The sequence below is a fragment of the Colletotrichum jinshuiense genome, chromosome 4, assembly GCF_051148585.1.
Source record: "Colletotrichum jinshuiense chromosome 4, complete sequence".
NCBI classification, from domain to species: Eukaryota; Fungi; Ascomycota; class Sordariomycetes; order Glomerellales; family Glomerellaceae; genus Colletotrichum; species Colletotrichum jinshuiense.
In genome coordinates this window covers 4,617,263-5,096,650 of record NC_139311.1, presented here as the reverse complement: position 1 = coordinate 5,096,650, position 479,388 = coordinate 4,617,263, and the positions used below count along the sequence as shown (strand labels likewise).

Genomic DNA, 479,388 nt, shown 5'->3' with positions numbered 1-479,388 from the left:
TCATCGGGTCAGCCAAACCCAAACGATGCCATCACCGAACCCCGACGGCGTCTCCAAACAATGTCCGAGGCTGCCACAGGATCGAGATGTAACGGCACGAAATTACACACTGACACCGCACCGCCGACCGTTAGACACCGATCATCACCGCCGTATAATTACACCCAGACCCGACACCCACGACGACCCGACAACAACCCCGATCGCGTGGTGGGCAAGCGTCGAGGAGGCCCGATTTGGGTGGCCATGGGCACGCCCCGTCGCCCCCTATTGGCATCCCCATCCATCCCTCTCTCAATCGGCCCCGATATGTTTGCTGCCCGGCACTGGGCACTGGGCACTGGGCGCTGGGCCCCTTTCAGTTTCATCACTCATGCTCCACGGGAACCCAGCGCACCCCCCTCCAGCCCATGCCGCATTTCGCAGGCGGTCAGTCTGGCGGCGTCAGGGGTGCCAGCCTCAACAACCTAACCGTCGTCTCGCTTACGCACCTCTAAACCGCCTAGCCTCGCCGATTCTCCGTCCGGGGACGTCCATCAGCTTCCGCTAGTCCCCTCAGGCTTCAGGTCCCGTCAACGCCCGGCCGGGATGAGGAATGCTGAACGATGAGAGCCAATTCCCCTCCCAAACCTAGACCGGCACCCTTCGGACCTTGCGTCCACTGGCTTGGATTGGTACGAACGAGCTGACTGTCTCAGATAGGGAGAGAGCGCGAGAGAGAGGAGAGGAGACTTGGACGAGTGAACCACGCCAAAGGTCTCGTCCAGTCGTGAGCCATCCATGCATTCCCCAGCGTCCAATGTCTTGGGAATAGATTCCACCTCCCAGTCCAATAAGGGGGGCCAAGCGACATGGCACAACACACAACACTCGACACGACACGACACGACACGACACGGGGGGAGTAATTAGCGGCGTGTTTCTACCACGCTTCTCGCTGATGAGCCTTGAAGGTTCCACGTCGTCGGCGGCAATGTTTGTGTGCTCCCCCCCAACAATTGGGAATTTGGGACACGGCTTGGGGGTCCCCTTCGGCGGGCCCCTTCCAGAAATGTCAGGGGTGCCTCAAGCACCAATGGGCGGCAAGGAAAATAAACAGGACCCCACTCAAAGAAGAAAATGAGCACCGCAAAGAAAAAATCGCCAACCAGCGCCAGACCAAAAAAAAGAATCTCCACCCGCAGATCCCCAACATCTTGTCCGTCCATCAGCGGAGTCCGTGCCCATGCAGCCAACGCCGCGAAGCGGCAATGACAACAATAAACAGGCGAGCAGCGGAAGCAGCAGCAGCCTCACCAGCGACAGGGGTCCGGGGCAGAGAGGAGAGAGGAGGGGAGGGGACCAGCAATGCGACATTGTCAACATTGAGAGAGACACCCCGCCGACGGACGACGCAAACGACGCCTCGTTGTGCTTCCTCCCATTCCCCATTTTGCCTCTCGCCGCTGCTCAACTTTAGACCCTCAACCCTGCTCAACTGCTCTACTGTACTACCTCCACACGCGATTAAATTACAGTAGTGTGGCTGTTGTACACCGCGGATGTACACTCGGTACACCCAGCGCTGCACTAATACCTGCAACTCCAGTCTCCAGCGCGGGTTGTTTCTCTGCAGCATGGGCGCACCCGTGTCACTGCCGCGCTGCCTTGCCTTGCCTTGCCTCCACCGCCGCTCCGAACCCGAAACCTCCCTTCTCCCATGGATTCTTTTCTGCGCGCCGAGGTCCCAGCCCGTCCCCAGTCTCCCGGCCCATCAAATCCACGGCAATGCAACCATCACGAACTTGTTGGTCTGGCGCGGACTTCCGTTCGCCCATTATCCCACCATTCTTCACTCCCTTGTCCCCATCACACATCCATCCTCGCAGTCTTGCTTGCTTGTGTCCAACCAATACGCCCCAGACCGAGGAAATTGCCGGGCACTGGCCCCTCAGGTCGTCCCGTCCTCGGCGCCTTGTACGGATGGCGGATGCCACGCTAGCTCCCTACCAGATACACACTTGTACGCACTAAGGACGGGGCGAGCAGATCCGATCCTGTCAAAGCTGGAGATATGCTGCCCGTAATCTGACACGCCCACTTCACTTCATCATCCATCGTCCCGTTCGACGGACGACGGAAGGCATGTCTGATTCAGACCGTGTCCACTCCAAATCTGACTGGGACGGAGAACTAGCCATCAGCGCCTCTCCTCGCCGGAGCGGACGCTGCTCCCATGCTCCTAATAATAGCCAGATCCCCCACTTCAGCTCCGACCTGCAACGCCGATGGACTGGAGCCACCGCCCGTGAGGCGGTCTTATACCCAAGCCTGATCAAGCCACCCCGAACGGACGGAGCGCAGGTCTCGGTAAGCCGTTTCCCCCCTCCTGGGGGGTGGGTTGCTGGACACCATTCCTACCCGCTGCCTACAAATACGTCCTGGGCCGTCCCCAGACACGGAGCTTGATGACCAGAGCTTGACTCTTTTTCTCTCCACATTCATGCGAACGTGCCGCATGGGAATGTGTCTGCTGCAGCACGGCAACCGGCGGCTGCATCGTGTCTCGAGCGCGAGCGGCTCTGACCGCCGGTCTTAGTTTGCATCGAGCGCTCGTCCGAACTGATCTTGCAGGTGCGTCCGTGACTGTAGTCGGCCGTTGTTGTGAGACCGCAGCTGCACGCCAACATTGGCCAAACGGCCCCGGCTTTGTCTGTTGCCTTGTCGTCCCTGATTCGAGGATCAGGTCGTGATCTGGCCCGGTCAACACCGAGACTCGGACGAAGTCCCCTCTCTCCCGTGTTTTACTCCCCACTCGTGCACTGCACATCGGGAATCACTGAACGTGGAGGCGGAATGCGCATCAGACAGGCCGTTTGGCCCTAGGGAAGCATGAGTTCCTTTATGGAACGGCCGGCCCGCTTAACATGACTTACATTGGACGTTGAGATGTGTGCATGGCCGGCCCCATCCATCCAGAGCCGCAATGAAACAGACAGTCAGGACCGAGGACGTGGTCCTGGGTTCCTGCATCCTGCCAAGCACTTGCCCTCGCTGGTTCGACATCGACCTTGCGTGAGGGGGAAGAGATACGTATAGGCTGTCGGGCTGGACAGACCTATTCTTAGAGCACCCCGAACACCGTTGCCTAGAGATGGATTGTTAGTCACGGTGTATGTAGACTCACCTTGTGCTTGCTATGGATGAAGGGTGCATAAACCAAGATTGTGTGTTATTGTCGATGAAAATGAGCATTTCCAATAACCAGATTCGTGACCATCAAGACACGGCCAGTTCCATGTGTAAAATACTCTGATCCATCTTCAAGAGGTGAGCAAGAAAGACTCGGTGTTTCTAGAGAATGATGATTGGATGAGCAAGGAAACATGCAAGCTGGGAGCCGTTCGTGGGGGGGGGGGGGGGGGCATGGCTCCTCGAGACACCGAGTAACACCTAGACGAAACACGGCTCTTACTCCCCACGTAGACCCGGTGATCTAATACATCTTCCACATGTACGTTGAAGAAATCAATGTGGCTATCCAAGCAATAAAATAAGAGGAGAAGCGGTGTTGCATGCGTCTTGCCGGCGTTGGTGACGAGGCTGTCGGGCTAGGCGCGGCTTCTTCCGCAGGGCAGGGAAGTCAGTCAACCTCGCGGTAGCTGCTAGAGAGGCAAAGGCCCGCCATATGGACCAAGATTTGGGTGTTTGCGGGTTATTATAGTCATTCATCTGTAGATAATTTCCAAAATAGAAGGATTGATTCGTCCCTTCCATCCTGTGGGCGTGGTCGTGGTCGTGAGTCCTCTCCTGGACTGCTGGGCCAAGAAAAATGGCTGCGTGCGCGATGAGGCAACTCTCACATCACCAGGCGTCGAAGGCGCTGAGGACAGCGCCAACGGCCTTACGGCCCTGCAAATTGTGTGTTTTACATGATTTACACTGTTTGGTTTCATAATCCGTTGAAATTTGATATTAGTTGAGCTTCCCTTGACCGCTGCTGAATTATATGCTTATTTTAAGCATGTTTTATATTCGTGTGATGACAACTTATAAATACTCAGCTAAAATATTTATTCAACCACATTCGTGATCTCTTATTATAATGGTAAATAAAATTGTAAAATGTCATATTCACTCTCAACAGCTCTGCCACTTCTATAAAGGTTAAATGGAATACTAGAAGATACTTCCAAACTCCATGCGCCTCTCCCACCAGCATGTACAACTTGGAAGGGTGAAGTACACCAGCCGCCGACGCACCGCACCTCTAACAACACCCCCCCCCCCCACCACTTCTACAATGTGTTGTAGGTGTAAATAGTTGGGTTCGGGGCCACAGTCACACGGGAATACAGAAATCCTTCTCCCCCTCCCCCGGACAGGCAGACGATCGCCGGCCCGCTGGATGACGGTACCCCCGTAGCACACGACATAATTCCAACGTCTGTTCGTTCGGCATTCACGAACAACAATGAGCCACCAGCGCGCATGGAGGCAAGACCCCAGGAGGAGTTCATGTGTTCGCAACACCATCAGGTAGACGGACCGGCCATCCCCTACCAGCCTCTCCCGGCTCCGAAAACGCCGACCAACGCCGAATCGGCGTCAACGACGGGGTCACGCGGGACCCCTCACCCGACGGCTTCTCCGAACACACAACGACAACCATGCTAAAGACGAGGGCGGGGCGAAGGGGCGCTAGACAGGACGGCTTTATTATCGAATGACCGTATACTGGCCAGAATCGCCATCTTGACCAACCAGAACTAGGCGCAAACCCACACACTCAGACGGCTCGCAATTCGGCGGCACCGTCACAGTCGCAACGAGTATCACGGTTCGGGGAATTATAGAATTGTAGTATATTCAGACCAGGTGTGGGTTTAACGGAAATGGGAGTTGGGAATAAGTGTGTGTAAAGGCCCGCTAAGCGCAATGAACCCCGGCACCGCCATGCTCCCGTCCAAAACTCATAATCATACCAACGCCCTGATGCAGTTTCCACGCCCGCCCCCGTAATCATCATAAGCAATCGACAAAGGAAAATGGTACGAGACTATCTGTCTCAATGAGAGAATAATGTAAATGTGGCTCGCTGTGCTCGCAGCAACTGCCTCCCCCGCCCGCCGCACATTGCACTGGGTGGGGGTCTAGTAATCAAAATCAACAATTCGCCTCCAGTGGTATCAGTTTCTGCCTTCGCTTGGACAATCTCCTCAAGTCTGCTCAATACGTCTCCTCTTCGACCAGGTCCTGGGTACCCATGACTGAATTTCTCATGCCTAGGCCCATCGAGCTTCGTCTCCCTGACATGCTGCTTCCGCTCTGACGTCGTGAGCTCGGCATCGGGATGTTGCTGGCGGGCGTCGGAATGCCGCTGACGGCAGTTTCCGATTCCAGGCGAGAAAATGTTCCTCGCCTGCTCGGGGTTCTGAATTCGCCGTTCTCGTCGGTCTCGTCAAAATCGATCCGACTGCTGATGCTGATGGAGCGCGTGTGCCCATGTAGGTTACCACCTAATGAGCTGCGGGGACGGCCCATCGTACGGCTCATGGGACGGGGTGGTGCCATCTCTGTGCGACTGGCCGGGCGGGCGTAAGTCGAGATGCTAGCCCGGGAACTTGGCCGGGATATTGTCGTCTCAGAGTCAAGGCCGCCGCCGGGGTTCCGGTTCGGCAGCGGGCCGAATGATAGACGGCTGACGCCCGATGTGCTCAGGCGAGGTACATGCTTAGATCTTGTGCTTGCAGAAAAGCTGGAGTTGGACGGCGTAGAGTCGTCGCCTCGTACGGATGATGCGGTGGAGCCCGTCGGGCGCTTGCGAGAACGGATAGTAACCGTCGAGGGCACGCTGTGGACTCCCTGTACCGACGATCGGGGGGATGCTCGAGGTGGTGTTGTGACGGGGGCCGGAAGCTTTGATCGTGCGTTGTGGACACGAGCTTCCAAACGCTGCATCTGAGCGGTGAGGGATCGGATGTGGGTGAGTGAGTTGTTGGCGGGCATGCGGTGAGAAGTGGCGCGGGGTGCAGTACGAGGGGCAGGTGTGCGACTCGTGGTACTTGTGCTCGAGAGCCGACTTCCGGCTGGTCGGCTGTTGACGGATGCGGTAAATGAGCGAGGCTTTGGGGTAATGCTGTGTTCGGTCGACGGGAGACGCGACTTGCGCGCGGCTGATGCCGGTGTTCTGGCGATCGGTTTGGCGGGGGTTTTGGCGGGGGTTTTGGCAATGGGCCTCTTCGGTATAGAAGCGGAGACATCGGACATGGGCGGAGACGGAGGCTCGCTGATCTGGGATGGTTTGGCGGCGGGGAGAGCTTCGGAGTCGGGCGGGGTCGACACCATGGGCGAGCTTGCCGTCGAGCCAGGCGAGGCGGCCATGGTCTTGTCGAAGATGGGAGATGAGAGGACGGAGAGGTCGGTGGAGATGGCGGACAGGTGGCGGGCCTCCTGCTTCTTGATCTTGTCTTGGAGTAGCTCGGCTTCGATCTTGAGGTCGGCAAGCTCCTCCCTTAGACGTTGCGCCTCGATGCGCAAAGTCTCTCGTTCCTGTTCGCCCAGCTTGATTTCCTCCTCCATCATGACTGCACGCTCGATGGCAACGTTGTACTTGGACTCGAGATCCTCGAGGGACGAGCTTGTGTTTCTTGCCTGCCGCTCAAAATCATCGTTGGCGACCTCGATGTCACGCAGCTTCAGCTGCATACTCCTGTTGGCATCGCGCAGAGTGGTAATCTCCTTCTCGAGTATGTTTTGGGCCGAGTTCGCCTCCTTCTTGGCTTGGTTGCATTTTGACTGTAGGTCGGAGTGAGTCAGCGGCGGACGTTTGGCAATGCATGTGCATGTGCGCCCAGGGATGGGAAGGGGGGATGGGCTCTCACCTTCCATTCCTCGACCTCGAACTTGAGGCTCTCGGCCTTTTCCTGGAGTTTGCGCTCCCTCTTCTCAGCCTGTTCGATATCCTTCTCCAGTTCCTTCTCCAGTTCCTTGCTCGACTCGCGGAACTCGGCCAGTTCTTCCTCGAGCGACTCGTATTGGGACTTGTACCAGGCCAGGGCGTCTGCCGAGTTGGTGGCCGCGCTGGGCGGCGACGATGGTGGCTCCGACATGGCTGTTGTTATTGTGACGTCGTCGCGATATGGTTAGGTGGGTGGCATGTGAAACTCGGCGGTTGTGGTGTGGGGAGGAGAGGGCGAAGGCGTGGTTGTCGCAACGGGTGCGGTCGCAAATAGGTGTGGTTGAAGGGATGATACAAAGGAAACTTGTAATATTGGATGGCAGTGATCGTAAAAAGAGTCGTTAAAAGCGTGCTGTAGAGTTGTCGTCGTCGTCAGCTCCATGATGTCCCAAAACCCGACGCGATCAGGAGAAATAGGGCAGACGGCATCGATCCAAGGAGGGCCACGTACCGACTCGAAGGTCTGATTTGGGTTGGGGGGTTGGGTGTGTCGTAAATATGTAAAGCGGAATGGACTAGCCCAAATGCTGCAAAGGAGGAGCCGAATAGAAGGGAAGAGTCGGTCGTCGCGTGGGCTGCTTGTCGTCGAATGGCGAAGACTTACCTGGCTTACCGGGAGTGTTGCGGGTTGTCGTCGTTGTCGTCGTCGTGTGTCGTAGTCGTCGTCGTCGGTGTCGAGATGTCGGCGGGAAAGAACGCGCGATGTCGGGACACTTCAGGGACTGGACTGGACAGGACCGACTAAGGGACTGCTGGGCATGGCTGGGACAGGAAAGGGAAAGGCCGGTGCAATGTTGATGGTCGGTCAGGCGTGTGGTGGTGTTGCTGTTGCGGGTTGCCCCCTGTCGCCCCTTGTCGTGGCAGTGCGCCAGGCCTGATCGGGCGTAGGACGCTACCACGGGCAACCCAAGGTGAGTGGCTGCGATGATTATGTAACAGTGGAAAAAGGGTGGCTTGACCAGTCACGGGGCGGGAAGGGGCCGTCGCGGTGGAGAAGGAGCCTTTTTTTGGATCGGGTGTCGATGGGGAGGAGCATGAAGAAGCCGGTACGTACCCCCCGTTGTTTCTGCGCCCTCTCCCTCTGCTGCGGGTTGGTTTTGGTGCGTGCCCCTCCTTCGTCATTTCCAGCACACCCGAAAGAGCGCAGCTTCAACCACCTTAATTATTTCTTCGCCCACGACACGTCAACGGCGAAGCTGTCCGAATCTGGCTGTCCATCGTGGATCCCGGATCCCTAAGCGGTACTCGGCTGCCCTACGACCCAAACCGCAAGCGCTTATCCCATGCGAATATAGACATACATCATCGCCGCCATTACCATCATCGTCATCACTAGCGACTGGCTTCTCTGGGAGGAGTAGAGCAGCGGCAGTGTCCGTCTCGAACTCTGCAGCGGACAAAGCAGCAACAACAACAACAAACAATAACAAAAACAACGGCATCGCCCATCCCCGTGTCTTGTCTCAGCCTCTCCCGTCTTCGTCAAATCAGAGCCCCCTCGAGCTGAATGCACGTCTTTGTTTTCTTGCCTTCTTCTGCAGACATGCAGCGAACTATGACGACGGACGACTGAGCGCGGCTTGCAGAACTCAGCGCCCAGCGTGCATGGCCATGGCCGCCCCCCAATAGCCAAGTGACCCCAAACTCAACCCATCCCAGTCCCCAGCCTGGGACGAAGACGGCTGCGAGCAGGCCGCTCCCGGGCTAACTTGACCGCCTACTCCGGGCCATCCCAAGTTTCGGTTCATGCAATGCACTGATACATCTCGGTTCATACTCCACCACCCACCCCGGCGGTGCTCCAGCCCTTTTTTTGTTGTTGTCTACACGACATTGCTTCCCGTCGTGCTGGTGCGGGTGCTGGTGCTCTGCGCATGCGTCGATCGAAGCCCAAGACCTCTCAGAGAGAAAACCAACAGGGCGGGAGGGGGAAGAAGGAAAGAAAGGAAAAGGTTCAGATGCGCTGCCACTGATTCAGACGCCAAAGCGCCAAGAGCCAGAATCCCATCCGCATGACGCAGATTAGCCTCAGTGTCATGCTCGACAGTCCAGATGGCGGCTCATCCACGCTGTCACACATGCTCTCATGCTCTCATGCAGCTGACCCCCAAATTTGCCGGCTTGCCGGCAAACTGATTAAGTCGCGCGGGAGATCCTCCCCAACAAGCAGGGAGCTCCGTTCGGCTGCCCCGCGCATCTTCCGTTGCCAATCTCTGTCCAACCCGATGATCATCGCATCCGTCGCAGATACAACAAGTCTTCGCCTCCGTCCTCATGTCGCTTCCGATCACCGGCCAATCGACACCGACCAGACGGACGGTCCAACCTCTCGGCAGACCCCGATCCAGTCACCCGCATCACCCATCGATCAAGTCGCAACCACGGCCCCTTGGCCGAAAAAAGCTCACGCACCGCCCGATGTTTCACCCCAACCGCTCGGAAGCGGTGGTCATGGTGCACGCTCTCGGGCCAGTTGCGCTCTGCAGCCAACGCCCACTATTTATGGCACTGAAATTTCGGCTCCGTCACGAAATAACGTGGGAAATTAGGGGTCCATGTGCGTGCCTCCTCTGAACTTTAGAGCCTCGAGCTTGCAAATCTCTTCGGCGCGAGTGTCCTTGATCCTCAAACACAGAGCCTCATAACCCGCTGCTGGGATCATGCTTCTGGCCAAAATGACTGCTGGGCAACTCCCCGTCAGATCCATGCTTGACAACAACGTAAGATGATGTAAACAATACAGGTGTTCAAGAATTTTTTTCCTAGTGCAATCTCAGCATCGGAGAACCTGGCAGCCAGGAGATGAGCAAGACTGCAGGACTATTGACAGATCTAGCCTCCTTCTACTTGGGGCTGGATATGATGCTTGGACATTGGCGCGCCGCCACGCAGTATTTTCCGCTGTCCACCGGGAAAAACAATTTGAGCCTCAGCATCCTTAGCGTCCGGGCTTTCCACCAACACTGGCTCGCCGATGCCACCGTCCCGCCATTTCAATGACACGAGCCACCCGCCCTTGGTTCGGACGCGTGAGAGCTCACCCTGAGGCCAGCGCTTCGGGCATGACGGCAATAGTCGAATTTCGACCACGTTCGGCTTCAATACATCTCGTAGGACACTCGATTGGACCAGACACTCGAGGATGCCGGCACATCCACCAAAGTTGCCGTCAATCTGGAACGGCGGATGGTTGTCGAGCATATTTGCCAACGTCGAGCTCTTGAGTAACAGGTCCATGTGTTGGCCGCAGCCTTCGGCGTCCAACAGTCTAGCATGGAGGTTCAGTAGCCATGCCCTGCTCCATCCTGTATGTCCACCGCCATGTGCCGCCCTTCGTTCAAGAACCCTCTTGGCCGCGGCCGCTAACTCTGGTGACCTCGCTGGGCTGATACCCTCCCCTGGGTAAAGCCCGAAGAGATGAGACACATGTCGATGGCCCGGCTCTAGCTCTTTGTAGTCTTTCAACCCCCATTCTTGAATCAAGCCATCGGCGTTGGTCGACAGCTCGGGCAGCTTTGTCAGAGCCTCCTCCACCTTGGCCCGCAATGGGTCAGTTCTGTCAAGGATATCGGTGCTCCAGATGAACTTCTCAAATGCGATCCGAACAATGGTCATATCGATAGCGGAGCCCTCGCAGAGTATACCGGCGTCGCCCGATTCTGATATGAACGTATTCTCTGGGGACAGCGAAGGGTTCGTAACCAGGTATTTACCACAAGCAGAAGGGATTAAGAAATCAAGAAGAAATAAGATGCAGCCCTCCAAAACTGCCGCTGCTCGTCTGTGGAGGTCCTCATCGTAATGATACTGCAGCATCTCGAACACGTCGATACATACCCAAACTCCTCCGAGGGGCCAGATGGTGGAAGGCATCCATCGGTCTTGAGGGTCCGTGTCTGCCCAGATGTCGGTATTGTGGTGCGCGCACCAGCCTCTGCACCCGTACATGGCTTCTGCCGTCTTCTTTCCCCGGATAGCCATCCGTTCCAATAGATCGAGGACGGGAACGGCGCATTCGACGAGGTTGCAGGGCCCTGCTGGCCAGTAGTTCATCTGGAGGTTGATATTGATGGTATACTTGCATCCCCATGGTGGTGCGAAGGAAGGGTTCCATATGCCTTGCAGGGTCGCAGGCAGCGCCTTGTCGGAGTTTCGGCTCGACGATATGAGCAAATACCTACCATAATTGTGGTACAAAGCAATCAAGCCGGGATCTCGTCCATGTTTGATCCTCTCATCCGTCGGAACATGACTGGCATCTGGCCACATTCGGAGCCCAGCCCGCCCAAAGAGGTTCTGGTAGTCGGTTTGATGACGATCAACCAACACGTTAAACGGGTTCGTCAAAGCAGCGAGAACGTCATTGCTGGCCGCCATTTCAGGGTCTGTTGTTCGATACGTTGTTTGAGCACCAATGGCAATTGTACAGGCTGACGATTTCACCACCAGGCAATTGCCAATGGCTTCCACGGACCCTTCAGCATCGTCGCAAGAGACTTTCAAGGTGATGGATAACCGGTTGCTGTTTCGACCACCTGGAGTCGCGTTCAGTATGATTTGCTCGCCCTTTGCTTCGATGCTGTCGAGAAATTCATTTGTCTCCCACTCTACCTCGCTAACTCGGTTAAGTCGCACCACGAAGCGCGTGGGCCCGGAGGCGGAAACCCTCATTACTAAAACATTGTCCGGGAAGCTGGCGATGGCATCTCGCCGGTAAGAGATCCCCCGGCAACGGTATTCGACGGTCGTTTGCGCTGTGTCAAGGCACAAGTATCGGCGATAGTCCGTCACGTCTTCGGCAGCATGGCCGAACTCGATGGTGCAAGTGCCCAGCGGCTCATAGTGTCGCATGCTCGCCGGCGTTGCGAAAAACGCCTCTCGCACCAGAGACTCGGCCTCGGCGTGCTTTTCATCGCGGATGAGTTGTCGGAGTATCGGTAGGTGGCGGAGCGCATCTTTTGGTGTTCTGTCCTGCGGGCCGCCGTACCAGACCGAGTCCTCATTCAACTGGATGAGCTCGGTCAAAGTTCGCCCATAAATCATTGCGCCTAGCCGCCCATTGCCGATTGGCAGGGCCTCAGACCATTCGGAGGCGGGGGACTGATAGTGGAGACGTGAGGACTGATGGTCCTGGTCGGAGCCGAGCCTCCCTGTGCCATCCAGGCGGGACATTGTCTTGGAACGACGCGCCGGTATGCCGGTGTCCGGATATGTCCAGCTCGAGGACGGTCTGGTTCTGCCTGGACCCTTGGCTACTTGGGGAATGGCAATCCTTCGATTGGCCAACTGAATGCTGGAGGACAAACTCTGTCCAGCTGGTGATCTGTCTAGCCGTCTGATGGCCTCTTTCAAAGACCGATGAAAGGTGAGCGGCACTAGATGATTTTAACCCCAGACAACCCACGAACGACCGGGGTAGAGGCTCGGCGTCGTATCATTTGAGGAAAATTGGCTCGGGAGTGTGGGGTAGTCGGCCGGCCGTCGCCTGGAGCCAATCATCACGGGTCAAAGCAAGCCGAAAATCCTCATCCCGCGTGGTGTGTGGCTGGTCTGATCGAACTGCAGGTCTACAACCGCCGGGCCAATCATGGGCAACCAAAGCCGCTGCCGGCTGGGGTTCCGTGTGGATCTGGAGGCATGCTCTGGAGGCGGATGGACGAAGACTGCAGTGGAGTTGGCTGGCACGTCTGCAAGGAGCATCTCATGCGAATCACATGGCCAGTTGGAGAGTCTGGGGATCGCATCCCTCCTCAGGATTCGAGACCCAACTGTCGGAAGGCCTCTCCGTGAGCACCAAGAGGGTAGCAATGCAGGACGAAAGTGCCACCCTCTGGTCCCAGAGCTGAGGTCGAGAAAGCTGTATATATTTGCCGTAGCGCCACTGCAACCTGATCCCACGGGCCCAGAAACTCGGGCTTCCAGTTTACCAGCGTTTCCTCTCGTTCCCTGACCGAGAGCCTACAACCCCCTCTTCTGCGCCCAGGCTACCATTGACTCCCGCCACCATGGCGCCGCGAGAAGAGGTCGACCACACCGTCATCTACCATGACGATGTGGCCGAGGCGAACAAGATCGGCGTTGCCGTCGATGAGGTTGCGGCGACCCGTATCTCAGAGACTGACTTGATGCGCAAGTCGGCCGCAGCCCTAACGATGCGATCCAAGACGGGCCTGTACATCATTGGCTACATGTTCGTCATGGGCTGCAACCAGGCAGGGTAAGCATTTAGTCTTCTTCCCCAGATGATACCGTCCATGATCTGAGGATGTAGCTAATGGGAATAATTGCAGTTACGGTGTCGACTGGGGTGTTATTAGCAGTATCAACTCGAACGACCGCTGGCACGAATATTATGGATTCGGTGATTCCGGCGTCATCATCTCCACGATCAACGCCCTGATGCAAATTGGCGGCTTCCTGGGCGCTCCGTTCCTCAGCTGCGCCGATGTCCTCGGCCGTCGCGGAATCAATTTCCTCGGAAACTTTCTTGTCGTCGTCGCTGCCATTATGCAGGCCATGGCCCCGAACCTGGCCTGTCTCATGGTCGGCCGTCTCGTCCTCGGCTTCGGCACGGCTCTCTGCACCGCACCCCAATACGTCGCCGAGGTCGCCCCCATCCACCTGCGTGGCCGCATCGTCGGTATCTTTGGCGCCTTCTTCCAGGTCGGTTCCATGATGATGATTGGCATCATGATGGGCTTGACCAAGTACGACAGCGACTGGCAGTGGCGCATTGCCTTCTTCATCCAGGGCGTCTTCCCCCTCATCGTCTGCCTCACAATCTACTTCCTCTGCCCGGAGTCTCCCCGTTTCCTCTACATGCGAGGCAAGAAGGACGAGGCCCGCCGCGTCATCGCGAGATACATGACGACGGACAACGACATCAACCACGAGATCGTTGACCTCATGATCCTCCAGATCGAGGAGTCCATCGAGACCACAAAGGCCGGCTTCCGCGCCACCTGGGACTTCCGCGTCTTCTTCACGCGCTCCGTCTGGTTCCGCACCCTTGTGCTCGCCGTCTACTCCATCTTCCAGCAGTGGAACGGCGGTGGAATCATTGGCTACTACCTCGCGCCCGCCCTGAAGACCATCGGCATCACGAAGCAGCTCGACCAGCTCGGCATCAACCTCGGCTCGACGTCAATCTACTTCGTCTTCACGCTGTTCGGCGCCTACATCATCGACTACTTCCGACGACGCACCCTCATCTTCGCCGGCCTGATCAGCATCATCGTCATGCAGATCGCCGTCACCATCACGAGCTGGCAGTACGACCTGGAGCCGAAGAAGACGACGGCCATTCTCACCGTGGTCTGGATCTACCTGTTCCAGGTCTGCAGCGCCAGCTTCATCGCCACGATGCATAACCTGTACCCCGTAGAGTTGTTGTCCCTGCCCCTCCGTGCCAAGGGCATGGGCCTGTTCGCCATGTTCCAGGCCATTGCCGCCGTCATCCACAACTACGGCATCGGCATCGGCGTCGGCAAGGTCGGCTACAAGATCTGGGCCGTGTACATTGTATACAACTTCATCCAGGTCTTCCTCAGCTACTTCATCTTCCCCGAGACGAGCAAGCTGAACCTTGAGGAGATCGACACCATCTTCGAGACGTCGGGCACCAAGCCCGTGAAGCTGAGCATCAAGATTGCCGATGCCAAGAGGGCCAAGGAGAAGCTCGACCGCCAGAATGGGGTGGAGCATCACTAGCAGAGCAGAACGCTTTTCTTTTTGCTGCGCGCCATCCTTGTGGCCTGCCGGGGTTCTGGCCGAAGCGTTTTGAGAGTTTGGCAGCGTGCGATTTTGTAGTTTTCATCAGGGCCTTGATATCCAAATATGATACGTCTTATGACTTTCCCTTTTATAAAAATAGGTTTTCACTGGATGTTGAAACCCTTGCTGAAACTTGCTTGTTCAATGTGACCGGACTTAGTACCGAGAAGACCTCAGCTAGTTGACAACCTTGTTGAGGGAAGGAAAAAAGGTCTTGCCTTCATAACGGTATTGTTCTGCACTGATGTATGGCATGGAATATCCAGGATGACTGGCTATGATCTCCAGCTCTAACAGCTGGGCCGGTCACTGCAGTACCGGTAACTGTTTCTAGCAATGGTTTTTAGATGAAGCAAGTCAAACGCGAGGTTGTTGATTGTCCACGGATGGGGAATGGTAGTGCTCCCTATTGTGGTTGACCGTTGTTGGCTGCACCAATGATCACTTGCATCCACGGTCATCATATCGACTGAAGAATAAGTTAAGGACAGAATCTTGACATCAATGTGCCTGGGCGACTCCAGAGACTTCGTGGCGCGACCCAGATCACCACATGAAGCAAACTGAAGAGAAAAAAGAAAACCCAAAAGATGGAGCCCGTAATGGACTCTTTCGAATGTGACAAGAGTGGGATTCGAACCCACGCCTATTACTAGACTAGCACCTGAAGCTAGCGCCTTAGACCGCTCGGCCATCTTGCCTTCGTTGTTGATGATTTCGATATCGTGAGAGGCTCAAGACATGTTGGCGTGGGGGGGTGGGCAGGCGGGCGGTGCCCTAGGTGGGGAATCCTGCAACTCGGATCCCGTGGATTGGTTGAGTCGGGTCCATTCGGGTTGTGGAACTCCATCGACTCAACGCATACTATGGTAGAGTTTATTCCTCGAGTCGGGGTACATAGAAGATAATTTCGCCTTGTTGGGGAAATTAGCGGGAGGCTCGAGTCAGTCAAGGTGGTATACTTTAGATGAGTAAGTTGCTAGTAGGGAACAACCCCTAACCCCTATTTCTTGCCCTTCTTTGAAGGAGGATATCGTCTGTTCGGAAACGATCGTTAACTCGCGAGGAGGGAGATTTGGAGGGCTGCCATTAGAATACCCTTGCAAAAAGTCACTATTTGCGGGAGCCCTTTATTGGACGGCGAAAGCTGTGTTGGTTGGGGTTGCCGCCACATCCCCGTCCACATGCCGCTTGGCATGCAACGCTTCTCACCAACACTTTTTAGGCCTAGCATCGCCAACTTGATAACGAGCTGACCAATCTGATAAGTCGAAGCTCACTAAAGATCCCATTACTGGAGGTTGCCGCGCCTGATGGGCATGGCAGAGCCACGCTGGTGTAACGGGACATTCGAGATAGCCCGTTAAAACATGCGGGTTCTATACTCAAATCGAATTGCATGAGTCCAGCACTGACGGCGATGAACCATATCGTTCAGGGTCTTGAGAGTTAACTAACCAGAGACTTCATGTGCGTTTCAATCCAAGGCACTCCTGCTGAGTTGACTTGTTAGCTTCTTAGATGAATCGTTGTCAGGTCCATCAAAGGGCATACGGTTCCTCATTCTGCAACTCTGCGCGTGCAATTGGCATGGTACACAGGAAATAAATAGCGTTTGGCAGGGCACGGCGAGGTTAAAAAGTAATCATGGAGCAAGGCATCCAAATTCTGCAGTCTCAAGATTTCTTTGAATAATAAAACAGCTTGATCCATCTATTCTAAGCCCGGAGGGTTTTGTCAAAACAAACGCGGTTCAAATACTGAACCCCCAAGTCAAATAACTCAACCTTGACCACGGTACATGATGCGTCCAAAAAAGACTCAACATTGCAAAAAAGCCGCCTGCTCATAGCTGCATGCTTAAAACACGCCGGGAATAAACCTTGCCGTTGAAGCATGCCACCGCTCCCACTTCTCACCAAACTCCGCCCGCAGCATGTGCTCTTCTTCACGAACCCTCGTCCACACCCCCGACAGGAACACGGAGCATGCGGCGGGGGCCAGGAGCCACTCAAGAGCCCGCAGAGAGCGGTAATATTCGGGCGATATCCAGCAGCCCAGTACCCCGTCGAGCCTAGCCAGCAGCGCCACGTTGGACAATACCACGATCACCACCCCGGTGTAACTTGGGTGCTGCACGTGGCCGTAGATGCCAGTGGTCTTGAGCTGGTCCGGCTTCGTGAGCTGAAACGTGAAGTTCTTGCCGAGCGAGCGGTACGGGCCGAGACGGAGGGGTATACCGGCGAGGAAGAGGAAGCCCAGGGGGACGAGCGTTGAAAACGACCAGGTTACAAGGGAGGCGCTCAGCTCGTTCTCGGCGCCGTGGCGGAGGATCGATGGCGGGATGTCCGGGTAGCAGAACGCGAGGGCAGCAAGGTGCAGAGACAGTAGTGCCACGGGCACCAGTACAAACTTTGGCGTGTGCTTGTGAGTGAGATTCAGCCAGCGGATGGAGTCTGCGTGCTGGGCTTGTGGATGTTGCACAGAGTCGCCGGGCTGTTTGGGGGGTTCGGGGTTGGGATTCTTAAGCGCAAGGTAGGTCCCGACGGTGGAAGCCAAAATCGCGACCGAAAGGCATGCCTGAGACGAGAACATTGTGGAGAAATGCGCGCGTCTCTGCTGGCTGAAGATGAGATGGAGTTGGCTGGTGCAAGTGAGTGGGTTGGAATATGCGACGGGAGGTATCGCGACTGGATGCGGCGTGACCTGTATTGGTGGCAAAAGCACGGTCCACTTATACCAGCGGGTACTTGCGGCGGCGCAGGATCAACGCAAACCGCAAGGTATCTCTGGTATGCTGGGCGCTTTTTGTACTACTTCATGTGCTGTATCTTGGGATATTGCCATGATGTGATCTAAGTTTAAGAAATCAAAAGTGAGCGTTTCATCAGCTTAATAACATTCTGATAGAGATACCCAAATATTTTCCAAGTTCTTCGAATTTGGTCGATGTCCCGCCGACTAGGTAGGCATGGGGCAAGAGAGCAAGTTAGTGCCGGGATGAACTCATTCAAAAATCAAGGTATCTCATATCCAACTGTGATTTTGAACTATGTACAGGGAAATGGAATTGATCTGGACCTCGTGCACAGCACTCATTGTAAGTTGGTGTGGTAGCACATGATATTTGAGACTCATTCAATTACAGTATGGCTCCAGCACTAGTCCAGCTGTTACGGGAGTTCATACAGTCAGAAGGGGTTTGAAGCTATTGGTAGGCAGTATTAATAGCGCATGATCGACTTCGGTCAGATGTATACTCGTCTGATTGGTACCAGGCACAGACTTTTGCACTTGCTGGACTAGAACAAGCCGTACGACTAGCTACTGGAAATGCCGTTCAATTGATGAACCCCTTTTGTCAATAGGCTTTTATTCTGCAGTCTGAAAACTGCGTCTTTATTCGAATTTGTTGTACTCCAAAAGGACTGGGATTTATGTGCTGCGCAATTCCTTCGATATCTTGCAAGGACTTTTCGTGTGGCGAAGGCGATAGCCAGCTCCGGCGGCAATTTTGCACCGCCAAGGCAGAGCGCTGCAAACCACCGTCATCTTCTTGGCACCGGAACTTAGAGTGGCTTCTCTTTGACGCCCCGTGGGATGCAAATATGGAGATCTAGCGCGACCAAGATTCTTGGCATCTCAAGTGGCTAGCGATCCGCGCACAATGCTTCTTGGTAAGACTGAGAAAGGGTCATGGTCTGCTCAAGTGTAAGCTGAGGCGCAATATGGTTTGTGACATTCCTCAGATTTAAACTTATTTCAAAGGGGTTCTTGATTGATTGATGGCTACGCGCTTATTCTGCTGACATGGTCGGCTTCATTCTGTGTCGTCACTGGCATGTTGCTTAACCTACCACACATTACCACCACATGTAAGGTTGTTGATGTTGGGGATTCATGCGTAACTGAGTCGTTGGATGGCCGATCGTTCTTTGCTGACTGTATTGAATATTCGATAACTTCACCAAGGCTTTGTTAAGCTCTGCAGGTGAAGTCGAGAGTGCGAATGGAATACAAAGGCTCAGTAGGTTGGCTGCGAGCATAGTACTCGACACTTGTAACCACGCCTGTATGTGCATAGGTTGCATGGTCTCTTGATCATGTTCCATCAACAGGATTATATAGAACAGGAGCTAATATAAACGTCACTCAGGCTGATACGTCAATCAAGAAGGCCGGGGGAACAGGACTGTGTATCTCAGCCCACTAAGAACTGGCTAAGACTCGCGGCAAGGGAGACGCGTAGGTGAAATGTCGCGCCATGCTGCGATGACTTAGAAGCCTAGCTTCAACTCCCGGCTCCAGCTTGGGGTCAAACAAGGTTAGCCACCATGATGTCATTTTCTTGTCTCACCATTCTTGTTTCCTTCTTCTTTGGGAAATAACATGTACTCGAAATAATCGCAATTGAGACGATCTTGAACTTAATACTTACTGTGGTGTCAATCGATCCTCCAGTGTCCAGTTCTCACGTTTAGCAATGATGTGACTTGACAACCCCGTTAGAATCTACGAACGCCACTACGTGCTTCAGGTGCGGCCGGATCACCCGCCGCCCTAAGGTCGCGCAATCCGGGGTAAGCAGGGTGAGCAGGGTGAGCAGGGTGAATCGGGCATCTTTGCATAGCCCCTAGGGCGCGCTCGGGATTATGGTTCCGCCCTTTCCACACGCTGCTTTAGGACCGTCAATCTGACAGTTGGCTCCATGGTTCTCTGCTAACACGTTCGACAAGACCCGCAAAGCTTGTTAGTCCCGTAATCATAAGGTAAATCCCATCAGAGCCTCGAGAAGGCTTGTCCCGTAATGGCTATGTGACGCGGCTCTAGCACCAAAAAGGCAGGCGAGATACGGTAATGTGTACATAAACTGGTATTTATACTAAGACTTGAAGACACAATATCAGAGACGCTAAGACACCTAGGCCACTACCAAAAACAGTCTGGTTCCTCAAATCCCGTCGAGACCAAGCCCTTCGCCCTCAACGACTACAGAAGTCTGTATTCCAGCAACCTTAGCCAGTATCAACATCACGGACCGAAGGTTGCGCAGTGCTGCTCTTGGGTGGTCTCGCATGAGGTTGTCGCAGTAGCTTTGAAGTAGTTCAATGCACTCTCGTAAGTGAGCTTCAATCGTCAGTTCGGATGCGAAAACGTATTTTCCGTAGTCGACGCGGACGCTATGCAGTCTCTCCGTGATATGAACTGGGAAATCGGTGCTCGATTCGCTTAGTTGGTGGTCCTGGCCGGGGTATGAGATCTGAATGGCAGTCTCGTCGATCGGCGAGGCAGCTTTCGCGACTTTTTTGAGCATCGCTTCAAGTCGGGAGATGGCAGAGACGTAGTTCTCCTTGGAAATGTCTTCAAAGACACCGGCCATTTGCCTCGAAAGGCCATTCACAGTGTCTTTCGTTAACCAGAGACAATGGCGTGGCTCAGTGACCACATCCATCCCGATTCCTTCTGCGATAACCTGGGAATGCTGCAAGTAGATACGTGGGGCGAATCGTGGGAGGCTGAAATTGAGATGTTCCGGGAGCTGAGACATGCTGCGGATGACTGGCACAGCTGTCCCAAATAATTCGCGCTTAGAGTCTGTGGCAATGGGCGAATATAAGATGGCGTTGAGTCCACTTTCAAGGCCGCCCTTGATGTCGGAGTCCACAGAATCACCTATCATGTAGCTTTTCTGAGGCGACGCCCCCAAGCTCTCAATTGCCAGACGGAATAGTTTGGTGTTGGGCTTGCAACAACCTGCTTCTTCTGAGGTGATGATCTTATCGACAAGGTGATGCACTCCGATGGCTTCCGCCTTCTCCAACTGATCCTTGAGTTGACCATTGGTAACAATCGCAAGTTGGAAGCCATTCTCGCGTAGGCGTATCAGCATCTCAACACTATCCGGCGTCGCCCTTCGATGATTCCGGTATGCTGGTTTGTAGATATTCCGGAACTCAATGATCTGCTTGTGATCTGGCTCTGGGAGCCCAATCTCACCGAAAAACAAGCGAACCTTCTTGAAGTCTGCCTCTTTGTAAGTGATTTCGTTCCGGAGATACTCGTCGTAGGCCTTCTGAAGTGACTTGTTGTACTTGGAAATAAGGTCTTGGGGATTATGCGTTTCGAGACTGTCGTAGCTTGCCTGGATGGACGCGATAGCGGATCTCAGGGAATGGTAGTGATCAAAAAGTGTGTTATCCAAGTCGAACAACACTGCGCCACTTTTGTGTTGGATTGACTCCATGATCCAAAGCCCACACACCAGTGCTGTGTTGTGCTGTGTGTGTGTGTATGTGTGTGTGGGTGTATGTAACGAGAGGTTGCAGTCACGAGAATAGGGAAGAGTGAATAAGAGAGGGGAGACAAAACAGGAAAAGAGGCAGTCACAAGGAAGGAGAGAGGGAAAGGGCGGAAGAAGGAGAAAAATGTGAGTCAAGGAGAAAGCTTGCTAACCAGCAAGGTATACACAAAGTATCAGTATCTAACCGTATTCTTTTACTGCGTCAAGAAAGGTTGCAACGGCTGCGACTGTCCGGCTAGTTAAATCTCAGCCATGTGCTGGATTTATGCTGAGCTGCAGATTGAGGCCACTTGGACGTCCTGTTATCAGGATGGATCTGAAAGCTTCAATCTGGGATTCACAACATGAACATGAAAGGGTGTGATTGCTTTATAAATTCAATGATACTGCATACCTTTTCTGTTTAGTTTAATAAACTTAAGGAGACATTTCCTGGTATCTAGAATACATGATCAATAATGCTTTACACGTACTAAATGATTGCAAGTAAATCGGCACCCCGTCTCCTTCATATCACATTGAACTGACTTCATAAATTCTGAGTTGGAAGTATTTCATGATGTGACATACGGTTTATCCGTAGCCGGAGCTGGAGCCCCATCCAACTCTATTATTCTATCGTTGACAGTGATGACAGAGCGTAAGGAGCTCTGCGACCACTTGTTGAACGCCTATCTATAAATCATAAAAGCAAAATATCTCCCCCACTTGAAGCAAGGCTTCCAGGCTCAGCTACGCGCGGTGATTATACCTCCTGCACAACTGTCACTGCTGGACCCTCAATCTTCTTGACTTTTCGACCCTCCCACCATGACAAAATGCCGGCGAACATGGCGACGCCGCAGCCTAGGGCAATAAAGGTACCAGTAGCCCATGACTAAGCTCGGATGTTAGCTTGGTTGCATCTTGACTTTGAAGAAGAGGGGAGATCTAGCATGAACAGTGTTGGGCCACTTACAGGTCGGTCAAGTCGGTTATAACCCCACATGAAGTAACACAAGACAGCTTGCAAGAACGTGTTAAGGACCATCATCCAGATGGTGAACCCAAGCTTCCAAAGCGCCGTGGGCGGCGCCACCTGGCCTGTAAACGTTTCGAGCTCCTTCTCGTTCTCGACAGCCCACGCAGGCGGCCGGAACCAACCCTTGTTCTGCTCGGCGAGCTTACGCATGGCAGCCTGGTTTTTGAAGTTGACGGCCCGCACATAGTAATAAAGGTCGCGGAACCGCCAGGGTGCTAGGCCGAAGCCTGTCACGCAGAAGAGGGCGTTGAGGATCTGGCTGGAGATCTCGAGCCACTTTTTCCGGGGGGAGTTGTCATCATCAGCGGTGGGGTAGTTCATTGCTGGGGCGGCTTTCAGAAGCAGGAAGAAGAGCATGGCCTGTTGTAGTGAGTCAGCGTCTTGAGGTCAGCAAGCATTTTTTCATGTTGAACTTACTCCCCAAGCCTAGATTGTTTGTGTCGTCAGTAAATTATCGTCTTTCAACGTTTGCAACAGAAGAGCATTGGAAAAAACTCACAACAATATTCAAACAGTAGATGGTAATGAGGAATCCGGACGGCGTGAGGAAGAATTTCCAAAATGCTTTCAACCCATTTGCAATCGTGGTTTTCCATGGCGCCTTTTCTTTTGCCATGTGCTTCTCGTACAAACTCTGTCTTCGCCGGAATTGCTGTCCTTCGCTTGGGAGAAGACTTTCACGCGTGCCCAATGGGATTTCTTCCGTGGTACCGGCCAATACACGAGACTCGTCAGTCTCATGAATGTTCTCGGCCTTGTCGTTGAAGACATTGCGAAACGCTGGCTGTCCGTCATTGCCGAAAGTCGATGCTCTTCTCCCGGTGTTGGACCTGATGAGCGCTAGGTCACCGTCGGGCTCCTGAACAGCGAAGCGCGCGGAGTGGCCCTGCGCCGTGAATGCAATGTTGTCGCCGCCAGACTCGGGATCGCGAAGTTCAGTGAGATTGGGCGCCTGAGCGATTGCTGTGCCGGCGGCCTGCCACACGCCCAATTGAGGGTTCGCGTTGATGATCGAGAGCGATGCGCCCCTGACGCGACCGACGATGCCGGCATTATCGGCGGATGGCTCGGCCATGGCTGAGGAGGGCTTCCTGGCTCTTTTGACTTTTTTGGAGAGTCGGGTGCGGCGGAAAGCTCATTAGATGCGAATGGGCGCGCAGGATGTTGTGCGACAGACTGTCGGCGACTAGTTCGCGCCGGTGAAGGGAACTTTGGTTAATGCGAGACAGGTCGCAGGTCGAAAGCGGTCAGGTTGATGTATGGTCAAGCATAGCCACTGGCCTTCTCCGGAATGTCCATCACGAGAGGTCAGCAGAAAACAACAATCACGTGGGGGGTGCTATCCGCGTATTAAGTACGATATCCGCGAATAGCTTGTCAACAGAAAAGTTTAATTGCTGCCTATCCTGGCAGTGCTAATCCTAGATTACTGAGCCCCAGGGGATGCCGTGATTAGTTAGTTCACTCGCTCCGCACTCCCAGTACGTCCCCGCTGTTTCTTTTCCCTAAACCGGCTTGGCGAGACTTTCTCATCTTAAACTACTTAGTCAGACACTACCGCGCCTCTAGGGGCCCTGAGTCACGGGCTTTCATGTTCTCTTATTTGGAAACATTTTCAGTGCCTTTTTTCGTTGCGTTCTGAATGTATGGACAGTAACGCAGGCAACAAGAGAGGCTGGCACTATCAACACGGGAACAGCGGAAGCAGCTGCAGACAGCCCAATCTTGGGTCATGAAGGTACAGAAGTCGACGTACCTACCTATCTGTAAGAATGCACCGGCAGTGCCCAACGGAATTTCACATAACAGGCCTCATTTATTTACACGTAGCAAATAAAAGGTTGACTAGGAAGTCAAGGTTATCATCATAGCATACCTCGCGGGGTCTTGTGAGATGAAAAACCAGAAAAGCTTTCGAGGCTGGAATTCGGCACCTGTCTTTGCGGTGGTTCAGTATTCATTAAAACGCGAATTGATACAACATGAAACAACCGGTTTATTAGCAACAGTATTCAGGAGTAGGGGTTGTGAACGAACAGGTGGATGCCTGCGAAGGCGCTGGTAAACAACGGTGTCAACACACAAGACACGCGGCAGTACCAGACTGCTTATAGGTTCTTACTCATTGGTGCAAAGGTTGCGTCAGCATACTATGGGGCGTCTCATGCTATAAACAGACAGACAAACCAGCTGGGAAATAGGCTTCATTTCCATCCTCTTTCAATGGTTGTTATTGCTCACAGTGTCTCATGGGCTGGCCCCGCTTGAGATCTACTTGGGCCAAGGCCGTAAAGCCGGATCCATGGTATACGAAACAGGAGATGCCAAGAGAGTGGGCCATTGCTCTCCTTTGCCAACCCTCCCCGGCAGTAGCTACCCTTCAACCCGACAAGAGCAAGCCAAAGAACATTCAATACAAAGGACCGAGTGCCAAATAGACAAGACCGCAAAAATACCAGACTGACACTACTAAAATCCCCCACTACAAAAACCCACTGCGAGCTTCATATTCTTTGACCGCTGGCAAATGTCATTAGACATGTTCTCAGAATGTATAACCACTCTCACGGCAACCTTCACCAAGGTGAAAGTCAACCATACTCACACCCAATCAAGACTTATATATAGGATAATGTCACCATAGGTTCATTCTATACGAAGCCTATAGAATACTATTGGATAGTATTACATTGGCGCCCTGTCAGTAAAAATCCCACCGTTAGATAAGTGACCAACAAGAATCGGAGTGCATCAAGGAACACTAAGAATGGGAAGTACCGTTTTTGTACCTATCTAATAACGTGTGCTTTTGTTATGATAGTCTAGCTCGTGACTTTTGATGATTACAATTTTCTAAATAAACTTTTCTTACCGATTAAGAGGCGTGGTTTAAAAAAAAGTACAACACTTCCAAATAACCTTCCCCTCGTGTCAATGCCCCAAAATTTGCTCCTATCTCGCTGTCTTTGCATCGCTCGCAAAACTTGAGGTCCTTCGATCAGAATTAAATGCAGTAGTAGATGTGTAACTGTTCTTATCTGTTGGTGCTGATATGGCGTCCCGAGAGTTGACAGCCACGCGCATGTTGATTGAGTGATCTTGCAAGATGTGCTGAGAACCCGAGTTCGTGCTGTGTGTCCTGTTGTTTGTGAAGCTGGTCGAAGCATCCTTGAGTTGTCGCCCAGCCTCCCACACCAGCTGTCGCGCGTTGGGCATGCACGCTACAACTATGCCGGTGCAGATTTCAATCGCGGACCAGATGATTGTTCCCCTTGCGTCGGCTGTCGCATTTGAAGATGTCGCAAAGGTCGTCAAGCTGTGAAGGCGGACGATACTGACAATGGTGAGGCTGGTTCCCCATCAGCTTTTTTCTCCTCAGAACATCTCCGCCCGTTGGATTACTCACAAGATACCAACGCTGAACATGGCAATGATCCCAAGCTTCTTCTTCATTCCGAGATTCAGCTTGTAAAGCTGAGTCACAGGGAGGATGAGCATCCAGACATCAAGCACAATATTCATGCCGCCGTGTGACAAGCCCAACTTATTGAGGTCGAGGATGACCCCACGAGGCTCCTTTTCGCGCCAGCCTTCCCAGATGAGCCATATTGGCTGTCTTTGGACGAAACTAAAGACAATGAAGATGAAGCCTACGAAGAGATTATAGGCCAGCGTCAACCAAACAGTAATCCTAAATTTCTTTTCCGGAAAGATGCGAAGAAAGAAGAGAAGAATGGAGGCTTTCACGACAGCAAGGACGAATATGTAAAGAGTTTGTACAGCCAAGAGGTACTTTACATTGTTAGTATGAGAATCCGAGCGACAGAGTATCTAGGAGGAGTTTGGGAGTGCTAACCCTAAGGAAGTTGGTAATCTGGTAGTCATGGAGCACCCATATATCGAGGCCCAGGCCTTGGGGAATCACTGGAAGGTGATGTTAGTCGAACAATCGACTCATTGAATTTTCCGTTGACATTGCCTACTGTATTGAACAAGCACCACGTAGGGTATCAAGCCGGCCTAATAAAAGTCAGTTAATTGTTAGTGAAAGGGATATGGGAGTCGCGGACTTACAAACGCGAGTATTATCAGACTGTCATCTCCCCCCCATGAAGAGTATCTCATGGATTTTACAACAACTCGACATAAGAAGAAAATGGCCGCAAGAACAAACATGGCAATAACGGTCATCCTTGATTCATTGCTGTGGTCTGACTGAGGAAACCCACATGCCGTGCTCGTCGTGTTGACAAAGGCTACACAAGCCAAACATGGTTAAATGTTGTGCCTTGAAAGTATGAGAAGCAGTGATTATAATGATAGCTCACTTACTCAGAGACTCGATAACACTACATGCTTTTCTCACACAACCTACTACAAGGCTATTGAAGTCTTCGTTGACGCATAGTTGTGCCTGAGACTGGTTGGAAAATGCAGGCTGGCTCAATGCCTGGACAAGGCACGTCGTCTAGATCTACCATTAGCATTTTCAACGGCGGAAAGGGAAAGCTTGTTCCCTAGAAGAGCGGATTTGTATACTAACAGAGCACTCTGAAGACATTGCAGGACTTCTCTGACAGCGAACAACCCTACGTTCACAAAATGGACATAAACATCAAGGAATGACCGAAAGAGGACGAAGGAAGGAGGCGAGCTAGTCGGAGGGAAAGATTGGTTACTAAGTTAAGTGGTTGCTTCTTGTAATATATGACGGAATTGGGATTTAGAGCTAGCCAAGCGCCATTTCAACTCCGATTTAGAGGGCCATAGACGGAAACCTTAGACAGTAATGGTGCACTCCCTTGAACTATCAATCCAGCCAGCTGAGCTGCCCTTGCCTTATGGTACGCTAGCGGCGCGGAGCTTATCGTCATCGTCACAATCTTTTTTGACATTTTCAGCATGGGAAAGACGATTCTGTAGGGGGGTCTTAACGAAGTGGGGTTTCGGGAGAATCAGAATGCCCAAGTGTGATTTTTCGAAGAAAGATTGGACTTCTCGCCACGTCTTGGAATGCCCCACGAAATTGTGCCGCGCCCGCAAACAGTTAGGATCCCGCTAAAGACCGTGGAAGCAAATCAGAGCGTCCGAACCTACAATCGCGGCCCCTCTTCGGGCCGCTGGTCAAAAGCCAAGAATGCCGCGAGCAGCCAACCTCCCTGAACTCTAACCCTCTCCAGTGGTTCTCGCCTAGTTAACCGCTTAAAAAGAGCGAATGCTCGGAAATCAAATCAGCCGATGGACGAGAGCTACTGTAGAGAGCTGTATCCACACCCTAAAGCCTGCTACCTGTGGCGAATTCAGGTGTGGGTTTCTTTGTTCAGGACATTGATGGCACGGTCGTTCCGGAGCCTTGAAAGAATGTCGAACAAGATGAATCAATCGGATCACGAAAAGTTAGGGATTTCAAAAGGAAGGGAAAAAGAATTGAGGGGTACTCAAGGGATAAAACGATGGCCGGCTGCACTTTCAGCTCAACGTGTACCTATGCAAAGCATCGGCAGCACTGAATGACGGATAAAAAGGCTCAAGAAATTCGAAGAACGATCTTGACGTCTAATTCGCAGAATCCTGGTGTTGTTTCAAGGTGAAAGAAAGAAAAAAAGTTTGGCGGCTGGTTGAACTATCGAAAAAGTCGATGACCGGCAGTAAAGTGGCCATCTTTTTGTCCCCCGAGCGAGGGGGTAGGTGTAGATGATTTGTTTAGAGTTTGGGTTAGGAACTATGCCCGACTGACAATCGATATGGGTGCCGAATGTACGTACCCTAGTGTCTTTGGAGAGGGAAAAAACATTTCTAACTCTCGAATTCAAGCCAAGGTCGCCCCTCGCCATCCTTTGCATTTCGCGACCGAGTCTTCTCGACCTCATTCAAATTTGGGCTCGGTAGCAGTAGCCGCTTGGCGTATGGGCTTATGAGTATCTGCTCCTTTTTTTCAACGGCTTGAGGCTTGGGTGTGTAGTCAAAAACTTGTAGTTGCTGCAACAACTGACGATCTAAGGCATAGAACGAACACGCAAATCGACCAGCGAGACCCGGCTCTAAGTTATTGTAGATATTTAACATGTGTTTTTGCGTGTTAGGCTGAACGTCGTGCGACAGAATTATGCCAGCAAGGTTACCTATACCTGCGTCTTGCGTACCCGACATGGTTATGTTGTCCAGCTTGATGTGCTTAATCTCTTTGATGTAGCTTATTCGGTTTTCTGGACTACGAGATAGCGAGGTGACGAATACGAATGAGTTTCTGTCCGTGATGATGGTGATATTGTCTGCCTATGGTTTTCACGTATTTCAGCTCTATTAATCACCAACGGATATACTCGTCAAGGCGGCTAGGAGGATTGATACTGTGAGTTATATCGACATCCCTTGCAAAAGTCGTTAGGGTTAGTCAACCGCGATGTCGTCATCATCATTGCCATCAACAGTGTTAGAGAGGCACCAGCCGTAAGAGCAAGAAAACTTATACAATTTCTTGTTGTTGAAGCCTCAACGTATTCTACCAGTGGGGGCAGGCTTTCATGCTGGCAGTTGTATCAGGCCACCCTCTACAGCGCATCGACAAACGTAGAGGGGGCACAAGCCAAAGTAGCATGCGCAAGAACGAAGGCCGTCACGACTTTCTCATCCTGCGCGAGGTACGTCTTCTCTGCATGGCAGTGTAGTAACATAAAAGGCGTTGGGCACGATAGTCAGATGCTAGATATTTGAACAGAATTCGGACGAGCAATATCCCAAGTTGCGGGCTTAGGAACAAAGACCTGAGGGGATCTCGCTCATCTCTTTAGCCGAGAAACATTCTATCTGAGGTTCTTTTGGAGATGTGATAGGGGATCCGGTGATAAAGTTCTTGGATCTGGTTCCAGTAATATATTTCTGGTCTTGACGAGTGAGGTCGGGCGTGGCCGTGATGGATCCGGACGCGTAGGCGCTGCTGAATTACGTGTTCCAGTTGGTGCGGCCTATGTCGCAGTTGGCTGCATTGAAGGAGGGAACTCCTGTAACATGCAACTGGATTGGACTAAGCAAGGTTTGCGCGGAAAGCGTGGAAAGCGCGGACATATCGGTGTGGCGGTCTGACTGGAGAGATTGGTTGCAAAGTAGAAATATGACATGGATTGGCTGGCTGACTTCCGTTATGTACCACTGGTGAGTGGTTACGGCCGTGCTTCGTCCTACCGTCCACTCTCATCCAAATCGACCAGAAACCGTCGAATTCAGATGACGCAAGCTTCTCCTCAATGCGACGATTTTCTCAGGGATGTTAGAGTATCCTCGGTAGTGCCGCGACTCAAGCTTAAAAAGTAGCCACCCAGATTCTTTGTCTACGTGGGCGCCAGCCTTCGAGAACGCTCATAAATCCAAATACATGCTTTACCAACATCATTTCATGCTAAAGACCAAATTTCGCCTTTCTAAGATACCCTTGGTATCCTCATTTGTCGAAAACATTCTGCAAAGATGTTATAGGTGAAGAAAGACGTCTTGATTGAGTCGACGGGCTGGCGGTGTGTGGGCAAGGAAAGTGCCCAGAAAGAAATCAAGTTTTCCAAGACTACACAATGTCTTCCGCGCTTCGGCAGGCAAGCAATTATTTCCCTGATTCCACCGGTTAATCTACAAGTTAAGGTTTATGTACAAAGTCCGCTGACATTCTACTCCTAATATTCACGGACCAGAGCAAGTTTTTGTTACTTGGGCAGTTGGGTCCCAAAGGGTAAGATGAGAACATGGGGTCGTGATTAAGGTCTTGAAACCGATTGCAACTTAACCTTTCACTAGGTCGGTACTGAATCATGAAGCGTCGTATGGATCCGGATTGTGAGGCGGAGTACTGACCATGCTCATGCCCGTGTTCGGTTGTTTTGACCCTGTTTCAATTCTAAACAGACAGGAAATTCTAAGGAGTGTTGAACCGCCTTAACTCCCAAGCAGTAAATCTACTATATTGTAAATAGATCCATGGTAAAGCATTGTGGCTGCGTTGACTACTTCATTATCACCTTGTCCGCACCGCTCCAGACTCATTGCAAACCAACACACAACACGTCGCCTGTCTCTCTTCTTGCTGTTTATTGACGTTCTTTATCCGTTAATTAGTCTGTGCCTGGGGCACGACTTCATTTTATTTAAAATGGCAGCTTCATTTGTTTTCGTCTTCCTTTGCTTCACAAGATCTCTTGTCTATGCATTGCGACCTGACTTGATACGCGTGGAGGATCTCCAAACCCCACCCATGCAATGGGTGCTTTCTGCGCCTGCCGATCCGGCTTACCGGTTCAGACTGTCAATCGCAGTGGATAAAAGTCAACATATCGAGCGTGCGCTTTACGGCGTATCGACACCAGGCCATGAGTTATATGGTAAACATCTGTCGAGAGAAGAGGCACAAGCACTTCTCAATCCCGATGATGGAGTGCGTGAAGCAATAGTGAACTGGCTTGTCAACCAAGGAATTGTCGAATCAACGGAAATCAGCTTTGACAAGCACTGGATCCAGGTCAATACGACAGTGAAAAATGCCAATAGCATCCTTGATGCAGACTTTTCATGGTTTCGCAACGTGGACAGCGGCAAAGAGGTCTTGAGGACATTGAGTTACTCACTGCCGTTGGAGCTCAAGGACAAGATCTCGCTGGTTACACCAACGACAAGGTTTTGTTCACATGCGATGATGCACCAAAACCCGACGGCTTCGTCTTCCAACGATGGAGAATCTGCCATCGACGAGCTTCGAAAACATAAGAGAGCTTTTACGGGACCCACGCCCAAACTTCTTTTCGCATCAGACATGGAACTCTTGCCTCCACCACCGGTATCCCGCGCTCAAGTCGACCCGTCATGCAACAGGACCGTCACACCCAATTGTGTCAGGGCCATCTACAATGTTCCCTCGAATTTGTCCGTCAGTCAGGCACGCGGAGTCGGCGTGTACTCTTCGCAAAACCAGGTGGCCAAGTTCGCAGACTTTGCACTCTTTGCCAAAAATATCGATCCGACGTCCACGGGCGTGAACTTTTCTTTCATCAGCATAAATGGGGGTACTACCGACCAGAACCAAAATATGTTCTCCAATGAGGAGTTGAACTTTGATGTTCAGTACGCTGCTTCGTTATCCAATCCAGTGCCCAATATTGTCACTGCTGTCGCAGGGGATGGGCCTATCAAACTTGAACTGGGAGGCCGGCCAGGAGATACCACCGAACCCTGGCTAATCTGGCTGGACGCTATGATCGCTCTACCAGACGACAAGCTCCCACACACCATAACAACTAGTTTTGGCGAGAACGAACAGTCTCTTCCAGACGGCTACATTCAGCAAGTGTGCAACCAATTTGGCGCCCTTGGGGCGAGGGGCGTCACCATGTTCGCTGCATCAGGCGACTCCGGGCCGGGAAACACCTGCGTCACCAACGACGGTACAAACAGCACAAGATTCACCCCCGTGTTCCCGGCGTCCTGCCCCTTCGTCACGGGCGTAGGAGGCGTCAGAGGCGTGGCCCCGGAGCGCGCAAACCCGTTTTCCAGCGGCGGATTTTCGGACAAGTTTGCGAGACCAGCATACCAAGAACAAGCGGTGCCGGCGTACATCAAAAACACAATCGGAAACCAGTTCAACGGCCTTTTTAACGCCTCGGGCAGGGGAATGCCAGACGTCAGTGCCCAGAGCTTCAATCTTACGTTCGTTACCGGAGGCAAGCTGTCCGGATTCCAAGGTACAAGTGCTGCGGCGCCCATATGGGCGGGCATGGTCGGAATGGTTAATGCGGCCCTGATTCAAGCAGGAAAGCCTCCGATGGGGTTCCTCAATCCGTGGCTTTACGGCCCTGGTCTTCAAGCTATGAATGATGTTTCAACTGGTCAATCTATAGGCTGTACGGGAACGACTGGCTTCGGAACTCAGCAGTTTCCGCCCGAGTTTGGGGCTAAGCTTGTGCCGAATGCAAGCTGGCCTGCTGTTCCAGGCTGGGATGCTGTCACGGGACTAGGCACTCCGGACATCGGCAAGATGTTGGCGTTGAGGATGGCGATGTAATCATTACAACATATTTAGAGCAGCGTGTATTCAAGTCGTAACGTGCTTATGGACACAAATTATTTCAAACAAAGCACCTGACAAATAATATAGCTAAAGAAATGACTGTTGAGGCTTCCGTGCAGTGCCGGCCGCCGTGACAGCAAATGGATTCGCCGAAAATGTGCCATTGGGGTCAGCCTTGGCTCTTGCCTTGCCAAGTCTCTGGTACTTGGCCTCATCCTCGTAGTAACACTTCCACACCTTTTCATCGCCCAGGTTCCAATCTCCATAAGAGCCCCAAAGCAGACGCCTGTCCTGTTTGCTGAAGGGACTGTCGGGCCCGTTCATGATCAAGTCATTTTTGGCCTGCCACGCATCGGCATACTTTTTGGACTCCTCGTCGGCTTCGTGGAAGCAGTCGAGTGTTTGGACAACCGAGGTATCTCTCCAACTGTAAGAGGTGCCGTTGTCCTTGTTGACATAGAAGCGCGAGGTTTTGCCCCCGAAGCACTGGATCTGTACCGAGAGCTTGCACCTAAGGTAGCGCTCGAAGTTCTTTTCGCCCGGGTGGCCGTCTAGGTATTGCTTTGGGTTATAGATAAGATCGATGCGGTCGGCGACGGCGTCTACCCACCTGTCCTTCACCAGAGTTGTAGACTTAGTTGAGTAGGTGCGCTTGACGTAAGGGAGGTCAAACTCGCGCGCCTTTGGGAAGATCCATTGGCCTGTCATGTCTGACATTTCCATGTCGAACTCATTGAATTGAAGCGTCTCATTCTCTAAGATGTTTTTGAGTTGTCGAAAGGTGCTGAACCAGGCGTCGACACTGGCGTTGTACTTGTCGTCCTTGCTGGTCGGGCACCACTGTGCATAGAGTATAATGGACGCAGGAAATTTGCCGTTGAGGAAAGTCAAGAATTTGTCCTCGAGAACCTTCTTGATCTGGTCTTGGATTCGTTCCCACACGCTGGCGTTGTTAAGCTCCTGGAACAAGACCGTGATGGGAAACTCCGTACTGAGAACGCTGACGCAGAGGTCAAAGTTGCGCGGGAAGCTAGGGTCGTCGGCCATCTTGGCAACGGTAGTGAGGAGTTTCGTGAGCACTTCCCTGGAGTAGATCCAGAGCGCCTTGATACCATGTGGCCCCTTGAAATTGTTAGGGCCAACAACGGAACCGACGTAGCTTTTAGATCTGTAAACTTCGACAATATAGTGGGTAATGATGCCAAAGTTGCCCGGGCTGCCGCCGAGGATAGCGTAGAAGAGTTCTGGATCGCTTGCCCGGGTGACGTCCCGAATAATGCCGTCTTGGCAGACCAGACGAATGGTTTTGATGTGATCGCCAAAGAGACCGAAGCTTCGGCCAAGCTGTCCGTAGCCACCGGTCTGGCCATGACCGCCCACGCTTACATAGGCACATTGTCCGGTGGGAACAAAGAGCTTGTTGTGCTTGAGATAGGCGTTGAAGTCCATAATGTGGTTGCTAACACCGACGTAGACAAGCGCTCGATCCCCAGCAATGGGGTCCTTGGGCCGCAAGACCATAAGGTCTTTGTAAGTGTTGGTCAAGTCGATCTGAATATTTTTGCCGCCCGTGGATGATGCGCCACTGTACTGATGACCCCCGCTCTTGACAGCAACGGCGACATTGTTATTTCGGGCCCAGTTAACTGCCTTGACGACATCTTCGTCATGCTTGGGCCTGACAATGAGATCTGGATTCATGTCATGGTCCTTCTGATAAGTCGAGGTAGCATACTGCTGGTTGAAGAAGGCGTAGTCTTGTTCCTCGAACTCATCACCAACACGGGAGTATTGCATGCCTTCAAATCCCTGGATGCGAACCATAATTGCGAGATTTCTCGAATATTGGTAAAATTATCAACGAAACGTTTGAGCTCTAGGGAGGAGGAGAATAAGAACAAGAAGCGCCAACACCATCGTATAAATAACTCTCGATCACATGTTCCATAAGAGAGACCAGACACAAAAACGTTTAGCCACATTGTTGCCTACTGATCACACAGTTCTGTGTGACGATCGGCTCTAGGTGTTTTATAGGGAAGCGCAATTCATTGGCCAAGTCAGAAACATAAGACACCCAAATCTGACGCCGAGCTGAGGATTTCGTGACACACAGACTTGTCAGCCAGCCCCAATTCCAACTATGAGAGAAACAATACGGATTAATTGCATTAGACTACCTATTCCCCTCACTTCGATCACATGTTCTCAGAACCACCAGGCTGAAAGTAGTTATGCCACACGCGCCTACCCAACAATGGCTGAAGCTGGTATGAGACACAGACTAACCGTATCTGACTATATCTGACTATATCTGATCCCAGGTCGCAGCTTAACAGTTTGAGGCTAGACATCGTACTATGAGTCATCGGATACTTTCTAGACCAAGGCGTATTAATGAATCGAAATGTGATGCCGGCAGTGGCGGCTAACAAGAATGAATGTCCATGTAAAACATGTGGAAATTTATTGCAGCGAAGGAAAAGAAATTACTGACGTCTGAAGATAGAAATTCTGATAAACAAATCCTTGAACCCACAGTAGTTGCCACTGACAGCTTACGACTCTTTGGCCCATTGATTTCCGCTCCACAGTTTCCCAGTTGTCCATAACCAATAGTCCCGGCCCTTGATCAGCCAAACCAAGAGGCTAGGTAATTGATAGCCCATCGCCGCGCCGACCCCTTTGCTCTTGCCAACAGGAACCATCTGGGTCTCGCGGACGTCTTCTTTAAAAAGCCGATCTGCCGCACCCGCAGCATCCGCATCACCCGAGTCCAGGAGCAGGTCGCGCTTGATGTTGGCACACAGAACGGGGACAGCGCCCAGGATGTTGTGGACGGCTGGGCGGGCGAATGACGATACGTCGCCGACGGCATAGACGCGTGGTCCAGCTTTGTCGACGCGTAGGGTCGAAGGATTGGTGTCGACTCGACCGTCCGCCACCAGCAGTGTGTTGCTGATGAAGTTTGTATTAGGCCTCGTGCCGGTTGCTGGTATGTAGAGATCGGCATCCAGCGTCTTTCCGTTCTGTAAAGTAATCGCTGCGCCGGCCGTGACATTGTCGACTCCCGCACCAGGTGGGGTCACCGTCTCGACGCGAGCTTCTTTGAGAACAGTTACTCCAACTTGAGAGAGGTAGCGCTCTGCTTTCTCGGCGATGGCCGGGCGAAGCGCGGGAAGGATTTTAGAACCGGCGGTAAGAAGTGTGATGGCGACTCTGGGGTTCTCTAGTTCGTGATGGAACCATCCCGCTCGGCCGTTGAGGTATTCGCCCAGCTCGCCAGCCGTCTCAACTCCTGCAGGTCCACCGCCGGCGATGATGATGCTCTTTGCCTTGGGCAGAGCCTTGCGAAACTCGGCCCAGCTCTGTCTCAGACTAGCCGAGTCATCATTCAGACCAAAGAGAGGTGACGGCGTGGACGCGCCAGTCGCGATTACCAGAGAATGGTAGCCGAGTGTTTCGATGTCCTTGCTGCTTGCTGACTTGACGGAAATAATACGATTAATGTGGTCAAGTGCTGTTGCCGTTCCATGAACAAGGCGAAAAGTGTTCTTCCCATAGTGCTCAAATGCTGAGGAGATATCGACAAATAGCTTGTCCTGGGGGAACATGTCGTCTGATATCAAGGCTCTAGGACAAGCAGGTCGGCACATCACCTGTGCCGAGGAGCTGATGAGAACCAACTGGAAACCACCTTCGTCGGGTAATTTTGGTAAGACATGTCTGAGAAGATAGTGGGCTGTAGAAACGCCACCATAAGAGCCTCCTATTATGACAATGGTCCTCTTAGGTGATGTGCTAGTAGGTTGAGCCATGACCTCGTTACACTGCAAACACAGGGTATTGATGAGCAATTATGGACAATTATGGGTAGAAACTGATAGATTGAATGAGACTTTGAAGAAAAGGAAAGAGCGATGGATTTCGACAAAACACTCTCATTTTATATATTTTGAATTGCCATTACGGCCCATCGCGGGCGGATGAACAACTCCAATACTGTCTTACAACGATGGTGGCTTGCGTCAAAATATTCCTAAATAAGAACAGTTCGGCTGATTCGGCCGAACAGCGGACGAGTAAGCTGCATAGCAATTGCGCACAGCTGACTGAGGCAACTGCTTTCTGCTCGTGTCGTCAGAGTCATTGGCATCTAAAGCCATTTGAGGATGAGAGAAAAGGTTGGGAAACAGTTGCATCTATTGCAACAGCACAGAGGCAGCCAACATCGATCAAACAAGAGACGGTGGTATTATTGGGATGCTGTCTGGATTCAATTGCAGCCAAGTTGGCCGGGCACCATTTAGCGTTAAGGAGCTACAGGGGGTTGCAAATGCTGCGAATTGCCAGTCGATATACTCGCATCTGGCTCGGTGCCTACATACCTAGGCAATTGCACTATCCAGGTGACATGTCGGCTGAGTTTGGACAACGACTTGGAGTCGCCGGCTAGACTCTATATATGGTCGAAGAGAGCACTCGCAACATCAGGCTGTCACGTGGCTGTAACAGAACTAGCTCTCTATTGCTCGTCCTCTTCTTCTAGCCGTTGCTCTGAGTTGTGACTTGTAGTCTTGAGTTGCAGAGACTTGTCAGGACACTTGTCAGCCGGGAAACTTAAGGAAACCCACGTGCTCGGTTCAAGAGAGCATGAGTCGGGGATCGCCGAGCAGGTTGTTCGGGATGACATAATAGGAACCTCAAAGTGGCCGGATTGGAGGGGCAGAAGCGCAGAGAAAAATTAAACGGAAAAAAACCAGGGAAAAATACAGCGAGACGCACGCCAGGAGGTGGCGTCGGGTGTGGGGGGTTTACCGCTACGAGGCCAAGCCCGGACCCTGTCTCGCCTACCGCGCTGTCACTGCGGGCAAAGCACCTGTACGGCTCGGTACGGCGACGTGCGCTAGGTGGGCGGATATCTTCGGCGTTGGCGGGGTCGTTTTCCATTTCTCACACCATCCCACCAAGTGGATTGCGTTTCTCTTTTCTACCCGTCTACCGCCTGCATAACTACGTCTCTGGCCTTGAAAAAAAAGCAGCCACCGACCGAACTGTCTTTTCTCTCCTACACAATCTTTCACTCTCTCCAAACCCTTCTGACCGTCACCCATAACTCTATAATATCCGCAACCATGGGCGACATCAAGTCCATCAACGCCACCAGGGTGGCCGTCACTGCACAATCGGCCACCGAGCTCATTGGCAACACCCCGCTGGTGCGCCTGAACAAGATCCCGCAGAGCTTGGGCATTGAGGCCGAGGTCTACGCCAAGGTCGAGCTTTTCAACGCCGGCGGTAGTGTCAAGGATAGAATTGCCCTGCGCATGATCGAGGAGGCCGAGAAGAGCGGCCGCATCAAGCCCGGCGACACCCTGATCGAGCCCACCAGTGGAAACACGTACGTTGCTTTATTTGCCGGTAGCACTCCCGGATTTTGCTGACACAAAGCTACAGTGGTATCGGCCTGGCCCTCGTCGGCGCCATCAAGGGCTACAAGACCATCATTACCCTCCCCGAGAAGATGTCGGCAGAGAAGGTCTCCGTCCTCCGCGCCCTTGGTGCCACCATCATCCGCACACCCACCCAGGCCGCCTGGGACAGCCCCGAGTCGCACATCGGTGTTGCCCGTCGCCTCGAGAAGGAGATCCCCAACGCCCACATCCTCGACCAGTACTGCAACCAGGACAACCCGCTTGCCCACGAGTTCGGCACCGCCGAGGAGATCTGGACACAGACTGGCGGCAAGATCACCGCCATCGTTGCTGGCGCAGGCACCGGAGGTACCATCACGGGTATTGCCAAGGGCCTGAGAAAGCACAACAAGGACATCAAGGTCATTGCCGCCGACCCCCACGGCAGTATCCTTGCCCTCCCCGAGAGCTTGAACAAGGAGCACGAGAACGAGTCCTACAAGGTTGAGGGTATTGGCTACGACTTCATCCCCGACGTTCTCGAGCGGGACATTGTGGACAAGTGGTACAAGACGGAGGACAGGGAGTCCTTCCAGCTGGCCAGAAGACTGATCGCCGAGGAGGGCCTGCTCGTCGGAGGCAGCTCCGGCTCCGCCATGGCCGCCATGGTTCGCGCCGTCAAGGAGCTCGGCCTCGGCAAGGGCGACACTATCGTCGTTGTCCTCCCCGACAGCATCCGCAGCTACCTCTCCAAGTTTGCCGACGACGACTGGCTCGCCGCCAACGACCTCCTCCCCGAGGTCAACGGCCTCGAGACCCTCGCCACCGAGAAGCCCCAGTCCAACGACCCCTACGAGGGCGCCACCATCAGCGCTCTCCGCCTGAAGCCCGTCATGTCCGTCGCCGCGACGAGCCCGTGCTCCGAGGCATCTGAGATCATGCGCGACAAGGGCTTCGACCAGCTCCCCGTCCTGTCGGCCAGCGGCAACAAGCTCGTTGGTCTCGTTACCCTCGGTAACTTGCTCAGCTACATTTCTTCCGGCCGCGCCACCGGTAGCAGCCCCGTCAGCGATGTCATGTTTGACTTCGGCCGCCTGGATGAGGTTGTCACCGATCCTAGACAGGCCGGCGAGACCGGAGAGAAGAGCAAGAAGAAGAGGCAGTTTGTTGAGATCACCCTCAACACGCCGCTCTCGGTCCTCAGCAAGTTCCTTGAGTGGAACAGCGCTGCCGTTGTTACGGAGAAGTCTGAGGGCCCCAAGGGCCTTTCCAAGCCTGTGGCGATTGTCACCAAGGTCGATCTGCTCACCTGGGTTGTGAACAAGAAGGCCTAAACGTTTTCTTTTCTTTTTTTTTTACGCGGACAAAAAAAATAATCAGTTGGTTTATAAAATACAGGAGAAGAGAAGCGCATATGAAGCAGAGGTTTGGCTGGGTAACGGCGTTTGGAAGCGGGCATATAGCAAGGCGGCAGGAGCGAATCTTGGGTCGCATCAACTGACCCCGGCTGGCAATATTTGCTTGGAATCTGGGAAGGGGTAGACTCAACATCTACATGGAGGGCAGGGCAGCCTGTTCGAAGTGGATAGAATCACAAAATACAGTTTGCGCATTTGACGAGAAATGTCTTCATCGACCGAACCAATTAATGTGCTTTTATTATTTACGCGCGCTCTGCCGCAACGCTTATATCCGCTGGGCAATCCAAGACCACCACTTGTCGGGGCCTGGGCCACTTCCGGTAACATTACCGGCCACGACGTCCACTTCGACATCAAACTCGCGCAGCTGGTCAAAGGTGAACTTCTCCGTGCCGTATGCGCCCAGCCAGTCGTCGTGTTCCTCCGAGCCAACCTCGTCGATGCCAACACCGGAATCCAACAGGCCCTTGCTGCGCGACGAGCGTATCCGAGTGATCTCGGCCTCGAGGTTCGACTTGACCAACGCGCCGGGTAGCGCTGTGAACAGGTCCGCCTTGTTGGCGGCGACAAGAACGGGGATGGGCGCAGGGGGCTTGGACGACTTGCTCGAGGAGGCGCGCTTCTGGAGACCCAGCAGAACCTCGTAGAGATAGCTGGCGGTGGGGGCAAGAGCCTCGTTCTCGCCGATCGCGGCGGCGTCGACCAGGAAGACGATGGCCTTGAGCTTTGACTTGTCGGAGGTGCTGCTGGCGAGCTTGCCGAGGGCGTAGTTGCGCAGCTTGCCGTGACCGGGGGTGTCGACGAGGAGGAACTTTGTGTGGGTGCCGCTTGTGTCTTCGTGGTTGCGGAAGCTCTGCGCCGTCTTGCTGTCGCGCGAGGCCGTGAGCTCGACGGTCTGGGGGCGCTGGCTGGTGTGCGTCGATGCGGGGGCGTCACCACGTTCGAAGAGGGTGAGGAGGGCGGTCTTGCCGGCGCCGGCGGGGCCGAGCAGCAGAACCGAGGGGAGAGTCGTGTAGGGCGTCGACTTGATCAGGATGTAGTGCAGGAGTATGGGGAAGAGGAGGACGATAGCGGCGCCGATGAGGATTACGGGCGTCGAGGGCGTCATAATGAGCTCGAAGAACTCGGTAAAGGAACCCATTTTGCTGGCCATGATGGATATCTCTGCAGTCGCGAGTTTGAGGTGTCCGGGTTGGGAAGGTCGAAGTAGAGGGTTGCTCCCCGGTTGTGGGATACCCTGCGCGAACGGCCGACTGGGGTCTGGCGATGGTTGAGTCGTGGTCGTTGACAGATTTCCAAAAGAAATCGCCCACGCCGTCAGTGGGGATAACGCGACTTGGAAGTGGAGGTTTCCAATGCGAGGTGTTCAGCCACAGTATCCACTCTTTTCGACGAGGCTGTGGTGACCGAGTACTCCGGCAGAACAGGGTCCTGGTGCCAAGCTTTGGGGCGCGAGTAACCATCCAGCCAATCACGGATAAGACGGCAGCTGCTAGCAGGCCTCCTTTGTCAGCTCAGCCTCGCTAGTCCGATTTAGGGGGAGGGTCCCCGGCGATCCCATTCTCACCTCGAATTCCCCTAGTGTTCAACGTTGCCGAGCGTTGGAGCTGACGACACGCAATTTCGTCCGCTTGGCTTCGGTGCCTTTTCCGTCTTCAACTGTGGCTCAATTTTTTTCCTCTCTTCTACCCTCCCCTGCTCTGCCCGTTGGGTTTTTCGTTTGACCAACCCTTAATCAATGCGACGCTAGGTGCGAGCCGAAGTTTAAACCTCCGAGAATCCCTTCTGCCGTCGCAGCCCCCATCGATACATCCTCTCTCGAACCCGAGACATTCGCAAAGCTTGGCCCTCAACCGCCAACATCGATGGACAAACCTACCACACAGGGCAGCGCTGCTGCTGCCTCCGTGGCTCCCAACCAGCCGGCAAACAAGACGAGCGCTGCTGCTCCCTCGTTGAACAATGAGGTCGAGATGGGAAACATCGGGGGCGACGCGCCCGGCGCCGAAAACGACATCATGCAGATCGCTAGAGTGGGAGACGTGCCCGCCATGGAGAAGCTCTTCGAGTCGGGAGAACACGATGCGACTTACACTGATGATGAGGGAATCACACCCTTGCACGTACGTCGCATGCCCTCTGCCATCTTCCCAGCCTTTCTCTTTATCATACAAGCCTTGATGCACATGGCGCTAACAGCTTCTAGTGGGCAGCGATCAATAACCAATACGGGATGTGCAAGTTCCTTATCGACAACGGCGCCGAGATCAACAAAAAGGGAGGAGAGTCTGTAGCTACACCACTCCAATGGGCTGCGCAACGATGTCACTACTACACTGTCAACCTCCTGCTCCAACACGGAGCCGACCCCCTCATCACCGATGCGCAAGGCTACAACACCCTCCACATCTCGACCTTCAACGGCAACACCCTCTTGCTTGTCCTCCTCCTACACCAAGGCATCCCCGTAGACGTGCTCGATAGCTACGGACACACGGCGCTCATGTGGTCGGCCTACAAGGGGTTCCCTCAATGCGTCGATCTCTTCCTTCGCTGGGGCGCCAGCGTCCACGCCACCGACGAGCAAGGATTTACGGCACTGCACTGGGCGCTAGTCAAGGGCTCGCCGGCGTGCATCCAGAAACTGATCGAGTATGGAGCAGACCGATTCGCGAAGACGCAAACTGGCAAGACCCCAGCTGGAACGGCTAAGGAGCTGAACACAACGGGCGCGTGGCATCGGGCTCTGAAAGAGTGCGGGTACGACGAGGATGCACAGCCGATTGAGCCTCAGTTCCCGGGTGCGCGCCTCCTCCGCCAGGATAAGAGGGGGTTCGTCACCAAGTTCTTGTTCCTTTGGCCCTTCCTCCTGGTTTGGTCCATGGTCACGATATTGGGGACCATGCCTGTCTATGCCGGTGTCTTCTTTGCTCTGATTGTTGGCTATGGCCTCCAATGGTGCGCCCAGCAGGTCATTGAGTTTGCGCCGCCCGACATGAGACACTTTCACAGAACTGTATGTTTTCCAAAGTGTGGCTCTGGAATCTCTGCTAACAAGCGTAGCCCTGGTTGGCTGGCATCTTCTCTGGCTCGCTTTTCCTGGTCAGTCTGAGGTGGTTGACTACCATCTTGCCTGCGACCACGAGCTCTTCGGGTAAGCTGCGATAACGTTTGACGTGGGATGAATGTTGCTGACACGCTGTAGCTGGCACCCAGCCTCACTGGTGGTTGAACTTGGTTTTTGCCGTGGTCATCGGTCTATGCGCCTACTTCTACAGCGCCGCCATGCGATACGATCCCGGATTCGTTCCCAAGATGAACGGCATTGCTGAGCAGAAGGCTGTCATTGATGACTTGTTGAAGGAGTGGAAGTTTGACGAGACCAACTTCTGTGTTACGTGCATGATCCGGACTCCCCTCCGCAGCAAGCACTGCAAGCGATGCCAGAAATGTGTTGCGAAGCATGACCAGTAAGCCGAGGAAGAATCTCTGTTTGGGAATCTCGCTGACCAAGCTAGCCATTGCCCCTGGGTCTACAACTGCGTTGGCATCAACAACCACCGCCACTTCTTCTTGTATCTTATCAGCTTGACACTGGGCATCATCTCGTATGACTTTCTTGTCTACTACTGTAAGTGCTGTTTGCTCGTTTTTACAGTTCTTGCGCTTACATACTGCTCAGACTATCTGGCCGTCTCGGAAAAGGCGTCAGAGACCTGCAACTTCCTCAGCCCTGGTCTTTGCAAAGTGGTGAACGCCGATGGCTACACGGCAATCTTGACCGTTTGGACGTCTCTGCAGCTTACCTGGGTTGGCATGCTTCTATTTGTGCAGTTCGTGCAGGTCTCTCGAGCGATGACGACCTACGAGAACATGTTCGGAGTCCAGGATGGCTCTGTCACTTCAGCCTTCACGTCAACCGGTACCCCCCTCGACCCGAACCATCCTTCCCTGGCCCCTCAAGAGACACATGGTCATGGTCACGCTCACGGCCACAAGCACAAGGGTGGTCGTCTCCAACAATGGGCCCGTCTCTTGGGCGTGGACCCCTTCATCGAGACCATTCGCGGCCGCGGCGCCGCAACCCAGAACAAGCGGAGAAAGAAGAACCCTTACTCGAACGGCTGCATAGCCAACTGTCGAGACTTCTGGTGCGACCCCGCTCCCATGTTTGGCCAGCGTGAGAACGGCTCGGCCATACTGGGCGGTGAACCTGTCAGCTACACGGCAATGTACGAGAGCCCGACTCTGATGAACAGTAGCAGAGGGCGGAGGAGAGCGGGTGGTTACGAGTCCGTTGCTGCTGAGGAGGTGTAATACTTTTTTTGATGATGGGGCGCGAGTTTGATGTCCTGTCACTTTCACGGCCGGCGGGAAAAATGTTTGTCTTTGAGCGACGACTTCTGTTGAAGAGAGATTACGACGAGGCGAAACGATGTCACCCCACGAAAGAGCGGCGTAACACGCAGCTGCATGGCTCACGATGTATTAATTTGGGTACATGTAGAAGTATGACTTTATAGGTGTTGAGGAATAGGAGCTTTTCTTCGTGTGTCGAATATTAACTTGGGGCCGAAATAATATCACGTCTTGTTGTATATCGTAGAGCGTCAGAAGAATCGTGATTTTAGCTTGATTTCGTGGATATTTGTTCTTGAAACATCCCACGCCTCGAGAATGGATATGAAGTACGAGAAAACTCAATCACGACAAATCCTAGAAGTACCTAACGTTTTTCTCAACGACTGCAACTACGAGGGAGAGAGGCAATATACCATAATACCAAATCATTGGTATAGTTAATAAATAGATCCGAACAATGTATAGTGATGTTGCTTGAAAAACAAGGGTATAGAAATATTAACTAATAGGGAGAACAGTCATTTTCGTTCATAGTTTGCTTATGTGTGTATTATATATATTCCTTTCCTTCATAACGCATACGAGTTTGTTTTTCGTGCATGGGATTGAATGCTTCTACGACTCTGCAGTGATTGCCAGGGGCTGAGTGACTGATTGATATAGACAGTATGGTCAATCAAACAAGAATCCAGACTAGCACAGGCCGCAGAGGGGTGACGTCTCTCTCCTTATTTCTCATCCTTCTCAATAATCTTGTTCTCGCTCGAGTTAACACTCTGGAAATCCTCCTTGTAGGTCATGAAAACGTCATCGTTGAGATGACGATGTCTGTACCAAAAGACGATTGTCTGGACGAAAAGAGCGATACCGGGAGCAGCCCAAGCCCAAATGAGAGTGGGGTCGCCGATGGATGGGAGCAAGATCTGACCCAAAGCACTGCTCAAAGCCGTCATGAACAGGAAAAGCGCTACAACAGTCGACCTCATGTGTTCGGGAGCGCGGGCATACGCCAGCTCATATGCTGTCACGTTAATGAAGATTTCGGACATGGCACCGAGCGCGACGTTGGGGATCTGCCACCAGATGGAAAGGGGCGAGACGTCATCACAGTCACTTGCGTTATATCCACTATTAAGGCGACTAAGTTAGCGATGGAACTTCAAAGGTAATCGCGCAAATGCCCAACACTTACCAAGGGCTAGTCTCGTACACACGCCATTGAACCAAGGCGCCAATGACGGACGAAATAATGGCAAGGACGAATCCCAACGTCATTCGGCTGATACGTCCGAACTTGATATTCCTGCGCTCAAGGAAGGGGTACACGACCTGAGCCATGAACGGAGAGAATATGATAATGACCAAGGGGTTGAAGTGGCTGAGAAGATCGTTTGGCGCACCGTCGGAAGTCATCGCGGCTCCTTGGTTGCTCTGCACATTGCCAACACCACCATCGTTCAAGTACCAAATGGGAATGTACAGGAAAATCTGGACGGCTTGCCATGTTCGTCGCGCATCATCGACGTCTTTCTCTGAGTAGCCGACCTCAACACCTCGCTCGGACAGAGCACCGGGTCTGATGTTTTGCCAGATGTTCTTCGAGAAGATATTTCCCTTGCTGGATTTCAGCGCCGAGACAGTGATTTTGACGAAGCGGTTCAGGTCGGAGCCTTGGGGCGGAATCCTAACGGTGCGCTTGTAGGTGACGGCAAGCAAGATAGGCAACAGGAAGTAAACAATTCCAGGCACAAGGTAGGCGAGCCAGAAGCTGTGGTACTTCTCGATGTAAACAACGGCAATGGAGAAGAAGGCGCCGACGTTGATGAAGGCATAGAAGATCAGCATGATGTGGTTGATAGTCGTCTCGGGGTCAACGATGACCTTCTCTCCCGACTTAAGCACCTTGGTGTATTCGCGCTGGTGCTTGTACTGGTCGATAACCGTCGGCGCGACGTTGGGCTTGAAGATACCGGCTCCGATCGCCAAGAGGAAGTAGCTGATGAGAAACGGGGCAACGCCCTTGCCGGCCTGCAAGAGCGATGGCGCAGCACCTCCAACCATGATGACATGCGAGACACCTCCGATGAACACGCCCAACGCAATGGCTTTGTACCGACCGATCTTGACGTCTGCAATCCAAGCACCAAAGATGGGAATAACGTAGGCCAAGAAGGTGAACAAGAGACCCAACGCCGATGCTGTCCGAAGGCCAAGACCAAGTGCGCCGGCATGGGAATTGGGCTTTGACGGATCGATGGCACCGGTACCAGGACCTCCTTCGGGCAAAGGAAACTGGAGGTAGTTGTTGAAAGCGGCTTTGACGCCGTAGTACGACGCTCTTTCGGCCATCTCCACAACGCAGAGCGACCAAGATGTCAACGGTATCGAATCGGCGACTTTGCGCAGTGTGGAGCGCTCCTCCGCGGTCGGGGGAGGGTAGGCTTCATCGTCGACAACTGGGCCTGGCTCATCGAGCGAGTTGCCCTGAGACTCTACATCGAGGGTGCTGGCATGCTGAGTCTTCTCAGGATGTACACCCTGATCGCTATCTGGCTCTACGACCTTGTGTACGTTGAGGCCAACGACGTTCTCAGCTGTGAAGCACGTCAGTAAAGGGTTGAATGCTCCAGTTCAACTTCAAAACGACTCACCCATGGTGGTCAGCTTCAGTCTTCTTGGGCTTGACTGCGTAGGTTAGGCAACTGGCTGAGCGAGCTTGGAACCCCAGGAAACCAGCTCCTTCGACCTTCTTCCCCTCTCTTATTATGTTATCTACTAGACCTCGGCACGTTACATTTCGATAATGAGACCCATATGGTTCAAGCCGAATTCGCCATACAAGTTATCCGCGTTGGGAATAGTACCCCTGCCCAGACGGCCAAGGCGGGGCCAAGGTTGATCGCGAGCTTGTGGAAGCTTGTTGCGACATGCCATTGAACCCCATCCATATCCTTGTTGCGGCAAGTGGGTGGCCCGCGGAGGTTTGCGATGACCTCTTATCTACAAGCGCTTTATAGTATCTGATCAGTCCGACCGAACGGTCCCCGACGGACTCAAAATATTATTTAGAACCTAATGTGACTCCATACATGTAATTTTCGTTTTCTTGGAGAGACAATTGAGAGGCTGGCATTTGAACTTTCCTGAGTTCTATAAACTGTTACAGACAAAGAGCGGTGCAATTTATTGACACCCACTTCCCCGGCCAGTGGGACCAAAGCAGATATGGAGGCGGGCCGATATCACCATGCTTATCGGTCCTTATCCGACACCTTCCATGACACGACGCTGATTGCGTGATTGTGAGGGTGGAGAGGATATCGCGCACCAGCGAACAAGAGTAGAGACATCCCCGAACGATGAAATTTGGTGTGCCTGTCTTTACCATTATCAGCCGTCAAACGGGGCCGCCGAAAGTTTATTGTCAGCTTTGGATGTGGTTTAGTGTCCAACGTCGATCGGTCGAGGCGTTGAGGGAGAGAAAATTTGGAAATGTCGCCATCGTCCACCCACTACAATCCCAGCTTTGGTTGCGTAACAGATATAGGAATAAGGCCATGTAGGGCGTATTGTGATCGTTGCGCCGAGGTTTGAAGCAGTGCTTGGCTTTTTCGGCCATCCTTTTCTGCCTACGTTTGACCTCTCTCGGCGACCAGGTTGCACCAAATCGAGTCATTCAAGCCAAGCGGCAAGAGAACCAACGCAAGTCTTCATGATCTGCTCTTTCATTCCTACAACTGCACAAAATAGACAGAGCTGGTGGGTTTTGAAAGATCGTCACCTTTTGAAATTTTACAAACATTTACTGTCGCTGTGGTTTTATTTGCATTGGCCAGCTAGCTCGGTCAACATGCGGAAGCGTAGTTAAAGTTCAAAGGATCATGCATAGCCTTCCCTGGCATCGGGGTTGAAGAAGAGGCCAAACCCCCACACCTCGCAGGAACTTTGAACCGAAGTGGACATGGTTGGTTTAAGCGTATACTTCTGATGTGGTAATTGTGCACGTGTACGTCTTGCCACGTCCTTGTTTGTGTTTATGCCAGGGAAGCGAGACAAATCCATGCAATTTCCTTCCCTGTTTCGATCAACGGCTTGTCAGCAAATCTTTTTCTAAATACGATAGCCTGCCACAAGCTCTGCAGCGGTTGGGAGGCTCAGTTAGGCCGCGCAAGGACGTTGCGTTGTTTTCTAGCTCTGTCACCTTACAGCCATCAAGCATATCCCTTCGACTACGAGTGAGCATCGATGCGATTAGCAAGAAAACAAATTCGGGGAGTGTTGAGTGGTATACGCCGATGCTTGTACACCTTTTTATATTCGTCACACGCAACCTGGGCTGACAATGCACTCTGATGTTCGTACATACATAGTATATACAGTGCTTCGTCGTGAATAGTTACGTCAAAGATTGCATGATTATTTCAAGTCATTTAACTGTACTATCGGGTCTGCTGCGTCAAACTAAGTTCCAGATTTCTAGGCGATATTGCCAGCAGTGTAAATAAATGTGCAAGGCATATCGTTGCTCTGTTTTCTAGTGATCGTATGACATTTCATTCTGTTTTCAGATGGTGACGTATATCTCATTCCCATAATTATGATGGTTCACTTGATTTATCACATGAGTTACATTGGCTAAATTACGAGGCAAAGCAGAAGAGTATGGGTGATGTATATGGTCAAAGGTTCTAAATACCACAATAAGTCAGACCATCTTTTTGTTACAGACTAAGGTAAAACAATGAAAAAAGAGGGTGGCAGGTCACCGACTTTAAGGTATAAGCCGCTTCCAAGGTATAGCCATCAGGAAATACCACAGCCGAGATTCTCTAGTCAGTTAAGCCCTCTGCTACATCACGTAGCGGTGCCCAGATCTTCAGGATGTCTCAAGAAGCACACGCAAGCCATGAGGGGCCTTAAATTGTGCCGCTATAAGATGTGAATGTTGTCGTATAAAATCAAATCGGTTTTCAGGAAGCATCATCATGAGATGAGTCAGGGGTAGTTAGCATCGGCGTGTTTCGAAAGGTAATGTCCAAGAGCCTTCTACAAACAGGACGTTGTCGCCAGTCAATAAATAGATAACATCAATCGAAAGGCATAAAAAGGGCTCTCAGAGAAGTTTAGACCTTAAAAATTGTCGGTGTACATCAATTCCTACTAACACAGCGCTTGAGTCGGCCGGGAGACACCGAAGTTACACATTCTGATCTGCGCACTTTGCCTCAACAGTTGAGACTGAAAGAGGCGGTGAAGATAACGATCAATCTAAGGGTATTTAATATCTTCAAACCAATAAGTTATGCAGAGCAGTATAGACTAGGGCCAAGCCACAGTTGATATATCAACGAAAGATGTAGACCTTGAAGACAGCCAAACGATCGCTAATGGACCTATCTTGCCCAGATTGCAGTAAGATAGGCAAAAAACTTCAGTCAATTAACCAGTCAGATCAAGGACATATATCTCGTATATAGGTGGCATGTCTCTCAAGAGCATATGACCAAGGCATTGAACATTGCCTTCCCCGATCAGTTTCTTCACATGAATTGATGAACATTCAAGACATCGAGCGGTCTATTCTTAATGGTTGCCTTGTTAATTTGACTATTTTCCAGATAAGCTCATGAGACAATTTCGCTGGTGGAGCAAAAGAACACCTGTGTCATCTCTGACCCACACATTGAAGGGACTCAAAAACTGTGGCACTTAGCAACGGCTGGCACGAGTAGAGGTTAATTGTATGAAAAGGAATGATCGGTCTTTGAGCTGATGGTCTGCGCAGGTGTCTAATATACTAAAAGGCCACAGTGCTAGCCAATTACGCAGTATAATCAACTGGTTCTGGAGACCCAGGGACTGGGTTCTTCAAAGGCTCAACTCGAGCGTCACGTGGTCATCTTCCCCCTTGATTATATAGCACACTTAAGCATAATATTAACAGATGCTTATATTCACTTAGTAACTTTCCCATTCACACGCAGACAAGTCACAATTCCTAGAGCAAGCCCATACCCCTTACAGTTTGCATGACCCCGGTAGACGCAACGATACCAGGCAACAAAACAAACCAAACTGGCTTCACCATTTGCTCTGTACATCTAATTGTGGTTTGAATGTAAAATCTATAAGAGAGGCCTGTAGTATGGTTGGTTTGAGAAGTATCTCATGGATTGAGATTCATTTCAAGGCCAGACCTACGAGTTCGAATAGGCAACTGCAAAACACTGGCAGCAACTAATATCAACATTGTTGAAAGACTGAGGACATCTGAATGATCCAACTAATCTCCGCTTCACAAAAGCTGAGCAAAAGGGTATTTACAAGAAGGGGGTTTCAGGTAAAAAATGGCAAGTTGTGCCGATAAACACCAACAATGCGGAAAATGAACCCCCTTGCGATGCCAGACTCGGCGAGTTTACTGACAGATTCGCATGATTCGACTAACACCATGATTAAGTGTCAATGTATCCTACTCTATCCCTGATTGTAGTGTAGTATTGCTACAAACGAACTCGGGCTTCTTTTAGCAAATTCTTAAGCCATAAGACCATACATGATATGAGGGCTTTTCACAGATTCAACAAAGACTCAATATAGATCTTTCTAGGTATCAAACAATTTACACTCTTCATATAGATGTTTCAAACTTCAAAATGAATTACAAAAGGTTATCATATTGTGGTTATTCTCACTTCAACATAAATACGTTGCCAAGTTTGCAAAGGTTTCCATTTATTCGAAGACCACAAAAAGCCTGCTCCTTCATGTAAACCGAGCACGACTGGGCCGAAAAGGGGACATCGCGAAGACAACCAGAAAGTCTGTTAAGGTAAACGATACCCGCGCTGTATTCGAATGAGGCGCAGTTCTATATACTGACGCGGAAGATATAAGCGGTTCAAGGCATTTGTAACCCAGGACTCTATTATATTGGATTTACGTCAGTCATGCTGAAACACAACCGCCGCACTTCAGTATGCCGTCTTGAAGGCCAGTTCATTTATCTGATACTCCGTGTCATTTATGATTCGAGGAACTCAAGACATAGTTGCCATTCACCTTGCTGCTGTTGAGTGGGTTCAATTATACGTAACTAAACCAGTGTCCCCAAACTATGTAGATAGCGAGGCTTCAACTTCGCTTGAAAGGAACCGAGTTATATTTTGATCGATTCAACAACTTGATACAAGAGAAAATGGCCTCTCAGCAAGTATCAGCAGAGAGGTTCGCCTTGTCTACATCTTCCTCTGTGAAGTTCAACGCAAAAGATGAAAGCTGTGCTCAACTCCCCGTGAACTTTCCTCCAGAGACAAACCCGAAGGAACGACACGGCTCACATGCGAATTGGAACGGAATCCCTCGGTCGAGCTTGTCGCGAAGTTGAATAGCAGGTGGCAATCGGCGATCTCAGGCAAGCTCAGTGCCCTCTCTTGACACTACAAGGCCAGAATGAAGGCACTAGGCCACGAATTCAACAGCATTGAACTCTCCATCTCGATCTGGCCATCAATTTGCCGCAATATTTTGACGTCAGTGGTCTCACGACTCCTCACCCAGCATCCCACAAACATCACCAAAGCATGTGAGAAACCGCTCGTCCTCGAAGCCTTGACATCACAGTACTCCAGATCACCTCACAGAATCTGGACGCTTTCCCCCGGCTAACCCACACTGCATTGATTACCCTCACCTCACCTCACCTCACCCATCAAACCCCGGCCAAGCCACCCTGTTCCACAAAAGCGCACATCACTAAGGGACTATCATCGGCGGTTTTGCCCTCTCATTAAGTCAACACCGCCCAAGCAAGCCAGAAGAAGCCTGACCGACCAGGAGAAAGGGGGGGTAAGGGCCTAGAGCTACGGGACGATCACTGGCGTCATCCAGACCCTCCGCTTCATCAATTCAGGGTCCTTTTGGTGGATGGGCAACGAAGCTGGTTCGAGCAGAGCAGGGAGCAGCATCATCCCACACCCATTCATGGTGCCCGAATACTACGGCCTGCATTGAATTAGCAATGCAGAAGCGCCTCGTCGAGTCCCCAAACGGCCTCCTGCAGCGCTCCTGTCACCGGTCTGCACCGAACGTGAGAGGTCAATCCCTCGGGTGTCAACCTCACACCCACACGAACGGTGTGCAGCACATCGGCGCGTTTCTGCAGCAGGCGATTTGAGGTCCAGACAAGAAAGGGCGCCAGTGAAACAGTGGTTGCGCGCCGCTAGAGAGGAACGCCGCCAGACAGGATGATATTTCCCGACCCTCCATCTCATGCTGAATATCGTCCGAGGATATTTTTTGTTGGGGCGTGGCGGTACAAGGGGGGACACAGAAACGACGCGCTCCGGGTCCAATGCGGTACGGATCAGTCACCTCGGGGGGGGGGGGGTTCATAATCTGCAATGTGATTGATGGTGGGTGTGGAACAAATCTTTGCGCGATATTTGACAATGCAATTAGCAAAAAAACTAAACAACAGGCCAAAACAAATCAACAAAGCATTGTCCGCCGATAACGCAAAGACTGTCCAGGTCGGAGGAAAAACGCACAGCCTCGCGCCAACCTAATCGTATCACATAGGAAAAGGGAGGGGAGGGGGAGGGCGTGAAGGTGGTCGGGGAATTTAACACGCACGGCGAAGAAAACCATACACCCCCGGCCCAACCCAACCAACCCCTAACAGCATGTAGGGACCCTGCCAACGGCGCAGAACAGGGCCTTTTGCCATATGCTGCGCGACGCACTGAAGTCTGAAGCTTTCTAGACTGTGCCGCTCCTTAATTCCACCAGCGTTGGCAGCAGCGCCTCCCAACAACGCACGCACGCACGTCAACGCAAAACACACGGAGCCCACTCGGGCGAGGTTGGCACCGGGCCTAGGGTGCTAGGCGTGGTTCATGTTTGCCGCCCGCGCCCAAAAGTTCGCCTCCACATCGGTCTGATATAATGATTACCACGTACTGATATGGCGGTCGTTCCGTCCTTTAGCCTCAACGTGAGAAGGGCGGAGTGGAAACCAGGACAAAACTGGGTCTCGCGGGGTCTGTTTCGGGGCTGGGAAATAACAGGCCATCACCAGAGCTCCACGACTGACTGCGTGGTTGCGGAGGCGGAGATGGTCCCAGAAGCCTAATCTCTGCGGGGAACAAAACGGCGGCTGGGCCTGGGTTCGTCAGAGTCTGAAAGACTTCCGGAGATAAGACAGCGCAAGACAAACTGTAGATGGCGAGGCTTTCGTCTCAGTCCAGAACCCTGAAGCAGGCGAGCAGCAAATGCAGCAGCCAGCAGCCAGCAGCCAGCAGCCAGCAAGCAGCTCGTCCACTGTTCTCAGCATTGCCAGGGGGGGAAGGGGGTGGAGAAACATGGGAGGCGAGGATCGACATGTCTGTTCTCCTTTCCGCAGGCCGCAAACCCAGCACCAGTCCACATTGCATCTCCCCTGCAGCGGCGTATCAGGAGCAGCGAAGGACAGAGCGAAAGCGCCTCTGTTCTCCTCCGCGCTTATGGCCATGCCGATTGACCCGTCCGCTGGGCCTGCTCAACCCTGCCGACAGCTGCAACTGAGCCTCTGAGGGAGCTTCCTCGCATGTTGACACTTATCGAACGACGACGGTCTAGAGCGTGGTCCATCGAAACCTTCCCCTCCTCTCTGCCTCTCGGAACAGCCTCTCGCCTGCTTGGCTGCTTGGCCGTCCCCCGTCCGACCCACAGGCGCTCATGCGCACTGTTCAGCGATCAACAGGTTCGACTCTCGTTGTCGGATTAGGGCACCTCCAAGCTTACGAATGAGGCGGGCCTTTTGGTGTTGGTAACGTCCAACTTGGCTCGAGCAGGTAGGTAGGTCTCCCCGTTTGTCGGTGTCGTCGGGGAGTGGAGAACCTGACCATCCCGGGCTTGCCATCGAGCGTCCCATTCGCATATGCCAAAGACGGCCAAGTGGTGAAATGCAACGTCCGCCTTCTCCAAGCTCTCTCTTGACGACACAACCCCCTCCTCGCTTGACGGGCCCCCCGTCGTCTCTCGCCTCCTATCTCGTGCGTGCAGGAATCTCTTCCTCGACTGCAACTTTGATGACCAACTTCTGAACCACCCTCGCACCCGCATCCGTATCAGTCATAGAATAGATCCCGGGGCGCTATTCACGTCAAGGCGTGCAGTGATATCCACACACAGGCGGCGAAAATTCTGCAAGTAATCCCAGGGTTCGCCAGGCCTGCAGGCCAACAATATTGGCTCATCGCGTATGGGCATCTTCCCATCTGTGCCTCGCTGAATTTTTCTCTCTTAATGTCTGGCGCCATGGCCTCCCCCCCTGGGCGTCGGCTTTCGAAAAGGGCCTTGCGCATCGCACATTGGCCAATTAACCACTCACTCATCTTAATAGAGCTCCCCGCCGCCGCCGCCCTATTCCCCACCGCCGCCGTCGTCGTCGTTCGTCGTTCGTCGTCGCCGTCGGCGTCGCAGTCATAGGTGCCTCATCCGCTGCCGCCCGCCACTGGATCCCCGGCGGGAACCCTGGTCTATGTGCCTCGGAGGATTTTGCGCGTCGCTCATCTCATGCTGATGTCCTGCGAACTGCTCGTCCCCATCGTGAACATCGGCCCCCTTGCCACGCCCATGCCCTCCCTACGTACCCTACCACCCCATGCCCTATTACACGCCCCCCGGCCCTGCGACCAGCACGCGGAGCCAACGAGGGGGGCATCGTGAAGCCGGATTGCAAGGCGCGGATCGCGGACAGCGGACAACAACGGGCCCTGCCCTGCCCCCGTCTCAGACGTGAGGCTCTCCACAGCGACGACGACATCTCAAGCTCACCTCAAAGCTAGCCACGTTCGTCGCGCCCCGACACACGATATCGGCGCCATCAGCACGTAACAAAAGACAAGCAAGATCGCTCCACGCCACCCCCTCTCTCTAATCCCGGCTACTGAACTGGGCTTGCCAGCCTGCCAACCACGCGTCCCCGCCGGGCCAGCCATTTCAGACACTAACAGAGTAGCAAACCCCGCGGACTGTCCGCCAAAAAGCCTCAATATTGACGAAAGCATCCAGCGGCAGCAGCACCACCACCACCACCATGGCAGCCACTACCGCCGTCGCGGCCGCCGTCGGCGGCACAAGAGTTTACGGCAACGAAACATGCCGTTGGAAACACCGATCAAGCCGTGCCAGCCGTGCCAGCGTCCGGAGCCGGCGCCAGGGCCCGACTGGCATAGCCAAAGCATAAAAACAAACATGCCGATATAATACCGGTATTGCATCTAAAGCAGTGTATAACTACCTACATAACAAACTCTTTTTTTGTTTTTGTTTTAGCCCTCCCGTCACTAAAGCCACCCGGGTCAGCACCGGTATTTGCTCAGAAACTCCCGTAGGACAACCAATCTTGGCACCTCGCTAGCATGGAAAGCCCATCCAGAGCACTATTCTGTAAGCATCTTAGGTTCCCCAACAAGAATAAAGTTCATCGATGCACTGCACCATCGACCGCGGCGCCGACCAAGCTGCCGCCGTAAGCCATCCGCACAGACTCGCGCAGAATGCGGACAACAAACGAAAGGGAATAAGCCCCCCCTCTTCCCTCCTGGAGAGAGAGAGGCGGGGGCAAGAACAAGAGCTGTGCATGACTATCCGTGCCGTAGCGCACCTTTGCATCTCCTAACCCTCGTCCATCTCCGGGGTTGCGCGCGTTTGGCAGTGAGGGGGGAAAATCGCGACTCTTGGTGCACATCACCGGCTGGGTGTTGTCCAGCGCCAGGCATATCTCATCTAGATGTACCCCTGCCCGCATCCCATCCTACGCAGCGAGTAGTCCGTCCCGGGGCCTGGCAGGCATTTGCGGCAGCTGCATGAGATGTAGCATCGTGGCAGCGGCGTACAGTAGTCCAGGCTCAGGTTCCCTGATAACAGCGTCTCATCATCGGAACCCGGTCGTATACCATAACGACCGTAGCCATGAGTCTACCACATCACCACCACACCACCATCACACACACACACACACATGCAGGCATTCTCACATATTCGCATACACACCCAGACCGCATTCCGCATACTGCATATCCTCCAACACCAACGCAGGCAGCACGCCCTGCCCAATACTCTTTGCGGTGCATACGAGATGAAAATCCTGCCCCATGTCCAGCCAAGGACGAGACCGGTTGAACCAACAGCCTTTGGGATCCAGACACACCACCCACCACCACCACCACCACCACCACCACCACACCCATTGGCAACCACAACCACAACCTCCTCTCTCTATCACCACCACCCATCGCCATCAAGAACCCTCCCGCATCCATCTCACCACACTCTGGCAAAACCCACCACACCTCCCCCCCCCTCCCCGATTCCCCGTCTCCACCACCCCTACAGAACCATGGCCACACCTCCCCGCGTCTCACCCGTTTCGTCCGCCGTCGCCATCCAACCCAAAGCCCCAATCTTCAATGATCTTCGGACCCTGAAAAATCCCCAAAAAATGATGTTCAAAGGGTATTGCCTGGCGCAGCAGCTTAGGGAAATAATTGCCATACTGGACGCCTCTGCCCCAAGAAGTGATTTGCTCCCTCGTATACTCGCATGTCACCCCCGGCCTAGGTAGCTGTCACGTATCCCACAAAAACACGCCGTCAATGACGAACTCACCCCTCTCTCCCTCCCCCGGGACCACTACGACCTCGTACAAGACCTCTCTCCCTCTCCGCCCCCCGTCAGAACCAGTGGTCAGCCACAGCCAGTAATTCGGAGCCGGAGTTGGAAACGACGTGATGTGACCCGACCCGTCCGTCGCCCGAAAAGAAAACCCTCGCTGAATTAGCCAGGGAGGTTGTTGCAATCGCCCTCACATATCACAAACCCAACGAATCGAGTGGCCTCACTATTACGAAACCCGCTGGCGGTTTCCCTCCGCCATCCTTCGTCCACCCCATGCCGGGTAGTATATCCATAGAAAATAGAAACGGACGGTCTAGACTGCTGCTGCAGGATGACAAGGCCCCGCCCAGACTCCTCCGCGAGGCAGCAGGGCAAGGGATTAGAAAACAGACTGGACGCAAGAGAGGGCGAGGAGCCGCTCCACCTGTCCGTGGCGAAGGGTAAGAAAAAAAAACAGGTAAGCCGTGGCGTCTCGGCGTCCGCCCAACCCACACCAAAACCCACCTCCATCTACATCCCACCTCAAACGCCCTTCCTCCTCCTGGCCCGCCTCCCCTCTCTCTGCCTGGCAGGTTTGCACGATTTGGTGAGATGACAAAGTATCCAGACCGGGCCTGGTCCACCCCCCGCCGCCCTTCCCCGTTCGCCTGTGCCTCGTCTGTATACCGTGCCGCGCGCGCTCCCACCCCCGGAACCCGCTCTACGCCCTTTTCCAAAATAACACCCTCGCTTGGCTTCGCCAGTCCGCGATATTAACAGGTGAAAAGCGCCGGCCATGCCCCCCCCCCTCAATGGCCGCCTGTCCGCCGCTCAAAGCACCCTCCCCCCTTCTTCCATCGCATTTGCTCTGGCTTTGCTCTCCTTCTCCACCAGGCAAGCATCCCATCGCCGCAGCGCCGGCTTCGACAGACGATCGGACGAGAGTAGAATTCCCCGGCCATACCCCCCTCCCCCTTGGAGCCGCCCAACCAAACAGGAGGCCAAGGTTGCCCCAACAGTAACGAAGAAGAAAAGGGGTTTCCCGAACATGGCATGTCGCCGCTTCCAGGTGAGCCGTGGTAGGTCCCGTGTCATCCCCCGGGCCGTGAACGGGCTTTGCTTGCAAGACATTTCAAACATACATTTCCCTCCCCGCAAAAATAGGTATCATCCCGTGTCACCTCGAAAAGTCAAAAGCCGCCAGGCGGAAACTCCTCCACCACCACCACCACCACCACCATTATCACCACCCACCAGCAAGTAGAGACTAAAACGTGAGAGGGAAGTAAGGGGGAGGCGGGCGGCGGGCGGCGGCGGCCGTCTGAAAGGAAACCATAAATAAATGACGGGACAAAAATAAAAAAAACCAAAGTGAATGCAACAGGTCAGCCTCTCGGCCCGGCCAGAAGAAGCGTGGGCATATTCCGGCCCTTTTGCCGTTTCCCCAGGAAATTCCATCCTCATGACGGGGGCCGAGCCAACGACCGTGCGATGAGTCTCAAGTCCGAGCACATGGACACAAACGCTCACTCCCCAGATAATACGGTACAGTACAGGAAACATGGGGAAGCTGAGCGCGGAAAGGAAAAAAAAAAGAAGAAGAGGTTTTTCTTGAGAGAAACCTTTCCAGGGTTCAAGGGTTCTCGCTCAACCCGTGTACTCGTACTCAAATTCACGTTCACGGTTCCCCCCTTCCCACCCCCCGCCCGGGGAAGATCCGGGGTAGTCGTGAGCATTTGGCTTTTCTTCTTTCTTTCTTATTCTTCTCTTTCCTGCTTCTCATATTCCCCATCCGTGCCCGCCGTGTCACGGAAAACTCTCATATCTCTCGTCTCGCCATGGGCCCCCTCTCCCACAGGAACAAGAAGAAAAAAACCACACACACGCCCCCCCCCGCCAAAGTAAAATTAATAAAATAAAACCAGCTGCGGGTTGTAGTCGTCGTCCCCCCGGCCGGTTACACATGTTGATGTGATACGTCCTGTCCGGTAAGCCACCTACCGGTGGTCATCCTATACGAACGAAGGAAGAGGGGAGGGAGGGCGCGATTGGGTTCGGCCCGGCTGCATTTGCAACATGTTGTTTAAAATTAAAAAAAATTATGGGTGTCCGAATTGTGGACTGACGGAGTACAAAAACCGGCACGATGTTTCCTTGACCTCGACTCCGGGGGACCCTGCCGGCTCGGACGAGGGAGGGGGGGCGCGGGGGGGCTCCATTTCTCCCGGCCGAAAAGTCCACACGCCCCCCGGGGAGGGGGAGGAGGGTTTTCCCACGATGCGTCTTGGCCCGCGCCAAAAGTGGCACTCCGCCCACCCGTCGCTCCAGCGAGCGAGACCGGCACGATTTTGATAACTGACGTCTTCTTTGTCCCCCGACCCTCCCCCCCCGGCAGGCTTCATTGGGGTGGACTTCGCAAACATGACGTTATGCAATTTTTCATTTCACTTTTCATGAGGGCAATCAATCTCTCGTAGTTGCTTCTCCCCGTGCCAATGGCTCTACACCTATAAACTCGCCGTTGGCTCGTTGGCTGTGGCATGACGTCTCGTCTTGTTGCGCTTGATGGCTTTCTCGCCAGACGTGTTCCACTCTCCTCACCCCGATGCCACAGGGTGCTGAAGATCCTGCACATCTCACGCATCCATGTCTCGCCTCGTTCAAGTCCAGTCTGTCTCTCGCGTGTAAACTGACAACCACTATCCTACCCACTACTACCCTCGAACCATTATCCTCCCTCCGCATGCAGATAGCTCCCCACCACAACCCCCTCGTTGTTACCGCTGCTGACATGCTTCAACGCCAATCCGATTCACATGCCAGACGCACCCCCAAAAAGCAACCCTCTGCTGGCTGTTGATTTCCTCTTTATTTTTCCACACCTGCTTTGTCATCGCAGATACGGCCGAGGGGGCTACAGCGTAGCGACAGGGTGATGGGATAGGAGCTCCCCCCTCCCCCCGCCGCATGCAACCCGGACGAAAGCTGCAGAAGTCGCCGCGTTCAGACGCTATTGATGCGGGAGAACAGGATTGGCAGCCTTTCGCACGCCTCGAAGCAAACAGCCCCCCTCCTCAACGTTCTTGTCTTCTCCTCTGCCATGCACACCCTTACCGGAGAGAGGGGTATCGGCCAATCAGACCTCAGCGACCCGGCCCGCAAAGAAGAGCCGCTGGGTTCGAATGCACACACTTCAGAGGGCCGAGTTGGTGTGCTGACCCGGCGGCGGCGCAGGCAGGCAGGCAAGCGGGCAGGCGGGCGGGCACACACGTCCAGCAACCTGGAGCTCAGAGCTGGCAAGCTTTTGGTGAGCTCCCGCATCGCGACAAAGGCGGGGTTGGCCAATGCTGTCTGCACCGAATTGCTCGTCCGCCTTATCGTGAGGCTCTCTGCATTGGTGCCTCGATGAAGAGGGGGGCGGGGGCAAGACTCCACATCTGGCTGCATGGCAGTTTGTAAACGGCCCCTCAGCCTAGGCCAGGCATCTGCCCGTCTTATCAAGTACCCGTTATCGTCGTTGATAATCTCCGGGCAGGGCAGAAGAGGGCATCGCGACTCCCCGCCATGCCCTTGCGTGCGCGTCCATCGCTGACCGAGGTGGGTATCAGGTGTGGGTATCTGGTGTGGATGCATGGGGGAAGAGAAGCCATCCGCGTTGCCGTCCCTTCCACTCCACTGCAACATGACAGACTTGTCGTCAGTTTCCCGGCCGTGTTGCCAAGCATCATCTCTGCCCGCCATTGCCTCTCGGCGGCCGCAATGGCCAAACTAGCCCCCATCCAGGGCTCATCTGCTCCCCCCTTCCATTGCTAGCGGTCTCGATATGGCCGGCAACATCATCTGCGTTCGCCATATCTCATGCAAGCAAAAATAAAAAAAGCGTAGGACGCATGGCGGGGAAGATGCCTAGACGCGCAGCCGCACCGGCTGGCACGCCATTCTGCCGTTCATCCTCTCTCGTACACGGCATGTAGCTGAGTATGTAGCTGAGGTTCCAGTCTCCAGTTATCCCCGGGTTCCCCAGCCCCGGGGAAGGCCAGTGTCGGGCAAGGAGACGACCCTGAAAAATAATGGGCGCCAGGACTCGAGCTTGCAGATCCATATTTGGAGTTCGCGTTTAATCCGCCCACCCAACGCCGTGCGCCGTGGAGAGTTCGACGAAACACACACGCCTCCCCCTAAAACGGGTATAAGGCAAATCGCCCATGTTGGCTCCCGCGGGCGGGTCCCAGCAGAGAATGGCAAACCATCGCATTCTGGATCCGGCGCCGCCCCGGGGGTCAAACCCAAACGGCCATGCCAACATTGGTGAACCCGGCCAGGACACGTTCGCCACCACGTCGTGCGGCAGCTTGACGACGTCTGCGTGCGGCAGTTGATGCCCAAAAGTCGTGGGGATCACCCCCGCTACAACCTCCATGGCAAAGGTTGAAAGCGCTCGTGAGACCGATGTTGTGCTAGCGCCTGGACGGCTCCCCGCTTTCCCCAAGCTAGACCTGGGGTTTATGGACGATGCTGAAACGGTCTGTCGTTTGCTCTGTGCCACGGGGTGCCGCAGACATGCAAGGTCGACATGGCATGGCGCCGGAGCTTTCATGTCGTCGTCGTCGTCGTCGTCGTCGCAGCAGCAATCTGTGGGGTAGTGGTGCGAGGCGCTGGTTGGCTGGGCGAGTAAGCTGCTGCCGCATGTCGTCTCATCAACTGTCATGGCATTACCTGGGGAAGCCGCCCAGCCAGGTCTGGCTAGGGTCGCCACGCTGATGCGGTCGAGGTCAGCATGTCGAGATACCCTACGTCGTTGAGCGGCCGCCATGACTAGCGAATGCATCACGATGGTGCCACAGTCCCCAAATGCCCTGCACAGCAATTAGCACCCTCGCAACACTATTGAGGTGACCATGGCTAGGCATACCTCCGTCACACCTCTTCTCCCCATGGCAAGGTTGAGTCTGACATCAAGCCACAAAGGCAAGCCTATAGGACAGAGGGCCGTGATGATATCCCTCAGAGTTCCAGAGTCTGACTGCATTGCATGTTGTGTGTGTGTGTGTGTGTGTGTGCATCAAAGCCTAGTCGCATACAGAACATCTAAAATGCGGGGTTGGCTGGCTCTCTCGCAATTGGTATGATTTCCAGCGAGTCGCAGCCTCAATAAGCGTGACCATCAAGCCACCCAGTCTGCTTTCTCACCGAGGTGTTCGCTTCCACACCTGCCGCACCACCAGTCTGGTCAACGTATGGCTGGAGCTGGAGCATTTTGTGTTGGCTGATGCTGTGCGACTCTTCGGGTGAGCAATGGAATATGACGCTCCGAGTCCCAAGTCGAGAACATTTGATGTATGCTGTGTAAGGAGGGAAGATGGCTCCGCCACCAAATTGGAGGAGTATGCGGTAGCAAAAGAGTACGACGAGCAATTGTCTACGAGTCGAGAAGGGCCTAGATGGAACGTGGCTCGTTATCACATCGTCGGGAGAAGAGACATGCTGCATGTCGACGCAGCCCTTAGTAAAAGGCGTCCGGTCATCGGCGTTCCCGTCGGCTACAGCGACTCGCAAAACTTGACTGCGAGCTCCGTGTATCAGAGTCACAAGGTCTCCGGCAGAACTTTCAGGCGGTCGACGTCTTCCAGGCATATCGCCCAGGTAATTGTGTTCAGTTTGAGGCGCCAGACCTCGAAGATCACTGGATCATTCGAATCTTACGGGCTGCCATTTCCCGTCCGATAATCAGCAGCCCTCATGCGCGCAGCCGACCGCTTAACCCGGAAGACCGCGTTGAGCCCGTCAGAGGATGTTAACCAGCCGGCCGCCTGCGTATCCCTGATCGACATGGTAAAGTGAAATCCCATCTTCGGGCCGTTGAAAGGAATAAACTTTGAAGTGATCTCCGTGGAGCCAAGGTTTTCGTCGCAACAAAAGACTTTCCCTGTGGCATACGCCTTCGCATTGTGTTACGCCACTGAGAAGGATGCTTGTGGCTAGACAGGCCGGAGTTGACGAAGAGCCTCAGAGTGGATCGATACGTCGACGTCCGCGCCGTGCAGAGTGGGCCGTGGTTCCAAGCTGGCACCGACATACAAGCCAAACTCTATCTTGTAGATCAAGAGACCAAGGCCGCTGGTGGACGGGAGCGATTGGCCAGTGAGGAAGTTCTATATAGATTGGTATATTCAAATAGCAACATATGAATCTCACCGCCATTTTGTCCCCGTGCGTATTTGCGATCAGCGTCGAAGTGCTCTGCCCCAACTCTAGTGGCTTGCGCAAGCAAGACATCGAGGGCGTTCCATTGGACAACGAGACTTCGCCATGGTGCTGAGGGATATAAGTGCCCCGAAGAAAAATAAAACGAGGACTCATTTGTCAATGGGGTCGGCCAAAGCAGCTTTCAATGGCAAGTCTCTTAGGCCCAGGGTGGCGGTGGACAAATCGTGGGATGGCTGCCCTAACCCCAAAGAAATCACCTGCGTGAAGCTCAAAGCGGGTTGCATCTGTCATGCGCGGCGAGTTTCGGCGAGTGGCGTAACGACTTGTTCAGCCACACACAAGATCTTCTCGAGACTTCGAAAACGAAAAGCGCCGAGTTACACATACACTCACTGGCCAGAAAATGGGATTATGATCACTTCGCCAGGGTCGCCAACAGAGCAGTGACGCTGAGATCGAGCAGTCACAGAGAGCCTCCCTGTCGAGGCAATATTGTCACTCCTGTTCCTACCAAAAGTGCCATGGGAGAGACCTCAATTTCCCATTTACTGCAATGTCTTTTCCCAATCAAGTGCTTTCCTGGTGACCCGCCATGATGCCATCACAGCATGTGGTTTGTGTATTTTGAGGTTCCAGACCACGATAGAAGAGCAAGGCTAGTTGTGATGGCATGCATTGACGAAGCGCGGGACCCTGCCCGTTTGATGCTAGTGAGATGGGACGGCCTGAATCAAGGCAGAGCCGCTGTGTAGAACCACAAGCGAGATGATTTAGACCTGGATTGCTGGGGGCTGTGGCTGGGCGGGGTGCGCGGCTCGGCCAGGCAGGAGGATCTGTGAGGATTGGCCATTTTGAAATCTCCTGCGATCCTGGCTGCAAGGGATTGAGCAAGAACAAGAAAGCAATAATTTTCCTGTTGCCGTGAGCCGTTTTGCTAGACTGGGGAGGCATGGGTGTTAGTTTGTTTGTCTTGCTGGATTGCGCAAGGCGTTATGCGCGGTGTATACGCGGTGTGTAACTTTGCAATCTCACACAGGTCTCGGTGAAGCAGCGGTCAGGAGGTCCGGGTCTGGATATGGAGACTGATATCTCGATAGATTGCCAAGCGTAAAAGCAAAGAGCTTGCACTGAGTACCTTGTGGACTGAGCTACAAAGCAAGGAGTTGATCTCAACAACTGCATATTCAAAACCTCAGGGGAAGGGGGGGGGGGGGGTGGTTGACCAGGGTGCGGCCGCGCACAACTTGGCTCATTGCCTCTCGTGTTCGTTCGATAATTATGGCCATGCCATTTTCAGATGCAATTTCCAACGCCCAGACGGGAAGAGGCTCGAGAGAAACGTCTTGATCGGCTCGATTGGTGGTCTAGATTCGTTGCTGAGGGGCCGTTGTGCGAGGGACCCATGAGAGGACCCATGCTGGCTCTCTGCTCAGTCCAACTCAAGTGGACACCGCAGTTGGTCTTTGTTTGAAAAGGTTCCGTTTGGGCATGGTAGTGGTCTTCTCTCCCTCCTTCTTGGTTGCCAATGGGCAATACGGACACAGTGAGGCCACGGTCTCCAGAGAGACCATATCCCCCCTAGAGGCTAGGACTCCCAGGGCCCCTGGGAGGGAGAAAGGAAAATATAGAGCCCATTGCCTGCCGTTCGTTGCCCGTGTGGTTTGCCGCCCTTGTCTAGTGTAGCGCAACTTGTATGGCGGACAGTGCCGTTGCTGCGTACACATGCATGCAGTCAGTGTAGGAGCAATTTGCAATTCATGGCCCCCGGTGGCATGGGCTGTCTGTCTCCTTGGAAGTGGATGCTGTTGCTGAAACTGCTGGCTCTTGTGGACGCTCTTAGCGCACGGAACGGTGGTTTGTTGCCCCCTGTAGTCTCCTTGGCCTCCCCTGTCGCGCCGGCGCCAGTACGCCTGAAGCAGCGCGGAAAGGGCAGCGAAGCTAGGCCAGTGTCGCCGGTGCAGTGGGGGTTGGGTAGAGGGGGCTAGTTACTGCTGGGCACTTTAAGCCCTGCGCACCGCTAGAGGCATAGGCGCCCGGGCTCAGCAAAGAAAAGCTCGATCATCCACATTAATTCCCGATGACAACGGATGGCCGTGAAACGGGCCACTACGTCATTGAGCCTCTGCAGGATGCGGCGACAAGCGCAACCCCATGCACCGCAGTGAAGAGATTTCGTGCGTAGAATGCTGTCCTGCCACTTTTGCCCATGTTTGCTGCCCCTGGTCGTATTGTGCCTTGCTGCGGGGACGCGGGAGCAGGAGGAGAAGGAGGAAGCAAATGGAGACTGGAGACAACCTCCGGAAATGGTCGACTGGCAGGCGGACATGAAAGGAAGAACAACCAACCGAGCCTTTTCAGTGGATAAGCTCCATCCCATGTCCACCGCCCGCTGCCTTCAATGGTTTGAAGCAAGGTTGCTGGCCCCACGAACGGTTACGTCTGGAGTATGTATGTATGTACGAGATGAGCCCAGTCGCCCCGTGTATGATGGTGTATTGACATGGCGGCGATAACGTGCAACGGTACATCGAGATAGAGCCAGCCATGGGCCCCATCTTTGACTTTGCCTGTTTTGCTCATGCTGTGCTTTTGCTTTTCCGGGCTTGCAGCTGGCTGTTCCCGGAGCAAATCCTCCTCCCCGAGAGACGAATGACAACATGGATTGCCTTCTCCGCACTCTGTTGACTCTCCGTATACCGAGCTTGCGGGGGAACTGGTCTCGGTTACTGCTTGTCTTGTCTTGTCTCGTCTGACCAAACCATGGAACATGGCCTCTCGAGTGAGACGGAATGGTTCTCCTTGGCTCCAACGCCTCACGGCGTGAACAGCCCATTGTCTGTCGACAAACCGGAAAGCTGGGCTGCCCAGATTCCAACCAAGGCAGCTTCGGGTCAGATGATGACCTGTCGACGCATTCGGGGGGAAGCCAGCGTGTTCGCACCGTCGCAGGCCTACTTTATTGACGCGAGAACGCGTACACCATCTACGCATCGCCTCACCGGCACCGATGGAATGTGGCCTTGCTGCCACCGGTAACTCCCAAACCGGATGTGGTCCAAGTTTTCCATCCTAGTTTCTCGCTGATGTTGTGTTCCGAAAAAGAGAATGCCCTCCAATCTTGTCGGATTCCTGCCTTTATCCTTCATCGGTCGCCCTTTCTGGCCTTGGCCGCGGAAGCGAAGGCCACCGGGAGGCCTTATCAGAGCAATGCCATGCCTGCAATACCACATCCATGGGCCTTTTTTCTATCTGATGGGTGCCACACTCCTGCAGCCTTCGCGTGTAAAACTTGGCAGCACCCTGGCCCATTCAGGCAAACCCCGTGCAGATCGGTGGAGCTCGCCATCGGCCGATAAACGCCGCTGAGGACCCCCTGGTCATAGGCGAATGGTCGCAACGGATTTCGTCTTCGAAGGCGAGGTACATACAGGCAGTGTAGGTACCATACTCTCTCGCGTTGTTCGGGCTGACGAGCTGGCGACAGGCTGGCAGCAAAGGCAGAAACAACTATCCCCAAGATACTATACACCGTACCACAAGGGACTTCAGGGTTTACCCGTCTCACCTTGGTCCTCGGGGTGGCATTTCGAGCTCGATTGTCGTAGCTACTGAGCCAAAGTACTGGATTTCCCTTCCAAAATAGCATACTTTGTGCCAACCTCTTGTGTGTCGATCCGGGCCCAGACACCTGGCATCGCCCGGAGCCTCGTGGGGCAGCACTTTCTCACGACCCACGCGGGCTGGTGGTCCCAAGTGACCGAAATGGACAAGCCTGGCTTTTGTGCCTGTCGATGAGAGAACGGACAGCGATGAGCCTCCGAGAAAGAAGGACGCCGAAACGTACCGGCACGTCTGGTCACGATCTCCCCACGCGCGGATGGCACCGCATCTCGCAGGTGAGTTTCATTAGCGGGAAATTGACGACCGCTGTGCTGCTGACCTTAACTTCGTTGCGTCATTGCTCGCTCAGGCTTTGCTCATCGGATGCCTGGACATGGCACGGAGACCGCGCAGCCGAGTATTAATCCGGTGGGCCTTTGGTGCAGGACTGCTTGCATCCCTTCCACGAGCAACCCGTACCATCCGGAGCAGAACGTGACATTCCCGTAAGCCCCAGAGTCGCGTGGGCTTGGGGGTCTGAGCATTCCACCTCTGACTTGGAACTTGCGGGGTGAATATCATAGGCAGCTGGGAGGGGTAAGGAATCTAGCGCGAGGTGCACCCAAATAGAAGAACACGCATGGCGTTCCGGTGATGCGCTGAGTTAGGCGAAATGATCCCGGCGAAACACACCGCTCTGGCATGAATTTCTCTTCCCCGGAATCTCCAAGACAGTCAAGAAAACTTTCAGTCGCATGCGACACTTCTATCTGTGACACTTTAAAGATGGTAGCTGTGCCAGAGGTACAATGGTTGGCGGCCTGATTGGCCAATGGAGGACAGAAGGGTGCAGGCCGTAAAGAGTCCAGATATAGAAGCGGGCGACGTGTATCAAGGCCTAAGGCAATTCTGTAACCCGTGGTCGCTGTCTCATTGCTCCTACAGTTAGAAAGCACCGAGTCTTTGATGCTGCCATCCTCATGGTTCCATCAACCACACATAGTCGATATTGAGCGGCAGAGCGGCAGAGGTGGTCTGGAAGCCAAAGCCAAGACTCTATCTTTGCCCAAATAGGCACAGACGCCATACAGGCCTGGAATTGTCCAATCAATTGCTCCCGCTGGACCAAGATACATCGCACTGCAGCCATGATTGGCTGTGATGGAAGGATCTTTCTAGACTCTTGGGGGCTGCAAGGACAAGCCTTGCCCTGGACCATCCACCTTGTCCCCTTGAACGTTGCCTGGCACGGATGACCCGGAAGCTGACGTGCCCCGGGAGTGACTCGGCAGCCGAACCATGTCATGGTCTTGTACTTGACTCCTATCTGTCTCGCCTTCCGCCGTCCGCCTCCACCACGGAGCTGAGTGGAGATGAAGAGTCAAACTTTAATTGAGGCTCAGTCTGATGTCGACTCGGCCGCGACGCGAGATGCTTGGTTCAAGGTGGCTGATGGAGTGTCTTTTTTTTTAATCGCTTCGATTTTCGGTTTTCCCCCCTCCCCGTGTCACCGCTTCTTGCTAAACTTTCCCATCGATTCACTTCTCCTCCTTCAATGCCACACTGGGCTGACTCGACTTGTGGTGATGGCTTCGACTCGGCGCCTGGCTAGGCTATGGGGGGTACGGATTGGTGTGGTGGGCGTCGCCCGTAAAGAGTGAGTGAAACACTTCTTCTGAGCCAGACAGACCTGCAGAAAACACATGCACATCCTACCCTGCACGCGAATGTCGTGCGACTCCAGCATGCTGATAGGGACACGGCAAACCCATACAGTGTTGTCGACCGGAAAAAGGCACGGCCGCAGTTGTCTCGCGCCCGCACTGTGTTTGCCTTTGTCCTGGGCCCATCCCATCCCTTCACCTCATCCCACTTTCGGCTCACCGACCCGGGAGCAACGCGGTCGGTGAGTGGTTCGTGTTGGGCTTGTCACTGCTGCCGGAAACCGTCATCCAGCACGACATGATCTCCCATCTCCAGATTCCGGCGTCGATCGTGGAGAAATGACATGTTCCCAGGACCCGGCTTCGGTTCTTCATGTACCCAGAGTTTTCAACCGTCACTGATGCATCAGTCCAACCTCAGATTGATGGCCTGTCAAGCGCCGATGCAGCAGGTTTGGCTCTGGCTTGAAAGCGGGAAGTGGTTGTAAGAGTCAGGTTGGCGACACGGGGGCGTTTGAAGTCGGCCTCACCCTCCCTCCCTCCATCCCTCCCTTCCATAGAACCTTGTCCGCAACGGTATTTGGAGATCGCTCAGGAGTCACAGCTGTTGTCTGGGGAAGGGAACGCCACCGTAGGCGCCGCCGCGTGGAAACAAAGAGGTGCCAGTACGCCGCACAAGCCAACCTTCATTCCTTCAGTGACTTATTCCGCTTGTGAGTTGATGCTTGGCTTGGGTTCATTCCATTTGGGGCCATTGAGCCGTCCCCAACGAATTTGACCGACGAATCAGAAACAAGTATGCGACCGTGGCATGAAAGCTGAGAGAGATGGGGACCCACCTAGGTGTCAGGCAATGAATCCCCGATGCTCCAAAGCTGTAAGAAATCAACATTGAATGATATGATAATGCTGGTTTGAACCATCAGGCCACCGTCCGCAGGCCAGCAAATCCCGGGAACGTGCTCCAAGCATGTGCGAAGCAGGAATTAGGGCAAGATTGCGTTTCCTTGATGCAGTCGGACAACTTGCCATGCCGGCACGAACGATGAGCTATCCTCTGTTATCACCCGCTAATCCGCTCATAATGTCGATCGCATTGGCACGCATTTATGGTACTAGCAGACATCGAGATGGCTTTGCCATGGTCGCCAGCAAGCCTCCACACAAAGGACTGGGAAGCTTCGTATCCAAAGCCGTTGGCTCCAGTTTCCACGTCGATCATGACCGGAAGGGAAAAAGTTGGACTCTGCAGGGGCTTCAGGGTCCTCTGGATGTGATGGACGATGGGTTACCTGTGCCTGGTTTAGGGGACTTGCATAGTTGACAGTCGGGCTGCGTGCAGTGGCGGTGCGGCAGCCACCATCTCAAATGCGACAGATGCGCATTTGTGACATGGAATTCAAATCTCAGTCCACGGTCGGACACCTCGGGGTTTGTTTCGGCTCCGCTCTCGAAAACCATGTCAAGTGCCTACTCGCCCAGTACGGATCAGTTGATGAGGCAGGCGCGTAAACCAACGTCTGGTATTCAACATCTGCATCATGTTTGACGCAATCATTCCCGTCAACCTGCAGGAGAAAGTGGCTCCCGGGGCAAGAAGCATGCACTGCATCGAGCCATTCTCATGCGAAGTACTGGGAGCTATGCCGAGCATGATAAATCTCGGAGAAACATGAATGTGGTCGACGGCTTCACCCGTGAAGTCGTCCGGACCTTCCAAAGTCGCCGGTGAGTTCATGTACGCCGAACCGCTTCATCTCCGTCCTCTGCGATTCGGATTAGCTTGGGAACTTGCCCCGCCGTCTCGGTATGTAGCATGTGTGGCTTGCACCATGGCTTGCACCATGGCTTGCGTGCTTTGTCTGCGAATGGCTTCAGTGGAGGCCTGAAGGCCATGATCCTTGTTGAGGCGCCAGGAGCAAGGGCAAGTTTGGCAGCATGGGTGAGACTGGCCCATGGGTGGCAAGGGCCACCTTGGGCGTGCAGCGAATCAGGGGCGATCGATGTGCGTTTTGGGCATGTCAAATTGCGACTCAAAAGATAACGAGACGCGGTGAGACGTGATTGCGGGAGGTGCTTCTGGCCAACAACGGGCTCTCGATCAAGGGGCCCGAGATATTGTGTGGTTGGTTGGTTTGGTGGTGGGTGGTGCACAGGCAGCAGGCAAGCAGCCGCAGAAAAAATGAAAGGAAAAAAAATCACCACGGTGTAGGGACGCTAAGGCGGCGCTTGTTTGTGAGATGCGGTTTCTCGAATCGCCGGACCTAACCTCATGGGGTTGTTGTTGGGTGAGATCGCCCCAGTCCCCTGTTTCCGTGGCTCCCATGCCAAGGCGAAGTCGGCAACCATTCACCGCAAGGCCAAGGTGAGAGACGGGAGCAGAGTGGCAGAGCCAAAAATGCGCCGTAGATGAGCGAGCATGATGGCGGATGCATCATGTCATTCTGTGGACTCTCGCTCAAAGCGATAAGACAAGGGGCAAATGACCCTCGCCTATGTTCCCCGGATTGCAGGCTGTGAGTAATAGTTTGCCAGATGTTCTGATAGGAGGCGAACATTAGGTGGATTGACATGTGTTAGTGCGACGCAGAGGGCATTATGGAGCGATTCCCCACCGGGCTGCTGTGATGGTGCTTTCGAATGTCGATGGGCTTTCAGCTCGAATTTTCGTCAGGGGCCAGTGAGGGTAGGCATCGTATGATACCCATGCTGTGCTCCCTGAGGTTAGGCGAACAAGTCCCCGAAGACGACGGCCGACGGCCGGATGATGGCAGCAGTGGTGACAGTGATGAAAAGAAGGGGAGAGGGGCTGAATGGTGGCGTGCGTGTGCTCGGAGGCATCAAGCGACGCCATGCGGTTCAATGACTGGCCGTCAGCCCCCTGCGAATCCAGCCTGCTATAGGCCGGCCGGCCATGCTTTGCATACGCCATGTGCATGCTGTGAGTGCTGGGTGCCGGACGTGGGCGTAGAAGTGGATGTTAGGTATGTGAGTGGGAACGGGGTGGAGTTCCGTTCTGCTTCATGATCTGAGAGAGGGCTACATTGCGTTGCGTGCAAGCCAGAGGAGACATGGGCGGCGGGCAAGCGAGCGGTGACTGCATGTAGCCCGGTGCAGGAGCTGTGGGCTGCTTCGAGGGGAAGAAAGGCAGCAATCAAGGCCCGCCTGGAGAAACGCGGTCAACGCGGGGAAAAGAGATATACCCTGCGAATAATGTAGGGAGCTCGAGTGCAGCTTAGGTTTTGGCAGCTGCAAGTGAGACGACATGGCGAAGGGGGGTACGGGCTTGCAGACCGGACGGAAGCATAGTGATTCCCAGACGCCGATCCGGCGAGCACGGGGTGGTGGTGAGGCAGAACGGCCGTCAAGGTGGTCCGGCGCCGGCGCTCGGAAAATGGGTGGTGACACATGAAGCAGATAAGCAGTCCTGGGGTGTCCTTGCCCGGTGGCATAGTGTAGGCCGTAGGACACCGCGGTATCCGTGGAAAGCCGCCGCAGAAGGTCAAATGGCACTCTGATGGCGGCCGTGATATATTAAAGTGCGGCGCAACAGCAATGCAATGATACACTGGAATCCGCCAGTTGCCCGGTATGGAAGGCTCGAAGCCCCGGCAAGAGTAGATCACACGCAACCGACGACGACTGGCGTGGAGGAGACGTGGGAAGCTGTTGCAGTCGTATGCCGGAGCCGAGCCTATGCGTGAAAACGCTGCATGGGCGTTTTGGCTGGTTGGGTTGGGCGGCGCTGAAGGCATTCTCTGTCCGGAACAAGCCCCTGAGTTCGTGCACAATGGATACAGCGGCCTGCATTACCGCATAGAACGTGTAAGTGACACAGGACCCGTGCTATGGGACTAGAGGAGATAGATGGATAAGGAAAGGAGGACCTGAACGGCATCTCCGCGCGCAAGAGAGTCCGTGCCCGTAGTGGGCGGTTGGACATGGGCTGGTCGGGGCGGGCGATATGATGTTGCAGCGAGAATTGACTTTTTTTTGCTCGAATTTTTGGGTGGTGGGGTTGAGATTTTCGGGTTTTGCCTTTTTCGTCCTTTTTTTTTTTTGTCGTCGAAGTGTTTGGCGAGCTTCTTTTTTTGGTGGGGGAAGGAAGAGACGAGACGTGGACCAGACCAGGCCTATCAGGCGGAGCTCCTGCTGCCCCTGTGCTTGCCCCGCCCTCCCTCCTTCTCGATGATGGCCTTCCTTACCCTCACCCGCTGCCTCTTTCCGGTTGGCTCGAGATGGTTCCTTCCCTCCATTGAGCAAACTATCTGCCCCACCTTTGGTCGCTGCTCAGTCATCCGCGATCCAGCGCCCCCCTTCCACCTGCCCATGTTGCTCATCCACATCCCCCGGTCTCCTTCTTTCCTTCCCAAAACACGGGTGCGGTGGGTACGGTGCGGTGCTGTGGCGAGGTTGTGCGGTGCAAGCTGAGGAATCCACTTCGTCCCATCCCAACGGCCTGCCCCGGTCCCCAGTCTCCACAACGATTTAAAAAAAAAACAATCCCAGAAGAAAATAAGAAAATCTAAATCGCCGCGGACATACAGAATCATCAAGCAATGGTGTGCGCTGTTTGTGTTGGAGCAGCCACAGAACTGTCAAGTGTTTTCGTGTCCAGTGAGGACGCTCGCCCTGCTAGAGTAAACTTGGCCGGCTCCGAGAAGGCCGTCATCGAGTCCCGGACACGGTGGTTCTTGTTCTTCCACCATCTCGTTTTCGCTCCTGGCCTTGTATGTCCTGAGTCTGGGGTTTGGGGGGCCTGAAGTCTGCTTGAGCCGCTCAACGCCCAAAGCGGCCGACCTCTTACCCCAATCGAAACACCTGCCATGCCCTCTCTGCATTGGGTGTTCGTCGCCATTTACGAGATACGAGGCATTTGTTTTGTAGAGGAATTCCCACCAAAAAAAACTCGCCCCCGAAAAAAAAGGGTACCCTTCCCCCCTTCCTTTCCATCGCCGATGTAGGCAAAGCAGCAGGGTGAGGAGACAAGAGCGGTGTCACCCATCCCTGAATCGGTTGACTCAACTCGAAGAAAAAAAAAAAAAAAAAGCACAAACCGCCATCGCCAATGCAACCATTGGGGGCCGTGGAAGGGAAAACAGAGTGCGACAATGCGTGTTGCGCCATTTTCCGTGACGACTCACCCTTTTGGCCTCTAGGCCCGTTACCGTTTTCTTGGTTGGCATGAGACATTTTGACGAAAAAAATTCTTCACGCCGCTACCGCCGCCAATGATAGCGGTAGTCCTCGTTCTTGCTGTCGGTGCCTTCCGTCACCGCAGCCGGAGTGAGGAGGGTTAGAAATCCTCGACGCATTCTGCTGATGTGGACGGCATCAGTGCCATCCATGTCTTTTTGCCAATGTCAATGCCAATGCATTGGTAGTGCTAACGCTGACGCTGATGCGAATGCTGATGCTGCTGCTGCTGCTGCTGCTTATGCTGATGCCGGCATCGGTCGTCCCCTCTCGTTATCGCCAGTAACTGGCCCTGGCCCGCCTGTGGCGCTGACTGAACCTCATCAGTCATCAGTCATCAATCAGTGACACGGCGGTTGGCGTCGTCCTAGCCGCCTAGCACCAGTAACACACAGCGCCAGCACCACCGCAATTCAAGGACGCAAAAAAAGTGTTTTTGTTGTCCTGCTCCGACCCTCGCTCCATGTCCCTTTTCTCCTCGCGATGTCTTACATTCCAGCCTGTCGGCAGCCGCAGCCGGGCGATTGATTTATCCTGGGGAATCGAAGCCTCGCCCGGGGAATGCTTGATGTTTGGTTTTGGGTTCGGCGTGTTGAGGAGGGTTCCAGAGCAAAAACCGGGGAGTCTGGAGGCATGTGTGGAATGTGGGAAAGGCGGAATGTGGACCAAAACCTGTCTTTCCACGTCCCCAAGCTCCCCCCCCCCCCCAAAGCTCCCATCTCGTGTGCTGTCTCAGCTCCGCTCCGCTTCTCTTCGCCATCGCTTCCAGCCCTGGGTCTGGGATCTTTGTCATAGTTTGCTCCGTCTTTGCCTCAGGACGGGGCGCCGGCCGATTAGATCACCAAAAACGGGGCCCGGGACATTTGACGATGCATGTCAACGGCATGCCAGATGGGTTGCCCCCCGAGACTAAGGGGTCCGGGAGGAGTAGGCCTACACTACGTAGACATGATGTCGAATGGGGACCCGAGGCCCGCCATGGAAGCGTAACGTCAATCAAGCACACGGCGGCAGCGGTTGCGACTACTTTCCATATGTGAGAATGTATACGAATCTACGGAAGACATAAATCACAGGCCAAAAAGGAAAGAAGAAGAAGAAAAAAGAAAGCATGCTGACGGACAGACGCGAGCGAGACGCGCCTCGCCAGGCCAGAGAGAGAGAGAGAGAGAGAGAGCGTGCATCATGACTATGGTATCCGGACCTTCCTCTTCCCTTACGGATAGCTCACCGGGGGTGATAAGGTAACGTGGTCGAGATAAGGTAACGTGGGAGGTGATGTAAGCGGTTCGTGCTGCGACAGAGACAACGGCAAGACAGAGGGGTGTGCGTGGTGGTGGTGTGGCTTGAGTTGCTGAGCTCCTTCCTTCCTCTCCCCCCACCCTCGACCTCCACCTCGACCTAGACCGAACTCACGATGATTGCTTGAGGAAGGCACGTACCAAACAGAGTGCGCCGCGCGCCTCAGGGTCAAGCGAGAGCAGGCAGGCGGACGGAACTGGTAGGTGCACTTGGCATGATCTGGACCAACAATGACATCATGCAGCGCCCACGCGCCCACTCTCCGACCTCAGCAAATTCCCCTTCAGCGCGTCACCGATGCGGCTTTCCCCATCCGTGTGTTGAATTTTAACCTCGAGCAGCCAGAAAAAGACAGACCATGGGATTGCGAGATGTTTCGTCTATTACAGGACTCTGCCCTGTTGAGAGGCAAGTCGGACGGTGCGACCAGGACTCGACTCAGCAGCTCAACTCGGGACATGGCACGCAAGCCGGGGCCAGGGCCAGGGCCGGGTAGGGCAGGGCCGCTGCTCAAACGCAAACCCATGCCGTGCCTTGTCTGTGTGTGCCTGCGTCTGCGTCTCTCTGCCCGCGGTGCCTTTGCCTGGGGCTGGGCGGCGCTGGGCCAGGGGGGGAGGGTGGAAGGGGGGTGGTGGTGCTGTTGGGGAAAAAAAAAGAAAAGAAAAGAAAATAGATAGCGAAGTGGGACCGTGTCAAACCCGCAGTGCACGGTGCATGGCGGCCGGAGAGAAGGACTGGGAGAAACAAGAAGGCGCCACAATCTCCGTCCCCAGCACGATGACGATGGAAGCAGCAAAACACGGCCAACTTCATATCGGCCGCCCTTGCTTACCGCCCCCGGTGCGGATGGACGAGACTCGATATTGCAGCCAAAGGTTGGCTCTCCCCTCCAAGCACACCGAAGCAAAGCACAGCAAAGCAAATCAAATCCCACGGTGAGACAAGGGCTCGCAGAAAGCTACATGAGAAAGGGACCAAGAGGTCAAATGGTTGGCTGCTGGCTACTGGTCGTGGCCGGGGTAAGGAGGCGAAGACACGCGTAGCAGGACTGTTGAGAAAAGGCTAAGAGAAGAGATGGAGGAGGAGAGAGTCTCGGCTCAACCGCAAGAGGCAAATGCCCGGCTGGAGGCGCAACACGTCGCTCTGAGCTTACGACTTGACTGCCAGCGACGGGCGTCGTACGGCATTGCAGAGCATACCGTCGGCTTACTAGTGGCTGGTCACAACTGGCGGCCATGCTATGCTCTCCGCACTCGATCCCCCCCAATGCTCGCTCGATATCGCAAGAGGACGAAGACGAGACGAGACGAGATGCGACGGGGGGTGCTGCTTCGCTCCCGTACGTGGGACGAGAGTAGCCAGGAAGACGTGCAACTGATGTGACCGATGGAGCCGGCAGGGCAAAGGTCTATATTCCGGCCATTGTCCATGCGTACGGCGTGATCGACCGCCAGTTCGTCAACTCTCAACGTCGCATTGCTCCGCCAGCTCTCCAGACACGGTGCCACTCCACTCCCGTTCGAGCAGGTGTAGTGTAGTGTAGGTGGTGTAGCTGTGTAACGGCAAGGTGGTTTGTTTGGATATACTATGTACGGACAGGACGGTGCCCGTAGCGTACCGTGGGCCATGGTAGGCGGACACCATTTGCCGTTGCTTGCTTAGTTGCGCTGCCCGGGCGGAGAGGATGGGAACTCTTGGTGGTGTTATACCACCATGTATGCAGTAGACTGAGTGTGCGTGGCTGCAGTGTTGTACAGACTCTCTCTGTCTCTCTCTGTCTCTGTCTTTCTCTAGCTGTCTATCTCTCTCACTCACTCGCTCTGCCGCCGCCGTGGCTGTCGGTCGACACTAGCATCACAGTTGTCATGCTCTTTGATGAGAGAATGATGGGACCATGTATTTTAATCAGCACCAACGCTAAACCGGCTCAGATCCCTGTCCCTGCTCCTGCCCTTTTCCCTCGCCTTCGCCTTCGTCTTCGAGCCGGTCGGTACGTATCACTTGGTTCGTGTTAGCGCCTCTTAGCCGCCCCACCACCTTTCGTGAGAGCCCCACCCGTACCGTCCCATCAAAGATCTTTTCACTGTCCGTCGAGGCCCCCAGCCGTCTGTTTCCTGTACTGTGTGTGTGTGTGCGTGTGTGTGTGCGTGTCGCCGCCGCCGCCGGTCAGTGTTTGGTTTTGACTCTGCCTCTTGTTTTTATTTTATTTTATTTTCTTCTATTCCATGGTTTTTCTGCCGCATGCTTTGCGGCACCGTCAGTCTCTGGGCCATACAGTCCAAAGCTGACCGACAAGAGAACCCAATTCAAGGCAGCGTGCTCGGAGAACTGCACCACCACCACCACCACTACACATACCCACACCCCGGACCTCGCTGCTTACTTTGCAGTCAGTCCTCATCCGTCCCGTCCGGTTCTTAGTGTTTCCTTGTCCACATCTCACCTTGCCTTACCTTGCCTTGCCTTGCTTTGCCTCTCCAACGCCCTGACCTGACTTACTCTGGGCACCTCATGTTTCAATTGCCCGCTGTTCTCGGCGCTGCGGTGGCATGAGGAGGTGGACAGTGAGGAGGGAGGTAGGTAGGTAGGTAGGTAGGGGGGTGTTTACGGATGGCCGGTGTGCCCGTCATCGCTGATGGTGGGAATTTTGACTCTGCCGAAAAACCTCAACGTCGTCGTCCCGCACCCGGAATCTCGATGGCAGCGGACAAGACACAACGGTGTCGGTGATAGCAGTAGCAGTAGCAAACAGCCTGCCACCGGTGGAGAAGGGGCCTTGACCGACGACATTTTGTCTCCAACCTCACCCATTGGCATTTCCCGCCTCGCTGGCGGCCGTGCCCATCTTCTATGCATCCCACCTCTGCTCCATCCGTTCAAAGCAAACGAGAGAACATTGACCAAACCAGCCAACCCAACCCAACCCTTTTTCCTTGCCGCGCCGCCTCCAATGGGAAAGGAGGGTGTGACTGCATCCAGCCACTGCTCGCCTCTGCTCGCTCTCACTTTCTCTCGCCCTTTTCTTTGTGGGAGGGGAGGAGGGGGAGGGGGAGAGGGGAGTTTGCCTCCTTTTGCACCACCACCACCACCATATCACGCCAACGTTCATCGACAGTTCTCCGCCTGCTGGCGACACATCCATTCATCTAGATGTCTTGTTAGCTACGGCGTATGCTACAGTTGTCGTGTCCTCGTCCTGCATGTCGTGACCCTCCCCCCCCAAGACAGCATCCGCAATAAGCAGCGGTGATGGTGTAGCTACCTGCAAAACTAGTAATGCTCGTCGACTGGACCGTCCACTCATCCATCAGTAGCTGCGGTGTTGGTCAAGCACAAGTCAGTTTCTCAACGCAACCAGCGCCGACCAGCCCGTCCGGCTTGCCGTCTCCGTGCCACTATCCCACTATCCCACGCAGCGTCGCCTCGTCTTTGCGCCACCCCTCCCCCCCCCCCTTCGTTAGCTCGGATTCTGCTCTGGCCACACCGGGTAACCCGCACGCCCCTTTCCTTTGCTCTCCACCACGCCCCCCCCTCCCCCCCTGCCATCCTCGTCCTTGCATCTCGCACATCTTCTTCCACTGCTCCTCTCCACATACGCCCCTTCGAGACCGCCCACCCATTTCTTACACCCTGGTCTTTCGCCGTCCTCTGCACTTGCAGGGGTGCTCCTGACCATCAGGTACGTGCTACTGCGACTCCCGCCGCTTGGGAACAGGACAGGACTGGGGGTGGGGTGCTGCTGCCACTGTTGCTCCCACTGCTGCTGCTGTGCTTGCTGGTCTGGTCCCGATCCTGATCCTGGTCTTGCTTGGGTGTGCTGGGACCAGAACAGAACTGCCTGGTAGCGTAGCTTGCCCACCCCCTGCTGGGTGCGGTGCTTGCGGGTGTGCTGGTGCTGCGGCGCTCGGAACTGCCTTCATTCAAAACCACTCCGTTCCCTCCGGAGCCGCCCACCAGTTTGTTCTCTCTCAACCTTTGTGTGCTCCAAACACCAAAGTACTTACTCCGTCGTCCAGATATATCCACCTTGTCTCCCGACGACTCGACCAAGAGCAGGAACAAGAAAACCATCATCAAAAAGAGCGTCCACGGCACCTCATCCCCCACGGAAGGATTGACCCATAACCCCCCCAGCGCTGGTCTCCTCTTGTCTCTCGACCCACGATCCCACGAACGTCGCAAGCCACCTTGCACGTCTTCGCATCGCCGCGCCTCGACCCCCCATCGGCCCCTTCTTCGAGACATTTCACCCCCCGTCCCGCCAGCTCGTCATTGCATTCCACCTGCTTTCGACGACAGACTCACGGGACCCTCCTCCCCGGCTACGACATTCCTCGTCTGCCGACCAGAGTATTTTGCCCTGTTGCTGGAATATTGCCAGTGCAAAAACTCGACGTCGCCCGCGTCCTTTCCTCGACTTCCTCTTCATCCATGTAAGTGGTCCCCCAAAACCACGACTCAAAATATCCCCGGCGAGAAAAAGAAGGAGAAAAAAAAAGGAAGGAAAGGAGGAAATCCGAATCCACCACCTTCGTCATCACCATTTTTATTATTATTTTGTCCATCATTCAACATCATTCTTTCCTTCGCCTGTCTGTCCTTGATTTTGTCGTGGATTTCGCATCCACGCAGCTACTACTATTACTACTACTACTTGCACCTCTTTTTTTTCTTTCTTTTACTCTCCTTGTTATCCACAGCCTTTTTTTTCCCTCTCCTTATTAGTTCGATTGGCCCGATCCAATGCATCGCTACCGATTTTCTTGCCCGATACAATAATCCAACCCTCCATGACCGCGACCGGGCTGACGAGAACCTTCCAAAGTTACAGAACCTAATCCTATCAGCGCGCCCCTCGTCCGCCACCCCTCGGTCGCCCCGTCCTCTATCTACCCGACTTCCTCGACTGAATTGATACCAATTTGCATTTCTTTCACACTCCCCGGGCCGCTTCTTACAGCCTTTACGTGCCGGGTGCACGACCTGGACCTCCTAACACACCCTCTTTCCCACAATACTACTATTCTCGATAGCGGGAATGCCTTACACACCCCCCTCCCACAACCGATCGCCTGCCAGCTCAGCCGCGTCCTCGCCCGACGTGAGCCGACGCTCGTCATTCCAGTCCAGCCCGAGACCGTCACTACCAAGGTCGGCCTCATACCTGACAAAACAGAGACGTACGCCTGCCGCGGCGCCGGTGACGACAACGAGTGCTGCGACAAATGGCTCCTCGGACCAGCCTACGCCTCCAGGGACCTCGGACGATTTGAAGGGAATGGCCACAAGCAGTAGCGTAAGGCAATCACCGCCCCCATTGACGGACGAGCGAGGTATGCCTAAGGGCGCCATCATCTCACCGCCGGATTCGGGCAGCGAAGAGGAGGACGTCGCAGAGCGTGGGAGGCAGATTGAGAACCTGAAGGAGCTTCAGGATGCCATAAGTCAGATCCCCGTTCATAGGGAAGCGTCGCCCAGCCGAAAGCCCGAACAAGCAGCGCTGGCTCTCATCACCAGCGAAGACATCCCCAAGGATGTCATGACCCACAGCTTCAGCACCGGCTCCCTGGACGCCCTCGCAAAGTCCGTCGCTCGCCGCGTCAACCATGCCAGGTCTAACACGGAACCGAAGATAGTACTGTCCAAGTCCGCCGAGACGTCCTTGACTGGCTCGGAGGAGGAATCAGACGAGGACTCTCCGCGCAAGCCTCAGATGGTGCGGAAGAAGTCTGGCGAGCTTGTGCGGCCCGCCCTGAGGCCTCCGTCCCGCCGCAGGCCCTCCAGCATGCCCGGCACACCAACCTTCTCCAAGGCGGTCCACTTCGACTCCCACCTCGAGCACGTCCGGCATTTCCTCCAGGTTGATCGGCCACTCGCTGTCAGTGCCGGGTCCTCGCCGGTCGATGCCTACGACAGTGATACCGAGTACCCCTTCCCTGGAGACGAACGCCGCGGCGCCCGCACCCCGCCTTACGAGTGGGAGATTGTCGCGCCAAACCAGCCCGTCGACACCCCTATCCGGAAGTCCCTTCCTATTCGCCTGGAGAGGGTTTGGCTGTCCCCCGACCAGAAGAACCTGCTGGGCTCTGTCTCAGTCGCCAACCTGGCTTTCCAGAAATCGGTCACTTGCCGTTTCACTCTTGACTACTGGAAGACCACATCAGAGGTCGGCGCCGAATATTCGCATGAGATCCGCCCCCAGGACGGTCCCGTCTCCCACGACCGGTTCACGTTTACCATTAAGCTGTCCGACCTGGCTAACCTCGAGACGAAGACGCTTTACTTCTGCATCAGGTACAACGTAAATGGTCAGGAGTTCTGGGACAACAACGAAGGCACCAACTTCCAGGTCGACTTCCGCAAGAAGTATCTCCCTCAAAATGGCAAGCGAGGACTCCAGGGCGCCGCCGGCCGTCCCGCGCTGCCTCGCAGCAACCGCCGCACCACCCCCTCTTCTGCGCCCCGTCCCAAGTCCATGTCGGTTGGCTTTGATGACTTTGGCAACCAATCCAAGCTCAACTTTGACCAACCCATCCACGAATACTTGGGCGAATCGGGCCCGACTGCCGGCCTCCGCCTCAAGACCAACAAGTCCACCGGCAACCTGGCTAGCGATAACCTCTCGAGCCGCCTGTCCGCCCCCAGCGGACAGGCATTCGCCAACCGCTACGACTTCGGCGCCTCTCTTACTGCCGCTGTGCAAGCCGCAAAGGATACCACTGGCAAGGAGAGCAAGTCCGATGGTCTCTATATGAAGAGCCACCGGAAGATCCAGGTTGCTCCTACCCAGCAACCGCAGCGGTCGAGACCCGTATCGACGACGGTCACGAGCAGCGCCCCCGCCGTCTCGAAGCCTGTCGTTCCATCCAGGGTCTCCGGCTCTGACTCTCCCAACACCTTGCTCGCCTCGTCATCCTACGAGGAGTTGGTCAACAAATACTGCTTTGTACGTACTTCTGGTCAACAGCCACCTATATCCGACTCTTTCATCAACTCTTTTCAACGATCGCCCGATCTCAGCCCAAAAAGCTTGTACTGACCTTGGCTTCTTCAACAGTTCGGCTCCAAGCAGTCCAGTCCCCAGATCAAAGACGGCACCCTGAGAAGTGGCAAGTTCGACGGAGCTGACGACGGCTTCGCTACCCGAGGTAGCAACAGCACGAGCTCAAGCTCCAACGGCAGCCCGAGCATGGCCCACCACGCGCAACACGCCGGCCCCGCCCAGCACCACTCGCTCCATCTACGGGACTCTGCCAACCCGTACTTCCAGCACCTGGGATCCAATGGTGCATCACCAGCCTCATCTCCACTCAATCAACCCTCGCAAACCGAGCGACCTGCAAACCAACGACCGAGCCAGGCTTCCACGCCGGCGGCCATGAGGTCTGCCTCCCCCGCGACTCTGGCGGGCGGCTTTCCTTTCGCCGGTACGTCGCCGAATGAATTTCCCTACGCCACCCAGCAGCTCCAGGAGCGATTTCCATTCATCGGCGAGGCTCACGCCGCCACAGCAATTAGGGGTTAATGGCGCTGTCGCTCGGTTCGCCACAAGGCCGTAGTACCGCTGCGGTCTCGTCATTTGACGATTCTCGAATGTTTTTTCGACCATGTTTTTTTTTCCAGCTCTCATCTTTCGGACACTGGCGTTCAAGGGCATTTCGACACCAAAGGCCAAGGATGGCCTTGGCATCGCGGGGCGTTTAAAGAGTTATCGCACAGTCTACGGCCCAACAACCGACTTGACGACAACCCAAACACACGAAGGGCATACTGGAGTCAACGGAAACAGCCTTGATTTTTGAATCTTTTCGTCTTTCGTTGCCCATACTTGATGAGCTCAACGCAGCGTCGAGGGAACGATTTCCTTCAAATGGTACATAGGAACGGAAGGCATACGGGGAGTTCCTTTAATGCATAATTTGCTCTCGCGTCTTCGCTCTTGTCCTTCAGCAGCGGCTGTTATTCGCTTCGACATTGAATTATCTTGTTTTTCTCGCCGAGTTTGTTATTCGTGTTTGCGGTTAGGGATTCGGAACCTCCAGCAAATGAGAGGGGTTTCAGAGGGAATGGGACATTGGTTTATGGAATGGAATTGGGTCCGGAATGGGACAAAGGAATACGCCCCCCGTTCGCCACATGCCGAGAACAACCCGCTAATGGCGTGGCTCCGAATCGTCCAACCCCGAACTTGATCGTCGGGCTTGCTCATTTGCGCTGGTTTTCACCGTGCTGCATTGACAGCCTTGTCGAACGAGTTCCGGAAGACGTCGGTCTTGGGATGGGATAAAAAAAAGTTGGGGGAACTGAGTCTTGAGATTGAAGCATTGACTCGTTCGTGTGACACATTGGGCATTGTTTCCTGCACCGGGCGTTGGGGGGATTGACGCGGTTGTTTAGCAGAGCGTCTGGCCTGATTTGGCTTGATTAGTTAGGGTAGCATGGGAAGACAAAATACCTGCCATCATTGCTCACACATTTACTCTACTTTGCTCCACCGGGACCACTTGTGACTTGATTATGGTGAGATTTCTGCAATTGCAATTGTGAGCTGGCTTCCACCTGCATCAATGCCGGAGGCGGCCTCAAGGTTGGCGCCTACCCGTACATCTGACTGAACGAGGGAGTTTGGCGGGGGCTTGTAAGCTAGGACCGCCGAGGCCACGGGAGGGGGTGGGTGCGAAAGGACTCGGGTCGTTGACGGGGTCCAGGGGACGGCATCCCGGCTCCCGGCACCCGGCCGCCTTCCCCTGGCCCTTGCGGTGGACAGCCGGGGTTCGGTTGCGCCCCGAGATGATGGGTTTTGCGGGCTGCTGCGGGGGGCCGATTATGCGGAGCAGGGCTCATGGGCGCTGCCGAGTGGCGCGGCTCGGTTGGCGAACGCGAACGCGAGCATTCGCGAGGAAACCGAGGCCGGGGATCATACGACCATACATGGGATGGGGGCCAGGGGGGAGGGGGGTTGATGGGAATGAGAGAGAGAGAAGTGGAGATGGGTTCGCGCGTCGCTGATAACCGGGATAGCGCTTCATATTGGGGCGTGTATCACCATCTGGGGCGTTGACCGCAAGCCGCCGGGGAGGGGGTAGGAGAAGTTTGAGGCCGTGTAAGTCGACGTCGAAGCATCCCGGGGCTGTTCTTGGCTAATCTCGTGGCTTTTTACTATAGGACATAGGACGACCGTTACATGTCCATGTGTAAGGTAGTTGCAACAGCTGGCACAACTTTTTGCGAATGAATTCACAGGGCCAACTTGGCTTGAGCCGAGCGTCTTGGTGGTCTCTTTAGAGAAGTGGCATGGCTGAACAAACTATATCTGCATCCCTCCGCAATACTGGACGAGATGAGAGAGAGAGACGGGACGGCGCGCCGACTTACTAGAGAGAGGGTTTATATGCTCTCCAAGTAAAGAGGCCAGTCATGATACCAACGTCTGATATTAGGCCACCCGCCAAATCTCATACTAGACACAGCTGTAATGCTCTAGTGAAAAGGGGAGAATGGGGTTGTTGAAACATGTTTGGACGTTGAGAATCTCGCGGTTGCCCGCGGCTTTCGGAGCCAGGGTCTAACAAACCCATCACAGGAGGAGCCAGCAAACCCCGACCTCCTGGCATCGATAGAAAATTGGCCCAAGCTTCTTTATCCTTCAGACAAAGATTCAGTTTGGAGCTGAGACAGTATGATGTTGGCACTGGATACAGATCGTCAACTCCATCTCCCGCAGCGCGAAACCTTCTTGTTCGCATTTTCTGTTTGTATTGCACACGGAAGGTAAATTTTAGAAATTAATATATTTGAAAGCGCTGATGTAAGAGCAAAGTCGTTGAAGAAGAGTTTTGAGAGTTTTGCAGCTTTCCGCGCCGTCTCAAACCTGAGCACGGTGCATGCAAAAACCGCAACCACGCCGTGTCTAGCTAGTCATGTATTCGCGCGCACGCACTACGACTATCTCCACAACCAACTACAACTCCGTTGCGGTCCAACATTTCGACTGATATTCTCACCACGCATATCCTCTCGCATCTCACATTTCCTCCTCTCGTACTTTGCTATTTCGATTATGATTGCGACTTTTGGGAAACAAACGGGGGATTTTTTTTGCCATTGGTTTTGTCCCGTCCGGGGTACCCCGACCTACGTCTGCGTGAGATTCGTCGGATGATGGGCCAGGATCAGGCGTACACGCCTTTCGCATAATCGACGGCCTCGCAACTCGTTTTGTAGATCGGAAGACCCGCAAAACCGCCATCATCTCACGGCACGGCCTCCGACATAAAACAAGCATGAATGAGTATCGAGGAAACTTCAATCGTACACATCACCCGGATTGTTGCTCAACGTGTTCGTGAAAAGGTCCCGCGGCAGATTTACGAAGACCACGATATCTCATACATTTCTGACGGCACATAATACCCCGGTTACTTGACGAAAGCTGCGACAAGAAGACCGCGTGCCAACTCACTTGAGCCATCTCATCTCATCCGGGAGGCGCGGTAAACCCGACTCTCCGATCCTCTCCAGAACATCCACAATATGCGGTTCCACGAGTGTGCCCTCGCTCTGTTGGTGGTGGCGGAAGGCGTCCTTGCAGGTAAGCGACCAGACGACACTCTCCCGCCGTCCCGCCGCGTACTGCGGGCTAATCAACGAAAACCTACAGTGCCGAGGCCCAAGGCGGAGGCGCTCCCCCTCACCCTGATCCCGCGAGAGTCCAAAGGCTTTGCGAAGCGCAACAAGCCATCCGCGCGGCAGATGGCCGCCAACGGCCGGTCCTGCGGGAACATAACCAAGCAGGGCGTGTGCGACAACGGGAGGTGCGGAGTCTTTGTCGCGCCCACCGGCTTCGACGTGATACCGGGCGCCGAGTCGCAGTGCGTGGGGGCGGATCTGCCGTGACGAACGCCCGGCAACGTAATACTTGTTTTCTGTCACTCTCCCGTTCACCGTTTGGAAGTTCACCTGTATCTAGTTGCCAGACGAACATAGCAGATTGTAGGACATTCGAGATAATATTTTGGGCAAATAATTGAGCTTGGGCGGACCCGCCATTGTTGGCGCTCCTTTTTCTTCGTTTTCTTCTTCTTCAATAATGATTCTCTATAGTCATGGTGACGGTCTTGGAGACCAGGTACTCCTCGACCGCCACGTCCTTGCCCGACTCCTTGCCGTACCCGGACAGCTTCATGCCGCCAAACGGCGACTCGGCCGCCGACGAGTTGCCCGTGTTCATGCCAATCATGCCGGCCTCGAGGTTCTCGAGCAGACGCCAGGTGCGGTCCACGTCCTTGGTGAAGAAGTAGCTCGCGAGGCCCATGCTCGTGTCGTTGGCCCAGCTGACGGCCTCGGCCTCGGTGGAGAAGCGGTAGACCCCGAGGACCGGCGCGAACGTCTCCTCGCGGCTCATGAGCATGGACTGCGTCATGTCGCGCAGGATGGTCGGCTCGTGGAAGTAGCCCTTCTCCAGCCCGACCTCGGCCCCGGCCCGGCCGCCGTACACCACCTCGGCGCCCGCGGCGACGGCGTCCCGGACGTGGGCCCGGGCCTTGGGGATGGCGCGCGGCGTCGTCAGGGGCCCCATGGTGGCGTCCGGGTCCGTCCCGTGGCCCAGCTTGATGGCCCTGGTGCGCTCGACCAGCTTCGCGAGGAAGGCCTCGTAGATGCCGTCCTGCACGTACACGCGGTTCGCCGTGATGCAGGCCTGGCCCGCGTGCCGCCACTTGAGCGCCACCAGCGCCTCGAGCGCCTGGTCCTGGTTGCAGTCGTCGAAGACGACGAACGGGCAGTTGCCCCCGAGCTCCAGCGTGACCTTCTTGAGCCCCTCGGCGCAGTGCTTGGCGATGAGGCTGCCGATGGCCGTGGAGCCGGTGAAGGACACCTTTTTCGTCAGCGGGTGCTTGCAGAGCGCCTCGGCCACCTCCGGGGTGTTGTCCAGCGACGTCGTGATGACGTTGAAGACGCCCGGCCCGAAGCCCGCCTGCGTCGCGAGGTGCGCGAGGGCGAGGCAGGTGAGCGGCGTCTCGGGCGAGGGCTTCGCGACCATGGTGCACCCAGCCGCGAGCGCCGCGCCGGCTTTGCGCAGGATCATGCTGGTTCTCTGGTCAGCGGTGGAAAAACCCCCGACCACGGCGGCAACCGAGACGGGAAAGAAAGGGGGAGGGGGGGAAGGGACGCACGCGATGGGGAAGTTCCAGGGGACCAGGGCGACGGCGACGCCGATGGGCTGCTTCACGACGAGGACGCGGCGGCTGGGCGCGGACGGCACCGAGATGCTGCCGCGGATGCGCTCGGCCTCGCCGGCGAACCACCAGGTGAAGCCCAGCGCGTAGTCGATCTCGCCCTGCGCCTCGGCGAGGGGCTTGCCGGACTCGTGGGTCAGCACGAGGGCGAGGTCGTCGCGGTTGCGGCGGATCAGCCGGTCCCACTCGAGCAGCTTCGCCGCGCGGGACCGCGGGTTCTCGAGGCGGTAGGCCCGGAAGGCCTCGTGCGCCGACCTCACGGCCGCGTCGACGTCGGAGCGGTCACAGTCCGGGCTCGACGCGAAGACCCTGCCCGTCCCCGGGTCCTCGACGTCGAACCTGCGGCCCGACGACGCCGCGACCCATGACCCGTGGACGTAGGCGTCTGTTTTAAGGAGGTCCGGGTTGGCGAGCTGGCGGGCGCGCGCGTTGTTAGTACTATAATAATACGAGTCTCTGGGTTGAAAAGGGCCGACGACCTACTTTGAAAGGCAGGTTGTGGGCCATCACCGCGACTCAAGAGTTATGCTTGTAAAACGCAGCGAATATGAAGGGGGCATACATTCGACGTTTGGAGCCATCACATTTCTGTTCTGATTTATGAGATGAGTTGATGCAGCCTATATATATGGCTGCGGAGATATATAGCCGACTTTGGAATCGCAGCGCAAGATCTGCGACCCCGCACGGCAAGACGTGTGCAGTGAGTGTGCAATGCTGCTCAACGTCCGCAATGACGACACCCTGCTGGATTTGTCTTTCCGCAGGTGGCCAATGGACTGGAACATCTGGTCTTATTTAGTCTTGGTCGAGTTGGGCCGGATACCCCTTTGGCCAATGGCTAGGTCAATGCGAGCCTCAACGACATTGGATTCGGACACGTGCAGCAACCTGCCAAGGTCTTCTGACTGAGCACAACTTCAAAAGGAGCTGTAGTTGGTGCATTATTCAGTTCTGTGTATATTCGTTCTCAATTAATGTGCAGCTTGCAATGCATCGGTTGCCAACCCCACACTCGGTCAATAGAAGCCTCCTGATCAAGTGAAGTATGCTTGTTGCCCCACCATCTATGAACTTGTGCTCGAGGTTGAGAGGTATGGCTTTCATCTCCATGCCATCTCAGAAATTGAGATCGACCTCTTCCGCACGTCTCCGGATCTCCAGCTCCAGCATCGGGTTCATCCTCGGGTTGAAGCCGTAGTCGGTCACAACGGCCCGGGCGCCGGCCGGCAGCCTCCACTCGTACTGCAGCAGCAGGTGGACGAGGGCGATCTTGATCTCGTTGGCGGCGAAGAACCGCCCGGGGCAGGCGTGCTTGCCGTGGCCGAAGCCGAGGTGCTCGGGGGCGGTGCTGACGAGCTGCGACACGTTCTCCTTGCCGGCCTGCTCCCGCAGCCGGCAGAACCGGTAGCCGTCCCACTTTTCCGGGTCCGGGTACACCTCCGGGTCCCAGAGGGCGTGCGAGGAGACGCCGACGTTGGTGCCCTTGGGGATGAAGGTGCCGTCGGAGAGAGTCACGTCGGCCGTGGCTATCCGTTGCATGCTGGCTGCGGTTGTGGAAAAAAACAAGTCAGTTCGGACGCTCGCGTCGCTTGCGGGGGGGAGGGGAGTTGGGCTAGGACCCACCGAGCTGCAGGGGTTTCATGCGCTGGCTCTCCTTGACGACGCTGTCGAGGAGCTTCATGTTGTACAGCGACGTCTTCTTCCAGCCGCCCTCTCGAAGGACCTCCAGGATCTCCTTTCTCAGATCATCAACCACCTCCGGGTGGTGGGCCAGGTCGACCAGGACCTGGCCCAGCAGGTCCGTGGTCGTGTGGATAGCGACCGTCGACAGGAACAGCTGGGAGACGGCCGGGTTGTACGGGGTGCCCTTGGACACGGAGGCCTGCTCGAACCACTCAATGGCGTCGCTGTACTCGGGCGCCGGTTTGCCCTCCGCGGCGGCCGCGGCCTTGAGCGCCCGCCTCTTGTCGATGACGGGCTGGATGATGGCAGCGGCCTCCCGGATCTGGGCGCGCGCGGCACGGCAGTTGGGGAGGAACCAGTGGACGATGCCGCGGAGGAAGACGGGGTACTCGCGGAGCCTGTCGGTCGCGGTGAAGCCGTTCGAGGTGTAGTCCTTGGTGATCTTGAGCCAGGCTTCGTTGCGGCAGAGCTCGGTGCCGAGGAAGACGCGGGAGGAGATGCGGGCGACGAAGTGGAGGAAGGTCGAGTGCATCGGGATGGTGTGCCACTCTAAGGACAGTCAGTCAGTCTGCTGTTGCAAATCCTGCAGCTCCCCTGGGTGCCGTCTCGTCCGTGCCTCACCTTTCTTCTCGGTCAGAATGTCGCGGAGGGCGAGGGAGGCTTCTTCGGCGAGGGGCTCGGTGACCTTGGCTGTTTCTTGCGTGTTAGCTCGGCATTTGTTGTTGGGCGTATATGATGGTTCGTCTACCCAGTTGTTTCGTCAGGTCCTTGTTGATGACGATCAAGGTGATGCTGTCGCGGGTTCCCTCGGCAAAGGCGTCGAAACCCGGGTACTTGGTCTGGAAAAACTGCACAAAAGACACGTTAGTCCCAGTCCTGCCACGAAGCGACTGGCAGCAGGGGGGGGGGGGAGTATGAGAGCCGATCAACGTACGTGTTTGGAGAACTCGGTGAAGCTCAAACGGTTGTCGTTGCGGATCTCATTGGCCATGGATGGCGGGAGCACGATCGTCTCGCCCATGTCGCTGATCATCCGCGCAGGCTTGTTCGGGTTTGCGCTGAACCATTGGCGCATCAGTGCCCTCGCGTTAACAATATAATTCCGTTTTGACCGGGTGCTGGTAAGTTCAAAGGCCTTCCTGGGGTTAATCGAAGGGGTGTTGAGCTTAGGGCCCTGCGTAGAGTAGACGAAAAGAATGACCAAAATGGTCGTGAGGAAGTAGGAGAGCGGTTTAGCTGAGGCCTCGAGTGTCAACCACGCGTCTCCCAAGGGAGAGTGAATGTCGTGGGCTGTGTCCATCGCTGGAGGATAGCTGTGGGAAAATGTTACTTGTCTGAGGGGGTTAATTTGTGAGATGTGAGATACAGATGCCCATCTGAATTCTTGTTATTGGCGTCGGGAACCACTTGCTATATATGCACGAGCAGTAAGAATTCCTCTGATTCGCGTACCCGAGCGCTAGGTCTACGGCCAACAGCTCAGCGAATGTATGGCAACAAAGTCTCACCACGACGGGCAGTTAATCTTCCCGTCAGCCGCCGCCCAGACGGAGGCTAGGCGCTTCCCGGCAGACAAATATATTGGGTCCAGGGTAACGACGTAGCTGGGGCGGCGGGGGTAACCAGCATCGTCTCTGGCGCACAAGTCTGGCGCACAAGTCTGGTGCAATGTTTCTGCAAAAGTAGCTTGTACCGCAACCCCCACTCTAGTCCACAGGAATGAGGCGGTATTGATACGGTCAAGCTTGACCAGCCGTCTCGACAGTCCAAGTATGCCTTTGTCCAGCTTCTGAGGTCATCTCTAAAAGCATTTTTATCATGGATGAGAATTCTAGAATACTTCTTGTAGGTTTCAGTTGATGATTACGTCCGGGGCTAATCAAGAACGGCGGCCATGGAATCGACATCGCTTGAGGCAGTTCGGCCACGATGTGCCGAGAACCCCATCAAGTGAGACACGAGTGACCGACGAAAGGACCTAGAAAATAGTCTCCATTTTTCTCTCAGCGGGGATTCCTACCTGTAATACGATATCAGTGATTCGTCCGCATACTCGGGCACCGATACGAATACACGATACATGACGTCTTCAGATGTGGTTGCAGAATTTAAATTGTCAACCGGCCCGCCCTTTAGCGCCTAAACTAATGGCAGATCCCACAGCGGGCGTTGTCTCCGCCAAGCAGCATTGAGCCTCAACATGGCACTGTTCTAACCGTGAACCAATCCCGACTGGCGACGGAGGATTTCAGGCGGGCTTTACGCAGCTGCACCGCGGATCAAAGCGTTTCAGATCTTCCGCCGCGATGCCGAATCCGTTGATGGCCCACGAATCGCAAGCTGTCAGACCGGGCCCGGACGCCGCTTATTCAGCGGTTGGTCCGGGTGAGGTCGGCGGGCCGATGCTCTATCAGAGGTGTTGTTCGAGTCCTGGCGTTCCGTTTGACCTCCATGTTTCCCGCCCCCGAAGACCAAGCTCGTCCATTGGTTACGACGAACCCATCGCACCTGTTCATCGGAGAAAACCCACCATCGACGGGCTTGCCGCTTCTGGGCTCGACGACGGAATGGGAAGTCCTCGCCTAAATGTTGCGTGCCCTCAACAATCCCGCAATCGTGAAGAGGCTGCCACCGGGTTGTCCGTTTGACAAAATTTCACTTGATTCCTCGACTAAGAGATGCTCCCAAATCCGCGTCCGTCTCCAAATGGAACGTAAACTAAAATGATCAACATCTCGAGTAGTTTAGCTTTGTGCCGACAGGAAGCCTATAGAAGCACGGTCGTCGTCATGATTTGGTTACATTGATGAGATGATGAGAGCCTAGATACAGCGTAACACGGGTAAAACTCAATCTCATAGGCCCCCCTGCTACCTACCAGCGCTCAAGGGTCAAGAAGACTTACCGGACCTTGGAGCTCCACTATCAATAATCTAATCGCAAATGCCTGTTTGAACCAAATCGAGTGCAAAAGACTTCCCAATCCCGCAGGAGCTGAGCTGTCGTGAATCATGTGCGGTCAACGGGACGATCGACGACCCCGCTGGCCTTGGTCTGACGAGTTGCTCACGGCTTGCAAGGTAGTCTCGGGGTCCATCGGGCTGAATAGCAGCCGGCACCATTGCAGTGGGTGTCCTACGAGTAGTAGAAACAAGTTGAAGACCATGTGAACGAAAGTGTTGTGTTTGCATAATATGTTGTTTGTGTCCCTTGAAATATATACTTTGGGGGTTTAAATAGCCAAATCAAAGACGTAGTGTCGGGCTGCCGTCAAGTCGTTGGTTCATAAACTTGGCGAGATCACCCATAATAAACAGTTATCGTGTGAGGTACTAGTCATGGTGGGTTCAGAACTCCAAGGCGGCCGATACAGCACAGCCCCATACCGACGGCCTCTCCTGCTCGGCACGAAATCAAATTTCCAGTCTCCGAATCCCGTCTGCTTCAGTCTGCGAGTTCGATAGAAAATGCCCCTTTGATCTGGGTGCGATTACTGCCCGGGCTAACATGCCCCATCAAACATGCAACATGGCATCTCTCAAAGAACCACAATGGACGGACATCTTTCTACTACTCAAATTCTTTAAAATGCCTGCTAGGGCGCTGTTCGAATTAGAAAACGCATGTCCCGATACTCGCGTAGTGCTCCAGAATGTGCGCTGGGTAGTGCACATATCCAAGCAAGGCTTGAAAACTGAAAACAATCACAGAGATGCCATATCACACACGTGGGAAATCACGTTCACATAATACTGAAAGGGGGTAAGAGAATAACAATACCCGAACAGAACCCCAAGTCCAAGAGGGCCAAGCGGCTTGGCCTCCACGAGGACCAAAGACAGGGACGAAAAGCAATGCGATCTCAGCGCAGGCTTCCCCATACGGCACCCCACTCCTCTCGGCACAACAACTGCCAGGCCAAAAAAAAAAGAAAGTTTGCGTCTGCCCTCACCGCCAAAATGTGTCACCCCCTTCTTCAGCTCTCCGCGCCGTGGTGTGTGACTCCCGCGGCATATCAGCCGATGTCGGTTCGGCTTGGCGGGTGTGGGTCGAGGCAGCCCTCTAGGCGGACCAATCCCGGAGAAGCGGGTACTGTGTGCCACGGGACCGTCCCTCCACCCCCGGGATGAGCATATCCATGCAGAAGAGGTCTCAGTATCCTGCCCCTCACCACCGCTTTCTGTCATTGATGCTAAGAAACATGCAGTCCTCTCTGCAAGCGAGACGGTTGGTGGCTTCGGTGTGTTGCATAGGCGAAAAAAAGCAGAAACCCACCACACTACGAATAAAAACGTCCAAACGTGCATGGCGTGGTCTATTACTGATTTCGCGCGCGCGCGCCACTCGCCAAAGGCAAAGACGACGATGGCGATATGTGTAAGTCGGTAAGCCTCGACATCGGCAGACCGAACCCGGAGACCCAAGGTCAGGAAAGGTGTGGCAGATGTCACTCCTCCATCCCTCGGTGGTGGCCCGTACCGCCAGGGAAACCGTCCTCTCCCGCCAACAGGGATGACCCGTGATCGACCTCCAAAAGCCCCAACCCGGTGGGCTGCGCTGCCTGGATACCCCGCGCACCCCCTCCCTCCGCCGCCAGCACAGGCATCAACCTCGCCGCAATCTCTAAATAAGCGCGACGTCAAACGACACAGCAGCTACCCGGCGGCCGAAAGTAGTAGGATATGTCAAGGAGGCCCGCCAAGAAAGGATTTAAGCTTGTGGCAAACAGCAGTTCGGGGGGCTAGGCAGCAACGCGGCACCCGTCCTCGTCGCCACGGCGGCTGTCATGTTGCTCGGGCGCATCTCTGAGCAGCAGCAGCGCGCTACATGGGCGATTGCGGGTTTCCGCTGCCATCTGACGACGCGAGGAAGCTGACCGAAAAGGATGAGTAAGATAAGAAAGTTAGGGAATTTGCCGTTGTCTCCGTAAATCTCCGTCTCGGGGGGTGTGTGTTCGCTCACCCAAGGCAGACAGACTTACCGCAGCGCGAAATAGACGCGCGTGCATCACAAATGGCATTTCCTGCGCGGTACTTCTCGCGTGGTACGCTTTTGCGTGGTAACTTTTTTTTCCGCGTGTTTTGGTGCGTGCTGGTGGTGGTGGTGTGCTGATTGGTGTCTTGACTCAGACCCGACGCAACGTCCCGCCACGAGATCCCCCCCATCTTCCCCTCCATTGTTTCTCTCGAAAGAAAGGGAGATGAAGGTAGAGGAATCAAATTTGACTCGGGGCGAACAATAAGACGCCACGAATACGGGTTCTCGCAGGTGTCTCGCAACCTCGGACTGGTGGTGTGAAGAGGATGAGAGACTCGCTTTACCGAGCCTCCCCGTCAACGATGACCAGGGCGGAAAGTGAGACATGCATGGATTACACACGATCACAAGGCCTCGACTTTTTTGTCATTTCTTGTCTTGACCGAGAACATATTGCCGGCCGTCACTACTGAAGAAGTAAATCCATGCATGTTTTTGTTCTGGGGGGTTTTTTTTTTTTTGAACCATCTTTATTTTTTGTGTGTGTGTGTGATTCAAATGACTATTCTACCGAATATCAATCCAATTCAAATGCTTCCGAACGTGTCCTGTTGTAATGGTATCATCCCGTCGCTGTCCCGGCGATCCCGTCCCCGTCCAATCCCGTCCAATCCCGTCCAATCCAGTCCAATCTCCATCCAGTTTATACGCAAGTAAAAATCAAATCGCTTTCTATCCAAGTGACAATTCCAAAAAAGACAATGCTTAGCGCGCAAAAATTTCGCTTATCAATACATCCCTGCTCCTCCCAATCCAGTCGTTTGTATGTTTACTCCCACCGGTACAGGCCATCGTCGTAGAGTACGCGGTGCCTCCGGCTGCCCGGCCCCACTGTCGCCCTCCGGCGGGGCATCATGCGCTCCATCAGGCGCCGGCGCTGGGCCTCCTCCTCCTCCTCGCGCTCGCGCTCCTCCCGCGCCCGGCGGTCGGAGGCAAGACGCTCGGCGATGTCCAGCCTGCGCACGGCGTCCACGAGGTCCTGCTCGCGCTGTCGGTCCGTCGAGGGGGGCGCGTAGCCCGTCGACGTCCGTTTAAGGGGCGCGGGCGGGACGGGGACGGCCTGGCGACGGGAGATCTTGGCATTCTGGGCGTCGATGCGCGCGCGGATGCGCTTCTGGCGCTCCTCCTCCTCCTGGCGCTCGCGCTCCTCGCGCTCGCGCTCCCTCTCGCGGCGGCGGCGTCGGCGCTCCTCGTCGTCGGCGCTGGTGTGGCTGTACCGCGAGTCGGAAGAGTGGTGTCGGCGGTGGGTGTTGTCAATGACCTCAATCTCAACCTTGGCTCGCGGGCGCTCGTCGACGATGACGGGACGGAGAGTCTCGCGAGGCACGTGGCTGTAGCGGAAGTGCGGGGTGTCGCCGCCGGCGTTGGGCGAGGGCGGCGCCGTGTACGGTGAGGCGAACTGCTTAGGAGGAGTGCGCGGGGTGGGCGGGGAGTCGACAATGACGATGCGCTCGCCGCGCGTGCGGGTCTTGCGATTCAAATCCAGGACCCTCTGGCCATTGACGTAGACGCCCGACTTGCGGTGCTTCCTCTCGCTCGAGGAAGAGTCCCTGCGAGCGCGGTCTGCCTCGTTGCCCGAGGAAGAAGCGCCGCGAGGTGAGCCAAGTGGAGGGGTCGGTGGCATCTGCTGAGGGAAGGGGTACGCGGGGCCGGCGGGGGGGTAGACGGGCATTGGCGAAGGGTATGAGACGGAGCGAGGCGGGTGCTTGTAGACGACGGGGTTGGCGCAGAGGTGTCCGTTGCGGGAGGCAGAGCAGAAGCTTGGTTGCTGGTACTCTCTCACCCGGCCGTCGGGGTAGACGTCGGTGTAGGCGTCGGTGGTGCACATGGTGCTTTGTGAAAACGTATCAGGGCGCGGCGTGCGCGATGTTGGTGGTGAGTGCTGGACCACCTGCGGAGCAAAGTGAACTCGCTTCGCGGGTGTAGCTACGTGAGAAGAGGGAAGAGTTCTCGGGAGACGAGAAGGAGGTTGGGATTCCCGGGTGGTGTTGGCGGGGTGACGAGACTTGTGCTTGTACACGATGGTGTTGTCGATATAGTAAGCTTCGGGCGCACGGTGGGAGGACAGTGTGTTGGTGGTGATGGGCCGTGCCCAAGAAGACGAGATGGAAGTGAGCTTGGTTGGTGTTGTTATCGGTTGTCTGAAGGTTGAAGGTGTAAGTGAGTTGAGTTTTCGAAAACAGATGCCAAGCAGCAAGAGAATGGTTATATACCGGATGGAGGTCGGAGGCGAGGTGAAGAAAGTAGAAAGTGTCTGCCTAAGTATAGTCGAGTGGGTCGACCAGGTGTTATAGATTGGAGTAGCGTTTATCGTTTATGTGCGGGATTCAGAAGTGTAAATAGTCTATGTGGAGATGGATGTCAAACAGCGCAGGACTAAAGGTGTCTTGAAGCGATGCCGCGTCTGAATTAAATATCGTCTCGGTCGAAAAGAAGCGCGTTCAAGTGGTGGTGGGATGGAAACAGGGGTGATAATGTCGACAGTACCCGGCGTCAGCCGCAAAGACGGCAGCAAATGGAAGTATTTGCTGGTCAAGACAGCTGCATGGGGAGGGATGGTGGAGATTGAGGCCTTGCAAGGGTGCATTGCGCCTGCGCTGCATCCCCATCCCCCCTGTCAGACTGCTGCCTTCAAGGGCCTGCTAGTGGCCGATGAGTCTTCGTCTGGCCCGGCTAGGCCTCTTTCGTGCTCACAGGGGGGTCTGTCTCGGAGAGGGGGAGTCGTTGGAGTCGCTAGAGCTTGTGCCGCGCCTCGCTGAACCTTTCCGGAATGGCATTCCCTTTCGTCACTCATGCACTCTGGAGCGCTGGGGGAGTACATCTGGGAGCCCTTCACAGCCTCTTTGGGCGGGAGGCCTAGGGGCTGAGTGCGAGCCGAATGACATTTGTGGAGGGCGTGAAGGGGTGGCCGTAAGCCGTCGAATGGATGGGCGCTGGAGGGAGCCAAGGACACTGGACAGGTCGAGAGGGCCCTAAGACGGCCCACCTGATGCCCTTCGTTGAGTCCTCAGTCGTCCCCAGTTTTGTGGCCTTGCATCTGAGGAGGAGTGGGTGTGGTCGTGTCGGTCGAAATGCGTCGCGATGGCTTTTCGCCGTGGCATCAGTGTGTGGTGGTTCACCGCAGGATGGAGAGGGAACCGACTGGCTGGTCAGCGGCGTCGCTCCCTTTGCGCCGGTCCTGTTTTTTGCGCCGTCCCTCTTTGTGCGTCGTCCCATCCCCTTCCGCTCACCTCGAGGTGAGGGTTGCGGTGGTGTGTAGATGGTTGGTCGCAGCCTTCTCTGATAGATGACGAACCCTTGGCCCGAAGACGAAACAATATTTCCCGCGATATGATGCTATTTTCTGCATAGACCTCAATGCTCGTCATGCCACCCATGGCCAGCCAGCCATCTTGCCCTGGGTCTTCATTTACTTGACCCGGGGGAGAGGCACGGGCCATTGGGGAAAGCGACAGTGACATGGGCAGCGGCAATCGAAACACAGGGCGGCAGATTTGGCCTGTGCTCGAGGTGTCGGGCTGGAGTTGTCGATTATCTCTGCATCAATCGGTCGGCAAGCGACAGCCGCCATCTTGCGCGAGTCGCAATGGTTCCATCCGTCCTGGGTCGAGTCGCGGTCGCTACCTACCAATGATGCGGTGCGCCGCCTGAGTCACCATCGCCTTGCAAGGTCTCATCATGCAAGCTCTTTGTCTGTGCCTGGTGCCATGCCACGCCATAATAGCATGGCTCTTGAGTGGCCCTGTCAAGCAAGCAGCTCCACTTGCAGTAGCAGACTTTGCAAGTGTGTGCATGAGGCCGCCGCGATGGAGGAGGCTATCGGTCATCGGTCACAGGGGAGAGGGGAGAGGAGAGAGGGGCGCATTGTCCACATTGTATTGTCCGGAATGCAGTGCAGCGGGCGGAAGCAGAGGGCAGAGGGGGCGAGAGGGTCATCTCTCCACTTGACGGGTACAGTGGCCGACGCCGTCAGACTCGTTGTCGTCGTCGTCGTCGATGTTGTTGGCGGGAATGCATGCGAGCGAAGGATGGCAGGCTGCAAGGGGAGCCTCGCACGGGTCGACAAGGTTGATGATGATGCTTCTCCATACGGTACCGACAGAATAAGGGTAGATTGATTGTGGTGTTCGTCCGAGTAGTCCAGTCGGAGAATGTATCGAGGGCGCATGCCTGCAAGCAAATCGCGTACCGCTATCTTTTGGCATGCGGCGTCAAGGCTGTGCCCATCTCAAACGAAATCAAGAGTAGCTCCGCCACCACAGCCTGCTTCTCCGTCGGACCAACCGACGCACCTGGGCCTTGTTTCGTGCAGGCGGGAAGCGACAGGAAGCTTGCAATTTCATCATTGATTGCATTGCGGCTGCTTCAACCCGCCTCATGACGAGCAGAGCGGGGTGCATCCGGAGTGCACGGCCTTCGAGGGTCAATCTCGCCTTGCTGCATCGCACCACGATGCATCGCAGCGGAGCGCTGTAGAAAGAGGAGGAAGAGGGAGACGGAGGGTGTCGTGGTGAGTTGTCTGTGTAACTTGTCTGTCCGGGGCCAGAAGCAGAAGAGCGGGCGGTCGGCCGTCTTCCACTGGGCGTGGGCGTGGACGGGGCCAATGACGAGCGGCTCCACACCGCTCTTTCCCCACCTGCTCACCTGGACCGGACCACCCTCACCACCGGGGGTTTGTGGGGATGTTGATGACTAACCCGTCCTCCCTTCCAAGGTCACCCGATGCGGCTCACCTCGGGGGGGAGAGGGGAAGGGGACGAGGGAGGTACGTACCTTAAACTTCTGCCTGCGCAGACACACAGTCTTGGAGTTACACACTCACTTACACTCGCACTTACACCCGTATTCGCATTCTCATGACTGGTACCTGACGGGATTGCCTGTCACTATGCATCTTTGATCGAGTCTGAAAGTCCTAGATGCATGGCAACCTATTCCTATTCAGCTTGCTGTAACCGCCATCGCCTCTTCCATTGGCTCGTGGCCACCGTCTCTTCCATGCGTCGCCTACCACACCAAACGCGTCAACCCACACTGACACTTTTTCCCGATCCTTCGCCGCGTCGCTTCTCTCGGCCCAGCCCTCCAGTCAGCGCCCGCTCGCCACCCTTAACCTATCAATAGACGCGGTGTTTGTTGCGTGTTCGGAGGTCAATCCCTTCCAATTTTCCCCAAGCTGAACGAAATCAGACGACATCCCTCGGCGCTGTCAACTCTTGCGCCACCTTGCCATCTGTCGAGAGGCCTGCAGAAAGGTGGTTTTTTTTTTCTTTTCAAAAAGAAAAATTTTCAAAGGGCAAATGATCAAATCCGTACAAGGCTGTAGGATCTCCTACCTTGACGCGCCCCATACGGACATGCCCTTGGCGGCAAGCACACTGCCAGCCCCCGATTTGGGGGCCATTCTCACATCCGCTCTGGAGGCCGCTCGGTAAGGCTGGAAACAAACATTTTCGACCGGTTTTTGTCCATGATGATGCGTGAGTCTCACCCCCTCTCCCCTCACATTACCGAGCAAGACAAGATTTGTGTCTCGAACCCACGCAGAAGCTTCTACGCACCTCCAGAAACGAGGTGGCGTTTCCTCGTCTCTCTGTGACAGCCTTGCAAGGCAGATTTGCTCACCAATACGAATACCGTGCCGTTATAACACCCCTGAATCGAGGTCCGACGTAGAGGGCTGCCTCCGAGTCCGCTCAAAGTGCAGAGGTCCCGGAGCATTGAGCAGTCATCAGACCCAGCTCGTGCTTTTTGCCAGGTTCCCAGCCCAATTTCTAAAAAGTTCTAATTCGACATGGTGCTGAAGCGGTTAAACTGGTTGCGGCGAGCTCAAATATGACGAATGGGTTTTGATGTCTAGACGGTTTTCATTGCGTAGCTAAGTTTCGGTCATATGATGCTATATCTGCTGTCACAGGCGTACACGCGATAATCGAGTATGCGCGCCACCACGGTCCGGGATTGATTGAATGGTCCGATAAAGTTCAGAGCTCGCCTCATAAGCCCTACCTGCCTCCACATCCGCATACAATGTGAGTCAATGAGCTCCACGCCAGTGAGGCTGTTGTTTGCTTCTATTTCTCTACCCAATTCCCGCTCCGGATAGCCCATCAAGCCTTTCATGGGTTGGTGAGCACCTTGGTCTCCGACTGTCTTGGAACAAGGTTCCATGTGCCGTCGGCACGCTTAATACGAGGGTTGGTCTTGGTGCCAGCCAGGTTGTCCTTTGAGGGGATACAATTAGCAAAGTGTTTATAAAAAGGGTCAACGCCTCGACGGTTGCGAACTTACGGCCATGACAGCACCTGCGCTGGCGAGAATGATGAGGGTTGAGATGAACTTCATGGCTAATATGGATATATAATACCGTATATACTTCAAGATATTTCAGGTAAGGATTGGCAGTTGTAGATTGTTTAAATAAACTCAAGTGTAGGAATCAGCGCCCGTCTTAAATGTGCGAGGCGAGCCAGTGGAATTATATGCACCGAACGTAACACTCCCGGATGTGTATATTTAACCCAATTCCGGACGGCAAATCGCATGACCTCTGAACACTGGGTCGGAGCATCCCTCCCCCGGTCTTCATAATGACGTGTCGTGGGGCCGAAACTGATTGCCGGAGGAGTCCATATAGAGCTATGCAAGGCGTATGATCTTGGCCGCGTCTCACTTCATTTATTGAGGCTACTTTACACGACCCCGTACGGAGACACCCGGCAGTGCAGACCATTGGTCAAGCGGTTGCTCGCGGAAACTTCCCAAGCTACTCGTAGAAACAGTGTCGATCCTCATGCAATGTGGATACGGCGAGGACTTGGCTTCTTCGGCCAGGTGTGTTATCGTTGCTCCTTTAAACCTGATGTAACAAGCACACATGGTTGCGACCTAGCACGCCTTCGGTTGAACAACCCAGCCAGACCCAATTAGACATATGAATAACCGATGCGTTCCCAGACTCGATGCCCAGCTGATTGGGTCTTCGCGTTTGATGCCGCTCGCCCTATACCTTCTTGACGGCTTTATATTTGTATCTGAAGTCAATGCACCGAGAAGCCGGCGGCATACCGTGGTCTTGGCGTTGGCAAGGAACGATGCGCTGTTTTGCCCTCGTCTGAAGGCTGACTCGTGATGGGACTATTCGAGAAATTCCACGTCGATTGAGGCCCATACGGATCATCTCTGGTTTCACGGAAACCGTTTCATCAATGGCCAGTGTGAAAGTTTATTTAAATGACGGCAGGCATAGAGAGTGGTAGACTATCCACTATTCTATTGGACCCGCCCTATACCCATGAGTTCTACACGTGTACCGCGGTATATGCCAGAAGGCCAGAAGACAAGATGGCACGTCTTTCAACTGTAAAAGGTGGTCACGTCCGAAAAGAAGATACCGTATGTTGATTGGTGGCCACCCGCACCCATCCTAGCAAACCCTCCCCGACCTCGCGCCTGCACATGATGCTTCCAGAGACGCCGACCCGAAGCCGGCGGGCGTCTTGGACGGCGCTGCTTTCCATCATCCCGGCTTTTGCCCTCTACTTTTATACGCCGGAGCTGAATGAGGCATGGGGGTCACTGTCATCGTTTTGGGGCGATGCACAAACAGGCGATGTCGCCCGCGCGGCCTTGTCGGAGGCATCCTGGCTGAGTTCTGTCCAGAGGCGGCACGAGTGGATGGAGACGAACCAAGACTATGACGGAACACTGTGAGTGTCTCTCAGAAAGACGAGACCAACCGTCGTCCTCATTACACCATTGCAGCGCTGACGGGGGCGAAACCAGGTTCTCGCCCCGAGACGACTCCTACCGCTTCTGGTACACCGTCTGGGACCTCTTCCCCGCGACGTACACCTGCCCGTGGGACGTCCAGCGCGTGGGCAAGCTCGGCGACGGCGGGAAGTGGATTTGCGGGATGAGCAAGTACGAAAACGCCCCACCCGCCTCCCAGTCGCAGCGGGCCCTCCGCGTCTACAGCTTCGGCGTCGGCGACGACTCGTCGTTCGAGGAGGAGATGCTCCGCCGCTCCGCCGCCGCCGAGGTGTACGGCTTCGACGACACCGTCGACGGCTGGGGGAAGGGGCTGGACGTGCACGCCAACCGGACGCACTTTTTCAAGACGGCTGTCGCCGAGTACGACTTTTACGACGAGGCGGACAAGACGGAGTTTCTGTCCATCAAGAGCATCATGAAGAAGCTGGGGCATGACTATGTCGACCTGATCAAGATGGATATCGAAGGCGACGAATTTCCCGCGCTGGAGTCCTTTTTGGGAGACTTTGCAAAGGGCGGGGACGGCAAGGGGGGCGAGGTTCCGGTGGGACAGCTGGTCGTCGAGATCCATGTTCCTGAAAAGGGCCCCAGGATTAGCCAGTTTGCCGAGTGGTGGGAACGGATTGAGGGGGTGGGGTTCCGGCCTGTTTGGAGCGAGGCGAATTTGTTGGCTATTACCGTGGGCGATGGGAAGCCCTGCTGCGTTGAGGTCAGTTACTGCTGGTGCCATTGGTGAAGAGTGAGAATCATTGCTGACAATTCGACTACAGTACACTTGGGTGAATACAAAAGATAGCAGGAGCGTGTTGTGGAACAGGGCTTGAGCTTGGTTTCAATATCAACCAAAACGATGGTAAATGAGAGATATCCGCATGATACTTGAACTGAGGCTCTTCATTTTTATGTTCCTGAGCAATAGATATGATAGACTTCCGGTAGTTAACAATCCATAGTTCTTAATCCATAAATGTGCTGACACATATATATGCTAGCACTTCTAGTCGGAATTTACTGTATACCTAAGAGCTGAGCGCTATCCCTTATGCTACCTATAGAGACACTGAGATTTGAACCAGGAACGGCCCCAATGCAAGAAAGAAATTTTCGTTGGATGAACGAAGAACATGATCAGCCAATTTAGAACCCGGATTTGTTTGGCCTGGAAGAACCTGCCCTGCTATGTATTATTTACAGCTGGGACTGTGAGCCTGGATTCTTTTGATGACCTTGCCTATCGAAATGAATCTTCTGCCCCGTCCTCAAACTCTCCTGAAGCGCCGTTGCTATCTGAAGAGATGTCACGGCTGATCTGAGCGGAATGGGCAACGGTTTGTCGTCCAGAATGGCGTTGACAAAAGCGTTGGCCTCCACGACAAACGCCGAGATATACCGGTCGTACCACGAGGGCGTCGGCTCGACCTTGACGAATCCATCCGTGTCGCAGATTTCCACCCGGTTCTTCCTCGGAGTCGAGTTAATCGTCAACTTTCCCGCCGTGCCGAAAACCTCGGTGACGTTGTCATAGCCGTGGGCAGAGCTTCTCGAATGGTAGAAGTGGGCAATCTTGCCGTCCCAAAACTCGCACACGCCGACGGCATTGTCCGCATCCCCCGTCTTCTCTAGGTCCGGAAAGAACTGGGCAGTGCCGACCGATGAGACCGACTTGGGGACGGAGTCCTCGCCCAGGAACATCAGCGAGAGGTCAATGTCGTGGATGGCGGCGTCGAAGTAGATGCCGCCAGACTTCTCCAGGTACTGGTGGAAGAACGGGCTCTGGTCGAGTTTCTCGCAGCCGTGCGACCGGAAGATGAAGGGCCTGCCGATGGTGCCGGCCTTGACCTTTGCGTGTGCATCCTGGTAACTGTCGTCGAAGCGGCGCGAGAACGCGACCATGACTTTCGTGTCTGGCTTTGCTTCCACGCGGCCGCAAAGGTCCTCAAGCTGTAAAGTGTCAGAATCCACGGACAACATGAGCCTCAAGATTTGAAAAACGTACCTCTGAGACAGATCTGCATATAGGTTTCTCGCATAGCACGTGGATTCCCTTTTCGAACGCGGCTATCGTCTGTGACATGTGCAGCTCGGTGATGGACGAGATGATGACAGCTTCCAGCCCCGGCGTCTCGAGCATCTCCTCGAAAGAAGGATATACTTTCACGCCATGAGGCTTCAGATGGAGTTCGGCCCAGTCGAGATCAGCTTGTGCGGGGGAGCAAGCGCAGACGAGTTTGGCGCGCGGGACTAGCTGTTGAACATTGAGGGCATGGCGTTGGCCCATGCGGCCGATGCCAACGACACCGACATTGAGGGTCTTTTGCTGGGAGGCCATTGCTTTCAACCTGGAATGATGCCAAAAAGCGCTTTTGATTTGTAAAGATTGTGCAATTTCGGACTTATCGGTCCATTAGACTTGCTTCAGGCCATGGACTTTGTACGATGTATATAGTAGACCGTTTGTCTGTGAGCAAGGCGATGTTCGACGAAGTCGGAAAATGAATGCCGTTCCCAACTAATGCGGGCAATAGCGGCGAAAATCAACTGATTGGTACTGGCACTTGGCAGGCCTTCAGACGACGTCACAGGAGAATCCCGAACGCCGGCATCTGTTGAACTGATGATGAGGGTTAGTGTGTATAAATAAGACCAAAAACTCGGACTCTAATTCCGAACAGACGATAGATAACTTGATGGTTTATTGATGCCGTCGCACCCCAGAATTTCTCTTTATTCCTCACGCCAAGTTTGAACTACACCAGAGTATTTGTCTCAGAGCAACCTATCCAAAATGTCGGAATTACCAGCGATTCGTTGGGGTATCATCGGTACAGTTCCCCGCACTCGTACCCGAACCCCAAACACCATTCCCGCTGACTGACACCTAAACGCAGCCACGGGGATGATCTCTTCCTGGTTCGTGGAGGACCTTTTGATCTCACGACCGGATGCCAAAGTGAAGCACATCGTGCAGGCAATTGGGAGTTCCTCCATCTCGAAAGGGCAGGACTTCTCGAAGCAGTTCTGCCCGAAGAGCGAGCCTGCTATTTATGGATCTTATGGGGAAGTCTACGCCGATCCCAATGTGGATATCGTCTACATCGGCACCCCGCATGCATTCCATAAGCAGAATTGCCTGGATGCCATCGAGGCAGGAAAGCCCATCCTCTGCGAGAAGGCATTCACACTCAACGCCCGCGATGCAAGAGAGGTTTTCGCCCGCGCCTTGGAGAAGAGGGTATACGTCGCCGAGGCGATGTGGCTCCGTCACCGGCCCTTGGTGCAGGACCTGCAGCGGATGATCCACAAGGAGAAGGTCATTGGGGATGTGTTCCGCGTGTATTCGGAATTCGGACTGGGGCTGGATATTGCCAGCCTGCCCGAGGGCTCCCGCTACAAGCAGCTTCACCTTGGCGCTGGGTCGCTGCTCGACCTGGGGATTTACACGTTGACATGGGCTATCCTTGGCCTGGACCCAGGAACTCCAGCTGAGTCCGAAAGACCCAAGATTCTGGCCGCACAGTCCCATCACGGCGACGTCGAAGTGACCAGCAGTGTCATCCTCCACTATGCCTCCACGGGTAGGCAGGGTGTCGTCACCTCCACGACAATGGCGACTGGCAACCCAGATGTATTGGCGCGCATCCAGGGGACCAATGGCACAATTGAGGTGCATGGGACTGTTCCGTCTGACCCCGACGCGTTCACAGTCTACTCAAAGTTTGAGAGAGATCAGACTCTGGGAACTATCGGGAGAAATGCTGTAAAGACCCACGACTACAAGCCAATTGGACGTGGATACTACTGGGAGGCGGACAACGCTGCATTGGACGTGTTAGCAGGAAAGCTGGAAAGCGATGTTATGCCTTGGTCGGAGACCATCCGTGTCATGGAAATCATGGATGAAATTCGGCGGCAAGGCGGAACCGTGTACCCCCAAGATGCAGAATAGTGATCGTTGGGTTTGAGTTGGTATTTCCAAATCGACTAGGTATGAAGGGACTTTCGTTGCAGATATAAACGTCCGAATGTAAGAACTATGACTTGAGATGGTTATTTCTCAGCTGAAACCTTCCTCTGGGCTGTCTTAACCTTTCTTTTTGGAAGAATGTTGAGGCAACTACCCACTATGTGTTCAGACAGCGTCCAAAAGCATTTTTGCGTCTCAAATCTTAACAAATCCAGATGCCAGTGCATTTTACTAGTCCTTATGAAGGGTTTATAGTTGATGCCAGATGCCCTGTAATTTAGTCATAGACTTACTTCCAGACGGGAGAAAGCACGTTTACCTTGTTTAAATTAGATATAAGGATATACAGCGATCTTAAATACCAAAATTTAACAACAAGCTCGACACATTGCGGCAAGAATTCTACGTTCCAGGCGTGGCAGCCATTCCGTCAGGTTGTGTTGAATGCCAAAGGTGCAGTTCAAGTCAATATCAAGACTTCATTATATTAAACTCCATGTTCGTAGCTGATGCCTACATTGTGTTCTTCGCAGTGTTCGGTATTAAAGTTGAGCAGGTTGGATGTATGAAGAGATGCAATGCGGTCTATTCCCACCTGCATTTCTGGGCATTATCAATTGGTAAGAGTTCAAGAAAGAACCTCTGTTCTTCAAGCCTACCCACAGATACATGCGGGTGCAGTGTAGAAAGTAAGCTTCGTACTGCAAGGTCTAGAACTCACCCGAGAATGGTACAGTTTCCATGGATGAACTGGATAGGAATCATTTTCCTTGAAAAAGGTCGGAATCGACTTATTAATTCATTTAGATGATAGTTTTTATAATGGAAGTAGTATTTTTTGATCTGGCTTCATTTTCAACTTATGTTCAAGTATCAACTTTTCGATTCGGTTGTTTGCCTTTCTCTATCTTCAAGACGCGCTAGTCATTTTAACTTGATTGTTACGTTCATGAGTTGCTGCTTAATCTCCCAAACTTACTGCAAATGGGTTTGTCTGCTGTTGCTAAGCATTGCTCATGATTACCAAAAGAACCAGCGCGACCCACTGATTTGGTTCTTCAAACGGCATGCGTGGGGGTTTGAAGTCCTTTATCGGCGTCGGCTGGATTGCCAATATGCTCCTGAGATGGCGCAATGCAGCAAGATGACCTGATAATCCCCATCTATTGGGCGATGACTTAGTTGAACTTAAAAGCATAAAATGCCGCGCAAGCCACGCTTGATTTCATGATTTTGCGTTATGAAAACGCCAAGTGCTTTAGTATAATTAAATCGCGGGGATCTTCAAATATAGTTGAAGCGGCAACTTTCATCGATATTCAAATTTCAAGTGCCGCCCGCCATCTACGATAATGACGGTCAAGAAGTCCACCAGCTCCAAGCCTCTCAAGGTCGCCATCATCGGCGGTGGCCCAGGAGGGTTAGGCGCAGCAATTGAGTTTGGTAAACTGGACTATGTCGACTGGGCGCTTTACGAAAAGAAGCCACAGATCAGCGAAACTGGCGGCGGTATCAGCCTGCAACGTCACACTTGGAGACTTTTGGAATTGAACGGAGCAGCTAAGAATATTCATCCTGATGATTTCTTTAGATCTCCGGATGGTACCAGTGGGCAGCAACGGTAAGTTCCGTGCTGATATCTGGGTCGGGGTTTCAAGGCTTATACTGGTATAGGAACGGAAGGACAGGAAAGCTTTTGGAACAAAGCACTCATCCCAAGGATACGCCTTCTCAGTTGCAAAGTTGCCGGCTGGTCCGGGCCAAGCTACAGAAGGCTCTGCTGAAAGAGGTTGACCAAACTCGGATCAACACCTCGAAGAGGCTGGTCGAAATCTCGAAGCTATCGAATGGCAAGTTTGAGATCCGCTTTGAGGATGGATTTAGAGATGAAGTTGATCTCCTTGTTGGAGCGGATGGCATTAGATCGGTACGAGTCTTTCCCGACCCCAGAAAGCATAATAATGCTGACGCAGCACAGTTTGTGAGATCCTTTGCGTTTCCATCGCACAAGATCAAATACAACGGACAGTCCGCGTACCGCACCATCATTCATAAACCAACAGTCGAAAAGATCGAGGGAATCCCTAAATCTCCCGTTTTCTGGCAGAACACTGGAGGAAAGTACGTTTTCACTTGTCCCTTGGGGGGAGACGACTTTGAAGTTACCGCCCGCATTCGTCGACCTGCGGATGACCAAAGCCATGTCAGCTGGGGTCGTCCATTTGACTTTGGAACAATCGCTGCACAGTATGACGAGTTTTGCGAGCCAGTTCGCCAAGTAATCCAACTTGCTGCACAAGGCAAGACCGAAGAGTTTGCCCTGTTTTCGGGCCCACGCCTGGATAGCGTGATTTCTCACGATGCCCTGGCTTTGATTGGAGACGCTTCGCATCCCCTCTCGGGAGCCTTTGGAGCCGGTGCAGGATTCGCTCTAGAGGACGTCTATGCACTGACACGAAGTATTGACTGGGCCTGGAGAGAGGGAAAAGGACTGCCATCAGCATTGGAGCTGTATGACCGAATTAGGTCGCCGCATTATCGCGACCTGTACGGAGTCCTGGATAATTTCGCCGCCCTCAATTCTGCGCTCCTAGCCGAAAGTCTTCCGGTAGACCAGGAGATTGAGGAGAGAGTTAAGAGGGCAGGCGAGAAAAAGAGCACGTGGATGTACTATTACGAGATAGACAAGGCTGTTGACAAGTTCCTCGGGGCGGTGGAGCAACACGGCCAGGTAGCAGCTGTGCTTTGATTGTCTGGCTTGCGATCCAAGACTAGAAAATATTTAACGACCATTAAATCAACCCACTTAGCATCATCCCCTAAAAGCGGCTTTGGCATGATCTCCCACACAGGTTCATGACCTTCAATTGCAGCTGCTTGCTTTATACATTCCATCTCTCCGGAGAAGCTCAGCTTACTTCGATCAATGCTTTATCTACGCCAGAAATGCTCTGGATACCCTGGCGCCTCAAGGCTAACCTTACTGGAGCATTGTCCAAGAATACCGTGCAGGTATCCTATGATGAAAACGTCAACACTGTAACGAAGCACCAGAAGTGTCGCCCTGTCAGATGGCTTTGAGATACCGAGATGGGTCGTACGTCTGCCGTGAATGAACTCTCGATCGAGTCTTGTAATCCGAGAAAGGATGAAAGCCATCACCCAGAGAACATTAGCTTCATGAGCGCTGCGGGGGGTTTACCTATCAACGGTGTTGCTATTTTGCGGCTCAACCCTACAATGTGGAACCCTCCAAGGCAACGGTCTGCATTGAGGCCCCCCACAGGATAATAAGAAAATCTCTGGGGCCATCAGAAAACCTTCTTAGTTAGACAGGCTGCTTTAAAATGGTTTCAAGCTAAGTCTATCATTGCTCTTCTTGCCAGTGGAGGGCATAGACCGCCAAAGCCTCTTTGGACATCAGAGGTGTCCAGGTCGCCACTGCGGCACTCCTTCGTTTTGGAAGAAACGTCCCCTCCGGTTGATATTCGGCAATAAAGCAATAAGCCTAAAATACCGTGGCGGTAGTTGGAAAACGGGTTCTGGATGCGTACGCGTCCACCCGAAGTTTTATGGTGGTCGCCCACGGATCCCCAGATTTGGACGGTTTGCCTTCAACCCCGCAGACTTTCAAGTTTTAACTTAAACACTGCGTGATGAAGTCTACCTTAACTCGTGGTATGTTTGATTAGACCAGGGTATGCCCATAATTTCTCGATCATATTTGCAGAAGTGAAAACTGAATGATCTAGGACACATGATTTGGGCTGCAGATATAGTTCGAGACTGCTTCGCGGGGTTGTTTGATCTCGACTAAATGGGCGTGGGCGGAGGCCGCGGGCACCCAACGAAAGTTATTTCAACTGTAAACGGCGGTTACCAAGTCGTGGACCGGGCCTGACTTGTATTGCCCCAGTACTTAATCACAGTATCTCAATCCGAAGAAGTCTTTTGGTGAGACCGTTATACAGTCAAGTGTTCAGCGAAATGAATACTAGGACAGAAGTGTATTTTATACCATTTCAGCTAATGAAATATCCCTCAATATTTGAAGGACTTTTCTTCCAGTGGCTTAGTAGAGAACTCGGTTTAAAAAGCGAACATCGTTTTCAGAAGATAAAAGGCTACGAATTTAAGTTTGATGGCTTTCAACGAGAGAAACCAAAGATACTTCCCGGCGAGCTGCACCAGGAAATTACCATCAACGCACAAGATGTATGACCTAAGACAATCAGCACAAACCATAGAAGCCTTTTCAATGTGGAGGGAAAAGCGGAGTCTATATTTGACCTCATCAGACTAGATTGACTCTCGCATAAGCAGAGGTTGTCTGGGATGAAGTGATGTACAGTTTAAAATATCCGTCGCCCTGATACTTGTTAGTTTCATTTATACCGAGATCCGCTAAATGCACCGTGAGATGTTGTACGCCAAAATTCACCGAAGCTTCGTTCTTTATGATCACCCAGTACATGCCATTAGCTGCTATATTCCCTGTGACTCACATTGATCTATTGATCTATTATTCTTAAACCTCTCAGCAAAATGTCTACCGAATCTCGACCAGGACTTCCAGGGCTTCTTAACACAATATGCCCCCACTATATAAACCGCGAAGAAGCTCGTCTTGTATGCCGACAATTCCGGAGTGGCTCATGGAGTCGTAACCGGCAGGTTCTCTGGAGTGGCATGCATCGTGGCAAGGCCCAAAAGTGGGCCGACAATCATGGATATCAGACACTTACTACGGCTCTTGGTCCTTTGGTTAGTCTTGAAAAGTCTAAAAAGAAAAAAAAGAGAAGCAAGTTCATGAAGGGGGCTTCGGCTTTATTTTCTTGGTTTATCTCTCAAGGGGAATGCGTAACACTGTTGTTGCCTCCACCTCCAAACCGGCTTCATCCTTCTGGTTTGACCAGCTTACAAGACTTCGAGATTCCTATAGTGATGGGGTTGCTACAAGGTGGAGCCGTTGAGAAGGTGCTTGTTTTTCACCCTGATGCGACGACGGAAGAGGCAAAAACATCAGCTTATCAGGTTTGGCCGAGAAATGAAACTGAGAAGTGGGTCGCTCAGTTTGGTTTTGTTCAGAAAGTCTACTCCTGGAGGGCTGTGAAGAAGGGCGCTGGTATGTCAGCTGTTAATTTAATCGAAGGTGAAGGCATCTTGGAGTCAAAGCTAACTCAACGACCGACAAGAAACACTAGGTCAGGTATTAGGCCGGCCGGAAAATTTCTCCGACAAGTCTCAGGCTATTGTAAGTAACAATGTAAGCCGTGATAAGTTGCATTTGGTAACCGTGAGAATGAGGTTAAACCAAAAACATCTAAGCAAGCAAAGAAGCGTAACAAAAAGGGCTCTGCTAAAACCCCAAAACAGAATGTTAGCTGATGGTAATGAAACGTGCTACTCAAACTTGTTTCTTATATTTTCCGTGGCCATTGACAAGATGGCCACGACAAATATAAACCCACCCGTGTCTTGATAGTTTCAAGGGCGTAGGAATCGGGATCACAGAGGTAGGCGCAGTACAAGGACAAAGGCAGATAATAAGTGGGGTTTATCTGGAAATTGATTTCAACCATGATTGCACCTTGTAGACACTATTCGCTTGGTGAAACTGGCTACATTTCTCACAGAAACCTGAATCATTCCGCGAGAACGCGCATAGAGAGTTGTCAATATAACTGATAGCCTTCGATGCGATGTACACCTCGAGGACGCACACATGGTACACCCGTCTCCTGGGTGGACATATCCGCTTAACCGAGAAATGGCCCGCTCGTCGTCGCCACAAACGAAGGATCCAATCCAGTGAGCTGATTCCAGCGAAAATAATGGGCTTATGGGGACTCCATTGGTCAATAGTCGATTAACTAACCCATTCGCATTTGGGCGCGGTATTATTGACGTAACGCACGGACACTCGCAACAAATTTTCATATTTCACACTACCATTGAGTCATTTCTGTTGCCATAACTCCGCTGACGCTGTGGTTCATTCTTTGCTCCAGCATCTTAGTCTGAATTTCTAACCACTCAACAGGACCGTCAGAATGGCCGATAACCTGGAGAGCCAGCATGGCCAACTGGGCCGTGACAAGCAGACCACTGAGAGCCCCATCAACGAGCAGCCCCAAATGACTGGCCACAAAGACCCGAGTCTCCTGCGGAGAGTCCTGATGGCCGGGCGGGTCGAGGAGGGTGGAATCAAGCCCATCCCAATTGAAGCACGGACAAACACGAAATACTTCAACGCCTTTACGATCTGGTGCTCAATCAACACGAATATTCTAGCGTAAGTTGTACATGTTATTGTGACCTCCATGGCAGGCGCTCTTTTCCAGATCGCTCACACTAGTTGACAGAATCACATTCGGTATGCTTGGTCCAGTGTCTTTTGGACTTGGTCTCCGAGATTCGGCACTCGTAATTCTCTTCTTCAACCTCCTATCGACTCTCGCCCCCGCCTTTTTGTCAACTCTGGGACCGAAAACGGGCATGCGCCAGATGATCCAGGCTCGCTTCAGTTTTGGGTAGGTCGACAATCTAACAGCTACTCATGATCTTCGGGGTTATTAGTAGAGATTAAACCGTGGGCTGACCCCATGTTATTGTAGCTACTATCTGGTGTATGTCCCAGTTGTTCTCAACTTGGCGACTCTTACCGGATTCTGTGTCATCATTTGCGTTATCGGGGGCCAGTGCCTTTCAGCAGTTTCGGAAGGTGACCTGTCAACCGCAATTGGTATCGTGTTGATCGGAGTCGCAGCTCTCTTAATATCCTTCTGCGGCTTCAACGTGTTGCACTTTTATGAAGGTTACGCTTGGATGCCAGCCTTGGTTGCTATTATTATTGCCGTGGGCTGTGGTGGTCAACAACTCACAGAGCAAGTTGCGTCGAAGCCAGCAACAGCAGCAGGAGTCCTGAGCTTTGGAGGTGTCATTGCATCTTACATGATTCCATGGGCCTGCATCGCATCCGATCTCACAACCTACTTTGACCCCACACAACGACTTGTATCGTAAGTCTACAGGGCGGCGCCGCACCGAACATGGCATAATGCTTACTTTTTTCAGATACCGCATCTTCACTTACAGTTATCTTGGACTGGTTGTGCCCACTATCCTGCTCATGACCCTAGGTGCAGCTATTGGGGGCGCCATGGGTAACATTCCGGAATGGCAGGATGGTTTCAACAGCACGTTGGTCGGTGGTGTGCTTGGCGCCATGCTTTCCCCAGCTGGGGGCTTCGGCAAATTCATCCTCGTCGTTCTAGCCTTTACTCTGCTGGCAAACATCTCAGGGACCATGTACGCCATCACGCTGAACTTCCAGACGCTGGTCCCTTCCTTCCGCCTACCACGATACGTATTTTCCGTTGTGGTAACTGCGATCATCATTCCTATTGCCATCAAGGCTGCCCACGATTTCTTTCTCAGCCTCGAAAACTTTATTGCACTTATTGGCTACTGGTCAGCATCGTTTGTGGGCATAGTAGTTGCAGAGCACTTCATCTTCCGCCGCGCCAACCCCAAGGCGTACGATGTTAATGCGTGGGACACGGCATCCAAGCTGCCCTCAGGTATTGCAGCTATTGGAGCGGCTGTTCTAAGCTTTGGTCTGGTCGTCCCGTGCATCTCGCAAGTTTGGTTCACGGGTCCTATCGCGGTAACGACAGGAGACATCGGCTTTGAGATCGCATTCTTTCTGAGTGCCCTTCTGTATCTGCCTCTGCGATACGCTGAGAAGAGTTATCTGGGACGGTGAACCACCACACGAAACACGACTGAACTCAAATGATACACCACTTACTGGACCAATAATCAACGCATGGACCAATAGTAATGCGACCTATTCCTTAGACACAAGTCCATCTTGGTAGGGACATTGGTGTCATTTGACATCTTTATCAATTTATTGTAATAAATCTAAGGATATGTCCCCGTGATTTACTGCACGAAACCAGTAGGATCAACCAGCCGAGGGGTTTCGCTTGCATACTTCTTTTTAAATCCTGTGACCTCTTTAAGTACCGGCTCGGGTTCAGTCAGCAGCTGTCTTTGGGATAGCAAGGTGTTGTGAGCCGTCTAGGTCTTGAGATCCCGACTTAAAGGCCGTTTAGCACAAAGCCTTGACCAATCGAACGGAGAGTGTATTTCGCCGTCGGAAAAGAAAGAACCCCCTTCGGATCTAGCGATTGAAGTACCGTTACACCCTCACATGCGAGGGAGGAATCTTGTCACTTTTCTGTTTTAAACTTTAGAGTACCAACAGGCTCAACTGATTCTAGAGAACCCAACCAAAGAAAGCTTTTTGCCGAACAACTTTTAAAAGGGGTCTGGCTGGATTCATTGACCATGGGATGGTAGTGGTTGGTGGGCACAAGGACGGATATAAGATCCTTGATTGATCACAAAAGCCAGACCCCGAGGCACACACAAATGCTGCTGATGCAGAGGCAACATGCAGGTTGGTGAATGCCCTATAGTTGACGAATCCCACTCAAATTCGGACCCTTGACCTATCAATTGTTGATGATACGCAACAAACGACAGGGTGCGACCCCCTTCCACCAGATAGCATACGCGCAGCTACCACCGCGCATATACGAAATAGGAATATATGTATATCCGGCTTATTCACATGAAATCTATGCCTGAATGCAATCTAAATCTCCCGAGAAACTCAAAATGAAATCATTAAGTAGTTCACTGGGGGATGGCTACAATCAGGCTGATGGGATAAAATGTAGCAACCATGGGGATTGGCCCGTCGTCCCGGATACATCTACAGAGGCAGATTACCCGGCAGGCAGGCTCAGGTTTAGTTAAAGGCCGTGACTAACCGGTCTTGAATGGCTTAAAGACATTAGTTAAGAAGTTGCAACGTGTCACAAAGAGCCAAATGTTTGATTTGAAATTCTTTCAATCCATAAATCACACCTTGTGCCTGGTGTACCGGACTCCCCCTCCTCACAAACTCATGAAACTCTCCCTCGGCCTACCTACATTTCCCATTCCACACTATGAAAACACTTCTAGCTCAAACGGCTGCTCTCTTAATAACGACAGTTGTCAATGCGAAAATCGTTATCGACCAGGCCTCCGAAACCTTTGCCTGGAGCGACCCGTTCGGTGCTTATCCCTCGCCCCCTGGGTTTGATGTCAAGTGCGAGTCTGTGGCAACATTTCATGCCACTCAGCACAAAATCAAGGAGCTAAAAGAACCACTTCCTATAGGGTTGGCACCATGGGCTGATTCGATCAAATACTTTTTCGGTGGACGCCCCTTCCCGGGTAGCTGGAACGGAGTTGACCCTCAGGGAAGCAGTCGGGATATCATCAAGATGGAATACTCCAATCTACCCGATGCAGTCAAAGTATGGATTAACGATCAGAAGAACAAGGAGGGCGACTCAAAATGGCTTTTTGGTGTTTACGAAAAGCCCAAAGCCGGTGAAGCGAATAGAGAAAGGACAGGGCAGGCGGCCGGGACGCCAGGGGTCTTATTGGATCCGATGGAGCAGAATCTCGTGGTTCTCTTCGCTGCTGGGGCTATCTACGACATACTACCGTTATGGGTAGCAAATAGAAGCGATTGTGAGGGACATTTGCTGGGCCTGGAGAGATACAGCTCAACACCAAAGGATGAGGGCGTTGTGGCATGGGTTGTAGAGCGGACTGTGCCGGATTGGGAGTCGCAAGGGCGTGATATTTCTTTCAAAGTAAAGGCCCAAGTGTTGAGGTCTAAACCGAACAGTGAGGAGACTGGTGCACAGCTGGAAAACCAAGATATCAACTTGGCTAAGACACAAGATGTCACCGAATTGCACGCAACTGAGGCGATCGGCAAAGATGAATTGTAAACACACTGTTCTTAGCAAGTCTTAAAATCCATGGTAACATCTTAAAACTACACTGTTTGATATTGGCATACAATTGATTGTGTGGAATGCATAACAATTTCAGGTGTGGACTTTGCCGTTGACATCCCATTTTTGTTTTAGGGGAGAGGAGTGGAATCCTGGAAGGGTGGAGCGGCTTGAGCGAGTGCCCGCCGGCGAATGCCAAGACACCAGGCGCCGGCGGCAAAGAGAGCACGAAGGCTCACTCACGTCTGTATCCAATGGCATTTTAGTGCTGGGAAACATGCCGTACCTCTGGCCGAACCTACTGTACGAAGGACGTATCGCTCCAGACAGAGGATTGTACTCAAGATTAAGAAGAACCATCGCTCTTGATAGGTTCCACTCGACTGGCACCACAACTCGTTACCTAATGAGTCGTCTCGATGCTGTTTCTAGATGATCTGGGCAAGCGGCAAGCCACGGCTGAGTAAGCGCGAGCGCCTCATGTTTCTCTTTAGAACATGCCACTCTCAAGCGCACAGTCATGCCGCATGCGGCTGAGGTCCTAATCATAGTGCATGTGACCTCAGCTGTTGATTTTCTCCCTGCAATCGTTGGTCTGGCGATATTACTCGTCATTATCTTGACCCCGCTCACTATTATGGGTAACTTTCCTCAGGAAACTGTCGATCATATTGTTTCCAACCTCCATTACCACGACCCCAAGAGCACTGCGTCTTTCGAGAAATCCTGTGTTTGGTAGAGAAGAACTCGGGCATTTTCAAGAGTTTAAGATTACATTCCAGTAATCTTGACAAGTCCATCAACAAGCTCCGCGGCATTCGCTTTTGCTGGCTTCATGAGCCGAACCTGAGCTGGATTTCCTAGGATGTTTGCCACGCGGTGAACACGACTCCTCGAAGAAGTTTGGTACTCAAGGGTCCCTAATGAGTTCGTTCTACATCAGATCCATGCACTGTTCAAAGCGTTGAAATAATTTGAAGACATTGATGAGCCACAAGGGACGGTACACCCCAAGATCGCTTTCCTACAGACGCTTGGCACAGGATACACCAAATCCCGGAAGAGGCTCGATAGCCGGCAAATTCAGCTGTATTGTTTGACGCAACCGCCTCTGCTCCAATTCATCGCTTCTTTGTGCATTGAATCATCTTGCCTAACAGCCCAACATTGGTCAAATTTCCACGTCATTTTGTGCCTCGGAACATCATTGGATCTTTCATGCACCCTACCCAACATGGAGACCTTGCAAGCCGACCTATTCTACGAGCATGACTGCAATTCAGAAACCGACCGCAGTCAAATCCAGGCGAGGGAGAACTTTGCTCGCGCTGCAAAAACGATGATAGTCAAAACACAACGGGCAAAGCTCAATTTGCAAGGGGAAAAGGCCTATCAAAAGCTCGACCACGACTCTTCAATGCCAAATCTCGTACGCATGGGTGGCGAGGACCCGTTCAGCTCCAGTCTCAATATCATTTGCCGCCATCTCACTCAACTTCAACTGACCGCCATAATCGATAAGTCGTTCTTCTGGCCCAACGAAGATGAATCTATCGTGTGGCCCAATATGGAATCGCTTCAAGTCAAGTTTTCTCCGGTAACCCCGTCAGGATCCTGGTACTTTGTGGGGCCACGTGGAGAAGGGAAGAATGTTCAAGGGTATCCTGTGAACGGTGTCGAATATTCTGGTGGGAGTCCGAATACCGAGAACAACACTGTCATAGCGCATACCCCCTGTCAGCCATCGGCATGGCGCATCAAACCGAACCCAGACACATTGTATCCATTGCTGACTGGGTTCGCCAAAGCCGCAGCTCAGATGCCACGCTTGAGAGAAGCCATGATATGGGCTCCCATCTGGTGGTCTCCGGATGGCAATGACTCGTCTAAGTTTGCGTATCACAAGGCTTACAATATGATGAATCGTGGAAGACCGCTTGGGTGGGGAATTGGCTACACGGCGCCTGGGCCTGGCCAAGAAGATGGGGTACCAGAGTCCGAGGACTCAGATGACGAGGAAGTACGTCTGTTTGAGTGGAGGACGGGTGACTGGGAACCGGACGAGACAATTCGGTCATTGTTCCATGACATTGGTCGCGAGCAGCACGGCGAGGAATTTGACGACAACTGGGATCCTGATGCAAACCAGGAGGATTTATTTTTTGAGGGATTCTGCTTTGGTGATCAGCTTGAGGGGTGAAGTAAGGGTATTATTTCCGTTGCCGGGGTACACCATTTTGGTCAATTCACCTACGGCTTCGGCCCGTTGGGCACGCCGGCATCTTAGCTTGCTTCACTTCGTGCCCTTCGGCATCTCGATCTTTGGGCAATGAATTACCGATTTCGAAATGCAGCATGTCCAGTTATTTGTGCAGAGCTTATCTTCCATTACGTCTTGATTGGAGCGCTGATAAGAAGTTGACTTCCAAGAAGTACTAATATCTTGGCTGTTTCTCATACGCACCACTGAAAACCCAATATCTTGCCTTCGGCGCCTCGGCGCGGCTGGGCAGATGGATTCAGACCCGCAGGCGAGCAACAAGCATTCTGTGGCCCATAATAATCCAAACAGATAGCACTAAAACTGAAGAGAGCTGGGTGATAACGGCAACAAGGCAAGGTCAAATATGTCCGCCTCGATGCAGTGGCGCGGGGGTGACAATTATTATGTCGCTATTTGCTCGTACAAATAACTATACCGCTCACGTGCAAAATATACCGCCATGACAAAGAACAAATTAAATACCATAAAATACTAGAAAAGTAGATATTCTTCTTGCAGCTTTTCTTCTAATATATCTTAGGAGTCTGTGATCAAACACTGACGTATAAGTTTAGGAGTCCATCAGAAGGCAGCACGTTGCTTTGTTACTCGATGGACTTGTTATTGAACCTGAGTTTCTTTTCTCTCGTGGGGTTCTCACCCCGTCATGCCAAGACGCCTCGGCGCCCGCCCTGCAGCTACCTCAAACACCTTGCATCTCGCCTATCACCCCCGTCCCCACGTTATCCTATTCAAATGACCTTATCTCTTGGTGAACCATCCCGCTCCGGCGGATTAGTACGGGGTTTCTTGGCCCAATGCCTTTATCAGTTTCTCAAAGGCCTGCAATGCAAGGTCTAATGCAGCCTAATGGTATGATGGGCAATGAGCATACGTCAAAAACATGGGCTTGCTGATATCCCCGGCCAGGCCCCGGCGGCCACCCTCCCTCGCCGTAGACTTGGATGGCAAATTTTACATTTATATAAGCTGCACACAACTCACTCTATAACGTTTTATGAGATTTGAAGCTGAATTAAACCATTTTCCCAATTTACCTGCTTAATCCAATCGTCTGTCACCGGTTCTGATCTTGACGGAGCCAACCATGGACTCGACGCCAGTTCTCAATCAAGGCTGGGGGTTTGTGCACTATCCACTGTATTTCAAGCCGAATAGAGAAGCTAATAGTAGACTGTAACTAGCTATGGCCTGATGATTGGTCTCGGTGTTCTTTTTGCGTACGTCCCAATCTGGTGCTTCTGGTCTTGGTCATGTGTCTTATTTCGTGCGTAGGGTGTTTATGATAGTCATAACTTGGGCTCTCAAGCGATACAATTATGAGCTCCAAACATCTGAGATGTTTACAACTGCCGGAAGATCACTCAAATCTGGACTGGTGAGTGCCTGATTTCGTCTACAGATATTTCAAAGTTGTGACTCACCCAACATAGGTCGCCTCGTCTGTTCTCTCTACTTGGACATGGGCTGCGACTTTACTGCAGAGCACAGCAGTAGCCTACAAATAGTATTGCGGCCCACTATCATTGACTGCGTAATTCCACTGACAATGCTGCAGTGGGGTTTCTGGCCCAGTTTGGTATGCGTCTGGCGCAACTGTGCAAATCATTTTGTTCGCGACGCTGGCTATCGAGTTGAAGAGACGAGCCCCTAATGCTCACACATGTGAGACTTTCTACAACGCGTGTGCGAATGGAACAGGACTGACCTGATTATATTAGTCCTGGAGGTTGTCAAGGCTAGATACGGGCCCATCACGCATGGGGTTTATATCGTTTTCTGCTGTTTCTGCAACATCCTGGGTGCGTGTCATCTCGACCTCCATATCCTATCACCATTACTGACCTCAATGTTAAGTGACGGCAATGCTTCTTACCGGAGGCTCTGCTGTTGTCCAGAACTTGACAGGGGCTCCTGTAGCTGCCTCTGTTTTCCTTTTCCCCATTGGTAAGGTCCTAACATCAACAATAATTTCGTTGATTGTTTTTACTGACGCAATGATAGGCGTGGTTGTGTACACCCTTTTCGGCGGTATTAAGGCTACCTTTATTACGGACTACATTAACGGCTTGGTTATCCTAGTCATCATATTTGTCTTTGCCTTTACAGTTTACTCGACCAATGAGATTCTTGGCTCTCCTGGGAGAGTGTGGGAGATTCTCACTGAACTCGCAGCCGAGCGCCCTCTGTCAGGCAACTCCGGCGGCAGCTACTTAACGATGCGTTCCCAAGGTGGCGGTTAGTCTGAGTTCTCGATATGGTTTATACGCACAGCTTGCTGATCATCTCATAGCCGAATTCTTCATCATCAACCTCTGTGGTAACTTTGGTACCGTTTTCCTGGATAACGGATACTACAACAAGGCTATTGCGGCATCCCCTATCGATGCTCTCCCTGGATACGTCATGGGGTAAGATTTTTCTCTTCTTCGTGCCTTGTCGGTGATATGTAGGGTCTAATTAATTGCTGTAGTGGTATCAGTTGGTTCGCTGTTCCTTGGCTTACTGCTACAACTATGGGTCTTGCTGGTCTTGCTCTGGAGAAGTACGATGTTTGGCCGACATATCCCAACCGACTGGCTGCGGCCGACGTTGATGCAGGACTGGTGCTGCCAACAGTCGCCGTCGCTCTTCTTGGAAAAGGAGGTGCAGTCGCAACTCTCATTCTCGCTGTGAGTTCTGCCAGCATTCATGCATTGATTACCTCGTAGTATTTACTGACTGTTCCAGTTTATGGCTATCATGAGCACCTACTCATCCGAGCTAATTGCTGTATCGTCAATTTGCACTTACGACATCTACAAAACTTACTTCAACCCCTCAGCAACCGGCAAGCAGCTTATGCGCATCAACTACATCGGCATGGGCATATTTGCACTACTGATGGCTGGTTTTGCCACTGGACTTAATTATATTGGCATTTCCATGGGATACCTTTACCTCATGATGGGCGTCATAATCTCATCTGCGGTGCTGCCTGCAACTTTAACGCTTCTTTGGGATGGTCAGTCATGGGCAGCAGCAACCTTCAGCCCAATCATCGGGTTTGCCCTTTCAATGACAGCATGGCTCGTGACCACCAAAATCAAGTACGGCGAGTTGAGCGTCGCCAACACGGGCGCTAACGAACCGATGCTGGCTGGAAACCTTACCTCGCTGCTTTCGCCTATTCTATTCATTCCACTTTTAACTTTCATCCCGCCATTTAAGCCTCAAAAGTACGACTGGCAGAGCATGCTGAACATCCGTCAAGCAGATGACCATGATCTTGCTGACGCCGCAAACATGGACTTGGAGAATGTTCCAGTTGAGAGAAATCCCAACGTCCAGATTGATCCAGATGAGAAGGTAAAGCTGGATCGCGCCGCAAAGACTGCTAGATGGCTTACCGTGGGCGTCACGCTCATTCTGTTAATTCTCTGGCCAATGCCCTTGTATGGAACCGGCTACGTTTTCGGAAAATCGGTACGTAATAAGGAAACATATCTATCAATTGTCATCGGCAGTCATCTAACGTGCTTTTCTCTATAGTTTTTCACCGGCTGGGTTGTTGTGGGTATCACATGGCTATTTGCATCAGTCATAATGGTTGTATTTTTACCAATCTTCGAATCCCGAAGCACCATTATCCGCACCACACGCATGATGGTCAAAGATCTTTTCGGTATGAAGGGAAGAGGCAGGCCCGTAAGTGAAGGCCAATCGCCTGGCTCTAGCACGCCTCCGGAGGTTACAGAAAAGGTTGGCTCGAAGTCATGAGCGGGGATTGGAGTTCACATGTGGAAAGCTATTTAAAAAACAGCGTTGGTTACAGGATTCAAGTTTCATGACGCGAACTATAAAATAAAATATCATATATGCTCTTCTGTAGTCAATAACTATTTAGTTGACCTTACATACAAACCCATACGATGCTCATAGGCTGCCAAGATTCAATGTTGCTTGTGCTACATGAGAAGAATCATTGATTAAGAGCAATACCAAGCAATGAACATTTCTTAAATCATTCTGAAGATAATCGCGTACACAGGATTTATTGATCAAAGCGATTTCGTAGGAATACAGATATTAATCTTTACTTGGTACTGTTGGTCAAATCAGCGAGAAAGGGCTTAAAAAAGGCTATCATGGCCTCGGTGTTATCCAACGCATAAACCTGGGAAACATCTAGAATAAAATTATAAGTTCAAGCTCAGAAGAGTTTTGTAAAGTGTAGAATGTTCGACTCACATTGGTCTGGCCGAACAAGAACCATTGCGCCAACCTCGGGATCTACGCCGTACTTTACGTATGCTTGGCCGTGGCCGGCGTGATAGCTTTCGTCGTCAATAAAGACATTTTGTAAACCTGTGTTTGAGGCAAAATAAGCCAGGAATTCGATGCAAAAGTTGACTATATCCCATAGACAATATCCCGAAGAAGATACTTACACTTCATTCCCCATTTCCCACTATGAGGGGTAAAAAGGCCGGGTATCTTTGCAGAGTCCAAACTTCTGCGGTCAGATTTCAGGATCAGGATGGAATTCAAAAAGCCATTGGCGTCTGTTTGTGGAACCGCAAGCTGTTTCAATGTGAACTCAAGACGCCCTGCAAGCTTCGTAAACAGTTAGCAGCCTTGATCTGTAGGAGCCCGTGGTTTACAGATCGTAAGGGATGTGCCAAAGGCGCGTACCTCAATCAACCGGTTTCCTGCTTGAGGCTGAGAAATGTCTCCAGCAAAAATAATCAAAGACCATCGAGAATCAGCGTGCAAAGCTCGCGAAAGTTGCATGGCTTTTGCATCTGAAAAGCGGACAACTTGCGCACTGGGGAACCGCATTCCAACAGTCACACCATGCGCTAAGTGGTCGTCTTCACCCGATCGTACAAGCAACGAAGGTTTGTACTGGGTTGCTAGACCAGCCGTATACCTTCCTGACTTGATAAAGTACTCTTGAAAATCGTCGGTAGAATAGCCATGCTTTTTTCGATACGATGACGAGAACATTTTTGCGAACTCCCGGTCAAAGTCAATCAAGCCCTTTGCAGTTTGTTGTCTTTCGAAGACGTATGTTTCCATGATTGAAGGGTCAACCTGACCCCGAAGAACAGCAGCAAGCTTCCATCCAATGTTGTAGCCATCTTGCAAACTGACGTTCATGCCTTGGCCAGCCTTGGGGGAATGCGTGTGACAGGCATCGCCAGTCAGGAAGACACGATGGTCTTTCGTGAAATGATCAGCAAGTCGCTGGCCAATTGAATAGGCCGAGAACCATGACGTCTCGATAATCTCAATTCCGTAGGGTTTGAAAATGCCATCAAGGCGGTCTTTCACCCGCTCAGGCGTAACTTCGCTCGGTGCTGTCACCGGCATTTCCATGTAAAATCGAACTTTTTCATCGCCCTCTCGAGGGATAATAACGAGGTTGCCTGAATCGGACTGCAGTACGCATTTTTTGCGAATATCAGGAAAGTCGGTTTTCGGATAGACGTCCATCACTGCCCAAACTACATCTGAGCTGTCTCCTATCATTTTGAATCCCAAAGACTTTCTGACGGCGCTATGAGCTCCGTCGCACCCCTTTATAAATCTTTTAGCTGTGTTTTTTAAAACGGATTGTTGCTTGATCTCACCAAAGCGTACTTCGCACGATAAACACGCTCAACTCCATTTTGTATTGCTTTGACCGTTACACAGTACGCCTCTGGGTCGCTCGCAGCATGTGTGTCGACGACAACATCGCGGATGTCACATCCGTAGGTTATGTGTGACTGACCCGACGATCGCTCAATGTCCTGAATCAAGAGTTCGTTGATCCGTGCCTGGTTCAGTATGACATGAGGGAGATGACTAAGTCCTGGCTCGGTATCAGGTTCCAAGTGAGACCTACGAATTCCGCCATTGCCATCCGGTGACCAGAACGCTAGTTCCAGAACATGATACGCCTCCTTCAGCACGTCTTCTGAGAGGCCAAGATGCTCGAGAATCTCGACTGTGCGGACTTGCACGCCGTCCGCCTGTCCCTGCTTGAGAGGACCTTCACGTCGCTCGAGGATCTTGAAATTGATACCGCAACGGGCTAGCCAGACTGCCGCACAGAGTCCAGCCGAGCCGCTGCCGCAGATGAGAACGTCATACTCTTCAGCCATTTCAGAAAACAAAATACCGGGGTTTGTTGATAAAGGATAATAGAGATGGCAAGACAAGGGCCGTGCTAAGACAGCACGCTTTAGCCATTTACATACTCAGAACGCCTAGCAGCGCTGACTATCCGAAACCGTCTACCGAGGCGCGGGGTTAGGGGTATTTCCCCGGAAGCTACATCGTGCGGGGGGTCATGGGGCCCTTGCAACGAGGACACTGCCTGCAGCCGAAGAAGAGAGCCGATTCTTCGGGACATGAAGTCGGCATCGGCGACAACATTTGAGAGGGCTTGCTGTGGATCGGGCTCGGTGTGGGTACTTTGGCCACAGGAACGGATGTCCAGAAAGCCGGATTACCAGCCAAAAGATGCTCACCACAAGGATCGCCGGCTATTACTATTAGGTACCAGATGAGTAAAGGAGCAGCAATTGATGGAATAAAATATGCCTGAATTAACCGTTCATGCGCTCTAGCCACAACCCCTCAGCCAGCGCCTCAAAATGACGAACGAAAGATGCCGGATATTGGAACATAGCCAGTAAAATTGTGCATCGGCGGATCATATTTCCATTTCCACAATTTTACGTCATCAAATAAAAAGAAAGAATTTCACTACACTTTCGTCCCTGTGCGTCACCATTGAGCCTGCCCTCCCCAAATCAAACACAATCAAACATCAAGATGTCTTCTGCCATTCCCACGTCCACCTCTGTCGTCGAGAGCGCCGTCATCAAGGCCCCTCTCAGCCATGTCTGGCACTTCATCAAGCGTAAGTAAATTAGCACTATTTTCAGATCTCATGAATCTTTCACGACGGGCATACACTAACTCGCACGCTATCTACAAATAGTCCAGAACTTCCACAACTTCTGGTCTGCCTTGAAGGGCAGTGAGTTCGTCCAGGCCCAGGAGGAGACCGACGTCGTGCGGTGGTCTTTCAAGGATGGCACTGTCTTGGAGGTCAAGCAGGAGGAGCACAGCGTAAGTTTTTATCACTGATTTACCCACCACGTTCACTAGAAAATTTTCTGACCAATCCATGGCGGGAATAGACCATCAACCACTACATCACTTACAGCGTGATCACCGCTCAGCCTGAGCTCACTTACACCAGCGTTGTCAGCACCATCCGCTGCTACCCTATCACCTCCGGTGACAATGAGAACAGCACTTTCGTTGAGTGGACCGGCAACTTCTCCAGCGATGCTGATGCAGGTTTGTCACATCCTTTCTCACTGGTTTTAGACTACATCAATACCGATACTAACCTCCATTACAGGTGTTATCCAGGATGCCAAGTTCAAGCGCCGCGAGGCGTTGGCCGACCTTGCCAAGGCCGCTGCTAAGTTGTAAAACTGCAGTATTGATTTGTCTCCCTGGAAAACCCTAACGGGTCTACCCGAGAGAAATAATAATAAAAAAGTAAAAAGAAAGCTCCAAAGAGAATCATTGAACTCCCTTTTCTAACTTTGATGTACTGCTCATGCAAGCCAAAGTGTAACATAAATGACAATGATGACAATATAGATGCTCATGCTTGATAGCATAGTAGCTGATATGTCATGAGACGCCTTCGAGATGACATGGAACTATTCTATTCGAGTTTTGAATTATAAGGTATGCAGAGCAGCTACCTCTTTCATCAAAGCCAATATAACTAGTAAGTAATGCCAGCTTTGCCAATTCTTTTTTGTGACATTATACCCAATCCCATGCAGCATGAATAGTTTAGCATGAATAGTTTTTAAGGTGACTATTTGAAAGGCATAACCGAGACTTTCGACTATATCACTTCTTACAAGATGGTTGATTTGAGTGGATTCATCGTGAGGCATTGGGTAAAAGATGCAGGGATAGCCGCCACTTAACGGAGTCTTACAGTCGTTGAGTTAAAGCCATGGGTATCCTTTAAGGTCGGATCTTATAAGACTGAATGGTTAGTGGAAACTCATCTGAACTTCTAGAATTAAGGAGTGTCTCACTGCGAGCAGGGGTTTCTATCTTGGTTATCAATGAGATGATTGTTATACACTGCAGTGCAGCCGTTCCGCCATGGTAATGCAATATCAGAAGGAACTCGTCCACAGCTTTGACTAAGATCAGTTGAGGGGTTATCGTATGATGTCGACAAGTCATCCCAGCACTTCGTCTTTTTTCATCATCTCTCACTCCTGTATTCATACTCTGTGATGGAGCCTAGGATGCGGTGCACCGTTCGTCGTTTTTGCCAGAAATTACGATTGAAAGGGGAATGCATTTTATGTTCACAAGTTCAGCACGCTGAGATTAAGGCTATATGTCTACATGTTGGTACTACCACTCCATTTCTTACAAGCCAATATACTTAGAGAGTTTGGCAATTAGCATTGCCCGCAAGATTTGTGATATTGCTCTAAATTGCTGCCAGTAACGGTTGTTGGCCAACGGGTTTCGGCCTTGTCGAAAGAGCAGACACAAAACGGACCCTACCAAAGCGATTAGTGCAACCTTTGGCCAAGTTCGTCGTCTTCGGCCTGAATGGGTTGGTCCCTATGGGCAGTCAATGTCAATAGTCAAGTTTACCAATCTTTCTGAGTAGATACTTACACTTATCTGAAGGTCTCCGAAATTGGGGAACAAGCAGCGGTACCAGAAATATGCTTGTGAGTATGGATAGGTAGCGCCGTTCCATTTCTTGCCGTCTTTGGTATCCTGCAAGTACCAGCTCGTGCATCCCGTGAAAAAAACAGTGTTCTTCATGTCTTTTTGCATTTGTTCCACATATCGTTCCTCTGCTTCAGGCTTGACTTCGATTATCGTTCCCTTGCCATCGAGGAGTGGCTTGATGATACGAAGGGCGAAGTTGACGGAATTCTCTACCGCCATGATCGCAGACGTATGGCCAGTGAGTGAGTTCGGCCCTGCAAGGTGTTAGCTTTCGCTTTGGATAGTAAACAAGAAGCTTACCAAGAATTGTGAAAAGATTAGGGAAGCCATTGGCAATGGTACAATTGTACGCCTCTGGGCCCCCGAAGGATTCCCAATGTTGATCAATCGACTTTCCTCCTCTGCCAATTATTTCCAAGCCTCCGACAGAGTTATTTGTGGCAAAACCATTGGCCAATACAATTAAATCGGCTTCTATGACGCCATTCTGTGTGCGGATTCCTTCCGGGACAATTCCCTGCACAGGATCGTCCAGCAACGTCAGATTTTCTGAATGCAAGCTCTCGAGATAGCCAGAGTCGAATATTCGGCGCTTACAACCAAACTCAAAGTCAGGTATCAACTTGTCGTGGTACTTCTCCGGTGCAGTCGCTCGCATGTATTTCTTCGCATAAGCTTCAGTGCTTTGACGATGCTTCTTACCAGACTCTGTCATGTAGAATCCTCGAAGTGCTTCCTCCGCAACGGCTGAGATGATCAACCGCTGCAGGGTCATGGTGCCCGGAACATATCTATGAATCATCTTCAGGATATCGGATTTTTTAGACTCAACTGGCGGCAAGACCCAATGCCTAGATCGTATGACCTGTGTGAGATGCTTGGTCTTGTTCACAATCGCAGGGACGATCTGCGACGCGGTACATCCGTTGCCAAAGACAACTACCCTTTTGCCCTCAATTTCCACGTCCTTGTCCCAGCGGGAAGAGTGCAAGATGCGTCCTCGGAAGTTCTCTGAGCCAGGAACGTCGATCTCGCGCGGCTGCATGAGCTGTCCGGTGGCTGTGAAAAGAAACTGGCACTCATGAACGAAAACCTCGTCGGTCTCATACCGGCGAATCGTCAGGCGCCAGCGTTTGCGTTCTTCAGACCATTCGCATCTCTCAACATTGACCCCAAAGCTCATTTTGTCTATGAGCGAGTACTTCTGCGCGACATTGTGCAGATATTGCCACAGCTCGTCGTGTGGCGGCAACACTCGACTCCAGTCTGGATTCGATTCAAAGGAGAAGCTGTACAAAGCGCTGGGAATGTCGCAAGCGCACCCTGAAGCCAGAGATCAGAAAAAGAAATTGGAAAATCCGAAGCCACTGGGCTCATTGGGAAGTACCTGGGTATTGATTGATGTACCATGTTCCTCCAAGTTTTGCGTGTCGTTCGAAAAACCGAATGTCGCCGATATCATACCATCTTTTCAATGTGGCCCCTAAACCGATGCCCGAGAAACCGGTACCCACGCAAGCAAACTGGCTGTAGCTCGGTGGATCTGGACGTTTTGACGACATATCTGCCATAAGATTGTTACTATGGTACTGGAAAAGATTGCTTCAGTAACCAGTTGTATCGTGTGCTTCACGCCGCAGTTGGGTTTGGGTTGGGAAAGGAATGAAATGAACAGCCAGCTTCGAGAGGTGACCAACTGCGCGTGGGGCCCCATCGAACGATGCGAGTGCATGTTTACTACCTGGGCCAACCTGGGGCGACCCGCACCTCGGCTCGTCCCACGTTTGTGCATTTCATCCGACGGTGGCGTTAGTAATGCTTGCTAATGTTACGGGGTTTGAAACATTGTGTTCGCCGGAAACGTACACAGCGACAAAAGCAGCTCGGTGGTCCGGCAAGCTCGTAGGATGGAGCTCCTCATTTAGCTGTGAGGAGCTATGACCAGGGGCATGACGGGAAATGGGACATTGGTTTTGTAACCGCAATCAACCCCAAGCTGGGTTATTGGTTGACGTATGCTGGCCGCATATGCTAGATAAGATTACAATGGTTCGGGGTCTGAGTAAGACCCGGGGTCAACAAGCAGGCAAGCTCCCATTCCCCGGTCCGTCTCTACTCGGTCAAGGTACTGCACCCAATCATACATATCATTCGATCAAACTGAAGACCATTTCTAATGGTGTCAGTAGGCTATCAAGGCAGTACAGCACAAGGTACAAACAGCGCTAGCCATTGTACGGGATCTAATTGCAACATCCTTGCAAGACCCCGCGCGAACTATACCCCAGCTTCTTTAAATCCATTCATTTCCTCTTCACAGCATCTCCCGTCTCGAAGCGGCCAGTCGCGTCGTTGATTTTTTGTCGCGGTGTATATGTGATGTCCTTCGCACTTGCAGTTGTCTCCCGCACAAGGCGCCACAGCCACTCGGGCCCAGCTCTCTAATAAAGCAGTTATGTTAGACCACTCTTGAACGTCGGAAAGGTTTGTGAGCTTACCCAAGCCGTGACAGAAGACATTATGCCGGGCAGATAAATGGTCCCTCCACAACCACTGAATAGCGCGTTCGTAATAGCCTCGCCGACAGTGTCAACATGGAGGAGTGGTATCATAAAGTGAGGTTGACCAGGGTTAAAGGGCACAAGCGGCGTTCGGATAAAGCCAAAGACCCCAAGAGTCTGCCGAACTTTGGGCGCTTTGTGGATGTACTTCAATTCGAGCTGGAGCGCCTATTAAGCGTCAGTAAATTCGGAGTGTAGTACAACTCATCGCGAAATGGCACCTACCTCGTGCATCGCGGTAAGTCCGGCTTTGGTAGCCGAGTAATCGGCGATCCTTACTGGCGGAACGACAGAGCTCATCGATCCGACATTGACGATGTGCCCGTGATTCTTACGAACCATGTGCGGCAAGAACTCCTTTATGAGCAAAAAGGGTGCGATAAGATTTGTCTTGATAGTCAGTTCAACGTCCGCATAGGAACCATCCATAATGGTAGAGCCTCGTGCGATCCCGGCATTGTTGATGAGGACCGTTGGATCGCCAACTTCAGTCCGGATCCGTGTGCAAAGAGCTTTAAGTGCTTGCGTATCGGTCAAATCACACTTGAAGTAGTGAATCTTTGAATTTTTGGGTGTGGTCCATAATAATGGAGCGAGGTCCACAACCACGATATTCGCCTGAGGATTTCTGGCCAGGATATGGCTGATGATGCTGGCGCCGATTCCACTGCTCCCTCCCGTGACAAGAATGATTTCTTTATCAAAGTCCCAGCTGTTGTCTGTTGTCCAGTTGTTTGCTGACCATTTGTTGAGATAATTGGTGGTCGATATCACCAAACTTGCGAGGGCCGCCAGGAAGGCAAGCCGCTGAACGTTGTCAACTCGGATGTCCGACAATCCAACCGCGCCATTATTCTTAGCGGATACCACCGCTACACCGGCTGCAAATGGTATTGAAAGATATGGATTGAGAATGGACTTTCGGAGCCATTTGGCAATCACATCTATGGTAAATCCTTCTCGTGAAAAGTTCATCGTGATTTTGGGTTTGATGTTGCCGCAGCCAGTCGAATAGAAACAGAGTGGAACTGGACGTGCCGATGTTTACTTGCCTAAAGTTTTGAGCCTAACAGAGGCCATTGCTTTAATATTATAGTCAAAACGGGCATGTTTCAATTTGGGCCGAGGACGACCTTAGGTCCTGCTGAGTGCCACCGGCATGGGAGCCGAGGTCCGTACAGCATCATAGGATCAATCCGAGCAATCTGATACCATAAACCGGATGGGCATGAAAACCCAAGACCTGAGCGTTTGCTTGCTGCACGTCAAATGGGGGGACGTTTTGCTCGGCGGCGCAAGGGTCTAACTTGAAAAGGCGGGGTTGATGTAGCAAGGGGTGCATGGCTGTGCTCGAGTCTAAACAAATGCGAATGCGTCCTCTTGCCTTAGCACCTTCCCTTATGCCTCGGCCGGGATACTCGGTGTTTGGGTGTTTTCAAGCTCGTGCCTCCGCGGGCGGACATTTCGCTGACATTCTGAGCGGCGCATCTGCATTACTTGTGTCAAACCTCCTGTCTGAACACTCTCGAAAACTTGAGGTCACTGGCATTCAATAGAGCTTGCTGACTCACTGTCGTAGCGCTCTCGCATTTATTTCGAACATACAAACTGAATGGAAGATAGCTTCACACCATACAAAACTAAGTACGCTCTTTTGGAGAAATTTCTGACCTCGTGTGCGACCGACGAAAGAGAAGCAAAATGTCGGTATCAAGGCCGCGGCTTTCGCTGCGCGAGAAGATAGATCTGGTTTTTCGCCTAATATTTCGCGGTACGTTGCCTCGGCCTGGGCTAATCTCATGACTGATGCACTCACTGATTGCCGTACTCATCTCTAGCTCCGCTGCAATTGATTTGGAACTTCTTCTATGGCGTGTCCTTTGCCGTTGCGAGAGGCATGCCTCTCCGCTACTTCGCCCTCTGCGCCTTCTATCGCTTCGCGCTGGGAGGCTTGCGGGCGCGTGAGCTTCAATTTCTGAGCTCGCCGACAACAAAGACGTATGAGGATTGGATCTCGAAGAAACAAAAGAAGCACCCCGAACTCGCCGACAAGCTCAAGAAGAACATTGAGATGCTTCCGGCCAACGATGGATCGATTATGTGGCTTGGCAACCGACAAACGGCCAAAAAATTCGTCTTGTTCTTTCATGGGGGCGGATATGTCGTTCCGCTTCTCCCAGGCCATCTTGACTGGTGTTGGGAGGCATACGTTGTTGGTGGCCCAGGAGCTCATACCGAGGTAGCGGTCGCGGTCCTCCAGTACACACTCGTTCCCGAAGCGCGGTATCCTACACAGCTCCGCCAAGGCATCTCAGCCCTCAAACAACTCGTCACGTCCGGCATCAAGCCTAGCGACTTGATTATAGGCGGCGACTCTGCAGGAGGCAATTTGGCATGCTCGGTTCTTCGGCACATCTGCCACCCCTGCCACCTCGAGATACAGCCTCTGAAACTCGACAGTCGTCTCGCCGGTGTCTTCTTGGTGTCGCCGTGGCTTAGCAGCAAGACAACGGCAGCTTCATTTAAAGAAAACAACTACCTCGACATGATCTCGGCCGAATGCATGTCTCGCGCCACGGCCGAGCTCCTGCACCCGCGATTCCCCGCGAAGAGCAAAAGTGACAAAAGTGACCTTGCCATGGCAATGCCCATGGATGGTGATTTAACGTGGGTTGATGAGATATCGACGGCAACTACAAGCCTCTACATCACCGGAGGTCAACAAGAAGCCTTCAGGGACGATATCCGGTCATTCTCGGAGCATGTCAGCTGCGGCAAGAACGATTTGGACCTGCTTGTGGAGCTGGCAGAGCATGAAGCCCACGACTTTATTCTCCTCGAAGGAAAGACTGGTAAGATTGGAGATGCTACAGTCAGAATGAGAAATTGGGCTACAGCGCAACTGGGAGGTGCTAAGTAGTTGTATGTAATGTGGCGTAAGGCCAAGTCGGACATGAGAGAGATAGAGAGGACTCGTGATTCATGCGTCATAGCGGAGTGTATTCGTTTGCTACTTGTTGCCAGCTTAGAATCCATGGATTATCTTCACTGCGTGTGGTTGACTAAATCCATTTCCCGGTCGCTCGTCCCCTTGTTGTATTCAATCTTGCTCATTGGTGAAATCCGATAGTAACCGGCCTCAATGGCGGGCTCATTTAGCGCAGGGCCGCTCTCACTTCACACGGCAGCACGTACTCGTGCAGCAACGACGTGAATTTAGGATGCTGATAACGCAGCAGTCTTGTCCAGTTACCAGTTTGGAAATCCTTGCTGATTTAGCGTCTCAACCCTAGTCAACATCCTGGCAGAAAGACGGCTGGTTCAATCAGAGGAATGGCATCTTGTGCATCTTCCCGCACTACCTTCTCGAAAAGGGCACCCAGTCACCAATAGTCTCGCCAAGCCAGGCCCCTTCTATTGGAGCCAACGTACTGAGCGGGGTGAAAGTAAGCAAACGCGTCGCGTCGACATTTGCCAGGCAGCAAACGGCACGGCACTGCAACCGAACTTCTTCACGATAATTTCGGTGTTGATAATTTGTCGCAATTCAATATAACTGTTCGCGACGACCGCTTGGGCATTCGTAGGCGGCTCTTATCCTTTTCGAAAACCAGCCCATCACGTCAACATGAGTATGCTGCCCCCAAACCACCATCCTCTCGATTGCACCTACAATCGTGACGATGTCGTCGTGGGGCTCACTCAATACTATCTGACTCTCACCCGAATGGCCTACATCCCGGCATCGTACGTCGACTTCCCACCATCAGGTGGCTGGACGGATGCTGAGCTCGATGTCGGAGCCTTGCGTGCCCTGCGACGCTCTGAAAAGGTCATTGACTTGTTGCGCCATCTTCCCTACCCCAAACCTATGCTCGACGGACCCCGTCCGGGTCCTTGGAACGTCGCACCACAATCCAAAGCTGTGCGCTACCTCCGTCACATGGGCGACTTTAGTCAATGGTCCGATCGCGGCGATGCGGGGCTTCTTGAGCTTGCATCTCTTTCCATGAAAGATACACCGGCCGCGCCCATGGACCTCCCTCCGGACGCTGTGTCCCTCACGTTCGGGGAACGAATGTCGCTCAAGTCGACAACAAGGCCGCAGTGGTGGATTGTGGACTGCAGTAGAGGCATCTTCACGCCTTACCAAGAGGGATCCTACAGCGTCGCAAAAGTTCCTCGCAACAAACCATGGCGGACAATCCAGTCCGTTTCCGTCGTGGATTTCTTCAACAACCTCGTGCCGGACCTGGGCGTTAATCTGATCCCGGTGCCGCCTACCGAAGATCTCGACGCCGAGATTCTAGATGCCAGGTCTGGTATTGATAGGACGGAACCCGCACAAATGTACCGGTGGCACGGGTGGCCCAACCCAGGCTTCCGGCATGATGAGTGCATCATGGCCCTGCAGGATTGGCGCCGGCGGTTGCTGGACGAGGAGCGGAAGAGACTCGCTCAAGATGTTGATGATGCGGACGACGAAGACTTTGAGATGGAAGACAGCGAAGACGACGAGGATATGGATCAAGGCGAGGCGGGTGATTTTGGGCTTGCCGCAGCTGTGGCAGATATGGATGTGGATGATCTGAGCGCGGAAGCTGCGGCTTTAAGGGCTGATATGAGCCCAGAGGAACGTGCAAAGTTCGATCGGAAGGAGAACCAGCAACACTTCGAATGGATTGACTCGGAATAAGGAAGCCATATGGTAACATAGGCTGGTTCGATAAGGACATCGAGGTGTATTCGGCGTAGGGGGGCTCCAGAGAACAACACATTTTGTCTGCGCCAATAATCAAGTCAACAATAATGAATATGGAACACAGTTCAAACGTTACACTATTTACCTGTCAATGTCCCATTTCGAAGTCATCCTTTGGACCCTGCTTCTGGACATGCTTCTTCGCCGGTGGTGAGCCTAAGGAATTTCCTGCGAAATAACAGAGCTGGGTCTGCGAGATGTTGGAATTCTTGGCGCGATGATCCACGGATAAACATGACTATATATGCTTATTTTGTTTCAACACGGCGAAAATACAATCATCGGTCAAAGGAGCATGAGCGCAGTGTATGTTTCGTGTCTCTGGCTGAAGTAATCTTAAGGATACCTGTGGAAAGTGCCTCATGCCTCCTCTATTATTGACCTTTCCTCCAGCCTAAAGTCTGTCCAGCTTTTCCCATAGACAACCACCAATACCACCGTACTTCACCCGCACAGATGGGACCACTTTGGGGCCGTCCACACTGCCCCATCGAAAGTGCAACGTGAAAGTATGTAGCAAGGCTTTCACAAAAGCAATATTGAAGATACACCGCCTATTACGTCACACTTCGTCTTGAGGTCGGCATTCAGCTCTTGATTGATATGGCACTTCTCTCAATGGGCCAAGATCCCAGCCTCAATATGAGTCTTGAATTACATACAGGTCCAGCACGGTCATCTGGAAAAGGTCTTGTTCTTCCAAATGTTTCCATGCCCGTGCGTTGTAACTGTCCTATCAGACCGAGAAAGATTGATACAAGACATGTTGGCATCCTTCTAAACTTTGCAAGAACGAGACAAAAGGAATTTATAGCCACGAGTAAGCCAACGGCCCAGATAACTGAACTATTGGAACCGCTTTCATGCTGGAGCGTCTTGCATCTCTGCAGATCTCCCCGAAACTATATGCGGGGAGGAATGCCGAAAGCGCAATCGGGGAGGAGCGCCGATCCCACAAAGGTCTATGGGAGGCCGGGCGTCTTCGACGATGAGCTGAGCTTGGTCAAACCTTGCAACGTCAAATCGCACCTTGACTGTTGGCATCTATGTTACATTTATTATACGTCCCCGAGATGTTATACGGGTCCGGTCGTCATCCATTGAGAGCAAGGTTCCACCCCACGCACGCATCATGGGTGCTCTGCTCATTGCATGTGCGACATGGGAACCGATGCTCCCTGAACCCAATCAAGTCCCATAATGATGTTAGTTCGCAGTGGAGTCGACAGGCCATCTCCCCGATGTTATTCAGAATGCGCAAGGCATATATAAACTTAGAAGCTGCCGGGCTTTGGAAAAACGGCCTACTTCTCAATTATGGGACGGCTGACTCGGCAAGTGTGACATTTAGCAAGTAGTACCCTCATATGAAGACTTCGCACTGGGTACTGCCAAGGCTTTTCTCACAATGACTGGAAGCACTAAAGCTGGACGAATGGTATAAAGCGGGTTACATGGTGAACTTCGCAAGCGCCCAGTCTAACACTCTGGCGCAGTCGCTTATCCCTCCTTCTTCAAATTCCCAGCAGTTTGACAAAGTTTCCTTCTGTGCTAAGATTGCCCTCTTCCAATTGTTTGGGGAGACAACCCTGGTCGGCATATTGAGCGAAGGTATGCTCTGCGCACGTTCAATGGCCGTTAGTATTAAGGAGCAGGTTACAAATGCCCTCAGCTGCAGCCAGAGGCCATGTTGAGGCGTTGACGATGTCGCCTGTATTCTAAACAAACAGTACTGCAGCCCCCTTGAAGCAAGCTCGGCGACTCTAGTGAGCATGTGTTCTGAGACTGTTATGCCAATCGAGATGGTCGAGGCCAGGCATACGAACGGCCTACATAGTAGTTCCCGCATGGCGAGGTACCGCCCGCGAAGGATTTGACAGACGTCATCGGCCAATGGTGCGATTTCCCCGCTGGGGGTTTGAAAGGAGATTGGCGGTGGCAACGATTCATACCAGTCTGTCAATTGAGCGTCAAACACCTCAAAGACCTCGAGCATGCGGTCAATGCCGTGTTCGGCTGGGTGCGGAGGTGACCTCTTCTGAGCTTGCATAATGCGGTTCGTGAGGTGCCTCGCAGAGATTTCGGCTAGACAGTAATACCAAGATCTCTGTTCCATCATGAGGGCTTTATTGTCAAGAGCCATGGCTCCGAAAGTCGGGGGTGAAGGTAGTGAGTAGGGATAATCCACACCAGCCAGGATCGAGCCGGGAAGAGACAGCTCAAACGCGAGCTCGCTAAAGGCTCGTTAGCCAATCATGTTTTGCGGAATGAATCTCTGGGATTGCACATACCATTCGGATTTGAAGCAGGTGAAGTAGAGAGTCTGCTCCAACGATAGCGACTGGGGATACTCTGGCGTCTCAGCTTTCCCGGGGGGCATAGTCAGCCTGGATTGCGGGTCAGTCTAGGGAAACCCATGCATTGGCAAGGGTAACGTCATACTTGTTCGTGAGCGAGGTAGTATACCATGTGTTGCTCGCCATACTGAAACATTTCCAAGCCTGTAGGGGATCCATGTTGTACATATGCCAGATTCTGGTCCAATTAGTCTTAGTGATAAAGTCAAGTAAGAGTACGGAAGAAGCCGCCCTACCCTGCAAGGCACAAACATTGTACCGATTCCCATCCCGGCTGTCCCATGGCAAAACCAAGCCGTTTTTCTGCGACGGACCAATACCTTGACGCTAGGTGACGGTTGGGTTCCACAGAATAACCGCGAGGGGTTCCGCTTGGTGTTCTCTGGCCTGGTCGTTGGGATATGGCACCGAGGGCGCAGGCAAGGGCAACGATACACGTGGCGGCTGACCAGTCAGGGCCATTTTCGGCAACTTGCTTCAACATCTGGCGCAGCACCTGAGCATCAACGACGGGATTCGTGGGATGAACATTGGCCAGGAACAAGTCTACAAGCCGGGATAGTTCGTAGAATTCCATCGCTGGGGGGGCCCTTGGGGAGAAGACTTCGCCACGTGGAGAGGCATGACTGAAAGGATCCATAGCGAAAGGCACCGGCTTAGGAAATATTGGCCACTCAATCACGGTATCCAGCCCAGCGGTATCCGAGAGCGATGGATGTATCGAAACCTTTGACCCATCCACAGTTCTCCCTTCTTGGCCAGAGAGAAGATTGATGCTATCATGACGTTCAATCTGCGTAGGACTGTCCGGATAGTCGCTAGAATCACGGGAGAGATCGCGGCTTAGTTGTGGAATGGCGCGGAAGTTCTCCTCGTTGCGCTGAATAAGGTTGGCCAAGTTCTCTATCGCCCCAAGCAAACGGGGCCCAACGCCCTGACATCTGGTGGCCATCCACAACCATTAGTAACAGTCCGATATATCCCACCGGTCTTCCCAAAAAAGTGTAACCTATGCGGGGAGGGCAAGCTCAGAAAAGCCTAAGAAATAACTTACAAAGAAGTAGCCGGGGCCGAGTCTTCGATATAGGTACAAGTTGCACCAACTCTCCTGCAGTATCCGCATATGGGGCGTTCGTTATCGCATTTTGTCTTGCGCCCACGGCATGTCTGACAGGCGGATGACGCGCGTGACCAAGTTCTCTGCTTCGGGATCCTGGGATCAGCTTGCTCGGCATGCGGCTGATCGACGCCATGGCGACCAGGAGGTGATGCTTCGGACATGTCCATGTCGGGGAAGCCCCGACCGATATCCATCCTCATCCTTTTCAGCGGTGGGTCCATTGCGACGATATCTGACTCCTGGGAACCTCGATTCTCGGGAACATCATGTGTCGGGGAGAGGAGCGACGGAGGATGAGGGGAAGACGGCGACCTGGGGATCTCGAGTTTAATTATTGTGCAGCATTGGTCTCCGACTCCCCCGCAGAACCGTTTCAAAACCAGCGCAATGGCCTCTGAGACCTTAAAATCCCACCCATGACTCGCCCAAGCCGCATGTCATAGAGTCTGCTTAGTCCTCGGGCATTTCACGGACATGTGTGAGCTCGGGGATCCTCCCCGGTGAGTGGGCCGCAGATGGCACACTTCGGGGGGCCTAGCCGTCGGTGTAGGTCACATGACGCGACGGCCATTATGACTACTCACCTTGGTTCCGTGGCGGCGTTAAATTCTTTCAGTCTTAACTCTTGGGTCTAGCATGCTTACTCTCAAGTGACTTGTCATCCGACTCCCGAGTTCCGTAAAAGAACCCCCTTTTGCCAGGGGAGCCACCCAGCCACCTAAGCTAGGCTCAAAGTTGGGGAAGCATCCACAGCCCGTGGGGAAACTGCACATTTTGGGGTCAACTGGGGAAGACATGGGCGTTGGCAGTATGGGGACTCGGTCTTGTCCCAATTCGCGACAAAGCCTCCTTTGATCTCGCATATATCTTTTGTCTCCCACCTCCAAATTCTATGGCCCTGGATTGTTCTGGCTCGGCGACTTCACTGCTTCCAAAGTTGATTGTAACGGCGGCCATTGAAGACTCGACAGCTTCCACTCCAATCCCAGTGTAGCCCGACCACAATCAAGATGGGCTTCCTCAAGTCGAAACCAGCCAAAAAGATGACCGAACAGGCCGTCGGTTCTGGCTTGCTCGCAGTATGTGCTTCCTATTGCCGCAATGTACAGGCGTGTCGACATCAGACGGCATCGCCCGAAAGTCATTGATCTTGAACTCTAACATCGGCTGAAGGTCCTGCCCGAAAACCCTGCACCTTGGTATCGCACCAAGCACTTGATCCTGCTAAACTTAACTCTTCTGATCCCAATGTTGTCGTCAGCTTCGGTTGGCTTTGACGGTATGTCATTGCATAACTAATGTCAGACGAAGTGAACCTTGACTCTAATGTCCTCAACTAGGTGCTATGATGAACGGTCTGCAGACAATCAAGCAATGGCGCGGCTACTTTGGTAACCCGACCGCTCCTGTACTCGGAACGATGAACGCCGTATACCCAATCGGTAAGATCATGGGCTTGATCCCAACTACATGGTTGGCAGACAAGTATGGTAGAAAGGTACCAATGTGGATTGGATTTTTTCTTCTCCTCGTTGGTGCTGCTCTCCAGGGCGCAAGTACTAGTCTGCCCATGTTCATCGTCGCCCGCTGGCTTCTCGGTGCCGCGACCGCCTTTATTGCGCAGCCAGCGCCGATTCTCGTTACCGAGCTTGCCTACCCTACCCAGCGTGGCAAGATCAGTGCGCTCTACAACACCTTCTTTGTAAGTCGATCCCAACCCATCATAGAAAGACTTGAGCTGATTTGAGGTAAAATCTAGTTCTTCGGAGCGATTCTCGCCGCTTGGTCTACCTACGGAACATTCCGTATGCCGTCGACATGGAGTTGGAGAATCCCGTCCATCTTGCAGGGCGCTCTCCCTGCAATTCAGTTCGCATTCTTTTACTTTGTGCCTGAGTCTCCCAGATGGCTCGTTGCCCATGGAAAGACTGAGCAGGCCCGAGAGATCCTCACCCGCTACCACGCCGGCGGCGACACGTCCTCGCCACTGGTTGATTATGAGCTCAAGGAGATTGAGGAGAACGTCCGCCTCGAGACCGAGGCCATGCGCGAGTCGTCTTACCTCGACCTCGTCAGAACGGCACCGAATCGCCGTCGTACTCTCATCGCCGTCATCATCGGCCTGGGTGCTCAATGGCAAGTCTGCTCTGATGCTTGCGGATTCCCATCAAAAGCTAACATACCTCGCTAGGAGTGGTTCGGGAGTCATCTCGTACTATCTTACTCTGGTCCTCAACACCGTCGGAATCACTGAGACCAAAGATCAGGCCCTCATCAATGGCCTTCTCCAGGTGTTCAACTGGATTGCGGCCGTTTTTGCCGGTGCCATGATGGTTGACCGCATTGGCCGCCGGAAGCTGTTTCTCATCTCGACCTCTGGTATGCTCGGATGCTACATCATCTGGACTATCCTCACCAGCGTCTTCACAAGGACCCAAGACAGCAGGGCCGGCTACGGCGTGGTGGCGTTTATTTTCATCTACTATTTCTTCTACGACATTGCTTGGTCGCCGCTCCTGCTGTCGTACCCGGTTGAGATCTTCCAATACACCCTGCGTGGCAGGGGATTGACGATTTCCTTGGGATCTACCTTTGTGGGTCTCATTATTGGACAATTTGTCAACCCCATTGGAATGGCAAATCTGGGTTGGAAGTACTACATCGTATTCTGCTGCATCTTGGCACTTCTTCTGTTCTTGATCTGGCTCCTTTGCCCCGAAACGAAGGGCCGCACGTTGGAGCAGATTGCCGAAGTCTTTGATGGCAAGAACCACGCCTTTGGCGGTGCCGTTTCTGGCGGAGAGAAACAGGTAGATGATGAGTTTGTGGAGGTAGAAAATATTGCGGACAGGAAGGTTTAAGACAGTGCAACGTGTAGCCAAACTTGTCTGGCATTTCACTATATAGTTCTGCAGCCTCAATAGCCAAGTTTCCTGTCCTATCTTCCGGTACCTGCTAGGTGATAAAATATCTACTGTGTATATTAAAAGCACGTCGATATCATTTTTGGCTCGGTATAGTTGTGACGTAATTGAGACCACAATTTCGTGTGATTAGCCAAGTAACGTTAAGCAGCCCAGAGTGTTACAGTATTATCTGCAAGACAGCAATTTTGACGATTTTATTGCCTTGCGCCAACTTAGTAACAACAACTTAGCAACCTGATCCATGTATGAATTCAAACAAGATTGGAGCTTCCCTTCATTATATTCTCCTGCACTGCAACCGCTGCAACAAAGACTCGTATGGAACACTGACAGCCAGACCACTGGAAGTTCTTAGGCACTGAAGGTGACTTTATTTCCTCTGCTTTCGCTGCGTTTGCAGATTTTCAAGGCCTGACAGCACATGCGTCGCGACATTCTTGGGTGCTGACCATGTCTCATGTCTCCATCACCCATCTTACCTTCAAGGACAGCATCATGGTGATTCACCATAACGAAGGCATTCTTCTAATAGTAAATCACATGCAAGACCCCGCTGTGGAGAAGCCCCGCATCTGCAAAGGGGCAATCCATCAGGGCGACTCTTCTGGAAGAAGAGATAGGTTTGTAATCGCCACGTGGAGATAGGCCAATTGAGGCTCAGGACTCAAGGCTTCGGATGAGGCAACCGCTTGCACCCATCCCCGGAGATTTTTGTCAAGTTTCGGTAGCCTTGGCAGCATGCGCTGGATGGGTTGTCTGGTAGGGATGGGGAGAAAGCGGGGAGCATGACTCGGACAACATCCGCTTCTGCGAACCAGAAGTGATTCCGTTTTCCGTGTCCCGCCAGGGCCATCTTCCGGTCTATGCTCCACCAGCCGCCCTTCAGAAGGAAGTTCTTCAAAGTGACCTCGGAACTCGGTGGTGTCCCCAGACACACTCAACCTTCTCCATCCAAACATTTCACCCCGAACTCTGCTCATTCTCCGCAATATCAGACCTTGCTCGACCAAAGGCGTCCGAGATCCTTCATCTGGTTCTAGACTCCAGTGCATATGCTTCCGAGACAGTCGCCGTCATTCCGAACTGTCTCGTCTGGGGCTCTGCTGGGGACTGGAGTCTCCCCCACCCACCGCCGAGGGGGGACATCCGGAAGGACGGAGAACAATGGAGCCCAAGCCCAAGCGAATTAAGATTGATGTGGCATGCGAAGCATGTCGGAGGAGGAAAGTCAAGTGTGATGGGGCGCGTCCAGGTAAGTGAGTAAGCGGTGAGCCCGTGACCTCGCGGCGAGAACATACTGCCCCGAAAGCCTTGGCTGGTGAGATCAGACAGGGAGAAAGGGGTTCATCCAAATAAGTGTCCAGAACGTTTAGTTCGTCTTTGGACAAGATTTCGTGGCTGTTACGGCGCTCTTTTGACTGTTCAACGCTGATGGCAGAACGCAGCATGCGGCAATTGTTGGAAGAGAACCGACCTGAGGGACGGCTGCGCGTACAGCTCCGAGCCCGATAAGCCGCTCTCGAGGGAGAAATCGGCGGATGTCAGCCCTGGCAATCGTGAAAGGCCGATACCTAAGATCATCCACACCCCCGAGGCCAACTTTGCACAGCCTCTGATGCCTCCCGTCTCTCGGCCCCCCAATGCAACGCCCAAATCAACCACGTCTTCCGGGCCGGACCTCTCACGGAGACGGATGGAGCGGCTCCCAATTACTCCATCCGATGCCAGCCCCTCGGTTGTGGATTCGATGACCACAGTTCGTGAAGAAGGCGTGGTCACCGGCGAGTACTTCGGCAGCAGTAGCGCGGGCTCCTTTACAAATCAAATTAAGGCTGCCATCGATGCACGGCTGGGCTCGACAACGGAGACAAGAAGCTTGAGAAGCTCGCTCTTCAGGTCTTCGGTGCCTCTCACTGGCGTAGCTCCAGGAGGTCAAGCTGACTATGTCTTGCCGGCTCGAAAGCAAGCTGATCACTTGATGGACCTCTATTGGTACTATGTTGATCCGCTGTACCCATTCTTGGACCGGCAGAGGTTTGAACATTCTTATCGAGCTCTCTTTGCCGGGACCTCCATTGATGCAGACGAGCGCATCTTTGTGAGCATACTCAACATCATATTTGCCCTCTCTACACAATTGATTGAGTCACTGCCTCCCGAGCAAAGGGACTCGTCCAGTCAGGGATACTTCACAAGGGCGCAAGACTTGCTGCAGCTCAGCCTTTGGGATACCGGCTCCATTGAACTTATCCAGTGTCTTCTCGTCATGAGCCAATATCTTCAAAGTACGAACAATCCTCACCAGACATGGATGATTGTTGGATCGGCAGTGAGAATAGCCCAAGGCCTCGGTTTACACTTACCAGAGACGCTTGCGGAAATATCAAGCGAACCCGAAAGGGATCTGGTCAGACGGATATGGCACGGCTGCATTTTGATGGACCGGTAAGCCGTGACTTTGAATGTTCGGGGGTTTTTGTTTGTCCCTTTCTGACCTGTAACCACTACCAGGATGATCGCCATCACCCATGGCCGCCCGGCGATGATTTCAGACCAACTTGCTTCAAGCGTGGTGCTACCGCCTATACCAGACACTAAGAACCAAAGCGAGAATGACATCCAGCTTGATGCCGTTAAGCTCCACAAGCTTCGATACCAAGGTTTCTTCGTTAAGTCCTTGGAGCTCTACGAGGTCATCAACCATGCGGTTCTTGCTTTCTATTCTTCACCCTCAACCCTAAAGTCGCCCACAACACCCAATGGCATTGGTCAGCGCTCATCTGATCGACATGAATTAGACCTTGGGGCAGCTTTGCAACTCGACCAGCGACTGTCAAAATGGGAGAAGGGCCTCCCAAGCTTTCTCACAATAGCCGAGCCAGAGACTCAATTGGACGAGGTTTTCCGGCGGCAGGCTGTCATTTTACGCATCAGGTGAGTAGTATGCCAGCGTTCGCGAGTCTCAGAGATGTCTGCCAATTAGGACCTATCTAACTCATCTTAAGACTGCTTCACGCCCGCATGTTGCTTCTTAGGCCCATGCTTACTCGGTTCTGTCTGTCTCATTTTCCAGAGTCCTCTCAGACTTTCGATGATCTTTCATCCCGCGTCGTACAGCAGTGTGCTATGGTGTGCGTCGAAGCTGCGCAAAGTCTCATCTCGTTCATTGTGCAGTTTCAACGGCATGATGGCAGCCTTGGTCTCCTTCCAGCCTGGTGGTATCGCGTATTTTACATCTACACAGCCGCCACCGTTCTCATTGCCGCACGCCTCCGTCCCGCTGTTTTCTCCTCTCTCGACATATCCCGGTCATGGAACCAGGCAATGGCACTTCTTCACGACCACGAAAACTTGGGGCCCTCGCCGCGGAGATGCGCTGCAGCGCTCCAGATCTTGTCAACAAAGATGTTCCAAGAGCATCCTCAACCAGCAACACTTCCGAATAGCTCTGACAACCACCCATCAGTGCCGAGCATTCCCAACGAACAGGAGACTTTTGACATGCCTTTCCCGTACCTAGCGCAGGATTCAGCATTTGATATGGATGCAATATCTTTTGATATCAACGACTTTTCGTGGCTCAATAGTATGCCCGGAAGTCTGTAAGAGTCTGTAAACGGGCCGATGGCCATTCATCTTCATGTACACTCATCTCAAAAATACCCGGCCTTGACGCCACACGTGCTCGTACAAAAGTAGTTACAGGTCATTCGTTTGTTTGTTTTGGCTGTAGCACTACTCGAACACCATCTTGTTCTTCACGCCGCCTAGCTTGCTTATCCGTACCTCCACCACGTCGCCGTCGTTCAAATACTTTGGCGGCTTCATGCCCATGGCAACACCCGACGGTGTGCCCGTCAATACAACGGTTCCAGCCTCGAGTGTTGTACCTTGGCTGATGAAGCTAACAATCTCCTCAACACCAAACAGCAAGTCACCCGTGCTCTCGTGTTGCCTCTCTTCACCGTTCACAAAGGTTTGCAGGAGAAGGTCGCTGGCGTTCCCGACCACTGCCGGGGACACCAATACTGGGCTGAAGGGAGCAAACTTGTCGAAACCCTTGCTGAAGCACCATTGAGGAACTCCACCGGCCTTGGCTGGGTCTCTTTGCCAAGCTCTCGCGGAGACGTCGTTTGCAGTAAGGTAGCCCGCAACATACTCCAAGGCCTTCTCCTTGGGGATGTTCTTGGCCGTCTTTCCAATTACGAAGGCCTACAGGCGTTAGTTTCATGACAATACCACGTTGAATGAGATTTCTCACCAGTTCGCCCTCATAGTCGACGGTGCCATCTTGAGCAACCTTGGGAATTGGTACGTCCTCGTTCCAAGCAGCAACTGATGTCGCGGGCTTGATGAAAACGGAGGGGAAAGGAGGCGGTGTCCGGCCACCCTCCTTGACTGCGATTGGAGTTAGATGTCTGCACCTGTGGCTGCTGGGCAGGAACGATTAGAACATACTGTGCTTGACGTAGTTCAGGCCAATGCACCGAATGATGGGGACATCCTTCGGTGTCAAGAGAGGTCTCAGAGTCTTGACATGCACGCGCTCACCCTTCGTCAGGGGTGAGACGGGACTGGCACCATCATAAACGATGGCCCACAAGTCGTTCTTCTCGAGGAGGGTCGTGATCTCAAGCCCATCTTCGATCTGCGGCTCGCCGAAGTGTTCGACGTCGCTGTCGTCTACGAAGCGGATAAGGCGGTTCCACGACATGGTGACTAGATATGTGACTGAAAATAGAAAACAATAAACCCTCCTTCTATTTTGGTAATGATGGACCGTACGTTGCAGTTTCCAGATAAACTTGGCTCCTTAAGTGTGTGTCCCTGAGGTGTCGGTCCCCTCAAAGGCGACATATGACCTGAGCCAATCAGAGGCCGTTCCGATGGCGGTGGTCGGGGACCTGTGCGACACTTCGGAACTCGGAATCCCACCAACTGGCTGCGCCGGACCCCGTCCCGCGTGGCGCTTCCGCGGTACAGATGCAGGCATGGGGGGCAGCAATCCGGGGATGTCGGGGAAATGTCCCTTGATAACCTCCTTCAAACGTCCCTCAGACATCCAACTTCATCTCGATAGCCGGGCTCTCACCATTAAATCTGGGATTATATCCAGCTGCAACCCATTGTCGTCACTGAGTCCTCATTCATCATAATCTATCCAACAAAAACAAGTACACACGCCCAATTGGTCGTTATTCGCAATGGACTCCCCTCACGAGGACGATCAGCAGGCCAAGGCCATGTCCAACTACCTGGAACAGCTTCCAGCACAGCACTTGGAGCCGTTATGGTCCAAGATGAACGTGATGGTCCCGCCTACACCGGCACCCGTAGCGAAGCCTCACATCTGGAAGTATGCCGATAACCTGCCTCTCCTCCACAAGGCTGCTCAACTGGTTGGCGAAAAGGAAGCCGAGAGGAGAGTCCTGATGTTGGTAAACCCCAATATGGGTGCGTATCTCTAATCAAAGATGGACATATGATATCAAACTCACATGATTCAGAATCCCCCTACACAACGGATACTATCTACGGCGGTCTTCAGATCGTCAACCCTGGCGAGACCGCGCCAGCTCACAGGCACATTGCTTTTGCCCTCAGATTCATCATCGATGGCGAGGGCTTTACGGCTGTCGAAGGAAAGAAGATGCCCCTCAAGCGCGGTGACGTTGTCGTCACGCCCACATGGCACTGGCACGACCATGGCAACGAGAGTGACGCCCCCGTCATCTGGTTGGACGCCCTGAACCTGCCACTCTTCAGATTCACCCCCGTTCACTTTGCAGAGCAGTATCATGAGAGCCGGTATCCCAGCGTGTGCGTCTATTCCAGTCCTTTGAGTTGATAGAATGTAAACGGCCAGAACTGACATTTCTTAGACTGACTGATTCATGTGAATGGAGACATCCTTGGGACCAAGTCGAGGCTGAATTACAAGCGCAAGAAGGACCGTACGCCATCCACCACTACACCAGCCACGGCAAGCCCTTGTCGCCCATTCTCGGTGCACAAGCAGAGCGTATCGATGGCAACTATACGACCAAGGAGGTTCGCGAGCAGGCTTCGTTCCTTTACCACTGCTACGAGGGCCAGGGACAGACTATTGTTGAGCCCCCTACAGGGCCCCGGGTCATCTTCAAGTGGACCGCAAGGGACACATTTGCCGTGCCGGCATGGTCCAAGATCCAGCATGTGAACGAGCTTTCCACTACGGCTTACCTTGTCGCCGTGAGTGACAGGCCATTGCTGAGCAGCATTGGGTTGATTAAGCCGCAATCGTAGATTTTAAAGGAAAGCGGGAGTCGCGGGAGTTTTTAGTATTATTAGACAGAGGGCATCTGTGAACCTAGTCATGGCGACTGAAAACTGTAAATATCAGTAGTAATGAGTATGACGTGAGTCATCCTGAATGTTTACCCAGGCACCGATTGTACTGAACAGATCATCGGGTAGATTGACGCGGCGCCTGGTCTCGTTGTATCGTGATAGACTCGCCTTACGGCAGGTAGCTTTGCCAACTTGATGTCACTGATGAAAAGAACGCAAAATATCTACGAACTACGTCAGAACAAGTAGAAATGGCATCAATACGGTACGACTATATCACCTCAAACCGAACACCTTGGCTGCCGCTATAATTGTTTTTGCAGGCCAAAATGAATCTCAGATGCCATGCCAGGTGGCTCTAACTGTAACTGCCATATTTTGCCTAAGCCGCGATACAAAGAGCTCATTGTACCCCCGGGCGTAATTTGGGCCAGTAACAGCGTCAGCAACTCCTCAGATGGGTCATCTACCCACAACACCCATCCTGTAGATTATGCTTACCTATCCATGTGCCATTCAACATACGGCTATGTTTATATTCTTTTAGAGTCTTTGGGATCTACAGGGGCGACTGGCAAATCATGTACTTTCGATTCTCATCCCCAAGGCCCTTCCTCATTCAGCATCGAATCCGTGCCAGAATGACGAACAAGGTCTGGCAAGGCAAGCAGAGCGCCGCATTCCATCTGACCCGCAGGTTATCCCGTTGCACTTGTGATTGCAATTCTCATTTTGTTCCAGTCTAATTTTTGTTGGATATGGGAAAGATGTTGCAAACTGTAGTTTGCATGAGCCGGATGAATGAAGCCTTCGAAATACTTGGGTATATCACCGCGACGAATAGAAATGGACGCCATAACGGGAGGATCCGCCCCAACTCAGTTTCTAAGCCCACGATATGACATGTGGCCGTCAAATGGATAGCACCATAATAATCTTCGGCTGGTTTCCTTCGACAATTCTGATAGAAGCTCCACAAGAAGCTATCTTCACACTCAACGGCCCTTTTCTGTTGAATTGTGACCCACAAAGAGCCGAAACTGCACACAGAGTGAGCCGGACTACTCCTGGACCTCGGCTGGATTACCCCTTTAGTCAGATATTCAGCATCAAGTACGCAATAAATAAAAAATATTCAACGATCTTGGGAGAAAAAACTCAAGACATATGGTCAGTTTGAATTGATTCAGATCGAAACTTTTGGCTACAATCAGCTATGTTCTCCCCTCTATTGGACGGCATTGGCGCCGGGCTCACATCATGGAGCACTCTCTCCTTGATTATTATCGCCCTCGTCAGTTACATTGTAATGGTCAAGCGACTCCGTTACCGTCGCAGAGCAGAAATCGAGGCGCCATTCGCCTCCGGCGGACGACCATTGTCGAGCATGACCGCAAAAGAAGCACACGAAATCATACAGAAACTGCAGGAGCTGGAGTTTCCGTATGCATTCGGAAAAGCGCGCAAGTTGGCTCTTCTCAAGGTACGTCAAAATACTGCAGCTTTGGCTCATAAAAGAGTACACAGGGTGGAGGGGATCAGCTAATCCTACACAGGCCGGAGCTATCCCGACCATGTCCAAGCTCTTTGCCGTGACAGGCCAAAATAACAAGCGAAACGCCGGGAAACGGGCCGTCGATACCGAAATTCTTCTCCGGGAGGCGCAGTCCAAGCGTAGGGACTCGGAGCGGTACGCGACAGCTGTGGCAAGAATGAACTACTTGTAAGTTGCGCGTTTGCCAGTTCGGCTTACAAAGTGTTGCACATGAACGATTACTGACGGCGAGGACTTTTCTTGAAATCTTTAGGCATGCCCGATACCGCAGTGCCAACAAGATAACCGACAACGACCTCCTACACACGCTAGGCGATGGCCTCGTCGAGATCCTGAACGTTGTTGACAGAGACGAATGGCGCAAGTTGACCGACGTCGAAAAGTGCGCCGCGGGCGTCTTCCACAAGAATCTGGGCGACGACATGAAAATCCCGTTTGACCCTCTGCCTTCAGATGATGACGGCTGGAGAGACGGTTTGCACTTTGCAGCCGAGCTGAGAGACTGGACGTTGAAGTACGAAGGCGAGGTTGCGAAGCCGGTGCCGACAAACGATCAATATGTCAGGGTTTACGTGGATTCGGCTTTGTCGTCTTTGCCCAGCTTCGTGAGAGTTACGTTGAGAAAGACTCTGGGCGCTGACTTGGACGATATAATGAGGGCGAGTCTCTGGTAAGTAGCAACATTCCGGATCTTGCCGTGTGTGAATGGAGAGGCATTGCTGCGCAATTCGGTCACACGTCAGCCCTGTTGACTATTCGTGGAATTGACGATTCTGACGTTTTTTTTCCCCAGCCTCGAATCCCCCGGTCCGATCCTCTCGACCTTTCTGAAGGCCGTACGCAATTCACGAATCTTCTATCTCCGCCACCTCTCACTGCCGCGCTCATCTTCTTCTCCTGTAAAGCTTGTGAACGACGCACCGAACCCCGGCACAAAGCTGTACAACTTTGGAAGGAAAAGCCTCCAGCCCTGGTACATGAAGCCGACCATCCTGTCTACATGGGGCCCGGGTGCGTGGCTGGTCAGGGCATTCGGCGGTAAGGTTCCTGGGGCTCGGGGAGATAGGTATGTCCCCCAAGGATACGACCTGATGACAATCGGGCCGGAACCCCAAAAAGGAAAAGGAATAGACGAGATGATGTCGGACATCGAGGTCATCATGGGCAAGAGTGTGGCCATGTGCCCCTTTTCACAGGCAAAGGCAGGAATCATCAACCCATGACCTCTCAGCAGCTACTAAGCACGATAAACTTTTAACGAGGCATGTTATACAGAGGGGAAGGGGTAAGGGGGGCCGTGTGTGTATACGGCATCAGTTCGTTTTGGAAGCCCGAATGATACGTGCACATAGAGAAAGACGCTGAGAGACAAGAATTGAAAATAATTATCATGTTATGATTACCGGGTTCTGGGAGACAACAAAATCTCGAAATAAGTTTTCTTCCACAGCTTAACAGCATAACAGTGGGGTTTGATATTAATTCTTTGTTACTATCTTTAATAGTAGCTATTGTAAGTGAGAGGCATCCTTGGACGCCGATTTTACTCACGCGGTCATCTTCCATTGCACTTAGTCCTCACAACACATATTTATGCAGTGAATTAAATTGATGTTCCAACTCGCTTTCTCTACGCCCACCCCCATGTATGAAATTGATATCATTCATAGGCTATCGACACTTTGTTGTTGGCGTTCCTATCTACATATTTATTCCAAAAATATTCAGTGTCGACTGCTTGGCTTACCATGCCGTCTCGGAGGACACCGCCTGCTACATCACATGGCCCCGGGCATCGATGCAATGCCATGTTCAGGGCCCGGCCGTTGGAATCTCCCCCTTCCTGACCACAACAAAATGGCCCCCATTGACCTGTCGAAACCTGAATCTCTCCCTCGTTTGGCGTCGCAAAGGAAGTTTTGGCACAATCTTGATGGATCTCAACTTCGGGAACGGAACCCGGCCGTCCTCGGACATCTCCTCCAACCGATCGAAGAAGTCCAGCTGGTCGACCCTGTAAAGCTCCTCCGCGGCCGGGTCGTACGCCCCCTCAAACCTTTCATCGTCCAAATCCCACAGCTTCACCTCCAGCACCTTCAGCTCGGGGAAGAAGCCCTTGAGGATCTCAAACACAAGATGCCACGCCCCCTTGGGCCCCCCATCGAAGTAGCCGTAGCGCCCATCGACGACGGCGTGCTGGATCCGCTCGCAGAGGCTGCGCGGCATCGCCCACTCCTTGTTGGGCCCCCCTGTTATCGACGCCGTGACGACGGGCCCGGCCTCTCTGTAGTTTCCCTCAGCCCTCCAGGTGGTGGGGACCATGGACCCGTCCCACTCGAGCACCACCGAGTCCCGTGCGGGGCTGAACGGAAAACCCCGCGGGTCTGGCGCCCCGAAGAACGCGGTCGCCACCGCCCTGATTTCCCGGCTGACGCCGAACAGGGGGATGGCGCTCCAGCGCCTGCTGTGGCTTGAGGAGAAGTGCGCCTGCGGTCCTCTCCTCCACTCCAGGTCTATCTTCACCCAGCCCTTGACGACGATGGGGTCGACGCTGGCCAGCAGGATCTCATCCCTGAGCTCCTTTGGCAAGCCCATGAAGAGGTGAAATGTGGGCGGCTCCGGTTCCGACACGGGCGGCGGGGGGTCGTGCGCGCCGTCGCCTTCGTCTGAAGAACTTGGGGAATCCTCACTTAGTATGCACGTTTGCCATGAACGCTCAGGACGCCTCCCCCAGTGGTGGTGGTGGCACCGCATGTGCCTGCGGGCGCGCAAGACTATGTCGCGCCATCTATCGCGGTTCGTCGCGTCGATGGCGATGACAAGCTCCTCCTTGATTTCGGGTTCCTCCTCCTCCTCCTCTTCCTCCTCGTCATCATCCTCAGACGCTGAGCTGAGCAGCTCCGGCGACGAGGGTAGGCTAGAGGAGCCGGGCGGGAAGGGCGTTGCCATTTGGAGTCAAGAGGTGGCGGCGTGGCTGCGATTCGTCGAGCGAACGGCAAACGTGGCTTTAGGAGGCGCTTTTTGTTTTCTATTATTTTCCAACTTCTCTATCTGTTGTTGTTTCGGCAGATGAGAGCAGCTAGAATCTAGGCCGAAATATTGCAACCTACGGCGGCGAGCGAAGGATCGATGACCAGTCGGCTCGCGATGAGCGCTGTGGGTCGCAGGATGCATCGCGTCAAGGATCCCGGCGTTGGTGCCTGTTCTCCCCTCGGCATCAAAATGAAGCTGGCGCGGACTATCACGAGAAACGCCTAAAATTCTACTTTTTTGGGAGGGGGGCTAAATCCTCTCACTTGTCCTTGTAATTTGAGTCATTCACATTGAGGGCGTCTGGTCCGACTAAGCATCTTGAACAGATGTCAGTGCGCTCCGAACAAAGACTCACTCTTCTCATCCATGGTGTGCTTATTGTTCACGGGCTTGCATTTCGACAACGTCTCCTCTCCCTCGAAACTCGCGGTGCGCATACACGCTTCGTCAAATGATCATCTCACGGTTGCTGGGTTGAGGATCAGATAGATGCAATTGTTTCCAGTTATAAATCCAAATGTTTCCGGCCTGGCTATCCCCCGCATTAAGTCGGAGTGCGAATACGACCCTCGCCACGCGAGGCTTCCGACGATTGAATCGAGGGGGGAACATGTTCGCGGCTTCGGGAAGACGAGGGCAGAAGAAAGGCACAGGGCATGTTCCTTGGCAGGCAGCCTACCGACTCGGGAAACCAGCTGACCGACCTCTCTTAGAGCGGTGAGAGATGGAGGAGAGAGGGCCGTTTCACCCGCGAAGCTCCCATCCCTACGCGGCCGACACTGGTTCGGCATAGCCGTCGTGATCCAGCCGTTGTTTCCTCAGACGAGGGCGGCGGGAACCATGGGGGACCCTGGCACACGCTCGTTGTTCTGGCCGACAGGGACGGAAATTCCGACGATTTCGAGAACAGTCGAAACTTGGCACACCCCCCGGCATGAATCTCTGCTGGGCACCCTACCCGCCGCCCGCCCCGTGCGAGTACGCGCGTGAAGTCTGGGGTAGGCTGGCGCAGAGGTGAGACACAGACCCTGAGAAAAGAAAAAAAAAAGAAAAAATAAAAGAGGCCGACACACAGACACCCCTCTCCCAAATCTTCCCACATTCCAATAGCCTGGTTCCCAGGAAAATTGAATCTCGGGTAAGATTTGAGGCTGAAGGCGGCGCGCGGGCTCGTTCTGGACTAGCAAGCTCGGGGTTCCTGCTTAGCTGGTCCCAATGGTGAGGAATGACTATGACGAGTTAGACGGTAGCGCGCGCCACATGCGGGAAATATGTGCTGAGATGAATTGTATGATTTCTCTTGTTTTTGGTGTGTAATGTGCTATGTGTGTGTGTGTCCTAAGTATATACAACTAGAATTTAAGAAAAAATTGCGGATTTTTCCGCTGGGTATCCCAATGAATCATAAAAAATGCTCCGGTCATGATGGACCTGCCAAGCCGTTGTTGCCGTACCATCGCTGTCGTGGCCGGGCGTGTACAAAGAATTTTCCCCTCCCATGCATCCCATCCCATCCGTGGCCATGTAAGTAGTAATAGTAGAAGAAAGGAAAAATAATGATAATCCACCAAAGCCCGGTCATCGGGGCGTCGTCGTCGTCGTTGTCGTCTATGGAAAAAGAGAAAAGAAAAAGGTATAAAATTCTTTTGGTTGCTCATGCAGCCACAATCTCGGGTCTCATGCGCTGGTTCGCCGTCATGGACGACGAGCCGGTGGACGCGTGCGTCGGGCGCCTCATCCTCAGCTCGACAAAGTGGGCCACGAGGCTCTTGATCTGGGCCTCGAAGCCCTGGAGGCGGAAGCCAAAGACCTCCTCCGAGGCGGACGAGTCGAACTCGAGGGCGGTGGTGCCGACGGAGCCGCCGCTGCTGAAGAGCTTGCGCTCAAAGGCCTCGGGGAAGTTGCGCTTGGAGATGAGCTTGGCGTCGTTCCACCGCGCCTTGGTGCTCAGGATGTAGCTCCGGTTGCCCGGGACGGAGGGCTGCAGGGCCTGGACGTGTGCGCGGGCGACGTCGTCAACGTGGACGGTGGCGCCGGCGAAGCTGCAGCCCCATTTCTTGCCGCGGAGGGTGGCGAGGACGACGGCGTTGGTGCCGCGCATGGCCTCGTTGGTCGAGGTGGCGATGTCGTTGCGGCCGAGGACGAAGGACGGGTGCAGGTGCACGACGTCGAAGCGAGGCTGCTCCCTCGCGAGCCAGGCCTCGGCGCCCTTGAGGGCGGCCACCTTGGAGGCCGCGTAGGCGGCGAACTCGCTCTCGTAGGGCTCGGGCTTGAAGCCCGCCCGCTCCGTGGGCTGCACCGGCGTCGTGCGGCGCTCGCGGCCCTCCATCTCGCCCACCGAGGCGAGCGCGACGACGGAGCTGGTGATGACGACGCGGCGGACGGTGCCCGCGCGCTTGGCGGCCTCGAGCATGCCCAGAGTGCCGCGGACGGCGGGCTGGATGAAGTACTCCTGGTGCTGGTCGCGGGGCACCGAGTCGGCGGTGGCGAGGGGCGAGGCGACGTGGATGACGGATGAGACGCCGCGGATGGCCTCGTCGTAGGCGCCGTCGGCGGTGATGTCCGGCACGATGGCGAAGTTGAGCCTGGCGCGGGGGAGGTCGAGGGCGCGGATCTGCGGCCGCGAGCGGATGAAGGCGGCCTTTGCCTCTGAGCGGACGGCGCAGCGGACGGTGTGGCCTGCGCGGAGGGCGTGGGTGAGGATGGCGAAGCCGACGTGGCCGGTGACGCCCGTGATGAGCAGGAGCTCGTCAGGGAGGATGCACAGCATGGTTGCTGAGATCTTGAGATGTGAGTATATGCGGGTGTTTTGCTGTCTTGTTATAACTGTTTGCTGTTGTTGGGTGACGGGACGGTTTGTGTTTCAAGAGGACGTTCTTGGACCGGTATGGGATGGTGTTCAAGAACGGTTATGACTCTTGTAAGGTAGTGTTCGAATGTCCGTAAAAGGTATTTGATCGGTGATGGCGAACCTCTCTCAGTCTGGAAAGTGGTGCGAAGGGAGGGGAGGGTCATATATCTACTCTGGGAAGCCGTTCCCACTACTTGCCTCCGCCCCCCTCCCCTCCTCGAACTCTACCCGGTCCCTTGTGGTCCCTTGTGGCCACCCCCCCAGAGGCTCAGATAGACGAACGCCACGTGCAAAGGGGTGAGACAGCGAGGGGACCCTAGTTGGGGCTAGGAATCATTCCAGGAGTGGTAATAAACATAACAATAATTCCGTGCCATCGAGGAGGCGACTCCGAATGGAGGTGGTGGCTCCTCCGTGCTTGCGCGGTGTTAGCGTCAGCAGACGTATCCATGCATGGACCAGCGCCTCCTCCGTTCTCTCGATCTACTGCGTGGTGAGGTAGACGGAGAGGCTAGGCTGCTCGCTGGCCAAAAAACAATGGCTGCTACGTGAACTGCACATGTAGGGCTGGCGTGGCTACCCGCTTGATGGTCACGCAGGTTCACGTAGCATGTTAATGGTCGGTCACTAGGCTGAAGACTGGTACCCGACTGGCTCGAGCAGGGTGTGTCGTGGCGTCCATTGAGCCGCACTGACGGTCCCGCCCGGCATCATCCCTCCTCAGTCAGCATCCAATCTGCGGGGTGAACGCGGCCAAGAAACCCCCATTGGGGGTTAATCACGAGCTAGCGGTAATGAAGAAGCAAGAAAACAGGGGCAGAGGGGGGCATTGCAACAGCCAAGCATTCGTCTCTTGACTCCCTGGTAGGCTGTGTGGGGGATAGAGATGGAACTCACAAGAAAAGGACGACTTTCATATGGCGTTCGATGGGGGGAGGAGGTTCATGCGTGAACCCATCCCGCCCAATGGTTTATTTTTCCCAGACCCAGGAAGAGGAGGGGGGCTGTAACGCAAGGTTGGAACCATTCCAGCCTAGTCTGGTATCAGAGTAGCTCAGCCAGCTGGACGCGCAAAAAGGCCAAGCCAGGCGTCCAGCCATCAAGCCAAGCTGAATGACTTAAGTTTCCCCTCGGTGGCGCATCGTAGCCGACAAATGGGAATCCAGGGCCTCACCATTGCGACGCGACTTGCCGCCAGTGAGAATGGCGAGAAGACGTGGCGCACCGTTGTGATTGGCAACGAGGCGGCCTCTACCCCCATCGGCGCGGCAAGCCAATCCTTTTCTTCTTCTCCTTTGCCTCTCCTTGATTTGCTCGGGAAGACGGGAGAGGGATGGGGGGTTTGACTCGACTCCAACAATAAAAAATGTTAAGACGGTAGTTGTGGCAACGAGGGCCCTGCGAATGTGAGTCAAGAGACGAAATTTCTCTCTGGTCGCCCCCCCTCCCCCTCCCAAAAAAGGTTCCTTCACACTCAATCTCGGGACCGTCGATAGCGCCCCATGGCCGAGGACGCTTGGCCAGATGACCTGGGAGACTGGTCGGCTTTCGCGCCGGCGCTATTCAAGGCCGGGCCCTTTCCATTTGCTTCTAACCCGTCGTCATTGCCAACCCCTCCACGCTGCCCTCGCCTGCTCGCCTGCTTGTCGACATCGGGAGATCGGCGGAACACTGCCGGCCACACAGTCTCGGTACCGACAGCATGGGCTGTCAGAAAGCGCCTCCTCCCCCTACCACAGGTAGCAGTGCATCTTGGCCCTCCCCCCCTCCCTCTTCTTGCCTCCAACCAACCCTCTCGCTTACCTCTCGCTACGTCCCGATAGCGCGGGTGAAGCAAGGGATAGGAGGGGCGACGGGCAAATCAGAATGCGAGGGTACTGGACTGGGCCGTTGCGGGTCGCTGCCGGCGTGGTTGCCGGTGCAGGGCTTGAGACACGGCGGCCAGGGACGCTGGGTGAGACAGCAGCGCGCCACATCGTCTCATCATGAACGCCTCCCTCTGGCCCAAAATAAAGCACGAGGTATCAACACTATACACAAATAAATAAATAAACCCGCAGAAGAAGCGACGTCTAGGGTTGACATGCCTGCCAGCTGAAATGCATGCGCGAGGAGGGGGGGGGGAGAGAGGGGAATCGCCAGATGGCCAAATAGGTCCCAGCATATGAGCCCATGGCACGGGCCCCTGCCTCATGGCCCCTCGGCCTCGCGATCCAGTCACTGGCCCATCCGTGCTCCTACATAAGCCCTCCGTCTCAACTTGTTTTAGTTGTATTAAGGCGCGGAGTCAGACAATGAGGGGAAAGAAGGAAATCAGGCCCCCCATCCTCGGACTAAATATCAACAACAACAATAAATTAACCATCCCTCGCATCCCAAAAGTAACTCCATGGAAGAATAATAAACGTGCGGGTATCCGATTTTAATTTAGCCACGTCAACCCGCAACACGCATCATCTGGGTCGAAAGTCTATTCGCCCCCCTCGTTGGCTGTTTGAAGTGGGATGAGTTCGGAGCGCGAAGGATTCCGTGCACAGGCTCCATCCAGTCGCGAGGGAGATTCATGCATTTCCCTCTGGGCCGCGGCATTTCCAGACGAAATGAATGCATTCCATGGCCTGCCTGGGGGGAGAGGAGGCAACAGGGAAAGCTGAGATGGCCGTCACATGAGGTGCGAGGATTGTCACTGCAAGTGAACGAACTGCATGGGGTGGCAAGCCGCGCGCAGATCAGATTGCAGGGTGATGCCTGGATCTGCATTGTTTCCCACTCATCTCGCGGCGCTGGTTGACGTGCATGCAGCCGCGACCTGAGCGGCGGCCGGGCGAGGGGTCTAATGCAAAGAAAAAGGGATGAAGGGAGACTGCGGGAGGATTTTCTTTTTCTGAGACCTGGAAGGGTCTATCCCACGAGATGTCAACATTTCGTCAGGGGGGGTGTTAGTGAAGGTTGGGACGGGGAGGGCGGAGGAGGGGCAGAGATCGGATTCGCCTCCCGAGCTTGATTGGGCATCTATGGAGAAGCGCACGAGTGTTTTCTTCTTTTCTCGCCGAGGTAAGACAAGCCCCCTCGGGTTGCGTACTCACTACCGTTTGAGAATGAGTGCTGGCGATCAGAGATCGACGGGCGCTGCAACGCGCGTTGGAAGCAACCCTTTCAGCAATCGCACCTTTGCCGTGCACGGGAAGGGCGTGGGAGAGAGAGCGAGAGTGAGAGAGCGCGCGGGATGTTTGATGGTGAGTCCTAGTGCAGACGGCAATCTGAGCTGGCGTCCTGATCGGCGTGTCGAAGTTGGACCGGCGCTCCTCTGCCAAGCAGAGGCCCTAGAGCAACGGGGCCGACAGGTGCCCTGGCACGCCGAGCGAGCCCCGCCCAAACGGCCGAAAGTGGACCCCCGTCCGTCCGCAGCTTCCGCGCCGGGGTACGTTCCGTTTACCCCGGGGGGACCCTGGGGGAACGTGCCTGAAGTGGAGAGAAGCCAGTATCCTTCATCCGAATCAATGGCAACTGATCCGAACTAGATGATGCATGTCTGCTGAGTAGCTCCAAAGGCAAAGGGAGGGGGGGCAAATGTTGGTTGGGCCCGACGTGCCCGAGTTCCTGATGACTGACATCACTTGAGTGTGGCTGAGTGGTATTGTTTGCCCGCCCGCCGACCCGTGTCGAACATGGCCACTTGGAGTTCGTGGCAGCAATCGGACGGTTATTTTTGGGGGCGGTGGGAGGGATCTTTGTCACAGAAAGCTGCGACCTGAACCTTACCAGTCGTCGCGTTACAGGCAGCAGGTTCGTTGGTTGGTTGATGCAAAAAGTCCTGCTCCCACTCATCATTGTTGCAGACAGAGACATTGAAAAAAAAGTCGTAGATGACGAGGCCGGGCTGCAGTAAGCCACGCGTTACTGATTGTGAGAGAAGGGGGAGGGGTGCGACGGCGACGGCTCCAACTCCGACTCCCGGCGGTGGTCAGTGAGGGCTTTTTTTCCCTTGTTTATTTCCTAGGGACCGTGACTGCTGCTGTCTGGGCCCTCGGACTGTAAACAATGCTCAGTAGAGGGGCATATGGTCAAAACCCCAGGCGGCAGCTTATCGAAGATGGCACATCTGTGCAGCAGACGATCAATCACGCACGATACAATGATGGCCTTTTTCCCATTCTTTCTTCGCTGGATGTTGTTCTCCACTGAATCCGCGTGCGCAGCCGCGCTACTTGGCCGATGGTGAGTTTGACGATGCCTGCAGTCGATGGCCATGGCGGGAGTTTGACAGGCCCGCCCTTGGCATGTCCCATCATGTTCGGATAAGAGAGGCACCCTTCGGTCCCGGCCGTGGTGGCCCGGACGCTCTTCCTGACAACCACGTGACGGTGATCGCGACGATCACGCGCGGCGGTCGGGGACGTTGACCTCCGCCTCCAACCCCACCAGCCACCATGGCTGCGTCGTCGATATCGGGAGGGTCGGGGGTTCCAGGGCGCCACACCCGAATGTTGGCAGGCCAAGTTGTGGCCGGCCGCCGCAGTTGCAGCTGCAGCAGAGGCAGAGAGCCGGGAGCGTGGCCGAGTGTGAGGTTTATGTCGTCACTCGCCACCGCTCGGCCAGAATGCACCGCCTCAGCAGGTTCATATGGCGGAGGATATCATGAGACTTTGGACAATGAGGTCGCGACGAGATTTATTATTGAAACATGAAGCAGGGCTGAGCAGGGAAGATGGAGCAAAAGAGAGAAGGGAACAGAAAAGAAAGGTTATAAAATTAGAAACCAAAACAAAACCTTGGTTTGCAGTGTCGTCAGTCAATAAGTCACCGGACAATTCAAGACGATGACGATGAATTCTTGATCATGGCGATGATGGAGGCTTAAAATGTCGCCTCTGCATTGAGCCAATTCTTCAGTAAGAGAGTCACAAAATGATGGATGCGTTGGTGGCCTGCCAGGTGGTCTGCCAGGTGGCGACAGTCGGCAGTGCTGTTAGGGTGCATGAGATGCATATCGATTGACTAGAGAAACGGATGGCATAATCGCATGGCTCGGGGGGATGACGATAAGAAACTAGCGGGGGATAATTGCATCTGCCGAGGTGAGGGGAAGGCACTGGGCAGACAGAATGTATGTGGGAAGGCACCGACAGGCAGGGCTTGCGTCTTCGTCCTGCTCCTGCTCCTGCGATCTGGATCTGGATCTGGTGCAACTCGGATCGGGGGAGACGGGCAACCCCTGTGGTGGACGACCTCGCCAATTCAATGAGAGAGGGTGGGGGCTGAGCGCACGTGATTGGGGGGGATTTGGTCTCGACCGGTCCACGTCGAGAACCGCAACAGTGTATCACAGCCACACACACACCCCTGGCAGGTTTGTTGGCGGCGGCGGCGCACGAACATGCCACAGCAACAGGTGTTTGGGGCTTCCCTCCCCCGCCCCCCCACCATTCGGCAGATGAAGGACGGCGAGATGAGATGACGGCGGGCGGACGTGCAAAAGACAAGAAAGAGGGGCCCTACCTAGTTTCTGGTGAGAAGGGCTGGAGATATCGATGTCGTGTCGTGGGCACGAGCAACGGTATTTAGTGTGTGCAGTGTGCAAGTCGTGATAGTGGTGTAGCCGGTGGGATGCGATGGACCTAGGTAGTACACCAACCTGACTGGAGTGCGATTTGTTGCGTGCTCCCCTATGCCCACAACGGATGCAACCACCATGGCACCTCGCTCGGCTGCTCCAATACTGCTACCACCACACACACCACATGCCGTAGGGATGCAACCCTCAAAGCCAGGGAATCGGAGGCACGGTTGGCATCCATCCAGCGCGCCCTCCTGCCTCCCTTGCGCGAGTTGTGCCACGGTGAGGCGCAAGCGAGGAACACGATGTTGCAGGAGGGGAAGGCAGGCAGGCATGCACTATCCGAACGTATCTAGGAACTCCCGTCTGGGCCAGACCGGTCCACGGCTATTGGTACAGTTTCGGCAGCGAGGGAAAGGGCGAGACAGAGATGGGGAGGAAGGAAAGGCCTGCAGGTGGATGGATGAATGGACGGATGGATGTACCATGATTTGATTTAATTCATTGATCCATCCATCGGGGCTTCCCGTCTCGCCTCGCCTTGCCTCGCCTCCGTCTCTTTCTCTCTTTGAACAATGTACCATGGGGTCTAACGAACGATCAAACGCCCACAAAGAGGCGAGACGAGGCAAGACGAGGCAAGGCAAGGCAAAGAACTTCAAGAATGAAAGGGACGGAATCACCCGTTCCGGTCCTTTGTTCCTTGTCCATTTTCGTTATGGTCTTCCCTTTTTTTCTCCTTTTTCTGCGGTTCGCTCGGTTGCTGGCCTGGGTCGAAATAAACTGCTTACATAAGGCAGGACGCCCAGAGGCGAGAACACTGTAGGGCCGCACTGTCGAGTCTAGGCCGTGGGTGGGGTCGAGGGCCCCCGCTGATTGCCGACCAGAGGCGACGCCATTCTGATGCCAAAAAGACGGCAAAGCGAGACTGGGCGACGGCAAATTCCACCTTCGCCATCAGAAAATTTGCATGGGGGCGGCATGCCAAACCCCAATGGTTCCTAGGGCCCCCCCCTGGTCCCCCCTGCTCGCGCACTGTGTGCTCCGGGCCAATCGATAAGCGACCGTCTCCTCCCAGCGGGGTCCGCGCTGCCTTGGTCGCTAGCCCAGTCCAGCCCGCCGGCCCTGGACCCTTGTGCGTGCGTGTGTTGACTGTTGGCCATGTCCAATGTCCATCCAGCGAATGGGTGGGTTGGGGTGCCGGCCTTGCTTGCCCGCCAGTATCTTCCCGTACGTCATTTACTGTGGTGCAGTGTTAGTGCACGGCCAACTCTCCCACCCCGTCCCATTGCCCATTCGCCACCCGAGCGCGCTGCGCTGGCTACGGCTGGCCTCCTCCCTCGCGCTTGCTTTTCCAGACTGACGGACCGGGCAGACTCTGCTTGCTTGCTTGCCTGCTCGCTTTGTCTCGTCTGCCTGACCAAAACCTCCAACTTCCAGCCTTCAGTCTCCAGTTTCGTGTCTCCAGTCTCCCATCCGTCGCCCTTCGTCGTCATTCCGATCCGATCCTGCACTTTGCATCGCTCTTTTCCCTCTTCCCCCTCCATCCCTCCTCCTGCCTGTGGCCCGCGCTCTCGCCTTCGCCCTCTTACCGCTTTTCCCTCCCCCGCCATGGTCTAGCTAGCTGTCGCATTGCCAAAAGGAGCGTGCCCCGTTACCCGTGAGTCTGCTCTTCTCCTTTTGCTCTCCTCTCGAGATGCAGTGTCAATGTCTTGGCTCTTTTGCGCCTCCTCACATATCACATCGAGTCTGTCTCTTTTTTATTTAATTTTAGTTTTTATTTTATTTATTTTTGGCTTCCCTCCCCTTCCCCATCCCATCCCCAGCGTATCACAACCGCGGCCTCCCACCGGCCGCAAGTAAGCAGCAGCACATTCCCGGTACTTCGAGATCGGCATGGTCCGCGGCTAGCTTTGGATGCGGCCGCGGCTCCCGATGCCGATGCCGATGCCGCCCACTCTGCTTCCGGTGCTTACTTACCTTACCTGCCTGCTCCCTGCCCCGTTGGTGTCGCACTCGAGGCCCGTCCCAGCATCGCGCCTGCCTCGCTCGACATGACATGACATGACACCTGCCTGTTGCTCCGCATAATCATATCATGGTCGGCCCTGACGTACGAACCCCTAGGTCCGTCACTTTGACGTCCCTCTCCTCTCCCCATTCCCGGGTACCCGCCGCCGTCATCCGCCCGCCCTTCCGCGCTCGGTACTTGTCCCGAGGCCACCTGCCCGCCGCTCGCCCCGGGCAGGGTCGTAACTTCCTCCGGCCATGTCTGTGCCGAGCCCTCCTCCCCCCGTTAGAGTCGTCTCTGAGGGCCGCCGAGAGAGGGAGACGTTCAGGTCAGTTCCTTCTTCATCCCCGCCACCATTCCCCCTGCCTTTGACCCTATCGTTCCACCACACACACACACACTATGACATCCCTTCTCAGCCTCATCAATGTCATTTGTCTCCTTCACCACCACCCCACGTGCCTTTGGCCTCGTTCAACTGACCCTCACCCAGATATGACTCGTCGTTAATCGCCCAGGCTGTCCGCAACGATATCACCAGCCTCATTCCGTTCTCGGAGCTGACATCCTCTGCCGATCCCGCCTTGACCGCCTTTGCTGAACTCGGCGCACTGCGTCTCAACGCCTCCCGTGCCCTGATATCTCTTTTCGACAGCAAGTTCCAGTACATCGTCGCCGAGGCTACTCCTTCTACCTCCTTGACCCCCAATGACAAACTGGTCGACCCTGTCAATGGAGAGCATCTTACCTTCTGCGGTACATCCATTCCACGCTGGGCTAGCATATGCGAAATTGTTCTCGCTGGCCCAGAACCCTCCTGCGAACAGCCCACCCCGGACCAACCCGAATTGCCCGTGACGGTGATTTGCGACCTCACAAACGACCCTAGGTCGCCCGACCACCATCTCTGTCGCCAGTCGCCTCAGAATCGCTTCTTTGCCGGCGTGCCCATCAGGTCACAGAAGGGCATCAACATTGGTGTCTTTTCCATCTTTGGTGATAAGCCCCGTGAGGGGCTGGACGATGTGTCCATCCGGTTCATGCGGGACACTTCCAGGATCATTCTTGATTACCTGGATGCCAAACGCATCAGGGATGACCATCGTCGCGCCGACAGAATGGTTCGTGGTGTTGGAAGCTTCGTCGAGGGCAAAAGTACCGTGTCCGGGTGGAGGCAGAGGGCCGACCCGGCCTCCTTCGATGAACACCTGTCTTACGAGGGCGTCCTCAACAAGAACCAACAGCAGCTTCAGCAAGAGAGCGGGCAGCAGGCAGAAAAGACCCCGCCGCTGCAGGAAGAGTCCACCTCCCCTCGTCAGCCCAACTCCCCGGCGAACCGTCCCTCAACACCGACCGACCCTCTCCGTCGGATGAGCCAGAACCAGTCTTCGACAGCCTCTGTGAAGAGCAACCAGTCTGACACGGGCTCAACGTACGAGCAGAGCTCAGACCCCCACGCCGACCAGATAAAACTCGTATTCTCAAAGGCGTCAAACATAGTTCGCGAGGCCATCGAGGTGGAGAGCGTGCTCTTCCTGGATGCGAGCATCGGGTCCTTTGGCGGGCTTGCCGATTCGAGACCCTTTCAGGCTAGATCCTCGAACGCGGGCCTGTCGACCTCATCATCATCAGGCGAGGAAAAGGGTAGTCTCTCGGGCTCTGTCACCGAGCGAGACGATTCAGACGATGCCTTTTGCCGTGTGCTCGGCTTCTCGAGCTCTGCTGCGTCGAGCATTGATGGACACTCGCCCTTTCTGAGCCACTGTGCCGTTTCTGAAAAGCTTCTCACCAAGCTGCTACGGCGCTACCCGGAAGGAAAAATCTTCAATTTCGACGAGAACGGCTCCGTCCAGTCGAGTGACTTCTCGGGCGAAGATGCCAGCTCTGCTGAGACCCCGGCGGAGAATGTGGCTGAGGCTTCTTCTTCCACCACCCAGCCTCGGCAGATAAATACCCCTGAAAAGCCACGCCGCCGTCTCAGGGGTCGCTACTCCCGACGGAATGAAGGCAAACTGCTCAACACCATCTTTTCCGGGGCCCGGAGCATAGCCGTAGTTCCTCTTTGGGATGCGCAAAAGCAGCGCTGGTTCGCAGGCGGGCTCATTTGCACCAAAACCCCAACTCGGGTACTCACCATTGAAGGCGAGCTCAGCTACCTCCGGGCTTTTGGCATGGTCATAATGTCCGAGGTCAACCGCCTCAACTCTCAGCTGGTGGACAAGGCCAAGACGGACCTGTTGAGTTCACTTTCCCATGAGCTCCGCTCGCCCCTCCACGGCATCATCCTCGGCTCGGAGCTGCTCCACGACACATCCCTGGATGCCTTCCAAGGCGAGACGCTGGTATCGATCGAAAACTGCGGCCGCACGCTTTTGGAGACCATTGACCATCTTTTGGACTGGAGCAAAATCAACAATTTCATTGGGCCTTCGTCGAGACGCCGGAAGAGCGCCGCCGGTGTTGGTGATCGGGGACTCAGGGGCCGCGACCGGAAGATCAGCATCCAGGCAGGCATGATGAGCATCACATCGAATGTGGAGATTGACGTACTGGTTGAAGAGGTCGTCGAGAGTGTCTCCGCCGGTTTCAGTTACCAACGGGTGTCACTGGATCAACTTGCCAACAACAAGCCCGTTACAAACGCCGAGACCAACGTGATGCGCAGGCTTGATGGCATGCAGGCCCTGGAAGATGCCGCATCCGAGTCAAATAGACTTGGGGATTTGCAACTGGTCCTCGGCGACGTGGCCATCACCTTTAACATCACCCCGGCTGTCTCGTGGGCCTTCCACACCCAGCCTGGCGCCATCCGCCGGATCATCATGAACCTCTTGGGCAACTCGCTGAAGTACACGAGCGAGGGGTTCGTCAATGTCAGCGTGATTCAGTCGACCCCGAAAGATGGTTCGGTTGCCAACAACACTACTTTGGTAGATATCATCGTGACAGACTCGGGACGAGGAATCAGCGAGGAGTATCTTCGGTACCACCTCTTCTCCCCCTTTTCTCAAGAAAACAGCTTGTCCGCCGGTGCTGGTTTGGGCTTGAGCTTAGTGAACCAGATTGTCGCCAAGCTGGGGGGGACTATTCAAGTTTGGAGCAAGATTGGACAAGGAACGAAGGTAACCGTGCGCCTCCCGTTACAACCTGCGATCCCGGTGTCGCCAAACAACAGACTCCCTCCAAGCTACGCCAGCTTCAACGAGTTCGAGGCGTCGGTCAGTGAACTAGGGGGACTCCGAGTCAAGCTGTTAGGGTTTCCAACCGATTACGGAGTCCAAAGGGTCGAGGACTTGACGGGGAGCACCATTCCCGAAGGAACTCTGATTGGGAATGTTTGCCGGGAATGGCTTCAGATGCAGATCGTTGACGAGTCTGATGCGGACCAGCTGCTGCCAGACATGATTTTGTCTACCGAGAGGCATCTGGACCGACTCCTGTACGAACGACGCAACGGCATCATATCTACGCCTGTCGTGGTAATATGCCGGAATGCCCTGATCGCACGACGACTGGCGACCTCGCCAAGGTTCACTGGCAAAAAGGTTATTTTCGAATTCATCTCACAGCCGTAAGTTTATCCTTGACATGCTTATCTTTGAAGTTTCAGCCTGACCTGTATCCAAGCATCGGCCCGAGAAAACTTGCCAAGGTTCTTCTGCTGAGCTTTAGGCGATGGACCAAATCACAAGCCGGTGCGATCCCCACGCCCACCGCCATGTCGCTGGCCAGTGTGGCAGCGTCCAGTACCAACGGCAACACCCCGACGGGCCCTGAGTTGATGAAAAGTGCCGGAGAAAGTAACGAGACCCTGCCAGAACTGCCTGCCGAGGACGAACTCAGCCTCAAGCCGACGCCGACCGAGGACCAAACGCCCGAGGACCCCCAAACCGAAGACGCCGACTCGGGCAACGTGGTCCTCGCCGATCGAAGAAAAGAAACATCAACGCCGGTTTTGAACGGGACTGCCTCGACTCGAGAACCGAAGCAGGCCTCGTCGCCCAAGTTCCTCCTCGTCGACGACAACCCACTAAACCTCAAAATCCTGGCATCCTACATGCAGAAACTCGGCCACAAGTACCATAATGCAATGGACGGGAGGCAGGCGATTGAGGTCTTCCAACAGGGGGCCGGCGAGTTCCAGTGCATCCTCATGGACATATCGATGCCCGTGATGGACGGGTTCGAGGCGACGCGCCGCATCCGCGCGCTCGAGGCGGAGCGGGGGCTGTCGCGGTGCCACGTTTTTGCGCTCACGGGCCTGGCATCGGCGAGCGCGCAGCAAGAGGCGTTTGCCAGCGGCATCGACCTGTTCCTCACCAAACCCGTGCGGCTGAAGGAGCTGAACAAGATTTTGGAAATGAATGGGATTGCGTGATTACTTTGCTATTTTTCGGTTTTCATTTCTCCGACTGGGTGATATCACAAAAATGATTTTTGGCAAAAGGGATGAGCGGGGAAACTATACATAGTCAAAGGAGTTGGGAGGGAAACTGGGGAGGGGAGGAGGGGTTGGTTCTTGGTTGCACAAAGAGATACCCATGTTCATGTTGCTACACTGCAACGACCCGGTCAGAGTTATTAGACTTATTTCATTTCCGGTTTTATTTTATTTGAAGGGTGAGGGAAGGGGAGGGAACTCTGTCTGGATTATGGTCATATGAGAGCTGTGTCAGGGTTGGGTTAATGATGTCCTTGGCCGGCCTACGTTGAGTTCGTTGACGCGCATAATGCAGAGAAACAACCACATACGATGATGTAGCTGCCTGGACATAGCAATTTTTGGGAAGGGGACGCCGCTTGAGGAGTGGTCAGTTGAGTGTAGGTATATACAGAAAAGAAAGACGGGTTATTTTCACCACGTTTATACGGAGTTCGGCGCCAATGAGCCGGAGCTGTCGGGGCCCAACTCCCCAAATCGCTCCGGTGGGGAGGTTTTCGGCCTGCGGCACTTCCCCCCCGACGAGGACTGGGAGCCGGGCTGGCCATGTGTTGGATTGGACCAGGGCTCTTGTTGCATCACCTCGTGGTGCGAAATTCTTGAGAGCCACCGCCCATCGTGTTCGGTGAGGACTTGTAACCAATAAACAGCATTGTCCAGCAGACCTTGATGGTAATTATTCCGAAACATTGCACAAATGCACTGCCAAGGAGAGAGGAGGGGGCATGTGCGAGTCCCAACGATGCCGGGCGGCTTCGCGGTGCGGAGGGCGCGGGGACCGTCGGGCGCTAGCTGTGGGAGCCGGAGGGGACATGTGGGTGCTGCGGCTCGGGACGACACGCTTCGGCGTGGTGGTGGTTGCTGTGAGGCTGTAGATCTTTCTCGCCCGCCCTTGGCAAGTTGTTGGCACTGGCGCATGTGGACCGGGATACTGTCTAACCTCAGTCCGTAACCAGGCCATGGGCTGTGAATAGGATGGACCTTGGCAAGGTGTACATGTCCGTTCGTACAGGCGGGGGGCGGCCCGAAACTGTCAACTTTGGATCCGAGCTTGGATCGTGAGCAACGCGGAGCTTGGCATTGTCCGTGATTCCGAACGGACGATTGGCCGCCCATGGGTTTCTCCTGAGCAGAAAGGATGGCGCCCTGTGTCGTAGAGTTGGCGAACTCGCCTCCACATGCATGGTTTATACAACGTCCAAGATGGGAGAGGGAGTATCGGGATTTATAAGAGCATCTACGAAGCCCGTCCGGCCAAAAGGGTAAATCGAGCGTGAGCAAACCAGTCACCCAAACATCGCATTCAAATCTTTCTTTCTCCCCAGACCTTGTCGACATCAGGGGTTACATACACGTCGGAACCCGGCCGCTCACCATGACTGCCCCGGAGAACCTGCTCGAGAAGTACGCCGCGGAGCGCGACAAGCGCCTCCGCCCCGAGAACCTCCAGAAATGGGTCAGCTTCCGCGATTCCGGGCTTGCCGACATGGACCGCGACCTTTACATCGACCACGAAGGGCTGCGTTCCCGGGACCAGCCCCTCAAGGACGGCGGCGAGGTGCAGGTGCTCATCGTCGGCGCCGGCATCCACGGCATTGTCATGGCGCACCGCTTGGTGACCGAGGCCGGTGTGAGGAGCGAGGACCTGGTCCTCGTTGACAGGGCTGGCGGCTACGGGGGCACGTGGTACTGGAACCGCTACCCCGGCGTCATGTGCGACGTCGAAGGGTACTGCTACTTGCCCCTTCTCGAGGAGACGGGATACGTGCCTACGCAGAGATAGTAAGTGCACTGGCTGCGAACGCATGAGACTTCACATTGGCTGACAATAACAAAGCCCTACCGGCGACGAGATTCGTGGGCAGTGCGAGAGGGTTGCCCGCCAATTCAACCTCAGGGGCCAGTTCGGCACGACCACCAAGCACCATGAGTGGGACGAGGACTCCCGTCGCTGGGTCGTCGCGATGGAGCAGGACAACGGCCCCGGCCGGGCGACCGAGCCCTTGACCGTCAAGGCCCAGTTCCTCATCACCGCGGGCGGCGTCCACCCGACGCCGCAGATCCCCAGGCTCAACGGCCTCGACGTCTTCCGCTCCGCGCTCGGCAAGCACGTCATACACACGGCGCGCTGGGACTGGGCGTACTCGGGCGGCTCCCAGGCCGAGCCCGACATGGCGAACCTCAAGGGCAAGACCGTCGGCATCATCGGCACGGGGGCGACGGCGGTCCAGGTGCTGCCCCACGTGGCCAAGTGGGCGGGGCACGTGTACGTGTTCCAGCGGACGCCGGCATACGTGGGGCCGCACTCGCAGAAGGCGACGACGAAGGAGGACTGGGAAAAGATCGCGGGCAGGCCGGGGTGGCAGTACGAGCGCCAGGCAAACCTCGACGCCTCCCTCACCCGAGAGCCCGACACCCCCGACCTGGTCCAGGACGGCTGGAGCCGGGCGCCGGCGCTGACGGCCATCCTGGGTGGCGGGAGCAGGACCGTCAAGGCCGGGGAGGAGGAGGCGCACGAGCGCGCGCTGGCCGAGCTGGACCTCCCGTGGACCGAGGAGATGCGCCGGCGCGTCGACGCCGAGGTCGCGGACCCGGCCGTCGCCGCGCGGCTGAAGCCGTGGTACCCGGGCTTCTGCAAGCGCCCGACGTTCCACGACGGCTACCTGTCGGCCTTCAACGCGCCGCACGTCACCCTCGTCGACACGGACGGCGCCGGCGTCAGGGCCTACACGCCCGCCGGCGTCCGCGCCGACGGCCGCGAGTACGCGCTCGACGCGCTCGTCCTCGCCACGGGCTACACCAACGCCGTCGCCGACCCCTGCCCGCAGACGGCCGTCAACGCGCCCGTCGTCGGCCGCGGGGGGCGCTCCCTGCGCGACAAGTACGGCGCCGCCGACTACGGCTCGCTGTTCGGCGCCGCCACCCACGGGTTCCCGAACCTGTTCTTCTGCAGCGCCGCCGGCAGCGGCACGTCGGCCAACCTGACGCCCGCGCTGGACGCCAACGCCCGGCTGGTCGCGCACGTGGTGGCGCGGGCGCTCCGGGCCGCGGCCGCGGCGGGTGGCGACCCGGGCCGCGCGGTCGTCGAGGTCTCGAAGCGGGCCGAGGACGAGTACACGGCGAGGGTCGCCGAGCGGGCGCGGTGGTTCTCGGCGATGCCAAAGTGCACCCCGAACTCGTTCCTGGAGGCCAAGATCGGGGCGAAGGAGGCGAGGGACGAGGAGCTGGAGCGGAGGAAGTCGCACTGGGGAGGCGGGATCCTGGATTTCCAGCGGATGGTGGACGAGTGGAAGGAGGCGGGGGATATGCGCGGCGTTATTGTCGAGGGATGAGTTATAGCCTGCTGTTTGGATTTGGCAAGCGTGTCTGTCTGTGTGTGCTTTACACTGTGTATGGCTCCTAACAAGGGTTTAGTTTGGCCAGTATTAGAAACTCTTTGTTTGTTCCTAGGAATCTGCTGGCTAATGAAGTGAGGTCATCAATTTGTATGTGATGTTCGTCCGTTGGCACCGTCCGCTGGCCTAAACCGTTCCCATCACCGTCATCAAATAACCTCGATCCGAGTTCGAGTTCCTGTTGGGACACCCAATTTCAGTTTCCGTCCCATGTAATCCGGTGACCGAGCCCAAAAAATAGTTCTCTTGCACCCAACAGACCTGGGGATAAAACCCGAGCTTCCAAACGGCCACTTTTCCTTCTATTACAGAGCCCATCTTGTCATCTGAACCATTGGGGGAATATAATGCGTAACTTAACTCCGTCGCAATCTTACATTAAACCATCGAATCCCGCCCTTTTATCTATCCCGCCCGATTTCCCTTAAAACTTAACAGCCTTCTTACCAAATACAAACCCTTCTGCCGTTGAAGCAAAGTTTCACACGGGTTTCTTTTCAACCCGCCCCCTCCCCATTTTAAATGACATAACCATTAGCAATGACGCTAGCGGTCAGATTCTCCATAATCTCCATCGTCTCCATCATCATTTCGATCTGTTCTTTTGTGGTGGATCGGAAGTCATCCACGGAGCTGACTTGGCCGTTCTCGAGAGCCAGCATGGCTCTGGCAGTGTGCATGGACTCCAACAGCGTCCTCCTGCTATACTCGCCGCAGAGGTCCTCGCAGACTGGCAGCCGGTTAGGTCAATGTGCGGGTGGGGCTGTTCCTCGCCCTGGACGTACAAGGCCTCCAGGGGGTAGTTGTCGGCGTGGAGGATATAGCTTACAAGGTGACATGAGGCGAAACTCGGCGCTGGGGAACAGAATGTCCCAGAGTCTCTTGAACTGTTCCAGGTTCTTCTCCTTCCCTTCGTCCGAGTTTTTCTTGTACTTTGTTTTGAGGTGTTCCGGTTCGTCCTGGATCCTTGCCCATTGGTCTTCGGTCATGAATAATTCAGGCTGGTTTCGCCGAGAGACACTCGTGCCGGGTTCCCGCCGATGCGTTCTCTCCAAGTGTCGTCTGAAGGAACAGAAATTTAGTGAATGAAGTTCGTATCATGAACAAAGGTTTTTTTTTCTTTGTCAACGCGGGGGTTCGGGACCGTATATACTTACCTCAAATCGGTATACTCTTTGAAAGCAGTCCGGGGGCGGCAGCTTCTGGGGGGTTCCAAGCACACGAAGCAGTATGGGCAGAGCCAATGCTTCTTCGCGCCTCTTTTGTTGACGCGTGCTTTCTTGTTGGGTTTCTTGCTCCCATCCTGGTCGGCTTCGTCATCTTCGTCGTCCTCATTACTCTTTGGCTTCCCCCTCTTCCGGGACCCTTTGGGTGGCGTCGTCTTTCCAAACGAAGCTTTGGACAGTCCGGACGAACTGGTTGCCGTTTGCGATGAAGACGTGGTGTCCTGAGACGACTCACCGTCGGCAGGTTCAACGTCAACGCCTCCAAAGCTTCTCTTCCCCTCCTCTTCCTCTCCCTCTTTTTTTTCTTCGTCGGCTTCATCACTGCAGTCTTCGCTCTCGGCGCGTAAATTTTCGTCGACACCTTCGTCCTCATCGATGTATTCTTTGGACGAACACTGTGTTTCTCTCCCGAAACAGGGGCAGCCATGCTGAAGAATCCCTTTTTTATCTTCGGGGAGACTCTGTATGGCGTCGATGATGTATCTGGTGTAACCAGGTCGGTTTCCGAGAACCTGGCGGATGGAGGCGAAAAGGGCGGTGGTTCGGTCCACGCTCGTCGATGCTGCCGCGGGCCGGGAAGTTAAAACACGTTGGATCTCCCGGGCTTCTTGGGCGGGTCCCTTGGTTTCTGACTGGAATGCAAGAAGAATCGGGTAAATGAATTCGAGGTCACGCCTAGACCCGGGAATCGGGGATGATGCCCTTTCAAACAGACCTCGGCTCTGCGTGCTGAAAGACCCAATCTTCTCTAATACACGGGCCCTCTGCAGTTTCTCGCTCTTTATGCCATCTGTCGATCTAGGGTCGAAGCCTACAGGCATGTCGCTGGTGTCATAGCACCAGATGTTGTACCGGACGGACAACGATTCCTTCGTTTTCTCCGGGAACTGGCAGCCAGTGATTCATATTAGCGCACTGCCTCGACCAGAATGGCATTATCCACGCCCTGCGAATGGTGACAAACAACGCGGCGAACTCACCGACCCGGCAGAGCATTCAGAGACAGAGAGCACCGGCACATAGGTGCAGTGGTCGAAAGATCTGGACTGAAAACGAGCGGCCCCCTCAGCTTCTCCCTCGCCCAAACTCTCAGAGTCCCCCCCATCGGTCCCCAGGCATACTCTCAGGGAGGCCATGTCGAGATTTGTTTACGCGCTTCGTGTGAGGCTGTCGTTGCCCCGATCGCTGCCGCCACGGAGTCGGGCGGTCGGGAGCGGAGGATGGGCGATTGAATTACCATGGCGTTGGGGAGAGACATCGGTTGGTATATGTACGTGGCTGATATTGGCATTTGGCCCGACTCCCATCATCGCATCACATCGTGTACGCAACTGCGGTGATGTTTTGTGCCAGAACATCCTGATTGGATGTCATGTACCCACTTCTCATCCAGCTGAGAGTGAGCCGCTGCGCAGACCGCCCTGGTGGTCTTGGTGGCGCCTGGTGCAGAAGACCCGACCAGGAGCCAAGATACCACGTCAGGAAGCAGACACGAGGATTTTGACATGTTGCCGGAAGAAACACCTCTCGGCCAGGCAGAGAGAAGGTTGAAAAGCCACCCCCAAGGTCTTCCCGAGCTGAATGATGAAAAGAAGCCATACCGGCCTTGCATCGAAAGATGGTAACGTATCCTGCATCGGTACTCAGGGCTGAGGAGAGGGGGAGTGGGGGGCTACCATGAGTACGCAAGAAGATCCCCCAGAAAGCCAGGACACAGATCACCCAGCCAGTGTTCTACGCAGTGCCGTACAATACATGTGTACGTACCTACATTCCATCTTCTGCCCGGCGCCCACCATGCACAACTCTGCATTCCTCTGCCACAAATAACCCTGATAATATGCTTAGGCACTCCGAGCCAGACAAAAGCAGCCCAGAGACGGAGTAGCTTGTGCCTCCATGGCCAAGACATATCCTTGCAGGGCCGGAAAACGTGTCAACCGACAGCCACATGGCCACCAGGCATTCATGCCGTTTTTACACATGCAAGACGGGGAGAGCTGGTGGAGGGGCAACGGTGCGGGCCATACGGCCCCAGTAGTTTATCTCATATCCTCGAACTGCTCCACGCGGGGGGACAGAGGCAGGGGAGGTTAGTGTTACACCAATTACAACTGCAGCGCTCACAGCCTGGCTAAGCCCCGGGCCTTAGAACCACCTGACGCGCGGATGCACGTATGGATCTGGTAATTCGATTGCTTGCGTTAAGTTGTAATGATCGCGGTTCATGTGTTTCACTCGCTTGTCAACCGCGTTATGGCTTGGGGACTCTTCATTTCCTGCGTCTACTCAGAAATCAGATCATAGCCTCCAATTCTTGACTTTTTTGATCAAACAAAAGCCTCAGTAAGTTCCCCTTCAATTTGCCGGCAATTACTTCAAAAGCCCATTCGTAACTTCAACCTGGGCTTCTCCACTAAGCAAAAGCCTCAACAATTTCTCTCCATACTCCCCATTCTCTGCAGTCTCCTTGGCGACTTCTTCTGCCACCTTGGCTTCCTCGTCTCGTCGATCAAGCAGAAGCCTCATCAGCTCCACTCCACACCACTCATTCCCTGCGGCCGCCTTGACGACTTCTTCTGTGATCTTGACTTCCAGACCTTGTTGATCAAACAGCAGCCTCATATCCTTTTTGCCAGACCATTTGTTACCTGCAGTCGCCTTAGCCACTTCCTTATCGCCTCCTCGACTACGCAGAAATTTCCCTGCCTTGACGAATTTTTCTCTCTTGACTTCTTCGCCTCGTCTATCAAGCAGAAGCTTCATCAGCTCCTTTTCTTGCTCCTTATTATCTGCAGCCACCTTGACGACTCCTCTTGTCACCTTGACTTCTTTGCCTCGTCGATCAAGCAGATATCTCATCATTTCCGTCCCATGCCCTCTATTTCCTGCAGCCGCCTTGACGACTTCTTCTGTCAACTTGACTCCTTCGCCTCTTAGATCAAGCAGATAACTCATTATCTCCATCCCATGCAACTCATTTCCTGCAGCTGCCTTGACAGCTTCTTCTGTCACCTTGACTTCTTCACCTCGTCGATCAAGAAGGAGCTGCATCAACTCCTCTCCACCACCACTACTCCCTGCAGCCGCCTTAATGGCTTCTTCTGTCACCTTGACTTCTTCTCCTCGTCTATCGAGCAGGAGCTTCACCAGCTCCACTCCACCACCACCATTTCCTGCAGCCGCCGTGACAACTTCTTCTGTCACCTTGACTTCTTCTCCTCGTCTATCAAGCAGGATCTCCACCAGGTCCACTCCACTGCCACTATTACCTGCAGCCGCCTTGACAACTTCTTCTGTTACCTTGACTTCTTCGCCACGTCGATCGAGCAGGTACCTCATCATATCCATTCCACACCTCTTATTCGTTGCAACTGTCTTGACGATTCCTTCTGTCACCTTGACTCTGTCAGTGCGTCTGCGGAGCAAGAGCTGGAGGATGCTGAGCCCCTGCTGATCTGCCTTCTCAATAAAATCTACTATGATCTTGATGTCGTCTCGAGGATGACCTAAGACCGCCTGAACCACGTCCATGCCATGATCACCTAAAATTCGACTTACGTCTCTGGTGATCTCAACGTCGCCCCCGCGCCGGTCTAGAAGCAGCATAAACGAATCTACCCCCTGCTGTGCTATATGTTTAACGAGTTCCTCAGTGACCCTAATATCGTCTTGAGGGTGACTTAAGACCAGCTGAGCCACGTTCATGCCGTGATCCCCCGAGATTCGAATTACGTCTCTGGTGATCTCAACTTCGCCCCCGCGCCTGTCCAGGAGCAGCATAAACGAATCTTTCCCCTGTTGTGCTATATGTTTAACGAGTTCCTCAGTGACCCTAATATCGTCTCGGCCAGGATGTAACGCCAGCTGAACTGGGTCTATGCCATTCTGAAGTAAGGCCTGCATAGTGTCCCGAGTTATCTCTACGCGGCCATTCTTCTCTGCTAAAAATGTGCCCAAAGCTGTTGTATACCCGTATTTCCAAAAATTGGAAAACCTTCCGCGAATAACTTCTTGAAACGCAGACCCGGTCTTGAAATAATCCATTAGACTCGATCGTGTGCACCATGTGTAGTTGATGACGGCTTCTGAAAGCCAAACCATTGAGTTGTGCTTCTGCATGAAATCTCGCACCTCGTCGATGCCGGCCCCAGATAGGACCATTTTCTCCAAGGCGAGAGCGGAAAGACTCGGGATACTCGTCTGTAGGTCGGCAATTTTCGCTAGGCTGAGGGTATCAGGCAGGATCTTATCGCCAAACAAAAAGGCTACAATATCCCTTACGACAGCCTCTTCCGTTTTCGTGTAATCTGCAGTAATCGTTCTGTCTTTTATTTCAATATCGGAGGCGATACCCAGGAGGGCATACAGCCTGTCACGAGGATCACTCGCTTGGCTTTCTCTGAACCTCCACAGTAAGGTACAGATATTTGACTTCTGCGCCCGCCATGAAGACTTCCTTGATGGGCCTGGCATAATATCAATGATTGCCTGACACTGGTTATCTGGTTCGACGCCAAGAAGTTTTGGTGCCATGGAAAAGGGTCTTGTATCGATCCAGCCTTCACTACAGCCAATGGAAGCCTTACGAGCGTTTGCCACCTCCTGTAGAACCCAAACCCGACTGAACCACTCATTGGTCATCAGCCTTTTGAGCTGTGATGGATAGTCATGGATAGGCTGGCCTTCCTGCACCTTCTTCCAGACGTCGGACCATCTAAGATCGCCAGGGGGCCAATTCTCCCACGCCACTTGCGGAACGCTCCTCTTGAACCTTTGAAGCAGCGAAAAGAGGTGACTAGTAGTGTGTTCGACATGACCCAGCCAACACAAGACGTTGTCGGCATACTCGTATACTTTGCCCATCCATCCAACCTGATGTCCACGTTCTCGTATATTGCTTTGGTCAATACAGAGAGCATCAACCCAGAGTATGCGATCTTCATAGTCGCGGCGTAAACTTTTGAGGGCATCAAATAAGTGTTCAGTGACAAATAGCACTTTTCCATCCACCAGGACTGTGCGGCGAAGTCTGGTACTATCTCCCCAGCAGTATGATAATGCTTCGTAGGGTATGTAGTTTAGGTCGTTATGATTGTTGACTTCGGCTGTTCTGTTGTTTCCTTCCTCCGGTAGGTATGCTTGGAACAGGCGGCAATAAATTGGTTCACTCTTAAGTCCCTTTCCAAGGCTAAGAAGTCGAAAACCTGGACGTTCGAGGTCAAAGGGTTTGTAGGTGTAGTAACTTGCCAAGGGCGGTTCGCAGATAAGGGTATCGGTGCTAATACGACGGGTTAAGCAGCTTAGATACGAAACGACAACCTTACAAACCTCAGCAGATGGCAAGTAGCTCTGATTGATGCTAGCATAGGCAGCAATACCAGCGATAACTACAAGTGATTGAGAATTCATACTTGCTGCAGTTGTATCAAAGCAAGCGATGTCATTCTCATCACTAAAGCGATCAATAAGGACCACATCATCTAGAACCTTGGTTGAAGTCGCTATCAAACCGCGGTAAGCCATCCGCCGACGTTGAGGGTTGCCTTTATCGAGGGTCCGCAGCCAGTCACTACGTCCTTCCTCGTTGAAGAGGTCCTCAACAGCCACTGCAACATTTTCAGGGACATGTTTCGGCTCGCGGGTCATAATGAGGCGCTTTTGGGTTGCGGTATCCTTGGCATCAAAGTAAACGACGCCATTGTGCAGGCCTGGCCGCGTTCCAACGACGATGTCGCCCACACGAGCACGTCCCGTTTGAGACGCAACCGCGTTAACGCTCACCAAGAAGCCCGCCCGAACCGATGGGAACTCTTGTAGCAAGTTGTCGACAATATCTCCAGTGTTCCGAGGTGCGGTAGCGGGACCCTTGCTTGCAACAACGACATTGTGTCGTCCAACCCTGCCAGTGCTGTAGGTCGCGTTCAAGATTGCGGAGTGATAATGATCATGGATCTCGTCGAAGAAGGAAGTAGCGATGGCGTGATGATCAGGGGAGGACAGAATCCAAGCGATATTGTAACTATGAGGATCCATGGCGGAGCCAAAGGTAACGCAGATTTAGCTTGTGGCCGATGTGATGGGAGAATCCAAGTTGTAGACAGTAATTGCGCTGTGAATGGAAACAAGGCTCCGCGGGGCATATGTTAATGAACAGGACGGAAGCGGATACCAAGTGATTTATTTCTTTTAATTAAAAAATAGAGACGGGAGTATCCCCTCGTAGAAGGTCATTTGTTACGAATAATAACCTCCCCCCTTCATTGGGTTTTATGTTATGAGGCTTTGTTGGGGGTTTGGGTACAAGTGCACAGGAGTCATTTAGCGAGCAAATGACGAGCAATCTCATGCGACTCAGGGGAGAAAGTGTAGTGGCGCAGTGGGTTATCGTCTGCAATACCAAGCCACCTATGCGCGACTGACAAACATTATTCGCTGCGAGTGAGTTGTTTGTCACAGCCAGGTGGCACAGCATACTGGATAAGGCGCCTAATTGGTCTACTGTTGAGTGCTGTCACACGCCAACAGGGCGAAGTCAGATGGACGAATGGGCATGACTAGAAATGTCCAAAGGACGGAGCCATTCATATCGAACGAAACTATTGTGATTTCGGTTGGTGGTGTTAAAGATAAGGCAAGCTTGAGGGCTGATTGCTCCTGCAAAATGAATCAACCACACTCGATCGGGAACTTGTCTCTGCACATGCAGCTATGGATGGATGTCCCATTTATGGTAGAAACTTCTGGGTCTTCCCGCCGTAAAATTAAGTGTAGAGAAGCTCATATGTTGCTGGCCCTTCATTATTCCGTTCAATGGTTCATGTTACACCTACTGCACCTCAGGATCCTGAAGGGGCTCTCCGGGAAAGGGGTTTAGATTCTCTCCGCACCTGCGTAGATACATGTGCTGACAGATTGTCGGCATATATCGGTTTTGGGTCACTCACCAGCCGCCCCTTGTATAATGACTTTCCTCAAAGACTGTTCTCGAAATGCAGCATCAAAAGTCGATACAAGCCCTTGTATGCCGAGATGTAGACTAGTCCCGGCATCTACCAACTAGCCCAGAGACGACGCCTTGAGCGGGACAGCCCCGAACCCGTTCCGAACACGCCCCACACTCCCTTCTCTTGTTGCTCAATCTCTAGCAGCACACCGCCCCTAAGTTAAGCCGTCCTTGAAGTGCCAGCTTCGGGTTTTTGGCATTGGAGCTTCTCTAGTGCACAGTCAAGCAAGCTGTGCGCTGCGACAGAACTAGGCACAGGGGTCGACTTCCGGATGCAGCTCTGGTGCCACTTGTCGAAGAAGTCGCCGAGTGGTTCGCGCATGCGCCTAAAGATTACCCCAAGCTGGGAGGGAAGCCCACGCGGGGGCTGTACTGGAAATGTTCGCCGTAGGGGCGACGACAAGTGTTGCATTTATTCACAGCAAAACCCGGCCGTTGAAATCCACTGAGAACATATGGCGATCGATTATTTCTCTTTGCTTTAGGATCGGAGGGTTTGCGCTGCTACTTAATTTATCCGTGTCTTAGAGAACCGCGGCTTCCAGGCCTTCGTCAAGGCAATCTATGATGAGTCTTCCATTAAACAATCTAATATATTGGCACATCACTAGGCAGAATTGATTCCTCAAGACCAGTGTCTCTTTTCAACAGCGAGCAGTGTAGGCAGTAGATATGCTTGGAGGAAGATGGCCGAATGCCTCGGTCAACCACACTAAGTCCATAGGCTGTTTACAGTACCGCGGCGAGGACATAAAGCAGTTGGCCGAAGTTCAGTTTCCAAACTGCGACGCAATGAATACCAAGACTAGGACTCTAGCTTATTCTGTCATGTTCACCTCTCAACTCTGAGCCATACTAGCTGTTAAAACCCAGTGATATCAAGAGGCAATAGGAAACTATCACCGGGTAGAGACAGAATCGAGAATCTTCATCATGCAGTTGGGCCTCTACTGCATTTTCGAAGCCAGGCTCACAGACTGAGTATTTATCCATTCCAATTTGTCCGGGCTCCTTTTGTGGCAACGTCGCACGTCTTCTAGATAACCATATCGATTACTCGTCTCCCTTATGTATTTATCAGTCTGACAGTATTGTAACCCTAAACTCATGCCATACGCATATTCTGTAGCTTGTACAGTCCAAGTATACCTACCCCTCTTTCCTACCGCCCAGCAGCACCTGTTCGTACAGGCACATGTCTTTAACACTAGTCAACTCACCAAGAGTTGAACCCCGGGCTTTGCAGATGATTCAACCATATTAACCAATGAATCGGACGAAATCAATTTTGTGCCCTTGTCACGGCCTGGAATTTGAGCCTTTTATGTCGTGGAAGATGCGCCAAACATGTAGCAGGGGTTTGACTCTAGGAACATGTTCATGACGAGATACCAGCTGACCATTATCAAACCAAGTCCACGGTCTAGTACGACACATGAACCAACAACAGAACAGGGCAAGAAATAACTGCTGGGCGTTTGATGGGATGCTACGATAACTTCGATTCCCTATCGCCGCGGTGGGCGTTTGCCTCGGTGTATCTGGACTCATTGCACCCGGGGTGCCGGACGTTGGATTTTTGGGCATCATCCCTCCAGTCCCCGGGTGGAAAGAAGAGCGAGCGCACCTGGAACCAAGTCGCAGGAAGTTGCTACTATCCAACTTTTTTCATGTGTACATAAAGGTAGGGCACATGAGACAGTGGCAAATTGGAGAAGAAGCTAAGGTCGGCAACGACAAAAAAGAGCCCCGGTTCAACTTCCGGAGGATAGATTCCGGCCAATCAATCGTTGATGGGAATTGTGCCCCTTTCTTTCTTTTGCCACGCTCCCCAACCGGGGCCCCTCAGACAACGTGGCACGGGCGGGCAATTGGGGGCAAGCCAGGTGGAATATTAAATCCAGTTGTGAATCCCCGTAATGAATTTTCATCGCAAAGCCGGAAATCCATCGCCAGTTCTACCACTTGTGTGACTCTTTCCCACCCTATCGCCGCGTTGTACTTACCACTCTTACCAACTGGACTCCCTCAATGGTCGGCAAACTGCATCTCTTGCAACAGTACAGAGTGTCTATGCCTGCTTGGACTGAGAAACCCCATCACCCAGTTTGTGTTACTAAGCAGCCCCGCAAAGACCCTTAAACGGCCGCAGGCCTGGGTCACTTTAGGTAAGGGTGGTTCGAGGGGCTCTTCTGCCCATGCACAGCAGTCGAATCAGGGCCCAGCGCACTCACACCTCGTCATACATAATAGTGCTGGCGGCAGACCAACATAGTACATGGTGGTAGTGTACGTCCTGCATGCAGGGTCCTGGCCTACTACTCAAGAAGGTATTTAATCAGCGCCCCCGCTCTCGATCTCCCACCCAAATCTCGATCCCCCCCAACTCATCCGTCCTTCCAGGTCATCGGCCTCCAACCATCCGTTCGCACCAAGACCCACAACGACGATGAACTCTTCCGACCCTAACGCTGCCGGACCGAGCGTCAGAGATTCCACTACCGTCCCGGAGCCGGAGACATTCTATCTCAGCATCGTGCCGGTGGCTCGGCACAAGCCGCACGGCGCAGAGCGAGGAAATGGCTCGGTCCCGCTGTCGTTGAACCAGCTGAAGGCCGGCGAGATGATCCAACGGGTAATTATGCACTCCCATTTCACAGACACACACACACACATGTGCACCCACCCCCGCACGCTTCATCACGTATACGCCCAGAGCACGGGCGCTTTCCGGTTCATCTCGTACTAACAAAACACGTCCGGCCAGGTCCACGACGATGCGAACCAGCTGCTCAACAACATGCAGGGCCTGCTCCAGTCCAACTTCTCGACCGGCGACAGCAAGCGCAGCAGCGTGCCCGGCGTCGTTTTCAGCGACCCGGACCTGCTGGTTGCACAACGGCTGTCGCAGCACATTGCCGGAGGCATGGACGAGCTCGTCGCTCTATCCCACAAGAGCGCAAGGGACATGGAGCGGAGTCTCGGCATGCCGCCGCCGTACAAAGTACGTCGCCTGCACAAGACGGACTCTACGGGGTCTTACCACAGCCCGAAGCCGGTATGTTTTTGCCCGCTTCCTTGTTGAACATGTTCCGCAGTGTTGCCCATCTCGCGGGGCCGCATCGCGACATGCATGGGGCTACTTGAAGCTGACAAAAGACCTACAGAGGCGCTCAACGCGGCTCATCTGCCATTCTTGCCATGTAACAAGCACACCGCAGTGGCGCAACGGCCCAGCCGGCCACTGCACTCTGTGCAATGTGTGCGGGCTGATGTACGCCAAACGGCTGCACAAGCACGGGCACAGCATACGAAGCCCTCATTCCTCGTTGATTTCTTGATGTAACGGATACCACCTACTGTGAAAGGAAGCATGGCGTTATGGGGGAATTTGGGGGCACACTGCCAAGGGAACTCCTTTATTTACTCCTTTATTTTTTGGAACTGCAATTACGAAGGGAGGAAGAATGCGTATGCAGAGGGACAACGAGGGTGCGGCAATAGGAACTTAATGAGTTATGATACCACCAGGAACAACAATATCAAACAAGCCAAAATTGCATTTGCTCATAACAGTTCCAATCGCTACCAATTTCCTCGAACTAGGCCCGTGTCAATGCTGCCGCGCTGTGCATAGCGACATACAGCGCGATTCCCATGAGGACCAAATGCGCCGCTCTCCGATTATTTTCTCAACATCTACATCAATGCTCAACCACAACTATATCAGATCATACATAAAAAAAACCCACTTTGAGATAAACTCACAATTCTCTCATAATTTATAGCATTTATCTTGTTACTTGCAAGAAGACAGGTCATCCATGTGAGCAGCATAGCTAATCTTGTCGCCCCCGTGGCACTGCATGGTGCTCAAGCACCTCACAGGCCCTCACAGGCCTTGATGCTTCCGGCGGCAGACTCGGGAAGGGCAACAACGCAGATGCGGACACCAATGAAACGATAAGACAGCAACACGCGGCGCTTATGTCAGCTTTCCCCGATACCGTCAAAGCACCTACCGTGTGTCTCTTATCGAAGCTCGGGCCCCTGACCCCGCGAACTGGGGCATGGGCATGCTTCGTGGCGCCATCCCTGTTGCGTAGCTCCGAGTCACTCGCCCTCCATCCAGAAGCTTGTCCAATAAACTCCCGTTGGTAAACACCACCCCAAAACCATCCCAAGGAGAAGATGTCGCCAACTACGCCGCCCCAAGACCCCGCCGAGCGGCCGCTCTTGGCCGACACACACGAGGAGTACGGCGCAACCGGCAGCCCGGACCCAAACGCCGCCGTCATCCCTCCCGAGCTGGTCGCTGACGAGGGCGGGGCTGGGACCTTTACGCGCAACCTTGGCGCTGTCGAGGCCTTCTCCATTGTAATCAGCATCGTCATCGGGAGCGGCATCTTTACCTCGCCCGGGTCCATCGATACCAACGTGCCGTCACCCGGTGCCGCCCTGGTGGTATGGCTTGTCGGCGGTATCCTTGCGTGGACCGGCGCGAGTACCATGGCCGAGCTGGGCACCGCGATCCCTGGTGAAGGTAAGTCGGGCTCCCGTTCTGAACTCATACATGATGCATCACATGTTAACGACCTCAACAGGCGGCGTCCAGCCCTTTCTGCAGCGCATCTACGGCGACGTCGTCGGCTTCCTCGCCGCCTGGACCTGGATCGTGGCCGTCATGCCCGCCACCCTCGCCATTCTCAGCATCGTCTTCGTCGAGAGCATCTACTCGGCCGCCGGCGTCACCGACCGGGCCGGCGCCCCTACGCACAAGCTGCTCTCCATCCTCATTCTCATCATCATGAACGGGGCAAACTCCATCAGCACCAAGGCCAGCACCCGCCTCAACAGCCTGTTCGTCGTGACCAAGTTCGTCAGCATCGCCGGCATTGTGGTCGCGGGCATCGTCGTTGTCATCCTCCAGGCCACGGACCCCGACAGGGAAGTCGGCGGACGGGACTGGTTCAACAGGCCCTGGTTCGACAACCGGAACACGACTGTGCCTGGCGGTGATGACATTGACTGGAGCAAGATTGGAGCGTGGGACATGCTCGGGTTCTACTCGGCTGCCCTGTACGGGGCCCTCTGGGCGTACTCGGGATGGGATAAGGTGAGTTCAATATCATCCTGATCGCGGGATGAGACAGCCCCATCTTACAATTAACAGGCCATTTACGTCACGGCCGAGCTCCGGGAGCCGGCCCGCCAGCTGCCTCTCGCCATCAACACGGCCGTGCCTACCATCATCCTCTGCTTCATCGCCGCCAACGCAGCATACTACATCCTTCTCCCATGGGATGTGGTTTCGACGACGGACAGTGTGGCAGTGGTAAGTATTCAGCTCCAAGAACGTTTATGAGTCTACCGCTAACCTAGCCAGACCGCAATCAACCGCCTTCTCGGCCCCGGCTTCGGTATCCTAGCCGCAATCCTCATCTGCCTGGTCGTCGCCGGCTCCCTCCTCGGCAACTCCTTCGTGGCGGGCCGCATGACCGTTGCCGCAGCCAACTTCAACTGGCTCCCCAGCTTCTTCGGCTTCGTCGGCCGCGTCGGGCTCAGGTCTGACGATGACGACGACGGCTTGCCCCCCGGGTTGTCTGACTCGTCGTCCAAAAAGAAGTCGGACGCGCCGCTCAACGCGCTCTTGCTGTCGACGCTCCTCTCGGCGCTCTACATCCTCTTTGGCAACTTCCGTGCCCTCCTGACCTTCAACGGCCTGGGCGAGTTCACCTTCTTCTTCCTGACGGTCCTGGGCGCCGTCATCCTGCGGGTGCGGGAGCCGAAGCTGCGCCGGCCGTACAAGCCCTTCGTGGCGATCCCGGTCGTGTTCGCGCTTGTGAGCGGGTTGGTGGTCGTGAGGGGTGCCATCTTCGCCCCCGTCCAGGCCATCGTCTTGATCATCCTGTGGATCGTCGGCCTCGCATTCTACTGGGCGAGGAGGGTGCTCGCTGCTCGGCGTGCGCGAGCTAACTAGGCTGGGCGGTCAAATTTGTGGCCCCGGGGATTTCCACAAAAGGTTTGATCTCGGCTGAGGGTGACTGGCAGGCACCACCGTTGTCATATTTCACGCTCGACATGGAGTGACGATGTCAATAATACTTTTTTACTATTTAGATGCTTTCGGGCATTCATGTGTTATTAAATACTAGACCAGTTGAGATCCGTGCCAAATTTCCACAATTTGCTAAATTCCCCAAGTCCAAGTTGAGCATTTACAGCTCCTCGCTCTCCTCGCGCTCGCGCTTGACGGGGTCGTCCAGGTCGGCGAACAGCTTGACGCCCCACCTCTTGCTGGGGTTACTCAGGCGGTGCTTCTTGTCCTGCTTGGCGATCTCGGCGAACTCCTCCTCGGTGAACTTGACCTCGAGGGCCTTGCGGTTCGAGACGATGTGCGTCTCCTTTGTGCTCTTGGGGATGACGACGGTGCCGCGCTGGATGCCCCAGGCGAGGACGGCCTGGAAGACGGACACGCCCTTCTTCTCGGCCAGGGGCACCCAGAAGGGGTCCTGGTGGATGGCGGGGAGGTTGTCGCCGTAGGTGGGGTTCGTGTTGGCCAGCGGCGAGTAGGCGATGACCTTGATGCCCTTCTCGGCGTGCCAGTCGACGAAGTCCTGCTGCTGCAGGTAGGGGTGGGTCTCGAACTCGTGGGCGTAGGGCTTGATCTCGGCGACGTCGAGGATCTTCTCGACGTCGGCCCGCGCAAAGTTGGACAGGCCGATGTGGCGCGTCAGGTTGGCCCTGACGAAGCCCTCGAGCGTCTTCCACGTGTCGACGATGGTGGTGTCCTTGTCGAGCTTGTTGTCCGGGTCGCCGGGGACGAAGGCCACGGGCCAGTGGATGAGGTAGAGGTCGAGGTAGTCGACGCCGAGGTCCTTGATGGACTGCTTGATGGCGGCCTCGGCCTCCTTGGCGCGGTGGTCCGTGTTCCAGAGCTTGCTCGTCACCCAGACGTTCTTGCGCGAGACGCCCGACTCGGCGAGGCCCTTGCCGGTCTCGTCCTCGTTTCCTGGCGGCCGGTCAGCGATTGACGATTCGGACGCGTCGCGCGAGAGAAAGAGAGACAAGGGATTGAGGCATTGAAGAAAGGGTATGGCTGCGAGGGCGGCGACTTACTGTAGATGCGGGCGGCGTCGATGTGGTCGTAGCCGACCTCGCCCACGGCGAACGACACGGCGTGGGCGACCTGGCCCTTGTCCGACAGCCACGTTCCCAGTCCCAGAGGGGGGATCTCGTCCAGGCCGCCGGAGATGGAAGCTTGTGCCAGTCCCGCGGCGACGGTGACGGCGGTCAGCGCCTTGAAAAACACCATTTTTGAAGCTTTTATTGGGGAGTCGTCCTTTGCGTACACAATTGGCGATAGCTCTGGTTGGAAGCTGGTGCGGCGGCTCGGGTACTCGGGGAATTCATGCCTTTTTGATACAAATCCCCCCTCCCCCCGCTCAGAATCGCATCATTGCTCCCGCCCCGTTCTTTTTTTCGTCCGGTGAAGGAGGGAGGGGATAGGACAGGGACAGGGACATGACATCATCCATCTCCTCAGTTACACCACACGCACCGTCCCGTTGATACGCGCAACGTCGCAGCTGAAGCACGTCAAATGTAGCTAATGGGCTGGGAGCGTCTGCGAGGCCGGCAATTGACTGGGCGAAAGGGAATGCAAGGTTATGGCAAAATTATGGCATTATTCCGCAATGGCTGGGGACATCAATTGATGCCCAGCAGAGGAGGCATCGAGCATAGAGCCGAGATAGCGGCCAATAGTGAGAAACTAGACAGGGAACTCACCCGCCCTGTCCCCGAAGAGGAAGGTGATCCCTCCACCGCTGCTGCGGCCATAGCTCCATCCGCATCCACCGCTCCACCAGACGAAGCACCTCGGCCATCGGTCCCGGTCCCGGTTCCGGCATCGGCGCCGGCACCGGCAACAGACGCCGCGGCGCCTCCTCCTTCTCCTCCTCCACCGCCTGCTGCCGGCGATGCCGCCTTGACGCTCCCGTTGCCCGCCGCCGCCGTCGCGTTCCCCAGCACCGCCGCCACCGCCGCGTACGCCGGCTTGGGCTGCATGTCCTTGTCAAACAGGCACGCGTCCCCGGCCCCCTGGAACGTCGCCGGGATCCAGCTATACTTGTCCGTGAACTCCCACACCACGACGCCGACGCACTTTGCGTTGTCCACGCACGCCTTGACCACCCCGGCGTAGTCGCGGGCCTGCTGCTGCACCGCCGCCTCGTCGGCCGGCAGCTTGTCGTGGCGCACGTCGAGCTCCGTCAGCGCCACCTCGAGCCCCAGGTCGACGAACCGGCCCATGACGCCCGCGAGCGCCTGCGCCGACGGCGTCTTGCCGACCTGGAAGTGGGCCTGGAACCCGACGCCGTCGATCCTGGCGCCCGCCGCTTTGAGGTCCTGCACGATCCTGACGGCGCCGTCCGTCTTGCCCGAGTTGAACTCGAGGCTGAAGTCGTTGTAGTACAGCTTCGCCGCCGGGTCGGCCGCCGCCGCCGCCCGGAACGAGACGGGGAGGAAGTCGGCGCCCAGCGTCCGCGAGAAGACGCTGTCGCGGAGCGTCCCGTCGTCGGCGAGCGCCTCGTTGACCACGTCCCACGAGTAGCACGCGCCCTTGTAGTGCCCGACCACGTTGGCGATGTGGGTTTCGATGACGGGCGTGAGCGTCTCCGGCGTCCACGTCCCGCTAGATACTGCAGCCGGGCATCAACAAACCGGTTCGTTGTTAAGCAGGGGAAAGGAGATGGGAAGATGCAGATATGGGGAGGGGAGGGGGGGACCTACCGAACTGCGGCAGCTGCGAGTGCCACGTGAGCGCGTGGCACCTCATCGCCTGCTTGTTCGCCCGCGCCACGCCCAGCACGGCGTCCGGGTTGGCGAACTGGAACTGGCCCTGCGCCTTCTCCGTCGCGTCCCACTTCTGGCTGTTCTCGGGCACGACGAGGCCGAACTCGCCCGTCCGGTTGAGCACCGCCATGTAGGCCGCGTCGCCGAACAGGTTCGTGTCCGTCGCCGTCCCGAAGAAGAGCTTCCCGCTCCTGACCGCCAGCTCGTGGAGGCCCTGCCCCGAGGCCGCGGCGCCCCACAGCGACAGGAGGAGCCAGCTCGTGCCTTTCGCCATGGTTATGAACCCCTTTATGGAAATAAATAAATAAAATAAAGAACGGTCTGCGCGTGGAGCGCCAGGGATGGCTGCTCGCTGAGATGCGATGAAAAGAAAAAAAAATGAGCGTCGGGAGGGGGTGAGGATGCTATTCGATGCCACGTCCCAAGAACGGCGGGCACAGACTGCCCATATATCAGTCCGGTAGCCCCTCCCGATGCGTTGGTTCGATATGGCTCTGATCGGATATCCTGATGTAACATGCCGGGGCCGGGGGGCAGAGCCTCTTTGAGCGGGATGTGGTGATTGAGGCCGCACAGTGGCCCATGTGGTGCTTCATGTGAGGTTTCAGAACCGACCGAACCATACTTTCAGATCTGCTGCGACACACTCGGGACGAGGTTGCTGATGCTGCGAATGAGAGCCAACGGTCTACCGCTAGGCCAAACCCTTTTTACTTTAATTCCACCTGTATTGGTATCGATATGAACATATACCCGTGTCTGAATGGTCGATCTACAGAAGTGAGATTGGCAGGGGTAAAGAGACGCACTCGCCGGCATTCACAACTTGCCAAAGGAAAACAACGTGTCTATTCTGTGACCATCTCGCGATCAAGCTACCTAGAAACCAAGGGAGAAGACCCAAATCTCGATTTACCAAAGCTCAATAGGGAGAGAGTATACTCAGAACTTCCGCAACGTGAACAGACACCCTCGATGGCGTCCAAATACCTCCCGCCCCATTCTCCCTCCAAAATTCAGAAATGGCCCTTCACCGCAAACAGATCAAGTCACCACGAACGTCTTCTCGTCCCATCCGAAAAGTCTCTTGAGACGTGCCGCCAGCTTCAGCGTTCTCCATCCCTCCAGGTTGGACGTGCCGCTGTGCGGCTGATGGGCCGTGAGCGAGTGCAGGCCGCTGTTGGGAGGCGGGACGAACGTCACGGCGGACCCCTTCTTGTGAATGATAGCGAAGCCGACCTCGACCATGGCGCGTTCAAAGTCGCCCCAGGCGAGCGGGCCCCGGCACCGTGATCTCTCGAACATGGTTTCGAAAAAGCCGGCTGCCGAGGGGCTCACTTTGTAGGTTCTCTGCGAAGAGCTCGGCTCATCTTCATCATCCTTCTCTCCGTTGTTGGACTTGTCGGCTGCGCTGCTCTTGGCTGAGTTGGCCGGTTCAAGTGTGGTCGAGCTCGGTGCTTCATCTTCAAGCGGGCTTGATGGTTCGCTCTTTTCCAAGTGGCAGACCTCACTTTCCAGCGGGCCAGACTGGTGGCTCTCTGGGGGCGCGCTGGCAGACTCAATACCTGTCGAGCTAGAGGGATTATCCTCGGGGGGAGGGCTCAATCGTTGATCCGCGGACGGGCTGGATAAATCACCCTCGATAGCGTTGGGCGAGAAATCATCAAGGGGGCCGACTAGCTGATCCTCGGGCTGGTTGAGTGAGGCCACTTCGGATAGATGGGTTGACTGGTCAGCTTGCGGGATGGAAGGACTATCCTGCTCATCTACCGTTGTTGTCTCGGTCTTCTTTTTCTTCTTGGGTCTCTTCTTCTTTTTCTTCTGCTTTCCCACTTCGTGGTTTGGGAGGTCCTTGGGATTCTGGCCAGAGAGAAGCGCCGTAATATACTCATCTTCCTCGATGACGCCGACCATGTCCGACTGCTGGACCTGGTTTGTAAGATCGTCAAGACAATCATGCATGAGATTCCAATAGAGATCTGGGATAATGTTTCCCAGGTTGCTTTTGATGAGGTCGTCTAAGTCACCCATAGCCTCCCGGGCCATGTCGGGATGATGGAGGCTTAGGGGTGTTTTCGGGTTACCGGGCAACTTGAAGCTCTCCTTGATGCTTTCAAGTTTGAGCTCCAAGCTGTGGAACCTGGAAATGAAGCACTGGCCTTTCTCGTGGGAGACGGGGGGAAGCGGCATGATTCTGTTCAAGTCGGTAACGAACCAAGTGAAGTTGGTCAACCGTGAAAGAGCCTTTATCTCTCTGAGCTGCATGTTCCGGTACTTTTCCGGGTGACGGGCGTGAATCGCGCGCAGTTTGGTGGCACATTCGTCGGCCTCCAGCGCGTCGGTTCCGGGCTGGCATAGGCGCAGGATGTAATGAAGCTGAGGGTTGGTTTTCGCAAAGTCTCCCGGGTGGTTCTTCAAGACGACGTGCGCATTGCCGAGGTCGTCGTGGACGTCTGGAACTCGCTTGAACCATTTGGAGGCTATGCCGGACTGTACCTGGCGCTTGAAGAACTCCTGCTTGTCGCGGTGCTTCAGATCACAGACGTTGGCCAATTCTTGGAGAATAAGGGCCACGCAAGCATGGTCCTCTACATCGTTTGGAGCCCCGCGTCTTTTCAGAATGGTTAGAAGGAAGTTGATGTAGTGCCAGGTCACGCCGTCTTTGTAGATGCCGTGCGCCACATCAAAGACGGAACTGCTCAGAAGTTTGCTCTTCTCGACGCGGACTGAGCTGCCGGCGTCGTCGGGGATCGCTTCTGGCCGACTCAAGACGTAGTCGACAACCTCATCTTCGAGAACTCCAGGCTCTTCTGAGAGCATTTCAATGTATGAAATGATTGACGTCGTTTGACTGATGGTGCCGTCGATGAAGTCTGAGATCGTCGGCCCTCCGGCCTCAACAGGGATGACGGCGCCCAGGCCAGACCACATGTAGGAGATGGCAGGCTCGCCCTGTTTCTCTTTGGTCTTTTCCATGATCGTTAACCCCTGGCGGGACGGAAGCCGTAATGTAGAAGGTCAATGAGGTTCAAAGCTGGCTCGGCGATGAAAGAAATCCTCCGAGGACAGAAGAAAAAGAGGTTGTAGTGGCGAGGCGAAGGCCAGGTGAAAGTTTGAAGATGGAGAGAGAGAGAGGAGGGAGCTCTTAGCGAACGGCGGGGCACGTAGTGGAATTTCACTTGAGGGAAAGAGCGACCTCTCCCCGACTTCACATACAGATTTCCGGTTCGGCTCATCTGTCGAGACGGCAACGTGCAGACAAATTTCGCAGCGCTATCCACGCGTGCCCTGACTCCTCACACCGACTTGCCGGATCCAGTCGACAGACGGAAGGCAGTGCAATGTAAAGAAGAGGTGGAACATCTTGAGCAGACATTCAACTTAAAGGTATGATTGTGAATACCCTCCTTTTTTCATTGCTTTGTCTTCACAAAGACATTGACTTCCCCTATATGAGGACAATCACCACAATCTTCCAAGTCAAGACTTTCTTAAAATTTGACGTAAAAACAACAAACACTTCATGCTGGCGAGGGTTAGGTGCATATTCAGCCAGCAGGGTAGGACATACGCTTGGCTCAGTTGTTACAGAATTACTCACATCGCCGTGAGTTCCAACATGTTTGGACTTAATGACGTCGTCACTGAGCCATACACAACGTTCAAAGTACAAGCAAATTCATATGGTGTGTGCTGTATATGTAAATAGATCTTTAGTATTCTGTCTAAATCGATCTTTCAAATGCCATATTTTACGTTTGTCTTGTCATTATTTGCCGCCATCCGCACATGGCGGCCTCATTGTCCCACATAACCCGGTAGATAAAAGATATTAACACAAAGCCGCGGGGGCCAATCTCTGCGGCCCCCGCGTCGCCCATAAAAACAAGCACCCACACAATCTACCTCCCAAAGAGGCTGAACCGCAACTTGCCCTTCCTGGGACCCGTGCTGTGCCCGCTCATGGGCCGGTCGTCGTAGCTCATGATGCTGGAAGCCGGCCTCGGCACCGTCCGCGGCGGGCTGGACGTGTACATCTGCTGCTGCTGCTGCTGCTGCTGAGGCGGCAGCGGCTGGGGCTGGGGCGGGTGGAAGTCCCCGCGCAGCGCCCTCTCGACGTCGAGGTGCTGGCGCTCGTACTCGTCGTGCTTGGTCTTGGCGTCGATGAAGCGCTGCTCGGCCAGGCGCCGCCGCTCCTGCAGGGCGCGGAGCTCCTCGTCGAACTGCGCCATCTGGCCCTGCGCCTCCTCCATGAGGTTGTGGTACTCGTACATCTTGCGCTGGAGGGGCTCCAGGACGCTCTTGGAGATGCTGGGGCTGTTGATGCGGTTGATGTCCGCGCCGGGGTCCAGGAGGCCGCCGCCGGGCGGTGAGGGGGGGCGGAGCCCGCCGGGGTTGGGCGGGGCCTGCTGCTGGGCGACGCGAGGCGGGGAGTGGCTCTCGGGGCCGTTGCCGTTGGACGGACCGCGAGGCGAGGCGCCGCCGCTCATTTGGGGTGCCGAGGGGGGCTCCGAGGCTCCTGGCGCGCGGCTCCCGGTGGACGACTGGCGGCGGGCGTGGCGCTCTGTGCGGCGGCGGGAGTAGCCGCCCGCCTCTCTGGCTGCAGGGCTCCATTCGTCGGGGTTGTCCCCCATGTAGGGAGGGAGCTGCGACTGCACGGCCGGTGGCTGCGAGCGGCGGTTCTGAGATGCGTTGGCCATGGAGGGGGGGCCGGTCCGAGGGCCTGCGGCGCGCGGTTGACCGCCGCGACCGTTTTGACCTGTGGGGACAACTCTCTGCTGCATTGCGGGATTGAAATGTCAGCCAATTGCGCTTTGATGAGAACGGACGGTGGCGAATGAGTGTTGAGGGGGCTTGATTATGGCGGTCTCATAACACGCCTTCAGTGAGTGAGTGGGAGGGTTGCGGGTGGTGGTGGGTGAGTGAGAGAGGGAGTGAGTGAGTGGTTGCGTTGAGAATTTCAACCGGGGGGGCGCAGTGGTGGTTGGTGCTTGTTTCGGTCAAGGTTTTCTTTATTTATTTTTTAATTGTGTATTACCTGTTGATGGGGCGCTTGCGCCAGCACGGCGTCATGCAGGGCAGCGTCTGAACTCGGTGTCCGCGGATCCTCACCGCCGCCGCCGCCGGTGGTGAAGCGGGAATCGTCGTCGAGCGAGGGGGAGCGGGTTCGTCGGTACCGGGCGGTTCGGGCTGCCTCTCGAGGTTGGCGAGAAGTGTCGCTCGTGTCGTACTGCTGGCCGTATTCCACAAAGTCGCCGGGGAACAATGGCGGCGACCCCTGGTGCTGCTGCTGCTGCTGGATTCCCATGGCCATGATGGCAAACGAGACGGGGTCGATGTCCCTTTCGGTGTCGAGTTTGGCGGGAATTTTGGCGATGAGAGAATGCTTGAGCTCTGAATCAAAGGACGTTGATGGAATCGGCCGTTGAGGTTTCACTCATGAACTGCAATGCAAGCAACACCCACGCAAGAAAATCGTCCGTTCAAGAAGTCAAACTAGCGAACAGACACATTCCTAAAAAGTCCCAAGGGTGCTCTCGGACTTTTCAGGGTCGACTACCTCTGTTTTTTTATTTATCTGCGGTGAGATTCCAAGTGGCTGGGAAGCACTAACAATTTCGTGTCCACTCAAATCGCACCACATTTGATTACCTGCAGCTGCGAGGGCGCATATGTTGGGTTGACAATTCAGTGGCTGGGAGCCCCCACTAATCCTGGGTTCTGATTGCTTCCAAGTCGCCCAACCGCCCCAATTTCCACGGCTCGGTGCGTCTTGTCCCACCGGCCGTCTGCGCCGAGACGCCATCATTCGGGGGCCCGGCCAGCAAACGCGGGACACTGGGAGTGGGCTTGCTGGGATCTGCTCCTGAGACGCAGCAGCAGGTGGACTGCCTTTGGCCTATTTTGGTTCAGAGGCGTGTCCGCCAAAAGGGCTGTGCCGCATGCCATTGGTTTGGGAGCCCTTTGATGCTCGTCCGGACTATCCACTGGCTCCGCGGCGACCACGTTTTCGTCGCAATGAGGTAGAGTAGTGTAGTCCCATCTGCTGCTGCGAGTGGACGGCAATTGCAAAGTGATTTCCCAAACTCCCGCCTTCAAGAACCTGGGAACAACATAAAGCGGATTCCAGACTCCGTACGGATACTGTTTGGGTCCACTCAGCCAACTCCCCGCATTCTCGACTATTTCATTACTGTCGCCCACATGTTTGTTCATGAAATGGGATGGACCTAGAGAATGCCAGCCCACTTATCAATACTAACGTCATCGGATGAACCGTTGTTAAGAGTTCGGCCTACTTCTAGCCTTGGTTAGTGGTAAGTTTTGCAGAGACTTTCAAGAGACTTCAAGACGACGTGACGTGGTATGGAATCCCGGTTTTACAAAACAAGAGAGATCAGGCTAGAGGGAAAAGTTGTCGTTGTAACCAGGGGTCTTAGGAGGGGGGGGAAATCGTACATTATTTGCTATATTGCTGCTGACTTGAAGAATAGACACTACACTGCGCTATGATATGCTGAACTTTAATGAAATAGCCATGAAACCCCAACAACGGAAGCGTCCTCCTGGCCAACCTCCAAGCCCCCGTCAGTTTGTTGCCTCGCTTAACTGCTTTGATCCCAGTCCTCTTTTTTGTGGACAAATGTAAAATCATCATCCCCAGTGACTCCTACAGTATATACTCTTTTTTGTTTCGACTCGTTATGAAACCACCCGAGTCGGAAGTTGAGATCAGACATCTGGCCGTGGAGTTCATCTGATGACAGCAGCTCCGTATTTGAGGGCAAGTGGTCCGATACGTTAGAGTCGTGCAGTAGATTGGCCATGGCCGCAATACTGTGAAAGCCGTCCGGCGCCAAATTCTTCACGTCCATGTCGAGCAGCCAGCTCTGCCTCCCCGAGCGGAAACGCCGGATGGCAACCGAAACCAGCGCCCAAATGTTGACAGCAACAACCGCTCCCAGTATTCCGACCACGATGTAAGTGATTTTCGGATTCTGCACGAGTCGGCGCCGGCTATTGTTCGCAACAACGGCATCTACTTCCTGCCGGGCTCGAGAAAAGGTGGCGTTTGCTTCTGAAGCCCCCCCAATATCCACGCGGTTTTGAATGTTTGCTAATTGTGCCGCTAAAAAGGCGTAGTTATGATGCAGTTCGTTCAATATTGCCTCGTCTTGTCCTGAATCCTCAAACACTTCTGGTGTAAAGGGTCCGTATGGTTTCATTAGTACATGGAAGCGAGCATTGTCTTCAAAAAGGCGAGATTGACCAAACATAAAAACCACGGGATGAAGATTGTTTTGCCCTCCAGCCAATCTAGGCTCAGGGAAGAGTGGCGGTACGTCAAATGGGGGGTCCCATGGGCGTATGGTTGACAAGTCCGGTCGTGGAGGGTGCTTGGGGTCAATAACGAGGTCTCCATTGGCGACAACCAAGTTGACCTCAGTCGCCACCTCGACCCAGGAGTAGTTGCATCTCCAGACTGTAGAAGACTCGAAATCCATTTTCTCTGTAGAAAACGTGGCCCAAAAGTACTGCTCTGACCTCCAGAACGACGTGTTGAAACCAAGAAAAGTATTATTGAGACCAAGGTTGCAAAATTGATTGATACTTATCAGATCGAATGGAGATAAGAAGGGAGATGCCAAAGTAATACTGCCGTTGTGATCTTCCGGTACCGAAAACCTTATATCGGCGGTGTAATTAGTCATCGTTCCGTTTGGACACCTCATGGGCTCGTAATATTTGTAAGGAAGATAGCCATGGCCTAACAAGGATTCGTTTAGGGAGATGCTGTATTCGTTCTCCAACAGCTTGTGACAGCTACGTTGGAGCTTCGCAGCAGGTGTGTTAAGCCTTACAGAAAGGTTTTGTGAGTGATCCAGATTTTCCGTACCGCCCAAATTAGGAAACATGAGGTCGTCGAAAGTATGCTTCGGGTAGGTGAGGTTACCTTCCAGGCGTGACACAAAGAGATTATTGACCAGAGAACGTCTTTCTTTGAGCAGTGCATCATATATGACAGGATTGTCAGAGTTGAACCATGTTTTTGGGTGGAATTGAATTGGTTCCGAATCTGGAATAAAATCGACGGTAAATAGAACCGAAACAAGGGTTGTCAAGACACCGCTGACAATGGCGAGAGATTGTGACAACGTGATGGACCATAATCTTTGACGTACGGATTGATGTAAGGCTCGAATACCCAGCATGTCCAAAATCGAGATGTCTAGATCCAAGGCACCACAGGAATCCTCTTTCAGTCGAAACAGCGTAGATAGATCTCTGTACGCCTTGTCGCAAGAACCGATGAAGAGGGAGATTCCAAGTGCCAAAAGGGCTGGTAAAGAAGTCCACAGCAGGCGTATGTAGCCATCGTCATTAATCGACGCGAGCCCGCTCGATGATTCAGATATCCGGAGGGACACCACCAGACCAACGGCAACGATGATGACGAAGAGCAGGAACAGCATTCGTATCCAAACTCTCAGCACAATTGGAGTGTAGTTGCAACGACCCCAATCGAATCTTAAATGACTGGAAGGCGAAACAACGGCGCGGACAAGATTTGGATGGTCGCGAAAGAAAATCATATTCCCAATGATCGACGCAGGGTTTCGGTGCCAGATGGCAGTGTGGCCATTGTATCGGATCAAAAGAAAAGATACAAGGACAGCAGATGCCGTGGACAATGCCATCATTGATAGACAAACCCACCTGTTCACGACAAGCCTGTCAGCGCTCGTTACAATCGACCCGGACCCAGACTCCTGCAAGTCCACCTCCCGCCGGAAGAAGTAGTGGCCAATCAACGACCGGTAAATTTCCGTCAAGTTCATGACTGAGTCGTAAAAAACTTCGTTTGTGTAGATGTCAAGGTCTATAGGGTCGGGCTTCAGACCTCTGAAGGTCATGTAAGCCTCCACTGGTCCATTGACGAGGGGGAGGCCCGCCCGCGTAGTAGGACCCCCAACATTTGGCGACAATCGCTCGAAGATTCCCCAAGGGTTCGCGGCCACCGGCCTCTTTGGCTGGTTTGGTATCACAGTGACGTTTGGATTAATTCCGTCATCAGTGACTTCCACCTTTGAGAGCCAGACACTTGGGGAACAAATGACTGCAGCTGCTTTTTCCACCTGCAGAATTGACGAATCATTGTCTGTTGGCTTGAAATATGCGCCGAATTGAATGAACTGAGGGTTCTGCTGTGGCAAGTTCTGACAGGGCCGTTGTGGCTGGATGATGTTGTTGACAAGGTGGAATGAGTTGAATACCCAGTATGTAGCGTGGCCCCTGTCGTCGGGCCATATGACTTCGTCATTCGGAATAGTAACAGGCGTATTGCAGCCTTCGAAGTGAAGGTCGATAGTAATGTTAACGTAACCGGGTTTTTTGAGTCTGGTGTTGGGCTTCTGCTCCACGATGGAATAGTCTTCGAGTTTCAAACAGGCGACTTCATAAAAGAAACCGTCAACAACTGCCGTCAATAGATTAGTAATGTTTCCCCTTTTACTATCGTTGGCGTTGTGGAACGTTTGGTAGGCAACACTTTCGGTAACACCGTAAGGATATACCATGTCAAAGTTTTTCAATGTTCTAGCCACGGGATATATGCTTGTCGTATCATTGAATTCGACCTCATTATCCGCGTCAAACTCGTCCAGAACGCGGACATCGAGATTCTGCACACCTTTAAAAGTCGTAAGGCTGTATAGACCTGGGGCGAGGACAATCTCGGCTTTAAGAAAGATTGAGGTAACAGCGGCTAGGAACACAAGGTAATGCTGGTTTTGAAAGGACCGAAAAAGAACGGTAGGCGGTATCATGGATGTGTAGTCGACTGTATATCCCGACTTCCCAAAGGAACGTCCCCAGCGCAAGGCAATCCAAGGCATGTATATCATAGCTTGCAACTCGACTCGTGCCCAAAAGATCGCCACAATCGTAAGGACTAATTAGCTCATATGTTAGTATTTGATGTCTCTGCCTGGGGCCAATGTGAAGTAGTCTTACTCGCCGTTGGACCAAACCTCCATATGTAGACGAAGCTTTGTTGCGTCTTTAGAAGGCCGTTGTTTCGTTGCGAATACCACAGCATAACAGCGAGTGATATCGTGAAGAAAAGAAACAGAGCAGTGAAGCTTCCAAGAATGACAGGGTGGAGCCATTTAGGTCTCCAGGTTGCAGTTTCGCCAATGTTCAATGGACTGTCCGCACTGTTTCTAACGCTAGTTCCAGTCGTATTCTCCAAGAAGGCGGGGTGAGTCGGCTCACGTTGAGAGAGCCCGTTTAGTTGTGCTTCGGAGACGAAATTTACGACACTGAGACGATTTTCATTTTCTAGCACTTGTGCTCGCTCTGGCGTCGTCCGCCGTTCGTGGTCACTGAAGGGCAGTTCACCAGTTCTTGTTTCGTTTGCTCTTGTGATCTGATTCTGGGTCAAGGGCCTTTGTACGGGCTTTCGGGTAGTTGTATTCAACCAATTAGGCCTCCTGTCTTCCAACAGTCCTTGTCGAGCATCGGGATTAGATCCCATTTTTGTTTCGCGTAGAAGGATTCCGTGGGTGTTCCGATCCGACAGGCCCAATGGTGGATGGACAATCCAAATTGCGGCTACAACTTTGCTATTATCCTAGATAGTAGTTTTACTTACCGCCGGATTTCTCATATCGTAGAAGCTGCAGCTCGGCACACCTGTTTATAACAATCTGACAACAAAGACATGGGTGGCAGGCAGAAACCTGCTCAGCCCTGTTGGTTGGGTCACTGGTGCAATCAAATCGGCTGTGTGACTGAGGCTCTGGAAGCGAGCAACTACCCCTGCAGCCTTGCAGGTGCTCATATTTGAGGCGGTGGTTTGCATTCCTAATGGAACAGGGTACAAGTTTAGAAACATTTCGAGTGCACTTTAAAAAGACACCTGGAAGGTCACCAACCATAGGGGATGGAAACCAGTTGACCCTGGAGGGGGCCTGAGAAAAGCTGAATGTAGCCAAGACCTACAACGAAGCAGGCTCTCGTGTTTTGGCCAACCATCAGAGTCATGAGCTCATGGCGCAGCACGCCACAAGCTGACACCTGCGACTCTGTAACGTGTTTATTGGCCGCCACCGTTGCATATGTTCCTATTTCTGTTAACTCCGTGGCACAATTTACACCGCGCAGGTAATCAGATTGTTTAATAGGTCGAGAAAGTCAGTTCTTTGTGGAAAGACATTTTCAGGCTAGAGGGCAAGAGCAGGGCAAAGAATGTATTGTGTGTACAAGGCTGGCAGATGCAAAGCGGCGCCGGAGAAAACACACCTTGTTTAATAGGTACTGTTGTGCTTGGAAAAGACTGAGACGTCGCGATTGCGGGCTCTGGATGCTTTTATGTCAAACTATCTGGCTAGGGGCGCCAGACACTCTGGGATGGATGCCGAGCAGGGTTACATAGATTGCAGAGAGGGGGTAAGCTCAAAACCGCGGATTAAGCTTCCGTCGAATGCAAACATAGTAAGTACTGTCTACCCTTCACATACAGCCAATGGTTGTCATGATGAAGCGGCTTAAGGCTGACAGCGCTGGTGGAGCTGGCAAGAGGCGTTGGAACATTTGGAGCCTCGCGGTGGTTTACTACACTTCTCCAGGAATGCGGCAATATAGAAGATGGACCCACGCCGTTGAAATTTAAGAAAATGGGCATCTTATGGTGACCACTGACCTTACTGAACACTCATAACGAAGCAGCTTACTCTAACTCGTTGATGACCTGAGCACCCAAAGCACGCAGCGGGGGCAAGCGGAAGCCGGAGCAATGGCGTGGCGGGCAGTCCCATATTAGTTACTAGTCTGTGCCTGCGCCGGCAGCCGTTGCAATCCTACAGAGAAGGAGACCAACCTGGAAAGGCTAGTTGCTGTGCCGCTCAATCCTCTACGATGTCAATGTCCGCCGTGTTCCTCAGACCATCCCCGCTGGTCCCCGTCCGTCCCCATCCGTCCCCTGCCGTCGGGAGAGTGGGAATGCAACACAATGGACCCAGGAAGGTCACGTGCACAAGTGGTCCCGTTGAACACCCAAGCGAGCCAATGAGGATGGGCACCAACGGAAACGGCGACCTTACATAAACAACGCAACCCACCCCCACCCCACGTCGCCTCGTGTCGCGTTCCTTGACTTACGTTAGCAGTTCCGACTACAGCAGCGACCCTGCAGCACTAGAGAGGCCAAAGCTCCTCCCGCAACCTAACCCAAGCTGACCTTGGTCTGCATCTAGGTCTTCTTCACACCTCCCGCGCCTCACGTCCACATAAAGCCCCGAGTCAGTCCATCCGTCCGTCGCATCGCGTCGCAGCCTCCAAACCTGCCCAATTGACCGCGTAAAAACCCGTTTATCCCTCGCGGAATCGATTGGATTTTTTTGTCAGCGTCCCGATTGGAGATTTCGTGAACTCGACTGGCGCAAGCCTCCCAATTCCCATGACATCCGAGAGCGCAAACGTCTCGCCCACCAACTCTACAGACACAAACCCAGCCATCATGGCCCGGTTGAACGAATCGCCCGCGCCGCCGAACGGCACCCAGTCGGTCAAGAAGCAGCAGGTCACCCTGAAGAACAGCGCCCTCGGCGGCTTCCTGTCCTCCCCCGCCAAACCTTCCGGCTCGCAGTCGCCGCACCCCAACAAGCGCCTCAAGAACCTCGCCGCCACCGGAACACCTCTATCCGACGCTTCGCGATCCCACTCGCCGCCCTCCGAACGAACCTCCCCGCACATCTCCGTGAGCTCTCCGACGCGCAAGGCTTTCGGCGACGCCACCGGCGACGACCTGAACGCAGCAGATCGCAGCACCCCCGCCGACACCATTTCTCCCGCTGCTGCTGCGCAGCCTGCCGAGTCTGCCGAGTCTGCCGAGCCTGAGTCGCCTACGACGTCAGCTGCGGTAACGGGAGCCCCTGAGGCGGAAACGGGCGCATCTACCCCGGAATCCAGTGCGCCGCGGTCTGGAAGAATTACCTCCTCTATCCGCAACACGTTTCACAGTGCTGTCAATAATATTACTGGACAACGAACCGGCACCACTACGGTTACTTCGACATTCGAACAGACGATTGTGAGCCGCAAGCGCAGCAGAGAGCCCGAGGCTGAGGAGACGCCCGTCCCCACCGATAAGGAGGAGGCAGGCAAGGAGATTGAGAAGGGAACAGAGAAAGTAACCGAGAAGGAAACTGAGAAGGAAACCGAGAAGAAATCGGAGAAAGTAGCCGAAAAGGAAACCGAGAAAGAAGCCGAGAAAGAAGCTGAAAAGGAGACTGAAAAGGAGACCGAAAAGGAGGACGAAAAGGAGGCTGAGAAGGAAGCCGAAAAGGGGACGGAGAAGGATGTGGAAAAGGATGTCGATAGCGAAGTCGAGAGGGCCAACGGCACTCCTGAGGTCAACGACACCACCCTCCAGCTTGGTAACCAGTTTGAGGCGGAAGTCGCGGCAGAGGAGGTTCGCGCCAAAAGCCCCGTGAAGGAGGCGGTTCAAGGTATGGCTCTTCTTCCCTGGCCAGACGGAGATCAATAATAACATGGCACAGTCGCATCGCCGGCTGCTGAAGCTACCCCGGCTTCAGACGACGCCGAAATCAATGTTGCAACTGCCAGCGACAACGCAGACACCGTCCAGGCTGCCGGGCCCTCCGACACTGTCGTAGCCGCGGCCGACGAAGACGTGGTAATGGATGACCCTAAAAGTGGCATTTTCGTGCTCGACAAGATCACCGGACATCGTCGTGATCCCCTTGACAAGACACTCTTCCAGATGCAAATCAGCTGGAAGCATGATGAATCCACCTGGGAGCCGGAGCAAAACATCCAAGAGGATGCGGAAGAAGCACTTTTTGAATACTGGGATAGCGTCAAGGGCGGCCGCCTTGGCGCCATGGCAGACAAAGACCTTTGGCACGTGCTCAGAGTTGAGAAGCACAAGCAGAAGCCCAATGGCACTATTCACCTGCTTGTCTACTGGATCGGATCACCCGATCGTTCTTGGGAGCCCGAGAGCCAAGTGGAACAGTATGCCCGTCATCACGTTGAAAATTACTGGAAATCCAAGGGCGGACGCGACAAGCATATCAAGGCTATCGCTGTGCCCGTAAAGAGAGGCCGTGGCCGCCCTCGCAAGGATACTCTTTCGGAGGTCGAGGACGCTCCAAAGGGGACTGTTGAGAAGAAAGCCAGACCCGGCCGAAAGCAAAAACGTGACGAGTTCGAGGAGTCGCAAGCTGACAAGGCGGCCGATGAAGTGATTGCTTCGAATACGGCAGAGTTGGCCGCCACGGAGCAGACCGACACCGACGGGGAGCCTCCCAAGAAGCGTGGCCGTGGCCGTCCTCGCAAGAACCCCGTATCATAAGAGCACTGTGACAAAGTAGCCTTCAGGTTCACTCACATGAGCAACCATAGAGACAAGTTGCCTTTTCTGGAAAAATGTCCCATGGAGAATGGGGTAGAGGCGGCGGCAGGGAAGGGGGCAATGCGAGTATTTCTTTTTAAAACGATGCTCTGGAAAGCCAGGTTGTGTGGATACGATGTCGGATTCGGGTTGTGTATTATACGCTGTTCTCTCACATTTTGCTTGCGACTTTGGCGATTCCTTCCAGGCTCTCAATACTAGGATGATTTGGCTTTCAAATTTCTACACCGGTCGCGTATTTCTTAGGTGTTGCTGCCCTGGGATAGCGGCACCAGGGCAAAGATGCTGTCAACTTGCTTGCTGAGGTTGGGGCCATTCTCGGTTACCATGAATTATCAAAACGCTTGACGCCCAGATAGATCTCTGTAGTCAATTGGGCATGTCAACCGTCGTGGAGCCTAGTGATAATTGGCCACTATATAGTATCTGATGTTTCTGGTCTCCGTCGTCGGCGAATAAAGCCTAGCTAAGCATCGCAACGACTTGCCTATCGCGCCACATACCCTGGATGGCTCCTGTTATGGGCCTACATAAAGTCCCCATATTGACGGTATAGCCTCAAGGTACGAAAGAGACTGTGGCATAGGGCAATAGAATCGGGTGTAATCATGGGAAATTCGCTGGTGATTGCGGAGAGTACGTACTAGTTGACTTACGAGGAACCGCATCCGCGTACCATTTTTGAATCAGCCGGAGCATTTCTAGTGCAAATACCGTGTGCAATATCTCGAGTCGATCATGCCCCTGGGGTTGTTTTAGAACAAGGAAACTGAACATTACAAGCTAGATACAACTTGAGAGAATCGCAAGAGCACAATCCGACCTGAATAGCAAGCCAAGGCTATTGCCGACCCATTTACATCAAATGTCGACGTTCGATATTCCGAAGGCAGCCAAAGTATGACTTGTCTGTTCTTCTTAATCCATTGACCCCTTCTTTTAACTGTGTAACCTCGGAGATTCAATGGCCCAAGTGTTGGTGTCAACGATGCCAATGACGTCGCGGTTACAGGCATCTGTATATCCAGATCAATGGCACCAATTTTAGTCTCAAGGTGTGACCCTGTTTCCGAGAATTTTAGATATGAAAGCCCCTGGCCTATACCGAATACCACCTTGCAACAACCCGTAGAGGTATCCCAGAGCCTGACGGTTTCATCATGCGAAGTTGTTGCGAGCGTGGTCCCGTCTGGGGAGAAAGCCAGTGCTCTAGGATCGTAGTTATGTCCCTCTAGCACGTGTAGACGCAAACTCGTAGATACATCAAAGATCTCGGCATTTTTACCATTTGCTCGCGCAAAGAGAAGTTTACAGCCAGAAAAGGCCACTGCGTAGTTACTGTAGCCATTAACCGGGAACGATTGTAAGAGTCTCCCGGTCTTGGCATCCCAAAGTTTGACTTCGTCGCTCGACATGGATGCGAGCTGTTCGCCGGTGACTGAAAATGCTACTGATTTCGCATATGTATTGTGGAATTCATGTATTCCCATGCCTTTGTCGTCATTCAACTGATCGTCCGCTAAGCCATCGTCAGCCTGTCAGTAACTCTATCTACAATATGTTGAATCAGAAGCACACCGTCTTACCGTGTCCAAGATTTGATGATACTCGAGGTTGGCTTTCGTGAGGACCCATGAGATTTTCCCTGGCTGATTTGTCCTGGGACGAAGTAAGCGTCAGCTGGGCAACTGAGATTGTGGCCTTGGGGCTGATTGGCTGGGTGCCATGTTGTGCAGTAAGATCCCAAAGCTTTACAGTTCGGTCGGGTGACGCAGATGCGAACTGGGTGTCATCGCCTGAAAAGGCCATCGACGAAGCCGGGGAACCGTGGCTCTCTAGCTTATATATAATGACACCTGTCGTTGCATCCCATATCTTGATAGTCAGGGAATACCAATCGGTGGATGTGATCTGAGTGCCGTTGTGTGAGAATGTCACAAACTTGCAGCTCTTGTTTTTGGCTGCCCAAAGACACTGGCCTGTCGCTGTATTCCAGACCCTAATGATGCCATCAAAGGACCCAGTGACAATATGTGTGCCGTCGCCGGAGAAAGCCATCGATTGAACATAGCCAGTAGGCGATCTATTGTAGTCACGGGGAAAAATGATTTTTTTGATAAGCAAACCCGTAAATGTATCAAAGAGGATTATCTCTCTGCTGGTTGTGGCCATTGCAAGACGAGTACCGTTGGCTGAGAAAGCCATTGAGTATACTGTCCGACCGGCTGAAGATCCCTCAAAATATTGCGTGTACTGGTCTGTAGTTGTGTCCCAGAGCTCGAGGGTTCGACGATCAGACGCCAACGCGACTTTGGTGTCGTCTTGAGATAGTGTCACTGCCATAACCCACCCATCATACCCTTGGTATGTCTTTAGGCAGTGGCCCTTTGTCGTGTTCCATAACTTGACGAGGCCATCTTCCGATGCCGAGGCGAGTATGTCTTTGTTGCGAGAGAAGGCCACTGACTTGACGGGTTTCATATGACCCTTGAGCGTTCTTAGGCATTGGCCAGTCATCGTATCCCACACCTTGATAGTTTTGTCGACTGATGCTGATGCGAGTGTCGACCCGTCGGCTGAAAAGGCCAAGGATTTGATTACACCCTTATGACCTTCAAGCGTTTGTAAGCATGGACTCCATCGGTTGCCCACTATCGGTTTCGTCACTATCCACTTCACCAATTCGCGTTGAATAAACAGCCTCCTCACAGTGCTGTCCGTTGGACTGAATATGAGTGCCGAGGAGTAAACTTGAAGGGGGCTAATTTCGATTCCCACATAATGATACCTCATGAAACGCAGCGCATCATAGACTAAGTGATCCAGCGGAGAGGATCCCTCGGACACCTGACTACGGTTATTACTCTAATCAGCCTTCATTTGCGACTAGGTCAATACCTGAACGGCCCTCAGTAGTTTGAACATGCGTCCTAGCCCTTCGGGTATACTTCGCAGTAGGCTCAGGGCCTCTAACCAGTGGAGATAGTGCGATGCCAAGAAGTTGTAGACTTGACTGTGCCACTGCTCGCCAGTCGGCTCTCCACTGACAAGATGCTCGATCCAGTAGATACATGAGTATCGTGCTGGCGCTAGTGGGTTTGGAACAGGAACGCAGGAGTCATCGACAGATGCTCCAGGGTCTTCGAGATTGTATATGTTGCGTCTAAGGGTGTTTGACATGAGCCGTAAAGATTTCGACAGGAGCAAACTGTGCTCGTGTTTAATTCCCGAAGGCATGATTCTATCGAGAGCGTTCTGTAACAAAAAGTCTTTTGCTGACTGATGGACGAAGTAGACAATGCCGCCCCTTACAGTTAGAAGGGAGCCGCACTCTCTTACAATTTCCTCCAAGGAGTCTGTATCCTCGAGGAAGCATTCCAGCGACTCTACAAGAGATGCCAGTTCTATTAAGTCGACAGGACGATAGACAATTGACATAAATGCCAGGACTTTCTTGCACAGATCGGCGTCAATAGATCCCCAAACCTTGTCCAACATTTTTTTATAGAGCGCATCTAGTCCCGGTGGGAACTCTTTTAGTTTCATCCGTGTGTGTCTTCTTGAGATTTTATGATCTGCAAGTTGTTGAGAAACCAAAGCCACCCAGAGGAAAGTGTTGTCTGCTGTTGCTGTTAAGTAGGCGCTAACTTCCTCCCGTGTTGCATCGTCATACTTCTTTTGGTGTGTCAGCTGGTCTACTTTGTAGCGAATGTAGTTGGCTACAGCGCCTGAGATTGCCTGTTCGTTCAGCTCTAAGCAAATAGGAATTTTCTGCACAGCACCCTCCATGGCAGTTTCGATGCTTGACCAGTTGCGACTAGAAACAATGACCTTGGTCTGGGACGAAGACAACTGGACTATGAAGTCAAGGAGCTGGTCAAGGCCTGTTGTGCATTCGTCTAGTGCGTCGATAACCAGAACAACACTCTCAAGGGTATCGTCGTGGAGCAATCCAGTGAGCGTCATGCAAAGGAAATCCCAGCTATTGGCATCTTCAAATAGTTGCTTCCCTGCGTGTTTGTGTTTCTCACGTATTGCACCAATGAGATTAGGCCTCTGGCAAAGCAACAAGTAGAGTAGACCACGAAGAACAGCAGTCGCCGTGTTAAGACGCGCATCTGTAGCCTGGCAAAAGAAGTAGACGAGCTCGGATCCCTGCTTTTCCAGCTCATCAATGATGCCGCACAGGAGCATCGTCTTGCCTTTGCCAGGGTCACCCTTTATCCAAAGCAGCCGACCTTGCGCGTCGCCTCTCCAATGTATCAAGTTGTCATGGTCGAGTATCCAGCAGTATGAGTCCCGCAGTAGGCCACCTTTCGTGCGCTCGATGCGGACCTTATCGTCGCGCGGGTCGGTGACCCGTAAATCGGCTAGCAGGGTTGTGTCGCTTTCAGCCCCTTGGACTGCGACTGGCGTTAGTAGCGGACCTTGAATGGGTTTCGGCAGCTTACGGAAGGTGATGGACTGTGCATTGTATTGACTGCCAGAGCCAGAATTGTTGTTCTGGGTTCCTGAGCTGACATTATATTGACTACCGTTGCTTGAATTGCTGAACTGAATCCCGGTGGCCATTTTATGCTGGCTTTCGGGAAACTCCTGTCTATTGGTGGTCTAAAAAGAAAGTGTTGCGAACATACGCCATAGTCTTCTGTGATAAAGAAGTACGAAGTTGCTGGCATATTCAATCAGGTGGGGGGAGAATCCGCAGCCTTTGGAACGGGATTGTACCTATATATCGCATCCATCGTCAGCTGAAAACACTAAACTTGACGATTATTGGTGATCTAGTTTTGGAAATGTGGGCATGTGCTGACCTGCATATGCAGGCGAGGGGCACAGTAGTTCGCAATCAACATTATCAACCTATGCGATCAGCTTTCGGATATACTTTCCTCCATAGCCAAATGTACCGGTATGTAACGAATGTACGGTCGTTTTGAGTAGAGAGGGCTGCCACTCGAGTCGTGAGAGACATCATCCGCCCCATTCTGCCGTTTTCACTTCAAGTTCCTCTAACTAGCGACACCCAATGGCTAGCCACCCCCGACCGCAGAGCCGCGAGGATTTTGAGATCGCGGTGGTTTGCGCGTTACCCCTCGAGTACGATGCTGTTGCATTAGCATTTGACGAATTCTGGGACGAGGATGGCGACCAACTCGGGAAGGCAGCCAGAGACCCCAACACATACACGACCGGACGCATAGGAAGCCACAACGTCGTTTTAGCGCTGCTTTCCAGCATGGGAAAAGTGAGCGCAGCAGGTGCAGTTACTGCCCTTCGATCCAGCTATACGCAGGTTAAGCTCGCATTCATCACTGGTATCTGCGGCGGAGTGCCTGCCCCAAGCAATGGGGTTGAATTGGTTCTCGGGGACGTTATTATTAGCAAGGCCATTATCCAGTACGACCTCGGCCGGCAATATCCCGGTAAATTCGCGCGGAAGGATACGATTGACGACAACCTGGGCCGCCCGAACCAAGAAATTCGCTCTCTACTAGCTGTATGTCAGACGCAACGCGGCCGCGCTCAACTTATGCGCAAAGTCAGCGATGTTCTAGCGGATATCCAAAATAATGCTCTAGATTCGGGCTATGAAACAGACTATGCTCGTCCTGCGGTAACAGAAGACCTACTGTTTGAGCCGAATTATCTCCACCTCCACCAAAACACGGGCTCTGGCTGCGGATGCGGAAACTCTGGGGCCTGTGATGTTGCTACTAAAGCGTCTTGCGAGGAACTTCAATGCGATCACGAACATACAGTGAAGAGAAACCGCTTAGATGTTTCCAGGATGCAGAGCTCTAGGATCTTCATCGGAGATGTTGCATCAGGCGATACTGTCATGAAGTCAGGCGAGCATCGCGATCGGATTGCTAGAGAGCTTGGCGTCATGGCGTTTGAGATGGAGGGGGCTGGTGTTTGGGATCAGATTCCGTGCATTCTTATCAAAGGAGTCTGTGACTATGCGGACAGTCATAAGAACAAAAAATGGCAGCCTTACGCGGCAGCTACAGCGGCATCTGCTACAAAAGCACTCCTACATCGGTATACTCAGACCGACAGGCCGAAGCGCTCCCATTCTGATGACATTGATCCGACACACGCTCTCGGGCACAGGATTGTCAACAATGGGGCCGGACATCAGTACACCCATACAGGTGACGGCAACCAAAACATCAACACCGGAAGTGGCAAACAGTTCAACGCGGGTACAATTTACTTTCAACCATAAACACAAAATCAAAGGTCCTGATGGTTGTGGCTGTGTACCTCACATGCCACGAGGGCTTATAAGAGTGGCATAAGTTGGATGAGTATCGAGGCGGGACACTCTGTCGTTCAAGTGCGATCGCCTCACCCAGATGTTCAACTTGATGTTGCTGCTTTTAAGCTGGTCGAGGTGAGCCGGGTGAGCTAGGTGAGTGTCCTAACACAACTGCTAGCCTTAGTTTCCGATAATCGGAGCAATTTGAGCAGCGTCAACTCAAACACAATCCTCAGACTTTTTCTTTAGAAATCATGATAGTAGTAAAGATAGCCAAATAAGTGGAAAGGAGTGGCACAATAAAAAGTGCTGTCATATCTGCTCAGCAGCCTTATCTCTTCAAGTAGCTAGACGGAAGTTCTGGGCTTTGCTTGCCCTTGTTGGCATGGACCCAAGAATTTAGTGTCCCCTTTTGGGATAACCTAATTGATCTTATTTCTAGGGGTGCGGTTCTTTATGTATATTGCTGCTGCAGATGTTCATCGACGGGACCCGCGGCCTTCGGAGTGCGACAGAGGAGCCTTTTAGGAAGGTGGATGTTTGTTTTGTTGTATGCGTTCGCCAACGAGCTACGAGCACATTCCCTGTAAGTTTCCAAATCATACCTTACCACAGCATCTAAAATCTCTCCGTACCCACAATAAACCTGAAATTAAACTCAATTACCGCAGATCTTACTTACACCAGCAGACGTCAGAGCAATTGCTGGTATTTCATGGCTGAATTAGTAGAGCATTACCTGAGCAGTCGATTGACACTGCTCGGCTAGTAGAATACAATAGTTGCTATTCACATGGAGCCGATGATTGATAGTCTACGATAAACCTGCCTCCTCAAGGTGTCTTCCTATATAAACCAGCGTTGCAACATGCCATGGTCCGTCTTCTTGACTCTTAATCAACAGCAAGTACACCATTATAGTACCCAGCTCATTGATCATCGCTCAAGATGCACTCGTTTACTACCTTTGCGGCCATTTTACTTGGCGCCTCTAATCTACTCGGCATCGCCAATGCCCTCGACCCTATCTGCGACAGCGAGTGCCAGAAAGGATGCGACGAGGCCTGCCAGGCTGCCATCCAGACATCTTACGAGGCTGAAGCGGCCTTTTGGGTTACCGACGACATTGTGTCAGACCCCTTCTACTCGACTCCGGCCAACTTCACTGGCGCTAAGCCTGGAGATATTCTACGATGGGAGGATGTGCCTTCAACGCAGCTCGCATCTAACTGGACTATTCCCGCAAGCCTCTCACTCTCCAGAATGCTCTACATTACAGAGGATATCGATCGCCAACCTATCCCTGCTTCTGCTTGGGTCCTCTTACCCTTCACCGATCCTTTCGCGAAGCCCAACGGTACGAATGGGTTGCGTACTATCGTCTGGACACATGGAACTGCCGGCCGCAGCCGGTTGTGCTCGCCTACCAACCATAAGGCTCTTCAATACGACTGGAAGGCACCATTTATGCTCGCTGAGTCTGGGTATGCTGTCGTTGCTCCCGACTATGCGGGCCTAGGCTCTGAAATTCCTGGAGGATTCAAGTACGAGTCTGGCTCCCTTCACGCTGGTGATGCAGCCTACTCTCTTGTTGCCGCTAGGAAGGCTATTGGTAGCCTTTTGGGCCAGAAATGGGTTGTCTTTGGACACAGTGAGGGCGGGATGGCTGCATGGCGTACAAATGAGCGTCTTGCTCAGCCTAAGCAAGAAGCCCTGCTAGAAGCCGGCGAATTTGTTGGTTGTGTTGCTGCTGCACCAGCTTTGCAGTCACAGAAGCTGATCTTAAGATCCCTTGATCACCCCTTGGAGCCAACTAATGATCCCTTTGCAGTATATTTCATTGAGTCCCTATCTAACCTCTACCCAGACCAGATTAAGCTGGAGGACTACCTTAGTGAAACCACTCTACAGCGTCTAGGAGCTCTCAACAAGTCATGTATCCGGTCAAGTTTTCCTATTGTAGGCAACTTGACGCTAGGAGAGATATATAAGAATACTAGCTGGATGACACATCCAGTGATGGATGACTGGGCAATTCGATACAATGGTAGAGGACCACATGCACTGGCAGCTCCAATGTTGGTAATTTCAGGCGGGGCTGATAACGTCACGCCGAAAGACATGATCCTGGACGACTTCAACAAGACTTGTTCGTCATATCCCAAGAGCGCCATTTACGCTCGTATCTATCCCAATATGGGCCACGGACAAGTTTTGGAAGCGGCCCGAGCTGATATCGCAGCTTGGATTGGGGCAAGATTTGAAGGCGTTCCTGCAGAGAAGAATTGCGTCAAGGAACATGTCAAGACAGTTACAGATCGATATGCCGTTGATGATGTTTCCTGGAACGCTGTTATCTAGCCTGTTACGATAGCTTTATTCGAAAAGCCTTAGGTTCTCAGCGATACTCTGCCCATGTTCCCAGTCAATCGTCAACCTATATACAATATAATCTATAAAGAGCATATAAACCCTCACCACTATAAACCGTGGGTTCTCATTGCCTACTTACAGTGTCGTACGGTATCAGCCACTCCGAGCTACTTTGTAGCGAATTCTTTTGGTACAGGCCTACTTAATACACTCTCGCTTTGAGTCCCTATTGCAAGAGAAACAGTTTCTATTGAAATACGAGATAATTTAGAATTAAGATGCATAATGATAATCAATTTTTTGCGGACTCCCGCTTGCAGGACGTAAATCGTCGCTCAATTGGTTGGCTAGCTTAGGACCCGGGCGGAACAACTAGCTATGAAAAGGTTCCTTGTGCGGCGCATCAAGGGATTGTTGACCCCTGCCGGGGCGAATGTATCTAGACTTGCTTTACATCCATTATAAATCCCCTTTCTAACTAATATTTTTCATTTTTTTCATACAGAGCATCTTCTGTCGGGCATTAAAGATGACATTTCCTGGAGGAAGGCATATTTGATAAATATTTGCGCCTCCCAATACGACAGCTTCAGGGGGTACTGCAGGTACCTTAATGCATTAGCACGTCTGTTTGTGGATTAGTGGAAGCCAAGCCAATGGACAAATAGGCAGCCATGCAAACAGGACACAACATTCTATCTGGATCCAATTGATTCTCTCTGTAACTTTCAACTAAAACAGTAAAATCCCTCGCAATAGCTTCCCGTGACGGTAACCAGAGTCCGGGAAATTCACCTGTAGAAAGAGACACTCCAAACCTAACATGGCACCTACCAAGCTCGACGATATCCCTACTGAGGTCTTACAGCAGGTTTGTTCTGACTTATGGGAGGAAGACCGACGCAGCCTCTTGTCACTTTCTCTTGTCTCAAACTACCTCCGGACAGTCTCCGCCACCGTCATATTCCAACGTATCAAAATCACGACGAAGCCACCATCGATCAAAAGTCTACTCGACCCAATCCCCCCAACACCCGACACTCGGGTAAATTTGCTGCGCACTGTGGTAACCAACCCAAAAATTGCCACCCTGGTGCAATATGTTGACTGGGACGATGCTCGTTGCCCACCTGTGAGTGACGAGGATTTCGACTTTGTTAAGAAGACGGCATGCATACTCGGCGTTCAGGTACCTAGCCTGCTCCGGCTGGGGGACGACCACCCAAACAAGGAGGGAGACTACCGACGATTGGACTTCGTGCATGCGTTCTTCTTGGAACTCATCGTCGCACACTTGCCCAATCTCCGAGATTTCAAAACCGGGGTCGGTGGCCACCGAAAGTTCCTTGAGACACTCCTATCGGCCCATCGATCGGGTATGATTCGACGCCATCCCATGTTCCCAAAATTGGAGACCCTCTGGTTGGTTGGTGTGGGTTCTAATGGGAATCTGGTACAAACACTGGCGGGGATGGCGCCTAATCTTCAAAATCTCCGGCTATTCGGTGTCACGGCGCCTATACTGGGCCTGCATTTTGAGAACGTTCGATTCTTTCATTTGCGGGGTATGGAATTCACCGGCCGAGATCTCAGCAATATACTGCTAGGATTTCCAAGCCTGAGAAAGGTTAATCTTGATTGCGACTACGAAGGGGATGCGAAGTGTACCCCACAAGAAGCTATCAACACCCTTGAGCCGTTCATGTCACAACTGGCAGAACTATCCCTACATTTCAGTCTTGACTCTTCCGGGTACGGAACAGGAACACGGCCGCGAAGGAGAGTACTGCAAGACTGCATCAAATCTTTGAAGCAATTTGAAGCGTTAGAAGTCCTCGAAATCGGCACGAACTGTTTATGCTTCGACGACGACACTTGTCAGGACTTCGATGCTGATGAAGACGGGGCTTTTGTGCGTCTTCTGCCGAGAACATTGAAGACTTTGAACCTAATGCATCACACTCAACATGCGTTTGACCACGACTTGCCCATGTTGGCTGACCATGTCAAGAATTGCTGTCCAGAGTTGCGATCAGTCGAGAATGTCCTGTCATTTGATGGTCCTCTGTCAAAAGAACGTCTGGCGCAGTTGCGACAGATCAGAAGTCGGTTCTCTTCTCAAGGTGTGGACTTCAACTATGTAGACTTTCTCACCATGAGCCCTTGCTATTCCTATCATAGTGAAAGCGGACTGCCCAGCCTGGATGAAGTGGAAGATTATCTACCTTATAATTGAGATCCCGCCGCCGGCTGCCTAGTGCAGACTGTTTCTTTTATCATTTATAAGCCCATTTGGCTCCCTCCTCCTGTCGCTCGTCGGATGCATTTAAATCTTTCCTCCTCAAGTTTCCCCTATTTTCGTCGGGCATCACTCCTCCCTAAAACATAATTCCGTTTCCAGTCCCGATCGACTTGCCGGTGTGGAGTGACACCCTTCCTACGCTATGCAGCCACTCTAAGTATTATTACCTTGCTGTAGTGCTTCTCCAGCGAGTGCCAGTCTAACAAAACTAGGTCGGCGACTTGTGAAGGTGATCTGCTCTGATTAGCCGGAATGGCGGCCCTCTTAAGAGATGGTCGCTGCCCCCTCAAACTTCTAATTGCTTCTCTTCTGAAGACTGTTTTCTCCTCCTCGCCCGTTGTGAGCGCAGACCAACCGATATCTCATACCTTCTCATCTTTGTTCTAGCTTCCCACCTGATGCTGTCCCCTGCTGATTCTTTTTGGCCCTCCCTACTGATAGAACCGTGCCGTCGCTATCACTGCATGCGGGTATGAAGCCTCACGTTGGTCTTCTGGATGCCGCTGAGGCGGTAGCCTACACGATTTTGGTATGGACGCCGGCTATATATTTACTTCTAATCGGACAAACTTCTCGACAGCTAGCACCAAGCTTATATTCTAGGATGAAACTAACAATTATCATTTGATGAATGATCTTTCTTTGACAGGTAAAATATTTGAAAGAGTTCAGCGTTCAAAGGCAGCAACAGGATTCAGGATACACGGTACTGGCACTATACCCCAGCCTCGTGCTAGTAAACCAATGTAGGGATTTCGTTGACGTTCACGGTATCATGAAAACTGGCGTTGCGGCTTGAACTCTAACCCAGCTGGCGATGGCAGATAGAGTGTAAATGTGATGAGTAATGCAATCCAAGTTCCCAGACAACACTAGTATGTTTCACATAATGCGTGGCCCAAAAGCGCAACATTGTTCATCAGGACCAGATAATTCAACGATACACAAGTAAACACTACTGCACTGTACAAGGCTAGAGGAGGTTCCAATGTTGAAGCACGTCTTCATGGCTGCTTTCCAAGTCGCGATATAGGAGGTTCTGAGGTTCAGGGGTAATTAACCCAAGGGCCGGAGCCGCCCGATATCCCTTGCATGCATTAGCGCTGTCTGGGCCGATAAGGCTTACCCCACAGGCACTTTTGGTAGCTGTTCACCGCCCAAGTGACCTCTCCAGTGCATTCCAGAGCTGCTATAAATGAGTGCGGGGTTCCCAGCTACCCCGCTGTCACGGGAGCTATGCATCAACCGTATCCCTCTGACTTCATCTCCTTAAGCATTCGAAATGGACTCTCAAATCAAGTACCTTCTCTCTCTGCGCGCTGTCCGCGAACGTTCCAAGATCGTGGGAGATGTCGCTAAAGCCGGAAACTTGAGCCACTTCGACGTCCGAGAGGATAAGTTGGATGACGTTGTTGACTTCGTGGCTTCCGTTATCAAGGTGGGGGCCCCGCGCTTTTACGGCATCTTTTCTGTAAACTTACTGATTCCCTCTCAGCGTGATTATGGCCCTGACAAATTCGACACCATCCCCCCGCATGGACGCTGGCAGCATTTCGAAGTCGGAAATGTCCCTCGTGTCGCTAACATCGTAGAGGAGTGGAAGAAGGAGGGATGTGATAAGACAGAGACGACCCGCCGCTTGGTCGACCTCTTCTTTGTCTCTGTTCTCCTGGATGCCGGCGCAGGTGATGATTGGCGATACACTGAGCCCGGAACTGATCAAGTGTATGAGCGAAGTGAGGGTATTGCGGTGGCCAGTCTTCACATGTTCAAGTCACTGGCTTTCAATGCCTCGGGATCCATCCCGGTCGTTCACGGTAAGCCTAACGACGATGAGCCTTCTGAGCGAGACCTAACACGTCATATATAGGAGAGAAAATGGAAAAGCTTGAGACGAGTGCACTCGCAGAGGGCTTCCAGGTTTCCGATAGCAACCCCATGTTGGGAGTCGATTCTCGTGCGGGCCTTCTCAGAAGTTTGGGACGGTCATTGCTAGCCCACCCAGACGTCTTTGGCCCTGAGGGCCGCCCAGGCAATCTCGTCGGTAGGGCTTTTATTCTCCAGCGTGAAAAAATAATTGTCTGCTAACAACATCACTAGACACTCTAATCAAATCTGCCGGCGGCTCCTCCAAACTCGACGTCCTCTTCCTTTGGGACACCCTTCAGTCTCTTCTCATTCCCTGTTGGCCCAAGGATCGAACCACCGTCAAGGGCACGCCCATCGGTGACGCATGGCCTTTGAGCACCCTCAAGAAAGCATCTAGTAGCTCTGATCCTGCCGATGGCATTCAGCCTTTCCACAAACTCACACAATGGCTCACCTATTCCCTAATGGTTCCGTTCCAGAGAGTCCTGGGCATGGAGTGGATTAACGCGGACTCTCTGACTGCCTTGCCAGAGTATCGCAACGGCGGTCTCTTCGTCGACCTAGGCGTGCTGGTCTTGAAAAAGGAGTCGCTTGAGCGAGGCCTGAAGGCATCGGGCGGAGAACTGCCTCTTTTCGATGCAGGCGACGATGTCATAGTGGAATGGAGGGCCATGACGTTGGTGCTAATTGACAAGTTGTATACCGGCGTTCTGGCTCGAATGGGCGACGGCGTCCATCTGAGCATGGCGCAACTGCTCGAGGCTGGCTCATGGAAGTCCGGGCGTGAGATGGCAGCTAAGCATCGACCGCAAACGAAGTCGAGCCCTATTCTCATCAAGAGCGACGGCACCGTATTCTAAACGGGCTGCATTGGTCTCAAAGTCTGGGGGCTAACTGGTAGCCATGTTGTCAGGCAGCCGAGGCTCTAAGAGTACATGTAACAAAATCATCAAAATCAAAAGTTGAACTACAGGAAGACTTTACTTTATGTATTACTCTCCTACACAGCATCGGATGGCAGAAGCCCTGATTTCACCCTTGTCGTCGAATTTTTGTCCAGTGCTATATCCAAACCTTGCACTTCATCGCCCAGATCGAAAACAACGAAGTCAACTTCCCTGTCGTAATCCTCAAACTCTGGCTGATAGCATCTTATTTACAGGAAACTCCTTCTTTCTCATGTACATGTTGAAACCGCAGCATTTTAACTCGACTCCTCAATCGCGGCCAAGAGCCCGCGCGTCGCCCTGTCACGAAACCTCTCCTGGAACCACACTGGGAATCCTCTGATGATCGAAACCATGCCCAAGGTCGATGGAACACAAACCTGCGCCCCGTAGCCGGTGAAGATTTGGTTCACGACAGCTCCGGCAACGTCGGCCGCGTTCACGGTGGGCCCGCTGAGCTTCCCCGTCTCGCTTAGTTTCTTGATCATGGGCGTTCTGACCCAAGTCGGGTGAATAACACTGTCACCAACAGGTCAGCTTTGCTACGATGGACGAAAATATCTTGGACGGCAGGGGAAAGCGCTCACGTTGCTCGCACTGCCGGCGCATTGTACACATGCTTCAGCTCTTGCTTCAGTCCCTCATGGAACGCAAGAAGGCCGACTTTACTGGCCGCGTAGTCGACGTTACAAGCCTGGGTGGCGAAGGAGGCCATGCTTGCAATGTTGATGACGTGGCCGTGGTTCCGGGCGATCATGGAAGGGATGAATTGCTGCACCAGCAGGAAGGGGGCGATCAGGTTAACGCCAAACAGCTTTTGCAGCTTCGCCTCCGATACTTTGAGAATTGGCGAACCGTTGCCGATGCCAGCGTTGTTGACAAGGACGCTGGGGTCGCCGTGCTCGGTTCGGATACGAGCGGCCACGTCGGCGATTGCTGAGGCGTCGGAAAGATCGATCTGATAGAACGAGACATTGGGCCCTGACTCAATCTCGGCGTTAGCCTATGCCCTGGCTACTTGATACTTTTCAGGCTCCTAGGAGGAGAGCGGCATACCTGTTTTCGCCGTGGGCGGATTCAAGTCCAGGATGATGGTCTTGACGTTTCTGTTCTCAAGCATCTCGACGATTTTGGCGCCAATGCCGCTGCTACCGCCGGTCACGACAACAATTTCCTTGGACCAGTCCCAGGATTTGTCGCTCACGTAGTTGTTGGCACTTCTATGGGAGAGCCATTCATTCACCCGCGGCAGCAGGCCCAAGAGGCAAAGCGTCGCTGCGGCAGCTTGCACCTTGGGCGACTTGGCCAGGCTGGTAGCTGCCGGAGCATATTGATGAAAAAGTTGGGCGAGGGTGGTCATGTTTGAGATGGGGAAAAGCCGTAGATCGTTTAAGTCGGATGTACACGAGATGCACGCGAGGCGCGTCTTCTATTAAGAGCTGGAATTTGTCCAGCTACCCCATGGAGCCCCAGATCAATCTGGACTCGGTTATTTACCGAGCGGCCGTTTGTTGTGCCGCTTTGCCGTCCGGCTCAGGTTGTTCGCTGCCATGCCAGGCTTGCAAAGGACTTTGGTTGCTCGCAAAGGATTCTGGTTGCGGCGCACAGCTCGGGCGACTTGGGGTGCACGGAGGCTCGGTACGATGGGCGGCCTGAACCGAAAGGAGACGCATGTTTTATTGCCGAGACGGTCTTCACACGCACAATTCGCCCCTCTTCTCTCCAGTCGGTGGGGAACGCACCTGAGCAAAGCCACCCGAGGCACCGTACTAATTATGGGGAAACAACCGACCTAGTCCCCGCATGAACGAACGGTGTGAACAAGCCGTCCATAACTGAGAGGCGTTGGACCTTCAGAGACTACCACACCTCCCAAGACCGAGTCTGGAGGCTCGTAGCAGCCCGAAAGCCAAACCCCACAACTATGGCCGAAGACAGAAGAGTCTCGTGCCGAGTACTCGGGCTCGAATTTCGCCCACCGGCTATTGTGAGAGCCTGGGCCGAGCGAGAACCCTTACCACCTCACCACTGTTCTCTGAAATGTTGCTATTTAGAGAGATGCCTCTCGGCAACGTCCTTGACAGTAAAATTCTAGAACAAAGCACAAATTGCCAATTGTGGACTTATATGAATTGTCGCCTCTCGCTGCCTTCCAACACCACTATCTCGCTTTAGCATCCTCACCAACATGGCTTCCTCCAGAGATGTCGAATTCAAGACCTATGACGGCATTAAGCTCAGAGGCACTCTATTCCCCGCCGGCGAAAAAAAGCCTTGTATTATCATGAATGCCGGCGTGAGTATCCCGTTCATTGTCGTGCGAAGCAAAGCTGACTTTTCGCTCCTTTAGTTCGCAGGCAACAGAGTCAATTTCCTGCCTGACTTCGCCGCCAGGTTCCAGGCCGCTGGCATCACCGCGCTCACATATGACAACCGATGCTTCGGTGACAGTGAGGGAAGCCCCCGTGACGAGGTCGACCCTCTGCTGCAGACGCGTGACTTCTTCGACGCCTTCTACTACGCTAGCACCTTGCCCGAGGTTGATGCCACCAAAATCGTGTACTGGGGCTCGAGCATGTCTGGCGGTACTGCCCTGATGGCCGCAGCCATGAACAAGAGCATCGCCGCAGTCATCGTTCAGGTGCCGTTCATTTCAGGCGAGTGGATTTCACTGAAGTCCGACAGTCCGCCAGATAGCCTGTTGCAAGAACGCGCCCACGCCATCGCCACCGGGACACCAACCAAAATCCCAAGCTTTCCCGAGTCGGCAGAACACATCAAGACAGGCACATCCAAGGCGGTGCTGCAAGACCCGGCTGCACTCGCGCTAACGGACGAAATGACGCGCCGCGGCGAGACTTGGAGCAAGGTGGCAACGGTACAGAGTCTCTTGAACTGTACAATGTTCGAGCCGCTTGCCTTCATCCACCGCATTGCCCCCACACCACTACTCATGGTCGTGGCAGAGAAGGATATTACGACGCCCTCATATCTGCAGCTCGACGCGTTCAACCGCGCCCGCGAGCCCAAGAAACTGCAGTTATTCAAGGGCCAGGACCACTTTAGCATGTACTTTGGAGAGGAGTTTGAAAAGAACGTGGCCTCGCAGATCGCGTTCCTCAAGGAGACTCTCGAGATATGACTGGGTAAGGTGAACCCGTAGCTGAGAGAGGGCTGGCGAGAGAGGCCATTTTAAAGAAGAGGAGGGGCTCTTGACCGGCTCTAATGTGTAAGAATAGAGCATCTGATTGTGAATGCAACCTGAAAGGTCGGCATCTTGCCAACACCCTCATTTGACCGCACATTGGTTACTTTATGTATGCATAGACGCATAGGAATTGACCTAGGGAAGGGTGGCGGGTAGTTACCGAGCGTGCCGAAGTCTTCTGATCCACTCAGACAACCAAGCTGAGACCGGTATGTGATGGCTACAGGGGTCTGTGCTCCTAGTGGTGAAGTGTTACACTAACCTGTTCCGCTGGATCTTCTTCAGCTTCCCCTGGATGATCCCCGTCCAACCCCGCAGTTGAAGACCCGCATGTCCTTGCCGGCGTCACGGGGCGGGTAGCTTGTCCGTAACCCGTGGGATCCTGACTGCACACTATTTCAATGCCGCTGATCTGTCTCCTTATGAAAAATGGTAAAGACTCACGCATCAATCTGGTGATCTTGAGTTGCCGTAGCCTTGATGTCCAGCTCAAACAGAAACAATTCTACCAGCAAAGCCGGAGCAGGCTCAGGCCGCAATAGGGCCGCAAAGGCCTGTCTTGCTTGTCGACACCGCAAGGTTCGGTGCGATGTCGACAAAGTCAACCAACCCTGCACAAACTGCAAACTGCACTGCAAGAATTGCCTCGTGGTTGGCAGGGCTTCTAGATTGTATGCACCAATTGCCCGTTCAATCCCCGGACAAGATGGACTAACGTCACTTGATAGGGCCACTGAACGACGACGAAATGACCGCCGAGACAACCCATCTCCGAAGGGAGTCGAAATAATAACTCCCCAAACAGTCTCATCCGCATTCCCCGGCGAACCCGGCCGGCGCAACCCGACGTCCAACCTCTTGCACGACGGCGAGGCTGTTGAACACCCTCATGACGTCTACTCGGACAGCGAAAGCGACAAGGCTTGCGACGGTCTTTGGGACACGTACGCGCCCGACCTCCCTTGGGGGCTGGTAAACTTTTCGAATCACTCCTCAGGTACAGGTCCTGAGGAAAATAGCGACTCGTGGTTAAGCCACCGCGCTAATACTGGCTCACACGCAGCACCTACCGTGATCTACTCTCACCTCCGATTTCTCACCGTTGGCAATCTGCACAGAATTCCATCCCAGGACGTCAACTATTTGGAGTTCCAAGGCTGCCTTCACGTGCCTGCACGTCCGATGCTTGATGACTTTGTGGAGCAGTACTACTTACACATCCATCCTCTCATCCCTCTCATCGACGAGGGCGAATTCTGGGACATGTACTCCCAGACTGAAAGGGAGGGCGCATCAGATGACAAGATGTCGTTGCTACTATTTCAGACGATGCTGTTCAGCAGCTGTACGGTACGATCTTACTGGGTGCTGATGGGTTTTGCCTTCGCACATAAGGAATCCTACAACACTCGACTTACATCTCATCGCAGTTTGTACCGTTCGACACCATCAAGAAGCTGGGCTTTTCTACTCTCAAGGCTGCAAGAGCCGAATTTTACCGAAGAGTCAAGGCACGCTGAATCTCCTAGGAACGATGGGTGGCACCCTGGATGACATCGTATGCTGACTGATAACCAGCTTCTTTACGACATGGATACAGAGAGCTCTCTCTTACCGCTGGCACAATCCGCACTGTTGCTCACTGGCTGGGTACCCCCCTCCAACCTAGACCAGATACCGTACAAGACGTGGCTCGGACGTGCCATCCAGCATGCCAAAAGCCTGAACGCGGACCGTTTGGCCACAGCGACAGCAACACCCGGATCATCCACTACAAAGCATCACAGAGCGCTGTGCCGCCTTTGGTGGTGCTGTGTTTCTATGGACCGCATCTCGCCGTTGTGCACCCGTTTCGACCCCTATCTCACGCGCGGATCCTTTGACTTTGAAGCAGACAAATCTTTGATCATGTCTGATCTCGAAGGCGAGATCTTCAGGTCCAATGTCTATAACCCCGCGAGCAAGAAGCGGCTCGTCGGCCTGTTTGAGGTATATCTCAATTTGACGATCGTTCTTACCGATCTTCTTACTTTGGTTTACCCATTCGAAGACTCGCTTCCGTCGGCACAGTGGCCCAGCCAGGAGGAAGACGCAAAGATTCAGAAATGCGAAGCTGCCATGGAGGACTGGTTTGTCCGTGCTAGTACTCAGTTCCCACCCGTGAAAGAGGCAACCCAGACTACCTCCGACAAGAGGAAAGATCTACACAAATCTGTGGCCCTGCACATTAATCTGATGTACATCTATTACCAGTAAGCTACAACACCCAGCCGATCCACCCTTACTTAGCCAAGGCCTAACCACCCTTCACCTAGTCATGCCAAGATTGCCTTTTGCCATTACAAGATCCTCTACTACCTACATCAAGACTCCGACGGAAGCGCGGAGGGAGCCTGGAAGACAACGAAACTCAAGAAGAGTCGCAGTGAGCTGCAGGATGCTGCGACCAACATGGCGCAGCTACTAGAGGAGCTGACCAGGCGTCGCCTTGTCCGTTGGCTGCCAATCAGCGCGTACGTGCGATGCTTTCTCCCCATATTCCAGCGCTTCCTATACTGGTTGCTAACAATGTCTCTGTTCTCAAGGATCGCTTGCATTGCCATGCCACTGGCTTTGAGTGTCGTCAGCGCGCGGCTGGCCGCGGTCAATGGCGAGTTCAGCTTTGAGTCTCCAATTTCAGCAGCGTCCAGCAAACGCCACCTTGAGGTCTTGATGGGGGCAATGAAATCCTTCCTGCCGCAGTACGATGGCGTTGAACTGGTAAAAGAGACGGTGAAGCGTGCGGCCGACCTGGCCCAGGCTGATACGCAGGCTCAGCCGGCAAATACCGGCCCAGTGATCACCGACTGGACCCATCATCTTGCCAAGAACCCGAGTTTGTACATGAAAATGACTATGGCTATCGACATGTCCATCAGCAAAGGGAGGATTGCTGAAGACAACGACTTTCCGGCGTGGCTTTTCAGCCGCATGACGCTCGGGCGGGGAGACGTCCCTACCGGGCAGCCTGTACCTCAACCCACGCCTCAATCAACCCGGCAGTCTGCGGGGGCAAGGCAAGAAAGAAATTTGGTTAATACGCATCCTCCGATAGCTACTTGGGCTTCCAGTTCCTACTTCACGGTAGAGGGAGATCATGAACGCAGAGCAACGACACCTGTCGACCCGGTTGACACCTCATGGGGAAAAGTCTGTCCTCCCCTAGAGAACGTTTTCTCCGAATGTTCAGCGGTTGGCGAACATGACTCCTTAAGATTGCCAAGCTTTGATGACGCCATGGGGCCTTACTTCGGCGCGGACACGTCGTACATGGAATCCATCCAAGACCTGATGGGTTGGACCTAAACACTTGGGCCTCAACGCTCAGCTGGCCTGCTATGAGGCCAACAGAACCTAGACAGCGACAGCCTGAGTATAGGATGTTATATCGGTGAGTATAGTATCAAATCCCTTTTTATGATGATGACGAGAGTCCTCTGACTACTGCTTGCTAGTATTGTGGATTTCCCTTACTGTATGTTTGGACCTATGATGAATCCAGTGCCATAGAATAAGAGATTTTTCCCTGGATTACAGATCGGGCCAATTTACTTAATCATATAACCTCTACAATTCTAATACGGCCAAAAATAACATGTTCAAAGACAAAAGTAAAATAACAACAATTCTAATCAGTCTGCTAGCTTAGGGAAGATTCTCATACGATTCTGTGCTTGTTGAATCGTTGGATCAAATTTTGCACATCCTTTTGCTAGCCTTGAAAAGAAACCTGTCTAGGACCAAGACATGTATACATGACGAGGCAGCAGTCGAAAATTCTAGGGGCCAGTCAGATTTATTTATCTGATCAAATGCTCCAAATAGTACCAGCACTGATTCAAGGTCAAAGATAACCTGTACAACGGGCGGCAGTCGAAGCTCTCAGGGGTAAATCAGCTCTGTCCGAGGGGATACTACAACTAGTAACAGTATATCTTAAGGATCAAGAATGGATCGTAAGACAAGCGACGGCCGATATTGTTCTACGCCAATCCCCCTTGCACGAAAGCATCATTGTCCAGCACGCAAACTCATTTTGGGATATACTACTATGAAGAAACTTTTCTTACTATTTGATATGCATTGTTCAGGACGGCGTCTCATGCATAGTAGTCGGTCCTTAAGCTTTACTGCTACTAGTTGGATTATACCCTCAGATAGATCTGACTGCCCCCCGGGAGCTAAAGCTGCTGCTTGTCGCAAATTCAAGTTTTGATGCTTAAGCTGTGCTGCTACTAGTGGGTGTATCCATAGGTAGAGCTAATTGCTCCTTGGGAACTTCAACTGCTGCCTGTCTTATGAACCATTCTTGATCGTGAAGCTTTCTCACTACTAGTCAAAGTATTCCTTCTGGTAGTGGTCTAGGTAGCCTTCGTCTTCCAACACAAATGATATCTTCCTCTTGGTAGCCTTAGTTTGTCAAGAGCTGGAAGATACAAAGGTACAGAAGTGGCCCACGCACGCAAAGCTCTACCCTTTTCCGCCTGAACCTGATTTGCTGCATGTGTGGGTGATGGACAACATTTCCAACTCAGACAAATCGGACAATGAAAATCTTTGTAGGCAGGTGCCTCAGCCTTGTGTCATTTGACAATGATTTCTTGTCCGTACTCAGCCGCCAACGAGAGCGAAGAGTAGAAACTCAGAAGTGTGTATGTAAACAGTGGTAGTTATCCTTTTGGCGAAGCTGTCAAGCACAATAAGCTAGCAAGTGTGTCAATAGAGTCACAGGTAAGCTTTCTCTCCAGTGGAGTCTATAGTACTTGCCCTAATCATAAATGTATCAGACATCATCCCCGTTGTCGTTGATTCTGACTTCCTCGTGCGTACTGTGAACCTCTGCAACGTTGGAACCGGATCCTGTCTCGCCTTTTGACGCCATAACAAAGATCCCGAAACGACCTGCTCTATTCTCGTTGTCATTTTCCATTATTTTCTGTCTCCACCCCATCCAGAGTTTTGTTCCTCGATCCATCGACTTCTTGATCTCTTTGCTGCTCATCCACTGCGAATTCTCGGGTAAGAACTCGAAGATGTTTCCACCCGCTAGGAGGGTCAATATATTTGCGATGGTTGTTGGGCTGCGATCTGGCAGCACGTTCGCCTCAGGTACGTATATCCAACCCAAAATCAACAGCAGCAAAACTACACTCAGTAGTGCTTCAAGAACGCGTGTCGATACAGCGTCCTGGAAAATGCGTAGACGGCCAGCATTGTGATTTAATGTACCAGTGAAGGCGCGTACATCGTTGCCATCTTGGACATTGACCGGTGGGGCTTCTAGCGTTGCGTTGGTCATATTAGCTGGTGCACGGTGGGTGTGCAAAAGCTGTGTGTGGATAATGGAGTGCTGATGTCGGATGGCATCGGCAACGACATTGTTTTTAGTTGAATCGCTAAGCATAGCAACTGGTATGGCCCACCTGGATGTTACTAGCAGCGAGAAAAAGGGGTCCAGTACGTGACCAACATCAGTAGGGGGGCGAGCAAGGAACCTAGAGACCTGACTTCTCATGGATTTCCCGAAATCAGCTGTGGATTTCCTAGTAGTGTCCTCAAGGGGCTTCGGCGGGTGCTGCAGATCGATGTTTAGGTTGGTGCCGATGAAGCTGGCATCGACGTCCAGAGCATCATGCAATTGATTACAGCGCATGACTGCCAAATGTGCTATTCTTGGTATTGGATGCTGCACCAGCTGGCCCCAAATGAAAAATGAAGGAATGTTGCTGAGAGAAGGGCTTGTATCGAATATTGAAAAAGGTTCATTGTAGATCTCTTGACCGAAATAGGATGTATCGCAATAGGTTGTAATCGTAAAACTTGCATCTGAATCACCCTTGACGTCGATATGAAGGTAAATATCCTTATCCGAATATAGAGGTTTATCGAATTTAGCATCAATACTGGTGATATCGTAAATGCGACAATCCAACCCCACTCGTATCGCCGGGACGACCGCATTTATCCTAAGAGTGGATGAGTTTAAACTTGTGCCCTCCGTCGAATCAATTGTCAATAGCAGTTCTGGGAACGCAAGATCCTCGTATGTGAACCTGGGGTAAGATTGATTGTTGACCAAGATCATTGATGCTTTTTCTGCACCTTGTTCGAGAAGGTTTGTATCCCGGCTAGGCGAGTCACCCACATGAGGGAATGAGCTGTGTATAGAGAGCGTTGTAGGTTGTATCGTGTCAACAGCAACTGCTTGAAAAAGAGAAGCAGATATTATTGTGAAGAACGATGCAAAGAGTAGCGTGGTTGTTGCGGCGAAGGCTCCAGCATGTCGCAGCTTAGCTTCACGATATATCGCTCGGGTTACAGAGACGTCCAGAAAATCCATAACCATAAAGGTATCAAGATTGACAACCTCTTTCAGCAGGGTATAAGGAGCTAGAGCCCTGACTGTGGAATCGACGGAGGAGAAGATCATGGCTAGTATGCCAAATATAAAGCCGGGAAGTAAAGTCCACAAGTAATGGACATATTTGCCGTTTCCAGCATCACCGAGGCCATTCTCTTCTTTAGACTTGTGTAACACTAGTTCCAGAGCGAGAATTAAGGTGACGAGAATCAGAGATAATGCTAGGCGGAATGCAGGATGGAGAGCCCAGGGGTGTGGATGCTTTGACAGAACCTGGCGAATGCTCCCGCGTCTAAAACTTGGCACAGTTTGAGCTATATTCAGAATAGCAAACTGGGGCCTATTTGAACTTGACCCTTGAATAAATCCAGACTGAATGCTTATGGTCCTTAGAAGTTGATGAATGGTTTTTTTTATTGGCGTCCCCTGCGTTCTGAGTTATAGCCAATAGATCGTGGCTGGAAGACACAAGTGCTGCCATTCCGGGGAAAGTGTGTGGACTACAAGGGAGGATCGCGTGCGTTGGTATTATAAACGTTGTAAGAAATGCGAGGGCTAGCGAGACTGCGGCTAGTCCAACCATCCATTGTACAGCCCAATACTGTATGAAAAGTCGGTTTACGTTAATAGTAGCAGAACCAAAGGTATCAATAGATATAGACTTCATCAGGGCTCTTCGGGCGATAATCGCGCCAGACTGCCGATAGTAATCCGTAGCTATCCTTTCGAGGTATTTCCGATCATCAAGCTGCGACACGTTAAGAACGTTTTGACTACCGTATAGAAGGTTGGTATAAGCGTCTACGTCCACTTCGGTCTGCCCGGTTTTGTACACTCTTGTTAATGATTCGTCGTCGATGTAAGCATTGAAGTGAGCATGCATAATACTCCACGGGCTAACGTGGCCCATTGTTCGGTTCTCACTGCCTAGGCGCGGAATCACGCTTCGGGTGACTGTGTCGTTCTGGACAAGGTCAACCTTAGTGATGGTATAAGTCGGTGAGCATAGTAACTGCGTAGATTTAAGCAGTCTGAAGTTAACGATATGCCCAAAAAGCACAAAGACTCGCTTCCCAGTCTCGTCGGACGTCCCTTCGCATTGCCCTTGGACGAATCGGCCGAACAGCGTCTCCTTTCTCGCTGTACTTGGGTCGGGATGAGTTGGATATGCCATTGTTAAGTTCGTGTTGCAGCCATGAGATCTTACTGCGATTTCGAGCCACATTGAATCTGCCGACCAATCACGAGTTGCTACAACATTGGCAGGCTCGCAAGCAAGGGAACTCGTGAACCCATCAACGGTGACTTGAATTTCAGCGTCCTTCTGGATGGATTGGAACGACTGGAAAGCGAAGTCCTTCGACAGACCGGGTGGGTATGTCATATCCCCCGCTATCAAGGAGCGCATGGTGTAGTACGGTAGTGTGTTGGTCCCCTGTAAAGCTGAAGTATTGTCGATGAAGCTATCTTGAAGTACCACCGGAATCGAATTATCCCTGATTTGAGCAGGCAAGAGAGTGATCAGACCGGTAGATATGATGATCAACAGCTTGATGATGAGATATACGGTGATAGTCGTAGCGACGGCAAAATCCTTATTTCTGAGTGATGCATATATCGCCGTTGGTTGAAGCTGGGACACGTAGTCGAGGAGCAGGGCCTTGTCAGCCTGCACAGGCTTTGCTGCCAATCGTTGCCATGGGGCGATCATTTTACTTTGGAATTCGACTCGGCTGAATGTGGCAGCAATTATGGTGAAGAAGGCTGTTGGTCCGTACGTCCAGAGATAGTGAACGTCGTGTCTACTGGTCGTGATCCCGTTATTCTTGTCTGATAGAGCAAGCAAGGCTTCGAGTGCAATGATAACTAGTACAAAAATCGCGCAAAAGGCACACATGACACGACGTCGTAGGTATGAAGGTCGCCATCTCAAGCCGGTATGAGGAGTTCTATGTTCTACGTTCGTGGTGGTAGTGGTGTCGGATGATGAAGGCGCTGAGCTCTCGAGCGGGAGCAACTGATATTGGGGCTCTGTCATGTTGGCCGTTCTAACGGGCGAATGTGATGCTGAGCGATTTTTCAGTGTAGAATAACATTTTCAGTGAGCATGCAATGATTGAAAATAAGTTTGTGATAGAGAGTGCTCACCCAGACAAGACAGAGAATTGGCACAATCTCTTTGGTTATCGAAGAACATATACTCGTCATTAGGTTCGACCCTTCGTTGCTGAGCTTCTCCCACCGTAAGGCGTTTAAGTTGCCCCCAACTTCGTGCCTAGGCAGATAGTATCTCACGTCAGCACAGGTAAGACCGGATTCAAGGATTGCATCCTTCACCTAAGCCTGCATCCAGCGCACAAAACCGTAAGGCTGCAGAGCCGCAACAAGGAAATGCTGATGATTGGAGGAATCTATTGTTTCTAACTTCTTCCCAGTTACGGGACTTGCCATACGTCAAATTATTCATCTTGGCTGGCTGCTCTTATCTGTCCAATCATTTTGGGTTGGCAGGTGACTTCGAAATCTACAGCGATATGCAGTCGCCACTACACGATAGTCCTAAGCCTGGCCGACCATGTTCTCTCCTACTGGGGAATGTTTAATGCTGGATTACTTGGCCAGAATACGGGCAGGCGGTCAGCAGCAGCGGGCTGCCAACAGCCATGTCTTCACTGCTGCTGCTGCTGCTGCCAACCTCCTACTTTCTTCTCTACATACTGATTTACAGCTTCCGAACATACCATATTGATATTCAGTGAGCTCCAGCCCGTACGGGCAGACCTGTGATACAGCAGGTACCCCTGTGATACCAACACCTACATATAAATCCCTGGAGTTTTGACGCGAATAAAGCAAAATTGAAAATAGCGTGGTCCTGCTAAGCGGAGGTTTCGCTGGCTCCCTGGAATGGTCTCTCTATTTGCAGGTAAGGCTGTCGCAAAGCTGTCATTTGGCTGCCAGGATGGTGGCAATGCGATGGCTGGGTACCTACGGTGACCTGGTTTTTCCAAAGTGTTGAAAGAGTGGCACAGCAGAGGAGACCGCCAATTTCAATCACAGAGGTGCCCAATCATAGCCGCCAAAGGAACAGAGTCCCCTGGTCAGTGGGTTGGACGCGCTTCGCGTACCCGACGTGTTGGCCAACGACTACATGCCACTGACCGACAGGACTGGCCTCCCATTTCGAACATCGAAATAGCGACAGTATCTGTAGCTCAGAAATGAGCAAAGCCTATACCTCTGTGCCTCAAAAGCCACGCGCAGAGATTCGAGACATCAACGGCACCTACCAAACCGATTTCGTCCGACGAGTTGAATATGCCCACCCAGCCCGTTGTCAGGAAGCGGAGGCGGTCAACGATCGATGCTCAATCAAGAGATCGCCTTGAGAGCCAGAGGCCAACCCCAAACAAATACAGATGCAACAATTGCTCGAAATTGTCACTTGAAGAACTTTTGGAAGGCACCCGCTCACCGTCGGACCTGGCATCGAAACGCGATAGCAAGATTGCCGACGTCGGGCTTTTCTACCGTGGGCTATCGAATGCAAAATGCGATTTGTGTTGCTTGTTTTCCAATTCTCGGCTCAGTCTCGACAAGACGGGACTGTCGGCAGAGAACTCTGAAGATTCTGACGAGCTGCACTGTCTTAGTTTCTCCGGGGCGCTTCCTTGGGTCAATCAAACTGGCAACATGGCAGAAAGGAAACGCGTCCTCCAGGGACAAACATCCCCCTACCTCGTGCTTTTGCCCTCTAATCTCAACAATTGGAAACTTCTGGCCAGGCGGGGCGAGGAACAAGGATTTCTTGTTGTTCATCGACTTGGTTCTCCTTCCCCGGACATCTTTATGCCGCAGGTTGTTGGTGCACACTATGATGCATCGCTGGCGAGAAGCTGGATCCAGTACTGCAAAAGTCACCACATGCGGCTATGCTCATCCATCGACAAACCAGCCTCAGGACTTCGGCTGATTGACTGCCACTCACTTATGGTAGTAACTGCTCGAGACGATGTCCGATACGCAGCTCTTAGCTATGTCTGGGGTCTGGTCTGCCTTCGACACAGGATGGCCCATCAAATTCAATCGTTCGAGGTCCGCCTGAAGGTACTCCGCTCCCGTCCGTGCTTCCAATGGTTATTATCGATGCAATCAAGGTCACGATGGACATGGGCTTCCAATATCTCTGGGTGGACAAGTTCTGCATTGACCAGGATGACAACAAAATCCTACAAGCACAGATCAAACAAATGGACTTGATTTATCGAAATGCGGAACTGGCCATCATCGCCGCTGCTGGGCAAGATCCAAGCTACGGCCTTCCCGGAGTCGGACGCCGACCTCGGACAGTGCAACCTGTGGCCACAGTAGGCTGCTTCGAGATAATATCTACGATGCAACACCCGCATGTCGCAATACAATCGTCCAAGTGGGCCAAGAGAGCATGGACATTTCAGGAGGCTATTCTTAGCCGCCGCCGCCTTGTCTTTACGGACGAACAGGTCTACTTTGAATGCAATGGCATGAATTGCCAGGAGAGCGTCAAAAGTTCACTTGACAAGTTGCACGTCAGGGGAAAGTCCAAGTTTAGAAATGTCATGCAGGCTGGAGTCTTTGGCCGAACCGAGAAACAGAAATACGGCCTTTTCGACGAATCGACCAGGTCTCCTGTTCATAACTTTCTCCAGTTTATTGGGATGGTCGAGCAGTACACGGCGAGGGAAATGACACACGACGCGGACTCACTCGCAGCATTTTCCGGAATCATACGCAATTTCGAGACCCAGCCAAAGAAGGGAGTTCGGCAGATATGGGGTGTGCCATTCCGGTCTGACAAGACGGCCAAGGAGGCCGAGGACTCCTTTGTGGATGGGTTAGCGTGGAATCACAAGACCCATCTTGACGAGAATGCGGACAGGCCGCAACGCAGGCTTGGTTTTCCCTCATGGTCATGGGCAGGTTGGGCTGGTGAAGTTGAGTATCACAAACGCGCTTTCTATGGCACCCCCCGGGTGTTGGACAGTTGGGTCAACACCATTTCCATAGAGCTTGGCGACGGCTCAGCACTGAAAGTGTCGGATTTTCTCAACAACACACAGGTCGAGGCGGAACTTTCCATGGGGCATGTCATTCAGATTCACGCAATACCTGTGCCTCTCTCCCACTTCTTGGTCGACACCTCAAGCCCTTCTCCTATTCTTCGAACCCTAGGGTTCCCTACGCACCTGGCTTTGTCTGTGGGGCCTTGGGGTCCTCATCAGTTTCTTGAAAGTCTCAAGAATCAGAATCGGCAATGCGTTTGCTTAGGGTCGGTAGACGAAACCGTCTTTATCATGGTGCTCCAACGTAGTAATGACATCTGGTCTCGGATCGGAATGCTTGTCCTGGATGCTTGGTCGCTGTATTTTACAAAAGCATGGATACGGAGGGAATACAACTTGACGAAACGCGATGCTGTGCCACCACTGGCATGCCTCAATTGGAACCAGGAAAGGGAACATAGCAGCTTTCGAATCAGGTGACTACAGATAGTGTGTAAGTTTTAGTATTCTCCTGTTATTCTTGTTCGCTTGTTAATATTGTGTCTTGCGACCTTATTGTGCGCTGAAGAGTCGGTTGCATATTAGATTATGAATGTCTTTTTTTCTCGGAGCCGAATCTATCATGGTGAAAGACCTGTACATTAACCTGCTCACCGAAGCGGAGGCTGAAGCCAGGAAGGCTAGGCATATAAGAAGTAGACGGGATTGATCTCGACACCAAAGTAGCATATATGAACGTCTGGCCACTTATGGGACAATTGGCTATAACCTAGGGATCCAACAAGTACTAGTGCAATGAACCATAATATCATGTTACCGATAGAGGAAATATACTTAAGACATATCTGGAATTGTAAGGATTTTTGAATTCCCTTGGTCCAAGGCGGGGGGTCAATCGCTTCCCAAGTCAACCAAGTGCCACGAACGAATGCCATTGAAAGACTGCGTAGCCAGGCGCAGATGCTAACCATGCATCTAAAAACCGGCCATCCTGCTAAGAGGCGCCTAGGCCTTAGATGTTCAGGGACGGCCGGGAGGCGAAGGGGAAGACGCGGGGTCGTGACAAATTAGCTTCCTTGCGCCGTTATGCGACCGAATGGCGACGGGCAACGCGAACCTCTGGGATGTTTAGCAAAAACTAGTGGCTGCAAAAGCCAGGTGAAGATGACTTGATGGGGGCAGTGTGAGACCTGCAGAGAGAACGTGTGGTATGAACTACGCCCCGGTCGTGGGATCTAGCTCACGACTTTTCCCCGTTTCACTATGGTCGAAATTCAACGGCCAGCCAAGCGCCACAAACCTTACTTACACGTCCCGTGGCACCAGCCCATAAGAGGTTTGCGAGAAGTGATGGGAAGCAGCTTGAATCTGGCAAATAGGCCACGGGTTCAGCATCAAGAGCGAAGCGCGATCAAGGTTGCAGAATTCGGAAACGTTCACGGCATGTTTGGAAATGAATGACATTAAGACCCCCTACGCCTTTTCCGGGTAACCGACCATCCCCGTTCATGTATCGTCCATAACATGGCCCCATTTCATATCCCGTAAACAGAGCGGTATCATTTAAACAAAAAACAAAGAAGCAAAAGGGAAAAAAACAGGCCCAGGTCAACCATTATCCCCTGGTATCGTCCGCTTCATCCCAATCCCGAACACCAAAACCTGTTGCCATACTCCAACTTTTCCGAGGTTGCAACACAACACTCATCACCGACCCATCGGTGCATAGTCCTGGGGGTTGTAGGTGTAGGACTGGTAGGCCTGCGGGCCCTTGACTCTATTCTGCAGCGAGTCCCTGGACTTCCTGTCCCCGCGGTGCTCCTCTTGCGTCTCGGGGTGCGTGGGCAGTTCGGACGAGAAGCCCTTGTGGTCCAGCGCGGGGCTTGCGTACCCGCTGCTCGCCTCAGACGACATGCTGGTCGGTCGCGAGCTCTGCAGCGAGGGGCTCCTTTGACCTTGGGACCAGCGCCAGTTGTTGAGGTCGGGTGACAGCTGCGATTGCTGCGACACGGAGTCGCGATCGGAGTGCGGTGGATGCAGGCCGGGCGAGGGCTGCGGCGGCTGCAAGTTATTGGACTGCTGTTGCGGGTGGTAGAAGTTCCCCGGCAGTTCGGCGATGAAGGACGTTTGGGCCGGCGGGTTGTTCTGGGAAGGCGCCTCCACGAGCTGGGAGGACGGCGGACCATAGCTGCCCTGGGATCCCGGTCTGAATTGTCGCATCGACCCGGGCCTTGGGACTTGGTAGGCAGTGGTGGGGGAGGGCGACTCGAGTCTCGGGCTGCCGTCGGGACGCTGGGCGGGGAAGGTCGGGGACCGCATGTTGGTCGCACTTGTGCTGGTGCGGTCGGCAGGGTTGATGGTCTTGAGCTTCCCGTCCTCAATCATAGCCTGCAGGACTCCGGCATCCAGCAGCTCGGCCTTCTTGATGATCCTCGACACCATCTCCTTGCTCGCAGCCTTGAGTTGCGCCTTGACGAAGCTCGTCATGGTGATATTGCAGCGGATTTCAATGTCCTCGCGGAGGTACAGCCCGTCGGCCGGGATGCCGAGTCCCGACATGCCGAGTTCGGGCTGCTGGGGCGGTTCGAAGCCGGGCTGGTTGCCGTCGATGCGGTACTTGTTCCGGAGGTCGATGTTTAAGGGCGCGTAGATGTGCGTCTGCAGCCCCCAGGGCATGTCGTGGAAGCAGCCGTTGAAGCTGATCTTTCCGGAGCCCATCTTGCCTATGCCGGGGACGTACTGGATGCGCTCTGTGATCTCGTACCATGTCGAGTAGTATTCGTCGGAGGCGGCATCGCGGGGCGCCTTGATGGGCTTGTGGTCGAGGACGAGGGGGTTGAGGGTGATGACCTCGGAGTGGGAGTGGAGGATATCGATAGCGAGCTGACGGGGGATGAAGCCCGGGATGGGGGTGATGGTCGTGTAGACCTCCTTTCTGCGAAGCATTTGTGCAAAACTGTCGTCGGTCTGGTTGCGCTCTGGCGATATGTTCGGCTCGGTGCGATCGAAGTGATCGGTTCGGTAGGATCGATGCGACCGCGATGCTGGTATTATGGAGGGTTCAATGGCAGTGGTTTGGTCGAGGTTGCCGTCAGATGACGGACGTCAAGAAACAAGAAAAAGGAATGCTGACAGGCGAGCGCTGACTGAACTGACGGAAATGCCCGCTGCGAGGGATGGCGAACAATTAGCCATTTGATCGAGCCAAGCCCGTGGCAGACAAGTCCTCAGCCACCCGGAACAGGACCCCTCCTTTGGCTAGCCCCAAGTCAAGTGGGAGGAGGTACGGATACCGAAGATCAAAAAAAAAACACAGAAAAGGGCCCCAGCATGGGCTTGTGCGGGAGGTGCATCAGCGAAACAGAGGCAAACACTACGCTGCAGAGGCAGCTCTGTGTGGGCAAACAGGGGGTGGCAGGGTCGGGGATCGATGAGGTACAAGGTCATGGCCCATGCCCGCTCGGTCTCACGTCATCCTGCGCACCGGGTGCAGATGATCCGACCCCAGCGCCACTGCGAACCGTGGGCGTGGGCATCTTGGAGGCATTTTCGGGGGCATTGTTCATTGTTGGGAACAGATCTGGGGGCACAATGACGCCTGGAATAGGTCCCTTCAGCGAACAGATGCCACTAAAGCGGGCTAAGCGAGGACGAAGGGTCACTAGAGCTGCCCGTCGTCGTGGACTGGCCAATCACACGCGGCATTGCCCGCCATCTGGTACCTCAGGGTCCCGGGCTTCGTAATTCGACCCAGTTTATGTAAGCATTTGAGTTTGAGTGTTCGCTCCTCTCCCCAATTCGTGTCTGGTTCTCTTCTTTGTCTCTGTTTCTCCACATGGTCGCCGACCGGTTGTCTGCCATCTGCTATCCGTCATCCATCCCTGGAATACCTACCGGTACCCCAAGTCAAACACGGTCCTTTCCGAGACAAACTCCAAGAGCTGACAGAATGGCACCTCAGCTTCCCCTAGCTACCCCTGCCTCCCCCGTTTTTTTTTCCAGCTCGTTTCCCTTTCGGCGTCTTCGATCACCAACCAGCTGCGTTCGTCCCCCGTTGATGGCATTCCCAGCGACTCAACACCCCTGATCTTTGCGTGATCTTCTGTTCTTCCAGGAGTCTTGGGCGTCCCAGCCCTGGGTCTGAGACGACGGCCATGTCCGAGACGACAACCCCGACAGCCAGACCGACTTTCACCGGCCCAAGCTGGGGAGCGCCAGGTTCCACTCCTCACGGGGACCCATTGGCCGCCGTCTGGGCTGCGGCCGCTGAACGTCGCCGAGAGCACGCCGGTCGGCTAGGGCAGCAGGGGGCTTGGCCGCTCGCGCAGCCGCCAGGGCAAACCTTCACACTCTTGCTGATGTTGCGGTGTTGCTTCTCATCTTCGTTTCGTGATAAGATGCCTGTCGAGGAATCTTGGCTGTCCTGACTCGTCGCCACGATTGACATGGCTGTTTCTGTGTCTCATGGCAACGCCGTCAACTTTTTTTTCGTGCCTATTTTCTTTTCTTTTCATTTTCTTTCATTTGCAATTGCGATGCCTCCCAACACGTTCGACCTTCTTTCATTTAACACAGAGAGTGACGACACCCATCTGACTGTCTGCCACGGATACCCCGCCGTTCTCCGGTTGCACCCAGGGAACTAACACGACAGTTGGGCATCCACGGGTTGCATGGGACGGGTGTTCCACCACTTGTTGGTTGACTATCTGCAAAGCAAAGCAGTGAGGGGACGCCGTGTGAATCCAAATTCTTCACGCCTCTTACCCCGAGAAAATAAAGTTCCGGGACATGGCTCGGCAATGGAAAATGCCAATTTGTTCGCCAAAGACAAGATGGCAGATCACCTACAAGCTTCCACCTCTTCGGGTTGTACCATTTGCCAAGATTGCATAGCAGCGGATCACCATTTGACGTTTTCAGGAACTTGCTGTCTCGGAACCTTTCCAATCCAGGCAGTTGTATCCCTCGAGAGTGCTTCTACTTGTCATCTTCCGCAACACAACCCGTTGGCCACATGCAAATGCTATGACGCGGGGGCTGTTGTGTCCCTGATCCCATTTAGGCCGAGGATGCCGTCCCTCACAGCCGGCACGCGACGCCAAGCACGCGCCTTTCTCGCCGTCCCACACGGACGGGCATGCCTCCCTCCCAGCCCTCTTGTCGCCTCGGTAGGCAGCCCCCATATCCCAACAAAGCACTGTGTTCTACGCCTCTTCGACTGCTGCAGTATCCGTACTCAACTGCAGAACAACCCCTTGACATCGGGATGCGATGCTGCAGGTGGATTGGATGCCGATCTTCTTCAACCCAGTTTTGAGCCACGCATCTCCGGGGGTTCACCGAGAGATTTCAATCTTTCACCGATGTTAACGGGAGGAGGTCTTGACGCTTCAAATCGTCGTCTGACAAAGCTGTTCTCGCCGAGAAGCTTTTAGTCCCTCGGCCCTCCCACGGCTAGCCAACGGACCCGAGCGTTCCCAGGCAGTACCGGCAGGATGGGTTGCCGTGCTGCGCCGCCCAGACGACAGTGCGTGAGTTGACGTGCGGTTCGGTGACTCGAGGACCGTCGCTGAGCCACGGCAAATCTCACTCGGTCTTGAAGAAGACAAGGCGGATCCCTATGATCTTTCGTCGCTGCTCTTGTGGCATCGACTCGCCTCCGCCGGTCGTACGTAAATTGACATGTTCGGCCAATTAGATCCCGCAGCTCAATATCGTCAAGTCCTTTCCAATTACAGACGACGGCACTGTTGATACTCGGTCCGAAATCAAACTCTTGTGGTCGGTTTAATAGTCCATGCCAGCTCAGTTCCCTCACAGTCAGCCCTTCGCTTCCTTCGGAAGCAGCCCAACCGCGCCTGAGTCAATAGACAAAACAATCACTTTCTCTGACCGTTCCACGGCGGGAATACCGGTGTCTCGGAAAGCGCAATGTCGACACGCGGAAGCATCACATCGCGGCCATCCCTCGCTGGAGCCGTTCGCGCTAGCGATTCAACCTCACTTGCCGATCCCAGTTGCCGAAGACAAGATATTATAGCTTCCTTGGCGTCTTTGGCACCCATTATGATTGCAACTGGGCAGGCCTCATTGGCTCTCCCCTGCTAGACGACTAGGTTTGTTCTGGGCACGTGGAGCTGGCGACTAGCCAAGTGGGTGTTTCCCCAGGATTGCGGGGACGGCCTGAGCGGAGAATCCGGGGGAACGGCTCACCAGGGCGCGGAGGCGTTTGGAGATTGCACCCCGGCAGACGGCGACCTCAGCGACGATATCGTGTCCGCAGAAGGTCTCGCGTCCTGTCGATGATGGTGAACTTGACGAGTGTTGCAAAGCGGCAGGCTCTTCTCGCGTTGATCTCCCGTCTCGGCGACGGTAATGTCTCAGCTGCTTCGACACAACGTAGCCCACAATTGGAGGAGATAAACCTCGTCCTTTTTTGGGGGGATGCATACAATACAACCTCGATAGTGGCCCATTGTTACCCCGCATGATATCCCACTTCCCACTTGCATGGGTCCTGAATATGGAGGGTACAAGCGCCAACATGCAGTTTGCTCCCCAATAGAGTGGGTGTTTGTTTAGCTTGCTTGTTTGCTTTGCTTGGAGCTAGGGGGTTCGGATTCGGCAATTTGTCCAGGGTGGTTATTGTGACCTCCCCCCAACGGCACTGCTCGCAGCCTTAAATAGATGCCCATTATCGTCGTCGTTTTGTCTCGCCCATCTCATCCCTTGAGTGTCCAGGCTCGACCTCGGCGATACACAGTCACCGGCCTGCCAGAACGCACGCGAAGCCTTAGTCTGGTACCTCGACGAGGCCAATTCGGATAAGCCCTAGATTTCTTTCGATATTAAGGAGTCGTCACTTAAACACACCTGAGCCAAACCCCTTCTATCTCTACCATGTCTGCCGAGAAAGAAGTGCCCGTGGGCACCCACGTCGAGACCAAGACGGAGGACCATGCCATCAGCGCGGCTCCCCCACATGACGGAACCATTCACAACGCGGCCGGAAAAGGCCAGGTTGCCACTGACAAGTGAGTTTTTCATTACCTCGATATGGCCGCCGTTTCCAGGTGAGGCTAACACCACGACGGCAGGTATGGCAACTCCCTGATCGAGTTCGACCCAGTTGCAGTCCGCAAGCTCCGTTGGAAGCTAGACCTCTACACAATCCCAACAGTGGCCCTGCTTTACCTGTTCTGCTTTATCGACCGTGCAAACATCGGTAAGTTGGCCTTTTCCCAAAAACAAATCCATTGATCGATGCGTCCAACACCAAACCCTTGACAGGAAACGCCAGAATCGCCGGGCTCGACAAAGACCTGGGCCTCAAGGGCTACGACTACAACATCATTCTTTCCACCTTCTACGTCTCCTACATCATTTTTGAGATCCCGGCCACTGTCGCCTGTAAATGGATCGGCCCCGGCTGGTTCTTGCCCGCGACCTCGCTCGCCTTCGGCATCGTCTCCATCTGCACGGCCTTCGTTAAAGACAGGGCGGCCATCTGCGGCGTGCGCTTCTTGCTCGGCATCTTTGAGGCCGGCATGCTCCCGGGCATTGCCTACTATCTCTCCCGATGGTACCAGCGCGCCGAGCTCACCTTCCGCCTGTCCCTCTACATGGTCATGGCCCCCCTCGCCGGTGCCTTTGGCGGCTTGCTCGCCTCTGCCATTCTCACCCTGGACTCGTTTGGCACCCTCCACCGCTGGCGGATGATCTTCGCCATCGAGGGCATTGTGACCATCGTTCTGGCCATCGTCTCCTTCTTTACCCTGACCGACCGGCCGGAGACGGCCCGGTGGCTGACCCAAGAGGAGAAGGACCTCTGCATCGCCCGCGTCAAGTCGGAGCGCGTAGGCGCGACCGAGGTCATCGATGGCATCGACAAGAAGAAGCTGCTGCGCGGCATGCTCAATCCCGTCACCCTGGAGATCGCCATCATCTTCATGTTCAACAACATCACCGTCCAGGGCCTGGCTTTCTTCCTCCCCACCATCGTCAGCAGCATCTACCCCACCTTCACGACCGTCCAGAAGCAGCTGTACAGCGTGCCGCCCTACGCCGTCGGCGCCTTCTTCACCGTCGCCTTCCCCGGCCTGAGCTGGTACCTCGACCGGCGCCAGGTCCTCATCGCCCTGAGCGCCCCGATGGTCATGACGGGGTACATCATGTTCCTGGCGTCCAAGGTGGCCACAGTCCGCTACGCGGCGACGTTCCTCATCGCCAGCTCCGCCATGGTGCTGGGGCCCATGTCCAACGCCCACATCAGCGCCAACGTCGTCAGCGACACGGCGCGCAGCAGTGCCATTGGCCTCAACGTAAGTCACTAACCCCCTTTCCTTTCCGTCCCTTTTTCAAGGGGTCTCTTAGTTTCGCGCCAAAGTATCAATGAAGCTAAAATCCGTCGCAGGTCATGTTTGGTAACATTGGCGGCCTCGTTTCGACGTGGAGCTATCTCAGCTGGGACGCGCCCGACTTCCACATCGGCAACGGCCTGAACCTCGGCGCCGCGAGCATGATCCTCATCCTGGCCACCTCGGCGTGGCTGTGGATGAAGTGGGACAACAAGCGCCGCGACGAGCGCAGCATCGAGGAGGAGCTGGCAGGCATGACGGAGCAGGAGGTCCGCGACCTGGATTGGAAGCACCCCGCGTTCCGGTGGAGAACGTAGACCAGTTCTTTTTCGCAGGAGAGGGGCTTTTTGGGAGGGAATTTGTGTCTGGCTGGTTTTGTGTAAATAACTGGGTTGGAGTATCGAAGATATTTGATACGGAGCGAATGGGGATACCCATGGACTATTTATCCAATGTGGTGCAAGATTGACATGCTCTATCTTTCGTGCTATCCTGGTGCATGTAATGATAATGTCTTGGAAGTGAAGAAACTCTAGCGAACAGGTATAAGTATGGGAGGGTCATAGATTCCGCCCCAATTCGCATATTAGGAAAGCATGCCCGTGCTATTGAGGTATATATACGACATTCAGAAAGCGTTCGTCATCGCCTACAACTCATCTTCCACCCATGGCCGCTGTATCTTATCCGTCGTAAAAGGCGCCGACGACCCAAAGTCCTCGACCCTCCCCAGCAGGACCTCCAACGCCCGGAACGAAACGGACGGGGCGTCGCGCCCGACGAAGTGGCCCGACAGCGGCGTCTCGAAGTACGTCAGCCCGCGCTCGGCGCGCCAGACGCCGACCTCGCCCGCGGCAGCCAGCGTGCCTGGGTCCGCGCTGCCGTGGTACGGGACGAACAGCGTCGCGTCCGGCCGGGTGTGGAACCCCTGCGCCCCGCCCCAGGTCATGTTCTGGATGGCCAGCAGCGTGCCCGTCGACTGCATGATTAGGTCCCGCAGCCCGTGGCCGACGACGACGTTTCCGGTGCGCTCGATGATGCCGGGGATCACCGGCAGGCTGCCCGGGCCCGGGTTGAGGGTGCGGTCGATGCCGCCGACGTACACGGGCGTCCGGCTGCAGAAGCGCCACTCCCTGTCCGGCGGCGCGTTGATGGCCGCCTTGACGTCCGCGCGGTTGAAGTACACCGGGCCGTCCGCGGGGTAGTACGCGCTGTTCTCGCTGAAGCCGACGGGGTCGAACGGGAGGGGGCAGGTCCTGAGGACGTTGAAGACGCTGAAGCAGGGGTTGCCGCCGGCCTCGGCCAGCTGCACCGCCGCGAAGGTGTCGCATTCCGGGACGTACTCGTTGTCCGGCGTGTACGCGCCGGGTATGTCGGCCGGCTGGACGCCCGAGGGGGGGAAGGTGAGGTACTTGTCGACGTAGCCCCTGTAGCCGCACCGCTCATCCATCTCCCTGATGGCGTCGCGGGCGGTCTTGTTCATGGAGAACGCCGGGCCCCAGTAGTCGAGCAACCTGGAAACCCCAAAGTCCTGCCCGAGCGCGAGCTGGGAGATGATCGGGTCGAAGAGCATCATCCCCCGGGCGTCGAAGTGGTCGGCGTCCTTTGCGTCGAGCATGGCGCTGATGATGTAGGGCGTGTAGGCGCCGCTGTAGGACGAGCCCGCGAGGAAGACCCTGTAGCCCTGCAGCCGGAAGACGTCGACGAAGTTCTTCCAGAAGCCCAGGAACTGGCGCGCGACGTCGTGGTTGTCGGTGGCCGTGACCGGGCCCCGCGAGAAGCCCGTCCCGACGGGCTGGTCGATCCAGACGACGTTGGTGAGGCGGTGCCAGCTCCATGGATTGCGGACGGGGGCGTAGGTGCCGGGTTTCCACTGCACGGGGCCGTTCTCTTGCAGGAGCTCGCCGATGGAGGAGCAGCCGGGCTACCGGTGTTGTTAGTCTTTGAGAGTTTGTGCTGGGGCAGGGATGTTTGTCTCGGTCTTACACCGCCTGTTAGCCAAATGACAATCTCCTTGTCTTGCGGAGGGGTTTCGGCCGGGAAGAACCAGAAATAGAGCTCCTGCGTGTCATTGGCGCTCTCGGAGGAGTTGATCGGGAGGAGGCCGGCGTACGACTCGCCAATGTCAAAGTCCACATTGGGGATGTTGGTGCCGTTGACGGCGAATTCTGGCCGATGTTAGCTGCGACATGTCCGCCCTCCCCGCTAAACTGCTTTTCTTACTCTTGGTCTTTGCGTTCAGAAACCTGTGCTCCGCTGGTCGGGACCAAAGCTCGTGGTCGAAAGCTTCCCCCAACCTCTCCTGTCCAACGTCGAATACTAATTGTCGCCCAGCCCGCTCTCGCAGATTGGCGGCAGCGCAGACGAGAGAAATGCACAGCTGGATGGCAATACAACCTCGCATCATGACTGTTGCAGCTGCGGTCTAGCTAGCTTACAATGACACGAGTACCGCCGATCGGCGCGAGAGGGACAGTAGAGCACCTTAAATCTACATTTTACGACTCGGCCATTTCGTAAGCTGGGACCCATGGTTACGCACTAAACGCGTTGGCATTTCACTCGCTTACGACTCAGAATGCCACGGCAGGTCTTTTTCTGCCAGCCTGATGAGGAAGGAGGCTTGCGAAAAGGGCCTTTGGATAGGCCGCATTGGCGAGCCTGGGCCACAGTTCGGGCGCGGCCAAACGGCGTAGCAACTTCATCCTTGTTCCTCCAGGCCATGCCAGTGGAGTTGACCAATTTCGCAGGGTACGTGGACCACCGGACCCGGCTGACTATTTAACGTTGGCCCGATCGATATAGCCAACTAGAAGATACAAGTTCAACTGGACCTATCACACGTTCGTAAAACAATTCGACTCGGCAACTTCCTCGTTTTTGGGCTTTCTCGTTGAGCTGACGATTGGCGGCCTATTTGCTGGCTTTGGGCTGGTTCGAACGGAATCGACGAGGTGGAAGGATTGCGATGGTTGGTCAGCCTGAAGTGGTCCGTATACCCTGCGAAAATAGTCAACCCCATGTCGGTGGTTCAGGGCTCAATCCGCAAGAACCAACTGCCAAGATGTTTGGTCGTCGTCACCAGACCAATGCCAAGGGTGAAAAGGCCCCTTCACCATTCTTTGGTGTTTAACGAGGTGACCGGATTTCCAAGGGTCGCACGCTCATCACCGCGGTTGAAATTGGGTTTCGCAAGGAATGTTTGCTCGACCGGCATTGAAGGCGAAATGGCCCGTCCCTCTCTGGCCACAATGGGTTCTGGTGACATCAGATATTGCGAACGAGAACGGACCTCCGCCAGGCACTTCCAGCAGCTTGGCCCAGACCGACCACCGAACCATGCGGCTGGGAGAGAGGAACATAGTGTCCCGGAGCCATCCATGGATGCTCGCCAGTCAGCGACTTCCCATGAGCCATCAAGGACCCGAGGTTGGCAGGGTGGGAATAGTGTTGTGTGGCGCTGCCCACCTGCAGATGTTTTCTTTTTCGTGCTGCCAGTGTGTTGATGCCCTTTCAAATTCCGCAGTTTCTAGTTGCCTCATGCGAGATATGTGCGTGAATTGTATTTTTTTGCGTTTGCAACGCCGTTGCTTCCCGAAGCTCAATACGAACCCTTCGGGAGGATCTGGACTAACGCAGGGGGGAAAACGTTGCAACCCGATCTTTGGGCTCGCACCTGGCTGCGGCCCCAAGGGGCGGGAACTCTCAACCTGACTTCAGGGTGGCCTGGCGAAGCCGCATTTCATTCAGCCCCGCAGACGGGTGATACGTGAAGCGACTGGATACTCCGTGTTCGAGACACCTCATAAATGCTACCGCCCCCCTTCATGCACCATTCAGGCCAAGGTTTGCAAAGTGGCCTGTCACTACCATGGCATGGGCGCGGAGGCTCCACAAGCTTGAGCTTAATGTTGAGCTCGCCGCCTCGACTTTCGCAGCCTCGACTTTTGCCGGCCTTGTTTGATCTCCACCTTATCGATTGCTTTGATTTGTTGGGATCAATTAGAGTATGTTTGAGCCGCCGTCATACTCGGCTGGAATTGTTTGTCCCTTCAGCCGTGGTCACAGGTTTGGTCTAATGTATCTCAATTCCGCCAGAGCCGGGAACCCTTCGGCTATAAGGTTTCCGCGGGCCACTGCTTGACGGCACTGCCCGGACGAGTCAGCTGCGTGGCATCGGCTATAATTCGGCGAAGGACAACTTAATGGATGTGATATACAATTGTATCCAGTCACGTCTGAAAGTCATGCAGTTTCGTCGTCTTGTCTCCAATCTCACAAGCGTCACACCCACTTGGCTCTCGGGATCGGCCTTTTGCCAAGTTGTGCCGAGAACACCGTTCGCCCATAATATTTGGGATGCACATTATTCCCGGATGGAATTGCTGAGGTTCAACATCGTAGGGAGAAGGGCCCCGGTTTCTCCCCATTGCTTAGCTTTTGATTTGGTGTAGTGTCGTGTGGCTTATTACAGAGAAAAGCTACAAGCTGTCACATGAGACCAAAGTAACTACTGGTAGGTTGATCTAATCCCCTCTGGCCACAAGAAGGTCATAAAGTTATGAGCTATCACGGACGCAGTTGTTTGGATAGACACGCGTAAATCTGAAATGAGACCAAGATTGCCGCCGGGTTAGCTACCAGGCGACGGGATGAATACCAACCCCGAACGCTAGTGGCACGATGCCTGCTAGTAGGAGTAAAAGCATGGACAGCGAGAGGGCAAAGTCTAGTGAGGTCCAAGGACAGCCGAACCCCGCGAACATTCTGGACGAATGAAAATCGGAAGCACTACCATTTCAATTCCGCCAGAGTCAAAGGTTCCCATTAGCGAACTTTTGTATTAATGAAGCGTCAAAAACATAATGGCAATCTTCACAGGCCACTGGTAACGGCCGGCCACCTGGTCTTCAACCGGAGCCGAACAAGACAGATGGGCATGAAACTGCTGGTCATGCGTTTTCGAAAGCGCGAGGAAAGGGTTTCGGCACATTAGCATTGAAATACATAGTAAACTACCGAGATGGGAGCCTTCGGGGACGGGTGTCTGAAATGCCATCTGTTCCTTTTGGCATACACGTGCCGATGGCGCCGCCTCCACTGCCCTTTCAGTAACATCACCCGAGACGGGAGTGACTGAACCAAAGCTCAGCCTATCATGACCTTCGTAAAGTTTTCAAGCTTTCGGGATTAGAGCTGTTTTCGGCGAGGGCTCATTGGGCAGAAGAAACATTCTTCAGACGAGTTATGGTCCTAGCCATTTCGCTCATTGGCTTGAGCTACCGTGCAGCCATACTTTGGGGAGAAAAGAAGCGTGGGAAGACGGAGGGCGGGAGAAAGGAAAAGCGCCGTTCCATTCTAAGTTCGAAGTCCGAGACGTGAGGCTGTGACGTCTGATTAGAAACAGCCGCGGCCCATTTGAGCAAACCTCGACCCCTCTGCCTGTTCGGACTGGGCTGGCGCTACGGAACCTGGCCCGAGTCGGGGAAAGGGGCGACGGGGAACAATCTAGACCTGAAAAACTGCCCAACAACGTGATTCGTAGGCTGTGCGGCTACTTTGATACCCTGCATCTCAATGCACAGTCTGTGCGGATGGACAATCAGGGAAATCCTGCCTTCGTCCCAGCGCAGCAAGGTTCGAAACAAGCAGCACAGTGACTCGGCGACCACACCAAAACACTCTAGAAAGTCTATCATCCGGAAGTTTCAATCCCCACGACTGGCCCGTTTTCCCCTTTCCTCCGCAGCCCCCTCCCTCTGTGGCATCATCTCATGATTTGTGTTGCGAACTCGAGTCGGCAGAGAAGACTGCATGGAGCCGTTTGGGGCTTATAAGACCGATCTCCCATCTGATTCATCCTTTCATTCCACACTGAATCTGGATTCGGCAGCGTCAAAAAAACAGCAGTAACGGTCTTTACACATTACTCTTCGCCACGGGCAGGCTCCTATTACAATAATCCCAACTAAAATCAATCATTATCAATAATCTTTAACACAAAAACTTCAAGATGAAGGCTTACGCTATCTTCCTGTCACTTGCGGCCCTGGCGACCTGCCAGTCGACCGACCCCGCCCCTGTCCCCCCTCCAGTAGCCGGAGACACTCCCGCTTGCGCCGAGGCGAAGATTCTTGCCGGTGGCATCGCGCTCAACATCCGGGTCCAGCAGCAGGAGGTGAGCGGCCTCGCCGCCGTCTCCCAAGCGCTCCAGGCCAACCCGCCCAACCCCCAGCAGTTCCAGACCGCCAAGTCGAACCTCCTGTCTTTCGTCAGCGACGGTATCCAGGTTCGCCAGGCAAACCAACTGATTGCCCCCAACGGAAACGGTGCGACCCAGGGATTGGCTGTGGTATGTCGAGTTCGAGGAGACTTTTGGGCCATGACGAGAAGTCTAACAAGCCGATAGGTTGCCAACGCCCAGCTCACTGAGCTCCAGAAGGTTGCCGGACTCACCGGCAACCCCCAGCAGGACATGCCGGTTGTGCAGTCACTCCAGATGGATTTCTCCGGTGGCATCAAGAAGAACATGGAGAACCAGCAAGCTGTAAGGTCATCCACACACAAAGGTTTGGTATTTATGCTAACAGCGTAATCTACAGGCACTTGTTGGCTGCTAGAGAATGAGTCAAGCCGGTACGGTCGTTATAATGGGAGCGACGGTGCACTAGGACGGTTCCTGACAGCGGCGTTCGGAGGCTTTTCCCTATCTACTTCTTTGATTAATCAAACAATGGCGGAGCTGAGGCTTTTGGGACTTGGAGTTGGCGATCCTCGACGGAGTCTCAACTACCATGACGTGCCATATAGGTTACTAAATACCAGTTTCTGTGACTGCTGTTAATTTAATATCCTTCCATCGGACCCTAAAAATTTTCTTTTGTTTATATACGGCCACATCGCGTTTGACGCACGGTAGTACAACGATTTGGCTTGCTAGCCTATTCATTGGATACCTCTCAAATCAACATTGTGTGAAATCAATGAAGTGGTGAAAAACGTAGCCACATAATTAACCAGCGTCAATCTATACGTAACATGACATAAACCAAGTTTCAGCGAAAGATCTTGGGAATAGAATGGGAAGTCCCGAGCAGATGTTTTGTGGTAATCATTTTCCCCCCTGTGATTCGGGTGTTGATGATGGCCTGTCGTAACTAGCGGAAGGTATGCAAATCACTGCACCATTCAGGGATTCAAACAGTTACCAACTTCACTTGTTCACAACCTACATCAGGTATTTGCAACAATCTCAAACCAAGAGTAATAGCCCCGAAATAGCATGCCATGTCACAGTCTCTAGGTAGTTATCTTCCAAAAACACAGTGATATACAACTACATCGTGCTCTTGGTGAATATGTCTTCAAATACTGAATTATATATAAAAGAGTTCTGTTGTTCTTCTCTCTTCCTACCCAAAACAAATCATCAAGCATCACATTTCAAAACGCAAGGACTAGCACCGACGACCCAACAATACTTAGACACAGCAAACTCACAGGTTAGTTCTGAGACAGAGTGTTACTTTGCAGGAGATTGAAACTGATGCTAAATTAGCATCGCCAACCTTTGTTCATACTTCCGACAACGCCATCATGTGTGACTGGGAGGAATTCATTTTTACCTGTGGCCACTCGGTCACTAGGAAGCAGAGGTACTGCCACTTCTCTCGCAACGATCCGAACCACCAGTGCTTCGGCGTGCAAGTACTCAAGAACTCGTGGTATCAAGACCGACCATGCGATCCCTGCATTTCCAGGCAAAGGGGATACCGTTGAGGGAATTTTGCCTTGTAGGGGAAGGAATGGGTTACTAAGGACATGGTTGTCATTGGTAAACATTTATTACCACATGGGTTTTCAGTTAGACCGAGAAAAAGTTTAGCAGTCATTTATTTAATGATCAAGTATTAAAGTCCAGCTTGCGTATCTCGGCGACAGTCTGCGTTGAGACCTGAGCCCTGTAACGAATTCATGATCTTGGAATCCTGTAATCAGTTCCATTTTTACGTTTTCTCACTAGATCTGACTTACTTTCATGGCGTACTATGGCAAGATGCATAGGTACCGGAATCTTCCGACATCTGCTGTTGAGAATTTGAACGAAGATCATGCTTTTCATAGACATGAAGGCTCAAGCGGGTAGTAAGATTTGAAGGGACTGGTCCTTTTCGCAAAAGAAGCGTTCATAAAATAATACCGACAGGTTTGAATGAATGAAATGACAGGACGCCGGCGGCATGCCATCGGTGTTTTCGCAACAAAGGTCATGAAGGCCAGCTATCGCCCGCACAAGAAACACACACAATAACACAATATCTTTGCCTTTGAATACTCAACTTATTCACGTAGACCTGAGGGTCTTTTCTTGATCGGCCTAACGGTCCAAAGTATATCTGCCCTTCTGCTGTGACGTGGATATTGAGCCAGGGCATCCCTGCGGGGCTGGCGGAATTTCAGGAACTCGTCACTCCTAGAGATGCATATGTCACCCAAGCCACAAGAGATACCATGGAAGCTCGGCGATGGCTCAAGGGGTCATGATCAAGATCTGGCATTTGTTCGTACAGCTTGTCCACACTTTTGCTCGTCCATGCTGGGTCTTTTGTATTTCCAAATACTCCGATGATAATACGTACTAAATATTGAACTAGACCAGTTACCATTTTTAGACAGACTAAGCAAGTAATCTAGTCATCAAAAGTTCCGTTGGCGGAATTCCGCTCAATGGCGGGTGATGCTGAGTAAGGCATCGTGGCATTAAATCTGGGGACGGCCTTCACTTCTAAGTTCCTAGTTCACATCGACAAAGAACCTTGGCATTCATAGGTGTAGACTGTAAAAATCTACTGGAGACCAGCGTTCCGATTAATGCAGGTTGCCCCTTTCTTATACACTTTTGAGTTGATTGTGGTCTTACAACCTTCGATTTGATTCTGCCTCTCGCTGGGTGGTTAAGTTTTAGTTGGCGCTTACATCGTAATGAAGTTACATAGGTCCTCTTTGTGTCTGTATAGGCCACGATGCAGACCAAAGCTGGGTTCTGGAATGCATCAGCGACAAGTGAGATCAGTCCATGCCGAAAATAGAAGTGACAGCTAAGCTAACTATGGGAAGACAGCCGAGAGCTAGAGCCTGTATAATGTATAATGGTAGTAACGGATACGAATGGCTGCAACTCGTGACCCACTTTCCACTAGAAGAGGTAGGTATATATTGCTGTTGCTTACTGATGAGCTTTTTGATCAAATGTGTCTTTATATAAGTTTCGTGTTGAAATATCGGGTTCAAATTCGTGAGCTCTTATTTTACCTTGCTTTGAATCATCGCCTTAGTAGCTATTCCGTGTAATAAGTCATCAAACAGCCCAACGTAAGACTTTCCTGCACTATCCCATAATATGTGATTTCCCTAGCGAGACAACAATTTACTAAGAATCCGAAAGCTCTTTGTCTCCAATATCGAAAATGCAGCTTCTATACGGCATAGTAATGCTTATTGCCACGGCGCTGCCTGCCGTCACTGCCACTGGCATCAATTGCCAAGGTGCTTTTGGCTGTGGCGTTGAAGGCCACGGGAACGAGGCCGCAACTCTGGTCGGCTACATCAACAATATCAGCCTAACAAGATGGTATAACAACGGGGAGCAAATTGCTTGCACCATTAACGGAATTTGTGCGTTCCTGCAGAACACCGGAGGCGCACCAGGCCAAAACATCAAGGGTCTCGCCCATTTCATCCCCGAACACGGCTGTGGGGTCTGCGGCAGTGTCCCGTACTTTTACCCGGCCATCAATGACGTCAGTCAAGGCATGTTGACGTTCAACTTTGTCACGAAGAAGTGCGGTACTGGGCTCTGCTGAGTGCTTTTATGAAGGAAGGGAAGGGCTGGGAGTGGAGTGGGTGATGACTTCATTCGTGCAGCAATTCACCACACTAACTCCCAGAGAGAGAAATAAATGATACAAACATGATTTGAGCAATAAATATGGAAATGTTACAATTGCACCATGTGCCTGAGTGGCGCATGCACGCACATTGCTCAGTTAATAACCTTGAAGGGTGGCATAGGGAAAATTATCAAGTGTGACTTCAAATAAAAAGTTTGCCAACAGATGAGATTATGCGCCCTATTGCCGTTGTGTTATTTTGCTGCATTCCCTCTTTCACATACAAGGCTCACACAACTCAAGCCAATATTGGCCGAAAAGGTGAATAGTCAATAATTAGTGAGCGCCAAGGAACATGAAAGTGTTTCGGAGTTAAACCGGCAACGCCGAGCAATGGGTTTGTAACATTTACCCCACTTCTGGAAGAATCGTCTGTTTCCCTCTGGATCACCAGATGTTGGACTCAAAGACAAGTTGACGATGGTGCACACGAGAAGTAGAACAGGCTGTTTCACATGCCGGTAAGAAATCGTCGGAGCGATTAAAACATGAATCCCGCTGACTTGTCTCACAGCGATGAGGGCTACAAATGTGACGAAGGAAAACCTCAGTGCAACCGCTGTATCCGGCTGGGGAAGACGTGCAAGGGGTACGGGTTGAGAGTGAGGTGGAAAGTGGCAGATGCCACCACTAACGATGGGAAAATCACCAAGAAGCGAAGTACGAGGCCCAAGGGCACCGCTTTATCTCACACGACGGGACCAGCCTCGCCCAATGAGCGGTCGAGAACGCAGAACCCGAAGTTCGTAGACGTCGGCCCCAGCTGGAATAGTCTCATGAGGAATCCATCATACGTATCGCCGGACATCTCACCGACGAACCGCTTCTTGATTCATCACTGGAACGGATCCCTAGCCAGCGTGGTTTCAATGGCTTCCGGGACCAAGAACCCGTTCCTCATCCACCTCACACCCATGATGCTCCGCTCGAATGCCCTTCTCTTCTCCATTTCATCAATGGCAGCCGGCCACCTGGCAGTCCTCCGAAATGACGACAGCCTTCGGGTGTTGGCATCGCATTGTATGCTCATGGCGGTGTCTTCGTTGCGGGAATCAATACAGACCGAGAACCCCGAGCTCTCATTGGCCACCATCCTGATGCTTCAAATCTCCGACCGGCTATTCAACACCGACAGCCATATCGACCATTTGGCTGGAGCAAAAGCTGTCATTATGCACGCGGGAGGGCCCAGCAACTGGACGAGCTCCAGTGCGCAGTTCCTCCTCAGCCTCTGCTTCTACCACGACGTCATGTCTTCCATCTCGCGCACCTCGAAGCCTCTCCTGAGTATGACGAATGTGGCGCCTTTGGAGGGGCTACAGAGTCTACAGAAGCTTACGTCTCTCCTTTCGGTGGTCAGTACTATCAGCAGCATGCAAGGGCAAGATGGCGAGGCACATAGACGGCGTGGATTTGCCATCAGACAGAGCTTGGAAGACACCAGCATCGCGCCCGATGGGGACCAGGACATCGAGAATACGATACAGGCATACAAGCACGCTGCTATCGTCTACCTCTACCGGGTATGGAGCGACGGCACAACACCGCCGAAGCCGTTCCACGCAGAGCAGTGCATCCGCTACTTGACGAAAGTCCCCGTGACGTCGTCGTTCGTGTCGGCGCATGCGTGGCCGTTGTGGACAGCTGGGTGCGAATCTGTCGACCCTCAATTACGGCAAATGGTCCTCGGCAGAATCAAGGAAATGTATCAGAATAGGCATTTGCCTTCACTCAGGAGGGTTCAGCAAGACATGGAGGAGGTCTGGCTCGCCAAGGATGCACAGCGACTACAGTTTGGAACGGAAAATGTTGATTGCTGCAAAGTGATTCTACATAACCGCCATCGAGAAGCGGACCTTGTCTAGTGCGGCCGAATCCCTTTTCCCCTGAAATCCGCCACGGCAGCTTACCAGCCCGAGCCCTTTACCGTCTTTGGGGAGGGGTTGGCGATGACTGTCCAAGGCCGAGGCATGAAGCAATCTTGAAAAAGACGTCAGTGTTGTCGTACACGCCAGCAAACGTCTCTTGACACGGTCCCATGGCAAACACCGGCACATCCGTCAGAGAGTGGACGCCGGAAGAGGAAGACGTCGGGATCGTTCCAGGAATGAAGAAGCCATCTTCTCCATCTTCGGGGTTCGCCACATATCCGTCCTCTGGGTCGCTCACGGCGACACGGCGAGGCGACTCGTGCAAGCGGTAGTTCTCCCTACGATCGGGGTTCGCACCAAATGCGGGCGCAATGGCGTATCGAGGACTCCAGTTGAGCGGGAAGTTCGGGCCGGTGCCGTACTCGATGCCGTCCGGCCGGGAAACAGTATACTGCGAGAGGCCTGAGCGCTCGTAGATGCCAATCGCATCACGCTTCTTGCGATCAGTGTCCTGCGCGGCGAGGTACTTGGTGTCAGCGACGCCGAAGACGTCGAAGCCGTGGCCGTGGTCCGCCGTCACCACAATGAGCGTCTCCTCCAGCTCGCCCGCTTCCTTGAGCTTCTTGATTGTCGCGCGGATCGTGTCGTCAAACTCGAGAAGGTCACCGAGCGCTCGGTCGTAGTCCAGGGCGTGCATCTGCTTATCGATCGAGGCGCCCTCAGACATGAGGAAGAAGCCCGTGTCGTTGCTGCGCTCGAGGAGAATGTCAACAGCTTTGAGGGTCATGTCCTTCAGGCCTGGGAGATCCAGGGGCGCGGAGCCGTCGCCGGACGGGTGTGTTTCAAGCACGGCGATGTTGTCGGTGAAGATCTTCCTGTCAAGCCAGACTGGCAGATGGGACAGGGAGAAGACACCCAAGGCCGGAGAGTCAATCGGGGCTTCGCGGAGAGACGTGGCGTTCCAGCTCACGGAGTAGCCCTGCTTGCGGAACTCTTCGTAGTAGTCCTTGCCTTGGTACGAGGATGAGCCGGGGAGGAAGGTTGAGGCGCCACCGCCAAAGTAGACGTCGGGTCCGGGGTGGCTGCTCCACGAGTAGTTTGTCATGCCGTTCAGGGCTTGGTCAACCAGCGACCCAGCCTGGTCTCTCGACCTACTGTGGCCCGTCAGAGCGGCTGGTGTGGCGTCGGCGAGAGAAGCCGTTGTCACGGCGCCCCATGCAGATCCCTACCGCAAGGTTAGTGACATGGTATGGAATGATATGGTATCTCAGATGCCCGACTCACCCACACCCGAACCACCATCTCTACGATTGTCTCCACCTTGGGATCATCAAAGTCATCGGCGGATGAATCGGAGTAGACTCTGGCTGGTAGTTAGCATTAGAATTCATATACAGCTGAAGTTTGACCCACCCCATAGAGTCTGAAGTGCCCTTGTGGCCCGAGTACAGAGCCGATGCCGAGTTGGCACTGTCTGTGATGAAGCTGTCGACTGAATGGGTCTGTCATGGCGTCAGTGATGTGCTCGGAGTTGCCAGGCAGCGATGGAAACAAAAGTCTCCAGTTTACTAACCATCTGATGGCCCAAAATGGGGAATTGATCCATTTGCATCCGGGACTGATATTTTCCGTTGATGCTCTTGTGGCCCAGCAAACGTGCGGCCGTGATCATGTTGGTAGTCATACCATCGCCGATAAACAAGATGACGTTTTTGGCCTTTTTCTCCTCGGCAAGAGGTCTCACAAGCCATTCTGCCAGAGTCTTCTTGGTGCCGTTGTAATAAGTGAGCTCTACGGTATAGTTACCCGGCTCATAAATCGCAAGGTGACGGTATGCCTTGGACGCGACATTGACGACGGACTGGTTCCCAGTGTCCTGGGCAAACAGGTCCTCGTACCACGAAAACGTCCACGTCTCAAGCTCCGGCTCCTCTTCTATCCCAAAGAACTCCGTCAAGGGCTTGCCGGCCGGCTCCGCATTGCTGGCAATCGAGATGGTGAAGTTGGAGTCCGGGACGCCGCCGTTGAATGCTTCGGTGCCATTGACGGGCGCGTGGATCTCCACGCGGACGTCGAAGTTCTGGCCCGGGAGGAAGTGAGCCTGGTCCGGCGGGAAGACGCATCCGAGGTCGGGGCATGCACCGAGCCTTTGGAATGTCTGACCTAGGGCCAGAGGCGTGGACGCCAAGAGGACCAGGGCGAGGACGGACATCTTGGGATGTGACTGTAGGTGGTCCGGGTGCAGGCCAAGGACAGATGAACCTGGTGGTTGCCTTTGGTTCGACGATTGCCTCACCCGACGGAGGAAAACTCAATAATAATATACAAAAGATGACATTACGTGACGGTTCATGTTCACGTCTTGGGCGTTGGTCTTCTCACCCGCGGCTAACTGAACATAGAAGGTCCGAGTAATTTGCCGCGTAGGCTCTTGCAACAATCCCGGGGTTGCATGGAGGATTTGTCGAACGAACCCCTCGGAGGGGCCCAGTTCACCGCAGTAACAGGCCGACTTATCACGATGATGGGATCGGCGTGGTCCGAAAACCACTGACCGACCTGTCATGAGGTGGGGGAGGACAGGCATTGATGAGCAGGATTGTTCTTGGCTTGCAGCTTCACTGCTGCGTACCCCGCTAATTGATGATTTCCCCTCACGGACCAAAAACGATAAGCACGCGAGCAGTTACCATGTTTGCTGCCGTGATTCGCGTGTAAATCTTGGTGTTGGTATTGTGTTGCCCTCAATGTAGAGACTTTGGGGCCGGAGGTTGGGACTTGCGGGGAATTTGATCCTTCTTGCCCGGCATTGACATGCTGCACAACCTGCAGCCCGCCTATTCCGCATTTTTTTCTTTTCGTTTCCATTTAGAATGACGTACTTGCATGTACGTAATGATGAAGTAAATGGCCATTTGGAACTACATGTGAGCGGGTTTGGAAGGGCACTCGAGAGGGGGTTTTGTTAGTCGAGGAGAAATCAGATTCTAGTATCACGATCGCCAGTTTTCCGAGAAGAAGCGTCAATTGGCTTTTTAGGGAAGAGAATGAAGGACAAGTCTCTGGTTTATTGCAAAATCTCTTCAAATGCCAAGGTCTTTTTTTGGTTAAGATAACGCTAGACCCTGATTCATGCTCAACGCCCGAGGTGCCAAGGCGAGTGCAGCACGCCAAGACGTCGATATCTCTCGTTAACAAATTCAACAAATAGCGCAGGCACAAAACTTTTTTATCCGATAAACTCTCAATGGCAAAAGTTAAAATTTCCAAGCGATCGGAACGCCCGGGGTCATGGTCACAACCTAGAGGATTGGGTTGCGAATGTCAAAAAAACCGGCCATTCAATGAAGCTTCAGCCTCCTTGGCTGCTGACGGTACCGGGTTTGGGACTGAACCAATTGAACTGGAGCCTTTTGTATTACAACATAAACGAGTAGCCTAAAAAGAGAAACGCAGACGTTGACGATCCTATCGAAACGCCTCAAATGTCTCATCAGTGACGAACCCAACCATGGTAGTCAACCCAACCCGAGCAGCCTCCAAGCAATCTTGGGCCAACACCCCGCGTCCAAGGGCTGTATATGCCTCAGCAGAAAGCTTCAGCGCCCTGATGACCTCGAAAGTGGTAATCGCCTGCGTATCCTTGTACACCCACAGCCTCCCGTCCCTCACAGGCTCGACAAACCCAAAGTTGCGAAACACCTCGTTCCCCCATCTGACAGCCCTGCTCCACTGCTTCCTGGTGTGCCAGACCTCGAGGAGCCACATGGTCGGCCAGACGAGCATTAGCCGTGGAAGAGCCAGGCCGTCGTAGACCTCCGCCTCGTGCAGCGCCGCGAGCTTGTTGGTCAACCTCTCGATCTGCCGGATCGTCGCGTCGGTATAGAACCGGGTCGGCGGCTTCTTCTTGATCAGGCCCTCGATCTCGGCCAGGACATCGTTTCTGTTCTTGTGCTTCTCCGCGGGCGACTTTGCTTCGCCGTCGCACAGGACGCAGCTGCAAAGAAAGCCCCAGCTCCGCCGGAATTGCGGCATGCGGAGGAGGTAAGCGGCCTTCGGCGGTAGATAAATGTGCGTGATCTCCGTGCCGGCGGGGATGTCAACGGTGGCCGTCACAATAAGCATGTCCCCGATGAAGGACCTGTTGGCATTCGGCAGGCACGCGTGGTTGGCGTAGGCCGAGTACACCCACAGCCCGCGCGACATGCCCTCCCTCCACATGTTCCACTCCGCATTCGCCGCCTGGGCCGAGACATGGGCGCCGCTGAAGCAGTTCTTGCGGCGGATCGATTCGAGGAGAAAGACGTCGACGACGGGCTTGCCGTCGACGATCGTGCCCTCGAGGCCGGAGCGCTTGTACGTGCCGCCGTAGAGGTCAAGGACCTTTTTGTGGACCGTCGGGTTGTCTGCGCAGAGCTCCACTATCTGAGCGTAGGCGGCGGCCGAGTTGTGCTCCGGGTTGAACTCGTTGGGGACGCTGGTTGCCTTTTCTGCGAAGATCATCTCCCCCGCCTTGATATCCTGCGTCGCGAAGAGCCCGCGACCATGGTGGGGGGAGTCCCTGATTTCGGTCCTCGACAGGAAGCTCGCCCTATCGATATGGATGTTCTTAGGAGTGACATCCAAAGTCATGGCGGCGAGGTCGTAGTTTCCCTTCTCCTCCTCGAGCCTGTCCAGGCAGCGTTGATATTCCTTTTGGACGTTGGCGGCTTCAGGCTTAAGCTCCAAAGCAGACTCGTAGTATCCCCTGCTGGTTTGGAATTCTGCGAGCTCGTACGCCGCCCTCGCGGCGTAAAAGTAAGCTTTCCAATCAGAAGATCCGCCTCTTGACGCGAGGGCATCTGAAAGTGCGTTGTCGAAACACTTGAGGGATAGATTGATGCCGGCACGCTTCGACAGTACACCGATCCTAAAGTCTTTGTCTTGTTCCGGTGCCAACTCCAAGGCCCTTGTATAACTGCAGAACTTTGTGTTAACTAAGAGTCCTTGAGGGGTCGTTGATCCGCACAGTAGACTTACCTCGCTCCTGCTAGCGGCAAGTCCTTCGATATGAAGGCACGGTCTCCTGCATCCCTCCATTCCGCTGCAGAATCAGACACATGGGGTTGCCGGAAAGGTTCCGGTATGCGCGAGTCGTCGGAACCCTGTCGCAGGAGCAATATGTCTGTAGGATGGTCGACGCAGAGCATGAAGTCGTTGTCTCCGCCAAACCGGTAATAAGGCTCTTTGAGAATAACCACAGACCCTTCTGGTACAGACTGCAGGATGGTAGAATCACCCTGGTTGTACAATGCAAGTTTCTCGGTGTTGCCATGCTCGTCTTCCACAATTGTGATTGTGCCGGCCCCTTTGTAAGGCGGCGCGATTGTCCTGAGAACAAGGTATTTATCTTCATGATGGTTTTCCACTAGAAGCTCATCAAGGCTCATCTATCCATTGTCAGAAATGCAGGCCAGAGCCGATGTTCGTCGCTAAACTTGGCTCACTGGTGAAAGTTCCTCGACCGCCTTCACCGACGGCGGGTATGACAACGCCAGGACGACCTTCTTGACCATCCGCGGCGCATTCTGCTGTCCAGACTTTTGCTGTTGCTCGACATGGCTATTGTGTGTGCTCACGAGCGTCTCTCTCGGCACTCGCGTTGGTGGCGGTTTCCCTGCATGGGCCTCTGCCTTTGTCAAGTACTCAATAGAGAGGTCCGGGTCGACATCAATGAGGATCTCCTCCACGCCAATCTGAAGACTAAAGTCTACGGTGTTGAGCGTCGGGTGGGTGGTGGCGGCGGGCGCCTCTGTGTCGTCGTTGTTCTCCAGCCCCATGGCCGCGTCGCCGATTTATTTCCGGGCCAGCAGTGCCTATGGGCAGTCTTATGTCTTCCTAGACCACCTGTGTGTCGTGGCACCTAGGTTGGCAGGTGTTTTGACGAACAGGATGTCTTGGTGTCCGCCTGGGCCTGGTTGCAAACGTGAAGCTAGGACAAGCGGGCGCTCCTACACCGGGTCTGAGTATAATAAGCGTAGCTGCCCACAAATCATGAAGGAGTGGGAAGGGCTATTTAATAAAACCATTTTCTCCAGGTCAGGTGTCATCTAGACAAGCTCTGTCGGGTCGTTACCGATTAAGAGCAGCGAAACGGGCGTGGCGCGTCTTGGACGGCGAATCCAATTCAGGCGACTGCCTATTATGGCACCAATCGCAAGCAACTCCGTGGCCTCCGCACCGGGGCTCCGCACCGGTTCAGCCTGGTCCTCGGAATATGTCAGTCCGCATGCTGGAATAAAATTATAGTCGTACCAAAACTGGCGAAACCTTGTCTTGCTTGCACCCGCACTGATCCCATTGGCAGTCGAGGCCTCTCGGTCTGGTCAATAAGTGCGGGGAGATGCTGGGCGGTGCCACACGTGGGATGCTAAATTGATATGATGTCTATTTTCCCGCGGTGCTGTGCATTTCCCAATGTTTGTAAAGCAAACGATTTCTTTCTCTGAGGCCTGTGGCCCATAACTAGGCTGATCAACTGATAAGAGAATAGCTACAGTAACCCATTATCTCCCGGTCTCCACAGCGGTTTCGTCATAACTACCAGGTAAAGCTCACGTTCACGCATTCCCTCCAACCCCCTGTAACTCCCAAAACAATTTCTCAAAAGACAAACACAACTCTTCACACTCTGTAAAAATTTCCTCTGTGACCGGCTGTGCTTGTTTACGAGCCCGATCAGAACTGTATCATCCGTCGAGGGTCCACAATGCGCTCCACGTTTTTCTGGACCGATTCAAAGCGCATGAAGTTGCAAGACTCGCTCTCCAAGTGGTTGATGACGCCTGCCAAAGTCGTGAAGTCTTTTCGGCATTGTCGGTTCGGACAGTTGTAGAGTTTCTGCTTGTGAATAGGCGAGTTAAGGTGCGCGTTGAGGCCTGTCAAGGTAGTAAAGAGGCGATGACAGAGGTAACACTCATAAGCGTCGGCGTTGGCGTTGAATGTCCGCTCAGTGACCGTATAGGTTGTAGACCCATGCCATTCCAGAAGCTTCTTGCAGATGACGCCGTTGGGGTCCCGTCGGCGAACGGCCTGATAGAGGCTGTCGCGGTCGAGCGGTGCCTTGGGACAGCCGCCCTGCTCTAGGTGGTTGACCAAGCCAGTAGCGGTGCTGCAGGAGTGGCCGCAGAAGGGGCATGACAAGCATTTACCGCGATGAATCCTGGAGTTCAAATGCTGCAGAAATTAGTCAGAGCACCAATTATACCGGAAATTAAGCGGAAGAACTTACTTGGCGAATATTGTTGTAGCTTTGAAAGTAGCGGCGACAGGGATCGCAGTAGTGGTGAACCTCGACCTCATGGTCGCGGAGATCCTCTTCGTCCGAGAAGCCGTCGGAGCAATCGTCACATTCGTATTGAGGGCTTTCCTCGGAAAAAGAATCATCCCAATGGCCCATAAAATCCATGTGCTGCTGGACTGCTTGTCGATTGCCGTAATAACGGTCACAATTTTGACACTCGTGAGCTGGTATGTGATGTCCAGTCGCGGCGAGATGCTGCTCACGCGAATGCCATCCGGCCGGGAAGGCCCTCCAACATGTGCCACAAGTAAAAGTCATGCTGAACACGATGAAGGAACAGGCTTTCAAGGATCGGGTCTCGGTGTAGGGAATGGGTTGTTAATTTGGATTCCAGCTCGGTGTCGTGATGATGACGGAGACGTGGCGGTCCAGAATATCAGGCGTGAGGGGGGGATATTGAAACGGCTCAAAAGAACCAAACTCGAGGCTTCCTCCCTTCTGCGTTGATGCGAAGAAAATTCTGCAACGGGCGGAAGGAGAATCCTGCAGATGTGGTTGGTGTTTGCAAAAGGAAACAGAAATGAGAGCAAGACGCCTTGGGATGAAGGGGCGTTGTTTGCCTTGGGGGTGTGGAAAGGAAGAGAAGGGCCACAGGGCCACCAGCGGATTGAAAAAACAGACGACCGAATGGGGAGACTGCGAGGCTCTGAGTTTGCAATTCATGGAGAGGAAGGTGAAGTGCGTTTGCAACCGCGTTCCTTCCCTCTCAGCTAGCAATTCCCCAGCCACAAGTGGTGGTGAAGTCAAGTCACGGGACCCCTAGCCTGACCAACTTTACAGCCGATGTGCATGATAAACCAGACTTTTGGTGAAATAATCCTCATGAAGAATATTCACTTTGCACTTTGACTTCCTTTATTCAACACTCTTAGGTAGGGAAGCATGAGATGGGTTAGATTTTGTTGGTATCACAGATGCCTACTGTAACACAGGTCTACGTGTACGGGATGGAGCTCACCGAATAGCAATATAGTATGTTCGGAAGCTGTAAGTCGGTATGTAGAATAGAAAGTAGGAGGTTGGCAGCCCGGAGGTGCAATCTACGGGCTCCGCTACTACGGTTGCTGCCGCGGCCGCTGCCCATATTCTGGCCCACAGGGGATATTGTCAGGTCCGGAAGTGGAAGAAAAGGGTAACAAAAAAGAACACTTTACATGCGATAGGAGGCCGCAATCTTTTGTGCTTGGCTCAGCTTCAGTTCTGAAGTTCATACAGGCTCTACATTGGTTCTGGCTCCTTTATCAAAAGTCGCAGAGCGTCAATATAGGTCGACAAAGGACAAGGGGCTCAAAGGTTTTCGACGCCTATAGGACATATAAATGCTTGTTTGACAACTATGTTGTTTGTCCAGGTAAAAAGTGACGATTGAAGGCTCAAGGTACAGATGGCAACAACAGCGGTGTCTGATTTCGAAGTCCAGGCTTCCAATTGAGCCTCTATCCGTCGGAATGTATTCAATAGATAACACTGGGGCTTGTATCTGCTAGGGTTTTCCCGTATGCTCAAAATCAAGTCGGTTTCCCGGAATATCACAACAGTCCGCGGCGAACAGCGGTCAAATTTAAAATGAATATTCTCTGTTTATTTCGTGGAACCAAGAGTTCACGTTTTCAACTGGGCATAGACACGGTATTTCACAAGTGCTATTGGATGCTAGAAGTCCAGCTTTCGGTTCGTGTCTGTTACTTCAAATGCCATAGGATGGCTACGAGGACGTTGCTGTCCCCATCCAACTTCCTGATACAGCGGACTGGTATGGGGTAGCGTTGATGAACGGGCGAGAACTCAAAGGATGAGCATACCTGAGCAATTGATGGCCGTAAAACATTCTCCGACTTTCTTTGAACAGTTTGAATGTGCGAGGACGCGAAAATATGAGCGATTCCGTCCCTCAGTATAACGGCAGGAAACGTATGCCCCGATCTCGTAGCATTGGCCATGTCTATCCTATCATCCATCGAAGGCGGAATTTCAGACTGATCATACAGCACAAATCAATAGACAGAAATTCAACATCCAATCCTCCCCGAATTTTATGCGAGGGTCGTGACAGCGGTTTTACATGTCTCATGCCGTAGTCGAAGTGTGGCGGAATTCAGGGCCTCGCGGCAAACGGCACGAAGGTGTGTCCCGCCCACTAACAAGGTCCGTATAAAACAATATCCGGCACCCACGATGCTGATGGAAAGGCCTTCTGGTTTCGGAGATTCACTCCGATGAATCTTGATTCGTTGCCTTCGCCAAAAAGCCTTTTTTCTTTCAATGTCCGCTACGGGAATGGCGAGATCGCTAACTGATGTCAGCCACAGCGTCTTGTGAACTGGGACCGGTTCTAACCCATTCCCTATCCGGAATCATGACAAAAGTACGACTCAGAATAACGTATAAGCGTGCGATCACATTTTAGCTACGGATAGAAAGTGGAGTAAACAACATCTCAATCTATGAGAGGTCTTCCTTCCACTCAGCTTTGGAAGTGCCGATCTCCCGTGCCTAAGCATTCGGCCGAGCTTTACTAGGACGTGGAGATCTGTCGCTATTGGGGGCAATGTGAGATCGGTTAAGGGTGGCGCCGATGGTGACTTACATTTTCCATTCTTCCAAATATTGTAGACGTTTTGTTATTACCTGCACGTAGCCCACCACCCTTGAACCCGATTCCTGAATCCAGTCTTGCCCACTGCTTGGGCGCTCGGTTAGTGAAGTCATTTCCATAGAAGGACACGATGTTTGCTCTTCGAGTGATTTGTCTCCTGCTAGGTGGCCTCTTGGGATTTGCGGCGGCCGCAAAGCAGATGAGTCTGGAGGGGATCCCAAGTTGCGCTGTAAGCACACCGACCCTTCCCTATTCACGATGTCGTGATTTTCTGCTTACATCTTGATTCTGCAGATCACTTGCATGGCACAAGCGCTACCACAGACGACGTGCTCTCCCATCGACCAGGCATGCCTTTGCGTGGATCCCGAATTCAATGCCGCCGTGGCTCCATGCATCAAGTCGACCTGTACAATCAAAGAGAGTCTAGGTAAGTGACCAGAAATACTTCATGAGGGGAGACAGCTAACAGGATGAAAAGTTGTTACGAACGCGACCTGGTCCCAATGCGAATTTCCCTACAGTAACCAGACCGCCAAGATCCACTGGACAAGCAGCATTATCACCATTGTTGCGGTTGTGTTCATGGCGATGAGGTTTGCTGCCAGAGCAGCAAAGCTGTCGCCATGGGGCGCAGGCGACACGGTGATTGTTATTGCGTTTGTACGTAATACATTTTTCTGCGTCGCCATTTCTCTGTTCTTCTGGGCTGACTAGGAAACCCAAGGCCTTTGTCATCTGCTTCTACACGGAGCTATTCTTCTGTAAGTTCAGCCCAGATACATTACAGCTCGAACTTGTCTCTGATAACTTCGGACCCAGTCGTAAATGCTGGCCTTGGAAAAGACATCTGGACGCTACATGACTATGAGATCACTCATTTTCTCAAGGTATGCCGAAACCCCGGATCCTTCAGTAGATGCCTGCGAGGCTGACAAAGTCGCAGCTTTTGTTCGTCCTCGAATTCTTCTACTTCTTCGGCCTCGCCACGATAAAAGCATCGATACTGTTCTTCTTCCTGACTATCTTTCCGGATAGACGTTTCCGGGGTATTATCTGGGCCGTGCAGATCGTGAATATGCTTGTTTGTCTTTCATTTGTCATATTATGCTTTACCCAATGTCAACCGTTCACCCATTTTTGGAATGGTTGGGATGGCGAGCACAAGGGCAAGTGCGTTGATTTGAACAAGATTGGCCTAACACACGTTGCGTTCAACATCACTCTCGACATAGTCATGCTCATCCTGCCGGTAACGCAAATTTACAAGCTTCAGATGAACCGGAAAAAGAAGGCGGGCGTAATGGCGATGTTTCTGGTCGGTGCATTGTAAGTTCTTCCATGCTGGTTCGAGGGAAACCAACGGCTAAACGCGTCATCAGCCTCACCGTCGTCAGCGTCTTACGTATCAAGGCGTTGATTGTATTTGCAACCTCGTTAAACATTACAGGTAGGCCCTAGCTACCCCAATTTATGTTTACATCATTGATCTAACACATGTCACAGCCGACTCTGTGAATGTCGTTCTCTGGGCATACATCGAAGTGGTCGTGGGAGTCATAGTCGCGTGCATGCCCAACGCATGGCAGCTCCTGAAGACACTCCAATCAAAGGTGGTAAAACTGTCGAGCACGCTGGGTTCGCACATTGGATCGTCGAGCAGTCACACGGGGCCGGGGTCCAGAGAACACGGCGAGAAGTCCAAGAAGTCGTCATTTACAGATTCAACACCAGCACCTTCGGAAACGGGTCGACAAGACAGCTCACTAGCATTTGCTGAGGGAGAGATTAGGATTAGCAATTGACAATTGCAAATTGGCAGTCTCATTCATCTATGCTGACAGTGCGTTCTCAATTAGAGCCTGTTTGATGCCCATCATTAATGTTCTCCGGCTGTGACTTTGTGTTTTTGGGCCTCAGTGCTACGCTGGTTCCCCTGGGTATGAGTCCGCTGCAGTGCTATCGTAGAGGTGCACGGTGACCTCACAGACTTTGTCTCCAGGCTCTTGGATTCAACTGCATTGTGATGGTTTTCACAGTCTGAATTGTCCAATCAAGACGATGAATTGGAAATTCCAAGATGTTGGTAAAGCTTCAAGTCTGCCCAAATCCATCATAACAAGGATGTTGGAGTCATCGCAGGGCATTGCTGCATCAGGGGTCGGGCATCGAAGTCTGCAGTGAACCCAATTGATCGCCAAAAACCCCGTGCAGTGACTCAATCCACCACTTAAAGATGTACCCCGCCAGCAGCATTGTGCATGGGACGAAGCGAACCACGCCAAAACCAGTTAGGACGGAGACCATGCATTGCAGCCTCATTCGCCAGTCCACTATGAATCATTCTCCATCGTACAGATGTCACCTCTAGTCTAGGGTTCATCCGGGCGCTAGAGACACTCTGGCCCAAAGTCTTAGCGGGATTAGTTCCTCCAGCGAATATCCCTGCTCAGGACTCCCGGTGCCTCAGCCCGGGAGTCTCTCCCGATGTCATTCACGAGAGAGATGGATTTGGTCCTGAACTTCAATGCCTTCGAGGCTACACGGATTCATTCGCGCATCGAACTTGTGATGAGTTCCTCCCGGCAAAATAGCCGGCTCTTCAATGAGGCAGCCGTACGATAGAGACGACAGCAAGTCACAGGCTCAGTAAACACGCCCTGCCGCCCTGTCAGCCTGCCAGGTAACCCAGCACGCGCTGCGCCATCATCAACGCCAAGAATGACTCACTCTTGATCGATGTAGCTGTGCCCAATCACAGGCCTTTCCAGCCCACCCTCATGGCCCCAGCAATCCTGGCTCCAAGTTTTCGGGAGGGTGTTCAAACTTCCGAATACAGGGGCCCCGGGGACGCCTACGTGTTACAGCCTACACCATGCCCAATTCATCAAGGCAACATCACCAACATCGTCAGCAATCACCAGGCACGCTATCGCCATATATATCTCTCCCCTTCGCCGTGCTTCCATCGGTCTCACTACACACACAACCAAAAGAGGCCTCAAGCTATCACACGCGCCCTTGCGTTTACGCCCGCCCTTCGCCGACGACTCAGACTTCTTCCACGCACTTCTCTAGACACATTACTCTTCTCCCTCACTTACACCGAGCAAGACACCCACCGCAGCCCAGGTATAAAATACCACCAGCCACCCAACATGGGTTTAGCACTCCACAACAGCAGCGATGTTCTAGATCTCTCACAGCGGCACCTGCACCCCGGCCCCTCGCAGGTCGGCAGGCCGCGCCCCCGCGCCCACTACAACGGCGCCTACTACCACGCCGACGGCTCCATTTCCTTGAACCGGGAGCTCGCCGAGCACAAGCTCCCTCTCCTCGACCTCGTCCTCCTCGCCAACCATCAGAAGCGCACGCACCGGCCCCGGCAGACACGTCGGCGCCAGTCGCCCAAGACCAACCAGCAATGGTGCATTGACGAAGAGGCCGAAGGCCGCAGCCTAGCCCTCAGCAGCCACAAGCTCCCTGGTGAGCAGCGGCGGCGAACGCCGTCCCTCGAGAGGCAAGAAGCCTTTCGTTATCCTCGCACGGCGATGACCCGCGCTCTCTCTGACCAGGATGCACGCGATATTTCGGAGTTGTATCGCCTTGGCTTGCTTTATGATGATGAGCACCTCCGCGGTGCCGGTTTTGCTTTGGATGCCATCTCCCGTCCTGAGACAGAGTATACCGTGCGCCCGGCAAAACAGACACGCAAGAGTAAATTCCAAGAAGTCCCATACGACGACGACTTACAGCTCGCACTCGATCTCTCCCTCGCCGAACTCGGTCGGGACGAGTCTTTTGCGCAGTATCTCTGTTCTCCGGACCTAGACGAGATCCCTTCCGACGACGAAAGTGTCTACAGCGCGCGACTCGAGCCCTTGCAATTTGTCTCTGAGCTCATGCACTCCCCTGATTACTTTGCCGATAACACACCCGACTTGACGACCGATTCCGATTCCGACCGTATTTCATTCAGTTGTTCTTCCGATGACGAAGCCTGGGCAAGCAGTTGCCCAGAAGTTTCAGCAGGAAGGAAGGACGATGCAGTGGATAACAAGGCATCTAACGCCGGGATGGTGTTGGGCGACGGCTCGTAGCAGGTCCGCAAAGGAGATTCCCCGCGCGCCACTCGGATCTCGATCATGCTTTTTTGGATGGGTACCATATGCCCCCCTTAAACGGACTGGTCCTCATTAACCCAGCATGTTCCGGCGTTAGACCTTGGCATTGCCAAACTCGTTTTCTTTTTCTAGGATTTGTTTTGATGAAGATGGTTGAGTGCTCGTGGTCGGATGACACTGAGCTCGCCGTCAAGCATGATTGAATGTACAGCATGTAAAATGTATTAAACCTTTGGGTAGTTTATAAGTACCATATATAGACGGTATTTATGACAACTAGATATGATTTTAGTTCAACCTCGGTCTTTGTCTTTGTGCATGAGTTATCCCATCAATCTGTCGATGATGTGTGGACGAGAACCTGTGTCTCTAACAGTCTTGGGCTAATGTGATTCTCTTCTTCCGTCGCAATTATAAACTTTTTTATCTATTTGAAGTTCGTGTATGTATAAAACTTCTTCAGATTTCACTCGCACGCTGCCCAGGCAACCTCATGGTGTCGGGAGTTTCTGGAGTTGTAACCCATTACCCCACCCACCAACTGCCTGAGCGGCGGGTGATCCGGCTGCATCTGGGTGTTGACAGGGGCCAGGATGTGACGGAAGAGAGCCGTGCCAAGTAGAAGATGTCACAGAATTCGCCCCCGAGTCTGTGTCTGATTTCATACCTACACCACACTGAATGGGGGAGATAAATGTATGACTTGTGTGTATTTTATTATTAGGTACTTTCATCATCGTGGTGATTATTGAACATGTCATCAACATCTGTCCAAACGATCAAGGTTAGCGATCGGGCAGCCTGGCTTGAAGCGCTCAAAACCGACCGGCCCATCCTCATCCATCTCAACGCCGACACCACGTGGCTCATTCAGCTCCCGTACCCATCTTCATTTACCCCGCCTACGGGCCGGAAGCGCTTTAACATCCTCGTCGACCCGTGGCTCCAGGGCCCGCAATCCGACGTCGCCTCCTGGTTCTCCACGCAATGGCATGTCGTGGAGCCCGGCGTAAAAACGTTGGGCGAACTCAATTCAATCCTCGCCGGGCTTGAGAGTGGTTCCAACGGGTCTGTAGATGGAGCAAATTCGTGCGTTGATGTGGTTGCCATTTCGCACGAATTCACCGACCATTGTCACCAAGCCACTCTCGAAGAGCTTCCCCGGTCAACGCCGGTCTTCGCCACGGACAAGGCGGCCGATTTGATTCGGTCGTGGAAGCATTTCGACGCCGTCACAACTACGCCTGGCTTTTCGTCATCCACAAAAGACTGGAAACAAAGCCTCAGCATCGCCGGCTTGCCTCCATGGGTCGGCATTGGACGCGTCATCAGCGCGGGGAATGCGCTTTACTACCACTCGGCTATCATGATTGCGTTCGACTTGGGCGAACCAGAAACCATCCTCTACTCCCCTCACGGCATCCAAGCGTCTGACTTGACCTGCATCAGCGAGTCCGGCTTCTCAACTCTAGCACTACTCCATGGCCTAGATGACGTTCGCATTTGGATGACAAAACAGTTGAACCTGGGAGCCTTGAATGGGATCAAAGCCGCCGGGGAAACCAGAGCAAGATATTGGATCCCGACGCATGACGAGGTGAAGAAAGGCGGCGGCATCATTGCGCCTCTACTCCTACGTACACGGTACACGTTTAGGCAGGCCGTAGAAGCCGAAGAGAAACTTATGAAAAGTAGGGTTCCGGATTACACATTTGTAGAGTTGGGCTCTGGGGACGGTATGCTGTTGTGATTAGTTAGGGTCGCCAATGTCCAATGAATTTGCTGTTCATCAAGTGTAAGTGACCATGCGTAATGGTTCAAACAGGTAGGCTGTGCGCAAAAGACTGCATATTTTCTCCAAACCACCCTTACAGCGGCCTGAATCGGTTTGCCAACATAAAAAAATAGGCTATGTTGTCCCTTTCACCAACGTTGGTACAGTCTTGGGCTTTGGTTGGCACAATTGGCCCACTGGATGAATGAGACCTGCCAAGCTCGCAGATGACTAGCGAGATTCCGTTACTAAACCATGGAAGGATGTAACATGTAACGTGAGGGGAAGGTAAATCCGGCTCATTCCCTCGGCCTCGACGCTGACATTTCGGCGGCTATGCATCAGCGCCAAGTTGCAAGTCCGGCTCTCAATCTTGCACGTTTTGCATTTTCCCAACTGTCGAAGTGGAATCAGTACCAACCATATGCTATGGAGGTTCGCCGGCCATTGTCCTACCGAAAATGGTATGGATCCCGCTCTTGGTAATTAAATAATCTATTCATTGGTTCGAGGAGGATGTTTGCTGGCCCACTTGAAGACCCTGTCCCCAGTCCGCAGAATGCAGGTTGTTGATAAAGTGAAGCAACCGCATGAAAGGTTACAATACAAATGAGGATTCTGCCCCAGGCCCATTATCTGCCTTAACTCTCTCTATCTCTTTCCCTATCTCTCTTCCCTTCTCTCTCTTCCTTTTCTCTCTCTCTTTCTCTCTCTCACTTCATTGCACTGAAGAAATACTTCGCAGTCGCCACGAGAAAAGTGTCGAGATGGAAAACGCACATCCCGAGTACTCAGGAGTGCCAGTAGCAGCCCCTCTGGCCGTGGTATGTTGAAAATTTAATTAACATGGTCCTGCTAAAGCTACATTCTGACTCCTCGTCTTCTCAGGATCCCAACATTGAGGCCGAATCCGACTATGATCAGTTGGAAACGAACAGGTAATTTGACATCATCCCTTGACTAAAGCCATTTGTAATTGTCGTACTAAAGTGTTCTTCCTAGCGTTCATACGTCATCTACCGCCTCTCTGTGCGAAAGCATTCGCGAGTACCGAGAGATTCATGGTCGAACTTCCACGCAGAAGACTGAGTACTGGGGACCTAATGATGAAAAGCAGAATGAAGCTCTTGACTTCAAGTAGGTCTACTGCATTTCTCAAATCACAACAAAGTATGGGCCTGACCAGATTGATCATAACTAGCCACTATTGGATGACGGACTTCTTCAACGGGAAGCTATTTTTGTCCCCAATTGGACATACCCCCCAGGTCTGAATGTCTACCATCTACTTCTTCTGTCTTCTTGGCTCACCTTTCCTGTAGGCCGCCCTTGATCTTGGTACTGGTACTGGTATCTGGGCCGTGTAAGTAAACAAGATCTACTGGAGATATAAGAAGCTGACAGGTATATCCCAGCGACTTCGCCGACAAATTTCCATCGGCCGAAGTAATTGGTGTCGACGTCTCACCTATCCAACCATCCTGGGTTCCACCGAACTGCAAGTTTCAAATCGATGATTTCGAACAGGATTGGTCCTTGCCCAGGGATCATTTCGACTTAATTCACGCGCGAAACCTCGAAGGTTGTTTCACAGACCTAACAAAAACACTGAAACAGGCGTACAATCACACAAAACCAGGAGGCTGGTTCGAAATCAAGGAGTTTGAAACTCAGGCACGTTCGCAGACTCTAGAGTTAGATGATGATCACATATTCAACAGGTGGTTCAAGCATATGTGTGAAGGCTTAGCTAAAATGGGCAAACTTCAGGGAAATGTTAGTTCGGGTAGGTTAAGGAAGGGACTTGCTGAGGTCGGGTATGTGGATATTGTTGAGAGGAAGTGGAAAATCCCGATTGGAAAATGGCCAGCCAAGGAGGACCTGAAGAGGCTGGGCCTTTGCAACCTCGAGTATGTTGACCAGTCCCTGGAAGGCTTCATGCTGTTTATCTTGAACGAAGTCTTGGGCTTCACTTATGAAGAGGTTCAGGTCACCATTAGTGAGATGAGGGCTGCTATCCGGAACCCCAAGAATACCCCATTCTACTACATGTAAGTGAACTGTATTTCTCATGCACTTGCGTACCCAGCACTAACTTTGCACCAAGGCAAGCAGTGTTTGCTCGTAAGCCAACGGAGGAGGAACTAAAGCAAGATAGCAGTGCGAAAGAAACATAGTTTTAGCTCAGATTGAAAATTTCTTTTGTTTTTCTTTTCTTCGCAAATCTGTTATAATTTCCGCAGCTGATTTCCTTAAAATTAGTTGAGAGGTTATCCTTGAAGCCATTGTTAACAAGAAAAATCACAGGGGCATTATAGCTAGCGGCATATAAAGATTGCAAAAGGAAGCAGAACTTGCAACAGGTCATATTCATGGTCGAATAACTTGTAATATATTTAAATTCTAGTCACTTCACAGAGCGTTGGGGCTGTTTTCCTTTTCAATTCAAGATGAACATCTACAGTCTGCAGCATGTTTGCTATTAAATTACAAACTGTAATATTTTTCATGCACAATGATAACTTCCAATGTTTCTAGCCAATTGAATTATGCACTTATGAACAGTTATAATATTCGACTGTCATTTGTGCAACCCTGTATGGGCAAAAGACTCCTGTTGGTATCACAAAGATACCCGCACAGGTCAAGAGCTCGCCGAACAATATGATATTTTCGGAAGCTGTGAATCGGTATGTAGAAGAGAAAGTAGGTTGGCAGCAGCAGCAGCGGAATCGTAGATATAGCTGTTTTCAGCCCGGAGACGTAATCTCCAGGCTCCGCTGCTGCTGGCCGCCTGCCCGTATTCTGGTCACGTAATCCAACACTGGCAGTCTTCTACTTTGTGCCAGTGCTACCAGAATACGCTGTACTACTATACAAGAAGGTTATAATAAGCAGTTAACAGTAAGCTATCAATCTGCTGCAGAATCGAAGAAAATAGGCGATCAACAGAGGGCTGTTAATCGCTGCAGAATCGAAGAGGTACCCGTACTGCCCGGATTCTGGTCTTGTACGATGTAAATAAATTGAACCTACAATGATCCTGAACGTAACTACAACAAATGATTCAATCACAGACTCGCGTTTGAAGAAGACAGTACTCCTGTCTCATGGGAGTCAATGGTATTTGTTGCCGAGGTCGCATCCTACGGGTCCAGTGACCTGTAGCAGTTGAGGAATTTTGGCCTGGGAATTTTGGCAATTGATATCTTGAATCCCCGCCTCGAAATCTGAAACCCCCTGGCCATACGTGAGTAGGCGGGCTGTTAATAAATGTCAACCAAAAGAACAACGTGGCTGGTATTCGGCTTGCATGGACGACGAGGGGCAGGTGTGGGCGGGGTCTTTCACCTTTGAAGCAGTCTCCGACAGGCATCTTTTCTTAACCATGCACCTTCACTCAGTCGAAGGAAGGTTCTCTTCCTCGGTCACCCATAACGTCGTACATCATTCCCACCTTGTTGCCTTTCTGTGGGTACGAAACGGACCATAAATTTGCTAAAATGGCAATGACTTCGTGGCCATGCGGAAAAGTGATATTCTATTGGTCCGGGGGTGCGGGTTCTTTGCCTGGACGCCCAGGTCCCCGGTCTGCATTATGCAGGTTGTGCAGTTTGAAGAACCAACAACATAAACGGCCCAATACAAGAAGAAGGGGGTTTTTCCCAATAATTCGCAAAAAGTTTTGTTTGTCTTTTTCTTCTAGTTTCCCCCTCTTTGTCCAGACGAAATTGGCAAACTGCCAGATCAATTCCTCACTATATATGCGCAATAGTAGCACAACCTAGATTTCGGTAAACTTACCTAGAATCATCATTATGGACCCTACAGCTACTGCTATTCCTGTGGTACGTAACTCTCCAAGACCGCAAAGTTTTAACATCTCCATCCCAATGTATTGGTAGGCATGCTGACATTATTCCCAGGATCCTGCGATCGAAGATGGTACCATTGACGACCACACCGATACTGAGAGGTTGGCTCTTCTGTCCAGTGCAAATGCGATGGTGAATGAGTTACTAACTTTGATCTTGTTTAGTATTCTTTCAACCTCTACAGCCTCACTAAGTGAGAGTGTTAAGGAATACCGGGAAATTCATGGTCGGACTTACACCCAGAAAACTGAATACTGGGGGCCGAATGACGAGAAGCAAAACGATGCCCTAGACTTCAAGTAAGTTTATTCATGAGGATCTGTTTACTTTTCCTTTGTAAAAGGCTCGGCCATTTTCGTCTTTGGTTTTATCTTCCTTTGTTTCCAAAGGACCGCTAACTAGAACTGCCAACACAGTCATTTTTGGATTACAGAGTTTTTGGACAACAAGCTGTTCTTGGCACCAATTGGAGAGACACCACAGGTAAAGCTTCTCGAAAACTGCGATCAATCGGAGACGGCTTGCTTACCAGTAGCACAGGCTGCACTGGACCTTGGTACCGGCACTGGAATCTGGGCCATGTAAGTTGTCCATAATTATTACGTAGGGAAGTGGTAATCACAAAACTAATATTCATTTTCAAAGCGATTTTGCCGACAAATTTCCTTCCGCCGAGGTCATTGGCATTGATATTTCTCCAATTCAGCCTTCTTGGGTACCTCCGAACTGCAAATTCCAAATCGACGACTTTGAAAAAGAGTGGACGTTTCCTGAAGACCATTTTGACTTCATCCATGCTCGCAACCTTGAGGCCTGTATTGCAGATCTGCCAAAGTTGTTTGAGCAAGCGTTTGCTCATACAAAGCCTGGAGGCTGGATTGAAATCGTGGAGTTCGAACCTGAAGCACGGTCCCAGACGCTGGTGCTAGATGATGATCATATCTTCCGAAGATGGTATACATATTTGGAGACAGCTGCAAACCAAATGGGAAAGCCTCATGGAAATGCAAGTCAACGGAGGCTTGCAAAGGGCCTTATTAGCGCTGGCTATACTGAAGTTGTCGAGCGGAAGTGGACCATTCCTATCGGGTCATGGCCAGCTAAGCCAGAGCTTAAAAAACTAGGAATCTGCAACCTAGAATTCATCGAGCAATCACTCGAAGGTTTCGGGCTATTTCTGCTAAAGGAAGTAATGGGCTTCACATATGAGGAGGTGCAACTCACGCTTTCCGAGATGAGATCTGCACTGAGAAACCCAAAGAACACACCATTTTACTATATGTAAGTACAGCTGCGCATTTTGGTTTGGAAAAGACTCAACGAGTGCTGATGACACGTGCAGGCATATTGTGTACGCCCGTAGGCCGGAGCAGATCGATGGGGTTCAGGGAAGCGCTGCTGCGTCAGCTTGATGCAACCCACTGGTGAAGTGCTGGAGCTTTCTCCCTTGATAACCTCACAGCCCTAATCTCACAGTCCTAGAAGTGAATGTGCATGGATTCTTAGGCAATGTTGGACTACTCAACCAGAATAGGAGCAGGCGGTCAGGCCGCGGGAAGACGCAGCAGTCGGGCCCGGAGATTCTGCCTCCAGGCTTTCAACGGCGATATCTTCACAGCTGCTGTTTCCGCTGCCTATCTTTCTTTTGAATCTTCTACACACAAGAATACAGTACCAGTTTTGCTCTTCGATTTACGTCGCTTTACCACTCGTACGGTTATCCTGTGATACCAACAGATAGACTTTGAGAATGGGGAAACTTCAGACTCGAGAATCCTTGTGAAGATAAGCACAATCATAAAAATGGAAGGTAGCTCTTCAAACAAATTTAGAAACTTTAGAAAACTTTTTTTTGAGCCGAAGAAGTCAATAATATCTCAACTGAGCTAGACGTGGAATGTCGCGACATAAAGGAGAAGCCTTTTACCAACCAACCTATTGATTTCGACGGGTTAAAATACCGGCTATGTCTGTCTATCCGTCTTGTCTCTTAGAATTCTCTCACGCTTCCTACTACCTCATATATGAAGTTTAGAACTTCGCCATCATATAACACTTCCAGCGTTGATATGAAAGATAAGGCATTTTTGGATATGCTCACCAGTCGACTTGGTTTATTTTACTTTGACTATACTCTGTCCTAAAGTATTGAATCCTGTTTTTGATTGGTCCAACAAGCCCGTCGGTCCTCTCCCGCAACAGAACTCTACTATATCCGCGGTGGGAATCTGTGTTTTGTCCATCCCAATTCCCTCATTGATGAGACAGTCGGAGTTCCAATGTGCCTTGTTGATGGTCTCTGACTGACTAGGCTAGCATCTTAACAGCGGCAGCCCCTCCCACCATACTGTTTGACGAAAAGTTGTCAGTAATTGTATCTAAAACCATCGAGCTGAGAATAGAGATGAACTCGGTTGACCAGACATGTGCAAAGATGTGCATAACGTACCGCGCATTGAAGAATTGGACAACTGCCGCAATCGCAATTTCCCCGGAAACCATTGGAGCAGCATGAAGGAAGATTTTGCCGTGGATTCATGAGAACATTGCGAACTACCATCGCCGGTTCGGCATTATCGCCCACTTTGGTCGGAATTGGCTCGCCCATGGCGAATGGCATAACAACCAGGGTGAGAGCCAGAACAGAGAATTGCATGATGATAAAGGTAAATTCTTGAAGGAAATCTTTCAGTAAGGTTGAAGTACTACAAGAGTACTTTCAGACAATAAACAGGAGATATCGCCCTTACTTATACTCGAGAATCCGTGAGTATATCTTCTATTATTGCTCAACTTGATGAACTTTGGCTTAGAACGCTAAGTTTCTTGAACTTACTTTCGCTTGCTACTTGAAATAGCTTCGTTGCTATTCCGATTTTGCCCGTTTTCATTGGTGGAAACCGTAATTGCTTGAACTTACTTTCGCTTGTTACTTGAAACAGTTTCGTTGTCATTCCGATTTTGAGTTTCCACTAAACTTGATGTCTCTACGAAGGCGTCTGTAACGTGGCTTGGAGAATTAAAGCTGACCTTCGGTCTCACTTGCACTAAGAGACTTGAGATTTCATTGGCCTATAGTTTGTGTTTAAAATTGGACCGCCTATTTGGTAGTAGCAGCGGGGAAGGTATTATTCAACGCCAGTTGGGAGCCACAACTCGGGAATACTCTTTCATCTGTATGTGTGTATGTAGTGGGCGGTGCTAGCTGTCGTAGATTAGCGCCAAAAGTGGTTCAGAGGAAGTATAAAATATTCTGGTGTTAAAGTTTGCAAGTGGTCTATCTGATTGTGAGAGCGCCGGCGGGAGCCGGTGGATATTGCGTGGTAATTTGGTAGTAGCAGCGGGGAAGGTAATATTCAACGCCAGTTGGGAGCTACAACTTGGGAATACTCTTACATCTGTATGTGTATGTAGTGGGTGGTGCTAGCTGTTGTAGATTAGTGTAAAAGTGGTTTAGAGGAAGTATAAAATATTCTGGTGTTAAAGTTTGCAAGTGGGCTATTTGATTGTGAGAGTGCAGGCGGGAGCCGGTGGAAATTGCATAGTAATTTGGTAGTAGCAGCAGGGAAGGTAATATTCAACGCCAGTTGGGAGCTACAACTTGGGAATACTCTTACATCTGTATGTATGTGGTGGGTGGTGCTAGCTATTCGTAGATTAGCGTAAAAGAGGCTCGGAGGAAATATAGAATATTCTGGGGATAAAGTTTGCAAGTGGTCTATTTGATTGTGAGAGCGCCGGCGGGAGCCGGTGGATATTGCGCGGTAACAATTAAGTTCAACAGCAGCGGGTTCTCGAGACCTCCTAGACTAATGAGGTTGTATACAGCCTGATGCCGGAAGAGCCGGACAGGTAGACAGTGGCGACGTGGGACGGCAGCGGAGCGGTGTAATTCGCCCGTGTTGACGAATACATGTATTAGTCGGAACACGCTTCCTTTAATCGGTTCCGTTCTTTTATCTAAGGAACAAACGAAGAAGACACGAGCGACAAGAATACTGTGAACAATGGGCTCAAGGCATGCATATACACCACGGCATAGTTTTACCCCGAAACGACACTTGGCCGAGTCAATCATAGTGAAGCTTCAACGGTTTGGTAGTGGTCATAAACACTGGTGTAGCAAATATTTGATTGAGGGGTATCAATTCGCGGTCAAAGGCTAGATACAGCTAGAAAGAGAAGGGTATGTACAGCACAAACGTGGTATCTTTTTTCAAATGTCGTGCAAATCCGCTGTGAAGGCCCCTCAATATCTCAGGAACACGGACGACCCATTTAAGAGTACCAGTTGTTAGGAGTCCACTTGACCTGCAGAGCATGTTAGAATGTGAAACAAGAGGTAGGTTCGCGAGTGGCGTCACTTACGTAGCTGGCGTCAATCTTCTTCAGGTCAGGAACACCAAGGTTGCCGGCGTCGATGGCAATCTCGTGCTTGAGGAGCTCGATGGCCTTCTCGACACCCTCCTGGCCGAAGACGTTGGCGTACATGAAAGGACGGCCGAGGCCAACAGCCTTGCAGCCAAGGGCAAGGAGCTTGAGGGCGTCAGCGCCGTAGCGGATACCACCGTCGGCGTAGATCTCGATCTTCTGGAAGATCTCGGGGTCCTTCTCGTAGATCTCAAGAGCAACCTCGAGGGAGGAGGGAGCACCGTCGAGCTGGCGACCACCGTGGTTGGAGAGGATGATAGCGGGAACGTTGTTCTCGACGGCAGCCTCGGCATCCTCGACGCTCATAATACCCTTGATGATGATGGGCAGGTCGGTCATGTTGGCGAGCTTGTGGTACTCGTTCCAGGTGATCAGGGAGTACGAGGAGTCAGCGGAGCCGACACCGAAACGGGCGGCACGGTGACGGTTGCCATCGGCGGCGGAGTCAACGGTGTAGACGATACCGTTGGAGCCGGAGGCCTTGATGCGGTCGAACAGGACCTGGGTGGCGGTGTCGTTGGAGTCAAGGTACACCTGCTGGAAGGAGACCTGACCCTCGGCCTTAACCTCGGCGATCTGCTCGATGGTCTTGGAGGCGTACAGGGCGGGCATGTACAGAATGTTGCCAGCGGCGGCGCCCTTCATCAGGTTGAGCTCCGCATCGGGGTGACCGTAGCCAGCGCGAGCAGCGGGGCTGATGAAGAAGGGGGCAGAAAAGTTGTGTCCCAGGATAGTGGTGCTGCGCGAGTCAGCGGGTTGCACTGCAGCCAAGAAACATGCATCACACGACGTTCCGGGGAACAGTTCGTCTGAAGACGTTCTAGAAGCTCGGACTTACTTGAGGGTGGACTCGATGTTGGTGATGTCAACCATGACGCGGGGGCGAAGGCGGTAGCGGCTGAAAACCTCGAGGTTGTTGCGGTACGACCACTCGCCGGCAGCACCGTTGCGGTAGTAGGTGTAGTTCTGGAGGGGAAGGTAGTTGCGGGCAGCGAACTCGAAGTCGGGGAGGCCGACCATCTGGCTCAGCTCGGGCAGAGAGCCAACGGCGAGGTCACCAAGGACGCCATCAATGCCGGTGTCGGGCTCGTTGAGGAACGGGCGAGCGGCGATGGCGCCGGTGGCCAGGGCGGAGATGAGAGCAGCGCGCATGTTGTCGGATAAAGAGCGAATGGTAGTGAGTGTTGGACGGTTAGCACCTGTGCTTTGAGCTGGCTTTCGAGATCGGCAGGAGATGCTGTCTATTTATCATGGAGAGGGAACACGTCAAAACCCCTCTCCCCTATACTTGACAAAGTCCTTGGTATTCCACCTGAGCCTCCTTGCTCATGTCCGCATTCGGTTCACTGAGATGGCCAAGGATTTGCTACCGAAGGTATCAACGAGCCCCATGACGTGAGCCATGGGTGTCGCTGAGCACCACACTAGGAGAAGCCCGCACACTGGGGACGGCGGCCCCGTCTAACGTTGAGATGACAGAGACTGGAGACTCGTTCTCGCATGAACCCCCTACGTAGAAGGATAACTGCATGCAAGGAAGGTCAGACTTGGCGGACGGGCGTCCTTGATTTTTTCGGACAAGTCGGGTGGTCCTCGGTAGTCCCATTTAACTCGCTGGCGGGGCAAACCAGGCCCAAAATCGGATCCTTGACTGGCCTGTCAACACACAGTGGCGGAGGAATTGCACGGGGGCAGCAGCAATGGTTCAAACTCAGATAGACGATGTCGACCCGCTGCCAAGGCTAATGGTGCTGCAAAGCCTCCCTGATCCGGGGAGAAGACCGTTATCAGATCTGGTGTCGTGGGCCATTGAGTGCCGTCCTCGATCCTTGAACTGACGTATCAAATTGATGGATTCCGTCGGGATGGAGCTAGTTTCCGTTTTTTTCGGTGCGTGCGCCCCCCAATTCACCCCTGGAAGTTGAACGCAGGGATGGAATCGGAAACTGACTCGTCCTGACAGGAGATTTGGCAGCTTAATAACTCGCTGTTCTAGCTGAATAATGATTAAGCCAAGCAATGGGCTACGTCGTTCTGCGCATGTGGCCACCACATGACAGCCCAACTGGGCGACGGGGCTTGGGTAAGCGCGCGGGTGGTGACGCTAGGGATTGTGACGCCTGGAAGCGAGTCCCAGATGTCTGGATGGTGATTCTGGCCCGGTCCTAGGAGAGAGCCCACCTCACGGACAAACTGCTGCTCCCGACAATGGAGGATTAGGGCCCCGAGAGGCTCGGTCGAGTTCCGATGTCGTGAAGTCTAGTTCCAACTTTTCATGTTATCGTTCATCTCAGGTCCTCTGCGTGTTTTGGGTGCCAATAGTACCAGGTTAATGCTACCTGCACACAGCCTTCCCCTCAGACCCCCCCTTTATTGTTTGGTTTTCGTTTGTTCTTGAGTGAATGTTATGCTTGAATCATCCGGTGTCTAAAAAGCATTATGCTGTTTTCTTCTTGAACTAGACAGCAGGGATAAGCCGCCCTCCCGGCACAAACAAGGTAGGTCGCATTTTCCATCACAATATTTCAATGCTACCTACTGAATTCGCCTATACCGTATCTGCGAAGCGAGATTCAGTTGGATTCCTCCCACCTTCTAAACGGGTTCTATCCGAAGAGAGGCCAGTACGAAAGACTCAAAATTTTACCTTTAACTCGCGCAACTAGTTCCCGTTCTTTCTTCGCGAAAATTTCCGACGACTCGGCAGGGGGTCCCATTCAGGCATTGTCAGCCTGTTTACGGATTTATCATCGGCCCTTACATCAAGACCCATGCGGAAGTTGTCGACCTTCCGGATTCAGTTTGTTCCCGGTGGCAACCGGGCCATGACACAACTCGTCCCGGAGCTACCGCAAGGTCAGAATTTCTACCAAGCATTCAAAAAAATTTCACAATAAAATTCTCATGCCATGTGAGACGCTGCGCCCGGCCAAGAAATCGTCAAATGCAGAAAAACTCTCGATTGCGACATTGAGGCAACCGACCAGGGTTTCAATTTTCGTCATCTCGTATTGGCCATCAGACTACAGCGCACTTGCTCTCGCATATCCGTAGCGATTTCAACAGTAGACAGTTTGCCAACTTATCTAGTGTACTGGATTTAACTTTATGACACCCGCACACAATTACAGCGCAACTTGTAGTAGGATTTGCATGTAGCCGACACACTCGTGCGAAGCAAATCTCTCCACACTCAATCTTTTATCGGGTCGCTTTTACCAGCTTCATATCTTGACGATAAAAACCCGGGTCAAACAAACGCCCATAGCGCTAGATAATTGGTCGCTATTGAACTGCGACTTTCGTCATTGGGTTTTCCCAACCATGAAAAGGAGTTACGTGATATATTGCCCACCGTCCACGTTGCGTGCATCATACAAGGAAACTGGTGTAGGACCTTGGCCATGATCATGTTTGTGGAAGGTGGGAGTGCATCGGGATGATCACTCCCGTTACAACTATCCCCAATCTTGGAATGCAGAATGTTGTTCGGAAGCTTCAACGTGGTCAACCGGGTAGCGGCTCCCACGCGGGAATGCATTAAGTTACCGCGATAAATACCGGAACTGCATGAAGTGGCTGCATCTAGGCTGCACCGCACAGTTTGGTTCCATTGGCATTGGACTAGCGAACATGCACTGCTGATCCTATTCCCACCTCCGAAGACAAGTTGTTGATAACGCCTTGGGAGCCGAGACATCTCGGGCAACCGCCGACCTTCCAAATGGGCTTTCGGTCCATCGCGATTTGGACCGAGGTGGTGGGTAGCGACCAGTCCTCGGATATGAGCCGGCTCAATTAGTGGATCACGGGACCCCAACTTCCCTAAGTTAAGCCGAGCCCTCACCGACCGGGACACTCCCGCGCTTCCGTTGGATGACTACAGAATATCCAACAGCGGACCATCATTGCTGAAGATACAGGCCCTCAGGAGTCTCGTGTCCGCCACAAGTGCAATGGTCTGCATCCCAAAGCCTGACTGGAAGTTTGGTCGACATCATTAACGGACAAAACGTGCGTGTGGACAAGGTAGGCATCTGTGTCCACACCAATGAAACCTGCAAGGGGATCCATATATTGATCTGCAATCTAGCCCAGGAACCCGACCGCTCAACTGCTCTTTTGGGTCATTGAGGCCTCAGCACCTTCCAGAAGGTTATTTCGGCCCTGTGGTTTTACCTGTAACCAAATGCTTATTCTTGGCTGCAGCGATGACACTCTGCAATCGTCCTTTCACAGGTTTCAACCCCTGCAGATCCAAGCTTTTGGCGAAATGAACAACCACATGCAGGGTGGGAAGAGTCACATAACAAATTTGCGTTAAAATTGGCCAACTCCTGGTGGCAGTTTCGTAGCCCAAGCGTTGGTTGTATAATAGCAAGACAGCGGCGCCTACTTATTCTGAGACCGCACCTGTCTTGAAATACCCAAGGGACTCTTTTATTACGCGACCTGATGCTGATCTGATGGATTCGTGAAATGCAGGTTATTTCGGCTTCAGTCGAAATCACGCAGTTGTCCATATCCTCGATGTGTCTCCTTGTTCAGGGATCGTCCGCTGATCGTCTGTAAAGCGCCCAGCCATGACGACGACTTCGGTGCAGAGACGCTCCTCGTTGCTGAAGTCAGTTGTGATGGGCACCTGGCTGTTGCACTTACAGGCTTGTTGACTAACGCAGGACCCACAAGGCAGTTCCTCATGTGGTCGAGGTAGAGCAATTCACTCATCCATTGCATGGATCCGAGTCATCCACCCAACAGTCTGACTGTTGTCGACGGTTTCCCGTTTCTCGGTTGAACAAGGAATGCTCCGCTTTTACACTTACAGCTCCCCCAAACAGCACAACTTCAATTACCTCTTCAACGCCAAAAACATCCGTTTTGAATCTAGAAACTCTGTCTAGGTATTCTGAAGCATTCAAAGCACTCCTGGTTGCGGGTTTCAAAGATAAAATCCTGCAGCTGCTGATAGGGGTGGATGGTTTTGTTGTCGAAGCGGCCAGTAACAAAAGCGGCGGTTTCTTTTTTCACCCACTTGCCCGTCAAAACCACGTAGTTTGAACCTGTGGGCCTAGACTCCCATGTGGCGTCAGCCAACTGTCCACTTTGACCCGTTTCCTGCACATATGGATACTACACTATGTAGCCAAGCAGTGCCAAGGACGCGTTGTTCCTAGGGAAATAATATACTGCATCGGAGGAGGGGGCTTAAGGGTCGGGATGTGGCGAGACGTCTAGGTCAACGTTTTATTTTAATCCTTATACCCCTGCGAACGCGGTATGTTCTCCAACAGAATGGTTTTCCCCGGGTTCAACTTGAGCTTGATCCAATCCAACAGAAGATGGCGGGGCCATTGTTCACCTCCGGTCCGGCGATCGGCTATATCCTAGTGTAATTCCTTACCGGCCGACGCGACGCTGCTACCGACAACCACTATCACTAGCCGCTGTGCCAGTTCCCACTCAATCGGAACAGGCTCAATCATGCTCACGTGGTGATGTAGCGCTTTACTTGAAACTTGACTTCCCCTAGAGTACGTTACTCTATGGGTTCAGATGCAGATGTGTTGGCTCTTATTGTGAGCATGTTAAATTGAGATACACAGATAACTTTGTGACTGCCGCCACACTTCTACACCACTGCTCGGCAATTTGGAGGGATTGTCTTGTAGTTGATCAAAGCCAATATGCCTGTACTCAACAAGGGATACAGGTGCACCTTTTCTTATTTACGTTAAGGCTTTAACTAACTCCATGGCAATCCCTAGCCAGGCTGGTGAGCATCAGGGCAGAATGTCGCGAGGAGTAGCTGTTCCATCGCCAATCTTTTCTTCTTTTAAGTTGCTCTTTCCACAAGGGCTTAAAAAAAAATATTTAGCAATTCTCTATTTCCTTCTTTCGTCTAATTTTTTGCTGTACGTCGGCGCCCTTGCTGTGGTGCCGTTTCCGCTGTGGACTTGATATTCATTGAGCCTACAACAAGTATCAAGGCTGCAATGGGCTCAGACAGCTTGTATCTAGATACTTGGTCATTTTTCAATGTCTCCTTAATCACTTCAACCAACGTTACGTATCCGTCGCATTCGTTACCTAGTCATGCGAAATAATTGTATAATATACCATGTCTTCCAACAGTGGGTGACGACAACGCCGACACAAGAGAATATTTTAAAATTCTGTACTCCTCTAACATGCATGTAGAATGGAGAAACTATCAGTTTCAATGTCGGTCTTCCTCATCAGCAACTCGGGCAATTTTCCTACCGTTGGCTACGCTGCAGTTTTGCTTTTCACATTCTCACCGAATACCTGCAAACTCCCCTTCAAACCGGTTGGGGCAAATTTTCTTTGGTAAAATTCTCACGAGGGGATTATCATGATTAATGTTTCCCCGGTTCCAATAGAATTTTACTTTAGCCTGTGCTAGACACTGTTGTGTGGCACGCCAATGATGCAAGCGCCAAGATGTTGGGCTGTTCAAGATGGTATTCACATGCTTATTCACCGTCCCAAATGTGAATTCAAGACCGCCGTGAGAATTAAAACTGTCCCTCTTTCCCATCTAAAGGAGAAAATAGCTGTTTGGCGAACCTGTTAACATGGAAATGACAGAAGAAGCCTGTTTCAAAGGTACAAATTGGCGTTAAGTGGAAATTTGTGAATAAACAAGACGATCATGAGTCGAAGATATTCACACAGCATTTTATGTACTGTTGTCGGCTACATGAAGATCCGTGGAGTGTGCTTTGCATATCATGCTCTTCTGCGATAGCACCTGGCTATACTGACGTTATATTTGTTCTCTCTGCGACGTGGGCATTGGAAAATTGCTGCCTGGAACAGAACACCCAAGTCGGACCAGTTATTGTTTTGGTAAGTGAAGTAAATGAAAACAATTGGTGCAACTTCCAATGCCCATGTCACTGTATCATGTATTAGAGTTGTGGAGATCACTAGTTGGCATGCAGGAAAGAGAGTAGCTATTCGTCGTCTTTGATCTACTTTCCCTCGTCGGTGTTGATAGCGAAGTAGATAGAAGGAAGTATCGCTTTAGGATTAGCTCACGGATTTGTATCGAGTGGTTTATTTATATGTGCTGGGCGTTGAAAGCTGTATAATGCATTAGTCTCTACTTCTCATGTAGCACAATACGGTGGGTGAAATATGTGCGATACGCGTATTCGGCTGATTGTCCCGTGTATCGGTAATGGCAGTAACACGATCACTAAACAGACCCAAGAACTAGGTACTGAGACTAAAATCCAGCAATTGAGCTTGAAGTCTCCTCAAACTACTTCGATTTGATGACGTAGTGCGATACATCCGCGTGTCCAACTTGGAGTATACGAGTATAACCCCTATCACCATTCGTCATTGCCAGCTGCATGATGGTCTTAGTTAAGTGTAATTACGAGGCGAAGCAACCCAAGATGGTAGACTGACCACGTCAATACGGCAAACACCCATAATTAATATCCTAGCGGCCTCGAAAATTTGTATGTGTGCTTTCGGTGCCAAATTCTGTAGCGGTTGAGCCCTTTATATATTACCTGCTGTCTCGTCATAATCATCGAGGCGTCCGTCGACGCTTACCACATCTGAGGACGGGACCAATCAAAATTCTTCCAGTCACTTTCACGGGTTTAAACTAGCTATATCTTTGCAAAATGAAACCTCTCTTCAGGTTTGCTACTGTTTCAAACTTGGTCTTCTGTGTTTGTCAAGCAAGCCCACGGCCCCCATCCACCCAGAATGCGCACGACTTTCTTGATCCACCTTCCAGCCAACGTCCCAGGTTCAGGTACTGGCTTCCAGACGCCAGTGTTGACACTGCAACAGTTAAATCCGACATTCTATCAGCTGGAAGCATTGGAGCTGGAGGAGTAGAGTTTGTGCCATTCTACAACTATGGAGGCGAACTCGGACCGCCTCCTTTGGGAGTTGACTGGTCTTACCATGGCTTCGGAACTCCATCCTATCTCCAACAATTCATCTCAGCCTTAGAGGCTCACGAGGAAGCTGGTATGGTCATGGATTTCTCACTAGGCCCGAATCAGGGCCAAGGTATCCCAGCTCACAAGGATGATGATGGTCTACAATGGGACTTGGTGAGTGACCCATATGAATGTTCATCGTGGGAAATGACAATCACGTCGTTAATATCTTGCTGCAGGTTTCAATCACCCAAACACTCCCAGGCGGAGGTGTGTTTGATCAGATAATTCCAGGTTGGACACAAGGGGAGCTTGTTGCCGCCATCTCCGCTGTTATTGTATCCAGTGCAAACGTCTCTTACAATGTGACGGGACCCACCGGTGCGACCACAGTCACTTACGAGGACCTCGTGTTGAAGAATGGTTCTCTCACAGATTTGACTTCCATGGTTTCTGAAAGTGGCAGGTTAAGCATGAACTTGACAGCTACCTCGCCGGATGAATTTGACTACGGGTTGTTTTTCTTCTTTCAGAAGCTATCGGGGAACAAAAACGTCCACTTTGCTTCTAATGGATCTCAAACAATTTGGGACAGTGGATCCTACGTTGTAGACCATTTTAGCGCCAAAGGTGCTCAGAAGGTACAAAGGTTCTGGGAGCAATACATATTGACCGACAGCGTCAGAGATCTTCTTAAGAAAGTTGGCCACTATGGTATTTCGCCCCTCAATATTGAACTATGCTAAAACTTTAACTAATTTGCATGGATGCTAGGGTGGGAAGACAGTATGGAGATACGATCCAACATTTCTTGGACAACAAGTCTACCTCAAAGATTCGAAGAGATGTTCGGCTATGATGTTCGGCTCTATCTTCCCCTCATCATGTTCGGGAACAACAACATCAACCTCCAGAATGATTCACCCGGAAGTACTCGGTGTACCATAGATACCCTGGACCAAGGGGAGGGATACATTAACGACTATCGAGCGACTTTAGCTGCGGGGTACCAGGAGTACTTGACTACTCTTTCACAATGGCTCCAAACTCTGGGACTCGAGCTGTCTGCTCAGCCATCCTACAACATGCCCATGGATATGGAAGCATCGATTCCCTACTTGGACGCCCCGGAATGCGAAAGTCTCCAATGGCACGATAATGTTGACGGTTACCGACAGTTTTCGGGCCCAGCAAACTTGGCTGGAAAAACCGTCATCTCCAATGAACTCGGCGCTGTATTTGGTCGGGCATACAGCCTTTCCATCCCCGAGCTGTTATTTGCCATGAATCGCGCAGTCTCAGGCGGCGTGAACCAATTCGTCATCCACGGCCAGGCGTATTCCGGTAACTATGCTCAGACAACATGGCCAGGGTATACTGCCTTCGCGTACTATGTATCGGAATTATACTCGAAAAAACGCCCAGACTGGGACAACGGGCTTCACGACGCCTTGGACTACATGGCGAGAATTCAACACGTTCAACAGACAGGGGTCCCGAGAACAGATGTCGCTTTTTACAACAAGCAAACTGTAACTGATCCCAACATGGGGACGATATACACCTTCGATGACCTTATTGCTGGAGGTATGTTCCCAGCTCGTTTTCAGGCATAATGAGAACGCTGACAACCTTGAGCAGGGTGGTCATACACGTACTTGTCGCCCGACAACTTCGCTCTGCTGCAGGCCCGTGTTAATGGAAATGTGCTTGCGCCGGATGGCGCAAGGTTTCAGGCACTGGTAGTGCTTGGATCTCAAAATCTGACTGACACGTCCTTGTTACAGATAACGGAATTCGCGAAAGCCGGATTGCCAATCATACTAGCGGGCCGTGTCCCTGGACAATACGCTACTCAAAACAAGACCGCTGCCGACAATGAGTCTTGGAATGCCATCATGATGGAATTTCTGAGTAGCGACAATGTGTATCGTGTAGCCGAGGGCGAAATTGCCGCCAAGCTCGACTCACTGGGCATCAACCCAAGAGTAGGCGTCCAGACAAATGGCACATGGTACACCACATGGCGAGAGGATGCATCAGAAGGCATAGAATACGCTTACATCTTTGGTGACACCAGTCCGGCATCTGGTGAACTAATCGTTCAGTCAATCGGCACTCCTTACTTCTTTGATGCTTGGACAGGAGCCCGGGAACCGGTTTTGAACTACAAGGTCAACGGCTCCGCAACGACCATACCAATCAACCTTGCGGGAAATCAAACAAAGATCATTGCTTTTTGCCATACTCCTACAGAAGACATGCAAACACCCGATATCCACTTATCGGATTTGCCACCACATGTTCTAGGTTACACTGCGGAGGAAGATGCAATTATACTACACGTTGCTGCATCCTCGGATCCGACAATAATTACCTTGTCAACAGGATCTCAGGTCTATCATGACAGCCAAGCTCCGGCTTCATTTGCGCTGGAATCATGGGAGCTAGTCCTGGAACACTGGGAGGCACCGGATAATCTGAATGACGCATACATCACTGCCGTCAAAAAGAACACAACACATCAACTTGACCGTCTGATCTCTTGGACAGGCATCCTTGCCGCTACAAACACTTCGGGCGTTGGATATTACTACACGAATTTCAGCTGGCCGCCGGTCTCACCCAGTGAAAATGTTACCTCGCTGGGAGCATACATCAGCTTCCCACCAGTACTGGACGCAATTACAGTTTACATCAATGAGATCCGACTCCCGCCTCTCGACTATACCGACCCTGTCGCCGATATTACGCCATACCTGGTCGAGGGCGATAACCAGCTTGTTGCGGTGGTGCCGAGCACAATGTGGAATTATATTCGTAGCATTATATCGGATATTGAAACTTCGGGTCGACGGGTCTCACAGTTTGAGAGATTTCCAAAAACCGAGAATGGATTGGTTGGGGTGGTTAGGATTATACCGTTTGAACATTTATTTATTCAAACATCCATGTAGAATGTCGCCTTTGCGAATGTGCTAGGCGAAGGCACTCTGAAGCTTTCTTGATTATTTACTCATCTGTAACCTACTAGCAATAAGTAGAATAGTTACAATGACATGGAGAACTTTTGCGACAAGGTGTAGGTTTCTATGTGAGCAATGGTGCGGTTTGCCCAAAATTTCAAGGCTATACACTACCACAACCGTCTCTCCATCAAATTAGACGCATCTTTCTTGAATTGGGAGGATTCCCTAGTCTGCTACTGTGTTCTATGTGACGCAGTTCTGTTTAGAAATTACCATACGAAGCGGTCACGACACGCCATTAAGCTTTGTAGTCTCAAACGCCACAATAATCACAATGGCTTACTATTATGACGTGCAACGTCGACAAATATTAACTCGGCAAGCGCAGCAAGTAAAGTCTCTCTCTCTCTTCCCCAAATTGTGGATGCACAAATAGTTCAGTGAAGTCAATCGTCTCAACTTTCAAGCAAGCCTTCCAGGCTTAGAGGGTGATGTGTGTTTTGACCGGGAAACCATTGTTGATCTCACACTTTGGATCATTGATGGCTTGGGAGTTTATCTTCAGTGTTTTGAGCTGTTCAACCATTGTGTTCAATTAAGTCATTTTAAAGCTGACACAGACCACGCCAGCCTGCTTGGCAGACGAGCCCGAGCGCCTAGTGAGATTGATTCTCAAATTCGGCTTTTGGCGCATTCCTAATTTTCGCTTGTTCAATACGAATATTGGCTGGGGAATCGGCAGATTTTAGGCGCCTAGGCTGCCATCACCAGGGCGGGTGGTAGTCGGTGACAGAATGGGCACTTGCCCCGACTCCTCGGGACGCGGGCTGCAAATCATAAGCTCATGTCGGCAGTGTATTTCAAGAAGGGCAATCATAGTCCTTGAATAAGATTAGAATGGTCAAGAGGCATTTTAGGCGATGATCCACCCGGCTGAAAATGCCTCGCACTTGACGTTGGGGCGCAGACGTTGTTGACAGAGACCATTCGGGGCAGAAATCCTACCTGGGGAAATGAAAACAGGGCGGACAAATCTGCCTCGTGCCTTGTTCAGGGCAGGTCATGCAAGGGGCGAATAGATTGAACCGCTGTACTCGGGCGTTGTGCATGCCACCATGCCAGCAGGGTCTTGGACGCTAAACCCAATCCTCTGACCGCAGCTTGTCAATGACCACGCGTGCGACCAGTTGAATGCGGGCTTAGCGGGTGCATCCGTCAGGCTCACCCAACTTGAAGAGGCGCGGAATCGGCAACGCTTCAAAGACATCAAACGGCTTGGCGCACCGCTCCCGAGACCAGTATTTCGGGCCATGCTTTCAGTTTGAACGAAGAGGATTTAAAGATGAGGCTTTGTCACCTTGTGCTCTAGATCATCATTCAAGCCCTTCCCGACTTTGGCGTATAACCAACTGCATCATGTCGACACCCATCACCGTATTCGAGGACCCATGGCCGAATGAGAAAGCCAAAACCCCCCTCTATTCCGCTGCCGCTGTGAGCATGACCTCCCTCAGCTTCAAACACTAAACTGACAGTCAACTAGCAACACCTTGAGATTATCGAGATTTTCCTCACGCTTCTCCCTTACTTCAAACATGACAATGAAGGGAAAATCCACAACGAAGCTCTAGCATATTCGGAATGGCGCTACATCTCCTATCTCCGCTTCCTCTATCTGTTTGGAGTAGCGCCAAATGACTGCCCCCCACCATGGTCGGTTACCCGTCTCTTCTCACCAAAAGTATGACTCTAACCAGATGCCAGGGACGTTGCTATTATCTGGTACTGCCATCTTCTCTCTCCCGGCCGGTTTCACCGTTATTTGTGGGACGCCAACTACAGAGATTACGGCTTAAACCACCACCAGTTCCCATTAACACACTTACTTCATCTCTTTAAATCCGGCAAATGGACACACCGAAAGACGCAGCATAAATGGGATTCTCTTGACCACGGCATTGGCAAAATTGCCGCAGGAATACCCTACCAGCTTTGGTCCTCTCCGCCGTGGGAGACCAAGCGAAAATCCCGTCTGTTTTCCATCATCTCTGCCAGAAAAACCAGCGACAAAACACACATAGACCCAATCATCAACGTATGGAAGGGCGGGGTAAAATGGCGCAACACTTTCGTCAAAGATCTGTACAGTCTCTCTGAATACACGGAGTTCAGATTGGGAAAGAGACCAAAAGATTTCCTGAGGCCTGAAGCACAAAATAGGAGGGGAGAATTATACGAGCTGACCAACTGGCGGACTCTCCAGGATCTTCGGTACGCCTTGGATCGCCAAGTCGGGTTTTGGAGAGCGGCGATATACGCCAGGAACAATCATGTGGATTTTGTCCGAAGTCTTCGTGGAGCGACTCATGACTACGAGCGCTTCATCAAGCTTCGTGAACGGCCCCCGCTGGAGCGAACTTCTCCTTATTATATAGGTGAAGTTGAGATGGATACCATCTACCCGTTCCCCCGAGATCACACTATACTGGATACTATTGAGCCTGAATACGTCCCACCGACTCTGGCAATCGATGTCCTTTGGCACACCCACCGTTTGTTCCCCGCCAGCTATTGGGTTTGGAGCTTCAAGGTCGCAAAGAGACTTGTCGAGTTTAATCCTCGTCCTCTAGTCACCTCGTATAGCGGCTTACTAAGGAAAACACGATTGGAGTGGGAGAAGAAATACGGCGATGACTGTCCTACTCAGCTGTCCATGGGTGATGCTGGCTTGGACGATTACAGCCCAGATGCGGCGACTATCGAGCTAGTGCATCCGTCGAAAATGACTGCGAGAAGGATTCTGGGTGGTCTGAATCCAGTTAAATCAAGGATGAGGCGGACAAGAGGAACTTATTACGTCTATGACGGCGTATTTGTGACATTCGACGGCGGCGGTTGTGACGGAGGTGGTGGTGGTGGTGGCGGCGATGGTGGTGGTGGTGATGGCGGAGGAGGTGGTGGTGGTGATGGAGGAGGTGGCGGGGGAGGCGGAGGTGACTAGTTTGACAGTGTAAGAATGCTAGCCGAATAATAGAACTAGAAATAACCAAATAATTGCGAGTTCTAAAACCCATAGTCAATGTCTCCTAGACTTTGACTTCAGTTATATACCTCAAACTAAAAGTATGTATCCAAAGCTCGTGGCTTATTCAAAGCATTATGCATTTCTATTGGCACATAATTCATCTTCGTTATTCTCATTTTCAACAGATTATGACCTGTAATAACATCTCGGTTGTTCTCACAGCCGTGAGCCACAACATGTAAGGTCCTAATTGAAACTATCCACGTACGATGCTGTTTTAACATTTTGCAGTAGAAATGTCAGGAAATCACTACTACCAACCATTGTTTTTGCTGTCACATACAGCTTTGTTACCAACTGTTGCATAGAATTGGTCAATGGGGAAACTTATATAACGCGGGCGTATGAATACTTTTTTTTACCTACTAAGGATCGCAGTACTAAGTCCCATTTACCTAGAGGGATTCGAAAGCGAAAGCAAAAGTGGCAAACCAGGCTAGCAGGATCTACTATCGTGTCAGAGGCCCTTTATTTTGAAATACCCGTCACCAGTATGCCATTTGTGCTTATACACTAGATCTCCCCAAGCTCTTTGGATGGATATCGAGTGTTTTGGGGACTGAGGTATTGGAATGCCTCCGTCGTCTATGAACCAGAAACCTGACAGTAGAAATAATAAAACATTTGTTGAGAGAAGCCGCGCGGGACCTTAGAGTTGACGTTAATAACTGCTGAGAGACTGTAAAGCCACGAGTCTTTACTGAAGACTGATGGAGCGACGCAACAGTGACGCCGCAAACCAGAGTTGGTTATCACCAATACTCTACGAATCATACGTGGTTATCTATCCCTGCAAGCCACACCAAAAAGCATCACTTTCAGCTGAATTGTATTCTCCAATTGCTTAGGTTTTTATTTTATTTTGATTGCGATCAACAATGTGTTGTTAGAGTCTGTCCGTCGGGGAATGACGATAATCCACGGGTCAAAAAAGTCGCAGCTAACAATGAAATTTCAACGTGTTATCATATGCCAATGCAATATGACGCCGGGAAACACGTATAGGTGTTTAAACCCGAAGAAGTGAGTTGAGGTATATATACCTCACGTCATCCGGGCATATATTGCCGCATTGGGTAGATGCGAAAATCCGCTCCGCATCTCCGCTGCACCCCCCACCGCGTAGGCTGCGGAGTAGCTACTGAGAACCCGTTCAATAAAACCAATGTACGCCTACTGCATGTAGGTCGAAACTTTGAGTTTATTCATCCCTCCCATGCCAAACCTTATCAACATCACCAGCCCGAAACCGCAAATATGGCATCCACTATGAGAGCTTGGCAATATTCTACCATCGACAGTAAACTCGAAGAATGCTTGAAGCTTGAGGATCTACCCGCTCCGAACCATGCATCTCTCGGCAAGGATGAGTTGGTCGTCGAAGTCGTCAGTGCATCGCTCAACCCCGCCGACTACAAGGTCCCAGAGGCTCCTGTCGTTGGGCGTCTCCTGGTTAGCCTTCCGGCAACACCCGCCATGGACTTTAGCGGCCGCGTCGTAGCCAAGCACCCTTCAAACACCGCATTCGAGACCGGGCAGCTGGTTTTTGGCGGCTACCCTGGCATCAGCCAGAAGGGCACCCTGAGACAATATATCGTCATCGCGAGTTCGAACTGCGCGCCGCTGCCCGAGGGCATCGATCCCGATCACGCGGCGGCTGTCGGCACGGCGGCCACGACGGCGTACCAATCTCTCCTGCCCGACACCCTGAAGGCGGGCGGCAGGGTTCTCATCAACGGAGGCAGCGGTGGCACAGGAACTTGGGCAATCCAGTTTGCGAAAGCGCTGGGAGTCGAAGTCGTCGCGACATGCTCCACAAAAAACGTCGAGTTTTGTCGGCAGCTTGGCGCCGACGAGGTCATCGACTACAAGAAGGAGGATATCATCTCCAATCTGAAGGCCAGGGGCAAAGTGTTTGACCTTGTGATCGACAATGTCGCGAGCAGCACGGATTTGTACGACATCAGCCATACGATACTGAAACCCGGCGGCACCTTTGCGATGGTTGGAGTCGGTGAATCTCTAACTCTTTCCGGAATCTTTTCGAACCTGAAGAAGAATCTTCTCCCAACCTTCTTGGGCGGAAAACCGTACCACTTCGTCGTAATGAAGAACGAGACTGAATACTTCCGTCGGATTGCCGACTGGATGGTGGAGGGGAAGGCAAAGGCTGTTATCGACTCAACGTACTCGTTCGAGGACGTTCCAGCCGCTTACAGCAAGCTGAGAGAGGGACATGCCAGAGGCAAGATTGTAATTCACGTTGCTAATGGGACTAAGGATAGTTAATGTTATACCCGAATAAAAATGTCATGAACGTAGTATCCAATAGTGGTGTAAAACCCTCGGTATTTCTCTATATTGGCACGATTTGTGGATGACGTATCGGACGGGTGGGACCAAATTGCGACTGTCGTGCGGACAGGGTTATTGCCGGCAAGTGACATGCATCGTCTGCCGTCTGTCCCCCTCACTCATTCGAACTTATCGTACCGAAATTTGAGCTCGACTAAGGTATGTTTTGCAGACGCGGACCGTCTTTGCTCAACGCAATCATGATAGCACGACGGCAAGCCGGTTGTCTCTCGTATGAACGGTTGCTTGTCGTCGAACTGATGCGATCCATTATTTTGAAAGATACTGTAGTCCAAACATTTCGCCCTTGGCCAGCATAATGATATAATAAGACCGGATGAACTAGACCCTCTCTGTCAGTGGCGAGGCATCAGCCAAGCCCCAAGCATTTAGAGATTTTAGGGTGCCGGCACTCAGCAGTAGCTCAGACCCACATCGCATCTCAGTCGCCAATCGCGTAACACTGTATGCGCGCAACTATCTTTCCGAGGAAACAAGGGGTCAGTTGCGTCGCTAAACACCACTGTTGAGTTACGTATGCTATGTATTCTCGGTTCCAACAACCTTGTAGAATTTTGGATTTCATATTCCGGTAGTTTTTCTGTTACTATAAAGGATTCCGCAACGGCATCAAATTCAGAGATCACCAAACATCACACCACACCGTCGCGCCTTGTTATCATCCAGAACCGACACCAGAATCCATCTGCCCACGATGGCTTTCTCACTTGCGCAGTCTTGCGTACCGAGCACTTTCGCGTTGTCACTCTTTGGCGCCGAAATCCTGTCCCTCGAAGCAAACCTGGTTTCCAATTACAGCACCTCCGTCCCTGAAGCCTACCGCTACAACGCACCAGCGGTCGAGTTGAAGGATGCCACTTTCTGCAACGTGACCGTTACGTACACCCATCCCGGACAGAACGACAACATCATTGCCGAAGCATGGTTGCCACTTGACTGGAACGAGCGTTTCCAGGCAGTCGGCGGAGGAGGTTGGGCCGCGGGCCGTTTTTTCCTGTCCTACAACGCCATGTACGGCGCGCTTGCAGACGGATTCGCCACGATTACGACCGATGCAGGTCTCGGTAGTGCCGTAGAACCTACCCCTTGGGCTCAAACTAGCCTCGGAAACGTCAACCTCTACAATCTTCAGAACCTGGGATCCGTGTCCCTCAATGACGAGGTACATCTAATACAGCCCCGGTCTCCGCTGCGCTGCACCTGAACCCTCTCTCACCTGCAGTGTGTTTGCCATTGAGCCAATCCCAGCTGACCGTCTTCTATCTAGGCAATCATCGGCAAGTCTCTCATCAAGAGCTTCTATGGGCAAGCTCCAGTGTACTCCTACTGGAACGGCTGCTCCCAGGGCGGGCGCCAAGGCCTTATGCTGGCCCAGCGCTACCCGACCGCCTACGATGGAATCGGCGCCGGCGCTCCCGCCATCAACTGGAACAAGTTGATCGACTTTGTTCAGTGGCCTCAGCAGGTTATGAACGAGATGGGCGAGTTCCCGTACGGCTGCGAGCTGGATGCCATCACCGCCGCAGCTGTCTCGGCGTGTGACAAACTGGACGGAGTCGTCGACGGCATCATCTCCAACATCAAAGAATGCCTCGACTCCTTCGACCCCTTTTCCGTCGTCGGCGACACCGTCACGTGCGCCCAGACCAACGGCACCCAGAAGCTGATCAGCCAGGCTGCCGCAGTCGTTGCCAACGCTACGTGGCACGGCAGAGTCACCGCGGACGGGGTGTCGATCCACCACGGCGTCGGTCCTGGTTCCGACCTTACGGGTAACAGCCCCAAGTCTTACGGGTCGCCTGGTATTGCTGCGACAAGCTGCACGGAGAAGGGATGTACCGGCTCGCCCAGCAACCTGGGTACCTCGTGGTTCCGCCTTTTCTTGGCGAAAAATCCGGCATTCGACATGACGAACCTCACTCGCAAGGAGTTCGACGCGCTTGCCTATACTGGTGTACAGCAGTATACGTCCCTGATGGAGACAGCAGACGCCGATTTGAGAGAATTCCGAAACGCTGGTGGCAAAATGGTTACTTTCCACGGATTGGTATGTCACCCACATCATCTCTACCGAGAAATATTGCGTTTTATGATTACAGCCAGCTAACCCGTACTGTGATAGGCCGACCACGTCATCCCCCCCGGCGGTACCGAGGACTACTACAAGGCAGTGTCGGAAATCATCCCGGAGGTACGGGACTTTTACCGATACTTCGAAGCCCCCGGTCTGGCGCATTGCTTTGGTGGTTCGAGCGGCCAGCCGACCAGCCTCTTTCAACAACTCCGGGACTGGGTCGAGAACGGAACCGCGCCTGAGCGTACACCCATCAAGGTGACTGTTGGCGAAAGTGAGATTCACAACCGCATCTTGTGCCCTTACCCCCAGACATCAATCTTTAACGAAGCCTGCGGCAATGCCGCGTTGGCTGAGTGCTGGTCTTGCTCCGGGGACTTGCCCGTCTCGAACAGCACCAAGAGGTCTGCCTAGATATCGGCTGCAATCTCACTTCCTCCTCAACATCCCGATCAATGGTTTAGGATATTTTTCGCTTCAAAAGTGTTCCTCTCAGGGCACAACTCGATATTTTTAATGTGGCCAATACTATAAGATAAATCTTCAGACAGGCACTTTATGTAAATATGGTACATTGATTGTATATATGTATAAAATTTGTTCGTCAATCTAGCTCCCTCCCGGCGACGTGACACTTAACTGTTGATTGGGCCACTCGAGCCAATCTGACCAGTAAGTACCCAGATGACTAGAGGTGGCTCGGATCAGGAACTCTCCCGAATTGCCCACAGCCCAATAGTCCTTTGCCCAGTGCAGAAGCACAGCGTAATGAGCAAGAATGACGAGAGCCTCCGGCCGCCTTTGCTGCAGGAACGCAATGTACTCCTGCGAGACACGGACCGGCCATTCCTGGACGACTATAAATTTTCGATCCTTGTTTACCCGTACGCTGTGGAACAAGTACTGCAGTATCTTAACAACTTTTATGTAGACGGACTTGGTTTGTTCATTTGTCTCGCTCTCTTGGAGCCGCTGAAGCAAATCATCACACTCAGTGCCCAGAGACAGATGCGTTACATCGGCTTCCATGTGGGCTGGATCCGGTGGTGGAACATGTTGCTGTAGTTGGGCCTGGAATTTCTCCATTGATTGGCCGACTATGTTCCGGATGCCGTGATGTAAAGTCAGACACTGGACCAGCTTGTCAAGAACGGTGGGTATTGACACAGCGGTCGCGAAGGCGTCGAAAAGCACGTGTTGGCCGAGCAGAATGGAGAAGCAGAAGAGGCCCAGGACGTTTTCCTCGGTGACTACTACGTCACTGATGCCCAGCTCGCTGATGGCTCTTGACTGTAGACGAGTCGCTTCGAACTGGTAGGTGGACTTTGAATTCATATCCTCGGTGACGGTGCTCTTATGCGCAGCGGCGAATGCGAGGACCTGGTCCATCAAGTATGGCGCCTTCAATGCTTCTGTATATGCGAGGCGGAGGATATGCGCAACCTGGGGCTGTAAGGCAAGAAATGCGTCCGTCAAGGAACCGCGGAAGTGGAGAAGGAGGTCGAAGTGGAACATGCTGAAGCGTTCGGTGAAAAAGGATTCGTGCGGCCGGCTTATGTCAATCGAGATGCTTGCATCGTAAAGATTGTTTGCCGGTGAGGCCGGCTGCGAACGGTCGAAAGAAGCGACGGCGGAGCCAGGACATGGGGAGGGTGAGGCGGAAAATGTGAAGGAATCCCCACCGGGATGAAGCCCCGGGGAAGATGTGGTGGAGAGTTGTGAGGATGACGATGGTGTCGGCAGGTTGCTGGCCATCTCTTGATAGGAACATGGCGTCCCCGCAGTTCGGCATCTGATGCATAGTGGATGTGTCTCGTCGCATTTGACTTTGCGCCTTTTGCACTCTTTGCATCCGAGGCGGGACTTTCTATGCTTAACCATGGCGAGTCTTTGAAAGGTAGGGGTCACTCGCGAGTTGGGGGCGAGTCGGGTTGATCGTCAAGGCGATGGACACTGAGCGCGGAAAATGGGCAATGTGAGTTGACGAAAATTGAGTTGCTCGGATAGTTTGAAAATTCGGGACGACAGCGCTTTGTTTGGATAATGGAAGGGAGTTGCAAGCCCAGATAAATGACATGACTCCTGAACTGGAGGAGGCGACTCGGTATCGGACAAGCCGCGTATTGGAGGGAACACCAATCGCATTCATTTCTGTCCGAACACAGGTCCACCTCGTGATCCGCTAGTCAAGCCTCGAAGTTCATGCTTCACCCCGCTCTTTGGGTGAAGCAGACGTAACGACTGATGAGTCCTGCGCTGATCCTGGCAACTCATTTCTCGGCATTGCATTAATTCTCCGTGCCGTCTGCCGCTTCTGCGCTTGAATATGGTGAAGAAAATACCCCTTAATCCCCGACGCTGTTGTGAGAAGAGGCGCATGTCCTCACCCTGGCCCTGATAGACTTACACAGTTATACTGGAGAGAGAGAGAGCATGCCATGAGCTAGCTGTGCGGCCATGTACCCATGTACTCCGTACACACTAAGCGAAGCGCATGGCCCGTGCCCAGGGAATGTTCGACACCAGGCCAAATGTGACTTAGCGCCTCGGCTGGATATGGAGTCGCAGCCAACCGGTGTTCAGCCGAATGGCCCCGCTCCCACCTCCGCACCGCGTCCCGCAGCCTTGCAGCCCGCAGGAAAAATTCTTGACAAAGCCTTTTGCGGCAGGCGGGCGCGAACACTCCACCTGCATTGAAGGGACCATGAGAACGTCCGCCACCTCAATCCGAACATGGCGACCGATACTCCCCCTCAACCGGCCGACAGCGGCCCTGCGAGGCAGCCTGCTGATCTCCCGACCGGCAATCAACCGTCGGCTGCATCAGAGTCCCGCGCCGCAAGCTCTGCCCAGCCCGAGACTGCTGCGGTGGGTGAACAGGGCGGCCGACGCGGCGGCAAGTCGCGCGGCCCCAAGCGCAAGCACGACGTCGGGCGCTCAGCATGGAGGTAAGACTCGCCGCTCCCACTGCCAATTGGTTGTTTTGATCGCGCCCGCGCCAACGATTTCTAACCAGGTAATAGCCGCGAGGCCACTGACAAGCGCGGACGCAACTCGGAATACCAGGAGTTCAAGCGCAGGAAGGTAGACAAGGATGGCAACGTCGAGGCCGAGCCCAACCCTTTCACCGCCGAGGAAATCGCCGCCGAAGGCCGCCGCCCGAAGCGCAAGGTCGCCGTCATGGTGGGCTACTCCGGCACCGGTTACAAGGGCATGCAGATCAACAACGAGGAGAAGACGATCGAGGGAGACCTGTTCAAGGCCTTTGTCGCCGCCGGCGCCATCTCCAAGGCCAACGCCGATGACCACAAGAAGTCGAGTCTGGTGCGATGCGCGAGAACCGACAAGGGCGTCCACGCCGCCGGCAACGTTATCAGCTTGAAGCTCATCATCGAGGACGAGGAAATCGTCGAGAAGATCAATGCCAACCTGCCTGAGCAGATCCGCGTGTGGGGCATCCAGCGCACCAACAACTCCTTCAGCTGCTACCAGACCTGCGATTCGAGATGGTACGAGTACCTCTTGCCGACGTACTGCCTCCTGCCTCCCCACCCCGACAGCTGGCTGTGGAAGCAGCTGGTCGACGCCGCGAAGGAGAAGGGATACTACGAAGAATTCCAAAAGAAGCTGTCAGACATTGAAGGCTACTGGAGGGAGGTTGACGAGAAGGACATCAAGCCCATCCTCGAGAGGCTCGACCCCGAGACCAGGGCCAAGGTTTTGGAGAGGATACACGCCGATGACTCGGCGACTGTTGCCCAGACAGACGAGGCCGAGCCTGCGGCCGAGGCGAAGACCCAGGAGGACAAGCCTGCCGAGGCCGCCGCCGCCGAGACCACAGACGCCCCGACCGAACAGAAAGAGGGCGCTGCAGAGGTTCCCGCCGGAAGCGTCAAGCCCAAGAACCGTGATTTGACCCCTCTTGACTTCGCCCTGCGCGACATCAAGGCCGCCTACATTGCTGCCAAGAGACGGTACCGCGTCACGCCCGAACGCCTGAACCAGCTCCAGGCCGCCCTGAACCAGTACTGCGGCACCATCAACTTCCACAACTACACCGTCCAGAAGAGCTTCAAGGACCCCTCGGCCAAGCGCCACATCAAGTCCTTCAAGGTCAACATGAGCCCGATCCAGATCCGCGACACCGAGTGGGTTTCGCTCAAGGTCCACGGCCAGAGCTTCATGATGCACCAGATCCGCAAGATGGTCGGCATGGCTTCCCTGGTTGTCCGTTGCGGAACGCCGCTGGAGCGCATGAAGGAGAGCTACGGCCCGACGAGGATTGCTATTCCCAAGGCGCCCGGACTGGGCCTGCTCTTGGAGCGACCCGTTTTCGACGCCTACAACCGCCGAGCCAAGGACAACTTTGGCAAGGAGACGATTGACTTTTCCAAGTACGACGAGAAGCTCCAGGCGTTCAAGGACAAGCAGATCTACCAGCGCATTTTCGAGGTTGAGGAGTTGGAGAACACGTGAGTGCCTACCTGCCAACCCCCCCAATTACTATGCCGTGTTTGCTAACCACCCACTAGTTTCCACATCTTCTTCCAGCAGGTAGACAACTTCAAGTCCGACTACTTCCTGTGGCTTACGGCCGGCGGCATTGACGCCGGTGGTATCCGGACCGCCAAGGGCGAGAAGGGGGCCAAGACCCTCGAGGCGGAGATTGATGACGAGGACGAGGACCCCGAGGGTGGTGAGGGCTAAAGATACCCGTAGAAGGAGTCAAGGATGGGGCCACCGAGTGCGATGCAGAAATCGCCTTTGGGGCCACCTTCAGAGTGATTGCGAGGCGTGATGCGATAGGAAATAAATAAAATAAAAGCATAAAAGTTCTTTTTTGTAATACGGGTATCAGCGTGAAAGTCCTGCGAGATCCCTTGGTCTCTGGTCCTTGCCCCCCTCCCCAAAACGCCAGTAAATGCAAGCCGTCGTGCCCTCAACATCAACAGGGTTCCCCCTCCCCCATCCAGTCAATGCATGTGCCCTCCTTTACGCAGCACTGCCTCCGGCGCCCGCACCGCTCGTTGCCGCGGCCGCGGCAGCCGCAGGAGCAGCCGCAGCGCCGCCCTCGGCAGGGGGAGCTTCCGGCTTGCCCATCGGCGTCCACTTGCCGTCCGCCGCGCTCGCGAGCCCCGCGAACCGCGTCTCCTGGATGGCGTTGAGCAGCTCCGCGCAGCGCACGACGTCGGCCTGGAGCTTGTTGGCCTGGATGCGCGCGTCGCCCTCGCCCTGGCCCAGCTTCCCGAACAGCCAGAGCTCCTTGAGGCGGCGGCTGAGGGCGAGGAGGTCCTTGATCGAGGTGTGCTTGGGGGCGGCGCGTGTCAGCAAAGTAGACAAGAAACGAAGAAATTGCACTGCATCTAGTGGGGAAGATCTGACGGGGAGGACGCTTGAGGGAGGGGGAGGGGGTTACGCATACCAGTCCTTCGAACTCCATCTGCATTGACATGCCCGTCACGGCGACGGTCTGCGGCTCGACGTTCTTGCGCTCGCCTTCGGCCTGGATGGTCGCGAGCATCGTCAGCATGCGGAAGCGGGAGAGGACGTCTGCGATGAGGCGGTTGTGCGTGTCGAGGAGGTTCGACGAGTCTCGTGAGGTGTCCATCTTGGGCGGTTTTGCGGGCGAAAGGCTGGAGCTGATGAGATGTGGTGTGAGATGAGCGCGATGGAGTGAGTGAGTGGCTGCTGAACCTTTTGAGGCGGGTGCTCGATTTGGGGGGGACTCAGCGCCAGACGAAGAGCTGTTTGGTGGGGGTGGTGGAGTGGGGCCTCGGCGAGCTTGGGCCACTCACCTCTCACCGGCGGAGGATGGTCGGTGATGTCTTCGGTCTACACGCCGGCGCTGTCCTGGGTTACATTATTCGCACTTTCTGCGATGTCAATCAATTTTTAATTGTTGCACTTTCAAACCTTTCTAAAAAGTTCTTATTACATTGTACCAGCTAGAATCGAGCACAATCGAATTCAGCATATGGCTTGGTGTTCAATGTTGATTACGACACTTCTTGACACATGGCTACCTAAATATTAGTTGGATATGGTCCAGAACGTCACCAAGATGATCTGGGAACCGCGTTGCTCGACATATCATCAAATGCGGTATCATCTTGATCAATGCAATTCGCGTATCTGAGAAATGCCATTTTGCTGGCAAATAACACATATTCAATCCCAAAGGAATAAAAGAAAGCAAGTATAGGAACAGTGAGAGGGATACCGCATGGTTTGTGACATCTTCAATTCTCAATATGCTACTCTAATAGACAGGGGGACACAATCGAATACCAATGGTTCACTTGCCAGGTAAGAATTGTGGTTTCATCGGCTGTGTTCTCGGGACCTTATTTCCTGCTATTGAGCCATCAAGATGGACACAAGATTAGCCATTTCAACTTACTTATTGCATTGGCAAGTCTTCGGGGCACCAGTGTGGTTGAGACCACAGGTGCCGCACTTATTCGGATTGGCTGGGGCGGGGTTGGGGGATGGAGCCATTGTCGATGTTTTGTGGCAAAGGCCGGAGTTGGACAAGTTTTGATGGTTGAGCGTTGTGGGTTGAAGGGTGCAATAGATGCTGATGTGGATGTTTTCCGGAAGCGGGTAGATTGGAGGGGATTCTATGCCTTCATATACTTCAGTCCTCGGGATGATAGTTGGTAAAGTGCGTTGAGCTGTGCTAACACAGCGAATTTGTCGCCGGCGTACTCAAGTTCAACAGCTCAAAGAGACTGGAGAATACAAGGCAAGTTTGTCTTAAAATTGGTGTATATGTTCAAAGGAGGGATCTTTGTTCTGGAATAAAATACATTGATCTTATGTTGATTAATTTCAATGGTATTGATGGGACTCAAAATAGCATCACTGTGGCAGCGCGCTTTGGGCGGAACTTCTTGCTTTGTACCTAGTATCGGAACAAGAAGAACAATCAAGATCATTAATGCTCTGGCTTCTTTCTTTTGATTTGTTATAAGAAAAAAACTGCAACCTCGTGCCATGGTTCTTGCTATCCAATTCCAGATTCACATCACATCTTGAACCGTACCAACTAACCAACCTGAAAGTCCACCTCTTCCAATCCAAACAACTCTACACCAACTCACAATACTTTGTTAACAGAAGAAAAGATGGCCAACTTGAACCAGACAGATCTCGTGCCCGACTTTGAGGCCATCTCGGGGATTTCTGAGTTCGCTGGCATGCCGATTTGCTACTACGACATCATTTCGAACAACTTGGACACCTGCACATTTTTCGTCTTATTCGAAGAAAACCATCGTCCCGTGGGTCTTCCAGACAACCTCTTGATCCGCTTCGAGAAGCAGCGAGATGGCAATCCCTTACTCGCAACGGCTGCTCTGCAACAGCTTGCCCATCTCGAGGCCCCGTACTTGGTCCCAAAGGTTTGGGGCTCCGGCGAGACGCAAGCTGGCGATGGCACCAAGCTGTCTTATATGCTTTCTCAGTTCCACCCAGACACTTGCACTCTGGAATCGGTATGGGAAGATCTTGGTCAGGACGAGCAGCTATCTCTGATGAAGGACGTTGTCGATGCAATGGCCCAGTTCCAGTCAATTTGCTTGACCAACTTGAGCGACGAAGCCAAGGAGATCCTCAAAAACACGCCGTTTGATCCCACGACCATGGGGCCCGTAACTCGCGTCGGCGGTCCCGAGTTCGGATACTTCCATGACTTTTCATCCTTTCTGAAAACCACGCTTGAGCCTGGAAAGGCCAAGTACGACATTTGGATCAAGCATGATGGCACAGTGGTGATCCAAGTCCACTCCCCGGACGAAATCGGGATCGGGTTCGCAGTGACTGAGCTTGACCTGCTCGTTAAAACCTCTGTTCTTTGCCACAACGATATGGAGCCTCGCAACCTGCTTGTTCGAAAAGTCCCTGGCGAAGTGGAACCAAAATACGAACTCGTCGCCATCATCAACTGGCGCATGGCCGGGTTCTTCCCCTTTGCCTTTGAAGTCGGCCGTAAAGACACGTGCTTGGGCCTGCAGAACCATTCATGGAGCTGGTATGATCTCTTTAGGAACCTGACAGGACAGGCCTTTCTGACAGGTACCTCTGGCAACGCCATCCGGTCGAAACTCATCCGCGCCCTCTTTTTCACCGACAGAACCAGAAAGCTCGGCAACAGTCTCAATGTGGGAAATCGAGTACAGATTCTGTGGCACGAGAAGGAGAGATTGGTGCTGTCTTCGTTGGCAGAAAAGGGATTCGTCAAGAGAAAGAATGCGGAAGGCATGGGGCCGTCCACTCCGGTTGACACTGCGGAGCTGGAGCAAGAAGCCCTGAGAGAGCTTGGCTATATCTGAAGAGACCAAACATCTTAGTCATGTGTTTATGAGCGATAAATTGGTAGCGACTGTAGCCATTCTTGTTTTGATGTACGAATAACAGAGCTACTACTATGCGGCAGAAGATGGTCTAGGCCGTTGCAGGTTCACTTTCATTTTGAAAGGAAAAAACCGGCTTCTCAAATCGTCCTCGATGTAAGGATACTGCCAGGGAGGGGCAACGGAGTAGAAAAACAGAAAAACCCAGAGCATCCCAAACACTCTTTGCACCCAAGATATATGCTTGCCCCTCGTCTTTGCGTTCTTATCCTTTGTGTCGTCTTTAGTCTGACTATATGCAGCATATATACGAATGACTAGCCTCTCAACGCACAACTCTACTAGCCCTCCAACGAAATTAAGAAGCAAAAACCTCATGTCTCCGAAGAGACCCTCAACAGGCGCCGTCTCTCGTGATATCCAGTTGGTCATTGCATGCACGGATCCGGAAACCGTGAAGACAAAGAAAGCAAGAAACACCTTTTCGAGGGTGTCCCCAGTCCCGAAGCCGAGCACGTTGCGCGAGAGCCACTTCCCACAACTCAGCTGTGACGGGCTTCCGATCCTGTGCCAGAAGACGCCCCAAAAGCTGCGGATGCTGCGTATCTCGAGAGGATTGCCCCAGAGGGGCGGCCACTCGTCGGGTGCATCGACTTGAAGGACACTGACAAAGAGAATCGCGCAAACGGCATTGGCCACGGTGAGTATGAAGTATGTCAGCCAGGCCCACTGCAGGCAGTAGGCAGCTCGGAGAAGTGCGGCGCGGTCGAGAGCGAAGTGGAAGTAGGTGGGAGTTGCGAATTCCCGAGGGAGTGGTCGAAGCGCGTAAATGGCCCCAAAATCAAATGCAAGGTAGGCAACCCAGTGTAAGAGAATTAGACCGACCACGCGAAGGGTGAACAGTCCTCGTTGCCGTTGGGTGGTGGGCTTCATCTGATCCGGCCGACGAATTGTCAGGCGACGTGGGTTATTCCAAACTTTGATCGCCATCCGGACATTATCCGCCAATGTATTATGTGAGTTGCCTGCAGGAGGAAGCGGTAATCTCCAATCTTCGAGGTAGAGCCCTGAAACAGCATGGAAGATATAGGTGATAGACGTAAAGGCCCAGAGGTAGTCAAGACCGGCTGTAAGTCGACCCGCGTTCAGGAAGCAGAGGGCTGGCCCGATAATGTTGAGAGGGAGAAGAAGCCATCTGCGCAAATCGGGTGGCTGATGGGCAGTGATAGCGAAGGCTGGCAGAGAAGTCAAGAACCAAGCTATGGGGGTGAGACCGTAGAGGAAGCCGGATAGTTCCGTATCACGGATGAGCTTCAAAAACCCGACCGCCATGATTAGGACAGAACCGAATGAAAGACGAATCAGCAGACTGTCAACAACGTTATCGACAATGAGACGAAAGGTTCGAGCTCGATGGCGCTCATATCTGCGATACACAAGCTGCTGGCAAAGCGGCAACCTCACACTTGGCTGACGTGATCGGCGCTGCCTGGAATCCTTCGGGTTATCCCCCATTTTTGCCAAGGCCTGGAATTACCCATTTTAACTGCACGACGCCTATATAGAAGTATTTAGTCGGTTAATATTTCTACAAAGCCCCAGGCAATAAATCTAATTGGCTCTATCTTGTCCTTGGCAAAATGGGGTCCATTCGCACTTGATGAGATAGGAATTACAGAAGGAATGCCGCCCTGAAAATCGTGCCACCCATGCCATAAAACCGGGAAGCGGTTCGTTCGGGGGCTTTTGCGGCCTTGTGCATGTACTATAAGGCGGCTGAGGGCGATCGCCGATCATCGACGAAAAGTTGACACAGAGCTGACAAGGCAACAGAATTCTTCTATTTAGTGTGCCAGACTTGCTTGTGTTCATGAATCAGGCAAGCAATGTTCGCAAGGAGGAACTTTTGCACCCATGTCGGGTGGAGTTCGGTTACTTTGCCGCCAAGCGGATTCAAATATCAAAGGAACCTTGTCAAAGCTGCAACTATCCTCGTGAACCCCATGTCTCTAAATGCTCGTAAGCATCCTTCGTCACAAGCTAGAGACTATGAAAGTCGAAACGGGTTTTAGGGTTCCATTATCCACCTTTAGTGACGTAAGATTTGTACTAGTATTGTTTCCGATGCTATTCGGCTCTCAGAATCTACGCAACCTGGTAAAATGCAATATTACATTCTATATAGGGAAGAGTTACGTTGTTGTCATGGTGTATCGACTTCATGGCTGCTATACTAAGTGTTCAAGTCTGCGTGTGTTTTCGTCAAGGACTTAGAGGGTACATGCGTTAAAAATTTGATTCCATAAATATAAGTTTAATTTTATGGTTTGAGAGCACTTCTAGCTTGCTTATATGTTGCCAGATGGTTGAAAAATATAGCAATGTAGCAGCCAAGGGTAACATGAGCATTCAATCTCATTGGAATTACATTCTGACGTCATTTGACGGATGATAAATACCTCTAACTAGCCGGGGCAGGGAATTATATTTGAAGTACCAACCATGGTGACTTACTTGCCATGCCTCAGTATGCTGTGCTTGCCAAACTTACCAAGTAAACTTGTCACCATCAAGTCTGGAAACTTCGCACCCTGTGGGCGCAGCAATAAGTCTCATATCACAGTGTTTCTGGTCTAGATAACTAAGGTATTTGTAACAATAGTTTATCGGTTTCAATGGGATCTACTGAATACTGTGATGCACTTATGAAAGATGTGATATTTGGTATTAACACATTGGTTTCCGAGGTAAAATTAGCATGAATTAGTCGGCTGCTAGCGACTTTAACCAACTTCGAGGTTTCGGATAGTAGCCAATAGACGCAGGAGAAGGCGGTAATAAAGCCCTCAGTTATTGGATGATGAAAATTCTCCAGTGCTCGCGTTCAATCTTCCTTATTCTTCATTTGATATCTGAGTCTATGATTACTGATAAGAAGACCTTGAATCATCCAGAATTCAAGCATCATTCATACGCCTTTTCGTGCACCACCCACCAATGTCACAAAAAGGCGATCGATTGATCTGACCCTATATCACAAATCGATTTGAGGTATAATTTTACTTCCCCACCTAAAACATCGATGCCCAGGCTGAAGGATTTTAGGAGAATCCTTCAGGTGAGGAGCCCGGCACCACAACTTCCTTTTTAGTGATTCGACTTTTATCATGTAGTCAACCGGCACATGGACTGTTAGTCTTGCACAAAGAATGACCTTGGCATCAGTATGCCCAGACCAGAGTTTGCCAAAATCGGAAAAGATCAAGGTCTGGCAAGGCTGGCTAGTCCAAAGTGGTACACCTTTTTGGGTCCACTCCTATCACATATGCTATGCACCTTTCGTGTCCGACACATTGCGCGGGAGCAGTCCGAGATCTACAATCTTGCTGCAATTTTACCAAGGAGCGATGGCTTTTATGCAAATGGCCGAAAATGATACGTTTATCTCCAAAATACCGCAGTGCCTATGAGGTTTTCCTTTGGTCCTTGTGTAACAATTGTCTCTCGTTTGCAGCCAGAGCCGGAGACAAGAAATAATGAAGACAATCTATATGTAATGCAACTCTCATCAATTTCGTACCAGCTTGGTACATCAATGAAAAGCATCAAAATTGAGGGAACATATGTTACAAAGCTGAAAGCTCCGGGGCATATCAGGCTGGATCTGCAAAAGTGCGCGAGCTTCGCTTCCCTGCTGAATGTGGGTCAGGCAGCTTGTGCCTCAATCTAAAGTCTCACCCAACAAGGTTAGAACAGGCAGCCGTTTTCCTCCTAAAAGGGCTCCGTTAATTCAAACCTCTGAGTATGTGATTCTTCCATGTTTCGGCAAGGAAGCTGGGCAACCAGGATATCCCTAAAATTCCCCTAGCGTAGATGGATCTCGGCACTACGGCCAGGTGCGCATGCTTGGCGATGCCGTACCTCAACCTAAGTCCTTCACTCTATGTGGTACAGGTGTAGTTGAAAGACCATCAAACACTGAAGTTTTCGATCCTTCAAGCCTTGGCCATAACTCGAAACAAGGCTGTGAAAAGCCCAGCCCCGCTACTTGGCAATTTAGTGGTTGCTGAAGGATTCAACACTGGAGAGTTGATGCCAAATCGAGCCACCGATGCAGACGCCTACGCTTTCTCTTGACCGATGTGGAAATATCTCAGCCAAAATTTCTAGGTAATCGCACACTATGAGCTTGGCTGACGTCGTGACTTGAATTCATGAGGCACTTGGTAAACAATTTGCGAGGCGTGCGTTTCGTTGCGGCCAAGCCCGAATCTTCCGATCTTGCCGCTACTATTGTTGACATACAGTTACCTACGAAATGGTGTAGATGTTCAGGATCAGAAAGTATTGAAGACTATCACTGAGAGTTGAGGGACCTGAATGAATCTATAAAATGTCACAGCATTTCCCTGTGTCCTCGGGCTTTTCTTCTCATCATTCACAACAGACACGCTTCAAACTCATACTCACTTTAAAAACCAAACATCCAATTCATTCAACCCTTTTAAACCTCAAATCACAATCAAAATGAAGGCCGCCGCCGTTATCGCTCCCATTGCCCTCATGGCTGTCCAGCCTGCACAGGCCGATATTGGCCGTGGCATTGGTCTTGCCTTTGAGTTCTTTGGACTCGGTATTGCCGATCTCTTCAAAGAGGTCTTCAGCAAGCGGGATGGCGTTGAGCCCCCCGTTTTCAAGCGCCGGGCCCCCCCAGCTGGTGTTCCCGAGTTCGAGTTTGAGCGCTGCCGCACCGATATCACTGGTCTCACCATCACTGCCACATCTCCCGCTGCGGACTGTAAGTCTTCCAATCAAAGCCTTGTATTTCCAACTGGAAGGAAAACCTCCCCAGTTTCTAACAGTTTCTGCAGCTATCCAGTTCTCTGGTGTTCCTGCCACCTGCATGAACCTCGCCAATGTTCTTGTCGGTGATGGCACTGGCCCATTTGCACTCCCCTGCGGCTCTGATTGCCTGGTCTACTCGGGTCTCACTGCAGAGCAGTTCGCTGAGCTTGAGGCCGCTCTGGATTCCGTTGCTTAGGCCTTTCTAGGTGGCTATATAAGTTTCGGTGTTTCAAGTGTTCTACTGTTGCGGGATCAAGACACTTCTTGTCGCTATTGTTAGTTTGGAGGGCTGGAGAACCATTCTGGCAGCACAGGTTAGGATAGATAGTCAGTTTCGCATGTAGCTCAACATGAAGATAAATTGGCACATCAAAGAACCACTTCAACCCTAAACAGAGGAACCTTAAACTTCTGAATTACTATGTGTCAAAATCCAATTAGGAACAATTAACGGTATGGGTGAGATAAATCATAATACAGCTGGTAAAAATGATCGACAGATGAGGAGGTTTGCTGTGCTTGAAATATCGATTTATCACGAACATTTGATATGGATGCAAATAACCCACCTTTTTTGCTGTCTTTTACTGGGTCTGATTTGTGCAATCCGTGAGCACTTCGTAACAATCTAGAAATATAGCCACTTTGGTGTATATGGCCCTCCGACGAGGTGATACGCAGCACAACCAACGTAGACCGCACATGTTGCCAAGCGCAGCCAATTAACATATCATTTGGAACGAGTTGATAAGTACTTACAGCTATGTTCTACCAAATAGCCAATGAAGAAACGGTAGGATTCCTAGGATGGTGATCATCAACACCCGGCACAATTTTGGGCCTTGAATCCCACCTAAACGTTGTCTCCTGGGATTTTCATATAACGCATGATGGCAACCAATGAAATATGGTTGGGGTTGAATGGCAAGGGCGTTAGTCCTGGAAAGGTTTAGAGATAGTGTAGAGCAGAGCGAAAACAACGATCGCTTTTCGGGCGGGCGGGGTAGCGCCGGAGGATCGGCCGGAGGATCGGAGGACCAGCGCTTAAATCCAGGCTAGTCGGATGGTCATTGGGTTAGTAATATGCTTGTGAGTAGAGCATTCATTATAAAGGATTGAGCCCACTTATTTCTCAGTTAAACTATTCCTTGATGATGACACAATCTACATTAATCTACTCATCGCGAATAGATCTCCCCAAACACGGAATTACATACCTTGAAGAGTATTGAAGTTTTTAAGTTAAATTTCAGTTTATTCACAAGACACTCATCCGAACGATTCATGGTATGGCGCGACCAACAGCTTCCGGGACCGAATCATTCTCAACAGACCAACGTGATGTAGATTTTACTTTGCATCAACGTTCAAGCGCCAGTCGACGCCGGGATAAGCCGCAGCTTTCCTGCAACTTATGTCGACGCCGCAAGTGAGTTTCATCTCGATTTAATATTATTGTTACTCTACGTTGCATGATTCTCTTTTCGCAGGATCCCGCTCATTAAGCCCTATCAGAATACGATGTGATCGCCAACAACCGTGTGCAAACTGCTCGCTGAGAGGCCATACTTGCATCTACCCGGAAAGTCAGATGTACAATGTGTTGCCGAAGCCCGTGTCTGATGTTACTCCAACGTTGCAGGACCGTCTGGTGCACCTCGAGCGTCTTGTCATGACGCTGGGGTCAGCGACGATGTCATCCGAGAAAGCCGCGGTCCGGCAATTGGGTCACCTTGAAACGACCGATGGCACTGTCACACCAGCAGATAGTTGCTCGGAGACCGGCAGCATGCGTGTGAGTGTTTTGGAGTACCAATACGTTGGTAGTGATCACTGGACTGCGATTATGGACAGTATCGCCGATTTGAAAGACCACTTCGATCGGGAGGAGCAGATGAAGCTCAGTGAAAGCCCTTATCGGAATCCGGAAAATGATACAGATGCCTATGAAGGCCAAGCTGTTGGAGGATCCCAGAAGCGGCGCGCCTTGCTTCTCTATGGCTGCCAGCCAGCGAATTCGAAGGCTGAGATCCTTTCTGCTCTTCCACCAAAGTGTGTGGTAGACCGTTACATCTCACGTTATTTCCACCGACTTGATCTAGTTGCCTCCTGTGAGTTCACTTTTTGATGATCCCCATGGTCAAGTAGCTTAATTTAATGAAATCATGCAGCATCAGTTCACGGTCCTACATTTCTTGAGGAGGTGAGTATCTTGGCCAAGGCACTCTGACGGATCTCGTTACTGACGCAAATAGTACGAGGCATTCTGGTTCAATCCCGCGACCGTTTCGGTAATGTGGATTGGGCTACTTTACAGCATGATATGCCTTGCTGTTATAGCTTCTGATGTAACCGCATGAAAACGAGAAAGAAGAGCAGAATCTTCAAATCGACTTGTACAGAGAAAAGCTTGTACAATGTCTTATGATGGGAGAGTATACGCAAGGTGGTCAATATGCACTTGAAACGTTCATGAACTACGTCTACGTCGAGTTCCGTATTCACGAAGACGCCGAAAAGGATGTTTGGTTCTTGCTTGGACTGGAGGTCAATTTGGCAAAGCGAATGGGTTACCACCGGGATCCGAAACACTTCCCCGACATCAGCCCCTTGCAAGGTGAAATGAGACGCAGAGTATGGGTCACAGTTCTCTTGGGGGACATTCTTATCTCGGGTCAAATGGGCATGCCACGCATGATTTCAGATGGCGAATTTGACACTGCCGAGCCGCAGAACCTGAATGACGAGGATCTCAACGGAAATATTTTAGAACTCCCCTCACCACGACCCGAGACAGAGCACACAACGTCTTTAGGTCTTATAGCCAGGCGGAGAATTCTGATTGCACTTGGGACTATTTCAGATCTCACCGCTTCGCTCAGCCCATGCAATTACTCGGAAACAATGCGAGTCGATGCCATCTTGCACAAGGCTGGGCAAAGCATTCCCCCGCCGCTGCAGATGAAATCTATGGCATCTAGCGTAACGGATTCTCCCCAAACTATCATGGCTCGACTCTTCCTCAGCCACATGTTTTATAAAGGACAGATAATGCTTCACCGACGGTTCCTGTTTGCAAAATCGGCGGCACCAGATCAGGAGACATTTGCATACTCACAAAAGGCATGTATGGATGCCGCACTAGGCACATTGCACATACAGCAAGTGCTTGATGAGGAGACCTGCCCAGGTGGCCAACTGAGCATTATGCACTGGCGGGTGGGGTCGATCATGAACCATCTCTTCCTGACGGCGACAATGATTCTTTGCTTTCTAGTACATAATAAGGAGACTATGGGCCGGGAGGAAGAGATCATGTCAACACTGAAGAAGGCTCGAAACATTTGGATGAGAAAGGGAGACGAGTCACAAGAAGCAAGAAAAGCGGCACAGGCGGCTAGCATCGTTCTCGCACGAGCTGGAGGGCCAAGGTTTGATATCGATCTTGTTTCCGAATCAGCGAAGGTTTCGTCAATAACACAAATCAAGACGGGCGACAATCATTTCCTAGCCAACAACGGGATACATGCCAAAAGCTTTGACGAGCAGTTGTTTTTGGACAATTCGCTATTTTATGACCAAGGTTAGCCACTTCACCACAAAACAGACATCCCTGACATTTCAAGCTAACTACGCCAAAGGATACAATTGTTTTATGCCGGAACATACAGAGGAATCACTCATAACTGAGCAGCAAGACTCTCATGCTGGAATTGATATAAGTGTGTCATTGAACAATGTCATTTCGGAACAGTAATCAAGTCTTGCTCTGTCATCATTAAATGTAACAGAGCACAAGACATTTTTTTGATCTGAATGATTGGTTTTTCCCCAAGCCACAGAGTAGAACCCTTTTTATTTGTTTTTACGTGAGAATAAAAAGTTTTTCAACTATGAAAGTCTCTTAATTCAAGCACTGATTGCCTCGATGGATGTAATTTGGGGATAAATGTACGAGCCGTCAAGCATGTCCTCCTCAGCACCATACCAGCGGACTGTTGATTCAGGTCAGTTGGTGAAAATCCGTACCATGTTACTCTTTTTATTATCATTGGAGACTGCTTACGAGTTACGGAGATTGTGGAGGCCCCGGGTGTGATAGGAAGCCAGCTGGTGATTGCGATTAGCATTCAGCTGTTTACATAAATGCAAGGGCTGTTGAATCATTTACTTAGCTGTCCAATTTATTGGTGGATCAATGTCTGAAGCTTGGAGCAAGATTTGGAACTGTCTGTCTTCGCCTGGAACCACGGGAGACCCGTCTGGAAATGTCAGATTGCTTCTGTCACCTACCAAATACTTCTCCAAGTCGTTCTCGATGAGCTGTTGGTCCAGACCGTATACAGTGAGGCTCCAGAATCCCCCCTTGCCAATGAGGGGTGGCTCCGTGAATGTAAACATAAGAGACTGGCCATCCGCAATATTGAAATTTCCACCGGTAAATGGATAGACACATTCTGAGGGTACAAGTGCGAGATACGCCTTCAAGGCGATTTGGTAGCGCATCTCGTAGTATGAGTTGAACTTGCCGATATACGGCTCCGAGATGATAACCCAATCGTTCCCGACATCTTGTTGAACACCGGGAATTGCACTGAAGAGCATTGATGTGGTATTTGCGCTATCAACGGCGGCGGTCAGATTCGTTCCGTTCGGCTGTATAAATTTACCATCGTTGAGTCCAGCCTTTTCAAGATGTTCGGCAACCCATTGTCGGTCCGAGACAACGTAAGGAGGGTTGTACGGTGCAAGCGCTGCAGCGACCTTCATTACAGCTTCGTAGTAAGAATCTGGGTCGTTGGGATCGCTAGGGAGATTTTCTGGGTCAATGAACATTGTCAAGTTCAGTGGCGGTGCAATGGGCGCACCGTCTCTGGGTATGGTGCCAGAGACGTTGAATCCCCTTTGCAGCTCCGCAACAATTGCAACATCAGCATCGCTTCGGTCGGTGAGAATTCTTGAGTTGACCAGTCCGTATACCATGGGATACTTGATTATGCCAACAAAACCCTCGGGGACGTTTGTCGTTTCAAGGCCGTAGCTGTTCGGGTCATATCGGATGAGATAGTTGCCAGATTTACTAATACCTAGGTTGCCGATGTTTACTAGATTGTCTCCGTACCTATTTTCAACGAGTTAAATTGAGTAGAGCCAAATGGTAAGAGTTCATCGGCCTACGGAGTGCAAACGGGGAAAACCCAGTATCGGTCCTCAGGCATCTCGGGGATAGTAACGATGATGTCGTCCGACGACAAGTCAAGAAACATAATAGAGTACATGGTGTCAGCATTCGGTCTTACGACACCAACAGCTCCGGGCTCATTAGGTTCCGGGTCCGAGAGAATAATGTTCGGCTTAAGATTGACTTTGGCGAGAATAGGTTTGGCGACATCTCCGTATGAGTAGAGAGGAAGGCCATACTACAAGCTTGTCAGCTTCTGCTTGGAGAGACATAGGATATTACGTCAGAGTAGGTACCATGTAGGCAAACGAAAGTGCTTGTTGGGCCTCAGTCGTGTTACATGAAGTAGCAACACATGCCGAAGAAGCTAGAATAGCAGAGGCTAAAGGTAAGACGAGACTTTTCATGGCGGCTGTAGTTGGAATGGAATCAAATTCACTTTGTTGATGAAGGATAAAGTTAATATGGTTATCTAGCCATCATGGCCAAAGACTCACGACTGACTGCTTAGTCTTATATATTTTCGTCGTTTCGCCTGGAGACCGGTGACTTGCTCTTTCTGACAACCTGTTCGTAGTTCTGCCGCATGTACAAGGCATAGGGCTCCATGGCCGATCTTGTTTTTGACATCTCAAATCTCCTTTTCAGGGAAACTTTTTGATGTAATTGCGGCATAGCCCTCATTCTTGTTCCTACTGATGAGTCTTGATTGGGTGGAGATCGTCGCACTAGGGAAAGCGTTAGGCTGTTTGGACGGGGCGGTGATACGGCGCAGTATTGAGACGCAATTCCTACTTACCAACAGTTATCTTACCCTTATCGAGACGCACATCGAAGCTCAGGCGGACTGCATCGGTTTGGCCAGTACCATGGGGTCTAAATGCTCATTCAATCTACCACATAGGCTGTGCGGGACGATCTGACTAGGTCCTCAGATCCTTCACGCCACCACATGCAAGGTAAGCATGCAGATAAAGCGGGGAGTAGTGAGACGGAGGCTAGATAAGCGTTTAGATAATGTTTGCCGACACTAAGAAGGCTTCAGTGTCTCATCGATGTTCACTACAAGTCAGCCAAATTATCTTCTCCCCCTGCTAGAGCATGTCCACGTTTGTGAGATTATTATTTTTGAAAATCGGAATTGATTTTCACTCGCCTCCAAAGAACTAGAATTTGACTCGCCGGCCCTGTAAACCTTCCATTACGAATCAACATTCTCCTTCACGTTTTCATCAATTATTTGAGCAGCCTGGAACAAGGTCATGTGAGTAAGACGCCAAGAGTGGCTATGCTAAATTTGGCCGATCCTTCGAATTGGCGGCAGCCGAGAGTCAATCAATCCCGTCCGAGGGGCATAACAACTCGTGAGTTCGGTTGAAATGACGCTCAGATGATGGATTTCTATTGCTTCCCGACCAAATCTATTGATCAAACACTGTCGATTTGGACTTTATCCATCCACTCAAGCACTACGCTCTCTCATCTTATTAAGCATGCCAGTAGCGTCGTCGAGCTTGCCAAACACCAACACCGCCAGCGTGGGAGGTGACAAAGCGCTACCATATCGAGGAGCCCGTTTCCCAACCAAATACCGTCGAAACTTCCCCAGATCCAAGGCTGGTTGTTTGACATGTCGCGCAAGACGGAAGAAATGCGACGAATTCAAGCCAAGCTGCACGCTATGCAGCAAAACAGGGAAGGAATGTACTTGGCCTGCCATCGAAGGAAATAAACAGCCCAGCGAAAATGGTTCTAGCTCTGGCTTACAAGAAACCTCAAAAGAGACTTTTTACAGCACCAATCCGCCAAGACGGGAAATGCCCAGGCTCAGCGAATCAGAGGGAGTCTCATTAGCTATTGCAGCCGTCTCAAAAGGTCAACAGTTCGCCAAGGGCTCGTCGCCTTTGCGAGCATCTCTCAGTTGGGGCAACGTGTCTAATCTAAGCGACGTTTCGAGATCTCTGTATGAGCAGTACTTGACTGTGACTGCAGAAATCTTGGTGCGGGGAAACACCCTGGATGGTAACCCGTTTATCAACTACGTATTGCCGTTGGCAATGTCCGATGGCCTCATCATGGAATGCGTTCTGGCCATTGGAGGATCTCACATGTCTGTGCTGGATCCAAAGGCCCGTCAGCTAGAAGTTATGGCCCGCGGGCACTATGCTCGGGTTCTGGAGGGCCTCCAGAAGATTCTCGCCAATGAAACGGTCTCTTCTTTTGGAGAGACTGACGGTGAAAAAATACAATATGTATTACTAATTCTTCTCCTTTTATGTATATTCGAAGTAAGTTGACTTCTCCGTACCTTTTCCAGATGTATCGCGCTCAACCTCTACAGGGTGTACAAGGAGACGTGCATGGTGCAGTTTACCATCATCTACGAGCCAGCCGCCAATATGTCGTATCATTGAAAGAGACCGCGCAGAACCCCAGTTCTGACAAGCTATTGCATATTCGAGGCTTTCTTCTTGAGATGTATGCTTTTCTAGCCTTAAAACTGGCGATAACACCACGGGGTGCGTTGGAACATCACACTGTTCAACTGGACCCGTTTCTCGAATCACTAGACTTCTTGAGTCAATACAAGTCTCGAGGTTTCCTGCTCGGGTTCGGCCATAATCTCTTCGCGCTGATCCCCGAGATCTCGAAAATTGTCGAGGATCGCCGCCTAGAGGAATCTACCAACACGAAATCCAAGACGCTTTACGAGTCATATGAGCATCTTGTAGCAAGGTTGGATGCTTTCGATGCTTTCGCAGACGTCCTGGAAGGAGAGGGTCTCTGTCCAGCATTCGAACAAGGATCAGCAGCCGCCATTTACAAATCTGCCCTGATCATCTATCTTCAATCTGCCTTTCACGAAGACATATTAAATAACCACGACCTTGTTGCTGAAATTGAAAAGCGCATCAACAAGACCTTGCCTCTTTGTTGGGCCATTTACTCGAGCACGTCGCCCCTGCGGCGAATGATGCTGTGGCCAGCGGCAATCATTGCGTCCTGTTGCAGAACGCCTATCCACATGGAAGCTTTCCGCTACGGGTTGAATTTCAATCCGCGGGCACCGGGTGGCGTGAAGGCTACTGCCACGGCGGTGGAGCTGTTGTGGGCGGACGCAGACCCTCGGGCGTACGGCCCGCGTGGGTTGAGCATGGTTATGAAGAAGCATGGACTAAGCTTCAGCATGTGTTGATGTGCTCGACGGATACGGGTGGCTGGGCATACGAGAGTGGAAATAAACAGAGACTGATTGAGAATATGCCTTCTGGAAGCAATAATACACGAAAAAGTTAATAAGAAGCTAGACGGTAGCTTCGTGCTAAGGTGAGAATGAGAGTTGAAAAAGCAAAGAGGAAAGGAATCTTGCGTTGGTCGATGGCGCCTTTAACACTTTTCTATGCCCATTTAGATTGAAAGGTTTCCTGTTGCCGCCAATTAATAATCTTATCAAAGAACGAAATGCGGCCATGTACTAAATGACGACAGAATAGTTCGTGGGGGCAAGTAGCCTATCTAAACGCTTAGGCAAGTCCTATCTAGCCGCCATCCTTGTATACATGCCCCTTGTACCTACCCTTCGCTACAACCTAAGCATTTCCCGTCGGGTATAGTATCAATAGGTATTGATACTAGCATAGTGACTTGAACTTCATCCACAACGGTACAATATATGAGATTCATTAGAGCTTGGTTACGCAAAATGGAAACTTCATGTTTCCTTCATATTATTCACATGGTAATGCTTCAGGCACGACAAATGACCTCTGTTCTGACCATCATTGTACTTACAAGCGTCATCTACAAATCTGATAAGTGCAACAGTGGTTCTTGGGCCTCTGAGAGCTACCACGCTGTGATACGCGTCTACAATTGATACACAGCTTCGCCCACGATACATAAAAAATCTGAATAACATTTGTGTCTTTGTCACACTGGAGGTTTTGTGAGCGATTAGAGAGCAGAAATGATACTTCAAGTGATGGGCAATGCCCGGTAGGTTTATCACCACGTTTTTTTGCACATTCATATGGGAGTGATGTTGATACACAAGTGTGTATATACTACTTCGACCAATAAGCTTACTAAAGGCATCCCTCAATAAGCCTACCAACCAGGCCTACAAACGCTGCAAACCCCACGCTACTTGGAATTGCTATGTATATGAAAGATGCGAAAGATGGGGACTTCAACGGCTAGAAGCCGCTTGCAATCTCCCCAGATGTGTCGGTTGCACACACTTAGCCAGTGGTGCAGCCACCAAGACGAACGCTCTCGGCGTACATCTCGTAAGTGTCCGCGTTGGCAGCGGCCTTGGTGGCCGACAGGGCCTGGGCGGCGGTGGGGCCGTAGGCCCAGTCGGTAGTGCCGTACAAGTGCGTCATCTCGTGAAGCATGCTGCCGGCTCTGTCGTAGTCGTCGCCTGAGCACTGCGACGCGAGCTCGGGGAAGCCCCAGAAGCCGTTGTTGGGGCACGGCACAATGACGTTGGCCGAGGGGACGGTGTACAGCAGAGCCGAGCCGTCAGTGCAGTCGCTGTAGGTGTCGGTGCACGAGATCTTGGGCGAGGTGGTCTGGACGTTGACGACGTCGTTGTAGATGGTGCGGACCTTGGTCTCGACCGAGGTTGACTTGAACCTGAGGAAGGGGGGGGAGCAAGTCAGCAACCATCTCACTTGGAGAGCGGAGGGGATCCGGAAGAACTCACCAGGTCGTGAAGTAGTAGGACGCGGTACCAGCAGCAGTGTAAGCGGCGCTGGCCATGGAGATGGCGTTGGAGACGCTCGTCTTCAGGCTGGTAGTCTGCGCGGTGGTGCACGAAGAGTACGTGATGGCACGCTTCTGGATGCGAGACGAGGCGGGCGTCTCATATCTGCGCGAAATGTGCTCCCTGGACACGATGAAGTCAGTAAAAGGATAGAAACCTCGCTAGAGAAAGAACATACTCAGCAGCAGTGGTTTGGTCGGGGGTGACCTCAACCTCGCCGGATGTCACGTCCGCACACGAAGCCAACTCCTTCAGCGAAGAAGGAGTCTCGGCACCCGTCGCGTAACGGAAGCCCTGGATGGCGGTGACCTTGGCCTGGGCGACGCCATCAAGCTTGTAGCTCTTGGCAGCGTTGACCGAGACGGTGATGGTCTCGCCGGCCTCGATCTTCTGGAACGCAGTGGATGCAAGGCCGGTGCGCTTGTAGTTGACGTAAATGCCCTCGAAAGGAAGAGCCTTGCCAGCTGCATTCATTGTCAGCCATTTTTTGGTTCACTTCATATAGGCAACTCTTCAACTAATTGCTCTACACACCTGCGTCGGTCACCAGGAGGTCCTTGGTAGCGTGATCACTGAAGACCGTGTTGCCCTTGAAGATCGAGAGGGTCTCGTTGCCCGTGTTCGTGACTGCGACGCTGACGACATGGTTGCTCGAGTCGGTGATCTGGACCGAGAGAGGGCAGGTGGCCGAGGCAGCACCAGCAAGGAGCGCGATGGGAAGAGCCTTGGAGATCATGTTGATTGTCGGACTTGATGGTAGAAAGCTGACTGAGGAGACAAGTGCAGAAGAAGTCCGTGATACTGATCAAGGACTCTTTCGCTCTATAAATACTCGGTTTGGTTCATTCTCTAAGCTCTAGACACTCGGCCGGTAGCAAGGGCCGAGATAAGCTGGGCCCGGAGGAATTCCCATGTCAAGGAGGTGAATCCACAAGGCGAAATACCACAACGCGCTTTTCCACCTGTTGAAAGGCGTACGCTTGATGCCATCTAGCCTTCATTTGGAAGGAGGTGAATCAAGCATGACCAAGACATATTGTCGAAACCCGACTCTGTTCATGAAAGGGTTCGGAAAGTCAAGCCACGTCGAGGAGGTGCCGAGGCAAGGTGGGTAGCATGCATGCCGCAGACAATTTGCCAAACCATCCAGTGGATAGGCTTTGTATTGTGTTGCCGGTATGTGGGGCGAAGGGAGCGGAGTGGAAGGCGGGAAATCCGGCAATTAGACGCATGGGTTGTAGTTCGACCCTTTCCACTAAGCAAGTTAGGAAGCTCTTTGCCATTGTGGCCACAAAAACGGTAGGTGACATGGTTCATAGCCAGGGGTATAGGCTGGCGTCCTAGTAGTCAGTGTCAAATAAACATACTAAGCAGCGGTATCGGGAGAGTGCGGCCATTTCCGCTATCAGCGGTCTCGAATCCAATATGTCCTTTACTTTCGGATGCTCCCGCATGTGCAGTCTGGAGGAATAATCACAAGCCATGGAGAATGACGCGGTTCGCTTTTCCCCCATTGCCAGCTTAGGAAGCTCACCCTCACCCCGCACGATGCCCCGATGGAGCGGAGCTGTGGCTATCCCCATCGTTCCTACAAGCCATCGCACCCAACCCGTCTTTATTTGAACTCTTATCGTGAATAATGCCAGAGTTCCATAAGCAATGTCACCCTATCCGCTCCCAGTGCTCACAAACATGACTCTTGGTCGGGCCCCGATTTGCAAGGTGCCCCGTGACGGAGAGGAAGACTCCCTTCAATATTGTGTTACTACACTCGGCATCCCCGTGTACCACTAAATGCTACAGCTACACGGCGTGGTCCACCCGACAATCGCATCTTCGAACCATTTCTATAGCCTTCTAGAGAGAATTCGAGTCTTTTACAATATGTCGATACAGCCAAAGCTGGCGATTATTTTAATGATGTTCAATCTAGGTTCGGGTGCTGCAAGGCTGATCGACACATGCATTGTGGCCAAGAGAAGCCAAGAAAGCCAAGTGAAGCCAAGTGAGCCAAGACTCTTGGCTGGAGGCATCCTCTCAGCCGCCCGCATCACCCCCAGTTCATTTGGTTTACTGCCAATGTAAAATAAATATTTCAAGGGACTCTCGAATTTCTAGACCATTTCGTATGACGTGCACCAAGCAACTAAGGTGTGATCGGCTATATTGCGGTGACAGACTGGCTGTTCGTGATGATTGCAGTTGCGCTGCGAACAGGTGATGGTCCGCACTGAACACATCCCCAATTGAACGGTGTCTGCATCACACCGGCGAGCCTTGATCTTGAAAACTTGACAGATTTCTTGTTGGCTTTTCTAGTGAACTGCCTTTTTGGCCGACCTTGTTCCGTTGCAAGATAAGCCAATTACACTGCGCATAACCCTGATACTATGTATTTTGCAATCAGCGCTGGTTTGGAGACTCGACTGTCGCATTGAAAGCTCCAACTCATGTGGATCGGCTGATCACTCACCTGGATTTGGATAAAGATTGTCGCATCAAGTGCACCTCCACGTCTCTCTCTCACCTTGCCCACGGCGCCATATGATAGCGGCTCAACGGATGTCAACCCAAACTTCGTTTTAGTTCGGCTGCGACACTAACAGCGACCTTGGAAGTCATATTAAGATTTCATTGAGAAGGATGACGAAAATTTAGGTATAGATTGCCTTTGCAAACCCCACTGAAGCATCAAGCCGAGCGGCGTCAATTCCTTGTAAATGTTGTGCAAGTTGTGCCTGGTGCAGCCTGTAATTGGATCCCTTGGAGGGTGGTATGCAAGCAAATTAGCGTACTATTGGACGGATAATCGCTGTGGTGGAGGAACTTTAGTGCCCATTGAACCCCTGGGGTACTACGCTGGGCGGGTAGACTACCCAAAAACGGCACCATAAACGCCAGCACATGGGTCCTCTGTGCGCGTATTGCCACTCTCGGGCGGGGTAGGCGTCGGGCTTATCGCGCTTCTCCCCTTCACAAACGGTCAAAGGCGTCGCTTCATCACGGTTTATCCCCGCTGTGCCAAAGGTCACGATGGAGCCACTGGAACGCTGGCAAGATTCGTACCTTCCTGGATATCGGAGGAAGCCCAAAAACAGAGTGATTCCACAGCTATCAACACCCGCATCAACTCAGACTCACGTTGCTTTGCAACCGCCTCATGAAGACTTCCGCGTTCTCCATCTGCAGCCTTCGACAAACTTCCACGACAAGCTCGAATGTAGTCTACACAATGTGTCCTTCAAAGAGCATCCAGCTTATGAGGCCGTGTCGTATGTATGGGGTGATCAGAGCGATACCGTGATTATCGCTCTCAACAACAAAGATGTCCCAATCACAAGAAACCTGGCAGAAGCTCTGATGCATTTCCGTCTGCCTACCGAAACTCGCACTCTATGGGTGGATGCTCTCTGTATCGATCAGGCCAACTTCGCGGAGCGTAGTCAGCAAGTCTGTTTGATGAGGGACATTTACAGCTCCTGCGTTGTAGACCTCGTCTGGCTCGGCGGTGCTGATGCAACACGGGCTCGTGGTCTCGACGTCGCTTCCTTGCTCGAGCGCGGCGACATCGAGTATATAAGAAACCAGGCACACAAGGAGTCGCTTCAAAAGAAGTCAAACTACAACATCTTGCACGCTGAAGCAAATAAGGTACTGTCTAGAGATGATTGGCTTGCGCTGAGAAGTGTTTTCGAGACCACAAGCATATGGCACCGTGTTTGGGTTATGCAAGAGATTGCCTGCGCGCCAAAAGTCTTACTAGTCCTGGGGGGAAAGACTCTCAACTGGGACGTGATCGCAGGTTTCTTGGATAGCGACAACTATCCTGACGCTTACCATGGACCATTCCATCACAACGACTACGAGGCTTGGATTAACGAAACATTTGCCAACATTCAAGTCATAGAGCACCAGCGCAAAATAACGCGCCAGACGCAAACAGGCAAAGAGTCCAAGCTGCTCGACGTTCTTGCGCGGTTCAGATATACTCAAGCGACGGACCCGCGGGACAAGATCTACGGGCTGTTGGGGCTGGCATCAAACGCAATCGGGGTGGTCCCCGACTATCAGAAGCCCGTCCGAAATGTCTACATGGAGTTTTTCCAAACCTATGTGAATGAAACTCTCGACTTGGATTTGTTGTGCCAGAATCCGTGGGGCACGCATGACGGATCAGCCGCCGGGATGGACTTGCCGTCTTGGTGCCCAGACTTTTCTAAACCCAAAAGCACAAGCTTGCTGTTCGCTCAGCGTTCCATCTTTTGTGCCGGTAACAAGCATTGCCGCACTCCCTGCCAAGTGTCACCCCAAGGCCAACTGAGATTGGAGGGCATTATTTTGGGACAACTGCCCTCGATCTGTGAGAAGGCTGATGCTGGAACTGATACTCGGGGCTGCGCGACAATCCCAAAGAATATGCCGACGGAGCTACAAACAGAAGATGGCGGCGCCTGCCCCCCATTGATATACCATCATACTGGAGAAGATGCTTTCCAAGCATACTGGCGAACGATGATGGCAGACTGTGAAATATACCCTACGCGACGTCTGAATGATACCAGCGTTAATGCCTACAAGACCATCTTTGATCGATGGCGGAAGGATCCCGAGATATTCGAGAACTGGGTGGCACTGAACTACATCAAAATGTTGAATAAGATGGGAAGAGGGTGGAAATTCGCAATGACAGATTGCCACCGAATCTATTGCATGGTGCCGCACGCTGCGCAGCACGGAGACGTATTGGCGGTTGTCCATGGCGGAAAGGTTCCCCTCGTTCTGCGACCCAGTTCCACTAGCGAAGCCAAGCATCCCGAGTATACGGTTGTAGGCACTGCATACGCTCATGGGTTTATGGATGGGGAAGCTGCCAAGGCAGTAGACAATGGCATGCTGGAGGCGGTAGATTTGGTGTTGGTGTGAAAGTCTTCTACTGAATACATGATGGTGACACCCTCTATTCTGCGGACGTTATTTCAGCTTCCGGCTCATGTAACCCGTGTAATTTGACATCCCTGGTGCCGGTCACATCATCGTATCATCACCCACCATCGGGACAAACATGTTCACTTCTTTACTCTCCGGCACGACAGGACTTTAACAGTAAAAAGGTCTCTATTACATGCTGAAAATCAAAGGCCATTTGTGATTCAGACTGTTTGCAGAGTAGGTATCAAAATCAAAAGGAGGTATCAGTGCAGAACCATCAAAACTCCGTTCCATATTCATGTCGCTTGCCATCAAAACATGCTTAGCAGCCTCCGCCACCACCACCGCCATCACCACCCCCACCACCGCCGCCGCCGCCGCCGTCACACCCTCCACTACCGCCACCACCGGAGTCTCCGCCGCCGCCCCAGCTGAAGAATCCCCCGCCGTGACTACCGTGGCCGCCGTAGCCGCCGTGATGAGCGCTGTGGCCGCCGTGATAAGTGCTGTGATGCCCGTGGCTTTTGCGGGAGTTTCTGCCGCCGCCGTATCCATTGTATCCGACACTCTGGCCGCCGTACTGTGGTGCGTAAGCGTAGCCCATGGCCGGGCGAGGCTTGTATTGTGGTCCACTGTAGGAGTGTTTCTTGGACGAGAACGGCCAGCACATCTTGGTTGAGGTTTTAGATATGCTGAAAAAGTTGTGTGTTCAGGTTTTGAAGTTGTGTGTAGAGTCGAAAACGAGACGTTTTTCGTTCTCGTTTCAGTAAAAGTAGATTTGTTCTGTCAAGGTGCTTGGTTTGAAGAAGTGTTTGATGATGATGTCGAAGTCGGAAACCAGACCCATGGACCGGGAGAGAAGAGAGAATTTATGTAGAGACGGGACGACTCGACGCAGAGACACAAGCTTCATGCGGACGCCGTGATCGCCGGCAAGTCTGCCTTCTAGAAGGCCTCTAGCGCCAGGAAGGATCGCGGGAATGCCAGGGTGAGCTCGCAAATCTCCGAGGAAGCGAATGACACGGCACCGAAAGCTGCCGCCTTATTCACCGTGTAAGCCTTGCGCCACATACCTTGCACGGCGCAAAGGAGTGAGATGATGTTCGCGCACTCAGTACATGTCCAACTGACCCCCCGACTAGTGGATACCCCGGGCAATTCCTCCCTGAGCATCCCCCCGCAAATCGGGCGACAGGCTAACCTGGCGCGGGGCCGCGTCGGCGGGATAGGCCAATGGGATGGGCGTATCGAGCCTCACTGACACAGCCGGCACACACAGCCTGCAGAGCCCGCACAGCCCCCCGGAGCTGTCAGCCTACCCGCCTTGCCAATGCGGCAATTGCAAGTCCTGTCCGGGCACGTGGAAACATATTTGAGGTGTTTTGCGTATTGGTCGCATGCATCAATAAAGGGTAGGGGATCCGCTTCGCGCGAGATGACTGCCATTTGCAGCCTAATCGATCGCCACACAAAACACCAAGGCCGGGCGGTTCATTTGGACTTGGACTGCCATGAGTTGCGTCCTACTATTATGTGGAAAAAATGTCATATATTCATAATTCCTTGTATAACAATCTCTCGGGAATCAAGAGGTCAAAGCCCATCCAGCGGTATCATTTTACAAAACAAAACACGATCTGTCATAATCTATTCCTGTGTCATCCCTTCGATACAATGTCCTTGGCCAACAGCTCAATTTATTGGGACTCCATCTCTGTTTCGATCCACCCTGTGCTTCTTCGGTTTATCCGGATCAGATGCAAATACCTTGCCGAAGCTAGACTTGACCGCCTTGGCCAGGTTTGATGTTTGGGATGGCCCCTCGAGTTGCCGCAGTCGTTCCTTCTCTGCTTGCTTCTCGGCCTTCTTCGCAGCTTTGACGTCGGCCGGCCCGGGCTCGAATGCCGGGCGGGGACCGCGATTTGGAGGCCAGCCGCCCGATGCTTCGCTGCCCGCCGTAAACGGGATACCGGACATTATGCTCCTTGTCGTCCCGTGGGAATTAAAATGCGCGCTTGTTGGTTGTTGAACTGTTGTTTCCTCTCTTTGGAATGCTTTAATTGTCCAATCTGTTAGATGGTGGCACGGCGAATGAACGAGTAGCTATGAGGTATGTTGATATTTCGCAAACTACCAAAGCGGGTGGGTTTGATGCACTGAGCATGGAAAGCCACCAATTCCTTAAATACCTCCCGCCAAAAAAACGCCTCCCCTCATGACCTGAACTACACCGCTAGCATTGCCATGACCTGGAACTTGGGTGTCGACTCACTCCGAATTAGTCGCGATCGTCGTCTTTGGGGCGCAAGCGCACCGCCTTTATGGTGCCAAGACCCCAAGGAACGCGACGCCCGGTCGATTACGTTGACGTCACCAGGATTTCTCCTTCGACATCCCAAGGCTCGATTGAATACTTAGATATTCCGCCTGAACTGGTTGATTGAATGCAAGCCGCTGTATGGCGGAGCACATTCCAACGACGGCCAAATGTAAATCATCTACTTTCGTGATGATCCCTACCATCACTGTCGGCAAAGCCTTGCGGATTCCTGTATCCAGACGTCATCCCCTTGATGGATGGTAAGCAACCCGACAGTTAGCCAATAGTGTCTAGTTGTTTCAGGCCTCCATTTCAAGGTTATCATAATTATCACAGTATCAATTGTCTTGAAGTATAGAAGCTCTCTAATCATAATACTTCATCTTCACGCCTTTGATGACTTCGAGATCATCCACCGCGTTATCGCCTGCTGCCTGGCTCGTACTGCCAAGATTCTTGATGATCCTCTCCTTGACCCACTCTCCAGCTTTCACGGGCTTGCCGTCACTACCTAGGACAGCGCCATCGGTGAGCCCGCGCTTCTGCAGCACCGGCGACTCTCTAATCGGAATAAGATCCGTGTCGTCTTCAATCCGCACCATGTAGATGACTCCAAGGCGGTTTATGTGTGCCTGGTCCTTGGGTGGTGCAACAACTCTGTGAATGCTGGACTTCAGGTAGCCATCTGCGGTGCGGCACATTAGTATCTAGGGGTCTGCGGCAGAAAGTCAATGTGTGCACTTACTTGTAAGAAATTGCAAGGCGTCAGCAATATTGACGGTCAGAGCATCCGTCTGGGGCCGCACCCATTTCCAACTTCCATCGTTTGTGAGTACCTGCAACGCCGCGACCGGCTGACGAAAAAGCAACGTCAAGCTGCCCATGTCAGAATGCCTGCCATGATTTCGTTAGTTTCGGCACGTCCTTTCGGGTTTTGCCATGGCTAGCAACGCATCAAGGACAGTTTGCTTACCCCTTCAGCCATACGCCATTCAGCTTCTTGTTCTCCTCTTCCGTCCTCGCATAGTACTTCATGTACCTGAGATGGTCTCCGCTGCTCTTCTCGTAACGATGTTTCTTAACAAACCATTCTTCGTCCTCGAGACCAAGAGCAAGAGCAAAAACGACAAGTAGCTTCTTGACGATGTTGTTGTGTACGTATTTCGAGAACCATTCAATGGTGGCCCAGTGCTCTTTTACCACCTCTGGGTGAGGTCTGTTTTCGTGCTCCGCAATGAACTTGGGAATGTTGTAAATCTCAAAGTTGTCCCGGACACCCGGAAGAAGCTCTCGCGTGCCGGCTGGCTTCCAGCCATTGTAATCGCCCGCTTCGAGTGCCGCCCGGTACAGCGCCTTTTGTTCGTTTGACAGCCCGAGAACAGAATTTGCCAAGGCAAATTGGGTATCAATGTCCTCGCGACTGAGGCCGTGATTGACGACGTAGAAGAATCCTGCAAGTGTGCACCGACTTAGAATTCGAAATACTCATGGCCAAGATGTTGGAATGGTGTCGGTTGTAGGGCACGTACCAATCTTATCAATCGCCGTGGCCAACTCCCTCGCAAGTTCTTGCTTGCCTCCTTCCTTATCAAACTTGGCGAGGTCAAGCGTAACCAGATCAGCCCAGTCCAAGTTTTCTGTTGTCTCCGTCGCTTGAACGTAAGGAATTGCGATGGTTTCTGTAGCTGCAGCCATCGTGTTTACGCAGATATAATATCGTAAAAATGTCTAGAGCATTAAAAAGTGACAGGCTTCAGACAGTCGCAGTTGAACTGGTAATCTACGGCCTTATGTGCTTCATATTTGGACTCATGTATTCATCCTTCCCAGGTTCCACTTGCGTGCTTATGTATTACGCATACATTCGTTATCCGAACCTGCGTACATGCCGCCAATAATCTCATTTACCCCTCTCACTTCAAGAATGTTGCTTCGGCTATGGCTCTCCTTTTTGATAGGGTACTTGCATTCACCCCGCTGTATCCGAAGGTGACCATGCCACCCAGATTGAACCCCGGAGCTTGAACCGAGGGCTTGGGACGGCTCACAACGCACGCCGGCATCGCACTGCTGCAGATGATTGGCATCGGAAGCATTCTCTGGTGGCACAATAACCGCGCCTGGTTCAGCTTACTGGTCAATCGGTTTTCGAAAATCAGTTTATCTCCGTGGCCAGTGCCAATGTAGGATCTAGCGCTGTGGGGCCGACACTTTCATCAAGATGGATACAGATGAGGCAATCTGCTCTTGTCCTATCAAAGCAGACTGGTGTAACATTACCGAAAGATCGGGTTCTTGGCCTTGCAGGGGATTGCCTATGTACAAGATAAGTTGAAATTATACGTCGAGGAACACAACCTTCAACAAAGATGACAGTTTCGTCAAATGCAAACATTTTGACGCAGAGAAGCTCAAGATGGCAGCAGACGCGGCAGTCGAAAGATCGACAACTCCCAGCGAGCAACCAAACAATACAGAGAAACTAGATGAAAAGCATGGAGACCTCGAGTACCCCACGTTGGAAACAGTTGGGGAGCGAGCCCATGAAATTGACCCCGAGGTTGAGGCTCGAGTTTTGAGAAAGATCGATCTTTTTCTGATGCCTGCCATGGTTATAGGTACGATATAACTTCGACTCTCAACCAATTGTCTTTGGAAAGCTAACGGGGCTCAGGCTATGGATTGGTGTACTACGACAAGGTAATTCTAAACGATCTCACCGCGCATAGTCACATCTCACGTTTAGTAGGCAATTTTGGGAAGCGCAGCCCTATTCGGAATGACTGGCGACCTCCAACTCTCCGTCACGGACATTTCAACTACTCCTCCCAAGACTGATACAACGCGACTGAGCTGGGCTACCTCAATCTTCTACTTCGGACAGTTGGTCGGCTCGTATCCTATGACTTATCTTTTGCAACGTTTCAACACGAGGTGGACTCTTGGTCCAGTGGTCATGATCTGGGCTGTTATTTGCGCCTCCACGGCTGGTGTTACCTCCTGGAAGGGTCTACTTATTCAGCGTTTCTTCCTAGGTAAGTAAACATCTTAGCAAATAAGTACCTCGGATCAGTCTAACAGAAATCTCTTAGGCTTTACGGAGTCCATCATTCCAACAGCTTTCATGATTACAGTCAGCGGGTTTTATACCCAGAAGGAACAAGCCCTTCGACAAAGCTGGTGGTTTTCGGGGACCGGATGGTTCACAATAATCGGGAGTGCCCTTAACTACGGCTTCGCTCAAATCAAAGGAGGGGCCTTGACTCCTTGGCAGTACATCTACGTACTCGCCGGCGGCTTAACTTTCCTCTTTGGTATCTGGTGTTTCTTCCTGCCAAACTCTCCGTTTACTGCCTGGTTTCTCAGCCCAGAGGAAAGGCTTGTTGCCGTTGAGCGTTTGCGTCATGGTCAAACAGGAGTCAAAAACCAAACCATCAAGGGCAGCCAAATAAGGGAAGCGCTTCTAGATGCCAAAGTGTGGTTGGTGGCCTTGACGATGGCTTCCGGGTGAGAATACCACGAAACCCTTGATTTCTGCCTGATACTGACTGCGAAACAGATATACTGTGAACGGCGCGGTCTCTGGGTTTGGACCCCTGATTGTTTCAACTTTTGGCTTCTCTGCTCTTGACAGCATTCTCTTCCAGTTTCCACTAGGTGCCATTTGTGCTGTGGGCATCCCTCTTGCCGGCTGGGTTTGCTCTAGGTATCGTAATATTCGAATCCCCGTGCTCGTATTCTGCACACTACCTGTGATCGCGGGTTTTGTCATCATTTGGAAATCGGAATGGGGCCATCGACCTGTAGCTCCTGTTGTCGGCTACTCGCTAATTGGATTCTTCGGCCCCGTTGTTAGCTTGACGGTGACTCTTGGGGCCGGAAATGTTGCTGGAGAAACAAAGAAGAGTTTCATGGCATCTGCTGTCTTCGTGGCATACTGCGTGGGCAACATTGTTGGTCCACAGCTTGTCAAAAGCGAGACCAAGTCTCAGCATTACCCGGAACTCTGGACCGGGTTGATCATTTGGTAAGTTGACTCGAGAGACACCCCGGCACAGTTTGTTAACAGGTTACCCTGCAGCTACTGCATCACTATACTATCTGCCTCTGCACTTTACGTGATCCTTTGGAGAGAGAATAAGAGTCGAGACGCCCTTGGCTTGGACGAGAACGAGCGAGACAGGCTTGCTTTCAAGGACTTGACGGACAAGGAGAACCCTCACTTCAGATACGTCCTGTAACTGGACCTAGTTAGCACAGATGTGTCCAAGTTTCATGCCATGCATCTTGCTCAAACATAGATGGAATTGAAATGCAATATCTCACACTATGACTAATATTACCAACATACCCCGTGTAAATTTGATCACCTCAATATCTTGACTGATTGATACAATCAAAGTCACGCGATTGGAATTGACATTTCTAGTATCAAACAGGCTGGCGGTTGAAGCAAATCAATAATATCTTATTCAAGGCTTTTCCTTTTACCGAAAGCTCAACTGTTCTTTCCTAATTTCTTCATTTTGGGAATCGTCCCGCTTTGCGTCTTTCTCAGGGGTTGTGATGCAATCGTCGGTGTTCTCCACCATTGGTCGCGGTGTTTGTAAGCTGCCAATCTCAAGTCATCCTACGTGCCACAACATATCGGACGATAGCCGACGTGTATGATTGATCACCTCCGATATCGTTGGGACCGCATCGGATGTTTTGCCCGGCCCTAGCTCCGATACAATGCTCTTCGGGATGCCAACCCCGACGCCAAGTAACAGAGGTGTTAAGACAGATTTATCGGGGTTTTCTATCTTACGACTCTTCATATTGGCTTTGGGAGCGCACCCAAATCCTTGATTTTGTACTCTTTTTACTCTGAAAAAAATAGAACAACCATGGCGAAGAAAATACGTAGAGTGGCTGTGATTGGGGCTGGTCCTGCCGGTGCCATTGCAACTGATGCTCTTGCGAAAGAGCAAGCGTTTGACACCATTCGCGTTTTTGAGCGACGCGATCTCGCTGGAGGCACATGGTGAGTTTGATTGAACCATTGCAGCCTACATACGCTTTATTCACTCCCTTCATTGATGTTTGAGACTCAAGTTGCTGATTCGCAACCACACAGGGTCTATACGCCGGAACTACCACCTCGAATCCCTTCACTCCGCGCCCTGGTCGAACAACGCGCAAACCTACCTGTTGAGGTTCCAAAAACATTCCCGACTGAGACCCCTAAGACTGAAAGGATCAATTCGCATCAGCTTCGATACTCTGACACAGGCGTGCACGAGACGTTGCACAGCAATATTACGCCTGAAATTATGGCTTTTACGCAAGAACCGATACCCAAGGTCATCTCAGAACGCACCTTGAAGCAGTATGGTCCGAGCGCTCCCTTCAGACCTAGAGAATTGATCAGGGAATGGGTTGAGGAGATATTTATCCGCGGTGGTCACCAAAAGTTGGTCGAGTTCAACACCACTGTCGAACTGGCGGAGAAGAAGGGAGACGAATGGGTACTAACCCTCCGGAAGGTTGTGCCTGGAAAATCAAAAGATTATTGGTGGCAGGAAGTCTTTGATGCTTTGGTTGTCGCCTCTGGTCACTTTTACTTGCCTTACATTCCTGATATTTCAGGTCTTGTCAAATACGACGAGAAATTCCCTGGTAGGGTCAAACATAGCAAACATTTTCGAGATCCGGAAGAGTTCAGAGGAAAGGTATGCCGGCTGTCTGGATTCGTAAACTTGGTCAGACGGAGCTAACTTTTTGATCAGAAAGTTATCGTGGTCGGAGGATCGGTGTCTGCTTTTGATGCCCTCCATGATATTCGACTTGTGTCACAGCAGCCCGTGATTGCTTCTCTTAGGGAGCCGTTACCCGCCTTTGGCTGGGCACCTTTCACACATCCAGATATCATTATTAAACCCCAAATTACGAAATTCTGCCCCAAGACCGGTCGCATTACGTTTAGCGACAATTCCACAGTGGATGACGTCGACATCGTCCTGTTTGCTACTGGCTACGACTTCAGCTTCCCCTTCCTTCCAAATCAGAAGGTGCAAAACAGACGAATCCCAGGGCTATACCAGCATGTGTTCGACCTTGAGGACCCGACTTTGAATTTCGTCGGAATGGTACGTACAGAAATTCCGCCCCAGGCTTCGTCAGTTTTACCTTACTGACTTTGTTTCAGGTCACTGGTGGATTCACCTTCCGTGTATTCGAGTGGCAAGCCGTTGCTGCAGCTCGGGTGCTCGCAGGACGCGGAAAGTTACCGCCACAGTCGGAGAGAACAAAGTGGGAGCAAGATAGATTGGCGAAGAGAGGTGACGGTATCCCATTTTTCACTCTCTCTCCAGACTTTGAGGAGTACTTCGAAGCATTGCGAGCCATTGCTGGAGAGCCGGGGAAAGGGACAACAGGCAGAGTTCTGCCCAAATTCGACCCAAAGTGGCTCGAAGCATTTTCGCAGGTCATCAATGCCAGGGTCGAATGGTGGAAGAAAGAGACCAAAAAGGCCAATGAGCAGCTTCAACTTACTCCCAAGGCTAAGCTCTAGCGAATACTCTGTCTTGTTTAGTAGAATTTGCCGTTATAGAACCAAGGTTAAGAAAGCAGTCTCATTCCATGCCATTGATCTTTGAGATTCTTCCTGGTCCTGATTTTACTTCCACAGTAAGATTAGCAGGCTGACTAAATGTATTATTAATGGTTTTGCTCCCACAGATTCGTGGCCAAATTCTGCTGATAAGCTTAGGGAGCTCAAATACGAACGCTGGTGCAGATGCGTAGCTGTTTGATTGAACACTCTGAATAGATTGCATCTGCTCTTACAAATTGACGACTATGTCTAAAAATACCCTAACTACACATATGATCTGATTGTATTATTTTCATGCTTAACACCAGGAGAAATAGCTTCTTGGATTTCAACAGTCCATCGACGAATAAGCTACTACAGTTATTGGCGATGAGATAGGTACAGAGTCATCAACCCAACCTGTAGTCATTGCAACGACAGCATGACGGGCTATGAAATCTATCAATACAGTTCATATGCATTTCTTTTATTTTACAAAGCCATAAAGTTACAACAATTACTACAACGTCGAATGTGGCCTAACTCATAAAACCGTTTTACTCCGTCTTCCTGGGCGTCAATCGCACATTTAAAGGACCCTTCTTCCACAAACCAAAGAGCTCCTGCTCTGTCCAGTCTTTGCTATCATCGGCAATCTGCATGTCAAAGTTCCAAATTACTCGAGCAAGGATAACTCGCATCTCCGACATGGCCAAACTGTATCGCGTCCAAGGTCAGCAAACGTCCTCGCGAAAAATGTCTAGTAACCACTTACTTGCGACCAATGCAGTTGCGCGGCCCGAAAGAGAAAGGCTGAAGAGCGCTCTTGTCGTCATCATCAAACCGTGGATCTCCAAGCCATCGCTCGGGGATGAAAGAAGCAGGTTCGGAGAAGTACTTGGCGTCATGATAGATCGGCCACTGGGAAACCATGACCCTAGTCTGTCAACTTGATGTCAGCTTCAATTTTCATGAGGACCTGAATCTTAGGTTATTGGTCGCTTACACCCTCCGGTATATATCTTTCGCAAATGTAATCACCGCCTGGCTTGACTACTCGAGTCAGACCCATAGGGACTACTGGATAAACACGCATGCTCTCATCCAAAACAGCGAGCATGTAGCGGAGTTTTTGAACACTAAGGACAGTGATCTCATTTTCCGACTGAAAAGCTGTGCGGACTTCATTTGCTAACTTGGCCATGACCTCGGGGTGGGTTGTCAGAAAGTAGGTAACGCCTGAGAGTACTGATGCTGTGGTCTCTGAGCCAGCGATGATCAATGTGTCGGCGGTCTCTTCTATTTCGGGCTTGGACATGGCCTAAAATGTTTGTTGGTCAGTTTATTTCTTCCACTTATGAACTTTCGACGTTTTTTTGCTCAAACTTACCAAAGCGCCCGACTTCATCATCATAGACTGAACAAAATCTGGCCGTGACTCGCCCAGCTCCATGCGTCTCTCAACCTTCTCCTTACTTAGCTGACTGTGAAATTGCTGGTTCTTCCTCAGGTCTTTAGGAATCAATATCTTGGCGAACGGGCGAGTAATCCAGTAGCGCAGAAACTGGTTCCGATACACTGACGCGTGAATGTTGTCGAAAATGATGGATACCCATGGGTGGTACTCCGAGTTCTCAAGGCAGCCAAACGGCTCTCCAAAGGCCAGGTCACCAATAATGTCGAAGGTTGTCCAGTTGTACCACGAAACCATGTTCAGATGTTTGTTTCCATTCTCGCAGTTCTCATGAAGTCGCTGGATGAGGAGGTCAATTTGGTTCTGGATCAGGGGCTGCTGCTCGATCATGCTTTGCGCGGAAAAGCCATGGGCCAAAACACGACGAATGCGTGCGTGGTCGTCGCGGTTGGCATTGATGATGCTATGCGGCTTGAATTTGGCATTGATAGGGTCTTTGTAGTTCTCCGCACCTCCGCCCCCCTTGGTGTGTCCCATCAAATCCTTGAACGCACGCGGGTCGGCAATGTCTATTGTATCTGGACTTAGGCGGACGACAGGACCGTACTGGGAATGTAGCTCGACCAAGGTCTTGTGGGCCTTGCCGCTGCATATCATTCTAGTAAGTGGGATACGGGTGATTGCGTTGAGTTTAGGGCCTGGATAATGACGGAGGGGGTGGAAGTAGACATTGTAGATTGCCCTGGATATAAGACGTATAGCTCCCTGTTTTATTAATCAGTCTTCACCTCCACATTGGAACGGAATCCATGGTTAGACTCACCAAAGCAATTAAGATGACGGGCAAAGCTACTGCCAACCGCACATTGGCGAGGCTCGAAATCTCGGTTGGAATGATCATGATGGATGATGGGTGTTTCTGTTATTCTCCAAATACAATGACCTACTGTGAGATGTTTCAATGGCGATTGAAATGCTAACTTATCAAATGTCTCGTCTTGGCGAGGACCATGGTCCACAATATATAATTCTAATTATGCATGTGTGTATTTTGTTTCCGGGTGCATGCCCGCCGAGACTATGAACGACGACGACGTTGCAACCGGAGCTGAGCCCGGCCCGGTGATAAACAGCATAAGACCAGCCAATGGAAGGCGCGGCAGCTCCCGTCCGATAATCTACACTGACGTTACCATGCGTGGCTTAAAGGCGGGGAGGTGTGCTCGTTGGGGGCTTGAGCGTCAACCAGCATGTGTGATGGTGGGACGTGGTGTTTCATGGCAGCACATCTGACAATGGTGGCCATGGAAATAACGGATTTCGGGGTACTCAACGGCTCCGGATGGTGATTCAGCGTTTGCCCCCTTACTTTGCAAATCGGGGAGTTCAAGCGTGACCTTGCTAAACATGGCGAATGCGAAAGACAATACGATGACGAGGGTTTTTTTTTTGCGTTCAGGTTCGCATTGGCATCGGTCAGCTGATTAGATGACAGCTACTGGCACCGCGCTCCGGATGGGTGGCGGATCTTAAAAGCGCGAGATGTGCACGGGATCTCGGCCGTAATGCGGGGCACATGAGTCGAGGACGGAGTCGGAATTGGGGGGTTCTGGCCGAGCAAACCGGGATTGAACACCATGTCGGCATTAATGTTCTCCGACCTGTTAATAACCCCCGACATACCATCTCAACAGTTGGGTTTTGGTTGACGAAGAGGAGCTGCATGATTGCATTTGAGTTGAGTTTGCTGGGCGCAGAAGCTGTGGATGTCTCAAGGGGGCAAAATCTCGACAGGGCTATGAGAGTTGAGTTGGGCATTAAAAACGTCGTCATCCTCTCTGAGGTTTGGCCATGGGGTTCGTAACCTATTTATCACGAATTCCTGATGCAAATAACGTTTGGCCATCTACTCTCCTCCTCTGCCAGTAAGATTTACTCCATGCAAGTGAAAGCCAAGCCTCTCACACGCCTTCCTAAATGGCTTGTCACTACCATTCCCATACCCTTCCCGACTGAGATCATTAGTCTCGTGAATTTTCTACAGCTTAAGCATAGGATAAATCATTTTTTTTCCATGGAAATGGCACATCTTACAATGTTTCATGAGATGTCCCGTGCGTATCATACCATCTATTGAACAGCAAAACTTGACACCTTCGGCTGTTAACGGAGCCTGGGCTGTGCGGGCATTTTCTCTAGTCTCGATTGCGAATTTCAGACTAGTGTACCGAAAACTTGGACTTCTCTTGAATCCCGTGTCGGAAGCGTTCATTCGGGCATAGATTTTATTGGGATAGGTAATGGACGGAGTGTTAGCGCGTGGTCCACAAGTTGACCGAGAGCATGTTCACTAATCACGTAGCTAATCACACATCAACCTTGCTTCGGCAACACGATGCATCACAGTTCGTCGGAAATCTGCAAAAGAAAACCAGGTAAATTCAGACGAAAGGTTCTTTTTGGCTCGTAAGATGTTTTTCAAACTGGCATATGTGGGTTATAAGGCCTCTAAACTGCCTGTTTTGAATGAACTGCGGCGACAAACTCGGTTCGCCTCTCCACCAACCGCAGTGTCATTGAAGCCATCTGAGCTGTTAGATTACTACTCAAGGGGGATCACTAATCACATCTTTATACGCCAAAACTCACATACCGAGGGTAATGAATACATTGATTTCATCGGTGCTTACAAACAAAGAAGGGATTTATCATGGAAATGAACCATGCCGCCTTTTAAGCTTCTGCGTGACATGAACAGTTGGTCTTTGACCTTGTCAATCTTTTGCATTTGCCTACATGCCATCTGGTTCTCCAAAATATTAAACGACACTACGCAGTTGGTTTAAATAACCCTTATAATATGTTTTGCAAAATTCTGTTTTGATCCAGCATATCTAATCTCCAATTTAGGTGGTGTGCATTTCAGTTCGGAATAGCGCACCTTGAGTATACTTTTTCTTGTCATCATACTTTTCTACCACCTTCATGATGAGTTTTGCCGGCACTGAATCGCCGCTCAACCCTCTAGAGCCAGACAGGTTAGAGACAGACGTCGAGAAACAGACCGAAGACGACACAACATCGCAAGAGGATGGGGCCCGGCAGTCGATTGCATGGGATGACCCCCGTGAGGCACGGAATCCCAAGAACTGGAGCACTCTTGTGAAGATCCTCCATACAGCCATCCCGTGCTTTCTCGCATTCGAAATGTATTCACCCCCTGCCTCTCTATCCCCTAACCAAACAAACCGCTGACATGAGACGTTATAGCACGTTTGCAACCTCAATAACCGTCCCTGCGACGAGCGAAATAATGAAGGAATTCTCGGTTACGCGCACGAAATCCCTCCTGCCCTTGACTCTGTACACCATCGGCCTTGCCATCGGGCCCCTTTTTATTGCCCCATTCTCCGAAGTCATCGGTCGCAAGTGGATCTACGCTGGCTCTTGCACGTGCCTTCTTGCCTTCATCGGCGGCTCCGCCGGAGCAAACACCTTTGCCGGCCTCTTGGTCTGCCGGTTTCTGGCGGGTACATTAGGTTCTGCTGGCATTGCCGTCGGTGCTGGGACGATTGCCGACATCTGGGAGCTCGGTAAAGGCGCCGGCGCATCACTTCTGTATATTCTCGGCCCCTTTTTGGGCCCTACGCTGGGGCCTTTGGCCGGTGCATATGTTCTGGAAGATCGAGAATTCAACTGGAGGTGGACACAATATGTCCTCCTCATGGTGGCAGCGCCAATTTGGGTTGGGACCATCCTCATGAAGGAAACCTCCAAGGCCTGGATTCTGCGCAAGGAGATGGGCGAACATCAAAACATTACACCTGCTCGGCTTGGAGCAATGGTCAAGACGGCCATTATGAGACCTACCAAAATGCTCCTCACCGAAGTCATTGTATCGTCCCTAGCCATATACACGGCCTTCGCATACGCCATGATCTTCAGTTACTTTGCCAGCAGCTCCTACGTCCTCCAGCGCTTCTACCGGTTCAACTTGCAAGAAGTTGGGCTTAGTTTCATCAGCGTCATCATCGGCTACATCCTCGCTACTTTTGTTTACGCCTTTCTCGATGCCAAGTTTCGGATTCCCGCCGTGCATGCCGGGACCTCTGTACCAGAACAGCGACTCTACGCGGCACTTGTAGGTAGCGTTGTTCTGCCCATCGGGCTCTTCTGGTAAGTTTAACGACCTGAACCCAGGGTTTTCCTTGTTTCGACGAACCTCCAGCAGATGGCTGATTCATAACATAGGTATGCATGGGAGGCACACGAAGGTGGTCGCTGGGCTGCCCTCGTTGCAGCTGGGATCCCGATAGGACTCGGGGCTTTCTCTCTTTTTGTAAGTCGAATCGACCCGGAGTGCTGCTGCACATTGCTGACATCTGATAGCTATCAGTAATAACCTACATGGTGGACTTCTACGGTGCCAAGGCCGCCGCGTCTGGTATGTCACCCCAAGTCCATATTCTGACTTCATCAGCTGACCAACATCTATAGCATTGGCTGCGAATGGTATTTTGCGATACACACTGGGTGCCGTGTTCCCTCTCTTCACGATTCAGATGTACGAGAAGCTCGGTGTGCACTGGGCAGGAAGCGTATTCGCATTTCTATCACTGCCTCTTCTGCCGATTCCGTGGCTTTTGTTCAAGTACGGTGGTAAGCTCAGGCAACGGAGCAAATTTGTGGTCACAAGCGCATGAAGCTGCCTGAATGGTGGATTCCGAGAGGGTCGAGGAAACAAGTCGCAGCCACGACGCAGGATCAAGTGAGAAGCATCATAGAACTGCGTTCTTTTCTTGGCTTAATAGAACAAAAAACTTATACTATCCCAGTACCTTAATTCGCTTCCTTGTAACGTTGCCGAAGACCAATGACCCGTCGACCAATTCACGGTGAGGATGCGGCAGGAAAATTGGTCAGGCCGGTGAATCTCGGCATCTCTCGGTGTAGTCAGGTGACGTCACAGGTGTGTGGATCCGCTCTTAGTCAGCCCCCCTAAAAATAACGCCGGGATGGCCGCCCTAGATCATGACACGGTGCTCTATTCGTGCTAAGGATCGACTCATCAAGCCGGCACCTATTCCGATCTTGAGATGCACTTGGCTGGTGATCATCAACGATGCTGAAAAACTCTCAAGTATGCACTATACGTTGTTTTTTGCAACTGACGCGTTGCAATAATGGGGATGCTTGATCGCCCTCCCCTCGCGTGTATTTCTCGTGCTAGCTGAGCTTTATGTCTCAAGACGAAGCTTTCCATTTTGTCTCGGAACATTCAGCAGTGTTCCAGCCACTGGCCAGAGCAAGCCACAGCATGGATTTTCACTAATTATTGTCAAAGTAAAGTAAGTTGCCCAAGAGTCAAGACCCATGCGCGCGGCTCTGCGGCAGCGTCAACTCTGGGCAGTGGGGACGCTGACGCGTTCGGATTCTTGTGCACACCCAACCAGAGACATCGCGGAGCGCGTGGGCTGCCGATGTTCCAGGCGAGGCGGAAGCAAGGGCCACATTCATCCCCTTTCTTCCCAGGGCTGAAGTTCCAAATCCCGCCGAATTTCGTCTCTTCTCCCAACACAGGAAAGGCTATGTCCCTCTCGGCCCTACCGCACCCATCCAGCCCTTCGGACGGAGCCATCTTGCTGGGTCACACCTGAACTGGGTCCGTTTCTCGTTCATCGTTCCCATTCTTTTTTTATTTCGCTGTGTGTAATTGCCCGCCCCCAACCGTGGGGACACTTGACATCGGCCGTGCCGACTTCCCTTCCCACGCCTACATAATCACGCCTTTTCTCCCGCGCTTTCTGCGCTTCGTGTGGAGGGAGGATGGGCATTATGGATACACTTGGGGTGACGGACCCCTTGACACATCTTCCCCATAAACCACAAACCTATAACAACAAATATGTCGTCGTTTATGATTTCACTGAAGTCGGTACGTCGCTGGAGGTCGTGGAAGACCGGCTACCGTTTGATAGATCGTAGATGGGCCCAACTAACCGCGTCCAGACTCCGAGACCTCCATCAAGGAGCTGACTACTCTTCTCAATGACCTCGAGTCTGCTGGTCTCCAGACCGAGGTCAGGGCCGGCTACGACCAGTCCCTTCTAATCTTCGTTCAGGCCCCACGGGAGCTCCTCGGAAACTCGGTCTACAAGTCGAGGTGAGTCCATCGGCCCGTTTTGTTTTCCCTAACACCCTCAACTAACCTTGCACCAGAGTAAAGGACTGGCTCTACGGTATTATCCCCGAGCACCCTGGTGGTACTAAGACCACCGTCGTCGACGGTGCCTTTGAAGCCGAGGATATCCTTTCGGTTTATCATCTCGTAAACTGGCCTAAATCACTAGGTGGTGCTGGAGTCACCCCCGAGACGGGACAATGGAAGAACGTCAAAGCCATTTTCCCTCTTCACAACGAAGAGACGAACCAGTCCTTGATGAAGCATCTCAGCAAACGCCTGTTCTTGACCCTTGATGACATCGACTCTATTCGTGACCTGTGGGGAACCAAGGTAAGGTTATCATCTACGCTGCTCGCCACTACAACGTGCCTAATGCAATTCCCTCCTTAGGTCGCCTACTACTTCGCATTCATCCAAACGTACCTCCTGTTCCTCACCTTCCCCGCCTTCACGGGTGTCATTGCTTGGATGTACTTCTCCAAGTACTCGCTCACCTACGCCATCTTAACTTGCGTGTGGTGCACCATATTCCTCGAGTACTGGAAGATCCAGGAGGTCGACCTCAGCATCCGGTGGAACGTGCAGGGAATTGGCAAGGTAAAGGTCAACAGGCCGCAGTTCAAGTACGACAAGATCATCAAGGACGAAGCCGGCCGAGAAAAACATTACTTTCCCAAGTGGAAGCAGGTTACCCGTCAGCTCCTGCAAATTCCCTTTGTCTTGATTTCAGCTGTTGCGCTGGGCGCCATCATCGTGCTCGTCTTCGCTATCGAGGTTCTCATTTCCGAAGGTTACGATGGGCCGCACAAGAACCTCATCGTAAGTCTGCGCCCGGGCTGTGCATTGCGTATGGGCTTTGGCTAATCCTATCTGCAGGAGTATGTACCGACGTGTTTGCTCGCCGTTGCACTGCCATACATCAGCAGCGCCCTCGAAGATGTGGCCACCATCCTGACGAACTACGAGAACCACCGAACCGCCGACTACCACGAGTCGTCACTGACGCAAAAGGTTTTCGTGCTCAACATCATCACGAACTACCTCCCGATTCTCATCACGGCGTTTATCTACGTCCCGTTCGGGGACACCTTCGTCCCGTGGCTGGAGGGCCTAACCAAGGGGTTCCTCGGCGCCATCGGCCAGAAATACATGGACGACGACCTCAGCTTCCACGTCGACGCCGACAGGCTGCGGGATGAAGTGATTGCCCTGGTCGTCACGGGGCAAATATCTGGCTTCTTTGACGAGAACATCATGCCTGTTCTCAAGCACAAAGCGCAGAGCATTTACCGCGAGTACAAGAGGTCTCACTCGAAGGACACGATGCTCACGTCCATCGTCAAGGACGACCCGGAAGAGGCCAGATTCCTGCGCAGCGCCCGCAACCAAGCGACACTGGAGAAGTACAACGTCCAAGACGACATCGCCGAGATCGTCCTGCAGTTCGGATATCTCGCGCTCTTCTCGCCCGTCTGGCCCCTCATCCCCATCGGCTTCCTCATCAACAACATCGTCGAGCTGCGCACCGATTTCCTCAAGATTTGCATGGAGCACCAGCGCCCGGCCCCCGTGCGCACAGACGGCATTGGCCCGTGGATCAACTCGCTGGATTTCCTCACGTGGGCTGGCAGCCTCTCCACCGGCGCGATCGTGCACCTTTTCGGAGCGAACAGCATCGGCCACGGGGCGTGGTGGGCGCTTCCGATCACAATCTTCATCAGCGAGCACATCTTCATCGCTCTCCGAACCATAGTGCGCTTCGTCCTGCAGCGCATCGGCTCGGAGCAGATTCGCAAGCAGCGCCAGCAGCGGTACGCAACGCGCGTGAAGCACCTGGAGGAGATGGAGGCGAACAAGCAGGCCGGGCTGCTCCTTTCGGTCGCTGAGCGGGAGCGGCGCAAGTCGATCAGGGCGATGGGCCACGACTCGTTCTGGACGACGCAGATTGATGACGGTGCAAGTGCGGCTGTGGGAATCGGTCTTATTCAATCGGTCAAGAGGGCCGAAATCTTGAAGAATGGACAGCCGAAGCTCGATTAGACACCATTTTGACACAAAGCAGCGAACACGATCCGATTGCACAAAAGTTGGCTTGTACTATTAACGGAGTAGCATCAAAAACAGACCGAACTTTTCTGTAAATAGAATGTAAATCTCACTTGTAACATTCATCCGACTTGGCTGTGCTGTGTGACTTGTGGGTATTGGGCCTTGGTCTCCGAAATGACATGCATTTGACATCACAACGCTGACATCATCGAACGACAACTGCATGTCCTGCGACGCATCGCCGCAGCTTTAACCTCACTTCATAATCTCGCAATAATCACCGTTCATAACCTTTGAATATTGTCAAAAGTCATTGTCGATAAATGCCAAAATGTCAAACCCAGCCACATCACCCTTTGGCAACCCCCTCTCCTTCGCCTCCTGCTCCATCGGCCTTCCACGTCACACCCTCGAACAAAAGCTGGAAGCGATCTCCTCAGCTGGCTTCAACGGCATAGAACTATCCTTCCCGGACCTCCAATCCTTTGCGAACCGCCGATTGGGGAAAGGCGAGATCGCGGACGACGACTATGACTCTCTTTGCGAGGCCGGCAAGCAGATCCGCGCGCTGTGCGAGGAGTTGCAGCTTCAGATCATAGTCTTGCAGCCCTTTTCCAACTTCGAAGGGTGGCCCAAGGGTAGCAAGGAGCGCGAAGAGGCATTCACGCGCGCCAAGGGGTGGATGGAGATCATGAGCGCTGTCGGGACCGACATGTTGCAGGTCGGATCGTCCGACTCGCCTGGCATTACCTCGTCCATCGGAGAGCTGGTCGCGGATCTCGCCGAGCTGGCGGACCTGCTGGCGACGCGAGGCTTCAGGATCGCCTACGAGAATTGGTGCTGGGCGACGCACGCGCCGACATGGAAAGACGTGTGGAAGGTCGTGCAGCTCGCGAACCGGCCGAACCTGGGACTGTGCCTCGACACGTTCCAGTCCGCAGGCGGGGAGTGGGGTGATCCCACGACCCAGTCTGGGCGCATCGAGACAGGAGGCATCGGGGAGAAGGAGCTGAAAATGAGTTATGAGATTTCCCTCCAAGAACTCGCAAAGACGGTCCTGCCAGAGAAGATCTTCTTTCTGCAAATCAGCGATGCTTACAAGGTTACTCCACCGATAGAGGCAAAGACTGACGAGAACGGGCTGAGGCCGAGGGGACGGTGGAGTCATGATTACCGTCCATTGCCGTATGACGGCGGATACTTGCCCATTTTACAGTTTTTGGAGGCTGTCATGAGCACAGGCTTCCGCGGATGGTTGTCTGTTGAGGTCTTTGACGGCAAGTTCGAGGAAAAGTATGGGGATGATTTGGTGGGTTATGCAGAGAAGGGGAAACATGCTGTTGTAGAGATGCTAGGAGGAATGATTGTGGATAGGAGTGGGTTCTAATGAATAATCTAAAGTAGTTTGAAAGGAATCTATAATCAACTGGTACTTGATGCCATGCCCTGCTTTCCTTCTTCAGTGAATTTCAGAGGTGTCTTGTTCTCGGGCCACGGCATGATAGTCAACCCCTCCCAAATACCCAACCACCTCCTTGCTTTCTTCTCATACGGCTCCCTCAACCCAATCTGCGGATGGGGCCTCACAATCATGCTGAAAAACTCCGACAACCCCCTTGGCGCATAAACCTTCCACTTGTCATCATCAACCAGCCTCACCCCAATCATCGCGCTCGTCGAGATCCACGAGTCAATCCCCTCCTCCACAGAAGTATGCTGGGGACACGGCACCCCAAATTTCTTTTCGTACCATAAATGCACCCTTGCCTGGTTCCGAATCTCGACCTCTACTGGGATGTCTGCAAATACCTCCTTTCCCTTCTGGATGGCGGCATCCTCGGCCGCCCAGGAGAGGTCGGACGAGTCAAAGTAGACCAGGTCGTAATCGTGGATGCCCGTTTCCGCGGGCTTCTTGGAGACGGCGTTCCAGATTGTCTGGGAGACGGCGCCGCCGGCGAGGTACCAGTTTGGCAGGCCCAGGACTGCGGCGCGAGAGAGAACTTTGAGGAGGGTTGGGTTGGTGCTAATAACGCCGCGAAAGTGGGAGAGTTGCTCCTCCAAGGGGAGGCGGGCGGGATTCATTGTGGTTTCTTGGCGATGATACGAGAAAGGCTTGAGAGTGATGCCTTGCCACTCAAATGTTGATGTGAAGTTTCGGTGAAAGGATCGGTCGTACCACACAATGCGGGGCTGAATATGCAGCTTACCTAACCCGCGATTCTATCAAGGCTTAACTCTCCAGCGGCATTGTCTGGACTGCCTTCTTTTTCGAGTTTTCCCTTCCCTCTCTATCACCCATGATACGTGCTTATTGAGGTTCTCATGGTCATTTGCGATATACGCCGTATTCCAGGATCAGGAGATACATAGATGATCAAAGCAGGCGACCCAGGCTGCTCGCCAATCCGACGCTGATCTTCGCTCCGTGTCGAGAGTGCAAGCTCTGTTCAAAGCGGTGGTGGTAATAATGCGAAAGCCACAGAAATGTCTGCCTTGCCTGACGGATCTTCCTTAGCTGCTGTGCGGAGGCAACGCAGCAAAACGCTGACGGGGACGGAATGCCACGCTGATGGCAGTATTAGGAAGACGGGTGTTGTCGATAACTATATCCGCCTGCCAAGGATGTAGGCGATCTGCTTGCTGTTATTAGACATGTATGTCTCTATTTGGCAGTTGAAGTATTTCCTCGTCATCTCTTGACGCGAGATGCTGGAGCATTTCCGCCAATACATCGCAAATCCAATTCGTGGACTCAGTCTAAGGTTAGCTGCTCGGGAAATACAAGCGAATCAACAGCTTTCTGGTCTCCAACTACGGCAGCCTGCAAGAAGGAGTGTGTCAAAACTCCATTTTGCCATTTTTCTTAATTGGAAAAGGGTAGGCGTGGCTAAAAGCAGGGAAAAACAGGACCTGCCCCATTTATATCTCTAATTTGATTGGCTAATTAGTTTAGCGATATTTGACTGGCGTAATGATAGTACTTTAAACGATTTGCATGTTCTACAAAATGTGAAGCCTTGATCCTTGACTGGTAAATCTAACGTCCGCTTTATTTCCAGGTTTTAGTTACACACATACCTTACAGCACTTACAGCACCTACACCACCTACACCACCTACACCACCAACACCACCTACACCACCTACACCACCAACACCACCTACAGCATCTACATCACCTACACCACTAATACTACCAATACCAACAGCACTTACAGCACCTACAGCATCTACACCACCAACACCACCAACACCTGCAGCACACACCACTCACAGCACTTGTCATACAGCGCACCCCATGCAACTACCCACCGTCTGCAGCACTTATGGATACACTACTACACTGCCAATATTGCTTATAAGCCTCAGCCAACCAATCAAAACTCACTAACTAGCTACAACAAACCTTACGCTACGCACTTATCCAACAACACAAATCCCACAAGGGGTGTAGGCGCAGTAAGCAAAATGGAGTTTTGACACACTCCTTCTTGCAGGCTGCCGTACCAACCCCGCGTCTCCCCCGCACCACATCTCCCCCAAACAGTAAAACGTTCAGGGCAAATCGGTTCATCAGCCATGATCGTCCGGTTAAATTCAACGTGGCAGGCTTGTAGAGTGCACCGCAGCCACTACAGACGTAGTCTTATCCTGATCAAATTTCGCACCACCTGCTGGCCGGGTGCTACTGCACATGATGCAGTTGTAAGGACCCTTGGCATTTCCATCATGCCCACACAATTGGAGGCCATGAGTGCTTTTGATTTCCATAATGGAACCGTGATACTCGAAGTGGATTTTCATAGGTAACATAATTAAGCTTATAAAAGGTAAAGGCTGTCTTGACTTCCAGTGATATTAAGTACGCAGGGTTGGTTCAGTTCCTGGACATTAATGATACTCAGTTAAGATGCAGTGGCTCAAGTATCTCGTTCCAACCGCCACGGTCCTGGGGCTCGTCATAGCCTACGATGCCCCACCTCGGCCTAACATCGTGCCATTCCCCAAGACGCCAACTCGTCCCTTGCCAGTCAGTCCCCTAAGAGACCCTTCCAAAGTCTGCATCGTCTGCCACAAGACGACCGGCGACTCTGCACCAGCGATCCTCAAGGCTGCCCACGACTGTAACGATGGTGGTACAGTAGTATTCTTACCGGGCGCTACATACACGATAGCGAGCCGGGTGGATTTGACGTTTCTGAAGCATATTGACTTTGCCATCCTGGGTACCATTGTATTCAGTGACGATGTCAAGTACTGGCAGACCAACACGTTTGCTTACCGCTACCAGAATGTCAACTTGATGTGGCGTTTCGGGGGAGAGGATGTGAATATCTATGGACTAGGCCAAGGGACTATTGATGGTGAACTACTATCACCAGATTTCCCCAGATTGTCTGCCATTTTTTACTAACTAAGCTGCAGGTCTTGGGCAAACCTGGTGGAACGCAAATGTGGCAAACTCAACGGTCGTTCGCCCGCTCCTCCTTGGAACCGATGGCTTGAAAGGCGGTTCCATCACCGGCCTCAATATGCGGAATTCCCCCAATTGGTTCAATATCATCTCTAACTCGTCTGATATTCTCATCTCGGACATGAACTTGACGGTTGAGGTGACCAATAAGACGTCGCCGGCAAAGGTTAGCTATCCACCCCTGTCCACCTCAGATTCTTACACAGCTAATGGGAATGATATCAAGAACACCGATGGCTGGGACACGTATCGCAGCGACAACATCATCATACAGAACTCAATTATTGACAACACAGATGGTGAGATCTCAGGCGGTCTCCACATGCACGTCTCGCTAACGCACTGTAGACTGCGTATCCTTCAAGCCGAACTCCACCAATGTCCTCGTACAGGGTCTACGTTGTAACGGATCTCACGGCGTTTCCGTCGGTAGTCTAGGTCAGTATCAGGGACAAGTAGACATTGTCGAAAACCTCTACATATACAACATTTCCATGTCAAACGCCTCCGACGGCGCTCGCATCAAAATCTGGCCGGGAGTGCCGCCAGGCACCACTGGTTCTGAAGCCGGAGGTGGTCTAGGCTATGTACGAAATGTAACATATGACAAGTACGAGAACAAGAACAACGACTGTAGGAATCCTCGTCATTATTTTCAAAGGGCTGTTGCTGACCCCAACTAGGGGCTATCCAACTTACACAATGTTACTTCGCGGCAAGCCAAGAAGCCTGCCGCAAGTATCCTGTAAGTCATTAGGCTCTGGAGGCACTTTTAGTCGCTACCTCAAGCTAATCAACGATAAGGCAACCCTCGTGATTGAAGACATTGTGTTCAAGGACTTCACTGGAACGACTTCAAAGAAGAACGACCCCCGAGTCGGCTCCCTCATCTGCAGCGATCCCTCCGTGAGTCTTTTTGTTACATTGTTTATTACCTCTGACACTTGAGCAAACCACCCTCTGACACCTCGTTAGGTCTGCAAAAACATACAAGCCTATGATATTAACATTTCGCCTCCCAGTGGCAAACCGGCCAAGTGGACATGCACCAACATGGATAACTCTTTACTCGACATTGATTGCATCTGAAATTTGCCCTAGCGTGAGGGTTGTCAGTCATAGTCACTAAACAGCTAGCCTTGGTTTCCGAATTTGCTGGTGGCTGATACCAAGCCGGATGAGCATGTATGCCAAGGCCCAAGAACACGTATGCTGAGTCGCAACGAAATGAGCGCCAAGCATCTTGGCCGCTTCGTGGAAGCTTAAACCGCTTATTGAGAGCCGCAAACACGGCGACTTGTTTAAAAATTGACTTTTCTTTCGGCCCATCCTATTCTGTGCGCTGAGTATCGTGAATCTAATTTATTTAGTCTTTGAATGCAACCTCATTCGACTCCGCAAATAAATGTTCCTGGGGCGCATCTTCATGCACAGAAGGGATATGCTTGTCAAAATATCACTACTGAGGTACTTCGCAAGCAGGAGGCTATCTCCGTCATATTTCCAATGTCTGGTCGGAAGTTTTGCACAGTGGTGGTTGGAGACGATCCCACACCACTTGTAAAAAGGCGCCAAGACGGATAAATTGAAGTGGTGTGTTGGTGCCTCCTGTCACCTCGCCAATCCTTTTCTCTGAGTATCTGTAGAATCGGTGGAGGCAAGGCTAATGCGAATGATCAATTTCGGTAAGGCTGGAAATGCTCGTTTGCTCGTGACCTTGTCTGTTGCCCTGGTCAAAGGATCATGTCGTTTTGTGATAGGAGGAAATTCTACCCCGAGTTCGGGTGTCAATGCAGCTGATTGTCACCGATATCGTGCGATGGCTTTACCAAAGTTCGTTGGAGCAGCCAAGGTCCAAACATGGTCCCTAATAGGGCATCTAGGGTATCACACCAATGCGGCTGCAGTGCCAATATGTGCATACCTTACATGGGCGCAAGTCGTGGGTGGATTTCCCCAGGTTTACTCGCTCATCAGCCCATGGGGTACGAATCCTCTGCGGGGAAACGTGGGTGGTATAATATTTGAATGCATCTCCTCGATTGTGACTATGTCAACCTTCTTTCTGATGCTATTTACGCGTTCCAAGCGCAACTACACGACGGCAGCTATTCGACTTGGCCGAAACAGTCACCATGGCGGTCTCTGGGAAAGTATACAGCTGGTAGGTCGCATTTCAACATACCCTGATGCTACTGCACTTGCTGACTGTTGTGCGTCAAGGTACTCCGCCTTGCTGGCGGCGATGTGCATGGTACTCTATGGTTTCGACGCCTCTGTCTTCAATTCCGTCCAGGCATCAGACAACTGGCTTGCCTACTTTGATCTTAATCCAGTATGACGGTGTAACTGTTTCTCGAACAGAATACCTCCGCTGAGAAGTTTTCCTAGGATGAAGATACCCAGCTCATCGGTCTCATCAACACCGTTTACACTATCGGTGCCATCATAGCGGGTTTCTTTTTTGGTGGCCCACTTGTAAGCAGGGATGAAAAACCTCCAGGAAGCCTTTCTAACAGTTGTAGGCTGATTGGGCTGGACGTCGTGTGGGAATGGGCGTCGGCTGTCTCCTCACCATTGCCGCTGCCTTTATGCAAGCTTTCGCACCCCGCCACAACCTCGCTGTTTTCATGGCCGGTCGAGTAATTATCGGTCTTGGGCAAGGCCTTGCCTTGAGTAAGTTTCCGCGTTGCTTGCACCAAGGATGGACAATAAGCTGACTTGCAATGTCTAGCCGCCGGTCCGGTTTACATCAACGAAATCACACCAGCTGAGATCAGAGGTGTTGTTATGACGTTCTGGCAACTCAACTTTTCCGTCGGTTCTTTCATTGCATACTGGATCAACTACGCCTGTGGTCTGAATCGCGAGAAACTTGGGGACTGGGACTGGCGCATGGTGGTCATCTTCCAAGTCCTCGTCCCCACCATTGTCTGCTCCCTTCTTTGGACCATCCCCGAGTCGCCGAGATGGTATGTCCAGAAGGGCAAGCCGGAGCAAGCTCGAAAAGCCCTTCTCTCTCTGCGAAACTCTGCACAAGATGCCGAGCATGAACTCCTCACAATCAGAGAAGCCATCGAATACGAGAAAGAAGCAATTAGCACCAACTACACGGCTCTCTTCAAGGATCCGTCAGTCCGCAAGCGTCTCATACTGACCGTAATCCTCAACATCGGACAGCAACTTACCGGCCAAGGCACGCTCAACAACTACTCTACTTCAATTTACAAGAAAATCTGGCCAAACAAGTCAACGATTAATCTTATTAACGCTCTCAACGGTACTTTTGGCATAATCTTCACGTTGAATGCTATGTGGACTGCCGATCGTTTTGGCCGTCGATGGCTTTTTATGGTCGGCGCGGTGGGCATGGGCATCTGCATGTTGATTGTTCCGGTGGTTAGCATTGCTACTCCGAATCTGCCCGGGGACACAAAGTCCCAGTCCGTCGGCATCTCCATCGTCTTCCTCCTGTTCTTGTTCGCGTTCTTCTACAAGCCTTCATGGTATGTAATTATCCGATGTGACCTTGAATATCATCTAACACTGGATAGGGGAGCAACCGTCTGGATATACACTGCCGAGGTATTCTCAATGAACATCAGAGCACAGGCAGTCGGAATGTGTTCCCAGTCGCAAAACGTCGCAAACACAATTTTCCAACAATTCTTCCCCACCTTTCTCAAGAAAACCGGCCTTAAGTGTCTGTTCTTTTTCATGTCGGTTAACTTTGTCCTTGTCGCATACGTGTACTTCTTCATCCCCGAAACCAAGAAGGTCCCTCTGGAAGAGATCGATGTCCTGTTCGGCGGCGTTAATCATGTCGAGAAGGGTAGCCAGATCGTCGGCTTGGGACCCGAGAATGAGATGAAGGATTATGCGAACAGATTTCCGAAAGAGCCCACAGAGGTTAAAGTCGCCTGAGCAGGTTTCATGTTAAGCTGAAACAAATCAGACGACAGCCAGTGAGGCGGTAGGGATTTTAAGTTTGAATTAAGCTTAAGAGTACTACAGCTGAAATGCTACGGTATTTTAAATATATTCTGTAGTGGATAATACTATTGGCCCTTGAACAATAACAGGGTTGCTGGTCTTTAGGTGAAAGCATGGCGATGGCCGTCGGACGAAAGAAAGATGGGAGACAGCGAAAGACACATGCTAGCCGGGTGCAGGGGTGCGGGGTAACTGCGGGGCCGGCTCTCGTGCCCATTGTCCATTTGCGGCTGAAACAGGAAATCAAATCCGCGAAAGTCCGCAGGCAATCTCGCATAAAACTTCTGGCATCTTTTGTTCGTCTCGGCGGTCCTGGGTCCCAGTCTTCATACAGGTTACGTTGTGTGAATACGCCGTATTCGAACGTGGAATGAATACGTCGTATCTAAACGTCATCGGTACTCATCCAACCTCAAGCTCATGTTGTTGGCATGTCGGAGCATGATTCGCCTGGCCAGACATGGACAAGTCCACTGCCCTCCCTGTTGGACGTCTGCAGCTCTAGATATGCAGGCAATGCGGTTTCTGACGAGGAAAATAGGTAAGAAATTCCACAGTTGTTCGTCTTGGCGTCTTACCTAACAGTCTAGCCGCCGCGGCTCAACCCCGTCTGTCTCCCTTGCATTTTCCTTGAGCTCGCATGGCATCGGGCGGCCATTCGAGGATCGTGAGAAATCCAGGTTGTTCATGCATTATGTTCGCGATCTCTCCATGTGGGTAAGTTGGTGCGTCAAAGCCTTCATGCTGATACGATTGAGCTGATAAAAATGATCTGTTAGGTAGACATTTGCGATAGTCGAAGACACTTTGGGACAGAAGTACCAAAAAGAGCATGCCACTCACCGTTGCTGGCATATGCCATCATCGCGCTCGCATCCCGAAGTCTTTGCGCCATCAAAGGAAGCGAAGACTCCAAACCTTCTACTTATTACAGCCACGCCTTGCAGATCCTCATTCCGGTTTTAGACGACTCCATCGAGGCTCTCAACGAGGAAGTTCTCGCTGCTATTGTCATATTGAGACAATATGAAGAAATGACTGGTAATTGATTCTCAGCTGAAGCCCGGAAACAACTGTTCAATCAAGAGTAAAACTGACATTTGCAAGACACCGACTTCGGGGTTCACCTGTCTGGAAGTTCCAAGCTCCTGAATTCCATGTTCAGCTTGGCAAGCAAGGGCGGGCTCGGAGAAGCAGCAAGTTGGATCGTCTTGCGACAGGATTACTGGGTCGCCCTGGTAAAATCTCAACCACTGAGCATCAACTTGGACAGTTACAATGGCTCGAGCTCATTTGTCCGGTCCGAACCAGAATGTTTGGCCAACCGGGCAGTTTTTTTGTGTGCCCAAGCCTGCGCGTACGCTTTTCAGCCTACCGCGATAAGGGACCTGGAGAGATGGAACAAACTCAACCACGAACTGGGGAATTGGCTCGTCTCCAACCCTTGGCATGCTGACCCCCTTTGGGTCGAGCCGCCTCATAACGCAAACACCAGTGGCTCCGCCTTTCCCACGGTCTGGATGACACACCCCGCCCATGGTGAGTTCCGTCGAGAGTTTCTTTCAAACACTCAATCTTAAGGCTAATCCACAAACAGTCGTAGGATATCAACATTACAGCCTTGCTCGGATGATCCTGCATATTTTCAATCCATATTTAAGCAAACCCAGTCTTGACACTTTCAGAAAGCGAAGAGAATCAGAGGTAGGAGCACGGACACTCCTCGACTACGCAAGACTATACTAACAGAACCTAGCAAGCGGTACTTGATAATTTTCGTCTGCTCTTAGGTCTCGCAATAAGCAACTCGTCCGTTGTAAATGCTATCTTCACTGCAGCACATGCACTCAGGGCTTGTACGTACTTCACCGAAGAAAATAGGAACGACGGTCTACTAACATGGGGTGTTCCTTGTCTAGGCGGTGCGTATCTCACAGATCCTAAGGAACAAAAAGAGAGCTTGGACCTTCTTGAGAAAATACATAAGAGAACTGGATGGCGTACAAAGGAACTCATAGAGCAATTGACCGTGCGGTGGTCAGAGGATAACAGCAGCAGTGCTTTTGGCCATCTATTTGCGGAGAGTAAAAGATGATGCCAAGAGTTTTAGATGTTTTAGGCCGCGTCCTTGAAATACATCTGGTTCACAATTTAATATTTGGGACGCATTCTATCATATAATTTGCTCAGGCATTGCAAATTGTGAAGCTACAACATCTCACAGGCCAAGTATATTAATATAAAACTACACCCTATTGGTCAGGCGAAAAATTATAGTGCTAATAATAACTTCCATTAACGACCTGGATTATAAACCTATCAAGAACATGCCGACTGTTTTTTTCGTCAAATTCATTTCTCGAGGTGGCATATTGAGCGCGTATTTTGTTTATCATTAACCTAAAGAGCCTATTCCTGTAAATCTATATCCATAAACACCCATCTACAACTTGGTTTGCTTCTCAACGCGACGTCCAATCTCGTCGAAGTACAGCTTCTTGCCGGACTCCAGGGCCTCTTGCAGGTAAGAACCAATCTGGACGGCCTTGACAGCTCCTGTCAACTTCAGCGGGAGCTTAGTGTTATCCAAAGCAGCCGCAGTGAACTCGTTTGCCTCCTGAACAAAGGCATACTCGAATCGGCCATAGTAGTGGGCAGGAACCTCCCGTGTGATACCCTGGGGTCCGTAGTGGTTGACAAAGTTTGCCTGAGGGTTGCCGTTGACGGTAAGCTTTCCGCCTGTGCCGATGAGCTCGGTAGTGTCTTCTTGACCGTGTGCCATCATTCTAGAGTTGTAGAAGTAGGCGATCTTGCCACCCCAGAACTCGACAATACCAACAGCGTTATCGCAGTCGCCATGCTCCCTCAACTCAGGGGAGACGGCCGTGATACCAGAAGCAGATACGGTCTTGACGACAGCGTCTTCGCCAAAGAACCACATAGCCAAGTCGATATCGTGGACTAGATACACTTGTTAGAATACCCGGCCAGAATCTGATGATGAGAATTTTATTCACCACTCATGTCAACGAAGCAGCCGCCGTTGAGGGCCGCGTACTTGACGAAAAAGCCACTGGGGTCGTGCTTATCGCAAGTTTGAGACCTAATGATAGAAGGCCGGCCAATCAAACCAGCCTCGATCTTCTCATATGCATCTCTGTACGAAGAATCAAAGCGACGTGAGAATCCGCACATGACCTTGAGGTGAGACTTGTGCTGCGCAGCAGAAACAACCTCCATCGACTGCAAATGATTAGCGATAATTCTGAACGCGAGTGATTCCAATGTCAGCTCACCTTGGCGATGTCGAGAGAGATTGGCTTCTCGCATAGGACGTGAAGGTCCTTGTTGATGGCCTTGATAGCTTCCTCGGCATGGACCTTGGTTACGGTAGCGATGACCACAGCCTGGAGTCCCTCGTGGGTGAGCATCTCATCATAGTCCGTGTAAAGTTTGACTCCATGAGGCTCGAGCTCCTGCCTCGCCCACGCAAGCTCGGTCGGGTCTGGGGTAAAGGCTGCGACAAGCTCCGCACGGGGAGTGCGGTGCAGGAAGTTGATGGCATGACGCTTTCCCATGCGGCCGAGGCCAGCGGCAGCGATTTTGAGCTTCTGAACCATTGTGATTGGGTGTGGGTGTTTGTGAAATATAGAGTATGGCTAGAATCCTTCCTGACGATAGCTTGTTGCTTGAGTGTTCTTCAAGTGGTATCTGTTGAGCCAGGCCGAGTGAGATGAGAAGAAGACTGTCGTTCTGGTTTGGGTTCAAAGTTCCAGACAGAGACACTTGGTCTTATATATGCGAATGATATACTGATATGCACGAATATGGAGCTGATCAGTTTGCATCTGAACGCCGTCTGTTCACGACAACGCGGAGAGTTGGCCTGCTAGTTGTCCGGTGTACCACGGGATTCGGAAACTGGTAGCGCAAGATGCCATGGCTGGAGGCTGAAGCTGTTGCAACCGATTGTAAGAACCGTCCTCATCAAAGGCCAATCACGACTGCCAATCCTCCCAACGAGGTTGTCATTGCCCGGAAAGTCTTACCCTTTGCAACGAATATGGCGAATTTCGCGCGGTGACCGTGACGATCCCGAACGCGGGGAAGTGGATCCGGGGCAGAGGCCGAGTCATGGTGGAGTATTTTAAGATGCCGCGTAACTTTTTCTGTTTTGGTTTAATACAGTAAGATTACCCGCAAAGGGTCTACCATCAGTTTTCCGTCCCAGCATCCCGGGACATTCCAAGCCATGACTTGCAGCAGATGTTATCAGTGTCATTTTGGAGACGCACGTAATTTGGATTCACAAGAAAGTCTTTCAGCCTCATAATTCATCTTACTTTTCCCATGTTACTGAATGCTCTGTTTGTAGGATAACCCGTGCAAATGTCATGTTTCGAGTAGCATACGGTGCATCTTGAGACACTGAATACTCTCAGTCCCTTCTTTTCGTCCATAGTTGCGTCTAAGCTTCGAACTCAATCTTGCTGTAACTAGCCACGAGAACAGTGATGGAACAAAAACTAGCATGCCTTAGAAGCCTTCGTCGGGGAACATCGGCCTTCTCCCCGCACAGGCTCCAACTTTCCCCCCCCGCACTCAAAAACTTACCTGCTCAGCCAAATACGGATAAATGCGCGCGAGGGCCCATCTTCCAACGCGCGTGTCTTGGCCCATCCAGCCAGCCGATCAATCTCTAATGTTTGCTCTTCCCCCACCATCCTACGCCGTTTTTGTCCCACCTGAACGAGACCGCATACACTACTGGAGTTGCCTCAAATGCCCAATTCGGGGAATGTGAGGAGGCCGGGCTGCGAGAGCTGTCGCGCGAGGTGAGTCCCCCCGCTTCCCCTTGATTGCCGCGGGCGTCGCGTCGTGGAACCCGCGGAGAAAACCTCCCATTTTGCGGGCTAAAAGCCACGCACATGGCTATACGCCCACATGACCCCGGAATGTTCACTAATCTGGTTTCGGAACGCGTCCCCAGACATATCAAATGTGAGTGTGGGGGTGGATACTTCTTGTGTCATCGTTTGAATGTTGGCTGATCATACCGGCTGGTCTAAATAGGCGATAAAGGAGACCCTTGTGGGCAGTGCGTCAGGAAAGGCAGAGCGTGTGTCCGCGGCACGAAGCTTAAGTTCAGACATATTACTCTACAAAGGTGTGCTTCCTCTCTTGTTCGATGATTCTGAAATTGCTAAATCAGCAAACCTACTTAGCAACACCAGTGGGCACCGCGGAGAGCCTCAATACGAGTTTTCCCCCGCTCAGAAATGGTGCCGTGTATCTGGCAAGAGACTTCGATTCATCGATGAGACTTCAGATATCAATAGCATCCATAACGATGGATATGATTCAGAGGATGATGTCGTCTCCGAGGAAGATGGCCCTCCCAGCCCGCCGCAACCACCACAACAGGCCAAGAAAGCGCCTGCAGGTCGAGTTGTAAGACGGGCACAGGACAAGCAGGCGGTGTCCAATCCAGTTGCTCAAGTGTCTGAGGAGCAAAGTCCTTTACCAATTGAGCGAGGCCAACCATACCCTTTAACAAGGCTTCCCGCCCTGCATCCGCACCCTGCATATCGCAGCCCATCCTCAGGCCACTTGGCTTTGGATGATCCGCCTCGCACCATCTCGCCCATCCCACGAAGCCAGTTTTCTGGGCCGATATGCTCCATTAGCGAAATCGGCAGTGCTAGTCTGACTGAAGACCCCAGCTTACCCGAGCCTCGTCGGTCGTTCCGTACCTCCAACCTCCCGTTGCAGGACCACCGTGAGGCGGCGTTAATTCGTCATTTCTTGGATTTTATCGCCCCTCCATTCGACTATGGCGATCCGGACAACCGCTTTACAACCCTTCTTCCACAGCATGCCGCGGTAAGCCCAGCGTTGCTCAATGCTGTCCTGGCAGTATCGGCGAAGTCAAATGACACCGGGGGCAGCGTGGCGTTTTTCGACAAACCAGCAGATCATTATTTTGTGACAGCGATGGACCTCCTGGAACCGGTATTGATTAATCCGCTTCGCGAAGCAGAGGAAGCTGACATTGCTGCTGCTGTTCTCCTAAGACTTTACCAAAGCATAGATAGTATGTTTGTCTCCTTCACTTCAGCGCCATTAATTCAGGCTGGACCCCCCAACTGGTCAACTTTTTTTCTTCTTCTTTTTTTCCTGGTGCCTCTTAAGTATTATTCTTTTTGCCTGCTGACTTTATCATTCAGTAGATATACTTAACGCCCCAAAGCCACCTGTTGATTTACGGAAATTTGTTATCTCTCAGAAGAGACCCGAAAAGGGGAGTCTTGCTGAATCAGCGTTATGGGCCTGGATACGCCTCGAGATATTTCGTGCCGTAATGCGACAAGAGGAGTTAAAACTTGGTCTCGAGCAGCTTGATTTCGACCGGTCCTTGAAACCGGCGGATGATGAAGTCTGGGCATGGCGAATGGTCCTACACACCGTTGACATCGTCAGCTACTGCTTTTCAGAGACAAAACAGTCTGCTACGTATCACCAACTTGCAACATATGCTGCCAAGTGGATGCGAGCAGTTCCCGAGTCGTTCATGCCGATATTCATGCAAAACCCACCGTATGAGGGGGTATTTCCTGAAATACTTCTCATCAACGATTCTGTCATGATTGGACTCCAGTTTTATCACCTCAATCGAATCCTATTGACGGCACACAATCCAAACCTACCACGACTGGGAAAGAATGAGAAAGAAGTTGCCGCGTTGATAAATGTGGGTCTCTGAAAAAGTCCGTACAGAAACGTTGATGCTCAACTGTGGTCTAGAAGGAAATAATTGCCGATATCAAGATCCTTTGCGGAATAGCCAATGGAATGGACCGGTGCAACCCTGCCCACATGTAAGTTTAAATCTTCGGCTAACCCATCTGCTGAGTACAGAAATTTACTCGTTGATAGAACGGCATGTATGGGAATAGCGTTGGCTGGCTACCGCTTCAATAAACGGGAAGAACAGGAGGCAATATACGATTTCTTCATATATACTGCAGAGGAGTACGCATGGGATACAACCTTGATGTAAGTTTTGAATGACGGCCTTGCTGTCTAACTGCCTCAATAATATTGATGAATGGATCGGCCAATGCTAACATGTTGAATATAGCTTGAATCACCTAAGGGAAGCATGGGGATGGCCAGAGACCGTTTCAATGTAATTTTCTCATTCATCGAGGCATGTTTGCCTATTTGTGTGTATACCCTTTCAAAAGTTTGGTCTATGCCTGTTACACAGCATTGAACGGAACGTAACTATATGGAGAAGGACAGGGATTCCCGGGGAAAGGGGGTGTTGGTGGTGGTGGTGGTGGTGGTTCAGTTGTGCGAAATCCCACATCGCCTTGGGTGTTTGGTTGAAGAGTGTAGGTTCAGTTGTGTAAATGCACAGACTCACCGTGAATTCTAAGGCGAATAGGTTTAAAGACGCACAAGGAGTACTGTGTGCCTGTTAGCTGGCTCTACAGCCCGGGATATACCCTCTATAGCATCCTTCAGCTGGTCATATGTTTGTTTATAGTTGCTCAAAAGATTTTCCTTGACAATACATCCTTACATCTATATCGTGGCTAAGAATTATGTAAGAGTTTAGGAGTGGCAAATTTCCGGAAAAGCAAGTTATCAACACCCATAGCACAGTTCTATCTATCACACTTCCACTAGTACCCCTAACATATACTTTTCGGGCTGCAATAAACAGTCTGGATGTTCACGATGTCAAGAGATGCCGCACTCTTTTTTGGAGGATTCAGGGGAATTATCGCCGAGCTAACAAAATTACTAGCTCAGCGCATTTTCTGTTTTGATGGCTTGTTTTTCAACAAAGAGGCTGATCGGCACGAGGGAAACGTACGCGAAAGGCTACTAAATATCGAGCTAGAAGCACACTAGCACGCCGGGTCTTTTGCACGGCCGTGGTTCAGACCTGACATATCGGAATGGCGACAAAATCCGTTCTAGTGCTTCTTATAGAAACAAGCCACTCATTTTGCATTGGCCAGGCAAGTGAATGTCTGACCACCGGAACATTTTTCCGAAGCAGCGCTTCCGTCCTTCCAAGCGTTCTTCCAAGCCATTAACCGAATCTAGGCTTCCCTCTTGAATCTGCTAAAGCACGGCAGTTCAGCTACCTCATATAAAATGGCTACTTCGAGTATTGATCAAAGAGCTAGCAGATCATGCGTGGGGCACGCCTTACTCAATCGCGAAACTGCATATGCCGAGATCTCTGGACGCACTATCTCGCGCCATCAGTTCAAGCTCCGGAGTGAGGTCTGAAAATGGATACCCGACCCATTGAGACCCATTTTCTCCTGGCTATAACGCCCAGGGCACCGGAATGAAGGGCCGCCGCGATTCCATGCCCTCACTTTTGATAAATATAAGAAACGCAGGGTGTAGATCCCCGTTTATACGATCCTGGTGACCCTGCATTTCTTCAAGTGGAATGGGTGGGTCTCTCCGTCTCCAAAGACCCTAGTCTTCCAGGTTGCACCATGGCACCTATGATTGAGAACCGCGGCCCCGAGCTCCTGGCCGTCAATATCTTTTTCGTTTCGGCAGCGATTTTTGCTACTGCGTTACGGTGCTACGTCCGGGCTGGCCTGGTCAAGGCTTTCGGAACGGATGACTGGCTCATGGTCCTGGCTTTGGTGAGGATATGCCTTCCCCATGCAGAACGACATGAGTAACTAATCACTGAAAGGCTCTATTCACATCTTACTCCGCATTTTCAATAGCTGGCGTTCATTATGGCACCGGTAAACACTTCGCGGACATCGAGAGGGAGAATATCCACAAAGCACTAGAGGTAAGGGATGGGGATAGACGTGGACACCGAGTTACTCCGACTACTCTGCTGACGGACATGTTTCGCAGTGTTGGTGGTATTGCTATCTCTTCTACTCCCTCAGCATGATTGTGTCAAAAATGTCCATTGCATTTTTCCTACTGCGAATCACCTCTCAGAGGCTTCACGTTTGGATCATCTACGTTGCCATGCTCTTCACCGTTCTGTCCGGGCTTGTCTTCTTTTTCGTCGCGCTCTTCCAGTGCCAGCCCTTGTCATTCTTCTGGAACAAGGACCAGGAGGGTACCTGCATCGATGTCAACGTTGTCATCGCTCTGGCATTCTTGTACAGCGCGTTCAGTGTCATATCCGACTTGACCTTTGCCATCCTTCCCGTATACCTGGTTTGGAAACTTCAACTACGGAAGGGGACAAAAATTGTGTTGACTCCTTTGCTGATCATGGGTTGCATGTAAGTGTCAATATTTGCGACGATTTAGCCGAAAGGGTACTGACCAGGCCACCAGTGCAAGCTCAGCCGTCCTGGTACGGTTTGGCTATTTAATGGGCCTCAGAGACCCTGACTTTCTCTGTAAGTCGCCGTGCCATCTTAAGAAATACTTCGAAAGCCAGTGCCTAATATGATTATAGGGGCTACTTTGGACATCGCTATCTGGTCGACTGTCGAGCAAGGCTTGGCCATCACCGCCGGAAGCCTGGCAACTGTGCGCCCTCTGCTGAAGGCTCTCGGCTACAAGCTGGGCATGAATTCGAATCCGTCACCGATCCGCGACACAGACGACCTCACGAGACGGCCATCTGTTTTCGTGGGTGGCACAAATCACGCCAGAGCCTCCCGGTTTCAGGGAGGTCACGAAGAATCATACAACATGTCGTACTTCCCATGCAAATGCTGCGGGACGTTTCACTGCCAAAAAAGACAAAGCGATGGTTTTGGTATAGTGAGGTCTAGTATGGGGCTCTCTGTTAAAGTGGAAAAGGGCGACGTTCATGCCTTGTCGTCGGCGGAAACAAAAAGTCCGGATGGCAGCGACGAGGAGTTGAATGTGGGTAGCTCGACTAGAGAGACTTCAAACGACACCGAGAGGGTTGTACCGCAAAGCTTCCTAGCTACTGAACACCAGAAGAATTGATCATTAGCTGGAAAAATAGAACGGTATAGCGGATAAAAAAAAGAACGTATAATCAACCTAGCACTAAGCACAGCGCCAAGAATGCGATATTCTTCAGCGTAAAAAAAAGGGCCCTTGGCTTGAAATTCATTTCCTCAATAATAAAATTACTTAATCGTTTAGGTGAGCCTATCAAAGAACTACTTGCCCAGTTGCAAACACCGCAGGAATACAGCTCATATGCCAACACTTAACGTCCCATTATAACAGAACAAATCAACTCGGGCGTCGTCACGAGAACTTAAAAATCAATCACACTCTGCATCCCCTCATTGATTCTGGGCCAGGATCACGTCAGCAGCCTTCTCGCCGACCATGTATGTAGACACGGCAGTAAAGGTGCCAGGGATGCGAGGGTAGACGGAAGCATCAACGACTCTCAGTCCCGCCACGCCGCGAACCCTGAAGCTTGAGTCCAGCACAGCCATGGGATCATTATCAGTCCCAATGGGGCAAGTAGATGAGGCGTGATGTCCCCAGGCTGTGTCCTTGATGTACTGCTTCACAGCATCGTCGGACTTGACTCCAGCACCGGGCAGTTCCTCTTTGACGGGGATCAGCTGGCGAGCAAAAGCGTCGCGAGCGAGCTTTACTGTCTCGGCCATGGCCTGTAGATCGGCATTGAAATCTCCCGAGCCAGTGTCGAAGTAGTTGTAGAGGATGTCGGGTACATCAAGAGGGTCTGATGAGCGGAGCGTCACCGAGCCGGCATTATTGCGCGGATGCGACTTGAGGATTGCCCAGCTGAACCAGTCATGGTTTATGGTGGCATTGACGCTGTAGTTCGGGAAGTATCCTCGGAAGTTGACCGGACCGCCAAAGGCAAAGACGTCCCACTCGTTCCTCTCAGTCACAGTGCTCTTATAGAACATGGCCGCCGCGAAGCCCGAAGATTCGTATATGCCGCGGTCGCCGAGAATAGGATTTTTCCAACGAGTCAGGCAGGGATCATTCTGCCCGAAAAACCCAAACGTGCAGCCGTTCAGCGCGCTAAAGTTGGCGGGCGTGCGGCCCTGGACGGTGATCTCGTAGTGGTCCTGCAGGTTCGTCCCGACGCCCGGCAGGTCCTTGACGACCGGGATGTTGAAGCGGCCCAGCTCGGCGGCCGGCCCGATGCCGCTCAGCTTGAGGATCTGCGGCGAGTTGTAGGCGCCGCCGGCGAGGATGACCTCGCGGGATGCGGTGGCGGTGCCGCGGACTCCGGCGCCGGCATTGCGGGAGCGGGGGCTGGCGCGATAGAGATACTTGCCGTCGAGGAACTCCACGCCGGTTGCGCGTGGCGGCGTGGACTTGTCGAAGAGGACCTTGGTCACGTGGCAGTCCATACGGACGTCGAGGGGGTACCGCTTGCTGCCATCGAGATTCTTGGCGTCGCGGACGGCGACGATGAACTCCCGTGAGCCGACTCGATGGGCGTCCTTGCTGGAAATGGGGATTTGGTAGTACGCGGGCTGCGTATCGCGGATGGCTGCATCAGCGTTGCCATCGCCGGCGGTAAGCGTGGCCAGGTTGATAACCAGGTTCGTCTGGTTTGCTAACGCGAACGCGCCGCCGGTGACCAAGCTGAGGAGCTGAGGGTCCAGAAGGGCGAGGGTGAGCGGCGCCGTCTCCGTGCTGAGCCAGCCGTTGTATCCGTGGCCCGGAACACCAGGGAGGAGGTACCGGTTGTTCTCCATGCGGATGAAGTAGTTGCGCATATTGCTTGCGGACCAGGACTGGTCCCCGGTCAGGCTGGCGATGTAGTCAAAGTCGGAGCGGTGGGGGTAGAGTGCGATGAGCGCATTGTGGGCGGTGCATCCTCCGAGGGTAGCAGAGCGTGGGTAGAGAGTCCCCTTCATCTTGGAGCCGGAGGGCGGGTTGAGGCCAGTATACTCTCCGCCATCGGATGTCTCGTATGAAGTCTTGAAGTCTCGCGCCTGTCTATTTTCGTCGGCGTAGTGACGGACGAAGAAGTCCCAGGCCATGGAGTCGTCTTCGGTGGATTTGGCCTGGTAGGCTGGGACGGTGTAGTTTTCGTTGGCACCCTGGTCGTCGCCGGCTTCAATGAGGAGCGTTTTGCGGCCGGCGAGGGCGAGGCGAGCGGCCAAGGGGCCACCCCCGGCCCCAGAGCCGACGACAATGAACTCATAACCGGTAAGGTCGACGGCCGTCACGAAGGATGTTGACGCGGCCAGGAAGCCGAGCACACGTGTGAACCTCATGATGATGACTGGCTAGTTTGACATCTGCAGAAGTTGAGTCGGATTAGACTATATAGAAATTGGGAGTAGACAGCATACCTGGGGTTTTTGGCTGAGCCGAGGTATCTGCTTGCGGATCTGCAAGGTGCAACGATGGGGGATCGTCGGCTCTTATTAGTCTTAGTCTTAGAACAACAATCGCACATGGCGATCACCTTCACTGGCCCGCAGTCATTCCAGCCTAGCTTACAGGGACTCGAAATAACAACAATCCCCTTGATCCATGTCGATGTCTCTACAACTAGGAGTAGCACGGGGTTCGCATCTGACCGAGTATGCCGGACTCTAGTCTAGGGCTTGTTGTTGTCGGCACGGAGATGCTGGCTCGGTCCGCCAAGACGATCATTCACCGGCGCCGTTTAGGGTTTGCCAACAACGTGGACAAGAGCTAGAGTGACGACATTGGAGATGTTTTGGCATGCTCCCCACGTCAGTCTTCTGGTTCAAACCCACGGCTTCACGTTTATCCACATTCCCTTAACAAGGGATATGAGCATGCCAAACTACTGACCCCAAATTTTAGGCCGTTTTGCTTCCTTTTCCCTTGGGCTGAGCACCACGCCGTACAAGAAGAAACGATCAATAATCAACTGTGCAGTCGATCGTTGATGTGGCACAGTGCTGGTATCCCCGCCGTACTTGTGTTACATTGAGGCTTGGGGCTGGGCTCGTGTCCGGAGACACAGATCATCTGACGCAGAAATAGCATCCACAATCGGGCCTTGCACTGTTTAGACCTCATCTCTGCTTCCGAGCCTTGCTATCGGAATGCACTCCGCTGAGGGGAAAGCAACTGTGCGTACGGAATCTAGATGCAAATGCAGTTCACTAGGCCGTTCGGGACGGTCTATTGCCGAACAGGACGACCCATTTTTCCCGCTGCCAGCGCGTCGCACATTCAACGGCAGAAGCTTCAGAAGCTCAAGAAGCTTGCAGAAGCTTTAATGACGATCGTTATTAGTGCACCAGCATCTAGCGAAGTGCCGAGACGCTTAGTTTTCCGCTTTGGCGATGGCGGTTCACTAGTCTTGTCCTAGTGCTTGCCTCATCCGCTATAATACGACGCTGGCGCTGGCACGCATGGCAGGCATGCATGGTCTTTGGGGAGCTTCCCCCGCACAAACAAGAGTTTGCTTCCCAAACCGGCAATCTTCTGGTGATTTTCTTTTCCTCGGCTCGACGAGACTGTGGTGTCTTTGCCGCCAGAGTTGATTGAGCTTAATGAACAGAGCTAAGAAGACCGATGGCAAATACAGCGCACTAGGAAGAAATATATGGGAGAGAAGAAACGATCTGACGCTTAACCTGCCAGCCACCTTGGAGAGTGTGGACGATGTGGCTTCCAGGTCAAAAAATTATGTTTTGAGAATCAACCAGCCACAGCTCTTGTCAGAATTCCCATTGCGGAGTTGAGATGGTGGCGCCTGATAACGCGCTGGTCAACAACACAGTCGCCAAAGTCAACATCCCAGCGCTCGACAATCCTTGAGGCTTCGGCTGTCATTAAGTCCTGGGAGTCTCTGGGCCGATGTGATCGGACGAACCCTTTACCATCGCCAGCCAAATAACCACACTGGCCGGGTCCTTACCACTGCTACCGGTTGAGCAATTCCGCAACAATACGTCCCAACACAACGCCACACAAAGTGGGCGCGAGGATGCGTTTGGTATGCCCATATAATGCGAATGCCGAATCCGGTTAGACGCCAATTTCTCCGCGGCTCTGTGTCGAGGCATCGCGATTGTGCTTGAGGCATCACTCATTTAACATTCTTAACTGTTCCTTGGACTTTGCAGTATGAATGCCGCCGTAACAGCAGGGCAGTTTCAAAGACTTCGAAACAGCATTCAAGGCTGGAATGGGCCGGGCCGGATACTTGTTCCAGCTGGCAAGTTTGCCCCCATCGCGCACCCTCTCCGATCCCCACTCGTCGAAGCGAGACACAAACGCAGCCCTAACCGAATCTGCCAAACATAATCGTCCCCATGCCGTCTCCGTCCAACCACCTCGGTAATCTTCTGATTACCAGCCATCCGCATCTGTAGTGTAGTGGTTATCATCCCAGCCTTCCATTCATGGAGCCAGCTGGGGACCCGGTTTCGATTACCGGCGGATGCAATACGCGGATGCGATTACTTTTTGTTGTTGCACTCACCTGCTCATAAAAAGCGATTTGTGTGAATCGATGCGATGAAAAAGAGCTCTTCTTCTCTTTCTCTCACCACATCCCTTTTACTAATTGCAGGCCTGGCTGTATACTCAATGAAGTAGTATACACACATCGTGCTCACTAACTGTTGTAATTGTGAAGGCATCTGCTGCTCGCTCGCAGCGCAGTGCAGCAGCAAACATTAATAAACACTAAGAAGTCGTAATCTTCCCATGAGCCTCCTCCAAGCCTAGCTGCTAACCTCACGTCCTCAACCTCTCTCGTTGTATGTGCTTGCATTCATCTCTCTCCTAGATGGTAAAAGTCCCATTGAGCCTCAAGTCCCGGCTGCTCGCCCCGACCCAGAACCCATACTCGCCATCCGCCAGCCGCCACTGCTGCGCGACAACATCCCACACGCTCAAATCCCTCCGCGTCAGGCCAAACTCCACCGTCGCACTCGCCCCGGCCTCGACGAACACCCTCTCGAACCCCCGCAGCTGCCTCGCGGGCGTCCCCTCCACGGGGATGCCGACGTAGAGCTGCGCGACCTCGTGGCCCGCCACCGCGCCGGCGTTGCGGACCTGCACCGTGACGGTGTACACCTCGTCCCAGAGCTGCGGGTGCCCGCCCTGCACGACCGCGACGCCCGGGTCGGGCACGCCCGCCACGGGGGTCCCGACGGCAGAGGCCGAGAGCGCCGAGTACTCGAACGTGGTGTACGACAGCCCGAAGCCGAACTCGTACCGGGGCGCGATGCCGTCGCGGTCGAAGGCGCGGTAGTCGATGAACAGCCCCTCTGCGAAGTCGTCCTGCGGGAACGGGCCCGGGTCGACGCTCGAGTTAAGGAGCGCGCCAAAGTCCGACTCGGCGCGGGCCACGGTGTACGGGAGCCTGCCGCTGGGGTTGGTGTCGCCGTAGAGGATGTCCGTCAGGGAGTGGCCCGACTCCTGGCCGGGGAGGCCGGCGAAGAGGATCGCCGTCACGTTGGGGTGGTCGGCCCATGCGTCAACCACGCGGGTTCCTGATGGGGGGAAAAAAGTCAGTCCCTCGCATTCTTGGTCTCATCATGTGTCGGGGTGGTGCGGGGGATGCTTACCGGCGGAGTGCAGCACGACAATCGTGTTGGAGCAGTTTGCCGCGACGTTGTTGACCAAGTTATCGCTGAACTCGTCCGTGAGGCTCGGGCGGTCGTACCCCTCCGAAGCCCAGGCGTTGATGAACACCAAGCAGGCCTCGCTGTTGACGTACGGGGGCAGCGGGTTCTCCGAGTAGAAGTCCCACTTCACCACCCCGCCGTCCGCGACGACGCGCTCCTGGATGGCCTGGAAGGGGCTGATGACGTACGGCGGCGTCGTGGTCCCGGAGCCGCCGCCCGCGATGAGCGTGCCGTTGTACGTGTCCCCCAACTGGCTGCCCCAGACGGGGCCGTAGCTGGTGCTGGCCCACGGCGAGCCGGGCACGGTGGCGTCGTAGCCGTAGACGGCGAGGAACTTTGGCTTCTTCAGGGGCAGGGTGCCGTTGACGTTCTTGACGAGGACGGTGCCCGCGGCGCCGATCTCGCGGATGAGGGCCTTGTGTCCGTTCTGCACGTCGACGGGCTCGTGGCTCTGCAGGTTGGAGTAGACGCCCACGGCCGGGTAGTCGTCGCCGTCCTGGCCGGTGTAGTACCACGCTGCCAGGATCCTGGTCGTCATGTCCTCGACCCGCTCATGGCTGACGCTGCCGTTGTTGACAGCCTCGACGAGGGCGTCGCCCCAGAAGGCCTCGTTGGGCATCACGAGGTCGAGGCCCGCATTCGCGGAAGCCACACCCGCGTGCTGCGCGCCCCCTGCGTCGTGTTAGCGAGCCGATTCCTTGGGCACCTCGCACACAGGCAGGGAAGGGGGGAGGGCGGACTTACAGTCGCTGACAACAAACCCTTCGAAACCAAGCTCCGTCTTGAGGACGCCGTTGAGCAGCTTCGAGTTCTGGCAGCCGTACGAGTTGTTGGCGCGGTTGTACGAGCACATGACCGACCCGGCGCCCTCCTTCAGGGCGTCCATGAAGGGGAAGACGTACAGCTCATGCAGCGTCCTGTCGTCGACGTTCGAGGACGCCGCCTCGCCCACGTTTGCAGTGGGGTTCCGACGGTACTCCTGCTCGTTGAGCAGCCAATGCTTCGGGCACGCAATGGTCCCCGCATCCTGCATGCCCTTGGTGATGCCGCCGACGCCAACGGCTGAGAGGTACGGGTCGTTGGACAGGCCCTCCCAGTTCCTTCCGCCTCGGGCGATGCGACCGAGAGGACCGCCGACGGGCCCCAGCCCGACGTTGATGCCCTTGCCCCGGTACTCGGCGCCGAGGGCCTCGCCGTAGGCGTAGGAGAGGTTGCGGTCCCAGGCCGCGCCGAGGTGTATGCCGGCAGGGAACGCCGAGACGAACTCCTGGGCGCGGACGCCGTCGGGGCCGTCTTGGAGGCAGAGGGGCTCGATGCCGAGACGGGGCACGGAGCCGGTGTTGCCCGTGCAGAGGCCCGTCCAGCCGTGGGTGAAGTTGGCGAGCTCCTCGACCGTCATTTGGGAGGCGAGGGACCTTGCGCGTTGGTAGGCGGCGGCCCAGGCGTCGCTTGTGGTTCCGTTCGCCACGGCTGGAGGTGTGTCAGTATGGTAATCAGGGCCTCTTGCGGTCACAAAAAGCACTGACGCGAGGGGTAGACTGAAGGGCTCAGTCCATAGTAGGGATCGGATTCATTGGTGTAGCTGCTTTGAGCGGCGCAAAGCGTGAGACCTGCGAGGGCCGCCGCCAGCGTTGATGCCAATGCGGTCACCATCTTGCCCGGAAGTGAAGAGGACAGTGAGCTTGAGTTTTATTTCATCATGAGCAAAACCTCAGAGAGATCTATCTGCTTATGAGCTTTTTCGAACTTTCTCTCCGGGTCTCCCTCGGCGCCAGATACCTCGACGGCCGACATCTAGGCCCTGGCGCTGCTGCACAACGGCGGGCACGTTGTCGGCCCTTCTCCAGCTCCAGTGTTCCCATGATCCCACAGAGGCCGACCCTCGGAATCCACCTTCCAACGGATAAAAGTCGAACGGGTCAACAATGAGATCATCATAGACGTGATGTCGGCCACTTGGGAGATCCTTCGGCAGTAGTGTGTGGGGAACCCTGCAGCAAGTGCCATCCCCATGATGCGGGGGAGGGATTATAACGGTAGTTCGTCTGGAGTTCTCGGCGGTATTTGTGCGGGGAAGTCGGAGGGGGCAGAAGAAGCCGGGGTATTTCAACAACATGGCATGCCGGAGAATATCCGCATGTTACGTCGCCGACCAACACGATGCCGTGATGTGGGAGTGCGGGGGACGGTCGTAGGATTGGGGCTCCTAGGATTTCCAGTTATGGGTTTGGTCATGGCCGAGTTCGGCAACCTCTTCGGTAATAGGGTTACTGACTCACGGCCGAGGTTGGTTTGTCAGTCGTGAATCATGCCATCAGTTCCCTCTTTTCATCAATGAGGGGGTGGGGTCGCCGCGGCCATGGGAAAACTTGTCCTGGTCGAGTTGGATTCGTGCGAAAGGTGGACAACTCAACCGTCGCAATCGGCCCGGACGCCTCGCCGACACTCCAAGATGGTGGAGGCTAACAGACTCTGGTTGGAGGGTTGATCTGCTCAGGGAGGGGAATAAAGTGTGCCGCTCGAGATTCTGCCATTATTGTCGCCATGACCAATGGTTGGCGGTCTTGTCTGCGCCAAACCCTGATTCAACTCGGGGAGGATAGGGCCCGAAGACCGTCCAAATCGACTTGTGTGATCATAATGGAAGTCCATCCTCTTCAAAGCGACTGCGACCCAACATCCGTAAAGATGAGGATGATTGGTCTTTTCCCTTAGTGACACACTGAGTGCTGTGTGGTCCAGGTTCTGCAGTTAGAAAAATGAGCAACCGAAGTTCAACATCTTTCTTCATAAACTACTTACATACAATGGACGGCCGGGTTGATCGAGGGCGGACTGTCTACATCTTCATCTCAGCCGTCTGACAACAATACTTGCATCTCGCATTGAGAAGAGGTCTGTTTTGGAATCGTGGTGGTGTATGTACACTGCGTCAGGTATGCCAACCACTGTACCGTCTTTGAGGACGACTTGACTGGGTGACTGGCTACTCAAAGGATGAGGCCAGAACACCAAGTGGAGACGACTATACCAAAAACATGATTTAGCTGACAGACAGGTGCCGAACTTTTCCATGAGCCATGTTTCTAAGACGCAAAGTAAAGTCTGCCTGGGTAGGTTGTGTGGACTGTTACCAATACTAGGTGGAAGGGAGCCCGTGCTGTGCATTGCAGTCCCGCTGCTCTGCGCAGCCACATGTCCGTGGATATCTCAGCCTCAGCGGGCTGATTCCGGGGCTTTGCCGTGGGTGGGGAGAGGCAAGGACCCCTATACGACGGCTTGCGCGGACTGAGACACAGCCATTCGGCGAGCTCCGGTGAAAGCTACGAGCTTGATTCCGAGCTTTGGTCCGAGTTTGATGCTGTCTCGATGACATCCCTGTTGATTCGAGTCGATCCGAGCCGAGAGGTCAGCCGCATCGAGTGTGGCTGCTTGAAGACACAAAGAACGGCGGAGTCTGGTCAATGGGGTCATGGCATACAAAGCAAAACTGGTCGAACACGGAGTGTGTGTGTGTGTGTGTGGCTACCAGAGCTCAAGCTGAGCTTGCAGCTGTCATCCATTTCTCGGGCTCGGGCAGCTGTCGGGATGACGGAGCCTGCCAGCCTTGCGAGCCCAGCACGCACCGACGACGTAAGCTCAGCGTTGGTGTTTGGTTGATACATGCGTCAGACGGTGCCTGGTTTCATCGCATGTTGGACAGAGGCCCGTTTCGGTCGCAAGCTCGGGCGAGGCGGGGTCTAGCCCCCCCTGTGGCAGTTCTAGAACACGGATTGAAGATGAACTGCTGCGACGTCAGGCCCAGCCAGCCAAGGTGAGCACTCAAGGTGAGCGAGGTGACGCCGAGGTGAGCGAGTCGCTTCCGCTCGCGGCGGGCGTGGGCGGTGTGATATCATCTGGATCATCCGAGTTGTGTACCTACACAGTTTTAGCGCTGAAGAGCGCTGGAGAGCGCTGGAGAAACGCCAGCTACGGGGGAGCTCCCAGACACAGAGCGAGATCCCCCATCCCGCCGAGTCATGGCCAATCAAAACGCGCAGAAGCTCGCTTCTTCAGGGGACAGGGTCTCCACCCTATGGCTTGGGTGACATAAGGCTGCACTGCGAACGGCCGTCCAGCGAGGGAGAGAGCGGGCGAGGCGTCCACCACTCACTCACTCACTCACTACTCCACCACTCCCTCACCCTGCACGAGCTGCAGCAGACTGACGGTGCGGACGACGTAGTGGTCCGCGATAAGGATAACACACCTGACCGAGCTCCAACCTTATCGCGACATCATCCTCGTCGCCTACACCATCCCATTCCATCCCGTCCCGTCCATCCCAACCGTTCTTCCACCCTTATTCACCCATCTCTCCCCCCTGCTGTCCTCTTCGCCTTCTCTTCTGGCTGTACATCACCTATTATCACCTAATCGACCCTTTCCTCTTAAACATGCATCGCTCCAATTCCTGACCCTCTGTCGTGAAGCACTTTTGCCTGTTCCTCTCTTTTTTTTCCATTCAACATGGCGAATTCCCCGTCGCACCGGAGCCCAGCCTCGTCCACCTCGGCCGGCCGAGACTCCCTTTCACATTCCAGAGAGCGCCGTGATGCCCCCTCCACCTCCGGCTCCGCCGTTGCCGACGCCGTGCCGGTTGAGACACTGGTGGAACACCTGCTCGCCGCCAAACGATCGCTCTCGTCCATAACCGCCGTCCTGCGTGCCAACGAGATAGCCACCGACGCCCGCCAGGCCCACGAGGAGGCTGTCGTCCTGTACGCCGAGAGCCAGTTCCTGCAGCGCGCCATCTCGGACCAGTCGGCGCTCCTGATGAAGGTCCGCCGCGGCCTCAAGAGGACCTACGACGCCGGCAAGCGCGACTTCAAGAACCTCGTCAAGACGATGGATGCCACAAACGAGAAGCTGCAGGACACCATGGCCATGCTCAGGAACACCACTGTCGAGGCCAACTTCCGCCCGTCCGGCGAGGAGCGGCGCAACCTGATGGACTTTGTCGACGAGAAGAGCGTCTACGTCATGGTCGAGGCTCTGAAGCAGAGCCTTGGCGAGCTGCAGGTGCGAATGCCCGCCCTCAACGATGAAACCTCCTGCTTCATCATCATCATCGCCGCCTTGTTCTTCTTCTTTCACCCATAGGTAGAGTTAAGCTGACAGTACCGATTTGCAGACCATCCAAACCTCGTTCGACGGCGACCTCCTCCGATTCGACGACGACCTGCGTGCCCTGAAGAAAACAAAGACGACAACACCGCTGCCCCGGATTCCTTCCGATTCATCCTCCTACGATACGGTGCCCGAGCTGCTCGGCTCCCTCGTCGACCACTCGCATTGCATGGCACAACTCCTCACGTCACTTACAAAACACTTTGATCTCTGCGTCACGGCGGTCCGGACGACGGAAGGCGGCGCGGCCCTCGCCCGGCGGAGGGCGGCCGAGGTGACGCAGTCCCAGGGAGGCGACGGCGTGTCGATATCCGGCGTCATTGCCGACCAGGAGTCGCACATGGACGACCTCGAGCCCATTACGACGCAGGACCGCGCCGACATGCTGGACATTGTTGTCAGCGACGCATCCGAGGTCGACAGCGTCATGCAAGAGATCAACGAGAGGCTGCAGGCCATGGAGGAGGAGTTCGCCGCCCTGACCCGGCAGACGGGGCAGATCCGGACGGCGTTCCTGGGGACGCTGGATGCGTTCGCGGCGCTGGAGGACATGGGCGGGCGCATGGCGAGCTACATCGCAAGCGAGGCGGAGTTCCTGCAGCGGTGGGAGGACGAACGGTACACCATCTACGACAAGCTCGGCGAGATGGACGAGCTGAGGGACTTTTACGAAAAGTACGCGGGCGCGTACGACAACCTCATCCTGGAGGTGGAGAGGCGGCGGATGGTGGAGGATAAGATCCAAAACATATGGAAAAAGGCCAAGGACAACGTCGACAAGCTCATGGAGAACGACAGGCGGGAGCGCGAGGGCTTCCGGCAGGACATTGGCGAGTTCATCCCCACGGACCTGTGGCCCGGCATGGACGGCGGGATGAGGAGGTGGGAGCTCGTGGCGGTTGACGACGGCGCGGCCGAGGAGGACGCGGCTGGCGGGCAGAGAAGCACGCCGACGCTGGACAGGAGCGTCGTCGATGCGGCCCGGGACAGGCTGGAGCGAAGCCAACAGCAGCAGCAGCAGTAGTAGCTAGCGCTGCGGAATGGTCGCGGGCCGGTCAAGAGTAAGAGTAAGGGGTATCCGCGAATTTGGGTTATTTTTATTTTTTCCTTCCAATTTGGCGTCAGGGCATGGTTAAAGAAGGCGGCCTCCAGCTAGGCGCGGGACGGTTCGGATGGCGTCAAAGTCTGTTTTTTGGAATATTCTTTTTCATGCCCTTACTTGGCTGGACACTGTTATTTTTATTTTATTTTTTTCATTTCACCGTCTTGTATGAAATCTCTGTAGTTGCCTGTCCCGTTTTCTGAAGTGGGGACGAAGAATGAATGACCATTACGGCTTTCCACAGTCTTACAATTCTGGACGAGATGCAAACCTCCTGGCAAGCTCGTGATGCCCCCTCGGCGCAAGCCCTAAATAGAAAGACATGCAGTGACAAATTAGAAAACGGGGGCGCCGCGCCAACGGGACCTGGGCCTTTTTTTCTGGTGTTTATTCGACGGGGTCCCTGCAACAGGCTGGGTACCGCGATCCACTCCCCTAGTTCGCAACAGGGCAGCGGGTTTGGCTGGGCTGATTCTGCGCTTGGCTGGTGGAAATGTTGGCATGGGCGGAACGGTGGAATGGTGGAATGGTGGAATGGTGAATTGGCGGATTGGCGGATTGGCGGACTGGGTGGAGGGTAGGGAGGAGGGATGGATGCCGATACCCGAGAGATTGTCTCAGCCATACGCTGTCGACATGCACATTGTGCCTGGTTGCTGTGGACATTGGACATTGGGACAAACACCCCCCCGCACCGGTTGCACCACAACACCGGTTTTCGTCATGAGGCATACACGATCTGGAGCAAGGAAGGATTCAATGCGATAAGCTGGATCATGGGAAGAAAACCCTCCTAGAAGAAAAGAAAGATCGCAGGCCAGTGTCCGTGAGGGAATCAGTTCGTCCCATGTTGTTTGATTGACGGACAGACAGACTCTTTGGCCTGCATTGGCGTCCTCCCCATTCACCTTCACCCTCACCCTCACCTCACCTCACCTCACCTCACCAGCGACGGCCCGACCGTGGGCTTGGAATTACATAAGCCAAGTTTAACCTTCCACCAAGCGGCCGCCAAGGCCGGGAAGGCCCAGACGAAGCTCTTGGCCATCGACACGTGACTCTGGGCACGACGACGCGTACTGCAGTTCTGCTCCGTGCTGCTACTACGGAGTACGGCGCATGCGTGCATGTGCACCATGTAATTAATGTACACTACACTACCGGTACACTACCAAATAGGTAACCCCTGTGCAGCTGAGGCGGCGTCCATCTGCTGCGGCCCCCCCTGCGGTAATGCCGATTCCACAGTGCATTGGGCCGGCGCGCCGCCCAATGACGTTACCATGTGCAGCGCACGGGTGAAAGCTAAACTGGATTGGCTTTTTAGACTTGTTGGGCTAGTTGACTCAAAGTGTGCCGGGGGGGAAATGATGCACCAGCAGCTGTTTTGGTTGCGCAACGGCAGAGGGAAGAGATTGGAGATTGGAGATTGGAGGCCAGAAGCCAGAGCCAGAGGCCAGTGATAAGAGCCCAGAGCCCAGAGCCCAGACTGAAAGAGAGGACGGAAGGGGGGCGCGCACGCCTCTTGCTTCCCCGTGCTTGAACTAATTAGTTGGTACCTTAGTTTATCAAATAGCTCCGTCATCGAAACACCCATTCCTCCTCACTCACACACTCTGCGTGCGACCCGTCCTTTCCCATCAACTTTCTTTTTTCTCCTCCATTTCTTTTCTTGATATCCCTCCCCCGGTGTTAGTTTCCTTTGCGATCAAAAAAACCACCAGAGAGACGATCCCCCCGTCTTTGCCAGGAAACACCACACTGCTTGCTCGTCCTTCCTGAATCGCCAATTGCAATTGTCGCCCGTTCGGACCAGCACCATCGACCTGCGGCGCGAATGTCGCAACCTTATGGCGAGTCCGCTGGCTACTACGGTGGCCAGCCGCAGCAGCAGCAACAGCAGCAGCCGTACGATCCCAAGTACGCCCAGCAATACAATAACACCAACAATGGCTACCAGCAGGGCTACCCGCCGCCGCAAGGCTTCGACAACGGCAGCAACGGCTACGGATACAATGCGCCGCCCCAGGGCCACGATCCCGAGAAGTACACCTTCGAGGAGGCCTTCAAGATTGACAAGCCCAAGTGGAACGACCTCTGGGCTGCCATTCTGGTACCGTCCCCCTCCCCCTCCCCCTCCCCGCCGCCCGAGTCTCGCAACGGCTCGCTAACCCCCCGTGCAGTTTCTCGCCGTCTTCCTCGGCTTCGCGGCCGTCTCTGGCCTGACGATATCTGGGTACTCGGCGACCAAGAGCCTCAACGGCGGCGGTATCTACGACGGCGGCAACACCTTCGGCCTCAGCACGAACACAATCGTGCTCTTCGCCTTCGTCCTGGCCGTCGCCGTCGTCCTGAGCTACGCCTACGTCTGGATGGCCCGCCTCTTCCCCAAGGCCTTCATCTGGGTCACCGGCATCCTCAACATCGTCTTCGCCCTCGTCACCGCCATCTACATGCTGTCGCGCCGCTACTACTCGGGCGGCATCGTCTTCCTCATCTTCGGCGTCTTCCTCGTCTTCGCCTTCATCAGCTGGATCCCGCGCATCCCCTTCTCCGCCCTCATGCTCAAGACCTCCATCCAGGTCTCCAAGAAGTACGGCCACGTCTACCTCGTCTCCTTCCTCGGCGGCATGCTGGGCGCCGCCTTCGCCGCCTGGTACTCCGTCACCCTCGTCGCCACCTACTCCAAGTACCAGCCGTCCGCCGACAACCCCCAGTGCCGCGCCGGCCAGTGCAGCCAGGGCAAGGTCATCGGCCTCCTCGTCTTCATCACCTTCGCCATGTACTGGATCTCTGAGGTGCTCAAGAACGTCATCCACGTCACCATCTCGGGCGTCTACGGCTCGTGGTACTTCTGCGTCAACAACTTCCCCAAGGGCGCCACCCGCGGCGCCCTCAAGCGCTCCCTGACCTACAGCTTCGGCTCCATCAGCTTCGGCAGCCTCATCGTCGCCGTCATCAACCTCCTCCGCCACCTTTGCTCCGTCGCCCGCCAGCAGTCGGCCGGGGACGGCAACATTGTCGGATACGTCCTCTTCTGCATCCTGGGCTGCCTCATCTCCCTGCTCGACTGGGCCGTCACCTTCCTCAACAGATACGCCTTCTCCCACATTGCCCTCTACGGCAAGGCCTACATCCCCGCCGCCAAGGACACCTGGAGGATGATCAAGGACCGCGGCATTGACGCGCTGGTCAACGTAAGTGCATCCCGCGCCCCTTGCACCCCTCATACGCCGCCGGCGCGCCCGCGCTTGGCTCTGGGCATTGGAGCACAATTGCTGACAAGACACTCCAGGAATGCCTCATCGGTCCCGTCCTCTCCTTTGGCGCCACCTTCATTGGCTACGCCTGCGCGCTGCTGGCTTACCTGTACATGGTCTTCACGAGCCCCGCCTACAACCAGACGGGCAGCTACACGCCCGTCGTCGTCGCCTTCGCCTTCCTCATCGGCCTCCAGATCGCCAACGTCTTCACGACGCCCATCTCGAGCGGCATCGACACCATCTTCGTCGCCTCCGCCTGGGACCCCCAGGTTCTGATGCGGGACCACCCGCAGCTGTACGACGAGATGGTCCGGGTCTACCCCCATGTCCAGCAGGCCATCCACGCTTGATCGAGAAGTGTATGATTTGGTTGTGGGTTGTGTGTGAAGGTGTGTGGAGGAAGAAGAGATTGGATACCCCAAGGAGACACAACGCTGTGTCTGCCAACAGACGACCTCGATGTAATAATAAATATGTAATGTTCTTTTTCGTCCAAAGACGCCCTATTCTACCATCCATGATTGGTTTGTGTCTACTTTGGGCTTTCCCTCTGACTGCCCTCCTACCTGCATTTCCAAAACGCAAAAATACATGCGCAGTAGCATGGGTAACACATATACATATTTATGTGTGTGTGTATGTATTCCAATGTGCATCATCAAAACATGCAAAAAACACAACATGTCCCTGGCAAGGCTCGAACTTGCGACCTTTGGATATCCCTGTCTCAAGACAGAGTCATATTCGGGAGATGATATGAGACCAACGCTCTTCCAACTGAGCCACAGAGACCGATTGAGTTGATGTATGCTGCCACGGCTAGGTCCACCTGTAGAGCATTGGCTGACGGGACGGGCAGACGAAAAGGAAACAACGCTCGCCTACCTACCCAATCCACTAGACATTCGTGTAGGAGGAGGGCGGGGGGGGTAGTGGGGAGAGAGAGAGCAAAAGATATTGACCAGCCTGGGGGTCGAACCCAGAATCTCCTGATTACACGGAAACACCTTTTTGCTTCGGAAGAAGGGGAGGGGTGAATCGTAGTCAGACGCCTTGCCATTGGGCCAACCGGCCGGTTGCGAACGAGCAGTGGGAACTGCCGATGGAAAAGAGAGCAGGGAAGGGAGGCTAAGAGGTCTGTTTCCTCGCGGGTCTGGCTAGCTATTGTCCTGCAGAGTTTTTGCAGAATTTTTCACGATGGGGGGGGGGGTTTGCGGTAGCGGCGGAGGATGGCCGGGTTGGCGACGAGGGGGGCGCACACCGCGCGGAGGTCGGACGGGGAATAGTGGGGTAGTGGGCCACGGATCGGGGCGGCCGATTTGATGTATTGTTGGTGCTGGGTTGGTTATGTGGGTTGGTGGGATGCTGAGATTCTTTGGATGGTATCCCCTGGGAGGAATTCGGTAGCTATCGGGATGGTATCTAAAAACGAGGATGACGAGCAAAAGGCCATTCTCGGGTGGGTGGGTTCCTTGCGGGAGTGAACTTGTTTTAAAAGCCCATGCGTTGTGATGTCTTTCCGCCATTGCGTTGTTGCAACTGAGTATTTTCCGTCCAGATACGTGGTCCTATAATATTGTACCAAGCTGCTGCTGTGTCCGAGTCTTTAATCATTTCGCACAACGTGTCTCATTCTCCGTTGATAACCCTTGATGGCCTGCAATGGCTCCGCAGGTCAGGTATTCAGCACCTGCTACTTGGAGCCTCAGTAGGCTTTCGAAAATGGGCACCTTGAGCAAGCAGTAACAAACACACTTGCATGCATCATTTATATCCCTTGGCCGCGAAATCCATGTCAGGCTCCTTCTAATAGCCGGGTTTGACGCCCGGGAGCTGGAGGCAGACAGTCTTAAATATGTGATGAGGAGACTGCTTGAACCGGCATGTGTCTGTTTCGTGAGGTATGTTTCCAGCTTATCCCCCATGTTTGGAGGTTGAGATCTAGGAGCTGGATTGACATGCTGCTGCCACTTCGTCGTTGCAGGTCATTTCTGGCGACTGGAATAAGGACCCACCCTGTCACGCCAAGAACCTCGCTCGCCGACTAGACCCCTGTCTTCAGCATCCGTTTTGGTCCTTATGAGGCGTTAGTTCTAGGCTCTCAAGCCACACACTGTAGACTCGCCACTTAAAAATCTCCGTCACATCCATTTTCATCTCTTCCTAGCAGCCAGGATTTGAGGCGACATTGCTCCCAGCCACACAATAAGGATCTTGTTTCCCGATTTAATGCCCGCTCTGCAACATCTAGATCTGGCTCATTTGAAAACTGGCTCTGCAGTCGGATTTGAGTTTAAGAAAAGACCTGCCCTGTCAGTATGACAGAAGGCTAAAACCTAGAAATCTGGCTCTAGCGTCATCTGTATGCCAGTCAAAAGAATAAGTGATAACATCGACTTGCATACGATTGGGGAAGAGCCTCTATAGAACGGTAGCTGCAGCTTAGGACGGCCAGCCGCGATGGCGAAATTATCTCTTATTCTTTTGATTAGAATACGGATGATTCCTTTACAAGTTCTATTGGGTGCTACATCCCAAGACCAGACTCGCTCATTGTATGAGGTCGTTCAATTTTATTGCTAGCCCTTCCCATGATAAACACGCATTTAGGTACTCATTTCTAAGCCAGAGGACGACAGTGTTTTACGAGACTATAGACACACTGGACAAAAATACTCTTGTCCTACATTCATTGTGCTGCTAGGGACCATACTGATCAACTTTCAATAGCTTAGCTTGATAATAAAGGTTGCAGGCCATCCTGTGGCCCAACCTTGGACAGTTGTTACCATTATTATCTATTTGAGGCAAAAGTAATTGAGTTCAATTCGTAAGATTTGTGAGCAGTTCTCTAATCGTTTTTACTACACTCTTGACACTATATGGAGCGTCTTTACAATGCACAATCCTTATGATGAAGAGCAGCCCTCGCGTTTGATTGACCATTCGACATTACCCCAACGTGAAGCCTCGACATGTCTACATCTTCCGTCTATACTCGGCGGCAAGTTTGCTCGTCTAAAGAAAGCAATCCATTTTATTGCACATACCACTGGGCCGCAATGACCCTGGTAAACCCCAGGTTGGTCTTGCATTGTTGACCAGCGTTGAGCCAGTAGAACTGGGCAACGTTGTTGGGTCCTTCAATCCGGTAGATCTTGCGATAATTGTCCCCGTTGGCGAGTGATAGCACGCCGGCACTATTTCCATTCGGCCTGGCGAAGCGTACTTCATTGTTGAACGCGACGTCAATTTTGCCGTTGAAAGTGGCGGTGGTGAACGCATCTGCGTTTCGCATTGGGTCGAGTGCCACGGCACAGGTTTGCTGACCAAGAGCCAGACCTGCAAGAGGAGCCAAAGCGAAGAGAGTGGAGACGAGCATTGCGGAATGTCGATGCTTATAGAAACGAATGTATGTGTGTGAAATGAAAGTCGATTGCAGTATAATGAAGACAGAAATGTGCCTGCAGAGGGCTGGATCGAGGTACATTTATCCCACGGCGTGCGGCACGAGCTTCGCGCGACTCTTGTGGTTGCAATTAATTTGAGTTTTGAACATGTCTTAACCACTTCAAAATAGGAGATTCTCGCCTACAACCATAGTCATTGCCTCCTGAACGCATCAATGGTGCTGATATTTATGTCAGACCAGACTAAGTTAGGTAAATTCGATTAAAGAGAGTTCCGTGAAGTTCCGCTATAGTAAGGAAATAAAGACAAGGCGTTTTTTTTGCAATATAATTTTCGAACTGTATTTTCAAATAGTGTGGTTTATAATGGCGATTTTGCTTATATAGGTGCTTTAGTGTGTCCAACTTGTGTTCTAGAACTCTCACCCTTGTCTGCGGACGTCTTGGGCGTGTCTAATAAGTAGAAATCGAAATTGGTTTTTGTGTTTACAAGTAGAAATTCTTCTGAGCACAGATATTTGTGGATCAGCTTGCTTACAGAGTACATGAGAATCTCTAAGAACATAAAAACACAATTTCCATTTGTGACGCAAAAGCGGAACCGCAATTGCGCTACTGCAATTACGGCTTACATACATCGTGACACCATTTCTACATTAGTCCGTCCTAAAATACGCATGAACACCAGGAAGGAAGCGGGTCGATATGATCACGACTTTGAACCCAACCCAGCTTCCTTTGGCGTTGTCCTCGCAGATTCTCCGTCTACAGAAAGCGAAGTCACAGTACGCCATTCATAAAAGTGGTCTTGATGGTGTGCTTGATGGGTCTGTTATGTTTGTGACGCTCCAATATCCTTGTCCATATTTTTTCAAGACCCTGCCTTGAAGTTGCGGTTGTAATCACTTCGGCTTGGCGTCCATTTGGCCGACGCCATTCTCGCTGGTCTGCAAGATGTTCATACTCCAACCAGGGGCTGTGTAACCAGCAACGAAGGGGTTGGCTGCCTTGGCGCGCTTTGATGCTGGCCGTCTCCGCCCAAGAGATTTATGGTTCTGGAAGCAGCAGACTCGCACAGGAGCTGTTTACTGAGCAGAAAGCCATTTGATCCCGGCCGAGCCGGAGACTCGCTCGCGTAGCTGCTGTACTTCAGCAAGGTGAACAACACACTCGTTTACGTCACGGTCACGCAATATTTTGGATTGCTCAGCCAGAGTACAGGGAGCCGGCCAGCAGCAGAACCCGGAGATCTAACCTCCGGGCTGCCAACAGCGATATCTTCACTACTGCTGCTGCTGCCAACCTACATACTTTCTCTTGAACACATACAGACACCAGAATGCAGTATCAGTTTTGACCTTTCGTTACTTACACTTGAATTACCACCCGTACGGGTATCCTGTGATACCAACAGTTTCAGTAGACGACAAGATAGATAGCGAGACGGTTCAAGACACCGGGCAGTGTCGGAGGAAATATAAAGCAATACTATGACAAATGCTTAGTTGGCTTATGGTAAATTTCGAAGGTTAAATAAGTATCTCTCTCCATGTATGGTTGTATTTGTTCATGTGAAGGTATTGTCAGGTGTAGGTAGGGGGTGGGCCGGTGAGTCGTTGTGGGGGAAATGAGCCTCCTTGGCGCCTACTACCGTGCTTGGCAATATCCCTAAAACACAAGACGCAGTGTTCACCGACACGTCTGACATCGCGCCATCAACCACGCCAAGTGCCTCCTACCTGGCCTTTCAATGCAGGTTACCCCCCACCATAGAATATGTGCACAAGCTTCTGTACGGGGTCCAGCAGCAGTTTGTCCTCTTCCAGCCTGTATACGAGCCCACAGATGGGCGGCTGGTTCTCCCGGCGGACCTTACAGCGACGCGTGTTTTGGCGACGATCGTGTCTTTCCAGTTATCGATTTTCAACGCGAAAGCCTTGCACCTTCTCAGATGCGCGCTGCTTGACGGTGGCGGCGTCGGGTATTGAATACGGGTATATTGAAGACGTGGAAAGATTAAGCGACTACCGGCCGGGTGGTTATCATCCCGTCCAAATCGATGATTGTCTTCACAAGCGATACCGCATTGTACACAAGCTTGGTCACGGCACGTTTTCAACGGCTTGGCTCGCTCTTGACGAACAAACATCAAAATATGTCGCCATCAAGGTCGGCACTGCAGATGCAGACAAGCGAGAGGTAGATATTCTGTCTCAGCTTACGACAGGAATTGCTGCTTCCAGCCGCGCCGCAGACAAGGCGTCGATGATCCCTATGGTCGTTGATCGCTTTAGTATTGACGGCCCCAATGGGACTCATCCTTGTTTTACAACAATCCCAGCAAGATGTAGCCTCATGGATGCGAAAGAGGCATCGGACCCGAGGCTGTTCCAGCTCGACGTTGCTCGGTCTCTGGCCGCCCAGCTTGCTATGGCTATTTCTCTTGTTCACTCACAGGGTTATGCCCATGGAGGTATGTGATTCGTATCCTCATTGCCGCATCTCCTTTGATAATCTAATAACACCGTCTACCAGACCTTCATCTTGGCAACCTGCTTCTCCAGCTCCATTCTTCTCTAAACAATCTCTCAGTGGAGCAGTTGTATGCTAATTTTGGAGCCCCGGAGCCGCAACCGGTTGTCCGCCTCGACGGAAAACCGATCTCTTCAGCAGCCGGGATTCCTTCGTGCGCCGTCCCGCCTATGTGGCTTGGAATGGCAAGCGATGAGATCACCCTGAACGAGGCGAAGCTATTACTTGGCGACTTTGGTGTTGCCTTCCGCCCGTCAGATAAGTCCCGCTTTGAATCGTACACACCCCTTGTGATTCGCCCACCTGAGGCGTTCTTCGAGCCGACGATGCCTCTTTCCTTTGCGTCGGATATATGGAGCCTCGGTTGCGCCATCTTCGAGTTGCTTGCACACAGGTCCCTCATCGACGGAATCCTCGCACCTCAGGACGAAATCACGGCGCAGCAGGTCCAATTACAAGGTCCTCCGCTGTCTGAGTGGTGGGATAATTGGGAACAGCGGTCCAAGTGGTTCGACAAAGCGGGAAGACCGCTCAGTAATGAGTGTGACATATGGACATGGGATAGGAGGTTCGAGCAATGGGTACAAGACCCGAGGCAGTCTTGTGGTATGGACGTTATCAGTGAGGAGGAAAAGGCTGCATTGTTTGAGCTGTTGCACTGGATGCTCGCATGGAGGCCTACAGAGCGGCCGAATGCAGAGGTGTTAGACACGGCTTGGATGAAGAGGTGGGCTTTGCCAGCCTACGAGGAAACTCGGTTGGCTTGGGCATGGCATTTGCGACCTCTTATCCCGGCATGTACTACTGCACGGAAAACTAAGGTTTAAAGGTAGGATGCTCGGCTAGCCGATTTTGTAGTTGCAGGGTGAGCTGCTCTCCGTCGCTACATATTCGAATCACGCGGGATGGCATAAACCTCTCATGTGAATCCAGTGACCGGCACGCAGAACGTTACTCACGACACGTATCCAGTAGCTGACGGAGGTCCTCTTGGACGATGCGAGATAATCCCGCCGTTATTTTGGGGGGGGGGGGGTTCAAATAGGCCGCTCACGTTAACCCTTGTTAACAGCCGATTGCGGTCAAGACTTCCAACTGCATCATCTAACAACAAAGTTAACGCGCATATGGGGCACAGCACATACAACGTACGCACTATACTAGATATCAGATATCATGCTCATTTAAAAACACACCCACTCCACTCTGTATCACACGACTGTATGCCTGATGATGTTCTAGGTAGTTGCGCACAAGATTTCTGTAGCATTCGTCGAAAGGCAAAATTGAAACCGAAAACAGAGTTGTATCTGTCTGTTTTTCGCCTGCTAAGTTAACTATTTCAGATTGCTTCTGGTACAAAATATGTCTTGCATGTGGAATATCATTCGCCAATACCTCATGATTGTAAAAGAGTGATGAAATATACTAAAATTCAAAGATAACACCTAAATATTCACTCTCATTGCGTTGCTGAACATCACACCCCGGACCAGAATTCGAGATTATCCCTCGTCAACATCTCCAGATCTTCCAACTCTGTGATAGTTCCACCTACGATGCCTGATACGCGCGAGTCAACATTGCCGTCATCCATTTGACCGGCAATCAAATCCATCATCGGCAGGTCATACCTTCCATTGTTTTTAGGCTGCTTCTCGCTTGAATCCTCACCTTTTTCTAGCATGTCATGTGTTTCCTTCTCTAGGAATTCTTCTCTGTACTCTTCGCACTCCTTCTTTGACAATGATTTCAAGTCACCCCACAGAGCATGGTCATGTGGTGTCCACTCACGATAGTCCCTTAGCAGATTGGCAGCTACTATATGCCCCTCTTTCTCGGCGTATCTGATGGCACGCAGATATTGCAGCCGACCCTCGCCGATCGTTTGAGCTCCCTGAGTCAGAAAATACTGGATCATATCAATTCTCCCGTATTCTGCTGCGCCCTCCAAGGCAGTTCGACCGCCTATCTTAGCGCCAGCGGCGTTGATTGCTGCTCCAAGATCCACCAAAGTCCTGGCGATTCCAAGACGCCCTGTGATTGCTGCAAATTGCAAGGCAGTTGCGCCTCGGTCGTAAGCAGCGGGGGCATTGACGTCAGCCCCAGTTTTGAGTAGTAGGTCAATCATTTGTAGGTTGCTAATCTCAATGGCTGCCTGAAGAGGGCTTCTGCCTCTTTCAACTGAACGGTTATCCTCATTGACGTCTTCCCCATTATTCAAGAGGATCTCCAGCGCTACAAGATCATTCTTTTGAGCAGCAACTGACAAGGGCCCATGTAAGTTCTCAAATCCACCAAGAAGTCTGGGATACCGCACCAGCATCCGAAGAACAAATTGATAGCCTAGCCTGGCTGCCACAGACATTGTGAGTCTATCAGGCTGGTACCCATGATTCAACATGCGCTGTAGTGATTCTGGTGACCAAATGGCGAGAACAACTGGCGAACCGAGAATACAGTCGAAGTGCCAGAAAGGATATTTCTGTTGCTGTGGTAGATTGAATATCTCTGACAAAACTTCATAGAGATTCCATGCACTCTTATTCCAGATGTTGTCGTTGCAGTGAAGGCGAGGGATAACTGCCAAGGCTGGTGTCTGAAACTCCTTAAGGAGCAAATCAAGTAGTTCCAACTCGTTATGCCATGCAGCTATGCCGATGGCTGATGCCTCAAGATCCATCGTCAATTTAGATGGCGGGCGACTTCTCAAGAGTCTCCGAATTGTCGTAGTGCCAATGGCCCCTGAATATAAAACACTGATACAAAGTGCTCTGGGGTCGTAGCCTGATGCTTGTGCCAAGATGAGTTGTATGGAATGCCGGTTGCAACCGAGCCCTGCTGCCTCGATCATAGAAATACATTGCTGAAGATGGAGGATGCCATGGTCGTTATTTTGAAGGATACGTTGCGTAATATTCCACCACCCTGGCTGTGGCGCGCTTTCAACCTGACCATCAATCACAGCAGCACCGTGGTCGAGCATTGTAGTTTTTGCGCTCAGACCCATACTCTGATATTTTGGCTCTTTCGAACCTATCAGTGGTTTCTGGCAGGTGGTACATCCATCGTCTCCGTAGCGACACAAAATGTCAATGGTGACCAAGTCACCTTTGTGCGATACAAGATGTAGAGGTGATACGACTTGTTTCTGATGCCCCTGCCCGTGAGCTAGCACCCTATCTTTGAGAAGCAAGGAGCAGGTGGAAGTATGACCGTAATATCCAGCGACATGTAAAGCAGAAATTCCACGGCTTTCTGCATCATTAATGTTAACATTCCAGTCTTTGAGCATTTGGAGCACCCGGAGATTTCCTCGTGCGGCAGCTAGCAGGACGACATCTGTTGTAACGAGGCGTGCTCGAGGGATCAGACTATCAAGCTGGGCTTTCTCCAGAAGGAGCAAAACGTAGAAAACTGCTTTTGACTCGGACTTGAAACCAGCAGCCTGCCCAATGGCATTGAATTTCTCAATAAACCATTGTTGCTGATCAGCAACCTGACGCTGTTGGAGGACATCTGCCCCATTTTGAATGAGGGCGTCGACGAGCCCAAATAAGTAAAAGGGAGGCAAGTCAGAGGTATCCGCAGCCATCAAAGCAAGGTGCAGTGCATCCTCCAAGTAGCCTGTGTCATTTACACTTGTTGAAGCTGCTTCTTTCAGTAATCGTTTGACCAAGTCAAGCCGCGCTTCGCCGAATTCCCTGTAGTTGAGAATGACGGATCGGAGAGACGTTTCAAACTCATCGTATGTTAGATTCGGCTGTGCCCCGAAATCCAGCAGTCTGATCATGAGCTCCGAACTTCTATTCTTTGCCGCCTGTTGCAACGGTGTCATCAGAATTCCGTCTGATCCGAGGAGTGGGTAGTCTGGATTCTGCCCCGAAGACAAAAGCCAGTCGATGATTTCCCCTTCCACAGATTTAATCCCTCGGTAAATCCGAGAATCTGAAAAATTAAGAGCGCACTGGAAAAGCTTTTCTACAGCTGCGGCTACCGTTATGTCAGTAAATCTATCAATTCTGATAGGTGACTTGGTAATGCCAGAGCTTAGAAGCAGCTTGGCGATCGGATGCCATTGCCAACTAACAGCCATGGTACCGTCTATGTGATTCGAAAGCTTGTAAAATGCGATCTTGATGCATTCGTGCCAGTATTCTTCGCTGCCACCAAGTGTTAATGATTGGGCCCTGATGATGTTCTCATTCTCGTATGTTTCAGGCATGACTGCTTCAATTTCAGCAGTCAGATTAAACGCATCTCTGGTACGCAAGACGTGGGGGATATGCAGTAGTTCGTTAACTGTGATATATCTTTGTTCAAAGGCCATCATATCCCGGCCGGTTTTGATGCTCTTTGGTAACCTGAAGAGACTGTTGCCTTCAAGATATCAATAATTGAAACGACGGATAGTCTTAGAGATGGGATGCCTGACCTTGGGAAAAGGTTGCTTGGAACCGAAGCCACGGAAGACTACTAGGCCATGAGGGTCGCAATGGGGTTGTAACTGGAGTATAGATGGAGACATCAAGACCATAGGGGGTTCTTGGGCTGATGGGAGCTATCTTATCTCAATAAACAAACGCAGGTATCCGGCAGCAAAACTCACCTTGCGTAAACCTCCTGAGACTCGTTGGCTGATGACGGCTTATCTCTCTGCGAACTTTCGCGGGATTGAGAATTTGGTTATTGAGTATAACCTCACTGGCTTTGCCATGTCGCTTCCTCTTTTCCACACGATAGCCTATGAATTGCCAAAAATCATCGCCGCTTTTCTTTGGGACCTTTTTTCGGATGCCCAGTTTCTTCAGTATAAATTCGAGCTGTCCCTGGCTAAGTTCGGATCAATGGCTGCGACGGAAACAGAGAATAAGCATACATACGTCACCAGAAACCCGTCATCTTTCAGTAGCAGCCTCGTCTCTTCTCGCGACTTGTTCTGCTCCACGATCATACGCCTTATAGCAGACTCATGGGGCCGCCAATCGTTATCAGAAAGTCGCTTCTTAGAGGTAGCCATGTGTCTGGTGGAACAAAGCAATGCCAAGTGTTTGTTGGCCTCACAAAGGAGCAAAGTGAGGTATGAACTTCAAGACGATGCGGTGTCGTTCTTTCGATTTGGTTGGGCCCGCAAGGGGAAACAGTAAGGAAAGGCAAAAGTTATATCCTCAAACAGTGTTGGGGCTCAGATTTCATCCTTTTATTGTGATTGGTTGAGGCCAGCATCCCAATACTCTCTAATGAGGCTATGGGCGTTGTCAGACAGTCATTGGTCAATGCCGGTACCTGAAAGTTCTCAATGTGGGCGGTGTGCAACCTGCACCCCTTCCGTAACACGAGAATGACGCTGCATCTTGCAGCAGAAAGATCATTGGTTGAGCCCGGTATCTGAGAAGTAGTTCTGTCGCCTTACCGAGAAGGGCTTGCTTGCAAAAGCAAGCGGCAGGGTGGTTTCCCACTAGCCCGAAACTATTATGCACATGAAGTTGCAGTAAACTGCCATTGGAAGCCCGATTTACAGCTCAAAAAGTAAATTAAGCTTGGTTGGCAGAGCCTTACAGACACAATCCAGATGGTCCCGGACAACATTGAACCCCATTCGAATCCCCCCCCAGGTCTGAAACCAGTCCCCAGCATAGCCATGGACATATATACGCCAGAAACGAAGCATAAAGCTGAAGATATAACATGACCTTCGATCCCCCAAGCTTCTGACAAGATTTGCCCTTTATTCAAGCGTCTTTTATCATTCGCAGCACGCCAAGTACCCGACGCGATCCCTCGTTTCAATCGTCTCTAAAAAGCTACCTATCTGGGTGATTCTTGCACCCTGGCTTCTTCGACTCGCCGAGTCACGTCGAAATTTTCTCCAAAAATGCTAGAGACTATCGTCCGTTTCGTTCCGGACATCGCTCAACAGGGGTCCAAACACAAATACCTTTAACGGCATTTTCAATAGCGCCGCGGCCCAAACGTTCGAGATGGAGGTGACACTCGAGGCTATCATTGCAATTGTATCGCTCATCGTGGGATTTCCCTCGATGATCATCGTCATTTGGAAATGCTGCAACCGTCTGCGATGCTGCTCTTGGCAGGGTATGGTTGAACCGGTTTCTAGGTCCTCGTGACGGGGGGCTCTGGCATCTCTCAGCCATTCGCCCTACCTCGACAAGATTCGAAGCATAGTCCCACGAAGAACGTTTTTTGAAGCGAGATCTTTTCCCTGCCTTTCGATCTTGGACAGTAGTGGGCTCTCAAGTAGACATGTCCCAGGACTATGGCATTCCCGGCACTTTGAGCGTCAACCGATGACACGTTAACCGAATATTCTTACCAACAGCTCTCAGCTGGCGGAAGTCGGAGCATGACCTGCTTTTAGAAGAAGTTGTTCGCATTTCAAGGTAGCTATTTGGGTAAGGCATGGTGAATTTATCTATAACGACTGTGTTTTGGGGGTTAAAGGAGAAGTTCATGCTTGTGTGTAATCTATCAGAGCTTTGTACAGAACGACGTTCCGCCCCTAGAGGAATAGTCCTTCGTGGTGCCGTCCAGATCCGAACATGACAGCATCCAATTGGAATCTCCTAATTGCATGTCTGCGTCCCGCTTGCCTACTTGGAAGTGCGAGAACCTGCTGACATGTTAGCTCTGAAAGCCCTCCTGGATTCGTGTCATGGCTTTCGTCCTACTTGCGGACTTTGCTGAAAATGTCCCCTTCTCCAAACTCATCAACCGCCCGGGCTGATCGAGCTTGAGAGGATCGCGCCCGAGAACGACGTCCATCATGACCCCGGTCTGAACCAGAGCCAAACAGCACGTCAGAACACCACATAACTGTGTGACCAAGGGATGGTAGTCTGCGTGGACGGCATAAACGGTGGGCATCGCGGGTAGAGACCATCCCGCAACGTAGCAAAAAGGCAATATCGGCAGGACAAAGACGCTCCGCCAGCCGTTGAACCACTCCCGATACCGGTACGTCATGGCGATGCCCAGGAAGACGGCCGACACGTTGCAGAAGGCCCACCAGCACGGGAACATGGCGAACAGCACCAGCGGCTGGTGGCCGTAGTAGAAGTAAAGCCCGCCGTAGTTGAGGAGGCACTCTTCCAGGACGACGTCAAACAGACCAGCGAGACCCAAGAGGACCCAGAGAGTCTTGGTGCTGACCCCGCGCATCAGGGCGCCGAAGATGGTGCACCCCAAGACCGCGCCAAAGGACCACCATATGATGCCGACGTAGACGTCAAACTCGCGCCCCAGGAAGGTGAACATGAGCTGCGACGGGTCGTGGGACTGGGACCAGTAGCAGTTGGCGAGGTAGTTGTCCACGGCCTCGGGGAGGACGCAGGTCGCCGCGCCGAGGGTCAGCGCCGCCGGTACCGTCGAGGACCAGCGTTTGCTTTCGCTGAGGGCGATCAGGAAGAAGGCCAGGGAGAGGCCGAGGAGGACCGCCGAAACGACGCGGACGTGGTTGGCATCTTGGGCGAAAGCGTCGTTTGGAGGGGCGACGGTGCCGAAGGTTTCGTCAAAGGTTATTTTAACTCGGGCATTCTGGGCCAGGGTTATTGGTAAGACCGATAGGAACAGGGCTACTGTGAGCAGCAGACGGCCTCTGATATTCTCCATGACTGAAATGCTGTAGCTGTGAGGGAATGAATGTAGGAGACTAAGAGTTGAGTTCTTTGTAGCAAATGTACAGGTTCGAGGATTCGAGGATTCGACGAGATGAGCCAATACCCGGCTTTAATATCTATTCAACACTACTGAAATGTCGTCTGGATATCCCCCATTCGGCAAGTCGCGACCGACCATCTCAGGGTCGACCCGGGGTCTGTATGTCAGAGTGATCCCTCCATCCCCCACTCACGATGAAGCCATTTCCACAAATTTCGCCGCAGTCCACGGAATAAAACCACTACACACGCAGAAATGGCGTTTCGTTAATGTAGAAGAGTACTGATACTCGCTGAGCGGGAGTCCAGAAAGGCCCGTAGAAGGTTCTGGTACAAAGATCTATACATCCCAATTCGACAGTTCGGGGCCGAGGTTTGGTTAATGTTGGGAGCCTACGGAGTACTTCCGGGACACCCCCACATAAGTCCCCACCTCCCCATTCCGAACACCCCGTTCTGAATAAACTTGCAGGCAGAGGTGCACAGAGGCAAATTGCCAACAACATTAATTTATATGGCAACTACGGGCCAAGACCTTTAATAACTTTGTCAATCATCATGGATTCTATACACTGATCAAAACCACCTAAAAGCTCTTGTGCTATTGGTGCACTCTTAATTGTGCGATCGGTGTGAAGTAGTATTACGAGCTAGCTTCTGTTGGTATTTTGTAAATTTCGACGAGAAGATGGGCTATTGTTCTCAAACATTTCTATCTCAAAGCCACAACACCAATCCCAGCCCAAGTGAAGAAGCCAATGTCATGGCTACATTATGCAGTCGGCGGTCGGTGCCGCTCTCGTAAGCACCCTCGCGGGATTCCCCATCTCGTTGGAAAGTCTTCATACAGGAAAACTGGATCCCTGGGTCTTGGGCAGTGTCCTCCGGAAATACTACGGTGACGACTGGCGTGAATCCGGCACGGCCTCCAAACAAGTCGCCATAGAAATCCGATCCCGAATCGGGAGCGTCTGCAAAAGTGAAATATCGCATCTCGGTAACCTTGTACATCCGATATGACTGTGGAAGGACAGGCCTGCACTCTTCGTCACCGAGCCTGTCGTTGCTGACAGTCTCTGAACCTCCAGAGGGCAAATCACCCCCTGTCACATTAAAAAAGTTAGCAATCCATGTTCCCTCACCACCACACGTCTCCGGGTTTGCCTGCAGCTTCGAACTGACATGTTGCGTCAGGAGTTGGCACCGGTCATCCGTGTCGCTGTCGGAGGCGTTGAAACTCTGAATCATTTCCATGATGGCCGACTGACAAAAAACATCGATGACGCCTTCGCATGAGGTTGTATTCTGGCTGCTCTCTGATCTCACGTCGTCATCAGGTAACGCCTCAAGAGGGAAGGTCTGACCCTGATACTGCATCATCAGAGCACAACCTGAAGGATAGTCGTCTTCGTTCAGACTCGGATCTACCCCGACGAACAGCTGTTGATCCGAGAACTCATATGCATGGCTCCCAATACCGGTGAAGCCGTTTTCACTCAGGCCGTCGATAAGGGTCAAGGATAGGTTGGTGGAGGAAGCGTTGACAACCTCAGCGGCGATACCAACACCCACCTCAGGCCCGGGCGAGTTCTCTGTTGAGCAGATGCTGCCGTTGCGGGGGCTGCACGAGAGGGCTTGGCACGATGAGATGTCGACGGCGGGGCTGAAAGCCTGAACCGGGTCTTGCTGTGCAGCGACTGCGGTCGCAAAAGCCATGATGCTAAATCGCTGGCGTGTGCCAGGCATGTTGTACGTTAAAGAATTTGGGCCAGAGGACGCTGGTTTAAAGCTACAATTGTCGATTTTTTTTTGATAGAATTTCTGCGCAAAAAGTGCGTTTCCTGTTTGCTTTGGTGGTAACTGCTTGCCAGTATGCTAATGCTCGGGACAACCCACTTATATGTATTCATTTTGTATGAGTGCCCTTCAGACACGGGATCTCATCAAGCGCAAACAACCAGTCTGTTGAAAACCGCTCCATTGAAGGCTCTCGGCCGATAACTGCAGCTTGGCGTCCTTCGGCGGCCTCGAAATTTCACGGCGCACGTCATCCACCGTTGGCCACTTAACATGCTGGGCACGGGATCGACACTGGCCAAGACCCATCACCGCCAAGGTTACATCCCGCTCCTTTGCGGTTCCGGGTGACGCCTACCACCGCGACCGTGGCGGTAATGGTCCGCAATTCCGCCCGACCGGTGTGAGTTCAGCCAAGTTCGGGTTTCTAAAGTTCTTAATTGTTCAACGGTCCCACATATCTGGTGGCGTGATGTTTACCGTAAGAGGCAGACAACGGAAAAGGCATTATCTGAAAGGCACGTCTCACGGCAACTCCGAGCTTGTCGCATTCGGTGACTTCTTGGCGGTCACACATGTCAGAAGGCATTTCCTTGTGTCTCGATCTTCAAGGTTGCTGGAAACGGGCTTTGTCGAATCATATCGGCCGTCAATACGGATTGCCTAATGCCGGAAGACACAGTTTTCATACAGCTATCTACTTGGCACGCATAGGACTTTTGATGCCAGGGTTAAAGGACCGAAGTTCCCACAGAATCTCGATTCAATAGCAGAACGGTATTGTCGGCACAATCCTCTTTCGCTGGGAATAATCCTAATTTCCCAGTTTTTAGGTATGTTGACCAAGTCTGCTTGCAGAAAGGAAGACGAGAGAGGGGAAGTGGGCGATGGGGAGAAAGTGAAGACGAAGGATCGAGACGTGACGGCGTCTCACCTGAAGCCTGCTTACACGATGCGGCACGGGGGTTTTGATGGTGGAGGGACTTTTCAACATGAAAATTCACGTCTAAGCCTTCCCTGAAAATCGTTACTATTGTTGCTTTAGTTTGAAAACATTTGAGATTATAAGTATAACCAGAATTACTCGATTTGAAAGGAATTTTTTGAGAAACCAAGCCATCACAATTCCATACCTAGGGACGCTCATCGGTACCAGCTACTCTTTCTAATTGATCCACAACCCACTCCTCGTCATCTCAAGCTATGGCTGCCGCAAACATCATCTCCGTTATTGGAACTGGGATCACCCTGCTCTCCTTTCTCCTCGACAATGTCCCATCTGGTTCGGAGCAGACTAAGCTCAGCTATATCATCGCCAACGATGGAGGTGGAGGCGACCTGAGCGATGCTGGTGGAAATCTCCCTGATGTTCGTTTGTGGGACGAAACTGCCGAGTTTCTCGGTGCCAACTATGATGGCAACCACTGCGACGAGGGCGTCACAACATGCACCACAGACGTCGACACTCAGGAGGCTGCGACTTATACTCTCTTCTCGGGCAACAATGACGCCATTTGTATTGCCTGGACCGGGCTATCTTGGCCTGGCGGTCAGAAGAAATACGGTTTCCATCCGGGTAACTGGGCTCACGCGTGTGATCAGACTCCCCATAACAACGGTTATTGGTAAGTTTTCCTTGATTTTTTGCATCGCCTAGAACCTCTTTGATGCTAAAAAGATTGAGGTATTACGCCGGGACACAAGTACCTGGCATTAACTACCAAGACGACGTCTTCTGCGCCTGGGTAGACAAGGATGGGGACATACCAACCACGGGCTTCCAAGTCCACTGGCCCGAGTTTGATGGCGACAACTCGCCGACCCAAAGCCTGGACTACTACTGCAGAGGAAGGCCACCAGTGTGGTTTCACACCGAAAGCGATCCGGGCTCGATTTGGTACTGGACGCGGAAGCGGGACCTCTTCTCGCGCAACCCGTCCATCACCATGTCGCCTGCCGAGGGGCCGGAGACCGAGAAAAAAAGACAAGAGTCTAAGCGGGCCCAAGGAGAACGTCTGGCTAAGCGCTTTGAGAAGGACCCCCGCATCGTCAAGAGCTACTGGGCAAAGCATCTAGCCACAGAGCTCTGCAACCCTGAGATGCACGCGGCTGGACAGAGTTTTGTCTCTTACGAGGAGAAGAAGTTTTGTCACATGCCTACGAAGACAGTTTATTCGTTCTGTGACACTAGCGAAGATGGGGCCTGCTGGTCTGATGCCGACAACAGAGTCGTTGTCAGAGATTCTAGTACGGCGAGGTTTCCCGTGCCCGATTTGAGTCACATCTACGAGACGATCGTCTGGGTACCCGAGTGATTTGGCCAAAAAGAAACTCATCAGGCTGGACGGCTGAAGGGTTTATGATGAGTGTTAAGGCATCAAGAAAGTTACAGGAGAGTACACTTGGCCGCCAGTAGGATGTTAATTACTTCTACCAAGGTTCCATGTTCAACACATGTGTCTTTTTTCATTATACCTTTCTGTTTGTCCAAGTTCTTTGGGCAGTAGACACTTCTAGCCAGTTCAACACTACAGCCAGGGGTTTGGCTTTGAAGGTAACTAGAAGCACCGACCAGTCAGCCGAGGGAAGCATGGACCATTAAATTAAAATTATCTAGAGGAAAGTATCCAGGCAGCCGTGACTGTACACCTTTGTTAGCATGGCCTGGTTAATGCTACGCTGCAGTGTCCCGCGGCATAGTGGATGATTTACTGAATTGCTTCATGTTTGACTCCTCGCAGGTGTTATGTTACACTCACTCCAGATAGAAACTTGGCGGAGGTAAAGTGTGGTTGCATACAATTAAATATCCACAATGTCCTTGTGACCCCTTTAACGGCCTTGTTGATTCTACTACAGCTCCCAAATAATTAATAGTGAACAAATTTACGTAGCACAGCTCCGTGGCTCCCTGACTATTGTAATTTTGCACTGAAAGGACAACCAGGGCCACTCAGTTGAGACATGATAAACTTCTCATAAGACTTATCCAACAACTTTGCCTCCTCTTTCTGCTTCTGCGCCTCTTTCTCAGGCAAAGCCTCCAGCTTTTCGAAGAATGGCACCTTGGGATCAGGTAACAAAAATTCGGTAATAAAGAAAACTGTTCTGACTATGACGACAATAATAGCTGCCAACACTGGGTTGGCTGGCTCGATGCGGAATGCGTGCAGCGTCGTCGGCAGAGACAAGGCCCGAGGGAACGCCATGCCGAACCAACGCAGACCTGGAGGGAAGTATCGATACGCAAACAGGTTGAAGATGGACAGGCCAATGTAGCGAGCCTTTTCGTTGTACTCCCGAGGAGTGTTCTCATACGCCTCGCAGAAAGCGATGCAGCCGTCGAAAGTATCCGGGAAGTCCTCCACCGTTGCTTTGCCTTCAACTTTGAACATAGGGGCCATATCTCGCCAAAAGTGATGGGCAGCAATCTTCTGCTTTTCGGTGAACCCAGCAAGACCCAGTCGCAGTTTCAGACGGTGCATCAAGACGGCGCTGAACGCGAGGGTGTAGACATAGTCCTCGTTGTGCGAGAAGCGTCCGGGGTACTGTCGTGCAATACTGGCATGTAGCTGGTTGATTCTCTCGACAGCGTCTCGGCAGCGCTGATCGCTTGGACCGTAGTACCACCATGCCATGTTGTAGTGTTCCGTTTTGTCGACGCGGTCAGCGGCTTTGTGAACGACCTTGCCGCCATCGGAGCGCCATACCACTTCTGCCCCGTGCATGGGAATGACAAAGTTGGGAAAAGTGAGAGTGTAGATCAAGTTGTTGGCAAAGTTGGATAGGTGGTAGCTCGAGGTTAGGCGCTAGATCAGCTTGTAGTCTGTTTCGGGGTCAAGGGAGTCAACCGCCTTGGAGATCCAGTGGTAGCCATCTTGGGAAATTTGGGGGCTCATAGTAGAGTGTACAAGTCGTATGAGGGCAGTGAGATACAATTCTACATCGTGTTAACTCTGTATCAAGAAGTCTGGATCTGTCTTATATCAACAAGAAATGGTCAAAATGCCATTGTCGGGGACTTAGGACTTAAGCTGCCCTTGATGTCAGTGCTCAACATGATATGCGACGGATTTGTCGCTCCTCCCGGCGCCGAAACTCTCCATTGTGACTGCGGGGCTTTACCGAGACTTTACGAGCTTTCCGAGCCAGTTTCAACGTCGTTGGTCCCACAAGGCAAGTTGTAATCCCTCTCATTTGATTAGACGGCTTGTTGCAAGCAGACTCGGAAATCCGACGAACCCGATTAGTCATCTCAACGTCGATCCAAAAGACAGTTTCTGATAACAAAACAGTTGTGCAACTTTTGCTCTTTGAGTCCGATTCGCACTACTAGATTCCGTGTCTCCGATGAGTAATGTCGTCGTCAGAGCATCCCAGTTAATTGTGCGATACCAGATGTTGCGCAGACGTTGGAAGGAAGATGTAGATGGAGAACACCCAGGACTTGTCACACGGTGGCTTGGCTCTGTCCCGAAGGTGAACGAACGATCGAAGGCATGCACCTGAAGTCTTGGACATCGGGTTCAGACCAGAAAGATGAATAGGAGTGGGGACCAAGCAGCTAGGATATAGCATTCTCAAGGGCAATGACTGTAAATCAGTTGATACTGGATTTAGCTGTAATGGCTCGGCTGTCTAGCGACTGCTGTAAAAACCAAAATCGATTGGTACCTTAAGTGATGCAGCTTGAGCCTAACCAACGCATATTCAACAGTATGAGCTGCCTGTCAGGGATGTCTAGTGCTTATGGTCTGTTCCGGTACATGCAGACGGTACCAGACACCCAACTGGCCCTCTAAACCCCTACACATGTATTCTGGCGGAGAACGGAGACAAACCAGTATCTTCATTCTGCACAATGAGGGGAACCTTGCTTTCGCGCATGGCATAACCGTGTATTAATCAGATACATTCTCTGTTCAATACGTAGAGCCTCCACTTTTCCCGAAATGCCGATCATCACATCCGACACTGCTTGCTCATACTGCAAGGCCATTGCCGAGGCAATCTTGACGTGGTCGCGCGACCCGATTACGGTGCAAAAGCAGCTGGACTTGGTCCGTCGTCTTCCCTGCACGCGCGGCTTCTGCTGACTGAACGGCAGAAACCGCCTCTTGTGCGGTTCCAAAGGACCGAGATCGCCAAATTCGAATGCATCGCCCGGAGGACGGAATGCGCCACGTGCCAGTTCATCGCGCAGTGGCTGCTCCGGACGTCCCCGCACATTCTGCCATGCGAGCCGGGGTTTGATGTCGGCTTCGAGGTTGCGCCGTCCAGGGTCAATGCATCTTCGGCGAGGTTCACCATCGTGAGCCTTCACCCCGCAGCTGCTGTAGTCGCTGCCGTCTTGGTTCTCGTGGCTGATTGCAGTTAGGGCCCTTCGCATAGAACGGATGGCAACCTGCACACATATCTGGATCTTGTGCCGTCTCCTTCCCTCACCGATTTAGGGGAGGCTTTCGTGGAGGTCAAGCCACACGTTGATATCAACCGACTCAAGAGGTGGACTACGCACTGCGATGCCCACCATGTCGGGGCGTGCCATTCTTTTCCTGCTGAATCAAGTTGGCAAAAGTCCAAGCCGCCGTCGAATCTGCTCCTCGTCGATGTGGTCCAGAACTGCCTGGTGCAAACCACGGCCCCTTCGCCGTATGTAGCCCTCAGCTATGTCTGGGGGAGGCTGCCGGATGTCCTAGAGACGACGATAGCCAACTTCCAACAACTGCAGACTCCAGACGCGCTCGTGTCCGACCCGTGGGCCGAGACTCTCCCCGACACCGTACGCGACGCCATGCGCCTCGTTGCGGTGATGGGGCACACGTATCTCTGGGTCGACAGGCTCTGCATCGTGCAAGACGACTACGGCCAGAAGGCGGCGCAGCTGGGCCAAATGGCGTCCATCTACGAGAACGCGTACTTCACCATCGTCGCAGCCGACGGCGACGACGCAAACTACGGCCTGCGGGGCGTCGCGTCGCCCAGCGGCGTCAGCACCCCGCGGCCGGTCCCCCAGACGATCCTGCGCCTCTCGCCGGCCTGCGACATGCACGTCTTCGAAACGTACCGGGCCGAGATCGACGCGAACCTCAAGGAGTGGCACACGCGCGGCTGGACGTACCAGGAGCGGCTCATGTCGCGGCGCAACCTCGTCTTCTTCGGCGACCGCGCCATGTGGGAGTGCTCGCGCGCGCTGTTCCGGGAGGAGCTGGCCGGCGAGCCCGAGGGCGTGCTGCCGGACCGCACGTCGCTGCCGCGGAGCAGCCTGTACGACTTCTTCGCGCTGGCGCCGTGGCCGCGGCTCGAGGACTACTTCGCCCACGTCACCGCCTACAACGAGCGCCGGCTGTCGTTCGAGTCGGACGCGCTCGTCGCCTTCTCCAGCGCGCTGGACGCCCTCGGCCGCTCCTTCCACGCCGGATTCCTCTTCGGCCTGCCCGAGCTCTTCTTCGACCTCGCGCTGCTGTGGCACCCGGCGACCAAGATGCGCAGGCGGACCGACGCCGCCGGCCGCCCCCTGTTCCCGAGCTGGTCCTGGGTCGCCTGGCAGGGCGTCGTCCTGCCGACCCTCGTCGAGGGCGCCCACAAGCTGGAGCTGGTCGACGACGAGGAGGACGAGGGCTTTGACTTCCCGCCCATCCGGGTGTCCCCAGTCACGACGTGGTACAAGACATGTAAGAACACCGGCCAGCGGAGCGCGGTGGACAACTCCTACCACGAGTACCAGCGCATGCGGGACGACACTGCGGCGCCTTTGCCGGCGGGGTGGACGAGGACGCCCGGGGCCCCTGGCGACGCCCGGCCCCTTTTCGCGCACACCTCGTTCCCGGACACGCGCTTCGTCCAGCCCATTGCGCTCGCCGATGCCGGCAACCCGTGGCGATACACCGACGCCGAGCAGTGGGACGGCAAGCTGTCGTTCCGCGCGGCCCGGGTGTTCATGACGCTGGGCGACTCCTGGCGCGACCACCGCGAGGCCGCCGACCCCAAGTACACGTTGAGGCTCCACCTGCACGACCGGGCCGGCCGGTGGGCGGGCGTGATGCTCTCGAACCTCGTGGCCGGGGATGAGGTCCCGCGCGGCGAGCTCTGCGAGCTGGTCGTCGTCTCGGAGGGCGCGGCGACGCTCGCCGAGGGCGACTTTGTCAAGCTTATCGTCGAGGAGTGGGAGCTGGCCCCCCAGCTGCGTGACCTCGACACGTACGAGTTTTACAACGCGCTGTGGATCGTACGGGATGGCGGCGGTGTCGCACGCCGTGAGGGTCTGGCGAGGATCTGGAAGACGGCCATGTTGCTGCAGGACGTCGAGGAAGTGGACGTGGTCCTGGAATGAAGGAGACGGAGGGGCTAGCTTTCGTGGCGGAGCCATTATACGAAATAGTTATAAAAGGGGAAAGGCGAAGAAGTAAAACCATATGGCTGAATGGATGGAGGACGAATATGTCCCGTCTAGTCTAGATATTACAACACTTAGTGTACAAAATCCCGCCGCATGCAAACGCGCTCGCTGTTGCGGGAAATCCTCTATAGGGAAAAACAGAAAATGAAGACGCATGCACGAAACTCTCCAACGAGAGGCTGGCTCAACATCACCTCGGGATCCATAACCCCCCGTTGCCAAACGCGCGGTCCCGCAGCGCAGCCCCCTCGGTCCTGACGCCTGCCAGGTGCACGGGGATCCGGTCGACCTGCTTCTGCACGCGCTCCCTCGCCTCGAGGTACCGGTCGCCCAGGCTCATCTCGCTGCGCATCGTCCGCAGCCGCTCGCGCGTCTCGACGGGCCCCCAGCTCTCCCTGCTCAGGCTCGCGACCGCGAGCAGCACGTCCTCGCCGTACGCGCGCAGCGCGTCGTCGGCCCCGGCCAGGGGCGGCGCCGCGGGCCGCAGCTGGCCCATGACCAGCACCTTGAGCCTCGCGTCGAGGAACATGGCGCCGCCGAACTCGTGGATCAGGTGCACCGTCGCGACGTTCTTGGCGGCGACCCGCGGCGTCGCGTAGGGCGCCGGCCCGACGGTGACGATGCTCTCGTGCCAGTCGGTCGACACGGGCTCCATCCCGGCCCGCGGCACGACGCGCGCCCAGCCAAAGTAGACGCCGCGCATGCGCATCCGCACGTCCTCGGGCACGTCGGCCAGGTTCGCCGTCGGCACCCCGAGCTCCATCCCGCCCCGCCCCGTGCCGCGGCTGACCCTGCCGTCGAACTTGATCGGGAACGGCTCCGCGGGGCCTGCGTCGGGCCCGACGACCTCGGGCGGCGCCTCTTGGAACCCGCCGGCCCCCTGCTCGCCCGACTGCCAGGCGTCGTAGCCGGCGCCGCGGGTGGCCGCGTACTGGTCCTCGTACGCCGCCACGTGCGTCTTGATGCCCGACTTGTCGATGCCCGACCGCGCCGTCGCGATGTGCGCGGCGTGCTTGGTCACGAACTTTGCCTGCGAGATCTTCTTGGTGCGCGACTGCACGACGGCGGCTGCGGGGCCGATGTACCGGTTCACGACCGTCGTCGCGACGATGGAGCCGGCCTTGATGCCCATCTCGAGCGGCATGCTCGTGAAGCTTGCCCCGCGGAGGACGCTGGCGTCCGTCGAGGTGCTCGCGACGCGGAACACGGGGCTGGGGCAGAGCACCTTCCTCTTGCTGCCGCCGCTCCCGTTGCCGCCGCCGCCGCCGCCCGCGCACAGGACGAGGCGGAAGTACCCGTCGTCGGCGGCGGCGGGGATGCGGATGACGTGCGTCTCCCTCGCGGCGTGCTTGGCCAGGTTGCTGGGCGCCTTCTTGAGGAACTTCTTCATGTCGCGCTGGCACCCCCTCTCGTCGCCCTCGGCCATGTCGGCGGGCGTGGCCTGCGCCGACGGGGTGACGTCGAGCCAGGACGTGTTTGCGCCGACGAGGGACTTGAGGTTCATGCCCATGTTGCCGGAGAAGCCCTTCTGCTGGAGCCATATGGTGCGCGTGGGCGGCAGCGGGGCGTCGGAGAAGATGGTGACGGTGACCGAGGTGGACGGCCCGCGGTACCACACGAGGGCGCCCGAGTGGCGCAGGATGGAGTAGTGCTTGGTGTACTCGAAGGGGTGGCTCACCAGCCCGCCGGCGAAGTACTTTGTCTCGTCGAGGGCAGTCTGCCAGAAGGACTTGTCCTTGGACTGCGAGTCCGACGATGGCGCTTCCGAGGAGGTGTAGATCGGTGAATCATGCGGGCGATGGGCTGCTAGAGGGAACGTCTCTGCAGTTGTGGGCGGGCCGGGGAAGAACGGCACGGGACTAGGGGGTGCCGGTGCGGGATGCCCGCCGTAAGGTGAATGAGGCGCGTGGTGGGCTGCGATGGGGAATGTCCCTGCAGTCGCGGGAGGTCCGGGGAAGAACTGGCCGGGACTAGGAGGTGCCGTCGAGGAATCCTTACCGGAGCCGTGCGTGGACGGGGACGGATGGTATTTCTCGAAAGGGAACGAGTCTGCAGTCTTGGGAGGCCCGGGGAAGAGCGCGCCAGGACTAGGAGGCACCGGCGAAGGATCTTTACCGGAGTTGCTGTACGTGGATGGCGAAGGACGATACTCTTCGAAAGGAAACGAGTCTGCTGTCTTTGGGGGTCCGGGGAAAAACGCGCCAGGACTAGGAGGCACCGTTGAGGAATCCTTACCGGAGCCGTGCGTGGACGGGGACGGGCGATACGCCTCGAAAGGAAACGAATCTGCAGTCTTGGGAGGCCCGGGGAAGAATGACCCAGGACTCGGCGGTGCAGGCGAGGGATGCCTGCCGGAGCCGGACGCCGACGTGGGCGGGCGGTAAGCATCGAAATGGAACGTCTCGGCGGCCTTGGGGGGCCCGGGGTAGAACGGGCTGGGGCTGGGGGGTGCCGGCGAAGGAGCCCTGCCGGAGCCGTGCGACGACGTGGGCGGGCGATACGCCTCGAACTGGGACGTCTTTGCGGCGGCGGGGGCCCCGGGGTAGAAATGGCTGGGACTGGGCGGCGCCGGCGAGGGCGCCCTCTGGGGGTAGGGGGCGGGGCTGGGCGGTGCGACGGCGAGGCGGCCGCCGGCGTCGACGCCGGGAAACGCCTCGTACGCGGGCGGGGGGTCGTAGACGGACGCGACGACCGGCTGGCGCAGATTCGGCGTCGACCGGGCGCCGCGGAGGACGTGGCTGCGTTGGGGGAAGGGGTCGAAATCCGGCGGCGGCGGCGGCCCCGGCGGAGGGCCGGGCAGGGGTTTGCGCCTGAAAGCGGCCGTCGGGGCGTCCATGACTCTTGCTGCTGGTGCTGCTGCTCCGTAGCTCCTCACTCAGCTCCTCTTTGATTTGCTGCGGGCTGCGCTGTGCTGTGGGGGACGGGCCGAATATCCCGTGTTCCGCGCGTGCGTGCGTACCGTGTCCCCTCAGTGCACAAGTGGGCGTGGCGGTGTTTTATCGGGTTGGGAGGAGCGTGACAGAGAGAGCGTGGGAGAGAGAGACAGAGGGTGCGCCCGAAACCTCGACGGGAGATGTGTTTGGTGACAGTTCCAGAATTCGGTTCCTCCCCAGTCCAGTTTTCCCAGCATTCCCAGCATTCGTATTCCGGAATTGCGAATCACACACCCCCCCTGAATTGCGGATGAATCTGGAAGTGTCTCATCACGTGTCGCCAAGCTCTTAAGCGTTGGAAGCCAAAAAGGCCGGTTCATGGGTCTGTGATGTGGTAAGCAGCATTCTCACTGAGCGTTTCTGAGCGATGAGTTGGCCAAAGCGTCCGGGCTCACTCCCCAACAGAGATGGGTAGGCCGGTCGAAAGGGGATCAAAGGGGGGAAATAAAATGATGATGGCAGTGCTTGGCAGCCTTCTCGAGGCCGTAAGGAATGAGGAGTTTAACCAAGTCTCTGTTGTAAGGGCGAATGAGTGTGAGCTGTCGGGAAGAACTCATCTCTCACACGCCTCACGCAGAACCCAGCTCACGGCTCATAGCTTACATCTACTCAATGAGCACTGTAGCATGGCGGCAGCACACCAATCACCATCCGTTGAAATGTCACTCACAGGCTAGCCAAAGCAAAAGCGCAGAGGCAGTATGTGCGCAGCAGATGTGAAGGGGATCGCACACACACATACATGTACGGCTCCCAAAGAGCTAGGGCATGAGATTGAGAAAGAAAAAAGCCAGAGCGGCGCGTGCCAACACATGAATTGCAGTCTCGGGTTCCTCGTCGCTCGACTTTTGAGTTACTGGTCGATCTCCCGCGATCATCTGTCCCAACACATAAAAGCCGATATTCAGACGAAGCGCCCGCTCATCCTAGGATTAGCCCACTCCCTCCGACACTGGATATCTCCTTCACTCGGACCTTTTCGTTTTGAATTCGCCCCCTCCCTTCCAGCATATAAAATTACATTGATATCCGCCGTGTATGTCCTGCATTGTGTATCCCCTCCGGCCATTCCATCCTCACCACCCGCGCCACTTCATCCAAAAAGCGCAGCCCGCGACGAACAGGATCCCCATCAGAATCATGTTCGTCAGCGCCCCCTCCACCCACCTCTTCGTCGCCATCTCCTCCCGCATCTTCCACCCGCCCCCCGGCCCGTGGGCGTTGGCGTGCGGGAACGGCATGTCCGGCACCTCCTTGCCCAGGAACCGGCACAGCGGCTCCCAGCCCTCATCGGCGGACCACTCGAGCAGCCGGTCCTTGGGGACCATGCCGCGGACCATGTCGCAGTGTTCTTGCCGTCGCCGTCATCGTCAGCCAGAGATCCCTCCCAAGTAAAAGTCGCAGGCCTCAAAACATGGCCGTCGGTCAGGAGGGTGGAAGGGGTTAAACAAAGCACCCTCCTCACCGGAAAGAACAAGGTAAAAAAAGAACACTCACCGCGGTAAACCCACTTCCCGTTCCTCCGGATGGCCCCCGCCATGTCCCCGTCGGGCGCCCGGAAGAACAGCGCCCACAGGAACCGCTCGTAGACGTGCCACGCCCAGAAGGCCTCGCGGTCCAGCAGGCTCGCGGCCCAGAAGCTCCAGCTCTCGTTGACGTGCACCAGCGTCTTGACGGCGCTCCGGTGCCACGCGTCCAGGTCCCGCCGCACGTTGAGCACCACCTTGGCCTCGGGGTACGCCCGGATCATCTCCGCCGCGAAGCAGCTCGCCGCCGCGTCCGTCACCGCCACGCAGTGCCCGATCAGCTCGTCGAACTCGTCCGCCGTGATCTCGCAGTCCCCCGAGAGCCGTTCCGCCTCTTTCTCCTTCTGCTTCCCCTCCCCCTTGCCCCCTCCGCTGCCGCGGCCCCCGCCGTACCACTTCTTCCGCGCCAGCCTCACCCACCCCGCCGCCGGGATCGGCGGCTCGTCGTACACAATGTCCCAGCCGTGGTACGTGTGGTCGTATCCGAGCGTCAGCAGCGCCTGCTGCAGGGACTCGGTGGCGCTGCGCGGCGGGCCGACGCACAGCACCTGCATGGGCTTCGTGCGCCTGCGCTTCGCCGGCGCCGGGATGCGGTACACGCGGTTCTCGAGGAAGTGCCACCACCAGTGGTTCAGGCTCGACATGGGCGACAGCATGGCGGGCGGCGGGCGGCGCTACTACGGGGCGGCGGCGGTTGCGGACGTCGCGATACCCTCTTCTTCTTCTTGTGCTTCTTCTTCTTCTATCTGTGACTCGGTCCCGTTCTCCCTCGTCAGCGTTGGTCTAATGGGTAGGTAGAATCGTGTGATCCGCGCCAACGACGAGGTATCCGGCCAAAAAAGTTGAGCTGAGCTGCAGAGAGAATGGCCGAGCGTGCATACGTCCGCCCGCCACGGAAACAACGCACGCGACGGCGGCACACAATATATATGGAGGACCCTACCTACTCGTTTCCGATTGTACAGGACAGGTACATGTGCTCACAGAACGTTTGGAGAGACCATGGCGTCATAGCGTTGGAGCCAGCTTCCTCTCGCTGGAGCAGCGGCAGGGCAAGACAGGTTGCATAAACTACCCCTACAGACTCCGGGGACAAACGATTCACGCAGCGTTGTTTTGGTATGTGACATGTAATCGGACGAGGGGGGGAGAGGCATGAAGGACGACCTCCGCACGGCGCACGGCTCGGCCGTAGTCCCTTGCCCCTCCCCCCCCTACACGCCCGATACTCCGCAGACCGTCAGCACTTGCGAGAGAAGAGCAACCCCCCCGGTCGCTCCCATGAATTTGTGGCCACTCGACGGACACCCGTTTGAACTGGAATTGCCTTGAATAGGTGGTTCGCGCGGAACGTGGAGCCCCCCCCCCCCTCTAGAAGAACCCGGGCCCGTACACGAACCGAGACCTGACTTCGGCGTCGGTCTCGGAGTCAACCATGCTTGCAAACCCAGTATCCCGCCTTGCCATCCTCTGCGGTCGCCGCCAATGAACGCCAGAACTTGGTCCACCCGGGCCGCCCGTCGCTTCGCAGGTGCTCCTCCTCCTTCACCTCGCCCTTCTGGCTCTCCGCCGTCAGCAGCGCCGTGTATAGCGACTGGTAGAACAGGACCTGCTTCTCGATGCCCCTCGGCATCGCGTCGATCGGCCCCAGCACGAGGCCCTCGAGCTCGTCGGCATCCACCTCGCCGAGCGTCGAGATGAGAAGCGTCGTCACGTTCGGCCGCGGTACCGGGACCCGCCGGACGGAGCCCTCGAAGGAGATGTGCAGTCGGCGCAGGGCGGGAAAGGACGGAGCGATCTTGTTAATGATGTCCAGGTACTGGTCGCGGGGACTCAGTGCCCGGAGATCGGTGATTAGTGGTGCCCCGGCCGACGGTCGCGGCGCCTTGTCCAGCGAGCGGTCGGTAAGAGACTCATCGCGGTCCGGGATGCGGATCTCCAGCGACGTGATCCAGTTGAGCTGCGGCGTAGCGATCGAGTACGGAAAGTACGCGGCCTCCAGCCTCTGCTCGAATTTGAACGTGTTGCTGGCGTACAAGACCTTGATCGTCTCTTCGTACCTGCAAGTTTGTCAGCTTCGGTCATCTGAATTCGGGCCAGGATGGCGGCGTTGGACCCGATCCCGCATTCATGCGATATGGCGAACACATCACATGCAGAGTTCATTGCATGCGGGGTGAAACTTACGCTCTTCGACATGTCAGCAGCCATGGGAGGACGCCCAGATACGTCTCCTTGGGCCCGCACGTCTGGAAGAATCCCCTGGGGCACTGATCAGACAGCTTGGATTCGAGCCTCCGGTCCTCCGGACCACACACGCAGCTCCACCAGTACCACTGCGGCGTCATGCTGGCATCCGCAAAGGGCGGGTCCATGGGCGAAACACTCGGCGAGTGAGGGTACCACGCGGGCACAGGCTGGTGACCCTTGCGCCATCGCACATCTGGCTGAAGGCTGCGTCGATACAGGAGGTAGAGGTGGAGGATCTTGCGGCCGAAGGCAAGCTGGTAGATTTGGTAGCGCAAGTCAAATGTTAGCACGTCAAAGAAGGGCCCCAGCGAGACGTCGTCCTGGCTCCCGGCTGGGCTGATTGCCGCTGCTGGACGTGACCGGATGACGAGCTTCTGGGACTCGGTGCTGCCAACGGTGAGCGTGGCGGCTGGCTCGTCTGTCCTGGGCGCCGTTACCGCGGTTGCGTCCACGTCCGCGTCCGCATCCGGCGTGCGAGTGGTTGGGGGCGCGTCGCGACAGGTCGGGCTTGGTACTCCGAGGTACGAGTCCGACATGGCTGCTGGAATGCCGCGTACGGGCGGCGGGCTAGGCGGGGTGTCGACGAAAGAAGTCGTCTGCCGGAAGGTCGGAATCTTGTGCCTCTGTGGTTGTCGGACGGCTTGCGAAGTCGCAATTGCGCACAAGAATAATATCCGAGGACGAGCGGCTGATTATGAGGACAAGTACGGCCCAGATGAATCCAGGCCGGGCGTGACACCGACCAAGTACCGACTCGGTGCGACGCCCTGAAATTTGGTGATAAGGCGAGGAAGGGTACGTACTCGGTCCGCACTTATCGGGACGAGGTCTCAGGTGGGGCATTTTACCGTGTGAGTTCGCCAAAGGGAGACGCTGCTCCCTCCAAAGCCCCCTTAGGAAGGAGAAACTGTTGGTGCGCCTTCTCCACAGTGAGGACACTGTACCCCCCTGGATCTGACCGCTGTGCGTGCCAACTACCTAGCACCTAGCCAGCCCAAGTGCCGAACCGCACCGGCCGCCGTCCAAGAACGGAGATGCGGTGTGTCTGTGTCTGACCGACAAACAGCCTGGCTTGACCTTTGACGGAGGGATTATGATATCCCTTTGGATGCTTGGTCTTGCATATTTACTGATCCCTGAATCAACTCCATCTAAACCGCAATACTGACCGACTAGTCTTGACATCGTAAAACTCACCGTGTCCGGGCAGCGGGTCATGCATAAGATAGATGATTGTTCTTGTATTCTCGACACAGCAAAGGCCCGAGACTAAGCTCCTCTACAGAATCTGCTTGCAACTTCTCCCATTATCACGTCTCCCAGCCAACCATTTTCAGTAATAACCGCGTCTCTCGACCTCCAAAAATTTCTCAAAAAAGAAGCAATAGCTGCAACGCTCGCCTTCCATCCATCTTGGGCCGTTGTCTTCTGGCGTACTCAGATACCTGCGGCCACCAGTACCGCCATGGCGACGCCGGCGACGCCAGCCTTGACCTGATCGGCTGGGCTGGCGGTTATGACAGCCGGAGTAAACGTGGCGGTGAACGCGGCAGGGTCGCCCGGCAGAAGGGTGCGTAACTCCGGTCTCTCAGGAGTCACTGCAGTTGTCGATATGGTGGCGTTGCCTGAAACAGAGGTCATTGGAATTGGAGGGCCATTATATGGAATCAGGGTTGTAAGGCTGAGACTACTGGCAGCTGACTGGGGAGGGTTTGCAGATGTCTCACTTGGCGACGCAGTAGCCCTGGGGGGATCCGGCGGGAGGCTCCCGTAACTCTGCAAGGCAGGGGTGCTCTGCGGCGGAACGTGGACAACCACGGTGTGGACCACAATGATTGGAGTTGTGGGAGTATCCGCGGTCCAGGTAGTGGATGTGTCGCCGGCCAAGGGGCAAGAGGTCGTGAGGCTGCCGCCGTCGGGTGTGATGATGTGGGCGACAATGGTGGACTTGGTGGCCAACTTGATAGTGCGGGTGACGGGCGGGAGCCGGACGGTAGAAAATGTGATCGAGGGGCCCGCGTCGGTTGGCTCCAGCGCCGAGGAGGACGGGAACTCGTCACAAGCCTCGTACAAGTTGGCATAGCTGCAGCCCTGAGAGTTGGAATACCCGCAGAAGCCATATTTGGCGTCGTCGTTGCAGGGATTGCTGCAGAGGGCATCGGCCACCTTGGCGAAGGCCTCAATGTTGCTTCCACATCGGCAGCCGCTGTTAGAAAGGGTGATAAGTCAGTGCTCCACGTCAGTCTGGTGGGAGATGCCGACATACTCGGCAAAGGTAGCGGCATAGTTGCGGCCGGCGCAAGCAGACTGGCACTGCTCGGGAGTATAGGTCGCACCGAAGTTGACGAAGGCATTGAACTTGTCCGAGGTGACATTGACGCAGCCCACGTACTCGAAGCCGTGGATGACATGGTTGGCCTGAGCTGCGACCATAGCGGCCAACATTAGAATGACAAGAAAGGCGGACATGGTGGCTGTGTCGTACAACGAGTGGATGTGACTTTTCTTGGAGGATGTCAAGTGGCGAGCGGTTTAGTACAGCCTTTATGAAGGATTGTGATTCACTCCCAAGGTTGGGGATAGGAACGTTCTTGAGATAATTTCTGGGGGAGGATGATTGATGAAGAAAATGCCCAAGGCCAGAAGCTGGATCATCGAAGGAAGGAAGGTGGCGGAGAGTGAGGGACGTCACGACGGACTTGACGTAGGATAGAGCAGGAAGGAAACGACAAGCAAGGCAGGCACGTACCTCGACCACGGAAAGCACGCCTTCCTCGAGGCACGGAAAGAGCAGCTACATCGAAGAGGTCACTCGTGCCTTTGTTGTTCGGCATCGCATCGACAACAACTCGTCAGCTTTGGCGGATTGGGAGGACAACGCACCCCGACATTCAATCATTCAGTTAGTCAGTCAGTCAGTCAGGCTCCTTGCACTCCCCGTTGGCGAAGAACACGCTTTTGATATTCTACTGGGTCTATGTTGTTACGAATGGAAGAGCATGACTTCCCGAGGGAAGGCACTCTTCTCCCGACTCCCAAGTCCAACACCGCAGCAGAAGGTCGCAATCGTCAGGGCTCTCTTTGATCATCATGACACCTAAAAGGCGTTCTAGAGCCATTCGTGACCGGCCAACAGCGGTTACGCTGGTGTGCGAAACACTGCATGTTGCCCCGTCTATGGCCGATCGAGTTCTCATCATCCGATTGCAGACATGTTCCCCGCCTCCAAAGCTTTCCTTCGCGAGGTGTCCGTTTGTCCGTGTCCGAGGCAGATGGCTTAGTGCTTCTTTCTGGACGACGCCGACACAAGCTTCTTCTTGACGCTCTTGGGAATCTTCTCCTTACGCTTCTCGCGCTTGGCCTCCTTGACCGCCAACTTATGTTGCTGCAGAGTGTTAGCAAAGTGTCGCTCAATGCCGGCCAGAACCGGGAACTTACCTTCTTCTCATCCTTGTCCTCGTGCTTGCGCCCTCTAGGCCTGCCCTTGTCGAATCTGGACTCGTCCTCCTCGTCACCGCTGCCCAGTGAGGCTCCACTTCCGGACTCTTCATCAGACGTCTCGCCCTCCTCTTCCTCTGCGTCCTCCTTCACGACGGTGTCGGCAAGCAGGTTCTTGTAGACAAGCTTGTCACCTTCGCCCTGGCCGATCTTGGCACCGTCCTTCTCGATGTCGTAGACCTGCTCAAGGGTCTGGGGGATGTACTGCTTCCGGAAGACCTCGTTGTCGACCTCCTGTTCGGCAGCGGCCTCCTCGCTGTCGGTGGGCCGGTTCTCGTACAGCTTCTCGACAGCCTCCGTCAGAGCAGGCTCCTCGACAGGGCCCTCGATCCCCGAGATGAAGTCGAAGATGGCGCGGTCGCTGAGCGTGTCGACGCCCTTTCTCCTGAAAAAGTCGCCGACGTTCTTGATATCCATACGCAGGAACTCCAGGGCGCGGGGGTGGTCGGGCTCGACACTCTGGGACACATCGATGATGTAAAGCTTGTTGTCGTTGTAGAGGATGTTGTACTCGCTCAAATCGGCATGGACGAGTCTGCAGACCTGGTATATCCGGCGCATGAGTCCGAGGAGCTGAACGTAAAGCCCCCTCCACTGCTGGTCGACGTCGTCTCCCGTCAGGTTGGCGTCTCTCAGTCGGGGGTACGCCCAGCCCTTGCGGTCACCGAGGAAACCCATGGCCAGGACGTGCAGCTTCAGGCTGATGGGCTCTGGGCAGGGGATGCCGGCGGCATGTATTCTTCGCAGGTTGCGGAACTCCTTCTCGGCCCACAGCTTGACCATCTTCCGGTTGCTGCTCTTGTCGAAGCCCTTCTGGAAACGGTGCTCGCCCGTGATGTACCTCTCACGGTCCTTGAATACCAAAATCGACGTCTTGTACACCTTGATGGCGCGCTGGACGTTGGGGCGGTCGCCCTCGGGGTGCAGGATGGCGTGGTAGACATTGGCCTCCTTTCCGGTGCTGATGGCGCCGTGGATCTCGCTGACGATGCCGCGGTTGATCATCTGCAACAGAATCATGCGCGTGCGCTGATCCAGCACCTGCTCGCTCGTGGCGCGGTCCGCCTTGTCCTTGCTCTTCTCGTCGTTCTCCTTGCCGCCGTCCAGTCGGATCTTGGCAGCATGCTTTGAGAGGGCGGTGATCTGGTCATCGACGCTCGAGTGGGTGTTCGCGGTGGGCTTCTGCGCATTGGAGCGCGGGAGGGCTGCGCCGCCGTCGCTGTTGAACATGCGCTGGCGGTTGTAGGACTTTGTCAGGTCGCCAGAGTCGGCTCCCCAGTCCTCATCGTCAATCTCGTCGTCAAAGATGTCCTCCATGTCGCCCTCATCCTCGGCATTTTCGTCGAGGACAAGATCGTCGCGGGGCACGTTTCTCAGCTCGGCGGGGATGGTCTCGGTCTGTTCGTAACCCTGGTTGGGGCGGTATGTGTAGGGGGGCTCATGGGGAGCAGCGGGGGACTCGTTGGAGGCCATTGTGAGCGCTTTGTTCTTGGCTGGCTGGCGCTCTGTTGGGTGTGTCTCGTCGGCTGCGGCCTGGTGTGTGTTGTCGACGGTATTCGAGAAGTTGTGTACCCCTCTGCCCCTCCATCGTGGCCGGGATTTTCGAATTTTTTATCTTATCAGTGGCGTGGCGGCCGTGGCGGGGGTTCGTGGACTCGGCACAGCCGGGTTGGCCCGTGCGCAGCGATGAGTCAACTGTGACTGGTTTTCCCCGGTGAATCAGGGTGAATCACCGCTGGGATTTTGGCGAGATGAGCACTGAAGAAGGTCGCTAAGAAAAATTAGGCGAGCAGCAGCGCCGCACCCGATCCCAAGGCGGGGCGGGCCCCATCCCCCGGTCCTTCGGGGGCGATCCACCAAGACCAAGGCAATCTTGACCGCCGACCTGGATGGTTACTCGAGTCCACTTCGGACGCCTCCTGATGCGGCGCAGTGTCGTATGACACACAGCATATACAACCTGCATGCATAGGATGATGCCCAACAGATCGAGCGAGGACGGTCCCGCTGTTGCCGCACACTCCGAGCCCTTGCTGAGTGTCGGCGCGACACGCTGCGCTCTCGGTTTACGATGCGATGCGATGCGATGCACTCGATGGCTAAGCGTCTCCGAGCCACGTCATCGTGTCGGTTTAACCGTTCACGATCCTTCTCGCCGTCTTTTCCAATAGCTTCTAATGCCGTAAAGGATTGAGTTGATCCTCCAATATTGATTTATAACTAACAGCAGGGCCACCCAATCACCCATACGTGCCTTGACCTTGGCTCGAGCTGCGAGTGGAAGATGGCCACACCGGCAGCTCAGACTACTGTTCCAGTATCCAAATCCTGCGTCTTGGGATTCCAATTAGGACGTGTTCATGTGTAGCCATTCCTGGCACTTACAGGGAAGCTCCTAGACCTTTCCCCAGGATCCAGAGCCTGTCAAGGCCTCATGTTCTCTCTGAACCGGACCCCTGCCTAACCCTAATTCCTTCGAATTACTACTAGACCTTGTCACCCCTAGAACCCTGGGAACATTTATCTGACATCAACCCCTCGGACTGACAATCGGTTTGAGTTGTACATGCAGTTGTGGTCACGAGCGATTGGCGCTGGCCGCTTACACCAGCACGATTATAATGGCGTGCTACATGTATCTGGTTACCACCGTTCACCTGCTTGCTGGCCATATTCGACCTGCTCACCTTCCCCGCTAGCTCATCTCACCTGCTAATCTCAAATTCAGATTAATAAGGTTCAGATCGGTCACGCTATAATGAGCAACTTGGTGCGGCGACAGTATTTGAACAATGGGGTATTGCACACCTATTCATGAATGCCATTTAACTAGCCCGTCGGGTACCCATGGAGCCGAGAAGTTTGCTGATCGTGTCCTATTCACACCTCCTCGGCCGAGTGGTATGAACAAATCACCGTCATCAATGCTAGGTCACGAGATATGTGCTACTGCCTGTGTACGCTGTTAGGTTCAGACACGGCACCTGGAATAAGGTACATTTTGCCTTTTAGCACAGCGGGCTCCAACATCTCGCACGGCCATTGATGACCGTTGCACAATCACGGTCAACCACTCTCGGGTTTGACTGGGCCATCCAGCCCACCCAAGCACAAATAACCTCTGTCTCATCGCCGCAAGGTAGTCTTATATACTTTATTCGGCGTGTATCCCATGAACCCTGTTGGCACCATGGATCTACTGCGTTAGCCTTGCCCTTTTATATCGCCACGCGATCCTCGGTTCATCGTTTGTATAAACCAAGGGGCAGTGAAGCCCAGCTGGTTCATTTTCTATCGTTAACGACGGCTTATTCTTGTGTGTTTTGCTCGTAGCCTCGACGCAATGGCTCACGGTTCGCGTTGGGCCCGGCTCATAGGCTTGAGCTTCATTGTCGCCTTGGTCTTTTTCGCTTCGACAGTCGAATGCCATCACCGCAAAAAAGCCCATGAAAAACCTGCACCTGCACTCACGTCCGCACCTATAGCTTTACCCACACCAGCACCCGAGTTTACCAACGAGGAGATTGACAATGGCACTGCTTTGGCCAAGCTGGGCCAGAGAGCACTCGAAAACGCTCGCAACACCAACAGGCAGCAGACGCATCTGGGCGCAAATAACCCATGCCAGGGTAAAGGGGTGTTGATGCGCAAAGAATGGTGAGTGGTATCTTTACCAGACGTCCTGACCTGTGAAGGATGCCGATTAAAGTTTCGCATACTGATAACTCGTGTATCAGGAGGACTCTTTCGGCAGATGATCGGAGGTCTTTCATATCTGCCGTCCAGTGTATCATGAGGGCACCTGTACTGTCAAATCCAAAGAGGGTGCCGATGGCGAAGTCTCTTTACGACGACTTTGTAGCCGTTCACTACACCAGCTTCAAGAACACACACCTTACGGTGAGTCTGAGTGTTTATCTGCCTATTTAGTATGGTGTACCACTTGTTTGGACACACCGTCAAGTATTTCTGTTGCCGCAGCTAATACTTCCGATAGGCATCATTCTTCGCTTGGCATCGTTACTACTTGGCCAGTTTTGAGCAGAGACTGCGCACAGATTGTGGATATAAGGGTCAGTAGTACTTCTTTATCTTGCCATATGTAATCTTGATACGAATACATCAACAGGTGCACTACCGTACTGGGAATGGGGCCACGATATCAACAACCCAGCCGCCTCACCAGTCTTCGACGGGTCTGATACTTCGATGGGAAGCGATGGTGAATTCATACCCCACGACGGCCTCCAGCTCCGTCAACCCTTCACCAACAACCTCATCCTCCTCAAGCCCGGGTCGGGCGGCGGCTGCATCAAGTCCGGCCCCTTTGTGAACATGAGGGTGCACATCGGCCCCGCCGCCCTCGCGCAGTACGGCACAGAGAAGCCCTTCAATGTGTCGAACCCCCTCGAAGACCTCCCACGGTGTCTGAAGCGGGATTTGAACAAACACGTCGCATCCATGTACAATTCTTTCAGAAACACGACGTCGCTCATCCTCGAACAAAAGACCATTGAGAGGTTTGCGCCCTTGCTGCAGGGGGACGACCGGTTCTTCCCTAATACGCTCGGGATACATGGAGGAGGGCACTTCATCATAGGAGGTAAATACACTCGGGGGGAGAACGCTCCATTCTACATATTACTCGATGAAAAAATGCTAATATCATTGCTGTTGCAGGTGACCCCGGAGCTGACGCTCTCATCTCACCGGGCGACCCAGCCTTTTGGCTTCACCAGGCACAGGTGGACCGCGTGTATTGGATATGGCAGAATCTAGATTTCAAGAACCGGCAGGGGGTTTTCGGCACAATGACCGTTCAGGACAATCCGAAGAGCCCGAATGGCAGCGTCGATGATGATATTGACCTCACGCCTGTCAACACACCGGTAAAGATCAGGAACTTGATGAACACCGCATCAGGTTTGCCGTTATGCTACATGTATGAATAGATGTGTAATTTTACAGCAACAGAAAGTCTTGATAGAATAGATACCCACCTATGCGGACTGATAACCAATTATTCTCTGTTGCGTTGCATGGGTTTAACACAGCTTGCTATAGGTTATAGACGCAGTCATAGGCGATAGCGATAGCGATATTTTCTGAACCAAGCTTTTCCAACGTAAACTAGGGCTTGATGACGTACTATTTAACACATCAAGTCAAATACCTACCTAGTCCCAAACCCCCTGAAATTACGGGCTGTCAAGTGCAAACCTGGGGAGAATATTAAATGTCACGCTCCGGGCCTGGTATTGTCTTTCTTTCCCGGAAGGCAAAATACTTACGTTCGTGGTTTGATGTGCAAAGATATTACATCACCAGAATGGTTCTCATAGCCGATTCAGCCGGCGAGATGCTCACTCTGGAGAAGAAGATGAAGCTAATGTGATTGACACGCTGTCAAGGTGTAGCGTCATCACATTCGCCTCGACGTTTTCTCGTTTTCACGAGCCATGAAAATACCGGTACAACAAAGAGACAAGATTTTCTCGAAACCAAAGTGCCGTGCCGCGAACCAAAACCACCAAGATTTGGGCGCCCTACAGGCGCCAACCCGGAACGTCTGATCCGGGACAACAACAGCAACTTGTTCTCCACCCCATCATGGACCGAAAAGTGAAAACAAACTTTCCATGATTAGACGGAACCGCCCATGGATTCCATCGTTTGCTAATTTGGGACCCGCCGGGAGCCCCTTCATCCCTGCGGTTGGGACGTGCCCCGGTCGATCGCGCCGGTCAAAGCGCGCGACTAGGTCCCCGGGTGCGGATCTGGCCCTGCGGAAACGCGTGGCTCTGGCGTCTTGAAACGTCTGATTTGGCTGTTGCCAGAGGCATGCAGTTAGCGTACTGTGCCGGGTGCGAGGTACGTGGGTGGTGACGTCTTTAAGACTCAACTGTGCTCACTAGCTCCGTAAAGCCTGTTGTTGCGGTGGCTCTGCCACGGCCAGTCCCGATAATAATACGTTTCGCTCTCGCTAATAGCATCTTCTTCTCAAAGTCTGTGTGCACGTCTAATCATTTTGCTTTCTTGTTTGCCGCATACTTGGAGGTGTCCGAAAATGTTGCCTCGAGCTTTCGTATAACGGCGTCCCATCACAACGGGTATTCTTTACACGACGCAGGATACGGTGCGAATAGACATCGAGCTGTGATCACACGTTTATTGCCCAAGGAATGAGCATCTAAAACAGGTCACAGCAGACAGAAAAAGTTGTGCAGACATACTGCTGTGGAACATTGTGCAGAGACGAGGGGGCGAGTGGCCGCTTTTCTTCGCTCGCGGGACTATCACAGGGTGGAGGAAAGCTCAAACACGTCGCCGACAACAACTTACAACCTCATATTGATTGAAGAGAAAAACACCAGCAAACATTCTCTTCATACTCCCGTGCCACCTTTGCACGACGCGACACGTCACCGTTGCGTCTCTTTCCGGAAGGCGACATTTGGCAAACAGCGTCCCTGTGCTCCCCCACGACCATTCATTATTACCACCACACCGCCCTCATTCCAATATCCATAGCTTCAGCAAACTCTAGCAGTAATCGCATTTAACTGTATTCACGATGCTATCAATGGCGGCACCCCGAATGCTGTCGCTGTCTGCGCCGCGATCAAGACAGCAGTTCCCGATACTCTACATCGTTCTCGGAGCCTGCCTCCTTTTTTTCTTCATCCAGACCGAGTTTGGATATACAGTTATTACCAGCGTCGCCGATGCAACGCCGTCGTTATCCAAGGAGGCGAGCTCGCAACCGAGTTCGAAGCCCAAGTACAAACAACAGCCAAAATGGGCCCCGCCACCCGTCAAGGACCCCTTTCCGCTTCTCATGTCCGCGAAGCCGCCGCCGGTTCCCATCTGGAATCGCCCCAAGACGCCCAACACGTATCAAAGGTTCAACTTGCCCGTCGCCCCGCCACTCCTCATTGGCTTCACGCGCAGCTGGCCGATGCTGATGCAGACGGTGGTGGGCTACATCACGGCAGGCTGGCCCGCGGAGCAGATCTACGTGGTGGAGAACACGGGCGTGCAGGACGCGAACGCCAAAGGACGGCTGTCTCTTCAAAACCCCCTTTATTTGAATTACACCCAGCTGCACATGCTAGGCGTCCATGTCGAGCGAACCCCGGTGCTGTTGAACTTTGCCCAGCTGCAGAACTACTTCGTCGCGGTGGCCAAGGAGAAGCCGTGGCCGTATTATTTTTGGAGCCACATGGATTCCTTTGTGCTGTCATATGAAGAGGGAATGGAGGGTATCTCGGGTGCGGTCAATACGCCCGATTATCAAACAATCTACGACCTCGCCATGAAGGAGCTCAACCACACAGTGCACTCCGATCCCAGGTGGGGAGCCCGGTTTTTCGCGTACGACCACCTCGCGTTGGTAAATCCCAGAGCCTATGAGGAAGTTGGAGGTTTCGATACGTTTATCCCCTACTACATGACGGACTGCGACATGCATTGGCGACTGGAGGAAGCAGGCTGGACCATGAACGAGGTAAAGGCGGGTATTGTTCAGGACGTTGCCTCGGTAGTGGATGACCTGCGCGTGCTGTACCGCGAAAAGGAGGTCCCCGAAGGATTCGGCTTCACGGATCCGAACCCGCCGCCGGCAAAGATACTGGGAGAGAGCCCCAAGGACTCCGACAAACACGGCATTCCCATGCCGAGCCCGAACGAAGCCCGAGCCTCGGGCGAGGACGCGGCCGAGGGCTCCCCGGAGAATTACACGACCGTTGCCGACCCTCTCACATCATTCAAGAGACTCCATCGGATCAGCCAGGACATGTTCAATCACAAGCACGCAGATCGCGACCGGAACACCTGGCAGCTGGGGCAGAGGGGCGGGGACCCCCGCGAGCCATATTCGTACGACGCGCTCGGGTTCCAGACTGGCATCGATGTGATGACGGAGGCCGGGAAGGAGGTTTTCCGCAGAAAATGGGGCCATCGAGGATGCGATTTTGCTGCGGCTGGATTGAAGCCCAGTGATGCCTGGAAAGTGGAAAAGGATTGGAATTGATGGAATCAAACGTGGGATAGACGACACGGCTTGAAATATAGGGTCTGGCAATAGATGGACCAAGAGCACATCGATAATCAACATTAATATTTAAAGTAGCTTACATCATAAGAAACAAATACCCCTATGACCAAACTCCCAACCCGAATATTTCAAGGATACAATCATTGTGTAATACGTACATGTTGCTGTAATCCCAACTTGATGAATAAATCCCAAGAGAGAACACGTCGAAGTGTATTCGAAGTTTTTGGTGGTGAACTTCAAAGAGTTTGAACACATTCGTCGAGGCTTTTCATAAAAGAATAGGTCGGTTGGGGGTGTTTCTTGCTTCAAGTCAAGGAACCAACTTGCTTGTGAAGTATTTTGGGGGGGAGGAGGAGTACGACGGAGGTCTCATCTGGCCAGATGACCTTCATCCAATCTTCAAGGGTCCAGTGACGGTGGGCGAGGCTACCAATCCAGGCGTTCCCTTCTCATCTTCCTCGTCAGACTAGGCTTCCTTGATGGTTTGGTCATATTGTAGCCTGCTTGATGAAGAACCCTCCGGACTGCAGTAGCTGAGATCTCGATACCGTAATTACTAAGATCACCAGCAATATCAGTACATCTCCTCTCCCTCCTCATACCGATCACGGGTAACATTTGAGGATACCACCTTGTCTATAGCCTCTGTTTGTTTAGAGGGTCTACCAGACCGTGCGGCATCCTCAACAAACTCCGGTTTGACCACAAGTGTAGGAAGGTCAGGATTGAAACCGCGGCTGATTGCTCGAGCATAGATCCGGTTGACTTTACGAATATCGATACCAAGAATCTGGGATACTTCGTAGGTGGTCTTGCCTCCATGGGGACTTCGTAGGGCAAGTACAAGAGTGCGTTCGTAAGGCGTAGAGTTCGGAGCCATTGTGACGAAAGTAGGCTGCTGGCGGCTGCTGGCTGCTGCTAGCTGTTGCTGGCTGTGGTGTTTGGTTGAGATTGCAGTAGTTGGACGAGGAGTAGGGAGAGCAGATATTTACCTTACCTATTTAGGTAAGGTGCCAGCGGAATCCCGGTTGGCCTGGTGAATAAGTGGGCGCATAGACAGGGGGGTTGGTCAGAATTTATGTAGGCACCTCCGTATGTGGTGTTTGATAATGTAATTCAGAAGACACGGGTAGGTTGCAACTAGGATTCCTATAGAAAGTGTGGTGGCCAGGTTTCCTATTTCCTGGCCTCCCAGATAGTGATGACGCATCTTTACACCACCAAAATATCTAAGACAAGTGAGGTAATGAGAGACATTTTAGAGGACAAGCCACTCTAGAATACGAGTTTTAGAACCTAATAAACAGGAATTCACCATCTAGCCACATTTTTCATACGTTCCTAATAGCTCTGTAGGCTTTGAGGATGATGGGGCTGCAGTTGGGCGCAAGCTTGTTGTTCTTGTTCGCAAGGTATGAGACATAGACCCTAGGTAGGTCTTCCACGCCGTCTGGGACGACGCAAGCTACGTTTATTGTCAGAAATAGTGTCTTCCTGGTTCCGAAATTGGGATTTGGCATAGTTGGAACATTGCAAACCAAAACGTACCGGTAAAAGTGAAGCCCTCAACAATGTGGGTAAGCGGGCTATTTCCGCCTGTGTAAAGCCCCTTGATTAATGTGTCATCGCTCTCAATGGCCTCCTTGATGACAAGAGGTTGATTCTCGCCATCCGGAGCGTAATATAGCGCGTTGCTGCCCATGGGTGCCCTGTCCCATTGAAGGAAGAGCTCATAGGAACCTTCGCCAGTGAGGTAGACGTAATCTCTGTCCGAGGCTTGACCGCCTGCTGAGTAGAGATTTGCGATAGATACCCCCGACGGAGTGTGATATTGGCCTAGCGTCTGGCCATTGATGAAAGGATCTTCGGAGATAGCTCGGGCAAGGAATCTCCCAGATGTAAAACCGTACGAGTACGGCTGGACTGCAAATGGATTATGAACGTAAGGTGGAAGGATAGTTGCAAATGTAAAGGTAACAGAGGAGAGAAGGACGAGGAATGAGAGGATGCTGACGGGTTTGGTGACGAAGGGCATCTTAGGCCAAAGGCTGCTGGTTGGAATTGGATCGTGGAAGAAAGTAGGAATTTGTTGTCTAGTCGAACTTCGGCTAGTAATCTTGCTTTATAACTACCCAATGTGTCGGATGCTAAGTTCATGTAGCTGTGGACACTTCACCAAGGTCTCCTGCTACCAGTCTCCAAGACCCAAGAAGCGGTTGACGGGCAGATTATTAGGATTGCAATCAACAAATTTGTCGATAACAAAAATGCACAAAATGAGTGCTGCTTTATATAAACTGAACACATCGGTTAGACACGTTGTGTTATTGAAGTTGATGCCACATATTAAGATTCATCTGTCTACTAATAGGCGATGGAAGGAAAGGTGGGGCAAGCAGGCAGCCATGCCCAGATGGCGGTGCCAGCCAAGCTAGCGCCAATGAGCCAACGGACAACTGTAATTTTCTTCTCTACAAACTGCCATTCTGTCGACGAAGTTTCCTTGCACAACATCGCAACCGCAATTTGAGATGACAACATTAAGCCTCGACGGCTTTCCGCCGGAAATCATCGGGCAAATTTGCTCTCAGTTGCTCGATGATGACAGAATGAGCCTCTTGTCGCTGTCGACAGTCTCCAAATATTTCCGGACAGTTTCAATCCCCATTATATTTCAGCGAGTTTGGTTCAGAATGCCACCGCCAGTCAGAAAGAGAATGGGCCAATGGCCAAAGACATTGACCACTACCAAAGGAGACAACCAGATGAGCCTGCTCCGTACGATAGTGTCCAATCCGTCAATCGCTGCGCACGTGCAGGATGTTGACTTCATGCTACATCGTCAACATGTACCGACAATCACAGCAGAGGACTTGGAGTTTGTCACAAGAACCGCCGCTGCTCTCGATGTAACTGTCCCCAGTTTACTACGCCTGGGGGACTCTGATTCCGCCTTCAAGGGAAATAATTATCTGGGAGATGATGAGATGCAACGCTTAGCCGTTGTGGACACTTTCTGCGCAGAGCTTATCCTAGCTCACATGCCCAACATCCGAGGTCTTGAATACAACGTTCGCTTCAGCAAAGAGGCCTTTCGCACCCTTTTTCTATCTTCAAAATCAGGGGCCATACAACGCCGCCCCATGTTTCCTAGACTCGAAGATGTTCAGGTGGCCTGCATGGGTCCTGCAAACCTAGTTCAGCCGCTAGCTGAGATGGCGCCCTGTCTTGACTCTCTTTGGCTGGAAAATGCCAGAGGTCCCGTGACTGGCCTACACTTCAAGAACGTTAGAGTACTCTTGTTAAGCACGTCGGAATTCACCAGTCAGGAACTCAGAGACCTAATTCGAGGGTTTCCCAGCGTAAAGAAGTTTTGGTTGCACCAGGCTCTCGGGGGGTCTGGACCGTATGAACAAAGCGAGGGTTGCTCTCCGCAAGAAGCGGTCGACGCCCTCGAGCCACTCAGAACACAGCTGACGGAACTTTCGCTGGATTTTCGGGAGTGGCAGTCGAATTTGCCGGCCGAAACTGAACTTTCACGGGGCTTGATCACGTCCCTGGAAGGGTTTGAGGCGTTGGAGGAACTTCGGATTGATGGTCAGAGCTTGTGGAGCGGTAACAGAGACCTGTACAGGGATTATGATGCAGAGAATGCCCAACTTCTCGTGCGGCTTCTTCCAAGAAGCCTCAAGAAGCTCAGCCTGACGTTTTTGGACCATTGGACGCCATTCGATCACGACCTGCCTGTTTTGGCTGCCAACGTTGCGAGTCGCTGCCCAGAGTTGCGGTTGATTCGCTATCAACTCTCATATTCCGGCCCAATTGAGAGGAGGCGCATAGAACAACTGCGGCAGCTAAGGCAAAAGTTCGCGTCACTAGGCGTGGCCTTCAAATCTGTCCTGGGTCTTTTAGATAAGTACTATGGCGATCCCAATGGATTATCCAATTTGGAAGAACATTGAAGTCGATACTGCTATGGGATTGCATATAGTCGGCCAAATCTAAGAAAGACAACCCCATTTCCAACCATGATAATCTTTCTTCCACCGAGTTGAAGACAAGGGCATGAGATCCAGCCCAGTGAGTGGTAGGACAAAAAAAGCCGCTAAAGTTTTCTGTCAGGAATTTGAATTGTTCTCGTCAGCACATCATCAATTTTACAAAAGAAATCCTTCAATATCTTTTGGAATATATCCATGAGTACAAGTAAAGGTTTGGCCATACCAGTGCAGTTTACTATCACTCCATATTCCCTCAATTGTACGTGTGGAATTTTAGTCACGCACTGAGTTCGAAGGCCTATCTTGACTAGGCTTCACGTATGCTAGTCATTCACTCTTGGCAACTGTGACTTCGGAATCAAAAGGCTCGGTTTTGATCTCGGCATGCATCCAAGAGCCTTGGCAATGAATCAATATCCTGACAGCTACCCTGTCGAGATAGCGCTTCTCATGCGGAGTTGCTTCCGCACCCGAGCTCCAAGTTGTCCCATGAAGGTAGCCGACGATAGCCACCAGGTTCAAAAAGCTCAACTTTCCACGCAATCATGCTTTTCCTCTGATGACAATTAGCTCACCTGCCAAATCTCCACGAATAAAGACACGACCCGGGTGGCTGATTCCAGTGCTGAACAGACCACACTGGTACCAGTGCCAAATATGCCGCAGGGACCTTTGGGGGAGGGGCTCCCAAAGCAGGGTTCGTATCGCCGCGCGGGGTGACATTTTGGTGGTGGTACCAGGTTTACCCCGGTCCTTGCAGATCGGCTCGTTCCTCGAGCCAGCTGGGCACCAATCTCCGCCATTGGGGCAGCTTTAAGCTTAAACCTTATGGGCAGGTGAGAAGGATTCCGAAGGGTTGCGTGCGAGTTGCGTGCGCATCCTAGTTCTTTGAACCAGCAGTTGGGCAACCCGCCTTCCTCATTTCACGTCTGCACCTAACGGGACGCTCGCCGCAAGAGCCGATGGGGTGGTTTGCTACATGACTATTTACAGGCCTAGCCTCTTCGCCGATCTCGAATGGGTCCATTTAGGAAGGTCCCAAGATAGGGTTGACGCTTAAACTCACATGCACTCCAAGGTCCTTGCTAAGCGAGCTTTCGAGCTGACGGCCTGATGAGTGGCCTTAACCTCAGCTGCCCAAGTAATTCAAGTCTTCCAGAGCGTCCACCCCCTCTCAATGGTGGAGCTCTCTTCTCGGCAGTGGCTGGCTTCATCCCTGTCAATCGGCATTTGATCCTCAAACGGGTCAAGTTGCCGCCTTCGAGAAGGCCGGTAGCGTAAATCAGTTCCCATTGTATCGCTGGCTCGTCCATCCGGCCCATCCGTACTATACATGTTGAACATGGAGGGAAACCTGTCATAGATTAGTAGGACCCTCACCTCGTGGGGTTTCGCCCGTAGAGGTACATTTTGTCCCTTATCGGGGGTTGGGACGGTGCAGCCACAATCACACCTACCGCTTTCTGCGAATGGCGAGTGGTGACACCATTTTTGGTGCTGTCACAATGAGAGGGCTCTGTTCTGTATCACAAGAAAACCTGTATACAGTCAAATCTTCATATAAAGAGGGACGGATGATCGCCGGGAGGGTCCCATCTTTCTCCTGTACCCCGGCCTTCAGCTCTTTTAATCTCAACTTCACATTGGAGCCTGTCAACAATGAAGTTCCTCGCTGGTCTCGCCCTCGTGTTGCCGCTGGCATCTGCCGCGGCTGTCACCCCTTTGGAGAAGAAGATCACCTATGACGGCTTCAAGGCCTTCCGGATTGCCACGCACAATGACCCTGCCTCGATCAAGAAGAAGATCGCCAACATTGCCGCGATCCCCTTCAACCTTGACAACAGCGAGCACTTGGATGTTGCCATCCCAGCCGGCGACATTAAAAAGTTCGAGAAGCTCGGCCTCGAGACTTCAGTCCTGCACGAGGACCTTGGCGCCGATATCGCTGAGGAAGGCACTTTCGCTCCTTACGAGAGTTAGTCTCCCACCCCCTGAAGGCCTTGAAGGCATTTTGAGCATATTCTAATACATGATAGGCAATGCTGGCGATGTCACCCTCCAGGCTCTTCCCAGCCTGACGTGGTTCAACTCCTACCATACCTTTGCCGACCACCAGCAGTTCATTCGTGACCTGCAGTCCAACTTCCCTTCCAACTCGGAGATCATCAACGCTGGTAACTCATACGGCGGTCGCTCCATCCTGGGAATCCACCTCTGGGGCAGCGGCGGCAAGGGTTCCAAGCCCGCCATCTACTGGCACGGTACCGTCCACGCTCGCGAGTGGATCACCGCTATGGTAAGATTGGGAAGAAAGCTAGTCGTAATAGGGACAAGGGCTAACACCGAAAAGGTCGTCGAATACCTGACCTACCAGATTATCGACGGGTACCAGAAGAACGATGCTGCTGTCAAGGCTTTCCTTGACAAGTACGACTTCTACATCCTGCCCATCGTCAACCCCGATGGTGAGTCTTGAATGCAACCAAGTTTTTGCACTTTAACGATGACTGATGAGTATTAGGTTTCGCCTACACCCAGACCAACGACCGTCTTTGGCGCAAGAACCGCCAGCCTAGATCTGGCAGCACCTGCATTGGTACCGACATTAACCGGTGAGTAACCAGCCACTTGAAATGAATAATTCCAACTGACCCTCTCCAGAAACTGGCCCTTCAACTGGCAACTCCCCGGTGGCGCCTCCACCAGCTACTGCTCTGAGACCTACAAGGGCCAGGCCGCCGGTGACACCCCCGAGATGGTCGCCCTGAAAGCCTACACCGACCGCCTTGCCGCCGGCAACGGCATCAAGCTCTTCATCGATTGGCACAGCTACGGCCAGTACATCCTGCTGCCCTACGGCTACGACTGCTCTGCACGAGCATCCAACCACGCGCGCCAGATGACCCTGGCCGGCAACACCGCCACAACCATCGCCCAGGCCTACGGCACTCGCTTCACCTACGGCCCTAGCTGCTCTACCCTGTACGCCACTACTGGAAGTGCTCCCGACTACCTCACTGGTGCTGCAGGCGCCGAGGTTGCTTGGACCATCGAGCTGAGGCCATCTGGCTCTGCTGGTGGCGGTTTCGTTTTGCCTGCCGCTCAGATCTTGCCCAGTGCCATTGAGCAATGGAACGGCATCAAGTATTTGCTCGCCAACGTTTAAGTTGCGAGGAAAGCAAGGCATACTAAAGGCTGCTCTTTGTGCTAGTTGTAATATAGAGAACATGCCAAATTTTGACGCATCCAATTGCACAAACAATTACGTGTTCACACATGCTTTGCATCAAGTCATCTAAGTTGTAAGGATGTACTCAGTAACAGTACACGCAATTTCCATTGCGGCGCGTCCAAACAGAGCAGGTTATAGTAGTCTTTCTCCATAAAACTATCCATTCCTTTCCCTCCTTGGCTTCCTTGACCACCTCAACTTATTATCTTGCATTAACAATCTAGTCCAAGCCAATGCCCATGGAGAACTATAGCTGTAGTCCACTTCCAAATACTGTTGTTGAAAATTGTTCTCGAATGGTTCTATGTTTTGTGATGAATTACCTTTGTTTCACCTGCCAGTGAAGACGCATCCTCCTGGGTTGCGTGCCAATCCTGAGCCACAACATAAAATTTTCAGTCATGGCCATACACAAGGTAGCCTATTAATCTTAAAGCCTGTCAGAGATGAATTTTGGCCCTCACAACACAATGTGGTGACTCCGGGTTCTGAAAATCGAATGTAGTAGCCATCCGTAGCCATGTAGCCACTCACGTCAGCATAAATATTTTGCCTAGCAATTTGCACTACAGTGTCTAATGCCATATTGATCTTGGTCACGGGGCTTTAATCTGGGAGCTGAGCATAATTCCTTTACCTGTGTTTGGAATATCGTCAGCTTACCCCCTGGACAAGATGATAGCCTATATCTACCAGCCTAGTGGGGTATTTTCTTCATGTCAGGTTGAGGTACATGGGACATCGGACGTAAAGTACTTGTGGGTTCTTATTGTGGGAGAGAAAGCGTTATTAAGTTACGTGAAGGTAGTGTACCAAAATTTGGGCAGCCATTTTTCGGCGGTCTGGCCCATTTTAGATATCTCTTGACATTTCCGACTGCACAGCGATTGTCTCTTTCTTTCCAAGAAGTTCATCATAGACATGTCCTCAAGTTATGCCCTTCATGAACTGGTAATTGCACGTTTCAAAAAGTTATTAAGAATTATTGACGCACAACTAAATGTACCAGTTCTGGTAGGCCATCTCCAAAGCAGTACCGGGGCTAAACCCGCGCGCGGCCATCTTTGTGTTGATCGATTGATGCAGCGGCCCTGCCTCCAGTGCTCCATCAACACGCTAGCCAGGCTCCCGCCCAGAGCTTCCAATTTAGTTCCAGCCGCACGGAACCTGGATGATTTGCTTGGGGAAGATGACGTCTTTGTTGGCGATGATCTTGGAGTTCTTGGACTGCAGATTGTCCGCGTTGGTGCAGAAGTCGTAGGCGATGCTGTTCAGCGTGTCGCCTGAGACGATAACGTACGCGCCGTCGGTGGGCGTGTTCTTCCTGCAGTCTCGCTGGCGGCCAGCATTCGCACGGCAGGGAACCTTGATGTTAATGCCGACAGGGAGGTTGCCCTTGATGTTGTTCCACGACCTGATGACATTGGGAGAAGTGCAGAAGTCGGCTGCGACGTTGTTGATGTTGTCGATGGATGTGGTGTAGTACCAGCCCTCGCCACTGTTTGAAGCAGTTGTCCGCTTGCAACCTCTTCGCAGGGCAGTTGAAGAGCCGAGGAGGGACGCAAAGACTACAAGAACGTCGACACGCATTTCTATTATGTGAAAGGTTGAGAATATAAATGTAAGGGTAGTGATGTTGTGAGGAATTGACTGGTTTCGAAGTCAGAGTGGTACGGCGCAATAACCAGCATCCAAACAGGTGCAACAGAGATCCTTAAATGCATCAAGGAATAGACGGCTATCACGGCTCAAAATGCTATGCTTCATTTCTCAAAATGTCACCGGTCCATACCCGACTCATGACCCTGACAAATGGGGTTGGCTTCTTCTGCCCTCTGTAATCTGTGCGTTGGAGTTCAGCAGCTCATTTTCTGATTGCTGTCTCGAAGATATGTAGGGGTTTGCGCAAATGCTAAGTCACCAGAACTTAATAGCTGAAATAGAAGGCTTCTTTTAATATAAGCTGCATCAATTTTTAATTGCCTGTGATCCAGTTTGTTCAGCCTTTCTCAACAGCTTTGTTTCCCGTGGCCAACTTCTATTACTAGTGGGGCTTCGCAAGTACTAGGGTTGTAGGTGAGTGGTCCTTTCTTGTTAGCGAGGAACCAATCTTTTATTAATACTTTTGAGTTCAAACCGCAATACGAGCAAAATTGGTGAGGGTCTCCATTCTGAGAAACGGAAATTTTGTCTTATTTTTCGATGGCACTCTTGATTCGGACTAGCAAAAGACATGAACGGACATATAATAGTGTAGATCATTCCGCAATGACGTCTCAAAGTTTGCTAAGCACGTGTGCTTCCTTTTCTCCCTCTTCACTCGCAAATGTTGGGGGGTTAAGGTCTACTGGTCCCTGGATCCAGCGTATGAGGCGTCTTGCAGCTTTTCGCGGGTTCAGCCCATCAACTAAAGTTGCATATACCGTTAGCAAAGCAACCCAACAAGCAAAGGCCAGAGAACCAAGCTATTGATGCTGTAACCTACCATAGCCGACGAACGGGATCGCAGTGCGATAGCCCATCATGTCGACAATCTTTTTTGGGATCTCCCCTGAAAGGACCCTTCTAGGGTCGATGCCGAACATCAGGTTCTCGAGGGGCCGGATATACGGCTGGCAGTACTGAATAGTCGCCGCATACCTCGGCTTTTCGCTCCGGTTGGCACCACCGGAATGCCATGTTGTCCCCAAGAAGTAAATCACACTTCCCCTGGGGCAGAGTGCGGGGATCGCTTCGTGTTCCTCGCCGACTCGATCGCTTGCCCAGAGATGCGACCCAGGAATGATCCTTGTGGCGCCGTTCGTCTCGGTATAATCGTCGAGTACAATCATTGTTGCGGCGGTAACCGGAGGGCGGGGGCGCGGCAGGTGTGTCACGCCGTCGTCGTGATGCAGGACCTGGTTCTTCTCGCCGGGGTTGATGACGATCGTCTCCATTATGTAGAAGAGGTAGTCCTTTTCCAAGAAATAGTCATTGAGCGCAAGGACCTGCGGGATCAAACAGAACTTGTCAAACACGCGCGTCTTTCCCAGGAGTGACAGAATGCGGTTCGTCTTGAAGCCATCAAAAGCGTGCAAGCCGGTCCTGGCATCTTTGCCGTGCAGCCTATCAATTTCGGCAATGGCCTCAACGGCTTCTGCTTCGGTGAAGGCGTTGGGAATAATAACGTAGCCATCTTTAAGGACTGCCTCAACATAGGTTCGGAGCACCGGATCTGAAGGGAGAGGCTTGTCCTTGCGGTCGTAGTATTCCCTGTCCACAGGATCCGCGGCTTGGGGATCCTTTTCCGATGATGCGGGCGCCATGTCGCGATTATGTTTAAGATGAATTTTCTATGCTCTGAAGGTTTCAGCAAGAAGATTGAAGGATGGAAGTGCCAATAATGAAGGATTTTGAGGGAGCTGGTCATAACAAGACATCCGACAGGTAAGCAAAACATGTCGAATCAGAGAGTGATATTCCTCCCCCTGTTCATAATAGCCGCTCATTCGGGCCTATGTAAGCTTATGTCAGACACTAAACGCCTACAAATGATCCCATTAATTGTTTGCCTGGAACTATTGATGAAATATCCTATTACATGCCGAAGACAAAATGGGGCTGCAAACACAATGGCCAAATTTAAACCTGACCTTGTCATGTTGAGTGTGTAATTTACTGTAAAAACTAGAGTACCCTGGAATGCTATCACGTCTTTTTGGAAGATGAAATGCCCCTCGGCCCCCCTTTGACAGTAACATAATGAGGCGTAGATACTCTGCTTCTCTTTATCCGTGAAGTCACGTCTCTTCTCCTGTCCTCCGTTACACTTGATATTTCTTCTGGTAGACTGCAACAACGCCTGAACGGCCTATCCTATCTGTTGGAAAGATTTCACAATTGCATTAGGCACATTGTATAAGTCAGTTAGTTTAACTATTGCTTCGCCTTTAGCTCCAAGTCCTTACCCATAACAAGAAAATCAAGTTTATTGCTATGTATTAAAATTATCGCCGGTAATGCTTATCCATTTTTCTAAGTACCAATCCGATATTCCATCCTCCTTTCTTGGGCACTTGCTTACTTGAAGTGGGCTTCAGCTCTCTCTAAGACTTCAATCATTGAAGTCTTGAACGAGGTCTCCACGCGACTTGCCGTCTTATGGCTCTCTGAAAGTGCCATAATGTAGTCATTCTGCATGGTTGCACTGACGGTTTTAATCTGGGAAGTCGTGTTCTCTTCGATAAGCTTCAGACCCTCCTTGAGAATGCGCTTGACGTTAGCGGTTGCATCGCGAAACATTTTGGACTTGTGGTTAAGGAGGTGAAGCTCGATAATGCCACGTGATCTTGTGATTGAGCGCTTTCCTATTTTCAAATTAAAATGTCAGTGGCAACTTCGACGTCTTCTAAATCAATTTTCTGATCTTACCTTTGATTGCAGCACACTCTTGGTAGCCTGGGGTCATGGAGTTAACAATAGCGGGCATGAACGCTCGACTGGCATCTTTCTGCGCTTGCTCAATATCAGCTCGATTTTGGGCAGCAGACTGCATAATCTTGTCTCTGTGAAGCTTGAGTTGACGCTCAAGCTGTTCAGAAGCCTGAAGTTGCTCATAGTCGTGATCGCCAAGCTTTTTTACGATGTCCTCGTGGAATGATGTCAGTCTTTGCGTGGCCGCGACGGAGAAAAGGTCCATTATAACAGGAACTTCCAGTTGAAAGAACTTCCCCCAAATCTCTGTAATGTTTCGTTTGATGGGCATAAGAAGCTCTTCGTTCATGTTAAATTCCTTGAACACACCGTTGCGGCGGAAGGTTGCTTTGAGAGTTCCCCAATGTATTCTTCCTGACGTCCAATCGAGGGCGATGCCCTCTGCCTGAGCATTAGCGAGACTAACCAGGCGACCCAACTCATCGTAGACTTTGATCTGCATTGTATTATGCAGTTTGTCAATATAGTCTTCGACATCTGCCGAGAATTTCTGAAAAAGGTTAGTTAGTCGGTTTGTTTATGCGAGAGCTGTGGAAGGATGACTGGGTTGAATAAGCTTACCGCTTCGAACACTGTAAACATAGTTTTCAATGTTTCTATGTCAATGCTTGCAGATGATCCTTTTTCATTCTGGGCCCAGATGACGATCGAGTTGAGGACTTGGCAAATGCCGCTCAACACCTCCTTGTGCTTGCCAATGCGAAGATTCTCTGTCAGATTCTGAGCATGTATTTGCAGTTGAGGTATTTCTGTGTCTTCTTCTGATATGTATCCGGGAGTTGAGTCATCTTCGCTCATCACAAAGCCTCGCATTTTCATGTATACCTGACTGCTGGTGCAGAACACGGGAGTCTGTTGGGAAATTTCGTCATAGTCATGAACCTCTCTCTCAGCGTGGATAGGTCCCGGACGGTTCATCGCTTCTTTTCGGTCAAGCCTGCACTCGTTAGCTAGAACCACATTATCGCTACTAAGGAGGTTTCTCACTCCTTGAAGCCTTTGGCAAGATGTTGCTTCACGGCTTCCCTGGAAAGATTATTTCGCTTATGAATGCACTTTGAATGAATTTCGTTCAAGAGTTGCTTCTTTCCCAACTTCAAATCAGCCAACTCTTGGCTTTTTTGTTCAAGCTGGGTCAAGGTCCCGTCCGTAGTGTTTTGCAGTTCTGCACTATCTTGAGATGCCATGGTTTCAGAAAGTTTCTTTGGAGGCTCGGTTCTGGCTCTTTTGGCTAGTCGTTCTTTAGCGCACTCGTTGCTGGGCTCGCGAGAGGTGTGATGCCGACGGCGAAGTATAATGAGTTCCTTTTCAAGGCTCCTTATGCGCCGCTCGTAGCCTTGAGCATCCTTCCAGGCCTTCATGGTATCACAGTCAAGTTTACCTTTCAAGGATTCCATTGCCGAGTTGAGAGAAATATCATCAGTCTTGGAGCATATGACGGTGAGAGTCGAAAATGCACCATCAAGCTTGAGCTGTTGCTTGATAGAATCGCTCATGAGGTCTTTGGCAGTCTTGTTATCAACAGCTCTGTTGATTGGAGCAACAATCCATATGCCGGAGCATGACTTCATGTACTCTGATGCAATAGCAGCTCTTGCCGCATCCCAATCTTGGTGTCCAGGCTGTATCAAATGTATTAGTGGTAGTCTTTGTATGTTGGAATAGCTCATGGGGTAACCTACGAGATCGACGATCGTCACGCCGTTAGCAAGAACTTTTGCTTTGGTGAAGATCCTAACAACCTTCACCAACGGCCAATAAGCCGCTGTATCGTCGTCCTTGTTTTTGGAGTCGACGTATGGTTCAATCTGGTCGCGGAGATCTTGCGCCGTAGGAGCTTTCATGACCTTGGTCGTACCCAGGACCTGACGAACATTTGGATGTTCAACCAGCTGTAACGAGGTGCTATCCGCAAGCACTTCAACCTCCAACTCTGAATACACCGCCTGGATCTTTGCAAGCGATTTGGCAGCATCACTCTTCGGATCCATATGTTCCATATCAATGCTTCCATCCGTGACGAAATCCTTGAGAAGGTTATCGACCTCACGTACCCACGTGTCGCGTGAGATGAACTCAACCTCAGCTCGGTAAGGATTTTCTTCATCCGTATCGTTGTTATATGACACCTCAGTGACAACAGCCGTGCAGGCACGCATGCAGTTTGTAGGAAGTAAGCTGGTACTGATTAGCTAAACTTTCCCCCAAAGGCAGGACCTGGTTGGACTTACCTCTCTTCATCCAAAAGCGCGTTAATGGTTGAGCTTTTGCCATCGCCAGTGTTACCCAGAACGCCGATGACTGTCTGATCAATGCGGTTGGCGCGACCACGGATATCGCAAATCATTTGTAACCAATGAGATGCAGCGATCTTGAGCTGAGATTGAAGCTTCTGCGAGGATACTATGCTCTTACAGACTGCCTCAACCTCGTCCAGAATCGGCAGGACCTGTTGCGTAAATTCCTCCCAAGTTTCGGGGTCTTTGAAATTCTTCATCTTTTGAAAATACGAAAAGCCCAGGGGAACTTTTGGAGTGGCCATCTGTGACTGCTCTGTAGGGACAGAAACTAGCCTGGTATCTTCATCGTGCTCAGCCTTCACAGCCCAACGGTTTGCGAAAAGGCTCATTTTGGTGTTCGATATGGCTAAGAAAGGAAGGATTTAGTCTGGAATTCTTTTCGCGGAACAGTGTAAATAGAAGGTGTAGAATGGGGAAGGGAATTAAGCAGACTTGAATCACGAAACAAATTTCGAATATAGAGTGAGAGAGAACGAGGGGGCTTTCTCACGATTTCTCACTGAGGAAAGTTCAATTGAAGTGAAAGCAAAATAAGAAAAATAAGAGTAAAAGAGCAGGTGATATGAAATAGAGAAGGTTTGGGGAAGCAAGAAAAAGTTTAGGATATGTGAAAGCCTATGAGATTGATATTCAGGAATTGAGATGAGACTCTTACTTGTTTAGATAAAGTAACTCGACTGTGTCGACTGTGTGTATATGTCGAGATAGCAATGGAACTGTTCTTGTTGTTGAGTTCTGAGATGGTCCTGGAGTGGGAAGAGCGAGTTTCAGGGCAAATGAAAGTCCCAGAAATGGTTTTAGGGACGAAACGAATTGAAGTAACTTGTTTTTGTTCTTAAGTGTTGTTGATGGGAAGAGGGTGACGTGATGTACCTAGGTATGTGAGAGTTGAAGTGGAGAAGAGAAGAGAAGAGAGGAAGAAGTAAGGCCCGAAACCCAAGCTTTCTGATAAACAAAAAGGCAGGTGCTGAAGGCAGAAGACTTTGGGCAAGAGCTCGCATCCGGGAGGGCTTTCCGAGCTTTGCAGTTGAAGTAGAGGAAGGTAAAGTGTCGTGGATGTTGCGTAGTGCCTTCCCAAGCTGCCAAATGAACCTCGAATGATTACGAAGCAGTAGCTGGTGTTTGAGAATGACCTTATTGACTTGAGACAGCTTTTGAAGACTACCTGGCTGAAATTGTGAATACAGAGCCGAATAAAAATTGTTGTAGCTCCTTCCTTTTGTTGGGCCAATTATCTCACACTATTTCTTGTCGTTCACACGTCTATATTTCAAATGCGTCTGCAAACCAAAGAATATCGACACTCTGAAACCGCTGTTTGACATGAAAGCCAGTGCCGTTGTCATTGAGTGTCTATGTTCCCAACTACGTGGAACACGGCGAAGGCAGAGAGCTAAAAACGACGTTAGATCTGAATGGGATCCGGTGTTCTTTGGTTTCGGTGAGTGAAAGGTAAAGTGAAAGGTGAGTGCCACTTGCACGGACCCTTTAACCACTGACCCATTTCAGGCACCGGTGAGCCGCAGATTGCTTACTAGTCACCCAATTTCGGCCATCAAGGTCCTCGGTGACGAAACACTGATCTGAAAGCTCCCCCCTAACGTATGTCCAGAAATAAATCATTTGTTGTTAAGACTGGCTCGAAAGCCTGATATCAATAAGAAAAAGAAAAACCACTACGCTACAGCCAGTGTATGTTGCCCACAAACTCCATGTGTCGATCATCAAGACCGGATGCTTTCCGCCAATGCCAAGTTCCATAACCGCGAAATCATTACCATCACAACGAAACCCTCCTGCCAACACACGTCGCCGAGCCTCCAGCTCTCGGTCGACAGACCATCGCAACCCTTTTACCGGGTGTTTTGCACGATGAACGACGACGCCATGGCGATGTACTGCGGGTTCTGGAAGTAGCCAAGATGCACGGTCAAGTTCGAGCCCGAGGCGCAGAACAGATCGTTGTCGTCGCAAAACGACGCGAACTTGCTCGTAAGGGCCTGGCATTGCGACAGGTCTTGGCGCGGGAAGATCTTGGAAGCTGTCAGCTACACTGTTGGGAACGCGGCGGCATATTCTGGATACTCACGCCATTCTTCTTGCTGCTGCCCCTGACAAAGGGCTGGGTGGCGACAAATGTTGGGTCGCCAAACAGAACAACGGCGGCGACTATGTCGGGCATATCAGTACATTGTCCTGTCCTCCAATGACAGACTGAAGGCCCGAGACTCACTCTTGCTGCCAACCGCACCCGCCTGCGCAACTGTTGCGTTGAAGTTGGGGCCGTCTGACGTGCCGCAGAGGGTGTCGAGCGAAACTTGCGCACCCTGCCCTGTGTTAGTTCCGGTAGTGTTTTTCAGGACACAATCACCTACCTGAGAGTATCCCATCAGAACAATCTTTGTGCCGGGGCATTGCTGCGCTTGCTGGTTGAGAAGCATGGTCATGTTGGTCACTCCCGCCGCGACGGAGGGAGGATAGGGATCGAGCTGAGCCGGGTAGACCAGCGGCGTGACGATGGAGCCGGGGATCTGCATCGACGCATTGTTTGCGATGTTGCCGAGCAAACCGGCACCCTGTGCCTCGACACTACCCCGAGCCACGATGATGTTGACCGGCGCGCATGTCTGCATCTGGGCGAGGGCCAAAGGAACAAGGCAAGCGAGTGCCGACAGGCTCATGTGGTGGTGCATTTTGGCTTTAGGGCTGCGAGAGTGGGTGTCCGTGTGTTCGAGATGTGGCGAACTTGGGAAGATTGGCTAGTCTGATCTGCAGAAGTTCGTGGGACCATGGCCGCCTTCTTGTACTGGTCGTCCAGAGCCTGGGACGATGCCATTATCACAGCCGCGGCATCTGGTGCCCATGTGGGATGCAAGACCGCTGCCATAGCCCCTTTGGGCGTCGCTGGTATCGCAGACATCTGAAGTACCAGGACCCCGCTGCTTGTTTTGGAAATTCGGCTTCCCACGTCTCCAGTTTCCAAGGCAATTCCAGCACTGCATCCTGGTCAGAGCTCCGACTTTGTTTTTCTTTCAGCGCGACATAACCCCAAGATGGTATCTGCTGCCTTCTCCTGGCAGGGCATTGCGTGGGAGCTAAGGCCTATGAGGGGGAGGCCAGTGCCATGCTGTTGCAAATCCGGAAACACCACGAGATTGGATGAAACTATACTCGGGGTAACGTGCCACCGCGACCCTTTCATTCACAAATAACTGGACATGCAGGAGGACAAATACTTATTTTCTGCACGAAAAAACTCATTGGCTCTCATGCATCGGAAGACGCCCAGACCCTTCTCCCGTCAAACCAGGTGGCCTTGATCTCACCCTTCAGCAGGCCCTGCGGCGTCCAGTCCATCTCTGCGACGACGAAATCCGCTCGTTTCCCGACCTGCAAGGACCCAATCCGATCTTCCGCAAAGACGCTCTTTGCAGTTCCGAATGCGCCAGCTGTGATGGCCTCGCATACGCCCAATTTGAAATGCTCGTTGACAACCACGTCGTACTGCGGCTCCCTGGCTGAGCGGCGCGTGGTCGCCACATAGGCGTTTTGCAGCGGCGCCCAGGGCGCCGTGGGACTGTCACTCCCGAGTGCGAGGAGCGCACCGTGATCGGCAAACTCTCGATAGGCGAACGCGCGCCCGCAGCGTTCCTCACCGATGAGCCGAGGCCACTCCCGCAGGATCGCGGGGTCTGCGTGGACGGGCTGGATCGACGCAGTCAGGCCCAGCTCTCCGAGGCGCTTCGCATCTTCGGGCGATGCCATCTCAATGTGCTCCAGTCGATGGCGGCGCCCGGGCGTGGCATGTGTCTCCAGCGCTGTCACGGCCATCTTGATCGCGGCATCGCCAATGGCGTGCAGGGCGATTTGCAGCCCGGCCGAGTCAGCCCTCTTGACCACTGGACCGAGTTGTTCCGCATTCCAGAAGGGAGGCGGTGACCCGACTGTGGCATAGGGCTCGGACAGGTGGGCAGTGCAGGCGTCGATTATGCCGTCGGTGATGACCTTGATGCCCACGATGCGCAAGTCTGGCGATGTCTCCTTGTTAAGCTCGGCGTGCAGCTCAATGGCCCGATCCACCTGCTTGAACCTGTCCTCCTCGGATTCGGACGGCCTGATGAGCCAGTACGCATGGATGCGCATTGGCAGATCTGGTTCCTCGGCACGCAGCGAGCACACGGCATCCCACGCCGGCTCGTCCATGGCCATCTCAATCAAACCCGTGTACCCCGACGCGTTGTACGTCTGCACTGCAGCCTTGATGGCATCCATCCTGTCCCTCTTGGGCGCCACCTGGGCCAGGTGAGGCCACACGATGGTAAGCACCGCGGCCTCGCTCAGAAGACCAGTCGCCTTGCCGTCGGCGTCGCGCTGGATCTTGCCTCCCGAGGGATCGGGCATGTTCTCGATGCCGAGCTCCTTGACGCCGGCCGTGTTGCACCACGTCGAGTGCAGGTCCTTGGTGTCGATAAAGATGGGCCGCGGGTCGAGGTCGTCTAGCATGCTCGAGTCGACTCCGTCGGGGGTCATGGAGTGCGTCCACAGCTTGCACATGATGCGCGGGACGTCGGGGTTCGCCACGGCGTACTCCTTGATGGCCGCGCGGATGTCCTCGAGGGACTTGCAGTGCTCGAGGCTCACTTTGCGCAGCGACTGGCCCAGGAGCAGTAGGTGGATGTGCCCATCGATGAAGCCGGGCAACACTGTCCTGCCCTGGAGATCGTGTGTAGTGACCCCCTCCGATGCATTCTTCGCCTTGAGCTCTTCTGTTGTGCCAATATCGGTGATGAGGCCGCCGGCGACGAACATGCTCTCTGCGAACGCGGGCTGGGTGTCGAGGCCGGCATCGGCGCTGTGGAGGAAGATGCGCCCGTTCACGAAGAGCTCCCCCGCGCCCGCCGCCGAATTTGTGACCTCTGCCATGCTTATCTGCAAGAACGCTCTGATTAAATATGCCGATTCGTAACACGACCTGGACCAGTTGAGATATTTGCGCCTGGTGTGTAGTACAGAGCGGTGTTGTTGATCGAGGTGGCTGTGGAGGGGTACGATCGGCTTTATGATGAGGGGCAGCTAGGTGGGCGGCGCGCGCCCCGAACCGCTGGGGGCGTGGTGGGGCATGAACCTAGGATCTGATCAGATCTGGCATCTTTCCAGCGCTCCCTATCTTTGCTATCTCGGAGGATCGGTGAAGGTGGGGTGAAGGATGCACCACACCGAATCCGCACGTGGCTGGCTGGAAACCGCCGGGAATGACCCTAACGCTCTCGCGCTTCGCGCTTCGCGATCCGACTTCATCCTTGGGTTTTGTAGGGTTTTAGAAGGGAATATTTTTTACAGCGGCTATTGCCAAGGTCTTCGGAATCGAGAACCAATAAGACAGGAAGTACAATACCGGGACCAGAAACAAAAAAGGAAGGTTAGAAGGCAGCCATACTATTCTGCTTGTGGTCCCTGTTTGATTATCTACAGCATTCGAGGTCACCAGCCGACATATACTTTAGGTGTTATCGATGAGGCAAGGTAACTCATTTCGACTCCATACGAAAAGATAGCCAGTCCACGAACCGTCCTAGTGCATTCATTAGCTGTCTTTTGTGTCAACTCGGCAGCCGTACCAGTCAGTGATAGAAACACGGTCCTCAATATCAGACCTAAAAATAACTATCGTATAAGCGAGCAGAGAAATGTAGAACTGTGGTTCAGATGCTTGGGGCTGCAGGCCTGAAAGAGTAAGGAACAACCAAGCACATTGACATCAAGTGTCTACATGTAATGCATGCTGGATGTCACTTGTTTTCCTAATATATGGCACTTGCGGACGTGTCGTAATATGTTATTTAAATTACCGTCTATAGTCATTCTATCATCATCTGTTGTATTTCTCATTGTTTGCTCATGTCGTGCTTCTTATTTCTCCGGCACTACGAGAATATCATCCACGTTGACGACTTGTCCCGTGGCAATTGATCGGTTCGCAGCAATACCAGTCAAGATCGATGCCGCGCCGTCTACGTGACTCGCCGCCCGCATGTACTCATCGGAAACCGGCTCGCCAAACAGATCCCTAAGCAGGACAAGGTCGCCGCCGCCATGAGCGCCCTTCGCCTCGCCAAGGTCGATCTCCTGAGGAGGCCCAAACAGTGGCCGCAGCAGCATCGTCCTCTTCTCGATGGCTCCCTCCAGTGCCTGGCTACCACCAGAGTTGACGTAGCTCTTCTCAACAACCTCGACCTCGAGCCGGCCCTTGGTGCCGTTGAAGTTGACCCTGAAGCCCTCCCAAGGCGCGTACGCCGTAAGCGAATACGTCATGACCGCACCGTTCCGGTATCGGATGAGCAGGTTCATCGTGTCCTCGATGCTGATGCCGTCACCGAACACGCTCTGGTCGCGGTAGTAGCTGTCCTCGTGCTCCGCGTCCAGGTACATCGCCTTGAGCTGCGGGTTCTCGTCGAGCTGCAGCGCGAACGGGTCGCCCTTGGCCGCCTCGCTCCCGTGCGCCCTGGTATAGAACTTTGTCACGCCCCGCTTCTCGGCGTTCTCGCGGCCGTAGAACTTGAGGTCGCCCTGCGCGTACACCGTCTGCGGCCGCGTCTGCAGCCAGAAGTTGACGAGGTCGAAGTGGTGCGTCGACTTGTGCACGAGGAGGCCGCCCGAGTTGCGCTTGTCGCGGTGCCAGCGGCGGAAGTAGTCGGCGCCGTGGTTCTCGTTGAGCATCCACTCGAAGTGCACGCTCGTGACGGTCCCGATGGCGCCCGACTTGATGATCTCGAAGATCTTGGTGTTGTGCGGCGCGTACCGGTAGTTGAACGTCACCCGCACCTTCTGCCCCGTGCGCTCGACCGCGGAGAAGATCTCGCGGCACCTCGGCGCGTCGATGGTCATGGGCTTCTCGGTGACGACGTTGCAGCCCAGCTCCATCGCGCGCACGATGTAGATGTTGTGCGTGCGGTCCACGGTCGTGACGATGACCTCGTCCGGCTTGGTGTCCTTGATCATCTGGTCAAAGTTGGCGGCGAGGTACGTCGGCACCTCGCCGTGGCCGAGCTCCTTGAGCCTGGAGTTGGCATAGTTCATGCGCGTCTGGTTGGTGTCGCAGAGGCCGACAATGACGGACGTGCTGCTGTAATCCTGCGCTATCGCCGTGTAGAAGAAGCCCGACCGGCCGCCGGTGCCAACGATGGCATACCGCTTCTTCTGGGAGGTGTTTGTTTCGCTCATTGTTGCTGTCTGGGGACCGTTCAGTTCACGATTTTGGGGGTATCGGGGTAATATGCGGTCAGCTGCAACGTCCCTAGAGCTCGGAGAAAGCCCTGCAATACAGTACCAAGTTGAGAGCACATTTCTGAGGCGACCCGGGGGCAAAGCGAGGTTATTGAGAGCTTGGGTTCTCGCGCTACCGCGTCATGACTCCGCATCTCACAGTCGATACCCCGGCCCGATTGCACATCTCGGCGAACACTATCCCATGCCCCGAGTTTAGCCAAAAATGGGACCACCATCAAGGCACGGCAGTTTGAAGCCCCGAATAGTGAGCCACTGGCTCAGCACCATCATCCCCACACTGCGGGGCTCGCAATCCCACAGGTGGGGTTCGAAATGTCGGGGATGTCGGGGTGTCGTGCGGAGAGAGTTTGGGGAAGAAGTGGGAATACTACGAAAGGTGCAACGTCAGCTCACAGGAGAGACGACCCTCCAGTTGGCGGTCCCGATTTGGTTATGCCAGCCACCCGCCCCCCCCCCAACCCGTCCTGGTAGATGATCGCTTCCTCAGACGCTGCCGGCAATGTTTCCGTGACTCGCACGGCAATGGGCCATTGTCGGGCGTTGAGCCGAAACATGATTCGACAAGCACCCTTGATGTCTCGGTCTTGCATACAGCCTGAAGTTTTCCCTCCAATGGGGTGGATCAGCTGCGACCGGGTATTTGATCCTCATCTCTTGGATTCTGTCAAGCAAACGGCAACCAACGTGCCAAGAGGGCTTAATATCCGGGTGTAACCCAGTAACCGTACCATACGACGACACACGCAACCAGGGAGTCAGGCGTTGCCGAGCCCATCGACGTTGGGTTCTCCAGATTCGGCTTCCACCTCCTCCTCGGCTGTGAGGATGCTTCTCCGCCTGTGAGGAAACCAAATGTTGGGGTAGGACAGGGGGGTCCATGGGGCATTTGACAGATAAAATGAACGAGTTCCTGGTCCTCTTGTAGCGGCACTAACCTTCTGTTGTCCATATGATTTAATCGGGTTGCTGCAGTATTCTCTGCCAAGTGTTCCCTCCATCAATATCATTAGCTTGGCACGGCTAAGTTGGCCTCGGCGACAATAAACTTTTAGGGCAATCCTTTCCGACCAAGTATCGTCATCATGGCTTCTCAAGCCCCAGCGACGAATCAGACCGTGCCTCCCGCCGTCGACAATATCGAGCCGGTTAACGATACCCAAACGCCGGTAACATTGCAGGAGAAGGCAGCCCAGTTCCTGGCAGCCCATGGAGGTGGTGACACTTCGTTCACCTACGAGGAGGAGAAGGCTGTCCTGAAGAGGATCAATTTCCGCGTTCTCCCTTTAATCCTGGGGGCTTATTTCTTCCAGCAGCTTGACAAGAGTTCCTTGAGGTGAGTTACCTTTAGTGCTATCTCATGCCTGGTAGGCCAACTACTTCGGGAAAGACAAACTGACCGCATGGCAACAGCTATGTATCCATCTTCGGAATCAAAGAGGACGCCAAACTCGTCGGCAGACAATACTCGTGGCTCGGTTCCATCCTATATATCGCCCAACTCGTCTGGCAGCCCGCCGCCGCCTGGATCCTCGTCAAGCTTCCCAACGGCAAAGTCATTGCCGCCGCCATCTTCCTATGGGGGTCCTCGCTGGCCATCATGACATCATGCACCAACTTCGGCTCTCTCCTCGGGCTCAGATTCATGCTCGGTACCTTCGAGGCCATGATCGCCCCGTCTTGTTTGGCCGTCACAACAACCTGGTGGAGAAGAAGCGAGCAGACGCTGGTCACCAGCTCCTGGAACGCCATGAATGGCCTCACGTTCATTGTCGGCAGTTTGTTTACTTATGGTCTGGGTCACATCGAGAGCGACAGGCTCTACAAGTACCAAATCATTTTCTTGTGAGTAGGGTGATTGGTGCCGAAATATGACCAGCGCGAACTGACCCGTTGGCTTTAACAGGTTCTGTGGACTGCTCACTGTGACCTATTCCTTCATCGTCCTTGCCTTGATGCCCGACTCGCCCATGTCAGCCAAGTACCTGACGGAGAGAGAAAAGGTCATCGCTGTTGAGCGTCTCAGAGCAAACCAAATGGGTATTCAATCCGGCGTCTGGCGCTGGGACCACGTGTGGGAGACTTTCACCGACCTCAAGACCTGGTGCTGGTTTGTCCTCGTCATTGCCATTTCGTGAGTCAACTCAATGTTCCTCACTTGTCTAATATTTCAATGGATCAAACATTAACATATTTCACAGAATCGCTAGTGGCGGCATCTCCACCTTCGGCAACTTGATCGTTCAGTCGTTCGGCTACGACAGCTTTACCACCATTTTATTCAATATCCCCTTTGGTGTCATCCAGATCGTCGCCATTATGGGCAGTGGTTGGGTCGCCACTCGAACCCAACGAAAGGGTCTCGTGATTGCGGGAATCGCTGTCTTCCCAGCCGTCGGCACAATCCTCATGCTTACGGTCCCGCGGCAGCACAAGGGTGTCTTGCTCCTCGGATATTACATGGTATGGTTATTTGTTTCTTGGAATAATGCATCCGTAACTAACCATTGTTACCAGGTTTCTTGTCTCGCTGCTATCACGCCGCTCATTTATACCTGGCAAGCCCAGAACACCGCTGGCGATACCAAGAAGAAAACTACTTCGGCCGTGGTCTTCATCGGCATGTGCACGGGTAACATTATCGGGCCGTTGCTGTACTCCGTCGACGACGCTCCAGTGTACCGCCCTGGCTTGATTTCCAACCTCGTCATGTTCATCCTCGTCGCTATCATGGGAGTGTAAGTCATTCTTTCAGAGTTCATGGTTGAATCACCGTACTAACTTGTCTAATCTTTCAAGTCTTATCCCGATTTACTTGAAGTATCTCAACGTTCAACACGCCAAGCGCCGCGAAGCGCTCGGCAAGAGCACCCAAATTGTTGACGAGTCTATGATGCGAAACAAGGATGTGCAGGAAAGCAAAGCGGTCGAGCTAGAGGGTGATCTGCAACAACAGCAGCACAGGGCTATCGAGGAGGACCATGGTCTGCAAGATATGACGGATCTTAAGAACGAAGACTTCATCTTCGTTTACTAGGATCATGATCAACTAATAATGAGCATACCGCAGAACAGAGTTGCTCACTGCCAATTAGGCTTCCTGTTATATTGAGATACCTTGAGAACCCGCATTATTTCATGGAATAAGTTCTCTGTTTCCTGCTACATGTAGTAATTATGTATCGTAATATACTGTAACATCGTTCGAAAAGATCTACTTTCAGGCCAGCTCGCACTCGATCAGGCTCTCGACGCCATTACCCCCACCATAGATGTCTACGATCTGGAGCCCCGCCTTTTCCAACAGACTCTGCCACTCAACACGCGTGCGCTCCCTGCTGCTAACCAGGGTCAACATCATAATGTCCAGACCCGTGGTCTGCCAATCGGCGCCGGTGTCTGGGATGCAGTTCTCATTGACGAGGAGCTTGCTATACCCGGGCTTCATCGCGGCTGTCATTCGCGCGAGGATCTCTTCACACTTCTTGTCCGGCCAGTCGTGTAGAACAGAATGTATGTAATATGCTCGAGCACCTGTGAAAACACTGACGTCAGTAGCTCATCCTCTGGAAATGCAACGAATTATTTCGGGATATACTGACCCTTGATAGGCTGTTCGTTGAAGAAATCGTGTCCCATCCTCTCAATCTTCTGATCTAGCTTCTCAATCTGACCAATTACGCTCGGAAGATCCTGAACCACGAGTCTACCGGGAGCCTCGGGGTGCTTCCTTCGAAACTCGTCAATATCATGACCAAAGCTCCCTCCGACGTCGACGAGAAGCACGCTGTTTTCAGATTTATCAAAACCATCAATCAGTCTCTCCTTCACAGGGTAAACCCCATCATCCATCCAGCTTGGTCTACCCTGACGGTACGCTCCCATATGCTGCGCAAACTGCATGTCATACGGGGGATTCGCGGCGAAATGACTAAAGCAGTCAAGCTTGGTGTTGTAGCCATATTGCAAGGGTCCGTTAAAGACATCCTGGGGATCGATATAGTTGGTCTTTTTGGCAAACTCGTGAAACTTGGCAAGAGCTTCCATACAGGCCCCGGAACTAGATATTAGGTAAGTCTGTTAGCATGGGCGCGTACATTGAGTAATTATTTGTAACGGAAAGAGTACGATAAGTGGAGGTAAAAGGCAGGTTTGGCTTACACGCAGGGGTAGCCCGCACCCATGCTCGTTATTGTAAGCGCGTCTGAGAAGTTCGTTGACTTGTATTCATCCCGGCCTGTTTCGGTGACATACTGCATCGCGCCGAGATGCCTCAGTATTCTCGCTGCAGTGGCCGATGTAAGTTAACGGTCAATATTGCGGATGCATTAGTCAAGACACGTACCAAGCAGGGCTGGGTCATGTCCCAACTTGGCTGCTAGATCGGCCACCTTGTGCGGCCCCTCATTCTGTGCCATCAAGGCGAAGAGCCCCGAGTCGACGGCGTATGTGAGGGCAGTGAAAGCAGCGGGCTGTCATGTTGCTGTCAGTTACCAATCAATATACTTCATCGAAGGAGCAGAACTTACTTGTGCCCAGCAGTGTTTGATCATGGTCTCGCGAGGTGTTTCCAGGGCGTGGACAAGTGAGCGGGCAGCTTTCAGCATGCTGAGGCGTGCAGCATCATCACCAGCGGCAGCAGGGCCCGCGAGTCCTGATATTTTCTTCGCGTGTTGCCCAATGCTAGGGCGATCGCATGCCGTCAACGCGATTGACATGTCAAGGTCTCTGTTGTTGCTGTTGGGAATGGACCCCATAGTTGCTACCTTGGTGAGATATTTCTCTTGTTTAAAAAGCTCAATAAGAGTAATGACACCACGACAGATGCCTCTCAAAATCGCGAAATCAAAAGGCAGAAGACAAGATAATGACTTTTAACAAATCAAGACTAGGAAGGTTGGGTTGTGCAATAGGAAACTAGTCAGGAAGGCAAAAGCACAGAAGACTGGTAAATAGGACCTCAATGGGAAGCAAGCAGGCAGCCAGTTCATACTTGAACAACAGTAATTTCCAAGCAAGCATGCGGTATAGCTGCATATTTCGTGCTGAAGATTAAGGTCCACTCATGACAGGCGGGGTCGAACCGAGTGCATGACTTTGGCCAGGAGTTCAAGGGGAATGTGCTCAAAGTGGTAGGAGGGTCATTATTCCAGACTCCAGAGCGTGCCTAGCCATAGAATCTTGTTGCAAGCATACCTTTCGAGATGGTTCGAGAGCTAAACCGCATGATAAAGAAAACAAGGGCCCATGTCCTCGCCAAGATGGTTCTCCAACTGAAGGGTGACTTCCAGGTGTACGTTGGAGTCCATCTGGCCCGGGAAACATCTCGTTTCAGCATTGTCCGTTGAAAATATGCAGGAGTGCACCCGACAAACAAAGATTTAGCTGCATCAGGTCCTCAACCCGGTGGGTCTTAATTTGTTTGTTGGACGACCTTTTGAACATTCCTGCATGCAATGAGATGATTTATCTCTGCTGTTGGTTCGCAGTGTTAATAGATCAATTTCCTGATTGGACCGGAAAAGCCGTTCCAAGTGGAATCCGGCTAGGGGCCCCGGGACGGGTGGTGGGGCCACCAGACGATTTCCAAGACTTCCAGGATGAAGACGCGCAACGAAGGCAATGTTGGTGTTATAGCCTGTTGCGACATTTGATTTTCTCCGCGTGATCAAAGATCCATCCGTTGAAAATGGGACCTCCCGTACCCATAATCTCCTCACTAGAGTCTAGCCTAGCATCCAGGAAAGCCGGGGAAATCGAGACGTCCAGGGGTTGACGCCACTTCAATGGCTGGCAAGTTTTGGGAGAAGGCCCGCTGTTCACTGCGTTGCTCGCCGTTGGTACCGTACTTTCCACTAAGATAACGTGATTCTTCAGGTAAACGTTCCTGCATCTCTATTTGTAATGAGATGACAGGGACGAAGATGGAAACTCAGGGGTTGGTTGGAGACTGGATCACTGATTCATTTTCTAAACGGATCAATACCTCAACGGGCCAAGATAGCTCGCAAGGGGGTGTGGATGCTGTGCCGGGCTCTTCCGATACCGTCTGTGATGCTCTAAAGCAAGAAATCTTTCAACATCGATGGAAGAATGTTGTAGGGGAAGCGCAATGCCACATTTTGACATTTGCATCATCCAGCATTTCCCACCTGGAGTTGGGGGTGCACAGAAATACCACTTGATCTGCAGAAAAGATGTCCGGCGACTCACCCTCGAGTTTATATTCGACTGAGGATAAAGGCCCAACCATATTAGTGACGATTTGTGTCATTGTTGGTATCAGTACCCTATTTGTCGCTGGACGTCTGTTTGTACGGGTCAAGATACTTGGCCAGACACACCTGGATGACTATCTCACGGTTCTATCTCTAGTAAGCGCAGGGACTATTGAGAATAATATTGATATGGGCTAGATGGGATATTAGCTAACTTGAAATTGTCCAGTTTCTCAGCTATGTGACAGTGGGCCTCGAGATATGGGCCGTAAAGTGCGGCAACGGCCGTCATGCCGATATTCTTTCACAGCAACAACAATCCGCTGCCGTTTTGTCAACAATCTCTGGCTTCCCTCCAAACGTCCTCGCATATACCGTACCGAAGTTTGCCGTGGTGGCATTGCTGGTCAGAATATTGAACACGGGGAGGGCCCATCGAATTGTATTGTGGTCAATGGCAACGGTCTGCTTGGTGCTCGTGTCACTGTGCATCATCATTCTCTTTGCCCAGTGCACTCCAACACGCGCCCAATGGGATTTTACGGTCACAGATAAGAGCTGCTGGAGCCCATGGGTTCTGGTTAACGTTGCTATCTTGACAGGAAGTAAGAACCGAGTGTCTCCTCTTGGCCGTCAACTCAAGGGTACGGCTAACATTGTCTTTGCTTAGCATACTCGGCCGCGCTAGACTTGTACTTAGCAGTCTACCCTGCCACAGTGTTGATGAAACTCCAAATGAATATGAAGAAAAAGATTGTCCTCAGCATCGCTTTGGGGATTGGGTCCATGTAAGAGACAGCCAGCCCGTTCACGTCTCCACTAACGCTTCTAGTTCTTGCTTCATTTCCATATACAAAAGTACTGGATTGACGTCCCTCGCTAGCGCAGACTTTACTTGTAAGATCTATGTGGTTAACATCGATACAAACACAGAGCTGACATCTGGTTAGACGATAGTGCCGAGCTCGTCGTATGGACAATGTAAGACCGAAACACTGCTTGCAATTCAGTTCCAGTGTAAGCTGACACCGAAATAGTGTAGAAGGCAATACACTCATAATTGCGGCTTGTATCCCAGTTCTTGGCCCTTTGATTGAGCTTGCCTTGGGACGACGAGTGTTGAGTTCAACCGACCGAAAATACCAACCGCAAAGTGATTCAGCCGGACTCAGATCAGGTGCAATCGAGATGAACGGCTCTCGGTCCATGCCGAGAAACGGAAATATTGTCGGCAGGACATCAACAGTAATCGGCTCACGGCATGACTTGGACGCCGCGAGCAGCCAAGAGAGTATACTTGAAGCTGGTTCTGGGGCAGGCAGTAAAATGGGAGGAATTATGAGGACAGACGACGTCACCGTGTCCTACGACACGGATAGCGTAACAAGAGGTCAACACACTGCGAATAAGGCCCCACAACGAGGCGTATTTTAAGTCAAAGTTCTAATAGAAGGGGGGCGGAGGTTGACACTAAGGAGTTTTGATGGCTGTTTCATAACTAATTTGACAAATAGTGCTTGAATCGACTTAAGCCATCTTCATCTCCTTCGTACTAAACTGGGGGCGTCAAATATTCAGAAAGACTTGCTAAAAGATGAAATCTATATTTATATCAAGGATTTAAGTATCTGAGGGTGACTACCAAAACGACTCACTAGACCCTGTGGTTTGGTCTTTGCATCATCAGGTCCGGTTGTTGAGCCGTCAATTACCCAGATTGACTTACTCGGCTAGTATGATCCAATCATCGTTACATCCTTCAGCCTTCGCCTCAACTAGAAGAGAAGGCTTCTCCAGAACTCCGGTAGGTTTCAGTTTGTATTCCTCGCTCCAAGCCCAGCCTCCGGCTGTATTTGATGTCAGTTGTTTGAAAACGAAACTCAGAGGACTCGGGGACTTACATCGCCACTGATCGGGCCAACATCCAAAAATACCCTCAGTTAAGTGGACATGGCCGAACGAGTTGTATCTATAACCAAATGCCGTGATGGATATCTCGTGTTTTCCAGCGTCCAACTCGCCTAGGTCCAACTTCCTTGGCTGCAGGGCAATATGTCCGCTCTTGTTCTTCCAGTGAACCTTGACGACCGGAGTTGCGAATTTCGGAACCGAAAGCGTCACATTCGATCGAGACTTGAGTGAGAAGCTACAGTTGTATGTTACGTTCCCAGCATAAAACGGGTGTCCCTGCGTCACAACGTCCCCCCACCCCAGACTTAGTCTTCTCTCGTTTATGACGGGCAGGTTATTCTTGAGGTCCACACTGAAGCTTCCGAGTAGGTATATCCTTTCCAGGTTTGTCAAGATACCGAACGGCATGCTTAGCTCGATGACGTTCGTACCCTTACGAATCGTTTTCTTCGGCACCGGTATTGTCTTAATGTCCTCGTCAACCCACCAAGATACTATCTCGTCGTCAACTGGCAGCTTGTGCCCATTGATGGTAATGGTGGCGTTTTCGGGATTCTCCATGGCGAGGTAAGAAGAGGTCTTTATGGCGATGTTAGACTCAAACTCAAACCGGAGGTCGACATAAACTTTGGCCGCACGCTCAGACTGCGGTATACTCCAAGGTTGTTTCCAGGCTGATCCTTTGGGAGGCAGGCGAAGACGAGCTCGGATCTCATTATCTATCTTGAGAATTTCCTGTCTGGCAGAATCTTCCCACGGGTCATCGTCAATCCTGTATAGCGCATAGTCGAGCATCAAGACGTTAGGTTCCGAAAGGATAACCTCTTCCAGCTTTAGCTCGGCCGACTGCTGGTTTGGCGGTGATAAGGTGACTACACCCGTGATATCGACGAAAGACAACTCTTCGGCCGGCACGGGGTAGAGTCTTAGCAACAAACTTGCGCAGCCCTCGAATCTGTGTTCAAAGACACTCCAACCCTTTTCGTACCGTGCCTTGAGAGATCGAGTTTCGCCGGTGAAAGTTTCAAGAACTTCAACATCCCAATCCCCTTTTATTTGAACCAATGTATCGTACGGATTGTTCCGATCAGTGTTGCAGATGAAGACGAACCTTTCGTCGCCATCTTGTCGCATCTGATACAGGAGTGTTTGGGTCGGCCCGCCTTCTTTCAAGTCAATTTGCAAGTCGCGGTTCTCTGAGACGGCGGAGATAACATCGCTCTGGTTCCAAGCAATCTTGGTGCACGGCTCAATTTCCAGACTGACATCTGGCGATGCGACCTTGGCGTCAACCAGGACCGGGCCTTCTCCAGCGATAATAACAGTGCCACCGGCAGCCGCAAATTTCTTGACAATATTGAGAGTAGACGATCGAATAGTCCGCAGGTTCGGTAAAATAATAACGTCGTATTCGCATTGGCCAACCTTTAGCGGCTTTGAAATGTCTTCGCCAACCTGGTTCGGGAGAAGACTCTCCGCAATGAAGTCAAAATCTACCAAACCATGGAGGAGCCAGTTTGTGAGCTCTGCAAACGCTTGGTCGCGGCGGCCGATTTCGTCGTCACCGCTGTTGTTTGGGCCGAAGCACAGCCAGAAGCTTTCGATCGGGTGTATCACACCAACGCGGGTGACGGCCTTGCCACGGGTCAAGGCCACGCCAACACGCGCAAAATGGTCTTCGATGTACCCGTACTCCTTGTACCACGGGCTTTGATACCCTATACTGGCTGGGTAGTCGCGTTTCCCCTCGCCAGCCATGCTGACCCAACTCAGATGTTGCACGCGGAATGTGATACCCAGAGCGGCATGCCAGTCCCCGCAGCCTTTGTGCCCTTCGAAGGTGAAGTACCAGTGTGTGCATCCATAGATCTCGCTCATGGCGCCCCGGACGCCATTTTGGCGGGCCACACTGGTGCACTGCTTCGCAGTGTTGTACTCAACCCAGTCGTTGAGCAGGTCCATTCCAGGCAGTGTCTGGTTGCGGTAGCACCGCATTGCCTCGCCGTGAGCGGTTGTTTGGGATCTGAGGGTTGGCTCTTCCATCATATGGCCATTGAGTATGATTTTGTTCTTCCTGCACCAGTTTGCTAAGAGATCGAGGAACGAAGTCACAAACCTTTCGCTGACGTGGTCGTGAAAGCGGTAGCGGGCTAAGCTGGGCGTATCTCCCGGGAGGTCCCAGAGCAATTCTGGGATGCTGCTGACGAGGTCGGCCTCGTCGCCATACGTCTTTTTGAATGTGTCGGGAAGGTCCGCAGTCCATGGGAGGAATACGTCTTCAACTCCAGTCGGGCTAGAAAGCTGAGTCTTGATTGCGACCTGAGGCTCGTCGGTGAAAATGCAGGGAACAGTTGTCCCAAATTTGTCTCCGATCTTGTCTTTGTAAACCTCATGAGTGCTCTCCAAGAACCGCGTCATAGCCTCGGTGCTCATCGTATCAATGTAGGTTTCCCCATTGAACCAAGGCGACGGAGGGTTGATTTCAACATAAGCGTACCAGACTCTTCCTCCTGGTTCGGCGCCCTCCCCTTCTTGAAGTTTACGGTTCGACTTGAGGCGACCATTTTCATCAAGCGTGATAGAGAACCGGGCCAGGAGATACCCTTCTTCACTTCGACAGGCCTGAGCCGAGCTTGGCGCACAACCGCTGGAGAACCCGTGAGAAGATGGCGGTTATGTATGATCAGAAAACTCACCCTCCAAGTTCAACGGAGCCATATGGATGTGGCGTGAACAGGATATGCTTTGTCTTGTGTTCGGGATACTGCTTCACCACCTTACCCCCAGCGACGCCGGATGGCCACCGATCGTCGTCATATCTGAGCAAAGTTAGCATAATAGTATTGAATAAACACGCGAAGAATTGAGTCTCACAGGCAGGCGAGCATGCCCTTGCTCTCCGCGTACTCGACGCAATCCCGGACGCGATCCATGAACTCCGGGCCCATGTAGTCTGTATCAAGGCCGGTGCGGACGTGCATGTGGAAGCCACCCATGCCCATCTCCCCAAGATGGTCAATCTGCCGGAGCAGCTTCTTCTTCTCCAGCTTCGTGTTCCATGACCACAGCGGGCATCCTCGGTACTCTGATGTCGGGTTCTTGAACAGATCTTGACTGAATGGCTCGGCGCTTTTGGGGTACGTCAGCGGATTCGCCGTCTCTTTCGCCGTCTGTTGTTCACCGGTGCCCATGGCAACAGGCCTTTTTTCCTCAATGGCAATAAATGATGAATCCATCTTGTGATTAATACGTGGGTCGTATATATCTCAGTGCCATTGACTTCTACACGCTCTGATGCGTTATTGAAATGAGATTGAAGCTGTACCTGAGCAGAAGACGTTCTGGCACGCAGGGAGCTTTTGTGATCTCATGACTTGTTTCAACCTTAGTGCAAATCCCCGCACGCAAAAGGTACGTCGAATATTTCGGCTGAAAGCGGTGGCGTCGCTAACTGAAAACGAAACCTTGTTTTCTGAACCTTTTTCGTCCGAGCAGGCCATATTGAATCATCCCCGAGACCCCTTCCCCTTCATGTACCGGTAGTGTGCTAGCGCTCCAATTCTACACCGAACGTCGCACGTTCAACCCCGTACCCTTGATAATTCTGTTCCAAACTCCCCTTCGTCTCATCTGCCACTTTCACTGTGATTTCCTAAACTGTCTTGTTATTCTGCGGTATATCGGGATTTCCTTGGCCGGTTTCTGTCAGTGCGAGAATATCGTTGCTCGCCCGGTTCTTGGTCCCCTTCTAAATGGCTGTTCCTGCACCGGTAATATTTTCCGCTTCATCCCATACTGGCGTATCATCTTACTGATTCTGCGCCGTGAGACTCTAGTGCACAATCTTCTGGCTCGGAGAGGATTTCGGCGATCTGACTTCCAAAACATAAGCTGCATTCTTAGGAATGTGAATCAGGATGACAACTATACTTACGTCTTCATAGCTTAGCAGATCAAAGCCAAGGATAAAACACTGGTCGTTCGAGCTGCACAGGTAGTTCATTACGCAGCAATGTCCTCCATCTCAGTTCATATGCTCTCCCCTTCCACTGTAGCATACTAAATGGCGATTTCAATACTATCAGTTTGATGTTTTCCTCCTACTTCGTAAATTTATCTACTTTCTCGTCGTCACATTTACATTCTCAAACTGCCAGGAACGCAAACTCACGTTAGAACCACATCGGCATTAGCGTACGTTCCCTTTCTCGCCAAGCTGCTTCCAGTACGCATGCGGACAACCTGTTCCATAGCCATTCATACCCGGTTCCATGGCGACTCCACTAAAGCAGTCCGAAACGCTTTGTCCGTTGCATCCGCGACTGGTCAATAAATGGCTGCATTAGGGACGGCATGTCTACAACCTGCGGCGAAACAAGACACTCGTCGCGCCGGCGTCCAAAAGCCGCATTCCAGTCTTCTTATCCGTCGAAGGCGACGGCCTTGATATTGCCGGCGCCCGGCTCCGTGAATGTCCGGCTCCCGGGGGGGCTGTGACCTAGCGGCCCACTTGGCCGTAATGACCAAGACCATTTTGGTGTTATTGCTATCTTGATTAATTTCCCTTTGGGGCATTTTTGGATTGTTGGCAAACAAGAGATGACGGAGACTACTATGTTTCTTATTTATCGAAGCTGGCCTCTCATACTAAGGTCTAGGTGTGTCTACCCGAGTTGAGGGTTAACAGGGGCAACAACAAATGCTACATTGGTTTCTAGATTCTCGGCACAATTTTGGCCACGATAAACTTTTAGAGATCTGTAGTCGGAGTGTGATAGCGGAGTTTGAACTGAAATATTAAATGTTCGCGGCTGCACTCTGAGAGACCATGTTGATGAATAGGCAGAGAAGTGCGCTTGCCTCGTCGACGCTGACCGAGGACACAGGGCAAATTTATGGTTTCCTAAACATCTACCATCTGAGTAGCCCATATACAACGATTCCAGGTTCATGCGGCCGAAAAACAATCTTCTAGCTCTGTAATGTGCTGTCATGCCAATCGTTACCCTCTGTGTTGTCTCCCACCAGTGCGGGATCCTAGTTCAATCTCCCAATTGCCCCTTACTCTGCTGTCTCCCAGGCACCCTTATTCTGCTCGGCGACTTCTCGGAAGGTCCTAGGTTGCTTCCCTGTCAATGCTAAGACAACGCTGTTCGTTCGATCCTCGCTCCCGTTCTTAATGGCTGTGTCTAGGCCGCTCATCATCTCCGCGTAATCCTGTGGCATCCCCATGCTGGTGAACCGGTCCACAAGCTCCTGTGCCGAGAGATTTTTGTGCACGATTTTCCGTCCGAGAACTTCAGAGAGAATTTCGGCGATCTGAAGCCCTCCAGTCATTAGCGTGGTTCCGCAGTACGTAAATGAGACAATTGGGTGTGATTGAGACAATTGGACTCACGTCACCGTAGCTCAGCAGCTCTGGGCCAAGGATGAGATACTCATCATTCGGAACATCTTCCTGCGTAAGCAGCTGGTATGCACACGCAGCGATATCCTCTGTTGCAATCCAAGGAATCTTTCCGTCTGCTGTAGCAGAATAGATTGTGCTGTCATTCAGGATCGAAGAGCGATGGTTCTCCTGCTCAACGAAGTTTTCTGTTCATTCATCAATATGCCTGTCTTCTTCAACTGCTGGAAACGCTTACGTTGGAACCACGTCGGCCTCAGCACAGCCCATTCCACCTCCCCGCTGTCGCCAAGCTGCTTCAAGTATGCATGCGGACGACCCATCGCGTAGCCATTGATATCCGGTTCAATAGGACTTCCGCTTAGCAGTACGAATCTCTTTGTGTCTCCTCGCATTCGCGCCTGGTCAATGAAGGATTGCATTGAGGGTAGCATATCCATGACCGGTGGGGCTACCAGAAAGATGCTCGTCGCGCCAACATCTAGGGCTGCATCCCAGGTCTTCTCATCTAGCCAGTCGAAAGCTACAGCCTTGATGTTATTGGCACCTGGCTCTGTCGTGGACGCCCCGCTTCGGGAGGCCTGGTACGTCGGGATTGAGGTGCTCGCGAGGAGTTTGGCGATCTGGCGGCCGACTTTGCCAGTGCCGCCGAGGACCAAGACTGATTTCGAAGCGTGTGTTGCCATTCTGACTCCCTGTAAACTGTAAGCTGGGTAACAAATGTGTATGAAATGGTAGACAGCAACAGTACGCGTATTTATGGAACCCTGCGTCGAAACCCAAGGTCGCTCGCTGATTACTGGGCGGGGGTTAACGGAGCTAAGAACCAAAATCGCGACGGATTTAAGACTATGGCGAATGATTTTACGACAGTAAATCCTTCAGTGACCACAGCACTACGCTGGCGGAGTTACAAGTCATAGGATTCTTTCTGTGCTGGAATTTGAGAAGATATTCTAAATAAAGACGATGTGAAAGGGAATGGATCATTTCACTGAGGGGCTCAATGCATGCTGCATGCAGTTTGCGTCATTGGCGATGACGGAGGATGTCGTCCGCATCTTGGCTGCCCTCTCAATATTTTTTCCGGTGCATATGCCTATTGCACTCATTAAAATATACATAGTACTGCCGACTTGGTTTGCCAATTCTGCCCAGCATTGACTCAAGAGGGTATCCAATGATGCCGCCACCAAATTTCGCATCGTGATCCCGGCTCAACTTGTCATTCAACAGAAAAACATCGCCTCGCCCAACGATGCGGCCATCTGTCTGCTGACGATGTACTTGCACATGACAATACCGCTCATTTCCATTGTTTTGGACTCCACCAACTCCAACTTGAAGCCGCCGAGTGGCGTAAGCCCCGATTCCTCCAGCATCCTTGTGCCCTTTCGTAGCAGCACCGGCATGATCGCCGTCTCCACCGTGTCCAGTATCCCCGCGTCCAGACACGGCCCCGCAAGCTGCCCGCCGCCCAAGAGCCAAATGTCCCGGCCCTCGCCGTTCTTAAGCTCCGCGATGTATCCCGTGAAATCGTCCGAGACAAGGGTGACCCCCGGATGATCTTCGCTTTTTAGAGTCCGGCTGAAGACAAACAGGCTCTCTTTATCGTGTTTGCGCAGCGGGTTCTGTTCGCCCATTGCGAACATGCATTGGTATGTCTTCCGTCCCATGACAAAGGTATCAAATTGGGCGTAGAGAGCATCAAAGTCGATATTATCGTCTCCCACGATCCAATCGGTAGACTCATTTGGAGGTGCGATGAAACCATCCAGTGATATCGCGACATTGTATCTGAGGCGTCGCGTCCGTTCATTCATACTGCATGTAGTCTTGTCGCGTTTCGGAATACAATGAGGGGTCGGATGTACCCTTTCCCCAGATTCCAGAAGTGCGGTAGCGAGAGGAGGCCGACCCTTTTAAAAGCATTGAAATAGCCATGCTATCATCCTTACATGACAACCTGGATGAACTCAGGGACGCGAAGTGAGTGAATCCGATGCTACAATTGGCACAAGATCGGACTTCCGAAATCCGGTTACCATCTGATGTCATTTCCTCCACTGTTCATCCGCCAGCTCCGTAGTCATGTAAGCCGGCCGCTTCCAGGTGATGACAAGGCCGCCTTAGAACAGCACCCGTGGCCGTTGCCCGGGAGAAGAAAGGCATTGGCACACGGGGTCGACGGTCGGCTTTGCTTCAAGGTGAGATTGCAGTTCTACGAGCTGGTTTCACCTCGGCAGGCAGTGAGGCGTTTCAAAAAGAGTAACGTTTGAGTGGCGTGTGAAACTCGACCAAGGCTGCCGACGTTGCAAAGCCGATGATCGGCCAACGTCCATGGTTACTGCGGGCCACCGTCTGCCATTCCCAAATCAATCCCAGATCGCCTTATTCTCCTGGTGTGTGTGCCATCAACCCAGGCTGACACCATCGTAAGGAATAAACTAAAAGCTTAACTGTTTTTATCCCTAGCTTCTGCCTTAAATAACCAGTGCCTCTTTCTCCATAGTGGTAGAACCCCGTGATGAAGACCGCCCAACATCAGCGACAGCGTGTTCCAGCACGGTGTCGTTAGACTCATCCGACAGTCGATGCAGTCGCAGTCTAGTCCATGTGCCTTCCGCCAATCGCGAAGCGGATGATGACATTCATGTTGTTGGTGTCGTTTTAGGATATGCGAAAAGAACAAGAACGCTTGAAACAAATAGCAGAGCGGCGTGCGAAGCCGATAAAGATCGAGAAATAATTCATTGCTAGAGAAACGGCTGCTGTGCCGAGTAGGCGTCAAGATATGCTGACAATGGAGGAGAAAAAAAAGGCACAAAGGTTAGCATTGAATGCTCCGGGCTTCACCAAACCGGCTGGCAATGTGGGGAGCCCCGATATGTATCCGGAGCTGATCAGTCTCGGCACCTGCCGAGGTTGCAACCCGGCATCAGATAATTGCGACCCATGCCAACTGATATTCAGGGCATTTGTAACAACCTAATAAGCCAACCTAAGGTTCTAGTACCAAAAGGGCAAACCAGTTCAGCGTTTGGACAAGTTGTGTACCCGGAAACAAACCGCTGCCGGACTAGATTCGATAATCTTGTACAAATTATAATACTTAGTCATCGGCGCGGGTCCGCCATCTTGTACGAGAATCTCGCACAAATTTCTCAAGAGACGGTGGGGGAGTGACAGACGCTGCTGCCTATCAAAGGAAAGCAAATGGTCCACCAAAGCTACACAACATTTACCAAAATCAAGGTGTTACTGCCGTAGGCTCGATAAGCGGGGGAGATCAACATGGCGCGCTCACTTAGACTAGCCAGGCTCTACCGCAGCAAAGCGGCCCATCAAGCTCGTTTTCGCCTGCAGTTGCGGTTGGCCATGGCCGATGCGGGCATTTTGCCGTACAGCTGTAGACCCCACCGAGGGTGAATAATTCCCGGCCTTCCCGTCGATAGGTATGACCAATCTCGGATGTAGTTTTGGCGCAAGCCGTGACCAAAAATGTACCAGTGGAAATGTACACACCCGATATAAGACATTCATAAAAAGCCATCCAGATTATCATTTCTTTCGTACCTCCTCATCTTCCAACCGGACTCTGCTGACAAGAATTCCTCGAGTACTGTATTTGACATACTCTACGTGCTATTATCACAGTCATCTATTACTTGAATCTCTCATCTTTGATTTTCTTCACTTGCATTCCAGCAACCCTCTTTCTAACATGGCGTTCAATCGTATCGCTGTCTATGGCCACCGCGGCTGGGCTAGTTCAAGAATTGTTGACGCTCTGGCGGCTTCAGGAGCTCCAATCACGGTTCTCTACCGAGCCAGCTCAGATGTTTCGAGTCTCCCCGCCAATGTCACCAAGGTAGAGGTGGATGTCAACAACGAACAGGCCCTCGTCGATGCCTTGCAAGAGATAGACATAGTGATGTAAATTTATCCACCATCGTTCTACATTCTTCTGGGAATAACTGTACTGATTTGGATCTAGTTCCCTTGTTGGGCACGAGGGCGTGCAACGACAGCATGCGTTCGTGAAGGCCATACCAAAGACCAATGTCAAGCTGTTCTCGCCATCAGACCTCGCAGCTCGTTATGACGAGCAAGGCCTCAAGATCGGCGTCAATGGGGCCAAGGATGAAGTCGAAAAGGCAGCGAATGCCGCAGGCATTGCAACCACTGTCGTCCTACTGGGCAACTTTATTGAATTTGCGCTCAATACTCCGTAAGATATTCTACACCGCAATCCAATACCTTGAATTTTTACTTATTCATCGTCTATAGAGGCATGGGCATCGATATTCCTGGTAACAGAATTGTGTACTCCGCGAACAGTAAGGAAGAGAAATTAAATCTTTGGTAAGCATTTTTGTTCGCATCAAAACCTGCTTGACTCTTTTGCTTTTTTCTACACTTTTATCTCTATAGGACTGACACTATACTATGAATAGCACAAGAGATTATGTCGCAGCTGCATATGCGTCCATCTTTGCCACTACGCCAATCCCCCAGCTGGAAAATAGAGCCATTGGCATCTCTGAGCTGACGCCGACTGGAAAGGATATTGCTGCTGCATTGGAAGCAAAGCATGGTACTGCACCCCAGGTCTTCTCTCACAAACTAGAGAATATCAACGCACAGGTTGAAGACGGGCTCAAATCTGGTAGCCTGTTTACCTTGGCTTGGTACTGCCGCAAGATATGGGGAACCGGGCAGCAGGTAAAAATGGTGGGAGGCGATATATGGGAGGTCGAGGGTTATCAGAAGGCGACCCTGGAGGATCTGGTCATTCGTGGAAAGTTGGAGGCTTATCGTGAGATGCCACCACAGGTCGGCGCGTATTTCGAAGGGACTTTCTGAGTGATACTGAGAGAGTCGTTACTTCGACTACCCCATAAGTCAGAATAGTAGACAGAAAGAACTACGACAGAATTCCAGTGTGACGTATTTTGGATAGTACAGACCGTCCTTTCGTCCACGAAATTCAACATTGTCTTGGTTCTGAACAAGTCTTGTGTTGTTCCATGGTGTCTTTCAACAGATTTCCTTAATTATTGCTAATAACAAGCTTTTCCTATGGTTTCTCTCGGAATCCTACTGTGAAGCATTATAACAATTTGCTATAACACCGAAAATAAAACTTGTCATTGTCTAGGTAAGCCCCTTGTTAATATGTTTAATTGTTCTGATCATAACTGCTTAGGTGTGCTTGCATGGAGTCTTTTGCCCTGAATCCAACACACTTCTTGTGCACAAAACTCATATGTCTGACACATGTCATACTACTTTGCTTTCCACAACCACCAAGTACCCAGAGCAACGGCGCCAAACGTGGTGAGAATGCTACTCCAAATTCCCAACAATTTGGCGACTATCTCTTTAGCTGCTTTATCAGCGGCAGCGGTATCATTTGCTCTCGGCAGCGGCTCATCTGGAACGGGCACCTCAAGAAACGTGCACAGCGGTCCCCAGCCCTCCTTCAACTCCATGACAAGCAATTTCTCCGCAGGAACCATGTTCTTCACTTTCTGGTTCCAGTTCATAATCATTTCTGCGCTGCTGGTCAGAGGTGATCTCGTAAAAAGCTATTCATGGGAATCTCACGAGGTCCTGGCCCTTTCTTCTTGCCGTCATGTTGATAAAAGTCGCGGACTGAAAGTTGAAACTCACGCATCAGTGTCGGAAACCATCTCCAACCCGGTATGGGCCACATTGCGTACGGCAACCACCAGAGGCCTGCGTTTTGAGCGACCGGTTTGATGCTCTTGACCCATTTTTCCGGATCTCTCGTAACTAGTACAACTTTGGCGTCAGGATAAACTTCCAACAAATCTGGTATGAAGTCGATTGTTGGCATGTCGGTACATGCGACAAAGCCAGCGAAGATTTCCTCTAGCAATTTGTGAAGCTTCTGTTTGTCACCCGCACGCTTTGCATCGTATGCTTCAGCCAGCTTCCTCATAAACACTAATTCAAAACACAGGAAACACTTAGCAAACAAACGCTTGACTATGTTGTGCTCACTTACTATCCTCCCGGTACAAAACGTGGGTCCCTCCGTGCATTACCGGGCCATTAAGGAGCTTCTCGAGCGCAAGCGCCATGGAGACAGTTCCAGTCCGGGAGTAACCGGCTCCGATGACTTGGAGCTTCCGTGTTGGATCCGTGGGTATGGACGGCACTCCGCCCATTTTCGTGTTTTGATAAACGCCACTGGCGTTTCTTCTGTCACCAAACGCTTTGATTGTTCTGGCTATTGTGTAGCAGCAAAAAAAAAAGAAAAATGCAACCTTCTCAATGCCTCAACGGAAATGGGCAGTCATAGCCCGGCGCCATGCAGGGGTGAGGGAAAACGTCTGGATTTGGCATCTCAGCTGGAGGTGCTCCTGCAGCCAAGAGCAAATTTAAAATAATAATGCACGACTCCATTTGTCAGATTCCAGCAGATCCACACCAACTCTAGATAAGCGTCTTCAGACCGAGTGTGTTGTTTGAAAAACCTTGTCCGGAATTATGAAGCGCTAATACCGTAGTTGGCGAGGCTTCATGCTGCCAAACCCTCTTATGCTTCGTTTTTGACGCAAGGTAAACGAATTCACGGCGCTTTTCTTTTAGCCAATTTCAAGTTATTAAATTTGTAGTACGGTGGTTGAATGACGAATATTGCTTTCTTATTTTATTTTATTTTTTTCTAGTTGGTCGCAAAGTGCACACAGCCCAGCCCCGACTTGCCCGCGAAGTCCTTTCCTAGCTCCTGAGGCAGCGTCCATTGTTTGTCGAATTTTCTGCCACCGAGTAGGAACCATCGAGGCCGGCTTGCATTCTCCTCGTCGAAAGTCTTTCGGCCGTTGAGCTGACTCGCTCCACGGTTAGCCTCACCCGGTGCGAAGTATGACATGTCCAAGGGCGCCCTCGTCACGGTTGCCGTGCCCCCAAAGTGAATGTCCATTCGACGCAGAGATGGCATATTGGCAACAGCTCCAGCAATGGAGCGCGCTAATGGAATAAAAGTCTCGGGGTTCGGCACATATCGAAACCATTGCCCTGGGAAGTCTCCGGCTTGCTTCGACCATTCGAAGTCCGGCTGAAAGTCGGAAGTGTCCGAGTCTTCAGAGTCAAATGCGGCGCTGGACTCATTGTGATCGAACCCATATCCACCGTCATCGGCCATGGCTTTGTCGGGGTCTCCTGTGAGCAGGTATTTGCCCTCTGGGGTCGTCACAGCACAGTCGATGTAGAGATATTCTAAGGAGGGACATTTGATATCGGGGAGTTTCGAGAGAGGTCCAAAAGCCGCAGGTGACAAAATCCAGAGCGTTTCAAGATGCAATCTCCGAATAGTCGGAAGTTGGCATATGCGCCGGACACCCAGGCTCAGCCTATCATTATCTTCTCCATCGTCGATCAAAGAGCCAAGCTCAAACGTCTCGTCCATAGGATCCTTGTCGTCAAGCTTGACCTTAAACTCAACCAGGCTGGGGACTGCAATGTTCAAGAAAGCGTCTCCCAAAGCCGATCTGATTTCCCTTCGAAAATTCATCAAACGACGTGTTGGTAGCCTGATAGTCCACTCCATCTTCCTTGCGGAGACAAGCGAGCTGGAAATGGCAGCGATTGCATCAGGGTGAAAGTTCCGACCGCCTGGTCCGCCATCGAATTCAAACTCGGAGACACATGCCACCTGCGTTAATCGAGCTGGGCCTGAGCTAGATGATACCAGAACGTTTTGGTCGAGACGGAGGTACCGGAAGTGGTCCCGTACTTGCCAAATGGGTGCAGTGCGGCGGTTGTGGGTGTTTGTTAGCTCATCATCCTCTTCCATCTCCTCCACGAGCCTGTCAGTCGGCGACTCCACGACGATCTTCAGAGTAATACCGGGGCCATATCGGCGGCGCTCCCACTTGGCGAGACGACCAAAGAAGGTCGTAATGGCACGTGTGAAAACCGAATCATTCTCGGCGGCCTCGCGACTGCTCTGTAGTTTCTTGAGACGTTTAAGGCTGATGGGCGGCAAGACGACGTGGAAGTCAATGTGCTGTACGTATGCGCGTTGCTGTGGGTCTAGGAATGCCTGGTTGAATTGGGCAAGGCCGTCTGCAGTGCTCGGCACCTGGACCCGGACCGAAGGACCGAAATCGTCGATTTCAAAGGCGCCAAATTCCGCTTCCATGTTGAAAGCGGCGAATGGGTATTGATCATGAATGATGAGGGGAGTGATTGCCCAAAAGGTGTTAAATGCCCACCCCCTATTTCTTCTCACTTGGGCAGGTGTGGGGAGTTGCCTGATGTTTGCAGGTGCAACACCAACCAGAATCTGTTCGGACAAACAATCACGCGAAGGGATACATATGGCTTGAGAATACTTGGAGAGCCTCCCAGTTTATTTAGACCATCTGTCTTCAGATCAGAATATGAGTGTTGTCATTCTAGGGAGCATGAGATTTGGTGCGACGATTCAGCTTGGCAACACCAAAGGGCTATTGAAGTTGCGAACCATGAACTAAAAGTAAGCTGCCGAGACGCCAAATAGTCCATTTGAGATCCAAGAACAATTTTTCAGTTGAAATTTCTCGGGTTCACTGAATTGAAGAGGATTCGCAATGCAACCACAGGCATCGTCGTTCCTATCCCAAGACCCCTTGAAAACCAAACAGTCTACTTGGCTTAATCACTGTTTGCAACCACCGGGCTGCATATTTTGTAACGAAGCCATCTTAAAAACGTCAAAGTGATTTATTTCTTGTATGGCTAACCAAACATGCATGTTCATAGTGCAGAGTTATACCAGCTGAAGCATCGCTCATTTCTCTGAAATACTTTCGATGTTAGTATCTTCGACATTTTCCTCGGGGATAAGAATTGAACAGAATTTCCAATTGGCTTCTATTAACTTATATCTCGCATCCGAATACTGACTTTAGTAAAGCAAAGCTTGAGTATCGAATTTTTTGTATTACATTTATCCACCATTGGGTTTATTGAGCATCGAACAGTGGGCGTTTTTCTGCTTTCGCTGAAAGCAGAAGGACAGACTGCGTATTCGTTTCCTCGTTATGTTCTCTGCTCAGCCATGTACTCAGCCAACACTATGTGCGTAACCTAGGTTTGAAGCTATGCCATCGAAGGAAGGACCCACAAGGTCGTGGCGATCTAATCTCTTGTCTTCCACTCACCAAAAGAGAATGAAAGAGACATGGAAAAGTGAGATACTCACAGGATCGCAACAAAAGAATTGAACACAGAACAGACATCTTAACACTCGTTTAGCCTTCAGTCGCTATGGAAGTTCATATTCCCATCCCCTGTGCTGATCATTGAAGGTATTGGCTGCCTCCGAATTAGGACTTGACACACGAGTTGATACATGAGTTGACATAGCCGCCACCAAATCCAGAATCATGCGTATGCCAAGCACTGTTAACGCCGACAATTCTCCATGGTTCCCACCCCCAGTTTCTTAGGGCCCGGGATTTATCATTAAAGTGGAAGGTAATATCTGCGATGACAATCCACGTGTTCTCCTTGAGAACTCACATTCCTAATCTCACATCTCCAAGTGCTCCGATTACCCCGCGATGAGCGGCAACCCCTTGTACGATGCAGGGCACAACGCCGATTTGGTTTCCCGTAATTGACTGCCATCCCCGAGACGATGTCACATTGACTCGTCCAGTAGCCCTATCGGGATCTCAACACCACAGCTACCAGCAACCACGGAACTCTCCGAACTGGTTAATGCCCGCAGCATCCCGAGAAATTCTGCGAAGTGCCGGGCCTATCAGATTGCGTCATGACCTCTTGGATCACCATTGAGGTGGTGTTGATCATTTCGACTTACGGACTCGCGTACTGCTGTCACCAGTGCAGGCTGTGCAGGTCAATTTCAGCCCAAGCAGGAACGGCGCACGATGCGGGCCGACATGCTTGAGGGGGCAGGTCGCTCTGCATGATAATCTACACAAAACCTGCCGCAATAATCCAGCTTCCTTTTTGAAGGCCAAGGTTCCTGGCCGCGCATCATACGGGCTGACCAAATGGGATGGCAGGAGTCAGAAAGAATATGCACTGGCCGAATTGGGGCTCGGGCTAAGCTTTCCAGCTGGGCGGGCCCCGCCTTTGAAAGGAACAGCGTCGATGCTGGTCCTTGCCTGTGACGCATTGCAGACTGACAGCGGGACGTGATGCATCGACGGCGGCCAGGCGGCCAAGGCTTGGCCCAGCAGTTCTCCGCGCGCATTTCTCGCGCATCTCGACTTTTGAGTTGTTTTGGGGCGCAGCTGCGCGTATTCGTGATCAATCGTCTCTGCACATATAAAGAAGCTTTGTTTCCCAGGCTCGACCATGACAGAAGATCCACAGAGCTTCCAACTCCAGTCTCGACAAGTCCTCCTCTGCTTCTCAGAGCCCCAGACCAAGCCCAGTCAACTCGCCGACCGTCTAACCCGCCAAAATGAAGGCCAGCCTCCTTTTCCTCGCGGCCTCCACGGCCCTCGCCGCTCCCCTTGAGAGCGCTCCCGTCGCTCGCAGCGAGGTGGGAGCTTTCCCCTTGGCCGAGCTCGAGGCTTATTACAACACGGCCCTCTCCGCCAAACCCAGGGACCTCGGTACGATGTCTGGTGCTATCGCTAAGCGCCAGTACAACGGCGACACCTTCAACCAGCTTACGGACGGCACGGCCTGCCGCAAGGTCACTCTGATCTGGGCTCGTGGCACCACCCAGCCTGGCAATGTTGGCGAGGCGGGTTCCGAGGGACCTGCTTTCTTCAATGCCCTGGCCTCTCGCATTGGAGCCTCGAACTTGGCTGTCCAGGGTGTGAACTACTCCGCCAGCATCCTCGGCTTCCTTTCCGGTGGCGATGCGGCTGGCAGCACCACCATGGCAAACCTGGTTGCTCAGGCGAGTACCCAATTCCTTGAACCAGGCTTGCGCAGAGACTAATATCCAAATTCCAGGCCATCTCCAAGTGCCCCAGCACCAAGATCGTCCTCTCCGGTTACAGCCAGGGTGGCCAGCTCGTCCACAACGCCGCGAACAAGCTGACTACTGCTCAGACCAACAAGATCTCTGCCGGTATGTCCAATATTTTTTCTATTTCTTTATTATTTCTCCTCCGAGGCTGACAGCGCGCTTTTGCAGTTCTCATCTTCGGCGACCCGTTCGATGGCCAGAGCGTCGGCAAGATCCCCTCCTCCAAGGTTAAGGTTATTTGCCACGCGGGTGACAACATCTGCGACGGTGGCTTCATCATTACCGATGACCACACCAACTACGAGAACGACGCCCCCGCGGCTGCTGCTTTCGTCGCTGGCCTCGTTGCGTAAACTTTTGTTTATTTTAGGTCGAGAGCGATCGATCAAGGAGAAGGACAATGATGGGTTTGGATTTTATGGTTCTCTTTAATCTTGTGAGACATTTGATGGTTAACACGACTAATGGAATAAATTTAAGGTGGCATAAGATTATCTCTTGACTGTGATTTTTGTAGTCGTGACGTTGGACATTATGCCCATTTACGGTTGCAATCCCAAGCAAACGAGTTCATGTTCTATGACACCACATCCTACTATGCTCAGAGTCTCTTCCATCATTGTAACGCACAACGAACGTAACAAATGGAGCAAATAAATGCCCCTTGCGTTCATTGGAAGTTGGCCTTGACATACAAAGCTTTCAAACAAGGTCAAGCAACCACTCTGCATGAAGAGGTGTTGACACGGAGATCATTCCGGGCATACAGAGATTCGTTGAGACGGTTAAACAGGAGCTTGAGAAAATGGAGTCAGTCCGGTCCATTGTTTTGAAGCCTTTCTCACTTGTTTGGTCATATTTTGACGTGTCCCTTGAGCGCTTGCAAGCGAGCCTATCAAGTTCAAGTCTTTCGTCCCCGTGTCTCAACCTCAGACTCGCTCTTTGGCCATTTTCAAGTAGATTTATAGAGGAAACCCCTATTGGTTACGAGCAGGCCCACCTGATGGGGCAAATCAATTTGGAAGCCCCGGCCGCTCGGGTCGATCAGCGGCTGATGTGGAGTTACTCCTCTGGGCCGCGACCTTTCCCCTTCTTTTAATTCCATCCACCGGCAAACCTCCTTGCAATGACTTCCAGCCAAAACTTGCAGGGGCCATGCAGACTGTTCATACAGATGTCAGGGGCCCCAGGTTCCGGGAAGAGCACAATAGCGAGGCTACTGCGGCAATCGATTGGTGGGCTGGTCATCGATCATGATGTCTTCAGGTCCGCCCTTCTTGATTACAACGACGTATCTTTTGACGAAGTAGCGAAACGCGCTTATCATCTCCAGTGGGCACTCGCCCAGGATGTTATGAAGCAGGGACTGAATGTCATTATGGACAGCACCTGCAACTTTCAAGAGGTTCTCGATCAAGGATCCGCGCTCGCTGAAAAATACGGCTTCGCCTACTGGTACGTCGAGTGTAGGGTTGAGGACATCGACCTACTGGATGAGAGGCTGCGCTCGCGAGACCCGATGAAGAGTCAGAGAACCGGTGTTGGTTGCCCCCCTGCCGCTGCAAGCAGCGCTCGCGCAGGCGAGGACTCTCGCAGTCTCTTTAAGAAGTGGATCGAGAACCCATGCCGTCCAGAGCACAATGCTATTATTGTGGATTCTACGGGCAGTCCAGAAATGCATCGAGACCATATCCTGGAACAGATTGTCAGTCTGCCCGATGTACAGAATAGCGATGGGCACGGGGCTCCTGGTGCTTCGGCGGCGAGTATCCCGTGTGGCTATCATTTGCCATACTGCCACGACTCTGGGATCGTCCACTGACCTCCTCCAGAGCTCAAAAACCCCCGCGATCGCGGATTGAGGATTTACGAATCAAGAAATTTATGAGCTGAAACTCAGAAATGGAGCCTCGTAAGGCAAAGCAACGCCGTTGCACCTCGGCAGGTATGGTCGCTACGTCTGAAGCTCTACCTCCCCAATACCATGTTTCAATAGTACCAAGATTCTCCCCGCGCTTGCCGCCAGCCTTGTGATTGGGCTCTACTGTTGATTCTATCTCATGATTTTCTTGTTCACTCTCACCGGTTTCTCCTAGGTTGAAAGGCTGAAACGAAGCTTCCATTTGCCGTAGCTGTATTAGGCCTCACTTGGCAGATGGCTGACGACCCTAGTAAGATATTTATGCATGGGGTTTTCTACGGAGTTGATGATGCCAAACTTAGCCCGTTCTAGTAAGCTTTATGATCTTCATTCAGAAACTCTACTCATGGCCAATTCTGGTAACTTGATCCTTTCCGGGGTGAGGGAGGGGTCCGCAAGTCTTTGGCCGGAAAGCAGGTGGGACAAAGAATCATATCATACGTCTAATACGTATTTGGGGGCCCCTTCGACCTCTTGCGACTTCACAATGCGCACATTAGCAACATTTAGCCAAGGCAAGAGTGGCACAGTATCCTTGGCTACCGTTTTATTCATTAGTAAAAGGCCAAGGCTCAGTGTGCCAATTTGCAAGAGTGCTCAGCAATCTGTGCCGCAACAGGGGATATCGACCAACTCACGGTTGGTTTGCCCGAGTACTTCCCATTTCGGCACTACACCTCGCGCCCAAGAGCTTCAGAAGCCCAGGCAACGACCTGGAAATCTGGGTCCTTCATTTCACCTCTGCCCAAATCAGAAACGAAGCGACCACGCCCATGCCGTCGGGAGAGCGCTTCCGAGCTGTACCGTCCAACCAACGGTGCTCACTCGCACAAACATGCATATCGAGCATCACCCTGAACCCAGTGATGTGGATCCTGAAGGCCAGTTCCATCCAATAAGCTTGTTTGACAATGCGGTGAACTAGCCCGGAATCCCGGCAGGAAGGAGTCGCATAAGACTTGGGCCGGGCCTGTCAAGAAGGCCAACATTGATGAACCCAGGTTACTTCTCAACTCCTTGAGGGTTTCCCGAATTCTTCTTGTCCTTCTCTTGCTGTCCTCCGCGCCCGCCTCCGTGTCCAAAAACGACTTCTTCGCTGCAAACCTTGTGCTAATATAGAGCATAAGATGCAGGCAATCCCCCTTCTGGTCATCATATTGCAGTGGGCAACGAACGTCCTTGCGGTAACCAAACGATTACAATGGACAGATGCAATACAGTCGCCTGACGGGCCATGGCGGGCGGTGCTCTTGTACACCAAATCCGGCATACCAATGTGGCCCACTGGTGCGCTACAAAGCGTGCTCCTAGCGATGGCGAATGGTGGAAAATATTATCCGACTACGGGCTGGGCGATAGCAGGTCCCAGCTATCCATTGGGGCAGTGGCCGGGACTATCACGGCCGGCTGATAACGGCTCTTCCTGGTTCGATTTATTCAGCTTCAGCTTTTATGGCGATGGAATATCACCTGCCACCACTATTACGAATGCGAGTATCTGGATGTCTGGCGTGTGGCACAGCGATTACTACAACACAACATACGATGACGAAATAGTCGGGACTCTAGGTCTAGGGAAAACCGACAATCAGGAGTCGCAAAGCAATATAAAAAGCACATACGGCATGCCGGATACAGTACTCGAACAAATGACCCGAGGGCGTGTCATCTCAACCGCCTCTTGGTACATGCACATGGCCAGTGTCAGCCTGGGACAGTCGCCGTCCCTGACGTTAGGCGGCTACGAACGAAATCGTGCTCTGGGAGACATCGGAACATTCCCCATGGACGAGGAGCTCCCTCGAGTCTTCCTCATCGATGTCGCCCTCGGCGTCGAAACGGGGGGCTCTCCTTTCACTAACGAGTATGCCGGAAGCGTCTGGCAGGGCATTGGCAACGACGAGCGTGGCAAGAACTTGGTCAAGTCGAGCGGCGGACCTACTGGGTCTGCGATGGTCCTCCCTAATGCAGCAGTCCCCTACATCTATCTTCCCCCAGGCACCTGCGAGGCCGCCGCCGCCCAGATCCCCGTCAAATGGAATGAACATCTCGGCCTGTACCTGTGGGATGAAAACCAACCCACACTGGTCAGCCGGTTGATCAACTCACCGGCATACATGGCCTTCACCTTTTCGGACGAGGACGCCACCAACATCACCGTCAAAGTCCCATTCAAATTACTCAACCTTACCCTGAATAGGTCGCCATCGCGAGACTGGCAGTATCGTCACCAGCTCTACTGGCCGTGCAAACCCTGGGACATAACTTACAAGGACGACGCTGAATCGGGGGGCGAGAACCGATGGCAGCTTGGTCGAGCATTTCTGCAAGGTGCCTTCGTCGGGTTCAACTACGTCAGGGGAAAGTTCTACATGGCACAAGCACCTGGGCCAGACATGGGGCAACATGTTACTCTGGATGACAATCTTACAACGATTTACTCCGACCCCTCGATGACGTTTGCGGAGTCGTGGAAGTCATCATGGGCAGAGTTGCCGACTCATAGCGAGGAGGTTGGCCCGGAATACGAATACTTTGATGAACCGGCTGATCTTGGGAGGGGACCAAAAGCAGTCATAGCGGTTGGGGCTGTGATCTGCGCAGTCGCGTTGTTCGCAAGCATATACCTGATCAGGCGCCGTGTGCAACGACAGAAGCAATCTCGCGCTGCCGACGACGACGGAGGTGTCTTCACCGGCGGTAAGCCAGAGATGGACGGTCAGGGTGTCCACGAGGCCAAACCCCTTAATGCAACAGCTCCGTCGGAGCTTAATGGGATCGGGCTTGCTGAGATGCCGTCGCCGACGACGCCGCTGATATACGATGGGCTCCATAGAGACGGGCTGGTGTACGAGTTGCCTGCGGAAGACGTGGAATCGCGCGGGGGACACGGACGAGAGAATAGCAAGAGATGCAGGTCACTGTAGATGCCGTTGTTTTTTGAGAGGCGCATGTGAGCGAGAAACAGATCAACTTTTATATTTTTTTTTTGGTCCCCCATTACGGGCCCCCGCGCCCCTGGATTAGTTGAAGACAACCGTCTTGGTCTTGTTGAGGAAGACGCGTCCCTCGGAAGTCCACTTCACCGCGGCGGCCAGAACCTGGCTCTCGATGTTGGAACCCTCCTCGACCAGGTCCTTGGGGCTCATGCAGTGGTCGACTCTCGCGACGCGCTGCTCGATGATGGGGCCCTCGTCCAGGTCGGCGGTGACGAAGTGGGCCGTCGCGCCGATAATCTTGACGCCGCGCTCGTAGGCCTGGTGGTAGGGCTTCGCGCCCTTGAAAGAGGGCAGGAAAGAGTGGTGGATGTTGATGATCTTGCCGGACATGGCCTCGCACAGCTTGGGCGAGAGCACCTGCATGTAGCGGGCCAGGACGATGAGCTCAATGTCGTTCTCCTTGACGAGGCGCAGGATGGCCTCCTCCTGCTGGGCCTTGGTGTCCTTGTTGACGGGCAGGTGGTGGAACTCGATGCCGTAGTTGCCGGCGAGGCCCTGGTACTCGTTGTGGTTGGAGACGATGAGCGGGATTTCAATGGGCAGCTGGCCGGACTTTGCGCGGAAGAGCAGGTCGTTGAGGCAGTGGCCGATCTTGGAGACCATGATGAGGGTGCGCAGCTTCCGGGCGACGGGGCGGATGCGGTACCAGTCCAGCTGCAGCTCGGCGGCAAGGGCGTCGAACGGGGCCTTGAGGTGCTCCGTCGACTCGGTCTCGGTCGGCCCAAAGTGCACGCGCATGAAAAACTTTTCCGAGGCGGGATCGGAGAACTGCTGGAGGTCCAGGATGTTGAGCTTCTCAGCCGCGAACACGCCGGTCACGGCGTGCACGATGCCGGACTTGTCCGGGCATGAGAGCGTCAGGATGTGATCGTGAGTGACGGAGGCCATGTTGAATGTCTTATGGCGGGTGATTGGGTGGGTTGAATGGGTTGAGCGTGGGTGATGGATGTTGACTCTTGCACTCGAAATCTCAACGTCGCCTCTAGTTTTCTTCCTGAAAGAATGAGTCAAACAACACTAAAAAAACAGCCGCGGGCCATCAGTTCCGTCTTTAGGGCCCCTCCGAGCTCGGGGATGATTCGGAGACCCGCACTAACTCATTTCAGGGGTTTTGTAATGTCATGAACTAGTCCACAAAGTCGTAAAGATTGAAGAACTTCTCACATGAGTTTTCAGACGGCAGCGAGGTTCAAGAATCCGACCGTGGCTGAAAGAAAGACAACGCGCACCGGTACGTGTCTCACCGGGCTGAGGTGTGCAGCAGCCAACTCACCCCTCCCTCATCGGCCTGGGATTGCCCCTCACCGATCTCAACCCCAGCGGGCGACGATCCCCACGCCAAACATTAAGCGGAGCGAGGACTAATGCAAAATGGGCTCAAGATAAAAGTGAAATTAAAGAATCCATATTTATTGATATGGCTACAGGCTCCATGGCTAGGAGTATGAATATGAGAGCGACTTCAACTCATTCATTTCATTGATTGTGAATGTCACAAATCCGACTTTTTATAAAATGAGGTTGGAGCAACGACGGCTTCGTAGGTGGTTACTGATAATCCACCTCACGGGGTACCTTTGCCTTCTCAAAGCTTGGCCAAGCTACCTACGCAAATGAATAAAACATGCATTTCTTGGAAAACTAGCTCATGCAGGGTCTTCGGTCTTGTTGTATAGTTCTCCTGCTAAGGTCTCACTATATGGGACTTGGATCAAAACGTACCCAAAGTGACACCCATCTCAGCGCCGCATCCATCCAATCAACTCGGGCATTTACGACACTACCGAAACTAACCTCGCACCGAGATATCGTAGTTTTGGAGAATAAGATGGTTGCAGTTAACATGTAATCAGCGCTGTAGTTGGGCGCTCTGCCACCAGTGGCCGCTGGGGTCGCAACTGCAACAGTACCCGCCCGCTGCTTATCTGGCTAGAGTATCAGTTTTATGAGAAGCCAACTGGCAATGGTCAGTCAGAGTCCCGAGGCCCGAGAACACTTACGAGGAGCCACAAGCGCATGAAATAGAGAACGAACAACCCAAAAGGGCACTACAGAGGTTCCAAGTGCCTCAATTTCGCCCCCACTCCGACTTTAGGCATTTGGCGTTTCCTGGACCTCGGCCAGGTGCAATCACCACACCTTTATCATGCAGATAATGAAGCAGCCCACATCTCTTATCTCTCTTCTCGCCCTCCTCAGTCAAGATCACACTAGTGACGTGCAGCACTAGCCCGCGGGAGTGGTCTTCTAGTCTTGGCCATCTTGGGCTAAGCTCTTCCTGCAAGTTCAGACGACGTGCCTGCCGCCAGGAAGACCTGCTACAGGGCTGACCCATAGAGAATGGACCGGCGGCGGCTGAGACCGCGTCTTGTAACTCAAAAGGGCAATCCTGGTCCCGAGCTTCTGCTTATGCATAAACCCAGTTCTAGGCACTGGGCCAGACGCTGTTGCGGCAGCAAGTAGCGAAGTGTCTGTCATGGGCGATCAGAAGCGAGCCAACAACAAGGATAAGATAGAAAACTGGAGAGTGAGAGCGTCCTCACTTCCTGAGTCCTCGGGATCTACGAGATCCTCTTGAGTTTTGTGTTTTGATGAGTGAGGGTTGTCTTTAGTGCCAGGATAGCAGATACAGCACACTCCGAGGCAGTCTCACGATATTCACATGGACACAATGGCATGGGAACTACGAGCCTTGATTTGCGGTTGAATTATTTTTGAATTATTTTCGCAAAAAAGATTCTCTACGCTATGAACCCCCCGAACCCCGGGCTTCTCGCCGTCTACTTGTTCAGGCGGGGCGCTCTCTCCGGGTCTCTCCAGTAGAGGCAGGCCTCCCTGCGGATGTCGTCCTTCTCGACCTTTGTGCCGTTGTTGGGCTGGACGACGATCTGCAGCGCGGGCTCCGAGTCGATGCCGTAGCCGGTGGGCTCGTAGCGGGGCCACTCGGGGCTGCCGGGGTACCTGTGCGGGTTCGGGTCGCCGGTCAAGACGAAGCTGGACAGGTAGCCGTGGTAGATGTGGCTGACCTCGGGGTACTGGACGACGGGCTCGTCCCAGGTGTACTTCGTGTCGGCGGTGTGCGGGATGCCCTTCCACGCCGGGTACGAGTTGTTGGTGTTGAAGCGCAGCTTCCAGGTGGGCACGTCGGCGCTGGCGGCGCGGTAGGCCGTCTCCTGGCTGGAGCAGATGTAGCCGAAGTCGCTCCAGGCGGCCGAGAGGCGGTTGTACTGGGTGCCGTTGGGCGAGTTGGCGTAGGGCGAGTCGGGGTTGGTGGCCGGGTCCGGGTAGAGGGCCTCGAGGAGCTCCAGGTCCGTGCTGTTCAGGGCGGGGGAGATGTTGTGCAGGTAGTCGAGGAACTGCTCGTTCGTCTCCATGCCGCCGGCGAGGTAGTACTTGGCCTCGTCGTTGACGTTGGACGTGATGGTCGGCACGTGGAAGAAGGTCCCGTCGATGCCGGACTGCGAGCCGAACTTCTCCAACAACGGGCCGCCCTGGGTGGGCTGGAAGGGCCAGGTCAGGGCGGGGTCGTACTCGTAGTAGAGCTTCACGCTGATGTTGCGGATGTCGTTGATGTCCGCGGCGCGCAGGCAGGCGAGGGAGGCGGCGTTATCCTCCATGGGGCATCCGAGGAAGTTCATATACTCCTCGTACTGCTTCTTGTAGAGGGGGTAGGTGGCGTTGGGGAACGCGCGGGCGGTCACGCCGCCGGACTGGTGGATGGCTCTGGCAAACAGGGGCTTGCCGGAGTCCTCGTTGTAGTTGTGGAAGTAGAGGATGCCGACAGAGTGGCCGCCGGCGGAGCGCCCGCCGATGGTGACGGCCTCGGGGTCGCCGCCGAACGCGGCGACGTGCTTCTGCACAAACTGGAGGAAGAAGTGCTGGTCGCGCATGCCCAGGTTCAGCAGACCCTCCTCCTCGAACAGAGCCGACGGCAGGAAGCCGAGCGAGTTGATGCGGTAGTGGAAGTTGATGACGGTGATGGGCTCCTTGGACGACGCGGCGAAGGAGGCGGCGTCGAAGCTGCTGTAGGCGCCGGCGTAAAAGGCACCGCCGTGGATCCAGACCAGAACGGGCGTCTTCTGGTCCAGCGGCACCCCGCGCGTGCGGAAGACGTTGAAGTTGAGGCAGGCCTCGTCCTGGGTGCTGATGGCGGTCGAGATGGGGTCCTGGATGCACGTCTTGCCGTACTTGGTGGCCTGCTTGGTGCCGTTGAAGGGCTCGGGCCAGGTGACGGGGCTGAAGCGGCCCTCGCCAACCGGTTGCGTCGAGTAGTCGATTCCCATCCAAGCGTCAACGGGGGCGGGGAGGGCACGGCCGCTGAGCGTCGAGTTGACAACGGTGCCGGAGAACTTGCCGTAGCCCTCGAGGTTGACGGTGTTGTAGCCGCCGCCGCATGCGGCGCAGGCGGCCGGCAGGAAGGCGACCTGCGACGCCACGAAGAGCGTGTTCAAGGTAGAAGCCTTCATTGTGGGCGATGTGCTCAACTCGTCGTCTCCGTGTGGCAATGCTTGACCGCAAGAGATGAAGGTGATGAGAGGCCAAACCACTGCTGCACAGCGACGGCCAAGCATGAGTTTTAAACGCATTTCGGATCGCCTCAACCGCTTTCCTCTCCGCTTTCTGCTGTCCACTAGACAATTTCCCGGCGACCCGCACGGAAAGTGACCTTTTGCCCGGTTGAGAGTCTGTAGAGGCAGGCTTTACCCCATTGACCGCATTGATAGTGAAGATGAGGATTTCCCAATGTCGGGTCCCTGACTCAGGGCAACCCCCCCAGAGCGGAGTAGTCCCAACCGACCGGGGCAACGCGCACGTTAGAATTCTCCAGATCGATGTCATCTACACTAGCGAGAACGGTACCGTGTAGTAAGGAACCCTCCGATATCGTCGGAGTCCACTTTTGATGCCGGGGACCCAGCATGTGTGGGTTGTCGAGAGCCAGTGGGAGGCGAGGTAAAGTGATAAGGACGACATGATAAGAAGGTTGAATGACTAAAAGCTGCTAAGAGACTGTTCACCGAGGGGCCCCGCACATTATCCTTGACTGACGGACGGACCTAAACCCTCCCAGCCCCCAACCCCCAACCCTCCTCCAGGTCCCCTTAGCAACTTGGCAAACAGAACTTGTCCTTGGTGGTGTGGAGTTGAAGATGGCTGTGCTCTTATGGCAGTAGGATAGGAGTTGATAAAGGGACGCGATAACGCCAGCATCCGTCATCCGACAGTCGTCTTCCGCGATCCGATATCTATCCTGGCCTTCCTTTTGGCGATCTTTCCCTTGCATTCAGCCTTAGTTGCGGCTGAAGAGAGCAACTTTGCATGGACGCGTGCCGGCCCATCGGGTAACAACCTCGTGGAACGTAGCCGCCGCGCGCACGGGGGACAGTCAATTGGGACCTGCTACTGGCCAGCGACGGGCAGTCGGGTCTTTCAGAATATGGTGTCATCACTGTTCCTATCTAGCCGGTCATCTCATCGTCTTCATCGTCATCGTCATCATGTCCAAGCCCAGCCTCGATGGCCGCCGCCCTGGTTCTCTCAACCGCCTGGATGAAGTCCTCCCTGCGGAACGCATCCGGCCATCCATACTCACGATACAGCCGCTTGACCTCCTGTGACATGCAAGAACGAGTCAGGGCCGGTTCGCCATTTGGGGGGGTTGCGTGATAAGCAGCAAAGGGTTCTGGCGACAAACTCACCTGTCCCTCCTCGGTGTACTCCTCGACGACCCTGGCCTCCCACTTTCCTGAGCGCGGGGCGGGGACGACGTCCAAGGAGCCGACCTGAGAGTAGATCTTGTCGAAGTAGGCCTGGATGGGCACCGGGTCAACGGCGCGCCACTGCTGGTCCTCGGGGACCTCGTCTTCGTCCCTGTCGAACTCGGTGCCGTAAGGATATATGCAGCCTATGGCGCGGGGCGGTGTCAGTTTTTTTTGAGAAGTGAAAACACGCACAAGACGGGACACAGCCGTCTGCGTCTTCCCCCGCGACGGGCTTGCTAACCTTCCCTCGTGTCAATCAGCCACCAGGTCCCCTCGTCGGCGTGCGTCAGCGAGACCATGTCCGCCGGCACGGGCCCGTCGAACGGGGCGAACCCCAGGTCCAGGAGCGGCGTGCTGGCGAAGTCCCCGCCGGAGCCGCCGCCGAACCAGCGGCCGTTGCGCAGGTACCGGAGCGGGAAGGTCTCGGTGAAGATCTCGACGGGGTCCGCCGTCTCGTTCTCGTGGACGTACGGGATGTGCCGCAGCAGGTCGATGACCGTCTCGGACCGGCCCATGGCCCGGAGGGCGTCGACGCGGAGCTCTGCGTCGCTCCAGCCGGCGGCGGGGGGCACCTCGACGGCCGAGGCGTCCATGTAGCCCATGCGCACCAGCAGCTCGTAGTGCCTCGTCAGGCAATTGACGACCACGTCCCGGTTGTATGCGGCCATTTTCGGGTATGTTTCTGGGGGCGTATATCGTGTCTGTGCGACAGAGGCAGAATGGGACGGTGAAGAAATGGAGGCGTTCAGATTTTCTCTGCGCTGTTCCGTGTGGGGCGCATCATGGAGGCAAAAATGCGCTGGTCCTTCAACGACCCAATGACCGAATTTGGTAGTTGTCTTCAGCGTAGTATGCCGTGTCTTGCGGGGATTGACTACTTTAAGCAGTAAGACACCTTTGATGGTGGTTTGAATGGAGAAAAGCAAGTCAAAATATTACCATAAAATTAACATTACTGTTTGCGGTGCAGATATCCACAACTTGTGAAATAGTCGTGCTTAATCAATTGTGACAGCCTGTCAATTGCAATTGAAGCCTGGGATAGATGTGATATCAGTCTGTCCAGCAGATGCTGGGTAAAGCTTTGAGCTGGCTGTATCGACGATGATAAAAAAGGAACTTTTTGTGCACAATTCACTGTTTGTGTTTGTTGTCAGCCTTGCTAGGATCTAATTGAGTTGCCTTTACATGAAATTTCAAAGGTTAGAATAACTACCTCCCGAAATAATTAAAAGCGTACGTTTCACACAACCATTTCATATTCATGATGAATCACTCTCTTTATTGTTGATGAGATGCGAAATTGCATTTATGTGCGTATATCCTCCTGGTTGGCGTTTTGTACATGTTCAACAAACAAGCATCTTATTGTTTAACAATTGTTATACGTAGAGAATTATTATTCGTAGAGGCTGTATTTTCCAACATCTTGCTCAATCAGTGAGTCATTAGGGCCAAATCCTTGATAATCAAAGGGAGATCGTGAAGTGGAGGTATCATTCTGTGTATGGCGCAATTTACATGGAGTTTGCTCCCTCCAGCAAACAAGGGCCCGGAGGTGAGTCACTGCCCAGATACCACCACCCAAACCGCCTCGTCCAGCGACGCGGCTAATATGATGCAACGCCGCAGTTCTGCAGCGGACATTTAATCCGCCGACCATTACGCTGCATATAAACCGCACGACTCGACGCAGCACGCAAATCTCCCGGGGGACGTCACAACACCCCCCCCAAACCACCAAACGAACCCGCAAGCCATCGCCGACGGCGGGAAACCCAGCGCCCCGCGAAAGATGGCCACGATATACACCTCGGTGCCCGACGGCCTCACCAGCCTCCTCGAGGCGCACCTCCCGCACTCGCTCCCCGTCCTCCGCCGCCTGCAGTTCACCCGCTTCCCGGGCGGCATGCGCCCGACGGCCCGTGTCATCTTCGCCTCAGACACCCCGCTCCCCTCCTCTTCCGGACAGGACGGCTCGCCGGCGCCGCGCCACTTCACGGCCGCGTACCTGGACTTTGGCAGCCACATCGAGACGCAGCTGTTCCTGTACTCGACGCTCGAGGACGGCGGCCTCGAGGGCGACGCCGAGGCGCGGGAGGCGTCCGAGGCGCAGGTCGACGCAGCCCTGGCGGCCGTCGCGCGCGTCAGCGCCGAGCAGCCCGAGAACAGGGCGTACCCGGGCGGGTGCCTCGTGGGGACGCTGGCGACGGCGACGAGGGACGCCATGGTCCGCCGCGGCGTGCGCGTCGAGCCGCGCGCCGTCGACCAGTACGAGAAGTGGCTGTTCCGGGTGGAGGAGCTGCCCGACGTCGACGTGGTCCTGCCGGACGGCGCGGCGTGGGCGCCGGCCACCGAGGCGGACTGCGAGGTTGTGATTTCGCGGACGTATGTCCCGCGCCAGGTGTACGTTTTCTCGGCCCCCCCCTCATCCCCGTGCCGGGACGGAATTGTTTGCTGACACGTCGGGTCGAACTAGTAAAACGCTCATGTCGTTCCCGAGCTTGGTGCTCAAGCTGCAGGACGGGACGCCCATCGCGTGGTCTTTCTTGGGTGGGTTATCTTATACACTCGCATGGTCATGAGAAGAATGATTGATGTTGACATATGTCTTGCAGGCACCGATGGATCATTGTCAAGTCTTCACTGCGAGGTACGTCGTTGCACAGATGCGGCGTGAGGTTTACAGTCAGCGGCTAACATGGGACGCGGCGCAGGAACCGTACCGCAAGAGGGGCTACGCAAAGGCGCTCGCGACAAGGCTGTTCAAGAGGAGCATCAGCGAATACGGCTCCGACGGCTGGGGCTTCGCCGACGTGGCTCCGGACAACGTGGGGAGCCGGGGCATGTGTAAGAGCCTGAATGGGAGGCAGTCGTGGAATTGTTCATGGTAAGCAGGTCCTGCTCGTTCGTCGTGCGTGCATTGCATGCAATTAAGTGCTCCTCCTAATCTCCGTGGCCAGGAATATCATCCGGTTTGAGGATGAGCAGCTCAGGAATTGAAAGACAGCAGGCAGAAGTGATTGGCCCTCAAAGACTTTTTGTGTCTTGGTTCTACGTTGATACAACAGGTCTCTATATATATAACTATGTGTGTGTATGCATGTATATATGTGAAGATGCAGTTCAGACCTGAATATCACATTGAACCCAATTAATGCAAAGTCTCAAATTTAGAAATGTAGGGCAGCAAAAGTTATTAGTAGAGAGAACAGAATGCCTTTTCTTTATTTCCCCAGTTGGTTTCTCCTTATCTCCTACTCCAAACCGTGCTCAAAAATAATAATAATTAGCCATTGTTTACTTGGCACTTTGTGCCCTTCGCCTTTACACCAAGCCTGCTTCGCCCCAAAGTTCCCGCACCACCCCCAAAAAAAACTTAATCCTCAACTCCGGCAACATCCGCTGGTGACCGCGCTTGATAGTGGGTGTACATCACCGACCTCTCCATCTCCCACGGAGATGCACCGCAGCGGGGCCCGGCTCTTGACATTCCCACTAAGCTAAACCGGATGAACGGTGTGGGGGTGCCATGTCTCGGTCAAAACCTCCCAACCCCGACCAGATCAGCAGCGGGTGCACAGTGCCGCCTCAACAAGAAAATTTTCCCCCATGTCGTGATGGGCGGGTGCGGCAATGGCAGCTGTCAAGGGCCGACTCCCCCCTCCCCGTCCATCCATCGTAGTGAGTCACCGTAGTGAAGAAAAAAGATGCGCCCTCCAATTGTCCAACCCCGCACCGAGGACGCGCGCAGCAAAATCGCACTGATTTAATTAAAAGTCGGCGCCGGGAAGGTGGTAGAGCTTTTGGACGTCGTGGAGCATGGCTACGTGGTCAATCTTCAGGTCCTTGAGAAGACCGTCGTTGAAGCCAAAGACCCAGCCGTGGACGACGGGGAACTTGTTCTTGGCGTAGGACTGCTGGATGGCGGCCGTCTTGATGACGTTGCGGCACTGCTCGACGACGTTGAGCTCGACGAGGCGGTCGTAGCGGGCGTCCTCGTCCTTGATGGCGTCGAGCTCGGCCTCGTGCAGGCGGTAGACGTCGCGGATGTTACGGAGCCAGGGGTTGAGCAGGCCGAGGTCCTTGGGGGTCATGGCGGCCTTGACGCCGCCGCAGCCGTAGTGGCCGCAGACGACGATGTGCTTGACCTTGAGGTGGCGGACGGCGTAGTTGATGACGCTCATGACGTTGAGGTCGATGTTGTTGACCATGTTGGCGATGTTGCGGTGGATGAAGGCCTCGCCGGGCTCGAGGCCGGTGATCTGCTCAGCGGGGATGCGCGAGTCGCTGCATCCGATCCAGAGGTACTCGGGGCTCTGGCCCTGGGACAGGCTGACGAAGAAGTTGGGGTCGGCCTTCTTCTTCTCCTCGGCCCAGCGGCGGTTGTTCTCGAAGACGCGGTCGTGCGTCTGCTTGAGATACTTCTCAATGTCCTGGTCGGCCATGGTGCGATTGGGTCTATCGGAAGCGCGGCTGGGGGCGAAATGGGCGAAGCCGAAAGTCTGCTGCTGACGATGCTGAGCGGCGAGGGATGCGAGTCTGGGGAGAGGAGGACGTTGACCGGGTCGCGCAGGGGAGAGGGAGAGGGAGAGGAGGGAGCGCGGGGTTGAGCGAGCTTTAAACATGAGGAAGAGCCGGGGCGGATGGGAGAGGAGAGATAGAAGAGAGCAATAGGAGTGGTCGCTACTGCAGGTAAGCGGAGGAGGATGTCGAATCGGAGCAGCCAAAGGAGGTGAAGAGAAATGTCGCACCTTTCCTTCTTCCCACGGAAGATTTGTTGGGAAGGTCCGGCGATCGATCGCCGGCGCCCCTCAGTCACCCTGGCCCCTGGCCCTCGCCCTCTAAGCTGCAGACTGCAAAGCTCCAAGCTCCCTCCGCCTCCCCTCCCAGGATCAAGCTCTGAGCCAGCTTCTTAGCCCCAAGGAAAGACGTCACTGGTCACTGCGCAGGACGGTGCCTGGACGGTGCCTGGACGGTGCGGCCTCGCCGACGATGGTCCGGTGCTCCGGGCGGGTTGTTGGGGCGATCAGGGCCACTCACCACAAAGCATCAAGCCATCCATCCATCTGTCTTTGCTCCTCCAAGGCAAGGCGCCGGGGGATGGGGATGGGGATGGGGAGGGGCGCCGGAGGGGCGGCGGGCAGTGCGAATGTCACGAAACGGAGCGGGCTTGGGACATAATCTTGGCGAAACGGACGGCCAAATGTTTATTTTGCGCTGCTAAATATACCGGAGAAGGGCACATGAGTAACCACGTCCACCTCGTAAGCCGGGCCTGGCGTGCGTTTTATGTGTCAATCATTTCTGGTGGTCAAACAAGGACGAGCGACGATGGCCCCCCTGCAAACGACAAAAATAACTCTCTCAGAGTTTCCATAGCCCTGAACCCGTGCTTCGTTTGCATACAAGCTCGGTAGTGAGGGAATGCCATGCCTATATACAATACAAATACGGTCTGCGGCATGCGGCGTGCGGCATGCACTCCTCCCGCTGCTGGTAATCATAAGCCAAGACGGCGACTTTTTACTTTTTTTCTTCTTTATTTTTTTTTACCCCTCTTACTTGGGCTGCATTCCCTCAAAACACGAGACAAGCTGCCTCGGGACAGACCCGTAAGCCCAGCACGAGAGCATCGTGAAAGCTAGACCTTCCATTCCCCCCTCCCATCCGGAGCCCCTCTCCCGGCACTGTGCCACGAGCCCGACGGGCCGGTTCCGCCGGCCTCCCGCAGGATGCCGCATCAGGGTCCACATATTCCCCCCCTGGCCCCGGTGTCACGGGGGATCGAGTCCCGTCGTCTTCTTGGCCCCGTCGCCAACCACCTCATCCGAAGCAGTATTTGGCTCACCCACGGCCATCTCATCATTTGTGCCGAACCCTGCAGGTAAATGCCCGTCGCTCAAACTCGACGGGTCACCGCGGTTGTGGGTGAGGAAGGGCCCCAGCGAAAACGCATTGGCCCCCAGAGGCACTGTGTCCCCCCTCTGCTGATGTACACTTCACGGCTGAGGCCCCAACGGCTCCCGCAGTCGAGAGCCTGCCATGAACAAACACTGGTCTGATCGCTCAACCCGCAGGTAACGAACCTAGTCCCTGAAACTGGAAAGGGGAAACCCGTGCCCCGTAGGGGTAGCGCCGATCTCTGGGAAGTGGCCCCGGGCCTGACCATCTTCACTGCGCAGGGACGGCGCAGAGCTATGCCTCCATTGTGATGGGGAATCCCACCGTGCATCTCTGGATCTTGGCTAGTTTTCATCGTCACCCATCTTGAAAAGCCTAGAGTGCGGTGCGACGGTTCTGGAACAGGAGCGATACGGGGGGGCCACAAGCTGTGAAGAAGAAGAAAAAGAAAAACGACGTCATGAGCGTCGCGACTGAATGCTTGCTACTACGCAAATGAACCAGCTGGGGTTCCCCCGTGAACATGACATGAATCTATAATATTGAAAAAACTCCTCCCCGCCCCCTAACTCCGAAGACGGCGCAGCCCGGGTGCTTATTTCGTCTTGTCGACCAGTTTCCCTTCAAACCAGCCGGCAAACCTGACGGCCTTGGCGTCCACGTACCTCTGCACGAAGTCTGCCACGCAGACGGTTCCCGCCAGGAAAAAGCACGTCGAGAGTACGACGCAGAAGCCCCAGCCCCAGCTCGCGGTGCTCGCCTCGAGGGGCGTCCCCGTGACCCGGGCGAAGAACACCAAAAGATGCCAGCCAAAGATCCACAGCAGCGAGTTGTGCACCAGGTACACGGCGTACGAAATGCGGCCGAGGTACTGCATGAATCGGTTGGTGAAGAGGGGCTGGATGAACGGCGACCGGTCAATCGCGAAGACCAGGTAAACGGCCGCGAGGGGGATCCAAAAGTACGTCCCGTCGCCGTAGCCAACAGGGGTCCAGGCGGTCATGAGCCCGTAGCCCGGGGTTGCGAATCCCTCGTCGAAGTCTGGAGTGTTTGTTCCCTCGGGGAACGAAAGAAGATAGAGCCCAAAGACAAAAGAAACCACCTGAAGGACCTTCTTCAGAATATCAAGTCTGGGGGGTGTTAATACCGCCGACAGCGACGGCCTGAAGCTGCCCAGCCCGTTGAGGCGCCACGGTTTTGATGCCAGCGGCAGCGTGTACCACCCGATGCTTTGGCCCTGGATATCGCCCGCGGCATGTGCATCTTGACTGTAAAACTTGACGGTGGCCAACAAAAGGCCAGAGAAGAAAAGAAAGATCTGCCATCTACCATAGACAAGCGAGTGCACCGTGAGACAGACGGTAAATAACACACGGAACTTCGGGCGAAGTCTGTAAAAGGCGACATGTGCCAGGAATATGACCAGTGAGCCGTCGTACTCGGCGGGAATCGTCCACAGCACCGGCTGGTAGGGGAAACCTCTGCCTCTTTCAATGTCTTTAGCGAGAGGATCGGACAGGTTGGAGAAGTGCCTCCACCAGCCCTTCACCTGCTCCCAGAAGGTGTCGAGCGCCGGTGGGTCGAATTCTGTGATGGCCACGCCGGGGATCTCGTACAGCTGGTATACTTTGTAATACGCCAGGCAGGCTACGGTGAAGGACGTTATCAGGGGCGGGAGGAAGAGTCGAAGGTATCGACGAAAGGTGGAGGACGCCACGGCGGCTGCAAAGTCGCCGGCTTTCTTTTGTTGGATGAGCCTCAGGGGCTTGTAACTCAACGCATAGCCGGATATGACGAAGAAGACGCAAACCTGCGCGGGACCTGAAATAGCCAACCGGATGATGGGCAGCTGTAAGAAAAGGGGGTCGTTGTCGCTCATGTAGCCGTAGTGGATACTCATCGGCATGGACACAAGGGTCCAGTGGTGACAGACGACGAAAAAGGCGGCCATCCCTCGGAGGCCATCTGCGACGACGGATTAGTTGTGCGAAGGAGTAGTACAGAAAGAGGCGGATAACATACCGAGCCAGGCTGACGGGTGTAGCGGCTTCGGTTTCGCCTTGGGGTCCTCGGGGTGTAGGAAGCTCGGTAAGAGAGCCCAAAGGAGGATCTTGGGATATCTCAGCCAGACAGGCAAGGGACGAGGTGGGACGAGAGTCTCCTCGCCAATTACTTCTTCCTCCACCTCAAGTACATGGTTTTCTACCCCCTCGTCTTTCGAGTCTAGGGGGAGAAGCGCGTATTCCATGTCGACACCTGGAGACCGGTGCCTCAGCAGGCTAGCTTCAACATCTCTGTCCATCGTGGTTTGTCGTTGGTGGCTGTCAGACTGATGCTATCGTGGCCATGTCTTGAAGCCGGCGAGGGAAATAAAGTACAGTTTTCTTCAGTTATCCAGGCAAAGCGATATATCTTTATGAGAGAGGCAGAGAGGGGCAGAGAGGCAGTAAATCAAGGGCGAGTTATGCTACTATTGTTTCTGCGCTCTGTCGTTCCCAAGACATGGAATCCGCGAAGAAGCCCCTTGCAAGCCGGGAAGCCCTTTAGGGAATCGCCCTGAGAATGCATCCTCCTTTCCAGCTACCAGACAGAGTAGCAAGTGGCTTGAATGTCCAAGGGTTCCCATCAATGGCATGCCCCTGTGTATCCAGAATCGACGTTGAAAGAGGCAACAGCACTTCGGCGAGGATCGATATTCAAGTCGTTTCACCAACCGCCTCGTGATTTTTCAGAATACACAAGAATGCACTCGGGTCAGAAAAGGTATCGCCACGATGTGGTTACAAGTGGCAGCACGCCACCCGGCCCCGAAACACGCCACCACAACCCGGCCGGCGCAGGAATGTTGGAGTCGCGCCAAACAGCATCTGTTCAAATTAGGGAAAACCACCCAAATTCCAAGGATAGAATTTTTATTTATTTATGCGCGGGGTTATTCTGGAGCATTAATACATGCGGGATGACGAGGCCAGGGTATTTGGTGTAAGGCAAGGCGTACGACGCAGTCACTGGCCGTTATAAGCGGTGTTGATGAGCAGGGTTCGCAACACATCTTTTGTGGCTTCGCTACAGCAGTCAGTCTGTTGTTTCGAGGGTCTACTTGCCAGTCAACCATTACAGTCAAAATCATCTACAAAAGGATTGGTTTCTGTACCAAAAGGGGGCTTCGGCGACATCAGAATGTCTCTGGCTAGTCAGCCATACCCTATGAGAGAGGTAAGAATGAATTGGGTTTGGCAGGGGTGAGCAGCTCCCTCTCTAGCCAATTGAACCGAGTTCTGTGTTATAACCAAATAACCAACGACTTCTCGAGATTTCAAGTTATGCCGTTGGAGAGAGCTGCAACGGCAAAAGCGGCGAGTTTCTCTTTTTACTTTCTGTCCTCCTTACGTCAGGGGTAAATGACTGATGATGCGCGAGCTGTGGTCCCTAATATATCGACATTGAAGATGCCGGTGTTGCCGGCCCCGGTGAACACGAGAATTCCCAAGGGATAATACTATACGTACCAGCTGATGTCTCATCCGCCTTCATGAGGATCCATAGCCGTGAGAGTGGCGGGATAGCACCAAGAAGTATGCATGATTTCGGCCGCGCACTTCAAGAAAGTGACGCTTGCCATGAGATAAGGAGTGGAATGTATTCCGACCATTTACACCGTTTGTCCATTCCCTTTGCTTATCTCTTGATTCAGATGAACCAGGGATGCTGCGTCCAAACCCGGGCCCGCAACCTCTCACGAAGTTAAGCTTGCGGGCAATTCTGAGCGCGGCCGAGGTTAGAATTCGGCGAGGAAGCTTAAATATATTCATCGTTAGCCCCCATTTCGCCATACACCATGTGCCTTTGCAACAGCCCGACGAGCACCACATATGGCCAGTGATGGTTCTCGATATAACGCAATCCAGTGACGAGCATGGGTACAACTTTGCGCCCGTACCGGTATGTGAACAGGTAAAACGTTCAGGAAGCGGATCTTGCTGTGGAAAGAGGCGCTCGCCCCTCCGCCTCCGTCGGTCCGCAATCCCGCAGTCTTTCCTTGGATCTGCTGCTTTCAGATGTGACTGGATGCCTTTTCCCCCAGCCATAGGAGACTTCCACCTACTCGAGACATTTTTGTAGCAAAGCCGGTCGGAGGCTCCTGCATTGTTTCGTGGCGAAGCCCATTTGCTGCACCTGCATGGGTTGGTAGCCAAGCCCGTCGGCCGCTCTCACCCTGTTTCGCAACTCGGCGTTGGGCTACAGGACCGTGCCATCTCAACCGCGGAAAGGAGCGTTCGCTGCAGAACATAACCTTACGGCGGTGCATGTCCGTGTGCGGTCCCGCGGTCAGCTAGCTGTCTTGTCTCGGCCGGCGCCGCCAATTAGTGGTTCCTGTGGTATCCCGCACGAGCTCAGCCATCCTTATGACCGCCGAACCATTTGATGCTACGTCACTGTAACAATCATTGAGTAGATATAGAGACATTCGTGGATGCTATCATGGCTAATTTTAATTCTATTCAATAAACATGTTTGTGACATGAGAGGGTTGTCGAAATATGGCAGGATGTATGCGCGGCGAGACCAACGTGAATGCACGACGGGTGGGCAACCAAGGTTCCCGACTGCATTGCAGGTCGCTCAGGC

General features: G+C 52.8%; 140 protein-coding genes across 140 annotated transcripts; 70 read left to right on the top strand and 70 right to left on the bottom strand.

Annotated features, from left to right (window-relative positions):
- Positions 1-5,208: 5,208 nt before the first annotated feature.
- Positions 5,209-7,091, bottom strand: EsH8_IV_001287 (NUDE protein; the record flags this gene model as incomplete). Its single annotated transcript, XM_083266177.1, has 2 exons — positions 5,209-6,777; positions 6,864-7,091. The coding sequence occupies 2 exons, from the start codon at positions 7,089-7,091 to the stop codon at positions 5,209-5,211; spliced, it is 1,797 nt and encodes a 598-aa protein (XP_083125072.1).
- A 2,681-nt stretch (positions 7,092-9,772) lies between these two features.
- On the bottom strand, positions 9,773-12,112 carry EsH8_IV_001286 (Six-hairpin glycosidase-like protein; the record flags this gene model as incomplete). Its single annotated transcript, XM_083266176.1, has 1 exon — positions 9,773-12,112. The coding sequence occupies one exon, from the start codon at positions 12,110-12,112 to the stop codon at positions 9,773-9,775; it is 2,340 nt and encodes a 779-aa protein (XP_083125071.1).
- Positions 12,113-12,945: 833 nt separating this feature from the next.
- EsH8_IV_001285 (general substrate transporter) lies at positions 12,946-14,650 on the top strand (the record flags this gene model as incomplete). The annotated part of the gene is made up of 2 exons (XM_083266175.1): positions 12,946-13,157; positions 13,231-14,650. The coding sequence occupies 2 exons, from the start codon at positions 12,946-12,948 to the stop codon at positions 14,648-14,650; spliced, it is 1,632 nt and encodes a 543-aa protein (XP_083125070.1).
- A 1,923-nt stretch (positions 14,651-16,573) lies between these two features.
- On the bottom strand, positions 16,574-17,308 carry EsH8_IV_001284 (methyltransferase family protein; the record flags this gene model as incomplete). Its single annotated transcript, XM_083266174.1, has 1 exon — positions 16,574-17,308. One exon carries the CDS (start codon positions 17,306-17,308, stop codon positions 16,574-16,576), a length of 735 nt encoding a protein of 244 aa, XP_083125069.1.
- Positions 17,309-19,664: 2,356 nt separating this feature from the next.
- On the bottom strand, positions 19,665-23,110 carry EsH8_IV_001283 (uncharacterized protein; the record flags this gene model as incomplete). The annotated part of the gene is made up of 5 exons (XM_083266173.1): positions 19,665-20,855; positions 21,766-21,891; positions 21,973-22,395; positions 22,453-22,461; positions 22,535-23,110. 5 exons carry the CDS (start codon positions 23,108-23,110, stop codon positions 19,665-19,667), a joined length of 2,325 nt encoding a protein of 774 aa, XP_083125068.1.
- A 1,877-nt stretch (positions 23,111-24,987) lies between these two features.
- Positions 24,988-26,226, bottom strand: EsH8_IV_001282 (uncharacterized protein; the record flags this gene model as incomplete). Its single annotated transcript, XM_083266172.1, has 5 exons — positions 24,988-25,384; positions 25,442-25,827; positions 25,892-25,959; positions 26,019-26,055; positions 26,110-26,226. 5 exons carry the CDS (start codon positions 26,224-26,226, stop codon positions 24,988-24,990), a joined length of 1,005 nt encoding a protein of 334 aa, XP_083125067.1.
- A 4,048-nt stretch (positions 26,227-30,274) lies between these two features.
- EsH8_IV_001281 (S53 family peptidase) lies at positions 30,275-32,074 on the top strand (the record flags this gene model as incomplete). The annotated part of the gene is made up of 1 exon (XM_083266171.1): positions 30,275-32,074. One exon carries the CDS (start codon positions 30,275-30,277, stop codon positions 32,072-32,074), a length of 1,800 nt encoding a protein of 599 aa, XP_083125066.1.
- A 93-nt stretch (positions 32,075-32,167) lies between these two features.
- Positions 32,168-33,904, bottom strand: EsH8_IV_001280 (FAD-binding oxidoreductase; the record flags this gene model as incomplete). The annotated part of the gene is made up of 1 exon (XM_083266170.1): positions 32,168-33,904. One exon carries the CDS (start codon positions 33,902-33,904, stop codon positions 32,168-32,170), a length of 1,737 nt encoding a protein of 578 aa, XP_083125065.1.
- Positions 33,905-34,638: 734 nt separating this feature from the next.
- On the bottom strand, positions 34,639-35,736 carry EsH8_IV_001279 (NAD(P)/FAD-dependent oxidoreductase; the record flags this gene model as incomplete). The annotated part of the gene is made up of 1 exon (XM_083266169.1): positions 34,639-35,736. The coding sequence occupies one exon, from the start codon at positions 35,734-35,736 to the stop codon at positions 34,639-34,641; it is 1,098 nt and encodes a 365-aa protein (XP_083125064.1).
- A 1,479-nt stretch (positions 35,737-37,215) lies between these two features.
- Positions 37,216-38,828, top strand: EsH8_IV_001278 (cystathionine beta-synthase CYS4; the record flags this gene model as incomplete). Its single annotated transcript, XM_083266168.1, has 2 exons — positions 37,216-37,481; positions 37,538-38,828. 2 exons carry the CDS (start codon positions 37,216-37,218, stop codon positions 38,826-38,828), a joined length of 1,557 nt encoding a protein of 518 aa, XP_083125063.1.
- Positions 38,829-39,180: 352 nt separating this feature from the next.
- On the bottom strand, positions 39,181-40,068 carry EsH8_IV_001277 (signal recognition particle receptor subunit beta; the record flags this gene model as incomplete). Its single annotated transcript, XM_083266167.1, has 1 exon — positions 39,181-40,068. One exon carries the CDS (start codon positions 40,066-40,068, stop codon positions 39,181-39,183), a length of 888 nt encoding a protein of 295 aa, XP_083125062.1.
- Positions 40,069-40,780: 712 nt separating this feature from the next.
- Positions 40,781-43,232, top strand: EsH8_IV_001276 (ankyrin repeat domain-containing DHHC palmitoyltransferase family protein; the record flags this gene model as incomplete). The annotated part of the gene is made up of 6 exons (XM_083266166.1): positions 40,781-41,038; positions 41,122-41,931; positions 41,979-42,069; positions 42,121-42,385; positions 42,434-42,546; positions 42,598-43,232. The coding sequence occupies 6 exons, from the start codon at positions 40,781-40,783 to the stop codon at positions 43,230-43,232; spliced, it is 2,172 nt and encodes a 723-aa protein (XP_083125061.1).
- A 773-nt stretch (positions 43,233-44,005) lies between these two features.
- On the bottom strand, positions 44,006-45,932 carry EsH8_IV_001275 (POT family-domain-containing protein; the record flags this gene model as incomplete). Its single annotated transcript, XM_083266165.1, has 3 exons — positions 44,006-44,405; positions 44,470-45,871; positions 45,929-45,932. The coding sequence occupies 3 exons, from the start codon at positions 45,930-45,932 to the stop codon at positions 44,006-44,008; spliced, it is 1,806 nt and encodes a 601-aa protein (XP_083125060.1).
- A 32,994-nt stretch (positions 45,933-78,926) lies between these two features.
- Positions 78,927-81,413, top strand: EsH8_IV_001274 (putative phosphatase regulatory subunit-domain-containing protein; the record flags this gene model as incomplete). Its single annotated transcript, XM_083266164.1, has 2 exons — positions 78,927-80,834; positions 80,946-81,413. 2 exons carry the CDS (start codon positions 78,927-78,929, stop codon positions 81,411-81,413), a joined length of 2,376 nt encoding a protein of 791 aa, XP_083125059.1.
- Positions 81,414-84,421: 3,008 nt separating this feature from the next.
- Positions 84,422-84,784, top strand: EsH8_IV_001273 (uncharacterized protein; the record flags this gene model as incomplete). Its single annotated transcript, XM_083266163.1, has 2 exons — positions 84,422-84,479; positions 84,549-84,784. The coding sequence occupies 2 exons, from the start codon at positions 84,422-84,424 to the stop codon at positions 84,782-84,784; spliced, it is 294 nt and encodes a 97-aa protein (XP_083125058.1).
- A 187-nt stretch (positions 84,785-84,971) lies between these two features.
- On the bottom strand, positions 84,972-86,631 carry EsH8_IV_001272 (NAD-dependent succinate-semialdehyde dehydrogenase; the record flags this gene model as incomplete). The annotated part of the gene is made up of 2 exons (XM_083266162.1): positions 84,972-86,537; positions 86,608-86,631. The coding sequence occupies 2 exons, from the start codon at positions 86,629-86,631 to the stop codon at positions 84,972-84,974; spliced, it is 1,590 nt and encodes a 529-aa protein (XP_083125057.1).
- A 612-nt stretch (positions 86,632-87,243) lies between these two features.
- Positions 87,244-89,110, bottom strand: EsH8_IV_001271 (cytochrome P450; the record flags this gene model as incomplete). The annotated part of the gene is made up of 5 exons (XM_083266161.1): positions 87,244-87,671; positions 87,751-88,359; positions 88,432-88,500; positions 88,559-88,658; positions 88,745-89,110. 5 exons carry the CDS (start codon positions 89,108-89,110, stop codon positions 87,244-87,246), a joined length of 1,572 nt encoding a protein of 523 aa, XP_083125056.1.
- Positions 89,111-93,616: 4,506 nt separating this feature from the next.
- Positions 93,617-94,675, bottom strand: EsH8_IV_001270 (uncharacterized protein; the record flags this gene model as incomplete). Its single annotated transcript, XM_083266160.1, has 1 exon — positions 93,617-94,675. The coding sequence occupies one exon, from the start codon at positions 94,673-94,675 to the stop codon at positions 93,617-93,619; it is 1,059 nt and encodes a 352-aa protein (XP_083125055.1).
- Positions 94,676-100,305: 5,630 nt separating this feature from the next.
- Positions 100,306-101,444, top strand: EsH8_IV_001269 (uncharacterized protein; the record flags this gene model as incomplete). The annotated part of the gene is made up of 3 exons (XM_083266159.1): positions 100,306-100,556; positions 100,633-101,329; positions 101,391-101,444. 3 exons carry the CDS (start codon positions 100,306-100,308, stop codon positions 101,442-101,444), a joined length of 1,002 nt encoding a protein of 333 aa, XP_083125054.1.
- Positions 101,445-101,808: 364 nt separating this feature from the next.
- EsH8_IV_001268 (uncharacterized protein) lies at positions 101,809-102,949 on the bottom strand (the record flags this gene model as incomplete). The annotated part of the gene is made up of 2 exons (XM_083266158.1): positions 101,809-102,561; positions 102,617-102,949. The coding sequence occupies 2 exons, from the start codon at positions 102,947-102,949 to the stop codon at positions 101,809-101,811; spliced, it is 1,086 nt and encodes a 361-aa protein (XP_083125053.1).
- A 456-nt stretch (positions 102,950-103,405) lies between these two features.
- EsH8_IV_001267 (uncharacterized protein) lies at positions 103,406-104,566 on the top strand (the record flags this gene model as incomplete). Its single annotated transcript, XM_083266157.1, has 2 exons — positions 103,406-103,433; positions 103,509-104,566. The coding sequence occupies 2 exons, from the start codon at positions 103,406-103,408 to the stop codon at positions 104,564-104,566; spliced, it is 1,086 nt and encodes a 361-aa protein (XP_083125052.1).
- A 1,370-nt stretch (positions 104,567-105,936) lies between these two features.
- Positions 105,937-107,333, top strand: EsH8_IV_001266 (uncharacterized protein; the record flags this gene model as incomplete). Its single annotated transcript, XM_083266156.1, has 4 exons — positions 105,937-106,093; positions 106,176-106,205; positions 106,273-106,511; positions 106,563-107,333. 4 exons carry the CDS (start codon positions 105,937-105,939, stop codon positions 107,331-107,333), a joined length of 1,197 nt encoding a protein of 398 aa, XP_083125051.1.
- A 3,304-nt stretch (positions 107,334-110,637) lies between these two features.
- On the top strand, positions 110,638-112,352 carry EsH8_IV_001265 (purine-cytosine permease family protein; the record flags this gene model as incomplete). The annotated part of the gene is made up of 4 exons (XM_083266155.1): positions 110,638-110,879; positions 110,950-111,117; positions 111,202-111,606; positions 111,662-112,352. 4 exons carry the CDS (start codon positions 110,638-110,640, stop codon positions 112,350-112,352), a joined length of 1,506 nt encoding a protein of 501 aa, XP_083125050.1.
- Positions 112,353-113,610: 1,258 nt separating this feature from the next.
- On the top strand, positions 113,611-114,450 carry EsH8_IV_001264 (uncharacterized protein; the record flags this gene model as incomplete). Its single annotated transcript, XM_083266154.1, has 1 exon — positions 113,611-114,450. One exon carries the CDS (start codon positions 113,611-113,613, stop codon positions 114,448-114,450), a length of 840 nt encoding a protein of 279 aa, XP_083125049.1.
- A 1,240-nt stretch (positions 114,451-115,690) lies between these two features.
- Positions 115,691-116,656, top strand: EsH8_IV_001263 (uncharacterized protein; the record flags this gene model as incomplete). The annotated part of the gene is made up of 1 exon (XM_083266153.1): positions 115,691-116,656. One exon carries the CDS (start codon positions 115,691-115,693, stop codon positions 116,654-116,656), a length of 966 nt encoding a protein of 321 aa, XP_083125048.1.
- Positions 116,657-117,827: 1,171 nt separating this feature from the next.
- EsH8_IV_001262 (sodium:solute symporter family protein) lies at positions 117,828-120,499 on the top strand (the record flags this gene model as incomplete). The annotated part of the gene is made up of 12 exons (XM_083266152.1): positions 117,828-117,862; positions 117,925-117,960; positions 118,016-118,118; positions 118,174-118,247; positions 118,299-118,405; positions 118,462-118,542; positions 118,598-118,687; positions 118,745-118,978; positions 119,034-119,151; positions 119,214-119,412; positions 119,471-120,205; positions 120,272-120,499. 12 exons carry the CDS (start codon positions 117,828-117,830, stop codon positions 120,497-120,499), a joined length of 2,040 nt encoding a protein of 679 aa, XP_083125047.1.
- A 316-nt stretch (positions 120,500-120,815) lies between these two features.
- On the bottom strand, positions 120,816-122,871 carry EsH8_IV_001261 (FAD binding domain-containing protein; the record flags this gene model as incomplete). The annotated part of the gene is made up of 5 exons (XM_083266151.1): positions 120,816-120,907; positions 120,971-121,087; positions 121,171-121,336; positions 121,415-122,302; positions 122,356-122,871. The coding sequence occupies 5 exons, from the start codon at positions 122,869-122,871 to the stop codon at positions 120,816-120,818; spliced, it is 1,779 nt and encodes a 592-aa protein (XP_083125046.1).
- Positions 122,872-123,547: 676 nt separating this feature from the next.
- EsH8_IV_001260 (uncharacterized protein) lies at positions 123,548-124,219 on the top strand (the record flags this gene model as incomplete). Its single annotated transcript, XM_083266150.1, has 4 exons — positions 123,548-123,635; positions 123,717-123,847; positions 123,919-124,081; positions 124,146-124,219. The coding sequence occupies 4 exons, from the start codon at positions 123,548-123,550 to the stop codon at positions 124,217-124,219; spliced, it is 456 nt and encodes a 151-aa protein (XP_083125045.1).
- A 975-nt stretch (positions 124,220-125,194) lies between these two features.
- On the bottom strand, positions 125,195-127,074 carry EsH8_IV_001259 (flavin-containing monooxygenase; the record flags this gene model as incomplete). Its single annotated transcript, XM_083266149.1, has 4 exons — positions 125,195-125,395; positions 125,453-125,766; positions 125,813-126,835; positions 126,900-127,074. 4 exons carry the CDS (start codon positions 127,072-127,074, stop codon positions 125,195-125,197), a joined length of 1,713 nt encoding a protein of 570 aa, XP_083125044.1.
- A 741-nt stretch (positions 127,075-127,815) lies between these two features.
- Positions 127,816-129,048, bottom strand: EsH8_IV_001258 (uncharacterized protein; the record flags this gene model as incomplete). The annotated part of the gene is made up of 3 exons (XM_083266148.1): positions 127,816-127,953; positions 128,011-128,241; positions 128,299-129,048. The coding sequence occupies 3 exons, from the start codon at positions 129,046-129,048 to the stop codon at positions 127,816-127,818; spliced, it is 1,119 nt and encodes a 372-aa protein (XP_083125043.1).
- Positions 129,049-129,774: 726 nt separating this feature from the next.
- Positions 129,775-130,993, top strand: EsH8_IV_001257 (alpha/beta hydrolase; the record flags this gene model as incomplete). The annotated part of the gene is made up of 2 exons (XM_083266147.1): positions 129,775-129,844; positions 129,912-130,993. The coding sequence occupies 2 exons, from the start codon at positions 129,775-129,777 to the stop codon at positions 130,991-130,993; spliced, it is 1,152 nt and encodes a 383-aa protein (XP_083125042.1).
- A 708-nt stretch (positions 130,994-131,701) lies between these two features.
- On the top strand, positions 131,702-132,769 carry EsH8_IV_001256 (uncharacterized protein; the record flags this gene model as incomplete). The annotated part of the gene is made up of 1 exon (XM_083266146.1): positions 131,702-132,769. The coding sequence occupies one exon, from the start codon at positions 131,702-131,704 to the stop codon at positions 132,767-132,769; it is 1,068 nt and encodes a 355-aa protein (XP_083125041.1).
- Positions 132,770-137,322: 4,553 nt separating this feature from the next.
- EsH8_IV_001255 (uncharacterized protein) lies at positions 137,323-139,173 on the top strand (the record flags this gene model as incomplete). Its single annotated transcript, XM_083266145.1, has 5 exons — positions 137,323-137,391; positions 137,486-137,591; positions 137,653-138,014; positions 138,072-138,452; positions 138,487-139,173. The coding sequence occupies 5 exons, from the start codon at positions 137,323-137,325 to the stop codon at positions 139,171-139,173; spliced, it is 1,605 nt and encodes a 534-aa protein (XP_083125040.1).
- A 1,303-nt stretch (positions 139,174-140,476) lies between these two features.
- On the top strand, positions 140,477-142,845 carry EsH8_IV_001254 (fungal specific transcription factor domain-containing protein; the record flags this gene model as incomplete). The annotated part of the gene is made up of 4 exons (XM_083266144.1): positions 140,477-140,491; positions 140,678-141,684; positions 141,751-142,173; positions 142,245-142,845. The coding sequence occupies 4 exons, from the start codon at positions 140,477-140,479 to the stop codon at positions 142,843-142,845; spliced, it is 2,046 nt and encodes a 681-aa protein (XP_083125039.1).
- A 129-nt stretch (positions 142,846-142,974) lies between these two features.
- EsH8_IV_001253 (fumarylacetoacetate hydrolase family protein) lies at positions 142,975-143,953 on the bottom strand (the record flags this gene model as incomplete). Its single annotated transcript, XM_083266143.1, has 3 exons — positions 142,975-143,451; positions 143,501-143,637; positions 143,698-143,953. The coding sequence occupies 3 exons, from the start codon at positions 143,951-143,953 to the stop codon at positions 142,975-142,977; spliced, it is 870 nt and encodes a 289-aa protein (XP_083125038.1).
- Positions 143,954-144,443: 490 nt separating this feature from the next.
- Positions 144,444-145,524, top strand: EsH8_IV_001252 (RmlC-like cupin domain-containing protein; the record flags this gene model as incomplete). Its single annotated transcript, XM_083266142.1, has 3 exons — positions 144,444-144,693; positions 144,747-145,059; positions 145,122-145,524. 3 exons carry the CDS (start codon positions 144,444-144,446, stop codon positions 145,522-145,524), a joined length of 966 nt encoding a protein of 321 aa, XP_083125037.1.
- Positions 145,525-146,785: 1,261 nt separating this feature from the next.
- EsH8_IV_001251 (uncharacterized protein) lies at positions 146,786-148,347 on the top strand (the record flags this gene model as incomplete). The annotated part of the gene is made up of 4 exons (XM_083266141.1): positions 146,786-147,052; positions 147,126-147,292; positions 147,378-147,794; positions 147,918-148,347. The coding sequence occupies 4 exons, from the start codon at positions 146,786-146,788 to the stop codon at positions 148,345-148,347; spliced, it is 1,281 nt and encodes a 426-aa protein (XP_083125036.1).
- A 589-nt stretch (positions 148,348-148,936) lies between these two features.
- Positions 148,937-150,073, bottom strand: EsH8_IV_001250 (2EXR domain-containing protein; the record flags this gene model as incomplete). The annotated part of the gene is made up of 1 exon (XM_083266140.1): positions 148,937-150,073. One exon carries the CDS (start codon positions 150,071-150,073, stop codon positions 148,937-148,939), a length of 1,137 nt encoding a protein of 378 aa, XP_083125035.1.
- Positions 150,074-151,811: 1,738 nt separating this feature from the next.
- On the bottom strand, positions 151,812-152,927 carry EsH8_IV_001249 (uncharacterized protein; the record flags this gene model as incomplete). Its single annotated transcript, XM_083266139.1, has 1 exon — positions 151,812-152,927. One exon carries the CDS (start codon positions 152,925-152,927, stop codon positions 151,812-151,814), a length of 1,116 nt encoding a protein of 371 aa, XP_083125034.1.
- A 7,906-nt stretch (positions 152,928-160,833) lies between these two features.
- Positions 160,834-164,954, top strand: EsH8_IV_001248 (hybrid sensor histidine kinase/response regulator; the record flags this gene model as incomplete). The annotated part of the gene is made up of 3 exons (XM_083266138.1): positions 160,834-160,904; positions 161,070-164,147; positions 164,204-164,954. 3 exons carry the CDS (start codon positions 160,834-160,836, stop codon positions 164,952-164,954), a joined length of 3,900 nt encoding a protein of 1,299 aa, XP_083125033.1.
- Positions 164,955-166,392: 1,438 nt separating this feature from the next.
- EsH8_IV_001247 (flavin-containing monooxygenase) lies at positions 166,393-168,349 on the top strand (the record flags this gene model as incomplete). The annotated part of the gene is made up of 2 exons (XM_083266137.1): positions 166,393-166,799; positions 166,855-168,349. The coding sequence occupies 2 exons, from the start codon at positions 166,393-166,395 to the stop codon at positions 168,347-168,349; spliced, it is 1,902 nt and encodes a 633-aa protein (XP_083125032.1).
- Positions 168,350-168,930: 581 nt separating this feature from the next.
- EsH8_IV_001246 (uncharacterized protein) lies at positions 168,931-169,401 on the bottom strand (the record flags this gene model as incomplete). Its single annotated transcript, XM_083266136.1, has 2 exons — positions 168,931-169,142; positions 169,242-169,401. The coding sequence occupies 2 exons, from the start codon at positions 169,399-169,401 to the stop codon at positions 168,931-168,933; spliced, it is 372 nt and encodes a 123-aa protein (XP_083125031.1).
- Positions 169,402-172,608: 3,207 nt separating this feature from the next.
- On the top strand, positions 172,609-173,151 carry EsH8_IV_001245 (uncharacterized protein; the record flags this gene model as incomplete). The annotated part of the gene is made up of 1 exon (XM_083266135.1): positions 172,609-173,151. The coding sequence occupies one exon, from the start codon at positions 172,609-172,611 to the stop codon at positions 173,149-173,151; it is 543 nt and encodes a 180-aa protein (XP_083125030.1).
- Positions 173,152-179,093: 5,942 nt separating this feature from the next.
- Positions 179,094-179,985, top strand: EsH8_IV_001244 (GATA-type transcription factor; the record flags this gene model as incomplete). Its single annotated transcript, XM_083266134.1, has 3 exons — positions 179,094-179,279; positions 179,412-179,702; positions 179,812-179,985. 3 exons carry the CDS (start codon positions 179,094-179,096, stop codon positions 179,983-179,985), a joined length of 651 nt encoding a protein of 216 aa, XP_083125029.1.
- An 850-nt stretch (positions 179,986-180,835) lies between these two features.
- On the top strand, positions 180,836-182,624 carry EsH8_IV_001243 (amino acid/polyamine transporter I; the record flags this gene model as incomplete). The annotated part of the gene is made up of 4 exons (XM_083266133.1): positions 180,836-181,187; positions 181,249-181,760; positions 181,818-181,979; positions 182,031-182,624. 4 exons carry the CDS (start codon positions 180,836-180,838, stop codon positions 182,622-182,624), a joined length of 1,620 nt encoding a protein of 539 aa, XP_083125028.1.
- A 238-nt stretch (positions 182,625-182,862) lies between these two features.
- On the bottom strand, positions 182,863-183,959 carry EsH8_IV_001242 (NADP-dependent oxidoreductase domain-containing protein; the record flags this gene model as incomplete). Its single annotated transcript, XM_083266132.1, has 2 exons — positions 182,863-183,656; positions 183,764-183,959. The coding sequence occupies 2 exons, from the start codon at positions 183,957-183,959 to the stop codon at positions 182,863-182,865; spliced, it is 990 nt and encodes a 329-aa protein (XP_083125027.1).
- A 395-nt stretch (positions 183,960-184,354) lies between these two features.
- On the bottom strand, positions 184,355-185,774 carry EsH8_IV_001241 (glycoside hydrolase family 10 protein; the record flags this gene model as incomplete). The annotated part of the gene is made up of 2 exons (XM_083266131.1): positions 184,355-185,346; positions 185,438-185,774. 2 exons carry the CDS (start codon positions 185,772-185,774, stop codon positions 184,355-184,357), a joined length of 1,329 nt encoding a protein of 442 aa, XP_083125026.1.
- A 770-nt stretch (positions 185,775-186,544) lies between these two features.
- EsH8_IV_001240 (uncharacterized protein) lies at positions 186,545-188,476 on the bottom strand (the record flags this gene model as incomplete). Its single annotated transcript, XM_083266130.1, has 1 exon — positions 186,545-188,476. One exon carries the CDS (start codon positions 188,474-188,476, stop codon positions 186,545-186,547), a length of 1,932 nt encoding a protein of 643 aa, XP_083125025.1.
- A 926-nt stretch (positions 188,477-189,402) lies between these two features.
- On the bottom strand, positions 189,403-190,814 carry EsH8_IV_001239 (uncharacterized protein; the record flags this gene model as incomplete). The annotated part of the gene is made up of 2 exons (XM_083266129.1): positions 189,403-190,278; positions 190,539-190,814. The coding sequence occupies 2 exons, from the start codon at positions 190,812-190,814 to the stop codon at positions 189,403-189,405; spliced, it is 1,152 nt and encodes a 383-aa protein (XP_083125024.1).
- A 7,146-nt stretch (positions 190,815-197,960) lies between these two features.
- On the top strand, positions 197,961-199,880 carry EsH8_IV_001238 (uncharacterized protein; the record flags this gene model as incomplete). Its single annotated transcript, XM_083266128.1, has 2 exons — positions 197,961-199,011; positions 199,063-199,880. 2 exons carry the CDS (start codon positions 197,961-197,963, stop codon positions 199,878-199,880), a joined length of 1,869 nt encoding a protein of 622 aa, XP_083125023.1.
- A 1,626-nt stretch (positions 199,881-201,506) lies between these two features.
- Positions 201,507-204,512, bottom strand: EsH8_IV_001237 (uncharacterized protein; the record flags this gene model as incomplete). Its single annotated transcript, XM_083266127.1, has 2 exons — positions 201,507-202,544; positions 203,640-204,512. 2 exons carry the CDS (start codon positions 204,510-204,512, stop codon positions 201,507-201,509), a joined length of 1,911 nt encoding a protein of 636 aa, XP_083125022.1.
- Positions 204,513-204,969: 457 nt separating this feature from the next.
- On the top strand, positions 204,970-206,172 carry EsH8_IV_001236 (uncharacterized protein; the record flags this gene model as incomplete). The annotated part of the gene is made up of 1 exon (XM_083266126.1): positions 204,970-206,172. One exon carries the CDS (start codon positions 204,970-204,972, stop codon positions 206,170-206,172), a length of 1,203 nt encoding a protein of 400 aa, XP_083125021.1.
- Positions 206,173-207,153: 981 nt separating this feature from the next.
- EsH8_IV_001235 (alpha/beta hydrolase) lies at positions 207,154-208,566 on the top strand (the record flags this gene model as incomplete). Its single annotated transcript, XM_083266125.1, has 1 exon — positions 207,154-208,566. The coding sequence occupies one exon, from the start codon at positions 207,154-207,156 to the stop codon at positions 208,564-208,566; it is 1,413 nt and encodes a 470-aa protein (XP_083125020.1).
- Positions 208,567-212,162: 3,596 nt separating this feature from the next.
- EsH8_IV_001234 (URC4/urg3 family protein) lies at positions 212,163-213,609 on the top strand (the record flags this gene model as incomplete). Its single annotated transcript, XM_083266124.1, has 4 exons — positions 212,163-212,318; positions 212,376-212,697; positions 212,751-212,924; positions 212,981-213,609. The coding sequence occupies 4 exons, from the start codon at positions 212,163-212,165 to the stop codon at positions 213,607-213,609; spliced, it is 1,281 nt and encodes a 426-aa protein (XP_083125019.1).
- Positions 213,610-213,953: 344 nt separating this feature from the next.
- EsH8_IV_001233 (uncharacterized protein) lies at positions 213,954-215,056 on the bottom strand (the record flags this gene model as incomplete). Its single annotated transcript, XM_083266123.1, has 3 exons — positions 213,954-214,215; positions 214,284-214,677; positions 214,753-215,056. 3 exons carry the CDS (start codon positions 215,054-215,056, stop codon positions 213,954-213,956), a joined length of 960 nt encoding a protein of 319 aa, XP_083125018.1.
- An 828-nt stretch (positions 215,057-215,884) lies between these two features.
- Positions 215,885-216,838, top strand: EsH8_IV_001232 (Alpha/Beta hydrolase protein; the record flags this gene model as incomplete). Its single annotated transcript, XM_083266122.1, has 2 exons — positions 215,885-215,992; positions 216,047-216,838. 2 exons carry the CDS (start codon positions 215,885-215,887, stop codon positions 216,836-216,838), a joined length of 900 nt encoding a protein of 299 aa, XP_083125017.1.
- Positions 216,839-218,086: 1,248 nt separating this feature from the next.
- EsH8_IV_001231 (fungal specific transcription factor domain-containing protein) lies at positions 218,087-220,249 on the top strand (the record flags this gene model as incomplete). Its single annotated transcript, XM_083266121.1, has 5 exons — positions 218,087-218,254; positions 218,483-219,156; positions 219,220-219,417; positions 219,490-219,945; positions 220,168-220,249. 5 exons carry the CDS (start codon positions 218,087-218,089, stop codon positions 220,247-220,249), a joined length of 1,578 nt encoding a protein of 525 aa, XP_083125016.1.
- A 9,804-nt stretch (positions 220,250-230,053) lies between these two features.
- On the bottom strand, positions 230,054-231,292 carry EsH8_IV_001230 (uncharacterized protein; the record flags this gene model as incomplete). The annotated part of the gene is made up of 1 exon (XM_083266120.1): positions 230,054-231,292. The coding sequence occupies one exon, from the start codon at positions 231,290-231,292 to the stop codon at positions 230,054-230,056; it is 1,239 nt and encodes a 412-aa protein (XP_083125015.1).
- A 3,957-nt stretch (positions 231,293-235,249) lies between these two features.
- Positions 235,250-237,023, top strand: EsH8_IV_001229 (uncharacterized protein; the record flags this gene model as incomplete). The annotated part of the gene is made up of 4 exons (XM_083266119.1): positions 235,250-235,383; positions 235,447-235,574; positions 235,640-236,670; positions 236,763-237,023. 4 exons carry the CDS (start codon positions 235,250-235,252, stop codon positions 237,021-237,023), a joined length of 1,554 nt encoding a protein of 517 aa, XP_083125014.1.
- Positions 237,024-237,355: 332 nt separating this feature from the next.
- EsH8_IV_001228 (uncharacterized protein) lies at positions 237,356-239,113 on the bottom strand (the record flags this gene model as incomplete). Its single annotated transcript, XM_083266118.1, has 3 exons — positions 237,356-238,630; positions 238,693-238,874; positions 238,930-239,113. The coding sequence occupies 3 exons, from the start codon at positions 239,111-239,113 to the stop codon at positions 237,356-237,358; spliced, it is 1,641 nt and encodes a 546-aa protein (XP_083125013.1).
- A 3,606-nt stretch (positions 239,114-242,719) lies between these two features.
- Positions 242,720-243,326, top strand: EsH8_IV_001227 (uncharacterized protein; the record flags this gene model as incomplete). Its single annotated transcript, XM_083266117.1, has 3 exons — positions 242,720-243,058; positions 243,116-243,253; positions 243,309-243,326. 3 exons carry the CDS (start codon positions 242,720-242,722, stop codon positions 243,324-243,326), a joined length of 495 nt encoding a protein of 164 aa, XP_083125012.1.
- Positions 243,327-246,173: 2,847 nt separating this feature from the next.
- Positions 246,174-248,521, top strand: EsH8_IV_001226 (uncharacterized protein; the record flags this gene model as incomplete). The annotated part of the gene is made up of 3 exons (XM_083266116.1): positions 246,174-246,552; positions 247,066-247,117; positions 247,171-248,521. The coding sequence occupies 3 exons, from the start codon at positions 246,174-246,176 to the stop codon at positions 248,519-248,521; spliced, it is 1,782 nt and encodes a 593-aa protein (XP_083125011.1).
- Positions 248,522-248,579: 58 nt separating this feature from the next.
- On the bottom strand, positions 248,580-250,739 carry EsH8_IV_001225 (alkaline phosphatase; the record flags this gene model as incomplete). The annotated part of the gene is made up of 4 exons (XM_083266115.1): positions 248,580-249,752; positions 249,812-249,890; positions 249,941-250,029; positions 250,101-250,739. 4 exons carry the CDS (start codon positions 250,737-250,739, stop codon positions 248,580-248,582), a joined length of 1,980 nt encoding a protein of 659 aa, XP_083125010.1.
- Positions 250,740-251,995: 1,256 nt separating this feature from the next.
- Positions 251,996-254,346, bottom strand: EsH8_IV_001224 (uncharacterized protein; the record flags this gene model as incomplete). Its single annotated transcript, XM_083266114.1, has 3 exons — positions 251,996-253,484; positions 253,547-253,956; positions 254,014-254,346. The coding sequence occupies 3 exons, from the start codon at positions 254,344-254,346 to the stop codon at positions 251,996-251,998; spliced, it is 2,232 nt and encodes a 743-aa protein (XP_083125009.1).
- An 898-nt stretch (positions 254,347-255,244) lies between these two features.
- On the bottom strand, positions 255,245-255,974 carry EsH8_IV_001223 (C2H2-type zinc finger protein; the record flags this gene model as incomplete). Its single annotated transcript, XM_083266113.1, has 2 exons — positions 255,245-255,742; positions 255,798-255,974. The coding sequence occupies 2 exons, from the start codon at positions 255,972-255,974 to the stop codon at positions 255,245-255,247; spliced, it is 675 nt and encodes a 224-aa protein (XP_083125008.1).
- A 2,794-nt stretch (positions 255,975-258,768) lies between these two features.
- Positions 258,769-260,270, top strand: EsH8_IV_001222 (CFEM domain-containing protein; the record flags this gene model as incomplete). Its single annotated transcript, XM_083266112.1, has 7 exons — positions 258,769-258,895; positions 258,947-259,128; positions 259,193-259,229; positions 259,288-259,355; positions 259,412-259,794; positions 259,848-259,915; positions 259,972-260,270. The coding sequence occupies 7 exons, from the start codon at positions 258,769-258,771 to the stop codon at positions 260,268-260,270; spliced, it is 1,164 nt and encodes a 387-aa protein (XP_083125007.1).
- A 1,353-nt stretch (positions 260,271-261,623) lies between these two features.
- EsH8_IV_001221 (uncharacterized protein) lies at positions 261,624-262,565 on the top strand (the record flags this gene model as incomplete). The annotated part of the gene is made up of 1 exon (XM_083266111.1): positions 261,624-262,565. The coding sequence occupies one exon, from the start codon at positions 261,624-261,626 to the stop codon at positions 262,563-262,565; it is 942 nt and encodes a 313-aa protein (XP_083125006.1).
- A 778-nt stretch (positions 262,566-263,343) lies between these two features.
- Positions 263,344-265,305, top strand: EsH8_IV_001220 (MBL fold metallo-hydrolase; the record flags this gene model as incomplete). Its single annotated transcript, XM_083266110.1, has 4 exons — positions 263,344-264,280; positions 264,348-264,384; positions 265,109-265,187; positions 265,252-265,305. 4 exons carry the CDS (start codon positions 263,344-263,346, stop codon positions 265,303-265,305), a joined length of 1,107 nt encoding a protein of 368 aa, XP_083125005.1.
- A 792-nt stretch (positions 265,306-266,097) lies between these two features.
- Positions 266,098-266,540, top strand: EsH8_IV_001219 (uncharacterized protein; the record flags this gene model as incomplete). The annotated part of the gene is made up of 2 exons (XM_083266109.1): positions 266,098-266,414; positions 266,471-266,540. 2 exons carry the CDS (start codon positions 266,098-266,100, stop codon positions 266,538-266,540), a joined length of 387 nt encoding a protein of 128 aa, XP_083125004.1.
- A 1,641-nt stretch (positions 266,541-268,181) lies between these two features.
- EsH8_IV_001218 (class I SAM-dependent methyltransferase) lies at positions 268,182-269,650 on the top strand (the record flags this gene model as incomplete). The annotated part of the gene is made up of 7 exons (XM_083266108.1): positions 268,182-268,211; positions 268,290-268,339; positions 268,403-268,537; positions 268,655-268,721; positions 268,779-268,819; positions 268,884-269,519; positions 269,581-269,650. 7 exons carry the CDS (start codon positions 268,182-268,184, stop codon positions 269,648-269,650), a joined length of 1,029 nt encoding a protein of 342 aa, XP_083125003.1.
- A 2,866-nt stretch (positions 269,651-272,516) lies between these two features.
- On the bottom strand, positions 272,517-273,821 carry EsH8_IV_001217 (uncharacterized protein; the record flags this gene model as incomplete). Its single annotated transcript, XM_083266107.1, has 3 exons — positions 272,517-272,549; positions 272,607-273,408; positions 273,508-273,821. The coding sequence occupies 3 exons, from the start codon at positions 273,819-273,821 to the stop codon at positions 272,517-272,519; spliced, it is 1,149 nt and encodes a 382-aa protein (XP_083125002.1).
- A 7,627-nt stretch (positions 273,822-281,448) lies between these two features.
- Positions 281,449-283,560, top strand: EsH8_IV_001216 (uncharacterized protein; the record flags this gene model as incomplete). The annotated part of the gene is made up of 2 exons (XM_083266106.1): positions 281,449-282,190; positions 282,245-283,560. 2 exons carry the CDS (start codon positions 281,449-281,451, stop codon positions 283,558-283,560), a joined length of 2,058 nt encoding a protein of 685 aa, XP_083125001.1.
- A 4,354-nt stretch (positions 283,561-287,914) lies between these two features.
- On the top strand, positions 287,915-288,946 carry EsH8_IV_001215 (NAD(P)-dependent alcohol dehydrogenase; the record flags this gene model as incomplete). The annotated part of the gene is made up of 1 exon (XM_083266105.1): positions 287,915-288,946. The coding sequence occupies one exon, from the start codon at positions 287,915-287,917 to the stop codon at positions 288,944-288,946; it is 1,032 nt and encodes a 343-aa protein (XP_083125000.1).
- Positions 288,947-289,727: 781 nt separating this feature from the next.
- EsH8_IV_001214 (uncharacterized protein) lies at positions 289,728-291,521 on the top strand (the record flags this gene model as incomplete). The annotated part of the gene is made up of 3 exons (XM_083266104.1): positions 289,728-290,195; positions 290,301-291,080; positions 291,156-291,521. The coding sequence occupies 3 exons, from the start codon at positions 289,728-289,730 to the stop codon at positions 291,519-291,521; spliced, it is 1,614 nt and encodes a 537-aa protein (XP_083124999.1).
- Positions 291,522-291,716: 195 nt separating this feature from the next.
- On the bottom strand, positions 291,717-292,862 carry EsH8_IV_001213 (uncharacterized protein; the record flags this gene model as incomplete). The annotated part of the gene is made up of 1 exon (XM_083266103.1): positions 291,717-292,862. The coding sequence occupies one exon, from the start codon at positions 292,860-292,862 to the stop codon at positions 291,717-291,719; it is 1,146 nt and encodes a 381-aa protein (XP_083124998.1).
- Positions 292,863-293,811: 949 nt separating this feature from the next.
- EsH8_IV_001212 (pseudouridine synthase PUS2) lies at positions 293,812-295,814 on the top strand (the record flags this gene model as incomplete). Its single annotated transcript, XM_083266102.1, has 3 exons — positions 293,812-294,055; positions 294,124-295,579; positions 295,640-295,814. The coding sequence occupies 3 exons, from the start codon at positions 293,812-293,814 to the stop codon at positions 295,812-295,814; spliced, it is 1,875 nt and encodes a 624-aa protein (XP_083124997.1).
- A 285-nt stretch (positions 295,815-296,099) lies between these two features.
- Positions 296,100-296,715, bottom strand: EsH8_IV_001211 (mediator of RNA polymerase II transcription subunit 22; the record flags this gene model as incomplete). The annotated part of the gene is made up of 2 exons (XM_083266101.1): positions 296,100-296,414; positions 296,530-296,715. 2 exons carry the CDS (start codon positions 296,713-296,715, stop codon positions 296,100-296,102), a joined length of 501 nt encoding a protein of 166 aa, XP_083124996.1.
- Positions 296,716-298,234: 1,519 nt separating this feature from the next.
- On the top strand, positions 298,235-299,440 carry EsH8_IV_001210 (uncharacterized protein; the record flags this gene model as incomplete). Its single annotated transcript, XM_083266100.1, has 1 exon — positions 298,235-299,440. One exon carries the CDS (start codon positions 298,235-298,237, stop codon positions 299,438-299,440), a length of 1,206 nt encoding a protein of 401 aa, XP_083124995.1.
- A 93-nt stretch (positions 299,441-299,533) lies between these two features.
- EsH8_IV_001209 (wax synthase family protein) lies at positions 299,534-300,793 on the bottom strand (the record flags this gene model as incomplete). The annotated part of the gene is made up of 1 exon (XM_083266099.1): positions 299,534-300,793. The coding sequence occupies one exon, from the start codon at positions 300,791-300,793 to the stop codon at positions 299,534-299,536; it is 1,260 nt and encodes a 419-aa protein (XP_083124994.1).
- Positions 300,794-303,988: 3,195 nt separating this feature from the next.
- On the top strand, positions 303,989-304,502 carry EsH8_IV_001208 (uncharacterized protein; the record flags this gene model as incomplete). The annotated part of the gene is made up of 2 exons (XM_083266098.1): positions 303,989-304,259; positions 304,333-304,502. The coding sequence occupies 2 exons, from the start codon at positions 303,989-303,991 to the stop codon at positions 304,500-304,502; spliced, it is 441 nt and encodes a 146-aa protein (XP_083124993.1).
- A 1,093-nt stretch (positions 304,503-305,595) lies between these two features.
- Positions 305,596-307,894, top strand: EsH8_IV_001207 (Zn(II)2Cys6 transcription factor; the record flags this gene model as incomplete). The annotated part of the gene is made up of 5 exons (XM_083266097.1): positions 305,596-305,735; positions 305,822-306,417; positions 306,478-306,509; positions 306,562-306,597; positions 306,674-307,894. 5 exons carry the CDS (start codon positions 305,596-305,598, stop codon positions 307,892-307,894), a joined length of 2,025 nt encoding a protein of 674 aa, XP_083124992.1.
- Positions 307,895-308,282: 388 nt separating this feature from the next.
- On the bottom strand, positions 308,283-310,097 carry EsH8_IV_001206 (uncharacterized protein; the record flags this gene model as incomplete). The annotated part of the gene is made up of 5 exons (XM_083266096.1): positions 308,283-308,301; positions 308,373-308,416; positions 308,600-309,428; positions 309,485-309,726; positions 310,053-310,097. The coding sequence occupies 5 exons, from the start codon at positions 310,095-310,097 to the stop codon at positions 308,283-308,285; spliced, it is 1,179 nt and encodes a 392-aa protein (XP_083124991.1).
- A 3,632-nt stretch (positions 310,098-313,729) lies between these two features.
- Positions 313,730-314,992, bottom strand: EsH8_IV_001205 (M35 family metalloendopeptidase; the record flags this gene model as incomplete). Its single annotated transcript, XM_083266095.1, has 4 exons — positions 313,730-314,126; positions 314,197-314,379; positions 314,435-314,720; positions 314,791-314,992. The coding sequence occupies 4 exons, from the start codon at positions 314,990-314,992 to the stop codon at positions 313,730-313,732; spliced, it is 1,068 nt and encodes a 355-aa protein (XP_083124990.1).
- A 2,297-nt stretch (positions 314,993-317,289) lies between these two features.
- Positions 317,290-319,179, top strand: EsH8_IV_001204 (HET domain-containing protein; the record flags this gene model as incomplete). Its single annotated transcript, XM_083266094.1, has 1 exon — positions 317,290-319,179. The coding sequence occupies one exon, from the start codon at positions 317,290-317,292 to the stop codon at positions 319,177-319,179; it is 1,890 nt and encodes a 629-aa protein (XP_083124989.1).
- Positions 319,180-319,507: 328 nt separating this feature from the next.
- Positions 319,508-319,855, bottom strand: EsH8_IV_001203 (uncharacterized protein; the record flags this gene model as incomplete). Its single annotated transcript, XM_083266093.1, has 1 exon — positions 319,508-319,855. One exon carries the CDS (start codon positions 319,853-319,855, stop codon positions 319,508-319,510), a length of 348 nt encoding a protein of 115 aa, XP_083124988.1.
- A 2,015-nt stretch (positions 319,856-321,870) lies between these two features.
- Positions 321,871-323,200, bottom strand: EsH8_IV_001202 (uncharacterized protein; the record flags this gene model as incomplete). The annotated part of the gene is made up of 4 exons (XM_083266092.1): positions 321,871-322,190; positions 322,251-322,321; positions 322,479-322,956; positions 323,035-323,200. The coding sequence occupies 4 exons, from the start codon at positions 323,198-323,200 to the stop codon at positions 321,871-321,873; spliced, it is 1,035 nt and encodes a 344-aa protein (XP_083124987.1).
- Positions 323,201-324,284: 1,084 nt separating this feature from the next.
- Positions 324,285-325,746, top strand: EsH8_IV_001201 (uncharacterized protein; the record flags this gene model as incomplete). Its single annotated transcript, XM_083266091.1, has 4 exons — positions 324,285-324,540; positions 324,598-325,012; positions 325,065-325,532; positions 325,587-325,746. The coding sequence occupies 4 exons, from the start codon at positions 324,285-324,287 to the stop codon at positions 325,744-325,746; spliced, it is 1,299 nt and encodes a 432-aa protein (XP_083124986.1).
- A 648-nt stretch (positions 325,747-326,394) lies between these two features.
- On the top strand, positions 326,395-328,061 carry EsH8_IV_001200 (uncharacterized protein; the record flags this gene model as incomplete). Its single annotated transcript, XM_083266090.1, has 4 exons — positions 326,395-326,531; positions 326,625-327,219; positions 327,277-327,636; positions 327,696-328,061. The coding sequence occupies 4 exons, from the start codon at positions 326,395-326,397 to the stop codon at positions 328,059-328,061; spliced, it is 1,458 nt and encodes a 485-aa protein (XP_083124985.1).
- Positions 328,062-328,639: 578 nt separating this feature from the next.
- Positions 328,640-330,397, bottom strand: EsH8_IV_001199 (cytochrome P450; the record flags this gene model as incomplete). Its single annotated transcript, XM_083266089.1, has 5 exons — positions 328,640-328,799; positions 328,858-329,024; positions 329,089-329,403; positions 329,473-330,261; positions 330,320-330,397. 5 exons carry the CDS (start codon positions 330,395-330,397, stop codon positions 328,640-328,642), a joined length of 1,509 nt encoding a protein of 502 aa, XP_083124984.1.
- Positions 330,398-332,481: 2,084 nt separating this feature from the next.
- EsH8_IV_001198 (calcium-activated chloride channel-domain-containing protein) lies at positions 332,482-337,720 on the top strand (the record flags this gene model as incomplete). The annotated part of the gene is made up of 9 exons (XM_083266088.1): positions 332,482-332,705; positions 332,767-333,672; positions 333,748-333,835; positions 333,886-333,940; positions 333,994-334,155; positions 335,506-335,659; positions 335,716-336,010; positions 336,071-336,499; positions 336,557-337,720. 9 exons carry the CDS (start codon positions 332,482-332,484, stop codon positions 337,718-337,720), a joined length of 3,477 nt encoding a protein of 1,158 aa, XP_083124983.1.
- A 340-nt stretch (positions 337,721-338,060) lies between these two features.
- Positions 338,061-339,116, top strand: EsH8_IV_001197 (xylose isomerase-like protein; the record flags this gene model as incomplete). The annotated part of the gene is made up of 1 exon (XM_083266087.1): positions 338,061-339,116. One exon carries the CDS (start codon positions 338,061-338,063, stop codon positions 339,114-339,116), a length of 1,056 nt encoding a protein of 351 aa, XP_083124982.1.
- A 35-nt stretch (positions 339,117-339,151) lies between these two features.
- On the bottom strand, positions 339,152-339,811 carry EsH8_IV_001196 (nucleotidyltransferase family protein; the record flags this gene model as incomplete). The annotated part of the gene is made up of 1 exon (XM_083266086.1): positions 339,152-339,811. The coding sequence occupies one exon, from the start codon at positions 339,809-339,811 to the stop codon at positions 339,152-339,154; it is 660 nt and encodes a 219-aa protein (XP_083124981.1).
- Positions 339,812-341,638: 1,827 nt separating this feature from the next.
- Positions 341,639-343,291, top strand: EsH8_IV_001195 (uncharacterized protein; the record flags this gene model as incomplete). The annotated part of the gene is made up of 6 exons (XM_083266085.1): positions 341,639-342,092; positions 342,154-342,501; positions 342,551-342,835; positions 342,886-342,947; positions 343,007-343,108; positions 343,178-343,291. 6 exons carry the CDS (start codon positions 341,639-341,641, stop codon positions 343,289-343,291), a joined length of 1,365 nt encoding a protein of 454 aa, XP_083124980.1.
- Positions 343,292-344,337: 1,046 nt separating this feature from the next.
- On the top strand, positions 344,338-346,126 carry EsH8_IV_001194 (sugar porter family MFS transporter; the record flags this gene model as incomplete). Its single annotated transcript, XM_083266084.1, has 6 exons — positions 344,338-344,366; positions 344,426-344,537; positions 344,594-344,680; positions 344,728-344,878; positions 344,937-345,708; positions 345,757-346,126. 6 exons carry the CDS (start codon positions 344,338-344,340, stop codon positions 346,124-346,126), a joined length of 1,521 nt encoding a protein of 506 aa, XP_083124979.1.
- Positions 346,127-346,626: 500 nt separating this feature from the next.
- Positions 346,627-348,290, top strand: EsH8_IV_001193 (uncharacterized protein; the record flags this gene model as incomplete). Its single annotated transcript, XM_083266083.1, has 7 exons — positions 346,627-346,736; positions 346,786-346,912; positions 346,975-347,236; positions 347,303-347,734; positions 347,793-347,899; positions 347,952-348,051; positions 348,115-348,290. The coding sequence occupies 7 exons, from the start codon at positions 346,627-346,629 to the stop codon at positions 348,288-348,290; spliced, it is 1,314 nt and encodes a 437-aa protein (XP_083124978.1).
- Positions 348,291-348,638: 348 nt separating this feature from the next.
- EsH8_IV_001192 (Gfo/Idh/MocA family protein) lies at positions 348,639-349,815 on the bottom strand (the record flags this gene model as incomplete). Its single annotated transcript, XM_083266082.1, has 3 exons — positions 348,639-349,156; positions 349,213-349,438; positions 349,492-349,815. 3 exons carry the CDS (start codon positions 349,813-349,815, stop codon positions 348,639-348,641), a joined length of 1,068 nt encoding a protein of 355 aa, XP_083124977.1.
- A 1,162-nt stretch (positions 349,816-350,977) lies between these two features.
- On the top strand, positions 350,978-353,388 carry EsH8_IV_001191 (Zn(II)2Cys6 transcription factor domain-containing protein; the record flags this gene model as incomplete). The annotated part of the gene is made up of 8 exons (XM_083266081.1): positions 350,978-351,030; positions 351,186-351,196; positions 351,269-351,362; positions 351,421-352,289; positions 352,423-352,946; positions 353,000-353,073; positions 353,132-353,251; positions 353,337-353,388. The coding sequence occupies 8 exons, from the start codon at positions 350,978-350,980 to the stop codon at positions 353,386-353,388; spliced, it is 1,797 nt and encodes a 598-aa protein (XP_083124976.1).
- A 1,335-nt stretch (positions 353,389-354,723) lies between these two features.
- Positions 354,724-356,454, top strand: EsH8_IV_001190 (uncharacterized protein; the record flags this gene model as incomplete). Its single annotated transcript, XM_083266080.1, has 6 exons — positions 354,724-354,879; positions 354,933-355,037; positions 355,106-355,488; positions 355,544-355,608; positions 355,668-355,847; positions 356,420-356,454. 6 exons carry the CDS (start codon positions 354,724-354,726, stop codon positions 356,452-356,454), a joined length of 924 nt encoding a protein of 307 aa, XP_083124975.1.
- A 24-nt stretch (positions 356,455-356,478) lies between these two features.
- Positions 356,479-358,410, bottom strand: EsH8_IV_001189 (GMC family oxidoreductase; the record flags this gene model as incomplete). Its single annotated transcript, XM_083266079.1, has 1 exon — positions 356,479-358,410. The coding sequence occupies one exon, from the start codon at positions 358,408-358,410 to the stop codon at positions 356,479-356,481; it is 1,932 nt and encodes a 643-aa protein (XP_083124974.1).
- Positions 358,411-360,910: 2,500 nt separating this feature from the next.
- EsH8_IV_001188 (beta-glucosidase) lies at positions 360,911-363,411 on the bottom strand (the record flags this gene model as incomplete). The annotated part of the gene is made up of 4 exons (XM_083266078.1): positions 360,911-361,623; positions 361,699-362,430; positions 362,503-363,228; positions 363,285-363,411. The coding sequence occupies 4 exons, from the start codon at positions 363,409-363,411 to the stop codon at positions 360,911-360,913; spliced, it is 2,298 nt and encodes a 765-aa protein (XP_083124973.1).
- Positions 363,412-366,267: 2,856 nt separating this feature from the next.
- Positions 366,268-367,951, top strand: EsH8_IV_001187 (protein kinase regulatory subunit ATG17; the record flags this gene model as incomplete). The annotated part of the gene is made up of 2 exons (XM_083266077.1): positions 366,268-366,819; positions 366,932-367,951. 2 exons carry the CDS (start codon positions 366,268-366,270, stop codon positions 367,949-367,951), a joined length of 1,572 nt encoding a protein of 523 aa, XP_083124972.1.
- Positions 367,952-369,866: 1,915 nt separating this feature from the next.
- Positions 369,867-371,642, top strand: EsH8_IV_001186 (plasma-membrane choline transporter-domain-containing protein; the record flags this gene model as incomplete). Its single annotated transcript, XM_083266076.1, has 3 exons — positions 369,867-370,142; positions 370,213-371,226; positions 371,325-371,642. The coding sequence occupies 3 exons, from the start codon at positions 369,867-369,869 to the stop codon at positions 371,640-371,642; spliced, it is 1,608 nt and encodes a 535-aa protein (XP_083124971.1).
- A 2,687-nt stretch (positions 371,643-374,329) lies between these two features.
- On the bottom strand, positions 374,330-374,674 carry EsH8_IV_001185 (uncharacterized protein; the record flags this gene model as incomplete). The annotated part of the gene is made up of 1 exon (XM_083266075.1): positions 374,330-374,674. One exon carries the CDS (start codon positions 374,672-374,674, stop codon positions 374,330-374,332), a length of 345 nt encoding a protein of 114 aa, XP_083124970.1.
- Positions 374,675-377,057: 2,383 nt separating this feature from the next.
- On the top strand, positions 377,058-378,061 carry EsH8_IV_001184 (uncharacterized protein; the record flags this gene model as incomplete). Its single annotated transcript, XM_083266074.1, has 2 exons — positions 377,058-377,175; positions 377,238-378,061. 2 exons carry the CDS (start codon positions 377,058-377,060, stop codon positions 378,059-378,061), a joined length of 942 nt encoding a protein of 313 aa, XP_083124969.1.
- A 5,815-nt stretch (positions 378,062-383,876) lies between these two features.
- On the bottom strand, positions 383,877-384,863 carry EsH8_IV_001183 (uncharacterized protein; the record flags this gene model as incomplete). Its single annotated transcript, XM_083266073.1, has 1 exon — positions 383,877-384,863. The coding sequence occupies one exon, from the start codon at positions 384,861-384,863 to the stop codon at positions 383,877-383,879; it is 987 nt and encodes a 328-aa protein (XP_083124968.1).
- Positions 384,864-385,627: 764 nt separating this feature from the next.
- Positions 385,628-386,656, bottom strand: EsH8_IV_001182 (uncharacterized protein; the record flags this gene model as incomplete). The annotated part of the gene is made up of 1 exon (XM_083266072.1): positions 385,628-386,656. The coding sequence occupies one exon, from the start codon at positions 386,654-386,656 to the stop codon at positions 385,628-385,630; it is 1,029 nt and encodes a 342-aa protein (XP_083124967.1).
- Positions 386,657-387,910: 1,254 nt separating this feature from the next.
- On the top strand, positions 387,911-389,022 carry EsH8_IV_001181 (uncharacterized protein; the record flags this gene model as incomplete). The annotated part of the gene is made up of 2 exons (XM_083266071.1): positions 387,911-388,332; positions 388,392-389,022. The coding sequence occupies 2 exons, from the start codon at positions 387,911-387,913 to the stop codon at positions 389,020-389,022; spliced, it is 1,053 nt and encodes a 350-aa protein (XP_083124966.1).
- Positions 389,023-389,622: 600 nt separating this feature from the next.
- EsH8_IV_001180 (uncharacterized protein) lies at positions 389,623-390,435 on the bottom strand (the record flags this gene model as incomplete). Its single annotated transcript, XM_083266070.1, has 1 exon — positions 389,623-390,435. The coding sequence occupies one exon, from the start codon at positions 390,433-390,435 to the stop codon at positions 389,623-389,625; it is 813 nt and encodes a 270-aa protein (XP_083124965.1).
- Positions 390,436-391,659: 1,224 nt separating this feature from the next.
- On the top strand, positions 391,660-394,040 carry EsH8_IV_001179 (HET domain-containing protein; the record flags this gene model as incomplete). Its single annotated transcript, XM_083266069.1, has 3 exons — positions 391,660-391,767; positions 391,815-392,018; positions 392,085-394,040. 3 exons carry the CDS (start codon positions 391,660-391,662, stop codon positions 394,038-394,040), a joined length of 2,268 nt encoding a protein of 755 aa, XP_083124964.1.
- Positions 394,041-394,296: 256 nt separating this feature from the next.
- EsH8_IV_001178 (uncharacterized protein) lies at positions 394,297-396,942 on the bottom strand (the record flags this gene model as incomplete). The annotated part of the gene is made up of 1 exon (XM_083266068.1): positions 394,297-396,942. The coding sequence occupies one exon, from the start codon at positions 396,940-396,942 to the stop codon at positions 394,297-394,299; it is 2,646 nt and encodes an 881-aa protein (XP_083124963.1).
- Positions 396,943-398,115: 1,173 nt separating this feature from the next.
- On the bottom strand, positions 398,116-399,221 carry EsH8_IV_001177 (sulfotransferase family protein; the record flags this gene model as incomplete). The annotated part of the gene is made up of 2 exons (XM_083266067.1): positions 398,116-398,390; positions 398,537-399,221. The coding sequence occupies 2 exons, from the start codon at positions 399,219-399,221 to the stop codon at positions 398,116-398,118; spliced, it is 960 nt and encodes a 319-aa protein (XP_083124962.1).
- A 773-nt stretch (positions 399,222-399,994) lies between these two features.
- EsH8_IV_001176 (uncharacterized protein) lies at positions 399,995-401,351 on the bottom strand (the record flags this gene model as incomplete). The annotated part of the gene is made up of 2 exons (XM_083266066.1): positions 399,995-400,625; positions 400,753-401,351. The coding sequence occupies 2 exons, from the start codon at positions 401,349-401,351 to the stop codon at positions 399,995-399,997; spliced, it is 1,230 nt and encodes a 409-aa protein (XP_083124961.1).
- Positions 401,352-402,252: 901 nt separating this feature from the next.
- Positions 402,253-403,260, bottom strand: EsH8_IV_001175 (uncharacterized protein; the record flags this gene model as incomplete). The annotated part of the gene is made up of 2 exons (XM_083266065.1): positions 402,253-403,021; positions 403,082-403,260. The coding sequence occupies 2 exons, from the start codon at positions 403,258-403,260 to the stop codon at positions 402,253-402,255; spliced, it is 948 nt and encodes a 315-aa protein (XP_083124960.1).
- Positions 403,261-404,092: 832 nt separating this feature from the next.
- On the bottom strand, positions 404,093-405,786 carry EsH8_IV_001174 (protein kinase RIO1; the record flags this gene model as incomplete). The annotated part of the gene is made up of 2 exons (XM_083266064.1): positions 404,093-404,200; positions 404,254-405,786. The coding sequence occupies 2 exons, from the start codon at positions 405,784-405,786 to the stop codon at positions 404,093-404,095; spliced, it is 1,641 nt and encodes a 546-aa protein (XP_083124959.1).
- A 1,870-nt stretch (positions 405,787-407,656) lies between these two features.
- On the top strand, positions 407,657-409,265 carry EsH8_IV_001173 (tyrosinase family protein; the record flags this gene model as incomplete). The annotated part of the gene is made up of 5 exons (XM_083266063.1): positions 407,657-407,970; positions 408,051-408,213; positions 408,311-408,386; positions 408,443-408,916; positions 408,994-409,265. 5 exons carry the CDS (start codon positions 407,657-407,659, stop codon positions 409,263-409,265), a joined length of 1,299 nt encoding a protein of 432 aa, XP_083124958.1.
- A 1,622-nt stretch (positions 409,266-410,887) lies between these two features.
- Positions 410,888-412,345, top strand: EsH8_IV_001172 (glycosyltransferase family 2 protein; the record flags this gene model as incomplete). Its single annotated transcript, XM_083266062.1, has 1 exon — positions 410,888-412,345. One exon carries the CDS (start codon positions 410,888-410,890, stop codon positions 412,343-412,345), a length of 1,458 nt encoding a protein of 485 aa, XP_083124957.1.
- A 1,358-nt stretch (positions 412,346-413,703) lies between these two features.
- EsH8_IV_001171 (uncharacterized protein) lies at positions 413,704-414,407 on the bottom strand (the record flags this gene model as incomplete). The annotated part of the gene is made up of 2 exons (XM_083266061.1): positions 413,704-413,837; positions 413,921-414,407. The coding sequence occupies 2 exons, from the start codon at positions 414,405-414,407 to the stop codon at positions 413,704-413,706; spliced, it is 621 nt and encodes a 206-aa protein (XP_083124956.1).
- Positions 414,408-418,032: 3,625 nt separating this feature from the next.
- On the top strand, positions 418,033-419,539 carry EsH8_IV_001170 (M14 family metallopeptidase; the record flags this gene model as incomplete). The annotated part of the gene is made up of 5 exons (XM_083266060.1): positions 418,033-418,348; positions 418,410-418,669; positions 418,724-418,838; positions 418,895-418,985; positions 419,035-419,539. The coding sequence occupies 5 exons, from the start codon at positions 418,033-418,035 to the stop codon at positions 419,537-419,539; spliced, it is 1,287 nt and encodes a 428-aa protein (XP_083124955.1).
- A 1,212-nt stretch (positions 419,540-420,751) lies between these two features.
- Positions 420,752-422,910, bottom strand: EsH8_IV_001169 (uncharacterized protein; the record flags this gene model as incomplete). Its single annotated transcript, XM_083266059.1, has 3 exons — positions 420,752-421,255; positions 421,954-422,012; positions 422,091-422,910. The coding sequence occupies 3 exons, from the start codon at positions 422,908-422,910 to the stop codon at positions 420,752-420,754; spliced, it is 1,383 nt and encodes a 460-aa protein (XP_083124954.1).
- A 754-nt stretch (positions 422,911-423,664) lies between these two features.
- EsH8_IV_001168 (uncharacterized protein) lies at positions 423,665-426,620 on the bottom strand (the record flags this gene model as incomplete). The annotated part of the gene is made up of 6 exons (XM_083266058.1): positions 423,665-423,951; positions 424,016-424,568; positions 424,640-424,650; positions 425,460-425,700; positions 425,761-426,256; positions 426,310-426,620. The coding sequence occupies 6 exons, from the start codon at positions 426,618-426,620 to the stop codon at positions 423,665-423,667; spliced, it is 1,899 nt and encodes a 632-aa protein (XP_083124953.1).
- A 1,611-nt stretch (positions 426,621-428,231) lies between these two features.
- Positions 428,232-429,071, bottom strand: EsH8_IV_001167 (uncharacterized protein; the record flags this gene model as incomplete). Its single annotated transcript, XM_083266057.1, has 4 exons — positions 428,232-428,411; positions 428,468-428,547; positions 428,612-428,705; positions 428,754-429,071. The coding sequence occupies 4 exons, from the start codon at positions 429,069-429,071 to the stop codon at positions 428,232-428,234; spliced, it is 672 nt and encodes a 223-aa protein (XP_083124952.1).
- Positions 429,072-429,645: 574 nt separating this feature from the next.
- On the bottom strand, positions 429,646-431,301 carry EsH8_IV_001166 (amidohydrolase; the record flags this gene model as incomplete). The annotated part of the gene is made up of 1 exon (XM_083266056.1): positions 429,646-431,301. One exon carries the CDS (start codon positions 431,299-431,301, stop codon positions 429,646-429,648), a length of 1,656 nt encoding a protein of 551 aa, XP_083124951.1.
- Positions 431,302-432,288: 987 nt separating this feature from the next.
- On the bottom strand, positions 432,289-433,599 carry EsH8_IV_001165 (Gfo/Idh/MocA family oxidoreductase; the record flags this gene model as incomplete). Its single annotated transcript, XM_083266055.1, has 1 exon — positions 432,289-433,599. The coding sequence occupies one exon, from the start codon at positions 433,597-433,599 to the stop codon at positions 432,289-432,291; it is 1,311 nt and encodes a 436-aa protein (XP_083124950.1).
- Positions 433,600-434,747: 1,148 nt separating this feature from the next.
- EsH8_IV_001164 (uncharacterized protein) lies at positions 434,748-436,699 on the top strand (the record flags this gene model as incomplete). Its single annotated transcript, XM_083266054.1, has 6 exons — positions 434,748-434,998; positions 435,076-435,507; positions 435,569-435,796; positions 435,864-436,125; positions 436,180-436,400; positions 436,462-436,699. The coding sequence occupies 6 exons, from the start codon at positions 434,748-434,750 to the stop codon at positions 436,697-436,699; spliced, it is 1,632 nt and encodes a 543-aa protein (XP_083124949.1).
- Positions 436,700-436,882: 183 nt separating this feature from the next.
- On the bottom strand, positions 436,883-438,419 carry EsH8_IV_001163 (uncharacterized protein; the record flags this gene model as incomplete). The annotated part of the gene is made up of 5 exons (XM_083266053.1): positions 436,883-437,196; positions 437,265-437,722; positions 437,824-437,947; positions 438,008-438,134; positions 438,192-438,419. The coding sequence occupies 5 exons, from the start codon at positions 438,417-438,419 to the stop codon at positions 436,883-436,885; spliced, it is 1,251 nt and encodes a 416-aa protein (XP_083124948.1).
- Positions 438,420-441,602: 3,183 nt separating this feature from the next.
- Positions 441,603-445,027, bottom strand: EsH8_IV_001162 (uncharacterized protein; the record flags this gene model as incomplete). Its single annotated transcript, XM_083266052.1, has 4 exons — positions 441,603-441,727; positions 441,782-444,438; positions 444,488-444,610; positions 444,666-445,027. 4 exons carry the CDS (start codon positions 445,025-445,027, stop codon positions 441,603-441,605), a joined length of 3,267 nt encoding a protein of 1,088 aa, XP_083124947.1.
- A 1,825-nt stretch (positions 445,028-446,852) lies between these two features.
- EsH8_IV_001161 (uncharacterized protein) lies at positions 446,853-447,884 on the bottom strand (the record flags this gene model as incomplete). Its single annotated transcript, XM_083266051.1, has 3 exons — positions 446,853-447,110; positions 447,190-447,386; positions 447,437-447,884. 3 exons carry the CDS (start codon positions 447,882-447,884, stop codon positions 446,853-446,855), a joined length of 903 nt encoding a protein of 300 aa, XP_083124946.1.
- A 543-nt stretch (positions 447,885-448,427) lies between these two features.
- On the bottom strand, positions 448,428-449,021 carry EsH8_IV_001160 (dihydrofolate reductase-like domain-containing protein; the record flags this gene model as incomplete). Its single annotated transcript, XM_083266050.1, has 1 exon — positions 448,428-449,021. One exon carries the CDS (start codon positions 449,019-449,021, stop codon positions 448,428-448,430), a length of 594 nt encoding a protein of 197 aa, XP_083124945.1.
- Positions 449,022-450,922: 1,901 nt separating this feature from the next.
- On the top strand, positions 450,923-452,064 carry EsH8_IV_001159 (NmrA-like family protein; the record flags this gene model as incomplete). Its single annotated transcript, XM_083266049.1, has 4 exons — positions 450,923-451,134; positions 451,196-451,429; positions 451,489-451,563; positions 451,656-452,064. The coding sequence occupies 4 exons, from the start codon at positions 450,923-450,925 to the stop codon at positions 452,062-452,064; spliced, it is 930 nt and encodes a 309-aa protein (XP_083124944.1).
- Positions 452,065-452,486: 422 nt separating this feature from the next.
- On the bottom strand, positions 452,487-453,395 carry EsH8_IV_001158 (sulfotransferase family protein; the record flags this gene model as incomplete). The annotated part of the gene is made up of 3 exons (XM_083266048.1): positions 452,487-452,755; positions 452,809-453,171; positions 453,233-453,395. 3 exons carry the CDS (start codon positions 453,393-453,395, stop codon positions 452,487-452,489), a joined length of 795 nt encoding a protein of 264 aa, XP_083124943.1.
- A 500-nt stretch (positions 453,396-453,895) lies between these two features.
- On the bottom strand, positions 453,896-455,374 carry EsH8_IV_001157 (uncharacterized protein; the record flags this gene model as incomplete). Its single annotated transcript, XM_083266047.1, has 1 exon — positions 453,896-455,374. The coding sequence occupies one exon, from the start codon at positions 455,372-455,374 to the stop codon at positions 453,896-453,898; it is 1,479 nt and encodes a 492-aa protein (XP_083124942.1).
- Positions 455,375-457,654: 2,280 nt separating this feature from the next.
- Positions 457,655-458,526, top strand: EsH8_IV_001156 (uncharacterized protein; the record flags this gene model as incomplete). Its single annotated transcript, XM_083266046.1, has 3 exons — positions 457,655-458,092; positions 458,158-458,275; positions 458,342-458,526. The coding sequence occupies 3 exons, from the start codon at positions 457,655-457,657 to the stop codon at positions 458,524-458,526; spliced, it is 741 nt and encodes a 246-aa protein (XP_083124941.1).
- Positions 458,527-459,347: 821 nt separating this feature from the next.
- On the top strand, positions 459,348-459,995 carry EsH8_IV_001155 (P-loop nucleotide/nucleoside kinase family protein; the record flags this gene model as incomplete). Its single annotated transcript, XM_083266045.1, has 1 exon — positions 459,348-459,995. The coding sequence occupies one exon, from the start codon at positions 459,348-459,350 to the stop codon at positions 459,993-459,995; it is 648 nt and encodes a 215-aa protein (XP_083124940.1).
- A 1,601-nt stretch (positions 459,996-461,596) lies between these two features.
- Positions 461,597-463,021, top strand: EsH8_IV_001154 (aspartic peptidase domain-containing protein; the record flags this gene model as incomplete). Its single annotated transcript, XM_083266044.1, has 1 exon — positions 461,597-463,021. The coding sequence occupies one exon, from the start codon at positions 461,597-461,599 to the stop codon at positions 463,019-463,021; it is 1,425 nt and encodes a 474-aa protein (XP_083124939.1).
- A 96-nt stretch (positions 463,022-463,117) lies between these two features.
- EsH8_IV_001153 (formyltetrahydrofolate deformylase) lies at positions 463,118-463,981 on the bottom strand (the record flags this gene model as incomplete). The annotated part of the gene is made up of 1 exon (XM_083266043.1): positions 463,118-463,981. The coding sequence occupies one exon, from the start codon at positions 463,979-463,981 to the stop codon at positions 463,118-463,120; it is 864 nt and encodes a 287-aa protein (XP_083124938.1).
- Positions 463,982-465,873: 1,892 nt separating this feature from the next.
- Positions 465,874-467,679, bottom strand: EsH8_IV_001152 (Alpha/Beta hydrolase protein; the record flags this gene model as incomplete). The annotated part of the gene is made up of 1 exon (XM_083266042.1): positions 465,874-467,679. The coding sequence occupies one exon, from the start codon at positions 467,677-467,679 to the stop codon at positions 465,874-465,876; it is 1,806 nt and encodes a 601-aa protein (XP_083124937.1).
- An 873-nt stretch (positions 467,680-468,552) lies between these two features.
- On the bottom strand, positions 468,553-469,523 carry EsH8_IV_001151 (uncharacterized protein; the record flags this gene model as incomplete). Its single annotated transcript, XM_083266041.1, has 2 exons — positions 468,553-468,998; positions 469,097-469,523. 2 exons carry the CDS (start codon positions 469,521-469,523, stop codon positions 468,553-468,555), a joined length of 873 nt encoding a protein of 290 aa, XP_083124936.1.
- A 1,127-nt stretch (positions 469,524-470,650) lies between these two features.
- On the top strand, positions 470,651-471,858 carry EsH8_IV_001150 (uncharacterized protein; the record flags this gene model as incomplete). The annotated part of the gene is made up of 5 exons (XM_083266040.1): positions 470,651-471,261; positions 471,335-471,408; positions 471,474-471,508; positions 471,573-471,745; positions 471,819-471,858. 5 exons carry the CDS (start codon positions 470,651-470,653, stop codon positions 471,856-471,858), a joined length of 933 nt encoding a protein of 310 aa, XP_083124935.1.
- A 770-nt stretch (positions 471,859-472,628) lies between these two features.
- On the bottom strand, positions 472,629-473,303 carry EsH8_IV_001149 (carbonate dehydratase NCE103; the record flags this gene model as incomplete). The annotated part of the gene is made up of 1 exon (XM_083266039.1): positions 472,629-473,303. The coding sequence occupies one exon, from the start codon at positions 473,301-473,303 to the stop codon at positions 472,629-472,631; it is 675 nt and encodes a 224-aa protein (XP_083124934.1).
- A 2,051-nt stretch (positions 473,304-475,354) lies between these two features.
- Positions 475,355-477,061, bottom strand: EsH8_IV_001148 (acyltransferase family protein; the record flags this gene model as incomplete). Its single annotated transcript, XM_083266038.1, has 2 exons — positions 475,355-476,724; positions 476,782-477,061. 2 exons carry the CDS (start codon positions 477,059-477,061, stop codon positions 475,355-475,357), a joined length of 1,650 nt encoding a protein of 549 aa, XP_083124933.1.
- Between the last annotated feature and the right edge of the window lie 2,327 nt (positions 477,062-479,388).